The sequence below is a fragment of the Nakaseomyces glabratus genome, chromosome A (genome assembly GCF_010111755.1).
Source record: "Nakaseomyces glabratus chromosome A, complete sequence".
In the NCBI taxonomy this organism is placed as follows: domain Eukaryota; kingdom Fungi; phylum Ascomycota; class Saccharomycetes; order Saccharomycetales; family Saccharomycetaceae; genus Nakaseomyces; species Nakaseomyces glabratus.
This window is the reverse complement of record NC_088951.1, coordinates 7411-527799: the sequence shown is the minus strand read 5'-3', so window position 1 is coordinate 527799 and position 520389 is coordinate 7411. Positions and strand designations below refer to the sequence as shown.

At 41.0% G+C, this 520389-nt stretch overlaps 202 protein-coding genes, 9 non-coding genes and 1 pseudogene across 212 annotated transcripts in view; 98 read left to right on the top strand and 114 right to left on the bottom strand.

Annotated features, from left to right (window-relative positions):
• Window positions 1-3917: 3917 nt before the first annotated feature.
• On the bottom strand, window positions 3918-30196 carry GVI51_A04653 (annotated as a pseudogene). Its single transcript has one exon. A coding segment is annotated over exon 1 (26279 nt).
• A 10704-nt stretch (window positions 30197-40900) lies between these two features.
• Window positions 40901-42361, top strand: GVI51_A04631 (hexokinase; the record flags this gene model as incomplete). Its single annotated transcript, XM_444978.1, has 1 exon — window positions 40901-42361. The coding sequence occupies one exon, from the start codon at window positions 40901-40903 to the stop codon at window positions 42359-42361; it is 1461 nt and encodes a 486-aa protein (XP_444978.1).
• A 338-nt stretch (window positions 42362-42699) lies between these two features.
• Window positions 42700-43497, bottom strand: RPN12 (proteasome regulatory particle lid subunit RPN12; the record flags this gene model as incomplete). Its single annotated transcript, XM_444977.1, has 1 exon — window positions 42700-43497. The coding sequence occupies one exon, from the start codon at window positions 43495-43497 to the stop codon at window positions 42700-42702; it is 798 nt and encodes a 265-aa protein (XP_444977.1).
• Window positions 43498-44111: 614 nt separating this feature from the next.
• RTG2 (Rtg2p) lies at window positions 44112-45914 on the bottom strand (the record flags this gene model as incomplete). Its single annotated transcript, XM_444976.1, has 1 exon — window positions 44112-45914. One exon carries the CDS (start codon window positions 45912-45914, stop codon window positions 44112-44114), a length of 1803 nt encoding a protein of 600 aa, XP_444976.1.
• A 1325-nt stretch (window positions 45915-47239) lies between these two features.
• RET2 (coatomer subunit delta) lies at window positions 47240-48850 on the top strand (the record flags this gene model as incomplete). The annotated part of the gene is made up of 1 exon (XM_444974.1): window positions 47240-48850. The coding sequence occupies one exon, from the start codon at window positions 47240-47242 to the stop codon at window positions 48848-48850; it is 1611 nt and encodes a 536-aa protein (XP_444974.1).
• Window positions 48851-49638: 788 nt separating this feature from the next.
• Window positions 49639-50436, top strand: PRE4 (proteasome core particle subunit beta 7; the record flags this gene model as incomplete). Its single annotated transcript, XM_444973.1, has 1 exon — window positions 49639-50436. One exon carries the CDS (start codon window positions 49639-49641, stop codon window positions 50434-50436), a length of 798 nt encoding a protein of 265 aa, XP_444973.1.
• A 411-nt stretch (window positions 50437-50847) lies between these two features.
• Window positions 50848-51222, bottom strand: KGD4 (alpha-ketoglutarate dehydrogenase subunit KGD4; the record flags this gene model as incomplete). Its single annotated transcript, XM_444972.1, has 1 exon — window positions 50848-51222. One exon carries the CDS (start codon window positions 51220-51222, stop codon window positions 50848-50850), a length of 375 nt encoding a protein of 124 aa, XP_444972.1.
• A 1414-nt stretch (window positions 51223-52636) lies between these two features.
• On the top strand, window positions 52637-52993 carry ATG8 (ubiquitin-like protein ATG8; the record flags this gene model as incomplete). Its single annotated transcript, XM_444971.1, has 1 exon — window positions 52637-52993. The coding sequence occupies one exon, from the start codon at window positions 52637-52639 to the stop codon at window positions 52991-52993; it is 357 nt and encodes a 118-aa protein (XP_444971.1).
• A 940-nt stretch (window positions 52994-53933) lies between these two features.
• On the top strand, window positions 53934-55562 carry PET112 (glutamyl-tRNA(Gln) amidotransferase subunit PET112; the record flags this gene model as incomplete). The annotated part of the gene is made up of 1 exon (XM_444970.1): window positions 53934-55562. The coding sequence occupies one exon, from the start codon at window positions 53934-53936 to the stop codon at window positions 55560-55562; it is 1629 nt and encodes a 542-aa protein (XP_444970.1).
• A 348-nt stretch (window positions 55563-55910) lies between these two features.
• Window positions 55911-56996, bottom strand: GVI51_A04455 (uncharacterized protein; the record flags this gene model as incomplete). The annotated part of the gene is made up of 1 exon (XM_444969.1): window positions 55911-56996. The coding sequence occupies one exon, from the start codon at window positions 56994-56996 to the stop codon at window positions 55911-55913; it is 1086 nt and encodes a 361-aa protein (XP_444969.1).
• A 676-nt stretch (window positions 56997-57672) lies between these two features.
• On the bottom strand, window positions 57673-59001 carry ALG3 (dolichyl-P-Man:Man(5)GlcNAc(2)-PP-dolichol alpha-1,3-mannosyltransferase; the record flags this gene model as incomplete). The annotated part of the gene is made up of 1 exon (XM_444967.1): window positions 57673-59001. The coding sequence occupies one exon, from the start codon at window positions 58999-59001 to the stop codon at window positions 57673-57675; it is 1329 nt and encodes a 442-aa protein (XP_444967.1).
• Window positions 59002-59451: 450 nt separating this feature from the next.
• SWI4 (SBF complex DNA-binding subunit SWI4) lies at window positions 59452-62577 on the bottom strand (the record flags this gene model as incomplete). The annotated part of the gene is made up of 1 exon (XM_444966.1): window positions 59452-62577. The coding sequence occupies one exon, from the start codon at window positions 62575-62577 to the stop codon at window positions 59452-59454; it is 3126 nt and encodes a 1041-aa protein (XP_444966.1).
• A 677-nt stretch (window positions 62578-63254) lies between these two features.
• On the bottom strand, window positions 63255-64346 carry AAR2 (U5 snRNP complex subunit AAR2; the record flags this gene model as incomplete). The annotated part of the gene is made up of 1 exon (XM_444965.1): window positions 63255-64346. The coding sequence occupies one exon, from the start codon at window positions 64344-64346 to the stop codon at window positions 63255-63257; it is 1092 nt and encodes a 363-aa protein (XP_444965.1).
• A 929-nt stretch (window positions 64347-65275) lies between these two features.
• On the bottom strand, window positions 65276-65881 carry RPS8A (40S ribosomal protein eS8; the record flags this gene model as incomplete). Its single annotated transcript, XM_444964.1, has 1 exon — window positions 65276-65881. One exon carries the CDS (start codon window positions 65879-65881, stop codon window positions 65276-65278), a length of 606 nt encoding a protein of 201 aa, XP_444964.1.
• A 1937-nt stretch (window positions 65882-67818) lies between these two features.
• On the top strand, window positions 67819-68067 carry KTI11 (Kti11p; the record flags this gene model as incomplete). Its single annotated transcript, XM_444963.1, has 1 exon — window positions 67819-68067. The coding sequence occupies one exon, from the start codon at window positions 67819-67821 to the stop codon at window positions 68065-68067; it is 249 nt and encodes an 82-aa protein (XP_444963.1).
• A 683-nt stretch (window positions 68068-68750) lies between these two features.
• Window positions 68751-71063, bottom strand: UBP13 (ubiquitin-specific protease UBP13; the record flags this gene model as incomplete). The annotated part of the gene is made up of 1 exon (XM_444962.1): window positions 68751-71063. The coding sequence occupies one exon, from the start codon at window positions 71061-71063 to the stop codon at window positions 68751-68753; it is 2313 nt and encodes a 770-aa protein (XP_444962.1).
• Window positions 71064-72309: 1246 nt separating this feature from the next.
• Window positions 72310-75606, bottom strand: SEF1 (Sef1p; the record flags this gene model as incomplete). Its single annotated transcript, XM_444961.1, has 1 exon — window positions 72310-75606. One exon carries the CDS (start codon window positions 75604-75606, stop codon window positions 72310-72312), a length of 3297 nt encoding a protein of 1098 aa, XP_444961.1.
• Window positions 75607-76226: 620 nt separating this feature from the next.
• Window positions 76227-77009, bottom strand: PRX1 (thioredoxin peroxidase PRX1; the record flags this gene model as incomplete). The annotated part of the gene is made up of 1 exon (XM_444960.1): window positions 76227-77009. One exon carries the CDS (start codon window positions 77007-77009, stop codon window positions 76227-76229), a length of 783 nt encoding a protein of 260 aa, XP_444960.1.
• A 598-nt stretch (window positions 77010-77607) lies between these two features.
• On the bottom strand, window positions 77608-79575 carry SKT5 (Skt5p; the record flags this gene model as incomplete). Its single annotated transcript, XM_444959.1, has 1 exon — window positions 77608-79575. The coding sequence occupies one exon, from the start codon at window positions 79573-79575 to the stop codon at window positions 77608-77610; it is 1968 nt and encodes a 655-aa protein (XP_444959.1).
• A 951-nt stretch (window positions 79576-80526) lies between these two features.
• Window positions 80527-80994, bottom strand: CMC2 (Cmc2p; the record flags this gene model as incomplete). Its single annotated transcript, XM_444958.2, has 2 exons — window positions 80527-80798; window positions 80961-80994. The coding sequence occupies 2 exons, from the start codon at window positions 80992-80994 to the stop codon at window positions 80527-80529; spliced, it is 306 nt and encodes a 101-aa protein (XP_444958.2).
• A 276-nt stretch (window positions 80995-81270) lies between these two features.
• IAI11 (Iai11p) lies at window positions 81271-81633 on the top strand (the record flags this gene model as incomplete). The annotated part of the gene is made up of 1 exon (XM_444957.1): window positions 81271-81633. One exon carries the CDS (start codon window positions 81271-81273, stop codon window positions 81631-81633), a length of 363 nt encoding a protein of 120 aa, XP_444957.1.
• A 404-nt stretch (window positions 81634-82037) lies between these two features.
• Window positions 82038-83216, top strand: SHP1 (protein phosphatase regulator SHP1; the record flags this gene model as incomplete). Its single annotated transcript, XM_444956.1, has 1 exon — window positions 82038-83216. One exon carries the CDS (start codon window positions 82038-82040, stop codon window positions 83214-83216), a length of 1179 nt encoding a protein of 392 aa, XP_444956.1.
• Window positions 83217-83380: 164 nt separating this feature from the next.
• PTH2 (aminoacyl-tRNA hydrolase) lies at window positions 83381-84031 on the bottom strand (the record flags this gene model as incomplete). Its single annotated transcript, XM_444955.1, has 1 exon — window positions 83381-84031. One exon carries the CDS (start codon window positions 84029-84031, stop codon window positions 83381-83383), a length of 651 nt encoding a protein of 216 aa, XP_444955.1.
• A 1191-nt stretch (window positions 84032-85222) lies between these two features.
• On the top strand, window positions 85223-86581 carry PTC3 (type 2C protein phosphatase PTC3; the record flags this gene model as incomplete). Its single annotated transcript, XM_444954.1, has 1 exon — window positions 85223-86581. The coding sequence occupies one exon, from the start codon at window positions 85223-85225 to the stop codon at window positions 86579-86581; it is 1359 nt and encodes a 452-aa protein (XP_444954.1).
• A 358-nt stretch (window positions 86582-86939) lies between these two features.
• GVI51_A04125 (3'-5'-exodeoxyribonuclease) lies at window positions 86940-88094 on the bottom strand (the record flags this gene model as incomplete). Its single annotated transcript, XM_444953.1, has 1 exon — window positions 86940-88094. The coding sequence occupies one exon, from the start codon at window positions 88092-88094 to the stop codon at window positions 86940-86942; it is 1155 nt and encodes a 384-aa protein (XP_444953.1).
• Window positions 88095-88862: 768 nt separating this feature from the next.
• Window positions 88863-90797, top strand: TOD6 (Tod6p; the record flags this gene model as incomplete). The annotated part of the gene is made up of 1 exon (XM_444952.1): window positions 88863-90797. The coding sequence occupies one exon, from the start codon at window positions 88863-88865 to the stop codon at window positions 90795-90797; it is 1935 nt and encodes a 644-aa protein (XP_444952.1).
• Window positions 90798-91041: 244 nt separating this feature from the next.
• SAS3 (histone acetyltransferase) lies at window positions 91042-93201 on the bottom strand (the record flags this gene model as incomplete). The annotated part of the gene is made up of 1 exon (XM_444951.1): window positions 91042-93201. The coding sequence occupies one exon, from the start codon at window positions 93199-93201 to the stop codon at window positions 91042-91044; it is 2160 nt and encodes a 719-aa protein (XP_444951.1).
• A 1102-nt stretch (window positions 93202-94303) lies between these two features.
• On the bottom strand, window positions 94304-96223 carry PIN4 (Pin4p; the record flags this gene model as incomplete). The annotated part of the gene is made up of 1 exon (XM_444950.1): window positions 94304-96223. One exon carries the CDS (start codon window positions 96221-96223, stop codon window positions 94304-94306), a length of 1920 nt encoding a protein of 639 aa, XP_444950.1.
• A 726-nt stretch (window positions 96224-96949) lies between these two features.
• SBH2 (Arf family guanine nucleotide exchange factor SBH2) lies at window positions 96950-97219 on the top strand (the record flags this gene model as incomplete). Its single annotated transcript, XM_444949.1, has 1 exon — window positions 96950-97219. One exon carries the CDS (start codon window positions 96950-96952, stop codon window positions 97217-97219), a length of 270 nt encoding a protein of 89 aa, XP_444949.1.
• A 635-nt stretch (window positions 97220-97854) lies between these two features.
• Window positions 97855-99564, top strand: MMR1 (Mmr1p; the record flags this gene model as incomplete). Its single annotated transcript, XM_444948.1, has 1 exon — window positions 97855-99564. One exon carries the CDS (start codon window positions 97855-97857, stop codon window positions 99562-99564), a length of 1710 nt encoding a protein of 569 aa, XP_444948.1.
• Window positions 99565-100302: 738 nt separating this feature from the next.
• Window positions 100303-101478, top strand: PEX13 (peroxin PEX13; the record flags this gene model as incomplete). The annotated part of the gene is made up of 1 exon (XM_444947.1): window positions 100303-101478. The coding sequence occupies one exon, from the start codon at window positions 100303-100305 to the stop codon at window positions 101476-101478; it is 1176 nt and encodes a 391-aa protein (XP_444947.1).
• Window positions 101479-101728: 250 nt separating this feature from the next.
• HCR1 (translation initiation factor eIF3 core subunit j) lies at window positions 101729-102526 on the bottom strand (the record flags this gene model as incomplete). The annotated part of the gene is made up of 1 exon (XM_444946.1): window positions 101729-102526. One exon carries the CDS (start codon window positions 102524-102526, stop codon window positions 101729-101731), a length of 798 nt encoding a protein of 265 aa, XP_444946.1.
• Window positions 102527-103074: 548 nt separating this feature from the next.
• Window positions 103075-103629, bottom strand: UPS1 (Ups1p; the record flags this gene model as incomplete). The annotated part of the gene is made up of 1 exon (XM_444945.1): window positions 103075-103629. One exon carries the CDS (start codon window positions 103627-103629, stop codon window positions 103075-103077), a length of 555 nt encoding a protein of 184 aa, XP_444945.1.
• A 334-nt stretch (window positions 103630-103963) lies between these two features.
• Window positions 103964-105088, bottom strand: NCW2 (Ncw2p; the record flags this gene model as incomplete). The annotated part of the gene is made up of 1 exon (XM_444944.1): window positions 103964-105088. The coding sequence occupies one exon, from the start codon at window positions 105086-105088 to the stop codon at window positions 103964-103966; it is 1125 nt and encodes a 374-aa protein (XP_444944.1).
• A 575-nt stretch (window positions 105089-105663) lies between these two features.
• Window positions 105664-107019, bottom strand: NMT1 (glycylpeptide N-tetradecanoyltransferase NMT1; the record flags this gene model as incomplete). The annotated part of the gene is made up of 1 exon (XM_444943.1): window positions 105664-107019. One exon carries the CDS (start codon window positions 107017-107019, stop codon window positions 105664-105666), a length of 1356 nt encoding a protein of 451 aa, XP_444943.1.
• Window positions 107020-107337: 318 nt separating this feature from the next.
• Window positions 107338-109089, top strand: PWP1 (rRNA-processing protein PWP1; the record flags this gene model as incomplete). The annotated part of the gene is made up of 1 exon (XM_444942.1): window positions 107338-109089. The coding sequence occupies one exon, from the start codon at window positions 107338-107340 to the stop codon at window positions 109087-109089; it is 1752 nt and encodes a 583-aa protein (XP_444942.1).
• Window positions 109090-109555: 466 nt separating this feature from the next.
• On the top strand, window positions 109556-111082 carry NOP56 (snoRNP complex protein NOP56; the record flags this gene model as incomplete). The annotated part of the gene is made up of 1 exon (XM_444941.1): window positions 109556-111082. The coding sequence occupies one exon, from the start codon at window positions 109556-109558 to the stop codon at window positions 111080-111082; it is 1527 nt and encodes a 508-aa protein (XP_444941.1).
• A 265-nt stretch (window positions 111083-111347) lies between these two features.
• Window positions 111348-112311, bottom strand: PBA1 (Pba1p; the record flags this gene model as incomplete). Its single annotated transcript, XM_444940.2, has 2 exons — window positions 111348-112160; window positions 112306-112311. The coding sequence occupies 2 exons, from the start codon at window positions 112309-112311 to the stop codon at window positions 111348-111350; spliced, it is 819 nt and encodes a 272-aa protein (XP_444940.2).
• Window positions 112312-112540: 229 nt separating this feature from the next.
• YKE2 (tubulin-binding prefolding complex subunit YKE2) lies at window positions 112541-112861 on the top strand (the record flags this gene model as incomplete). Its single annotated transcript, XM_444939.1, has 1 exon — window positions 112541-112861. One exon carries the CDS (start codon window positions 112541-112543, stop codon window positions 112859-112861), a length of 321 nt encoding a protein of 106 aa, XP_444939.1.
• A 264-nt stretch (window positions 112862-113125) lies between these two features.
• COQ9 (ubiquinone biosynthesis protein COQ9) lies at window positions 113126-113932 on the bottom strand (the record flags this gene model as incomplete). Its single annotated transcript, XM_444938.1, has 1 exon — window positions 113126-113932. One exon carries the CDS (start codon window positions 113930-113932, stop codon window positions 113126-113128), a length of 807 nt encoding a protein of 268 aa, XP_444938.1.
• Window positions 113933-114659: 727 nt separating this feature from the next.
• On the bottom strand, window positions 114660-115973 carry MSS51 (Mss51p; the record flags this gene model as incomplete). The annotated part of the gene is made up of 1 exon (XM_444937.1): window positions 114660-115973. The coding sequence occupies one exon, from the start codon at window positions 115971-115973 to the stop codon at window positions 114660-114662; it is 1314 nt and encodes a 437-aa protein (XP_444937.1).
• A 1021-nt stretch (window positions 115974-116994) lies between these two features.
• HMX1 (Hmx1p) lies at window positions 116995-117933 on the top strand (the record flags this gene model as incomplete). The annotated part of the gene is made up of 1 exon (XM_444936.2): window positions 116995-117933. One exon carries the CDS (start codon window positions 116995-116997, stop codon window positions 117931-117933), a length of 939 nt encoding a protein of 312 aa, XP_444936.2.
• A 189-nt stretch (window positions 117934-118122) lies between these two features.
• QRI5 (mitochondrial 37S ribosomal protein mS38 QRI5) lies at window positions 118123-118539 on the bottom strand (the record flags this gene model as incomplete). Its single annotated transcript, XM_444935.1, has 1 exon — window positions 118123-118539. One exon carries the CDS (start codon window positions 118537-118539, stop codon window positions 118123-118125), a length of 417 nt encoding a protein of 138 aa, XP_444935.1.
• Window positions 118540-118697: 158 nt separating this feature from the next.
• Window positions 118698-120230, top strand: ENT2 (epsin; the record flags this gene model as incomplete). The annotated part of the gene is made up of 1 exon (XM_444934.1): window positions 118698-120230. The coding sequence occupies one exon, from the start codon at window positions 118698-118700 to the stop codon at window positions 120228-120230; it is 1533 nt and encodes a 510-aa protein (XP_444934.1).
• A 582-nt stretch (window positions 120231-120812) lies between these two features.
• On the top strand, window positions 120813-120884 carry tD(GUC)1. Its single transcript has one exon. It is a non-coding gene; the product is annotated as a tRNA-Asp (tRNA).
• Window positions 120885-121034: 150 nt separating this feature from the next.
• Window positions 121035-122465, bottom strand: RAX1 (Rax1p; the record flags this gene model as incomplete). Its single annotated transcript, XM_444933.1, has 1 exon — window positions 121035-122465. The coding sequence occupies one exon, from the start codon at window positions 122463-122465 to the stop codon at window positions 121035-121037; it is 1431 nt and encodes a 476-aa protein (XP_444933.1).
• A 416-nt stretch (window positions 122466-122881) lies between these two features.
• On the bottom strand, window positions 122882-124294 carry MUM3 (Mum3p; the record flags this gene model as incomplete). The annotated part of the gene is made up of 1 exon (XM_444932.1): window positions 122882-124294. The coding sequence occupies one exon, from the start codon at window positions 124292-124294 to the stop codon at window positions 122882-122884; it is 1413 nt and encodes a 470-aa protein (XP_444932.1).
• A 456-nt stretch (window positions 124295-124750) lies between these two features.
• TIM18 (Tim18p) lies at window positions 124751-125296 on the top strand (the record flags this gene model as incomplete). The annotated part of the gene is made up of 1 exon (XM_444931.1): window positions 124751-125296. One exon carries the CDS (start codon window positions 124751-124753, stop codon window positions 125294-125296), a length of 546 nt encoding a protein of 181 aa, XP_444931.1.
• Window positions 125297-125575: 279 nt separating this feature from the next.
• On the top strand, window positions 125576-125647 carry tH(GUG)1. The gene has a single exon. It is a non-coding gene; the product is annotated as a tRNA-His (tRNA).
• A 438-nt stretch (window positions 125648-126085) lies between these two features.
• POX1 (acyl-CoA oxidase) lies at window positions 126086-128332 on the bottom strand (the record flags this gene model as incomplete). Its single annotated transcript, XM_444930.1, has 1 exon — window positions 126086-128332. The coding sequence occupies one exon, from the start codon at window positions 128330-128332 to the stop codon at window positions 126086-126088; it is 2247 nt and encodes a 748-aa protein (XP_444930.1).
• A 987-nt stretch (window positions 128333-129319) lies between these two features.
• Window positions 129320-134278, top strand: CHC1 (clathrin heavy chain; the record flags this gene model as incomplete). Its single annotated transcript, XM_444929.1, has 1 exon — window positions 129320-134278. The coding sequence occupies one exon, from the start codon at window positions 129320-129322 to the stop codon at window positions 134276-134278; it is 4959 nt and encodes a 1652-aa protein (XP_444929.1).
• Window positions 134279-134649: 371 nt separating this feature from the next.
• GAL83 lies at window positions 134650-135897 on the bottom strand (the record flags this gene model as incomplete). Its single annotated transcript, XM_444928.1, has 1 exon — window positions 134650-135897. One exon carries the CDS (start codon window positions 135895-135897, stop codon window positions 134650-134652), a length of 1248 nt encoding a protein of 415 aa, XP_444928.1.
• Window positions 135898-136549: 652 nt separating this feature from the next.
• Window positions 136550-137542, bottom strand: BMT2 (25S rRNA (adenine2142-N1)-methyltransferase; the record flags this gene model as incomplete). Its single annotated transcript, XM_444927.1, has 1 exon — window positions 136550-137542. One exon carries the CDS (start codon window positions 137540-137542, stop codon window positions 136550-136552), a length of 993 nt encoding a protein of 330 aa, XP_444927.1.
• A 308-nt stretch (window positions 137543-137850) lies between these two features.
• MAK5 (ATP-dependent RNA helicase) lies at window positions 137851-140052 on the top strand (the record flags this gene model as incomplete). Its single annotated transcript, XM_444926.1, has 1 exon — window positions 137851-140052. One exon carries the CDS (start codon window positions 137851-137853, stop codon window positions 140050-140052), a length of 2202 nt encoding a protein of 733 aa, XP_444926.1.
• Window positions 140053-140559: 507 nt separating this feature from the next.
• Window positions 140560-143748, top strand: TFC4 (transcription factor TFIIIC subunit TFC4; the record flags this gene model as incomplete). The annotated part of the gene is made up of 1 exon (XM_444925.1): window positions 140560-143748. One exon carries the CDS (start codon window positions 140560-140562, stop codon window positions 143746-143748), a length of 3189 nt encoding a protein of 1062 aa, XP_444925.1.
• A 2469-nt stretch (window positions 143749-146217) lies between these two features.
• Window positions 146218-146862, top strand: GVI51_A03443 (uncharacterized protein; the record flags this gene model as incomplete). The annotated part of the gene is made up of 1 exon (XM_444924.1): window positions 146218-146862. One exon carries the CDS (start codon window positions 146218-146220, stop codon window positions 146860-146862), a length of 645 nt encoding a protein of 214 aa, XP_444924.1.
• Window positions 146863-147455: 593 nt separating this feature from the next.
• Window positions 147456-148025, top strand: AFB1 (Afb1p; the record flags this gene model as incomplete). The annotated part of the gene is made up of 1 exon (XM_444923.1): window positions 147456-148025. One exon carries the CDS (start codon window positions 147456-147458, stop codon window positions 148023-148025), a length of 570 nt encoding a protein of 189 aa, XP_444923.1.
• Window positions 148026-148338: 313 nt separating this feature from the next.
• Window positions 148339-151320, top strand: RIC1 (Ric1p; the record flags this gene model as incomplete). The annotated part of the gene is made up of 1 exon (XM_444922.1): window positions 148339-151320. One exon carries the CDS (start codon window positions 148339-148341, stop codon window positions 151318-151320), a length of 2982 nt encoding a protein of 993 aa, XP_444922.1.
• Window positions 151321-152121: 801 nt separating this feature from the next.
• COX12 (cytochrome c oxidase subunit VIb) lies at window positions 152122-152373 on the top strand (the record flags this gene model as incomplete). Its single annotated transcript, XM_444921.1, has 1 exon — window positions 152122-152373. The coding sequence occupies one exon, from the start codon at window positions 152122-152124 to the stop codon at window positions 152371-152373; it is 252 nt and encodes an 83-aa protein (XP_444921.1).
• Window positions 152374-152938: 565 nt separating this feature from the next.
• Window positions 152939-153011, top strand: tA(UGC)1. The gene has a single exon. It is a non-coding gene; the product is annotated as a tRNA-Ala (tRNA).
• A 462-nt stretch (window positions 153012-153473) lies between these two features.
• Window positions 153474-155513, top strand: MLH2 (mismatch repair protein MLH2; the record flags this gene model as incomplete). Its single annotated transcript, XM_444920.1, has 1 exon — window positions 153474-155513. One exon carries the CDS (start codon window positions 153474-153476, stop codon window positions 155511-155513), a length of 2040 nt encoding a protein of 679 aa, XP_444920.1.
• Window positions 155514-156116: 603 nt separating this feature from the next.
• On the top strand, window positions 156117-157532 carry SMF3 (putative divalent metal ion transporter SMF3; the record flags this gene model as incomplete). The annotated part of the gene is made up of 1 exon (XM_444919.1): window positions 156117-157532. One exon carries the CDS (start codon window positions 156117-156119, stop codon window positions 157530-157532), a length of 1416 nt encoding a protein of 471 aa, XP_444919.1.
• Window positions 157533-157807: 275 nt separating this feature from the next.
• RSC58 (Rsc58p) lies at window positions 157808-159268 on the bottom strand (the record flags this gene model as incomplete). Its single annotated transcript, XM_444918.1, has 1 exon — window positions 157808-159268. The coding sequence occupies one exon, from the start codon at window positions 159266-159268 to the stop codon at window positions 157808-157810; it is 1461 nt and encodes a 486-aa protein (XP_444918.1).
• Window positions 159269-159812: 544 nt separating this feature from the next.
• RAD5 (DNA helicase RAD5) lies at window positions 159813-163268 on the bottom strand (the record flags this gene model as incomplete). Its single annotated transcript, XM_444917.1, has 1 exon — window positions 159813-163268. The coding sequence occupies one exon, from the start codon at window positions 163266-163268 to the stop codon at window positions 159813-159815; it is 3456 nt and encodes a 1151-aa protein (XP_444917.1).
• Window positions 163269-163700: 432 nt separating this feature from the next.
• Window positions 163701-164444, bottom strand: GVI51_A03245 (uncharacterized protein; the record flags this gene model as incomplete). Its single annotated transcript, XM_444916.1, has 1 exon — window positions 163701-164444. One exon carries the CDS (start codon window positions 164442-164444, stop codon window positions 163701-163703), a length of 744 nt encoding a protein of 247 aa, XP_444916.1.
• A 1345-nt stretch (window positions 164445-165789) lies between these two features.
• RPL15A (60S ribosomal protein eL15) lies at window positions 165790-166404 on the top strand (the record flags this gene model as incomplete). Its single annotated transcript, XM_444915.1, has 1 exon — window positions 165790-166404. The coding sequence occupies one exon, from the start codon at window positions 165790-165792 to the stop codon at window positions 166402-166404; it is 615 nt and encodes a 204-aa protein (XP_444915.1).
• A 988-nt stretch (window positions 166405-167392) lies between these two features.
• ADE16 (bifunctional phosphoribosylaminoimidazolecarboxamide formyltransferase/IMP cyclohydrolase ADE16) lies at window positions 167393-169165 on the top strand (the record flags this gene model as incomplete). The annotated part of the gene is made up of 1 exon (XM_444914.1): window positions 167393-169165. The coding sequence occupies one exon, from the start codon at window positions 167393-167395 to the stop codon at window positions 169163-169165; it is 1773 nt and encodes a 590-aa protein (XP_444914.1).
• Window positions 169166-170773: 1608 nt separating this feature from the next.
• Window positions 170774-172651, bottom strand: ASI3 (putative ubiquitin-protein ligase ASI3; the record flags this gene model as incomplete). The annotated part of the gene is made up of 1 exon (XM_444913.1): window positions 170774-172651. The coding sequence occupies one exon, from the start codon at window positions 172649-172651 to the stop codon at window positions 170774-170776; it is 1878 nt and encodes a 625-aa protein (XP_444913.1).
• A 632-nt stretch (window positions 172652-173283) lies between these two features.
• Window positions 173284-174636, bottom strand: HOS2 (histone deacetylase HOS2; the record flags this gene model as incomplete). Its single annotated transcript, XM_444912.1, has 1 exon — window positions 173284-174636. One exon carries the CDS (start codon window positions 174634-174636, stop codon window positions 173284-173286), a length of 1353 nt encoding a protein of 450 aa, XP_444912.1.
• Window positions 174637-175475: 839 nt separating this feature from the next.
• IME4 (mRNA (N6-adenosine)-methyltransferase) lies at window positions 175476-177035 on the top strand (the record flags this gene model as incomplete). Its single annotated transcript, XM_444911.2, has 1 exon — window positions 175476-177035. The coding sequence occupies one exon, from the start codon at window positions 175476-175478 to the stop codon at window positions 177033-177035; it is 1560 nt and encodes a 519-aa protein (XP_444911.2).
• A 1047-nt stretch (window positions 177036-178082) lies between these two features.
• Window positions 178083-179330, top strand: GVI51_A03113 (60S ribosomal protein eL19; the record flags this gene model as incomplete). Its single annotated transcript, XM_444910.1, has 2 exons — window positions 178083-178084; window positions 178763-179330. Coding segments are annotated over 2 exons (570 nt in total).
• A 356-nt stretch (window positions 179331-179686) lies between these two features.
• MUS81 (Mus81p) lies at window positions 179687-181573 on the bottom strand (the record flags this gene model as incomplete). Its single annotated transcript, XM_444909.1, has 1 exon — window positions 179687-181573. The coding sequence occupies one exon, from the start codon at window positions 181571-181573 to the stop codon at window positions 179687-179689; it is 1887 nt and encodes a 628-aa protein (XP_444909.1).
• Window positions 181574-182046: 473 nt separating this feature from the next.
• Window positions 182047-184575, bottom strand: EFT2 (elongation factor 2; the record flags this gene model as incomplete). The annotated part of the gene is made up of 1 exon (XM_444908.1): window positions 182047-184575. One exon carries the CDS (start codon window positions 184573-184575, stop codon window positions 182047-182049), a length of 2529 nt encoding a protein of 842 aa, XP_444908.1.
• Window positions 184576-186557: 1982 nt separating this feature from the next.
• On the top strand, window positions 186558-187364 carry ATO3 (putative ammonium permease ATO3; the record flags this gene model as incomplete). The annotated part of the gene is made up of 1 exon (XM_444907.1): window positions 186558-187364. The coding sequence occupies one exon, from the start codon at window positions 186558-186560 to the stop codon at window positions 187362-187364; it is 807 nt and encodes a 268-aa protein (XP_444907.1).
• A 481-nt stretch (window positions 187365-187845) lies between these two features.
• Window positions 187846-188571, top strand: NKP1 (Nkp1p; the record flags this gene model as incomplete). Its single annotated transcript, XM_444906.1, has 1 exon — window positions 187846-188571. The coding sequence occupies one exon, from the start codon at window positions 187846-187848 to the stop codon at window positions 188569-188571; it is 726 nt and encodes a 241-aa protein (XP_444906.1).
• Window positions 188572-188809: 238 nt separating this feature from the next.
• Window positions 188810-189139, bottom strand: RPP2B (ribosomal protein P2; the record flags this gene model as incomplete). The annotated part of the gene is made up of 1 exon (XM_444905.1): window positions 188810-189139. One exon carries the CDS (start codon window positions 189137-189139, stop codon window positions 188810-188812), a length of 330 nt encoding a protein of 109 aa, XP_444905.1.
• A 635-nt stretch (window positions 189140-189774) lies between these two features.
• On the top strand, window positions 189775-190122 carry COI1 (Coi1p; the record flags this gene model as incomplete). The annotated part of the gene is made up of 1 exon (XM_444904.1): window positions 189775-190122. The coding sequence occupies one exon, from the start codon at window positions 189775-189777 to the stop codon at window positions 190120-190122; it is 348 nt and encodes a 115-aa protein (XP_444904.1).
• A 363-nt stretch (window positions 190123-190485) lies between these two features.
• Window positions 190486-192481, bottom strand: YRA1 (RNA-binding protein YRA1; the record flags this gene model as incomplete). Its single annotated transcript, XM_444903.1, has 2 exons — window positions 190486-190899; window positions 192197-192481. 2 exons carry the CDS (start codon window positions 192479-192481, stop codon window positions 190486-190488), a joined length of 699 nt encoding a protein of 232 aa, XP_444903.1.
• A 760-nt stretch (window positions 192482-193241) lies between these two features.
• On the bottom strand, window positions 193242-195191 carry ARO10 (phenylpyruvate decarboxylase ARO10; the record flags this gene model as incomplete). The annotated part of the gene is made up of 1 exon (XM_444902.1): window positions 193242-195191. One exon carries the CDS (start codon window positions 195189-195191, stop codon window positions 193242-193244), a length of 1950 nt encoding a protein of 649 aa, XP_444902.1.
• A 1154-nt stretch (window positions 195192-196345) lies between these two features.
• Window positions 196346-196585, top strand: SDH6 (Sdh6p; the record flags this gene model as incomplete). The annotated part of the gene is made up of 1 exon (XM_444901.1): window positions 196346-196585. One exon carries the CDS (start codon window positions 196346-196348, stop codon window positions 196583-196585), a length of 240 nt encoding a protein of 79 aa, XP_444901.1.
• Window positions 196586-197111: 526 nt separating this feature from the next.
• Window positions 197112-199490, bottom strand: RGA2 (GTPase-activating protein RGA2; the record flags this gene model as incomplete). Its single annotated transcript, XM_444900.1, has 1 exon — window positions 197112-199490. The coding sequence occupies one exon, from the start codon at window positions 199488-199490 to the stop codon at window positions 197112-197114; it is 2379 nt and encodes a 792-aa protein (XP_444900.1).
• Window positions 199491-199817: 327 nt separating this feature from the next.
• LSM6 (U4/U6-U5 snRNP complex subunit LSM6) lies at window positions 199818-200424 on the top strand (the record flags this gene model as incomplete). Its single annotated transcript, XM_002999467.1, has 2 exons — window positions 199818-199892; window positions 200152-200424. The coding sequence occupies 2 exons, from the start codon at window positions 199818-199820 to the stop codon at window positions 200422-200424; spliced, it is 348 nt and encodes a 115-aa protein (XP_002999513.1).
• Window positions 200425-200672: 248 nt separating this feature from the next.
• On the bottom strand, window positions 200673-200978 carry ATP17 (F1F0 ATP synthase subunit f; the record flags this gene model as incomplete). Its single annotated transcript, XM_444898.1, has 1 exon — window positions 200673-200978. One exon carries the CDS (start codon window positions 200976-200978, stop codon window positions 200673-200675), a length of 306 nt encoding a protein of 101 aa, XP_444898.1.
• Window positions 200979-201323: 345 nt separating this feature from the next.
• ARH1 (NADPH-adrenodoxin reductase) lies at window positions 201324-202829 on the bottom strand (the record flags this gene model as incomplete). The annotated part of the gene is made up of 1 exon (XM_444897.1): window positions 201324-202829. The coding sequence occupies one exon, from the start codon at window positions 202827-202829 to the stop codon at window positions 201324-201326; it is 1506 nt and encodes a 501-aa protein (XP_444897.1).
• Window positions 202830-203089: 260 nt separating this feature from the next.
• Window positions 203090-204463, top strand: BCS1 (bifunctional AAA family ATPase chaperone/translocase BCS1; the record flags this gene model as incomplete). The annotated part of the gene is made up of 1 exon (XM_444896.1): window positions 203090-204463. The coding sequence occupies one exon, from the start codon at window positions 203090-203092 to the stop codon at window positions 204461-204463; it is 1374 nt and encodes a 457-aa protein (XP_444896.1).
• Window positions 204464-204604: 141 nt separating this feature from the next.
• On the bottom strand, window positions 204605-204829 carry WIP1 (Wip1p; the record flags this gene model as incomplete). Its single annotated transcript, XM_065626587.1, has 1 exon — window positions 204605-204829. One exon carries the CDS (start codon window positions 204827-204829, stop codon window positions 204605-204607), a length of 225 nt encoding a protein of 74 aa, XP_065482659.1.
• A 290-nt stretch (window positions 204830-205119) lies between these two features.
• On the top strand, window positions 205120-206049 carry PHO92 (mRNA-binding phosphate metabolism regulator; the record flags this gene model as incomplete). Its single annotated transcript, XM_444895.1, has 1 exon — window positions 205120-206049. The coding sequence occupies one exon, from the start codon at window positions 205120-205122 to the stop codon at window positions 206047-206049; it is 930 nt and encodes a 309-aa protein (XP_444895.1).
• A 177-nt stretch (window positions 206050-206226) lies between these two features.
• Window positions 206227-206799, bottom strand: FRQ1 (frequenin; the record flags this gene model as incomplete). The annotated part of the gene is made up of 1 exon (XM_444894.1): window positions 206227-206799. One exon carries the CDS (start codon window positions 206797-206799, stop codon window positions 206227-206229), a length of 573 nt encoding a protein of 190 aa, XP_444894.1.
• A 577-nt stretch (window positions 206800-207376) lies between these two features.
• On the top strand, window positions 207377-208363 carry VPS74 (Vps74p; the record flags this gene model as incomplete). The annotated part of the gene is made up of 1 exon (XM_444893.1): window positions 207377-208363. The coding sequence occupies one exon, from the start codon at window positions 207377-207379 to the stop codon at window positions 208361-208363; it is 987 nt and encodes a 328-aa protein (XP_444893.1).
• A 345-nt stretch (window positions 208364-208708) lies between these two features.
• Window positions 208709-210214, bottom strand: CTS2 (putative chitinase; the record flags this gene model as incomplete). The annotated part of the gene is made up of 1 exon (XM_444892.1): window positions 208709-210214. The coding sequence occupies one exon, from the start codon at window positions 210212-210214 to the stop codon at window positions 208709-208711; it is 1506 nt and encodes a 501-aa protein (XP_444892.1).
• Window positions 210215-210575: 361 nt separating this feature from the next.
• Window positions 210576-210890, bottom strand: GVI51_A02673 (YciI family protein; the record flags this gene model as incomplete). Its single annotated transcript, XM_444891.1, has 1 exon — window positions 210576-210890. One exon carries the CDS (start codon window positions 210888-210890, stop codon window positions 210576-210578), a length of 315 nt encoding a protein of 104 aa, XP_444891.1.
• A 317-nt stretch (window positions 210891-211207) lies between these two features.
• Window positions 211208-212416, top strand: DXO1 (Dxo1p; the record flags this gene model as incomplete). The annotated part of the gene is made up of 1 exon (XM_444890.1): window positions 211208-212416. The coding sequence occupies one exon, from the start codon at window positions 211208-211210 to the stop codon at window positions 212414-212416; it is 1209 nt and encodes a 402-aa protein (XP_444890.1).
• A 377-nt stretch (window positions 212417-212793) lies between these two features.
• Window positions 212794-215280, top strand: XRS2 (Xrs2p; the record flags this gene model as incomplete). The annotated part of the gene is made up of 1 exon (XM_444889.1): window positions 212794-215280. One exon carries the CDS (start codon window positions 212794-212796, stop codon window positions 215278-215280), a length of 2487 nt encoding a protein of 828 aa, XP_444889.1.
• Window positions 215281-215368: 88 nt separating this feature from the next.
• YPR1 (trifunctional aldehyde reductase/carbonyl reductase (NADPH)/glucose 1-dehydrogenase (NADP(+)) YPR1) lies at window positions 215369-216301 on the bottom strand (the record flags this gene model as incomplete). The annotated part of the gene is made up of 1 exon (XM_444888.1): window positions 215369-216301. The coding sequence occupies one exon, from the start codon at window positions 216299-216301 to the stop codon at window positions 215369-215371; it is 933 nt and encodes a 310-aa protein (XP_444888.1).
• Window positions 216302-216780: 479 nt separating this feature from the next.
• KEI1 (Kei1p) lies at window positions 216781-217618 on the bottom strand (the record flags this gene model as incomplete). Its single annotated transcript, XM_444887.1, has 2 exons — window positions 216781-217401; window positions 217589-217618. 2 exons carry the CDS (start codon window positions 217616-217618, stop codon window positions 216781-216783), a joined length of 651 nt encoding a protein of 216 aa, XP_444887.1.
• Window positions 217619-217860: 242 nt separating this feature from the next.
• Window positions 217861-219186, top strand: CDC40 (Cdc40p; the record flags this gene model as incomplete). The annotated part of the gene is made up of 1 exon (XM_444886.1): window positions 217861-219186. The coding sequence occupies one exon, from the start codon at window positions 217861-217863 to the stop codon at window positions 219184-219186; it is 1326 nt and encodes a 441-aa protein (XP_444886.1).
• Window positions 219187-219392: 206 nt separating this feature from the next.
• Window positions 219393-220682, bottom strand: RPT5 (proteasome regulatory particle base subunit RPT5; the record flags this gene model as incomplete). The annotated part of the gene is made up of 1 exon (XM_444885.1): window positions 219393-220682. One exon carries the CDS (start codon window positions 220680-220682, stop codon window positions 219393-219395), a length of 1290 nt encoding a protein of 429 aa, XP_444885.1.
• Window positions 220683-220991: 309 nt separating this feature from the next.
• Window positions 220992-221264, bottom strand: SEM1 (proteasome regulatory particle lid subunit SEM1; the record flags this gene model as incomplete). The annotated part of the gene is made up of 1 exon (XM_444884.1): window positions 220992-221264. One exon carries the CDS (start codon window positions 221262-221264, stop codon window positions 220992-220994), a length of 273 nt encoding a protein of 90 aa, XP_444884.1.
• A 183-nt stretch (window positions 221265-221447) lies between these two features.
• ESC2 (Esc2p) lies at window positions 221448-222557 on the bottom strand (the record flags this gene model as incomplete). Its single annotated transcript, XM_444883.1, has 1 exon — window positions 221448-222557. The coding sequence occupies one exon, from the start codon at window positions 222555-222557 to the stop codon at window positions 221448-221450; it is 1110 nt and encodes a 369-aa protein (XP_444883.1).
• Window positions 222558-222703: 146 nt separating this feature from the next.
• Window positions 222704-224779, top strand: TFC6 (transcription factor TFIIIC subunit TFC6; the record flags this gene model as incomplete). The annotated part of the gene is made up of 1 exon (XM_444882.1): window positions 222704-224779. The coding sequence occupies one exon, from the start codon at window positions 222704-222706 to the stop codon at window positions 224777-224779; it is 2076 nt and encodes a 691-aa protein (XP_444882.1).
• Window positions 224780-225003: 224 nt separating this feature from the next.
• Window positions 225004-225834, top strand: BCP1 (protein-transporting protein BCP1; the record flags this gene model as incomplete). The annotated part of the gene is made up of 1 exon (XM_444881.1): window positions 225004-225834. One exon carries the CDS (start codon window positions 225004-225006, stop codon window positions 225832-225834), a length of 831 nt encoding a protein of 276 aa, XP_444881.1.
• Window positions 225835-226368: 534 nt separating this feature from the next.
• On the top strand, window positions 226369-229518 carry EAF1 (Eaf1p; the record flags this gene model as incomplete). Its single annotated transcript, XM_444880.1, has 1 exon — window positions 226369-229518. The coding sequence occupies one exon, from the start codon at window positions 226369-226371 to the stop codon at window positions 229516-229518; it is 3150 nt and encodes a 1049-aa protein (XP_444880.1).
• A 230-nt stretch (window positions 229519-229748) lies between these two features.
• Window positions 229749-231515, bottom strand: GGA1 (ubiquitin-binding protein; the record flags this gene model as incomplete). Its single annotated transcript, XM_444879.1, has 1 exon — window positions 229749-231515. One exon carries the CDS (start codon window positions 231513-231515, stop codon window positions 229749-229751), a length of 1767 nt encoding a protein of 588 aa, XP_444879.1.
• A 173-nt stretch (window positions 231516-231688) lies between these two features.
• Window positions 231689-231991, top strand: CNL1 (Cnl1p; the record flags this gene model as incomplete). Its single annotated transcript, XM_444878.1, has 1 exon — window positions 231689-231991. One exon carries the CDS (start codon window positions 231689-231691, stop codon window positions 231989-231991), a length of 303 nt encoding a protein of 100 aa, XP_444878.1.
• A 75-nt stretch (window positions 231992-232066) lies between these two features.
• Window positions 232067-234685, bottom strand: SPC110 (Spc110p; the record flags this gene model as incomplete). The annotated part of the gene is made up of 1 exon (XM_444877.1): window positions 232067-234685. One exon carries the CDS (start codon window positions 234683-234685, stop codon window positions 232067-232069), a length of 2619 nt encoding a protein of 872 aa, XP_444877.1.
• A 412-nt stretch (window positions 234686-235097) lies between these two features.
• TRP4 (anthranilate phosphoribosyltransferase) lies at window positions 235098-236237 on the bottom strand (the record flags this gene model as incomplete). The annotated part of the gene is made up of 1 exon (XM_444876.1): window positions 235098-236237. The coding sequence occupies one exon, from the start codon at window positions 236235-236237 to the stop codon at window positions 235098-235100; it is 1140 nt and encodes a 379-aa protein (XP_444876.1).
• A 4040-nt stretch (window positions 236238-240277) lies between these two features.
• On the top strand, window positions 240278-241468 carry GVI51_A02321 (septin family protein; the record flags this gene model as incomplete). The annotated part of the gene is made up of 1 exon (XM_444875.1): window positions 240278-241468. One exon carries the CDS (start codon window positions 240278-240280, stop codon window positions 241466-241468), a length of 1191 nt encoding a protein of 396 aa, XP_444875.1.
• Window positions 241469-241711: 243 nt separating this feature from the next.
• Window positions 241712-242671, bottom strand: TRR1 (thioredoxin-disulfide reductase TRR1; the record flags this gene model as incomplete). The annotated part of the gene is made up of 1 exon (XM_444874.1): window positions 241712-242671. The coding sequence occupies one exon, from the start codon at window positions 242669-242671 to the stop codon at window positions 241712-241714; it is 960 nt and encodes a 319-aa protein (XP_444874.1).
• A 440-nt stretch (window positions 242672-243111) lies between these two features.
• On the bottom strand, window positions 243112-244062 carry YPQ2 (Ypq2p; the record flags this gene model as incomplete). The annotated part of the gene is made up of 1 exon (XM_444873.1): window positions 243112-244062. The coding sequence occupies one exon, from the start codon at window positions 244060-244062 to the stop codon at window positions 243112-243114; it is 951 nt and encodes a 316-aa protein (XP_444873.1).
• Window positions 244063-244496: 434 nt separating this feature from the next.
• SBE2 (Sbe2p) lies at window positions 244497-247097 on the bottom strand (the record flags this gene model as incomplete). The annotated part of the gene is made up of 1 exon (XM_444872.1): window positions 244497-247097. The coding sequence occupies one exon, from the start codon at window positions 247095-247097 to the stop codon at window positions 244497-244499; it is 2601 nt and encodes an 866-aa protein (XP_444872.1).
• Window positions 247098-247278: 181 nt separating this feature from the next.
• ATP22 (Atp22p) lies at window positions 247279-249000 on the top strand (the record flags this gene model as incomplete). Its single annotated transcript, XM_444871.1, has 1 exon — window positions 247279-249000. The coding sequence occupies one exon, from the start codon at window positions 247279-247281 to the stop codon at window positions 248998-249000; it is 1722 nt and encodes a 573-aa protein (XP_444871.1).
• A 177-nt stretch (window positions 249001-249177) lies between these two features.
• tM(CAU)1 lies at window positions 249178-249250 on the bottom strand. The gene has a single exon. It is a non-coding gene; the product is annotated as a tRNA-Met (tRNA).
• Window positions 249251-249576: 326 nt separating this feature from the next.
• On the top strand, window positions 249577-251340 carry YPS7 (putative aspartic endopeptidase; the record flags this gene model as incomplete). The annotated part of the gene is made up of 1 exon (XM_444870.1): window positions 249577-251340. The coding sequence occupies one exon, from the start codon at window positions 249577-249579 to the stop codon at window positions 251338-251340; it is 1764 nt and encodes a 587-aa protein (XP_444870.1).
• A 390-nt stretch (window positions 251341-251730) lies between these two features.
• On the top strand, window positions 251731-253068 carry PAL1 (Pal1p; the record flags this gene model as incomplete). Its single annotated transcript, XM_444869.1, has 1 exon — window positions 251731-253068. One exon carries the CDS (start codon window positions 251731-251733, stop codon window positions 253066-253068), a length of 1338 nt encoding a protein of 445 aa, XP_444869.1.
• Window positions 253069-253525: 457 nt separating this feature from the next.
• MRP1 (mitochondrial 37S ribosomal protein mS43) lies at window positions 253526-254485 on the bottom strand (the record flags this gene model as incomplete). The annotated part of the gene is made up of 1 exon (XM_444868.1): window positions 253526-254485. The coding sequence occupies one exon, from the start codon at window positions 254483-254485 to the stop codon at window positions 253526-253528; it is 960 nt and encodes a 319-aa protein (XP_444868.1).
• Window positions 254486-255570: 1085 nt separating this feature from the next.
• Window positions 255571-256902, top strand: SVF1 (Svf1p; the record flags this gene model as incomplete). The annotated part of the gene is made up of 1 exon (XM_444867.1): window positions 255571-256902. One exon carries the CDS (start codon window positions 255571-255573, stop codon window positions 256900-256902), a length of 1332 nt encoding a protein of 443 aa, XP_444867.1.
• A 1122-nt stretch (window positions 256903-258024) lies between these two features.
• Window positions 258025-258291, bottom strand: GVI51_A02101 (uncharacterized protein; the record flags this gene model as incomplete). The annotated part of the gene is made up of 1 exon (XM_444866.1): window positions 258025-258291. The coding sequence occupies one exon, from the start codon at window positions 258289-258291 to the stop codon at window positions 258025-258027; it is 267 nt and encodes an 88-aa protein (XP_444866.1).
• Window positions 258292-259289: 998 nt separating this feature from the next.
• On the top strand, window positions 259290-260960 carry HXT3 (sugar porter family MFS transporter; the record flags this gene model as incomplete). The annotated part of the gene is made up of 1 exon (XM_444865.1): window positions 259290-260960. The coding sequence occupies one exon, from the start codon at window positions 259290-259292 to the stop codon at window positions 260958-260960; it is 1671 nt and encodes a 556-aa protein (XP_444865.1).
• Window positions 260961-261461: 501 nt separating this feature from the next.
• GVI51_A02057 (uncharacterized protein) lies at window positions 261462-262301 on the bottom strand (the record flags this gene model as incomplete). Its single annotated transcript, XM_444864.1, has 1 exon — window positions 261462-262301. The coding sequence occupies one exon, from the start codon at window positions 262299-262301 to the stop codon at window positions 261462-261464; it is 840 nt and encodes a 279-aa protein (XP_444864.1).
• A 1510-nt stretch (window positions 262302-263811) lies between these two features.
• GVI51_A02035 (uncharacterized protein) lies at window positions 263812-264630 on the bottom strand (the record flags this gene model as incomplete). The annotated part of the gene is made up of 1 exon (XM_444863.1): window positions 263812-264630. The coding sequence occupies one exon, from the start codon at window positions 264628-264630 to the stop codon at window positions 263812-263814; it is 819 nt and encodes a 272-aa protein (XP_444863.1).
• Window positions 264631-267650: 3020 nt separating this feature from the next.
• On the bottom strand, window positions 267651-268469 carry GVI51_A02013 (uncharacterized protein; the record flags this gene model as incomplete). Its single annotated transcript, XM_444862.1, has 1 exon — window positions 267651-268469. One exon carries the CDS (start codon window positions 268467-268469, stop codon window positions 267651-267653), a length of 819 nt encoding a protein of 272 aa, XP_444862.1.
• Window positions 268470-275682: 7213 nt separating this feature from the next.
• On the top strand, window positions 275683-277332 carry HXT4/6/7 (sugar porter family MFS transporter; the record flags this gene model as incomplete). Its single annotated transcript, XM_444861.1, has 1 exon — window positions 275683-277332. The coding sequence occupies one exon, from the start codon at window positions 275683-275685 to the stop codon at window positions 277330-277332; it is 1650 nt and encodes a 549-aa protein (XP_444861.1).
• A 4605-nt stretch (window positions 277333-281937) lies between these two features.
• HXT6/7 (sugar porter family MFS transporter) lies at window positions 281938-283596 on the top strand (the record flags this gene model as incomplete). The annotated part of the gene is made up of 1 exon (XM_444860.1): window positions 281938-283596. The coding sequence occupies one exon, from the start codon at window positions 281938-281940 to the stop codon at window positions 283594-283596; it is 1659 nt and encodes a 552-aa protein (XP_444860.1).
• Window positions 283597-284389: 793 nt separating this feature from the next.
• Window positions 284390-286207, top strand: GVI51_A01947 (arginine--tRNA ligase; the record flags this gene model as incomplete). The annotated part of the gene is made up of 1 exon (XM_444859.1): window positions 284390-286207. One exon carries the CDS (start codon window positions 284390-284392, stop codon window positions 286205-286207), a length of 1818 nt encoding a protein of 605 aa, XP_444859.1.
• Window positions 286208-286460: 253 nt separating this feature from the next.
• tQ(UUG)1 lies at window positions 286461-286532 on the top strand. Its single transcript has one exon. It is a non-coding gene; the product is annotated as a tRNA-Gln (tRNA).
• Window positions 286533-286707: 175 nt separating this feature from the next.
• Window positions 286708-287889, bottom strand: YSC84 (Ysc84p; the record flags this gene model as incomplete). The annotated part of the gene is made up of 1 exon (XM_444858.2): window positions 286708-287889. One exon carries the CDS (start codon window positions 287887-287889, stop codon window positions 286708-286710), a length of 1182 nt encoding a protein of 393 aa, XP_444858.2.
• An 867-nt stretch (window positions 287890-288756) lies between these two features.
• Window positions 288757-290004, top strand: YSC83 (Ysc83p; the record flags this gene model as incomplete). The annotated part of the gene is made up of 1 exon (XM_444857.2): window positions 288757-290004. The coding sequence occupies one exon, from the start codon at window positions 288757-288759 to the stop codon at window positions 290002-290004; it is 1248 nt and encodes a 415-aa protein (XP_444857.2).
• Window positions 290005-290217: 213 nt separating this feature from the next.
• DED81 (asparagine--tRNA ligase DED81) lies at window positions 290218-291864 on the bottom strand (the record flags this gene model as incomplete). The annotated part of the gene is made up of 1 exon (XM_444856.1): window positions 290218-291864. One exon carries the CDS (start codon window positions 291862-291864, stop codon window positions 290218-290220), a length of 1647 nt encoding a protein of 548 aa, XP_444856.1.
• A 611-nt stretch (window positions 291865-292475) lies between these two features.
• GVI51_A01837 (proline--tRNA ligase) lies at window positions 292476-294497 on the top strand (the record flags this gene model as incomplete). The annotated part of the gene is made up of 1 exon (XM_444855.1): window positions 292476-294497. One exon carries the CDS (start codon window positions 292476-292478, stop codon window positions 294495-294497), a length of 2022 nt encoding a protein of 673 aa, XP_444855.1.
• A 167-nt stretch (window positions 294498-294664) lies between these two features.
• tA(AGC)1 lies at window positions 294665-294737 on the bottom strand. The gene has a single exon. It is a non-coding gene; the product is annotated as a tRNA-Ala (tRNA).
• Window positions 294738-295053: 316 nt separating this feature from the next.
• Window positions 295054-297384, bottom strand: ROD1 (Rod1p; the record flags this gene model as incomplete). Its single annotated transcript, XM_444854.1, has 1 exon — window positions 295054-297384. One exon carries the CDS (start codon window positions 297382-297384, stop codon window positions 295054-295056), a length of 2331 nt encoding a protein of 776 aa, XP_444854.1.
• Window positions 297385-299250: 1866 nt separating this feature from the next.
• On the top strand, window positions 299251-301323 carry LAG2 (Lag2p; the record flags this gene model as incomplete). Its single annotated transcript, XM_444853.1, has 1 exon — window positions 299251-301323. The coding sequence occupies one exon, from the start codon at window positions 299251-299253 to the stop codon at window positions 301321-301323; it is 2073 nt and encodes a 690-aa protein (XP_444853.1).
• A 741-nt stretch (window positions 301324-302064) lies between these two features.
• Window positions 302065-302445, top strand: GVI51_A01749 (uncharacterized protein; the record flags this gene model as incomplete). The annotated part of the gene is made up of 1 exon (XM_444852.1): window positions 302065-302445. The coding sequence occupies one exon, from the start codon at window positions 302065-302067 to the stop codon at window positions 302443-302445; it is 381 nt and encodes a 126-aa protein (XP_444852.1).
• Window positions 302446-302813: 368 nt separating this feature from the next.
• Window positions 302814-304841, top strand: IFM1 (translation initiation factor 2; the record flags this gene model as incomplete). Its single annotated transcript, XM_444851.1, has 1 exon — window positions 302814-304841. One exon carries the CDS (start codon window positions 302814-302816, stop codon window positions 304839-304841), a length of 2028 nt encoding a protein of 675 aa, XP_444851.1.
• Window positions 304842-304950: 109 nt separating this feature from the next.
• TSR4 (small subunit rRNA maturation protein TSR4) lies at window positions 304951-306171 on the bottom strand (the record flags this gene model as incomplete). Its single annotated transcript, XM_444850.1, has 1 exon — window positions 304951-306171. One exon carries the CDS (start codon window positions 306169-306171, stop codon window positions 304951-304953), a length of 1221 nt encoding a protein of 406 aa, XP_444850.1.
• A 380-nt stretch (window positions 306172-306551) lies between these two features.
• tG(GCC)1 lies at window positions 306552-306622 on the top strand. The gene has a single exon. It is a non-coding gene; the product is annotated as a tRNA-Gly (tRNA).
• Window positions 306623-306774: 152 nt separating this feature from the next.
• Window positions 306775-318006, bottom strand: TRA1 (histone acetyltransferase TRA1; the record flags this gene model as incomplete). The annotated part of the gene is made up of 1 exon (XM_444849.1): window positions 306775-318006. One exon carries the CDS (start codon window positions 318004-318006, stop codon window positions 306775-306777), a length of 11232 nt encoding a protein of 3743 aa, XP_444849.1.
• Window positions 318007-318325: 319 nt separating this feature from the next.
• GVI51_A01639 (uncharacterized protein) lies at window positions 318326-318592 on the bottom strand (the record flags this gene model as incomplete). The annotated part of the gene is made up of 1 exon (XM_444848.1): window positions 318326-318592. One exon carries the CDS (start codon window positions 318590-318592, stop codon window positions 318326-318328), a length of 267 nt encoding a protein of 88 aa, XP_444848.1.
• An 840-nt stretch (window positions 318593-319432) lies between these two features.
• Window positions 319433-321817, top strand: GVI51_A01617 (uncharacterized protein; the record flags this gene model as incomplete). Its single annotated transcript, XM_444847.1, has 1 exon — window positions 319433-321817. The coding sequence occupies one exon, from the start codon at window positions 319433-319435 to the stop codon at window positions 321815-321817; it is 2385 nt and encodes a 794-aa protein (XP_444847.1).
• A 630-nt stretch (window positions 321818-322447) lies between these two features.
• Window positions 322448-325252, top strand: SFB3 (Sfb3p; the record flags this gene model as incomplete). Its single annotated transcript, XM_444846.1, has 1 exon — window positions 322448-325252. The coding sequence occupies one exon, from the start codon at window positions 322448-322450 to the stop codon at window positions 325250-325252; it is 2805 nt and encodes a 934-aa protein (XP_444846.1).
• Window positions 325253-327372: 2120 nt separating this feature from the next.
• HXT5 (sugar porter family MFS transporter) lies at window positions 327373-329139 on the top strand (the record flags this gene model as incomplete). The annotated part of the gene is made up of 1 exon (XM_444845.2): window positions 327373-329139. One exon carries the CDS (start codon window positions 327373-327375, stop codon window positions 329137-329139), a length of 1767 nt encoding a protein of 588 aa, XP_444845.2.
• Window positions 329140-331280: 2141 nt separating this feature from the next.
• Window positions 331281-332972, top strand: HXT1 (sugar porter family MFS transporter; the record flags this gene model as incomplete). The annotated part of the gene is made up of 1 exon (XM_444844.1): window positions 331281-332972. One exon carries the CDS (start codon window positions 331281-331283, stop codon window positions 332970-332972), a length of 1692 nt encoding a protein of 563 aa, XP_444844.1.
• A 3455-nt stretch (window positions 332973-336427) lies between these two features.
• Window positions 336428-338134, top strand: HXT4 (sugar porter family MFS transporter; the record flags this gene model as incomplete). Its single annotated transcript, XM_444843.1, has 1 exon — window positions 336428-338134. The coding sequence occupies one exon, from the start codon at window positions 336428-336430 to the stop codon at window positions 338132-338134; it is 1707 nt and encodes a 568-aa protein (XP_444843.1).
• A 592-nt stretch (window positions 338135-338726) lies between these two features.
• MSR1 (arginine--tRNA ligase MSR1) lies at window positions 338727-340544 on the top strand (the record flags this gene model as incomplete). The annotated part of the gene is made up of 1 exon (XM_444842.1): window positions 338727-340544. One exon carries the CDS (start codon window positions 338727-338729, stop codon window positions 340542-340544), a length of 1818 nt encoding a protein of 605 aa, XP_444842.1.
• Window positions 340545-340802: 258 nt separating this feature from the next.
• On the bottom strand, window positions 340803-342212 carry OCH1 (initiation-specific alpha-1,6-mannosyltransferase; the record flags this gene model as incomplete). The annotated part of the gene is made up of 1 exon (XM_444841.1): window positions 340803-342212. One exon carries the CDS (start codon window positions 342210-342212, stop codon window positions 340803-340805), a length of 1410 nt encoding a protein of 469 aa, XP_444841.1.
• Window positions 342213-342949: 737 nt separating this feature from the next.
• Window positions 342950-343585, bottom strand: PNC1 (nicotinamidase; the record flags this gene model as incomplete). The annotated part of the gene is made up of 1 exon (XM_444840.1): window positions 342950-343585. The coding sequence occupies one exon, from the start codon at window positions 343583-343585 to the stop codon at window positions 342950-342952; it is 636 nt and encodes a 211-aa protein (XP_444840.1).
• A 399-nt stretch (window positions 343586-343984) lies between these two features.
• On the top strand, window positions 343985-345910 carry VIR1 (Vir1p; the record flags this gene model as incomplete). Its single annotated transcript, XM_444839.1, has 1 exon — window positions 343985-345910. One exon carries the CDS (start codon window positions 343985-343987, stop codon window positions 345908-345910), a length of 1926 nt encoding a protein of 641 aa, XP_444839.1.
• A 321-nt stretch (window positions 345911-346231) lies between these two features.
• On the top strand, window positions 346232-348316 carry SEC9 (Sec9p; the record flags this gene model as incomplete). Its single annotated transcript, XM_444838.1, has 1 exon — window positions 346232-348316. The coding sequence occupies one exon, from the start codon at window positions 346232-346234 to the stop codon at window positions 348314-348316; it is 2085 nt and encodes a 694-aa protein (XP_444838.1).
• A 709-nt stretch (window positions 348317-349025) lies between these two features.
• Window positions 349026-349382, bottom strand: GVI51_A01397 (uncharacterized protein; the record flags this gene model as incomplete). Its single annotated transcript, XM_444837.1, has 1 exon — window positions 349026-349382. One exon carries the CDS (start codon window positions 349380-349382, stop codon window positions 349026-349028), a length of 357 nt encoding a protein of 118 aa, XP_444837.1.
• Window positions 349383-350550: 1168 nt separating this feature from the next.
• On the bottom strand, window positions 350551-351825 carry MIG1 (transcription factor MIG1; the record flags this gene model as incomplete). Its single annotated transcript, XM_444836.1, has 1 exon — window positions 350551-351825. The coding sequence occupies one exon, from the start codon at window positions 351823-351825 to the stop codon at window positions 350551-350553; it is 1275 nt and encodes a 424-aa protein (XP_444836.1).
• Window positions 351826-353237: 1412 nt separating this feature from the next.
• Window positions 353238-353987, top strand: HOP2 (Hop2p; the record flags this gene model as incomplete). The annotated part of the gene is made up of 2 exons (XM_444835.2): window positions 353238-353858; window positions 353961-353987. The coding sequence occupies 2 exons, from the start codon at window positions 353238-353240 to the stop codon at window positions 353985-353987; spliced, it is 648 nt and encodes a 215-aa protein (XP_444835.2).
• Window positions 353988-354114: 127 nt separating this feature from the next.
• On the bottom strand, window positions 354115-354372 carry AGA2 (Aga2p; the record flags this gene model as incomplete). The annotated part of the gene is made up of 1 exon (XM_444834.1): window positions 354115-354372. The coding sequence occupies one exon, from the start codon at window positions 354370-354372 to the stop codon at window positions 354115-354117; it is 258 nt and encodes an 85-aa protein (XP_444834.1).
• A 667-nt stretch (window positions 354373-355039) lies between these two features.
• RPL24A (60S ribosomal protein eL24) lies at window positions 355040-355507 on the bottom strand (the record flags this gene model as incomplete). Its single annotated transcript, XM_444833.1, has 1 exon — window positions 355040-355507. The coding sequence occupies one exon, from the start codon at window positions 355505-355507 to the stop codon at window positions 355040-355042; it is 468 nt and encodes a 155-aa protein (XP_444833.1).
• Window positions 355508-356809: 1302 nt separating this feature from the next.
• On the top strand, window positions 356810-357290 carry RPL30 (60S ribosomal protein eL30; the record flags this gene model as incomplete). Its single annotated transcript, XM_444832.1, has 2 exons — window positions 356810-356812; window positions 356976-357290. The coding sequence occupies 2 exons, from the start codon at window positions 356810-356812 to the stop codon at window positions 357288-357290; spliced, it is 318 nt and encodes a 105-aa protein (XP_444832.1).
• Window positions 357291-357597: 307 nt separating this feature from the next.
• tF(GAA)1 lies at window positions 357598-357695 on the bottom strand. The gene is made up of 2 exons: window positions 357659-357695; window positions 357598-357633 (listed from the first exon to the last, which is right to left on the bottom strand). It is a non-coding gene; the product is annotated as a tRNA-Phe (tRNA).
• A 523-nt stretch (window positions 357696-358218) lies between these two features.
• On the bottom strand, window positions 358219-359997 carry SCW11 (putative glucan endo-1,3-beta-D-glucosidase; the record flags this gene model as incomplete). Its single annotated transcript, XM_444831.1, has 1 exon — window positions 358219-359997. The coding sequence occupies one exon, from the start codon at window positions 359995-359997 to the stop codon at window positions 358219-358221; it is 1779 nt and encodes a 592-aa protein (XP_444831.1).
• A 960-nt stretch (window positions 359998-360957) lies between these two features.
• On the bottom strand, window positions 360958-363402 carry CWH41 (mannosyl-oligosaccharide glucosidase; the record flags this gene model as incomplete). Its single annotated transcript, XM_444830.1, has 1 exon — window positions 360958-363402. The coding sequence occupies one exon, from the start codon at window positions 363400-363402 to the stop codon at window positions 360958-360960; it is 2445 nt and encodes an 814-aa protein (XP_444830.1).
• A 313-nt stretch (window positions 363403-363715) lies between these two features.
• TRP5 (tryptophan synthase TRP5) lies at window positions 363716-365839 on the bottom strand (the record flags this gene model as incomplete). The annotated part of the gene is made up of 1 exon (XM_444829.1): window positions 363716-365839. The coding sequence occupies one exon, from the start codon at window positions 365837-365839 to the stop codon at window positions 363716-363718; it is 2124 nt and encodes a 707-aa protein (XP_444829.1).
• Window positions 365840-366318: 479 nt separating this feature from the next.
• On the bottom strand, window positions 366319-367764 carry GVI51_A01177 (uncharacterized protein; the record flags this gene model as incomplete). Its single annotated transcript, XM_444828.1, has 1 exon — window positions 366319-367764. One exon carries the CDS (start codon window positions 367762-367764, stop codon window positions 366319-366321), a length of 1446 nt encoding a protein of 481 aa, XP_444828.1.
• A 694-nt stretch (window positions 367765-368458) lies between these two features.
• Window positions 368459-372847, bottom strand: EPA9 (the record flags this gene model as incomplete). The annotated part of the gene is made up of 1 exon (XM_002999466.1): window positions 368459-372847. One exon carries the CDS (start codon window positions 372845-372847, stop codon window positions 368459-368461), a length of 4389 nt encoding a protein of 1462 aa, XP_002999512.1.
• Window positions 372848-375456: 2609 nt separating this feature from the next.
• Window positions 375457-376890, bottom strand: PGD1 (the record flags this gene model as incomplete). Its single annotated transcript, XM_002999465.1, has 1 exon — window positions 375457-376890. One exon carries the CDS (start codon window positions 376888-376890, stop codon window positions 375457-375459), a length of 1434 nt encoding a protein of 477 aa, XP_002999511.1.
• Window positions 376891-377584: 694 nt separating this feature from the next.
• EPA10 lies at window positions 377585-381790 on the bottom strand (the record flags this gene model as incomplete). The annotated part of the gene is made up of 1 exon (XM_002999464.1): window positions 377585-381790. One exon carries the CDS (start codon window positions 381788-381790, stop codon window positions 377585-377587), a length of 4206 nt encoding a protein of 1401 aa, XP_002999510.1.
• A 2260-nt stretch (window positions 381791-384050) lies between these two features.
• GIT1 (Git1p) lies at window positions 384051-385646 on the top strand (the record flags this gene model as incomplete). Its single annotated transcript, XM_444825.1, has 1 exon — window positions 384051-385646. One exon carries the CDS (start codon window positions 384051-384053, stop codon window positions 385644-385646), a length of 1596 nt encoding a protein of 531 aa, XP_444825.1.
• An 844-nt stretch (window positions 385647-386490) lies between these two features.
• On the bottom strand, window positions 386491-387372 carry GVI51_A01067 (aquaporin family protein; the record flags this gene model as incomplete). The annotated part of the gene is made up of 1 exon (XM_444824.1): window positions 386491-387372. One exon carries the CDS (start codon window positions 387370-387372, stop codon window positions 386491-386493), a length of 882 nt encoding a protein of 293 aa, XP_444824.1.
• A 2871-nt stretch (window positions 387373-390243) lies between these two features.
• Window positions 390244-392085, bottom strand: DIP5 (dicarboxylic amino acid permease; the record flags this gene model as incomplete). The annotated part of the gene is made up of 1 exon (XM_444823.1): window positions 390244-392085. One exon carries the CDS (start codon window positions 392083-392085, stop codon window positions 390244-390246), a length of 1842 nt encoding a protein of 613 aa, XP_444823.1.
• Window positions 392086-393109: 1024 nt separating this feature from the next.
• Window positions 393110-393421, bottom strand: GVI51_A01023 (uncharacterized protein; the record flags this gene model as incomplete). Its single annotated transcript, XM_002999463.1, has 1 exon — window positions 393110-393421. The coding sequence occupies one exon, from the start codon at window positions 393419-393421 to the stop codon at window positions 393110-393112; it is 312 nt and encodes a 103-aa protein (XP_002999509.1).
• A 158-nt stretch (window positions 393422-393579) lies between these two features.
• PLC1 (phosphatidylinositol phospholipase C) lies at window positions 393580-396132 on the bottom strand (the record flags this gene model as incomplete). Its single annotated transcript, XM_444822.1, has 1 exon — window positions 393580-396132. One exon carries the CDS (start codon window positions 396130-396132, stop codon window positions 393580-393582), a length of 2553 nt encoding a protein of 850 aa, XP_444822.1.
• Window positions 396133-396513: 381 nt separating this feature from the next.
• KAR9 (Kar9p) lies at window positions 396514-398343 on the bottom strand (the record flags this gene model as incomplete). The annotated part of the gene is made up of 1 exon (XM_444821.1): window positions 396514-398343. One exon carries the CDS (start codon window positions 398341-398343, stop codon window positions 396514-396516), a length of 1830 nt encoding a protein of 609 aa, XP_444821.1.
• A 366-nt stretch (window positions 398344-398709) lies between these two features.
• On the bottom strand, window positions 398710-401115 carry MDL2 (ATP-binding cassette permease MDL2; the record flags this gene model as incomplete). The annotated part of the gene is made up of 1 exon (XM_444820.1): window positions 398710-401115. The coding sequence occupies one exon, from the start codon at window positions 401113-401115 to the stop codon at window positions 398710-398712; it is 2406 nt and encodes an 801-aa protein (XP_444820.1).
• A 347-nt stretch (window positions 401116-401462) lies between these two features.
• On the bottom strand, window positions 401463-401672 carry ATP15 (F1F0 ATP synthase subunit epsilon; the record flags this gene model as incomplete). The annotated part of the gene is made up of 1 exon (XM_444819.1): window positions 401463-401672. The coding sequence occupies one exon, from the start codon at window positions 401670-401672 to the stop codon at window positions 401463-401465; it is 210 nt and encodes a 69-aa protein (XP_444819.1).
• An 863-nt stretch (window positions 401673-402535) lies between these two features.
• Window positions 402536-404143, top strand: PBI1 (Pbi1p; the record flags this gene model as incomplete). The annotated part of the gene is made up of 1 exon (XM_444818.1): window positions 402536-404143. The coding sequence occupies one exon, from the start codon at window positions 402536-402538 to the stop codon at window positions 404141-404143; it is 1608 nt and encodes a 535-aa protein (XP_444818.1).
• A 217-nt stretch (window positions 404144-404360) lies between these two features.
• Window positions 404361-406286, bottom strand: KEL3 (Kel3p; the record flags this gene model as incomplete). The annotated part of the gene is made up of 1 exon (XM_444817.1): window positions 404361-406286. The coding sequence occupies one exon, from the start codon at window positions 406284-406286 to the stop codon at window positions 404361-404363; it is 1926 nt and encodes a 641-aa protein (XP_444817.1).
• A 549-nt stretch (window positions 406287-406835) lies between these two features.
• On the top strand, window positions 406836-408287 carry FUM1 (fumarase FUM1; the record flags this gene model as incomplete). The annotated part of the gene is made up of 1 exon (XM_444816.1): window positions 406836-408287. One exon carries the CDS (start codon window positions 406836-406838, stop codon window positions 408285-408287), a length of 1452 nt encoding a protein of 483 aa, XP_444816.1.
• An 836-nt stretch (window positions 408288-409123) lies between these two features.
• On the bottom strand, window positions 409124-410359 carry NMA1 (nicotinamide-nucleotide adenylyltransferase NMA1; the record flags this gene model as incomplete). Its single annotated transcript, XM_444815.1, has 1 exon — window positions 409124-410359. The coding sequence occupies one exon, from the start codon at window positions 410357-410359 to the stop codon at window positions 409124-409126; it is 1236 nt and encodes a 411-aa protein (XP_444815.1).
• Window positions 410360-410850: 491 nt separating this feature from the next.
• GVI51_A00825 (uncharacterized protein) lies at window positions 410851-411510 on the bottom strand (the record flags this gene model as incomplete). The annotated part of the gene is made up of 1 exon (XM_444814.1): window positions 410851-411510. The coding sequence occupies one exon, from the start codon at window positions 411508-411510 to the stop codon at window positions 410851-410853; it is 660 nt and encodes a 219-aa protein (XP_444814.1).
• A 995-nt stretch (window positions 411511-412505) lies between these two features.
• On the top strand, window positions 412506-412742 carry RPL38 (60S ribosomal protein eL38; the record flags this gene model as incomplete). Its single annotated transcript, XM_444813.1, has 1 exon — window positions 412506-412742. One exon carries the CDS (start codon window positions 412506-412508, stop codon window positions 412740-412742), a length of 237 nt encoding a protein of 78 aa, XP_444813.1.
• Window positions 412743-413668: 926 nt separating this feature from the next.
• PEX30 (peroxisome biogenesis protein) lies at window positions 413669-414880 on the bottom strand (the record flags this gene model as incomplete). Its single annotated transcript, XM_444812.1, has 1 exon — window positions 413669-414880. The coding sequence occupies one exon, from the start codon at window positions 414878-414880 to the stop codon at window positions 413669-413671; it is 1212 nt and encodes a 403-aa protein (XP_444812.1).
• A 219-nt stretch (window positions 414881-415099) lies between these two features.
• On the top strand, window positions 415100-415780 carry CWC24 (U2-type spliceosomal complex subunit CWC24; the record flags this gene model as incomplete). Its single annotated transcript, XM_444811.1, has 1 exon — window positions 415100-415780. One exon carries the CDS (start codon window positions 415100-415102, stop codon window positions 415778-415780), a length of 681 nt encoding a protein of 226 aa, XP_444811.1.
• A 106-nt stretch (window positions 415781-415886) lies between these two features.
• On the bottom strand, window positions 415887-420167 carry MMS22 (Mms22p; the record flags this gene model as incomplete). The annotated part of the gene is made up of 1 exon (XM_444810.1): window positions 415887-420167. One exon carries the CDS (start codon window positions 420165-420167, stop codon window positions 415887-415889), a length of 4281 nt encoding a protein of 1426 aa, XP_444810.1.
• Window positions 420168-420399: 232 nt separating this feature from the next.
• On the top strand, window positions 420400-422658 carry BUD6 (formin-mediated actin nucleation enhancer; the record flags this gene model as incomplete). The annotated part of the gene is made up of 1 exon (XM_444809.1): window positions 420400-422658. The coding sequence occupies one exon, from the start codon at window positions 420400-420402 to the stop codon at window positions 422656-422658; it is 2259 nt and encodes a 752-aa protein (XP_444809.1).
• A 97-nt stretch (window positions 422659-422755) lies between these two features.
• Window positions 422756-425311, bottom strand: EST2 (telomerase reverse transcriptase; the record flags this gene model as incomplete). Its single annotated transcript, XM_444808.1, has 1 exon — window positions 422756-425311. One exon carries the CDS (start codon window positions 425309-425311, stop codon window positions 422756-422758), a length of 2556 nt encoding a protein of 851 aa, XP_444808.1.
• A 300-nt stretch (window positions 425312-425611) lies between these two features.
• TAD3 (Tad3p) lies at window positions 425612-426601 on the top strand (the record flags this gene model as incomplete). Its single annotated transcript, XM_444807.1, has 1 exon — window positions 425612-426601. The coding sequence occupies one exon, from the start codon at window positions 425612-425614 to the stop codon at window positions 426599-426601; it is 990 nt and encodes a 329-aa protein (XP_444807.1).
• A 125-nt stretch (window positions 426602-426726) lies between these two features.
• SFH1 (Sfh1p) lies at window positions 426727-427821 on the bottom strand (the record flags this gene model as incomplete). The annotated part of the gene is made up of 1 exon (XM_444806.1): window positions 426727-427821. One exon carries the CDS (start codon window positions 427819-427821, stop codon window positions 426727-426729), a length of 1095 nt encoding a protein of 364 aa, XP_444806.1.
• Window positions 427822-428238: 417 nt separating this feature from the next.
• Window positions 428239-431727, top strand: TFC3 (transcription factor TFIIIC subunit TFC3; the record flags this gene model as incomplete). The annotated part of the gene is made up of 1 exon (XM_444805.1): window positions 428239-431727. One exon carries the CDS (start codon window positions 428239-428241, stop codon window positions 431725-431727), a length of 3489 nt encoding a protein of 1162 aa, XP_444805.1.
• A 58-nt stretch (window positions 431728-431785) lies between these two features.
• VPS8 (CORVET complex membrane-binding subunit VPS8) lies at window positions 431786-435574 on the bottom strand (the record flags this gene model as incomplete). The annotated part of the gene is made up of 1 exon (XM_444804.2): window positions 431786-435574. One exon carries the CDS (start codon window positions 435572-435574, stop codon window positions 431786-431788), a length of 3789 nt encoding a protein of 1262 aa, XP_444804.2.
• Window positions 435575-436735: 1161 nt separating this feature from the next.
• GVI51_A00583 (sugar porter family MFS transporter) lies at window positions 436736-438385 on the bottom strand (the record flags this gene model as incomplete). The annotated part of the gene is made up of 1 exon (XM_444803.1): window positions 436736-438385. The coding sequence occupies one exon, from the start codon at window positions 438383-438385 to the stop codon at window positions 436736-436738; it is 1650 nt and encodes a 549-aa protein (XP_444803.1).
• Window positions 438386-439528: 1143 nt separating this feature from the next.
• GVI51_A00561 (uncharacterized protein) lies at window positions 439529-439819 on the bottom strand (the record flags this gene model as incomplete). The annotated part of the gene is made up of 1 exon (XM_444802.1): window positions 439529-439819. One exon carries the CDS (start codon window positions 439817-439819, stop codon window positions 439529-439531), a length of 291 nt encoding a protein of 96 aa, XP_444802.1.
• Window positions 439820-441416: 1597 nt separating this feature from the next.
• Window positions 441417-441525, top strand: tP(UGG)1. Its single transcript has 2 exons — window positions 441417-441452; window positions 441490-441525. It is a non-coding gene; the product is annotated as a tRNA-Pro (tRNA).
• Window positions 441526-441831: 306 nt separating this feature from the next.
• GVI51_A00517 (uncharacterized protein) lies at window positions 441832-442215 on the bottom strand (the record flags this gene model as incomplete). Its single annotated transcript, XM_444801.1, has 1 exon — window positions 441832-442215. The coding sequence occupies one exon, from the start codon at window positions 442213-442215 to the stop codon at window positions 441832-441834; it is 384 nt and encodes a 127-aa protein (XP_444801.1).
• Window positions 442216-442666: 451 nt separating this feature from the next.
• ERP6 (Erp6p) lies at window positions 442667-443320 on the bottom strand (the record flags this gene model as incomplete). Its single annotated transcript, XM_444800.1, has 1 exon — window positions 442667-443320. One exon carries the CDS (start codon window positions 443318-443320, stop codon window positions 442667-442669), a length of 654 nt encoding a protein of 217 aa, XP_444800.1.
• Window positions 443321-443948: 628 nt separating this feature from the next.
• Window positions 443949-445871, top strand: CDH1 (Cdh1p; the record flags this gene model as incomplete). The annotated part of the gene is made up of 1 exon (XM_444799.1): window positions 443949-445871. The coding sequence occupies one exon, from the start codon at window positions 443949-443951 to the stop codon at window positions 445869-445871; it is 1923 nt and encodes a 640-aa protein (XP_444799.1).
• A 54-nt stretch (window positions 445872-445925) lies between these two features.
• GVI51_A00451 (Zn(II)2Cys6 transcription factor) lies at window positions 445926-447866 on the bottom strand (the record flags this gene model as incomplete). Its single annotated transcript, XM_444798.1, has 1 exon — window positions 445926-447866. One exon carries the CDS (start codon window positions 447864-447866, stop codon window positions 445926-445928), a length of 1941 nt encoding a protein of 646 aa, XP_444798.1.
• Window positions 447867-448203: 337 nt separating this feature from the next.
• Window positions 448204-449442, top strand: RPN14 (Rpn14p; the record flags this gene model as incomplete). Its single annotated transcript, XM_444797.1, has 1 exon — window positions 448204-449442. The coding sequence occupies one exon, from the start codon at window positions 448204-448206 to the stop codon at window positions 449440-449442; it is 1239 nt and encodes a 412-aa protein (XP_444797.1).
• A 484-nt stretch (window positions 449443-449926) lies between these two features.
• On the top strand, window positions 449927-450736 carry COG7 (Golgi transport complex subunit COG7; the record flags this gene model as incomplete). The annotated part of the gene is made up of 1 exon (XM_444796.1): window positions 449927-450736. The coding sequence occupies one exon, from the start codon at window positions 449927-449929 to the stop codon at window positions 450734-450736; it is 810 nt and encodes a 269-aa protein (XP_444796.1).
• A 217-nt stretch (window positions 450737-450953) lies between these two features.
• PMC1 (calcium-transporting ATPase PMC1) lies at window positions 450954-454322 on the bottom strand (the record flags this gene model as incomplete). The annotated part of the gene is made up of 1 exon (XM_444795.1): window positions 450954-454322. The coding sequence occupies one exon, from the start codon at window positions 454320-454322 to the stop codon at window positions 450954-450956; it is 3369 nt and encodes a 1122-aa protein (XP_444795.1).
• A 1107-nt stretch (window positions 454323-455429) lies between these two features.
• On the top strand, window positions 455430-458138 carry PMA1 (H(+)-exporting P2-type ATPase PMA1; the record flags this gene model as incomplete). The annotated part of the gene is made up of 1 exon (XM_444794.1): window positions 455430-458138. One exon carries the CDS (start codon window positions 455430-455432, stop codon window positions 458136-458138), a length of 2709 nt encoding a protein of 902 aa, XP_444794.1.
• A 1516-nt stretch (window positions 458139-459654) lies between these two features.
• On the top strand, window positions 459655-462015 carry PUF4 (Puf4p; the record flags this gene model as incomplete). Its single annotated transcript, XM_444793.1, has 1 exon — window positions 459655-462015. One exon carries the CDS (start codon window positions 459655-459657, stop codon window positions 462013-462015), a length of 2361 nt encoding a protein of 786 aa, XP_444793.1.
• A 256-nt stretch (window positions 462016-462271) lies between these two features.
• On the bottom strand, window positions 462272-465595 carry PDR1 (drug-responsive transcription factor PDR1; the record flags this gene model as incomplete). The annotated part of the gene is made up of 1 exon (XM_444792.1): window positions 462272-465595. The coding sequence occupies one exon, from the start codon at window positions 465593-465595 to the stop codon at window positions 462272-462274; it is 3324 nt and encodes a 1107-aa protein (XP_444792.1).
• Window positions 465596-469121: 3526 nt separating this feature from the next.
• On the top strand, window positions 469122-470516 carry ERG4 (delta(24(24(1)))-sterol reductase; the record flags this gene model as incomplete). The annotated part of the gene is made up of 1 exon (XM_444791.1): window positions 469122-470516. The coding sequence occupies one exon, from the start codon at window positions 469122-469124 to the stop codon at window positions 470514-470516; it is 1395 nt and encodes a 464-aa protein (XP_444791.1).
• A 315-nt stretch (window positions 470517-470831) lies between these two features.
• Window positions 470832-471596, bottom strand: SCL1 (proteasome core particle subunit alpha 1; the record flags this gene model as incomplete). Its single annotated transcript, XM_444790.1, has 1 exon — window positions 470832-471596. The coding sequence occupies one exon, from the start codon at window positions 471594-471596 to the stop codon at window positions 470832-470834; it is 765 nt and encodes a 254-aa protein (XP_444790.1).
• A 1184-nt stretch (window positions 471597-472780) lies between these two features.
• On the top strand, window positions 472781-475990 carry KAP122 (Kap122p; the record flags this gene model as incomplete). Its single annotated transcript, XM_444789.1, has 1 exon — window positions 472781-475990. One exon carries the CDS (start codon window positions 472781-472783, stop codon window positions 475988-475990), a length of 3210 nt encoding a protein of 1069 aa, XP_444789.1.
• Window positions 475991-476802: 812 nt separating this feature from the next.
• LEU1 (3-isopropylmalate dehydratase LEU1) lies at window positions 476803-479157 on the top strand (the record flags this gene model as incomplete). The annotated part of the gene is made up of 1 exon (XM_444788.1): window positions 476803-479157. The coding sequence occupies one exon, from the start codon at window positions 476803-476805 to the stop codon at window positions 479155-479157; it is 2355 nt and encodes a 784-aa protein (XP_444788.1).
• Window positions 479158-479526: 369 nt separating this feature from the next.
• Window positions 479527-480096, bottom strand: MPO1 (2-hydroxy-palmitic acid dioxygenase MPO1; the record flags this gene model as incomplete). Its single annotated transcript, XM_444787.1, has 1 exon — window positions 479527-480096. One exon carries the CDS (start codon window positions 480094-480096, stop codon window positions 479527-479529), a length of 570 nt encoding a protein of 189 aa, XP_444787.1.
• A 548-nt stretch (window positions 480097-480644) lies between these two features.
• ATE1 (arginyltransferase) lies at window positions 480645-482174 on the bottom strand (the record flags this gene model as incomplete). Its single annotated transcript, XM_444786.1, has 1 exon — window positions 480645-482174. The coding sequence occupies one exon, from the start codon at window positions 482172-482174 to the stop codon at window positions 480645-480647; it is 1530 nt and encodes a 509-aa protein (XP_444786.1).
• Window positions 482175-482376: 202 nt separating this feature from the next.
• JAC1 (J-type chaperone JAC1) lies at window positions 482377-482973 on the top strand (the record flags this gene model as incomplete). The annotated part of the gene is made up of 1 exon (XM_444785.1): window positions 482377-482973. One exon carries the CDS (start codon window positions 482377-482379, stop codon window positions 482971-482973), a length of 597 nt encoding a protein of 198 aa, XP_444785.1.
• A 309-nt stretch (window positions 482974-483282) lies between these two features.
• CKB1 (casein kinase 2 regulatory subunit CKB1) lies at window positions 483283-484083 on the bottom strand (the record flags this gene model as incomplete). Its single annotated transcript, XM_444784.1, has 1 exon — window positions 483283-484083. The coding sequence occupies one exon, from the start codon at window positions 484081-484083 to the stop codon at window positions 483283-483285; it is 801 nt and encodes a 266-aa protein (XP_444784.1).
• Window positions 484084-484565: 482 nt separating this feature from the next.
• GET1 (GET complex subunit GET1) lies at window positions 484566-485237 on the top strand (the record flags this gene model as incomplete). The annotated part of the gene is made up of 1 exon (XM_444783.1): window positions 484566-485237. The coding sequence occupies one exon, from the start codon at window positions 484566-484568 to the stop codon at window positions 485235-485237; it is 672 nt and encodes a 223-aa protein (XP_444783.1).
• Window positions 485238-485529: 292 nt separating this feature from the next.
• ALK1 (protein kinase ALK1) lies at window positions 485530-487911 on the bottom strand (the record flags this gene model as incomplete). Its single annotated transcript, XM_444782.1, has 1 exon — window positions 485530-487911. One exon carries the CDS (start codon window positions 487909-487911, stop codon window positions 485530-485532), a length of 2382 nt encoding a protein of 793 aa, XP_444782.1.
• Window positions 487912-488711: 800 nt separating this feature from the next.
• Window positions 488712-490892, bottom strand: STT3 (dolichyl-diphosphooligosaccharide--protein glycosyltransferase subunit STT3; the record flags this gene model as incomplete). The annotated part of the gene is made up of 1 exon (XM_444781.1): window positions 488712-490892. One exon carries the CDS (start codon window positions 490890-490892, stop codon window positions 488712-488714), a length of 2181 nt encoding a protein of 726 aa, XP_444781.1.
• A 502-nt stretch (window positions 490893-491394) lies between these two features.
• PIB2 (Pib2p) lies at window positions 491395-493665 on the top strand (the record flags this gene model as incomplete). Its single annotated transcript, XM_444780.1, has 1 exon — window positions 491395-493665. One exon carries the CDS (start codon window positions 491395-491397, stop codon window positions 493663-493665), a length of 2271 nt encoding a protein of 756 aa, XP_444780.1.
• Window positions 493666-494275: 610 nt separating this feature from the next.
• Window positions 494276-495115, top strand: GVI51_A00033 (uncharacterized protein; the record flags this gene model as incomplete). Its single annotated transcript, XM_444779.1, has 1 exon — window positions 494276-495115. The coding sequence occupies one exon, from the start codon at window positions 494276-494278 to the stop codon at window positions 495113-495115; it is 840 nt and encodes a 279-aa protein (XP_444779.1).
• A 13227-nt stretch (window positions 495116-508342) lies between these two features.
• The window catches only part of EPA19, a gene marked incomplete at both ends in the record, with an annotated part of 15741 nt that continues 3694 nt past the window's right edge, over window positions 508343-520389 (top strand). The window contains one exon of the mRNA XM_065626586.1: window positions 508343-520389. This exon is cut by the window's right edge and continues 3694 nt beyond it. Coding sequence (XP_065482658.1) covers window positions 508343-520389 — 12047 coding nt within the window.

Sequence of the window (520389 nt, the reverse complement as noted above, 5' to 3'; positions counted from 1 at the left end):
GACCCAGACCCCACAGCACCCAGACCCCACAGCACCCAGACCCCACAGCACCCAGACCCCACAGCACCCAGACCCACAGCACCCAGACCCCACAGCACCCAGACCCCACAGCACCCAGACCCCACAGCACCCAGACCCCACAGCACCCAGACCCCACAGCACCCAGACCCCACAGCACCCAGACCCCACAGCACCCAGACCCCACAGCACCCAGACCCCACAGCACCCAGACCCCACAGCACCCAGACCCCACAGCACCCAGACCCCACAGCACCCAGACCCCACAGCACCCAGACCCCACAGCACCCAGACCCCACAGCACCCAGACCCCACAGCACCCAGACCCCACAGCACCCAGACCCCACAGCACCCAGACCCCACAGCACCCAGACCCCACAGCACCCAGACCCCACAGCACCCAGACCCCACAGCACCCAGACCCCACAGCACCCAGACCCCACAGCACCCAGACCCCACAGCACCCAGACCCCACAGCACCCAGACCCCACAGCACCCAGACCCCACAGCACCCAGACCCCACAGCACCCAGACCCCACAGCACCCAGACCCCACAGCACCCAGACCCCACAGCACCCAGACCCCACAGCACCCAGACCCCACAGCACCCAGACCCCACAGCACCCAGACCCCACAGCACCCAGACCCCACAGCACCCAGACCCACAGCACCCAGACCCCACAGCACCCAGACCCCACAGCACCCAGACCCACAGCACCCAGACCCCACAGCACCCAGACCCCACAGCACCCAGACCCCACAGCACCCAGACCCCACAGCACCCAGACCCACAGCACCCAGACCCCACAGCACCCAAACCACACTCCACCCAGACCCCACAGCACCCAAACCACACTCCACCCAGACCCCACAGCACCCAGACTACACTCCACCCAGACTACACTCCACCCAGACTACACTCCACCCAGACTACACTCCACCCAGACTACACTCCACCCAGACTACACTCCACCCAGACTACACTCCACCCACACTACACTCCACCCAGACTACACACTACCCAGACTACACTCCACCCAGAATACACTCCACCCAGAATACACAACACACTCCATTACTTATAGTTTTGGTTACATTCCTACCATAATATTTTGTATATTTGTTATTATATGTTTTTCATTTATTATCCTAATTAATAATTGGTAATTGGTAATGATCATATGACAGTTATTTCACACAAATATCAGGTATCCCAAAGATGTAATGTTATACATCCATGACCTACTAGACTATAAACATTACACATTCATTAAATTATATTTTGTAGTTGTAAATTATCATTCATCATGTAAGTGTCATTTGCTCTTGTATGGCATTCATTTTATTATTATATGTTATGAATTGATATTAAACAGATTAATGTCATCATTAGGGGTATTTCTGTGTATTATATTTGTTTCATATTCTATAAAGACATCTAATCTTATATTCAAAGGTATAGACTGCTTTTTAATTATGCCTCTTGTTCACTTTATTATGCCTTTTGGTTTAGTATTATCTAATACTTCGAATCCCTTTCATAGTGGAGCCTTAGATATATATGTACAGATAATATACTCTACAAATGTCTTTTCATGAATGTAGATATACGGCATGAAATATGTACAGTGAACTTTTTAATCTATCTACATGATATTCAGGACTCATTGTGGTGCAAGTCATCATATTTCTGTTAGCTCACTTTAGACTTCTCCTCCATAGATCCTCTTCCTCATTACCAAAATATATATTTCTGGAACCCTACAAAGCCCTAATTAACCCTAACTTTAACAACTGCAAACCCTACTTACCCAGACTAATAAACAAAGTTCAAACCCTAATGATGCCCTAAGAGCTTTACCATACCCTATGTAACCCTAAAAAAGATGAAAATCTGTTCTCCAAAGATGTTTTTGTCTTCAACATAAATGTATCACAAACAGAAAAGTAATATTCTAGGTACAAATACTGCACAGATATCGTCGTATTCCTAAGCATTTATAAATCACACATGATATTGCATTGATATGTGTTATGTTGTGGAGGAACTCATTGTTTCAGGAATACATGTGGGAATCCTACAAAGTCATAATAACTACATCATGGTAACAACGGCATCTCATGATCATTGTGAAGTAAATGTTGATAAAGTAAATACTGGTGACAAGTGATCAAGGCATATATGGGAAAGTCAAGAAAACTTCATGAAATAGACTGGATTGTTCATTTCATCCTCCTGCATAGTATTCAACCAATGATATATTACAGTAGAAAAAGTCTTGAGTATTTCAATGGTTTCCACTCTTACAAGATTACAGTAATACATTACCATCTTAATATATACATAATATTATCCTATCTCACAATGCAAACCATGTATGTCTAACTCCCACCATCAATCCCATCAATGAATCTTGGTCAGAGTTCAGATTCATTCAGATGAACTGCAACATTTCAGGAAGAACTGTTGTTCTAGAACAGAGTGGTTGTTCTACTTCAACAACGCCTCGTTGAACACAACATCTCGCGTTTTTCGCAACTCTCAACGGGGCTGGGTAAATCAAATTGCTTTGTCGACTGTCTCGTAGAATGCAAGGTCTCGCGTTTTTCGCAACTTAGATATCTGGACTTGCAGGACTGAGCTGGGTCCCCTGTCAAAACAATAGCATTTCAGAACAGAGACATGCTACTGTGATTCCACCACCTCAGACAGGGCTTTTTTTGTAGGAGAAAAAGGTAAAAGAAAGAATAGCTGCATGTATGAGGCACTTATTAGTTACATATTTGATTAATGTTGCTTGTAAATAAGAATAAACGGCCCCTTCTGTTTATCTTTTAGAAGGTGCTGTACAATTCTGTGTTCATGTGTAAATTTCGTCAATTAAGTAACGTAATCTTGAAATGTCCAACACTATGTTCTTTCAGGTATTTATAACAAAATCTTAAAACATTTCAGATTAATTTACGCCACTGCTCCAAATATGGATTCACAATACAAGCTATAAGAAGCAATACCTTCAGTATAATAAAAACTCACCAATAAGTTTTGACTGGTAAAACCATGTACTGTAACTAATATTTACTATTTCTATTCTGGCACACATATACGTTTAAACAATTGAAGAATCACAAAATTTGAAATTCATGTTTGGGTGCTCAAGTGCGTAATTATGAAAACTTTGCCACCACATCCTTCAACCAAATTGCCAACCCAGGGAAACCTTCCCTAGATGTTGGTGAAAAAGTAAGTACTCGTTCATCGATATTTCCATGGTCATCTGAACATACATCGTATGATGCACTGTTGTGGAAATGCTGGCAGGGTAACTTCGATTGGTCACGATATTTTTCGTCAAATAACTAAAGCAGATTGTTGATCAGGGTAACTTAATCTGTCAGATGACTACCGTGCACTATCACATCTCGCGTTTTTCGCAGCATTTGAAGTTCAATCTTAAACCCACAGGCTCGAATCCATGCTTGACCAAGATTATATAAGAAACATCAACAACAGGAAGACGCACACAATACAATAATAAAGACATAAAATAATATAAAACCTTTTAGAAGAGAAAAGTAATTATAGTGTTAACTAATAGACAATATATACAAAAACTCTTGAGAATAATACTGCTCACATTATTAATATGAGATATAGAAAACAGTACCTGAAACAAAAATAATAGCCCCAAATTACGAACAATAAATATATATAGGGAAGCTTCAGTTTTTTTTTTACTTTAGTGTTTTTTCAGTTTTTTTTGTTTTTTGTTGGACAATAATCAATCCATTTTATCATTATCGATAATAAAAGAAACAGCCTATCTAAAAATCATGGCTGGACGAACGTTTGTAATATTGTACATGTTGGGCTTGGGCATTCACAGAACAAATACACTTTAGATCATACCGACAACTATTACTGCAATAATGGAGAATAAAATACTGGAAGAAGCAACTCTAATTGAAGCACCCTTACCCTGTAGGACAGAAGCTGTTTGCGTGCTGCTGAATCCACTGCCGAAGTTGTCAACAGAGGAACCAGAAGGTGATAGCACAGTCGTGGCTGCCTGTTGACGTGATGATGGTTCTTGTTCTTGTCCTTGTCCTTGTCCTTGTTGTTGAGCTTGTGAAGGTACAGAGTGTGGTGTTTGGCTACTATGAATACCACTGACTGGAGATACAGTGTCCATTGGATTCTGAACAGATGGAGATCCAGATGGTACAATATTGCCTGCCGATTGGTGCACTGACCCAGAACCAGAACCAGAACCAGAGCCACTACCACCGGCTGTGCCAGCAGCTTGTGTTGGTTTTTCGTTGCCAGACCCTTGGCCAGCCACATTTTGTGACTGAAGTTTCTGAGAGTTGACAATACCACCTACACCTGCTGTTCCAGGAGCATTAGATCCTGCACCAGATACAGTTGAGACTGGTGTTGCACTTGAGACAGTGTTTCCATGACTCTGGCCACCTAGAGTTTCTGTTACTGTAGAAACAATTGTGTGACCGTGCTCATCAGCACCTGTGCTGTGGGATACAACCTCGGTGAATGTGTGACCGTTCGAAACCACGGTGGTGGTGTAATCAGACCCCACATTTGTGACAGGATCAGAAGGTGCAGGTGGATTGATTATTGTGGTGGTTATTGTTGTAGGATTGCCTTTGGAGTCGGTAGTGGTGATATGCGAAATGACATCAGTTTCGGTACTGCCATTGCCCCTGTCGACTGTTGTGGTGTAGTCGGCTTCACCTCCAACAGATACCGTGGAGACGGTTGTTGTACCTGTCCTGGTGACTCCATCGTTGCCAATAGATGGGAAGTACGAAATTACAACAGTGGCAGTAGTAGTGTCTGCACTCACAGTTGTCGTAGTTACTGGGGGCTGCGAGTAAGCAGGAGCAGAAGTGTATACACCTTCACCTACTTGATCATATGACATAACGGTCACAGTAGTGGTGACCGTCTGACCGTTATCATTGGTCGTTGTAACATGAGAAACAACAGCTGTGATCGTTTGACCATCAGAAACAAACACAAATGTGTAATCTGGTTCTTCTATTAAAGTCACAGTTGTTATGATCGTGGTGGGCTTGCCGTCAGAGTCCTTGGTCGTGATGTGCGAAACAAGGTCTGTCTCGAAGTCACCGTTGCCCTTGTCGATCGTCGTCGTGTAGTCGGCCTCGCCGCTAGCAGTGATGGTGGAGATAGTGGTGGTACCTGTACGGGTAACCCCATCCTCGCCCTCAGATGGCGAGTAAGAGATCACAACTGTCTTGCTACTACCGTCGTCCTCCGTCACAGTGGTTGTCACAACTGGTGGCTGTGAGTAAGGTGGAGCAGACGTGTACACGCCGTCGTCTACCTGATCGAAGGAGGCCATCGTGGTGGTGTATGTAACAGTGTTACCGTCTGAATCAGTGGTGGTGATGTGGGAGACTACTTCTGTGATGGTGTGACCGTCGGAAGTAATGGTGGTGGTGTAGTCGGCCTCGCCGGCATCACTTGGCTTCAATGGGATGGTGGTGGTGATCGTGGTAGGCTTGCCGTCAGAGTCCTTGGTCGTGATGTGCGAAACAAGGTCTGTCTCGAAGTCACCGTTGCCCTTGTCGATCGTCGTCGTGTAGTCGGCCTCGCCGCTAGCAGTGATGGTGGAGATAGTGGTGGTACCTGTACGGGTAACCCCATCCTCGCCCTCAGATGGCGAGTAAGAGATCACAACTGTCTTGCTACTACCGTCGTCCTCCGTCACAGTGGTTGTCACAACTGGTGGCTGTGAGTAAGGTGGAGCAGACGTGTACACGCCGTCGTCTACCTGATCGAAGGAGGCCATCGTGGTGGTGTATGTAACAGTGTTACCGTCTGAATCAGTGGTGGTGATGTGGGAGACTACTTCTGTGATGGTGTGACCGTCGGAAGTAATGGTGGTGGTGTAGTCGGCCTCGCCGGCATCACTTGGCTTCAATGGGATGGTGGTGGTGATCGTGGTAGGCTTGCCGTCAGAGTCCTTGGTCGTGATGTGCGAAACAAGGTCTGTCTCGAAGTCACCGTTGCCCTTGTCGATCGTCGTCGTGTAGTCGGCCTCGCCGGCATCACTTGGCTTCAATGGGATGGTGGTGGTGATCGTGGTAGGCTTGCCGTCAGAGTCCTTGGTCGTGATGTGCGAAACAAGGTCTGTCTCGAAGTCACCGTTGCCCTTGTCGATCGTCGTCGTGTAGTCGGCCTCGCCGCTAGCAGTGATGGTGGAGATAGTGGTGGTACCTGTACGGGTAACCCCATCCTCGCCCTCAGATGGCGAGTAAGAGATCACAACTGTCTTGCTACTACCGTCGTCCTCCGTCACAGTGGTTGTCACAACTGGTGGCTGTGAGTAAGGTGGAGCAGATGTGTACACGCCGTCGTCTACCTGATCGAAGGAGGCCATCGTGGTGGTGTATGTAACAGTGTTACCGTCTGAATCAGTGGTGGTGATGTGGGAGACTACTTCTGTGATGGTGTGACCGTCGGAAGTAATGGTGGTGGTGTAGTCGGCCTCGCCGGCATCACTTGGCTTCAATGGGATGGTGGTGGTGATCGTGGTAGGCTTGCCGTCAGAGTCCTTGGTCGTGATGTGCGAAACAAGGTCTGTCTCGAAGTCACCGTTGCCCTTGTCGATCGTCGTCGTGTAGTCGGCCTCGCCGCTAGCAGTGATGGTGGAGATAGTGGTGGTACCTGTACGGGTAACCCCATCCTCGCCCTCAGATGGCGAGTAAGAGATCACAACTGTCTTGCTACTACCGTCGTCCTCCGTCACAGTGGTTGTCACAACTGGTGGCTGTGAGTAAGGTGGAGCAGACGTGTACACGCCGTCGTCTACCTGATCGAAGGAGGCCATCGTGGTGGTGTATGTAACAGTGTTACCGTCTGAATCAGTGGTGGTGATGTGGGAGACTACTTCTGTGATGGTGTGACCGTCGGAAGTAATGGTGGTGGTGTAGTCGGCCTCGCCGGCATCACTTGGCTTCAATGGGATGGTGGTGGTGATCGTGGTAGGCTTGCCGTCAGAGTCCTTGGTCGTGATGTGCGAAACAAGGTCTGTCTCGAAGTCACCGTTGCCCTTGTCGATCGTCGTCGTGTAGTCGGCCTCGCCGGCATCACTTGGCTTCAATGGGATGGTGGTGGTGATCGTGGTAGGCTTGCCGTCAGAGTCCTTGGTCGTGATGTGCGAAACAAGGTCTGTCTCGAAGTCACCGTTGCCCTTGTCGATCGTCGTCGTGTAGTCGGCCTCGCCGCTAGCAGTGATGGTGGAGATAGTGGTGGTACCTGTACGGGTAACCCCATCCTCGCCCTCAGATGGCGAGTAAGAGATCACAACTGTCTTGCTACTACCGTCGTCCTCCGTCACAGTGGTTGTCACAACTGGTGGCTGTGAGTAAGGTGGAGCAGACGTGTACACGCCGTCGTCTACCTGATCGAAGGAGGCCATCGTGGTGGTGTATGTAACAGTGTTACCGTCTGAATCAGTGGTGGTGATGTGGGAGACTACTTCTGTGATGGTGTGACCGTCGGAAGTAATGGTGGTGGTGTAGTCGGCCTCGCCGGCATCACTTGGCTTCAATGGGATGGTGGTGGTGATCGTGGTAGGCTTGCCGTCAGAGTCCTTGGTCGTGATGTGCGAAACAAGGTCTGTCTCGAAGTCACCGTTGCCCTTGTCGATCGTCGTCGTGTAGTCGGCCTCGCCGGCATCACTTGGCTTCAATGGGATGGTGGTGGTGATCGTGGTAGGCTTGCCGTCAGAGTCCTTGGTCGTGATGTGCGAAACAAGGTCTGTCTCGAAGTCACCGTTGCCCTTGTCGATCGTCGTCGTGTAGTCGGCCTCGCCGCTAGCAGTGATGGTGGAGATAGTGGTGGTACCTGTACGGGTAACCCCATCCTCGCCCTCAGATGGCGAGTAAGAGATCACAACTGTCTTGCTACTACCGTCGTCCTCCGTCACAGTGGTTGTCACAACTGGTGGCTGTGAGTAAGGTGGAGCAGACGTGTACACGCCGTCGTCTACCTGATCGAAGGAGGCCATCGTGGTGGTGTATGTAACAGTGTTACCGTCTGAATCAGTGGTGGTGATGTGGGAGACTACTTCTGTGATGGTGTGACCGTCGGAAGTAATGGTGGTGGTGTAGTCGGCCTCGCCGGCATCACTTGGCTTCAATGGGATGGTGGTGGTGATCGTGGTAGGCTTGCCGTCAGAGTCCTTGGTCGTGATGTGCGAAACAAGGTCTGTCTCGAAGTCACCGTTGCCCTTGTCGATCGTCGTCGTGTAGTCGGCCTCGCCGGCATCACTTGGCTTCAATGGGATGGTGGTGGTGATCGTGGTAGGCTTGCCGTCAGAGTCCTTGGTCGTGATGTGCGAAACAAGGTCTGTCTCGAAGTCACCGTTGCCCTTGTCGATCGTCGTCGTGTAGTCGGCCTCGCCGCTAGCAGTGATGGTGGAGATAGTGGTGGTACCTGTACGGGTAACCCCATCCTCGCCCTCAGATGGCGAGTAAGAGATCACAACTGTCTTGCTACTACCGTCGTCCTCCGTCACAGTGGTTGTCACAACTGGTGGCTGTGAGTAAGGTGGAGCAGACGTGTACACGCCGTCGTCTACCTGATCGAAGGAGGCCATCGTGGTGGTGTATGTAACAGTGTTACCGTCTGAATCAGTGGTGGTGATGTGGGAGACTACTTCTGTGATGGTGTGACCGTCGGAAGTAATGGTGGTGGTGTAGTCGGCCTCGCCGGCATCACTTGGCTTCAATGGGATGGTGGTGGTGATCGTGGTAGGCTTGCCGTCAGAGTCCTTGGTCGTGATGTGCGAAACAAGGTCTGTCTCGAAGTCACCGTTGCCCTTGTCGATCGTCGTCGTGTAGTCGGCCTCGCCGGCATCACTTGGCTTCAATGGGATGGTGGTGGTGATCGTGGTAGGCTTGCCGTCAGAGTCCTTGGTCGTGATGTGCGAAACAAGGTCTGTCTCGAAGTCACCGTTGCCCTTGTCGATCGTCGTCGTGTAGTCGGCCTCGCCGCTAGCAGTGATGGTGGAGATAGTGGTGGTACCTGTACGGGTAACCCCATCCTCGCCCTCAGATGGCGAGTAAGAGATCACAACTGTCTTGCTACTACCGTCGTCCTCCGTCACAGTGGTTGTCACAACTGGTGGCTGTGAGTAAGGTGGAGCAGACGTGTACACGCCGTCGTCTACCTGATCGAAGGAGGCCATCGTGGTGGTGTATGTAACAGTGTTACCGTCTGAATCAGTGGTGGTGATGTGGGAGACTACTTCTGTGATGGTGTGACCGTCGGAAGTAATGGTGGTGGTGTAGTCGGCCTCGCCGGCATCACTTGGCTTCAATGGGATGGTGGTGGTGATCGTGGTAGGCTTGCCGTCAGAGTCCTTGGTCGTGATGTGCGAAACAAGGTCTGTCTCGAAGTCACCGTTGCCCTTGTCGATCGTCGTCGTGTAGTCGGCCTCGCCGGCATCACTTGGCTTCAATGGGATGGTGGTGGTGATCGTGGTAGGCTTGCCGTCAGAGTCCTTGGTCGTGATGTGCGAAACAAGGTCTGTCTCGAAGTCACCGTTGCCCTTGTCGATCGTCGTCGTGTAGTCGGCCTCGCCGCTAGCAGTGATGGTGGAGATAGTGGTGGTACCTGTACGGGTAACCCCATCCTCGCCCTCAGATGGCGAGTAAGAGATCACAACTGTCTTGCTACTACCGTCGTCCTCCGTCACAGTGGTTGTCACAACTGGTGGCTGTGAGTAAGGTGGAGCAGACGTGTACACGCCGTCGTCTACCTGATCGAAGGAGGCCATCGTGGTGGTGTATGTAACAGTGTTACCGTCTGAATCAGTGGTGGTGATGTGGGAGACTACTTCTGTGATGGTGTGACCGTCGGAAGTAATGGTGGTGGTGTAGTCGGCCTCGCCGGCATCACTTGGCTTCAATGGGATGGTGGTGGTGATCGTGGTAGGCTTGCCGTCAGAGTCCTTGGTCGTGATGTGCGAAACAAGGTCTGTCTCGAAGTCACCGTTGCCCTTGTCGATCGTCGTCGTGTAGTCGGCCTCGCCGGCATCACTTGGCTTCAATGGGATGGTGGTGGTGATCGTGGTAGGCTTGCCGTCAGAGTCCTTGGTCGTGATGTGCGAAACAAGGTCTGTCTCGAAGTCACCGTTGCCCTTGTCGATCGTCGTCGTGTAGTCGGCCTCGCCGGCATCACTTGGCTTCAATGGGATGGTGGTGGTGATCGTGGTAGGCTTGCCGTCAGAGTCCTTGGTCGTGATGTGCGAAACAAGGTCTGTCTCGAAGTCACCGTTGCCCTTGTCGATCGTCGTCGTGTAGTCGGCCTCGCCGGCATCACTTGGCTTCAATGGGATGGTGGTGGTGATCGTGGTAGGCTTGCCGTCAGAGTCCTTGGTCGTGATGTGCGAAACAAGGTCTGTCTCGAAGTCACCGTTGCCCTTGTCGATCGTCGTCGTGTAGTCGGCCTCGCCGCTAGCAGTGATGGTGGAGATAGTGGTGGTACCTGTACGGGTAACCCCATCCTCGCCCTCAGATGGCGAGTAAGAGATCACAACTGTCTTGCTACTACCGTCGTCCTCCGTCACAGTGGTTGTCACAACTGGTGGCTGTGAGTAAGGTGGAGCAGACGTGTACACGCCGTCGTCTACCTGATCGAAGGAGGCCATCGTGGTGGTGTATGTAACAGTGTTACCGTCTGAATCAGTGGTGGTGATGTGGGAGACTACTTCTGTGATGGTGTGACCGTCGGAAGTAATGGTGGTGGTGTAGTCGGCCTCGCCGGCATCACTTGGCTTCAATGGGATGGTGGTGGTGATCGTGGTAGGCTTGCCGTCAGAGTCCTTGGTCGTGATGTGCGAAACAAGGTCTGTCTCGAAGTCACCGTTGCCCTTGTCGATCGTCGTCGTGTAGTCGGCCTCGCCGGCATCACTTGGCTTCAATGGGATGGTGGTGGTGATCGTGGTAGGCTTGCCGTCAGAGTCCTTGGTCGTGATGTGCGAAACAAGGTCTGTCTCGAAGTCACCGTTGCCCTTGTCGATCGTCGTCGTGTAGTCGGCCTCGCCGCTAGCAGTGATGGTGGAGATAGTGGTGGTACCTGTACGGGTAACCCCATCCTCGCCCTCAGATGGCGAGTAAGAGATCACAACTGTCTTGCTACTACCGTCGTCCTCCGTCACAGTGGTTGTCACAACTGGTGGCTGTGAGTAAGGTGGAGCAGACGTGTACACGCCGTCGTCTACCTGATCGAAGGAGGCCATCGTGGTGGTGTATGTAACAGTGTTACCGTCTGAATCAGTGGTGGTGATGTGGGAGACTACTTCTGTGATGGTGTGACCGTCGGAAGTAATGGTGGTGGTGTAGTCGGCCTCGCCGGCATCACTTGGCTTCAATGGGATGGTGGTGGTGATCGTGGTAGGCTTGCCGTCAGAGTCCTTGGTCGTGATGTGCGAAACAAGGTCTGTCTCGAAGTCACCGTTGCCCTTGTCGATCGTCGTCGTGTAGTCGGCCTCGCCGGCATCACTTGGCTTCAATGGGATGGTGGTGGTGATCGTGGTAGGCTTGCCGTCAGAGTCCTTGGTCGTGATGTGCGAAACAAGGTCTGTCTCGAAGTCACCGTTGCCCTTGTCGATCGTCGTCGTGTAGTCGGCCTCGCCGCTAGCAGTGATGGTGGAGATAGTGGTGGTACCTGTACGGGTAACCCCATCCTCGCCCTCAGATGGCGAGTAAGAGATCACAACTGTCTTGCTACTACCGTCGTCCTCCGTCACAGTGGTTGTCACAACTGGTGGCTGTGAGTAAGGTGGAGCAGACGTGTACACGCCGTCGTCTACCTGATCGAAGGAGGCCATCGTGGTGGTGTATGTAACAGTGTTACCGTCTGAATCAGTGGTGGTGATGTGGGAGACTACTTCTGTGATGGTGTGACCGTCGGAAGTAATGGTGGTGGTGTAGTCGGCCTCGCCGGCATCACTTGGCTTCAATGGGATGGTGGTGGTGATCGTGGTAGGCTTGCCGTCAGAGTCCTTGGTCGTGATGTGCGAAACAAGGTCTGTCTCGAAGTCACCGTTGCCCTTGTCGATCGTCGTCGTGTAGTCGGCCTCGCCGGCATCACTTGGCTTCAATGGGATGGTGGTGGTGATCGTGGTAGGCTTGCCGTCAGAGTCCTTGGTCGTGATGTGCGAAACAAGGTCTGTCTCGAAGTCACCGTTGCCCTTGTCGATCGTCGTCGTGTAGTCGGCCTCGCCGCTAGCAGTGATGGTGGAGATAGTGGTGGTACCTGTACGGGTAACCCCATCCTCGCCCTCAGATGGCGAGTAAGAGATCACAACTGTCTTGCTACTACCGTCGTCCTCCGTCACAGTGGTTGTCACAACTGGTGGCTGTGAGTAAGGTGGAGCAGACGTGTACACGCCGTCGTCTACCTGATCGAAGGAGGCCATCGTGGTGGTGTATGTAACAGTGTTACCGTCTGAATCAGTGGTGGTGATGTGGGAGACTACTTCTGTGATGGTGTGACCGTCGGAAGTAATGGTGGTGGTGTAGTCGGCCTCGCCGGCATCACTTGGCTTCAATGGGATGGTGGTGGTGATCGTGGTAGGCTTGCCGTCAGAGTCCTTGGTCGTGATGTGCGAAACAAGGTCTGTCTCGAAGTCACCGTTGCCCTTGTCGATCGTCGTCGTGTAGTCGGCCTCGCCGGCATCACTTGGCTTCAATGGGATGGTGGTGGTGATCGTGGTAGGCTTGCCGTCAGAGTCCTTGGTCGTGATGTGCGAAACAAGGTCTGTCTCGAAGTCACCGTTGCCCTTGTCGATCGTCGTCGTGTAGTCGGCCTCGCCGCTAGCAGTGATGGTGGAGATAGTGGTGGTACCTGTACGGGTAACCCCATCCTCGCCCTCAGATGGCGAGTAAGAGATCACAACTGTCTTGCTACTACCGTCGTCCTCCGTCACAGTGGTTGTCACAACTGGTGGCTGTGAGTAAGGTGGAGCAGACGTGTACACGCCGTCGTCTACCTGATCGAAGGAGGCCATCGTGGTGGTGTATGTAACAGTGTTACCGTCTGAATCAGTGGTGGTGATGTGGGAGACTACTTCTGTGATGGTGTGACCGTCGGAAGTAATGGTGGTGGTGTAGTCGGCCTCGCCGGCATCACTTGGCTTCAATGGGATGGTGGTGGTGATCGTGGTAGGCTTGCCGTCAGAGTCCTTGGTCGTGATGTGCGAAACAAGGTCTGTCTCGAAGTCACCGTTGCCCTTGTCGATCGTCGTCGTGTAGTCGGCCTCGCCGCTAGCAGTGATGGTGGAGATAGTGGTGGTACCTGTACGGGTAACCCCATCCTCGCCCTCAGATGGCGAGTAAGAGATCACAACTGTCTTGCTACTACCGTCGTCCTCCGTCACAGTGGTTGTCACAACTGGTGGCTGTGAGTAAGGTGGAGCAGACGTGTACACGCCGTCGTCTACCTGATCGAAGGAGGCCATCGTGGTGGTGTATGTAACAGTGTTACCGTCTGAATCAGTGGTGGTGATGTGGGAGACTACTTCTGTGATGGTGTGACCGTCGGAAGTAATGGTGGTGGTGTAGTCGGCCTCGCCGGCATCACTTGGCTTCAATGGGATGGTGGTGGTGATCGTGGTAGGCTTGCCGTCAGAGTCCTTGGTCGTGATGTGCGAAACAAGGTCTGTCTCGAAGTCACCGTTGCCCTTGTCGATCGTCGTCGTGTAGTCGGCCTCGCCGGCATCACTTGGCTTCAATGGGATGGTGGTGGTGATCGTGGTAGGCTTGCCGTCAGAGTCCTTGGTCGTGATGTGCGAAACAAGGTCTGTCTCGAAGTCACCGTTGCCCTTGTCGATCGTCGTCGTGTAGTCGGCCTCGCCGCTAGCAGTGATGGTGGAGATAGTGGTGGTACCTGTACGGGTAACCCCATCCTCGCCCTCAGATGGCGAGTAAGAGATCACAACTGTCTTGCTACTACCGTCGTCCTCCGTCACAGTGGTTGTCACAACTGGTGGCTGTGAGTAAGGTGGAGCAGACGTGTACACGCCGTCGTCTACCTGATCGAAGGAGGCCATCGTGGTGGTGTATGTAACAGTGTTACCGTCTGAATCAGTGGTGGTGATGTGGGAGACTACTTCTGTGATGGTGTGACCGTCGGAAGTAATGGTGGTGGTGTAGTCGGCCTCGCCGGCATCACTTGGCTTCAATGGGATGGTGGTGGTGATCGTGGTAGGCTTGCCGTCAGAGTCCTTGGTCGTGATGTGCGAAACAAGGTCTGTCTCGAAGTCACCGTTGCCCTTGTCGATCGTCGTCGTGTAGTCGGCCTCGCCGGCATCACTTGGCTTCAATGGGATGGTGGTGGTGATCGTGGTAGGCTTGCCGTCAGAGTCCTTGGTCGTGATGTGCGAAACAAGGTCTGTCTCGAAGTCACCGTTGCCCTTGTCGATCGTCGTCGTGTAGTCGGCCTCGCCGCTAGCAGTGATGGTGGAGATAGTGGTGGTACCTGTACGGGTAACCCCATCCTCGCCCTCAGATGGCGAGTAAGAGATCACAACTGTCTTGCTACTACCGTCGTCCTCCGTCACAGTGGTTGTCACAACTGGTGGCTGTGAGTAAGGTGGAGCAGACGTGTACACGCCGTCGTCTACCTGATCGAAGGAGGCCATCGTGGTGGTGTATGTAACAGTGTTACCGTCTGAATCAGTGGTGGTGATGTGGGAGACTACTTCTGTGATGGTGTGACCGTCGGAAGTAATGGTGGTGGTGTAGTCGGCCTCGCCGGCATCACTTGGCTTCAATGGGATGGTGGTGGTGATCGTGGTAGGCTTGCCGTCAGAGTCCTTGGTCGTGATGTGCGAAACAAGGTCTGTCTCGAAGTCACCGTTGCCCTTGTCGATCGTCGTCGTGTAGTCGGCCTCGCGCACTGCTGGGGGGGGGGGGGGGTCAGAGTCTGGCGTGATGTGCGAACAAGGTCTGTCTCGAAGTCACCGTTGCCCTTGTCGATCGTCGTCGTGTAGTCGGCCTCGCCGCTAGCAGTGATGGTGGAGATAGTGGTGGTACCTGTACGGGTAACCCCATCCTCGCCCTCAGATGGCGAGTAAGAGATCACAACTGTCTTGCTACTACCGTCGTCCTCCGTCACAGTGGTTGTCACAACTGGTGGCTGTGAGTAAGGTGGAGCAGACGTGTACACGCCGTCGTCTACCTGATCGAAGGAGGCCATCGTGGTGGTGTATGTAACAGTGTTACCGTCTGAATCAGTGGTGGTGATGTGGGAGACTACTTCTGTGATGGTGTGACCGTCGGAAGTAATGGTGGTGGTGTAGTCGGCCTCGCCGGCATCACTTGGCTTCAATGGGATGGTGGTGGTGATCGTGGTAGGCTTGCCGTCAGAGTCCTTGGTCGTGATGTGCGAAACAAGGTCTGTCTCGAAGTCACCGTTGCCCTTGTCGATCGTCGTCGTGTAGTCGGCCTCGCCGGCATCACTTGGCTTCAATGGGATGGTGGTGGTGATCGTGGTAGGCTTGCCGTCAGAGTCCTTGGTCGTGATGTGCGAAACAAGGTCTGTCTCGAAGTCACCGTTGCCCTTGTCGATCGTCGTCGTGTAGTCGGCCTCGCCGCTAGCAGTGATGGTGGAGATAGTGGTGGTACCTGTACGGGTAACCCCATCCTCGCCCTCAGATGGCGAGTAAGAGATCACAACTGTCTTGCTACTACCGTCGTCCTCCGTCACAGTGGTTGTCACAACTGGTGGCTGTGAGTAAGGTGGAGCAGACGTGTACACGCCGTCGTCTACCTGATCGAAGGAGGCCATCGTGGTGGTGTATGTAACAGTGTTACCGTCTGAATCAGTGGTGGTGATGTGGGAGACTACTTCTGTGATGGTGTGACCGTCGGAAGTAATGGTGGTGGTGTAGTCGGCCTCGCCGGCATCACTTGGCTTCAATGGGATGGTGGTGGTGATCGTGGTAGGCTTGCCGTCAGAGTCCTTGGTCGTGATGTGCGAAACAAGGTCTGTCTCGAAGTCACCGTTGCCCTTGTCGATCGTCGTCGTGTAGTCGGCCTCGCCGGCATCACTTGGCTTCAATGGGATGGTGGTGGTGATCGTGGTAGGCTTGCCGTCAGAGTCCTTGGTCGTGATGTGCGAAACAAGGTCTGTCTCGAAGTCACCGTTGCCCTTGTCGATCGTCGTCGTGTAGTCGGCCTCGCCGCTAGCAGTGATGGTGGAGATAGTGGTGGTACCTGTACGGGTAACCCCATCCTCGCCCTCAGATGGCGAGTAAGAGATCACAACTGTCTTGCTACTACCGTCGTCCTCCGTCACAGTGGTTGTCACAACTGGTGGCTGTGAGTAAGGTGGAGCAGACGTGTACACGCCGTCGTCTACCTGATCGAAGGAGGCCATCGTGGTGGTGTATGTAACAGTGTTACCGTCTGAATCAGTGGTGGTGATGTGGGAGACTACTTCTGTGATGGTGTGACCGTCGGAAGTAATGGTGGTGGTGTAGTCGGCCTCGCCGGCATCACTTGGCTTCAATGGGATGGTGGTGGTGATCGTGGTAGGCTTGCCGTCAGAGTCCTTGGTCGTGATGTGCGAAACAAGGTCTGTCTCGAAGTCACCGTTGCCCTTGTCGATCGTCGTCGTGTAGTCGGCCTCGCCGGCATCACTTGGCTTCAATGGGATGGTGGTGGTGATCGTGGTAGGCTTGCCGTCAGAGTCCTTGGTCGTGATGTGCGAAACAAGGTCTGTCTCGAAGTCACCGTTGCCCTTGTCGATCGTCGTCGTGTAGTCGGCCTCGCCGCTAGCAGTGATGGTGGAGATAGTGGTGGTACCTGTACGGGTAACCCCATCCTCGCCCTCAGATGGCGAGTAAGAGATCACAACTGTCTTGCTACTACCGTCGTCCTCCGTCACAGTGGTTGTCACAACTGGTGGCTGTGAGTAAGGTGGAGCAGACGTGTACACGCCGTCGTCTACCTGATCGAAGGAGGCCATCGTGGTGGTGTATGTAACAGTGTTACCGTCTGAATCAGTGGTGGTGATGTGGGAGACTACTTCTGTGATGGTGTGACCGTCGGAAGTAATGGTGGTGGTGTAGTCGGCCTCGCCGGCATCACTTGGCTTCAATGGGATGGTGGTGGTGATCGTGGTAGGCTTGCCGTCAGAGTCCTTGGTCGTGATGTGCGAAACAAGGTCTGTCTCGAAGTCACCGTTGCCCTTGTCGATCGTCGTCGTGTAGTCGGCCTCGCCGGCATCACTTGGCTTCAATGGGATGGTGGTGGTGATCGTGGTAGGCTTGCCGTCAGAGTCCTTGGTCGTGATGTGCGAAACAAGGTCTGTCTCGAAGTCACCGTTGCCCTTGTCGATCGTCGTCGTGTAGTCGGCCTCGCCGCTAGCAGTGATGGTGGAGATAGTGGTGGTACCTGTACGGGTAACCCCATCCTCGCCCTCAGATGGCGAGTAAGAGATCACAACTGTCTTGCTACTACCGTCGTCCTCCGTCACAGTGGTTGTCACAACTGGTGGCTGTGAGTAAGGTGGAGCAGACGTGTACACGCCGTCGTCTACCTGATCGAAGGAGGCCATCGTGGTGGTGTATGTAACAGTGTTACCGTCTGAATCAGTGGTGGTGATGTGGGAGACTACTTCTGTGATGGTGTGACCGTCGGAAGTAATGGTGGTGGTGTAGTCGGCCTCGCCGGCATCACTTGGCTTCAATGGGATGGTGGTGGTGATCGTGGTAGGCTTGCCGTCAGAGTCCTTGGTCGTGATGTGCGAAACAAGGTCTGTCTCGAAGTCACCGTTGCCCTTGTCGATCGTCGTCGTGTAGTCGGCCTCGCCGGCATCACTTGGCTTCAATGGGATGGTGGTGGTGATCGTGGTAGGCTTGCCGTCAGAGTCCTTGGTCGTGATGTGCGAAACAAGGTCTGTCTCGAAGTCACCGTTGCCCTTGTCGATCGTCGTCGTGTAGTCGGCCTCGCCGGCATCACTTGGCTTCAATGGGATGGTGGTGGTGATCGTGGTAGGCTTGCCGTCAGAGTCCTTGGTCGTGATGTGCGAAACAAGGTCTGTCTCGAAGTCACCGTTGCCCTTGTCGATCGTCGTCGTGTAGTCGGCCTCGCCGGCATCACTTGGCTTCAATGGGATGGTGGTGGTGATCGTGGTAGGCTTGCCGTCAGAGTCCTTGGTCGTGATGTGCGAAACAAGGTCTGTCTCGAAGTCACCGTTGCCCTTGTCGATCGTCGTCGTGTAGTCGGCCTCGCCGCTAGCAGTGATGGTGGAGATAGTGGTGGTACCTGTACGGGTAACCCCATCCTCGCCCTCAGATGGCGAGTAAGAGATCACAACTGTCTTGCTACTACCGTCGTCCTCCGTCACAGTGGTTGTCACAACTGGTGGCTGTGAGTAAGGTGGAGCAGACGTGTACACGCCGTCGTCTACCTGATCGAAGGAGGCCATCGTGGTGGTGTATGTAACAGTGTTACCGTCTGAATCAGTGGTGGTGATGTGGGAGACTACTTCTGTGATGGTGTGACCGTCGGAAGTAATGGTGGTGGTGTAGTCGGCCTCGCCGGCATCACTTGGCTTCAATGGGATGGTGGTGGTGATCGTGGTAGGCTTGCCGTCAGAGTCCTTGGTCGTGATGTGCGAAACAAGGTCTGTCTCGAAGTCACCGTTGCCCTTGTCGATCGTCGTCGTGTAGTCGGCCTCGCCGGCATCACTTGGCTTCAATGGGATGGTGGTGGTGATCGTGGTAGGCTTGCCGTCAGAGTCCTTGGTCGTGATGTGCGAAACAAGGTCTGTCTCGAAGTCACCGTTGCCCTTGTCGATCGTCGTCGTGTAGTCGGCCTCGCCGCTAGCAGTGATGGTGGAGATAGTGGTGGTACCTGTACGGGTAACCCCATCCTCGCCCTCAGATGGCGAGTAAGAGATCACAACTGTCTTGCTACTACCGTCGTCCTCCGTCACAGTGGTTGTCACAACTGGTGGCTGTGAGTAAGGTGGAGCAGACGTGTACACGCCGTCGTCTACCTGATCGAAGGAGGCCATCGTGGTGGTGTATGTAACAGTGTTACCGTCTGAATCAGTGGTGGTGATGTGGGAGACTACTTCTGTGATGGTGTGACCGTCGGAAGTAATGGTGGTGGTGTAGTCGGCCTCGCCGGCATCACTTGGCTTCAATGGGATGGTGGTGGTGATCGTGGTAGGCTTGCCGTCAGAGTCCTTGGTCGTGATGTGCGAAACAAGGTCTGTCTCGAAGTCACCGTTGCCCTTGTCGATCGTCGTCGTGTAGTCGGCCTCGCCGGCATCACTTGGCTTCAATGGGATGGTGGTGGTGATCGTGGTAGGCTTGCCGTCAGAGTCCTTGGTCGTGATGTGCGAAACAAGGTCTGTCTCGAAGTCACCGTTGCCCTTGTCGATCGTCGTCGTGTAGTCGGCCTCGCCGCTAGCAGTGATGGTGGAGATAGTGGTGGTACCTGTACGGGTAACCCCATCCTCGCCCTCAGATGGCGAGTAAGAGATCACAACTGTCTTGCTACTACCGTCGTCCTCCGTCACAGTGGTTGTCACAACTGGTGGCTGTGAGTAAGGTGGAGCAGACGTGTACACGCCGTCGTCTACCTGATCGAAGGAGGCCATCGTGGTGGTGTATGTAACAGTGTTACCGTCTGAATCAGTGGTGGTGATGTGGGAGACTACTTCTGTGATGGTGTGACCGTCGGAAGTAATGGTGGTGGTGTAGTCGGCCTCGCCGGCATCACTTGGCTTCAATGGGATGGTGGTGGTGATCGTGGTAGGCTTGCCGTCAGAGTCCTTGGTCGTGATGTGCGAAACAAGGTCTGTCTCGAAGTCACCGTTGCCCTTGTCGATCGTCGTCGTGTAGTCGGCCTCGCCGGCATCACTTGGCTTCAATGGGATGGTGGTGGTGATCGTGGTAGGCTTGCCGTCAGAGTCCTTGGTCGTGATGTGCGAAACAAGGTCTGTCTCGAAGTCACCGTTGCCCTTGTCGATCGTCGTCGTGTAGTCGGCCTCGCCGCTAGCAGTGATGGTGGAGATAGTGGTGGTACCTGTACGGGTAACCCCATCCTCGCCCTCAGATGGCGAGTAAGAGATCACAACTGTCTTGCTACTACCGTCGTCCTCCGTCACAGTGGTTGTCACAACTGGTGGCTGTGAGTAAGGTGGAGCAGACGTGTACACGCCGTCGTCTACCTGATCGAAGGAGGCCATCGTGGTGGTGTATGTAACAGTGTTACCGTCTGAATCAGTGGTGGTGATGTGGGAGACTACTTCTGTGATGGTGTGACCGTCGGAAGTAATGGTGGTGGTGTAGTCGGCCTCGCCGGCATCACTTGGCTTCAATGGGATGGTGGTGGTGATCGTGGTAGGCTTGCCGTCAGAGTCCTTGGTCGTGATGTGCGAAACAAGGTCTGTCTCGAAGTCACCGTTGCCCTTGTCGATCGTCGTCGTGTAGTCGGCCTCGCCGGCATCACTTGGCTTCAATGGGATGGTGGTGGTGATCGTGGTAGGCTTGCCGTCAGAGTCCTTGGTCGTGATGTGCGAAACAAGGTCTGTCTCGAAGTCACCGTTGCCCTTGTCGATCGTCGTCGTGTAGTCGGCCTCGCCGCTAGCAGTGATGGTGGAGATAGTGGTGGTACCTGTACGGGTAACCCCATCCTCGCCCTCAGATGGCGAGTAAGAGATCACAACTGTCTTGCTACTACCGTCGTCCTCCGTCACAGTGGTTGTCACAACTGGTGGCTGTGAGTAAGGTGGAGCAGACGTGTACACGCCGTCGTCTACCTGATCGAAGGAGGCCATCGTGGTGGTGTATGTAACAGTGTTACCGTCTGAATCAGTGGTGGTGATGTGGGAGACTACTTCTGTGATGGTGTGACCGTCGGAAGTAATGGTGGTGGTGTAGTCGGCCTCGCCGGCATCACTTGGCTTCAATGGGATGGTGGTGGTGATCGTGGTAGGCTTGCCGTCAGAGTCCTTGGTCGTGATGTGCGAAACAAGGTCTGTCTCGAAGTCACCGTTGCCCTTGTCGATCGTCGTCGTGTAGTCGGCCTCGCCGCTAGCAGTGATGGTGGAGATAGTGGTGGTACCTGTACGGGTAACCCCATCCTCGCCCTCAGATGGCGAGTAAGAGATCACAACTGTCTTGCTACTACCGTCGTCCTCCGTCACAGTGGTTGTCACAACTGGTGGCTGTGAGTAAGGTGGAGCAGACGTGTACACGCCGTCGTCTACCTGATCGAAGGAGGCCATCGTGGTGGTGTATGTAACAGTGTTACCGTCTGAATCAGTGGTGGTGATGTGGGAGACTACTTCTGTGATGGTGTGACCGTCGGAAGTAATGGTGGTGGTGTAGTCGGCCTCGCCGGCATCACTTGGCTTCAATGGGATGGTGGTGGTGATCGTGGTAGGCTTGCCGTCAGAGTCCTTGGTCGTGATGTGCGAAACAAGGTCTGTCTCGAAGTCACCGTTGCCCTTGTCGATCGTCGTCGTGTAGTCGGCCTCGCCGGCATCACTTGGCTTCAATGGGATGGTGGTGGTGATCGTGGTAGGCTTGCCGTCAGAGTCCTTGGTCGTGATGTGCGAAACAAGGTCTGTCTCGAAGTCACCGTTGCCCTTGTCGATCGTCGTCGTGTAGTCGGCCTCGCCGCTAGCAGTGATGGTGGAGATAGTGGTGGTACCTGTACGGGTAACCCCATCCTCGCCCTCAGATGGCGAGTAAGAGATCACAACTGTCTTGCTACTACCGTCGTCCTCCGTCACAGTGGTTGTCACAACTGGTGGCTGTGAGTAAGGTGGAGCAGACGTGTACACGCCGTCGTCTACCTGATCGAAGGAGGCCATCGTGGTGGTGTATGTAACAGTGTTACCGTCTGAATCAGTGGTGGTGATGTGGGAGACTACTTCTGTGATGGTGTGACCGTCGGAAGTAATGGTGGTGGTGTAGTCGGCCTCGCCGGCATCACTTGGCTTCAATGGGATGGTGGTGGTGATCGTGGTAGGCTTGCCGTCAGAGTCCTTGGTCGTGATGTGCGAAACAAGGTCTGTCTCGAAGTCACCGTTGCCCTTGTCGATCGTCGTCGTGTAGTCGGCCTCGCCGGCATCACTTGGCTTCAATGGGATGGTGGTGGTGATCGTGGTAGGCTTGCCGTCAGAGTCCTTGGTCGTGATGTGCGAAACAAGGTCTGTCTCGAAGTCACCGTTGCCCTTGTCGATCGTCGTCGTGTAGTCGGCCTCGCCGCTAGCAGTGATGGTGGAGATAGTGGTGGTACCTGTACGGGTAACCCCATCCTCGCCCTCAGATGGCGAGTAAGAGATCACAACTGTCTTGCTACTACCGTCGTCCTCCGTCACAGTGGTTGTCACAACTGGTGGCTGTGAGTAAGGTGGAGCAGACGTGTACACGCCGTCGTCTACCTGATCGAAGGAGGCCATCGTGGTGGTGTATGTAACAGTGTTACCGTCTGAATCAGTGGTGGTGATGTGGGAGACTACTTCTGTGATGGTGTGACCGTCGGAAGTAATGGTGGTGGTGTAGTCGGCCTCGCCGGCATCACTTGGCTTCAATGGGATGGTGGTGGTGATCGTGGTAGGCTTGCCGTCAGAGTCCTTGGTCGTGATGTGCGAAACAAGGTCTGTCTCGAAGTCACCGTTGCCCTTGTCGATCGTCGTCGTGTAGTCGGCCTCGCCGCTAGCAGTGATGGTGGAGATAGTGGTGGTACCTGTACGGGTAACCCCATCCTCGCCCTCAGATGGCGAGTAAGAGATCACAACTGTCTTGCTACTACCGTCGTCCTCCGTCACAGTGGTTGTCACAACTGGTGGCTGTGAGTAAGGTGGAGCAGACGTGTACACGCCGTCGTCTACCTGATCGAAGGAGGCCATCGTGGTGGTGTATGTAACAGTGTTACCGTCTGAATCAGTGGTGGTGATGTGGGAGACTACTTCTGTGATGGTGTGACCGTCGGAAGTAATGGTGGTGGTGTAGTCGGCCTCGCCGGCATCACTTGGCTTCAATGGGATGGTGGTGGTGATCGTGGTAGGCTTGCCGTCAGAGTCCTTGGTCGTGATGTGCGAAACAAGGTCTGTCTCGAAGTCACCGTTGCCCTTGTCGATCGTCGTCGTGTAGTCGGCCTCGCCGGCATCACTTGGCTTCAATGGGATGGTGGTGGTGATCGTGGTAGGCTTGCCGTCAGAGTCCTTGGTCGTGATGTGCGAAACAAGGTCTGTCTCGAAGTCACCGTTGCCCTTGTCGATCGTCGTCGTGTAGTCGGCCTCGCCGCTAGCAGTGATGGTGGAGATAGTGGTGGTACCTGTACGGGTAACCCCATCCTCGCCCTCAGATGGCGAGTAAGAGATCACAACTGTCTTGCTACTACCGTCGTCCTCCGTCACAGTGGTTGTCACAACTGGTGGCTGTGAGTAAGGTGGAGCAGACGTGTACACGCCGTCGTCTACCTGATCGAAGGAGGCCATCGTGGTGGTGTATGTAACAGTGTTACCGTCTGAATCAGTGGTGGTGATGTGGGAGACTACTTCTGTGATGGTGTGACCGTCGGAAGTAATGGTGGTGGTGTAGTCGGCCTCGCCGGCATCACTTGGCTTCAATGGGATGGTGGTGGTGATCGTGGTAGGCTTGCCGTCAGAGTCCTTGGTCGTGATGTGCGAAACAAGGTCTGTCTCGAAGTCACCGTTGCCCTTGTCGATCGTCGTCGTGTAGTCGGCCTCGCCGGCATCACTTGGCTTCAATGGGATGGTGGTGGTGATCGTGGTAGGCTTGCCGTCAGAGTCCTTGGTCGTGATGTGCGAAACAAGGTCTGTCTCGAAGTCACCGTTGCCCTTGTCGATCGTCGTCGTGTAGTCGGCCTCGCCGCTAGCAGTGATGGTGGAGATAGTGGTGGTACCTGTACGGGTAACCCCATCCTCGCCCTCAGATGGCGAGTAAGAGATCACAACTGTCTTGCTACTACCGTCGTCCTCCGTCACAGTGGTTGTCACAACTGGTGGCTGTGAGTAAGGTGGAGCAGACGTGTACACGCCGTCGTCTACCTGATCGAAGGAGGCCATCGTGGTGGTGTATGTAACAGTGTTACCGTCTGAATCAGTGGTGGTGATGTGGGAGACTACTTCTGTGATGGTGTGACCGTCGGAAGTAATGGTGGTGGTGTAGTCGGCCTCGCCGGCATCACTTGGCTTCAATGGGATGGTGGTGGTGATCGTGGTAGGCTTGCCGTCAGAGTCCTTGGTCGTGATGTGCGAAACAAGGTCTGTCTCGAAGTCACCGTTGCCCTTGTCGATCGTCGTCGTGTAGTCGGCCTCGCCGGCATCACTTGGCTTCAATGGGATGGTGGTGGTGATCGTGGTAGGCTTGCCGTCAGAGTCCTTGGTCGTGATGTGCGAAACAAGGTCTGTCTCGAAGTCACCGTTGCCCTTGTCGATCGTCGTCGTGTAGTCGGCCTCGCCGCTAGCAGTGATGGTGGAGATAGTGGTGGTACCTGTACGGGTAACCCCATCCTCGCCCTCAGATGGCGAGTAAGAGATCACAACTGTCTTGCTACTACCGTCGTCCTCCGTCACAGTGGTTGTCACAACTGGTGGCTGTGAGTAAGGTGGAGCAGACGTGTACACGCCGTCGTCTACCTGATCGAAGGAGGCCATCGTGGTGGTGTATGTAACAGTGTTACCGTCTGAATCAGTGGTGGTGATGTGGGAGACTACTTCTGTGATGGTGTGACCGTCGGAAGTAATGGTGGTGGTGTAGTCGGCCTCGCCGGCATCACTTGGCTTCAATGGGATGGTGGTGGTGATCGTGGTAGGCTTGCCGTCAGAGTCCTTGGTCGTGATGTGCGAAACAAGGTCTGTCTCGAAGTCACCGTTGCCCTTGTCGATCGTCGTCGTGTAGTCGGCCTCGCCGGCATCACTTGGCTTCAATGGGATGGTGGTGGTGATCGTGGTAGGCTTGCCGTCAGAGTCCTTGGTCGTGATGTGCGAAACAAGGTCTGTCTCGAAGTCACCGTTGCCCTTGTCGATCGTCGTCGTGTAGTCGGCCTCGCCGCTAGCAGTGATGGTGGAGATAGTGGTGGTACCTGTACGGGTAACCCCATCCTCGCCCTCAGATGGCGAGTAAGAGATCACAACTGTCTTGCTACTACCGTCGTCCTCCGTCACAGTGGTTGTCACAACTGGTGGCTGTGAGTAAGGTGGAGCAGACGTGTACACGCCGTCGTCTACCTGATCGAAGGAGGCCATCGTGGTGGTGTATGTAACAGTGTTACCGTCTGAATCAGTGGTGGTGATGTGGGAGACTACTTCTGTGATGGTGTGACCGTCGGAAGTAATGGTGGTGGTGTAGTCGGCCTCGCCGGCATCACTTGGCTTCAATGGGATGGTGGTGGTGATCGTGGTAGGCTTGCCGTCAGAGTCCTTGGTCGTGATGTGCGAAACAAGGTCTGTCTCGAAGTCACCGTTGCCCTTGTCGATCGTCGTCGTGTAGTCGGCCTCGCCGGCATCACTTGGCTTCAATGGGATGGTGGTGGTGATCGTGGTAGGCTTGCCGTCAGAGTCCTTGGTCGTGATGTGCGAAACAAGGTCTGTCTCGAAGTCACCGTTGCCCTTGTCGATCGTCGTCGTGTAGTCGGCCTCGCCGCTAGCAGTGATGGTGGAGATAGTGGTGGTACCTGTACGGGTAACCCCATCCTCGCCCTCAGATGGCGAGTAAGAGATCACAACTGTCTTGCTACTACCGTCGTCCTCCGTCACAGTGGTTGTCACAACTGGTGGCTGTGAGTAAGGTGGAGCAGACGTGTACACGCCGTCGTCTACCTGATCGAAGGAGGCCATCGTGGTGGTGTATGTAACAGTGTTACCGTCTGAATCAGTGGTGGTGATGTGGGAGACTACTTCTGTGATGGTGTGACCGTCGGAAGTAATGGTGGTGGTGTAGTCGGCCTCGCCGGCATCACTTGGCTTCAATGGGATGGTGGTGGTGATCGTGGTAGGCTTGCCGTCAGAGTCCTTGGTCGTGATGTGCGAAACAAGGTCTGTCTCGAAGTCACCGTTGCCCTTGTCGATCGTCGTCGTGTAGTCGGCCTCGCCGGCATCACTTGGCTTCAATGGGATGGTGGTGGTGATCGTGGTAGGCTTGCCGTCAGAGTCCTTGGTCGTGATGTGCGAAACAAGGTCTGTCTCGAAGTCACCGTTGCCCTTGTCGATCGTCGTCGTGTAGTCGGCCTCGCCGCTAGCAGTGATGGTGGAGATAGTGGTGGTACCTGTACGGGTAACCCCATCCTCGCCCTCAGATGGCGAGTAAGAGATCACAACTGTCTTGCTACTACCGTCGTCCTCCGTCACAGTGGTTGTCACAACTGGTGGCTGTGAGTAAGGTGGAGCAGACGTGTACACGCCGTCGTCTACCTGATCGAAGGAGGCCATCGTGGTGGTGTATGTAACAGTGTTACCGTCTGAATCAGTGGTGGTGATGTGGGAGACTACTTCTGTGATGGTGTGACCGTCGGAAGTAATGGTGGTGGTGTAGTCGGCCTCGCCGGCATCACTTGGCTTCAATGGGATGGTGGTGGTGATCGTGGTAGGCTTGCCGTCAGAGTCCTTGGTCGTGATGTGCGAAACAAGGTCTGTCTCGAAGTCACCGTTGCCCTTGTCGATCGTCGTCGTGTAGTCGGCCTCGCCGCTAGCAGTGATGGTGGAGATAGTGGTGGTACCTGTACGGGTAACCCCATCCTCGCCCTCAGATGGCGAGTAAGAGATCACAACTGTCTTGCTACTACCGTCGTCCTCCGTCACAGTGGTTGTCACAACTGGTGGCTGTGAGTAAGGTGGAGCAGACGTGTACACGCCGTCGTCTACCTGATCGAAGGAGGCCATCGTGGTGGTGTATGTAACAGTGTTACCGTCTGAATCAGTGGTGGTGATGTGGGAGACTACTTCTGTGATGGTGTGACCGTCGGAAGTAATGGTGGTGGTGTAGTCGGCCTCGCCGGCATCACTTGGCTTCAATGGGATGGTGGTGGTGATCGTGGTAGGCTTGCCGTCAGAGTCCTTGGTCGTGATGTGCGAAACAAGGTCTGTCTCGAAGTCACCGTTGCCCTTGTCGATCGTCGTCGTGTAGTCGGCCTCGCCGCTAGCAGTGATGGTGGAGATAGTGGTGGTACCTGTACGGGTAACCCCATCCTCGCCCTCAGATGGCGAGTAAGAGATCACAACTGTCTTGCTACTACCGTCGTCCTCCGTCACAGTGGTTGTCACAACTGGTGGCTGTGAGTAAGGTGGAGCAGACGTGTACACGCCGTCGTCTACCTGATCGAAGGAGGCCATCGTGGTGGTGTATGTAACAGTGTTACCGTCTGAATCAGTGGTGGTGATGTGGGAGACTACTTCTGTGATGGTGTGACCGTCGGAAGTAATGGTGGTGGTGTAGTCGGCTTCGCCGGCATCACTTGGCTTCAATGGGATGGTGGTGGTGATCGTGGTAGGCTTGCCGTCAGAGTCCTTGGTCGTGATGTGCGAAACAAGGTCTGTCTCGAAGTCACCGTTGCCCTTGTCGATCGTCGTCGTGTAGTCGGACTCTTCGATTTTCGATTTTGAATAACTTGAGGATGACGTATATGGGGCTTGTGGATCTATATAGTCACGTGTAGCGTTGAACAGAGTGCTGCTCGTAACAATATCGCCCTTCTCATCAGTGGTGATGAAGAACGAGATCCAGTCCGACTCAATGTAGTCCGACGCAGTGGTGGCTGTCACAGTCACCGGTGGAGGACTGTAGGTGGCCGTCGAGTTTGTCGTGATCAGACCCCCGAATTCATTGGTGGTCGTCCAGTAGCTGATGACCAGATACTCAGTCACTTCGTTGCCCAGATCAACTGTCTTCGTCACAGCTGGAGGTGCAGGCCCGAACGACGTGTGGGGGGCCTCCGGCAAGTTGTAGTCACGCGTGGCGTTGAACAGAGTGCTGCTCGTAACAATATCGCCCTTCTCATCAGTGGTGATGAAGAACGAGATCCAGTCCGACTCAATGTAGTCCGACGCAGTGGTGGCTGTCACAGTCACCGGTGGAGGACTGTAGGTGGCCGTCGAGTTTGTCGTGATCAGACCCCCGAATTCATTGGTGGTCGTCCAGTAGCTGATGACCAGATACTCAGTCACTTCGTTGCCCAGATCAACTGTCTTCGTCACAGCTGGAGGTGCAGGCCCGAACGACGTGTGGGGGGCCTCCGGCAAGTTGTAGTCACGCGTGGCGTTGAACAGAGTGCTGCTCGTAACAATATCGCCCTTCTCATCAGTGGTGATGAAGAACGAGATCCAGTCCGACTCAATGTAGTCCGACGCAGTGGTGGCTGTCACAGTCACCGGTGGAGGACTGTAGGTGGCCGTCGAGTTTGTCGTGATCAGACCCCCGAATTCATTGGTGGTCGTCCAGTAGCTGATGACCAGATACTCAGTCACTTCGTTGCCCAGATCAACTGTCTTCGTCACAGCTGGAGGTGCAGGCCCGAACGACGTGTGGGGGGCCTCCGGCAAGTTGTAGTCACGCGTGGCGTTGAACAGAGTGCTGCTCGTAACAATATCGCCCTTCTCATCAGTGGTGATGAAGAACGAGATCCAGTCCGACTCAATGTAGTCCGACGCAGTGGTGGCTGTCACAGTCACCGGTGGAGGACTGTAGGTGGCCGTCGAGTTTGTCGTGATCAGACCCCCGAATTCATTGGTGGTCGTCCAGTAGCTGATGACCAGATACTCAGTCACTTCGTTGCCCAGATCAACTGTCTTCGTCACAGCTGGAGGTGCAGGCCCGTACAATGGTATGGTGGTGGTGATCGTGATAGTCTTGCCGTAATAGTCCTTGGTCGTGATGTGCGAAACAAGGTCTGTCTCGAAGTCACCGTTGCCCTTGTCGATCGTCGTGGTGTAATCAGGTTCGATGATAGGTATGAAGTCGAGTTGCAATGATTTTTTAAATAACGGGACTTTAAAGTATCCACCGTATTGATAACTAGGATATATCTCAGTGTATTGCTGATACCAATATGTGATATTATATTTTCTATCCCCAATAATGGAAAATGACTTGTTGGAAGAATGATCTATGATATCAATGACATTGTCGTGAGCTTTTGCGGTTAAATCTTTGTAATTGTCACTGTTGTATATATAAATTATTGGAAGTCCTATATCTAACCTTGCCTGAAGATTTAGCAACTTCAAGCCATTACCCTGACCCTGTGAAATGATCACATTATAACGAAGATATCCGTTACCCTGTACTGGGCCTTCAGCGAGGTCTACGGTTATTGGTGAAATAGGTGAAATGGCTTGAAAACCAATAGTACGAATAAATACGTTGTCTGTTCCTTTGAAGATATCAGCAAAAAAGCTGAGAATACCTTGGCAGTGAATATTACCAGATAAATCATTCTTCATAGTGAACACACCATTTTCATCTATTTTGTCTGGACCAAGATCAATTCTAAATAAATTGTCATCAAAATAGCCATCATCTGTTCTGGAATCGCTTCTCAACACTTCGAGTGTACCCAATATAACTAATGGTGAGTTATAAGGGGCCTTATATGTACCACCAATATGAATGCCAGAGAATTTAGTAGTGGCATGAGAAAAACCCCAATCTAAATATTTAGGTAGTGTAATTCTCATAGTACTATCTTTTGATATAAATATTCCATCCATGCCGGTGTTTATATCAAATAAAAACTTTTCTGATGCATACGGACCCAGAGAATAAACTAGCGAGCTACCATCAAAGACAAACTGTGACCCATTATCGATACTTACCTTACCATTGATAACCATTGAATATTGAGGTCTTTTTACATCGTATGAATCAGATGGGGGGGTGTCGTCTGGAGGGGTATTTATATTAAGCACAGAATTGTCAGTAAGTGAAATACCGGCTGGTAACTTAATATTCATGAAGTTGTTAAGCGTCAACGTAGAATTCTTCAAAACCAACAGTTCGTCATCTTCAAAGGTAGTTGTTCCAAGCGCAACACCGTCAATGACAATTTTTTGGTTTTCATACGTCTTGGCAACTGCGGAAGCCCAGTATAATACTGATGCGGCAGCTGAAAGTATCCTTTTGAATCTCATGAACAAATGAAATTAGTAGGACGAGTTATACAAACTATCAATAATTCGTATTGTTTTTCTTAAATATATTTTTCCAGATTTCTTTGATGGTGTATTTGTCCCTTAACACAACAAAAGCTTTCAATCACATAATAAGACGAAGTACGAGATGAATCGAATATTTTGGATTTCGTTTTCATATTGATTTCACATATGGTATTTATAATAAAAACGAATTTGAAAATTTATAGTCCAGAAACTAAGAATTCTCCTTAATGCTGATTTAATATTCAACTTTACCTATAATACGGTGTTGGGAGTTTGTTACAAAAATGTTGACCATTGGGGTGTATCAGTTTGTGTAGATATATCTTCGTTATTGCATCTCGGGAAAGTAAAATCAAACAAGTGTTTCAAATTGGAACAACAATTCACTGCTAATCGGCACAGATTACCCGATGTTACAAATTCCTTCATAGGGCATTGATAATTCCAGGGCCATTTTAATTATGGATTCTTGCATTTCAATATTCATACATAAAAAGGAAAACTCATAAAGTGAGCATTAAACTTTCCTTATTTGGTAATGGATGAAAGAATTGGTCATAACGTAGCTCAAAATTTACCAGCTGGTATTAAAAAAATGGGCTCATGAAATCCAGCTCATTATGATTACTTTTGGTGTAGTGATTGTTTGGTCACTGCTAAATTTATTGGGGTGGTTGTAAACCAAATCAATGATTGTCTCTCTGGTTGGGACATATTTTTCATCAATTATATGAAGTACTACCGAAAATTTCTGCTGAAAAAAACCAAGTTTGAGTGTGCTGCGACATTTATTAGGAATGAGTCATTTTTCTTAGGACTAGCCAATAAGAGGGGTGCGTGATAAGATTCAATGAAACAGTGTTTCGTACGTGAGTTTCAATAGAGTATAAAAAGAGTGGATATATCGGGGAAGTTCAACGAAGAACCCAATAGAAGTGTTCCCCCGTGATATGAAGGGGGTCCAATTCGGTAATAAAAAAAGCACAAATGTCTCGATTACAAATGAAAGGATTTTCCCGATCGTGTTTTCAGACGCACAATATTAAAAAGAATAGTGTATTTGGCAATGCTTGCACCAGCATAACCTGTGGGTTTATAATGGAAGTGGAATTTCTTGTTTTCGCTGGTATCGGACAAATAAGTTATATTACCACTAATTGCGGAAGAGTGCAGTCCATTTCAAATAAGTGTATGAAAATGTGCGGAATTGATTGTTCAAATCGCAATAAAAAGAAAGGATGAAATGAGTTATTTGTCAGGGATGCAAGTCGTTACTAAACTTTCCATTGTTGAGTTAGCAAACATGGTTGAACAAGGAAAGCACGAGCTGTTTGATATAACTACATTAGTTGATATTATAATTCTGCTAGTATACTGCGTAGCAATCTCTTAAGTTTAGAACTATTATTGCTCTTCGAACAATTTTGTCTCACATCAGGATTAAATCTACGTAAGGTTTAGTGTAGCATAGTATTAACAAGGTTTCCAGAATTATAACAGCAAGCCATTATGGTCTTGTCTGAGTTTTGATTGTAAAATCAAATGCTGTAAGCAGTACATTGAAAAAAATCATTCGGACCTAACGGCATATATATCAGTTTGAAACAACAAAAAATAATGATTGCTCAAAGAAAACTGTGTACTGTATAATTTTCACCAAAGATTATTTAGCAACATTAATGTTGAAATAATTTTCCATGTTTCAGGTAAATCACAATAGGGGTTGCTTTTTTCACATCCCTCAATATTCAATTGTTCTTGTATTATATCTACTCGCAAAGCAAACAGAATTGATTGACTACTGGCATCTTGAACAAGAAGATTGGATGACTTAAACAGATGATACTAGCAGTAATGTCTACGAGAGACAAATGTTGTCTGCTAAGTAAATTGTAATAGATAGTAAAGTCATTCTTCATTGGTATACTATCCTTGATAATTACATTATAAACAACTGAGAAAAGGGGTTTCTTTTTGGTATAGAAATTTAATTTTGATTTCTGGCTTGTTTATTAGTCTATAAACCAGTCTCTTGTACTCTGCTACATTTCTAAGAAAATAGTTAATAATACATACAAGCTTTTCAGTTTTTATCTACTTATTCATTTTGAACTGGTGTACCTAGTTCCAGATGCTAAGTAATTGGCCAGAATGATTCTAGAGTACGTTGTTTTGTAAAATAATCAAACAGTTCTAATAGCATACCTGGACTTTTTATAGCGCAGCTAACTCTCCATAAAATTACTATCACAGAATATTTGTTTAAGAATCAATCTACCAGGAAAATCAAACCCTGTGAGTGACAATATCCTTTCTCAACTAGAAAGGAAAAGACACCTATGACAATAAACAATATTATGCCCAAAATTATCCTACTTAACATCTACAGGTGGTAACTAAGTACCATTTATAAGCACTGTGCGTCCAATAGAATTAGCTCACTGTTATTAACTCATTCGGACATTTCTAATAAATTTTATGTATTTTATAGGCTCTTCATGTTTTGCAAAAGCGAAGGTTTTGTATAATAAAATTCTGTTGCCCCACTTTTCAAAATAAGGACAAAAATATTATTGGTTTTGTTTGTTATACTCCATCTAATAAGTACTGAAATATTTCTTTAACAAACTAAAATTTTCTACATTTTATTATTTTTGTAATACAAAAATGGGATTGGTAATTTTTTTGATTAATGATATGAACTTACCATATGTAAAGTGTTAGAATTGTAATTTCTATCAATCATACGACCCCTTTCATATTAATTCTTTTTCATCGAATCCCCATCAGGTTGGAGAGTAGTTTTCTGAAGCTTTTTGAAAAAATGTCTTTTTCTTGTTTCGATACATATGATTTGCAAAATTTCGTATAAACGAGAATTGCTTTGTCATCATTTTTTTAAAATGAAGTTAGATTGAATCGCTTCTTTAACTACTTGTTTATTTGGTATTGAATAATGCTTGAAGAAAAGAAGAAAAAGATAAGAAACTTTAAAAGTATTGAAATCAATGCCTAGCAAGTTGCTAGGATATTTATTAAATAATTATGCCTTAGCTAACTTTCCATGCAAACAGCTAAAAGCTAAGTTATTCATGAGAGTATGAGTCATCCAGTCTTTCTATTTCGCTATACTGATATTTTATGCAATCAAATTTGTAAATAACTCTGTGATTGAAGGTATTGGATTGCTTGAGCTTGAGTAACCCGATGCCTAGAACGTTGACCTATTAATATTTATGTTATTAATTTTTGTTTCAAGTTTTGGACAAACTTTGTGTTCTCAGAATCTAAGAACATTAGTGTTATGAAAAATCCTCCTTAAATACATATGTTTAGTAAGAATATCAATTTACTTCATGTTTTGTCCATCTTCTAATATTTAATGGCTACTTGCAGTTGTTGTATAATTAAATGGAATAATAGTGTATACTTGTGAAGTAACTAGAAAGAAAATTTACTACCATACTAAACTTACATTAGCTAAGTCTTTGCTAACAATTTTTTTTTTAGATATCCATGTCAAATGAAAGCAACCTAGTTCAATTTAGTTTCAGAAATAATATAATCAATTAAGTGGATTAACAGACGAATAGTGTGAAATTTTTGATGCTACTGAAAGAATAATATCTCGCTGAAGAACTATCATGATCCACCAAGATGCATAACCCTGCGAGAAAGAGGAAGAGCAATTATACGTAGTAAAAGTTTCATTATTTATAAAAAGAAAGATAAGAAATACGGCACACAATTATGATATTTGTATTGGAGTTGTACATATTTTTGTCTGAACAGAACTCTGAGAAGCAAAGTAACCTGGAAGTTTCAAGTGGGTTTCACCAAGAACAATGTTCTTCTCATATAATAGTCCATCGTGATAAAAAGATTCTAGAATATTTGTTGCAATATCTGTAACAAATCCATGAATAATTTGTATTATGATACAGACCATGGTTCCATATCGTTTGTATGAACGTGATTAGATGTTATATCATGCTTAAAAATGATCAATGTTAGTATTCATAATGGCTTTCCCTTTCCGTCCCCACTAGCACCTGTCAGGGTGATGATAAATTTTCAATTTATTCATGATAAGATAAAAGAATTCAGTGTCTCTGATTCACAGATTTTGAGGATTTGATCACGATTTATAAAAAAGTATCAACGAAATTTTGTTGAGGACACAATTACCTAAAAGATCAATATCTGATTAACAACAAAAATATACAATAATTTGCAAAAGAAGGTCAATTTCATACATATCAAAATCTTATTATTACTTTCTAAGAGTATTTGAAAATTGAATCCTCTTTGTTGAATTTTTTAAAAGATCTGTCGGCTTGTATCACTAGTATATAAGCAATATGTTTTCTATTAGTATACTTTAGATGACTACTGAAATTGTGACTAAGATGCATCAACACACAGTTAAAAATAGATCCTGGAAACCGAAGCCTTTTTTTGATAATTGTCCTTTTAAGTTCCCTTTTCAACTTCTATTTTGTTGTGCATTTGGGCATATTTTTACTAAAGTATTATCCATTCTTCTACTTTGGAGCTTTCTAATGCTAGCTATACAGTAAGTTACAAAACTTTTTCAGGATGGAAATATCATCCTCCCTTTTTTATTGACCAGATGTTTTTATTATTTAGATTCTTTACTATAATTTATTCAGTTGATTGACGAAATGACGTTGAAGGATGTGTTGTTCTCCTACCTTTACTACCTATATGTATGAAGCTATTGATACCAAAAGGTGGTATTAGACGGAAATATATTTCACTTACCAGGAAATTTCATCATAATTTTTTTTGAACTCGGTTTATTTTACATATATTATTACTTTACTCAAGAGTCTCCTATATGCCAGTGCTTAAATGACTCTAAAAGCTGTCCTTTAACTGGTATTTCAATTTCATAAGAAAGTTGTTCTCATGATAAGATCAATTGCTAAAAAGATATTTCTCTGGGTATTATACAACCAACCCTGAAATATTTGACTTATAGCTGGATACATATTTGCCTTTTTCTGTTAACGTAATTAAATTGTTTACTGCTCTCGAGCTACTTAAGCATATACGAGCTATATTCCCTTTGATGATCCTTGGCTCAATTAAGCTACCACTACATGATAGAAATGGTAAATATCCTTTTAATTGGAGCTCATTAATCTTCACCTTTAGACAACAAAATAACGTATATACTTACACTATCACACTAACTTTTAAACCTGGTTTTTTAACATTTTTCATGTATTATCGTCATATGGCCAGTATAGCTATGGTTTCTATAGAATGGAACCATATTGTAAAAGTGCTACCATCTGCGTTTTTTTCGTCAATTAATCAGGGCATCGCAATCGTACTACTGTCATATGTGATATATACAGTATCACGTATTCAAAGCACTTGAATATGGGTAGTACAGTTCATATATTTAATAGCAATTTTTGCACAGATCTTTAGACCAACTTTCAGAATAATTTTTAGCATCATTGAAGCTAATACATTTTATTATTTGTAGATCTCATACTCTCAATAATATTGTAAATTAAGGATTGAAATACTTTCTTCGATTCCAATACACATATATCTCTGTTGGTTGTTTTTTTTTATAGCAAAATTTTAAAAGTCATTCCTTTTTGTATTTCAAGCTAATGAGCATACCTATTGTAAACTGATATACTATTACCTTGATTACTAGCCAAACCTGCATTTCGTGATGAATGGGTCGTATATTATCGTTGTTGTACTTTCTTCAGAATATTAACAATGGTTTTGTTAAAACATATACATGATCAGATATATTCAAACACATTGATTGTTCCAAGCTATTCCTTTGTTTTTCGATCAACAGATCTAACACATCTAGTGCCATTCTGGTAGTGTAACTCGAGAATAATAAGGTGAATAATTGAGACGTTAAGGGGCATTTCTGTAAACACTTTGAATAAACAATATGATCGTGATGGTACACCAATTATATGTTAATATGAGGGACATTTTTGGTTCTTAATTGTATTTATGCCTATTCCAATCCTGATAATAATCTCAAAATTTGAATAATTGCAATAGATTGCCAGGCCGACACTTGTCAGGAAGAAAATACACCGGAAAAAATAATGCACTATCGATTGATAAGACATGTTCGAATGTTGTTATTATGACTTTTTATTTTGATAGAAGCAGAATAATGGCATTCTGTTTACGTCTTAGCAAGGAGTGTTACGTACACTGCAGATCATTTATTGAAGGCTTTTCAGGTTCAAAAAATATTAATTTATCAGCGCCTAATCATTCGCGGTGTTTCAAAATCACTTGGTTGAACAATATCATATCACATTATATAAGGCTTATCATTCATTTCTTCTATATCTCTAGTTCTCGCCCCACGTTGGAATTACAGTGATTCCAAAATTTTCACTGTTGGTTCGCACTAACAGACAGTTGATATGGCACAATTGGTGATTTTATGCTCTAATAAACATTGCTTGTATCAGTGATGAAAGTTTCAAGATAGTACGCCTGTCCCCGTCGAGAGTGTTATAGTATTGAAAACTAGACACGCAGCGATTTGGGCTTCAGAACATATATATTTGCCATATTGTTAAGATGCAGAACTTCGGATTGAGTCATGGAGGAACGCTGCAGAAATTTTAGGCATCCCGGTACATCCTTCTCGATATGACTCAAGTAGAGCGCAAATTTTTTTTTCATATGATCTTCTGTATGCGAGGGAAACAACTCATGAATGGCATTTCCTGCTAGACCGCCAAACTTTTATATTGTCTTTACCTTAACCTGGATTCCAAAGAGAGCTCATAAACTTAACTTGTCCCTCTAGGATTTTCTTTGATTTTAGTGCTATAATTCTGTCATTTATTGACTAATATTTATTGAGGCTTCCTTAGTCGATATTTAAACGGTAATCAAGTGCTTATCATCATAATAAGTAGATAATTTTGAGTCATTGTAATTTAGGAATAGTTCGAACGAGAAAGCTGTACTAAAAGTTAACTAGTTAATCAGTAAAAGATCACTTTTAATTTGAATATCTATGAAGTATCTTTGATAAAATGGTATCTCCTCACTACCAAAAACAGATGTCTTCTCTTTCATCACTTTGTGGATGTTTAGACAGTTAATGCTAAACCTTGCGCAAATAACAGTTTCATTTCATAAGTGCTGGGACTTTTTTTGAGAAACCTTTAATCGGTGACAACAAGTTGTAAAAATTATCATTAAGTATTTCAAGACGTTCACAATACCGACGTAAGTTTGGAGTAAGGTGATAGTTGTTTTTCCATAAGCATATCAATTGGTAGTATCTAGATATAGGACAAGCATTTAGGTTACTATCCGTGAATTATTACTTGTCTCTCGTGTAGCGGACAATAGCCATGCTTCTAATATCGAGATACCCTATCAATACTCAATAATTGAACTACTGTGAATATCGGCTCTTATTCTATCAGCTATTTTTGGAATGTATATTATTTCCAACACATCAAGAAGAGTGACTGATAAAAAATAGTGGAACGTCCTAATTGTTAGTTATATGTCATGAAACAATAAAGTTGAAATTACTAAACGAAAAAGGTATCAGTCTTAAATGCAATGGAAAGTTTAAAGATACTCTCACTTACATCTTCTGTGAAACAAACAATAAAACTAATTCGAGTTCAGTAGTCTAAGCCACATTTGATATTGAAATAGTTTTAGCACTGGCAATACAGATTGGCAAAATATCAGCTATTTTAAGCGATAACATTGTGTGATAATTCATAGTTGACAAAAGATAAGAGCATTTCAGTAGCCACAATGAAATCAAATATACTGTTTGAAATTTAAAGCAGTAAAACTAGCATTAGTATTGGTACACATTTCATTGCTGACAATTAAGCCGGTATACATTACCGTTTCTATCTTATCAAGTTGATCGAACTGAATAATTTGGTCTCTTTGTTTCTAATAAATTAGCTTATCTTGTTAAAAGAGCAATATGATGTTCAATAATATTCCTCAGGATGCACGATCCAGATGATTTTGGAATAAAAGTCTATCATTTGCATTAATAATGTCTTTAATAAACCTAGTTTGGTGGCATCCTAACTTTTCTTCATCTATCAAACCTTCTTAGTGGGTTGTGGAGAGTAAATTTTAAATGAATGAGTAGAATATCAATACAAAGAGCTCGAAAATACAGCTCTATGTATTGAGTTGGCTAATAATTGAATGGGCCTAGCATCTGGAATAGCTTTTACTGTGCTTATTTAGAATCGGGATGGATCAAACTTGTTATTTGTCTTGTAAATTTAAGCTAGTAGATAGCAGTAGCGGCCCAAAAATCCATCCGAACTGTGATGTGCTAGAAATGAAAGAACGATTAATTAAACATTAGGATGAAAATCTTTCACCGGTGGTCCTATGATACATCTAGTGGCAACGTAATTATAATTTTTACATCTGTGATTCAAACCTCATACTTTGAGCATCTTTGTAATCAGGTTATTTTTCTAAGGCAAAAGAAACAACACAACACATATAGAATAGTTATCTTATTTTATTTCTCTAGCCAGTAACATGTTTTTAACCCTTACCCCAAATATTGAAACTGGAATTTGGAAGACAGGCCAGCTTTTTGGTCTTTGATATGTAATGAAAGAAGAATAGTAGCAATTTCTGATAATAATAATTGAAGCGGGAAAATGGGTAGCAGTATTATATGTTACATTTCTACATTTCATAATATTCTTCCAACACTTTCTAATCTTCGAACTAAGCTCCACTAGAGGTATCGTGCATGCTGGTAATATTCCTACTTAGGTTAACGCTGTCTGGCAAATCATTCACATAAAGTAATTGGTGGTGATCTTGAATGCGATTGTCACCTTCTCAAAGCACTATCATAGCAGTTACGCAACGACCTTCCCCCTATCCAGCTCAATATATCCTTGAGCTTGCAAAAAAAATAAAAAAAAAATTGAAATATAACATCCGTTTTTGAATAAGTGCCCTTTCAAATAACAAAATGAAAATGATCCCAAACAAGGAACTCACATGCGACAATAAGTAGATAACGGAAGCGAGTGCTGAGTCCAACCCAAGGTCAGTACTAGTTTGGGGAGGAGTGAGATATAGAAAGGGCACCAAAAAAGTGTTTAACTGCCAAAACAAGAAACAGTACCAGTTAGTAATCCAAAAAAGCAAGACAGTCTGGAAGGAAAACTGATGGAAGTTTGAAGAAAACAAGACCACTGATAAAAAGTTCAAAAAAAACAAACAAACGAAAAACAAGAACGAAAACAAAATAAAAAAAACGAGGGGCACAGAACAAAAAGCAGAACGCACAGAAATATCAGGAGGCAATAGTGGGTCATGGAAAAGGGGTCAAATATGGTGGGGTCACATAAAAAAATAGCCCAAAAAAGAAATTTTTAAGAAGAAAAAAGACAATCTTTGCGTCATTTTCATAGGTACGGAATATTCTGTTGAAAGTAGGGAGGGAAGATGGGAACAAAGGAGAAATGTTGGCGGGGGGAGTCGGCGAGTTGGCACAACGAAGAGTCCCACCGATTGTTCTCGAGGGAGCAATTGAAAAACAACACGCAATTACGATTGAGTAGAAGAAGCGAAGGAGTGCTAAATTGCAGGGTATATTTTGAGAAATACTAGTAATATAGAGTGTCAACTTGGGACCTTATTCTCTTTAAAATCAGAAGTGAAAAAAATATACGTGGGGGGGAAGGGGTCAAATGTAGGACAAAAGCAGCACACATATTTACAAACCGGGGGGGTGGGGCAAGGGGGAATATTTACCTGTGTATCTGAACTTTATTCATACCCCCTCCTTCAATCCTTGTGATTACATTACCATAGTAGAGGACAGTTTCCTTTCAGCTTACAGACACGAACAGTTAAATCTAAACCAAAACAACAACAGCAACAGATACAACAACAGGGGGGATAATGAGCCGGGTATATCCAACAAATTGTAAACTTATCATGGTGTTCTTATTTGCACAAAAATCCCTCTTGCAGTTATTCCAGTTTTTCCAGTTTTTCCAGTTGCTCTAGTTGTCTGGTTTTTTCTTACTCTGTACAGATTAGTTGTAGCAGTTGTAAAGAATAATCGCAAGAATAAAAAAAGAAAATGTCAGGATTGTACGACTAATACTTATTCTCTATGGAATCCTCGAAAGAAAACAAGGGATGATGAACAAGCAGAGGCGAGGGGTGGAATCCACTTTTCCCATTTTATGTTAAAAATAATCCTGGGGGAGGGACGACTAAGTACACCCTTTCTACAATGGTTATTTAGTAATACGCAAAATGGGATAGATTGAGATGTCAATTGAGAGTGTGTAAGAAAGAGGGGCACTTTGTTCTCACTGATCCTAGCAAAAGAACGTATGGCAAAAAGAAATTAATTGAACTCTTTACAAGATATTCTCTAACTCTTGTCAGAAATAAAAATGTATATAAGGAGGATAAATTTTCCAGTTTTATTTTTTTTTTCATTGTTACTCTCTTACCGTTTCCTAATTTCTCATAATTTTTAAATTTCAGAACATCAAACATAGCAAAGACAAACAAAAGTCATAGATACTATTCCATTTCTATTCTTTTGTTCTAATTTCTATTAACTGACAAAAAAACTCTATTTAATAAATTATCATAATGGTTCATCTAGGTCCAAAGAAGCCACCAACGAGAAAGGGTTCCATGGTGGACATGCCACAACAACTTCTAGATCAAATCAAGGTCTTTGAAGAAATGTACACTGTTGATGGTGAAACTTTGAGAAAGGTTACAAAGCACTTCATTACAGAACTTGACAAGGGTTTGTCTAAAAAGGGTGGTAACATTCCTATGATTCCAGGTTGGGTTATGGAATACCCATCTGGTAAGGAAAAGGGTGACTACTTGGCCATTGACTTGGGTGGAACCAACTTGAGAGTTGTTTTGGTTAAGTTGGGTGGTGACCGTACTTTTGACACTACTCAGTCTAAGTACAAGCTACCAGAAGCTATGAGAACAACTAAGAATCATGAAGAACTATGGAGTTTCATTGCTGATTCTCTACAAGCATTCTTGGAAGATCAATTCCCAGAAGGTGTCAAGGGTAAGCTACCTTTGGGTTTCACCTTCTCTTACCCAGCTTCTCAAGATAGAATTAACCAAGGTGTTCTACAAAGATGGACTAAGGGTTTCGATATTCCAAACGTCGAAGGTCATGACGTCGTTCCAATGCTACAAAAGCAAATCGAAAAGAGAAACTTGCCAATCGACATCGTTGCCTTGATTAACGATACTACTGGTACCTTAGTTGCATCATTGTACACTGATGGTGAAACTAAAATGGGTGTTATCTTCGGTACTGGTGTCAATGGTGCTTACTACGATGTTGTTTCTGATATTCCAAAGTTGGAAGGTAAGTTGGCTGATGATATTCCAAATGATTCACCAATGGCTATCAACTGTGAATATGGTTCTTTCGATAACGAACACGTTGTTTTGCCAAGAAACAAGTATGACTTGATCATTGATGAAGAATCTCCAAGACCAGGCCAACAAGCCTTTGAAAAGATGTCTTCAGGTTATTACTTGGGTGAAATGTTGCGTCTAGCTCTGTTGGACCTATACGATCAAGGTTTGATTTTGAAGGGTCAAGACATTTCTAAGTTGAAGAAGCCATACGTAATGGATACTTCTTACCCATCCAAGATTGAAGACGATCCATTTGAAAACTTGGAAGACACTGACGAACTTCTACAAAAGAACCTGGGTATTCAAACCACAGTCCAAGAACGTAAGTTGATTAGACGTCTGTGTGAATTGATTGGTACTAGATCTGCTAGATTGTCTGTCTGTGGTATTGCTGCCATCTGTCAAAAGAGAGGTTACGAAACCGCTCACATTGCTGCCGATGGTTCCGTTTTCAAGATGTACCCAGGCTTCAAGGAGAAGGCTGCTCAAGGTTTGGCTGATATTTACGGTTGGGAACATAAAGATCCAAAGGATTGTCCAATTGTCATTGTTGATGCTGAAGATGGTTCTGGTGCTGGTGCCGCCATCATTGCTGCTTTGGCTGAAAAGAGAATTGCTGAGGGTAAGTCCTTGGGTGTCTTGGGTGCTTAAGTGAAGCGAAAATAACGTTGTAATGATAATGATTAAAAGTGTCTTCGGCACTATGTTATTTTTGATGACATTATATCATGTTTTATATATCTAAATGATACTATTAGTAGATAAATGAACTATACATATAAATATGAGACTTTTTAAATTCCAAATTTTAGACTTGTAGTCATAACTTTATTTGAGTAAAAAATAAACTAAACTTAGTTATTGATTACATAATGGCAGCTGTGTTTCTGAATATTTGTTCAGCGAGTGATTCGCTCAATGTAATGATGTGGATCCCTATTTTTGAACTCTTAGTGTGGTAGGAGTGTGCTATTTAAATACGTGTAGTGCTATACAATACTTTCAATATTTATAGCATAGTCCAAGGCTTTGTCAACTATATCAAGTTTTTCTTCATCTAATTCATTGGCATTTTCTTCATGGAAATAGATAGTGCCTCGACTGATTTTCCAACCTCTTTCTTTGGCAAACAGTTCTGTTTCCTTCTCATTATTTATAAACAGCAGTGCCTTTATGCTTGTTAAAGGAAGATTTTTGTAGGCCAATTCAGTGTTTCTCGCAATTTCGTCTCTGATAGCATTCATTAGTGTTTTTGTGAAAACGTCAAACTCAGGAACCTTGGACCCCGCTTCTAATAAACCCCAAGCTTTTTGGTATGAACCTTCCATTAACCATCTGTCGACCTTGATTGGGTAAGAAAGCAATTGGTCTTCTTCAATGTTTTGAATGTGTTTATCGAAATACTCTAATTCACTGTGGAATTTGGTTACGTCACCTTCTGAAAGCAATGTCAGGAGATAAAGGCTAATAATCTTTGATTTATCTTCCGATTGGGATAGTTTTTCATTCTTCGAGAAATAGAAGGTTCTCAATTGGGCAAAGTAACTATAGAATTGCTCAAAATCCAACGTGTAAATGCTCACCAAGGCTCCAATTTCGAAAATCTTCCTTGTGAATAGGATATCTTGCAAGTATTGTTCATTTGTATTATTGACATCAGGAATGAGTATATTGTTTTTAATCAATTCAATTTTAACGGCAGGAAGCAGTTTCTTACAAGTACTGAAGTCCTTTGAGTTATATGATTGATTAATTTTTGCAACCAGATCTGTGAGTGTAGGTGCCATCCTTCAAAGTTGTTATCTCAATTATATTTGTACTTCTTTGTCGTAATATTCAATGGTATTTGTTTGATTCTATTATCTCTTGATTCCTATATGCGCAATTATGCAAAAAAGAGACAATATTTAGTAGTCTTGTAAAACCTTTTAGTGTTCCAACGATAATAATACTATACAAAGCTAGCCAGTTGTTATAAGTTAATAGATGGAGGTCAACTTGCTGTTTTTATTATGGTATACACAGTACTTATTTGGTGGCAAACGGGTTAATGGGTGAGCTAATTTTCCCTTGGACCTTCAGTCTTCGCCCTGAAATTATGGATTCGTGGTGTGTTATATTCTATACCTGGCATATAGGCCTCTCCAGCAAAGTTCTAAACAAATAAAAAATTACTTTGGTATATTTGCTAACAGTTATTCCACAATGCACTTACTTTCCACTGTTAAGCTAAATCTAGTTTATATTATGTTGTGCAATTGATCAAGTTCTTGAGAATATTCATTACTTTAGTAAAATCTACGTCCGCTTAATTCTTAACAGTTAGAAACAGGATTGGTGCTTTAATTATAAGAAACAAATCATTACACAGCTAAATTGTTATTATTTATTACTCTATAGCTTAATTATCTGAGAATTGTACAGATATCCGTACTTTTTCTGGACTTCCTCTTGATAGTTTTCGTATCTTCTTCTGTAAAGTTATAATTCTTGAGCGTACAGAGGCACTCGTCTTCAAATCATCTTTACTTATCCTAACCACTACTTCAAATTCCCTATTGGCATTACCCCCAGATTGAATTGACAATGATTCCATCTGATTCTCTAAAGTCTCATCGATCGTCCTGCTGTTGGATCTCTTCAAGTGTGATGATGATTGTTCTGTAGTTTGCCCTTGTTGAGGCCTCTTCTTGAGCACAGCAAAATTGAAAACATTGTCACGGATGTTACCACCTGGGTGTACACCACAGATGACATACATAATTGTGCCAACATATTTCGTCCACCACACAGCTCTTCTAGCCTCTATTTTGTTATGGTCGTTCAATACCACATCCTCTAAGGCCTTCATATACTTTTCTTCAGGTTCCGGTATATTACCTCCCCATCTGTTACATAGTGCTATCCCTATAAGTGCTCGTATTCTGTGTGATAGGCCATGGCAACCTGCAATTATACCTCTAGTTGCTACATGTAAGGCAGCAGTTGGTTGAAGTTCTTTAGGGTAGGATGCATGTATAAATGCTAGGTTACAAAGCGCCGGCGCCACTCTTTGATAAACAATCTCAGGTATCTGATGTTCTGGTAGAGCGGTCTGTAACAACTGAAGGTATTTATCTGCCAAAAGAGGAGCGTAAGGTCTCGTAGAAATCAAAAGAGGATCCTGTGCCCTAATTTCTCTTGGCAAAATAGAATATAATGTACCTTCTCTAACACCACCTTCACTGAAATATATAGTTGTTATTCTAGGCAATACATCAAATACAGCGCTCATTAATAGTGCAACGGCAGGTAACTGTGATCGACGTTTCTCAGAGACTTTGAATATTTTGTTGTTGCTTGGTAATCTCTTCTTTAGAAATAGATAATCTGTCAGGGCATCGAATTCGTCATATGAGCAAGAATAACCATTGATAATTGTTTGAACTGGGTAGTCAGGGTTCTGAGAAATTAGTAAATGGCCCATGCCCCTTAGGCCACCACCTCTGGCCATTAGTGTAAAACCGCCAGTTCTTTTAGCTTCTTGTATCATATCGTTTGGAATTTGGATTTCGTCAACTGCTTTTCTAAAAGCTTCTTTGATTTCCAGAAACAATGCTCTTCTATCTTCAGTATTGCTCCTCCTGGTTAAGGCACTGGCCCCATATGGCAATGCTACAGACGTTGAGGAGCGTTTGATTTCGCCGTCAACCGTTTGCAACCACGATAAATTGACAGTTCCACCACCAAGGTCCAGGTAAAGCCCATTAACAAAATAAAAGGATGACACCACACCATATACATCGATTTTTTCCTCTTCTTCTCTTGACAGCAACTCGACATCCCAGCCTGTACTCGATTCTATAGCGTCTATGAATTGGTCACAGTTCAAAGCCAACCTAGTGGCCTCAGTGGCGATCACACGTACACCAGATTGGGGGACACCGAAGTCCTCGCATATAAGTTTGAATCTTTTCATGGCAGATACGATTTCATCTATGATATCGTCCGGGATGGGTATCTGTTTACCTGTGTCTGATTCATACTGTATTTCATATAGTGAAATTCCCAGTCTGTCCTTGAAGACGCATGGCATTATTCTGGCATGGTGTTGAGCCTTCGAAGAGATACTGAATCTGATACCATTGGACCCAATATCCACTACACCACATAGGTTTCTCGAAACCACTTCAGCTTCAGTATCGCTATCAGATAATACCGACATTGTTAGCTTATAGTGTTTGTTTTTTTAATTTTCAGAAGTGGGTATTATACTTAATGTTATAATAGTGGTAGTAAAGCGATTGAGAGTCAAAAGAAGAGCTGTTCAAAAACAATTGATTGCTAGCTTAATATGTTATACTATTCTATGAATGGTTACCCAAGTTTGTTCTTTTTCCAATGGGCCATCCCCGTCCCCATCACGCATCCGTTACATAATAGTAAAGAATTACTGAAGAAGTTGACCGAATAGTGATTTCTGCGAAGGTAAAGTTCCCACGGAAACTAATCATCCAGAGTTTGTCAAACAAGCTTGACAAAAAAAAAAGAACTACTGAAAAGAATGAATTGGGAGCTTGCAATGTGAGAAAGGGTCCTATGGGACGAGTGTCCTCTGCTGAAAGTTCAGAGACACAAGTGTTAGACCACCATTTCTGTAAAATGACCAAGTATGTCATTATATTACAAACTGGCAAGTTACACAACATACAGCAAACGAGATACTTACTTTTTTACTATACACTGCAACGCTTGTTCACTGTAATCACATCCTCTAACAAGGGAACAACAACAACAACAACAAGAACAACAACCTGCTTCACTTTAATAAGTCCACCTCTATTGTAGATTAGTCCTTCGACTTCGAATTTTTATTTAGTAGCTTACAGTTAGACATGTGACATCTCACACCACACGCCACATGGGATTCCAGATGACCGGGGGTCATGTGACCTCCACCGAGGATTTTCACGAAACTTCACTCGGAAATGCTTGCTCTCTTCACTTTCTAGCCTTGTATAGTGGAGGGAGTGAAGGGAAGAAAAAAAAAAGCAAAAGAGAGGACACAGGACACAGGACACAGGACACAGGACACTCTGGTTAGGAAACTTTGGTAGCATTGTTGGCAGAGTTTTTAATTGTGCTTTGATACTTTCTGATTCATAAAGGGAGTAGACAAACTTTTGGAAATTGCTGAGCTCAGTGTTAACCAGGTCTTTTGGATATATCTGTGAAGAAAGTGAATACCAAAGGAAGCTTTTTTTAATTTTTTTTTGGTTGGATTTGTGATACCGGCTCAGTTATCATTCCTGATCAAATTCGTGTCATTAGCAATTCAATTGAGTTATATCTTGAATTTGCTGTTTTATTGATATATCTGTCTTTGATAAAAGGTGTTTGCTGCTACAATAAGTACAACGAAAATAGGGTAAGTTTCACCATTGGACACAACAAATAAGAAACGGATCAAGCATAGTTTTACAAAGCGGAACTTAGGTAGTTTTTATTTTATTGCGAGAGATTACTGCAGATAACAAAAGAAGAAGAGTAATGGTTGTATTAGCTGCATCAATTACCACTAGAAATGGTAAGCCTTTATTGTCGCGTCAATTCAGGGAATTGACCAAGGAGAGAACCATGGAATTGTTATCCAACTTCCAAGGTCTGGTTTCCAATATTTCCTCAGATCACACTTTTTTGGAGGATGAACACGTCAGGTACGTTTATAGACCCTTCGATAACTACTACATCATCTTGATTACGAATCGTCAGTCTAACATCATTCAGGATTTATCTACGTTGAACTTGTTCTCTTCCACTGTGAACTCATACTTGGCTAGTTATGATGAACTAGAGATATTTGATAATAGTTTCGAAATTTTGAGCTCTTTTGATGAGATCGTCACCATGGGTTACAAAGAGAACTTGAGCATATCTCAAGTTGAAACATACTTGGCCATGGAATCGCACGAGGAAAGAATCCAGGAGATTATTGAACGTAATAAAGAAATTGAAGCAACTGAGGAAAGAAAGCGTCGTGCAAAGGAAATTGCAAGAAAAGAGCAAGAGAGGAAGTTGGGAATCTATGGTGGAGAGTTTGAAACAGCTAACTTGGTTGCAAACAGCCAAAACAGGTTCATGGCTAGTAATGATCCAAATGTTGCTAATGCTTTGAATAGTTATTACAGCCACGCCTCTCCAGCTGCTCAACAGTCATACTCAAAGCAACAGCATCCACAATCTTTCCAAAACTTGGACAATGACGTTGCCTCTACTACTCGTGGTATGAAAGGTATGAAACTTGGAGGTGGTGCTCAGCCAGCTATGTCTAGGAAAATATCAACTCCATCAAGACCATCTCGTGGTCAAACAGCTGAGCCAGAAGAAGATAAACCACAGAACAACGGTATTCTGATAACCATCAAAGAAACGATCAATGCCGAGATCACTAGAGATGGTGTTATTTCATCTTCTGAGTTAAAGGGTGTTATGGAATTGCGCATTAACGATCCAGAACTAGCGCAGGCAAAAATCAAACTGGCTGATTCTATGGACGTCAAGGATCATTCCTACCAATTTAAAACACATCCAAACATTGACAAGAATGTGTTTACTAGCTCTAAAACCATTGGTCTCAGAGACAGCAGCAAGTCCTTCCCATCCAATGATAACAGTTTAGGTGTATTGAGGTGGCGTAAGGTCGGCCTTCCAGATGATAAGGCGTTGATACCGCTAGATGTATCAACTTGGGTATCTCCATCGAGTGACAACGATGGTCTGTTTGAAGTCACTATTGAATACGAATCTAGAAAGGACTTGGAAAACATCCTGTTTAAAGTTCCGGTGTATACAGAAAATGTTAAAATTAATGAGGACAGCGATGACAGTAATGCTGAGATTATTGCTATAGATGATGAAGAAGGTATCACTATTAAGGTAGACAGTTGTCCAAACGGAAGTTCAGGTGTTGTAAGTTTGTTGGTTGAAGCCGAATTTGAAGATGCTCTGTTCCCATTATCTATCGGATTCACTGGAAAGGCTCAAGGATCAGCTAGTATGGTAGGTGTCGATATTTCCGCTGTAGTTGGTAGTGAAACTGCCGAAGAATTGCCATTTGACAAGATAACTGTTATAAAACCAGAACAGTATGTTGTTGTTTAATAAAATTTTGATGGATTGGATTTCGATAAAATATCCGACAACCTTATATGTCAGTTACCAAGTAGGCATAATTTTTCGTCCATTTCAAAAGTCCACGAAGATATATATATTATTGCCAAGAAGAGTGTATATCTACATCTATAAATAAAAAAAACATGTGAAATTAGAGTCTGCTGATTATTGGCGGAAAGATAGAGTATACAATAACAATACAGAAAGAAAAAATCAGATAACAAGAAATTGATAAACCAAATTGGAATATAGTGTGTATTTTTTTAGTATTAAATACACAGTACCTTCGAATATATGGGAACGGTAACATGAACTAGCGTATCAGTATCATATTGGTTGGCAGTACTACACCTGCTAATATTATATGCGTACATAATGATAATATTTAACTTTCCCTTCACTCCCTTCTTTTGCAATTGCTGAATTTTGGATTTTGCCACTTTCTATGGCAAGCGGATGGGGTGACGCAGTTTGAGTGAGCATACTAGCAACTTATAACTTCAGATGGATTCAAGCAACTAATACAGTTCTAGTAAGCTTGGTAATTGGGTGGTAGTTTACTTTAAAGAGAAGTAATAAAGTTGTGTTAGATTGTAACTTGAAGAGACATACCTCGGTGAATTCAATTGAACTAGAAAACCGAAAGCCAACTGCAAGTACCGCTAATAAAGGGAATTTGCACTACAAGTAGAACACCACCAAGCGCAATTTTTTTTTCAGGTTATCTGTTTTAACATTACTGATAAATAATAAAGAAAACAACCTAGTTTGCAGAAATGAATCACGATCCCTTTAGCTGGGGTAGACCCTCTGAGCAGACATATGGTCAATACGATCATTCCATTGCACAAGCCAGTATTCCAAAGATGAACACACAGGATCCAATTGTCACAGGTACATCCGTTATATCGATGAAATACAACAACGGAGTTGTTATTGCTGCTGATAACCTGGCTGCTTACGGCTCGTTGCTGAGATTTAATGGTGTTGAGAGATTGATTCCTGTTGGTGAGAACACTATTGTTGGTGTTTCTGGGGATGTATCAGATATGCAACATATTGAATACTTGCTTGATGAGATGAAGATTGAAAATAATTACGATAACTCTTCTCCAGACGACGAAGAAGCACTACAACCAAGCTACGTATTTGAGTATTTGGCAGCTGTCATGTACCAACGTAGATCAAAGATGGATCCACTGTGGAATGCAGTGATAGTTGCAGGTATAGAAAAAGATGGCTCTCCCTTCTTGAGATATGTTAACTTGTTAGGTGTCACATACTCATCGCCAACGCTAGCAACAGGATTTGGTGCTCATTTAGCTATACCATTATTGAGGCGAGTAATAGATAAAGAAACAGACATAGAAAAGACTGATCTTGCACTAGCTGAACAAACAATAAGAGAATCTATGAAAGTTTTGTTCTACAGAGATGCCCGTTCTTCAAAGAAATACTCTCTAGCGATAATAGATAAAGATAAGGGTTTAATGTTTAAGCAAAATCAAGAGGTTGAGAATATGTCTTGGAAATTTGCGAAAGACATTAAAGGGTATGGTACTCAGAAGATTTAAATTACAACATTATAGTCAAGGGCATCTTATTGATCATGATATGAGTCTATTTTTAGACTTTAAAGGAATATAAATATATATTTACGTATTTGTGAATGAATATTTTTTAAAATAGTGATTGGTTGGGACTAATTGCTGTGAATCAATGTTGGAAACTGGAATTAAGATCATCCAAATTTAACGCAACTATTTGTTGCATAAAAAAGGGACCAAAATGCGGCAATAGTAATTCAATCATGTTACACCTTATCTCGAATAGATTCAGAAATTGCCATAGAGAATATTACTCAAAATAAATTTCATAAGCGTAGAGATTCCATAAAGCACGGGTAGATTAGTTATAGTGCAAACATTGATGGGTGGTATAGGTTATGATGGCTAAAATTTCTCCAATAGTCTTACAATCTTTTTTTAATAAGCACCTCCTCCATTAATAACTTCTAGTTCCGCTTCATCGATTGGTTTGTAATGGAATCTCAATGGTAAGTCGTTAATTGAAGACACCTCATCCGCCTTCAATGCTCTGTCTGTGAATTGGTATTTTGAAGAGCCAGCAGTGGAGCTATTCGCCTTACTGTTCTTGTATGGCACCACTTGAAATGGAGTATAATTCTTCATAAAATCAGCGACCTGGACGGTCTCTGCACCACCAGGGATTAATCCATTAACGGTGCATGGATGTGGTAATATTTTGTCGGTGTTATGTTTCAAAATAGGGTGTTTTGTACCCACAAATTTGATCATTGGCTCATAAGCCTTTGCTAACTTGGCTGCAGTTGGGTTCATCTTATTTACAGTTTCCGTTGTGTTGGTTTGGGATAACTTCTTGAAGATATTAGTCACAGACTGTTTGATTCCTTGTAATGAAGACACTGTGGGCTATTTTTTTTTGGTATTATATATGTGTTTAATTTTACCTTTTTTGTGATAACCTTTGTAATTTTCAATATATAAGAGTGTGGAATTAAGTTATTACAAAACTAGAACTGTTTCAACTATAATTCCAAGCGTAAAAAGCTGGAACTGTATAAAGCAAATGCTACAGTAAGCTTACAGATTCTCGGTGTTTGCCTATGAGAATTAAGAGTAATCATCAATGCAGTGTACGAATCCAATACTTCCCTGGAGGTTACCTCTTTGAGTAGATTGTATTTTTGCACAGATTTTGATCAGGAGTTGCTCCCCTCACCACCAGGATTCTTGATATTTTGTAAAACTGCAGGTATGTGCCAGCCATGGTGCTACATGATTGGAGGAAAATCCGTGTGAGATAGCCCATAGCTAGTTTCGCTTCAGCAATCCACGAAAGTAAAGGAGTTCGTAGAAGGAGGGAAGCAAAGCTCAATTTATCTTCCGTCTATTCGGAGATTCGACTTGACTTCGCACTTTTTGTATGGAAATATCACTATTGTCAAGTATTTACAGACATTACATATAACAAATGGAAGAAATTAGGTTAAAGCCATCTTTACAAGATAGGTTGATTGGAGAATACACGCTGATGAACATATTATAGGAAATAGTAAATAAATATTAATATTTAGTACAGAATTTCGTTTTCATTTGTTATTGTTGTTCATCGCCAAGTCTACAACTCCACTGAACAATATCGTTTATACTATTTATTTATTAAATGTGAGACACAAGAAAATTTCATGTTTTGGTGATGAAAGTTGCGAAAGGACCAATTGTGTGAATGCTTCCATGAAATCATTTCCTGACACATGCAAGCATGATATTAAAGGAAATATTGCAACAATATTTTAAAACTGTGTTCCATCAAGGGTATTCTTGTATGTATGAATTGATAATACAAATATTTCACATAATCATAGTATTTGTGTTGTAAATTGCATTTGAACCAATATACACTTCTTATTTGCACTTCCTAGTATCTTGAGATGACCCCCCCACATGATACTCACCATATTAGTGACACGAAGGGGAAGTGTGCCATTGTTTATCACCTTTAGGGGTGTCTGGCATCTTCACTTGGTTAAGCTATACCCTCTTGAAACCCCACTCTTGCTTTGTTTCAACAGTATGTTTTGACTGTCAAACTTGTTGGAAAGTATATAACAGACTCTTTCATTTTAGGATATCGTAAGTCTGGAAATTCCACGAACCATCGATATTTGTTTGTTATTACAGAAGTTACATAACAAATAAATAAAATACCAAGAAATTCAATACCACTAAAATGAAGTCATCATTCAAAAGTGAGTACCCATTTGAGAAGAGGAAAGCGGAATCTGAGAGGATAAGTGAGAAGTTCCAAAATAGGATTCCTGTTATTTGTGAGAAAGCTGAGAAGTCTGATATACCGGAAGTAGACAAGCGGAAATATTTAGTGCCAGCCGATCTTACAGTTGGCCAGTTTGTATATGTTATCAGGAAGAGAATAATGCTTCCACCGGAAAAGGCCATCTTCATTTTTGTTAATGACACTTTGCCACCAACTGCATCGCTTATGTCACAAGTGTATCAAGAACACAAGGACAAAGATGGTTTTCTATATGTGACATATTCAGGTGAGAACACTTTCGGATATCAGTAAACTATCACATACAATAATAACTAATCTCAAGGAATACTACTCCTCCCCAAAGTGATATGCTGGCATAGATACTTGTTTTTGTTCTGCTGATTATCCCTTTAACTCTTAACTGGGATGAAAACCCTGCTAGATTTGTTGCTTCTATCAACTGGTTTGATTGAATGAATAAAAACACCTCCTGTATTGTCTTTTGGCAGTATTGTGAGTACTGTACGGAAGATTAATAACTTTATGATAGGATGTTGGCGGGTAAAAGACAAATAATCTAACTTTATAGGTGCGATAATCCGGGCTTTCCTTGAGTTTATTGCAAACCAAAGGCGGAAATAATGTGTTGTCCAAATCTAATCATAATAATCTTCAAATTCATTAAAATGATAATATCTAATTCTTGAAAAGGGACTAAGACATCACTAATGTCTTTTCTATTACAAGATAAGAGGATCCTACATATTATAGCTTTTCTTCAGTTGATGAGGTTCCTCTAAATGGAGGGATAATGTGAAAAACCTATAACTTTTACACCTGCACCTAGGCAGCACTTATCATAAGCCGTTTCTAATATTGGTTTCTAGTGATACTATCTGTAGTAAAAAATTCATCAAGAGTCATAAATATTATATAATAGCTTCGATAAATTAAATTTTCTACTTTATCTTTCATTCTAAGACATAGATTATAGTAATATTGCTACTCCACCATCTCCTCTATTCCGATTTTAAATATTTAACTATATGACGATGTTACATGAACACTAATCGAACTTTAGTCACACGGATTTAAAAATTGAAAAGTAACAGTGATGACTTTAATGGTCTAGACACCAACCTATATATCAGTTATACACGGTATTGAAACGAATTTTAGCAACAAATATACACAAAGTCAATTACATTAAGTGGTTGACTATAATATAATTTATAAGCACTATAATTCATGGATGTATAAAAATTCAATCAGAACACGACCATTAAAGAGGTTCATCTCGAACCATGCGAAGGGGAAATTTGCACTCGATCCAGCGTACAAATTGAAATGTGGTTTGGAGATACACACACAACTGAATACTAGATATAAGTTATTTTCATATACTTCAAATGAAGCAGAAAATTTGACTATATCCCCGAATACTTCAACCAGTCATTACGACATTTCTTTGCCAGGTACCCAGCCCAGACTTAATTATGAAGCCGTTCTTTATGCAACAAAGTTAGCATTATCTCTAGACTCTGATATTAACCTAATATCGCAATTTGACCGTAAACATTACTTTTATGGGGATCAACCTCAAGGATACCAAGTTACACAGCATTATAAGCCATTTGCGAAGAATGGTAAGTTGACCCTCTATGGGGCTTATGAGGATATTAATGAGAACGAGAAGACCATAAGAATAGAACAATTACAGATAGAACAAGATACAGGAAAGTCTTTATATGCTTCAGGTGCTGACATGACGACTATGATTGATCTCAATAGATCGAATGTACCCTTGATTGAGCTTGTTACAAAGCCTGATTTTGAAGACCTAAAACAAGTGAGAGCATTCATAAAGAAATATCAAGACCTTGTGAGGAGATTAAATATCTGTACTGGTAATTTAGAGACTGGATCGATGAGAATAGATGTGAATTTATCAGTAAACGATTTTGCGAGAGTAGAGCTAAAGAATCTTCCCAACACATCTTCCATAATGAATGCAATAAAGTTCGAGTATGAACGACAACTACATATAATTAAAAATGGTGAAGGCGAAAGACTGTTACGAGACACAGAAACCAGAGGCTGGACTGGCTCAGAAACGGTGAAATTAAGAAGCAAAGAAACTTCCATAGATTACAGATATATGCCTGATCCTGAAATTCCTTTTATTACTATTGCAGATGATGTAGTTCATAAGGTCAAGTCAACACTACCAGTTTCAGCTGATGCATTGTTAAGAGAGTTTATGAATAAGCCATACAATTTGCCAATAAAACATGCCAAAATTCTTTGCATAAGTGGTAACCAAAATGAGATGTATGACCATGAACAATTGAGAAAGTATTACAAAGATGTTTGTGTGCATTATCAAAAGGAGTACCCAGATGATAATCTCAAAATACCATCCAATTGGATATTAAACGAATTTATTGGTAATTTGAATAAACTAGAAACAAAGTTGAATGAAATCTATGAAATACTAACGCCTAGCACCTTTTTTGAGTTAATTAGACTCATGAAACAAGGTGTAATAACAGGAAACAGTAGCAAATTGCTACTATTTCACATTGTTAATAATGTAAAGACTGGAGTGTTTACTAAATCATCACAAATTAACTTAAAGCAGCTAATAAATGAATATGAGCTCCAGGCTGCAGACCAAATCAATGAACATGAACTTGAAGAAATTTGTAGATCAATTATAGATGACATAAAAGATGAAAAGCTATTGCAAAATCTAATATCAGGAAAAAAGAAAACATCTCTTAAGTTCTTAGTTGGCCAAGGTATGAGACTAAGTCAAGGTAGGTTGAATCCAAATGAGTTGGAGAAGATGTTTCGCCAAGTATTGGATATTAAGTGGTAAATCTTTAAATTTCATCAGGTAGAGCAAATAAAAATGAAATGCATAAATAATAGTTATGTATATATAACATACTAATTAACATGTAAATATTAAACAACTGAACGTCTAGCAATAAAAGATAAAATAAGAATACAAATGCAGAACAACTAACCGATTTTGCTGCTAGCCTCAAATAAAGTTAAACCAAAAAGGCTAATTACATTGCCACCATATTTTAAAAACCAGGAATAAACGAGATAAAATTAAAAAAAAGACCATGAAACTGTGATACAGCCAATCCCAACAAATAAAATCGCTCCAATGATAAACAAAAAATAAAAAGATTAATACCAAAATTCTAGAACAGTGTTAGCTCCAAACACTCATATCATTATTCCAAATACCTAAGTGATTTGACGATGTGGATGAGGAAGGAATATTATTATTATCCCAATTTAATGATGATGCTCCTGACATCAATAAAGACCCATTATCAGTTAGTGGTCCCTTGAAAGATTCGATACCAAAAAGAGAAGACTGTTGTCCTTCATTAGATGCTGGGATACTTTTGTCTTCCAGGTCAAAGGCTAGTGAAGATGATAATGGTAGTTGATTCGATGTGAACGGAAAAGGCGGTAAGCTAGTGTTGCCATGTTCGATATTCAAGTTTTTCATTCCTTTTGTAATGTCCATGTCCAAATCTGTTTTTCCAAATGGGTAAGGACTTTTATTGGAATTAGAAAGCAAGTCATCAAGAAAGTTTGGCATCAACGCCTCATTTCTAGAGTAATTAGTGTTTAGCGATCCATTGCTTCTAGAAAGTGTCTCAAAACCATTATCCAATGTTGGACTAGAGGTAGGGTTACTAAACATTGCACTACCACCAGTCACTCTCGCATCACTAGAAGAAAAAAGAGAATCTATTGGGGCCTTGTCAGAAAATTCAGCATTACCCTGGAAACTACCGCTCTGGAAAAACGTATCTTGATTATTTGGCAAAAAGGCTCTACCAGAAGCAACGTTTGCTTCATTTCCTCCTTTATTGGCTACATTATAATACAATTGAGAGTATGCTTGCTTCAACTGAGTAGTTGCCATCAATAAGTTCGATTGCTGACCTGGATCGTTGACCTTGTATTGGTTGTATTTCATACTATTTCCATTCAACCTTATTTTGTTACCCATCTCATTATTTGTGCTACTGCTGACTGGGGCATTGAAATTTCTGTTATTAAAGTAACTCAAGCTATCAACCATTGAATTTCCTGGACCATTCTTGGCATAGTGAAATCTGTGGAAGTTATTATAGCCATTATGACGGGATCTGGAATTATTGGCCGCATTGCTAGCATTGCTATTTTCATTGGTTTTTCTATTTTCATTGTATTTTACCAGGTATCTATCCATGTCCTCATTTTGGGCCAAGAAAGGGATACTGATAATCTTTCCAGGCATAATCAACAACACAAGTAATAGACTCTCACACCTGAAACAGCCTTACTTCTTGGTTCTTTCTATCTTATAACCTGACCTTTGCACAGTAAGATCAACTCTTGGGGTATTCTTATTAAACAGTCCTCCTTCAACAATTTGATCCCAACGAGGAACAGAAGGTACTATACGTCTGGGTCTCAAAATTAGAATCGTCTTCCAACACTGATATATTTGAACGTCAATTGCCCTTACTAGTGAAACAGGCCCACAGACAATATCATCATTCGATGTCCATCGATTCTTCATTCGATGTCCATCGATTCTTCATTCTCATCGGTCTTGTCAGTGTGTTATTTTTTTTTTTTTTCAAAAATTTGTTCAGTGTCTTCTTGCTACGTAGCTTTCTTAGTCGAAATCGGTATGCGAGAAACGAAAATTTTTTGGGAAAACAGAGATATCTTCTGCTACACAAATCGATAATCCATCTGAATAAAACCGAAAAAGCTGAGTCATGTGAAGTTTGCGTGTTTTATGATATTATATTAGCTGTTATGCCGATAAGTTATATTATAACGCAGTTTTAGTTATACGAATACCATTCTTCCAATCTTAACTTGTCAGTCCAAGTGCATACTAATATGCATATCGTCCTGAATTTGACTAATACAGTGTCTCTTCTAGCTTATTGATAGTCTTTTCATTGTTGCTTTCTCTTGATGTTTACTATAACTGGTCTCATACAATTGATTGCCAGAAGACACAGCAGAGATGCATTTAGTGTGAATAGGAGGATGCTTGCTTTTTCGTTTGGAGGATACGAGTTCCAACAGTACTCATGACAGATGTACCATATGAACCCTAAAGGCATAGGCAACTTTGACCAGTAGATCAAGCACGGTAGAGTCCAATGATACCAGGACAAAAACTGGTAATGTAGGGATCTCGAAAACAACACCCCAATGAAATTAGAAGTCATTAGTAAAAAAGGTACAATGAACCGCAGATCTGCAATCACAACTTGCGTGAAAGGCGCTTTCAGAGATTTCCAAGCATCTAAAGGTAAGCGTGGATAAAGACAGAGCGTCATCGCAACAACTGCTACAAATTGGGAGCCCAATAATGTGGTATGGAAAACTCGATCTTGAAAGGCATCTTCATCTAGAAATTGCCAATTAACACTCCATTTAAACATAAATTGTCTGCTAAAATCGAAAGCACCTGCCAAGTATTCAACTGGATATGAACGTAAGAACCTCAAAGAAACGATAACTTGCCAGAATAGGATCACCGATGCCGAAATCAAACAGTTTATTAGTTTGCCTTCATTTATCAGATACGTTGAAACCAAATACCCAGGTAAATATAATAACGCATTCATTTTAACTGAGATAGCCATACTGTAAACCAAAGATCCAAAAGTTGATATAACCATCGACATTTTAGTACTATTGTTGCTTCTAAGAGTGTAGAGCAGAACAAACAATACCATAAAGAAAGTAGTAAAACAATCATTGAACAGCCTTAAAACGTAAATAGAATGTAACCTTTTCGATAAAGAGGCAAGTACGACACACCATGGAGGTAAACGTAATTGATAGTAACAAGTATACTGCATTAATAGGGTGATCAAGTACAGATACCTAAAAATCTTTTGTCCTACCTCTATATGATTCATTCCTTCAGTAAAGTAATTTAACACTCGGAAAATCAAAACATGGCCTGCAGGATAAACCAGAGGTCCTGTCCCACCAGTAATTTCTAGGTAGTTATAATTACCTTCCTCATAGATCATTTCCACTTGTTCCATGTATGCCTTATAATCAATTTCAGTGTATGGTATAGCAGCAATAACATACTTCAACAATACTGATTCTAGTAAAAACATTAGTGGCATGACTATTTTATTACCTAGTGGATTATACACAACATGGTTAATACCGTCTTTCAAGTCCTGTAGTAAGTCAATTGGTGGCCTCTTGAACTCTTCCTTTTTAGGAGGGTTATCTTCCGATCTCACTGTCTGCATCGAATGTCCAGTAATGCTTGTATTATATTTTGTTATATTTTTAGAACAATTATTTAAAAACTCATGAATGGAATTCACAATACTTACAATTGTCGTTCATTGCTTATTTTAAGGTTTTAAGTTATACTAGATTCGACCGCATTACACAAAAAAGTAACCGGGTAAATGCATCACAGAGATATATTTGTACTAACATGTAGTTTAAGTCCTGACATCCACATAATTTGGTTTCGAAAATAATTGTAATGTAAAGCTACTTTCAGTTTTAACTAAGAAACTAATTATATTATTAACATGTTCTTGCCACCCGAGTGGCTCGCCCTCTACCGAATAAAGTCCTAATGTCTTGCAGAGTCTAATTATATAAAAATTTATCTTAATTTTCTAGAAAAATATGCAAATTGTTCTATCCATTATATCGATCCCTTAAAGGATATGAGATTATACTTTTTAAGCCTTTGTCGTTAATTCTCGTTCAATCTCATCCAGTTTAGCATTTATATCAGTTACATTTAAACCAATTAATCTCTTATACTTGTTGATCTTAGTAGAAGATGTGGATTTACATCTTTGCTCACGTATCTTGTGCATTATCAATCTTCTTTTGAACTGCAATACAGATAGTTCAACTGCATAATCCAAAGATTCTTGAATGCTTACTCCATTATTTCTTTCTGTTTCAACTTTTGATTCTTCTCGCTGAATTAACATGGCTAGTCTCAAAGCTTGTGAATTTTCCATTCCTTGAGTAAACATTTCGTTCGTTTGATTAACTACCTCCCTTAGTTGTTCAGTACTATGATGTAGTTCAGACTCAGATTGCAAACCTTCGGTCTCTTTCATGCTATGCAATAATGCTTGCCTCTGATGTGAAATGGATTCTAAATGAGAAGCTATCTCAGAAAGAGCGCTCTCAGAAACTTCCACATCAGTTTGTAAACTTTGAAACTGAGATTTCAAACCTTCAAATAGTGTTGACGACGCAGAACCAAACTTTTCTATGTTCTCTAGGATATGCCCGTCTTTCTCAGAAGCACCGTCTTCATTCATTAACGTTCCTGATGGTGAAGCCATTATGTCCATCAGTGGAACAGGGTTTTTCAAATTAGAAGAGATGTAAGAGCCACCCACTGGATGCATTTGATGCTTCTTAGGTGAAATAGGAGAACCACCTAGAACCTTCGATGGTGTCATTTTGGTATCTTTTATTACTGAGGACGTCACCAAAGATTCCATATGAGATAGATCATCCATAATAGTATGAAGTCCAGTGGTATCTTGAGTATCTAATAAGTTCGAGTCATGTATGTGATTGATTTTTGGGGTAGAAAACTCTTCATTTTTGTCGTTAACGTTTCTGATAATTGAGTTGGGTGTACCAGCATCCATGGTTGTAAACTTTGTGTCTTCTGACTGAGAATTCTGTTGCTTTCTAGTATTAACCTTTTTTGTTTTGGAGGAGTTTTTCATCATATTTGATTTTGGAACACTCACAGGATTTCCAAGCGAGTTGTTGACGCCATATACTTGCTCTTGCATGCTCTCCCCTCTGTAATAGCGATTTTTATCATTGGAAGAACTACTTGTTGGTGCTGTTGGTAAGGACATTGAAGGATTAGTGGGAGGAACTAAATTAAATCTTGTCAATATTAATGCAGGTGTTTCATTGTTGAAGTTACTGACAGTCATAGAAGCCCCCAGTTGACAGAGTTTATTACACAATTGCAAATTTAAATTTAAAGCCGCCAAATGGAGTGGTGTATTACCTACGTTATCCTGATAATTCAAGCACATCCTTAATAAGCTCTCATCACCCTGTCCCAGATTCTTTACAATGTCATCTAAATAGGTCATTATAACATTTGGATCCTTTGTCTTATTAACACTGAGTTCGACAAGGTAGTGCAAGGGCAGTCTACCATTTTTATCTGGTGTTATTAAACATATTTTGAGTAATGATATAAGCTCAGGGAAAGCACCATTTTTATGACAATTGTTATAAAATACAGCCTTTGTAATACAATTAAAACCTTGTGAATTACAGTGCAATGCATTTGCATTTAAACCTATCAGAAGCTTGACGAGAGGTATATTTGCCATTGCAGCTGTCCAGTGAAGAGGCGTATGTCCTTGGTCATCGATCTGAAAATTGATATTGAGATTTGCAGGTGGGTGATAAAGTTCTGCTGGTAATGCATAATCTGGTCTTGTGGTATCTTCTTCAGATGATAAAACTTTTAATAATGTTTCTTTGTAGCTTTCAATTTTTATAGCCTCATCCCCATCATTCTGTATAGTCATATTGTATTGCAAGGCATTACCATCATTAAAGTTATAAGGGTCAGCCACAGCACCATTGGGGTAACTGAAAGCATCTGTATGTAAATTATAATTCTTGGCTTGATCTTGCTCATATTGGTCTTTATTTTTGTACATTCCGTATGCATCTTGTTCTTTCACCTTCCTTTTTCTATACTGTCTTTTTACAGGCTCAGACTGATAGTTTCCATTTCCATACTGCTGATCCCTACCTTCCTCTGGAATATTTTCCATATATTCAACCTCATTAGACTCTTTAAACTTGGATTTCTTTATTCTTTTCTTTACATTTTTCTGCGATTTTGACATATCATCAACCGTTATAGCAGGAATATCAGACTTATTATTAACATGTGAATTATCTTGACCTTCTGGTACAAATGGAACAAAAGAGGTAAACCCTCTCCTGGATTTCTCTTGCTGTTGGCCAACGTTTGTAGGAACTGGATAAAATTGAAGAGGCTTCTGTGTGGCTAGATAGCCCTGTGACAGAGGTGTCTCATTCGTCTTGCTGTGTGACATGGCCGAGTAAGCTGCATTTATTGTAGCATCTGTATCCCCATGCTGGTTCATGTTTAGCTCGCTAGTTGGTATCGAGGCTAGATGCGACTGCTGGGGTGTACGGAATACCATATTTTGTAATGGACTAGGATTGGGCTGCGTTGAGTTCTTTTTACGTTTTGTGTAAGAAGTTGACAGTTTACTCGCGGAGTTCGCGTTGGGTTTCTTTGGCGTCTTCTTATAGCTTGATGGGGATGTTATCTTAGTGCCCGGAGAAGTCTTTCTCAGCACACTGTTCTTATGTCTCTTAGGTGGAGGGTTGTTCGGATTCAATATGAACGATAATATCGTATTCACCACCGGATTATCAATGTTATATTTCGTTGTCATGAACTTTGCCGCTTCCAATGGCACCCAAGTACCTTGAAAACGACCGTAACCACCCTGCACCTTTTCGTGTTTCATATTGGTGGACTCCTTCTCCAGTATCTTGGTTCTCTGAGTCTTTGAGAACTGTGCAATTTTGAACACCTGCGTGACGTTGACCCAGTCATCCATTGTCCTACGCATGACGATATTAGACTCCTGTCCTCTGATATAACATTCGTAGACATCCGTGTCTGCATATGTAGCTATCTCAATTATGGGAGCCATGCCAGATGACGTATCCACTGCAGCAGCCAGAGAGGACGGCACGTTAGACATGGGATGCGTCCCGATCATAAGGTAGTTCGGGTCAGCGGTATCTCTATTCATTACTTTTTCCTTCTGATTAACCACCTCTTATATGACAGCTGTTTTACCCACACGCTAGTCGAAGATCTATTATACCGTTATCAACAATTAGCGTACTTTCAACCCAAAACAAATATAGTAAATCAAGCCAATTGCACACTCAACCTTTTTAAAGAGATGCTTCTATCCCGCTGTTTAGCCTGGCAATTCCGTCAGTTTATCCACAAGTGTGTAGCGCCTTAAAAGAAGATACTTGCCAGCTCCCTAGTTTCAACTTGTGTAGGATCAAATAAGCTACTGTAACCGTTTAGTGAAGTCACTGCTTTGTAACAGTTCCTCGCTTGGATGTCCTACCTTCCCCCACCAAGTCCCACCAAGTCCCACCAAGGGGACACTAAGAAAGCAGCATCTTTAGCGGAAAATCCCAGCCTGGGCTGCGACACGAAAAAAAATTATTTTTTTCTGCTCGCTGCCAATCGCCAAAGAGTGGGGGGACGGGGAGACGGGAAAGCCCTAGACAGGCCTGTGGGGCGGGTCTTTCGGTATGGCCCAATTAGATTTCCTGGTTAGGCAATACTGATTTGTGTCACATGTCTGAGTACCGTATTGTGCTATGTGTATACACTAACTACCTTGATACATATGCGAGTCTGTATATAAATTAGGGATATTGTACATGTGTATGCTTCGATGGCCACTTAGATGTGTCTGTGGTGTACCTGTGAGACCACTGTGGGTGTGTCCTCTTCATCTGAGGTGGCATTCATCTCGATCTCTGAGTCTGAGCCGAGCATCGGGTCTGGGACTGGGCCTGTGCCTGGGTCGGAGTCGCAGTCGTAGTCGTTGTGGCCAGCAGTGGCAGGTATGAGTTCTGGGAACCGGGTTTGCATGCTGTTGTATGTGTTGGGCAACTGGCTGTGGTGTGCTTTCAGCAACTTAGTCCAGCACTCGCGGTTGATCAGTGTGTCGAAGTATTCCTCAGGTATATTGTTGATCTGTACCGAGACCACTTCGTCTAGTCTCTTGTACTGTTCAAACCTGTTGCTGTCGCACAGCAATTGTAATAAGTTGTGCCATTGCATGCTGGAACCGTAGCTTGCGAAGAACATAGCGTTAATGAAGCTCATCTGTAATTCACCCATGTACGCAGACATGGAGTCTCGGAACTGTTGCGGTAATACAACATCGAATAAATAATGGCTTTTATCGTAGAAATCCTCCATCTTATGTGTGTCTCGTATGGCCTCACGGGATTTGAAATTGATATATGCATACCTAAGAGCCTTGTTGTCATGACCAGAGTGGCCAACTGTTTGTTGCAAACGATCTTGCAGTATCTTGGCCTCTTCAATGGTGGTCATCGAAGAGTCCATATACGCTATCTTATCATCTGTGGTCAACGAGAAGAGCTTGCTCACATTATACCACCTTATTTCACTTGTTAATGAATACCAAGTGTCGTTCTCGTCAAGTCGAGGGTATTGCACCAACATAGACTGGGACTCATACCTCCTCAGTTTCTCTTCATAACCAGCGCCGTTGCTATCAATATGAATCTCATACAGTTCTGCGTCTGAGTTGTACACACAATAGTACTTCAAACCCGGTGTAATCCAGTACCCGTAACGCAAACTCCCCTCGCTGATGAAATGAATTAGATCAACTTCCCGAGACCCACTCACAATGCCCTTGATCCCACCAAAGGGTTGGCCCTTCTGCAGATGGAACGAGAAATGATTTATACCAACGTCAACGTCACGCTCAATTGAACTGAACAAAACATTGTACATGCCTCATCCATGTATAAACACTTGTAAAAATGACCAATACTTTCAACCTTATAAAACCCAGAATAGCTACACTATCACAGGCGATGAGCCCTAATTTATGGATACCAACAAGCTCATCGCTCACATTGCGGCAGCTTTGAGAAAGTTAGGAATTTAGTACAACATGATACACAGACAGACATCTGCACTTGAAAAATTTGCTGAGAAGTCTGAAGGAAAAAAAAAAGTATATAAAGGCTCGATGCCCCTCGAGTACAGGATAGTATCGATCTTTGTCTACTGTAGTTGCTATTTTATGGTTATGGACAAACTAACTAGCCAAGCAAATACATTGTGTGTAGTTTGGTTACGCTCTGGGCTTATTGACTTTTGAGGCTGTGCCATTGTGAGGACACATGGCCAGGTTAAAAGGTTCTCTCTACACCTATGCTTGGTGTTGGGATAATTAGATGGGATACGTAGTTTATTTTTTATGATGAGAAGAAATATTTACACAGACCTGTACTGATTCCTGTTTTGAACCAGGACTATGCAGATAACCGTATTATTGCCTTTTTTTTCTGATATTTTTAAACTATTTATTCTAGAAGTCTTAGTCTTGTGTCGTAATACCTCCTGTAAATTACTGTATCTTTGTTAAATCATTTTTACCAAGCCCTAGTAATGTAATGTAATATGGCAATGGTGACTGCTCTAAGGAAAATGCAGCACTCGTATAAGCAGTTGTCATCTTCTGTGTTTTTAAAGAAACCGTATTCTTATAAGTTGTTATACATAGGTATATGCGGATTATCTATTTTTTAATAGTAATTTTTTATTTGGTTATTAATATATAGGTGGAGAAAATGAAAAGATATAACGTGCGTAATAAAACAGTCTAAGAAACAAAAAAAAACGATTTAGCCATGCAGTGAAGCGTGTTAAGTCGCTTATTTCTTAGCAGTCAATCTTCTCAAGTAGAAGGCCAATTCTTCACCTTCCAAGATGTAACCATCACATCTACCGGATTGACCTGGTCTGGAAGAGATACAAGCGTACAATCTACCAGCGCTGAATTGAGAGTCGACAGCTGATTCAACCTTAGCGGAAGCAGCTCTGGCGGCCCACTTTCTTTCAGCACTCTTGGATGGCTTAGCGACTTCTTCTTCAGTCTTGGCGTTCTTCTTCTTACCTAGGGTTTGACCGTAGTGAGCTTCGTACCATTGTCTGAATGGAGTAGCATCGATTTGAACAATAGCAGCCTTGGTCAAAGTGTTGGTTCTAACCAATTCGTTGTTGGATGGGTGGTAGACGACACCAACAATTCTGGTCTTCTTAGCAACACCTTCGGAAGCCCAGGAGAAGTTACCAGTTTCAATTCTCAAAGCTCTGAACTTCTGGTTACCACCTCTGGTTCTGACGGCATGGATTCTCTTACCACCAATCTTAGTGTTGGCTGGTTGACGACCCAATTCGAACTTTCTCTTCTTTCTGAATTGAGCACGCTTAGCACCGGTAGCGGCTCTCTTATGACGAGAATCACGAGAAATACCCATTTTGATGACTGTAAATAACATAGTTATTATTCTTCTGTCGATACGCACCAAGAATACAACATCAAACTCCAAACTGGTAACCCCTTCAACAATATAACTCATATAACAAGAGCATTCTAGACTCCATCGCAGAAAGTGGAAATGGTTTTAATACTTCTTTTGATCTTAAAATTGAAAGGCACTCATAATACATACGTATCATATATCTGTTCAAACTTCGACCAATGCCATCTATCAGTAACCACCTCCCATTCATTTGTAGTCCAGTAAATTCATAGCTAAACAAGTTTGTCAAAAGGGTGTATGCTTGGGTATCAATGTTGAATTTGATGAATAAAAACAATAATCGAAAAATAATAAAAATAAACTGTTAGTATAACTGCAATTTATTCCCAGTTACTCGAGAGAATGGGTCCTATCCCTATAACAAAAACCGTCTCTTCATGTTGGATATCATGGCAAGCTGACCTTTCACTACATCGCATCATGACATATCTCCTAATATTTTACCTCAGCCATGCCTTTAACATCTTCAATATTGGTTGGCAATACTCTGTGGCGATGCAATCTGAAATTTCAAGTGGTACTAGCCATTTTCGTTTGTGGTCTGGCGTTTCTATTATTCATGTATAGGATCCATAGTCGCTCTCCATATTATAGTTCATATAGCATATTATTAAACATACATTATTATCCTGGTGTTTTCTTGATGGTTTCGGTCTATTATGTGTAACAAAAAATGTATAACACCAACCAGATATAACTGATATATAGTTTGTACTACTTAATTCAATGTATACAATATTAGTTGCTGGATGTGAACTGAAGTTTCACTAAGTTTTGCAAAAAAAAAAGAGTGCGAGAGGCAGAGAAAGAGATTGAGACTGTGTGGTGGCAGTGGCAGAAGCCCGGGCCAGAGACTCTGGGCTAAGGCTCCTTGGGCTGAGAACCTCCGTCCGTAAAGGTGAAGCCCGTACCGTTCCTCGCTCCCAGACTGGTGGTGAACTTACTCCCAGTCGTGCAGTATAGTAGGGAGACTGCAAGGTGAGGCTGGTGGCCGGGAGGGCAAGGTAGAGGGAGGTTAGAGAGATGGTACAACGCCGACCCATCTGTCTGCAGTAACTGGCTGACGGTAGGATGGGGTCCTGGAAGGAAGTTTCAATTCCGGTCGGCAAGCCACTCTCCCCCCCCTAGCAAGAATTTCTTGGTAATGCAAGTTCCGGAAAGGGAACGCTACGGAGGGAGATTCTAGAGGGAAGACAAGCTCCATTAGTGGCCCCCCACCACCCGACATGGAACAGAGAAGACGGTCCCCACAAAACCTGAACAACGTCCAAAGGGAACACCGGATCTTTTTTCAAAATGTGATCATGCCGAAACGGGAAAAAGAAATTTTCAAAACATTTTTACAAATATAATCCTAAATGGTGTACGGATGTTGAAGAAGATGGCCAAACGCAAAAAAACAGTCACAAATACATATCCAAATTCCGTTCAATGGCACATTATAACTTTGAGACACCCTCTCCACCACTATCACACATTGGTAACGACCTTTTTGCTAATTGTAGTAACGTACTGTGCAAGCAAGTGAGAGCTCTATTAGGATGAACAAGTCAGGATAACCGGAACTAAGACCAGACACCCATCGCAAAAATAGTCGAGCTATACAATGATATTCCTGTACTGGGGGGAAAGGATTCCCTCAGAATAGAGTGCAGGGATCTCGGGATCCTATACTAATTCTTGCGATGAGCTTGACCAAAAAAAATAGAAAAATAATCTTTGAATACTGAAATTAATCAGCCTAAAAACTGTCAAAATACGATGATTATTAATAAGGTTTCTCAAAGTTTTGTATATAAGATCTAGTTACTAACTACAAGGTATTTTTAATTCTGAAATCAAACATAGAAGTAAAGACTTCAACAATAATAATGTCCACTTATGACCAGATAGAGATTGAAGATATGACTTTCCATCCGGATAGTCAGATGTTTACATATCCATGTCCATGTGGTGATAGGTTCCAAATATTGCTGGATGATATGTTTGATGGTGAGGCTATTGCTGTGTGTCCTAGCTGCTCTCTTATGATAGATGTCATATTCGAGAAGGAAGACCTCGATGAGTACTACGAAGAAGCAGGTATAGCTCCCCCACAACCTATTGCTGCTGCTGCTTAAACCGCTCTCTCCATGAAATTAATGGATGTATCGATTTTACGCTCCTTCAAACATGAAATATATGCTTTGTGAATCATACGATAATTGTGATTTATTAAACTCTTGTCCTATTGTGGAGAAAAGAGCTGAAAATAATATAACGATAATGGAAATAAGCTTACGAAATGAGAAGTATCCGAGAATTCTGATCAGTAACTAAGGCTTTATACCAAGGGCAGAAAACAAAACAATAATCTATGTACTAAACTCAACCTAAATGGAAGCAACTAGGTAAATCATTCAAACAAGCTCACACGAACAGGTCAAGTATTAGGCTCGCCCACTAATACCAATCAACTGGCAGCTCCTTTTTTGCTGTTCTTGGATGAGATTTGATAGTACCAAAAAACTGGCTCAAAAACAACGCTGGCGTCTCCAGACAACCTTCCCCGTAATTAATATTTATAGTAAAATAATAAGAATAATAGCAACGATTAAATGTTATCATCTCTCGATAAAGTTTGCAATATCTATACTAAGAACGAATTATGATGTATCTCAAATTGCCATGAAATGGCAACATTTATTGAAGGCTCCTACTAAAGCTAGTGCTTGGCCCCCCTTTACATATTATACATAAAAAAAAAGATCATTAACTTTGAGGAATGTCATTATTCAATAAATAAATTAATTTAATATAGTAACTAACCTTTCATAAAACCGAATAGTTTTGATTTACGTCTTGAAGATTTGTTCTTTTTTTCCTTATCATTCTCTTTATCGATAATGACATCAGTTTTATTTTTCTTTGTATCTTCATTTGTAACCGATCTTCCTGTTTCAATAACTTCCCCTGAGCTTGGTGTATCTTCTTCTTCTTCTTCCTTTATTATGGTTGGTGGTCTTGTTCTTAGCCAGTCATCATATTCAATTAACTTATTGATATTTGTATCGTGATCAACACTTATTCCTTCTTTTTGCGACTCCTGATAAAATAGTACATAAGCGGTAGTCATAGTATCCTTATCTCCCGTATATTGCAATACTGCTTGTTCACTAATGGCTTCTACAGTTTCGTCATCAAATAGCAGCCAACCAAACTTTTCATTTTTACACAGAGAGATATAATGACCATGTTGAGGGCCACCTCCCATATGCACAACAATTCCTGATAATTCATAGTTTTTAGAGATTGATGGATTGAAGGTAGATGACACTTTTAAATCCAAGGGATAACTCACTTTGTCAAACAGTTTAATATTAGAGTTTTGCTGTTCGGAATACTTAAACCGCTTTAAATGCAGTGCCAAGGTCTTAGGCAGTTGTTTCAAACCCACAACTCGTTCAGCTTCTTGTAAACCGCAGCATTCATCACAATAAAATTTATTAGGACCATGAAGCATTTCCTTCTGGTGGAAGCTTTCAAGGATTTCCTGAATATCAATGTCAACATTTTCTTGAACTTCTATAGGGAAATCTAAGAATGGCTCATCTCTAGCTGTGGTATTATCACATGTCAAACATTTTATTCTATTAGTCAACGTTCCCTGAAATATATCAGAAACAAAATTCTTGACTGTACCACTATTTCTTCTCCCTTGAGAACTATCGTATATTTTTGAATTCAGAGCATTTTTATTTTGTTTATCTAGAAAGTCGCTGATTTCGTTGAGTAAAAATATTAGAAATTCGTGGGCATCTTGATGCATCATTGAGCTGAATAAAACATTTTCCCTCTTTAGCATTTCTATGAATGCCGATGGCGTCACCACACCAGTAAGATATGAATGCTCCGTAATGCATTCAAAAATGTCCTTCAAACCATTATAAAGGTTTGATTCCGCGGAACTGTCAATTTGATGATCAACATTCACAATTGGACCGTTAATAAGTGCTGACTTTTTCCTTTGTTCATTTGTTAGATGTTCTGACTTTAAATGAATATTGTTTTGCAATATTTGATCACTGTTTTCTGCTGAGTATAACTTAGGATAATTCCGGCCGACAATCACCCTCTTACTATGATGCTTATCGATATTTGGTTGTCCTTCAACTGTCAAATCAGGATGATCTGTTGAATGTTTTCTAGGAACCCAGCTTTCACGCCTATGGCTATCTCCATTATCATTAATTTCAGTGTTAGGAATGTCGTTACTAATACTTGCATTAGTTGTACCTACGTTAATTTCAGAATTAGATCTCATTTTTACTGCATCATGATTCAAACTATTGGTGGAACTTTTTGTCGACAAATTAATTGGTAGCGGTCTTTCTGTTTGTTGGGAAGCTTTGTCTTCTAAGAGGTTACTTTGTGAAGATGTCACAGCTGAGAAAGTAGACTTTATAAATGAAGAACTCTTTTTCGGTACTTCCTGGGTTGGTCGTGGTTCAAAATGTTCAGGTAAAAACATTCTGGGCTTTAATCCAGGCATTTCTAATTTCCTGGATTTGCCGCTTTTTGGTTGTCCCAATGGGTATCGTAACATATCATTTCGGAATTCGGGTAGATTATATAAACATTGCAAAACTGAATTGCAGTAGCAAGTATTGCCAAAGTTCTCATATCCGAATATCTTATTTGAACCATCTCCATAGGGCGTTAATTCTGTCCGTTCTGTATTTAAAATTGGATTGTGTAGATGTTCGCTAGGAAGACTCTCATTCGAGGAATTAGTGGTATTGAAGCCCCCATTCAATTTTTGCAACTGTGTGCCAACATCTTGCGGCTCAACGATATTTAATTTCAGATTAGGTCCTTGTGCATTACCGAAGGAATCCTTTCTAGCGTCATTGTTGTTATTTACACGAAGCCTGTCATTATTGGATTCCGGCAAGCTGGGACTGCTTCTCATAGCATTATTTGGGGCTGATCGTGTGATTGTCGGCGTGCTGCCTTTCTTGTTACCTACATTCAAGTGGTTGTTACCTTTCAAAGGCGTAACTGGAGCTGAGGATCCACCAGCGGAGCCCTTCGAGCTTTGTTTCTTCTTGGAAGACGGTAGCCACTTTTTCAACATGCTTTGTCAATGTAGGGGGGTTGTGGTATAATCAATATCAAAATAAGCGGTTTGTGTAGCAGAAAATTTTGTTACGCTAGATAATTCTGTGATAAACCCTGTATCTTTGTGGTGTCCCGGTGCGAGTTTTGTAAAATATAGTAATGTATTCTTGAAATAGTTGAGTAAAAACACCAGAATGTGATAAAAAAAAGGGGAAGTAGTATTTCTCCAGATAATCCCAAAAGACCCCGGACAATAAAAGAGTTGCTAGCAATAGCACTTCTTAATGTTTCTGTAATACCAGATCAATGTATTAAGCTTGAACTTATATCTCCCTTTTACTTGCAGAAGCTCTCCTCCTGGATAAAGAGAAGGGAACCTCAAGACCAAAGAAAATAGAATGAAATCACGGACTGAACAGTAAGTCTATATCGGCTAACTTAGTGGATAGCATGGACAAACACAGGCACAGTAACGCCCATTGTTCCTTTAGAAAGTAAATGATTATAGAATGCCATTATGAGAATAGTAATGGGGGCGGAGGCTTGAGAGAGCTCATTTACGCATGAGATCATCTGAACGAAGGAACAGGGCCAGAAAAAGGTCCTTACAGGGGTCCCACGGAACGTTCAGCATTAACGGTCGTTTCTCTTGCACAGATGAATCCACAGACAAATGCAATATGGAAGAAGGGTCCTGCTGTGCGGGTGTTTGTCAGCCCCACTTCCAACAAGATTCCTTCAATGTTATTCCATACATGGTGGGTCCAGTGAAATGACGTAGGGAGCAATTCTGTGATTTACGTATTTTTGATGTCCTCTGCATTGGTGGGGGGGATGGAGGGAGAGGTTTTTTGTTGCACAGATAGGGCTGCAGGACTCGGGGGGAGGGAGATTGTATAAAGCTTCTTTAGCATTCTGAGTTCTCAGTGAAGCATATAGTCAGCATTGCGTAGATAACAAAAGAATATAAGTTAGTGTTTAGATTATAAGTAAATACATATTTTGTGGTTGGATTAATATAGATATGTTGTACTCGATGTTGCCAATAAATAATGTTTTTCGGTGTTTCTTAAGAGCCTTCTTTTACAATTTTTTTTAGAGGGCAAACTTTAGCCATTCATAGAAACAAAAATGGAGACCATAAAAAATAAAAATATTGTAGAATAAAATTAAAATATAACAACTGGGAGTAAAATGGAGTGCCTCCCATGGGTTCTTGCCTTGGCTAAGATAATAAATAAGTAGTCCTTTTTACTTGTTCATTAGAACTTAGGTTCCATGTTCATGTCCAGCCAACCGAAGAAATCGTCGTTACCGAGATTACCTTCAATCCAGCCAGCGCTTTGCTGTTGAAAGAAATCGGAAAGTTGGTTCAGTTGTAGACGACTGTTGGCTGATGGAATGTCATTCTTGTTGTTCTTGTTTGGACCGCTTGTAGGATTGCTAGCGAAATTGCCCCATTGCGCAATATTCGCAAAATCCTTGAAGCTCTTACCATTCTTCGGTATCTCGGGCAGAGATGCCAAACTGGAACCAGTAGTTCTTGGATTTTGGGTAGGTGGGAAACTGGCTTGTCTCTCCATCATGAAATCATTCGGTGGGTTAACCCCTTGCTGAGTAGAAGAGTTTACGTCACCTTTGTTGCCGAAATCTTGCCTGTCTGATGGTGCGATTGTTGCCATAGCACTGTTTGGTCTATCTGGTATATCCTCAGGTCTGATTATTGAGTCAATCATGCGAGGATAAATAGCACCATCTCCATTCACTGGGGCAATATTCTGCAATGAGAACAAATTGTCCATATCTAGGCTACCATTTTCATCCAGCATAGCCAGTGGTATGCCATTAATAGCAACAGCACCCCCATCATTATTGCTGTTGCTTTCAGCTTGTCTTAGGGCACTTCTGGTTGGTACAAGAGTGGTTACAGTTGTACCATTAGGTGTTGTTTTAGTAACCGTTTTGAAATCCTCTTTAGAAATCTGGTTGTATAACGGTAGTGGATATAATTTGCTAGCGGGAATATGATATGATTGTTTGCTGCCATCTTTTTCATGACTCTTCTTTACGTCCTCTAGAACTTGACGGTTGTATTCAGGGTCCACTTCTCTTCTTCTAGCTTCATGCACACACCAAACAAGATCGTAAAACAACGAACCAGTCATATGTGATCTCATTCTGGATATAATACCAGCTTCCTCTACTAATACTTCTGGATGTGTTATCAGTACAAAGTTCAACTTCTCCAGCATACTTGCAGTTCTGGAGATGTCGTTCTCTACAACAGTTGCCCAAGCTGATAGCTGATTCCTGTAACATCTATGAATGGTAACTATCGACTGTCTCGCAGATTCGAAACATTTATCAGACAGAGCTGGACTTAGCTGCAGCTTGAATAATATCAGAGAGGCGTATGATGCACTTTGTCTTATATAAATTGGTAATTCTATCAATTGTTGGTCCTTTAATAATTGTGTTAACAGTGTAACAATCTTAGTTGCAGCTGTATATGCCGGGTTCACATATACAAGCTGATCTTGTGCAGGTGTTCCAGGAAGAAAAGCAAAACAGTAAATCATCAAACGGATATACAAGTAATAAATATTAACAACATCATCTGTGTCAAATTTATATGTTGTATTAAGCTCTTCCAGCTCCTTATCAAGTACGGACAAAGCATCTGACCTATAGGAAGGTTCCATCAAACCGTCTGGACTTGTAACACTTGTTCCCATAATATTACATAACTTTCCTTGAAAGTCTGCAAGGATCAGCATTTGTTTAAATCTCTTTGGTAAAGTCATCTTGTTATCGGATATTTCATTAGCATGGCCATTTGTTTCCTTTGCTTTTCCCTTGTTTGATTCTTTGCTGGTAATTTCACTTGTCTTATCCACATTGTCCTCATATATTTCTGCCTTTTTGGCTTTCTCAGTTAGATAGTCAGGTTTAGAGTTTGGTGGTAAACCCAAAATACTCGACCAGCAGTTTTCAGAAAAGAAAATACCCAGCCATGTTCTTGTACGCCATTTTTCAGCATCGGGCATAGATGTTTGCGTTCTGGTAAATTCATATATGAATTCACCTCTGTGAAGACCTAGCTGATACGAAAGTGATTTGGCCAACCCAACAAACCTATATGAACAATCATCGAGAACCTTTTGATTTGGTAATGGCCAATTGCACAAGATTAATAATGCCTGTGAAATGTGGGTTGATCTTGGAGTTCTAATCCAACAAGTTTCGATTGCCAACTGCTTTATAAGGGTTGATAGTTTCATGTATAAAGTTGGTTCAGGTTCTGACATAGAGGCAGTTAACATGACAGTCCAAAACAATAATTGAGACTGACCGAATAACTCAGTTGCGGAGTTCGAGGACATTATAGGAAAATATGGGAGGTATTTTGTTAAGAATGTAGAATGTAATTCATCTGCTTTGTTTATCGATAAGCGAATGTCTCCCAAAACAAACTCATCAATGTTGGCTTGTGGTGATGGCAAAGGATCCATTGTTGTGGTCGTCGCAATTATAGGAGACTTTTTAGCCCCTACTTGCCCTGCTTGTTGCAATCCAATATCGTTGTTAATCATTCCATGAGAGGTTGCCCCATTTGGAACCAAGGGCGAAAGAGGTCGGCTAGTAGATGGGCTCCCTGTCGTTGAAGAATTTCTATGAAAAGCCATTTGGAGTAGCCCAGAGTTGATTTGAGCTTTGGAGGAATTGTTAGTTGGTGTAGAATCATTTAAAATTGGAGGTAAAATTGGTTTATTTACAGATGTTGTATATTTCGTTCCAATGATGTCGTTACGGTTCATGTTCATCGCTTGTGTTGGCACAGCGTTCCCGCTTGCAGTTGGTGATTTCGTATCTTGACTTACTAGTGGGTGATCACCAGCCAAATAAGTTTGAACACTTATCTTGGTATTCGGTGATGAGTTACTATTCGTTTCGTGATTTGGCGTTAAGGCATGATTAACTGATGGAGAGTTGGTGTTTATCTCAGACTTTCCTTCCTGGTAATAGCCAGGAGGGTTAGTGTTTAGTACTCTCAATATATCTTGGCCTTCTTTATGGTTTGCTAATGCCTTGGCAATAAGCCCATCATTTCTGATTAAGTAACTTACTTTATATTTTAGCTCGTCAACTTCATGCGCTAGCATTTGCATCATGGATCCTTTCTTCGGCCTAAATTGTGGATTGATTTCACAGTGAAATCCATTCTTAGCACACCTAGTACAAGGGGCAGGAAAATTCTGGCTAGCGTCACATTTAATCTTATGTTGTCTGCAATGTGTGCATGAAGTCACAGGACGGTGTGTAGTTCCTAGATTTGCTCCATTAGAAGACATAGATCCATTCATATGTTGTGATAGCACAGTAGAGGTCGACGTCACGCTATGGTTGTCATCCGGCGAACTGATTTTGCTTGTAGACTCCTTTTTAACTTTCTTCTTTTGGCCAGATTCTTCACTTTTTGAAGCTCTCTTAGTAGCTTTCTTGGTGGTGGACTGCTTACCACCACCATCTGGATGATCATTACTGGCTGCTGTACTCATGTCCCCCAAGCGGTTGTGTAAGTTATAAATAACAATATAGGATTTGGGTATCGGCTTTAATTTTTTTTTTTTATTTCTCAGTTGAAATATCTTTTTAAGCAAATATTGATCTATGGACTAATCTTTCATCAAGCCCCGATTTCCCTGTTATTTTATTAGATTATGAGCCAGTACTTAACTGCTTTATGCTTCTTCTATTTAGCAAACTCTATTGTCTTGTTAGATGTAGGGAAAAATGCAACCGTCTCTTGAAAGGAAGTTCCTGAGATGAGATTGCCCTCTTCAAAGTGATTCCAAAGAAACAGAAATCCCTTGTGCCCCTCGTTGTCATCGATCCCATCCAAATGAAGTTCAAGGAGGACTCTCTCAGTCTCCCTTCCCCTCGTCCCCCGGATTTCCCTTTGGTGATAAATTTTTCACTCAATTTTCCTTTTTTTTTGACAGCGATAGATGCGATTATGTCAATTTAATTAATAGTCATCGGTGTTATAGCCAATAGCTGGACAGTAAGTTTTGGGTAATTCTGAATATTTGAATATATATTATGTATTCTGTATGGTGCATGGCGAAGCTTGCGTGTACTTATACTTTTAAAAAAGAAGTGTAAGATGGGATGGCTCTTATTTCAACTTTGTGTAACGTAGGTAGGACTTGACTGTCTTGAAGTCACCGAACTTCTCAGAGGCTTCTGCGTCAGAGACCTTTGGTGGGATGATCACATCGTCGTTTGGAGACCAGTTGCCTGGTGTAACCACGCCGTGCTTGTCTGCGGTTTGCAAGGCATCGATTACTCTTAGCACTTCAGCAGTGTTTCTGCCGACTTGCGATGGGTAAGTGAAGATGACTCTGATCTTCTTAGCTGGATCAATGACATAGACGGATCTCACGGTGGTCAGGGAACCATCATTGATATTGCCGAACCCTTCTTCATCGCACATGTCATACAAGAAGGCAACGTGTCTCTTGGTGTCGGCGATGATAGGGAAACCGAACTTATCAATGCCATTTATCTCTTCAATGTCCTTAATCCACTTGCGGTGAGATTCAGCATCTTCGACAGATAGTCCAAGCAACTTGACGCCTCTCTTGTCGAATTGTGGTTTCATCTTGGCGAAAGCTCCCATCTCAGTGGTACAGACAGGCGTGAAGTCAGCTGGGTGGGAAAATAGAATACCCCAGGAGTCTCCCAAGTAGTCATACAAGTTGATCTTACCATGAGATGTGTCAGCATCAAAGTTTGGTGCGCTGGAGTTGATTCTCAATCTTGGCTGGTCTGCTTGCTTGTAGTTGGTCTTCTCGGAGTAGAATCTATAGTTGGCACAGGCAAATCTCTGTGCGTTCAATCTGGTAGAGACTGGAACTCTTGCCATGTTTCTGGCATACTGGCGCATGAATGTAGACATGTTTTATCGTTCTTGGAGAAGTTTCAGTAGTTATACGTAGCTAAGTCACTAAGGCTGTATCGTTTAATAAATAAAGATAAGGCCAAGGCTCACAAATATACGTTAACTACCTATCCTACCAAAAGATACAAAATTGAGTAAGTCCAATGGCAATGGACGCTTTACGGTATGCTACTACGATAAGCACATAGATAGTGAAGAGTATAGTTGGTTGCCCCCCCCCCTCATCCTTAGCTATGCAGCTGTGACTTGGCATCCCCTCGATATCACTCATCTCATTTGTCGGACTTAGCTGGTGATGAGATACAGGAGGGCTCATCACGAAGAGAATCATGTGATGATACCTTGGTGTACCTGTGCTTTGCGCTACATGCTATAAACTATAAATATATCTATGGTATCTAATAATTTGTTTTCCACAGACAGCACTATTGGAACTTCTTGCAATCGTCATTATCGGAAATCTCATTGATATACAATTATAAATATATATGTAGCCGTTGAAACAGGATAACGGATGTCTATACTATATGAAAGTTATCCATGCCTGTGATGACGAGGGGGCGGGAATCATGGTGTATTAGGGTAGCAAGGAGGATCACATAATTATGCAATCTTTCTTATTCTTTTTTTTCTTCTTCTCCTTGCTGTTCTGTTCCTGGGAATGTGAGGGAAGTTCCTTGTTTAAATGATCCTCCTCTGATTTAAACTGTGTGTTTTGAATTACGCGTATATCATTTTGTGGAGTGGATCTGTGTAGTCGGCCTGTGTTGTTGGAAGCTTTGCCATTTGCACTTTGCTTACTGATGGCGGGCGATTGTTCTGCACTGTTTGGAGCGGAGAAATAATTTATCTGAGGAGTAGGTAAACTTCCATAATTGTCATTTGATTTGGATAAGTTATGTCGTCCTCCATCTAAATCGTCTCGACTATTAGTGTTGAACTCATTGTTAAATGTTGATTCTTGTGGTTTATACTCGGGTTCATCATCCATCTTTGCAAACAAATTTAGGGTATTTACACTTCTTGACTTCTGATGGCCTTTCTTAAATGTTGAGGTAACGTCATCTTTTGATTTCGAATTCATTTTATTTATCGCACGTTTGTCATTATTGGCTGCAGCTCTTGCATACCATTTCCAGGCAATCTCAGCGTTCTTTTCACATCCTTTACCATGCTCGTAAAAATAGCCCAATGTATATTGAGCTTTTGGGTATTTAAGGTTGGCAGCTCTAAGAGCCCACTCGAATGCCTCATTTTCGTCTTTATCAAATGCAGGCTCAGCACCTACTAAATACCATGCGCACAGACCCAGCATTGCAACTGGATCACCTTTTAATGCAGCTTGTGTATAATAATGCACAGATAAACTAGTATCTTGGGGTAAGAATTCGTCACCTGTTTCGTACCTTTGTCCCAATAACGTACAAGAAGGAACATGGCCTAATGTTGCAGCCTGCACGTAAAGTTCAAGCGCGTATTTATTATCAGGAATAAGAATATCTAAAAAGCCAACCTCGTAGATCTTCGCAAGTTCATATGGTGCGGCACATGTCAGCTCATTTGCTCTAGCTGCTGCTCTCGATAGCCACTTAATACCATTCTGTTTTGTGTTAACATCAGATGGTAGCCCCATCCGACCATAAAATGAGTAAACACCAAGTTTATACATAGCTGAAGGATGGTTTCTGCTAGCAGCAAATTTTAAAAAGTTCAAGGCTTTTCTTGCGTCTCTGGTAGTACCTAGTCCTTCTTCTAGACAATGTGCAGTTCTGTAGGCACTTTCCACATGGCCATGTTTGGCAGCAGCCTGAAATAGAGTATATGCCTCTTTGTTATCTTTCTTACCAAATGCTCCGGATGCTAATGCATCACCTAGTAAATATTGAGCATCTACATACCCTTTTGTACTGAGTTTCTTTAAGTAATGGTGTGCATCCTTTAGGAACTTTTTCTTCAATTCTGCAGCGTCTTCATCCTTTCCAGTAGAGTTCATACATTCGGGATCCATTGTGAGGGCAGTTTGTAACATATACTGAGCGTACTGGAATAAAACGTTAGGGTCTTTTGATTTCTTGACATTTTCTCTGTACATTTCGATAGTTTTCAATCTAGGGACTAATGGGTTGGTGTCTGGGTCATTGTTTCCACTACTCAGGTATTGACTCACTACTTTGTGTGACAGGTCAGCCACGGATTCGTTGGTGAACGTTAGTTGTGTGTCATGACTACCATTCAGCAGGTACATATGTGACAAATCCACAGACTTTGATCGTATTTTTCTTACGTTGTTACCACTCAAGCTAGTTGAACTCATATTCCTTGCTCCGCTTGATATTGTGGAGTTGAATGACTGATCGAAGTTATTGTCTTCAGCTGCGACGTTGTTAGAGCTGCTATATTCTTCATCGTCATCAAACAGTTCTGGTCTCCTCGGTAGAGAAGATGATGTCGATATTATATCGTCTTTTATCTTACTTATGTCGATGCCAAGCGACTGTCCGCTGTTATCAAAGCTGGTTCTCGAACCATACTCCCCAAGTTGTTGACGGTATGGGTGGCTCATTTTTCCTGCTTCCTGCTATTAACGTCCTGGGTAAATGACTTTCTATGAGTACCAAGTCTTTTTGCTGTAACGCTACTGATGTGATGAGCTATACTTTTCTCCCAGTTTCGGTGGGCTTATTACTTTTTCTTTCGAAGTCCTGTTAACACTCTCTCAAAGACACAAAGTTCAATAATATCTTTTTATGGTCTGTTGGTAGATAAGTTATAGAGGCAATAGATATACTGAATATAACTCGAAGTATAATCTTATTAGTATACGGCAAGAGAATAGAGCGATGAGCTTGTGTTGTGTGTCAGCAGAGTGAGATTGTGGGTGAAATCACAGGCTCGCGAGCAAAACCTAAGGGCCCTTACGGGATTACCCCCAGGTGGGCTAATACTGGGAGGACACCAGAGACTATGCTCTTGGTATTGTACTGGCAGGCAATATGGATAATTTTTACATTCTATGCTATATATAAACTTCCAGACGCGTAAAAGCTATTAATATATTTATCTACTTTTTTTTCTTGCACAGAAGGCCACGTAGCACTAACTTCTTATCTTCTCACCCATCCCACAGACAAGGCCGCAGTCCACCAGCACAAATGAAGGTTCTTCCCATCTTGAACTTTCGCGTTTCTTTGTGTAAAGTGATACATCACATGACGTATACATATGGTTTGCAGCGGTGGGTATGAATCTGGTAATAGCGTTTTGATATTGTGCTATCTGTATATTTCTTTTGTTAGTGTTTCAATCTGTTGTTATCGGTTTGTTCTGTTGGCTTGGTATTGATTTTGAATTGTCTGTTGCTAGTGCTTTACGTCCGAAGTTGTATCATAGGTTTTATTTTAGTATTTTTATTATGAATTGGTAATACATATAATTTGTGAAATTCATTGGAATGTTATTATTTACAGGTAGAGCGTTTGATTCCATCAGTTATGGCTACTGTTTTTTTTCACATTTATTTACCTTCTCTTTTCTTTAACTCTCTGTCCAGGATCATCTTCAGGATAGCGTCCTCACCGTATTCTTCTTCCTCGATCTTCCTCCATTTGGATTCGAGCTTGTCTCTTTTCAACTTGTTCTCCTGGATAGCCTTCTTTTTGGTCTCGGCACTGGCCTGCTTCAAACACTGTGTTAGGGCATCCTTCTCATTATTACATAGTCCAAGCATACGCTTGTAGTACTCCTTCTGATGACATTTGTCAAGAGCTTCAATATAGTCTAGGCATGCTGTTTTAGATGAAATGATCAGCTCCCTTGATAAATACCACATGGAACGTATGAGTTACACCATTGGCAGTATCCAAAAGAAAAGCTTATTTATCTGTGTTGTTAGTAAAATCTGCACTGGAACTTCCGAATCTGAAATAAATAGGCAACTCCTGTACATACAATGAAACCTCTGAGCCTCTAGTTGTGGATGCATGTTAGGTCAATACTTGAGTACACTGTGTCTGCGTGTCAAACTTTAGGGTCCCCAGCTATATTGTGCTCTATAGTTTCTCGATGACTGTCCTTCCTTTAAATCCCTGAGATGAGCTCCTCGGTGATGAAAAAAGTGCGAATGTTGACGATTATAAGTGACATAGTGAAGTAGAGTCACGCTATGGCCGATAACTACATCAGCTCATAGCGATATATACACTATTACAGTGACCAAAGAGATAAGTGACAATATCTGTTCCTGAACTTTGTAACAACAATGGTTGAACAGCAGGTACCGCTGCGGTATCAAGACAGAAGGAAAACGGAAATGCTCCGTTTCTTCGGGGCCACAATGGTGACGCTTGTGAGCTGTCGGTTGTTGATGGGTAAAGTAGCCCCCAAGAAAGTTGATAGCTCTTTGTTAAGACGGACTAATTTTATGAGCAATCATAAACCTTTCACTGGGACCACAAGCGAGAAAACAGGGAAAGACATATCGATGGGACTGCTCTACACCACAGGTATGATAACAGGGCTGATCTCCATGGGTATAACTGGTTCCTGTTGGAATAACGATATAACCACGGTTGATGAGTTTAGAGAACGGTTTAGACTCGATAAGGAATACCTTAATGATTAAAAAGGACGAAAAAAAACCCACTGCGGTAGGTAAATCATTCCATAGCATGTATATAATAACTCTCAAGAATACTGTACTATAAATATATATCAATAGCCATCAGCATAACAGTAACCATCTCATTGTAAGGGACTAGTTGATTATAAGTTGCTCATTGCCTATACCCTCACGTGACACTCATCGGCTTTTACTTGCACCGGGGACTCTTCGTGCAATTGGGCTGGGGATAAAGAAGTTGCCTCCCTAACTATAACTTTGTGAGCCGGTAGCATTGATGGATCAGTCGCTATTATTGCTGAGTATAACCAGATCAATTGCTATATCAGTGGCATTGCATCAAAAAAAAAGAATACCAAAGAACTCCCAGTCAAGGCGACACAGGAAATTAGCCTGTAGAAGAAACCATGTCCGATTCTGATAAAGTCATTCAGCAGTTCATGACATTGACCGATAGGTCTATTGATGTCGCCAGAGAGTATCTGGAGCAGTACGACAACGATTTGGGTGGTGCATTGAATGCTTACTATGCTTCGCAGATGGAATCTGAGGAGGAGCAAAGGGAGAACGATGAGAGATGGGGTCCTACACGTGAATCGCCAAGACCAAGCTCAGCGGAAGGGACCAGCAGTAGAGCACTTTCTCAATCTTCCGAGCCAGTTAAATATGATAGTAAGAAGAACAGTAAATTCATGAGTTTCTCCCAAATGGTAAAGAGCAACGGTGGGAGTGGTGACGACGATGACGATGATGATAAGAGAAATACCTTCGCCGGTGGTGAAGTATCTGGACTGGAGGTAACTGATCCTAACGACTCAAACAACATTATCAAGGACCTGTTGGAGAAAGCCAAGAGAGGTGGTGAGAGTCTTTCGCAAGAAGAATCAGAGAACAAGAGAAGCGCACAGCATTTCATAGGTAAAGGATACAGATTGGGGTCTTCCGTAGGCGAAACGAACCAAGTTGTTGAAGATAACACTGAAAGTGGCAGAAGGACACCTGAGCGTGTAACCAGAGATATAACATTCTGGAAGGAAGGTTTTCAAGTTGGCGAAGGTGAATTGTACAGGTATGACGACCCTGCCAACAGTTTTTACTTGAATGAATTGAACCAAGGTAGGGCACCTTTGAAATTATTGAATGTAGAGTTTGGACAAGAGGTCGATGTTAATGTTCATAAGAAACTTGATGAATCATATAAGCCTCCAAAGAGGAAGATAGAGGGATTCCATGGTAGAGGACAGAGATTAGGATCTCCTGTGCCTGGTGATGCTCCAGAACCCGCTGTGGCAACTGCAACACAGGCTGTTCCAAAGACAGAGACTAAAGCAGAAAAAACAGAGGAAGTACCAAAAGGTGACTCTTCTATTCAAATAAGGTATGCTAGTGGGAAAAGGGAAATTTTCCGTTGTAATGCAACCGACAGTGTGAGATCTCTATATGAATATGTTTCAAGCAACACTACCGACAAATCAAGACAATTCACATTAAACCATGCTTTCCCAGTCAAGCCGATTGAGAATTCTGATATCTCTGTCGAGGAGGCTGGCCTGGTGAATGCTGTCGTTGTCCAAAGATGGAAATAATGCATGATAGGCACTTTACCTTTTTTATAGTCCAAAAAAATGGTATAATTGTAAACTCGATTTGCACAAATAGTAAATATTGTTATTTCTTTACTTTTAAAAGATATATTAATTACAGAAGAACAAATCACAAGCTTCTATTTTATAAAATGAGACTAGGTACTTTAGTACAGTTTCAACTCACCAGTGATCTGATCCAAGACTGCTTTAGGAGCAGGGCCAAGACCTAGTACGGTGGCGCTTCCTGCTGCAATTTGAGTTCTACCAGCATCGTGGATGACAGCAGCATTAACACCCAAGGAAATGGCCATTGCGTATAGTTCATCCATTTTCTCCTTGTCAGGGCATTTCAATGTAATCTTGGCTTGACCGTGTCTTAGCCACCTCTTTGTTAGTTCTGGGTTGTATGACATTTTGTTTGGATCAGTAGCTATCAAACGGAAGCATGATAGCGCTGCGTGGGCACATTGAGCGGCAACTTTACCCTTTTGCATACCAAGATCTTGACGGATTACAAGAGCCATTCTTACTTCACCTGGTATATCGTTTAGGGAAAGAGACTCGATTTCCTCGTCACTTAGCTCGCCTTCGTCGTAATCCTCATCGTCAGTCTCTTCCTCGTCTTCGCTTTCAGCATTTGCAGTTGCCTCAGCAGTTTCTTTACATTTCTTCAATATCTCATCCTTAGTTGGTTTTCTGTTCTCTTTCTTCTTGCGACTTAGTAAGTCGCCATTGCTCAAGGTGCCTAAATAGTAACCAGTCGCCAAAGAAGCTACAGCAATGCCGAAAAATGATGGTATTATATTGCTCCCCATGATTCGCACCAATTATTCACTCTGGTGTTGCCCTTAAGAAAAGCACAGGGACTATAGTACGCAGATCAAACATAAAAAGTGTCTGTTAACTGTACTCGTTTGTATTATTTTTGGCAATTATTTTGGCAAAGCTCATCGCATCGCTTCTCTGCCTTGCAAAAAAAGATTGTGAAGAAGAGTCATGGGAGCAACACTAGTACTGTGTTAAAGAGTATACATTTCTACTTTATAAATGGTGTATGTGGGTTCACAGTGGTGTGGGGCTCATATTCCTGATCTCGATCTTGATGTTGTTCTACTTGACATCGATCTTATCTGTAACCATAACTATTACATCATTCTTGGTAACAAAAACAGCAGTAGAGTCAAGATAGGTGTGCAACAAAACCTACCATATATGTTAGTTGTTAGGTGCCCAACATCCTAGTGATATACACAGTTGGTGATAGTACAGGAAGAGGTCCAGCCCATTAACCTTGGGATCGCCTCTATTATAAATCCTGTAGAGCCTCTGTAAGGTGTACTACACACACACGTATGGATAACGAACGCATAGCAGAGTGCTCCAACATAAACTGATGGGCAGAAAGGTTTTACACAAAGAAAAGAGATGCCAATTACATTTCTTCGGGGGAGGAGGGAGTAGGGAGAGTGTGCAATTGCCTGAGGGGTTGGGCAGAGATGGTTCCCATGTGAAGTCCAGATGGGGTGTGGGTCTGCCTTGTGTGCTTATCTTGCACTAGAGAAGCTTTCTGTAAATCACTTCTCTCGAGGCAACCTTCTAGAGTCACAGCAGACGTTGTCCTTATTTATAACCTCTACTAATTTGTTGATTTAATTGCTCTGAAATTTCAAAGGGCATTTCATCAACTACTGAGCATTGCTATTAGATAACTGCGGAATAGATTGAGATTAGGATCTACAGACGCCTATTTGTATATTATCTGGCAACCCTAGCTAGTCCTTTTGATTTTTTGCTTCGAATAGTATTAGGCCTCGCATAGACTCTAGCTGGAAAAGGTGCTAAACCCCGAAACAAGTTGTTGTCACCCCCATAAAGAACTCCCAACTATTCTTCGCCCAATTGGATTAATTATAAAGACTCGGTGTGTTATTTCAAGTCTATTATAAGGTTACGCTATATTATCTGATAGACCAAATTCATTGCAAAGAAACTATTTACAGTAAGTCATGGGGCAAATTCTTTCGAACCCAGTCATTGATAAAGAGACAGAGTCTGGTAGCGACAAATGGACAGCATATGCTGTCTGTGCTATGCAAGGATGGCGTATGTCGATGGAGGATACGCATATCGCCCAATTAAACTTGAACGCCGATGAATCATCTGGCCATGTGGCTCTATACAGTGTGTTTGACGGCCATGGGGGTTCCTACGTGGCTAACTTCTGCGGTGAACGTATGGAGAAGATAGTCAAGTCTCAGAAGAGCTATGAAACTGGTGATCTTGCTCAGGTTTTAACGGATGCCTACTTGGCTGCTGATGAACAGCTGGCAACGCAGTCTTCCATTAGTGATGACCATAGTGGCTGTACCGCCACCTCTGTTCTAATCTCAAAGGAAAAGGGTGTAATTATCTGCGGTAATGCTGGTGACAGTAGAACAGTGTTATCGTCTGGTGGTCTTGCAAAAGCATTATCATTTGATCACAAACCTACTCTTCCGGGTGAAACTGCAAGAATTACAGCAGCTAATGGTTTCGTTCAAATGAGTAGAGTAAACGGTAACTTGGCATTATCGCGTGCCATTGGTGACTTTGAATACAAGTCCAATCCAAAGCTTTTACCTCATGAGCAAATGGTCACATGTGTCCCAGATGTAATTGAACACAAGCTAGACTTTGAGAATGATGAGTTCGTTATTTTGGCTTGTGATGGTATCTGGGATTGTCTGTCCTCTCAAGAGTGTGTCGATATGGTACACTATGGTATTCAAAAAACGGAGTTATCCTTGCTAGAGATTACATCGCGAATCGTCGACATTTGTTGTGCGCCAAGCACAGAAGGCTCTGGTATTGGTTGTGACAATATGAGTATTATTGTTGTAGCTTTATTGAAAGACTCTGAAACATTGGAGCAATGGTTTGAGCGCATGCGGGCAAAGAATTACTCTTATTCGACTACTTTTGAACAAAAGAGAAAGGAGGTTTTCTCATTCTATAATTTCGCAAAGAATCAAGAAACAGGTGATGAAGATGTTTTTGCTATTACGGCTCCTAGATCAGCACCTGGTTCAAAATTGAATGGAAACCAAGAGAGAGGGGTAACAGCTAAGGGACCAGTGGATACGTCAAAAAATGGCAAGTCACCTGGAGTCATAGACTTTACCTCGCTGGAATCGTTACTCGAGGCAGGTATCAAAATCAGCCAAAGTCCAAATAATGTTCAGCATTTTCAAGGCTCTGCACTTGCGGATATGTTAGCATCGTTGAGCGAAGCTGCTGCTGGAGAAACCAGTCCAAGTGAAAAGAACGATGATATTGAGTTTACGGAAAGCACACATGCCAACCCTGAAGAATCAATTGGCCACTAATCTTACCGATCTATGTGTCAATAATAAAAATCAATGCATTATTCCATCCTGTAATATTGATGTTTCCTTTCTGGAAAGGAAACTACATAGTCTGATCGATTTTGAAAATCGTTACCATTGCCTTTCAAATCCTGTAATATAATTAATATTATTTTATTGAGGACGGCAAGCCTTGTGTAAATATAAGCGAGCTGTCTTTAATGATATTACAATCCATAAGCACAATCTATATATGAATTTTAAGAAAATACTTCTAGTTTAAGCATGGATCCTATGTTCAAACAATTTCAAATCAGATTTACAATCCTTGTATATATTTTACAGTCTATATGTCTATCTTTACAGTCCATATATATTATTACAATCCATATATGTCACAAGAGTTTTCCCATGCTCGTTCAGCTACTTCTTCCACAGGGAGCTCCTTTATATTAGCTATCACTACAGCTACTTGTTCCATGTTGCAAGGTTCGTTTCTCGATTTTACGAGCACGTTAGTTTCGTCCTTCCTCAAGCATTCGTCTAGTTTCTCCTTCTTGACATGCTTGTACCGTGAGCCATCATAGCCTTGGAGGTAAGCGCTTGATGCGTGAGAAGGTCTGATTTCACACCATGGTGCGTCAGTCTCCAGCAACAGTCTCTCGAGAGGCAGTTGTCTCACGGACTCAATGTTTGTTTGGTCTCTCAAGGAGCAGCCGTTGATGCCTATGTAGCAATTTGGGGAGAGGGCCAGGAGTTCTTTCATGTCTTCGAGGGAGTCAGTGAACGAGTGCACTACGAATTTCACCGTCGGGTCCAGTTTGTAGTAAGTGCTGCCGTGCTTTATGTTTCTATGTGGGGCGATTTGGATCCAGTTGAAAGTGTCCTCGGTGTCGGTGAACCCGTTGATGAATTTCCTTAGGATGCTGATGAAGTCAGCGGCGCAGTTGCGCATGTGCAGGAAGAGTGGTTTAGATGGGGCGGCCATGCATGCGATCTTCAGTTGTTCCTCGAAGAAGAGCATCTGCATCTCCTTTGAGCTGTAGTTGAGTCTGTCGTAGTCGAGCCCTATTTCGCCGACTGCTCGAAAGTGCGGGTCGTGCATGGCCTTCTCTTGCAAGAGGTGCAGCTCTCTGAGTTTCGGCACCGCCAGTTGCGGGTTCTCTATAACCTGTCTGTACAGGCGGTCGTTGTGGTCTGAGTCGTTTGAGGCCTCGTGTATGTTGAATGCACCGTCCATGGTATGCGCCATGAACTCATTGACCGTGCATGGGTGCACGCCTACGGTGTAGAACAGTTTCATCTGTATGTGGTCCTTGTGTGAGAGCCGTTTCACCAGGCTGATGGCGTCGATTGAGCCCTCGATGGAGGACCCCGTAACCATAGAGGCGTGCACTCCAGCGTCGTAAGCCCTGTGCAAGAGCTCGTACGTATCTGGTTCGTGCTTCTGCTTGCCTCTGTAGACCCCAAAGAACATGGGGTCAGTGAGGTTCAGCGCGATGTCATAGAACCGCATCCTCCTGGCAATTGACATCGTGTGGGTAGGGGAGTTGCAGACCAAGGGTTAGTGCTTTGTGTATGAGCAGAGAAACCTTTATCTATGGGCAGAGGAACCTTTATCCAGCAGATGAATAACGGCGGAGGTGCCCTCCGCAGCAGCACCGCACAGAGAAAGAAGAGAGAGAGAGAGAGGTACATCCTGGGGAGTATAGATATGATCACGTGATGTATACATCACGTGATCCATATCACACATTACAAATACAACCACCTGACCCCCACACGTACAAGACGTACAAACACCTGACCCCCACACGTACAAGACGTACAAACACCTGACCTCCACACGTACAAAACGCACATACCCCGCGGAGCTCCGAAAGCGAGAAGACGTGGCTCCCCCCCCCCCCCACCGGCCCTCCTAAGTGACAAGTTGGAGGGGGGGCAGAGGGACAGAGATAGAGGCGCAGGGGCTTTGACAGGGGTGTCCCGATTAGGAAAGGTGTGTCGAGAAGCACAGAGAGTGCAGTGCAGAGCTGTGTGCCAGTGCTGTCTGGCAGGCTAAGAGGGCTAAAGGCTAGGAGGACCAGGCTCTTGGGAGGGTTACTGCGGACGTAAGTCCTTATCTTGCGTCCTCTAGAAGTGAAAAAATATTTTGCGATGAGGTTGACAAGCGAAAAGTGAAAAAAAAAAAAAATGATGCTCATCGCATCGCTATGGGAAAGGAAAAAAATAGTATAAGAGAGCGGGATTGCTGTTTTGCTTGGGAGCTGGGGTGACTACGGAACAGTGGCATGACTAAATGATTTCGGCGCTGATGATGGATGTCGGCGAGAAGCACGGGGAGAGCGAGAGCGAGAGCGATGGGGTTGCTGCGATCAGAGACAAGAGTGCTGCTGCGGCGTCGATATCGACGCCGCTTAGCAGCAACAACAACTCTGATGTTGGATCGCCCGAGCTGGATAAAGTAGGTTCCGATGGCGTGCCTGAGCCGAACTCAGTGTCAAACTCGGTGTCAAACTCGGTGTCAAACTCGGTGTCAGATTCTGTGTCAAACTCGGTGTCAAATTCTGTGTCAAACTCATCGAACTCGGCGTCCGCGTCGCAGGATAATGCGAATGCCAAGAACCCGTCGTCGTGGGACCCCGAGGACGATATACTGCTGAGACACTTGAAAGAGATTAAGAACCTGGGCTGGAAGGAGATCGCGCTGTACTTCGAGAACAGGACGCCCAACGCGTGCCAGTTCCGCTGGAGGCGGCTGAAGTCAGGAAACCTGAAGTCTAACAAGACTGCGACGGTGGACATCTCGGAGTACAACGTGGTGGTGAAGAGACTCTCCGAGATCGAGAACGCTCAGCTCAGCAGAAGCGCCTCAGAGCAGCCATTTAGACCCCCAGTGGATAATAACGATAAGCTGGCCAATAACATTCCTGTAAGTTATCCCGGGTCTGCTAACGGAAACGGAACTCCCTTGGGTTCCGAGATGGATACGAAGCTGAACAAAGTAGTATCGGGCGCCAGCCCTGCTCCTGTTGCTGCTACTGCTATGTTGACTTCTTCTAGCCACGGGTCGGTGACCCCAAACGGCACTAACGGCACTCAAAAGGGGAAAAGGGCAAGCTTGCACTTCCCCATTATTCCTCTCTCGAGAAGAACATCAGTGGCTACCATTCCTAGTAACGCCATATCGGGTTCCACGCAGTCTATTACAGGCTCTGTGACGCCCGGTTCCACTCAGAGAAGTCATACATCGTTAGCGAAAAATAAGTTCCCAAAGGCAAGGTCTTACTCTCATACGTTGGGACCATCACCACAGTTACATTCATTGAAAGGTATCAAATTTAAAGAGACGAAGACCAGAGAATCACATGGTAGCGCAATTAATGATGATATTGAGAACGAAAACTTCGGTTTCATTCCAAAGATAATAGTAAAATCTAGAAGGAACTCGTTTACACACCCACCTATGCCTGTAGGGAATAGCACAAATAGCTCAGCAAATACAAAATACAACCCTGGTCCTTCAGGCTTATCAATTTCTCCACCATCAACTTTTAACGGTGGCTCTGGTGGGCAGTACCTTCAAAATGCATCCTTTTCTTCGAACTTAGCCAATGCTTTGAATACAACATTGATTACTTCGAAGTCCAGGAAAAATTCATTTTCAGTAAACTCTAGAAGGTCGTCATTCAACATTTCTAGTACTTCAAACTCTAGAAGGCCTTCTATAATATCGGCACCGAACTCTATAACGAATAATTTTGTTATAAATCATAGTAACTCCGCCAGTAATTTACATGCAGCCCCAAAGATGCAACGGAAAAACTCAAACGTGAAAAGAGAAGCCACAAGTTCACAGTCTCTTAACACAATTAGCTCACCTAATGGTAAGACTTCTACAGAGAATGGGACATATGAGAACTCATATAACACTTTCAAGGTTCAATACATGGATAATCCAGTTGGTCATAGTTCTGCCTTTCAAAAGAAAGCTATGGACTATGCTTCTCATTCTTTAGATGGGATGGAACCTAAGGACGAAGGTGTTACTAGTTGTAGTAATAATAGTGGTAATAATTCCAGATTCATGCCTTGGTCTTTGGAAGAAGACCAATTATTGACAGAAAACAAACTCAGGAATCTATCACTCATGGAATTATCTATTCTACTACCGAATAGATCAGAAAATGAAATCAAATGGCGTTTAGATACATTCTCGCGTAATTACCTGTGACAACACGGTTTGAGGATTTAACAAGAGAAAATAACAAAGTCTGGCTGGCTAGATAGCTTACATTATTGCATATATCGTATATCATGGTTATTATTAATCAATCATTAAATGTTTCATGTCATGAGTTTATAGTTTTTTATAGTTTCTGTGCAAAAGTTAATTGCATGATGCACAAATGTACTTTTTATGAATAATTAGATGGAATAAAAACTTTTATATACTATTAACAGTTTTGATGTTCATATCACATCCTCCTCAGTTGTCTTTTCTGTCTTGAGGTAGTAAGATCTATCAATTCGTCTCTATCGTCATCCAATGCATCATCTAACCCAGAAGCATGCCTTCGCGGAAATCTTCTGACTGGTATTGTCTCATCTGTATTTTCCTCCTCAGAAGACACCACTAAAGATGATGAATCAGAAGATATGACTTTCTCGTTAATATCCTCCTCATCGTAATCATTGTCGTCAGGGTCGCTTTCTTCAGTTTCTAATACTACTGAAGTATCATCCATTTCTTGGTTTTCATAAGGGAGTACATCTTCGGTCTCAGCAGACATCAAGGATTCCTTTCGAGTAGTTTTTGAAGAAAGAAGAGAGGGAGCTTTACGTGCAGTAGTATCCTTTTTATCAACAGGCCTTGGATCTTGATATGCAATCTCCCAACTCTGTTGCAACATGTTGTTTTTGCCAACAGATAGTTTTCTCTTCTTAATATTGTCTATTGTCAGAATTTCTAAGTCCCTTGGATCTTCGATATCATCAGTCATAAACTTCTTCACCATGGTTATATGGCTACCAAAGAAGTCAACTGGATTGTTCTGGAAATTCGGCTCACTGGATATACTTGTTTTACGATCTTCTGGCAAACTGGGGGGTTCTACCATTCCTAACGCATTTACACCACCTGATGGGCCATATATTAGTGGCTTCCAAATTAAGTTTTCTGGTTTTAATGACTGATAGCCCTTTCTTAGCCAGTTTTCACGAATGGCCTTGATTCTATTCCAAGAATCGATTTTAATACAGTACGATGTGGTATTTTGATTAGGATCCGGACACCTGTAAAATACGCCTAACTCTTCAAGGCCAAGTATAACATCAGTTGGAAGCATTCCGGTTAGATTTGCTAGATCCTCTATAGAGACCAGAGGAAATTTATCATCACTCTCACTATCTTCCAAATTAAGTTCATTCTTCAAATAAAGAAGTGTTTCAGCACATTTTAACTTCCAGAAATTTCTATAAGTAATAAGGCCTAGATCAGATAACGGTTTCTCAGGAGTGCCCTGTGAAAATTCTCTTTTAGAGAGTAAATATGAAAAATCCATCAAGAAATGGCCATATCCACGTCTCTGATAGAGAGGTAAAGTAATAATACAACTTAAATTGTACCCAGATGAGTTTAGTTTTTCTTTGCTAAAATAGCCAACGAAGTGATTTTTCACTGTTCTTCCATCCTCAGATACTTCTCGTTCAGTCAACACATAAAACACAAATGGCTCTACATCATAGTAAAGAGTCTTGGAATTAAGGAACAATTTAGCTAGTAGACATAAATTTTGGCAGTAGACAACGTTTTCTCTGCCATCTATTTCCCAGACGGAGACATTCTCATCTCTGTAAATTTCATTACCTGGGGGTCTATGGTCCTTGCATTTCAGTGTGTGTCTATAATATACAAAACGTGAATTCATGTACTTCAGGCAATATTCACAGACGTAAAGTATTTTATTTTTATTGAATTCCTCGGGATATGGGGCTGTGTACCATGTCTTGACTTCTGAATCTCTTATGTATACATATTCTATTGTCTTTGGATTTTCTTTTACAGCTTTCACGTTCTTTAATTTCTTATTCGGTGGTTGACTGGTATCGTTATCATTTATATCATGATTCCCTAAAAGAACATTACCATTGTAAAATGCAGCTGTAGATGATTCTAGGAATAATCTCCTGAAGAACTCACGATCAGTTGATGAAGGGATTGTTCGATGAGTGCTGTAATTCTTTTTGCCTACAACAACTCCTCTGTATGGGATATCGTCGTCTACCTCCGGTATTTGGAGTGCATCACTATCACCGTTCGGATCAAACTCTCGGATAGATGCCTCAGAGTCTTTGATAGCATTTTCTGATCTAACCTCCAATAATCTCTTAAAATTCAAAAGTTTTTTCGAATCATATCTAATTTTTAAGGGACCTAGTTTTCTCGCATTGTTCTCGAAAACTTCTTCATGAATTTCAACATTCGGATTTGTCGATAGATTGGTTGTTATGGATGCAACATTGGTTCCACCATTTGTCATATGGGTTGCACCCAGATCATTAATGGTATTGTAATCATATCGTTGCGGTTGTGACGGGAGTTGATCTGGTTTTCGACTTCGTGTGGCTCGATTCATTTATAGAAGTTATAGGCAACTTCGTATCGCTTATAACTGTTAGATTTCCTGTTGTTTTGCTGGTAAAGTATCGTAATTGCTTCCTATAGTGGACTCCGATTATCGTTTTGATAGGTCATTAAAATCTTTACTGTCTAGCTTTGTGGTGTTAATATCTTTTATTAAACTTTAAGTTTAATTATCTGTTGGTTCTCTTTTGCAATTCCTTCCTATGGAACTGTAGCGCTATAATTTGATATAGCTTATGATTGTAGTGCAGATTCGGTGGCACGGTGTATGCATACGCTAACTATTATGTCCTCTACCCAATATACATCATAGTTAAGGTGTAATCCACTTGTTTACCTTGTGATCAATTCAGGCTCAATGAAGAAATGCAGCGTATTCAGTGATGTGACTGAACTGCAACAATAAGCTCTGACTTAATCGTATCATGCCTCTTGCATGCTGTACCAACTATGAGTAGTGTGATATGAATTTAGTTAGAATAATACATAAGAAAGTACATATTAGTTGTTTTTTTTAAAATACATTTTGAAATGGAGGGTATTGCGAGAATCAAGAAGCCAATGTTTCGCTGAAAAAGTTGAAACCATGTATAGAATGCTTATGATTCCGCAGAATAATATCATTAACGTCGAGTTGGTAGGCAAAATAGTTGTTGCAATAGGGAGTAGGTAGCTAACTCATTTTTCATAGCTATGTTATGAGATTGTTGAGATTGTCCCCCCTGTGCGTGACGTAAAAAAGTCAAGGTGTTGCAAAAATTGATTGGTTTAAATGGTAAGGAATAAATTTTGCAAGTGAGGCATATATCACATTGAGATTTGAGTTTGGACAATATTCTGAACGCGTGTTTAAGCATGCAATTGAGATGAAGAAAAGATAGAAGGTGACAATTTTCTTGTATGGGGACAACCACGACGTGAATTTACCAAATATTATCTATAAAGTAGTGGGTTGTTAAAAGCCTGTTCATTAATTTTAGAAAAAAGAGAATTAGATGTAAAAAAAAAAAATCGTGAAAATCATCAGGATTCTGTACGTAAGTCATTTCATTAGCATGAGTTCGTTTTCGTTACTGGTATATTTCTTTTCATAATTAAGGCCAGCCTGCATTCTTATCGTTTGAAGAATTTTCCTGGTCCTTACCAGTCAGGTCCAATGCGCTCAAGGATCTGTTAAGGCCTTGTTCAAGACCGTCCTCATATCTAGATTGGCTCAATGTTCTGTAGATCATATCGGAGGCGTTAGCAGTATTTGTAGCAGAGATACTGTTGCCTAAAACAGAGGTATTGGACTGCTGATTCATTAAGTCATCATGTAGGGACTGCAAAGAATAGTTAGAGTGAGCCGATTCATTAGTGTGCTGCGGTATTAAAGGATTTGAGTTTTGACCGTATGTTTGTTGTTGCTGTTGTTGCTGTTGTTGTAACTGAGATGCAGATGCTGGGAAACCTTGTGGGATTCTCTGGTTGTTATGGATTGAGGTCATATTTAAAGCTGTTTGGCCAGCTGGTGGGGAAATACCGTTATTTCTTAGCAATGGGTTCACATTATTGTACATTTGATTGGAAGAGTACCCGGAAGGAATTCTGGAAGATGCTGTTAAGCCACTTGTTTGTCTTAGAAGTGATTGTTGTTGTTCTCCACTGAATAGAGGATTGGATTGAACACTAATAACTGGTGAAGAGGTAGAAGCTACATGACCTTGTGCGCTTGCATTCTGCTGTTGGCTTTGTTGATTGGCAACCATTTGTTGAGCTAGCTGTGTAATCTTGGGAGTACCAGTGGAGGAGGCGGCTGTAACGCCCAATCCATAGCTGGCAGTTGTTGTTCCAACGGCAGCGGCAGCGGCATGCGTTTGTAGAAGATTTGTGTAAGAGTGAGATCTGTTCATCGATCCTCCAGTAGAGCTAGCTTGCAATGGGTGCATCATTGCATTATTCTCGGTCGTCCCAACTTGAGGAGACTGTTGATTTTGTAAGATGTGAGATTGCAAGTCATTTTGGTTCAAGACTTTCCTTCTTATAATGATGAACCTAGGATCGTACACCTCAACTAGGTTTAAGTAAGAGCATAGCACATTTATAATACGTTTGTGGTTGGCAGAAACGCCGACAGGGTAAGCCAGCTCGTAGTACGTCTTCTCTCTATCCTTGAACAATAATAGTTGGGAGTAAATTTCCAAAGTATCAGGATCGTTTAGGTCCAACTGCTGTGGAGGCAATGGCAACGAGTAAGCTGCTGGTAATGGGGCATAGTATCTTTCAGTCACGGCAGACTGTTGCTGGACCATGTTCGCGCTTGTGTTAGGATCGTTCTGGTATGCGCTGTTACGGGCGCTGTACATCGATCCCGAAGTGCTCTGGTTGGCCATTGGTTGTACAATGTTGCTGTTTTGCATAGTGGATAAAGATCCCAAGTTTGGAGAGAAGAGCTGCTGAGACAGCAAGTTGGTGGTATTTGCCGCTGGGGTTACATTGCTGTTGTTTGTATTGTTGCTGTTTCTGTTCATAGATGACAGAGACAAGTTTGACATGGATCTGTGTTGTTCTTCCAGCTGGCCTCTCTTTTCTCTTTTCTCTCTTTCGATGCGCTCTCTTTCCGCCTGTGGCAGCATCTTTTTGTACTCCACCTTCAGCTTCCGCCCGTTGATCTCCTTGCCATTCAAGTCGGAGATCACCCTGCTTGTGTCCTCTGGAGTGGAGAAGTTCGCAAACGCCAGCCCTCTGAAGATACCGTTATCGAAGTGGTAGTTGAACGCGTACGGCAAGGGCAGCCCCATCTCCTGGATGATGTCCAGCAGCTGCTCCTTCTTGATCGCAAACGGGATGTTCTTGATAACTATCGCGTTAGGTATAACGTCCTCATCGTTGGCCTCGTAATCATTATTTGTTGTTGCTGTTGTTGTTGTTGTTGTTGGAGGTGTGGCTGTGTCGTTTGTGAGACTTGCAGCGTTGGCGGCACCGTTAGCGGCCCCGTTATTGACCCCCGCCTCAGGATTACTGTCGGTGTCCATGTGTCCTGGCTGTGGTATTGCGTTGGTGTCCTGGAAGCGAGAAGAGATGCCCTACCAGCAGGATGCTCTTTATATGTGTTGAAAGACAAATTTTTCAGCGATGAGGATCCCGCAAGCGGAATTTTTCAGAAATTTTTTTCATTTCCACAGAACTCACGTGATGTGTGGGGTAAGCAGCAATGGGCTCAATGTATATGTATACATGTAGATGTAGATGTATATGTAGATATATACATGTAGATATATATACATGTACATGTAGATATGTCTATGTGTGGGCTGGGAAAGTGTTTGGGTTTTTGAAATAGGTGGATCCTACGGCCACTTCTAAGGGCTTTTGGTGTGTGGAGAGGCGGAAAGAAGCAAAAGACAACCTTATCTACTTATACGTATCCATCACGTGTTTTATATCTCACTATACGTGGACATCATGTGACTTGTATACAGTGATCTATATCTCATTCGGTACGTGTATCATGTGATGTATACGTATATTGATATATGAATCACGTTTTTTCTTCGTGGTATCGTCTCTCACGTAATTAAGTGCTCTTTTCAACCCGCAGAAGAGTATTTTCTTGGTGGGGGATCTTTAGACTTTTGGACTTTTTGGATTCTCAAGTTGGGAAACTGGATGAAAAGAGGGACTCTCTCTTCCTCTCTTGCTAGCGGTGTTGCTGGTTATAAGAAGCAGAAGCAATAGCTATTGAACACCAATTACAAAAAATGTCTACTCCACCACCACCGGGAGGTCACCGTACGTTGCAGAGAAGGAGACAGGCGCAGGCCGTGAAGGAGAAGCAGCAGACGCAGACGCCTACCTCTGCGCGTGCTGCTGGGTTCGGGGGCTCCAGCAGCAGCATCCTGAAGATTTTCACCGACGAGGCCGACGGACTGCGTGTGGACCCGCTCGTAGTGCTGTTCCTGGCCGCCGGTTTCATCTTCACCGTGATGTCCATGCACTTCGTCGCCAAGATGACCGGCCAAGTGTTCTGAAAACAATGCACAAACGAGAATGCCACGACCCCCCCTACCACCTACCACCTACCACCCACCTACCATAATATAAATGTACCATACAGGAGTGTATAGCTTACTCACATACATATATATGACTAAGAATTAATCGATACAACTGAGACCACTAACTGCCCTTCAGATGATATAGTGATCATGTGATTTCTGTTGTCGGTGATGACATGGACGAAGTGGGAACGTCCCAATCGGGTTAAATAGTAAACAAAAGGCAAGGAGTTGCGTGTAGCCACAGAGATCGCCGCACGGATTGGCCCAAAAAATAATGGGAAACTTGTAAACAATGAAAGCTCATCGCATCGAATCAACAATAGCCAGTCTCTCCCTGGGGATCCATTCAAGTGGTCCATTCAAGTGGTCCATTCAAGTGGTCCAATTGGATTTGGGAGCTGCCTGTGTGTGGGGGATCGGTTGGGAACAGAGTTCAGGTTTTCTATATATTACGCTTGACCACAAAAAAGAGAACAAGCGAATCCATGGAATAGTTCCTCGATTGCTAAGAGAGCCAAGACAACGACGACAACGACAACGACAACGACAACGACAACGACAAAGGACACAGGCTAAAAACACTCAAACATAAGTGGACGTCGGATATGAACTCGCCACATTTCAACGAGCTGTCGCCCAGCATGTCTCCCATAGCGTTTGGGTTTGACGACAAGACGCTGCTCTCGCCGACGAAGCTGAAGCTAGACCAGCACGCACCGATGAACTCGCTGTTGTACCCGACATCACTGTCCAAGCTGAGCGAGCTCTCGAGGACCGGGAGGTCCCAGCAGCGGTCCAGGAGGGACTCGGACACGCTGAGGTCCCTCTCGCCGCTGCGGCTGCAGTTCCAGAACACAGGCGGTGCCAACCCGGGTCCTAACTTCAGCATGGGTGCTCCAAAGATGCTGAAGCCCGAGTTCTTGCAGAAAAGCTCTACTTCAACATCAACTCTGCCTTTGCTATCCGCGCTTCTGATGAAGACTGGCAATGGTAAGGCGGGCTCTCAGCAGCAGGGCTCTGCTTCTAATGAAAACAACAGCCAGACCACCAGTATGTCGGGCTTTGAGCAAGTGTCAATGATCAAGGAGTCTCTGGATCAGCTACGGCAAGAAGTCATAGTTCCTAAGAGGAACAAGAACCGTGACTCTACTAGCACAAGACGCGACAGAGCCACTACAACAAAGGATGAAACTTTAGCTGTGTCGGATGACAAAGATGCAAGGAAGGTGTCGGATGCCAACAGTGAAAAGACTCTGTATGAAGAACAACACCTGAGGAAGCAGGTTCCAGCTTCTCACTCAAAAGAAGTGGGTTCTTCTAGGATTTTCTCTACTGAAACAGCAACCTCTGCTAAGGACGTCGACTCCCAACAATTGAGAGACGGTTTGGATGTCGAAGCGTTGCCAACTGACAGAAACGGATTTGTACAAATTGATCATAAGAATATCAACACCAACAGATATAGTTTCATCTCCGCAACTTCCACAGACTACGATATGGAATGGTACGAGAGCCAAAATAATATAGCCAAACACGCAAACAGTCACCGCCATGGGCATTTATCTTCTAATAGGATGATGTCTGTGATTCAGGACGATCTTAGGAACCAAGTTAATCTAGAGAGTCAGTCAAGCCAGAGTTCGACGTCATATGAGGCCCAAAAACTTGACTTGAAGATTAAACAGCTTGAACTTGAGATCAGTGAGCTTAAATTGCAAAATGAGAAATTGATCCACTCCATCACAACCAATAGAATAGTGGAGGATAGACTTCTCATGGATTTCATTGGTAACAACGAAAATGCCCCAATTGCAAAACCGACGCAGCAAAGGGACATGGAGAAGAAAGTCAAGCAACTTGAAAAGAGGTTTGACAGTTACCAGAAAGTGTTGAAACAGTTAAAAGTTATAAGCAACTCTCCGCCACCAAAGAAATCTAATTCAAAACATGGCCATCGTCATTCTCATGGCCACAGAAAATCATGTGATAATATTCAATTAACCGACAACAGAGGGCGGATTCTACGTATTTCAAGTACAGAGCTGAGAAAACTAGATGAACAACAGGACTCTTCATCATCTTCGCCATCCTCTTTTTCAGACTCTCCCTCAAGTACATCTGTTATTGCAGAGGATGAAATTGAGCAAATTGATTTGGAAGATCCAACCGAGGAAAAGATTATTGTTAAGAAGAGACAGAATGCTGCATCGTCAGTTGCAAGTGCCACAAGCTCTAAGAAAGGTTTTCAATTAAACTTTCAAGTTCAATTAGATGACATGGAAAAAATTCCAAAGACTCCATCTCCAGAGTTATAATTAATAGCTGAGATAGTACAATTCAGCTTTTTATGATAACCTTTAAAGTTTTAATGCATATGGAAACTGCACTCGACGTATAACTCATTTCCTCTTCCATTTAGATCTGCAGACTTCCGTTCTCTTCATTCTATTTTTTTCATTGTTCAACAACTAAAGTTGCTTTTATGTTTGTTTCATTACTTCTTATTTTATTTTTTCTTCTTTTTACTACCAGGATACACTACATTGCCAGACAAGGCGGATATGATAAACTACATTAATTTTTATTTCTTTGCAATCCTCTTTTTTATACTATCTCAGATAATTCAATGTTTGAGCTATTGTACAATACTTTATAAATTTATTAATAATAAATCTTTATGCCGATAAGATTTTTAGAGCTGTGAGATGTACGATTATCAAAAAATAATGTTAATAATATTAAAGGAGGTAAAGCTACGCAATGTGATACTTCCCAATGACACTATAATTCTTGATGTTTTTATACTAATTATTTATTATTTAGTGCATAGTTAACGGTCTTGCTATGTTATCCCGGAACGTCAAAATAAACTCCGGAGAAGAGCAGAAGATGCCCAAATCATGACTAGCAAAGGGATCATCTCAGCAATAGACATCATTTGATCAAAATATTATCTTAAAAGCAAGATTCCTTGGAACACTATAAAGGTAAGACACGTTCTCAACAGTAGCTCAACACCCATTTTGCTAAACAACTCAGGTATTACTAGCGTGATGACCTATACAGAGACGAGGCCGAAGCCTTGGGAGACTAATGGAGGCACAACCGCAGCGGTAGACCGGGCGTTCGATATAGAGAATGAGGCTAATAACTCCCTAATGTCTACCAGAGACACTACAACACAGGAATCTCATGAGCAGGGTACTAGGGAGGGTTCAGAACCACCGGAAGTGGTGCCCCGACCACCGGGATTGACTAACACTATGAATGGTGGTGTTGGAACTGGTATGTACAACAGTGGAGGATATGGTTATGACAGCGGTATTTACGGTGGTGGAATGTATGGCAACAATGGCGGAATGTTTGGATCCATGTATAGCGGTGCTATGAATAGATATGGAGGCATGTATGGAGGTGGTTACGGGAACTACGGATCATTTTACAATAATGGTTATAACTACGGAGGAGCGTATGGTGACATGGGAGGAAATGGTTTAGAACAGATTGGAGAATCTACTAGAGCAACGTTCCAACTTATAGAGAGCCTTATTGGAGCAGTTACCGGGTTTGCACAGATGTTGGAATCCACTTACATGGCAACTCATAACTCTTTCTTTACTATGATTTCTGTTGCAGAACAATTTAACTATTTAAAGGAAGTATTAGGATCAGCATTCGGCATATTTGCCATAATGAAGTTTTTGAAAAGGTTACTGTATTTTGTCACAAATGGGAGGCTAGGCAGCGCACCAAAACGTATACAAGGAGGTGGTAATTCTGGTAATTCACGCCTATTAGAGGAATTTAGCCGTTTTGGACTTAACAATGATAAAGCACCTGCGAGGAAGATAACATTGAAGCCTTTGCTATTCTTTTTATCTGCAGTTTTTGGTTTCCCGTATTTGCTCAATAAGTTTATCCAGAAACTACAGGAAGTTCAACAGAGAAATAGCATTGCAATGGGAAAAGATGGAGATGGTACTATAGATCCTTCTAAACTTGAATTTGCCAGGGCGTTATATGATTTCACGCCTGAAAATCCTCAAATTGAAATTACATTAAAGAAGGGAGATTTAGTGGCTATTATAAGCAAAGCAGATCCTCTAGGCCGCAGTTCAGACTGGTGGAAAGTACGAAACAGAGCTGGACAGAATGGATACGCGCCATATAATTATCTTGAGATAATCAAAAGAGTCAAAAAACAAGAAAGTAAAACCCCTCCTGCATAGCGTGATCAAATAACAGCGTATTGAAAATCGCCAGATAGATTGTCCCCTATTATTGTAAATAATATTTGCATAGTTTTTAGTCTTTAAGCAGCACTAACATTAAACTACTATCGTAATTCTGTGATATTTACCATCTTGCATGATTTATCTATGTTTCATTTATCATTCAAAAATTAAACTCATAAGTTTGAATAAAAAATTCTATACCACTACACTAATGTAGTTATTACTACCTTATTTAATATCAACTTTACATAAAATCGTCAGCACCGAAGTCATCATAGTTGATGTCATCCACGTCGAAATCTTGATCTTTCTTGAAAGCACCACCCAAATTGGTCTTGGCCTTAGCCTTCTTCTTACCAGCACCACCAGTAGCGGTACCACCCTTGACACGAGCCAAACGAGCCTGTCTTTCAGCCTTCTCCTTGTCCTTGATTAGGATATTTAGGGTGGCGACAGTCTGTCTAATATTTTCGATGGACATTGGCTTCGATACGTCTCTGATCAAATCAATGGCCAAGGAGGATGAGTAGTTTAGAGAAGATTTTTCATGCATAGTGACAATGGCAGTAGCCAATGCCTTTCTTAGGTCCTGGTATTCCTTCTTGGTCTCTGCCTTGAATAATGGGTGGTCTTCAATTGGTGTGTCTTTAGTCATCGCAGGTCTCAAAAGTGCGGCTTGTGCTGCCAATTCTTGCTCCTTCTGCATAGCACGAGCTCTTGGGTGCTCCTCGGCCATCTCCAAGTCTCCAAGAAGATCAGCAGCGTTGTTCAAGTCGGACTCTAGCTCGGCCTTCTTCATCAGCTCCTTCCGCGTCTGAGGATCTAGCTCATCAATGGCCAGCACTTGCTCTTTCTTCTCCTCACCCTTGGCATTCTTCTTACCACCAGCCTTTGGCTTAGGCTTAGGCTTGGCAGCCTCCTTCTTGGCCTTTGGCTCCTCATCCCATGAGTCCAGAATAGGCTCATCGCCGGCAAAATCAACCTCGGCATCCCAGGAGTCCATCAGGACAGCATCGTCGTTTCCAGCATCATCCCAAGACATCTTCGCAATCTGTATATAGTTTCTAGCGTCTGATGCTGATTCTAAGACCAAATGAAATAAATTTACAATAGCTTATCCATCTAATATGTCAGCTCATCGACTATTTTCTTCATTTTTTTTCAAAGAAGTGAGAATTCCAGGTGTATCGTGGCATGAGACCATAATAGCGTGTCTGCCATGAGGAGGTGAGCAAGTATAGTCCGTTGTGCTTGGCTGTCAGGCTAGAAACGTAATAGTCTTTGGCTATCTATAGGGTCAATACGAATAAATAAGTTTATATAGTGTAGTGGAGGTGTCATCTATGTACAAAAAAAACAACAAGAAAGATAAAAGCTGTAGAGAAGGGAAAGTAAAAAAAACCGGGCGATCACGATCGAATAAATAATTCCCTGGAAGATAACAAAATAATAAAGAGCAGTTTTTATAGTCACTCCAAGAGAGATATTGCCTTTGCATCGCTGAGTAGCGACGCAAACTCTCTTGTATGGCAAAGAAAATAAAAGTCGTTAATCGGAAAATTGATTTCCCACACATAAATATCCTTGGGTTCAAGGCTCGATGTTCTGGATTTGCTGCAGCAAGGACCTCTTGTTCCTCTTCTCTTCGATCTTCTTCATCACAAACAGCATACCTTGCCTGCTGTACTTGACGTTCTCGTCGAATATGGACCTCGACCAGTTCTCCAGACGCTCACGCAGCCCCGTGGTGAACCCACTGGAAAACTTCACTCGGCTCACCACGCTGGTCTTCCGCGTCTCGAAGTTGTAGTCGTATGTGCTGTACTCCTCCACCTGCATGATCCTGGTGTGGTCCAGGTTCTTGGTGAACGTCTCCATCCTCCCGCGCTGCGGGTCCACCACAGACACCTCTATCACCCAGGACTCAGATATCCTCCCGAGGAAAGGACGAGCCCACACAGGCATGTTCCCGGTCTTCCGCAGCAACCGCGTCGTGTGCAGCTTGCCGTCCAGCACCTGCTGGTTCAACGTGTCTATCGACTTCACTGTCCGCGAGTATGGGTTCGGGTACCGGTTGAAGAACGCACAGGACACAGACGCAAAGTCATTCTCAAACACATGCACACTCCTATGAACCAAAACCATCCAATATAACTATCTTTGCTCCCTTGGCGCACTGCCCATCGCCCATCGAAGCAAGGACTCACTAACCAATAGCCTTTGGCTTTATAACCAGCGAGTCTTCACCTCACAGGGGGGGGGGGATGTCGTGTGGGGTATGGTCATGTGATGTAGTGGTATACACTTCATGAATCACATTGAGGCTAATATCTGGTAGTCATGGTGCATTAACGCTTGAGTATCTTTGCAATGCTGTTGAGTGCAGCTTCTGGTTTTATTCTAATGCTTGAAACTTTTATTTTATGGCGCCTATGTGAGCTATCTAGTGTACAGAAATTCTATAAAACGGGTTTGGAAACTATAATAGTAGTGCGATGGCTAGGGAACCTGCTGCTAGCACGAGAGGGTACTTGTCGACTACGCCTGCGTTTTCGAAATGGACTGCTCTCTTGGCTACTTCGCTGACACTCTGTGAGGTACTGTGGGAGGCACTGTGGGAGACGCTGGTGTGCACGGTCTCCACGGTGGACTTGGACTTGCCCTTGCCCTTGTGCTTGGATGTGTGTTCCTTTGATGACGAGGCAGTAGTGGTCTCCACTGTAGTGCTGGAGTGGGACTTCTGGTGCTTGCTCTTCTTGTCCTTCTTGCCATGCACTGAGCTCACTGCCTTGTTCTCTTTGCTCTCTATCGATGAGGATACCGACACCGAGGCGGTGTTGCTCGATGTGACTCCTGTAGGGGTCCACCACACCTTCGAGGTCACAGTGTGGCCCTCGGAGTCCAAGTATGTTAGTACAGTGATGGGCTCATCTGGTCTTCTCGAGTGGGAGGACACAGAGGAGCTGGCGTCGGAGTCCTTGCCCTTCTTGCCCTTCGAAGCAGAACTGGAAGCAGAACTGGAAGCAGAACTGGAAACAGAGCTGGAAACAACACTGGAGAAATCAGAGTTTTGCAGCAAGGCAGAGTCAGAGACAATGGATTTGTGAGATGAGCTAACGACACTGGCACTGGAAACAGCGCTAGGAGAGACAGTGCTAGAGACAACGGCACTGGACGAGCTGGATTCAGAGTCTTCTACTGAAGTAGGGGCAGACTTAGCGGAAACAGATGGAGTAGCTTCTGGGATCCACCACAGATATTTTGTGGTTGGGTTACCGTTGGCATCTGTGGTAGTAATGGTGGTGCTTGGTTCAACGGCAAAACCGTCTTTGCCCTTGGCACTGGAGACAACGTTGGAGTTTTGCACAACACTTTGAGTAGGCACTTGGGAGACAGCCTTGGAGCTTGGAAGCTGAGCTGCAGCGTTGGCACTTGGCACTTGTGCTTCAACTTGCGAGCTTGGCGAATCAGAGTCAGCGGCCTGAGAGCCAGATGGGCTCTCCTTGGAACTGTCGGCCTTACCACCAAAGTTGTCATCAAGACCACCAGTGGAAGCGTTAACAGATGCAATTGAGCAGATTAGAGCGACTTGTGTGAGTTTCATTTTTGTATTTGGAATTGTAGTATTTTCTTTACTTGTTGACTTAGGTTTTATGAGAGAGTAATGGCAATCTATCAGTGCTATGCCACCACTTTATATACCTCAGATCAGAACATCAAATTCAGTTGAAAACTAGCCATGCTAGAGATCTGCAAGCCACGCCAAGATCTACAAGCCTTGCACCATACAGGTTCTACCAAAAATAGGTATCACATCAGAAGCCATGGCTCACAAAGAAATGGCGTTTTAAAATGGCTGAGCACCCAGGGTCCATTCAAAGGACCCCACTACCGATAGATCATTACAAATGAGAATGACATAATAGATCTTATGCTCGATACTAGTTCTACATTCCAGATTTCCAGTCCCCATTATACCACTCCACCATTGTCTTCAAAGCCATGGCGAGTCTCTTATCACTTTGATGCGTTTTCTTTCTTGCTGCGGGATTTTCTGTGGGGAAAAGCCCAGCCATCTCTTTGTCATAAGCCATAGCGATGCATAGCGAGATGTGAATGGGATATTCTCTTACATAAATACTGGGTACATATGTTCTATACACAGGGCAATGGTGGCTTTTACAGCATGACAACGCCGACGTTACTGCGGTGCTCGGTGTCGAAGTGCTGGTCCTCAGTCAGGCCACCGGTGATTGGGAATGTTCTGTAGTTGAACAGGTAGAAGTTCAAGAACCCGTCACCTGGACCAAACTTCAGGTCTTCCAGGAACAGTGTGTTATCCTGGGAGGACAAAGCGTTGAAGACGTCCATCTTGTTCTGTGCCGCGATGATACATGCGTCCTGCACCAACGTGGAGAGTCTTTGCTTTAGGAGTGATGTACCTTCTTTGTCGAACCTGTCCTCGAACTTGAAGTCGGCATCCGAGGCGTAGTAGTATAAGTAACCGATACCCAGGTCCTTGTAGCGGGAGTTGTTCAAGATTGTGAATGGCAGTGAGTAGAAAGAGAAGAAGTCTGTTACCTTGCCCTCGCTCTCAACAACATAGGAGAATACAACCCTCTTGTCCTGTTCCACAACGTTCTTGTCGTTAATAAACCAATGTATGAACTCTTCCTTGGTGAACTCCTGGACGATATCAAACCGGGACTGGTACCTGTTGAACAGTGCCAGGGCCTGGTCTACATCCTCGAGTCTCAACTCTCTCAGACCGGCGGTCTTCGTTGCCTTTGGAAGCGTGTACTTGGCCACCATCTCCGCCTTCGTGGCGTTCGGAGGCAGGTCAGTGAACTGGACCTCATATAGCTTGTCCCAGTTCAACGGTCTGTGTGCGTACCTGCAGGTGCTCACCGGAGCAGGCAACACCACACCGGCTGTGTACAGTGCGTGCCATATGTTGCGCTTGTTGACACGTCTGGTGATCTCTTTGATCAGCACGGGAGTCAACCTCTTTGATCTCAGTTGCTTGTGCACACATAGGAAGTTGATCTCGACGCTGTCGATAACCTTGGCTCTCACTCTGAGCCTCACTGGGATGGCGGAGATGAACGCAATCAGCTTCTTGGAGGCCTTCACACGCACACCGATGTGCCAGTCGGGGGTCCAGCCGGGGCTCTTGAGCGCCCAGTTGAAGAACTCGCGGGTGTAATTGAACCTGAACGACGCATCGCGGTCCTCCACGTAGTTCTCATTCAGCAGCACAAACACGTCCTCCAACTGCTTCTCGTCGTCGACATCAATGGCACACCACTCGAAGTCTGGCAACAGGGGCAGCGGCTCGTCAGGTATATCCGCAGGCGTCTTCTCCTCGTGGATGGGCCCTTCCTCCTTCACTTCCTCGTCAAACTTCGTCACAGGCTGCGTCTTCCAGAACTTGTACTCCTTCATCTCCTTCCGCTGGTTCGCTGTCAACTTCGACATGTCCCCATTGTTCATGCTCAGAAGCTTCAAAAGCTCCTCGATCTTCTTCTCACTCATCTCTCAAAGGCCAGCACTTCCAGGGATAGACGGCAACTTCAGCAAGCAACTCTCAGAACTACTTGACAGGGCTACTTGACAGGGCTACTTGACAGGGCTACTTGACAGGACTAACTGACAGAAGTACTTGTCAGAACTAGCACCGGGGCACTATCTTATCCCAAACTAAACTCGTTCTGTGTGAGTTTCTGTGCGGGAAACTAAAAATTTTTCAAAGCGATGAGCTTCAGCTGCGAGCTCATCGCAAGTATGAAAAGGAAGCTCATCGCATAAGTGAGTAGTGTGTGTGCGTTGGAGCAGGAGAGGCCAGTATAGACGATGATTTCAGCTACCGCGTGGGTGCCAAGGGGGTTTCCGTCGCAGTTCCCCGAGAAGTATGTGTTGGATGATGAGGAGATGGAGCGGATCAACCAGATGGCTCAATTGAACCTGGAAGATGCCAAGGAGGATCTTGCCGATGCGCAGGATGCGCAGGCTGGTGCTGAGAGCGAAGAGGCGGGTGAAGAGGCAGGTGATGTTGCCCAGCCCAACACTGACAGGTTGAAGGACCAGGCGGAGGTTGACGACGACTTGAAGGAGTTCGACATGGAGCACTACGATGACGAGGACGGTGCTGAAGGTGCTGAGATGTCGATGTTCCCTGGGCTGTCCGATGAGGTGAAGTTCCATGCGGGTGAGGGCGACGAGGACGCATACATCTCAATGCCGCACGAGAAGGAGACCGAGGAGGACAAGGAGGAGTTGCAAGTCTACCCAACGGACAACATGATCCTGGCCACCAGAACCGAGGACGATATCTCTTACTTAGACGTCTATGTCTACGATGATGGTGCTGGTTTCCACAGTGACGAGATACCTGTTGAAGAAGGCGACGAGTACGACCCGGATGTGGCCCGTGGTATGGTCCGTGACTCCGCATTGTATGTGCACCACGACCTCATGCTGCCTGCTTTCCCATTGTGCGTGGAGTGGATCGACTACAAAGTCGGCTCCAGCTCCGAGGAGCCAGGCAACTTCGCGGCCATCGGTACTTTCGACCCTCAAATCGAGATCTGGAACCTGGACTCAGTGGACAAGGCTTTCCCAGACCTGATTCTCGATGAGCCTGAAGAGAACTCGGCCGCCAGTCTGGGCAAGAGCAAGAAGAAGAAAGGTAAGAAGAAGGGCCATGTCACAACACACCACACTGACGCCGTTTTGTCGCTGGCCCACAACAGACAATTCCGTACCGTGCTTGCCTCTACATCTGCTGATCACACCGTTAAGCTATGGGACTTGAACAACGCTACTGCTGCACGTTCCATGGCCAACATCCACAGCAACAAGAACGTCTCCTCGTCTCAGTGGCACATGCAGAACGCTTCAATCTTGCTGACTGCAGGTTACGATTCCCGTGCTGCGTTGACCGATGTTAGAATATCAGACGAGGCTCAGATGTCCAAGTATTGGTCCGTACTACCTGGCGAAGAGATCGAAACCGCCACTTTTGCCAGCGAGAACATAATACTGTGTGGTACCGATGCCGGTAACGTTTACTCCTTCGATATTAGAAACAACGAGGGCTCCAAACCGGTATGGACTTTGAAGGCACACGATGCCGGTATATCGTCGTTGAGTTGTAACAGATTCATCTCCGGTATGATGGCCACTGGTGCCATGGGTGAGAAGCAGGTCAAGCTGTGGAAGTTTCCTACTGAAGCCACCGCGGGCTCCAGCGGTCCCGGCATGGTGCTGTCCCGAGACTTCGATGTTGGCAACGTGCTGACCTCCAGCTTTGCACCAGACATCGAAGTTGCCGGTAACATAGTCATCGGTGGTGTCAGCAAGGGCCTCAAGCTGTGGGATGTGTTCTCCAACCGTTCCGTACGTAGAGTGTTCCAGGACGAGCTGCAGCAGGTGCAAGAAGCCGCCAAGGCCGAGGCCAAGTCATTGGGCAGAAGCTCCAGGATTGCCAGGAAATACATCAAGAACGACAACCCGGACACCGTGCTTACAATCGAGGACAAGAACGAGGACGAGGACGAGGACGATGAAGGCGAAGAAGACTGGGAAGACGAGGACGAAGAGTAAGCGGCAGTGCCTCCCACCACCCTCCCCTTTCCCAATTGTTTGCATTTCCCCCTCAGATATATAAATCAACTACTGTACAATATATACACGCACTCTCATATCAACATCATTTTTTAATCCAATATAGAGACTCGAAACCCGTTTCGACAAGAACAGCTCCAGCAATATGAACCCTTATCAGCGTCATAGTCCAAACCATTGGAAGCAGTCTCGAGGCTGGATACCCACCCGGCTACAAATATCTATAAAATATCTACTCACTATGCTCCTCTATGCTCTTCCCTATGCTCCACCCCCCATGAACCATGTGACACACGTACAGTTGCATCTGAAAAATTTTTTTTTCACAAAAAATTTGCGATGCGATGCGATGAGCATCTACTTTATAAAGATATTATGGCTGGCACATAGCTATTATCTGGTTTGGGGGGGAGGTAGGACAGCAAGGATAACTGTCAGGATAAACATGGCTATTGAGTATCTGTTGTTTGAGGAGCCTACTGGGTATGCGGTGTTCAAGGTGAAGTTGAACCAGGACAACATTGGTTCTAAGCTGAAGGAAGTGCAAGAGCAGATCAATGACTTCGGTGGGTTCACCAAGCTGGTTGAGCTTGTGTCGTTTGCTCCTTTCAAGGGTGCCGCTGAGGCCTTGGAGAACGCTAACGACATCTCTGAGGGTCTTGTCTCCGAGAGTCTAAAGAACGTTTTGGAGTTGAACTTGCCAAAGGGTTCCGCCAAGTCCACTGTGACATTGGCCATCTCTGACAAGAACTTGGGTCCATCCATCAAGGAAGCTTTCCCATACGTCGACTGTATTGCCAACGAGTTGGCCCAGGACTTGATCCGTGGTGTTAGATTGCATGGTGAAAAGTTGCTGAAAGGTTTGCAATCCGGTGACTTGGAGAGAGCTCAATTGGGTTTGGGTCACGCTTACTCCAGAGCCAAGGTGAAGTTCTCTGTTCAAAAGAACGACAACCACATCATACAAGCTATCGCTCTTTTGGACCAATTGGACAAGGACATCAACACATTCGCCATGAGAGTTAAGGAATGGTACGGTTGGCACTTCCCGGAACTGGCCAAGCTGGTTCCAGACAACTACACCTTCGCTAAGTTGGTCTTGTTCATCAAGGATAAGGCCTCTCTGAATGAGGAATCCCTACACGACTTGGCCGCTGTTGTCAACGAAGATGCTGGTATTGCCGAGAGAATCATTGACAACGCCAGAATCTCCATGGGTCAAGACCTTTCCGAGACCGATATGGAAAACGTTTGTGTCTTTGCCCAGAGAGTTGTTTCTTTGGTCGATTACAGAAAGCAACTATACGACTACTTATGCGAGAAGATGCACACTGTGGCTCCAAACTTGTCTGGATTGATTGGTGAAGTCATCGGTGCTAGACTGATCTCCCACGCTGGTTCTTTGACCAGTCTTTCCAAGCAAGCCGCTTCCACTGTGCAAATCTTGGGTGCTGAGAAGGCTTTATTCAGAGCTTTGAAGACCAAGGGTAACACTCCAAAGTACGGTTTGATCTACCACAGTGGTTTCATTGCCAAGGCCTCTGCTAAGAACAAGGGTAGAATCTCCAGATACCTAGCGAACAAGTGTTCTATGGCTTCTAGAATAGATAACTACTCCGATGAGCCAACAAACGTCTTCGGTTCCGTCTTGAAGAAGCAAGTTGAACAAAGACTTGAATTCTATGCTACCGGTAAGCCAACTTTGAAGAACGAATTAGCCATCCACGAGGCTATGGAATTGTTCAACAAGGACAAGCCAGTATCAGAAGAACCAAAGGCTGACTCTAAGAAGAGAAAACTAGAAGAATCTGAATCTGAATCTGAAGAAGAGGAAGAGAAGAAGGAAAAGAAGGAAAAGAAGGCCAAGAAGGAGAAGAAGGAGAAGAAAGAAAAGAAGGAAAAGAAGGAAAAGAAAGAGAAGAAGGAAAAGAAAGATAAGAAGGAGAAGAAGGAGAAGAAGTCCAAGAAATAAACAATACACTTAAACTACAAATAACCTATTACACAACCAGATCAAAAATCAAACGGATTGAAGGCAAATTTTATTTCCATCATCATTTTTATTTTATTATTTTCATCACATCATTCATAATAGAGCCATTATGTACTGTATATTTAGAAAGAGCTTTAAAAAATATTAGTGTTAATTAAACTGGTATGTAAAACTCCCATTGTTTCCATTGGTGAGTCATTGGATGTCTTAAAAATGCACTTGTTATAACTATTATTATAACTATTTATAAGTAAAGTCCGGACTGCGCACCATTGGAACTAGCATTGCGCTTCCATCTCTTGTAGCATTCCTCTGTATATCTGCTCTTGTCCGTACTAACCAATTGAGAGCAGAAATCAATTATACTATCAACAGTTGTAGACGATAACTTTTCGAATCCCTGCGGACCTTCACTTGGAAATATGGCGGCAGTGAACAATTGGTCATTTGTCTTTGTTAAATCACTCATTAAACTTCCTAGAAATCCAGTTACAAATTCAGGAGGTACCAATGAACAGTTATTATTTGTACAGATCTTAGTATCCTCTATGCGGTCTGAACATCCTAATATTACAATTTCGTGACCGCGATTTAACTTCTTCGATATTACATCACTAATTTGGGCTGTAAATATAGGAGATACGGTCAGAAAATTCTCATCGATTGATACATACAGTGTTTGATCTTCAAGCAAATAAATTGGGAAACGCAAGCTAAATGTCCTTTGTTCCTCGTCTTGTAATGGTTCAACCTCATTTGGAAAGTTCTCACCAAAATCCCAAGTATGTGTAGCTTCATGGGTTTGTAAGTTCTTTGGTATTTCCAGACTACAGGTAATATCAGCCAACTTTTTGACCTTCATAGTTTTGTCTAACAGAAAGAAAGTATCCATGGTCTTTGTAGTCAAAATAACCCTTTTCACATTGCCACCTTCAAATAGCTCATCGGGGATATGCACGTCGGGCAGCGGCAACAACTGCAATGATTCAGTATTATTGACTAAGTTTGGTGCATCCAAATGGTTACGTGGCTCTGAAAGTTCATTCCATTGTTTAAACTGTGTTGTTGCAGTCGAAATCCCACTAGTAATCACAACCAATAAGGGAAATCATATCGAATAGCAATGGTTTGTTAGTAAAATAACTTCTGGAAAAGATTAAAAGATGGGCTCAAAAGGGAAATCAAATATGTTATTAACGTACTAGCATTGTTGAATTGTTTTAGATCGTCAGTATCGCTGAACTATGGTATTACTGGTCCCTTCAATAATATCCCGATGGATCAATTGCCTTTTTAACTTTAAATTTCTTAAAGTGAAAAAATATTGAAAGTTGTACAAGAGAAGAGATGAGCTGGGATAGTTGATAGTATTGAAAGAATTGAATGGAGTGCTAGTCATAACACACTATATAAATCAACAATCAGGTAATATATACAATGTCTGCTGAATTAGGAGCCAAGTATCAGAGCTTACAGAATGAGTTAGAAGAGTTGGTAACGGCGAGACAGAAGCTGGAAACGCAATTGCAAGAGAACAAGATTGTCAATGAGGAGTTTGCCACGTTGAAAGAAGATACAGTGGTGTATAAGCTTACAGGTAACGTACTTCTTCCGGTTGAGCACGATGATGCCAAGAACAACGTCGATAAGAGGTTGGAGTTCATCGGTGAGGAGATCAAACGCTGTGAAGATAACATAAGATCAAAGCAGCAAGAACTAGAGACGATTAGAGGCCAGTTGATTAGTCAACAGAAATAGACTATACTTTTAAATACATAATAGATTCAATAAAAATAATAATAGAAGTAAAAAAATAAGATCAGAAATTTCGAAAAGTTGTAATTGGGCGAGTGGTAAATATATACATTACAACTATAACAACTTTAGTGTTAATGGCCAGTGGGTTTTCATAGAGTTCATAAATATAGTTGTCATATTCGTATTTGAAGGTCGTTAGTGTATTTCTTATGTTACTATAATTTGGAAAGTGACAGAAGTATTTTGAAGCAGAGTGTTTATAATCTAGACTCTTGCCATTTGAGACTTAGTCAAGTTTACTGCAGACATCAATGTGAACCAGCCAAACTCTTCAACATTGTTGTAGTAGTCACCCAAAGTCATGACTTTATGCAATTTATCTTGGGCAAATTCCATAGTTTCCATGAAATTGTGAGACTTGTCCTGAGCCATGAAAGCTTTACTGGCCAAATATGTAGTGGCCAAAGCAGCTCTCTTGGTGTACCAGGCAAAATCGTGGTGATCCTTCTCGTTAGAGTAATAAATCATGTCGTCTGCTAATCTCTCTAGTTCTGGAAGTGAGACATTAGTCATAAAAGAGCTTGGAACCATCAATTGTGCGGTCATCTGAGTCAAATGAGAAGCAATTGGTACATCCATTTTCAATCTCTTTAGTAGCAGGCTTTCCAGACTTGGCAATTTAGATGCTTCAGCGATCTCAGTTATTCCCTCAACCATACGATGTCTTTTTTCCACCAGTTGGAACTTTATCAATTCCATAACTGCTGGTGAAGAGTGCAGGAAAGTGGCAGAATTGGAAGCACCGATAGTAGTTAGCATACCACTTGGCATCTTCATCGCATTTAGAGAGTTAACGATGGCCTTTTCAGTGAAACCATGTTGTGGAACGGAATTCTCCATGGTATGCGATAGCAGCTTGAACTCGGGAGACTCGGGTGTGTAAGTCAATGGCTCCCAGACCTTTGGGTTGACATACTCATTAGAAGTTGGATGGTAACGTCTTACTGCGGAAAGCAGTCCGGACACTTGCTTCTGTCTGGTGACTAGTCTTAGATTGTTGTATAAGCTCATTATTTGTACGGTTACCTTTCTCTATCTGTCTAGTTCGCCCTTGAATGCTCTGGTTGTACTGGAAATGTCCCAAGTTAGTGAAACTGTGGGTTACAAGTGCAATTGATGCTATCCAAGGAGCTCTATGCTAATATAGATGGCTTTCTCACTATGCGGGATGATTGATAGATTACGCTGGGTGTCATTATTTGGCAAAATTGCTTGGATGATTACGTAGGAAAAGCGGTGCTTATGGGGACGATGTCCTTGGGTGACAGCCAAACGAGCGGAGAGAATGTCTATCGTGATCTTTAAGTTTCAGTTTATATTTCATATTTATGTCAACATAAAGTATTGATACTATTTACAGTTGTGTTGGCTCTTCTGGTGCTATCTTTTTGCAATGCTTTTTCAACCCAGATATGTAATGAATGCGTGCTTTGACGCTAAACATCCGGTCTAGAAAACTATTAGGCTGGCTCTTGAAGAGTTTGGAGTAATGAAAAAATGTAATAATAGAATAATAAAATCGTTATACTTCCCATTGCGTCCTTTTTTTTGCGTGGGAAGTACTTAGGGAAAGGCAGGCTAAAGGTTGGTGGAAGAAAATTCCATGAACATTGATGGGTGTGAAATAAATATTGAAAGTTAACCTCTGCAATATAAGAGTTCGTTTTGATATCTAAACCAATTATCTATCACTTGTCATAATTTAAGTAAAAATATTAGATTGTTATGGGTTTTCTGTCTATACTTTGATTGGATGGTATCTCTTACCTCTGAAACCTGCTATGTACATGTTGAACTGGTACACTGAGTGAGGGTCGCTGTCGTCGAGTTCCCATTTGGTTGATCCGAAGACGTTTTTTACTGGGTTCATCAGCATGTCCATTTCCTTGCCGTACGTGTCCTGGAGGATCTGGATGTCGTCGGCCATATCCTTCTTGTTGAACCCTGTTGTGAATATGGCACATTTTGTGTCCAGCAGGCCCTTGACGGTGTCCTTCATCCAGGTGTCCTTGGACTCAGGGGAGGCCAGGCCAGGGTGGAACATGAAGAACACGTCCTGGTATGGGTCGTATGGGAAGAAGTCCTGGGCGGTGTGCAAGGTGTGGAAGTAGTCTGTGTGGTAGAAGAACTTCATGGTTTCGTCGATACGTTTAGTGACCGGGATGGAGGAAGTGGTGCCGTCGGCGGCGGTCTCTCCGTTCGCGGTGGCAGATCTGATGTATTCGTTGCGCTCTCTGTCGTACAGGGACTCTGGTCCGATGAAGTGGATTTCGAAGTTCTGTTGTGGGAACAGGAACTGCAGTTGTTTCCAGACGTGGCCGGGCAGCTGGGCCTCGGCACGGGCTCCGAGTATGAAGATACGCATGGGCTTGTTCTTTGCGGTTGTAGTGACTGCTCTGTTCTGGAGCGGGTACAAGGTGTAGCGGAGTGCGGCCAGGGACTTCAGGCCCTCCAAAGTGATGGGCCCCTTCGGGTTCAAAGAGTAAGGGGAGAACTGGTGGAGCACAGACCCGATGGTGATCGGGTAGCTCAGCATCTTGGTCACTGCGGCGAGCTGGAACTCTGTGTCCATGGAGTAGAAGGACCTGGTGTACAGGAACAGGTCCCAATTGGTCAAGTTGACGGTCCTGTCGGGGCCTTGGTCTCTTGGGAAGTCGAACTCTGGGAACGGTCTGCCGCTTCTCAGGTCGTGCTCATAGATGTTGACTTTCTTCAGGATCTCGTACTTCTTCGATGCGTGGTACTCCTTGTCCTGCTCCCAGGCCTCGCGGGAGTGGTGTGTCGGGATACCAGAGATGGGGCATGTGTACTGGATGGGTTTGTGTGTCACGGGGCACTTGGCCAGCGTCTTTATCCTTGCGGCGCGCTCTCTCAGGTCTACCGCTGGGGACTGGTCCCACGGGTGGAATCTGTTCTGTTCAGTGGGCTCGTCTGGCGACGGAGGCGGGTCCAACCCTAGCGCGTTGCGCACAAACCCCATGAGCTGTCTCTTCGAGACGCACGCGTAGAACTTTCCGGTATTCTGCACCGCCCTAGTCCTAGTCCTTATCATTTGTATCAGCTGCTAGTTGTTCTCCTTGTGCTTCTTCCTACTGCTCCCTTCCCAAAGGTAAGGTCCCTTCTTAAGTATAACTTGCCCAGATACGGCGGGAATTGTTATTAGAAGGCAGGAAGCTTTCCAGGGAATTGAGTGAGGGGGGGGTGGTTTACCCGGACCTGTAACGTGCGTGGTGATGTTATATAGCCGGGTAAGTACAAGTCCGGGTAACATATATATATAGCCGGGTAACACATATATATATAGCCGGGTAAATACAAGTCCGGGTAAATTCAAGTCCGAATTGTCGTTTATTATGACATTAAATAATATTATAACTCATGACGGAACGGTGATCACGTCTGCTGTCGTATACTATCAGAGCGGTAACCCCCAGGGATACGGCTGCATCGACGGTTTTGCCATTCAACTCGGGAACTCTGCATTGAGGTGATTCTACATTGAGGTGTATGTTATACACCGGGGTAGCTCTGTATTGAGGTATGTAACTCTACACTGAGATAACTCTACACTGGTATTTCGAAAGGTGGTACCAGCTCACTAGACTCACACCCTATCTTGCGTGTCCCATAGCTATAGACTGCACCAGTATCCACCCCATCAGGGAGTATAGCAGTGAATCGGAATACACCATATTGTGTTGTGTGTGTTGTGTGTTGTGTGTGTGGTGTGTGTGGTGTAGTCTAGTCTAGTGTAGTATAGTATGGTATGGTATGGTAAACCATACCATACTATACTATATTATGCTCTACTATACTACACCATAACGTGCTGTCTTGCACCCATCTCCAACTGCATTGTGTGGATGATCTACGGGGGTGGAGTTACCGGGTGCACGAAGGTGCATATTAGGTCCCGGTATGTCCGGAGGTGCAATAAGCATACATATAGCCAAAACCAAATATGAACTGTATATATAAAGTGAGTGGTGAGTAGTGTGTGAGTTGTAGACCGTAAGCTGTAGACCGTAAGCTACAAAACTGCAATAGAAATACAAATACAAATACAAATACCAATGTCTGTACCCGCCCCCGCCGATATCGGTGCCCTAGCCAACAGGATCAACTTCAACACCAGAGATGCCCACAACAAGATCGATGCGTTCATGTCCGTGCGGTTCGCAGTGGCGCTGAGACACGGCAAGCTGTACCGCCAGGGGATCCTCGCCTTCTACTACGTCTTCCAGGCCATCGAGCAAGAGATAGACGCACTGCTAAGCATAGACACTGCCACTGGTGCCACTGGTGCCACTGATGTATCCGACCAGAAGCTGCTCGCCAGCAAGATCGTCAAGCAGTTCTGGATGCCGGAGTTCAGGCGCACAGAGCAGCTATACAAGGACCTGCTGCTGCTATACTCGCCGGAGTACCCGACGTCCACGGAGCTCGACGCCATGCTCGTGGACCACCAGCTGCCACCGCAGCTGCAAGGGTTCGTGGACATGGTGCACGCGACTGTGCGCCAGAACCCCGTCACAGTGCTGGCCTACTGCCACGTCATGTACCTCGCTTTATTCGCAGGCGGTAAAGTCATGAGGTCCACTCTCTACAGGAACACTGGCTTGTTCCCAAAGTTCGAGCACTTGTCCTCGAAGGAGCTCGCCCGCAAGGGCACCAACTTCTTCACCTTCAGCGACGCAGGCGTAGACGTCGAGAACCAGCTGAAGTGGCAGTACAAGAAGAACTACGAGCTGGCCACCCGCGAGGCACTGGCGGAGAACGACAAGCTCGAGATCATCGACGTCGCCAAGCGCATCTTCGAGAGGAACATGGACATCATCCAGGAGATCGGCCAGCTGAACAAAGAGGCCCTCACCAACAACAAGCTCGACCTGCTGCAGTATGTCTTCGAGGAGCTCAAGTTCTACAACAAGGACAGGAGCCACCAGCAGCTCGTCTACGCAGTGCTCGTGCTCCTCGCATTGCTCGTGCTCTACCGCATTGTATACAGATAGCTAACTCGCTCGTTGTAATTGTTTTTGTATTTGACTTATATACTTGCATAGAGAATTGATATGTACATGTTTTGTTTTGGAATGAACCCATGCCTGGAACTGTGGGAATATTGACGTACCGCTGCCCTGGAGGGCAAGTGGGTTTGCTTGATCTGAAACTGTCGGGGGGGCACTGCTCTTCCGGGGGGACTAGCGGCCTTGGGACAGCTTCCTCCGCTCTGCCTTCTCCTTCCGCCTGCGCTTCCTCAGCTTGTGCTTCTTCATCTTCTTCCTCCGCTTCCGCATCACAGAGTCGACATACACCTCTTTGTCCAGCGCCTGCGGCGTCACAGGTAGTGGTTGCACGGTTGGTTGCATGGTTTGCACTGTTGCTTGCACTGTTGCTTGTACTGTTGTTTGTATAGATGCTCGTAACGGCAGTGGCATCTTCCCAAATGGCATAGGCATTGACACTCGCACGCCGGCGACTGGTACACTGGAGACACGACGCACGCCCGGCACCACAGCCATGAACGGCCTCACCATCCGCAACAAAGACATCCTTGCGCTTGTAGTTGTAGCTATGCTTGAGCAGTTCAGCATCAACTTGAGCTTCAACTTCTGCATTTCGAGGGCCTTTTATACTTTCGGTCGTTGGAAATGAAAATTTGCTAAAGGGGGGGAGTATAAAAGAGCATGATCATACTTCAAGACCTTGGACTAATACCAAGAGCAAGACCAAGACCAAGACCAAGACCAAGACTAAGATTAAGATTAAGATAAAGATGCCAAGTCAGTTGGTTCGTTCTGCGAAGAACATGGTGAAGGGTTACTCCAGCACGCAGGTGATGGTGCGGGATGCTACGGCGAATGATTCTACGTCTCCGAGCGTCGGGGTGTTGGAGGACCTTGCGGACAAGACGTATGACACTGTTGAGTTCTTTGAGATCATGGACATGCTGGACAAGCGGTTGAACGACAAGGGTAAGTACTGGAGGCACGTTGCGAAGTCGCTGACGGTGCTGGACTACCTGGTGCGGTTTGGGTCGGAGAACTGTGTGCTGTGGTGCAAGGAGAACCTGTACATCATCAAGACGCTGAGGGAGTTCAGACATGAGGACGAAGTGAGCGGTTCCGACGAGGGCCAGATCATCAGAGTGAAGGCCAAGGAGCTGACCTCCTTGCTGACCGATGACGAGAGACTCAGGGAGGAGCGGGCTTTGAATAGGGCCAACAGACGTAACGGCGATGCCAAGCGGAGAAGACGCAGATCACGCTCTAGATCCACCTCTTACCGTAACGCCTACGACGATGACTTGCAGAAGGCTCTGGAGGAGTCTCGGATGACCGCGGAGGAAGAAGAGGCCCGCAGAAGAGAGCAAGCCCAGTACGAGAACCAGGACCCCGATCTCTTGGCAGCTTTGCAACTGAGCAAAGAGGAAGAGGAATTGAAAAAATTGCAGGACATGCAGAGAATGCAAGAGTTGCAGGCACAGCAGCAACAGCAAAATGTGTATTACGACATCTTTGGCAACCCTATATCTCCAGAAGAGTATTATCAATACCAGGAACAACAGGCTGCATTATTGGCCCAACAACAACAAGCTGTGCTACTGGCCCAACAACAGCAACAAGCAGCATTATTGCAACAGCAGCAACAACAGCTTTACTACGATCAAATGCAACAGTTACAATTGCAACAACCAACTTTGGCTACTGGGTCTAACAATCCATTTTCCAGAGATAACATAAGCAACAATAATAACACCAGTGCAAATAACGCACTGTTGCCAGATTTACAACCAAAGCCTGCTCCTTCACCACAACCACAACAGCAGCAACCTCAGCAGCAACCATTACAGAAAACTAGGACAGGCAACCAATCCATCTCAGATAAGTATAGCGAATTGAACAACTTACTAGCATCCGGTACAGGTATAGATACTTTTGGTAACACAGGTGAGGCTCGTATTCCAGCGCAACACACTAAAACAGGCACTTTCATCAATTCTCAAGGTACTGGTTATAAGCAAGTTACCAATGAACCTAAGAATAATCCATTCTTATCTAGTCAATACACTGGTCTACCCAGCACCAATATTGTACCATCACATACTGGTTATGGATTCGGTAATCAGCAACAGCAGCAACAACAGCAGCAACAACAACAACAGCAGCAGCAGCAGCAGCCACAACAGAATTACAATTATAATCAACAACAAAACTACCAGTATCAGCAGCAACCACAACAATATCAACAGCAACAACAGCAACAATTTGCTACACCAGATCAAGGTGTCAGTTTGATAGACTTGTAGATGTTCTCTACTGATCATTCTAGTGGAGCTTCTGTAAATGAGTTTTTTTGAAATCCAACTGTTATCTGCAGGCATTGTATCATATACCAACTACTTTATTGACTTATCAGACATATACGAACAATAATTTTTGTAACAAGAAGTCTCTTCTAAAAATTAATATGACATCTACTGTATTTGAAATTTAACTTAAATAGTTCCGGAAATATTATCATTTTTCGAGCAGCTTTCATACTATTTAACTTTATCTCCAAAAGATCATACAGAGATATAACTATATTTCAAAATCGAGATCCAGAACTTTGATATTGTATGCTTTGATGATATTCCTGATATAGCGGGTTGCATGATAATGATGAATATACAGTCTACATGATTTTCTCAATATGAAATTACACTCTAGTATTCATTTATAGTTTGAACTGCTGGTAAGAAAGTGCTCATTGCATATAACAATGTATATAATATGTACACACAATCGATTGCTATTTGCTACGTAATCGAACGTATGCTGGTATATCATCTGACATATTCTAAATAACATGATGTCACAATGTTGTAACTTTTTCAACAAATCACCAATCCGCGATAGTTTAATGGTCAGAATGGGCGCTTGTCGCGTGCCAGATCGGGGTTCAATTCCCCGTCGCGGAGATTTATTTTTTTTTTTGTATTTGCCTACATCTCATAATGATTCATGGAGTATCATACTAAGGAATAATAGGCTCCTTTGTCAAACTTTTTGATTTTTAATTGATGGAAATGCATGATGTCTTTATTAATTATTTAGTTATGTATCGGTTTTTATAATCTACGGCCAGGAACGCAGCAAAATATTACAGTGAATATTGCCGTAAAGATAACTACCAATGTTAGACACCAGAGACCTCTTTTATAGAGGATTTTTTTGATAAATGGATGTTCTATATGTATCAGTCTAGATTTACCACCAAGTAAGGTGAATATGAGAGGAACATCGTCATTATATGTTGCTCCATAGACTTGTCTTCCTTCTTCTATATTGCCTTTTTTATGACTGTACATTAATCTTTGGGTCAGCCCAAACCAGGAATATATGATATCAACTTGATAAATGCCACAGACTATATAGTAACAGCCCAGTCCAAATGGTACTACAGTGGTGACTCTAATTGCTCTGCTGTAGTGTAGAAATATGAGCACATAACCAATCCAAAATCCTATGCCCATCCACATGCATCCAAATAGAACTCTACTTAACGAAGTGTATGTTGAAAATGGTGACCAAGATATGTGATTTTGCATCAATTGTTTGTGACCGTTGAGATTTTCTTTACTACCAGAAGGTGAAGATGTTCTGTGTGGGTTTTTATTCGAGGGATGGAATCTCCAATCAGAAAGCTCATCATGGATATTATGCAATGCTACCTCTTTTAGAAACTTGGGGAAACAATCTGTCTCCAAAAATTGGTATGTCACTTCCTTAAGCTCTCTAAACACCTCTGGGTCATGTCGCCTATTAGCCTTAAAGTTGTGGATAACCTGGTTTTTAAGATCGTCGGGGATGTTAGCTAAGTATCTTGGACTATGTTGCTGAGACATTAGGTAGGTGTTACATATTTGCTGGGCATTGTTGTATAGTTGCTTTGTAGTAATATTTCCCTTTTCTCCTAGCTGAGATTGTCTTTTCAAAAATTCATCAACAATAGCTGATACACTTTGCATACTTTCTTTTCTTGAAATGTCTATACCAGCTTGAGTTGACTGTAGGTGACTTGTCGCTGCAACAGAGTTTCTTTCATTATGTAATTTCCAATCTTGTATCATCCGAGTTACCATCGGGGATGTGTGAGTATTCCCTTGCAAAAACTGAGAAACCTTTTCAGGGTTCTCAAAATCTAAATATCCCTCTGATAATAACGTATTCATTAGGATTGAGGTTGTCACTGATGCATCTTCATCGTTGTTCATATGTCTGTTAACATTACTTCTTTCATCTAAGTTCCGGAATTCTTCCAAAGCAGACCCCTGAACTACTGATTGCCTTACTGTAGAGACATAATCTTTACAGAGTCTGATGTGTGCCATAAGATCAATCCAAAAGTCTAAGTAGTTAATTGCATATGGGAATTGAGAGAGGTATGTGTAAAAAGACCACAAATCCACAGGGGGCTCTGTCTTCAGTATAAATACCTCATATAATGTAGGTAGACGTTGATGTTGTATTTGGTCAAAATCAATTGCAGTTGAGGGCATGATTGCTTGCCTGTGCGCGATTCGGTTTCTCGAGTACTTCAATCTGACCGTCAGCTATCAATATTAGTAAAGATATGTTATGTGAGAAAGGTCGATTTAAATATTTTTAACAGGTTAAAATATTTCTAATGTGTAATTTACTCTAAAACTTTGTTCTTTAAAGAGGACGTGTGTATTTCAATTATAGCTACATTCTTCTTGGTTAACTGTCTCATCTTATTCATATTTTTGCGTTTGTTTACAATTTTTCCGGTTTCAGGTCTTCGGTCATCGCGAAATGAAAATTTCACCATGAAAACCAAGAAGGTCATGGTACTTGAATCATATATGATTTACCTTACATATGACTGAATCAAGTGCTATGATAAGGCTAAATTTTTGGACCACGTTAATTTTTTATCAGTAAAGTGTTTTTGTTAATTTACCGTTATTTTTTCTATGACTTTTGAAATTTCGAGATCCTTCTGCTTCCAAATGTCTTCTAACCATTTTTCGAGATGTCGATCTTTCAAACATAGTATAGCATCTGTGTCAAACCTTTTGATATTCACGTAGGTGATAATAGGATCTCTATCAACTTTAGAGTCTGGTCTAAGAAATTCTAGTAATGATGGAGCTATTTCGTCAAGCTGGTAGCCGCTTCGAGGTACTATGCTTCCATCTATATGATCATGAACATTGGTCACATACTTAACTCTTAAATACACAATGGTGATATCATAGATGTGTGAATTTATCCTTACTCGATGTTGTTTCTTGGTTTTGTGGGGTTTTGATTCTTGATTAGACTTCACATCTGAATGCGCAATTATATGCGTAACAACAGCGTTTTGTTGAACATCACCATTTGAATTTGTTATAATATCATCCAATTTTTTATTGATGAACTTTTTTGTTTCAGTAACGATAGGTATATGTGGTAACCTGGGAATCTCAGTACATTTTGCAAAGCAATCAATCACATTAACGAATGTTTTGAATCTTGGATTCAATAAGTTGTTATATTTTACAGCAAATGTTTTGCTCGAATTTATACTTCTCTGTACTAAAAAAAGTTCCGTCGTTAGTATGTTGGTTTCGGGGAAGTGGACCATACACTGATTAGTAGATTTCAAGAACGTCTCTAAGTCATCACTGGGTACAAAGCAATTCTCATCTGAGTTTATGACATTGAAGCCAAACAAAAGGGTCGGGAACTTAACTATTTGACCCCAACTAAGAAATTGTACTTGCATTCCCTTAAGAATCCGTTGTTTAAAGTAATTATAAATGACATCTTTCTTTCTAAGTGTAGTGTGCTGTTTAGCACCTTTCATCAACAAATGTTGAATCAAAAGATAATCGACTAATGATCTGTGATTACTCAGTACAAGTGTTGTCATAAGTTGATTCTCCTCGTCAAAGAGATCCACCTCAGCGCAATCTTCTCCATAAACAATCCTTACTGATTCCTTCTCGTGTCCAAACATCAGTTCAGTGACATGTATTTGGAATATAATCTCAATTATTTCGCAAATCAGACTCAATGTCGGATTAATCACTCTGGGTATGCTAGTAAGACAATAGGAGCCAGCCTCAAGCAGTATCGGTCCAAAAAAGGGAACATGCCACCAAAACCGCCGGTATATTGAATAACACCTCAGGAATAGTGGTGTAAGTATTATGGTCTGAAGCACCAACCTGGTCATGGTCAATAGAGTATGTATTCCTAAGTACGCACCAATAATAGCAGCCTTCCAGCCAACAACTATCCAATCAGTATACCACCATGTGCTGATGTCCTGAGAAGACCCAACGACGTAACTCTCCACAAAGGTAACGAAACCCATGGTCTAAAAATCCCCTATTCGCAGCTCTACTTTGCCCAGCTCTAATTTGCCCAGCTCTACTTTGCTCAGCAATACTATTACCCTAATAATATAATTTTTATTCTATATTCTAGCTATGAACGCAATGACATATCTTCTTCAAACAAGAACAGAATTTAACCGCCGATCTGGCAACAGTCAAAACACGAGTGATTCTCTTATACGGTTATATCATGTGATTATGTTATTTGTATATAGTGATATGCGCAATGATCAGATGAAGTACCGATGAGAAGAATCAATTAGTGGTAGTGTGAGTCAGGAGTATATTGTAGGTATAGAATGGGAGGCGACGATACAATTGTCAAGTGGCAGGTATCCTCAACAAGCTATCTTAACTGTCTGTTACACGATCGTCTAGGAGATCGTGACTTTTATTCTGGAAGAAATATAATACACAACAAGAGAGAAAGAACTATGATGAGATTAGGTTTGATGGGGCCACGCAATGCCAACGTTTACCTACGGCGTTGTATTTCGCATGTGAGGTTTAATTCTGTTGTTTCGTCTGCCAAAGATGCGCCTCGCACTACAGAGACCCATGATAAGGAATTGAGCGCAGAGATGAAAGGTCCACAAATGTATAAGTGTGAACAACCCACACAACCTGAAGACTCGTTCCAAAATGATTATCATAAATACATCAACTACACTTTGCTACCGCTTACTGTGGGAACATTTGGATCTGTGATTTACACTGGTGAAGTGCACCCAATGCTAGACTTTACTATTAGTTCACTATTCCTATTCTCCACTCACTACCATTTCACAAGCCTAATCCTTGATTATATACCGAAGGAAAAGTTCAAGAGACTTCACAAATTGGCCATATATTTGTTGTATAGTGCCACTGGGTTCGGTCTATTTGGTATATATGAATTAGAGACCAGCAATAACGGTGTGGTAGATCTAGTCAGAAAGCTATGGTCTGAGGACGATTCACAGATTTTTTTCAGAAAATAGATAAAGTAAATCAATACTAGCATCATTTCAACCATGTAGATAATATAAACTGCTTTATGTAGCTTATTTCAAAATTGCATTTTTTTATTATTTGATTTATATCACTTCTCTAGAGTCAATCTGAAGTGCTTGGTCTAATAATTCCAACAACTAACTTTACTTTGCTAAAATTGTAAAGAATAGACTGATATAATCAGCCCAATGGCTTGAATCTCTTAAAGTAATGAACAAGAGAATATGGACAAGATCTCAATTATCCTTAACAAGTTCATTTAATATGCCATTTTAGTATAGTGGTTAGTACACATCGTTGTGGCCGATGAAACCCTGGTTCGATTCTAGGAAATGGCAATTTTTTTTTCCTTTTTTTTTTTACTTTATTTATGTTTAGGTCACGATCTGATCAAGCAAAGAACTAATAGTTGTTCATTTTTGTTGCAATCATTAGGATCAGGCATACAAGGTAAATTATAGCAATATTGATATTTTCGTAAAGGTAGGAGTTATATCTTTTTTATTATCTAACACATGAATCACTAATTAGAATGACTAGACATTGGGGATATTATACATAAGTACAAATATAAAGGGCAATTAGATATTTTCAGTGTATTCGAATATTATCATTAATCATGACACGACATAGTGCTATAAAAACAGCTTTAAATAGAATATTTAAAAACAGGGAAGTAATAGAAGTATAATTTCCAATTTTTTTTGGGATAATTCCCAGGAGGAAGTATGCATACAAGGTTAAGAACAGCAGTTTCACTCACTTCACATCAAGGCTTACTTAGTCAACTTTGACAATATCTCAGCGTTATTAGCACCACCCAACCTAGCAAATTCATCGCCTCTAGTTAGCATGTTTGCCAATAACTCGTGATAAGGTGGGATACCAGCTCCATCTTTCTCCACTGGGTTATTCTTAACGACTTCATTGAAATAGTTATGATAGATATCACCATCGTAATAACCAATTGGAGCGTTCAACATTCCGTCTGGCCATTTGAATGAGTCAGTTAAAGAGATACACTCCTTTCTGATCTCTGGTAGTAATTTCAATAGTCTTGGCTGAACAACTTGAGATATTTGATCTGGAGACAAAATCTTGAATTGTTGGAATTCACCGGCATGCTTGTCGATGAAATATAGAGAGAACAACTTGTAAACATTCCATAATTGCTCCTTCGTCTTTGGACAAGTAACATATGAGTCAGTTGGAGAGTTCAACTTTTCATAGTAGGTATTTAACATGACATATAAAGCATGGAACTTAGAGACCAAAACTAACAGCTTGGAAGCGCCGTCCAGATCCTTGGTTGAGTCAACTTGCTTAGCAATGTGTCTCAAAAGCTTCAATAGAGCGACTGCCCAAATGTTGGTGTAGTCGTACAAGTCATCCAACTTGTTCTCGGAAGAAGAGGTGAACACTTTCCGGATGAATTGTGGGTCCAAGTATCTGAAGGATCTCTTGTCCAATTCCTTGTTGTACTTACCCTTAGTAGCGGAATCAACAAACTTCTTCAAGATAGACTTTGCAGAGGTCAAGGACAAGATGTTGTTGTCACCTTCCCAAGTACATTGGACTACCCAGTCGTTGTAACCTTTACCGAAGGCATTGTAACCGGAGTAGCCGTGACCACCACAAGTTTGTCTTAATTCATCGATCAACTGGGCCACTAACCAAGTGTTAGTAGCTTTCAAGCTTGCACTGTCGATGAACAAGTTCTTTAGCTTTTGGCTAACCACGACCAATGCCCTCTTGTCATTCTTTGAAGAAGCTGCGTACAATTCATCCAGAGTGGAGTAGTAGAAGTTCAACAAGGAGAAGGCCGCTGGAGAAATAATGTAAGGGATCACGATCTGAGGTAAGACACGGTATTGGTGCAATGGGTAGTCGATCAATTGTTTTTCTGGTTGGCCTGGTTTGTCAGCGAACTGTTGTCTGCCTACAGCGTAACGTGTTGCGATGGTAGCGAACTTTGAGCCGAATCTGAAGGAGTCCATGACCATGTTAACTCTACCACTTAGCAAAGCTGAATAACCTGAGATTTGGTCAAGCTGAGGGTCTACCTCCACAGTTGGAGTTGCGCCTGGGTTTCTGTGCACTTTAGTGAATCTGCTTAGCATGAACTCCCTTGGGATGACGACGTTTCTAAACTGGATCCAGCCGTTGTCGATACCGTCACGGCCCATTTTGGCGCCTATGTCGCCGATGGCGATGCCTGGCATTAGTTGCAATGAGGAAGGGTCACGCAGGGGCACGACGAACGTCTTGACACCGTAGTCCTTCCCGTTGACCAGTAGTCTAGCGTAGCACGCGGTGTGGGTTGCGGAGTGAGCGGCACCGCCGATCCACCACTTGGTAGCTGCCAAGTCTGGGGTGTTGATGATGAAGGTGTCGGACTCCTGGTCGTACGTAGCGGTGGTCTGCAGCTGGGCGACGTTTGAGCCGTGGCCGAGCTCGGTCATGGCGAAGCACCCGTAGATTCCTTTGATCAAGATAGCGCCCCTGGTCTGCAGCCAGTACTTGATCTGCTCGTCGGTACCGTTACCCTTGATACAGTTTCCGAACAGCCCCAGGTGCACACCTATTCTGGTGGACAGCTGCGGGTCCATGTTTGCGACCAAGGAGAGTCTCTTGTCGAAGATGGCGAGGTCCTTGTTGGTCAGCGGTGGGGTGGTGGTGTCCCCGAAGTCCTGCAGGGACTTCAACAGGTCTGTGTCTCTGAAGTGCTTGCGCACCGTCTTGATGTCCTGTTCCATGTACAGCGCCATACGGGCGATCTTCTTGACCGTGACCTCCCTCTGTGTGAGCTTTGTCTGGTCATAAGTGGCGCTATCGGCCTTGATGATCGGGTCGTTGACCAGCTGGTCAACGATCAAGTGCGTCAGGTCCCTAGACCTGGGGTCCGACTCCAAGAAAGTGTTCACTTGGTCGATGTCAATGGAGCAGTTCTCCCGCTCCCGCTGGATAAACCTCTGCGGGTTTAGCACAGAAGCATTAGGGTCAACTGTAGATAGCTTAGTCATTTATGGTTTTTGGTTTTGTTTTGGGTTGAGATTATTCTCTTACTGGTAAAGCACTACCCCGGTTACAATTGCCATCCGTATTTATATGTCAAGAAGTTGTAATGCGATGCGATGAGCTTTGGACTTGAGAGAGATCGGTGATTATTTCATCCACCCGGGTTATTCCAATCTTCTTAACTCCGATCTAAGGGGATGGGGGAGCGACGGCTGTAATACGCTGTAATACGCTGTAATACGCTGGATGTGACACCTCAGGGCTGGAGTTTTGGGGTTTCCCTTGTCTCCCCTTCTGGGTGTCCGGATGAAGGGGGGAGGGGAGAGGATGTGTTGGGATTTCGTACGGTGTTGTCTAAGTACACAACTACTTGCTTGTGCTTGTGCTTGTGCTTGTGCAGACCATTCACTGGGTACGACCAAATAAAACACGTAAATCACACTAACGTATGTGCTGTGTGGGGAAAGAGGGGGGGGGGCACTTCCAAGTGAATGACTCTCTTTCTCTCGGGGTATACGTGCAAACGTATACCATGTGGTTATGCCGTACTGTAATATATCAATATATCTAGTTATACGTATATCATATGATATACGTATATAAGAATAAATAACATCACACATCACTAAGACACATGATACACGTACAACCAGACCTTTTCTTCGAAACGGACGAGGGGGGAGGAGGGGGGACGAGCCAAAAAGTTTCGAGGAATCGAATCGAGTCGACCTTTAAAGTGGTGGGCTGCAAATTGATAAAACTGCAAGGAGGGAACTCTTAGCCGCTGAAAGATTACACTACTCCCTGACTTGTCTATTCCCCCCCTACAATCCATTCTATTCCACAACAAAGTCCATATACATAAGCAAAGAGCTTTTTAGAAAGAAATCAGAAAAAAATACCCCTTTTGTTTGGCCTTGAGAGATTTATATGCAAAGGGTAGAACAGGAAGAAGGAGCATTGAACACTTGTTATTGAGAAACCAACTGGATATGAGTGATTTGCCAATTGAGTTCACCGAGCTCACGGATCTGACCGCGCTGGGTATCTCCCCGCAGTCGCTGGACTTCAGATCAACTACATTCGAAAGTGACCACTACGTGACCGTTAGGGAGACTGTCGATGGCGCGAACTCCGTGGCCATCGTCGACTTGGCGAACGGGAACCAGGTCACCAGGAAGAACATGGGCGGTGACTCCGCGATCATGCACCCTTCCCAGAACGTGATCTCTGTGCGTGCCAACGGCACCATCGTCCAGATCTTCAACTTGGAGACCAAATCCAAGCTGAAGTCCTTCACCTTGGACGAGCCAGTGATCTTCTGGAAGTGGCTCACCGAGAACACCTTGGGTTTCGTCACCGCGCGCTCCATACTCACCTGTAACGTCTTCGACGGCAACGTCTCTGCAAAGCCACAGGTGTTGACCCAGAGACACCAGTCATTGAACAACACCCAGATCATCAACTTCATCTCAAACGAGAAGGAGGACTGGTTCGCAGTCATCGGTATCTTGCAGGAAAACGGAAGAATCGCCGGTAAGATCCAACTTTACTCGAAACAACGTAACATCTCCCAGGCAGTAGACGGCCACGTCGCCATCTTCACCAAGATACTGCTAGAAGGTAACGGCTCCGCACCAGTACAAGTCTTCGTCACCGGTAACAGAAACGTACAAACGGGTAACGGTGAATTGAGAATCATTGAGATAGATCACGATGCCTCCTTGGCTGTACAATACCAAAAGAAAACCACAGATATCTTCTTCCCACCAGACGCTACAAATGACTTCCCATTGTCCGTCCAGGTCTCCGAGAAATACGGTATCATCTACATCCTAACGAAATACGGGTTCATTCACTTATATGAACTGGAGACAGGCACAAACTTGTTCGTCAACAGAATTACCGCCGAGTCCGTCTTCACTTCCACTTCTTACAACCAAAAGAACGGTATCGCCTGTATAAACAAGAAAGGCCAAGTGCTAGCAGTAGAGATCGACACCACTCAGATAGTGCCATACATCCTAAACAAATTGGCTAACGTCTCCCTAGCGCTAACAGTTGCCACTAGAGGTGGCCTTCCAGGTGCAGACGACCTGTTCTCTAAGCAATTCGAGTCCCTCTTGAACCAAGGCGATTACCAAAACGCTGCAAAGGTCGCAGCATCCTCAACTTCTCTGAGAAACCAAAATACCATCAATAGATTGAAGAACTTACAAGCAGCACCAGGTGCCATCTCACCTATATTGCTTTACTTCTCCACTCTTCTAGACAAGGGTAAGTTGAACAAAGAAGAAACCATCGAGTTGGCCAGACCAGTGCTACAACAGGACAGAAAGCAACTATTTGAAAAATGGTTGAAAGAGGACAAATTGGAGTGCTCAGAAGAACTTGGTGACATTGTCAAACCATTTGATACCACCTTGGCTTTGGCTTGTTACTTGAGAGCCAATGCTCATGCAAAGGTCATCTCTTGCTTAGCTGAGCTACAACAATTTGAAAAGATCATTCCATATTGTCAAAAGGTAAGCTACCAACCAAACTTTTTGGTATTGCTTTCTCAACTAATTAGAACTTCCCCAGACAGAGCTTCTGAATTTGCAATCTCCCTATTGCAAAACCCAGAAACTGCCAGCCAAGTTGACATCGAAAAGTTGGCTGACCTATTCTTCTCTCAAAACCACATCCAGCAAGGTACTTCCCTATTGTTAGATGCTTTGAAAGGTGATACTCCAGACCAAGGTCACTTGCAAACTCGTGTCCTGGAAGTTAACTTGATGAATGCCCCTCAAGTTGCTGACGCAATCTTGGGCAATAACATCTTCTCTCACTATGACAAGCCAACGATTGCTTCTTTAGCAGAAAAAGCTGGTCTGTACCAGAGAGCTCTGGAAAACTACACCGATCTTAAGGATACCAAGAGATGTATTGTCCACACAAGCAGCCTACCAGTTGACTGGTTGATCAGTTACTTTGGTAAGTTGAACGTCGAACAATCTTTGGCTTGTTTGAGAGCCCTAATGGACGACAACTTACAAGGCAACATTCAAATCGTCATTCAAGTTGCAACAAAGTACTCCGATCTAATCGGATCCAGTACTCTAATTAAGCTATTCGAGGAGTACAGAGCTACTGAAGGTCTGTATTACTACTTGGCTTCCTTAGTTAACTTAACTGAAGACAAGGACGTTGTTTACAAATACATCGAGGCTGCTGCTAAGATGAAACAATACAAGGAGATTGAAAGAATTGTCAGAGACAACAATGTTTATGATGCTGAAAGAGTTAAGAATTTCTTGAAAGAAGCTAACTTGGAAGATCAACTACCTCTGATTATCGTGTGTGATCGTCACAATTTTGTTCATGAGTTGATCTTGTATCTATACAAGGCACAAAACATGAACTACATTGAAACTTACGTTACTCAAGTCAACCCAAGCAAAACCCCACAAGTTGTTGGTGCTTTGCTTGACATGGATTGCGACGAAAAGTTCATTCAAAACTTGTTGCAATCTGTTATTGGCCAAGTTCCAATCAACGATTTGACTGAAGAAGTCGAAAAGAGAAACAGATTGAAGCTTCTGTTGCCATACTTGGAACAAACTTTATCTCAAGGTACCCAGGAACAGGCTGTTTACAATGCCTTGGCTAAGATCTACATTGACTCCAACAACGCTCCAGAGAAGTTCTTGAAGGAGAATGATCAATACGATACTTTGGATGTCGGTCGTTACTGTGAGAAGAGAGATCCATACTTAGCTTACATTGCTTACGACAAGGGTTCCAACGATGACGATTTGATTAGAATCACTAACGAGAACACTATGTACAAGTACCAGGCTAGATACCTACTAAAGCGTTCTGATCCTGAATTGTGGAACAAGGTGTTAGATTCTGAAAACATTCATAGACGTCAACTAATTGACTCTGTCATTTCTGTTGGTATCCCAGAACTAAAGGACCCAGAACCAGTGTCTTTGACCGTCCAAGCTTTTATGACCAACGGATTGAAATTGGAATTGATCGAGTTGCTTGAAAAAATTATATTGGAACCATCTCCATTTAATGAAAATACTGCTTTGCAAGGTCTGTTGATGCTATCAGCCATCAAGTACGAGCCAACCAAAGTTTCTGGATATATCGAAAAGCTAGAAAATTATGACGCTGATGAGATCGCACAGTTATGTGTTGAACATGGTTTGAATGAAGAAGCCTTCGAAATCTATGACAAGCATGAGATGAACTCTAAAGCACTAAAGGTTTTGATTGAAGATATCATGTCTTTGGACAGAGGCTACACATATGCTGACAAGATTAACTCTTCAGAACTATGGTCTCAATTGGGTACTGCGCAATTGGATGGTCTTCGTATTCCTGATGCTATTGATTCCTACATCAAAGCAAATGACCCATCTAACTATGAGAATGTTATCGATTTAGCAGAACAAGCTGAAAAGTTCGAAGAATTGATTCCATACTTGTTGATGGCAAGAGATACTTTGAAGGCTTCAAAGATTGATAATGCTTTGGTTCTGTCTTATGCTCAATTGAATAAGCTTCATGAAATTGAGAACTTGCTGGCTGGTTCAAACTCCGCCAACTTGGAAGAAGTCGGTGATAAATTGCTTGACAGCAAGAACTACAAGGCAGCTAAATTGTGTTACTCTAGTGTTTCTAACTACTCCAAATTGGCCTCAACTTTGGTTTACTTGGGTGACTACCAAACTGCTGTAGACACTGCTAGAAAGGCATCCAACATCAAGGTCTGGAAATTAGTGAACAACGCATGTATTGACAAGAAGGAATTCAGACTTGCCCAAATTTGTGGTCTAAACTTAATAATTCACGCTGAAGAGCTTGACGAGCTTGTCGAAAAGTATGAGTCGAATGGTTACTTTGAAGAATTAATTTCTTTATTCGAAGCAGGTCTAGGTTTGGAAAGAGCCCATATGGGTATGTTCACAGAGCTAGCTATTTTGTATGCCAAGTACGATACTTCAAAGACCTATGATCACATTAAATTATTCTGGTCAAGAATTAACATTCCAAAGGTTATCAAGGCTGCTGAAGACGCTCACCTATGGAGAGAATTGGTTTTCTTGTATGCTCATTATGATGAATGGGACAATGCTGCTTTGACTATGATCGAAAAATCTGCTGATAACTTTGATCATCCTTACTTCAAGGAAGTTATTGTTAAGGTTGCAAATCTTGAAATTTACTACAAAGCAATTAACTTTTACGTCAACGAGCACCCATCTCTATTAGTCGATCTATTGTCCGTTTTAACTCCAAGGCTTGATATTCCAAGGACTGTTAAGATTTTCTCACAATCAGATAACTTACCTTTAATCAAGCCATTCTTGATCAATGTTCTACAAAAGAACAACTCTGTGGTTAATAAGGCTTATCATGATTTGATGATCGAAGAAGAAGATCATCAAGCCTTGCAAAATGCTGTCGACTCCTATGACAAGTTCGATCAATTAGAACTTGCTGGCAGATTGGAAAAACACGACTTGATATACTTCAAGAAGATTGCTGCGCTATTGTACCGTAGAAATAAGAAGTGGTCAAAGGCATTAGATATCCTAAAGGAACAAAGACTATGGAAGGAGGCCATTGAGACTGCTGCTATTTCCCAGGATACTAAGGTCGTCCATGATTTATTGTCCTACTTTGTCGATACAGGTAATCGTGAAGCATTTGTTGCATTGTTGTACACTGCCTACAATTTGATAAAGTATGATTTTGTTTTGGAAGTTTCCTGGTTGAATTCTCTAGAAGATTTCATTAAGCCATACGAGATCTCTGTGAAGAAAGAACAAAATGCAGCTGTTGAAAAGCTTTCGGAGGAATTTGCTAAGAAGAACAACACATCGGATGATAGGGAAGGTCAGCCACTAATGTTGATGAACTCTTCAATGCACCCTCAAGCAACTGGCTTCTAAACAGCATTCGATGCTGTCATGAACGTTTGTCAATCTTTTTGGTTGTGCAATTATGTAAAATATTCACCTTAACAATAAATTTGTATGTATAAATAAATATATAAACAAGAAAAAACTAAACATTATAAATATCTGGAAGCATTTGAGGCTGTTCGACATATTGGTAAGATTAGCGCTATTTTGCAGATTTTGTATACCCGCAGGGTAAAAAAAGATCTATTCATGAAAAAACATTAAAATTATTGAATCTATAAAAGAGGTTCTAATGTAATGATAATACACATATCTCAAGCGATCTATAATGTTCACCTCATTTCTAATTGTAAAACAGTGTCTTAATGGCATAAGTGTCTCGAAGTTGTCATCCACTCTTACTGTAGAGGCGCATACAGTATTTGTGTAACATATTTTCTTTTATACCTAACAATCGAAGCAACACAAAGAGTGTTGTGCTTAATACTACTGGTGGCTAAATGATTTAATATCACATGATTTGGTATAGGCAAAGCACCTGAGTTATTTTCGTTAGATTCACCTTGCGCATTAGAGTAGCTATTCAGAATAACATTCTCGAGATGTGGGGGTAACTGTGGTGGAGTTAGCCAGGCCATGTTTTGGTGGTTGTTCTTTTGTTGATCTAGAGTCAGGTAGTACTGCTCCATGACATTAGGATCCGTGAAGACAGCAGGAATATCCTGAGTATATTCATACTTTGTCTCCAGTGGCGAGGTATCATGGAAACGACTATACCCATTACCTAAATCATCTGGTTCTCTTTCTATTTCAAGCGCAATCCTTGATCTAGCACTCATAGGCTCTTTCCTTTCATCACCTGACTTACCTGACACTTGTGGGGTTAATGGAGGTGGTTTTTCATCAGTACCTGCAACGGGCGCAATCTCCAGATAGTTGACAAAGTTACCCATTTGGTCTGTAGCCGTTGGAAGGAAATCACTAAACCTCAACTCATTATCGACAATAAACCTAAATCTGTGCGTACCTGGAGGTAACTGTAATTTGACGTGCAGTACATTTGGTTGATCAGGCATTGGTACTAAACCTATCATTTTCCTCCAACCTGTGAAAGAACCAGTGACATATACTTTGTTACCACCTTGCTGCCAGGTTATATCGACTGGGACCATATTAGAAGCTCTTGGATCCCTAGAGCCACTAGAATCGGAATCGAATTGACCTGATTGGTTCATTGCAGACTGTGATTGTTGAGAGGCTGTACCTGATTGTGAACTTGCTGTGTTATCTGTGTTATCCGTACTAGTGGCGTTGTTAAAGACAGTATTAGACTCTGAAGTATTCTCTGCGCTATCTATGCTACTTGCTACACTACTATTCTCGCCTTCGAAATCAGACAAAGTACCAGAGTAGTGCTCCTGGTGCTTTGAGTATGGAGGTATTTCATCATCATCATCAAATATCAACGTAGACCTCGATCTACTCCTTGTGTTTAGCTGTGGTTCCAACTCGTTGGGACTGTCCACGTTCATTTGCGAAAAGCTGTAACTTAGCGAATCAGATTTGTTATTCAAATCCTGATGACTTGCATCAGACACATCAAGCATGGACGCATCCCTATTACTACCACTTCTATTTTCAGCCATTGCGACCTATTCCAGATATCTTCCTTTCGCTTACGGATGGTGTGATAGCAGCCCTATCCAAAAAAGTAAAGCGGTGCAAGGACTTATCTTGTGCACTTTAAGAATATACCCTTTACAATAGGTAAGCTTAATTTTCTAGATTCACTGAAGGATCAGAAATAGCGTCCCAAACCAAAAATTATTAGATCCTGGGGGGTAGAAATTATTCAATTTTATCACTCAGTTCTTATCCTTTCAACAACCAAATGAAGTTTCTCCACGTATCTCTCGTCTTCAAGGAAATCCCTGTCGGTCCGTAGTGCGTACTTCAGCGGCTAATGACTCAGATGGGCGGCTGCTACCCACACAATGACTATTAACTAGACGTGTCTCGTTCTTATTATGCTTGATTCCCCAGAGCGTTGGCCAATTTGCCAGTTTTCGCTGCCAAATTTCCTGCTTGTTCGCACGCATATGCTGGAGGTGGATTCCCCTTAGTCGTATTGTATTACATTGACGACTATAGTAGTTACATCAAGTTAAATGATCACGTGTATCTCTTTTGTTATATATATATACTATATACTTTCAGTTGGCTATAAATCATGATGGATATGGCCAATGCTTCTGGTGAAAGTCTGATGCTACCTGTGTACAGTGCTGGGGTTGAATGTTATATGACAATCGCGAAGTTGTTGCGTCCAGGCCCTGGGTTTATCTCTTTCTTCTGGAACTTGCGCTTGGACTCTCGATGCGATAGTCTCAACAGGCAGTAGAAGAGCTTGTGTGATGTATGTGAACGTATCAATTCATAGCCTAGGGAGTCCATAATCATAGTGAAGTGGTCGATTGTCATATACCGTGAGTTATTCACGCATGGGAGGGGCAACACCACAAATACATACGAAGGTACATCGCTAGTGGGAGGGAACAGGAATTCGGAGAACCGTTGGCACATTTGTCCACGTTCCGCAGGTGTATTCACAAAGTTTAGCACTAAGGAACATGATATCAGATGGAACTTCTCCTCACCCGTCCTCGGTAGCGGCCTCTTCATGAAGTCTTGTCTTTTTATTCCCTTAGGATCATTACTATTGAGGTCTATCCTTTCAACTTCCTCAAATATCTTACAACGGGATATGTGATTCGATACACTCAGGGAGCCGATCTCCAATGCACGTAGCTCGGTGTGCTGATCATAATTCAACTCTTTGAGCCATTTCACCAGCAGCTTCGAAGAATCACCGCCGCGATCCTTATCTTGCCCGATTTTGCTAGCCATCTGATAGTTCTTCAACCCACCATCCCGTATCTCCCGCTGGATATACCCCAAACAGCGCAACAGCTCCTCCTTCGCAGGCTTATCAGAGTGTGACCTTATCTGCAACAGTCGGGACTCCATCATTCCGTCCTGAGCTGCAACGGCCTGCCCTTCTTCATACCGCTTCCGCAGCAACTTGCCGCCCAAATAGGCATCTATCACACGCGAGTTATACTCCTCATCATTGTCTCGCAGCCGCTCTAGCTCCAACAACTCACATATAAGGGCCCGCTTACTAGTCAGGAAATGGAACCTCCTGATGATTCTCCTCGCTTTGCTGGGCTTGATCCGCACCTCCTTCAACGGTTTCTTACCACTAATGCTTACCCTCTTCCTAGACAACATCTTACCAGCAAGAGTTATTTCCTCTGGAGTTGTGCCACATAGCTTATGAGTTAGAGAGATAGCACAATGGCAATATACTGAGCTGAATATGCTAGCTCATCGCAACTTGGGCTATTTGGGCAAAATGTTCTGGAGATTTGATGAAATTTCCTCAGAAACTGTCGTACGGAGAAGGAGAAACTGAAAAATTTCTGAAAAATTTCAAAAAATTTGCGATGAGCTTGCGATGAGCTTGTATATAGCGGTGTGATTACTTTAGGATAGGTCTTTTTGGGGTCGAGAGGATCAGAACAGCAAGCTGATTTACGATGGGTAAGCGGGTAGTTGCTACGGATAAGGAGCTGAAGTGGAAGAAAGTTGATATTCCAGACACTCTGGATGACTTTGGTGGGTTCTACGGGCTGGAAGAGATCGATGGTGTTGACGTCAAGGTGGTCAATGGGCAAGTGCAGTTCATTGCTTCTGAAGCACAGGTGAAGGAGGAGGAGGAGAGCTCAGAGAGCGACTTTCCAGACTTTGATGCCATGGAACAAGAAGACGATGGCGATGTAGAGGAAGCAGAAGAAGAGGAAGAAGAAGAAGAAGATGTTGCAGAGGCAGATGAACCGGAAGTGAAACAAAAACAAGAACAAGCTAGAGTGGAACAAATAGATAAAGGAGTGGACAGTGAAAAACATGAAGATGAGAAGGAGACTCCAGAAGATGACTTGGCTACTAATGTATTTGATATCGATGTCGATCTTTCAGATGTTGGGTCTGGGGAATTACCAGGGTGGACTGATACTGTTGATCTGTCAATGACTACCATAAACGGTTTATCCAACCTAGGCTTTACAGAGATGACTCCAATTCAAAAGCTCAGTATACCAGCTGCCTTAGAAGGTAAGGATATCATGGGTAAAGCCTCGACGGGTTCCGGTAAAACTCTTGCGTACGGTATACCCATCATCGAGAAGATGATCAAATCAAAGGACAATTTAAGAACTAATGGTATTATCTTTACTCCTACTAGAGAACTGGCTCAACAAGTGACTAAGCACTTACAAAACGTTTGCAGCATGCTACTAAAGAAGAATCCATACATGATATTATCGCTAACCGGTGGTTTATCCATACAGAAGCAGGAAAGATTACTGAAATACGATGGCAGTGCCAGGATCGTGGTGGCTACGCCTGGTCGATTCTTAGAACTGATTGAGAAGAATGAGGAGCTCATGAAAAGGTTTGCGAAGATTGACGTTCTTGTACTTGATGAAGCTGATAGGTTGTTACAGGATGGTCACTTTGATGAATTTGAGAAAATCTTAAAGCATTTGGGAAGAATACGTAAGTCCTTGAAAAATATGGAGTATTGGCAAACTCTGATATACTCCGCCACATTCTCAACTGATCTATTCGATAAATTGGCGAACAGTTCATGGAAGAAGAAAAATAACAGCAAGGATGAATCAGAGATGGAGTCAGTCTTGAAACATCTAATGACGAAGATTAACTTCAAGTCTAAGCCAATGATGATAGATGCTAACCCAGAAGATAAGATAAGTGCACAGATCAAGGAGTCCTTGATCGAGTGTGCACCACTAGAGCGAGACTTATACTGTTACTATTTTGTTACACTGTATCCTGGTACAACACTTATATTCTGTAACTCTATTGAATCTGTCAAGAAATTAAATGCATACCTGATTAACCTAGGAATCAACTCTTTCCAAATACATTCTTCTATGACTCAGAAGAATCGTTTAAAGAACTTAGAGAAATTTGAAGCAATGGCTTCGAAAAACAACCATTTAGGCAAACCCACTGTGCTTATTGCCAGTGATGTTGCTGCCAGAGGTTTAGATATTAAGGGTATTAAGCATGTCGTTCACTACCACTTGCCACATTCTGCAGACACGTACATCCATAGATCTGGTAGAACAGCAAGAGGTGATAACGAAGGTGTTGCGGTTATGATATGTTCCCCACAGGAAGCCATGGGACCATTACGTAAACTAAGAAGATTGTTAGCTTCTAAAGAACAAATAAGCAAGAGTACTAAGAACAAAAAATGGCAGCAAACTGTCCCACTTCTTCCAATTGAAATAGATATTTTACAACAGTTGAGGGAGAGAAGTTCATTGGCTAATGACATTGCCGAGCATGAGCTGGCGTCTAGATCATTGAGGAAGGACAGTAATTGGCTGAAGCAGGCAGCTGACGAGCTAGGAATAGATATGGATTCGGATGAAGAAGACAAGGATATTATTTTAGCTAAAAACAAGAACAAGAAAATGAATAAGACTTTGGATAAGAACGAGCTGAAATCAATGAAAGCTGAATTGACACATCTATTGAAAATTCCTATCAGAAAAGATATGAGAAGAAGTTACTTAACAGGTGGTCTTGTAAACCTAGCAGACAGTCTAGTTAAGAAAAGAGGGCATCACAACATTATCGGTCATGAAAAGACTGATGCCTTGAATGTACTAAAGAAAGGTAAATCGAACAAGAAGCAGAAAACTAAGTAGTCCTGTCTAGCAATATATATATATAGCAAATGGTCTCCCCTCATTTTGTACCAGAGTATATGTTTCCAAGGACCTACTACAGGAAATTCCTCAGTGAAGCGAGAACTGAAGAGAAGTATACATTAGAGAGTACACTACTAGACGATTAACACTTTCTATTCCTTTGCCAATACCATATGATAAGCTGCAATACCAGTACTTATACTATATAGTCATGTGACATCATATCTCTTCTTCATTCGCCATTCGAACCCAGCTGGAGACCAAAAAACGCAACTATAATCTACTAGATCTTGAACTTAGGTTAAATACTACTTTGAAATATATTCTAAAGCCAATTGAGTTGCAGCTATCAGTAACCAGTCTGGCTATAGTTTGTTCGTTATACTCTATTTCTGTTTTTTGAAATTCTGCGTAAGTTTGTACTTTGCTGTTGGTCTCCAAGGAAGGCATTTGAAGCGCGTCAACTTTTGTGATTCAAATAATATATACTTAAAAAGGTTACAAATGATCAGGAGTGAGAGTGATCCTGAGGATTCTGTATCAAATGGTGACATGCATGAAGAAGTTGATATGAGTCCCGATGAAGAAGGTCAGTTTTATGAAAATATTGAAGGGCTGAGGAATATAATTGATTATGATCACGACCGGGACGGTGCTTATAGAATCAATGATGGCGAAGTGTATGATGGTAGCAAAGAAGGAGATGACTCTTTGTTGGCGATCTTTACCGATGTTGAGGACTTTGAAGAAGATGAGGAAGACGAGGAAGATAATTTTATGGATGCAATTAGAGAAGCAAATAATTTTAAAGTCAAGCGGAAGAAGAACAATAAAAGTAACAATAAGAAAAGTAGTAAGAAAAGGCCAATGGCTCGTGTCAAAGCCATTAATGATCCGGAAGTTGCTCAGCTTATTTCTCAAGCCAATGAAGCTTTTGTTAAACAGGATCTGCCTGAGGCAGAGCGCCTCTTCAATGAAGTGATCAAAAAAGACCCTAGAAATTTCGCAGCATACGAGACACTGGGTGATATTTACCAGCTACAAGGAAGAATGAATGATTGCTGTAATTCATGGTTTTTAGCAGCACACTTGAATGCTTCTGATTGGGAGTTTTGGAAAATTGTAGCTATCTTATCTTCAGATCTTGGACACATCAGACAGGCAATTTATTGTTTCTCAAGGGTAATCCACTTAAACAAAGAAGAATGGGAATGTATTTATAGGAGAGCTTTGCTTTACAAGCAAACTGGTCAAATTGCAAGAGCGTTGGATGGCTTCCAGAAGATGTACACTAAGAGTCCGTCAGATGCTAATATTTTGAGAGAACTTGCTATTTTATATGTAGACTATAACAAGGTTGAGAAAGCTATTGAGCTCTATCTTGAAAGTTTTGAAAAGAATATTAAAAGGCGACAGGCAATAATTAGAGCATCAGAAGCAGTGTTTGAGTCTTCAGATGACGATGACGATGATGATCCAAATTCTAAAAACTCGGATGAAGACCAAGGAGATGAGGACGATTATGATATACAAAATCCAGAGGAACTGAATATGTATCCAACTGTTGATTTTAAAAAAATTAACAAGAAATATAATTGCGTGTTCTTTGAGTGGTCGAGTTTGAATATTTTAGCAGAACTTTGTCTAAAAAGCAATCAGAAAAAGCTTGATAGTATATCATTGATTAAACGGTGTGCTAGGTGGATTCAGCATAGAGAGGGTCAGACTTTTTGGGATGATGTACACGATGACTCTGAATTTGATGATAGGAGAGCAAAGAATGGTAGATATGATGCATTACCAGAATCGGAGAAGACAAAGTCATACTCAATGCCAATTGATATTAGGATTCGTTTAGGTCTTTTGCACCTACGAAATGAGAATGTCATGGAAGCTCTTAATCACTTTCAATTTCTTTATGACGAGCCGTTTTCTGATGTATCAGATTTATACTTTGAAGTTGGGCTGGCACTGACGAAGTCAGAGAAGTATAAAGAGGCCATTGACTTTTTTACTCCATTACTGTCAATTCCTGAGTGGTGTACAATCGAGTTGTACGAGCCGCTCACTAAATGTTATAAAGAGATAGAAGACTACGAAAAAGCTAAAGAGTATGGTGATAAAGTTCTGGAAATGGATCCCAAGTCGATGGACGCAAAATTGAATGTTGCAGAAATCAATTACTATTTGGGTGACAAAACTACCTTTCGCCAGTTGCTAGTTGATGTTATTGAAGAAAGAAAACGTCAGGCAGAGTCTATATATGATCAAGGCCCAACTAAAAAGCCACGTATAGAAGAATTTGTCAGTGAGACGGAACCAGAACCAGAGCCAGAGCATGAATCAGAGCATGAACAGAGGGTAGATAAGGATACATCAGAAAAGCCACTTCTGGAAGACAGTAAATACAGAGTTTTTAATACAAAGAAAAAGAGAACACCTTTGGATGCAGAGCGTGAAAGGCTTGATCGTGAAAAGAAGATGAGATCAAAAGTTATAAAGAAATATGAAAAGGTACATGAGTATAAGGAAGGTATGTTAATGGGATCAGATCAAGACACTAAAAAATGGATTGATATTGTTTCGGAACTAATTGATATATTTTCTAGTGTCAAAAACTTTTTTGCTAAAAGTAGATCAAAGAAATTTGTTGGTATTATAAAAAGGACGAAAAAATTTACCACGCCTATTGATTATAAAGTAGAACAACTTTCTAAGTTAGTAGAGGGAGAATCATTTGTCAATGATTTACCAGTACTGGAAGAAAGAGTCATCTTATCTTCTACTACTGAGCTGAGAGGTTTAACATACGATCAGTGGTTTGAATTGTTTATGGAACTTTCTCTTGTAATAACAAAACATCAAAGCGTAGAAGATGGGCTCAGTGTTATCGATACTGCTCAGGAAGTTAACGTATTCTTTCAAGATCCTATTCGTGCCAAGATAATGAGATTTGTAAAACTGGGAATTCTTTTGGAGAATAAAGACGAATCGGAACTGACAGAGTCATTGCGTGGTTTATTAAATCAATTTCAATTTAATAGGAAAGTGTTACAAGTTTTCATGTATTCTTTGGCACATGGTCAGGATGCATTGAACATTTTAAGTTCAACAGTCCAGCAAAAGTTTTTTCTAAGACAATTGAAAGCCTTCGATAGCATAAGATATGACACTCATGTTACTGGACAGGCTTCATTAACCAACAAAGAAGTTGAAAATCCGGAGAGGAGGCCATCTCCTTATCTGTATTATATCTATGCTGTATTGCTGTATAGTAGCAGAGGTTTCTTATCTGCCTTACAGTATCTGTCATTCTTGGAGAAAGATATGCCTGATGATCCGATGGTTAATTTAATGATGGGGCTAGCACATATGCACAGGTCAATGCAGAGGTTGACTGCTAATAGACATTTCCAATTAATGCACGGGTTGCGCTACCTGAAGAAATACTATAGCATAAGGCAATCTATGTATACCAGAATTGAAAGACAGGAAGCGGACTATAACATGGGTCGCGCTTACCACATGATTGGTCTTGTTTCAAAAGCTATAGAATACTACAAGAAGGTGCTGGACAGTTACGAGGACGGTGCTTTGAAGAAGCATGCAGCTTATAATTCAATGTTAATATACCAGGAAAGTGGTAACTTGGAGCTAGCAAATAGTATAATGGAGAAGTACTTGTCCGTGTAAACTATTCGCACCCTATAAGCAATTTTGTAGATGAGGATTAACTTTTCAAAAATTCATTTCGTTACTTTTCTTGTGTTAGAGATAAGTATTTTTAGCATTTATCTTAGCTACTCTAGTTTTCTGTTTAGTTATTTACAGTTTCAAATAAAGATGTTTTATAGCCGATGTTCAAAGAAACGCTCTGCCTTTTTTTTAATAGGGTAAAGTCTTATCATAGACTGATTTCGCGTTGGTGTAAGTTACCTTTCATTTTCTGCGAAACCATGCGAAATGCATAAAATGGCATACAATTTAAAGGGGGCGCGCGCGACTCATCTAAATATAGATTCATTAGACAACTATTCGAGGAAACAACGTCATTCGCTGTCGGACTTTGGGAGAAATTGAGTCTCGAATTCGATATATTTGTTACTTCCATCCATGTCAAGTATATGAGAGGTAAATTCCAGTACCTGGGTGGCCGGGTCATTACGAGTGAATCCCTTGCATAACACCGTAAGCAAGCTCTTGACTGGTTATTACTAACAGGTTATATTTAGAAACAGCGATGCTTAGCCCACCGACGAGGATCGTTCAGGGCTGTAGATAAAAGTGAAGGACTACGTCATTGTTCAAATTAATGGTGGTGGGTAAAGGAACTGTAGATCCATAGAAACTAATGTACCAGACTATTGTTGCTACGGCATTCTTCTCTTTTACCACTTGCAATGGGAAGAGCATCGAACTCTCAGCAAAGATCTAAGCGAAGCGAAAAAAATAAAAGGAAAAAACAAAACGCTCAGTAACAAGCGCACAAATGGCAGTAAGGAAACTAAGTTCCATTTACTACAGCGCTTATACTGTATTACCTGAACAAGGTTTTGAACAGATCAATAGTGGTTCATCATTAATTAAAACGGGATTGGTATCAGCGATTCTTGGTTTTTCCGGAGTATATGTCCCCTAGGAGAGTAATGAATTGAAGGAAAACAACAACAACAAAAAGCAAAAAAAAGAAACGAACTAATATATCAAGCGTGTTACTTAGAAACATCTGCACAACTGAAACAATGAATGCAAAACAAATAAGAAAAAGAAAGAAACGTATGGCTGGTGAGATCTTCCGTGCGTTTTTAATCCCGATTTTTATATTGTTGTAACATATTCTGTGCGGCTCCTTCTTGGCGTAATTCTCCTTAGATATCGATCGAGAAGTAGCTTTTTCCATTTCAGATTGAGTTCATAACAAAGGCGAAGAGCCCGCGTACGGATGTTCCTGAGCTGCACTAGAAGTGGTAGTGGAGCTCCTCAGTACGACCCGGAAAAATGCGAAAATAAATCTTGTAAACAGATATACGGTTTTTTGTACTGCAGTTTATTAGCGGCATTGCACCTTAGATGAAATAAAATATCACTTCGTAGTGGAAAGAATATTGGCCAACTGGCAAAGACCAGCTCATCGCCTATAGGAGAATTGATGATGAGTTTGCTACAAGATACTAAATTTGTGTGGAGGCGATAGTGATGGTATCACCTGCGAGAGGGTCTCTAAACTCGAAAAGAGTAGTGGAAAAGTGTAGGTGCTCTACCATTTGAATATTTGGTCCGAGGGAGCACGAATGCTTTCCTAAGGGCTCAACGATTAGTACTCAGATGCCTCGGCATAGTTTACAAGAAATGTGTGAGAAGAGTTGTTATCAGTATGAGTCAAAGACATAATATAGTATCTAATTGCTGAGAAGACGTCATATGTGAAACTGATAGTACTGCTTTTATATCGGATCTCTGAATGTGTCGAGACCTTCTTATAGGACTCTGCTCCTATGTCTGTTGTTATTGTAGAACTGTTGTTACATACATAGAAGTTCATGAGAGTTATCTTTTTTCTTTTTCCCTTTCAGACTGTTGAAAGTGGAAAGTCAACTTCCACTTTTATAGCACAGAATTTTTCTTGAAAAAATTTTGGCGATGAGGAACAAATACTGATCCAGTGACTTCTGTTGCACATCATTGTAGGGTACTTTAGTATTCTTTCCCTTAGTGTTCCGGTGGGATCTTATGTTTTGAGTATGTCCTCGAATCAAACTTCAAAATCCTAATTGTTGGAGCTCTATCTTTGTGGTGCATGCAATGTAGTTTGCAAAAATTTATCTTCATAGTATGAAAACTATATTGTCTGGACTTCTCTATTTTTATATAGTTGTCTATCTTTTTTAGTTTTCTCCTGTCATTGTTGTATTATTGCGGCTGTTACAATTCCATCGGCAGATTTCAAAAAAATTTCCTATAAAAGCTTCTGATATTCAAGTTGGCTAGCATTGATTTTCCTGAATTCCTACTATCCACACACTTTCAACCATTTCCTGAAGTGTATTCAATATTAAAAGTTTACTCCCTCAAACTCTGTTTTTGATATCGGTCGCTCCGTATTGTTCAGAGGTGATCGTATTTCTTCAGTTAGTAGAGACAACCAAATACTAACATCTGATCATGTTTATTTGCATCTTTCAAATTCTACTTTTTATCACAGGAACTCTAGCAAGAAGTGGTAATGTACCATACCGTCCGAATAACGTAAACAATGGTTTGCTCGCCTTGAACAATAACAATAACAACAATGATGGTAGCGATGTGGCAACTGCCGGCTCCGCTGCTGTAAGCGGTAGTGTTCTGTTCTTACCTTCCTCCTTGATTTCAAGCTACACCGCAGACACGGAATCTCAATATAACACTGGAGATGAGTCCTCTGATCTATCGCAATTTTTGAATGGTGGGGGGTTGCAAACGGCACTACAGAAAACTACAACTGGAACTGATGACCTTTTTGGAAGTGCCGCCACCTCAGTTGTGCTAGAAGAAGCATACTCTTCTGATAGACAAAAAGAACTAGAAACTACTCTTTCTACAACCTCGGTGGTTCCTTCATCCTCTACAAGCATAACAACATCTCAGTCTAGTGTAACCTCGGCATCTTCTTCTTCTACCTCTAGCATGCCTAATGATCCGGAATACAGTAAGCAGATCAGCGCTGTCAGCAAGTCATTGGCTAGAGGAAGCACTTACAAGGGTGCTGGATCTGCACTAGCGCCAGGAATCTCTATTCTTCTATCGGCTCTTGTATCACTATTGACTTAATTCTGCATACAAAACTTTTACCAAACTTTCTGCATGCTTTGTCGATATTAAATCACAGGTGACTTTTGATGTATTCCTCTCACAGACAAATATCTATTAATGAATTCAATAATTATCAGCATGATCATATCTATCAAATGAGGCGCATCTTTTATCAACTCTGAATCTTATTATTACATGACAATTAGGGAAACTGTCAAGTATTATCGTTAATTAAGCTGCATAGACAAAAAAAGTATTAGATGAACTCCATCACACTCACTTCCAAGGTAATATTCCCCATAAATAACTGCATTGTAAACTAATATACTGTATAAATAAAAATACAGCTCATTGAAAAATAACTATTGAGGTTAGACCTCATTGTTGACCAAATTAGGCAAATACTATTAGGTGCTTTTAATGATGATTCAAGTTGCATCCATTTGAGGCTTGGCGTTACCAAGAAAGGTTTAAAATATATATAATGGGTAATCAGTAATGAAGTCTTACTCTTGTCTAATCCCAATTGGTTTCGCTTTAATTACTTGAATAGAGTTCCTTTTTAGAAGCATGATAATGATATAGCGAAAGCGATAAATCATCATACCAAAATGAGATATGCTTTATTCGCTAATGTAGTTACGTTAACAATAGGAGTTTTTGCTGTTGTTGAAGATGCAAAGTCCATGGCTGCTGATGCTGACATGAGTTTCTTCCTGGCGTTTTTAGATGATTTTAATGAACGATATACAGAATACACTTCTTATATGATAAGGGAACATCATACATTACCTCAGGAAGTTGCTAATTACTACTACCACTTAAACGGTGTAGATGAATATGACTTAAAATCAGACATCATTAACCAATTCCCGTTTACGATATTCAAATCCTTCATAACAGTCTTTCCCTGGTACTCATCTTTGTTGTCTGAGGGTGGTATTACTGATATGGTATTGCCTGGTGATTTCTTAAGTACTCCGACATTAGACCTCTACACATCTACCACAGACGCACCTACTGTATCGCTTCTAACCTCTGTAGTTTCAAGTGTTACGTTGTCCAATAAAGACATAACCAAGGCAGCAAAAGCGGCAGCCAGCACTTACCTGGTATCTAATTACATGTGGATACTATTATTATGTATGGTTTTTGATTTAATAGGCTTTTTAACTCTATAGTTACTGGACAATCTCACAACCACTTTCTTTTAGCTCACTAGAACAGCTCATCGCTCAGCTTTAAATTGTGTGAAAATTTAAGGGCTTCAATTAGGAAACAACAACTGATATATTCTTTTGTAACGTTAAAGGTAAGAAGGTTTTAAGTATTCTGGAGATCCTATTAGTAGCCTTTTGGTAGACCTTATTTGATTGGTATAAACTTATTGTATTGCACTAGTACCGTTAATTAGTGCGTGAAATTCCTGGTATCTTTTGGTGTTATATTCTAATTTTGAGCGTTGAAATTGTTCAAACTACATAACAGGTAGAAATGCAATTGTGGCCAGTATCCCCACCCAATCACTTCTGCATACCACCTAGGTGTTCTGAGAGAGATAAAATTGATGATGACTTGGATATTTTGGCAACAATACCACTTACTCACTCGAATGTTGTCATTATAATTACAAAAACCAGAGTATTGGTGTACAATTTTAAGCCTTTTGCGTTAGTAGCAGCTCATGAAAGAACTTCAGAGTCTCTAGCAGAATTTGGAGATAATAAGGGGCTTGTGCCATCCATTGCATTCAGAGATAAGGTATCTGGTGTAACTGATAGCAAACCACCAACTTATATGTCATGGTACCAAGGCAAATTAGTCTTTTATACAACAACTACTAAGAATTATGTTTTAGCTTACCAAGTTTTAAGAAATTCAACTAGTGAATCTATATTCAAAGATTATGGTTTGCCGATAATCGAGGTGTCACAAATTAACGAATTTGAATCTGCAGCATACGATGCAAACTTAGATGACGATGTTTTAACAGTGTTCGACAAAGTCAAATCATCAAAAGTGATACAAAACGGATATGTTTTAAATAAGGATAGAGGTATATTGCAATTTCTTTCGGCGAAATCAGAGGATCCAAACGAAATACCGATCAAGAAATTGGAGTTGAGGCTGAAAGTTGTCTTCAAATTTGAGTATGACATAATTGATTTTATTGGGTTCAAGAGATTCTCTGATGAAGATGATGGGAAGTTTGAAGAAAATCTTTTAGTGCTCTTTGCGGATAAAATTCAATTATTGAAGCTACAGGATTTTAAATTTAATAGTTCTCAAGTGGTAGAAATTGCAAATTCAAAGAAGATATGTATATGCGATAATAAACTCTACGTTATCTCTCAGGATAAAGAAACTAAAAAACTGATAATTCATCTAATCGATCTCAATGAACAAAAAGTGCTCGAGAAAACTGAGCATGATTGCAATTCTGAATTAGTTAATGCATTTTCAATAGGCTCTAGGATGCTTGTATCTACAAAAGATTCAGTTAATTTCTTTTGTACAGAAAAGAATCAATTTACATACCATCGCAAATTTGATTTCAGTATAAAGCTTGCAGAAAAATTGACAGATGAATGTTTTGTCATAATAACTGAAAATGATAGACTTGAAATTTGTAGTAAGTTTGGTAATAAGCTTTTTTCAACAATATCCGAGGATGATAGCTCCTCTAATAAGATTCATAACGACACATTAAATTACACGGCGTTAGTCTATATTGACAAAACATTGATCACAACCTGTGAATCAGGATATTATCAAATATGGAACTTTTGGCAAGAGTTTCCACAATCTACATTTGACTTCCGAGTCCCAAAGGTGTCAGCTATTGCTAATAACAACAATGATATCAAATTCTACTCTTCATCTGGAGATTCGCCACTAAATCGCATTCAATTACAATCATTAAAACTCCCAACTAAATCACTGAACAATAACATTTCACATATCAAATTAAACTCAAATCTTAAGTTGGTAGCAATTAACATATCTAATAAGAACTCGTTATTGATACAGAATTTAGAAACTAGTCTATGGTATCAATTTACAGATGTACACATTATTGATATGCACTGGATTGCCAACAACTATCTAGTATGCCACTTGAAAGAATATAACTCAGATACAGTTAGTGTCAAATGCTATAACTTACCTTTGAAGGGACTTGAAAATTATGAGTTAGAAGATCTAGAGATATGGGCTTATGAGATACCAGAAAATGTTGATATATTGAAATTCTGGGTAAATACCCATCACAAATATAAATATCTCAAGATGAAAAATCAAAAGCTGGATAGCTCAGAGCTATCCTCATCAGACAGGTTTTTCAAAACAGCGGAAATTATCCTTTCTACTTCATCATCTATTGTAGTTTTTGATGTAATTTCCAAGGTTCAATTAACAGGTTTAAATACTATTGTTAATATCCATCAATACTCATCACTTGAAATAGCGAACTCACTACCTACAAGAACTTTGGAATGGGTTAGTACTTGGAAGGATGGTTTCATAATATATGCATCTGACATGTTATTCAGATTAGAAAAATTATCAGATGGTACTATTCACACCACTCAATTACTTGATAATGTTGAAAAGATAGTCGATGTTGTGAAGCACCATATATATATGGTTCAAGAAGATAAATTTACAATTTATGATATCAATGGACTTTGGGAAGACCGAAAACCTATACTATCTATTAAATTAGATGAAGAGCATTACCCTATATGTATCTCGTCAGACGCAGCCATAGTACAGTCGCTATATTGTGTGTTTAATAAGAACCTCTCGAAACTCATTATGAAGAATTCTAGTTACCTAGATAAACTGATATCGGTGAAGATTGATAGAGGAGACGATCTTTACGATATTAGCAGGCAATTTTCAAACTTAAAGCATTATAAATTTGCCTTGGAGAAGAATCTTTCCATAAAACTGATGGAAGGAGAGTCTATCACAAAAACATTAGAACTGATTAAACTTCTTAATGATAAACCTACCGGTCATGGTAAAATATCAAGATACAGTGACATGCTAGAAATTATATCTAATTGTCTCAGAAAGAGTGAAATGAAGAACTGGAAAACTTTATTCGATGATTTAAGCATGTCTCCAAGAGAGCTGTTGGCATTATGTATTGATAACAGGGAGTCGAAAATGCTTGGGGTCTTATTATTAGTGTTCTTAAATTACGGTGAGACTGAAGTACTAGGTGACATACAAGAAGAGAAACCTGTTGAGCTACATAACCCGACAATGGATGATGTGTTAAAGGATGAAGAGCTGATGTTTAAAGTCCTAAAACACCTGGTAGAGTCTTCAGCAAGCTCAAGTAACGCTATTAAAGCATCAGAAGAGTGGGAATTATGTCTTCAGTTGGTAAGACTGTTAAAGGCTTTGGATAAAGAAAACAATACAAACCTAATGGAAAAGGCCACTCAGATCATTCTGAAGAGCTGATTATTAAAAACATTCAATACATAAAAAATAATTAATGCGTTTGTTAAAATATAAAGATCATGAAATTACAGTAATACATAGAAAAAAAAAGTAATCCTAAGTAAGTCTGTGACATAACATCTGTTTAATATGCCATTTAGTTTGATTAATATATGGTTAAGTAATATATGTATGGTATGGTAATTGGCAAGCTATTAGCAATCTATTAACAATTGGATAGGTGCAGCAGTGCAGCATACGACTGAAAGAACTAACAATGTTAATAGTTACACGTGACTTTCGGCCAATAGTGTTCGAGAAACCCTTTAAAAGATTGTGTTATGCAGAAACCATAGAAGGAAGACTTCATATACCGATATTCCCTTGCGATATGGAATGATAATCTACAGAATTTACTTGGTGCTTTCTGTAGACAAGAGATTGTTACTGATCCTGCGTTGGCTTCCCCCACCCCCTTCTTCACATTTCTCTTCGGTGATGAGAGGGAAGTTACTATTGTAGAGTGGGAATAATGGGCAAACAAAGCAAAAAAGTTGGAATACAATTGGCTCGAGGAAGGGGGATAGTGGTTTCGTAGTTCCGATGAGAGCCAATGACAGACAGAAGATTTTAGCTTCTTAGTAGGTCGAACACACTCTTCTTTGGACTTTGGGAAAAGCAGCAAAGATATTATATAGTGTTATTTTTATATAAAGAAAAAACATAAGTTGCAGTTTGCCATTCAGGCCTAATTTCTTCGGTGGCAGTTTATTACTTTTCGGAAACAAACCAAATAACAACTATAAAACATACTAAAGGAAAATGTCTGACTCACCATTGCACACTGTTGGTTTCGACCCAAGATTCCCAAACCAAAACCAAACTAGACACTGCTGGCAAGCATATGTGGATTACCACAAGTGTATCAACCTGAAGGGTGAAGATTTCGCACCATGCAAAGTGTTCTGGAAGACGTACTCTTCTCTATGTCCTGTCGAATGGGTTGAGAAATGGGATGACCAAAGAGAGAAAGGTATCTTTGCCGGTGACATTAGTCCAGAAGAGAGCAAATAGAAGATTGGTAATAGTTTGATTTTATACCACTTCTTTTTATTCTATTTATCAAAAGTTATGATTCGTCTAATGAACATAAAAAATGAATGTTGTTGGCTAAATATAACAAGCAAATCAAAAAGATTGATATTATTCATTTCATTTCACTACCAACTCTGTGTTTTTATTGAAATTCCCTTGACTAATAAGGGAAATGTTCCAATTATAGGGATGTAGTTGGTGCATATTACGGTCACATAAACAAAAACATACACTGACATACTTTTTTAACTTATTTTTTATTCTTATATTCATATTAATATAATATATATTATTCTCATTAAAGTAATGATGGCACATGGTTGGTCATCTTGAATTCGTTTCGATTATGCTTTCAAACAAAGAACAATACACACCAACTGGTACAATTTTAATAATAATAATAGTTGGTTGATTGCTAGGCAGTAACACCAGATGACTATTAGTTCCAATAAGTATAGCATTGTTATGGTGGCTGTTCACAAACGACCTGGGGAATACTACAATATGTACTGACTTTGCCGGTAAAAGATTTCACAGTTTATCTGGGCACATGGCGCAGTTGGTAGCGCGCTTCCCTTGCAAGGAAGAGGTCATCGGTTCGATTCCGGTTGCGTCCATTATTTTTTTTGCCAAAATTAAATTAAAACAATTAATAACATGATGAAACCATAGGTGTTATTCATTATTATAGTTGACTAATATCGTTGCTGAGAATTTATTACAATGCTATTATATTGTAGGTATGTCTATTTTTTTGTGTTACCTTTGAGGATTTTATATTTTGGTACTAGATATTTATTTTACGCAGCACGTCCGAAGGTTTCAGGTAGCGATGAGCTATTGAACAAGAAAAGGGCCTGTATATAAAATTGTAAATAAACAAAGTTTAAGTTAACTAAGCAGAAACATAAGAAACAGGCATAGTTTATATGATCTGATAGTGTTAGAGGAATTGATCCCACTATCTAACTGTTGCAATATTCTTGCAATATCCTCGAGCATTCTTCACATGTGATAGTTGTTATATAATTGGATCAAATCAGGAACGACTGGACAAGGTTCATTAAGGAAGTTGGAAGATGCCAATTAAGGGAATAATAGCCGATGAGAAATGGAAGATTTTTGCCAGTTCATTTATAGTCGAGCCCAAAGCCGCTGTACGAGAACTTATTGATAATAGTATAGATTCCGGGTGCCAGAATATTTATGTTTCAATTGATTCTAAGACAGGAGGATGTGAATACATTAGTGTTAGAGATGATGGTCCTGGGGTGCCACAGCCAGATAGAAAGCTGATGTGTCTCAACAATACAACGTCAAAGATAAACAGCCTTGACGATTTAGACAAGATAAGTACCTTGGGTTTCAGAGGAGAAGCATTATTTTTAATAGCCAATTTATGTTGTGAAGTGGGCACATTGGAGATAATTACGAAATGTAAGGATGAGAGTGTTGGTGAAAAATGGTATATCCAGAAAAATGGCTCTATAAAACCTAAGAGTGTCAGAAAAGCACCTGCCACAACGGGAACAGTTGTTACACTGCGTAAGCTGTTGGGAGGGTTCAAGTCAAGAGAAATTGATCAATCAAGTAAAGCCAGGAAAACGATAGAGGATTTGAAGACTATTTTATACCACTATGCGCTTAACTTCAGAAATATAAGGTTTAGTTTTGAATTGGTCTCATTAAATAAAAATGGCTCCATAGCTCAAAAACAATTACAATTATCAGTAGCACCTAATCTAACAAGACCGAGGCTTTTGTCTCTGATAGCAAATTTAAGAAAACCTACAAATATTAACTTTGTCGAGAACGCATCACTGGAAATTACAGACAAGATAGATATCCAACTCATTCTGCCAACTATGATCCCCCAATCAGATGCTGTCAACGTAAAGAAAAGCTATAAATTTCTATCTGTAAATAACAGGGCATTATCTAGAAAATTAGCTTTTGGTAAAGAGTTTGATAGAATGTTATCCTCAATATACAGGAGACTACAATTACTAGAACCCAATGTATGGTATGTGAACATTATCAGCGAACCACAATTGATTGATGTGAACATTGAGCCTGAAAAGGATGATATATTACTGAAAGACGAAACCAAAGTGATTCAGAAAATGGATAACATAATTGAACTATATTTACGAGAGAAACTCAACATTAATCCAACAGTATCCATTACAAACAGTCCATCATTCAAACAATTTGCAGCTAATACATCAGTTATGCTGGAGCATAACGAATCTTGTGATGAACCTGTAGATCAATCAACCATGCCGATTTTAACTCCAACTAGTAAGAACATAACTGAAGCCATTATTGAATCGGAGAACGGAAATAATTCTGAGCCCAGAATCACTTATGAAGCGGACTCTACTAATATGGGTTTCAAATCAATCTCAGAAGTAAACAGAACTGGAATTTCGAATAGTCAGATACATAATTTGCCCAATGATAGTTCAAACTCTCATTTTGATAATACGACAAAATTGTCTCATGGAATTAATCAAGATAATTTAAATTCATCCGATCAAGTCAACACTCAACAGAACACATTCAGAAACTCAATGACACATGTGGGGCATGAATACGATGCTAGGCGAGAAAATACGAAACCGAAACCATATAACTCAGAATTGGCGAGTAACGTAAAAGATACTGTAGTGCAAGTTAAAGAGGAACCGCATGAACCAATCAGCTCGAACTTAGCCACTATCGATAAAGACAAGGAGAATACTTTTGAATATCCTTATAATACACACAAGTCCGGATTGAGTGATTTAGGGGCATCAAATGTACACGACATCAGTAATCAAACCATAAGACCGCAAGACATGCATGTGAAGAGACCGCATACATCAATGAATATAGCACCTGTTCACAAGCGGGTTAAGACCAATGAAGCCAAGAGGAAACTAAGGATGTTTTCTGAGTACACCACACGATTAACAACAAATGCAATATATAAACCAAATCCACAACCAACTATGTCAGATTTTGATCAAGCACCATTCAAAGACAGAGTCTTACAGTATATAAAATCCAAACAGTTTGAAGAAGTCGATCTCGAAGAAACTTCGCAAGGCTGGCAAAAGCTTGTAAAAGGTAAATAAACCTGCTCTTTATTGACATAAACAAGAAAACATGTATATGGAATCCCATGTACTTTTCGATTCTCACAGAACCATACCTAAGGACAGGACACACCCGTTCCTGTATAAACCGGAATATAAACATAGAAAGCAGATAAGGGCAATGCGCAAGCTTAATGGGCCACCCGTAAATATTGGGTTCTGAAGTTCTTAGTTCATGCTTGGTGATCAGTGTGATCTTGCAGTTGCAATCACACTAAAATTTTTTTCCAAATTCATTTCTTTTTTTTCTCATCAATATCTTTTGATCTATTACATGACATTTTGTCAAAAGAACTTTGCTGGGAGAGATGAGCTCTTGAGTTCTTCTCATTTGCTTTTTGGATTGACGTATTTTTACTAAGTCCACACAGGTTAGAATTTTATATTTGCTCTTGTAGACGAGATGAGTCCAGACACCCCTCCAGGTGGGCTTTCTCAGACACCTTTTTCTTATTGTGCTAGTTTGGCATATATATATTAATACGCATTGGTTGTTGAGCTTAATATATTCTTAAACCCCGGATTTATAATATACATACTGGTGTTTTTAGCATATATTTCAATATATGGCCGAACTGCAACATGCTTCCAAGGACTATAGATATACTTAAGAAGTTCGCCACGTTCGTGGGTCCCGGCATCATGGTCAGTGTGGCCTACATGGATCCCGGTAATTACTCTACCAGTGTCTCTGGTGGTGCTCAGTACAAATATAAGCTACTGTTCTCCATATTTGTGTCTAATATCTTTGCAGTTCTTCTACAATGCCTTTGTGTTAAGTTAGGGACTGTGACAGGCTATGACTTAGCGGAGAATTGTCGCAGAAACCTTCCAAAGAAGGTGAACTATGTGCTATATTTCTTTGCTGAGATCGCTATCATTGCAACAGATCTGGCCGAAGTGGTGGGTACGGCTATTGCTCTACAGATATTGTTCAATATACCCCTAACATTAGGTGTGATCCTGACTGTGCTTGATGTGCTGCTAATATTGATGTTCTACAGACCAGATGGCCAGTCCATGAAGAAAGTAAGGATGTTTGAATTGTTTGTGGGTGTTCTGGTCATCTGCACAGTGTTATGCTTTGTACTTGAGTTGTTCAAAATCAATATCCCAAACAAGAGAGAATTATTCGAGGGCTTTATGCCAACATCAATAATTTTCAAAGAAAAGCAAGCTTTATACATATCTCTAGGTATATTAGGTGCTACCGTTATGCCACATTCTCTTTACTTGGGATCCTCCTTGGTTAAACCAAGACTTTACGACTACGACATCAAGAAATATGGTAAAGTCGGATCTTCACCAAGTCTAAGTGCTATCAAATACTCTTTGAACTACTCTTACGCTGAATTAATTATTTCCTTGTTCCTAATAGCCACATTTGTTAACTCAGCTATTCTAATTGTTGCTGGTGCAACACTAGCTGGTCAGCCTGAAGCTGAAGATGCTGATTTATTGTCTATTTATAACTTGCTAGTCCACTACATCTCACCAGCGGCGGGCCTCATCTTTGCTGCTGCAATGTTGTTCTCAGGGCAGTCTGCAGGTATTATCTGTACTTTAGCCGGTCAAATTGTTTCAGAAGGTTTCTTAGAATGGTCTCTACCCCCATGGGCTACAAGACTATGTACAAGATTGATCGCTATCATCCCTTGTTTGTTTGTTACACTAACACTTGGAGAGCGTGGCATATCAAATATCCTGAATTTCTCTCAAGTTGTTTTGTCCCTAATTCTACCAATTGTTTCAGCGCCACTTATCTATTTCACTGCTAATAGGTCAATTATGACAGTAGAGGATCATCACTTACATGTGGCTGATATAAATGATGTTGACGAGAGCACACCTTTAAATTCCAGTGCACAAAGAAAGAAAAAAGATTTTACCAATTCTAAATTATTAACTGGAGCAGCTGTCTTTGTTTGGGCTTTAATTGGTGGCTTGAACTGCTATTTGGTTGGCTCTTGGCTGAACGGTGCAGACGTACACTTCTAAACTACGTTATAGGTAGTTCAACGGTTAGATACATACCATGAACAAAGTATCTATCCGGGTTCTACAGTCAATACTACTGAGTTTAATAATATATAAATATTTGCATTTTTAACATTCGTATCATCAATTATGAAAGCATCATAGAAATATCATCAATCTACATAAAATGCTAACTTGAATATGTGATGTTTTATAATATTACAAATGCTTCCTCTATTAAGTTATATGAGTAACAAAGAAATAGCTACTCTAAACTAGTATAAGTTTTATTAATTTTATCTTCTATACTTTTTCTTTTTAACAGGTTGTGTCCTAACAACTGGTATAGTACCATTATAATTCACTTGAACTATTGGAAAAGAAGTGTGATTCGATAATTTGAGTGGCTGATCAGTTTTTGAGAGCATTATTTCTTTTAACAAAAGGCGAGCTTTGAAATATAGATTTCTCTCATCATCTGTAGGCTCTCTTAGCCTTTTCGCTATTCTTGACTTTCTCAACCTTGCTATTCTTGATAAAGTGTCATTAACAAGCTGTTCGCCCTTACCATCTTTGAGAAGGGCAATATCGCTATCGGTTAACTGATTAGAAGGTGTCCAAGCAAAAAGATTCTCAATTTTTATATTATTATTACTATCATTTCGAAGATTTTCTTCTTCAGTTTTCACTTCAGCTTCATTTGCAGTTTTTTCATTTTTTTTCGTTTGATCCAGGTCAGCATCATCAAGCATATCTGTCTTCTTCTCCTCATCCTTAGTGGTTTCCTGCTCTTTTGATAAATCTTCATGTAATTCCTTTTCCTTTTTGATAAGTTCTTGCATATATCCAACTCTATTCAACCATATCGTACCTTTTGTTGTTGAATCTATAACTGTTCCATTTTCATTAAAAGAAGGTGCCCATGAGCTAAATCCATTGTATTTTAGCCATACCGTAGTTGGTAGAGCATACCAATTTGGATGCAAAAATCTGGTCATCATTTCGGTAGGTGGCAGAGTTGGATCTGGGATACCGCTTGTGTTTGCTGCCAAAAAGCCCAATTTAGGTGCTTCATCTAAAAGGCTGGTTTGTGGAATAACTTTATTGATTTCAAAATTAGAGTTTGGTAATTCATGCGGTCTATAATCAATTTCAGATCTCTCGATAGTAGAAGAAAATAATTCCAGATCTTTAGTAGTAATGTGATAAGTCTCGGTAACAGGAACAGTATAATTAGTAGCAATTTTAATGAAGTCAGCACTTATGGCCTTTTCAAGTTCTGTTCTGCTGGAGTCCGTCTCTCTTTCATCATCATCCAAATTTGTCTCGTATACTAATTGAGCGCCGATCTTATAGGCTTCTCGTAGCATCAATTCAGTAGCAAATTTATAGAATTTATCCACCATTTGATATTTCTTGGAACCTTGGGGGAAATAATTGATAAGCATTATGCATACCAATTTAATATCATGATACAGCTTGTATAACCCACCATGACTAACATTATACTCTTTCTTATCGTTTCTTTCGGTTATTGTTGTCAATGGAAGCTTATCCTCATTTTTGATAGAGCCATCATGATCGGTTTTACTTTTCAAAAACCTGTTATAGGATTCATAAATTTTTAGTGGGTCTGATTCATGAAACTTTGAAGGAAATGGTTCATCTAACACCCTGCATTTGGCTCCAGCAACTCGAAATATCCGAAACAGATTATTTATCAAATCCGCAATACCCTTTTCAGCAGTTTGCGACATGCTTAGTATTTGTTACTCACCAGTGTAAACGTGTTATTATAGAGAGACAAATTAAAAGTGATTCAGAATTATTATCTCAATTTATCTATTCCGTTATGGGGATAACTTGCGATGTTTTAACAATGATTGTATTTATGTACCTAATTACCAACCAATTCAAGTACAGTTCACGTCCCAGGAAAAGTGATAATCAGAAATAAAGTGTCTAATATTTTGCGTTTAACGGAGGTGCTTTGTATATCCTCTGTAGTTAAAAGGCAACTCCAGTCGAATTTTGCATACTATAAGTTTGCATGTATTGGTATTATTGTGATACTTTTCAACTTTCTCATTCTGGTCGCGTCAATTTGAGTTTCTGCGAACTCTTCATCGAGGACAGTTTTTGACGTCTAAGATGATCACAATACTGGTGATGTATAACTATAAGAGATAAATCACCCAACAAATGAAAGAGATGTGTTCTATAATTATTTATTAAGATGCAGTACTTTAAATATATATATTACATTAGTCGAAAGTCATTCATGCAGTTTTTCTATATTCGTTAAGATTCAAATAGCATTTGAATTTCTTCTATGCGACGTTTACGTCTCTCATCCTCATCAGTATCCATGGCTTCACCTAGCGTTCTTTTACGGTCCTGGATCCTTAACATTTTTTCTTCAATAGAGCCATCTATTACAAATCTGATGACTTTCACACTGTTAGTCTGCCCTATCCTATGAATTCTATCGATTGCTTGATCCTCCATACTGGGCGACCACCACGGGTCCATCATAAATGCATAAGACGCACAGGTCAAGTTCAACCCAACACCACCAGCTTTTAATGATAGAAGCAAAACCTTCTGTACTGCATAATCTTTGACTTTGAAATCTTCTAGCACCGCAGTACGCTCTTTTAAGGACAGGCGACCATCAAATTTGTAAACTTTCAACTTATTTGATGAATAGACCTCGTTTAGTTGTGACTCCAATATATCTAAATATGAGGAGAATTGTGAAAATACTACTACTTGCTCACCGGCAGAACTATCTTGTAGCTGTTGTAAGTGCCTTATTAAGGCATTAAGCTTCGCAGGCCGTTCCTTACGGTCAAAATGGATCAGCTTTAGAATTCCATCAGAGCCTTTTTCAAAGGCTAGGCATCTATTTAAATTGATGTCCCTCCTACAGTTAGGACACTTTTGTTGCAAGCTTTTCTCTTTTTGGAAGTTACCATATTCCTCCAGACACTCCTTACAAAAAACATGCTCACATTCTGTAACAACCGCAGACGAGCTCTCAATAGGTTCCGCTGTACATATAGAACACTCAACAGGTATCAGTTGGTTTGAATCAATAAATTTTGCCTCTACAGATTCAATCAATTTGTCAAGTTCGTCATTTTCAAATGGAGGTACCTCATCTTCCTCCTCCTCTGTATCTGGTATTAGGGTTTTTACATCAACTGATTCAGTTATTAGCTTGTTATTACCTGAAGACAAATCTTCATCATTTTCATCTAAGGTTCCAATTAGATTTGAATCACAACAAACTTGGCGAAGTCTTAATATATGAACCAGGATAGTTGAATATTTTTTCAAGAGATCACCTGATTGTAGACCTGATCTGAATGTTTTCTCTGCCCTTTGCAAAAACTCTTCATATATTAATTTCTGTTTCTTAGATAATTGTAATTTCTCAATAACAATTTCCTTTGGAGGTAGCTGAACAAGAGGATTTCCATCAGTATCTTTCATCTGCTTTGTTCTTCTTAGTAATACGGGTTCCATAATAGCATTAACAACATCAAATGCTTGCTTAAAATTTCGTTCCTCGAAAGGATTTGTAATGAATTGTTTCCAATAACCGATCTGAGACCAAGGTTCTAACTTCAAAAATTTTACCAAAGAATATAAATCATCCAGTCTATTGATAATTGGGGTACCAGTCAGTATCCATCTATATTTTGAAGATAGTTCTAATACCGCTTTAGAAGTAATTGTAGATTTATTTCTTATAGTATGGCCCTCATCTAGAATTATCCTAAAAAACTCGATAGAAAAAATACCAGAAGTTCGTCCCAGAGACCTGATATTTGTTCCATCTTTACTTAACTTTGTCCATTCATTCTGAACAATACCATAAGTAGTTAGAACAACAGTTGGTGGGTTCTTTCTTTTGATCAGTAAGCTTTTGAGACTACTCACATTACCTCCATAATATAACTCACACGTTAATCCAGCATTATTATTGACTTTGTCAAACTCATCACGCCACTGGGTTAATAATGACATCGGCACAATGATTAGCGTTGTTTTGTAAGCATATGATCTTTCCGGTTCTTTGATTTCTATTACATCATCACTTGATAAATTAGAACTCTCTTGGTGAAACAGTGACTGACTGGTAGTATGTTCGTCCTTTGGTCTCATCAGTACTAATGATAGAGCTGAAATAGTTTTACCTAAACCCATCTCATCGGACAATATACCACCATTCTTGAAAGAATTCATCGTTGGCCTCTCAAGAGAAAATTCACCAGTATGAAGATTCCCATAAAAGAAAATCAGCTTAGGATTTGAATTGTCATTTTCACTCCCTGTAGATTGATTATGCCATGACATATTCCTGGGCCACTGAAATTGTCGCCACAAGGGGTTAAGAAGTGTAGTATCATCTTCGGATTTATCTTCATTATCATGGCCTATGGAAATACCCTCTCTTCTCAACATCCAAGTTAAACCTTGCTTTTGATACTTGCGAAGTTCCACTTTAACTAGCTCTGGTGGAGGCGTTGTCGGTATTAAGCTATTTAGTTGTTTAGAAGATTGCGTTGCTTTATAAAAGGAGGTCAATTGATTGATATTCATCGTATCTTCTTGATGCTGAGTTGGTAACTCATCGTTTAAAGGTTCTTGTGATAAGAAATTCCCAAAACTCTCATCGTCTTCCAGATCAACTATTTCGTTGTCATCGCCATCTTGTTTCAACTTTTCTAAAAATTTGGCCTCATCTTTAACTGGCCTTAATTTTATCTTATCGAATAACATGATTAAACCCATTCTTATATTTCTTTCTTCCAGTTCCTGTTCAGTTTCCACTATTGCTCCAAATCTTTCACGCCCATTTCCATTTTGAGTCGAAAACGTAGGATTTTCTTTGCGATTAAACAGTGTGGAGGTTAGAAATGAGTCCATTTGGATAATTATATTATCACCTATGCTTAGTCTCTTATCACCAGGATAGATCATTGTTAGTTTAAAATGGACTTCGTTTCGATGAAGAAGAGGAAAAACAATTCGAGCTATATCTTCGGGAACTCTACCAATTTCCCTTTCATCATTGGCACTATAAATCTTAACAAATGCAGCAAGACCTGTCTTTTTCTTGTTCAATTGTTCGTAAATTTTCTTTAAAGGCACATTATTATTGGATCTTTTAAAGATAAGTGGTGTCCCGTATGGGACAGGTCTCATTGTAGGTCTCGTAACCATCACTGTAACTTGTAGTGATCCAACAAACTTTTTCCAACTACTGTTTGCCCTTTGGGGCTTTTTTGATTGACTAGACTGCATGAAATCGTCCTCACGTTTCCTCTTCACACTTACTAGTTGAAGATCTGTATCCTTCTCTTCATTATCAGGCACCGTCAACACTTCTTGGGAATGTTGCAGTTCCAAAGACGATGGTGGTGCATCGTCATTTCCGGTTTGATATTGGTCAAAATACTCTGAGATAGCCAGATCCAACCCGTCGTCAATATCCCTATATTTTTCTTCAAGTGCTAAGGCCACTTCTAACCGGATAGTGGGCAACACTGCTCTTAGCTGCTCTATAAAGGGTGATTCCTGTGTACCTTGTGCAATTTGCTCTTCTGGATCATTTGCATTTTCTTCCTGAATCGCATCTACCTGCGGTTCAAATAGAAAAGATGATTTATCAGTCAAAGTGGTTTCGATAGACGACTCGAGTTCATCTTTAAAGAATCGTTTCTTCTGGTTTGCATTCTGATCCATTACTAAAGTACCATTGGCTCTTACTTTGTATTCAAGATATAGTATCTATCTAATAGGCCTCCCTTCTATGGATTGTAAAAAACTTCAGATGTCTTTAGTTTGAACAACTATTAACTTTTTTTATATAGTATTAGTCCTTTTGAAATGTCTGCTAAGTTGTATATGTTGGACAATAGTCTGTAATAATTATATTAACTCTTCTAATAATATTTACCAATTTTTTTTTTTTCTTCATTTATTATATTACATCACGTAGTGTTGTCATTTTTGTGGGGAGAAGAGCGAAACTCTAATTCATTAATTTCTAAAAAAGAAAACAAAATAGTAAATTTATTCACGCGATGATGCCATCGCGTTTGTATAATGCAATCCCTCTTTCAAAAAAATTGATGAAGATAAAGACAAAACTTGCTCAGTTTTTTGGCATGTCATTCAATATTTTGGCATTCTAAGATTTTGCGACTTTAGTAGCTCTATAGTTCTTTTTTTCGTTTCTACTTCAAAGTTCAGTCTTTGTAAATCATTCATCATAGATATAACTTTGTCCCTACTGGTCCTTTGACGGTAACAATGTTCGGGTGTCTTTCTTTGAAGTAAATTGGTTAGATCGGTTATTTTCTGTTCCACAAGTCTCTTCTTTATAGAGATCATGTTTTTGCGATGTTTCAATGATTCTATATCATCAATGTCATTATCCAGATAGAAATCAATTATTTGAGGAACATCGTTGGATAATGTGGTTATATCTGCTTCGCTGTATGTGATGCTTTCAATTGTAGGAAATTCAATTACCATATCCCTAACCATTATTGGTTCAATCTGTGGTAACCATTCTCTTTCATTAGTTGACATTGTTACTGGGATATCTGGCAAAATAAAATTTGTACTCAGCTTGGTATTATTAAGTCCCAAATATTTACCGTTCAAATTATGACAAAATTTCAACCTATTCCTTTTCCGTTGTTTGTAGTTTCTTATGCTTTTTCTTATCATTTGACTCCACTTTGAAAGGATAGACGCCAATATGCTTTGATCATCATCATTAGCTGTCCTTGGTGTTCTCAAGTAACTCTTCTGTTCTTCGACGATTGCTGTGTCTGGTTCCCATTGCAAGGGCTCTGGCAAACATATCTTCTTAACAGAGACTTTTTGAAACTTGAAACTTTCTGTAGTCATCCGTTCCAGTTTCTTCAATTCCCTTGGATGCAAGTAGTCTTTCTACCTGTGACTATGACAGAACAAAAATCCTCTGACGTAGAGCATTTAGGTAATAATAAAATCAAAAAGAATCAAAAAAAAATTAGCTGTAACTGTTTCAAATTTTCTAAGCTATCTTTATATGAAAAGGGTTGACATACTTTAATAACAGTGGAATTTTTTTTTTTAATGGGTATCAATTAGCATAAAAGGGTGTAAAAAGAGGTAGTGTTTGACACAAAGAAAAATTTTTTTATTAATTCGCAGGCGGCGCAAGAATCAGGAAATTTTGTTTTTGGAGAAACCCGGTGCCCTTTTATACTTTTTTTTTGGGGGGAGGGGAAGACAGGCGAGGATTGAATCCAAAGGTCCGCGGCAGTGAACCTGGGAAGGCAAAAAAAACTTAGTGGCGCCTCTGCGTAGTTTTGTGAGTAAAAACGTATCAAAGTAACAGAACTGCTAAAAATAAAAACTTGAAAAGCGGAGATCCCGCGGAGATAGTATCTGCCACTGCACTTCTGCACCAAGAAAAAAAAAGAGGAGAGAAATCGAGGGGAAATAGAGATCTGGGAATTAGCCGCCGAGAAATAAAAACACAAACCAATTTGGTACGTGCAATTCTAAGACAGATATGCTATTTTTGACATATCCCCAGGTAAGAAAAAAAACAACAACAGTTAGATTAGCCGCGGATACATAGATCTGGAAAACTGACGTCACCATTACGGCAGACAAAGTGTTCTTAAAATAGTGGTCGGGGAGAGGGGGGAGTGCAACCTTCCAAATATAGAACCATACCTTCGACACCCGCCGATGATGCAAGATTTTTGCTGCCAAAGGAAATATTAACGTTAGCCGCCGAGACAAAAGGGAAAAGAAAATATATGGCACCAATTACGAAGTTTAGGGCTTTTATTGAGTATGACACCTCACCTTGAACGAGAACCCAACCCTCAATCACAAGACGTATAAGATGATATAATCTGGAAAAAAAGCGTTTGATACGAGACAGGTTTACTTCTTAATTCCCAAAAAGAGACCTTTGGTTTTTTCTTGTTTTACGGGGGTTTCTGTGGATTTCAGAGTTTTTTTTTTGGTGCTTGTGAAAAAGTTTTTCACTTCCCGCAAGCAATTGGAATTTTGTCGATGGGGCCTGCAACTACGAAAAAAAATTTTTCAATTAGTATATATAGTGTGCACTAACAGGAAAAGAGAAACGTATATTTTTTTTCTTTGAATGTATATTTATTAGTTAATTCACTTAATTTTTTATTCTCTCTTTTGACATATCGGTACGACCAACTATTTTAACAACAACACTACAATGGGTGCCTACAAGTATTTGGAAGAGCTTCAAAGAAAGAAGCAATCTGATGTTCTAAGATTCTTGCAAAGAGTCAGAGTCTGGGAATACAGACAAAAGAACGTTATCCACAGAGCCTCCAGACCATCTAGACCAGACAAGGCTAGAAGAATGGGTTACAAGGCCAAGCAAGGTTTCGTCATCTACCGTGTCAGAGTTAGACGTGGTAACAGAAAGAGACCTGTTCCAAAGGGTGCTACTTACGGTAAGCCAACCAACCAAGGTGTCAACGAGTTGAAGTACCAAAGATCCTTGAGAGCTACTGCCGAAGAGAGAGTTGGTCGTCGTGCTTCCAACTTGAGAGTTCTAAACTCCTACTGGGTTAACCAAGACTCTACTTACAAGTACTTCGAAGTTATCCTTGTCGACCCATCCCACAAGGCTATCAGAAGAGATGCTCGTTACAACTGGATCTGTAACCCAGTCCACAAGCACCGTGAGGCTAGAGGTTTGACTGCCACTGGTAAGAAGTCCAGAGGTATCAACAAGGGTCACAGATACACCAACACCAAGGCCGGCAGAAGAAAGACCTGGAAGAGACACAACACCTTGTCCTTGTGGAGATACAGAAAGTAATCGTAAGCCTCGTCTCGCTTTTTCCGATTTTTCTTTCTATATGGGACTTTTTTTGTTTTTATAGTATAAGTATTCCTATACATAGGTATTTTGTAAAATAAAAACAAAACTTTCCACTTTTTTTTAAAAAAAGAGACAGAGTAATATTAGTATAAATTTATTAATGTTTACATAGTCAATTGGTTGATTTATTACGTTAAAAGGCTAAAAAATACATATACAAATTTATATAATATTAAAAAACAATGTGGTAATATCAAGTATATCAATTACTTTAGAAAAGTCCATATATACATACTTAACAGTAGGAGTCAAGCTTTTTACCCATAACTACTTGTAATTTAATAAAAAAGAGATATCTAATAATACCACTAATATAACTGTACTATTGGTATTATCATACCCATGTACGAATCATTTCCCACCATACTGAAAAGAGTCACCCGACCCCACATCCTCACAAACGTCGCAATTAACACAGCCCACAGGGACCACCACAGTGAGCCAAAAGGAAGTCACAGCAGGCCCGATTTCCCAGATGGTTATGGCAGTGTCTGGCTGCGGCAGTGTCTGTGCAGTTCCAAGTGAAATTATTGAAAATTAGCAGGAGTTAAAAATGGGTAAACCGAAAACTGGGAAGTAGTTTCTTGTGCGGGAGTTTCTGAGCTGGGATTCGAGCTGGTGGGGGAGGGGGGACAGAGTTAAAGCTGAGAAGGGTAATATAAAGGGAACGCATACGCAGATGACGAAGCTCTAGGGGAGTTTCTGTGTAGGGCGCAAAACCTTTTCAGAGTCCTCTCCCGGCCAAAGGGGTTCTTCTATGGTCTGAAGTTGGTGCGCAATTTGGGCAAAAAGTATAAATAGGGCCAATTAAAAATTTCTAATAGGATGGGCGTGTACTGGGGTGGCATACCTAGGAGAAGGGATAGACACAAATACTGTTGAGGGTGACTGATAACTGAAAAAAAACAACGATAGGAACATTAACATGTACAAGAAGACGGCTATTCTGTCTGTTTACGACAAGACTGGGCTGCTGGACTTGGCGAAGGGGTTGATTGAGAACGATGTGAGGATTCTGGCCTCAGGCGGTACTGCGAACATGGTGCGCGAGGCCGGGTTTCCTGTGGACGACGTGTCCTCGATCACACATGCGCCAGAGATGCTGGGTGGCAGAGTGAAGACGCTGCACCCTGCGGTGCACGGTGGTATTCTAGCCAGGAACTTGGAGAGCGATGAGAAGGACTTGAAGGACCAGCACATTGACAAAGTGGACTTTGTTGTGTGCAACTTGTACCCTTTCAAGGAGACCGTCGCAAAGGTCGGTGTCACAGTACCAGAAGCAGTCGAAGAGATCGATATCGGTGGTGTTACCTTGTTGAGAGCCGCCGCCAAGAACCACTCGAGAGTCACAATCCTGTCCGACCCTAACGACTACGCTATTTTCTTGCACGAACTGAAAGAGCACGGCGAAGTTTCTCAGGAGCTGAGAAACAGACTGGCACTAAAGGCTTTTGAACACACTGCTGACTACGATGCCGCCATCTCTGACTTCTTCAGAAAACAATACTCCGAAAACAGAGCCCAATTGCCTCTGCGTTACGGTGCTAACCCACACCAAAGACCTGCACAGGCTTTCGTCACACAATTGGAGGAGCTGCCATTCAAGGTCTTGAGTGGCTCCCCAGGTTACATTAACCTTTTGGATGCTCTAAATTCCTGGCCTTTGGTTAAGGAGCTATCAGCATCGCTAAACTTACCAGCAGCAGCATCCTTCAAACACGTTTCACCAGCTGGTGCCGCTGTTGGTATCCCACTTTCCGATGTTGAAAAACAAATATACTTTGTATCCGATATCGAGAACCTATCTCCATTAGCATGTGCCTACGCAAGGGCCCGTGGTGCCGACAGAATGTCCTCCTTCGGTGATTGGATTGCCCTATCGAATATCGTCGATGTCCCAACTGCAACCATTATCTCCAAGGAGGTGTCTGATGGTGTAATTGCTCCAGGCTTTGAACCCGAGGCATTGGAGATCCTAAAAAAGAAGAAGAATGGTAAGTACTGTATCTTGCAAATAGATCCAAACTACATCCCAGATGCCATGGAATCGAGAGATGTCTACGGTATCACTTTGCAACAAAAGAGAAATGACGCCATCATCAACCAATCTTCTTTCAAAGAAATTGTGTCTGCCAATAAGAACTTGACTGAACAGGCCGTGATTGATCTAACTGTTGCATCATTAGCTCTAAAATACACACAATCTAACTCCGTCTGTTATGCAAAGAACGGTATGGTAATCGGTCTTGGAGCTGGCCAGCAATCCAGAATCCACTGTACAAGACTAGCAGGTGATAAAGCTGACAATTGGTGGTTGAGACAACATCCAAAGGTTCTTGCCTTTAAGTGGGCCAAGGGTGTTAAGAGACCAGATAAGTCCAATGCAATCGACTTATATGTTACTGGTCAAATTCCTGAAGAGGATCCAGAAAAGTCCGAATATGAATCTAAGTTCGCTGAAATTCCAACTCCGCTAACACCGGAGGAAAGAAAGGAGTGGCTCTCTAAGTTGAATAATGTCTCCTTATCCTCAGATGCATTCTTCCCATTCCCAGACAATGTTTACAGAGCTGTCAAATCAGGTGTTAAGTACATTGCTGCTCCATCTGGATCTGTTCAAGACAAGGCTGTGTTTGCTGCTGCTGATTCTTTTGACTTAGTCTATGTTGAAAATCCAATTCGTCTGTTCCATCATTGAAACAAAAGTGCCTTATGTCAACTAAATAAATAAATTTCGATAAAAAAGTGCTTCAGGATAACAAAGACAGTCATATATCTTTATTTCTCCACATAATCAGTTTGCGGTATTCAAAATAACCATCCGCCTCATATAAACATTTTCAACATGGATCTGTAATAATAATTGTGAATTAAATCACAATCTGTAATAATTCACAATCTTTGATGTCAGATGAAAGAGGACATTCCACTCCTTTATTAATATAATAACTATAGATGTGTTTGAAAAGCAATTTCGATGTTTAAGGATAAGCTGTCATGAATACAATCCAAGCTACTATGTACTTTCATGCCTGTATTTTTTAATTCCCCTTATGGTTTTTTATATGTTCAAACTCTTTTATAAATAAATATATGTTCGCCAAGATACACTTGAACTCCTACCAAAACTTGAAATAAATGCAAGAGATTTCCACTTGAATATTTGCACTTACAATAACTAGTATTTTAGTAAGCTACAATAACGATGTCTTAATAACAATAACAAGAAAGCTCTACAAAAAATAAAAATCTATAAATGAAATTGAATGTATGCAGTATGGTTTTACCCAAATGATCATCGACCAGCAAGGGTCTACATAGTGTTCAGGAATATACCGCTGTAGAACGACAACAAAGACGATCGAACTCAATCCTAAAGATTCCAAAAGAGTGAAAACAAAAAATGGGATAAATCCTAGATTTTGAAACCTCTCAATTTTCCACAAAAGGAGAATTCAAGATCATGCGTCCTACTTGATCTAACAATTGGTGACCCGTCAGCGGGGCTACTTCTGTCTCATCCATATACGTAATGGCAACAACCTCGAAAACAATAATCAATTCAAATCCGATGGCCAAAAACGACTCAAAACCCCACGAGCACGAAGCCCGTAGAGGAGAAGTAAATAACCAAAGGACCTCCCACCTAAATAAATAGACAGGAAACTAAATCAATTACGTCTTGGGTTCCTTGAGACTCTGCCTCTCGAGCGCTGAAAGTGTTGGGAAATTGGTAGATAAGTTAAGCAGCAATAGCAAGGACATCATATGGGATCTCAAAAGAGATAGCCATACTATTCCTCTTACCTATTAGATTTTTCCCAACGCGGGACTATGGTTATTTTTTAAAACTTCAAAATAAGAATAGATTTAACTAGTATTAAAAACTGAAACAGTAGAATATTCAGGATGTTAGCTCTTTATATACTTTTTTTCCAGACATTCTGATACATTAAAATTTTTTTGCATAGTGAAATGCGATGAGGTACCGCAGCACGACAAATCAATAGCAGTTATAGGGTTTCAATAATGCAAATGGTTATAAGTTTTAACTAGCCAGAATAGTAACTATCTATCAAAAAATTTTATTTAAAAGTTTGCAAAACTTAGCCATGATGAACAACAACATAGCATAATTCTTCGAGACTGAAAGTAAAGCATTGTTATAAAAAATGTAAGTTCTGCTATCTGAATGCAACGAGATCCTCCAGTAATGTGAAATGACACATCATTTGATTCTTATAAATTGCAAATAAAAAAATGTGAGAGAATAATTGGGCTAAAATACGATGTAGAAGTTTATAAGTCACACAATATTAAGTTTACTGTAAGCCTCAATATTCGTGTTACAACATGCACATTTCTTGAAGCCCCGCGTTCCCAAAGAGACTCTACATTCATCACAAATTGCTAGACATCTACATGGCCACAGCACAATCTTTCTGGTGTTCACCTTACATATCACACAAGATAAATCTAATTCGCCTTCAAGATCCTCGTGTGTATGTATCTTATTTGCATTATGGCTGACCCTCTCAATAAATGCCTCTGTCAACACACCATCGGGATTAAGTTCACTATACTTGTTTCTTGTTAGACATTGATTTAACGAGTCTCTATATTTATATCTTGTCCATACCGAGGTATTCCATGTCATGCCATCCAATGTTTCGACTTCCTCCGGAAGTGGTGTTATCAAACTAACAAGTTCCTTCTGTAAGTCATTATTCGAGATTCTGGAGCTGTTACTCTTTTCTTTGTCTTCGTTACTGTCATCATGTTCATTATCATCTGTAATATTTTCATCATAATCATCATCATCTAATTCGTCATTATCTGGGACGTAATCCTCTGAGTTATCCTCTTCAGGTAACAACAAAGGCAGAATATTTTCCACATTCTTGTTCGGTTGTGGGATAGCGTTTGTAATGGGTTTAGTAAGGAACTTATAGTAGTTTTTCTCAGTGATGTAAGAGTTAAAATCTACTTTATTGAGGTCATTCTTCCTTTTCTCTTCTGTACTTTCGATATCTTCGGTAGTTTTATAGAAAGATCTAACTTTCATAAATATCCATGATATGACCGATTTGATTGTTTTCACGTTTGCAAAGAGTAATGGGCTGTAAAAGGGCAAGATAGAAAATGCTTTCTCGACACCAGATACTGGTGCCTTACCATCATTGTCTGTGACATCTCCTTTTATAACATCTTCTGGTGCCCCCTTGATTGGATTCAAGTAGCCACTAATAACATAGCTATGACTGATCTTATTTGGTAATTGTAATTCCTCCATTTCATTTTGAACAGATTGCTTGTCAAAGAAAAAAATGTTACAAAGCCTGTTCAGGTAAGTTACAAGCAACTCTTCCACTGATTCTGAACCGGTAAAATTTAAGGTCGATTTTAGACCTTCGAAAAACATATAATATTGAAGTTTACTGGCATTTCTTTGTGTTTTAATCTTACTGTTATTTTCAAACGGGTCCCACCTGACTAACTTAGCCACTTGATATGGAATGTATGTTAATATAAACAGTGTAGCTGGCCAGAAGAAGTTTAAAAACTGGCCATATGCAAAAGTAGAACCAAACTCATACCCATTTTCTTCTCTAATCATGATCTTCAAAATTGTAAACGTCCTAAAGAATTCCACTAGTAAAGAACTTAAAAAACGTAAGTTTCTCTTGTCTATCAACTCTATAAGTTGTACTAAAAGATTTTCGACAACACAATAACGGAGTGTTACTCTTAGTAAATCCAATTTCAAACTTGTTGTACCGTTAATAGCCTGGACCATATCTGCCGCCAACAAGATTGGACTAGAAAAAGTGGCTTTGATAACTTTCCTGTTGGTGGTGGTTGCTGTGAATTCCTCAACACAGCCAAACATCAAAACACACAAATACACTTGAACACATAGATCCTCTAACGTAACATTCATCCCTATATCTATGTTTCCTAGCAGATGCTCAATTCGTACCAGAAGCATGACTGCATAAACTGCACTTATACCATGAAACATTATCCTTGACCAAACAGGAAGCTTGATAGGGGTCATACGTGTCCGCATAGAACATATTCTTATCAGAATATTGGATATTATCCGCGAAACCAGGTATGCCATGATGTAGACATTGGTGAATATCACCGACAGGTCTACCGTAACACCTGAGAATATGGCCATTGTATTCACGTCTAGTCAAAATGCAAAGTTCCCCAAAGTATTCCTTTTGTTCTCCAATAGAAACAGCGGATAGAGCTCAAGTTAACAATATTGAAACCGCAATCACTTGTTGAAATCAACTTTGAAATAAAATAACCAAATAGGAGTGAATCAGATGTCTTTCCTTTGGCAGGACAAAAGTACATACACCAATTCCACAGCCAGTTGCTATCACAAATACTTGAAACTAGCTATAAGGACCTTTAAAATCAAGCAAATACAGAAGCGATGAGCTCATTAGTTAATATATGAACCTTGTCAAAAATCAGTTGTGGCAGGCCTTCACAAGATGCCCCACAGACTAAGCGAAGAGAAGTCGTTGGAACCAGTTTCAGGGGAGCCAACTCACAAAAATCGTTGAATTCTAGTGCGGACTCATATATTCCCAGATCGTCTCATATGACACCATTAAAAGGCTCACATACCAAATGCCGGTGTGCCTGAACAGTTGCTATCTATATCTATAATTATGGTAATAGTGATACAATTTTCATGTTTTTGAGATGTGTTCTCATCTATTTAAATACTCAATTTGGTTATCCAGCAGCCAAATTGCTTAGTTGCTTCTCATTATCGTAAATAGTATGTAGCTGCTAATATATGAGTTCCATCATCTTTGCGTTCTCTTTCTCAATCTCTTGGAGTCTCCAGTCCTCATCCTCCTCGTTCATCTCTTTTATCAGCTCTTCTTCTTCTTCTGTAAGACCCGAGATATCCTGTGTAGGTATATTCTCTGCATCCATACGTACACTCGGTGCACCTTGCAAAAACCTGATGTTCTCCAAGCATCTAATCCTTATGTCTTCCAGGAACTTTTTGCTGTTTCTATTCTCGTATAAGTTATCTAGAACTGGATATAACGAGTAGTCTGGCCCAAAACTTTCCTTAAATGGTAAATTATCTGGTAGTTCTTCCGGTAAGAGAACATTATTCAGAATACCTGTTTCGTAAGTCCACAATCTGGAGACGTTTCTCGGTGTGTAACCACCACCACCAACTACTAACATGGGAATACCAAAACTTCTTACAAATTTAACACATTCACCGTGAGCTTTAATATTAAGATTGAAACATCCCAGCCTATCGTGTCCCAAAGAGTCGGCACCACATTGTTGCAAGATAACAGTTGGCTTAAATGTAGTGATTAGTGGATCTATTATGGATTTGAAAAGATTGATATACGAGTCGTCATCGATACCATCTTCTAAAGGCACATTCATAGCAAAATGCTTACCATCTGCACAACCTGTTTCATCGTTTTTACCCGTTCCTGGAAAAAACTCTCCATTATATTTGTGAAATGAAATAGTATATACACGATCAGTGGTGTAAAAGGCTTCCTGGACACCGTCACCATGATGCAAATCGATGTCAATGTACAAGACTCTAGGATGATACCGCAGCAGGTTTAATATTGCCAGGACAATATCATTAATATAACAGAAACCAGAAGGGCTATTCTTTTTGGCGTGATGTAACCCACCTGACCAATTGATTGCAATATCTGATTGGTTATTTATCAACTTTCTAGAAGCATCAAGAGATGCCCCTGTGTACAATGAACTGTACTGGAATATATTTGGGAAAATCGGACAATCATCACCAATGTTAAATTTCTCTAAGGTACCTCTCGGAAGTTTACTCAAATTCTCTGGTGTTACTTTTGAAAGGAAATTAACGTAGTCTTCCGAATGAAATTCTTCCATTTCTTCTGCAGTGGCTTTTCTAGTCTTGTATAGATCCATGATTTTGTGTAGTCCATACCCCGAGACTAAATGATCCGTCAGCATCAAGCGAAAGGGTTTCATAGGATGTCGTACTCCATAGTGGTAATGTGATACTTCAGGATTTATGTGATAAGATACTCGAGGGGCATAGTTAGAGCCGAATTCATACAAAGGCTGAAACTCTTTAGTTTTGCTATCCACACTAAAAGTCCCTGACATAGTATAACCAGAAAATGATAAATTCAACTGGATGCAAAACGGCTTATAATCACTAGATGAACACTTCTTGATTGCTTAATTAATCTTGATACCCAACTCCTTAACTTAGTCGCTATAATATTAGATAATCTACCTTTAAATCCACTCTCTATTCCAATGCAAAGGAAGTTAACTGATATCAGTTCAAGTTCTGTGACGCTTGCTAAACAAATACACCAGTACCAATGAAGAACGGTTAATGGATCCTTTTAACACCTTATCAACAATAGTGTTTTGAAACTGCGATGATGTAAACCAGTAAATGTCAAATGTCTCTTGTATGTTTTAGAATATTCTCGCAGTGTGTGCCCACTCTATGAGCATGTCGTGTCAGTGCACAAAGCACGTGATGAGAGATGTGTCCTATCGAATGCGAGGCAATCCTGACAGCATTTAAACTGAAGAAAGCATACAATCAAAAATAATAATCTGTTCAACAGCTTAAAACCTATCCGGAATTAAACTATTCAAGCAACCTTTCAGTCTTAAAATCTTTTTCCCTCCGTTTTGTCGATGTCACATATTCCATAAATGACAATTAATCTGATGAGTCTCCTTCCAATACTAAATTACTAACTGTAGATACTAGGACCATGTCCGTTTCATAATTTCTAAAGAAGATCAGAGTAGCTCTTTGCCCGTATGAACTTGCCCTTTTGTTTGTATTCCAATAATGCTGCCTAACTGTAAGCGCCAGTCCGCCTTTAAAAAATGTAAAAAATTAAATCGCGTTAACAGCACGCGCCAGATCTGAACATGAAACATAAGACAAACTGGTGCAACCTGTCCAGGATATATAAATGGAGGCCCATGTCCAAGAAATTTCTGGGAGATATTTTCTATTGTATGTGATTCCTAGATGGGTAGCCCAACAAACTGAGATCAAAAGAAAAATGCACTGCGACACAGTGGAAGTGGTGAAATTCCTTATGGACAATCACATTGAGATCATGAGTCCACCAATTTCTGGTGAGCTTTCCCAAGTGTTTGTGATCTATAAGGCTACTAATGTCAAAATAGAAGCATTCAAGAGAATCATAAATGCCATTCATGAGATCTCACATGGGATTGAGTTGAAAATCGGCGATCTGAATGAAGAGCCCATTATAACTTACATTGATTGTGCTATATTACACGAGTTCCATTGTATATTGAAAAACAGAAAGAGACAACACCCCAAGGGAGATGAGCTCAAGTTGAATGGCTTAAAACAGGAGGAAAAATTTAGGCGCCTAATTGAGGACAAGAGTTCCGATTTTCAGAAAAGAATTGAAGCCATTTTGACTACACGTACTCAGGCTACACAATTAGGTATAGAAAGGGCAAAACAACTAGAACCTGTCGAGCCAGTAATTCCACGTTGTAATAGCTTAGAGCACAGAGAGTTGCTTTCCAAATGCACAATGATCTCAAATAACAAAATAATCTCCTTAAAATGGCCAATCTTCATAAATCAAAAACAAGAGTTCATACAATGTGTTCAGAACAAGATACACTTTGTACCAAATATGAAACCTAAGACTGACCCCAACTTAGGAGATTGTTCATATTTGGACACATGCCATAAAATGCACTGTTGCCGGTATGTACACTATTTACAATTTACCCCTCAAATCTTGGAAACAAAGTATAATTCATGGTTGGCAGATGAGAATATAGCAAGATCTAAGAACTCATGGATATCTTTGTATACAAGGGGAGAATGCTGTTCCAATTTATCACGTAATGTAGCGCCCCCGCAATGGATACAATGCGATGTCAGGAAATTCGATTTATCACTATTAGGAAAGTTCTCTGCAGTTATTGCTGACCCAGCATGGAACATCCATATGCATTTACCATACGGTACATGTAACGACACTGAATTGCTCAATTTGCCGTTGAATATCTTACAAGATGAAGGTATACTATTACTTTGGGTCACCGGCCGTGCCATTGAGCTCGGTAAGGAATCGCTGAAGAAATGGGGTTACAAAGTCATAAACGAAATTTCATGGGTTAAGACAAACCAGCTGGGCAGAACTATTGTCACAGGTAGAACTGGTCACTGGCTGAATCACTCAAAGGAGCATCTCCTTCTTGGTTTAAAGGGCGATCCTGAGTGGCTAAATCGCAACATTGACCTTGACATCATTGTATCACCCACACGCGAGACATCGAGGAAACCAGATGAAGTTTATGGAATTGTGGAGAGATTGGTGGGCTCTAAATCACGTAAATTAGAGATATTTGGAAGAGTCCATAATTTACGTCCAGGGTGGATAACGATAGGGAATCAATTGGAAGGTACACATGTCATCGATCCCGAAATTAAGAACCGTCTACTCATTCAAGAATTGGCTAACAAAAAATCAACGTAGTGCACAAAATTAAACTTAATTATTCCAAATGGGTACACAAAACACGCACAAAAGTAATCACGTCAAACAATTAAACGATCCATGTAAGAAATAGAATAGTTATTTAAGATTCATCTGTAACGTTGAGAAGCAAGCTGTACATACTCTTTACACTGAATACAGCTCTCAATTATGCATTTGTATACATTTGTACGGAGAACAGAAGACCAGATAAATAAAGAAGAAAGAAAATTGTGACGACAAACACCCACACACTTTACATAACACCCATACATAATTAGATATATTTTAAAAAAAAACGATGTAGTATAGTTGCACAGTGATGGGAGGGGGGAGCGTTTCTTCTTAGTAGGCAGAACCGTAGGCAGGCCCGGCCAACGTCCTTCTGCCTAGCTTTCCCTTGTGAGAGCATGTAGTGCCGTTGTTGTGGGATCGTCACTTTGGTGGGGGACTGGACAATACCTCCCCCTCTTCCTATTCCTGCTGAGCCCATTCTTGCTGAACAACCCAGAGCCTAAGCCGAGATGCTGGGCCAGGGGGGTAAGAGACCAAATCTCCCCTGTTGGAGTGTCAGACAGCCCTACCTCGCCCTGCTTATGCTGGAATGCCATGCTAGATTACACTTACTGGGGGATTCTGGCTTGAGACAGTTGGGAGGCACTAACGGTAGGGGAACGATAGTCTGAGCCTAGCCTAGCGAGACTCCACGCTGCCAGAAGGAGGATACTTGCCTGGAGCCACACGTCTAGGCTGGGAATGGTGGGAAGACAGGGACTGCATAGTGAGAGAGAGTGTCTGTGCACTGATAGTAGTGACAGTAGAGTTCGCTGACTCCCAGCAGCTAGCGGAGCAACAGTGGAAATTTTGATTCCGGGCAATTTCTTTCACTTTCTCCACTGTGCAAAGAAACTGGATGGGATGCTCAATATGTGAAAAGATAGTCAATTTGATATATAAGAAACTTGGGTAGATTTGTGTATTTTACGTAGTGAAATTTACCGTACTTTTAGAACATAGAAGGAAACGAACTAAAACCCTAGAGCGAAAATGTATGTTACCAAGAGATATGAAGATATAAGCTAGGAATCCCGCCAGCGAACATATGCCAAATTGTTGCTTTGATGAAAAAAATGGTTAAGACAGTGAAAGTCACCTATAAATTAATAATATGCCTGATAATGAGACAGTAGCGCTTTTGCGTATGGTACAATGATAGTAGAGGAATATATCAAATGCTTTTATTGGACTCGCCACAACTGTAATTACGAAAATAAGCGTACTGAATTTAAGTTAGGATATCGATCAATAGGTCAAGCATCTATTTGCAAGCTGGGAACGCTTTGATTATTATAAGTTCTAATATACTAACATTCATTATTGTTTTTTCAAACTTTTGAAAATAATTACTATCTCCAATTATATTCCTATATTGATATCTCCTTACAATATGACTATGGTTTATTCAAATATTATGATGACATGTACAAACTATTATGGGATAGGAGAACCATTTCTCTGACAATCTTTCCAATGGTTTTGTGTGCTATTTATGTGCTAAACTCAGAATTAAAAATATGATGATATCACATTATGAATGTTAGAGTTTGTTTATGCAGTGTGCATTAAATAACTTGGAAAGAGAAATCATATATTGGGATAAGTAATTGGGATAGTATTGTTTTATTCCAACTTTGTGAGAGTGACGAAAAACATGCAAATTTTTACAGGGCTAACTTACGTACTCAAAAGAGACTTGCCGCTTCTGTCATTGGTGCTGGTAAGAGAAAGGTTTGGTTGGACCCAAACGAAACCTCTGAGATTGCTCAAGCCAACTCCAGAAACGCCATCAGAAAGTTGGTCAAGAACGGTACCATTGTCAAGAAGGCTGTTACCGTTCACTCTAGATCCAGAACTAGAGAACATGCTCTATCTAAGAGAAACGGTCGTCACACTGGTTACGGTAAGAGAAAGGGTACTAAGGAAGCTCGTCTTCCATCCCAAGTCGTCTGGATCAGAAGACTACGTGTCTTGAGAAGATTGCTTGCTAAGTACCGTGACGCTGGTAAGATCGACAAGCACTTGTACCACGTTTTGTACAAGGAAGCTAAGGGTAACGCCTTCAAGCACAAGAGAGCTTTGGTTGAACACATTATCCAAGCTAAGGCTGATGCTCAACGTGAAAAGGCTTTGAGCGAACAAGCTGAAGCTAGAAGAATGAAGAACAGAGCTGCTCGTGAGAGAAGAGCCCAAAGAGTCGCTGAAAAGAGAGAAGCTTTGTTGAAGGAATCTGCTTAAATCAATTAGTTTTGGCATATTTTTTACATAAATCCTAATACACACTCAAAAAAGAAAATACTTCATCATTTAAAAATGAACCCATTATTTTTCAATAATTTTTTATGTACTAAAAAATTATATATATAAACTATAATTTTATATTATTGCGTTTTCCAAAAGACTGCTCTGCATTTTCGAGAAAGTGAATAGGTCACTTCAGTAATTGTGAGAAGCTCCATGGGGTAGCACTTATGTTCAATGAATATGTGAATCAATGCACCATATAATTGTAAAAATATAGAAATAAATGACTTATGCAGTAGTGTATCAAATTGCGCAACCGGAGCAGCAAAGGGAAAATGAAACGTATTAAATCAAAAAGCAAATGTTTCAGCTAGCTTTTCAGATAGTTGCTTCGTTATTTTTTTGGCACCTGGCGCATTTCCAAACTTTTGAAACATCATTAATTTAGCCTCCATTTGGCTATTACATTTTCTGTAGGCATTAAGAAGATGATTCAGGGTTGGGAAATGCCTTTGTATAAACACAGCTTTCTCAAGCGACACTCCTCTGACTAACATTAGAATATGAATAGTTATCTCCTTGATTGTCTTCAACTCTCGTTTTCCCATAATATCTTGAAATGTGTCAAAAGTATGACAACATTCTAGGTTACCTGATCTTTCAAATTCATTTTGGAATATGCTTAGTATGCCTCTGTAATGATCTTGACTTTTCAAATCGGTCGGATATAGTACAACAAGAGCTTTGTGTTTATAGCTCTCACAAATAACTGTATGAAGAGCATGCAATTTATCCACACTGTCCTCAGCATTAACTGTGCGAATCATTGAAAATCTGTAGTAAACTAATATGATCCATAAAGTAGTTTTCAATGCATCTGCCATATTACCAATTGATGAACCAATAGTTTCCTCAATTAGATAGTATTTGTGCTTACAACCTGACTTTTCAAGTCTGTTTTTTTGTTCCATGAATCTATTATCTCTTATACTCATAGCTAAATCATCTAGTCGCTTCCGCTCAATAATTGTGTTTAGAATGCATTGCTGACCCGTAGTTTTATTTTTTGCTACCCAAATAATATCACCCAAAGACAACTGCCTTATCTCTGATTTCATGTCTCTAGCTTTGAATGCATTAAAGAAGAACTCTCTATCAGAATGTGAACGTACTTCTCTGTGATCTATTACAGGATATATTTCATACGTTCCTGGTTGCCACAGCTCATAACTTACACTCTCGAATCTTCTTCTTTGTATTAATGAAGGCTGTGTTGTGAATTCAGAAGTATCTCTAGGGAGTGGTTCAATAGAGTTATTAGAGTCACCATTACCAAAAGTATGCGATCGCTGAACCATGCCAATTTCATGATGTCTTACATTAAAATCTTGACTTCCAAATGTTTTCTCAAGAATAGAATAGTTCCCTGATGAATTGGTACCATCTTTAATTGGAGCGCATGTCAAACCTGACAGATCATGTTTTAATGCAGAAAAATCTGCTGTATGCTCATCACTATAATAAGCATTATTTGTATCCATACTACTTGCTATTGATTTTCCATCAATATCAATACCATCGGCCAGCCGTAAAGTATCTGCTAACTGTAACCCCTCCTCGGTTAAAGTATATTGTTGCGGTCGACCCTCAATTAGGACAAGCTCATGCTTTTTTAGTTGGGCAATTGACGACCATGCACTGTAAAATTCCTTTGTAGTATAATTTGGTGTCATACTATGATCAGTATACTTTTGAGCTGCTTCTATGATGTCCGGCTTTATCACACCTTTGTTCTGAGCTCCAAGTTCAAGCAATGCTAACAATATTGCATATGCACCAGACCTTTTCTTTGGAATATATTTCCGCTTTTTCCTTACAGGTTTATTAATATCAGTATCATTAGTATTTATACCATCAATACGCAGTTGTGTTCGTACTCTTTTGAGTGACTTGCTTCCTTGTGTTCCATTATCAATTGGCAGTTGTTTTCTGGGAACATCAACTCCAATTTCCTCACAATGCTTAACAAGACGAGCCTCTAGTCTTTTCGCAATGGTAGCACCAATTCCTTTAACTTTCAGCAAATCTTTTGGATAATAAAAAACACCGTCATGATCGATTAGATTCTTCTTTGCCTTTGAGTAAGTGTTTATCAGTTGTTCTTGCTTCTCGGATAAACTATCTATCAGTTCTTGCAGCCATTGTACATAGAGGTCCTTTAAATTATCTGGTAGCATTTGCTGACAATGTCCTTGAACTGTAATGATGATCAGTCAAGTTCCTGTCTTTAACTTCCAGCAAAGTTATAATAGCTCACTTCACAAGTGTTTCTCTTCTATCAAGAGTGAAAAAATCAATGATCCACAGAAAGCATCGCATCACTTGAAAAAGTCGCGATGCCCAAAGTCACCCAAAGTTCAATAAGTCCTGACTAGGACTACAAAAGAACAAGCATAGTGTATAATAAATTCAATTTCCTGCAATACTCTATCAAGTATTCTAAACAGACAAATATTAAAGATGACACTTATTTTTTAAAATATATTTTTAAATAATATGAATTATATAAACTACAAACAAAAAGTCGAAAAGAAAAATCCAAGTATGGAGATATACTAAGTATGTGTATTAATAAAAGAGAAAACAAATTTCATTAAATTGGAGCACACCGAGAGCAACTCCACATATTTCTACTCTTTTTTTATCCTTCTTACAATTTGTCGTAGTATTCTTGCCAGCCTGGAACTTCTTCCTTCATACCGTGTCTCTTACGGGCAGCAGTGACAATTTCACCAGCCTTGGAAGTTGGGTCCAATGGGTCGGAGTTTAGAGTAGCCCAGTGGTCGAAGACCATTTGTGGGAAAGCTTGACCACCAGTAGCTTGTCTTAGTTCACCAGTGAAACCGAAAGATTCGTTAACTGGCAAGTAAGCCTTGACGGTGAACAATGGAGTACCTGGTCTTTGTTCTTCAGAGACAACTTGACCTCTCTTCTTGTTCAAGACGGAGTAGATACCACCGACAGCTTGTTCTGGACATTGAATTTCGACCAAGAAAACAGGTTCTTGAATCTTTGGTTCAGCCAACAAGAAACCAGCGTAAGTAGCTCTTCTCATGGTTGGCATGATTTGACCAGCACCTCTGTGGATAGCATCAGCGTGCAAGGTAACATCCAAGATGTTAACTCTGACGGATCTCATGGTTTCACCCAAGATTGGACCTTCCTTGGTAGCCCATTGGAAGGCAGAGACGACGGAGTCCTTGATTTCGTTCAAGTATTGGACAGCCTTAGTTTGGTCAACAACCAAGTTTGGACCGTTACCGTCTGGACCGAAACACCAGATCTTTCTGGCGTCAGTGACATCCCAGCCGTATTCGTCAGCCATAACTCTAGCTCTGGCCTTGAAATCGTCTCTTGGGTTGATCTTACCTTGTTCGATAGCCAAGGAGACTTCTTCGTCCATTGGTTCAGCCTTCAAGTAGATTCTGTTATGCTTGTTTGGAGACTTGGACAAAGCAACTTGAGAAGATTCAGCTTCGACAGTTTCTCTGTAGGCGACAACTGGTGGGGAGATCTTCAATGGAATACCAGCGTGTTCGTTTTCCAAATCTTGCAAACAAATTTCCAAATGCAATTCACCGGTACCAGCGACAATGTGTTCACCGGATTCGGACATTTGAGTCAAGACACATGGGTCAGACTTGGACAATCTCTTCAAACCTTCGACCAACTTTGGCAAATCGTTAGCGTTCTTGACGTCGACGGCAACTTGGACAACTGGAGAGACAGAGAACTTCATGACCTTCATGTTGTAAGCGGTTTCGGAAGTGGTCAAAGTACCAGTCTTCAACAAGAATTGATCGATACCGACCAAACCGACAATGTTACCGGCTGGACAGTCATCGATTGGTTCAACTCTGGAACCCATCATTAGGACGACTCTTTGGACGGCCTTTAGGAACAAATCGTCCTTCTTACCTGGGACGTAGTTTGGACCTTGGATTCTGATCTTTTGACCGGACTTGACGGTACCGGCGAAGACTCTACCGAAGGCGTAGAATCTACCCTTATCGGAGGTTGGAACCATCTTGGAGACGTACAACATCAAATCAGCGGTTGGGTCACACTTCTTGATGGCGATACAGTTAGCATCGTCAGCTGGACCTTCGTACAATTGTTCAGCTCTGTAGTTTTGAGCGGTGACTGGAGATGGCAAGTGCATGACGATCATTTCTAGCAAAGCGTCAGCAGCTGGCAAGAACTTTCTCATGACAACCTTTAGCAAAGCCTTACCTTCCAAGTCCTTTTCATCGGACTTCAAGTTGATTTCCAACTTTTCCAACAAGGTTGGGATTTCGTCCTTCTTGAAGTTCATGATAGCAGCAAACAATCTGAAGATTGGGTCCAAGACGAACATGTTGAAAGCTCTTTCCAATGGCTTACCGTCAGTGTCGGTTTCCTTGTTAGTCCACTTCTTGGTCTTTGGGTTGAAGAAAGAGTCACCCCACAATCTTTCCATCATCTTTTGCTTGTCGACACCGAACTTCTTAGCGTATCTGGTGGCGAATTGACGGATGGTGAAAGCCCAACCGTGCAAACCGGAACCGAAAGCCACGGTACCCTTGGATGGGTAGACTTGAACGTCACCCAAGACTTCGTCAGAGTAAGTGGAGATGATAACGTTGACGGATTCAACGGTTCTGGAGAAAGATTGGTACAAATCTTCCTTGGAGACTTGCAATTCTAGCAAAGCTCTGTCGACCTTGTTGATACAGACAACAGGCTTGATTCTTTCACCCAAAGCTTGTCTCAAGACGGTTTCGGTTTGGACACAGACACCTTCAACAGTGTCGACGACGACCAAAGCACCATCAGTAACACGCAAGGCAGCGGTAACTTCAGAGGAGAAGTCAACGTGACCTGGGGAGTCGATCAAGTTAATCAAGAAAGAGTTACCGTCAGACTTTTGTGGGATTTCCTTGACATCTTCTTCTGGCAAGTCAGAGTACAAAGAAATAGCGGTAGACTTGATGGTGATACCTCTTTCTTGTTCATCCTTTCTGGTATCCATGAAACGGGCTTCACCAGCCTTGGCAGCTGAGATAATACCAGCCTTTTGCACCAAAGAATCGGTCAAAGTAGACTTACCGTGATCGACATGGGCAATGACGGACATGTTACGCACATTGGTAACCTTGTCCATCAGGGAACGCATTTGGTCAACAGTGAAAGCAACCATCTTGTGTTATAGTAGTTGTTGTTGGTGTTGGTTAGTTTCAATTGTGAACAAAAGAAAAACCTGAAATTAATAAAAAAAAGCCTTTCTTATATAAAGAACTAAAGAAGTAACTCTTAAGTAGAAAGTTTTTATAAGAAAAATTTTTAGAGGACAAAAAATTTTAACGTTAGAATATCATTAACATTACACAACACGAATACAAGAGTCTCAAAGGAGGTACCCATTCACTTATTGAACAACTTTCTACAACTTTTTTGAACATTCAATTTGCAAACTGCTCTTTACTTTTTACTTCATCACTTTCACCTTTGCTTTCAGCTTTCAGCTTTCAGCTTTGTGCTTTGTGCTTTGTGCTTTGTGCTTTGTGCTTTTACTCTTACTAGTTTTTTTGACTTTAATCTTACAGTCTTGCAAGTACTACACTGGTCTTTGTCCTGAACTCCCTAGGGTACAATTGTCCTTAGTGTCTATTCCTATCTGTATAGTTGTCAGTTTTGATTGTTCTATGAATAATTTTTTTGCAAATTTCAAGTGAAAAAAGTCTCTGTGAAGCGGAAGGAGAGAAAGGCTGCATTTGCAACTTGGAACAGTTGTGCGGGTGTCTCTGAGAGATTCCTGTTTTTCCATCCCTTCTCCCACTCTTTTTCTTCAACAGATGCTGATGTTCTACATGTTCTACGGGCGTGTCTTAGCCTTCTCGTGTCTTGGGTTGCCATCGTAGAGCGTGGGGGAGGGGGGGGGAACCCGGACGGTAGAATCGTGATGCTGCCCTGCTGGCAATTACACCTGTCCTAGCTCTAGACGGAGCTCGGGGGGAGAGAGAGAAAGCTTCTGCCTGGGGGGGGGATGTGCAAAGGGAGAAGAGTGGCGTAGGTACCAGAACAGCACCCATTCTGGTACCTACGCTGGAATTGCTTTTTGGCTATTGGAGGGGGATGATAACTACCCTAACACATGACACATTCCCACATATAAGATTTGTATGCGCAAGAGAGTTGATATGAGATGATATACTTATATATAAGAACTGGATTGATCCAAATTGGGTGTATGTGTATGTGTTGTGGATTTGCAGTAGAGGTATATGGGCGCATTGCGCCCATATACCTACCTATGTAATAATCCGTGCAGGCCAAGGGCATGCGGAGACCTCTTTGCTTCTTCTCTCTCCCCCCCTCCCTCGACCTTCTCTAGCAACGGAGATACAAGACGGAGGGGGGATGCCTCTACAGCAGTGACCCTCTTTTGTAAGTTGCTAAACATCCAAATGTAGAAGACGAAAAGAAGACCTGGAGCTTACTGACTTGACGGCTCCCCACTTTCAATTCCGTCGCACCGCCACGCGCAATATTCGAGCTTTGGATTCCCAGCAAGGGCCCTACGCTTGTCTCTCTGCCCCTCACTTTGCTCTTTCCCATATCCCGCATTGTTCCATGTTTTCTCAGCGATGCACAGAACGGATAAATTAAGCTGTAAATTACTTCTTTTGGACCCTATTTGTGCGGCGTTATCTAAGGTACACACAAAAAAAAGCAATTCTCTGCCATCGAGTTCTTCGAGTTTTTCCGGTTTTCGACTTCCTTGTGAAAAAGCTATTTCTTTCTTTTTTTCCCGTTGTATGGCGCACTTTGCCTTCCCACCATTGAGAGTTTGAACAATGGTCATTTGGGATGTTGGACCCTTGCAGCGTTGGATGACCTTTCAATGGAGGATTTGCTTTTCCATCCCAGAAAATGGCTTCAACTGGTATAAACCGGAATTGTCTTAATTAGAGTCTATGATTAATTTCTTTCGCCAGGAACCACCAGAGACAAAAAAAAATTTTTCCATTCATATTTATACCGATGATCTTTTGATCTAGATCAGATGGCTGTTCCTTATTAATTCCCTTGTGCACTCGTAAATTCAGTGTAGAACTCGTAAAAAATTGTGTACAATATTACCGATAAGCCACAAACACAATAACTAATCATATAAGTCACATGAGCTCATCATCCTCACAGATAGATATTGAAAAGGCGCCTGTCACCATGGAGAAGGCTGTCTCCTTGCCTGGTGTCACTGTCTCCGAGAGCAGATCACAACCTATTCAAGAAATTTACGCTGACTCTGAATTCGTCACCCTCGGTGGTTACACTTACAGAAGAACCCAACTGCTGACTGCGCTGGGTATCGACGAGCACCGTGAGCAACATACCCCAGTGGTGAAGAAGCTTGCCAACCCTGTGCCATTGGGTCTAGCGTCCTTCTCCATCTGTTGCCTTGTGCTGTCCTTGATCAACGCCAACGTCCGCGGTGTCACCAGTAACCAGTTCGTTATTTCCATGTACATGCTGTTCGGTGGTGCTATTGAGTTGTTCGCAGGTCTGCTATGTTTTGTCATCGGTGACACTTTCTCCATGACCGTCTTCTCTTCCTTCGGTGGTTTCTGGCTGAGTTACGGTTTAGACTTCGTGCCTTCCATGGCCGCCATTTCGGAGTACGACAAGGACCCTAACATGCTGAACAACGTCATCGGTTTCTACTTGGCCGCGTGGTGTGTGTTCACGTTCCTGATGTTGATGTGCTGCCTAAAGAGCGCTTGGGGTCTGTTCCTGCTGCTGTTCTTCCTAGACTTCACCTTTTTGATGCTTTGTATTGGTAACTTCATCAACGACAACAACTGTAAGATGGCAGGTGGTTATTTCGGTATTCTGGCAAGTGTATGTGGTTTCTACATGCTGTACTGCTGTGTCTCCTCAAAGGAGAACTCTTACGTCCCATTGAGAGCCATCATGATGCCAAACTAAATCCAAAACTAACTTCATCTCGTCCCTTTTAATTATATTCCGAAAATCTACACATCTCCAGACTCTGCGCTCATCAAGATAGCATAATTTTTACTTCACGCATTGGTAAAAAGGTTCCACTTTCCATGACCTGCAGACTCCAAGATAATAATATGCATTTCCCCACACACACACACTAGTGATTTGATTTTTATTTATCAGCCCTATAACTCTAATTCATACAAAGAGCATCTGCTCTTTTCAAATAATAATACTTTAACGACTTAACTTATTTTTACATATGTACTATACAGTTTCTAATAATGTAATGCCTATGTTCCTTTTGTTTCACAACTGAAGCTCATCGCGATCGCGGATGAAATTTCAAGCTCTGTCACAAGAAATGACCCAAAACATTAAAAACAAAGGCAAATTAAGAGAGGTAACATCGAATAGTTACCAACCACGCCACAAGAAGCGCTAAGACCAGTTTACAGTAGCAATGGATATAAGTGTCCCAGAATCACAGGTGTATGCGGACATCACTGGGTTCATCGAGCAACAGCAGCGCGAGCTGACTAACATCAATGAGTACCTAGATGACTCCGATGCCGTGCCCGTTGAAGTTCAGGAACTGGTGGAGTTAGGGTACAGGAACAAGCTGAGAAGCAAGACGCGGACCACTTCCACTGATCTACTGGTGAAGAATGTCTACGAGTTGGAGAACGAGTGGAAGTTACGCACGATGACTGAGATGATGGACATAATCGGTGACATACCGAAACATTCCATAGGCAGTGAATTGAGAGAGAGCATTGAGGATCCAGCGGGACACTCACACAACGCAGCCATTGACGACTTAATCGAGGATATACTGAAGTTGCCACAGCTGCAACTGGCCGATACCGCACATGAGGATGATGATAACGCGCAGTTACTCCGAGAGTACCGCAACCTCAAGAACGATGTCATCGATAAGTGCAATGAGATTGTAGCGAGCAGACAAGAGCTGAGAGATATGGATATAAACTTGGAGCCAGTGCGGAGCTTGCTCAAAGCGATCCCGCATAGCTCGGAGGGGGACATACGACAGTATTTTATAGACTACCAAGGGCAGCTGGAGAGCGTAGTCAAGGAACTTTCCTTGGTGGTTGAAGAGGCTTACAAGCAATCGGAGAATGATCCGATAATGCGAGGTAAACTAGCAGATATAATAAATAATATGTAGTATTATAATAGAGAATAAGTCTTCTTTAAAGATTAAGTATCTTTTTTTTTAGCTGTTTAAATTAAAAAATGCAAAATATTGATTAGTTTTCTGTTTTTAGTTAAAAAAATATACAACTATATCATATATTGTTCCTTTTTAGAGCCAAACTCCTGGGAGAGTGAAGCAAAGAGAAGAGTTTATTAGATATAAAAAGTTTAGAGAAAGATAAGGTTAAATTATTCTTGCAAAAAACTTCTTAGTCGAACAAACCGAAACCCATGTCGTCATCGGATTCTTCAGCAGCTTCTTCTTCCTTTTCTTCAGCAGCTTCACCGGCAGCGGCACCACCAGCAGCAGCGGAAGCACCACCAGCAGCAGCACCACCAACTGGAACAGAGGCGAACTTTTGTTGACCTTCAGCGATCAATTCGTCCAAGGACTTACCTTCCAAAGCAGACAACAATTCGTTGATTCTAGCTTCGTCAGCTTCAATACCAACAGATTCGATAACCTTCTTGATGTCAGCAGCAGCTGGAGATTCGTTACCACCTTGGGTCAACAATAGGTAAGCGGCCAAGTACTTCATTTTTTATATCTGTTTGTTTGAGTTGGTTCTGAATGAAATAATCGATTTAAGCGGTATTTAAATACTAAAACGCAGACTATTCCTTGGTGTTTTCAAGTGAAAGAAATATATTATAAACTACAAAACGGAAGAGAGAGAGAGAGAGAAGGTTTAAAGACTAGCTGGTATTTAAACTAACTGGGACAAGTGAAAAAAATTTTTGAAATTTTTTTTTTTTCACTTTTTTTTTTCAACGTCAATTCGTCGCTGGCGATTTGAGTCTGTGCGGGTGGAGCTGCCGTTCGAAATGTACAATTTTTGTTGTGATCGTGTAGTACGTATGTGTGCATATGCTGTGTAATATACTACGTTTAGTACCAGTATATACGCTTAGTGTCAGCGTATATACTGGAATGGACGTGTAAGGGGATGGATAGAACGTGACTGGTACGTACAAATGTATCGCACTTCCTGGCTTTCGTTATTGAGTACTGAGACACAGAGAGGTTATACGGGGGGTTCAAGAGCTGTGTGCTTGGATGCCACATAGTTGAATGGAATGCCCTTTATATATGTCTTCTGTAGTGGCTGGCTGCCAGAAGTTAATAGTAATTGGGGCGGGATAGTGGATGAGCATACGATAAAGACGTTACAAAATGTCTAATCCTTTCAAGAACATCGGTAAGAACTTGCTGTATATCAGTGGTGTAGGTGTGCTCTCGCTTGTGATCGTCAAGAGTATAGTGAGGGCGCGCAGGGATGCCAAGTTTAAGCCGCACGCGTTGGTTGGCGATGAGGCCAGCAGTGCACAGGACTACTATGATAACTTGGCGCAGGTGAAGCCCGGGTTCCCGCTGCCGAAGAAGCTCGACAAAGACGAGGAGTTCAGTATAGTGGATGCCGCGACAACGAGGAAGAGCAAGTACGAAGCCGGGGGTGTTAGTGCTGTGACGAGGAAAAGAGGTGATAGACTCGGGTTCCTGGACCGTCGGAACAATGACTGAGTCTGCACAGAGGCGTTTTATACTCACGAAATCTTATCAAATTAGCGACATGTAAATAAATCAAATGATCTACTTGACTACTCATGACTAACAGTTGTTCCCTTTTTCTTTGAAATAATTTATTAATTTCATATATATCATTAATCTAAGAACTGTGTATATACTTTTATTTTTTTTGATAAATATTGGTACTATTATGAGATTACAACAATATGGCATTTGTATATTTATGCCATATAAAACATGAAAACGAACATATGGATGGGAATAAGAAGTTAGGATTTAACATAAACAACGAGTAATGAAAAAAAAATAAATGGTTGACATGTTGGTAAAAAAAATTTAAAAATGTATCAAACACTCTTAGTTCTTACCTTCACCAAAGTAGTCAGCCATTTCCTTGTCTAGGTCTTCCAAGTTCTTCTTTGGTTGCTTCTCCTTCTTGGCCTTTGGCTTTTGCTTACGGGCCTTGACAGCAGCTGCCTTCTTGGATGGGCCCTTGACAGGCTTAGCCTTTTGGGCAACAACTCTCTCACGGGAAATAGCTCTAATTCTTTCGGTCAAAGGTCTAGCTGGTTGAACGGTTGGGTCAACAACGATGTTCAATCTTAGTCTAGACTTACCACCATCAATTGGTGCACCACTGAACTGAGCAACAGCCTTCTTAGCAAGTTCACCATTTCTGAAGGTAACGTTGGCCATACCAGTGGATTGACCTCTCTCGTTGTAACTCAACAAAACTCTTTGAACACCACCTACTTGGGATTGGAAGAATTCCTATAAAAAAAAAAAAATTACAAACCGATCAGGAAATTAATTAAGTACATTCACATAGCTTCCAGAGCCAATAAGCTCAAGAAAACTAAATTTGTTCATGTAGCTCAATCCAATTGATAATCGTTTTGAAAAATAAAATTTGTTAGTCATAATCATTCTCTTGTGTTTAAATTTGCATCGGAAAGGATATATTTGAAAAAGCTGAGAAACAGGGAATCAGCATACAAGTAACACACACACCCCCATTGGTCCTTTGGTTTCCACTAAATGACAAAGTAAGTCGACAATTGTAAAAGTAATAAGGGTTTCATTAGGTTCATTTGACTAATAGAACAGCAAAAGAATATCAAATATCAGTCATAAAAGTAAAGAAAATTAGTATTGGTGGTATTTTCTGGTTGAAGAACTATTGCGGAGAATCTCGGGTTTATCCATGGCACCACTTTTAGAAAAGTGAAAAATGAAAGTTCACAAAATCAATTGCTCTTCCAAAACCTTGGTCCCTAGATGTAAGAGTATTGCTCCCGGATGAGCAACTCCACAAAAGTCATTCACACTAACACTGATATATGAGATATTGTTTTTTATCAAGAAAAGCGACTTAATGCCATCTGATAAAAACTGCTGTTGATGCAAATGAGATCCCAGTCCTATCAACTTTTTAACTTACAGTTAGAAAAGGTAAAACTCAATTGAGGGGATATATGGGTCCCGGTAAAACATATGTGCATAAAAAATGCAAGTCATATTGTCGTACTACCAATTTTTTTCATTTTAATAAAATGGAAATTAAACCAATAAGAGACTTCAAAACTATTTTCTATGTCTACCATGTTAACCTGTATTTGAAGAGATCAGATATCATGGGACTTACTTTCGTAGTTATTTGAGATCGATATCGTATCGAATAGTAGCAAAAAACTGCTAATTCATATGTTTAGCGTCTAGTTTTCCGTCAAACTTGGTTTAATCTCGTTAAAAAAATAATTTAGGAACAAACCCAGCTTTGTCACTTTTATTTCAGTAGTTTTGGTCGCAATCCTTTGACTTCAATCAAAAAATGATAAGAAGTAAAGGAAAAGTTGAAAATCCAAAGTGACAATGTTAAGTAAGTCTTTTTGCATTTTTCAATTTATTTTTAAAAAAAAATTGATAAGATCGTGTTCATTATTCTCCGCATCATGTGCTGACGTCACAGAAATAACACTTTCTCTAAGCTCTTCGACACCCTTTCCTAAGAAAACAAATTCTGCAAATTTTTTAACAGTCATTATTTTTGCTTCTAATTCGAACATACTCTAACTGCATCTTGCTTGATGTCTCTTGGCAAACCTTCAACAGTTACTCTAGCTTCTCTAGTACCGTGAAGCAAACTAGCAGCTCTGGCAACAGCAGCGGAAGCTGGTGCGGCAACAGGCTTGGAAACAGCACGTCTACCTGGAACGACACGACGACGTGGGTTAATTTGCTTGGCAGCTCTCTTAGGGCGAGCAGCGTGTCCAGCACGAGTTCTGTTAGAAGGTCTGGCAGTCTTCTTGGAGCCAATAATTTCGTCAAGGGACTTATCTAAGTTAGCAGACATCTTTGAAAATATTTTTTTTTTTATGAATGTATTTGTTAACAGAATTTTATTCCGATACTATTTTTATAGCTGAAAAAAATTGCGTTAATTAGTAAATTCCTTTATTTTGTTACAGTTACCACCAATACCTGTATACAAAGTTAACACTGATTTGTTTACCACGCTTTCCTTCGTTGCAGAAGTATGAACACGAAAGGAAAAGATTTTCCAGATTGCAGCCTATTTATACTTTTTTCTCCTGGCTGGTTTCTCTCCTTCCCCCCCACCAAGAATCCCGTCCGCCACGTCAATCCCGATGAAAAAGACAACCCAGCATTTACCCTTAGAAACCACCGCACAGAAGGGTCGTTCTTTCACTTGTGTCCCTAGAAATCCATGTAGCTTCATGTAATGTTATCTCAGGCTACGAGCCCAGCAAATCGTCTCTGCTGCTTCCTTGTTTAGTACGTACTATGTGATATGATGTTGCCTAGATGATAGAGCTGCCTTTGAGTTTGAAGAGACGCACTAAGATTAGCCTGGTTTCTTTCAATAAGCAATTGACAATATGTTATCTTTTATATATCGATATTCTATATAATATAAACATTGTGTGCATTCTATATGTGGGAAAATGAAGAGAAAAAAAACAGTAACCTGGGATAGAAATGAAGGTGAAATGAACAAAACGGTAAATTCCAATTAAAACAATAAATCATGATAATGCAAGCTAGAAGGGGAACTCTATCCCCTTATGAAAGGAAGTGTGATGGAAAAGGAACTAATTGCTCATGCTTTGTTCCTTCTTCTTGTTGTACATGGCAGCGCTGACCATGCATTTCAGTTGTTCTGGGAAGTCCAGCACGCCCATCTTGACTTCCAACAGCTCGATTTGGCATGCTGGGTCATTGTGTTTGGTGTCTTTCTTTTCCCTCAATCTAGTCAAGAACTCTTCTCTGGTCGAGTATACCTGGTTTCTGGTCTTGTGCTTAGAGCCCAGTCCGTCTCCGAATGCTTCGAACATCTTGGTCCAGTTCCATGGGGCGATGTCATTGTATGATCTGGTTGGACCCTTGATGGCTCTCTCGATGGTGTAACCGTCGTTGTTCCACAGGAAGATCTCCATCTTGACGTTGTTGTGCAACATTGTGCTCAATTCCTGGATGGTCATTTGTGCAGAGCCGTCACCTTCGAACAGGATCAACTTTGGTTCATATTCGATCTCCTCAGGGTTAGGGATGTGGGACATAGGGTAGTCTTGCATACCGATACCGACACCGAGGGAGGCCGGCAAAGCCATACCGATGGACAGGTAGAATCCCTGGGAGACGTACTTGACGTTGGATGGGAACCTGTAATCACGGACACCGAATTGAACGGAGCCGGTCTCACAGACAAGGACGTCACCGGGGTTCAAGTACTGTGGCATGATGTCTTGCAAGAACTCCTGGGTGATCTCATTGGAAGACTGGGAGTCAATTTTAGAGTCCGCGTTGCTGGTTGTGGAGCACTCTTGGTAGTTGAAGGACAACTTGTCGGCCTGGATGGCTGGTTGCAGCCTGTTCAAGACGTGGACGAAGTTGACACCGCGGATCATGTCTTCTTCTTTGGTCTTTGAGTTGAAGAATCTGATGTAGTCGCTGTGGAACTCTACGACGTTGGCACCGATGTGCTCGTTGTAGTCAATTGTGTAATGGCCGTTGTTGATCTCGTTACGCTCGATACCGAAGTGCAGGATCAAGTCGCACTTGCTGAAGTCCTCGATGACCGAGGAAGAGCACTCCCTACCGTTGTACAGGCCTTTGTAGTAAGGGTTGCTCTCGTCTATCACAGACTTGCCCATCACGGTGGAGAAGTTCCACATCTGACAGTGGCTGATCAGGCTGTTCAGCTGCTGGGAGACCCCGTACCTGTCGGTCAACACGTCACCCAGGATACAAGGGTTGGAGCTGTTGTAGATGAGCTGTGCTACTTTGGCGACGATGGCCTCCAGCTGGGACTCGCCGCAGCCGACCAATGGCGCGATGGCTTGCTCCAGCGTGATGGTGGGCCTAGCGACCAAGTTACGAGTGGACACCATCATGTCCGCGAAGTCCGCTGGGATGAACAGGTAGCCCGGCTTGGAGTACCTGTACATGTCCTCTATGACCTTGTCGAGCATATCGCATGCCACGTCGATGTCCTCCAGGTACTCGGCGGCGCAGCACACGCGGTCTTTGACCATCTCATAGTAAGTCTTGTGGTTTGGGGACACGAAGTTCGAGTCGTTCAATGCTGGGATCAAGTGGTGGACGTTCTTGTTGTCGGTGTTCTTGCATGAGGTCTGCGAGCTGGCGACACCGACGATGTGCAGCACTTTGACGTCCTCGGCGAAACTGCCGGCGACACCGTTCAAGGCGCTGAGCTCTCCGACACCGTAAGTGGTAATCAAGCAGCCTATCTTGTTGGTGTAGCGGGAGTAACCGTCAGCGGCGTAGGCGGCGTTCAGCTCGTTACAGTTGCCCACCCACCTGAGGGCATCGGCGACAGAGTCGTCGTACAAGTGCTCCAGCAAGGCCAAGTTGAAGTCACCTGGCACACCGAACACGGACTTTGTACCACACGAGAGCAATCTGCGGAACACGTACTCACCGAAGGTGATCTCGCCATAGGCGAATCCGGAATTGCTTTGGACACCACTATAACGTGATGTGTCAGCGGTAACCTTAGGGTCTAAAGTTACTGGTGCCATTTCTTTTTACTTTATTTTTATGCTATGTTAAATTTTCCAAGGGGGGGAACTACTATGTTGTTTCAAGTCTGAACACTTGCAATGTACAGATAACATGCTCCTTATATATGTTTTTAACATGCCAAGAACGGAACCTCCGATTTCTACTAGTGTCAACAAATCTTGGCTTTTGCGGTATATAATCATAACCTCTTTTTTTTGGGGTCTTTTAGCTTCTTCAATTGTATTATCCCAGGCACACATAGGGTATCCAAGGAACTAGACAACGTTTATACACTTTCCCGTGAAGTCTGGTTTGCTTATACCTTTGTGAAGCTTATCAGTGGTATTGTAAAGAAACTGGGTATTACGTATTGCATTACAGTTGTTGGGTGTTTGTTCTTGCTGTAGTTGGTGCGTAGTTGATGTAATTCGCATCGATGGCTAGCTTATTTGTAGCTTGTAAGAGTGGTTTATCCTCTTTGCTGTAAGTTTGTTTCTTAGACGAGGCCGTTCGGGGACAGTTGGGACTGAATGTTGCTGATTGTTTTGTAGCCTTTTCAGTTGCCAAATCTACCTCTCTAGTACCCACACCAATACGTAAATACCATTCTCTTACGCTAGAGGAAAGGATAACCGGAAATTCACGGAAATTCGCGGACATTCACGGAAATTCACGGGACATCCTTCTCTTTGACCAACTGTTCCTCGGAAATTCACGGAACGGGTGTATACATTTTCACGAAACGGTTTAATCCAAGATATCGCCTGGCATCGAATCAGCATAGCATCGCATCAACATATACGACAGGATATTGATATCAGATATTTAACGAAGAACAGTCACATTCCATATATTATGTACGATAACTCTCCAGATCACTTTTCACAAATTTGACAAAAAATGAAAATTCCGGTCAGCTGATGATATCACTTCACCACATCAGCTATTTCTCCAACCATTTCCCCCAAACCACGGTGATCCCCGTCTCCCTTAAAAAGACTCTAGCAAGGACATCGCGATGCACTTCAATCCCATTAGTGATTTGTAATACTTATAAATATTGTAACATGTTGTAAAATATTACATGTGTTACAAGTGTTACATGTGTTTCAACTATTACCAGTTGTAAATATTGCTACTCTTTCACAACCTCACTGATCTGAGAAACACTATGGCTAGGAAGTTGAGTGGGTTGCAAAGGGAAGTTATACATCTGTACAGAAGTGCGGTTAGAGTAGCTCATACCAAACCGGTGGAGAACCAACCACACTTCCTGCAGTTTATACACGCGGAGTTCAGCAAGTACCGGGACTTGCCTCGTAAGGATTTCACCACGATAGAGCATCTGCTGCGCGTTGGCAACAGAAGGCTGAAGATGTACTCTCAGCCCGAACTGAAAGATATACACTAAAAGTGTTACTATTCCTAATGTAAATAGTTTTCCTACATTCCTACATATTAATTTACTTATAAACGATACCAAAACTGAATATTTTCTTTCTTAGAACTGTATAGACCAAAAAAAAACAACAACCATAAATGTGAATAGTTCAATAAAAAAAAAATTAGTAGAATTGTGGGTATTGAATGCGTTCTGTATATAAACTTAGCGAGTGAGGGTTCTTTTACAACAACCATTAAATGTTTTTAGAACCAAAAATAAAATAAAATAAAAAACTCAGTAAAAACAACGTCAGGGTTACTGCCACAAACGTAATATTAGTATTAACAATAAGAGAATAGGCATATTATATTATAACCAACATCAAATAGAAAAACAACATTCTCTGCGATCCATGGTGAAAGTCCAAACTATCGACATGGTAATCGAGGAAACATTTATCTGATTTTCGTAACAAAATGAGAAAAAGACATTTACAATAAATTTTAGGACCAATGTTTTAAAAATAGATTCAGAATTTTTTTTTTTCCTTGAACTAGTCGAATATTTCCTTGCGATGTCCAAGTATAAACTCCACAATGTAGTAACGTTCCCTCATGTCTGACAAATCTTTGTCCCCATGTTGATCATGTAACAAACCGGGACTGAACACGATCGCTAGGTTATGTAAGTTCATCAAGTTTGTATCACTGTAGTGGCTCACCAGACAGATATGCCCACACAGTACTTTCAATGTCTCATAATGTGCCTCCGGTAGTAGTTGCAAAATCCGGATAACACTACCCAGGGTGGTTCTAAACAATTTACCCATGTTCTCTTCCTCTTCTTCATTTTCAAACTTGTCCTTTGGTTTGCCGTTTAGCAAGGGTAAAGTGTTGATCAGATCATCTTTCTTAACCAAATTGATCAGCGGATCGTACACTTCATATGTAAATACAGGCTCAGAAAAGCTCCGTAGATACCTTTTCAGCACACTGGCCACTGCATTTTCGTCTCTTTGCATTAAAGACAGAAGCTCTGTATCTCGCAGACACTCAATGATACCATCTGTGTCTGTCACCTCGAGAGAGTCACATAGCTTCACAATCTCTCTTTCAATAGATTCTACTAGTCCATTAGAAGCCGATTTTCTGTATAGACCTTCCGCTTTTAACAGATCCTCATCGACCTCTAGATATGTGATACAGACTTTAATCACCAATGGGATCTCAGTGCCATCTCTTTCACAGACACTAGTCAAGCTGACGTTTGGCGCTGGTGTTGATTCACATGGAATCACATAAGAGTCTTCACTTGACCCACCGCTCCGGTTACTTCCAAATATCCTCCAGAATTTCGGTTTCGGTTCGGTTCGAACTTCTGCCAAGAGCTTGTTAGCACTGTTACTGCTTTTTCGGCTGGTTTGAGAGTTGGTCTCACCTTGATGTGAATCGAATATCTCGAAGGATGACAACGAGGACTTCTCTTTATCGTGCTTTAGACTTTCCACTTCTTGCAACAAGTTTTCCCTGGTAACGGTCAAATGCTCGATTTCATCAACCAGATGTTTCTTGGACAAGGTCAGTTCTCTGATCTCAAGCCGCAGTTTTCTAAGTTTTAATTCACTATCAAACAGCTCATCGTTTACCCCATTGCTGTCAACCATCAGCGCAGCGTCGCCGGAACCCATCCTTTTCCTGCCCTCTAGGTTGGTGTAGCTGTTGGTTCTCTTGGATAAAACACTTGCAGAGTTCCCTAGTGTTGTAGAAGGACTTGTAACTTTATCGAAGGTATCGTGATGTGTCAAAGGCGGTGTTCTATACATCGATGCCGCAATTGTGCTGCTATTATGGGTTCCCAGATTGGCACTTCCGAGACTGTTGGATGATCTGTGTCCCAACACGTCTACATGCGGTCTTGGCTCCTCCAGTGTCAGCGGCTGAGTGACATTAAAGGCCATACCGATGGAAGGCGTTGTGTTCGCACTAAAACCAATGCTGTCTTTCCTGGAACCAACTGTAGGCGTATTTGTGACGCTTCCGTTGCGTCGGCCCACAGGGGAAGAACCAACTCTAGGAGACGCTTGCTGCGCAAAGATCAAGCTGTCACTCTTGCCTCTCCTATCGGATGCCTTCGGTGTCAGATTCGGGGTGGCGCCTCCCAGTCGAGGACTCTCCAACCGAGGTTCGGTAGTCTGTGCAGAGGCCACACCCCAGCCAGAGTGCGTATCGGACTCGGTAGTCTTGGAGGGCTTCTTGAATGACAAGTTGCCGAGGAACACTTTGGACTTCCTCGAGAGCGACCTAGCAATCCGCTTATCCTTGTCGTCCAGGGAAGTCTTGCGAGCCATTGGTGTCTGTGGATTGGGGTTAGAGGACTTCCTAGAGTGCGAATTTGAGCTTGATGAAGGCGTCTGGACCAGGGTTTGCGTCTGATTCGTATGTGTCTGACTTGTATGACTCTGAGACGCACTAGGCGTTCTAGAGTGGGAGATACCAAGCCCCGGCGTGTCGAAGTCCATGTCGTTAGCGTTCTTGCGGATCAATCCTGGTTGGAACATTCTTGGTGACCACAGATTCTTATAAGAATCTTCTTCATTCTTGTCACTTTGGGATCTACCAGAAGTACTCCCCGAGGAACTGCCAGACCCTGAACCAGACCCTGTAGCACTGTCAGAAGCACTGCCAGAGGCACTAGCCCCACTGGGCATATCCCATTGCTCGAGGCTGTCGAGCTCATCTACAGTCAGAGTGGCATCGAGAACGTCGTCCACTGTCTTCCCGTACAGGCTAAGGATCAGCAGATGATCCGGCAGCACTGGCATAGGGGGATCATGTGACTGCGAGATGTACGGAGTGTGTGCGGAGTATTCTCTGCCTCTTCCGCGTAAATCATTGTCGTGCAACGGAACATGTATATCTGGTGGTTTAGCCATCGTAATACCGGGTAGTTCTGGTGGTGGGTTCTCAGCCGGATTGGTGTCTAATGAGAGGTAGGTCTGGTTGCCTGGTATTTATAGTCTAACCAGAGGGCATGTAGTGTGCGAAGCGGGATCAGTAAGTATAGCATTTCTTTGACCACACCAGACCAGCAGATGAGCCGTGCGCCGCAACAACTAACTGACCAGCCTGGACACATCTTGCGTTGGGATGAGCTGGAGCGCACTGCGTCTCGGAGTGTGATGTGTTATCTTGTGGGGACATGTGTCAACATTTTATTTTTAGCCTAGCGTTTCGTTGCGCTTGTATAGTGGTACAGTACAATGTTCACTAGTATCAGTAGCTTGTATTCGACTTGGAGCAAAGTGCCTAGAGGTGAAGCAAATAAGATGTGCCGTGTATGTAGCAATTGGTATCTACACTTTTTGTGTAATCCACACCGCATATGTATCTGCGTGCTTCCAGACAAGCTATATGTACATTTGTAACATGCGGCGTAGATATAAATAGACTGTGCGCAACCGCAGATCCCGCTGAATGCCTTTTATACTCCTCACATGCCACGAATTTACTTTGGCATTCCCGCACCGCTGAAATATTTCAAGAGAAGCCAGTATATAGCACAACTATAGTCTTTGAATGTTGCAGAATTGAGAGGGTAAGCAAAGCAGAGAATATATTTATCGAGCCATGGCTGAAGAGAGTGTGTCGACGCAGTTTCTGTCCAACATTATCGGCAAGCCCGTGCATGTGAAGCTGTACAGTGGTATGCTGTACAGCGGAGTGCTGGAGAGCATCGACGGGTTCATGAACGTCGCATTGAGCGAGACCCGTGAGCACTACGAGCATCCAAACAACAACCTATTGAAGAAGTACGCCAGCGATGTGTTTCTGAGAGGTACCCAGGTGATGTACATCAGCGAAGCCTAGAGGAAAAGAGTGTGATTAGCCAATGTAACATTTACGAAACGAATATAACACAAAAAAAAACTTGTATAATACATAGAATTCAATATATTTCATATTACTTCTTTTTGGAAACGAATTTGTTGTTTATTATTACCTAGAATATATACAAAATATGTACTCTTTTATATTTTTTTTTATTGTGTAGGAATGTATTTGTTAATTTGTGCAGTTTGATTTATGGTGTGACCTTTTGGTATCAACAGGCTTCACTAATGGTCCTTGTGGTGTCTCAAGTGGAAAAAGTACTCTAGGGAGTATCCAAAAGTGATAACCGCTAGGGACAAGTGCCAGATTGGCTTACCGCTGGCATTCTCGCCATCATAGTACTTGCTCTTGTACTTGCCCAAAAACCTGCCGTAGCCAGCATTGTTGGCTGCAGTAGCTGGTCCCTGTGGTAGACTCTTGTAGAAACTCACAACATTGGCAATACGCTTAGCATTTGGAGCGGCCCCCAGTTGCTGTGCAGAAACAACCTTTGGTGGAATCAATGTAGACACAGCACGCTTGAATATCATCGCTATCGTGTGTATATGTGTATTTGCTTGTAGTTTGATAATTATCTTGTACCTACCCTAATGGCGCACCTCTAGGATTTCCTTTAAATACACTTCGAATAAACTATATGGAATACGCTACTACTCTCACTACTATTCTCCCTTCACAGTAATCAAACAGAAACTTTCGAAGTTGAAACCTCAATGTATATAGTGTTATACGTTTGAATACATGTGACCTTCCCTTTGATCTCATTGGTTCGTAGCTTGATATTTGTCACATGTATGCTTATATATGAGCATCTGCACATTCTAATATATTAATAGATATACATACAGGACAGAATAAATACTTCCTTTTGGTTTCTATTGAGCATACTCTAACATCTCCTCTTTGTCCTCTATCTTGGCTCTAGGTCTCCCTTCTGCGGACCCTGCGTCGCGTTCGTGCTTGTCGATCCGTTGCCAGTCGAACCATGTTGTGTGTCTGTGCGTTCTGAGCAGCTGCGCTAAGTCTGTATGTTTATATGTATCACGGGTAGCGTATAGATCAGCCAGTACGTTGTCGCCCACTTCGAAGGCATCCATCATTGTACTGGCTATCACACCTTGACTGCCCTTCCGTATCCATCCAGATGTGTATAGATGTGGCACGACTTGTCCTTTGTTATCCAGAACTTTGCCGTTGTTGTTTATTATGTGGCCTCTAGAATCATGGAACCCAATGTCCAATGTTTTGAAATCCTGTAAAGGTATTCCACCGTAACCCAAGGAAGTAATCAATAAATCAACTTCGTACTGCAATGTCTTCCCAGTCGAGATGACCTTGTTATCCTGTGTGACTTCATTTTCTGTTAGCTTTAAACCCTTAATCTTCCCACTGGAATCATCCTTAATGATCTCGACGGGACTCTTTAAATAATCCAACTCCCATTCTTTACCAATGGGATTCACAGGTGGAAATTTCTTATAGTTTTTCTTCAACCTTTGATCAAACGGCTTCAAATATTCAGAGCACATCTCCACTCTTCTCTTAAACGCCCGATCATATAGAGGTGAACCCTGATGCTTCTCGAAATCAAACATGTCCTCACTGAAGTATTTAGATGATATGTGTCCCTTGATACCATACTTCTCTAGTTCCCAGAGCTCTCTGAACTCCTTGTTGGTAAATTTTGAGTGGATAAAATCTCTTCTGGCAATCATCTTTACAGTCTCTATCGGAGCATGTTTCAAAATGTTTAGTGCATGCTTAGAGATATCCGTCTTGTCCCATATCTCTGGGATTCCGTTGCTCAAGAGCACTCTTGATATATCAAGTGCCACATTACCATTACCAATGATAGCGACATTCTTAACTCGAGACCAATCAAATGAATTTAGTTTCTCTTTACTGGCAAAATCTGGGTGTCCGTTATACCAACTGACAAATTCTCTGCTTGATAGAACTCCTGCAGTATCTGTCTCCCCCGGTATACCTAACCGTTTATCTCCACCACACCCATAGCTCAGTATGACTGCGTCCTGATTATCTATCAATGTCTTCAAAGGGACATCCTCACCTATTTTCACACCACCGATAAAATCAAACTTATGACCCAGGGGATTCTTGTCATTGATCTCGCCGCTGATATATTGCTCTGCACAGTTAGTGAACGTATCCTCACAATTCTTCACCTCAGGATGGTCTGGCGCCACACCATATCTGCTAAGCCCAAACGGCACCGGCAACTTCTCCCATATGGTAACATGCAAGGGGATTGGGGACTTCGATAATAGATGGTAAGCCGTGTAGAACCCAGACGGACCGGATCCTACCACTGAGACAGATTTCCTTTCAACCTGGCTACTGAGCTGCCTTATAAATATCATCTTATATTGCTTACACTGATGATCTACAAACCATATGGACTGCAATCATGGCTAAACTATATGATTATTAATGATTCAAGATGACTTCAAATTTCTAGGAAGCTCATCGCTGCGGATTTTTTTCAGGTAAGACTGCGATGAGTCCCTTTGACAGAAATCGAAAAGCTGTTACAGTTATGGTATATAGTAAATACTGGTATACCAACATATCTACAATTTCTTTTCATCTCACCGAGCATAATTGAGAAGCGCTATAACCGATGAACAGTGGCAACGGGCAGAGCACACTGCCACCGGATGCCCCCACAACGGGCGCTGACACGATAGGCAATGAATTGACAAGCACCCTGGCAAGTGGTGAGAAAGGAACCATCAGGTCTTTAATAGACTCGGCTATGCAGAACAATCCATATTTTGCTGCTGGTGGTGGGCTAATGCTTCTTGGTACCGGGCTGGCATTAGCGAAATCCGGGATGGTGAAGGCCAGTAGACTAGCATATAAGCAAATGATCGTCGACCTCGAGATCCAGTCTAGGGACAAGTCATACTCATGGTTCTTATCGTGGATGTCCAAGCACCCACAGCGAATTTCTAAGCATCTATCCGTAAGAACAAGTTACATACAACACGACAATGGTTCTGTGAGTACCAAATTCAGTCTAGTCCCAGGACCCGGTAACCACTGGATTAGATATAAAGGTGCATTTATTCGCATCAAGAGAGAAAGATCGGCGAAAATGGTGGATATCTCCAATGGTACACCTTTTGAAACAGTGACGTTGACCACCTTGTACCGTGACCGACACTTATTTCAAGACATATTGAATGAAGCCAAAGATATAGCTCTGAAAACAACTGCAGGTAAGACAGTAATATACACTTCTTTTGGACCTGAGTGGAGGAAGTTCGGTCAACCAAAGGCGAAACGTCTGCTGCCATCAGTAGTTCTCGATAAGGGTATCAAGGAGGATATCATAGAGGATGTTCATGACTTTATGAAGAACGGTAAATGGTACTCAGATAGAGGTATTCCATATCGTAGGGGTTACTTATTATACGGTCCACCTGGCTCTGGTAAAACTAGCTTTATTCAAGCCTTAGCCGGTGAACTCGACTACAATATCTGCATACTGAACTTATCAGAAAATAATTTAACTGATGATAGATTGAATCACTTGATGAACAATATGCCCGAGAGAAGTATCTTACTATTAGAAGACATTGATGCCGCTTTTAATAAAAGAGAACAAACAGGTGAACAAGGATTCCATTCTGCTGTAACTTTCAGTGGTCTTTTGAACGCGCTTGATGGTGTCACCTCCAGTGAGGAGACCATTACTTTCATGACTACCAACCACCCTGAAAAATTGGATAAAGCCATAATGAGACCTGGCCGTATAGACTATAAGGTTTTTATTGGCAATGCAACTTCATACCAAATTGAGAAGATGTTCTTGAAGTTCTACCCCGGAGAAGTCAATAACTGCAAGAAATTTGTCGAAGCTGTTGAGTCTTTGGGGTCATCAGTTAGTACAGCACAACTCCAAGGTCTGTTTGTAATGAATAAGGATGACCCAGAATCAGCTATCAAGATGGTGCACACAATGAAGACTAACGAAGAATTTGTAGTATGACCACATAAAACTGCACTAAAGTTCAATCTATTAATAATCAGGTTTAAAAATATATGTATATATATATTATACTTGTAAATAAATACAAAAGGTTAGCATGTGACTTCGCATGCTATAGCATTATCCAACAGATTACTGCCATCATTTTAGCATTTCATCTAGTGCTGATTCAAGATGATGCGGTAAAATCTCAGAGTTATCGACTGAAGCAAGTTCTTTTGCCCGCAAAAGAAGATCTCGAATCAGTTCACTAGTTGCGCTAGCAAGCAAAAGCTTAGAGCCCTCAGAAGGTATCGCTAAACGCCCTGCCTCTGAGCTCTGCTCAAGAGTCCTGAGAACATACTTAGCCAATTGCTCGGTATCCATTTACCCAGCTACACACAGATAATCTGTATTAGTGTGGATTGATATAACTAACATATATGCATTACAGTACCCATGGATATTGATAAGTCTGTAGTCATTAGTTGTTGTCAACTGCTATCTGGGCCTCATCACGCGCTGCTAGAAGCGATGAGCTTCAGCGGAGGCACATTGTAGAGAAGAAGTGATATATCATATGCACATTACGTATAGTGGTATATATTCTTACTATAAAAGGGCGGGACTGGCGGCTATTTTCAATTTCCTGTTTCTTATATTATTGTTACGGCCACATGAAGCTAATTGCTGCAGAGACTCCACAAAAAAAATTTGCCATGAGAACAATTGAGGACTCTCTTAAGGAGCTAGAAGGGCTGCTGCACGGTGGTCGGGTGCTTAGACTGCCAGATCTGGATCACAGGTATACAATTATGTCATATGAAAACTATGAACAGAGAAGCGCAGACGTTCCCAGGCAACAGATCTGCGATACAAGTCGCCAGCGTGATAATGCCTATAAAGTTGTTCCAGTCACACATACAACACATTCGGCTGATATCAACAGTGATTTTATAACAAATTACAAATTGTCTACACCAACACAAGGTTTGACTACCAATGTTAGAACAAATCCCACAGTTGATGTTTTAACTGAATCTAAACCCAACTATCAGTACTATAACAAGCCGACAAAGCTTAAAGCTTCTGTTAAAAGGAAAAAGTCATTAGCTATTGTCCCTGCTTGGGTGAATGTACCTGAATTCAGTAGATTTTTCGTTATAAAATCAATCAGCTTAGATCATATCAAGAAATCTTTTTATAACAGTATTTGGTCATCCACACATTTCGGTAATCGAAAGCTGTCACAGGCATACAAAGAACTAAAGGCAGGCGCAAAGATTTTCCTCTTCTTCTCAGTCAATGCATCCGGCAGATTTTGTGGTGTAGCAGAGATGTCATCTGATCTTCAGGATTGTCTAGATACGTCCTTATGGGACGACAGCAGCAAATATGGGGCGGCATTCAGAGTACGATGGGTCCTCGTAAAAGATCTTAAGAATGCTCATCTGAAGAGATTTCTAATACCAGAAAATGAAATGAAACCAATTACAAAATCTAGAGATACGCAGGAGATTCCCTTCTATATTGGTCAAGCAGTGCTTCAGCTTTTCAAGTCTGACAACACAAATATCAAATGTTTCCTAGATCAAGACTATAATTGAAATTAACTGAGTTTCTTCTCCGCCTACGACTACATGCTCTAATCAATACTAGTACAGTGTGTGATAGAAAAATCAATAACTAGTTATTGAAAATAAACCACTTCTTAATGACTCAGTCTTGAAACATGCATTTTATTATTAATTGTTTTATTTCATATATTTCTTAATCTATAACTGTTACACGAGACCGTCGTAAATATTTAATGCACTAATGATCGATGGATCCACTTTAGAACCCTCTCTGAACTCTTCCAGTGTAATATATCCGTCTTCATCTTTGTCCATGATTTTGAACACTTTTCGTACTCGCAACTCAGGTGTCGCTTCATCCTCATCAAGCTTGACCATTGACCCCATCATCTTATATACACTAGCCACAATGGTTAGCATCTCATCAAATGTTATGAACCCGTCATGATTCAAATCGTAAAGTTGGAACGCCCAAACTAGCTTCTCCTCCAAGGTTCCACGGGAGGTGGTACTTAAAACCGTTATAAACTCCTTGAAGTCGATATAACCATTGTTGTCTTTATCAAACACAGAAAACAAATGACCAGCAAACTCCTCTGGTGATCCAAATGGGAAAAATTGCTTGTATATTCTGATGAAGTCATCACGGGTCAAGTACCCATTGGGGCAGTCTCGCAGAAATCCCTTGTGCCACTGCTGTATCTCCCTGCGGTCAAAATATGTCGACTGCTTCAAACTCGTTAGATCCTCCTTCGATAACTTGGATGCTTTAGCTCCCATTATGAATATCTTATACCTTCACTTCACAAACTTCTTCTGATATCAATCCTGTCTCAAAACAACAAAGAACTCCCTCAATGTCCAGCTCACCACGCCAGTTCTGACTTGAGTACTTATCCTAGACAGGTAAACAGTTTACTAATCCCCTTTCTAAAACTGCTCCATGTAAACATCAAGTACAAACAGGACCGTTAGCTAACAGTCTTAACGAAGAAACTTCAGTCCTTTTTGGATGGGTTATATTCCAGGGAAATCAGTTGTCACTACATACGCCATAATTAACTCAGAACGGGCTTGGAAAGTCGTTGCGAAGTCAAGTCGATCCATGTTTCCTTGAAACTTTTAAGAAGTACAAACTCACTGACTTCTTGGCAATAAAATCAGCGGTACTCTTGTTGTGACTTTGATACGTTTGGTTGTGTATTGTCTTTGCTAAGATTACGAAGTATCCATTGAGGTAACAGAAGAATTGTGCTTTTTTTTTGTTTTCTTTTGCGACCTGTAACGCCCTATCTTTCTCAAGTAAAGGTCCGAAATAATTTACTTATAAAACAACAACGACAACGACATATAAACCATGTCCACTTTACAGCGTCGTAGGGTGAATAAGAGTGAAAATGCTAGCAATGGCATTGAGGACAGAGAGGATGATGGTACTAGCAGTGGTAAGATTGCTTATGACCCGGAGGAGTCTAAGCTACAGAACGATTCCAAGCAGCCTACGTTGACATTGATGGAGGAAGTTTTACTGATGGGTCTCAGAGATCGTGAGGGTTACTTGTCCTTTTGGAACGACAGTATATCTTATGCGCTTCGTGGCTGTATCCTGATCGAATTGGCCTTGAGAAATAAGATTCGGATTTTGGATGCTCCGGCCAGAATGAGATTTGATATATCTGAAAGACTTATCGAGGTGATAGACAGCAGTAAGACAGGTGAAGTTTTGCTGGATGAGACTTTACAATTGATGGTGAACGACGAACCTTTGTCTATTGCAAACTGGATTGACTTGCTAAGTGGTGAGACTTGGAACCTGTTGAAGATAAACTATCAATTGAAACAAGTTAGAGAGAGATTGGCCAAGGGACTGGTAGATAAAGGTGTATTAAGGACGGAAATGAAGAATTTCTTTTTGTTTGATATGGCTACACACCCAGTTTCAGATTCGAGTTGTAAAGAAGCCATTAAGCGCAGAATACTATCCGTCTTAGTCTCCAGAAATATGGAAATTTCATACAACAGCTATTTTCCGGAATCTACCAATTTTAAATTGATCAGAACAGTATCCTTGATAGCGGGTGCATATGGGGCTAACGTATTGGAAAATGTCATAAGTTCACTAGAATACGACAAGAGAGATAAAGCCATCACACGAGCAGAAGAAATTCTGGCACAATTTTCACAATATCCATTTGACTTGCAGAAAGAATCCAAAGATGGGATCTCCGTTAACTTGAACAAGGAATTACAAGAAGAATTAGAGTCGAATCCAGGAAGTGATTTAAAACTTGAAGTTATTGCTGGTGTATTTGAAGTTTTCTCTAGAATGGACATGCTATTATAGATTATTTTCTTGTCATTGAATTAGCTGATATGAAGACAATATTTTATAAATAAATCAAAAGTTTAGCATAATGTTTGAAAGAATAACATATAACACACCAGAGTCCTAATTTACTTAGATAGTAATTGTTCTACATGCTAAAAGGAATAATTGACCAGATCATTTTTAATTTTTTTCGGCTATGGTTATTATAGAAGCATTTAAATACTTTTATTCTTTAGCAATTGCGATCTAGTTATTCATCATGAAACAAACAGGCCATCATTAATGTCTAATAATATAATGTTGTCAACATATGAATCGTAGAAATGAAAATTTAGGACTGCTATGAATATATAATTAGTTTCAACTTTCTTGTATAATATCTTTAATAAAACCAGTGAGAAATCCATTAGTATCATAATTTTCCAAATAATAGTCATGCAACTTAGTGGTTGAGTAAATAGTCTCTTTGTTATTTTTGACATTTCGTATAACTCTAATGTATGTATTTAACAGTGATCTTTTTGGATTTTTATGTGTATCTCCGCAAGATTCCCACCAAAAGGCTCCACCTAATGAGTTACTCATGATATAGTTTGCCTTCTCGATTACTGAGGTTGGATTATCGTATCCTACTAAAGTATGTGTCCTATCATCATAGCAATAGGCGCCAACATGTCTGTAATCATACTTCTCATTTGAGCCTGGAATTGGTAATTGATTATATAGCCACATACCCGGCTCTCCTTCAGATGCACCACCAACGCCACTAAACTTCAATCCATATGGATTATGAGGGTTGGTTGACTTCATATCTACATTAGTGAAGCCCCTACCATACGCAGCCATACCTAATATAACTTTTCTAGGGTCAATTTTGCACCGATTGACCATATAATTAATGGCAGCATCTCCACTCAATCCAGCATCCTCGTCATGACGATGTAAATGTAAAAGCTTGCCTTTTTCGTTATATAAATTGGCATGTAATCCAGTTCTTTCGGACCATTCACCATAATAGTCATAAGTCATCAAATTCCAAAGATCAATATATTTGTCAAGCTTGTGTATTGGAAGAATCGAGAGTTTGTCTTTAAACGCTGGTGTAGCCATTGAAAGCTGAAACGTTTTATTGCTGTGATCACCTAATATATTTGCTTCTAGTTTTTGTAGCTGTAATTTTAACTCTCTAGCCATTCTCAAGTATGCGTCTGGTTCATAGCTATCATCTTCTGGGAATTCCCAATCCAGGTCAATTCCATCAAATCCATAGTACACCATTGTCTCGATACATGAGTTAATAAAGTTCTTAAACTTCAGTTCATCTCGAACCATTATAGGAAAGGATTCTCTATTAGACCATCCTCCAACTGACATGATGAGTTTTACATTCCGTTTCTTGATTTTACTGTAGATATATCTTAAATAGTTTAGTTCACCGATACAGCCAGGTGGTGCTCGTATATTTGTTACAGCTTTCAGCTCATCTCCGGTGAACCTCTTGAACATGTACTCTCGACATTGCTTTGCAAGGTTCAACTGTGTATCCGACCATTCATCACTGCTAGTTAAATTACCTGTCTCAGGATCTATCAACAGAAATGCATAATATATATGTGACACTTTCTCGAAGTCTATATCATGTGGGAAATGTAATCTCGGCTCGTAGGGTGACCAATTTGAGTAATATAGGCCAGCTATATAACTCGTATTGCTCAAAACATCTGACTCAGGCATCCTGTAGTCATCAGATTGACTTCTCCTTTTTAATTTCTGAAATATCTTGTAATGTAGACTCATTTGTAAAATTAGACTCGTAATCAAAATAACTATAAAGGTGCCCAATCTTTTGCGATGACCGATGTGCATCACCTGAGGAATAATAAATGGGTTTTACGGAAGACACAGATAAAATGAATATATCTTTTTTGTTTGTAGTATTTACATCTGGTATATACTAGATTTTAGGTACTGCTCAGTCGGTTAGCCAGCACAAAGTATTCCAAAATTGATATGCAGTCAACATCAATGAACGGTCATTGAATTTGACACAAAAATATGGATAATCTCTGTTTTAATTTCAAAATATCATTCAACTGCCTCATCAGATCCTATTTGATCTCTGAGTGGAGTATATAACATTCTCTGAAATAACGCCAGCACTAATTCAGCTCTTACCTCTTCACTAAACCTTCCCTAGCAATCTCAGATCAGGTAAAGGAAACTAAATTTAGGCCTTTGGTTGACGAACAGCACATCCAAATTGATAGATGATAATGTTTTCCAAGTCCCAAATACCGTTCTTGGCAAATACATCGTTATGAACCAATTCAAGGGCTTCCTCCTTGGTATCGGCAACAATTTGCAAATGAGACCCTGCAAAAGTGCGTTCTCCACCTGCTTGTGCAGGTTCGTTGTAGATAGCGCCCGCACAAACCAATTTGCCAGCTTCCACTAACGGTGGAATACCTGCAAGATGTTGTGGCCTGCAAGTGCTTCTGTCAGAGCCTGGCTTATCATAAACAATAACACACCACTCAACCATTTCTTTCTCCAGTTATTTTTTGTTATAAGTTAAATATGCTACTCTCTGGGCTATAACTAAAGATCCTAAGACACAATTTGAAAAGCAACCAAGCAAACTTAATGATTCAAATGGCCTATTACACTCAATTCCCCTTATATTGTTTGTTTCACAGTTTGTCAGTTATTCAAGGTTTTTCGGAAAATTCGATTGCGGTTCTTCCGATGCGAGATCTGCTTATATTAGCAAATCATAGTTAATGCTTCAATTTATAGCAACATGTAAATATAATTAGTAACAGGGTCTAGAAGCCCCATGTTGTTATACTATTTTGATGGATGGAGGAAGTCGTGAATCAATTGGAAGCTTTAAGTCTCTCAAATGACAAGAGGAGGGTTAAAGGGCAACGGAAAGGGAAGAAGAAGAAGCATGGAAACTCTAGAGCGAGAGATGACCATACTGTAGTCATAAGAGGTAATAAACAGCGTTTGAAGACGTCGCATCATAAGAATATGCCTCAATTTTATGATTCTGCTAAAACTTTAGGAATATTCCATGATCACAAACTTTACGAAATGAATAGAATGGATTTGTTTCCACAATTAAAAGATCCCATAGCTCATATAGCAAAGTCAACACCTGCAGAGAAAACTCAGTTAGTTAGGCCATTTCTGGGTATATCACTGTATGAAAATCATGATAAATACTCTCCAATGACAGCTAAGGAGCTGGATACTACTGAGGCATGTTCCACATATTTAGATCAATATGAAAATAGTCACGGCCAAAAATATGGAGAAGACCGAGATTTTGTTATAGTTACAGCAAGACATCATATGATTGATTTGGCAATTCTCCCTTTTTCAAGGCAGTTTACAAATGTAAATTTGCTGTGTGCATACACACCTGGTAATTTGCTGGAAATATCTCAGGATCCTGCTGATAACACAAATGATAAAGTGGGCGTTAACACAGATAACCCAATCCTGAAGAAGATCTGCTTTTCTGGCTTTGCACTAGAAGATATATTAACTGAATCTGCTAACGATGAGGAAAGGAATCCTACGTTTCTGATAGTCGAAAATGAAATAGCAAATACTAGGTTGTTAATGAGGTGTGAAATTGATGCGTACAACCCAATTACTTCACACTATACCGAACTTAAGTGCTACGCCAAATACAACTTTGGGAACCCAAATCATAGGAGGAAATTGTTAAAATCATGGATTCAAACTGGAGTAATACCTACAACTGACATAGTAATTGGTGTTAGAGATACCGAAAGTGGGTGTTTGCAGGATGTTCGATGCTACAATAGAAATCTGTTATACAACAAATTAATCAGTAAAAGTCTACCCAGGTGTGACAGCGAACTGAATTACGATCCTGCCATTTCTGTGGTATGGTATAGAAGTTTAATTAATACATTAACAACAACTATAGCATCCTTGCTAGATAAATTTGGTAGAGATGAGCCTCAATTATTCAGTATCAAAGTAGACAATAACTGTAATATTAGGATAGAACATAGACAAAACCCAAATTAGTTTGAGTTGATTCATATTGCATAGGTTTGTAAATATTCTTTAATAGTAGCATAATTACATTCATTACAACTTGCTGTTGTTGTTAATACATGGTGATTTTAACTGTTGTAGAGCATAACTGACTTCTAATAATATCTCGTAATAGAAGTATAACTTATCTTTATAACATGTCTTTCGACAAAACAATCCCCGGACCTCATCGCACTATTCATCTCATCGGCTTTATAAGCTCATCGAGAAAAAGTCATGTAGAAAGAGCAAATTCAAGGGAAAGTATTAATTATTGATTTAAAGACGCAGAGGCAGTTATCCTCTGATACCAAAATACTTGGAAGCAGCACTTGGAAGCAACACTTGAGTGGAGCATTAAGGTCAGGATGTGGGTGCTTCGGTACTCTTATGTTGAAGAAACCGGGGAAGTTAAGAAAGTTTCATGTTGTATCCGTCAAAATGTTCAATACACTATCGGGAGATCGAGCAAGAATAATCTAGTGATCAAGAATGACAAGAGTATATCGCGACAGCATGTTTCATTGAAGTGGTCCAGTTCTAAAAATTGTATAGAGCTGACGAATACTGGTAAGCTTACAAAGAGCTCGGAAAAGTACCTAGGATCTAATGAATTAATAACATACTCGGCAGATGAAACCCAAATAGAAATGCTTTTGGGTGTAGCACCTGTGAAAATTATATTATCCAGAATAGATGAATTATTTGACATACCGAATTCACTCAGCCAGTTTAGAGAGACTTTAGAAACATTGGGCATTCAAATAAGTGTAGATAATGCTAATGTCAATTCTACGAGCCTGATTACAGTGGGTGATTTTGGTTATAGAGAACTATTTGCTGCCTGTAATGATATTAACATATATTCTAGCGGTCTATTAACTGAGATCTGTAACAAATTAGTAAATGACCATGATAACTTTGACGCTGAATGGCGATCAATGCAATCATCATACCATAGGAACTTGGACTTGGAGGGTTTGCTATCACAATTTGGTGGGATTAGAGGAAAGTTTTTTTTTCTGTTGTACAAAATCGATTGGTTTATTATAAGTTATTTGAAGCCTTTTCTGCTGAAACTGTCAGTTGAAATTCATGATTCGATACATAAGAATGATGATTTATTAAGATTGATAAGTTCAAAACAAGCTGATGAAATACCCATTGTGATATCGAATGAGAAAATAAAATACTTGCCTGAAGACACTTTACAGATTCATTCTGATGATATATATAAGTTTATCGAGTCTGGTGACCTCTACCGAAATGCAATAAGATATCAGTCTATGGAACGTAAGCCAATTTATGATTTAGAGGATGAAACAACAAATGCGATTATTCCTCAAAAAAGAAGTCTAGCAAATACATCACAGCCAACAGATACTAGTCTTGAGTCGACTAAAAAAAAGAGGGTTCGTCGGCATAAAGTTGAACCCTTAAATAGCTTGAGCTTTTTTGCTGGCGGAATATCTCCAGTGCCTGGTACTAACAACGAATATAACCAATCTAAGGTTAATGGACATCTCGATTCCGAAATTTCTCCGGATTCAGCGTCGACAACCAGAGAACAGAAAATACCTGGACAATCACATACCATATCCACAACTCGAATGGAACATGCTTTAACTGATGATAATTCAGAGCCAACGATCGTTCAACGCTCAATAGCAGAAGGTATTAGTCATAGAGATCAATTAATTGGCAATGATGAGGTTGTTGAGGATCAGCATCATTTACCGGATAGGAAGAAGAGGGACATTCATGAAAATACAATGTACAATAATAGTTACAACGGTAATAAATCTTTATACGGTGTAGAGAATTCTCTTACTCAAAGCAATTTACTTCAAAGTATGGGATATGAAAAGAGTAATAATAAGACGGAATTATCCAAAAAAAATGCGGGAGGTATAATGTCAACGGAGAAGAATTTAGATGCCCAACGTCCAAACTTGAAATCTCAAACATTAAACTCATTGGAAGATAATGACCCTAAGCGAACCCTACAAAAAAGAGACATTGATATAGTTAAATTAGTTCAAACTACGAAAGAATCGGAAGTAAAGCGTTTGAGTTCTACTATTGTAAAAATTGAGGATTCTGAATTAACGGAAGAAGCTATCAATAAACTTAATGACTTAGTACTCGTCGAGCCAGTAGCAGATTTGATAAGGACTAAATCGGATATCTCTGCAAACAATACTACACAACAGCAATGGAAAAATAGAAAAAACTTCAAAAAATTTGTGAAAATTTGTCCTAAATATAAGAGCGAGCAAAGCAGTATTGAGTCAATGTCAAGGCATATACGCGGCAGTGGTGAGATTCTTACGAGGGAATTCTTGCAAACTAAGAATGTACCTGTGGATTATTACAACTCACATCACGATCAAAATGATTTTGTTGATGAGATTAATACTGCACCTCAGGCTAATAAATCCAATTCGTTTGTGCATCAAATTTTACCTGAAATAGGAGATGAAAATGAGAACTCGTTTTCCTTTACTCGTACAGCTATTGGTAATGGCAATAATAATTCTGCAAATGAGATTAATAACAGTAACCAACAACTGTTTGTAGTTGATGATGATTTTGAGGACTCTCAAGACGTTGGACATCTTCTAAATAAAGCTGATACCACTGAACCGCCACAACAGCTTCAAGATCATGAGGACACAATGAACGATGGCCCTGGTAGTACCACTCCAGTACGTAATAAAAGAAATAGAGGGAAAGTTTCTGTTACCAATGGAGGTAACAGAGTCAGGTCGGTTGTAAAGGGCTTCACAAATGAAGATGATGATGATGATGATGATGATGACGAACCTACTTTCAAGTTTTCCAGGCATCGTTAAATACAGCATGATAGCATTTTTTAAATCTACTAATAGTATGTATAGCCGGTATATATATTGAACAAATTATGTTGTCAGGATAGAGTTTCTATTCAAATGTAGGGAAAGGTGACCAGTCCAGTTGTACCAATCTCTTTTCACCTTTGACTTTGGACAAGTTGGTAATGGTTTCCATGTCTTCATCCTTCAGGGTTAATACCTTCAAGTTGGCTTCAATTCTCTCTGCATGCACAGATTTTGGAAGAACAACGTAACCCCTTTGTACACTCCAGCTGATGATTAGTTGGGCAGTGCTAATATTGTATTTCTCAGCAAGTTTGTGTAATTCTGGTTCCTTTAAAACTGGGGCATCTGCACTACCAAATGGAGAGTAGGCTTCAATCAGGATATTTTCACTCTTACAGTATTCGATCAATTCGGTTTGTGGAAATAATGGATGAATTTCAACCTGGTTAGCGGCTGGAACAGTGTTGAACTTTGGAGAGTTTTTCAACGCCTTCAGATTATTTATAGAAAAGTTGGAGACACCAATTGCCTTGGTTTTACCAGTTTTTGGTAGCTCCTGCATTAATTCCCAAGTCTTGATGAAATCCCAATCCTCGATGTCAATATCAGTCTTGCCATCTGGTTTTTTTGGAATGTTGAGCAAGTCCTTCTCCTCAGAGCCATGGGCCTTAAGAGCAACCGGCCAATGCATCAAATACAAATCAACATAGTCCAACCCCAGCCTTTTCAAAGAGGAGTCCAGAGCTTTGGCTGGGTTTCTATGTTCGGTACCCCATAGTTTCGTTGTGATAAATATTTCTTGTCTTGGCACACCAGAGTCCTTAATGGCTCTCCCAACTTGGTCCTCGTTACCATAGATGGCAGCAGCATCGATATGTCTGTAACCCAGCTTCAAGGCAGCTAGAACAGAATCGTAACCATCGTTGGCAGCAGACCTCCAGGTACCCAGTCCGACAACTGGGATTTCAGCACCGGTGTTTAGCTTCAAAGTGGCAGTAGAGTTCTTCAGAGACATGTTGTGATACTAGTAATATGTCAGCGTTGGGATTTTATTCTAAAAGTAATTGGAAGTGCAATTGAGCATTTCTTGGGTGCATCCTCTCCTTATATATGGTTTGCCCCAGCTGTCAGCAGACTAGCTCGCTGCATTATGCAACTCTATTTGCGTAATTTTAATTATGACGTCATTTTCATTTTCAAATGCTGAAGCTTTCCATTGTTCTCTAATTAGCCATTGGAACAGCATTGATTGATATTGTACAGTTCCTCTCATTGTGTATATGTTGTTGCAATGTCTATGAGTAATGTAGTTGAGAGCCTTGGCTATCGTACCAGGGCCAATGGGTTTCAAATATATATATATAATATGACTTTTTACTATACTACAATAAAAAAAATTTATAAGGTCATTAATGTGGTATATTGCTTTCATGAGTGCCAATGGGATTTCTTGAAGGCCTAATGAATCTTGTACTGATTTCCTGGTTGATTAATTTACTGGAGAGTATGTCTGCACAGTTTGTAGCAAAATTTCTGGGATTTTATCCACCATCTCTTAATTGCAGACTTGTTCTTGAGGTCCTGTTCGACATCGTCCTGGTCAACCATGTATTTTGGATGGCGCAGTAGTTCCTGGACAAAGGATGCCAGGATGAAGTTGAAGTACATACGGAACATCAACGTCACCAGTGTGAACAGCATTGTGACAGTGTACTCATACCTTTCCGAGGCACCTTGGCTCGCAAGGTCGGTGCTTCTCCTGTAATTCTGGCTGACACCAACAGGAGCAGACGTTTCGTGTTTCTCCTCGTTAGCGCTTTGGAACCACTGGGCAGAGAACCATAGTGTAAAGAAACAGGTCAGCACAGTGTCTGCGGTGAAGTAAACCAAAATCTGGGAAAATACTATAAGTTTTGGCTTGTGGATCATGAACAAGCCCTGCGAAAACACTATTAAGGTAAACACCGACCACAGGTACGAGATCCACTGCATGTAATCCAGCGGATGCCCCGTAAATAGAGCAAGAATACCATACGCACCACTGCATTTATTCAATATTGTGATACCAAGCACAATCTCAACACCAAGGTAAAGTGGTAGAAATCCAAAGAACGACTATTACCAATGTACATACATTAATAGAGTATCCCAACAAAGGGAATCTGTCTTGCACATAATTATGTTAGTATTTTTTTGAAAGCTTTAAAAATTCAGGCCTTTATTGTATATTGGCAATATGTAGTTTACCAATCAATACGTTTAGACCACCACTAGCACCTAAAAAAAATAATGTGATTCATACCTTTGGAAAAGAGATTTTATTCAGTCTCATCGCAAGTTTCGACTAGTCGTACAGTTCACAAGTCAGTTATGCTATAATCAACGTAGTTCTCACCAATGTCTAAACTATATGAGGGTCAATATCAGCAATCCATGCTGACTACTATTATGTTTACTTAAAGGAACTTTTTTCACAAAACTGAAAAATTTGGCAAAATAAAAATGCGATGAGCATTAATAACAGTGAGCTCAACAATATTGCATTTGAGCAGTATACATGACTATGGCAAAGGAATGGATTTATTAGCGCATTATAGTGATAGTTCTGATGAGTTGTCGGATCAAGAAGTAGTGGCTAAGCCGGTAGCTGAGGAAAGTTTCGACAAAAATGGAAAGAGAAAGTTCAAGTTCTCAAAAGCTGAGTTGAAACGCAGACGTAAGCAGAGGAAAGGTGATGGACCGTGGGGTTCATGGGATGTTGAAGTGGACCAGAAGACGGTACAGGATATAGATGATGGTGGGGCGCACGACCTTTTTGATAGCGACCACGACCAAGAAACTGCTAACGGCCCTACAAAATTGCTGAATGAAAAGTCTACTTTCTATGGTAGGAAGGAGCGTGACTATCAAGGTAGGTCTTACCTTCACCCACCTGCGGATGTAGATGTGGATTTCAAACGCACACAATTTAAATGCTATTTGCCAAAGAAGGTGATTTATCGTTACAAAGGGCATCATAATGGTACTACATCGTTAAGGCTACTACCTGGTACTGGACATCTCATTTTATCGGGAGGAAACGATAATACTGTTAAGTTGTGGGATTTTTACCATGATCGGAAATGTCTTCGGGATTTTGTAGGCCATTCCAAGCCTATCAAGACTTTGGACTTCACTAGCGACTCCTCACAATTCTTGAGTGGTTCATATGACCAACAGGTCAAAATCTGGGATACTGAGACTGGTAAAGTGACCAAACGATTGAATACATACTCTACACCGAATAGTGCCGAATTCAGACCGACGAGTGGAAATGAGTTTGTTGTCGGCTTATCTAGCAGTAAGATTAAGCATTACGATACCAGGGTATCAGAAAAGGACGGATTGGTGCAGGTTTATGACCACCACTTAAGCAGCATATTGGCAATAAAGTATTTTCCTGATGGTTCTAAGTTTATTTCTTCCTCCGAAGATAAGACGTTGCGTATATGGAACAACCAAGTTAATATTCCGATTAAACAGATCAGTGATACCACCCAGCATTCTATGCCATATATTGGCATTCATCCAGAACACAATTACTTCTCAACGCAAAGTATGGATAGCGTAATTTACTCTTATAGCATGAAGCCAAAGTATAAAATGCACCCAAATAAGAAGTTCAAAGGTCACAATTCCGCTGGATACGGTATTGGACTGACATTCTCACCGGATGGAAGATTTTTGTGCTCAGGTGATGCCAGAGGTCAATTGTTTCTCTGGGATTGGAATACAAATAGGAAACTTTGTGACCTAAAACTGCCTACTAAGTCACCTATCACTCAGGTTAGTTGGCATCCCAAGGAAACAAGTAAAGTAATATGCTCTGGGCCTGATGGTCGTATATTTGTTCTTGATTGAAAGCATTCTATTTAAGCAGTTATTGATAAGCTAGATCCATATCTGTGTGAGTTTACTATCATTATTATAGATACAGAGGTGTATATTTATTTAATTTTGAAATATAACTATTACTAATTATATCACATGCAATGAAGAAAGTTGTCATTTTATCGACCTTATTTTAAGCTTCTGATTACTTCCTATAGACAAATATTTTTGATGCACTAGGCATAGAAGGAAACAGACTTTGATTTTCTAGCTTGAACTTCACCAATTGCCTCTACAAAGTCTTCATGTTTCACCGATGATTGACCATTTCTTAATGCTAGCATACCGGCTTCGACGGTGACAGCTTTCAGTTGAGCACCGTTGAATTCGTCTGTAGATCTTGCTAGTTCTTGCCAGTTGATGTCATCATCTGTAGTCATTTTTCTGGAATGGATCTGTAGAATTTGGGCTCTTGAGTCCTCTGTTGGTAATGGGAATTCGATCTTTCTATCCAGTCTTCCGGATCTCAGCAGCGCTGGATCCAACACGTCTACTCTGTTTGTGGCTGCTAGCACTTTGACACGGTCATCCGAACTGAAACCATCCAGCTGGTTCAAAAGCTCCAACATAGTTCTTTGCACTTCTCTATCACCCGACTTTTCAGAATCGAAACGTTTTGTACCGATGGCGTCCAGTTCATCGATAAAGATGATAGCTGGCGCCTTCTCCTTTGCCAGGGCGAACGCGTCACGGACTAATTTTGCACCTTCACCGATGAACATCTGCACCAGCTGTGGGGCGGCCAGTTTCAAGAAAGTGGCATTTGTCTGAGCCGCACAGGCACGGGCTAACAAGGTCTTACCGGTACCTGGTGGACCGTACATCAGCGCACCCTTTGGTGCCCTTATACCCAGTTCTTTGAATTTGTCGGCACGCTTCATTGGCAGCACGATGGCCTCTACCAGCTCCTCGATCTGCTTGTCCAGACCACCGACGTCAGAGTAAGTCTCCGTGGGCTTCTCGTCGACCTCCATGGCCTTCACACGCGAGTCGAACTCCGAAGGCAGCGTGTCCAGGATCAAGTACGAGTCCTTGTTCACACCCACAAGATCGTTCGGTTTCAGCTTGTCGGGGTCTACCAGGCCAACCATGGGCAGGAACACCGTCTGCCTCGAGGAGGTCTTTATCACAGCGGCCTTCCCGTTGGCCGTGTTGTCCAGGTTAACATTGCCACCTTGCGTCGCAGACTCGCTGTTCTCCTTGTCCTCAATCTCATCCATGTCCATGACCTCAACGATATTCGCCACCAGGTATGGCAGCTTCCGGTTGTTCTTGATCTTCTCCTTGTTGTCCTTGATCTTCTCCAGCATCACATTGTTCTCGTGCGACAACCGCTGCAACTCAGACCGGAAGATACGGATCTCGTTGTCCAGCAGCTTGCTCCTCGTCTGCAGCTCCTGCGCCGAAAGCCCCAGAATCTCCTGGTCCAGCCCGTCTTCAACATCCAATTCCTCTAAAGTACTCATCTCAGCGTGTCCAATTCCCCGTCCTGTTACTTACCGTCTGCTACTTCTCCTTCCAAGGACCTTCCAAGGGAATGGGCTATCCACTCGCCCAAAACTCCCGCCTTTTTATACTTTTTCCAGCTTGAAGGGGTTGTGGCAAACCGGGTAAACTCCATTTCTTAAAGAGCAATACTCATATTATTCGATACATACAGCTATATTGCGTGGCTATTGGTGTATTATATATCCTAGTGGCTGTCTCATAGGCGTAGTGCTACCGTAGCACCGACTCTCTTTTCGCTCCGCAGTTGCAGCATTTTTTGGGGCCTATTACTTCTGCAGCTCTGCCCGCAGCTCCTGTGTGAAGTCGTCGTCTGCCTCCACGTCGTCCCAGTTCTCCTCCCATATGATGTTGCGCTTGCCATTGGTGCCACTGGTGCCACCAATGCCGTTGGTGGCACTAGTGCCATTGGTGGCACTAGTGCCATTGGTGGCGCTGGTGCTGGCCACTGTGTCCTTGTCCCCCCACGTATCCACAGGGAAGTCCTCAAACTCGTCGTCCTCCTCTAGCGTCCTCCGCTCTTCAACGTTCTTCTCGTCCATTGTCGCTGTATATGTAGATGGCACTCGTGGCAAAGCTAAAGTGTCTCTGCTCTCTCTCCCAGCTCTCCCAGCTCTCCCAGCTCTCTTTATATTCTTCGCTTCCTGAAATTTGCTTAAGAGGGACGTCGGTAGTGATGGTAATAAGGTTGCCCCCAGTCTTTGGAGTGTTTTTGCGGCTGGGACTTACGATAATCTTACCTCCAGCATGTCCTCGTCCTCTATATCCTGGGACTTGACCGTGGCGTGTGGGTCTAGTGGCTCGTCGTCGAGTGCCAGTGTTATCTGTGTGCTTCGCGGCAGCTGTTTCTGCGTGCGGTAGTACTCGATCATGCGGGCGAACGTGGTCGTGGGCTTCACGTTCACGTACACTTTCTTGTTGTCTTGGCCTTGCAGTGCCACCCGGAGCACTTCCTCGGACTCGAGGTCCACCACGGGTGCCCTGACCTCCTTGGCGTCGCGCAGCTCCCGTTCAAACTCCTCTTCGGCGTCCTCTTCCGGCGTGGGCGCACGCTCTGGCTCCTCGAATACTTCTTGCTCCAGGTACTGCGCTTCCTCCTTCACGGGCACCAGCTGGATCTCCAGGTAGTCGCTGCCGTACCGCTGCGGCACCCGCAGCGTATCGCAGGTCATGAACCCCAGCACTTTCGCCCGGTTCCAGTAGCTCACGACGCTCTCCGGCTGGTACAGCGGCCTCATCACCGAGGGCAGCCTGTGCGCCCGCATGAGTCCGCTCAGCGCCGCAGCTACAAGCTTCGAGAACGGGTGGCTCCCCAGCGCCTTCACCTGCACTGACTTCCCCTTCGTGCCGTCCACATGCGATATAAACTGCACATAGTACACCTTGTCCTGCCGCACTGCACCAGAACCGTCCTGCACCGGCAGACTCTGGCTCCGCTTCGCAATGCTCTGGAAGAACAGGTCGTTCTCGTCCTCCACCGTGCGTGCACGCTTCATCCCAGACCGCGTACGCACCTCGTACTCTTTATCTCCGCGGTATGTGTCCTGTGCACCGCTGTCGCTCGAGCCTTCGCTGTCGCTCGAGCCCTCCGATCCACTCCCCTCTGTGTCCCCTTCTATAACCACCACATCCTGCCCTCGCACTTGCTCCTGTGACGGTCCTTCTGCTTCTGGCTCTAGTTCTGCTTCTGCTTCTGCATGTGGCTCTTGTACTGGTGCTGGTTCTGCATTCGGTGCTTGCGGCGCCCGCGAGGCCATCGCCTGCTGCAACCGCTCCTCCACGTCCTCGGAAGTCCCCATGAAGAACTCGTCAGAGTCCTCGTCGCTGAAATCCATCGTATTCACCCTCAGCGAGCTCTCACCTCCCAGCTCTCAGCGAGCTCCCATTACCATCTGCCATTCACCACCAGCTTTTGCTTTTAAAAACAAAAAAGCTGGCAAAACAGCCATCGACCACTACAGCCCAGACAGGACAAGGGACCATGGACAAGAAGAGGGGCAGAGGCAGGCCTCGCAAACATGCCATTGATGAGACGGCCAGCGAGAGTATAGCTGTGGCGGCGCTGAAGAGCATGGAAGGTGCGGTCGCCAACGCCAGCACTGCCAAGGGTAAGGGCACTGCCAAGGATGAAGGTGCCGGGCGTAAGTTGAGGAGGCGTGGGAGGCCACGGAAGGTTGTGGAAGCGGCTGCAGTGACGCCAATTGACGATGCTGCTGCTGCTGGCGCCGCTGGCGCTGCTGCGGTTGACGACGCTGTGATAGACGCCAAGCTTAAAGACGATGACGGCGACGAGGAGTACGTGCACCAGGAAGACGACGGTGACGACGGCGACGATGGCGATGATGGCGACGACTATGTAGATGGAGACGATGCAATTGACGTTGAGTTTCAGCCCAGGGCCAAGAAACAGAAGAAAGTGAGGATTTTATCGAAAAAGAGAGGCATCGCGTCTACGCTGCTGCAGAAAGGCAGGATCATCAGGACTTTGAAGGACCTGTCCTCCGCCAGGGACAAGATCGAGAGGATCTACGGCCTGGATCGGGCCAAGCTGTTGAAGCTGGCCATTGTCAAGGAATGCTTCGAGAACGATTTGTTCAACGTAAGACAGGAAACCATTGAGCCCACATCGCCTTTCTGGTTTGAATCAAAGCACAGCAGCGAGTTGCCAAACGCTGGTAGAGATTTACAGGACGATATTGCACATATTTGGGCATCCATGGATGCACACCCAGCACAGTTTGGTGCTGTTTCAGAGAAAGAGTACAATGCCCTCTTTAAAGTGAGAGCAGAGCCCATTGATTGTCAAATTGGAGAAACTGGTATCTCTCTATCTGCAGGTCAGAAAGCAGAACTCCCTGTGCTCCCTACTTATCAACGCTACGGGCTAGTATACAACGCTGGGGCTTTTGTCACCGACATGGCCTGGCACACCACCAAGAGAGGCGACGAGCAGGTTCAGTACCTAGTGTTGGCACTTTCTCAGTACGGCCAGGAGCCAGATGATAAGCATTTGCGGATGTTTGGTAAAGAAGAGCATATTGCGTGCTTGCAGGTGTTTAGATTTGATCCGCACACTCTCTCGCTTGAGAAAATACATGATATCTTACATCCGTATGGAGAAGTATGGGATTTGAAGTGGCACGAGGCTCTTGATCAGACTGAAGACACGATTGGCGCCTTATTCTTTGCTTGTCAAGAGGGTACAGTGAGGTCCTTGAATATCCCTACAACAGCTAGTGAGGAGCCTGTTCTTTGCCAAGCCACAAATATTGCACTGGGGGTTAAGGGCAACTGTGTGACGACGTTTGATTTTGTTAGCGTGAGCCGAGTTATATGTGGGTTCCAAAACGGTTACGTTGCGGAGTTTGACCTTTGCGATACACAGGCGTTGCAAAGGCCCTCGTATTATTTGCAAGTATGCTCCACCTACATATCGACCATAGTCACAGCGCACTCGGAGTTTGAAGCTAGCACCATCGGTGCGGTTTCGCTAGACGGGTATTTCTACATATTTGACCCTGCCAGCATACACACCTCTAAAGTGAAGACGAGTAGGTATCGTGGTGGTAACCAGTTCCCGATAGTATACATGCCGAAGCTGTATAGTTTCTTCTGCACAGACGGTGCCAACATCGTTCGTGCGGTCCCACCGCGTGCCTCGTTCGCACAGCACTCAATGGGGTCCATGCCCACCACAGTGACAGCACTGTCGGCGTCGACACTACACCCCATGTTGCTCAGTGGGCTCAGCTCCGGCGGACTGTACATCACAAACGCCGTGAGGCGGTTGCTGACGGGTGTTAAGAACGTCGCCAGCGTCGGGCGGACTCTACGGTTGTGGAAGTGGGACTACAACCCTTCTGCGGACCAGTACCGCCTGGATCCTAACTACGAGGTGGAGAAAGCCGGCGGCGGGGAGATTAGCACCATCGAGCTGGACGCCCCACAGGTGGCCATCACCGCTACCAAGTGGAACGAGTCCACGGAGTGCGGCAGGTTCTACAGCTTCTCCATCAGCGCTGGTATTGTAACAATAGAGAGAATCGGTGAGAAGTAGAGTGTGTCGTAAATAGCAAGTACGTAATATATAAGAGTCAAATTGTAACTCGCCTGTTTTGCAGCTCCAGCACCGTTTCAGCAACTTCACTTCGAATTGCGAATTGAAAAATTTTGGCGATGAGCATCGAGAAGATGGAAGTACAAGTTTGTGGATGGCTGATGGTGTGGGGGGAGCAAGGGAGAAGGTATGAGTTTAGTTCAGTAGTGGCAAGGTATTGAGAGATGGTGCAGGCTATTAAACTGAGTGAACTGGGCAACAGGAAGCGTAGGAACGATCCTGTTAACGAGGACGAGGAGTCTGAGATTGATATCAGCAGCACGGACTCTGAGGAGGAGAATGCTGGGGATGAGGAGCAAGAGATAGTGAACATAGACTTTGATTTCTTTGATGGGAACCCCGATGTAGACTTTCATGCGGTGAAGCACTTGATCCGCCAGTTGTTGGGTCCGCAGGAGAGCAACCGTGTTCAGCTGAGTGCGCTGTCTGATCTGATACTTTCCTCGCCAACCACTACCATCAAGACGGACGGTAAGGAGTCTGACCCGTACTGTTTCCTGTCCTTCATCAACTACAAGGAGAACAAGGACAGCGACTATGCGAAGTACTTGCGGAAGCTGGACACTAGGATTGAGACTTTCCTGCAGACGCTGGACAACACGGGCAACAAGAGCTGTGCGCTGGTGATGAGCGAGAGGCTGATCAACATGCCACCAGAGGTAGTCACGCCGCTGTACCGCATCACCATGGAGGACGCGGCAGCAGCAAACGAGGGCAAACCGTTCGACTTCTACGTGATAGTGAGCAGGAAGTACGAGGTCAACTTCGATATGGACGAGGCAGAAGGAGACGCCAGCGCCAGGTCGAAGAAGAGAGTCAGGGGCAAGAGCGAGGTAGACTACTTCCACGAGGAGGACAGGTTCTTCGAGAAGCACGCCAAAGTGCACTTCGATGGCGAGTCCAAGAAGGGCCTCATCGCATCATACATCATTATAGACCACGACAGCCTGGTGAAGAGCATCAACGAATTCGAACAGGAAGTATCCACCTGGTAGGAATTATCACAGGCAGATTTTCGACCCTATACATAAGCGTATATTAACTATATATGAGCATATAGAAGCCAAAGAGACGACATGCCCAAGCCGGTATTATCGTAGCTCTGTACGTAACCATCACATGCTTTGTTGATGTTTTCGCGGAAAGAAAAAATTGATGAAAATTGGCGAACTTTTGACCTTTTCCGGGTCAATAAAAACTGCCAAAATACGCACAAAACGGTGCGAATCGGCAGGTATTGGACGTTCCTGGAGGGTTCTGGTATTGGATATTGGCTGCAGATAAGGTTTTACTGTTGATCCCCCCGTGTCTGCTCTTTGTCTTCTTCTTGGCTGGCGTTTGTGTCGTTTTTTTTGCGTGAAATTTGGATAACAGTTTGGTTTATTTGCATCTCTGGATCATCAGTTGAGCTGTGCCCTGTGGAATAATTGAGAGACACGCGTCAATGTTCAGATTGGATTGATATAGAAGTAACGTGCACAGGAAAGGAAAAAGTTTAGTAGGAACAGACAGATCAAATTATAGAGACTATGTCGGTATCGTCGTCGCGATCTGTGACTCCCACGACTGCTGGAGAGGGCAAGAAGGAGATCCTGAGCCAGCGAAGCAGCAAGCTTAGCCAGCTGTACTGCCTTTCGCGGCTCGATGACGTTATGCTGGTGAAGGGTAAGCGCGAAGAGTTCGTGCGTGACCTGCATAGGTTTCTGGAGGAGAACGACGTGGATAAGAGCATAGCGAAGCTGAACCAGAAAACTGAAGAGCGGTATGTGTTGAAGCCATTGAAGATACAACGGTTTAGGAAATCGCTTGGCATGGGTTCTAAGGTGTTTAGGGGTATTAAGAGGAGCGAACACGATATCATAAGGACGAAGGACAACGCTATTGTGTATGTCAGAGAGGAGAACCCATACTCACCTTCTATTGAATGGGTGACTCGGAAGAGGAAACTCGCCGAAGACCAAACCCAAGATGTTAGTTACAAGCGACAAAAGAGAAGTTATGAGCCCATTCATCAGTATCAGATAAGCAAATTACCACCTAAACCTACTCCTATAGAAAAACCTTCAGCTGTTAGCAAAACACTGAATGAAAAGCTGAATGAAGTCTATGACACTGAAGAACGGTTAGACTCCAGGTATAATGAAGGCAGTATAGATTCTTTAGAATCGGTATATTTGATGATGAAAGAAATAGCACCATCAATGATTCCAGGTGGTATTCCATTGGCAGAACTTAGATATATGGCACAAACTTTGCCACTTATAAGTTTAATACCAAGGGCTCATAAGGTTTTGACTTCCGATATGATTAATCAAGCATTGCATGAGTCCAGGATAACCGTCGTAAGCTCGAGAATTGAAGAACTGCGAAGATCGGGGTTGTGGTCATTAAGGCAACCAAAACGATTTGTCGATGGTTGGAACCGTGAGAATACTCATCGTGGTACTCTATTAAAAGAAGCGAAGTGGATGAGAGAAGATTTTGTGGAAGGGAAGAAGTATAAGATTGCTGTGTGTACAACTCTGGCACAAGCTGTACAAGATTATTGGACGTACGGAAAGGTTTGTTGCGTTAGGTGTAAGCCAATTCATGTCCCAGGAGAAGACACTCCTAATTCAAATGATAGGAGTGATAAAAGTGTGGATGAAACTTTAGCAAAAACTGTATTAGTAGAGCCTTTGGTTGAACCAGTTGATGTTGATATTGTGCAAGACTCTGTTATAGAGAACGATGAAAAAGGTGATGATACTAAAAATGTGCAAGCAAATAAAGAGACAGAAAAGGAGAGCCAGGTGGCTAACGAAGATGTTGATGATGTTATGAAAGATGTGACGGAACAGGATGTTGATAATGACATTGCAATCGATAGGAATGATGGTTCTGATGATAATGATAATGGTAATGGTAATGATAATGATAATGGTAATGGTAATGATAATGATAATGGTAATGACAGTGATAATGCTATTGATACGTGGTTATTGCAGAGGAGAGCTAATCCAAAGGACGAAATAGTACCTAAGAAGCTACCTGAGATTTCTGATGAAGAGTATCAGAGAATGAAGCAATCGGATAAAAAATCGAAAATATTTAAATTGACAATTACCGAAAACGATCTTAGTGGGTTTCAAAGCACATTACTCTCAGAGTTTCCAGTATACAAAGGTATAGACGATGAAGATTCGCATATTAATTTAGATACACTTGAAATGATACCTGTTTCTAAGTCATTAGTACTTCCTGACTTTGATCATTACTACAAGATAGTTGAAAAGCAGCTCATAGATGAAGAGCAAACTCTACTGCAATTGAGCAAACGTAGAGGGTTATTTTATGGTAACAGGAGAAATCACTATCTAAGACCACCATCAGTGCCATCTTTGAAATATTTGCAAAATAGAACGCCTACAATTTGGTTACCAGAGGATGATCAAGAGTTGGTGAAAAATATTAGTACTTATGCCTACAATTGGGATTTAATTAGTGCACAAATGACTCGGATGCCAAGTAACAGTTACTTGTCAAACATTGAAAGGAGAACTCCTTGGCAATGTTTTGAGAGATTTGTTCAGCTCAATGAGAAATTTAGCTTTTCGGATTTGAAAGGTCCACGGGCACACGCAGCGCAACAATGGTTGATTGAAGCTCACAAGTTCCAACAAAGACAAAATAGAAGAATTTCACCATTGGGTGTTGGTCCAGAGTCGATTCAAAGAGGTCATAGAAGATTGAGATGGGCAAGCATTTTCGAGGCGATGCGTAAGACAATAAAAAAGCGGGAAAATGCACCACGTCCTAATCCGACTCAACCACGAAAGATGTTAGATAGTAAGAATATGAAGGTCCCTACACCTGCAGAAATGTCCGCTTTGAAAGCTCAACGAGATGAGGCTATAAGAAGAGACATTCAATTGAGGAGAACAGCCAAAAATAGATTACAAGTTAAGCAAAATCCGCAGGTTTCAAAATCTAAACAGTCACAAAAACAAGGCTCTCCTTCGTTGTCGCGTCAACAGCATCCGGTTCCTCCTAATGGACAGCGTCCTGTTAATTTGCCTGTTGGATCTCAGTTTAGGGTTGATAACATGCAGCAACAGCAGCAACAGCAAAAACAGTATGATGCCAGGTTTGTTCAAAAACAGGCAATGCAAGGTAATGCAGGTAAGATCGTTTCTTCAGCTGCTGCTCCAGAAAAGGTCCCTAATACCTCATACACTAATGTAGTGAATAAACAAATTACCCCGGCAATGCAAGCCCAGAATGAACAGCGCATTGCAGCGGAGAATAAATTAATCAATAGTTATGTGAAAAAAATTATCAAGCAAAATCCTGGTGTTTCCCCTGAAATTGCACTAAAAGCGGCTCAGAGCTATTTGACAACTATGAAGAATCAACAGGCACAAAAAAGATTCAAGGACAGCAAGCTAAATTCAGCTTCTGGTGCTCAAGTTAAGAACATTCCCCAGCCTGGGGAATCAGTTAACCTGTCACAGCAGGGCATGTCTGTCATGAACAGAGGTGTACCATCGCCGGTGCAGACGGATCCGCGGCAGATATATGCCGGTAGGGCCTCGAATGCACCGGGCAAGCCAGTAACGACTGTGGATACGATACCTGAAACTGTACAGACAATGAAGTCACCAACTCCTCAGGAGATATTAAAGAAATTCCAAAAATAATGAATAAATAACATAAAATTCTCACTCATTAAATCTAACATACATAGCATATAACTAATTTATAATATCCGAACTTGAAACACAGCTGTACTTACAATCGATGAATCACCTGGAGATTGGGTAAGATTGGTTTGAATAAAAGTTAATTCTCTAATAGAATGTCATTTTATTAAGAAATAAACTATATCATACAGATTATATTCAATTTTTTAAGCGTAGGTTACAACACTTCAAATTTTTGGTAAGGTATAAACAGCAGTTTCCTCTTTATTGCTTGAGTTGTAAGTATAGGAGACCTTCCATTTCAATTTCAAAGGTTTGGTCAATGTTGTTGGTGCATTGTCGATCCATGCATTTTGAGTAATGCCGCCCTTAGAGTTTGCTAATAACAGGTTCCCAGACTGAGGTTCTAATCTCAGCTGAACTGATTTTGGTGTGGCAATAGAAAAGACCAAATTATTTATGGTTTGGAAGGTAAGGTTATTGAAAAACACCTTCAATTTCAATGTAGAATCAGACTCTCTAGCTAGGTCAAGCTCAATCTCTATATCACCTGATTTAAACAGCGAAAGCTTTTGTGAAGCAGATGCGTTAGCAACTGGAGATGGGCTTGACACGAAGTCACCTAGCAAGTCATCTGCGGCACTAATATTAGTAGAAGCTGGGGTGTTGCTAGCTTGAACCAATGAAGGAGGTGGAGACGCTAAAACTGAATCCAAAAGATCAGAGCTGTCATTACTCAAACCAGCACTGGCACCAGTTGTAGCAACGGATGGTTTACCAGCACCTAGAGAAATACCACCTCCGACTAGGGATTGGTTGTTGTTATTGTTTGTATCAGCTTGGCCCAAAGTGAGATCACCAAATAAGTCATCAAGTGATGTGTTGTTACCATTAGAAGCACCTTGTTGATCGTTGCTACTATCTCTTGCAGGCTCATCATCAAAGTCGATCAAGTTAATTTCATTAGCCAAAGCACCTGCATTGCTACCTGCAGGCACTTCACTGATATTCTCTGGGTTAATGGCTGCTGCAGCTTGCTTGTTACCAATCTTTAACAAGTTGTATTTCTCTAGTAACTGGTTAACAGTGTCGTTGAATTTAAGAAGACTCTGCACTAGCGTGTCATCCTCGTGCTCTTCTTCGATGATCTTCTGGAATTTTGGCTGGGCCACTTTTAGTGCACTGTATAGCTCTTCCATAGTTTCACTTGACAAGTCAGGTTGTTCTTGACTCAACATCTCATTCAACAGGTCCGCTTTACGTCTCAATTTGTTCAGCTCATGGTTAATGGTCTGTTTGGCCTGGATAATGTTGTCCTCCTTGAAACCAGCCATGACTTTCATCAGCTTGTTGGCCTCTCTCAAGTCTTCTGGTCTCCCGCGTCTGATTAGCTCCTCCAATTTGGCTGCCTGGGCGATCTCTTGTTCCTTTTGAATCTCACTGGCGGTCTTCAACTGGTCGTTAGGGCGCATCACCGCTAAGTGCTCGTCCTGTATCTTAGGGAACGCATAGCCCTTGTACTTCAACAACCTGTGCATGTCTCTGATGTAGCCCAGGTCGTCCTTGTAGCTCGCAGTCTTGCATATGGTCTGGTACCACTCCTCGATCGCAGTCAGAATCAGCCTCTGCACCTTGGAGTAGCGCATGGGAGGCCTTTCCGGGAACCGCTTGACCAGCTCATTCAGAAACTCCTTCCGGGAGATTTGCAAGTGCACCGGATACCCACAGTTCTTCACCAAAACGTCCAGCAACGCCAGCGCAAACACCGCGGTGTGCGTATCATGGCAATTGATCAGCTTCACAATGGCAAACACAGCATCCCGGGGAGCAGCACCCTGCTTCTCGTTGATATAATCAGCAACATCCAGGTTCAACGCCAGGTCGGGCTCCGGAAGAGACATCCGGCACGCACGCTGGATCTTCCGCAGCAGCGGGTTCCCACTCACCTGCGACCTCCGAACAGGCCCCTCAGTCAAATATATTCCAGTAGGCATTACTTCCTTGTTACTGGTCTCCTACTTACAGCCCAATTCCGGAGAGCAATCGTCAGTCCGACCCTTTTATAATCCCAAAGTTGCAAGAATTTTTGTCACTGGGCCGTTTGGGAGATAAAGAGGGCCTTGGTGGGCACACAACACAGATAACTTGGGATATAAAGAGAGGGTCGATGGCTCTTCAGGACGAGTCTCTGGGGATTGACCAGCTGAGTGTTGACTATGACTACCTTGTGTACCGGATCAGCGACCGCGTGAAGTCGTTGGAGCTGGAGGCCACCCGGTTGGTGCAACGGCAGAACGAGCTGGTGGGCCAAGTGTCTGAGCGTGTGATTGATGAGAACATCGAGCGGTTTCGTGGAGTTCTGCGTGGTCTGGATGAGCTTGAGGAGTACTTTGCTATGATGGAGCAGATTGGGATGATTACCGACAGCTTCAAGGAGAGGCTTGACAGTGCGATGGCTGCTTTGAAATGAATATACCGGATTAGAAAATGACTATTTATGATATACCTATGTAATAATGTAATATGAATATTGAGAGAAACGATCTCACCATGTGATGCGGTCCTCCTTTGCTATTATCTTGCGTTGTAAGTAGCGGATCCGTTGTTCGTTCCAGTTGTGCTTCTTTGCGGCCCTGTACATGCGTATCACTGCCAATACCGCGAGCGCGACGGTCTTGAAACGCTTGCCCTTCTGGCGGTATCTGTAATCGTACTTGTCAAACTCTCTGGTGTATGAACTTGAGTATGGCCTGCCGCCACTTGAGGACAATGGCGCCGAGAGTGGCACATTCTCTTTATGGATGTCAATGTTTAGATCATTTTCTACTTTCAGCAGATTTAATCGGATATCCTGTGCACTGGCCCGTAGAACCCTGTTCAAGTACTCGTTGATTACACGCAGATCGTTATTGTGTCTGACTTCGTCGTTGTACTTGAGCTTATAGTAATCCAGTTTATCTGCCAGTGTAGTGTTCGCAGATGTCGATATACTGGGATCCATGCGCTTCTGTAGGTCACTGTTCAATTCTCTGTTTCTACTTTGCAATTTTATCATTTCATCTAAGTAACCTTTCTTCATTAGTTTAAATTCATCCTTTAACTTTTCGTATTTCCTTTCAATTAAGGAATCCTTAGAGTCTTTCAAGGACTTGTTGTTCTCCAGATCAACTCTTAACCTCGATATCGTCTCCAAGGCATCCTTCATCTCGGATTTGTATCGATCCTTGGCTTGCTCCAATGATCTTAACTTATTCAATATATCATTTCTTTCTTCATTGAGCTGTACAATGTCCGCCTCGAGTCTTCTAATTTGGATATTCTTATCCTGTAATGTTATCTCTATATTGTTAGACTCTTTGTGTTCTCTGCTGATGAGGTTTTCGTTTTCTTTCCTTAATGCTTCAATTTGGCGCTCCCAGGTTTCTATATCAAGTCTATGGAGGTCGACTAGTCTCTCTTTCTCGTCAGTCATATGTGCCAGTTCTCGTTTGAGGCTTTCTTGTTCGATCTCATGTTTGTTTTGTAATCTCCTAATCTCAAGTTCATGATCAACTTCTCTGTTTTTGGTTGCCTTGTCAAGCTCAGCTTGAGAAGTTCGAAGCTCTTCATCTAATCTTTGTACTCTATGTTTCAATTGATCAATTTCTTTGTCCTTTTCAACTACTTCTTCAGATAATTGGTCTTTTGATTTGGTTGCATTTTTTATTATTTCATGATGGAGTTCCTTGATTGTATTATTAGCCTCACCTAGATTTTTTCTAGCATCTTCAAGATCTGATGTCAGATCTTTGATCTTCACTTCAGTTCTCGATTTCTCGTTCTTTAGATCAGATTCGATATGTTTTAACTTGGTTCTTAAACCGTCGTTTTCACTCTGGGTCAACCTATGTTGTTGCTCTAATTTCTCGATCTGACCTCTCAAATTACAAACTTGCTTTTCCAATTGAATTTTCTCTACAGAAAGTTCTTGAAGTTGTCTAGAAGTAGACTTTTTACCATCTTCAAATTCAAATGTTTGTTTTTTCAATTCCCTCTTGAAATCTTCAAACTCTTTTTGCACTTCTGCATATTTAGACTCTGATTCTTTTAATTGATTCTGTTTATCTTGAATTTCTTCCTTATAGTGCACTATGGCATTCTCCTTTTCAATGATATCCTCTTTAAGACCGTCAATAGCATCTTCTCTTTCCTTCAGATCATGCAACAGTTTCTGATTCTGGTTTCCATTTTGGTCATCTATTGAGGCCAATTGATCCTCTGCATTTCCTAGTTTTCTCTTGAATTCGCTTATTGTTGCATCCTTGTCATCGATAGTTGATTTTAGAGTGTGAATCTCTTCATTAAGTCTTGCGGTGGAGCTTTCGAATTCCTGTTTCTTTTCATCGAGTTCGTTTTGGATTGATAGAAATTTTATCTCTAGATCATTATATCTATCTCTTAAATTCTTGAAATCTTCAGTGACCCTTTCCAACTCTTCTAGAATATGTTCACGTTCTTTAATATACTCTGGGTTATCAATTGGGATGACTTCTGGTTCTTTAGTCTTTTCCTGGTCAGTATTAACTTCCTTTTCTTGTTCCATCTTTTGCACATAGCTCTCGAAATCTTGCTTCACTTTTAACAATTTCTCATTAGTTTCCAGATATTTTGTCTTCCATATACTGACTTCTTCCACAAGGTTGATATTATTCTGAGAGGACCCGCCGCTGTAGTTGGCAAGTAGCGACCTGTACGAAACGTTTTTGACCTTCAGCACTGTATTCTCATGTTCCAAGTCCTTTATCTTTTGCTCCTGATCCTTGATTGGGTTAGATGTCTTAGACAATATGTCTGAGTAGTCATTCCTATTTTGTTCCTCTTGTGGTGCCGCCCCAGAATTTCGAGCTGAAGTCCGCGACTCTGGTACTCTCCTATACTGCGGCAACTTCCGCATCTCCAATTCTGGCAGCGTTTCATCGAAAGTATCATTATCGTTCTCCACTCGAGAAGAGTTCACGGTATCGTTGATACTCCTTCTGCGGGCCTTCCGTACATGCCCAACACTCCCGGGAGATCGTACACTGGCTCCAGTCGGTGACATCAGCGTCTCCTTGGCATCGTTCTCACCGCTCTTGGACTTGATATACCCAATGGGCGTGAATTCGAAGTTCTTGATATCAGACATCCGGGACCCGAATTCTCCAGCAGTTCAGTCTCTTTCTTTCCCCGCGCAAAAACTATCTCTATAATACAAACGCCGTCAAACAGCCTATAACAGTCCTAGATTCCGCTATTGTAAGCAAAGACCACAAACAGCCAAGTCTCTTTATAAGTGGTCTGTAAACACAAAACTGGCGCTCAGTGTGACGCTTTGACGTTTTGACGCTTTGATGCTTTGACGCGTAAAGGCTGTTCAGGAAGAGCGGATTTCGCGTACCGTTTCATGTGACAAGTATGAGTAGATAGTAGTATGAGATGCCTATTTGTATAGAAGTGGTTTAAATAAATGCTATATTTTCATGGCTGTTGTTGCATTTGAGTATATGCATGAGTTTGTGGTGATGAGTGCGAGAGAGAGTGGGTTTTCTTAGTGGGTTTTATAGATCCTGGACGTCCTTGATGAAGTGTTCCAGGGCTTTCACAGCGTTGCCCGATTGGATGGACTCGTTAGCTACCTCTACACCTTGTTTCCAGTTTCTGTGGCCTTGGCTCAGGCAGTATAGCACTGCGGTGTTCAGAAGGATGTAGTCGTAGACCGGGTGGTTGTCGCCGAGCTTGTACTTGCCGGAGAGGATATCATCTCTGAGTATCTCTGCGTTTCTCTCGGGCCCGTAGGACTTGCAGACGTCCAATGGGTGCTCCTGCAGTCCGAACATTGCTGGTTCGAGCTCGAATATATCTACTTGTCCCGTTGTAGTGACGTGCCAGACCGTCGTCTTGCCGATGGGGGACACTTCGTCGAGGCCCACATGGCCCCAAACCACGAAAGTCTCGCTGTTTGGGTACACTATCGATGCTGCCTTGGCGTACTCTGGTGCGAGGTCCTTGGAGTACACGCCGAGGACGCGCTTGTCGACGTGTGCCACCGGGTGCAGCAAGGGGCCCAGGATGTTGAAGATCGTGGGGATGTGCATCAGTTTCCGCAGGTTGGAGGTCTTACCGAACCCGTAGTGGAAGTAAGGCGCCAGCAGGAACATGAACTTGTTTTCCCACAGCGCGGGCACGGTCTCCGCGGTGACCTTGCTGGACTGCACACCCAGCGTGTTGATCAGGTCCCCGGACCCGCTGTTGGACGTCGAGGCCTTCCCACCGTGCTTGCACACTTTCAACCCGGGGATACCAGCAGCCACGATCGCGGCAGAAGTAGACACATTGAACGTGTTCTGCCCGTCGCCACCGGTGCCCACAATATCCAGCACCACTTCCTCCCGGTGCTCCCGGTGCGTCTTCTCCACAAGGTCCAGTTCCACCACATGCGAGAACCCGAGCACCGCCTTCGCTGCCTCGGCAATGTACTCAGCTCTGTGGTCCAGCCGCGAGGCCTTCAAGCACGACAGGAAACTGGCAATCTTGACGTGCGTCGACAGCGTCAGCGTGTCGATCAGCGAGTCGATGTCCTGCGACGCAGTCAACTCCAGAATGATCACCATCGCCCTGTACAACTGCTTCGGAGTCAGCGTGGGCACGGGCTCCAGCAGCGTCTTGGTCAATTGCACCAGCTCATCCTCGCTAGACATATCGGTATTATGATTTATGGCCAGCTCTCTCCAGCTTATTCCCCCCATCCTAAAAGACTAATACCATCCAGTTGGTGGCAGCCAGTTATATAGTTGCGAGTGTGGAAGCAGTCTGTGACTGAGAGACATGCATCACATGACTTGTGAATAGTGATAATTTAAATGAGTCATCTTGTTATATTGTACGTGTTCACGTGTACAAGCCAATACATCGTATTGCATTACTATATTGCTATATTGATATATTGCTATACCTGCCTTGTATCTTGTATGGCATTGCTATATTGATATATTGCTATACCTTTCTTGTATCTACATGGTATATTATACCTCTCTTGTTCTTTTAGTAGAAGGTCACAACCAAACAAAAACTTTAGGATACTCTTCCTAGACTTGTTAACAGTTGATTGTAGTGTTGATACTTGCTTGTATCTAGTCACGCAATACTAAGTACCAGGAGTTATAAGTCTGATAAACCAGAATCTGTTCGAAGGAGTCATATGTCACATAGCATTAGGTTCCTCTTCTGTGAACTTAAAGTCCTACCTATATTACTGACTTGTATCCGAACTTTATCACGTAATACATACCGATCTATAACACGCTGAATACCTGTGACAAACTCGTACCTTGTATCTTGCGAAAGCTGTATTTATGCAAGCTGTTTTTATACAAGCTGTTTTTATACAAGCTGTTGATATACACGCTCTTTATATACACGCTGTTTGTAGCTCTGTTTGACAGTGATAGGCTTATTGATGTAGTGTCTATAAATTAATAATACCTTCATTATTAACACTTGGCACTTCCCTCTTTATTTCAAGGCGATATGCCGGTTTGTTCTTTCTGGCATATACTCGATTATAGTATTCACCACAGTAATGTTTCTTTAACGATATAATTTTTATTGTTCCATTTATAGTTATCTTCCTTAATTTTGGTCCGCCTAGCAGCATTTTATGTATCATTCCATTTATATCTATTGCATGTTGCAGCCCAGTTTTTCACCACATATAACTTAATCCATACTTCCATTAATATAAATATCACTATCACTGTTAATTATATATATTTTCAATTTTTACTAAGCCAGTACAAATATATTATTTATGGTTGAAATCTAATTTAATAATAAAAATCTTTATAGTTATTATACATAAATTAATAAATAATACCGTCTATTAATAAATACCTACAATGCTATATAAAATATTATTAGGAATATTAATTATATTAATTATACTATTAATATCTTTAAGAAAATTCAACTAACCCACATTAGATTCTAAATTGAGACCGTAAATTACTAAATCTTTAATATTATTACTAATATATTATTTATTTTATTAATATTATTACTAATATAATATTTATTTTTATTAATATCATTATAATAATTATAATGATAATAAAGAATATTAATGATTAAATTAAAATAATTATTTATGGTCAACACATTATCCTTGCTAATGGGATAAATTAATTATGCGAATTTTTTAATTCCTGTAGGAATAGCAATAATCATAATGACTGATGTCAAAAAAGCTCTAGTATCAGCATCTAATCCTGGAGTATACATATGATGTAGTCATGCCAAGACTCCTAATAAGCCACTAGATGCCATAGCATACATCATATAGATTTCACCAAGTACTAGGTTTTTAGAATAAGGAGATACAATATGTGAAATAATACCAATCCAGTAATAATTATAATATTTACTTTTGGATTACCAAAAAAACTAATATCTAAATATGTACTATATCCTTTATATTATTAATATTATTATTAATACATAAAGATTTTATACCTTAATATAATATATATTTCATATAAATTATAAATATATAATGATATTCAACAATTTATTATTCATTTATTATTAATTTATAATTGTTATCTATCGATGAGGCAGTCTGTAGCAATTAAATATTACACATTATAGTATATATTTTAAATAATATTATTGGACGGTCTTTATTATCTATAACCATTTTGATACGCCACTTTGTTGAATTTATAGGTTCTATGTAGCTTTTTAAAATTCTGTTACCTATAAACATATATCTACTTTTCATACTTCTCCTGCTACAACATCTCTTTACTACATAAGCTTATAGGTTTCTGAACCAATTTTCCATATCCACGACCATAGAAAGCTATTTCTGCTACCATTCTTGATGGCTATGGTTTACAACAATTGCTATGTTCATTTTTATAGCATACATTTTATGGATAATATCATTAGAAATATAGTATTAAAAAGGATATTGTATATTTTATTTGCAGTATGGTATGTTCCTTCGTGTAGCAAAAACTGATTCCATACTAATTTATCTTTGTCTAATGAAACAAATTCTAAAACCTTTTCGGTGTAGAATCATCTTTATGTATTGATGTTGCCTCAGATATTCCATGTTTATTCAAATCGGTTTTATTTACTTTATTGTTTTCCACAAGTGTGTGTTGATAGCATAGAGCATATTGGTTATACTATATTTTTGTACTGCTCCTCCACAGTTTATTCTTCTTATAAATTCATATTTCGCTTTATACCATCCAATTTTAAATTATTTTTAAACAGGAGTCTATTATCTTACATTCTTAATTATGGTAAAATATATGTTTTGTAATGGTTTTCCATATTTATATTTTTGCATTTTTCTTTCAATGCTATTATATCAGTATTACAATATTTATAGCTTTTTCAATGGCTGGTGCATTATTATCTTCTATTCTTTTGTTATATTTCTTCTATTTTTACATGCATTTTATTATTTTCTTTATATTCTATTGTTTGATATCCCTTTTTTAGCCATTTATTTGAACTATCATATAAATCTTTATCAATTTTATATTATTTTATGTGGAAGCCCTCCTTTATTCGTTACACTGAATGCTTTATCTAAACTTGTTGGTATGAATAAGAATGGGTGATTTAATACCATCATTTTTTTTATTAAATTTTCTTTCTCTTACACATTGGTTTGGATTATGCAATACATGTCTATTATCATACCTTGATCTATTCCACATACATAATATTATATCTTCTTAGTTTTATAGTCTTCCACAAAATCTTCTACTAAAATAATTGTTAATTAAATTAATAAAAATATATAAATCTTCAATTTTAAGTAGTTGTCAAATATTTCTCCTATGCCAATATTTTGTCTATATTGTCGACTTATATGCACAAAAGGGAATAGACTACGTATCTATACTAAATGATATTCAATACTTACATGTCATGTAGATCTATTATGTGATGATAACGACCATAAAACAAGCTAAAACTAAAGTATATTGCAAGACCATTGATAACAAATGCATTCAACAAGAAAAAGATTAAAGGTGGAACAACTCAAAATAACATGCAAACGTTCAAATTCGAAATAATGCGGAGGAATATTTTTATAATATTGTTTCAGATATTAACAATACTACCATCTCTTCCAGTTGTATATGTGGCTATTTGCCTCCTGGTACTACAACACATTGTCTTAAAACAATTGTAAAGCAGTAAACAACTTTAAATTTTTTGTAGTATTTGGACACCATTTCTCTATATCCCAGCTCCTGTTATCAGTTTCTGTTAACACTTACTGAGCATCGTCTCCTTCCTTCATACTTCAAATTTAAATGAACTTCATCTGTTACATAATTATTGATGTGGAGGGATTATTGTTTGTAAGTACTACTCTATAGGACAGTAGCCAACGTTATCTACACATCGCCATACCCAAATCTCCAACATATGCCAACCAGATGGATGAAAATCCTTGCTGGGAGTTCATATAGAAAGACCTCTGTTCAACGTTTCTGTTTAATATTGATTAATCCAGCCTTTATATGCTTATGCGCTATATGGAGTGAGTCCCTGCTATTCGGCGTTCGGAGTTCGATTCTCTGGTGGAGCGGAAAGTTCTCTTCTGGGTCCCATTTTTTTTTTTTCAAAATTCGATGAAGTGAAGCTATATTTTGGCACAAATATTTATTCACTTCATCGAATTGTAGAGAGTTTACCAGACTGCATTGCGATGACGATGACGACTATGACGACGATGGTAGGTGTAGCTGCGCTTCCGAACCAGGTGTTCAAGAAAGTGCACGACGCGGGTTCTGTGTTCAATATGCTGGTGTGTGGTGAAAGTGGTCTTGGGAAGACCACTTTCATCAACACTTTGTTCCCTGGGTTGAAGCAGCGCAAGGGTAAGAAGGTGTCCACTGAGGCAGTGGACATTGTGAGGGCGCAATTGACGGAGAAAGGCTTTACTATGCGGTTTAATGTCGTCGATACGCCTGCGTTTGGGGACAAAGTCGACAACAACAGGGCGTGGCAGCCCGTTGTGGACTTCATAGACGACCAGTACGACTCGTACCTGAGACAGGAGCAGCAGCCCTTCCGCGACGTGCGGTTCGACTTCCGTGTGCACGCGGTGTTGTACTTCATCAGGCCCACGGCGCACGGGCTCAAGCCGCTGGATATATGGACCATGAAGCACTTGTCGCAGAGGTGCAACTTGATCCCTGTGATCTCCAAGGCAGACACGCTGACCGCACAGGAGCTGCAGCTGTTCAAGTCGAGGATAAGGCAGGTGATTGAAGCGCAGGAGATTGCGATCTTCACGCCGCCTCTAGACTACACCGACGGTGCCGAAGGCGCCGCCGGTAGCTTGGACGAGGCCAATGCCCCTGCGTTGGAACACGCAAGACAGCTGATCGAGTCGATGCCCTTCGCCATAGTGGGCTCTGAAGATAGGTACGACAACGGCTCGGGCACTATGGTGCTGGCCCGTAAATACCCATGGGGCCTGGTCGAAGTGGAGAACGATGAGCACTGTGACTTCAGGAAATTGAGAGCACTGCTATTGGGCACTTACATGCTGGACCTGATCACTTCCACAGAACAAACACATTACGAAAATTACAGAAGGACACGCTTAGAAGGTATAAATAGAGACGAACCCAACGACAGCGAGAAACTTGCCTCGCTCACGTACAAGACTCCAGCTAGAAAGCTTTCGAATAATCCAAAATATAAAGAAGAAGAGAATGCTTTGAAGAGTTACTTCACTGAGCAAGTTAAAGCTGAAGAACATAGATTCAGGCAATGGGAGCAAAATATCATAAACGAAAGAACAAAGCTAAATGGTGACCTGGAAGAGATTCAGGCCAAGGTGAAAAGAATGGAAGAGGAAGTTAGAAGACTACAAGCCAGAAAGCATTGAAGTCATTGTGCTATACAAGATTATGTAACTTTATTTTAAAGGCTTTGTTATTGTTTCTAATTGATTGTGTTATTGATGTTTACTATCTATTTTTGATATAAGATTATAGAAGAGATCTGCCTCTTAAAATGAGGCATATCGTAAAGTATTTGTTTTGCGGTAAACTAAAGCATTGATAATAATATTAAGATCAGTTACATATCAGTTAGAAGATAAACTGCAACATTATATACTGAAATATGTTTATTCCAATTCAGTCAAGTATCTCTCAGCATCTAGTGCAGCCATACAACCGGAACCAGCGGAGGTGATAGCTTGTCTGTATCTAGAGTCTTGGACATCACCTGCGGCAAAGAAACCTGGGATAGAAGTTAGAGAGCTACCTGGGACAGTCTTGATGTAACCACTCTCGTCAGTCTCAACTTGACCCTTGACAATATCAGTGGCTGGGTTGTGACCAATGGCGTAAAATAGACCATTAACTGGCAAATCGGATTCTTCGTTGGTCTTAACGTTCTTGATTCTCAATGCGTTTAAGAACTTACCATCACCTTTAGCCTCAAGGGATACGGAGTTGAATAAGACCTCGATCTTCTCGTTCTTCTCGACACGTCTTTGCATGATGGTCGAGGCACGTAAGTGATCCTTTCTGACTATCATGAACACCTTGGAACCGTATTTAGTCAAGAACTCAGCTTCCTCACAAGCAGAGTCACCACCACCAACAACGGCCAATGGCTTGTTTCTGAAGATTGGAACAGCACCGTCACAGACAGCACATGCGGAAATACCTTGTTGCCAGTACTTGTCTTCACCTGGCAAGTCTAATCTCTTGGCAGATGCACCAGTGGCCATCACAATGGCATCAGTGGTAATTGGTTCGCCATCTTCGTTGAACTCAGTCCATAGCTTAAATGGCTTAGCAGATAGGTCCACTTTGGAGATGGTCTCAGTGATGATGTTGGTACCAAACTTAGTAGATTGAGCTCTCATTCTGTCCATCAACTCAGTACCTGTTAGACCTTCTGGGAAACCTGGGAAGTTCTCGATTTCAGTAGTGGTGGTCAATTGGCCACCGGCAGCGATACCATTGGCAAGCATACCTTCATACAAAGTAGGTTTCATCTCAGCTCTGGCCAAGTAGATGGCAGCTGTGTGGGCAGCTGGACCAGAACCAATAATAGTAACTCTGTTGTGAGGCATCTTGCTAGCAAACCTTTTAAATATTGTGGACGACACGGTGGATATGTGTTGATAGGCTTCTTTCCAGTACGAAACTTTAATAAATTGCAAAAGCAAGAGTCATCACGAAACCATTGGGGTGCTATACTCTTATAGCTTTCTCAATGCTCATTGCGTATCAGATGGATTCTTCGAGGCATCCGAATCAGTCGGAATTACTGTGGGTGTGGATCAGATGACTTACGAGTGATAATATCGCAGTCAGAGCAATAAGTACATATTAAATAGTCTGTATTGGCTTCATTAGAGTTGTACTTCTGTTGTCAATACATTTGCGGTCTGCAATAATAATAAAATACCTTTTTATTTTATTAGTTGTGCATTTAAAGAAAGGATATATAAAAAATAAAAGAGTTATGGGGCTTCAAGTAATGCAGAAAACCGGTTGTGGAAGTGTAATGCTAATCTATCAATGGTGTGGTTTCGTCTTCGTTATTGTCGTATATCTCCCTTTCCAGTTCTCTCAGCTTGTTGTCCCTAGAGTAGAGTACATAGTACTGGTAGAAATATATCAGGTCGAATGCAACTGTGCCTGCGCTGCCAAAAATAAACGGCAGCTCGTTGAATATGAATGCCATCTTGTCCTCGGTGTCCAGGAAATTGCAACTTGTAAAAATGCTTATGTTGTAAGTAATGTTCCCCAGTAGAGTGGTAGCGAACAGGAAAGGTGACAACCCATCTGTGGACTTTCTCTGATAGTTCTTGATCAACTGTGGGATTCTGGCACCAACATAGAAAGAGGCACCCAGCCATGACAATGTAACCCCCATCTGGCCACGACCTGTATGGCCTGGGTATGGTGCATTTGGTGGCACTTGCAGGCTGGATAGTATTTGTTGTGCATTGCTGCTCTTAACAGAGACTAGGGCGTTAGCCAGAAGAGATCTAGTGGCCCTACTACCACTGTATATGCTAGAGTTGCTGAGCCTACTACCTTCCATGTTGGTCTCGGGCCTTGAGTCTGTGTTCTGCAGGCCGTTTTCATCAACAGTAATTATGCCATCATCGATCAAGGACGATATGACAGGGACAGTTTCATGTCCAACAGTGGCCAACTTGTTCTCATGTAAGACACCGTAGTAATAGTACTGGCAACACACAAACAGATCGTTAAAGAGGAAATATATAGCCAGCGCTATTTGAAACTTCAGTTGTCCCGTCATTAGAGCACCGATAAGAGATGTGATATCTCCACTAAGCCAGCACATAAGAAACAACGGGGATAAACCTTCTACTGTCTTATCCTTATAGGTCTCTATAATCTGAGGAAACAGAGAAACAAATGAACTCAGAAACGACACTGAGCCGTTGATATTAGAAATGAAAGGCCAAAGGGACCTTGCGCATGACATCGGCAAAACAGTTCTTTAGTTCAAAATATAAACGCAGTTGTATTCTTTCACAGGACAAACTCACTCACTAATTCTATTCTTATGTTAACTATGAGCATAAGCAATGAACAGTTACTGGGGTTCGTAATGAAATGTACTACCATTAATAACTATGTTAATTGATGAGTTTGCTGCTTCTTTTTGCAGTGCGATTTTGCAAAATTTGTATGAGGTGACTCAAGGAATGAAGTCTTAGCTGGATAGTAGAATGGACGTTATATTTCTATATCTGATAAAAGAGCAATTGTATTTACTTGTTATATATCGTCAATAGGTTTGCTTGCTTGCAAGTTGGGGTCGTGAATGTATAATTTGGGTGGGTGTAATATGCAATTATAATGAATAGGTAAGAAAGATTGAATAAAGTTTCATGAATTCAGTAGAGGTTCATTATGCTAGTATTTTTTGTACTGGTGGTGCCATTTCTTGATGAATGAGCTATTGATGATGTTGCATTCGGTGTCCTCAGAGTAGAGTGGTATACAGAATTTTTTGTCAATGCGTTCCAGATGTTTTAGGTCGTTGAACCCAAAATGGTAGTCCAGTAGAACAGAAGCTGCTAGCGAGGCCAGGATCTTGTAGTTAACAACAACGTATTTGTTTACATAGTAATCCCAATTCTTATCTCTCAGCTGGTCTTTGTTAATCTGCTTGTTGGTGAAGCATTGGCAATTTTCAATTACAATAATATCCATGATCCACATAAATAGGTTGTTGTCAATGCGGGACATAATGTTCCACCAGGTGTTGAAATTCATAATTGAGCTAGTCATCTCTGCTTTGAAACTTGGACTATGCAGAATTCTAGCTGTGATACCACGAGGGTCAATAATACGGCTGTCAAACTTGTCTTTGCATGTGTCGTTGAAACAAGTCAGTTGAATCAGATTGGCTATCTCCCAAATGTCCTTCAAAGTTTTAAAAGATTTGCAATTCAAGAAGTTATGGAAAAGTTGAGCATCACCAACCATAAGCCCCTGCTTGGAGATCGACTTCAATTTCAGTAACAATGTCAATTCTTTGTCTTTAACTGAAGAGTATCCGATTTTGGTCGTAATATTCTTCTCGATTATCTGCTTAATTTCACTTTCTTTATCAGTTGGGAAATCCATCTGATCCAGAATGCTGTTCAAATAATCAAAATTCTCCAAGTACTTTGATGATACTAATTGGGCATCACTTTCCAAAATAGTATGATAAATAGAGCATCTGAGTTCATCACTTATGGCTGTCTTCCATGAAATTTTTCTTAAGTCAAACAAAGAAGATTTTCTTGTGATACCTCTTTGCAATAAATGAGCATATCTTTCGTGGTTTGCTTTGTCCTCTTCCATGTGTTTAGTCTGTGATATTTTCCTCTGAATTTGTTCATCTGATGCCATCTTCATGTACTTCGATATTTCATGTTCGTGCATTTGCTTCTCCTTAGTTGATTTTGGTGGCAGATAAGTTGGTCTGGATGAGCTCACAGCTTCCAGTTTTTTGTCAGACACTAGCACAAGGTCTTCCATCCCCAAATCACTCATTTCTTTGACGTTCAAAGGTAAGTATTGGGTTGAAGATTGTCTTTTCTCCAATTGGCCACGAGACTTCATTTCCTGGGAGTGTAAGTACACTGAAGATAAGTTTTGTATGGTATCCTGGATGAATTCTGTATCTGTGACATTTGAGACACCTGGAATTGGAGTAGCTGGAATGTCCTCGAAACAAGTGATAGGTTGTTGTTGTTGATGAACAGGTCGCTTCATGGGCCTCTGTTGTAATCTGGGTAGGTTGGGCTGGCTTCTCGAATGCACTTGGTTTTTCTGAGGGAAGCGGCGATCCTGGCGCTCAATTTTGTTATTAATTACTCTATTATTCTCCGGTGAAGTGACTTTTATGTTCGTATCCTTATGTTTAGAATCGGTGGTGTTAAGGAAAGAGCTGGTTGAGTATGAAGCCATCGGAATGTTCCATATCAAAGAAGCATCGACATTATCGTCTTTCAAGTCTAGATTAGAATCCTGTTCTTCGTAAAATTTCTCTTTCTGTTTTATGGATTTCTTTAGAGCGACATCTCTCATCTCCTTGCGAAGTCTATATCTGTGTGAGGGTGTCATGGCTCTACTAGTTGGTAGGATAGCCGAGGTACTGTTGGAGTGCAAGTACGTGTTTGAGGCACCTGGGAGAGTACGTCTCTGGTTCGGTCCATCGACGAACCTCAATGGGGAAGAGTTCTCTGAGCTCTTGATCGAGGACTGCGATCTGTTCCTGTTGACGTTGGAGAAAATGTACCTAGCCTTCGGTGTTTCCGCAATCCCAAGGGACCCCGAGTCCAGGTTGCTGTACTTGTTCGGCGTGATCACATCTGACCTGGTCATACCGCTGCCAATTGACAGCGCGAGGCTCGGGCTCATCATCGTAGTGGCGCTCTTGCCGGAAACCATCGAGGTGTCGTGCTGCTCGTCGTAATCGCTATCAGAGGCAGATCCGTTAGAGGAGTCTGTGGGGTTCGCTGAGAACAGCGCGGTGTCGTTCGATCTAATGGAATTGTCTGAGGTGGGCCTAACGGGCTTCGGTACCGCATTCGCATGTGTCTCAGCCGCCTTCGACGGCGTGTCTCCGCCGGCTTCATCGTCTGAGTCCCCGTCTGAGTGCGCACTGATCTGCAGCATCAGGTTATCGCTCGGCCTCCTCGCCGAGTTCACACCGATTATCCGCCCAGCACTAGAGTAGCTGCTGCCAGAGATCACACTGTTGCTCTTGGATATCGACTGCGAGTGCGACCGCGACCGAGGCACATGCAGCTGCAGCACCTCACTGGACGCGCCAGCGTCCAGTGTCTCCCCAGCTGCCGTATCAGCTTCCAGTCCTGATTTAGCTCCCGTTTTAGCTCCCATTTTAGCTCCCGTTTTAGCTCCCACTTTGGCTTTTGCTTCAGCTCCCGCTACCGCTTCCTCCCGCACTGTGTGCAGCCGCACAGGTTTCAGCATAGACGCAACACTGATCTTCTGCATTGGGTCCCTGGTCCAGAGCTCACAGCTAATTATATAGTCCCTCATTCGAATCCACTTTTTAAAATTGGCCTTGTTTATTTTTTCACCTGTGACGTGCAGCGGCACATCCCTCATCGAAGTATATCAAGCGACTTCGCAAATATTGGCCATCAAGAGTGCTGGGGAGGCTAGACGGGCAGCGATGATGGGACGTGTGAACAGCCAGCTGCTGCGGGTGGTGCAGGACAGGTCTGTGGCCAACGGCGAGAAGTTGCAGCGGCTGTACAAGTTGATCAGTGCTACGGGGTCTAAGACTGCTACAGCTACAACTACTGCTACAACTACAACTACTGCTACTGCTACTGGTGGAGGCCGGGTGTTGGCGCTGGATAGCCACGTACACCGGTGGTTTAACACGCATGTGCGTGGGAGCAAGTTCTACTCGCACTACCACTTTCTGATCAAGCACGGTGTGCACCTGGCGCATGCCACGCGGTTCTTCAACAAGCTGCTGACGGGCTCCGAGGTGGAGTTCCAACTGGCGACGTTCCAGATATTCCTGATCAACGAGGAGAACCAGCAGGTGTTTTTCGAGAAGTTCCACAGGCTCTACACCTTCGACATGATGCTGCAGATATTCGACAGGCTCATCGCGCGCCGGGACTTCCGGTACGTCAAGTTCTACCTGGCTGCGCTGACGAGGAAGATGTCGGAGCTGGCCACGGACAGGACGCGCACGGTGCAGGACGCTGAGCTCATGTACATAAAGTTCAACAACTCGCTGCTCTACTACCTGCTGATGGAAGGCAACGTACCGATGTTCCTGCGCACGTTCAAGAACGAGGTCGAGTACATCAAGAGCAGCACGCTGCAGAACTCGGACAGCGCGGAGGTCCAGCAGGCGCTGCTGAAGCCCGTGCACTTGTTCGTGCAGATGCTCCGCAAGAACAACTCCCCGGACCTCATATTCGAGCTGCTGCCCGCGCTGCAGACCAAGTCCCGGAGCAAAGTGTTCAATGCTTACTTGACCAGCACAGTTGCGTCGACGATACGGACTTTCAACGACCCTACGCTGATGCTCAAGTTCCTGCTGACCACGGCGAAGGGCACGAAGTTCCCGGAGTTGCTCAACGAGCTGGGGCTGTGGCGGTACATAGTGCACGGCGAGCCCGGCAAGATCGATCCCAAGTCGCTGCAAGAGGACAGAGACAAGTTTGAGAAAGCGAACAGCGTCTCTGCGTTGAAGGCCATGAAGCGCGTTGACGTTGTGCTGCTGACGGAGCTGTACCGCGTGTTTCTGTCATATAGCTCGAGTGTGATGAGTCCCGATAAGTTCAGGCACTGCTGCATCGACCTGTACTCCCACTACGTGCAGTTCTGCGAGCAGAACAAGCACAAGCTGCGAGGATGGAAGTTCGACACGGGTGTCCTGAACGTTATCCTGTACCACATCCGGTACCGGCTGAGGGACGACAAGCTCGCGTATGAGGTGCTGGTGGACTTCTATGGGCGGGAAAGCATGGTGCAGAGCGTCAAGAATACCGCGAAGAAGTGTCCCTTCTCCATGGTGATCTACGACAACGGCACTGTCACCACGCAGCAGTTGCACGCGTTGCTGCAGTTGATGCAGCGGTACAACGTGCCGTTGAGTTTCCAGATATGCTACACGATGGTCAAGCGACTGCTGCAGATGAACGAGCCAGAGCAAGCGTTTGAGTGGTACACCCGGATACTAGAGAGCGGGTTTGATGTCAGACACCACGGGCTCGTGGAGCTCGTTTTGCAACAAGGCTGGTCCCTGCCACACCATTTCAACCACGATCTGCTGGAGGACGACAAGCTCGATAGCATCATCGAGGAAGAGCCGACGGAGGAGTGTGCGGAGCTCGTGGAGGACGTGAAGGAACTGATGCAGAGTGTATAGCACCGGGCCGCTTCAGGCAGGAAACAGAGTAAATAATCATTTGCGTAACGCAGGTATACATATTCTTATAATACAAGTAACAGAAAAGATAGAGCAGTGCATGTTGAGAGCACACTGTAGAGGGCAGTTTGGAGGGCAGTGTAGTGCATACGTGCATACAGATGGCAAAAAAGAAAATGCTCCTGGGGAGGTTCGAACTCTCGACCTTCAGATTATGAGACTGACGCTCTTCCGACTGAGCTACAGAAGCATATTATTTGTTGGTGTACGGGGATAAAACAGGGAATCACTAGCGGTAACTCCAAAATCAGGTATGTGTGTATTGAAAGTGTATTGTTCACTCCCTCCACACCCCATATACATGAACGCTACAGCAAGCCATCTGGTATACGCGCTGAAGTGTGGTACTAGATGGCTTGGCTGCCCCCCCCCCGGGGTTGCGATCAGCAGAATGACGTATTTTTGCTTGCAGGTCATCAGTGACAAACTTTTGCAGATAAGAGAATATATAAGAGCAAGTGGATATTCTTGGCCACAGGTACAACAGGTACAACAGGTTAACAGGTACAACAGGTAATGGCTACGCGTACGATGCTGTTTCTTTTGCTGTTAGTGCAGTATGTGTTTGCTAGCAACTCCAGCGAGGTTCCGCTGGAGCAATATTTCAAGTCGGACTTGCGGTTTCCTAACATACCGGTGGGGCTCACACGCGATGGTATGTACTATGTGAATGCGACGCTGGGTACTCCCGGCCAGTGGCAGCAGCTTGGGCTGGGGCTGGCGCAGCCCTATGTGTGGGTTGTTTCTGGGGATGCGGACTCGCAGTGCAACAGGCTGGACAGCGGGTGCCTGTCGGGTCCGCTGTACTACCCGCAGGAGTCGCGGACGTCGAGCACTGGTGGCGACAAGTATAGCATCAACTTCATAGACGGTATTTCGCTGAACGGTACGCGGTACATGGATGTGATGCGGCTGATGAACGTGAGCTCGTCGCTGAACGTGTCGGGCGTGGACAGCGGTGTGAGTTTCAGGAACCACACTCTGACGGTGCAGAACCTGTCGTTCTTCAACGCTGACTACTCGTCTGGTTACCTGTACGGGTCTCTAGGTCTGGGTGGGACTCTGAACTCGGACACCGAGCTGGAAGGCGACTTCATCAACCACTCGTTCTTCTTCCTGGATGCGTTGAAAGAGGCACGCCTGATAAACAGTAGTTCCTATTCGTTGTGGCTGGGGAGCCAGAAGAGGAACGGATTCGCAGACACCAGTGACGCCAACGAGGCCGGGTATCTGATATTCGGTGCGGTGGACCCCAACTTGGTGGAGGGCGAGTTCAGGAAATTCGACATGATCCCATACATACACCCGCAGACGGGCAAAGTCGCATACGGCTACCCTGTGGTGCCTATGGGACCAATCTATATAACGTCCAGCTCGGGCAGGAGCCTCAATGTCACTACGGATGGCTTCAGTGCGCCGGTGCTGCTGGACCCCAGTTTCGCGCTGAGCTACCTACCTACTAAGGCGATTATACAGATAGCTATACAGATAGCGGCGGTGTATGTGGAGTCGCTCGACCTGTGGCTGGTGTCGTGCGATGTAGCGTCGAGTGGTGCCACGGTGGACTTCTCGTTCGGAGACCTGACCATCAAGGTGCCGCTCAGCGACCTGCTCGCGTCGACGCACGACCAGAGCACAAACACCACACTGCATTTCAACACAGGCCAGGAGGCCTGTGTGCTGCAACTGTACCCTAACACATTCACCGGGTACAACGTGCTGGGCCAGGCGTTCATGAAGAACGCATACTTGGCCGTTGACCTGGAGGGCAAGGGAGTAGCGATGGGCCAAGCGGCCAACTTCAAGTCTGGGGAGCGCAAGGAGATAATTACCAGGCAGGCGAGTATCGTCACGTTCACTGATTCCTTGAACAAGACTTCAGTGGCTACATTCAGCACAGTCCCTTCGTCGATGACCTCGGGCTACATACCGTATGCTACTTACGAGAGCGACTCCGCGTACGACTCGATGCAGCTGTACCCGTCGAAGGTCGGCAGCCGCATCACCAGCATACCGGGCCAGATAGCCGGCACGGTGTACCCTGGCGGCGTGATAGCGGGCGATGGGAGGTCATTCTACGACACATCGCGCACCACTACGAAGCTGCAGACCTCTACACAGTTCGACAGCTTCTCGCTCTCGGGCACCCTGGGTTGGAACGACTCGCTGGCGTCCACCAGCTCGACGTCGCGCAGGAACACAGCGCAGCACACATCTCCAGCCTGGCTGGTATCCCTCCTGGGTACCGCATGCGTGCTCCTGGGCTCCATGGTGATATAATCTACATTGCATTCGGCAACCACACCCGGGTACCCACAACCCAGGGTACCCGCATTCGAGTAGCGTCGCAATGACTCCATAAGCGAGCATTGCACCGAATCTAATATGTTATGATACGTTATGATATAGTTTGCAGAAATAGAATAGAGAACATAAGAATATAGAACAGAGAACAGAGAATATAAGAATATAGAATAGACAATATGAGAATATGAGAATATAGAAGGCTATGCTGTATAAAAGTCCGGGTAATTGTGACACGAAAAATTTCGGCGAAAAATATTTTCAGTTTGGGCTCCTGAGGCTGGGGATCAACTTTTGTATATAAAGGCCAGGGTGTTGGATCGGAGCTGTTGTTTGGCATATGGAGGGTCCCCAGGAACACATACGATGACAGGCAGACCGTTCAGTGTGAACAATCCGTTCAGGAGTGCGGGGATGGAGACGAGGTACCAGCACGACCAGCAGTACCAGGAGTGGGTGCGCGGGAACACGTCGCCATCCCGCGGCGGCAGCGTGTCGCCGCCGCTGGGCATGGCGGAGAAGCCAGTGCCCGTTAGGCAGAATACTAACCCGTTTCTGGATGACGGGGATATGCACGACTCGGGTCATATGGGTGCGCCGGTGCAGCCAGTGCAGCCAGTGCACTCCCCACCACAGGGGTATGGCAAGGCCTTGAGTGCAGAGGAGGAGAAGGAGCAGTTGAGGCAGAAGTACCAGCGGGATCGCGAGCGTGAGGAGCGTCCTTCGCACAGGAGGGACCTGCCTCCCTCGTACGAGGAGGTTGCTGGCGGCAGAGGCAAGGGATACCCTCGCGAGAAGGAGTCTTACAGCGGTAATGTGCACCGGGAGCACTCTCGGAGCAGCGGGCACCGCGAGGAGTACAGCAGAAGTGCAGAGAGGGCTCCGCATCGCCACCACAGCCACCGCCGTCACCAAGACAACAGCTCGCCGGCGAAGAAAGAGAAGAGGAAGAACAAAGTTGCCACGCCCAAGAACGTGGATACCATCGACAAGCTAGACGTCACGGGTCTCTTCGGTGGGTCCTTCCACCATGACGGACCCTTTGATGCAGTCACACCACACAGAAACAAGAACACGAAAGCTGCGCCAGTGCTGGCGTTCCCAGCGGACGGGCCAAACAGCACTATTGGTGGTGTCACATCTAAGAAGTCAGCAATGAACGAGGTGTTTGGTGTCGAGGAGGATGACGACGATAACGATTTATATAGAATTAGCGGCCAGGTAGCAGGCAGCACCACATCGGTTAACACCAAGGACGCAATCAAACCTAACGTCGGTGATATCAAGCAGATGGATATCAAGAGTAAAACGGAGAAGATACACGGCCCAACCACTGTAGGTCTGGGATCTACTACTTTCCTAGATGGTGCTCCAGCTTCTGCAGCTGCTATAAGACAGGACATAAAGCAGCACTCACACACAAACCGTTCTGGTGTTCAGAGGCATAAATCGCTGTCACAGAGACTGGGGATAGGCTCAGATAGTAGTCGCCCATCGAGATCAGATAGTTACAAAGGCGCAGGCTTGTCCAGAACACGGAGTGGACCTACAGAAGAGAGACCTCACCAGGCCAGACATAACTCCTCCCATGCTGACGACGATGAAGAAGATGTATACCTGGGACTTCCAACATCATCACTAAAGAAATCTTCAGGCAGTAAGTTTATGAAAAGAGTACGTAGTTTGAAAGTTGGCAGAAAATAAACTGGAAACCGAACATCTCATGGGTGTTTTACTTTTACTTCGTCATTTCAAATTCCGTTATTATGTTTATTTTTAATATTTTTCTTCCTAATACCCAGGGCAAAAGTGCTGTTGCATTAACTTTTGATTATTCATTGTATTCTATTTTTCATAGGGACTCTATCTGTTTTTTTCTTTCTGAACTATAAATTATTATCTTTTAATTACCATTTTTTTACTGTACTTTTGATTAAATAGTTTTGATAATATTTCTTTTTCTCGTAATCATGGCATTTAATGCTGTAGGCGGGTACTATAATAAATTTATGTGATACATTTATATACAGGTAGAATACATTTTGCCTAAAGTTCAAATATATATTTACTTAACGGGAAATGAAATGGCATGGTTAATTGGAACCGCGAATATTTTCATAGTTTGGAATTAGAAAAGAGAAAACGAAGGGAGATAACAAGCTTAAATACTAGAGTCCAAGGATCTAGTCAAACCAGCAAGTCTACTTTCAACTACTTTCCATTCTGTGGCCTCCCACACATTTTCTAAGTACTGTCTCTTACCAAATGCACCGTAGTTATGCAGCCAAGCCTTTGGTGAAGAATCTATAGCCAATAATGGGATGTATGCCAACTCTGGGTCCACAGCTTCTTCTTTAGCCCTTCTAATATCTTTCAAAGTCTTAGAAAACTCATCCACTTCAGTTGTAGAATTCTGTTCTGATTTGGCCTCTTTAGCCTTCTCTGTCTTGTTCAATGTAGTGATGGATCCAGCCCTGTTAAAATTGAAAGGGGATCCTGCGTTGTAAGTGTTTAGCACAAACAATTTATCGAACAGTATCTTGTCTCCGGTAGAGTTTGAAACTCTGTCCATTTCTGATTGTGTTACTTTTCTTGCTACAAGCCAGGTAAAACCTTCTCCTGAGATGGCCAACGCCGAGTTGAGTAGCAAAGTCTTGAATTCTGCAATTGACCCAAATGAATTCTCCAGCAGCTGGTGTAAATCTGTGTTACCAGAGCTCCTAGGCTCATTCTTGATCAGTTGCTCCGTAGCGGGTGTCTCCAACAGTGACTCTCTACCGATTGGTCCCTGTGGTATCTTGTTTTGTGGGTTCCCTTGCAACGACTGCATAGCGAATTCCAAGTTGTAGAGCAAGCTCGCGTAGTTGGTAATGTGACGCTTGATGTAAGAGCGGGACTCCTCATAGATGATATTCTCCAGAGCGGTCTCCTGGGTGCCCTGGGTGTACTTGTTCAACTGCGCAGCGTAGTGGTCAGCTCTCTCAAACCATGCATTTTGTAATCCTCGGGCAGTGAACACACCGGGAAGCTCCTTGTCGGGCGATACATGTTGTAAGCTGGGCCTCTGGTACCATCTCCTGGCACACGCCCTCAACCTAGGAACCGATCTTGAGCAGAACATCTTAGCAGGTCTTTGGTATTGTTGAATCTAGTGTGCGTATAGTGTGTATGCATAGTAAGCTTCTTCAAATATCAGCTTTGAAGTTGGCCCAGGTCAGGCAAAAGTGATATCACTTCCCAAGATAATAGCAGTAGCAATATTCACAGGTATATGGCATTGTAGGATGAAGTGCTATGCTATGTTTTGTTGATTGAAATGGCAATTCGGTTACAAGGCAGAATTGATTGAGTATGATATTTATAGTGGAGCAAAATCAATCCACAAGTATTATAATCCTTATGCAAGAAATTGTAATTAGAATTATGGATGACAATGCACTGAATTAATCTTACAATAGTGTGTTTTCATGCGGTGTTCAGAGTGGTACTAGCTTGGCAAGACCATGTCCAGCTCTACAAATTGTCTTGTTCTTGTATGTGATTGAAGTTGATAAATTACAACTCACACCAATGTAGTATTTATTGCAATCATATGAAATAGGGAAACACACAACAGAATTCCAATGCAGAGCTTGTAGTGTAGTGCCATATTTAATGCTGTACCATATTGAACCCAAGGGACGATAGTATTACAAATAGCATTTAAAATTATTACAGGGAAATTAAAATACAGTCTAAACAATACAATTTGTAGAGCAAGGATTGCATAGTAATTAGCATGATGTTGGTACCAGCTACTACACGTTGCAATGGTTTGCAATAAAATTCAACAGATCAATTAATCAACCAAATATCATCGGATAAATTGTTTTAAGCACCAGACAAACTACATTTCAATGCGCAACATACAATAGAAGATGCAAAAAGCATGGTAGTATAATATACAAGTACAAGTACAAGTACAAGTGCAAGTGCAAATACAAATACAAATACAAATATAATATACTATAATATAATATAATATAATATAATAATTTGGCTTTCCCTTAGATATCGCCGTAGAGAGTAAAATTTTTTTCTAATAACATCAGTTTCTCCGTACCCTTTCGAGAATTGAAGGGTCCTAGCATAAGTTGAAACTTATTTAACAGATGAGCTAGTTGGTGTGATTGGGGACTATGAGCAGAGCAGAGTAGAGTATACGCAATGCTAAAGTGGATTCAAGGAGGTTTGTCTGCTGTGACAGGTATCGCTGAGCCTGAGTACGGTAAGGAGTATATACACACGGTCACGGAGCGTGTGGAAGGTAAGCAGCCTTACAGGGAGACCACCCGTGAGGATTTCTTCTGGAAGAGTCCCGACCATACCAATGTCGAGACTGTGACTTTCTATTTCAGCAACTTGGCCACTGGTGTTGTCGGTTTCGCGCAGATTATCCACTCAAACATCATCGGTTTGCACACCGCTGCGCAGTTCACCTTCAGAATCTTCGACTCCAAGAACCCTGAGAAGTTGAATTTGTGGACTTCCACCAAGCTGGAGAACTTCCGCATCGAGGATGCCAACTTCTACGCTGACGACTTGTCCGTTGAGTTGAATGCGGATAACACACAGTACCGCTTGATCTCCAAGGTAAACGAGCAATCTATCGTGGACTTGACGGTAACCAGGCTAACTCCCGGTGCCAAGCTCGGTGACGATCCTTCTACCTACTACGGTGACAACGTCGAACAGCCTTGGGGGTCCATGAGACACGTTTTCTGGCCAAGAAACACATGTGTTGGTGAGATCAAAGTCAAGATACCAAAGGAGACCGCCGAAAAGACTGCCGAGGAGCAAGCACAGGAAAAAGAACAACAAGAGGAGCAAGAACAAGAGGGTGAGGACGAAGCTGTCGAAGAGACTATCGAATACGAAGAGAGAACACTGAAGTTCGGTGAGGACGACCCATCGTACTGTATGTTCGTCATGGCTTTCCAAGGTATGAAGCCACATCACGCCGCTAAGGCATGGAACTTCATGTTCTTTCATTCCAAGGAAAATACAATGGTGCTGATGGAATTTACGACGCCGAAGTCGTACTCTAACACTAAGGTCTCTATCGGTATCATAACGAATGACAAGGAGATTCTGGCAGTGACACACGACAACAGCGCTCTGCACCTGAACCAGGAAATTGACTCAGTCGGTTGGAACGTTCCAAAGCAGATCAGAGTCGAATTGAAAGGTCACAAGTCTAGCGCCAAGGATGAAGACGTTGAAGCTGACAACGATGAGCACAAGATCAAAGCTGTTGTTGAAGGTCCTTTGGAAAACATGGTTGAGAGAATCGATGTCATGGGCGAAGTTCCAAACTTTGTTAAGAACATCGTTTCCGGTGTTGCTGGTACAAAGCCTTACATCTATCAATTCGGCGATGCCGAGAATTTCCATTTCCAATTAGACGACGGTGAAAAGAAGAATGGTTTAGCTTGGGTTGAAGTTACTTTCATCTCCGAGTCTGAGGTTGTTACTGAAGAATCCTACAATGAGGAATAGTTCAAATCTGTCAAAAGTTACTTTTTTTTTTCTGATTCAAGAAATTTATTGATATTTGAAGGTATCTCAGTTTTGATAATTGTATTTCATAACTACAATTGCATCCTTTGATCTTCATTTTCATAACAGCATTATCCAGTCTAAAATCCTATCGTCATTTAATACCCAAATCTGCACGAACAAAGGTGTTTTACTTATGAAAGGCCCTTTTTACCCGCAGGAGAGAAATAGCGAGTTACATCTTTTGCATGCACATAGAGTGCCTATCTGTCATTATTCTCTGATCTTTCTTCTTCCTCCACCCAAAAATTGTGCGTTGTGCTTTCTATACTTTTTACGTAGCCATATTTTCTATTTATGTTTATTAGTTAATCCAAGGGAACCTCTCTTATTTAGTGCAAAAGAGACAGTAAAATATGTTTATAATGGCCACCATTGATATATCACTTTATACTAATGAGCATTTTTTAGCGTTTCTGCGATGAGAGAGGGGCAGAGGAGTAATCCAAGACAGAAGCGTTTTTGTTAACGCAAAGTGTATCTTGTCATAAGATCTATCGAGAGACACTTGTTTGTTTACGTATGCGCTATTATTTATCATAGAAAAACCGGATAAACATCAAGTTTGTTCCACAATTGCATTTATATTTTGACCCCATCACTTGGCCCTCCCCCCCCATTCCTTCTCCTATTTGGCATCGAAGAGCCCAGCCGAAACTGATAAGCCATTGACCACAATTATAGTTTAGTAATATCGACTCCAAATAGTGGTCCTTTTGACTAATATGTACCAGCAAGTGTATCTCTTCTCATCATTGTCAATCAGAGCCTTGTGAGAACCACTAGTATTATCATCACGTCAGACGTATAAAGTAAATGACGTAATGAAATTGCTGCTCACTGGCATGCTCAACTGGTATGCTCTGTTTCTCTGGCATGCTCTGTTTCTCTGGCATGCTCTGTTTCTCTGGTATCAGGATCTCTCGCCAACACATCTTTGGCTTCGAGATCAGTTTGGGGGGGATGTGCTATGACACAGAAACACTCGCACACATTGGTACTATTTAGGGTTGCTCGGCATTGTGCTCCCCGCCCAGAAAATCTAGCACCGATCTCTTATCTTTATTTCTTTTTTTTCTGTTTTCTGCTACAATTACTTTTATAATGGTAATTGATGGAAATCCCTGCACTGTTCTCTCCGTAAATTCCGTTTTTCGGCACGCTGCTAAATAAGGACTCGCACAGACAGAGGTGCACGGAGGACGCATCCGTCTTTCTAATTTGCAAATGCTGGTTTGCTTGATCATCTCGCACAAGCGCTTTCTCTATTGGGCTTGGGAGGGTTGGTGCTGGGTTTGTCTCCAGAGTAGAACACCCGTACAACTCCATCCCTATCTTCCTGTTATGCAGCCCAAGTAACTCCTGTACAGCCGTGTTTTAGCACCGTGGCATCAGGAAAAGAAATGTACGGACTTTATTCTATCTGCCGAGTAAACAGCCGTACATCCCCCCTCCCTTCTTCTTTCTTTTTTTTTGCTACCTGCCTTTATTGAGTCCTCCACCTGTCTCTCTGAGTCTTCCCACTCCGACTCCGGGCAGTACATCCCTCTCGATGCCCACACCCGTGGATCCGTCGGAAGCACAGAGCACAGAGCACAGAGCACAGAGCACAGAAACACAGAGCACAGAAACACAGAAACACCCCGAGACAAAAGACCGATCACCCCCCACTGAATATCCCGTACCACAAAATGGATCGAAGAGGTGCTTCGTAATGGTTCTCTGCTGCTTCTCATATTCTATGCTTACATTTTCTTTCTTTTTTTATTCGGTGAGATACGGCGACGCAGACGGAAACGCAGGAATGTTCTTCCTCGACTGTGATTTGGGTACTACGCAGGTCTCTGAGAGAATCAGTAGTGCCCAATATAAGCCCAATGGAAGGACTTTTAACAATAATACCGATGAGCTGCCCAACCCATTCTAATATTTCAACCTAACATTACACACTGAGTTGGGATTGTACTGGACCCTTTAACAAATGATGAATACAACACAAGAGTTTAAGAAAAAAAAGAAAGTAATTTTGACCCTTTGTCCTATTATTGGGTCAAAATTATTAATAAAGCACTACTCCGCGTATATTTTTTGCTTCCAATCCCTCCCTCCCCATAACCTCCCCCATAATTTTATGGGAAATCAATTCCAATCCCATGGAAGTTCTCTCCATTAACCAAAAAAAAAATTTTCTTTTTAGCTTGTTTCTTTTTGCTTCGAAATTGCTATATAAGTTGGACATCCAGCTCTCTAAGTTGGTATATTCTCTTTGAAGTTATGAATACCAATAAGTACTACAATACACAAACAAATACAAGTTCGAAAAAAAAATGAGTAGTTCTAATAAAGATTCCGAGTCTTTTGAGAATTATCCTTCGCAAAATTCTGACAACAGCTACAAGAGGGATGATCTGGATCCAGATACCCTCGAGAAGGAGGCCAAGATCGAAAACCCTAACGGTAAGAGCGCCTACATCGCAGTGAGTATCTCCTGTGCTTTGGTCGCTTTCGGTGGTTTCATCTTCGGCTGGGATACCGGTACCATTTCCGGTTTCGTCAACCAAACTGACTTCATCAGAAGAATCGGTTCCAAGCACGCTGATGGTACCTCATACTTGTCCAAGGTTAGAACCGGTCTAGTTGTCGGTATCTTCAACATCGGTTGTGCCATCGGTGGTGTTGTTTTGTCTAAAATCGGTGATACTAAAGGTCGTAAGGCCGGTCTGGTGACTGTCGTGCTAATTTACATTGTCGGTATCGTGATTCAAATCGCTACCATTGACAAGTGGTACCAATACTTCATCGGTAGAATCATCTCCGGTTTGGGTGTTGGTGGTATCTCTGTGCTTTCCCCAACTCTAATTTCTGAAGTCGCTCCTAAGGAATTGAGAGGTTCTTTGGTCTCTCTATACCAAATCATGATCACTTTGGGTATCTTCTTGGGTTACTGTACTAACTACGGTACCAAGAACTACTCCAACTCTGTCCAATGGAGAGTTCCTTTGGGTCTATGTTTCGCTTGGGCTTTGCTTATGATCGGTGGTATGACCTTCGTTCCAGAATCCCCACGTTACTTGATCGAAGCCGGAGATGACGATGCTGCTCGTAAGTCTCTATGTGCTGCCAACAAGTTGCCAGCTGAACACCCATTCATCGAACAAGAATTCACCATCTTGAAAGCCAAGGTCGAAGAAGCTAATGCCGCTGGTACTGCTTCTTGGTCCGAATTGATCACTGGTAAGCCTGCTATGTTGAGACGTACCATTATGGGTATCATGATTCAATCTTTGCAACAATTGACTGGTGACAACTACTTCTTCTACTACGGTACTACTGTTTTCAAGGCTGTTGGTTTGGAAGATTCTTTCCAAACCTCTATCGTTTTCGGTGTCGTTAACTTCTTCTCTACCTTCTTATCTTTGTTCACCGTCGACCGTTTCGGTCGTCGTAACTGTTTGCTGTACGGTGCCGCCGGTATGGTCTGCTGTTACGTTGTCTACGCTTCCGTTGGTGTTACCAGATTATGGCCAAATGGTCAAGGTAATGGCTCTTCCAAGGGTGCCGGTAACTGTATGATCGTCTTCTCCTGTTTCTACATCTTCTGTTTCGCTACCACCTGGGCTCCAATTGCTTACGTTATTATCTCCGAATCCTTCCCATTGAGAATCAAGACCAAGGCCATGTCCATTGCCTCTGCTTCCAACTGGATCTGGGGTTTCTTGATTGCCTTCTTCACACCATTTATTACCAATGCCATTAACTTCTACTACGGTTACGTCTTTATGGGCTGTATGGTCTTTGCTTACTTCTACGTTTTCTTTTTCGTCAACGAAACTAGAGGTTTGACTTTGGAAGAAGTCGATGAGATGTACGCCGAAGGTGTTCTACCATGGAAGTCCTCCAAGTGGGTCCCAGAATCCGAAAGAGATGACAGCTATGACGCCGATGCTTTACTTCATGATGACACACCATGGTACAAGAGAGTCATTGGTAGAAATTAATGCCGTCATTTGGGCACTACCAACTGATCACTATATAAATCAATTCTCAGATATGAAGAAGAATCCCAGGTGGATGAATAAAGTTCATTTGATATGAAACTCTGATTATTGCGGTAATATATAAGATTACCCCATTTTCAAACTAAATTTTTGTCATTGTATATTAGCATATTTTTTTTAAAATATTTCATGCATATAAAATTAAATTTCTTACGTTAATTTAAAAGGATATTATCATCAAATTCAACCCATTGTACTTAGTTATTGATTTCGCGAAATCGAACAGCAATTCCTAGTGATTACTACACATTATGATGTCCACATATCTTTGTAGTAAATGATGGACTAAAATGGACTCTGAGAAGTACTTTTGTAATATTGCATATAGAATATATGTATTTTACGTATATATTGTTTGCGAGAGATGTCAAGAAATTCTTGGAACACTAATCGAGAAAATATGCAAAATTAAATGTATGAGCTTTAGTATCATAAATAAAGCTATGACTTCTTAAATTTCTTTCCTAATTTAGGGTCCATCTTGGCATCACATTCAGTATGATTGTCAGTTCCACTGCAGCCAAATTGAACATTGCCTATACCTTTCAAAGGTGCCATAATATACGTTCCATTATCCCAGTCATTACACTTTATGACTCTTGAAGATTCCTTTGTGCATTCCTGTGTCTGAATTAATGCTTTTATACATCTTTGTTGTAACCACACTTGGACAGTTTGCCCAGCTTCCGCACCGCATTTAAAGGTATTCCCGATTCCAACTTCTTTGGAAATGGGCAATTTTAACAGAGATTTTATATGCTTAAAATCAGCATCTAATGTATCTTCTTTAGTCCAATTGTAATGGTACGCATACTTAAGTTTTATCTGATTATCGTTATCACCTAAACCTATATCGCATTTAGAGACTGGGAACCAGTCAGACCAAACTTCTTCAGTAGAGTTTAGACTCATAACTTTAAATGTATGAGTTTTTTTGTTCTTAGAGTAGACTTTTGTAGTATGTGGTTGAATACTGCTAGAGTCGGAAGCATCTTTGACCTTCTTGATATCAACGATTAAATTACCTGATCTCTTGTCCAATAATGGTGTATTCTTTCCAGCATACTTCTCAATGTAGTCGTGGAAGTTTCCCTCATCCGGGATCGTAACAAGATTGTCACTGTCATCGACGTCTAAATTGTTTTGTAATTGTGGTTCTGGAAGACCTGTAGGGATACCTCCCATGGCAGAAACAATAGAGACAAGTTCAAAGCATAGCAGCAGACATACCAATTTCAAAGCAAATTTTGGGACGTATGCTCTCCCATTCAAAGCGGACATATTTTCAGGAACTACTATGAGTGAGATATATATACAATTAGAGTATATATGAAGTGATGTGGAATGTTCGAGATACAACAAATAAAATAAAGCATAGAAAATGCCAAGAAAACGACCTCATAATACATGAACTTCCTTCGATTTAAAAGTTCCTATCTTATATATGAAACAAATATGTACAACTACATAATATGGTTGCATCGAAGGCTGAGGTTTTAAAAGACTTGTTGAAATAAAAGCCCTTAGTTGTAACACACAATGGTAGTAGTAAAAGAATTTAGGTATTACGTATTGTTTAGTTTTTCCCAACTTGTATTATAATTAATCAACAGGAACATTTGCTCAGAATAACTCTGTGCCCAAATATCAATATATTATTTATCGACACAAGTACTTCTGCCGAGAGGAACTTTACGTGCGATGAACTACTAAACTTGATATGTTAAGGTGCCGTTCGCCCAGAGCCTTCATCTTGCAGATGAGCCCAACGGTACTATTAGCTACTGCAATATCTAACAACGTTGCAAGGGTCAACGGGTATTATCAGTCTACATCCCACTTTCAATTTGACCATTTGCTTATATCAGTCGTTTTCTAGGAATTTTTCCGAATGGCTGCCAATGGTACTTCGAGAAAGATTTCTGGTGCAGTAAAGGTTCTCAATTAGGTAACCAGTAAAGAAGGCTCTAGCACTGACAAATTGTTGTTAGTGAAACGAATGAGGTGGATTAAAAAATCTGATATGGTTCTAAATGACTCTCCAACTTGAATTTCATAGTTTTACTCCCAAAAATTGGGGCATATGTATGAAACAAATTGATGAGCAGCGGGGAAAAGGAATCATATGGTGGAAGCAGGGCCAATATGATTCTCAGCTATCCAGGTAATTTTATGTATAATAGATTAAATATGAGTCATTTATAAATATATAGTCCTGGCTTTCTGTTTCTGGTTAGACCAAAACCAATTCACTCTGGTACAGTTTTGAAATCGACAGGTAGTTGAACCTGGAAAAAAGGAAGGGATTGATGAAATTAGTAGTTATCTAGTTGTTAAGAAAGCCCATTAAGTTAACAAGGCGAGGCACTCTTTTTTTCACTTGTCGGAATCGAATAGAATACGAAGGAAACGTCGATTTGAAAGTCAGTTTCTAAATTAATCAATATAAGAAATATACAAAGTAGATAAAGCTAATTAGTGATTTTGAAGGACGTGCGTTTACAGTAATTGATAGTTGGGAAACAGGATACCGTCCCATTAACATACAAGTATTATTTTTTTATTTTTTTAAGTGCTTTTTCATTTTTTTTTTTAACAGTTTAAGTCAGAGTCTGCTCTTTTTTAAGAATATATTATAATTATGGCGATAATTAACTTTACGACACGTCTTGTATATGAATGGCAATTTCATAGATCATTATTGATTAATCGGGACTTTCAAATAATAAAAAAAAAAGGGTAAATGAAAAAGATCGACAGCTACCCAGGTCGAAATAACAGAAAAAATCATTCAAATGTTTCTGAAGATTTGACCCAAACGAGAATCAAAGTGAGCATCACATTGGATGTTATCCTCTCCAGAACTACATCCCAAATGAACATTGTCGGCACCCTTCAATGGTGCATTAACACGGTTGAAGGCTGACCATGGACTACAGGTGACCTTACCATTGTTTTCCCTGCGACAGTCTTGCTTCTGAATATCTGCCCAGGCAACTCTTTGTTGGTACCAAATTTGACCTCTAGTGTGTGGTGCAATGTTACATTGGAATTGGCCACCCCATCCAACAGAATCACTAATTGAGTAACCGATCGATGCACCGACAACATCTGGTCCAGCATTCAAGCCCCATTCCAAAGACCAGGTGTAGGTATAGGCAAAGTTAACACTAATGGAAGCCTCAGCATCGTTCAGACCATTGGAAACACACTGGGAGATTGGGTACCATGGAGACCACCATTCACCTTTGTTAACGGTCTGCATTTGGTGCCAGGTTTGGTACCAACCATCATAGCCGTAAACCTTAACATCACGCTTGGCCATGGTGTCATTGCCAGCGTAGTTCTGGGTGATGTTCAACAAGACATAACCAGTCTTTTCGTCAAGCAATGCTTTGTCGGAACCTGCGTAAGTCAAGATGTACTCACTCAAATTTGCACTTTCTGGAACTTTGACGACATCCAAGTCACCCAAGAAAGCCCCAGTGTCAATTTCAGTAGTATTCAAATCAGTACGTCCTGGAGAGGAAGCGTCGAACGCATCGACAGCATTGAACAAAGCCAACGCAGCAGCAGCTTGAGTAAGAGTAGAAAATCCACCAAATTTCATGATATAAAAAAGTATCTGTAATATTAAGTTTCTGTTGATAATACTTGTTATCTTCTGTTTTCAACAAAAGTAACAAAGAGAAAGGCATATAATATCCTTCAAGAGAAATTAGTGTCACCTTTTATACCTTTTAAAAATAATCAAGACACAAAAGTTACAACTGTGGAGAGCATCACAATATCATTATTTGTAACCGCTCTCCATGACTTTCTGTGAGTTGTTCATCTAATTATTCAGATATTGGATGCTCGACCAATTGAGTGGCGAGAATTGTATTGAAGATTAGTTCTTTGCCGACTGCTGCTTAGAAAGTTTCCATTCTACCTCCAGGGCAATTTGGATTGAAGGTCATCCTGCAGTGAGTCACAAGCTTAAATTTTATTCAGCTTGTTATTCTCAAATTAATAGTATTAATGAACTTCTCCAAGTGACTAATAAATTAAGTTACTCTCAAACATTAAGTAGATATTTCTACCATACAAATTGAACCGTTTGATAAATACAAGAAACAGAGTGCTACTGGATTGACTAATAAACTTAACCCAATTCACCTAAAAAGAAGATATTTCACTATGCCACGAGCCAATCTAGTCAAAATTATTATTCAGTTATCATTTCTTGAATCATATTAGTTATGCTTACCACTTAATTTCGACGTACCGTTTTCAACCTTTATGATAGTTCAATACTTTTATTTTCATTTCAGCTGGTGAATGTATGCAATTGTACAACCTCTACCGTGACGCTCACAAAGATGAAAATGCTTATCAGTACTTTACAAACTACACCTATAACACTCTGTGAGTTAAGTCCAAAGAAGTCAGAATAACGGGACTAATTATTGATGTTTCTCCAAAGGTGCGCATAATTTCCCCCCTTATCAGGAATCCAGTCTTATGGGGATAACTCTTCCTTGATTACCACTATAATTTTATTGACCAATCAATAGTTCTATGTCTTGTTTCGCAAATACATCTTGACCCACACGTTTCATACACTCAATTGTTTTCTTACAGTTCTGTAAACCTTGATTTTGTAACAATTGTTTTTGCAACCATTATTTCCTTAAGCAACCGTTATTTGTAGGTACCACAATAACTTATGAAGCTTTCCAGCTCTTTTCATATTTTTAGAACCCGACTCTTGGCATGAACTAAAATTCGGGATGACTCTTGATTATTGGTAACTTTCATAACTCGTAAATCATTTCTAATTGGATCTCTTAGTTGTGAACTTGTTGCTTACCCATTTCGCTGAGACCTTAGTTTGTTACAGATGATCTTGAAGACAACTTCAAAAAAGTAGATCACTTCAATGTAGCTAGTTAAGCATATTGTTGAGGTTTTTGAACAGCCAATTTGAGAAGCAACCAAATTCATTCCTACAGCAATTTCTTTCTACAGTCACTTGTTGAGAAAGTTTAACATGCATTGTTGGACAACAAGACATGCGGAAAATGAGGGGTTAGTCATCTTTCCCTATCGCCATTGTGGTAATTCTATGAGCGATGGAATTTTTTTATTAACTATGCGAAATTTCAGTAAGTCACTTGTGTGATTGGACTGAGACATGTTGTATGGGGCTGTAGCAACTGAAAAGAAATATCTTGAGTATTCAAGAACCAAGTGATATACATTTACTAGATTAAGCACCATATAGAATCTTTTATTTTGAATGCAACAGTGACGATTATTTAGAATGCATGAATTTCAAGTAGTAAGATTTTTGATATTGAAAGCAATCTACTAGCTATTTGCATTTCCGTAGTAATTCTGCTTTGTAGTCAAGATAGATTTGAAATTTCAATAAAGTCACTCAAAATTAGTAAATTATGCCCCTATCTTTGAATTAATGGAAAATGAATTATGACAGTCGAGGTCTTTACATCCTGTCTTATCTTTCGGATGATTAACTAAATCAGTCTCATAATATGTGAAGTCGAAGATTTCCCTAAAGAGTATCATGTCATTAATGTGGTTGGGCCAAGAGAAATATCAACGTATTAAATTGCAGACAAGTTCAACTCGTTAGTAGGTTAATTGCCAGATATCAGGCCAGAACATTGAATGTTTCAACTACTAAGTTCTTCCACATGGAACATTAAGCATATATGGCGCATTGATCTTTGTTAAGTCTTAATATTGGTAATTATATCAATGGTCCAGATTTTGCTTTGGTGAGTATCAACTAGAAAGGAATGTTTGGTTTCAAATCCTACCCTTTTAAGAAAGTATTGCTAGTAGTACAAACCACAAACTCAGGCGTGATTTAATGTTTCCTTAGTTAGTATCTTGTATGTATCGTTAACCACCGTAGTCTTAACGCTATACATAGGAGCAAGAAATACTCCCAATATGATATCTTAAGATAATGACGCACAATATAATAGTAAAGAATAGAAGTGTTATCTGCGTATTGTTTAAGGTCGACATTTACTTAGAATAAGTGCTCACACCGTGTGAACAAATTCGCTGTAATTAACGAAACGTGGTATATTGTTACCAAAACATAAATAGAACGTAGATTATGAGATAAGGATAGTAAATTTGTTAACTCTCATAGATCATTATAATCGAAAGAAAGCAACCAATTTTATTAAATAGAGTTTTGATTGGTTAACCACGCTCTCCATGTAATTGTCGTTTATTGTTTATTTAGACTAAAGATGATAAAGGCCAATAAAGAGCTCCATAGTACAGAACTAGCCGACTGAAGAGTTCCATTACCGGATGAATCATGGAAATTTTATTAAAAACCACGTATTTGAAAAAAATTAATGTTTTATTGACTAAATAACACCTATGTGAATACAATACAGATCATACAATATATAGGTTTTTTAAAAGCACTTCAATAATCTGGACATTTATCTCCAGTGCTTTGATCTAGACCTTATAATATGCTATGCTCATCTAATATTCAATGCAAAGTAACATAAAATAAAAACAAAAAGCTTTCCAATTTGAAAATTATGATAGGATATACAAATAAAAAGTGGACTTTTTATCATTTTATGTCCTTCAAATGTTTCTGAAGATTTGACCCAAACGAGAATCAAAGTGAGCATCACATTGGATGTTATCCTCTCCAGAACTACATCCCAAATGAACATTGTCGGCACCCTTCAATGGTGCATTAACACGGTTGAAGGCTGACCATGGACTACAGGTGACCTTACCATTGTTTTCCCTGCGACAGTCTTGCTTCTGAATATCTGCCCAGGCAACTCTTTGTTGGTACCAAATTTGACCTCTAGTGTGTGGTGCAATGTTACATTGGAATTGGCCACCCCATCCAACAGAATCACTAATTGAGTAACCGATCGATGCACCGACAACATCTGGTCCAGCATTCAAGCCCCATTCCAAAGACCAGGTGTAGGTATAGGCAAAGTTAACACTAATGGAAGCCTCAGCATCGTTCAGACCATTGGAAACACACTGGGAGATTGGGTACCATGGAGACCACCATTCACCTTTGTTAACGGTCTGCATTTGGTGCCAGGTTTGGTACCAACCATCATAGCCGTAAACCTTAACATCACGCTTGGCCATGGTGTCATTGCCAGCGTAGTTCTGGGTGATGTTCAACAAGACATAACCAGTCTTTTCGTCAAGCAATGCTTTGTCGGAACCTGCGTAAGTCAAGATGTACTCACTCAAATTTGCACTTTCTGGAACTTTGACGACATCCAAGTCACCCAAGAAAGCCCCAGTGTCAATTTCAGTAGTATTCAAATCAGTACGTCCTGGAGAGGAAGCGTCGAACGCATCGACAGCATTGAACAAAGCCAACGCAGCAGCAGCTTGAGTAAGAGTAGAAAATCCACCAAATTTCATGATTTCAAAGCGAATGTAGTGAATGGTTTATTTGCTTGGTTATTTCCGAATTTATCATATAAGCACTACTAAAAGAAGACATTTATGTTTGTTACTTTTGGGTTCAAAGAGCTCTTTTTATATAAAAAATTTTCATGGTGGGTGCCATTAAACTGTTTACTTGGTTGCATCGAAAAATTCATATTTTTATCATTTTAAGTTGAACTAATAGAGCAGAGTATGCTACTTCTTAGTCACAGAAAGGTTCTAAGAAAAACATTACGACTTCATACAAATTATGAGGCACTTTCTTTTGTTACAAATATGGCGTCTTCATCTTATTTGCCAGGAAAGGAGAAGTCTAAACAATCAGGTTATCAAAATTACCCTCTATGTCTATTGTTACTAATAATATCATTTCTATTGTGCACTGTAATAAATAGAAGAAAACTAGATTCTATCAACTCAACGTAACTATTCTGAGAAATAATACTTGTGCTCTTATTCCTCCATTACCATAATTTTATGAACACCTTTTGTTGAGTTTTGCATCCATTTGCTTCAGTTTACGCCAAATAAAGAAATAAATTGTTATTAACAGCATTAGAAGTCCTCTGGTATAATTTAATTACTTTCTCTGACGATATTTACGAGCGCTACCTATATTGTATTCCGAAATTAACGAAGAGAAAGTGAGAGAACTAGCAGTAAATGGTCGCAAAACTGTAACAGGTCATCAATATAGGAGGGTATTGCTCACAGCTAATTTTCAGAATGTTATTTGTTGAATTACGTTTGCACTATGTCTTGCAACAAAAATTATAATTGCAACTTTCAAAAATACGAAAAAAAATAATATTGAAACGAGGTGCCCAACGCTAAATAGTACACTGAGCAAGAGACGAGTTTTATCAGTCAAATTAAAAAATAAAATCAAACTGTTACATAGATTTTGTCTTATTTTGCTTTTCTCTGGTTCGTCACCTTTACTAACATCCAGAAGGTAACTATTTAGAAATCAAAAACACAAGTATTCTCCTACACAATGTACCCAGAAAGTGTTTCACATTCTACTTGTACAAACAGCAGTTAAGCTTATTACTTTTTCAACTACAATAATTATTCTCATCAATACTATTATCAATAACAATATTCTTTCCCTGTTTTGACCATATCTATATCTATTATGAACTAGCCAAAACAGCTAAATTTGCGCTGTTTTAATAGGGACAGTCTAAGTAATTTAAATTATATACACTTAGCTATTTAGCACCTAATAAGTAGTAGCATAATATTTTTTTGGTTTTTTTAACGAGTTAAATGCGCGCCGTAGCTTTGGATTTTAAAGAGCTCTCGATACATAGACCGCCAAGTACAGTTGGTACAACATTTCTAACTGGAATGATTGTGAGGAAACTTTATGTAGTGAAGAATTCCCAGAAATCCTCGTGAAATACTAAGAGCCGTGAAGAATAGCGTGAAAACCTCCCGCATAATTTGACTTTGAAGTGAGAGATTAAGTTTTCGTTTTTCGCACCGTAACCCACTAACTCCGAGGACCATCAATTGTATATTTAGATGACGTCATATTACTTATAACTTAAACTTTGTACGTAATTTTACTGCTGTCAAAGCAACAGCAAGAAAACAAACACATCTGTCTTGGCAATTGCAAATTATGAAAAAAAGAAAAAAGTGTTAACGAACCATACGCACCTCTAACCGTCAAAGTAGTTTTTCGTATAATCAGAAATAAAATCTTGACATGTTTACACCTGTGCTGGCATAAAACATAAATTTCTCTGCTGTTAAATGGGTTAATTGAGTACAAACAAATCGTAGGAGCTAGAAAAAAAAAACCATAGTCCTAGTCGTGTCTTACTAGTGGTATCATTTTATGAGACATAGGCAATACAAACACTATTGAGAACATTTACAGAAACATGCGATCAAGAAAAGAAACTGTGCTACGGATCATAATATCGATAATATTTTATTTACGTCTTTTTCTTTTTCTTTCTTTTTTCTTCTTAGCTGATATAAGCAACTTGTCATTTACAGCCGTATTGTCAAATATCCTGCCACTTTCTGTGTTTACATAATGCCCCTATCTTGCAAGATAACTAGACATTCATATTTAGCCATCCAGATCATTTACGTAGGCATTTTTTTTTGCGGCTATGTTAACAATTTTTTCTTATAGCAGTAAGAGTTGAATATTGACTGCCGTTTATTCCTGCAAGTTAGTATTTTGCAACAACATCAAAACCGACAATTGTTCAATTTGCAACCATCGATAATAAAGAAAAAAGGTTTTCAACGAAATCTTCTTGCAGAAATTCTAGGTTCTAACGATACACTATACTAGATAAACAGAGATCTGACGTTCTACTGCATCCTTTATAGTCTAGCACACTTTATAATATTTTAGTTCACACAATTACTGAATCTAAATAAAAGAAAAGAAGTCAGAAATTAAAGACCTAAGTTTGTTGACACAATTAAACCGATCAGGATAATTTTAACACATTTATTATAATAGTTAGCGGTGGTAATGTGTTGTACGTAATATTCTGAGACCAGCATCAATGCTCTTCCCTCATCTGGATAATCATCTTTCACGTAACCTCCATTTTGTAAGAAACCCATATACTACCATTCTATGTACTGTTGGCTGCCTATACCAAAATAATCATTTTTAAGATTAATTGTGTTACTCGATCCCACAAGATGATAATAAGGAAAATAAAATTGTTATTCTTAGTAATTTTTGATATCAGTATGGAGATTAAACAAGAAAGCTACACGAGAGATCACCTATTGAGCATCGGTGAGTTTTTCGAAAGACGTATTAGAAGGTAAAATATTTCATGATATTCAAAGATATCCCAACTTGTATTTTACTTAGTGCCAAGAAAGTAGTAAAAAACGCTGGAAAGTTACGTATACGTGCTAACAGCGGCAAAAAGTTTTAATTGATTTGGTGACCTTGGAAAAAGCTCAACGAATAAAAACATGTAACACATTAAAGAAACAAAAAGAGATTTCGACCTGCTTCCCAGCTTATATGCCTGTATAATAATTTATCTAATTGTAATCCTACAATCTGGAGATATTGGCATCTGAAGTGTGAAATATCTGTTATCATCTTCTTTTATATAAAAGGGTGCTTATTAGATTCTCTATCAAAATGGCTCAGACTAACAAGATGAGATCAATAACAAATAGGAACCTTTATAGTAATATTTCTACATAAAATCAATAGTATTTCACAAATTCTGCATTATAATATATCTTGAAAATGATTTAGGCCAACATTAAAGAAAGTATTTTATCACTACGTAGAACAAACAACTTCTAATCTTGTAGAGAAAACATTAAGATAGAAGACTGCTGTTGTTATGTAACAGGAACGAATTTTCTCTGCAATATTTTTAATTGTAATTGAGGAAAGGTGGCAATACCACTCCAAATTAGGATCAGAGAATATTAGAACTTGAGAATAGCTTACTATAACCAAGTTCGATACCTTGCATTTTCCATCCTCAATGTCATATTTGAGGAATCATATGCAAGACGAAATTATTTATTTGTCAGAATAATATCTAACAAATATCATGACTACAATTCCTATCTGACAGGAACTATATTCCTGAAATTCACAGTAAGATAATAGTTCCAATAAAAAGTTTCTCACTTTTATAAAAATTTCAGCAACAATCGTGACGAAACTAATATCCTAGCCAGTCACTCATAAATGCCAGATGCACTTGTTATTTTTGTGTTCGTCAAAGACTAGCCTTCACGTACAATGTGTGGTGAAGGACATTGTTGCGATATTGTAAGATGATCTTGTGGAGTAGTTAGTTCATGTGTCCAGTTATACTTAGAAGACATGATGATAAGATAGTAATTCAAAACTCTAATGGAATATTATACAAAATATACTGCTAATCCTTCTTCATTATACAGAATAAGATACTAGAACTTAGGTTTAACTTCATAGACTAATAGAGATGAGGGCTCCTTTTATACCTTTCATCTTTGGCAGATAAACTGGTTCTAAGAAGCCCTAACTCGGTTTCTTTCCTGATTAGGAATCTTATCTTATCTTATCTTTCATAGACTAACTTCTGTACCGGTATGAGTAGTCTGCTATAGCCTTACGCCATGGTCGTTGAACGCTCATATTCTTGGACAGTATGATCATATAATCACTTTTGTTTAGAATAATAAGTAGGTTCGAGTTTATCTTAAATTTATGAGCTTATCTATATACTCAAAAACTTAATACTTTACACGGCTCTGATACAGGATGTGGATATTACATGTGGGGCATGTGTTGTCTTTAAGAGCCGCAGTATAACTTGAAATAGCCAATAATATCAAATTGATACCCCTGCACTCAAATAATGCAGAATATTTTATGGATAGAAAATAAGCAGCTTAACACGTTAAAGATATCTCATTAAAATCAATGCAGATTAGTACTCTTAATGCTAAGATCACAAAGAGAATTAAACCTAGAAAGAGCGATCAAATTCCAAATTATAGGAATTCTACAAAATGATTGTTATAACATATCCTCGGCATTTATATTATAAATAAAAAAACTAAAGCAAACATAACGTATATTATGAAACTATAAAATACCTCATCTAACTATTATTGCTTGAGCTCTTATTGCTTTAAGATGCCTTGCTCCGAATTGACCGAGACACTGATAAAAGAAAAAAGGGAAGATGCTTCACAATATAATAAAAACTTGTATCTACTGGTACATAGCCATTCTGATATGATACATAGTATTTTTTTTAGCACATACGATACTAATCACAATATTTATACGAGATTAAATACCTCAAGTAGAGTAATACCACTCTTATGCATTAGTCAAAGCTACAAAAGTAAACGATTACAGTCGTCAAATGCAAAACTAGCACATAATGCCATTAAATAGTATTGTATGATTAAAAAACAATGGAATTCAATAATAGATTACAATCACTACAATGAGAACGTGATTTATATATGAATTGGAAAACGAAAGACCAATTCCTTTTGCTAACAAAAAGTATTCAAACGCTGTGATTGTCTTCTTTCTGAAATTCAGCGCATACTTGTTGAATTTTCAGCTATTAAAAAAAATTGCTATTTCACCAATATTTAAGTTAATTTTTATTCATCAAAAAAGCAAATACAAACGGTTGCAATGTCTCCTCTCCATATAAACTTACTATAATTGCAGCTATAGCTTTGGCTAGTAATGGAAGGTTAACATGATATGCTAGAGCAAAATTTGAATGTCAAGTTACTACAAAAAAAGTACCAAAAATACGCTTCCCATCAAATGAATACTTTTTAATGAAAGGAAACAAGTGGGTTTCATGTTTCTTACAATCGGTTTGAACCAGGATATATATGTGGAACCTTGCTCCCAACAACCCCTCTATTCCATAGGTCTGGACAATTGGTATGTTAAAACAACCTCATCAAGTAGAATGGTTAACATGAGTGAGTTTCTCTTATCAACAACGATCTGTATCTTTTAAAATATAATCATGCCACTGTCTCTATTGGCCTATACAGTTCTATCAAATTTTGACACTATCTTCTTGCTGTAAAGAAAAGATGTACACAAAATAACTATTCCGGGGGGTCACAGATGGAAATAAAAAGCGAACCCAATGCTAAATTGGGTGTATACACCCGGAAAAACCTGAGATGGATACATGGTATTACCAAATGAATCTTATTAGCTAACACCCCCGCATTTGCCTCATTTTGTAATTTTTATCAAAGCTACAGAAATTAATCCGGAGGATATCCATCATATGACATTGCGGCATTCAACTAAATCGCAGTTAACAATACTCACTGTGCGCCACCTCCCTTACCCCCCGCGCCATTTCGCACTCCTTGGCCATCCCTTGCAACTATCCCAGTGCCCTTGATGGAATAATTATAGAAGAAAAGAGTCCCTTGCTAAAGTTTTTCCGAAATAATGGTAGTTGGGAAAAATTCTATTATGAACTTTGACAGTGCTAAGTATATTATCTTTGAACGCTGCCTAAATGGGAGAGGTGGACTCACATCTACGTAATTAGGAACTCATCGACCCCGCAAAAAATTGTTCCATGTTTCAAGGAAAAAAGGAGATTTTCCGGGGGGGGGGGTAGCGAGGGGCAAATCAATTTGGACTTTTTTCTTCTTGTTGTTGTTTTTCCGCTAAGAACTAGTCCTATCAAAGGGGAAGCAACAGAAAGTCTACAAGGAAAAACTCCAAAGGTTGCAGATCACACAGAAAAGTACGTACCCCCTAGACCTGATTGCTGGTTTTTCCAGAGTCTTTAATCTCCCTGTTTTCGTTAGTCACTCCCATTTTTTTCCATTACCGAATGCAGAGCTTTGTACGTACAAATTTGGATGAGACCCCTCCATCCCTCCCTAAATAAGATATTTTTGGTTTCATAACAATTTTCCTGCAAACACCCGTGAAAACCATTGATGTTCATTTACCTAGTACAGACACAGGGAAAAAGTTTTTCCACTCGTCCATCCCTTCCCAAAAAAAAAATTGGTTGTACGCTCATTTTACTGAATTGCTTCTCATTTTTTGGTAGTTTTTCCGATGAAGGGCTCTCCCGAAAGAAAAGGCGACAATCCAAAGTCAAATATGGCGGAGAACAAGCTGACGGTTGTGTGAGTCTGTTATCCGAGCTCATTGCTTCCAAGTAGAAACAGCCTGTTCTTCTGTTTTGTTAATATGCAACCAAGAGAGAAGGGAATAACGGCAGTGTGACTCCTCTGCGAATACCTCCAGGACAAATTTTTGCTTGTTACATTTCTTATTTGGGCCCTCGATGAGTTAAGTTGAAAGGCAGTATTGCGTACACATACACTGCACACATACACTCGAGGTAATTTGAGTATTACCTTATGTGGAGAAAATAAGTACAATTCAACAAAACAGAAAAGACAACATTGAAGCTCAAATGTATCTTCATCAGAGATAGAACAGATGTTCCCAAAAAAAAAAAACATATAAAAGGATCAATTATTTCATACAATAATCCAGTTTCAATTTCCTGTTTTCTGATTCATTCATTATTTCCTTTCTCTCACAAAAAGAACCCATCACTAATATCGATCATCAATATTCATAACACATTACTTCTTAGATAACATTATCAAATAAGAAGTTGATCGACATAAAATAATACTAACATTAAAAATGTCTGAAGAATCACAATCTGCTCTCTCGGCCTCCAACAGCAAAGTTGAAAGAGAGGACGAGTTCAAGGCTTACACCGATGAGGATGGCCAACCAATGGTTGAGATCCCAAAGAAGCCTGCTTCCGCTTACGTTGCTATTTCCATCTTCTGTCTATTCATCGCTTTCGGTGGTTTCGTTTTCGGTTGGGATACTGGTACCATTTCTGGTTTCGTTGCCCAAACTGATTTCATCAGAAGAATGGGTCAAACTCGTGCTAATGGTACTCACTACTTGTCTAAGGTTAGAACCGGTTTAATTGTTTCTATTTTCAACATCGGTTGTGCCATTGGTGGTGTTGTCTTGTCCAAGCTAGGTGATGTTTACGGTCGTAAGATCGGTTTGATCAGTGTCGTTGTCATCTACATTGTCGGTATCGTTATTCAAATTGCTACCATTGACAAGTGGTACCAATACTTCATCGGTAGAATTATCTCCGGTTTGGGTGTTGGTGGTATTGCCGTCTTGTCTCCTATGTTGATTTCTGAAGTCTCTCCAAAGCACATGAGAGGTTCTTTGGTTTCCTGTTACCAACTGATGATTACCTGTGGTATCTTCTTGGGTTACTGTACTAACTACGGTACCAAGAACTACTCCAACTCTGTCCAATGGAGAGTTCCATTGGGCCTATGTTTCGCCTGGGCTCTATTCATGATCGGTGGTATGACCTTCGTTCCAGAATCCCCACGTTACTTGATTGAGGTTGGTAGAGTTGAAGAAGCCAGAAGATCCATTGCTATCTCTAACAAGGTTTCTCCAGATGATCCAGCTGTCACTTTCGAAGTTGAAAATGTCCAAGCCGGTGTTGAAGCTGAAAGATTGGCTGGTTCTGCTTCCTGGGGTGAATTGTTCTCCACCAAGACCAAGATTTTCCAACGTTTGATTATGGGTATCATGATTCAATCTTTGCAACAATTGACAGGTGACAACTACTTCTTCTACTATGGTACTACTGTTTTCAAGGCTGTTGGTTTGGAAGATTCTTTCGAAACCTCCATTGTCATTGGTATTGTTAACTTCGCTTCCACTTTCGTTGCCTTGTACGTTGTTGACCGTTTCGGTCGTCGTAGATGTCTATTGTGGGGTGCCGCTGCTATGACTGCTTGTATGGTTGTCTTCGCTTCTGTCGGTGTCACCAGACTATATCCTCACGGTATGAAACAGCCATCATCCAAGGGTGCTGGTAACTGTATGATTGTTTTCACCTGTTTCTACATTTTCTGTTTCGCTACCACCTGGGCTCCAATTCCATTTGTTGTCAACTCTGAAACTTTCCCATTGAGAGTCAAGGCCAAGTGTATGGCTATTGCCCAAGCTTCCAACTGGATCTGGGGTTTCTTGATTGCCTTCTTCACTCCATTTATTACCAATGCCATTAACTTCTACTACGGTTACGTGTTCATGGGCTGTCTATGTTTCTCCTACTTCTACGTTTTCTTCTTCATTCCAGAGACCAAGGGTCTAACTTTGGAAGAAGTCAACACTATGTGGGAAGAAGGTGTCTTGGCTTGGAAGTCTCCAAACTGGGTTCCACCATCCAAGAGAGATGCTTCTTACGATGCTGACGCTTTGATGCACGATGACAAGCCATGGTACAAGAGATTCTATTAAATCAATTGACAGTTTAATTTGCTTGTTCCTTTTTTTCATTAATTTTTGAAAGGTAACTTAATTTTTTAATCCAACACATAATCCCTTTCTTTTAATGTCCTTCATGATATAGTCTTATATATTATTAATACCAATTTCAAATTCTATTTCAGTAATTTTAATTAGACTTTTAAAAATATTCAGAGATTTTCCTAATATTATTCTTTCAATATGTTTGATGATCACTCTGTTATTGTAACAGAGACTGATTTATTCGGTTTCCTATACTAGGTCACCCTCATATAACTATCCTCACAAGGAAAAGATGAAAATTTTCTTTGTTACTACATTTTTCGATTAACAATCCAGCAAACATAACACAAATTTCTATTCTGGATTGTTTGTATTATATGATTTCTTAAGGTTGAGTCTTGACATCTCTATTTGATTTTCACGAATATTTTATTGATTTAAAATAGTTAGTGTCAAATTAAATTTCAATGAACCATTAAGAATTTACTGTTGTAGTGCTTTAACAAAAGGGAGTTGGTACAACAACTTGAAGAAGTAGTTGTCACTATGGCTAATCCTCATCTAGTACTCTTTTTTTGCTACGAATTGTTGAAATCATATGAAGTAAAATTCAATGAAAACACCTCGTTTATCCACCAAGTGTGACGCAAAGCTAGTAATTGAAACAAAAAATATCTTCAAGTTATTTTGAGGCTCGTTAAAATTTTAAAGCCACCTTAGATCCCCCAGATCCTGGTGGTATCTTATGCAACTATCCGATGGGAACTAGTTTAATCAAGTTTTAACCTTACATTCCAGTTAAATTAGCAAAATTGATAAAAAAATTGTGGGGAAGTGGTTCATATTACAAAAATTATGAAAAAAAATCGCTCAATTATTTCAATTTATCAGAAAAAGTATCGATGTAGAATGTAGTCTTTCCCTTCCCCGCCCCCACATTCAATTATGTAAATAGGATTATAATGCAACGGGACAAACTATGATTTCCATGACGGAATATGATAACAGCACAAAACAATTAGAAGCAATCCAATCTCAATAAATTTTTCCCAGTATAGTAATATTTTGTTGAATTAATGGAGTGAACTAAATCTTTTGCGCTGATTCTTGAATTCACGGTCTGGAAATTTCTGGGCGAGCAACATTTGGTATTAAGAAAAGATGCGCGAAAATCTGTTGTGTGATTAAGAAAGAAACGCCAAAATACTCATCTCTCAGAATATTCCGTTATATCAGCACTAGTAAAAGAATACTAATACGTGAACATCTAGTATAGTGGCTTCTAGGATAAGAACTAATATTACGATATCATTAATAGACATCCGATAGTTTTTTGCACCAGTCCTTTTGTTACAACGTGTGCAAAGAAACGCCCTTCCATCTCCCCCCAGGCTAATGTATAAACGCCTGTAGAAAGACCTTATTAAATGTAGTAGAAACAACAATGTATGTTATGTCCTAGCTGTCATTATCAAATAATGTCCCTAAAATAGATTTTATTAACAAGAGTACTTTGAAATCACCTGTCAATTCGAACAGGTTTACGTGTTGAGCCTAAGAAACACTAATAGCAATACAGCAGAAAAATCATCGAGGGGTAAATTTGCTAAAATAAAATTGACGTAAATATAGTGGGGGGCAGGGGGTGGAGCGAAACAAGGGTGAAGAATAACTGTAAACTGACGCACAGTAGTAAAACTCAAGTATCGGAAAAACCTTGAAGAGCGCTTCTTTTCAGCACAGTATGAACCGCAAGAGAAAACATCAAGGGGCAATATATATGTATGGTTCGTGTCTGACGAAATTGTATATTTCCAATTCATACGTGATCAGAAAGCATTGGCGACAAAAATCTCATAACTGTCTTATCCAAAGCAAGGCGTCATATGGATATGTTACGTAGACACTGTATTATCCAAACCATACGTAAGTCCAATTACATTACGAAAGGTGAGGCAAAAATATAACAGCTATCTCTTTTTCTATTTTACTGGGCAGACAGTAAGTGACAAATTAGCTTCGCATAACAATTTAGAAAATAAAGGCTATCCAAACTCTGTCCTGCTGCTGCACATTGAGCTTCTTGAAAAGTAACATGCTTCGGAAAAACTTTCGAGCCCTTAGTAAAATGGTGTAGGTAAGAACAATGTATTCCGACCCAAAGACACAATGAGAGTGGTCAATGCCACTCCTGCTTTCTTTCTCGCAACTCATTTCCTGATGTAGAAGATTTTGGACGTAGTAATCCAAGTTTAGTCTTCGCCCTTTGGTCCTTGGTAAGGTAAAGATTTTGTCAGTTGCAAGTGAACAAAGCATTTTTCTTGCTGTGAAGCTAACTTGTTTACATTTCTTCCCAATATAGAAATTTGTCCTAATTTTTCTTGTTTTCCAGGGTTTCCAGAATAAATTGAATTACACATCAGAAATAAAGATTATTGCGGGGCCCCACATTAGGTCTGGTTCAATTTTTTCTTCTTCAAGAGAAGAAAACCCTGACGATATTATCATTTCACCCAGCGTAGGTGTTAAGTTTACTTAATCGGGAACAATAAAATAAAAACCGTCTCCTTGCTATTTACTGTGGACATCACTGTAGTATTCTTACTTCCATTCCTAGACCCTTACACCCCACCTTACTCTGAAGAAGAAAAAACGCTAGTACCATTGAGAACTAATAATAAGTATTATTGTCTTTCCACTTTCGGTTGGTATCTGTAATTCACAAGCCTAATGCCCGAAGAAGGATTTGTGCAACCACGGAAAAATAAGAATTTTTCCACTACCCCCCCACTACACATAATGGAACAACAAAAGTTTGTATGGGAGGTGAACGCAACCAGCACCAAAACAGCTACTGTCCGATTGTTTCTCTGTGAACCAACAATAGAACAGAACGTTATCAACGAATACTCAAGTACGAGATCATTTTAAGGACAAAAGGATACAAGGACCCTCTCAAACCCCAGTACACAGATAAATGTCCTAGCAATTGAAAAAGCTTTTCCGTTATTGCTACATGGAAAATCTCTTTCAAAGGACCTTTTCTTCTTTCGCCCGCTCGAGCTGATTCCCGGGCCCAGTTTTTCCTTATTGTGATAGCTGTACTTGCTCTGCTACAGATTTGTCTAAGTAAGACACCCCCACCATGATTTTTTTGTCACTTTCTTAACTCGTACCATTCTCTAAATTTAGTCTCCTTGACCCCCCCTTTTCTCCCAAAACACATGAGTTTTTCCTTTCGGAAAATCATGATTTCGCTATATCAACAAAAATGGTTTTTCCAGCTAAGAGAGCAACGTACAATGTCGAAAAGACTAATAGAATGATTTTGCCCCACTTTTTTTTTAAAAAAAAAGGTTTACAATTTAAATGAAAGAAGTCAGGTCGCGGTGTTCAACCTCAGCCCTGCAGCTATTTCTCTGCATAGGAAAAAGTTTTCCCGAACCCTGTTGTTCCCACAGAGTACAGGGGATTTTCCGGTGTACAACTTAGCAAAGAACAATGACTTTTCCAGGCACAGAATGGTGAGTAGTGTAACTGATTCTTTGCTCACACAACACTTTTCCTTTCATCCCTTCCCCCCCCCTTCCAGCGATGCAACTATAATGGGGGTGAGGGGCAATGTTCTGAAATGAAAAAAGCAACTGCTGCCAGATTGGATCATATCTTCGTTCATACTAGTGAAATGCTAATAGAACTTGTTATTCCAGTATTATCCATTGTGTGAAAAGAAAAGTGAATTTAATATGGGGGACAGGGGGGGGTAGGTTCCTCGGGTCATAAAGTTGGACAAATACAATAGAAAAAGTAAATTTGTAAAATTGTAAAATTGTAAAAAAAAAGTAAACCTCCCTTGTTCAGTAACTCCCATAGGTTGCCCAGTAGTGTTTCTGAAAATAGAAATGTTGGATAACATGTAAAAGTAGATGGGAATATCATACATTCGATGAGTAGCGATTGTAGTATCGCAAGGGGCAAAATGTCCTTGTAGTTGGAAAATCTAAACTATGCTGCGAGGATGCTTACTATCCAGCTAAGAACTTTACGTCTCTTACAAAAATTTCTGCTGCTTACTTTTTTTACTTTCATTCTGTATCTTGTAGTTATTTAGATCTTTCCATTCACTGACTAAGTCAAAATGCTGCAGGTCCATCGCGTTCTGTTAAGAAAAATTTTTGAAAGAAAAAAAAACAAAGAGATAGAACTTAACTAATTGTGATCTAATGTTGTAAGAGCTTTTCTTTTGCGCCTAGTGACTTATTCTAGACAGCACGAAGAAGAAAAAAGTAAAACTTCAAAAGAAATTTTTTTTAATCCGGGGGATGTGGGATGCTCGAGAAGGAGCAAACCGCTAGAAGAATATGCAATGAAAAAACTTTTCTCCTTGAATTCTATCTTGTCAGAAATACCAAGATCTTGTTCAACAACAATCGAGTTCTTGAACCAAAAAAAATGGTATAAATAGAGGGCAAGTATTCAACATAAATTCGAATTCAATCATTCCTTCTATTCTATCTCATATCTTACTTCATAATAAAAAATCATCAAGCAATAGTTGATTATTCAAACTATTACAAATAATAAATAACAATAATGTCTGATCAAGAATCAAGATCACAATCTGTCTTGTCAGCCTCCAACAGTAAGGCTGACAGAGAAGACGAATTCAAGGCTTATGTCGATGAGGAAGGTCAACCAATGGTTGAAATTCCAAAGAAGCCTGCTTCCGCTTACGTCTCTATTTCCATCTTCTGTCTATTCATCGCTTTCGGTGGTTTCGTTTTCGGTTGGGATACTGGTACCATTTCTGGTTTCGTTGCCCAAACTGATTTCATCAGAAGATTGGGTCAAACTCGTGCTAATGGTACTCACTACTTGTCTAAGGTTAGAACTGGTCTAGTCGTCTCCATTTTCAACATCGGTTGTGCTATCGGTGGTATTGTTTTGTCTAAGTTGGGTGATATGTATGGTCGTAAGATCGGTTTGATCAGTGTCGTTGTCATCTACATTGTCGGTATCGTTATTCAAATTGCTACCATTGACAAGTGGTACCAATACTTCATCGGTAGAATTATCTCCGGTTTGGGTGTTGGTGGTATTGCCGTCTTGTCTCCTATGTTGATTTCTGAAGTCTCTCCAAAGCACATGAGAGGTTCTTTGGTTTCCTGTTACCAACTGATGATTACCTGTGGTATCTTCTTGGGTTACTGTACTAACTACGGTACCAAGAACTACTCCAACTCTGTCCAATGGAGAGTTCCATTGGGCCTATGTTTCGCCTGGGCTCTATTCATGATCGGTGGTATGACCTTCGTTCCAGAATCTCCACGTTACTTGATTGAGGTTGGTAGAGTTGAAGAAGCCAGAAGATCCATTGCTATCTCTAACAAGGTTTCTCCAGATGATCCAGCTGTCACTTTCGAAGTTGAAAATGTCCAAGCTGCTGTTGAAGCTGAAAGATTGGCTGGTTCTGCTTCCTGGGGTGAATTGTTCTCTACCAAGACTAAGGTTTTCCAACGTTTGATTATGGGTATCATGATTCAATCTTTGCAACAATTGACAGGTGACAACTACTTCTTCTACTATGGTACTACTGTTTTCAAGGCTGTTGGTTTGGAAGATTCTTTCGAAACCTCCATTGTCATTGGTATTGTTAACTTCGCTTCCACTTTCGTTGCCTTGTACGTTGTTGACCGTTTCGGTCGTCGTAGATGTCTATTGTGGGGTGCCGCTGCTATGACTGCTTGTATGGTTGTCTTCGCTTCTGTCGGTGTCACCAGACTATGGCCAAATGGTCAAGACCAACCATCCTCCAAGGGTGCTGGTAACTGTATGATTGTTTTCACCTGTTTCTACATTTTCTGTTTCGCTACCACCTGGGCTCCAATTCCATTTGTTGTCAACTCTGAAACTTTCCCATTGAGAGTTAAGGCCAAGTGTATGGCTATTGCCCAAGCTTCCAACTGGATCTGGGGTTTCTTGATTGCCTTCTTCACTCCATTTATTACCAATGCCATTAACTTCTACTACGGTTACGTGTTCATGGGCTGTCTATGTTTCTCCTACTTCTACGTTTTCTTCTTCATTCCAGAGACCAAGGGTCTAACTTTGGAAGAAGTCAACACTTTGTGGGAAGAAGGTGTCTTGCCATGGAAGTCTCCAAACTGGGTTCCACCATCCAAGAGAGATGCTTCTTACGATGCTGACGCTATGATGCACGATGACAAGCCATGGTACAAGAGATTTGTTTAAATCTCCTGAACCCTAATAATCATTATTAGAATTCTCAAATGAATTTGGGCTTATGATAAATCTTTTTCTCAATGATAATATTAATTCAAATCTGAACTTTATTAATTCCAAACAACTCTTAATTTTATTTGTTTTGCAATCTCTTTCTATATCGGGATGCAATTCTGATTACGCTGTTAATGCTAATTTTTTTTTTGTCACGCAACGTATTAATATTTGATTTTTAATCTCTTTACTCAAGGATTCTAATCAAAATCTAATGACATTTTAACATCTGTTTATTCATGATATAATATACTACTCTCTTTAGATATATCATATATGATAAATAAAGAATAATAATACCTTTTTATTTATTCAAAAAAACAATTGATTATCTATTAGCTTCTATAGTGCCTCGATAATTATATATTTTACCAGATATGCTACTATATAGGGGACCCCACAATTTAATTCCAGCGTATGTAGTAATGCAAGATCCAATTGATTTGAAAAGACGAAAATCATTGAGATCCGAAAACGTATAAATGTATAAACCATGTGACACACAGGTTGAAAATTTTTTTTTTTTCAAAATCCTTCACTGCGAAGAGCTGAGTTGAACGGATGACAGCAATTGTAGCTCATCGCAGAATGAGTAATTCAATGATTAGTTGTCTCTACATACTCACTTTTGCGAAGTATTAAATATTTCTTGAAATATATATTATGTTTGATATATTGCCGCTATTTTTTTTTAATTTTTGTTTTGGATTTAGGAAGAAACTGAGAAGGGTAGTATATTGATCCAACCATGACTAGCTTGACAGCCCAATTGAAAAATCTATCTATTGAAGAGCCAAAGGCTCTTGAAGGTTCTTTCCCAGAAGTCAATGTTGTTGATTTGATGAGAAACTATATTGCCCAGGAACTGAGCAAGATTTCCGGCGTCGATGCTGCTCAAATCTTCCCTGCATTGGAATGGACTAACACCATGGACAGAGGTGATCTTTTGATCCCAGTTCCTAGATTGGTCAGAACCAAGGGCTCCAACCCAAGAGAAATTGCTACTGAATGGGCCGAGAAGTTCCCATGCGGTGACTTTCTGGAAAAAGTTGAAGCCAACGGTGCCTTTGTTCAATTCTTCTTCAAGCCAGAATTCCTATACAAGACTGTTATCCCGGATGTTATCACTAGAGGTGAAGAATATGGTGCTTGCAAAATGGTCGACAACAAAAAGATCATCATCGAATTTTCCTCCCCAAACATTGCCAAGCCTTTCCATGCTGGTCACTTGAGATCCACCATTATCGGTGGTTTCTTGTCCAACCTTTACGAAAAGCTTGGTTGGGATGTCACTAGAATGAACTACCTAGGTGACTGGGGTAAGCAATTCGGTGTCTTAGCCGTTGGTTTCGAAAGATATGGTGACGAAGAAAAGCTAGCCAAGGATCCTATCCACCATCTATACGAAGTTTACGTTCGTATCAACAAGGACATCGAAGAAGAAGGTGACTCTCTACCTGAATCTGAATCTACCAACGGTAAAGCTCGTGAATACTTTAAGAGAATGGAAGATGGTGACCCAGAAGCTTTGAAAATTTGGAAGAGATTCCGTGACTTCTCTATTGAAAAGTACATTGACACTTACGCCCGTCTAAATATTAAATACGATGTCTACTCAGGTGAATCCCAAGTTTCTAAAGAATCTATGCAAACGGCCCTAAAAATGTTCCATGAGAAAAACTTGACTCACGAAGATAGAGGTGCTACTCTAATTGATTTAACAAAGTTCAACAAAAAGCTCGGTAAGGTCATTGTTCAAAAATCAGATGGTACTACTTTATACTTGACTAGAGATGTTGGTGCTGCCATGGACCGTTACGAAAAATATCATTTCGATAAAATGATTTATGTCATTGCTACTCAACAAGATCTGCACACAGCTCAATTCTTCGAAATCTTGAAACAATTAGGCTTCGATTGGGCTAACAAGTTACAACACGTCAACTTTGGTATGGTCCAAGGTATGTCTACAAGAAAAGGTACGGTTGTTTTCCTGGATAACATTCTAGAAGAAACCAAAGAGAAGATGCACGAAGTTATGAAGAAGAATGAAGCTAAATATGCTCAAATCGATAATCCAGATGAAGTTGCGGACTTAGTCGGTATATCTGCGGTAATGATCCAAGACATGCAATCTAAGCGTATTAACAACTATGAATTCAAATGGGAAAGAATGCTTTCATTTGAAGGTGATACCGGTCCATACCTGCAATACGCTCATTCTAGATTGAGATCTGTGGAGAGAAATGCCGCTGAAATTCCAAAGGAAAAGTGGGCTTCAGCTGACTTCTCTCAACTAAAGGAACCAGCTGCCGCTCTTCTTGTTAGATTGCTAGGCCAATACCCAGATGTGTTAAGAAATGCTATGAAGACAAATGAGCCTGCCACTGTTGTTACCTACTTGTTCAAATTAACCCATCAAGTTTCTTCTTGTTACGATGTCCTATGGGTTGCAGGCCAAACTGAAGAGGTTGCTACTGCTCGTCTTGCACTATATGGTGCTGCCAGACAAGTTCTATACAACGGTATGCGCTTGCTAGGTCTAACACCTGTTGAAAGAATGTAAACGAAGCTAGAAGTTTTTAGAGAAATATAATAATATAATATAATCTTCACTTTAAAAATAATAAACTTATTGATACTATGTTGCATTAGAAACTTCATAAGAAGAGGATTATCGAAGGTTAGGATTTGTGGTGTAATATTATAAGACTTTCTCCAATAAAGTAAGCAATGCTGCATGTATAATATTTTCTAAATAATTTCAAATAAGAAATTCAAGAAGACCAGAATTTGTACAGTTATCAAGAACTTCAAAAGGTTCTATAGTGTAGTGGTTATCACTTTCGGTTTTGATCCGAACAACCCCGGTTCGAATCCGGGTAGGACCTATTATTTTTTGGTTTCTGCTATTTGACTTTATGGTCACTGTTGTATTATAATATTACTTTTTACCATGTTAGATTACTGACAAGATCCTGAATATCAATTTTTATCATATATAGCAGAAACAATTTCTACATGTCTTCAAAATTTGTTGGTGATAATATAAAACATTACAATTTATTATAGGTCTGCGACATAATTCGCTGGAAAAACGCCCTCAACTCCATGGGCTACGCCGTACCACCAATCATTATGCGAGTCTGTCTTCTTTTGTACAACAATTATGTCATCCTTTTTGAATGAAAGATCACCCTGTTGTTGGCCATTGAAGTCATATAATGCCCTCACTTTAGGAAAACTACGCTCCGCTGGAGGAGGAGGCGGAACTGGTCTGTTTCTATTAAGCGCATGAGCGTCAGAACCATGACCTTGTACATCCTTATTTCTTTCACAAGGAGGTGGAGGATATCCTCCTCTATTGTGTGAATCATAATCATTTCTTTGTAAATGATCCTGTCTCTCAACTCCTCCCCGGCTATGCGGCATGTCGCCCGAATCCCATCTAGCTCTGCTCCTGGGTTTTTCATCATATAATGCTTCATCGTATCTTCTATCATATCTTTCTCTGCCATACCTTTCGTCAGGACGGGCTTGCTCTTCAGAATAACTGCTGGTCCTATAACCCTCGCCCGGTTGTGGGGTAAAATTAGGGGACTCCAGAATTCTATACAACCTATCCATCGAGGGCAATGGCTCCACCTCACCGTTAAGGATTCTTCTAGTAGTTCCTCTATCACCATAAACTTTTCTGTTTTCATCTCTTCTTTCCACAATGGCTGAACCCTCCACGGAAACACCAGCGAACAATCCTTTACTTTTAGAATATGTAAAGACTGACGCAATACCTGCAGCAGAAGCTGATGCATCAGCCTCCGCATCTCTGCCAACAGGTCCTGCAGCTACTGATACATTACCACCAAGGGTCACTGTACCGAACTCAGAAAAAGAATCAACAACTTCATCGGTATTCAGGATAAACACAAATTCTGTTAGCTCCATACCTATTAATCCACCAGCACCAGCACCTCCCATTGCGATGGCTGATGGTGCAGACCAAGTACCATCCCTCAGACGAGCCACAATAATACCCGAACCAGCCCTACCGGAGAATAAAAATCCTGCCTTAAGGATTGAAATTATAACCAGACCTTTGGCATTTCTTAGCACTGAAGGAGGAATAACCTGATCAGGACCATACGCTTGCCTTGGATCTATAAAACCCTCAAGAATTTTTGCAGCCTTTTGAGCCTCATTTGCTAGGCCCCTTGGAACTGGATTTGTCAAACTGGAAAGACCGACCATTTTTTACAATATGTGTTTAATATTTACTAAGTTCTTTCCTGTTAAAAATCATCGCTTCAAAAGTATTGAATGAGGATTCAGTTTGGAATTAGTAAAATCTGCATGCTGTTTATATAATAACAAATGCTCCGAGCATCAAAGAATGATGAAAACTCTGTCTGTCGATTTAATTAGAATAGACATGTAGCTAACGTTTGATCCCCCCTATCTCATAATTTCCCCTTTTTATTACTCTCGTAATGCAGATGATTCAAAATTACTCAGGATCCCAATAAAATTAATGCTGCATTGCTGCGATTACGTAGACACAATATTCCCTCTCGGAAAAATAGTATCCACGCATTTTGTAGATGTAATGTGTACGGGGTTTTCTGAGATCTATAAATTACGTAAATCTCCGTAAATCACAATTATAATGCAAGACATGCAGGGCAATGTTAAAACTCACTAAAACTAGACCAGATTCATTGATAATACCAAGGTTACTAAGTCTGAACTATAGGATATCTAGAAACCACAACATGATGTTTCATATTTCACACATGTTATTATACTCCGTTAATTTCAAAGATTCATGTATCTTACACACAATATATTGTCACGATTCATCCCAGACAATTCTAATTCAGCTAGCTATAATTTAACAAGTACCAACGCATGTACTATTTATTCCTCAGTATTTTAACACTTGAGATTTACTCATGACTTTTAAATTCGAGTATTGATCACTCATGCCCTATCCATCATTGTCAGCTCTTGCTAGCAGCAAATGCATGTGACGGGAAAAGATGACAAAATTGCGGAAGCGAAGTGCGGTGATAAATACTTAAAGTGCTATCACAGCGAGACTGGAGAAGCCATATTAGCATGAAATATTTAATTCCAAAGTCTTTCTTCCTAAAAATTTTTAAGACTCCTATATTATTCAATTTTCAAGCCTGTGGTTTTGGTTTCTCATATATACTAGGAGAAATGAACTCAGATCGCGACTTTTTGGACAAGATCTTTGACAAAGGGCATAACATTGTACATAAGGTGTCGCAATGTGTCGAAAATTCAGAAGAAGCTGCCATAAAGAACGGCTCTGCAATCTTGAATAAAATATTACATAAGGGATCTCAAGTAATTGATGCAGGCACAAATACAACGATACCTAGATCTGATAACGACAACATTCTTCGCAATATAACTAGACTTCCCTTTACCTTATTATCAGGCATACATACCAAAAGATCATGGAGCCTAATGGCGATCCCAGCAGTATCAATTGCTTTATATTGGGGCTCCACACAACTAAAAGTACGTCCAATCTTAAGCACTACAGAAAATCAATGCATCTTGGTCTTCGGCGATATGAGAGATCCCATCATTAGAGGACAAGTCATGGATCTTTACAGACGTGGCTTCACTCTCTTTGTGTGTCTCGAAAATGCTGGTACCTATAAAACGCATAACGATGAAGATGACTTTTTGAACTATATCGATCCCAAATCAACATCCGATTGGGCAAAATTCTCCGAATTCTTTAGGAAATTCCCGACTAATACTTTATCCGCTATACTTCTGATACCTAAGCTTTCCTATCACCCAACTGGACAAGTTACTTTAGAACAGTTGGAAAATGAACTCCATTCTAACGTTTTGATATATTACAGTACTCTTGTGGCCATCAGCCCTCACTTACCGCAAAACTCCAACTCAAATAGAATTCCAACTTTAATATACAACCCCTCATTATCAGTAAATATGAAAAATGTTGAGCATCCTGTTGAATGGCTAATATCTGGTTTAATGACCACTATTTTTGAAGAGCTCAAGCACTCACATATTTTCGATCCTTACATGATTAATGTTGGTCTTTTCCAATTAGGTGGTCAACTATCAAATTACAAATATCTTAATGTCAAAGGCTCTAACATTTACAATGACCTGTATTGGCCAATATACTGTTTTATTAAAATGAAAGGAGGTAATACATTTCAGAAATTACATGTAGCTATATGCTCACTATTTGGCTTGAAGAGAACGTTTTATTTGGGTAAATTCAGTTATCTTTTTACCTTACCATTTACATCAAAGCTATACAAATTGTTGAATGAATGGTACGTGCTATGAGATTATTTTTACCAACTTCAAATATGTGGCTAGATTATTTGCTTGTAGTATGTGCTTTTTAGTATTATTTATAGGAGCCAACAAGATCACATTAACAAATCTATCTGTGTTTCTAGTAAAGAGAACTTATAAAAATCTCTAACAAAAATTCTTCAACTATGTCATTATTTTATTATGCAGAATTATTATGATATATAAAAAATATCTTACAATTCATGGCTTACATCTACCAGAGAAACGAGGGTATAGAGAACAGTCTCTGACAGTGAATCTGTTACATAGCCATGCCAAGATACGTTCAGTACCTAGACCATAACCACCGTGTGGACAGGTACCGTACTTTCTTTGGTCAATAAACCAGTAGTAAGCCTTTGGATCAATGTTTTCACGCTTGAAACCGGCCAAAAGTTCTTCTTCAGTGTTAATTCTCATGGAACCACCAGTAATTTCACCGACAGTTGGCATCAAGACATCAACGGATTCAGTGACACGGTTGTCATCCTTACAACGAGGCATGTAGAATGACTTGATTTCTGCTGGGAACTTGGTCAATAGAATTGGAACACCAATGGTGTCAGTCATCTTTCTTTCAGCTGCCTCAGCAATGTCATCACCGAACTTGAATTCTTCACCATCCTCGTTCTTGATATCGTGTTCCTTCAACCATTCAATGGCATCCTTGTACTCTAGTCTCATGAATGGCATCTTTGGAGCTTGGAAATCTGGGTTCAATTGTTTGACCAGTGGACCAGCAATTGGGTCTTCCAATATGTATTGGACGGTCTTACACAATACACGCTCGATGTGGTCTAGCAGTTCCTCAAATGTTAAGAAAGCTAATTCGGCTTCAATGTGCGTATATTCAGACAAATGTCTTCTAGTGTGAGACTTCTCAGCACGGAAGGATTCTTGAACACAGTAGACGTCACCCAAAGAAGGCAAACAAGTTTCCAAATAAAGTTGGGAACTTTGAGTCAAGTAGGCCTGCTCACCGTAGTAGTCCAATTTGAACAAAGTGGAACCACCTTCGACTTGGGTTTGAACCATACATGGAGGAGTGACTTCAGTTAGACTCTCTTCAGTGTAGACACGTCTGATGGACTTCATCAGAGCGGCACGGACCTTCATCACGGCTGACAGAGTTTCACCTCTTAGGGCCAAATGACGTTGGTCTAGAAGCAAAGATGGATCAGCACCTTCGGCGATCTTGTTAGTGAAAGCTTCGTCACCAGATGGAGCCAACCCAACTACTTCATAGTAGTCAACAAGCAGTTCAACACCACCTGGGGCGGACTTACCTTCTGGAACCTTAGTGATGGTACCATATAGGGTGACGGTAGACTCAATGGTCAAGTCCAAGGATTGTTGGGCAATGGCCAAGTCACCAGTTAATACGGATTGCAAGTAACCATAACCATCTCTCAGAACAATGAACATAACCTTCTTGTTAGAACGTAATCTGTGGATCCAGCCGGAGATTTTGACTCTTTGACCAACTAGTTCATAGGACTGACCAATCTTGCACTTCTTGGCTTCTGGGAGAGACTTGTCCTCTTCGATCTTAATGTTCAAAGCTGCCATCTGCTTTGCGGCATTGTCGGCATCCTGCTGTTGCTTCTTAGCATCTTGCTCCTTCTGCTTGATGGCCTTCTTCTTCAAACCTTCACAACCCTTACGAGCCTTCTTCAAAGCAGAGGCAGAAATTTCTTGGTATTCACCATCAGCTTCCTTGTAAACAAACAACTTTGGTTCAGTTTCACTGCAAAATAGAGCGAAAGCAGCAGTCTTGAATGGTTGTTCTTGAGTACCAGCAACACCGGTCTCGTCAACACCTTTAACCTCGTGAATATACACAGACATTGTTGTTCTTTATTAGTGCTGAACCAAGTTTTTTATAATGCAGTATACAAAGTTTACAAAGCTTATAACCTTTAACCAATTGAATTTCAATAGATAAAGACATTTCACAGTTTGTGTCAATAGACGTCGACAAGTGAAAAAAAAATGAATCCACTCTGGTCACTTCAGATTACTCATTACAGCTAGAAAAGTTAACTCTTCCCAATGGTACCTGTCACCAGAACACTAAGTACAGCATTAAACACTACAACTCAGCAGTTGAAGTGACTTCCTTCTTGCGATGACCTGCGATTTATTGATTTTTTTCCAAAATTTTTCAAAAAGTTTTTTCACTTTACTACGGATTTCAGGACAAGTGATTTGCTTGAAAAAAAACAAAACAAACGGAAAAACTAAAAAATTTTCAGTGACGTTCAGCATGATATTGACTTTCGATGAGTATAATGCTCAACTCTGTTCGTGACAACTCTTGCAAGAAACCACTGTTCTGTGATTTCGTTTGTTCCTGACTAGCGGCTGGTGTTATTATTTCGTATATACAAAAAAATTATTGTAGTCCAGGGCGGCAGCAAGTGCAAGGAAACAAAAACATCCAAAAGAAGAATAGCAAAATGCCAGTTGATTTTGCTAAGCTCTGTTTGTCGGATAAGCCAGCTGATGCTGTTGCTGTCAAGTCGCTAGTTTTCAAGCCAAAGACTGCTAAGACTGCCACTCCGGTTCCAATTGTCGTTGTTGCTTTGCAATCCACTAACACTCCATCTCCAGCTATTGCTCACCACTCTGGCCTAAAGGACCCAAGATTGGCTCGTGATGAATTGTTTCAATCTTTCTTCAAGTGTGAAACCGCTAAGGGCTTCACTTTGGCTTACTTGACTAACGCAGAATCTGAATTCAAGCTGTTAATTGATAACAATCTGGAGTCTGTCGCCCCAGAAACTCTATTGCAATTGAACGACGAGTTGTCCATCAAGAAGTCCGACCTATGCTCTTTCTTGTCTCAATTTGATCAATACAAGCAAATTGTCGACTTCTCTGTTGAAATCAAGAAGGAAGCCCAGCCTAAACAAAAGAAGGAAAAGCCAGCTCAAACTAACGCTGCTATTGAAGATGCAAAGTTGATCGGTATCACTGTTGACAAGTCTCTAGACTTCTCAGGCTGGTACCAGCAAGTCGTCACTAAGGGTGAAATGTTGGACTACTATGATATCTCTGGTTGTTACATCTTGAGACCAAACTCCTATGCCATCTGGGAATCCATCCAAGATTACTTTAACGCTAAAATCAAAGCCATCGGTGTCAAGAACGCTTACTTCCCAATGTTCGTCTCCTCCCGTGTGCTAGAAAAGGAAAAGGACCACGTTGAAGGTTTTGCTCCTGAAGTCGCTTGGGTTACCAGAGCTGGTTCTTCTGAACTTGAAGAACCAATTGCTATCAGACCTACTTCTGAAACCGTTATTTACCCATACTACGCAAAATGGATCCAATCCTACAGAGACTTGCCATTGAAGTTGAACCAATGGAACTCTGTCGTTAGATGGGAATTCAAGCACCCTCAGCCATTTTTGAGAACCAGAGAATTCTTGTGGCAAGAAGGTCACACTGCTTTCCTTGACCAAGATGACGCCGAAAAGGAAGTGTTGCAAGTTTTGGATTTCTACGCCGGTATTTATAACGAACTATTGGCTGTTCCAGTGGTAAAGGGTAAGAAGACCGAAAAGGAAAAGTTCGCTGGTGCAGCTTTTACCACAACTGTTGAAGGTTACATTCCAGAAACTGGTCGTGGTATTCAGGGTGCTACTTCTCACCACTTGGGTCAAAACTTCTCTAAGATGTTTAACCTTTCTGTTGAAAATCCATTGGGTCCAGAACATCCAAAGGTCTATGCTTACCAAAACTCCTGGGGTCTATCTACTCGTACCCTTGGTGTCATGGTTATGACCCACTCTGACAACAAGGGTCTAGTTGTTCCTCCAAGAGTTGCCCAACACCAAGCCGTAGTTATCCCAGTTGGTATCACTAAGAAGACTACTGACGAACAACGTAAGAGCATTCATGATGCTGCAAAGAATGTTGAAGACCGTCTCCTAAAGGCATCTGTTAGAGCATTCGGTGACTATAACGACAACTACACTCCAGGTTGGAAATTCTCTCAATACGAGTTGAAGGGTATTCCTTTGCGTGTCGAGTTAGGTCCAAAGGATATTGAACAAGGTCAAGTAGTGGTTGTTCGTAGAAATGATTCCCGTAAGTACGTTGTCAAGCTGGATGAACTTGAGTCAAGAATTCCTGAAATCATGGACGAGATGCATAACGATATGTACAACAAAGCCAAGGAACTATTTGACAGCCACAGAATTATTGTTGATGAATGGAAGGACTTTGTTCCTGCTTTGAACAAGAAGAATGTCATACTTTCTCCATGGTGTGGCGTTATGGACTGTGAAGAGGATATTAAGGATGCCTCTGCCAGAAAGGATGATGGTGAAGAATTTGAACAAGATGAAAAGGCTCCTAGTATGGGTGCCAAATCCTTATGTATACCATTTGAGCAACCACCTCTAAAGGAAGGACAAAAGTGTGTCAAATGTGATCGCGCTGCCATTCAATACTGTATGTTTGGCCGTTCTTACTAAGAGTAATATACTTACTTATTAGACAACTTTATAGCATATGCACTGATCCTGTAAAATTAATATAGCTAAATTTTAATGACACACGCAAACGTATTATATTTTTATACATAATTTAGAACACAATTGTAAGTAAAATACTACTGCATAATGCAAAAAATAATAAAAAATGGACGAGTTGGGAATCGAACCCAAGACCTCTCCCATGCTAAGGGAGCGCGCTACCAACTACGCCACACGCCCAATGTTTTGAATGATATCTAAAAAATGATAGATAAATATCATAACAAGTAAGAATATCATGTGATCTGGATATACACGTATAAGCTCATGTCAGTAGCTGGTGGTACATAGGATTCAAAAAATGTAGGCGTCCCGTTTGTCTTTGATACCGGTGATTCTAATCTAACAAATGACATAATTAAACCGGTACCTGAAAGATGATAATTCTTTTAACTAACAAGTCTTCGTTTCGGTTTTGTCATTCCTAATATTAATCAATATATGAAAACTCAAAATGTTCAAGTTCTACATAAAAATATGTACACCTATAAACGATTTACCTCTTCTTGGTAAATAGTTCAACCAAACTTGCAAAAGAACCAGATCTATGATTAGAGTTCAGGCTTGCCCTCGATGATGCCCGCTCCATAGGTATGGAGGAATGGCTTTCTTCAAAGTTGTGGTTACTATCAACTGGTGTCATTTCGAAGGCAAATTTTTTACTTGCTGTGCTCCCCTTATTGTAATTATTGACTCCTAAGTTTTGACCATACCCGGATGTTGCCATTGAGAGATTATTTAAGGAAGTGCTAGAACTATTATTACTCCTGCTAAAATTATGCGAATATCTTCTTCCAGGAACGTTAAGAGAAGAGTTCGATTTTTGATGTATAAATTGTGGTCTCTCAAGGACAATAGCATCCTTCGAGTCTTGATTGTCCTCATCTGGGTAAGCTGGTGGCAGATCATCACCCACCAAATCCGATTTCATAGCTCTATCATACGATGGTACACTAGTTAAATCCTTTACTTGCCAGTCGCTTTTCAAAGATGCAGATGATGCTAATCTACTAAAAGAAGCACTTCTAGAAATATGTACATAGTCCGGTTCCAACGAAGGACTTGCCAACAACATATCTTGTTGAATAGCAGTCAATTGTTGGGTTTCATTTTCATTGGTTCCCTCTTGTTCATTTTCTATAACTAGATTTTGCAAGCTTCCCTGAAGTTGTTCTACATTAAAATTGTTTCTATTGGCAACAGGGGTAGAATACCCTGATCGATTATCTGGTGAAAAACTGGGTTCAGTGTCCTTTTGAACCACATCAACAGGCGACATTCTACCATTCCATAATCGGTCGTACACATGATTTGCATAATTTGGAGGAACCATGAGACCATTTAGAGATGAAACTGACTCACTGGTATTGACATTCATACTGGATAACTCAACTGCGGAAAGTGATTTCGAAAATATTAGATCTTCATTCTCTGAGGCACCAGAATTGTCATTATTTGAAAAAGTGCTTTCCTGTTGTATTATAGGACTATTATTTCCAGAAGACCTACCGATCGTTATTGTGGGTCTACAAGAACCATTTGCATAATTAGTACCATATAGTTTAATGTCTCTCTCTATCGCTTCGGGAGACTTGGTCTTGATTGGAACAAAAGGGGATATAAACAATTGAATAGGCAAGGATGCTCTTAATTCAGACATATGCCCATCTGGATTAATTAAACAGATGACAAACTTTAATTTATGACGAATTTTTACATTATTCAGGACCGTACAATCTTGAACACAAGCCAGCAAATTTGGAGGTATTTCAATTGTTGTATTAATATCCCATTTATCTTGGAAATCCATATCGGAATCATCATCAGAACCGGTGTTAAAATTAGGATCAGTTAAACTCTTTGCAGTATACTTCTTCTTACGTAATTTTGCTAAGTGCCCAAAAGGATCTTTTATCTTGGTTTTACTCACCAGTCTATCATCTAATGAAGAGACACCAGTGGCACTGCACAATTGACCAACCTCTACTAGCTGAACTTTCACAGGACCCAACTTTAACCCTTTCATCAATGGTGTAATTGAAATATCAATGGGGCTACTTGAGCCAATCGGAACAGCTTTTGATGGTATACTAATTGAATATTCCACCTTCTCCGGCCATGTATTATCTACTGAAATGGTTTCAGTCAATTCTAATGCATCAGGCCTTAGTGTTCTTATCACTCTTAAATGCTTCTTAGAAATCAGGTCCGATTGTTTTGGCCTTTCTATAACTGCTTCTAGATAGTACATGACTGTAGCATTCGGATGACCTTCAACACTTTCTGTTAGGGAGCCTGGTAAAATTGCTGTGAATGGAAACTCGTAGTTTCCCCTTACAAGTGTATGATAATTTGAACTTGCGTTCGAGGAAGTCCCTGTGAATGAAAGAATGGAGTTTGTTGATTTGGCTCTCTTTCTTTTCAGCAAATTCTCTGTAGCTTTCCGTTCCTCCTTAGATACATTACTTTCACTTTCAATGGCAGCCTTGCCGTAATTGTCATACAGATTAGCAAAATAGTTTTTAATGTTAAAATCATCCCATTGATGGTGGTAAAATCGTTTTTGAAATTTGGTATATCTAGTGTATGATCCCTTTGGAGTATTGGTAGTTATTGGAACATGCATCAATATTCTCCCATTAAGTCTTAACGTCAAGTTTTTGATATATATAGGCTGCTGAACAGAAACCACTATTGTCCCAGAAAGAAATATGGATGAGGCCTCCTCTGGTGATCCCTTCAGTAAAATGATACCATCCTCTGTGCTTTGTAACCTTATATCAAAAAGAAGGGGATCCCTTGAACTGCTATTCTTACTTACTACCATTTCAATATCTGCAATGTATTGGATGAGAATGCCAATGTCTTGATGCAAATGCTTAGATGTTCCTTCTTTGTGATGACCTAGCTATGATGAAGTAAGGCACCTGTGGATGATGTAATCTTAGGTGCTCACCAATAATTTTGAAGGTTTGATTGTGCCCAGTGGCCGTTTCAAAAGAATATATAGGTACTGAATTGGATCTTGGAATGAGTATCTGAGAGGGACTAAAGAATGATAATCTAATCAAATAGATAAGTGATCTGTATATGGATAATAGTTTAACAGATTATAAGCTTGTGACCCCTATGTTCGTCAAAAGAAATTTTTGGTCTGTGGGACTATTGCTGAATGCCAACGGATTCAATGAATTGGCAGAACTTCTCCAGCTCTAGCAAAATGTATTTAATTTATATGAAACCTATACTAATTGCGGATCTATTGTCGAGAGTACCTCATATAGAAATAGAGATATCGAACAACTTCTACATAAGAATTTTGCTCTACAATCAACATATCAGTTTCAGTTGTGAGATTAAACTATGTGAAGCATCGCTCTGTGCTATTATGTACTCACTATAGAAAGCCTAGAATGCTAGATCTCAAAACACATAGTTCTGTAGCGAAATAGCAATGTCTCTTCAAGCAATATTCTCAGTTGACGTAATCTTGATGCGGGACCAGAGGGCACGGAGCCATTTCGATTCTAAAAAAATGCAGAATCCTTGCTGTTATCTACATATAGAAATGACACCGAACAACAATAAAAGAAGCCTACTTCTCTCGTACTGAATACCTGATCTGAGTTCTACATTGCTTCACTAATGCATTGCATATACATAGAGATCAGTTGCTAAAAAAAAGAAACAACATGCCTCGAAAAGGCGAGTCCAAACTCCGTGTGATTGGTACCCGACAATCCATACGATACAAGACAGCTCTTGCAAGCGGTACAGCTTATAGCAAGAAGCAAAATGGTGATACACTCAAGGATAGCAAAAATGTATTTACTCTGAAATGAGGGCACACTATTCGGTAACTGCATTGTCTCGACTCGGAAAAATATGAAATGAAAAAAAAGAAAGAAAGGGAACAACTGTTATACAATCGATTAATACACCACCATTACCAGTGAAACGTACGTACAAATGAGGTGACCGAACAGCAACGTCTTAATAAATAGCGATTTCTTCGGAAAAAAAGCGTTAGAGAGAGCTTTCTTTCTTTTTTTGGGATAGTCTGCGCGTTTTCTCTGCATTGAATACTGCGATCGGAACTATTTTCAGATCTTGCATCGGTTATAAATCAAAACTCGGAAAAACTGGGCTCTCTGTGCAGTGGTCTCTATGCAAAGTAGGTGAAGCTGCCCAGAAACAGTGATTCTTCGGCTTTGTCTGTGCCAATCAACCTTGCTATGGATGTAATGGGGGATCTATATTCACGTGATTTATATGTTTTTTGAGTGGCCAATAACGATCTCACCGTTTCTCTTGTGGGAAGTTAATGATTGCAGTCAGTTCTCCTTGCTGAAGTTCTTGCAGTGATTGATGTCCCCTAAGGGGAACATCAATTCCCGTTTGGGATTGAACAATGGGGGGGAGGGAAGAGTGACTGGTTAATTTGAAGGTAGCTTCTTCCTGTCCAACAGAAGGAAGAAGAAAAAAAGCTACACTGCTGCAAAGGAAAACATTTAGTCAATAAAGGGAAGTCAAAAGTTCTCTTGCGTGAAAAATTGAATCATTTCGAGGCTTTCTTTACTTATGTTGGTTTAATTTGCATATCTCTGTACCAAAACGAATTATACAGTTGAAATAGTGTTGGAACAGCTAATAATCTATCCAATTATTATCCAGAAGGTCATACAAATATAAAATGGAGGTTTCGAGCATTATCGAAGAGTATAATAATGCCAAGGACAATGACTTCAGATATATGACATTGAAGCAACCAGTGCTCATTCGCAGTATTCAGAAAGATTTTGATAAACTTATGGCCAATCTTTATTTACCAGTTTTGACCCATAACGTTGATTCTGAGTTGCAACAATTGGTGTCCTTTGAAGTGTTACCTCGCGCTGTTTTGAGCCTGTTTGATTCACAAGTAGAAGAATACAACAGCAATGGCCTGATGTGGGCTTATATCGAAAGATACGTATTTTATCCTATTATAGATTCTTTAGAATCTGGTAATGAAACCATAACCAATCTGCTAGTCCAATCGTTGAGAAATATACTAAATATATTGATTTCAAATGATTTGAATATCAAAAGTGTTACACGTAATGATCAAATTCTGAGCGATAACTATCAGTCCAAATATCAAGATGAAGAGTTCATGAAACTAGTGTCTTTTATGCTAAAGGAAAGCCAAAAAGAAACTACTGTAGCGGGTCTACAGGGATATCAAGAAACAATACAAAAACTTATAGAGGTTTCCTATGATGGTAGACTCAGATTCCTTAGCCCGAAAGCTCTGAAAATGTGTATCGAAAGCCTTCATGATTATGAGGATTACAATACGTCAAGTGAGATGCTGCTCAATAAAGTAATAGAAAACACAGATATCGCTGCTGTGGCACAAACGCAGCAATATTTCAGTCTCTCTAATCTGAAGTTCATGTCCAAGAATTGGTACAAATTCGCTGAATGCTGCTCAGGAATTATTCCCAAGCTGATTGATGAGATTACCAAAGAGACTGAGAAGTCTGACATTTCAAAAATGCTAGAAATTATCTCTAACCTGAAAGATTACTTATTACAGGGAACAATTACCAACGAAGGACATCCGAAATTACCGTCCGACCTTTCTATATTGTTACTCGATCGAGTTCTCAATATTTTAACAAACATTATCCCGTCGATTGAATCCAGAGATGTCATTAATAAACACCACAATAATAACGACCTAGTTACCACTGAAAGTGATACCGATATTGTCGTTGAAGATATTGACCAGCAAGCTTATCTTGACGAGCTTGATGCAGGTATGTCTTCAAATTATGATGAAGATTTAAGTTTTACAGTAGATTTTGAGGGTGACGACACCTCTAGTAATCTACTGGAGGTGACGGAGGAAGAGTTGCAGGATATTGATATCTATAACCGTGACTACGATGTAATTGTAAAGCATTCCTTGAACATACTTTACGATGTATTTCTTGCTGAACGTACTGGTGTAATACAGTTTGGACCACACCTCGCTACAGCAAGGGAAAAATTAAATTGTATAAAATCCAAAGTTTCTGACTCTAATTTGGATTCGAAAACGTTCAGTCTTTTTACACACTTTTTTGAGCGTCTAGAAGACTTTGATAGAAAAGTATTTGAAACTTATGAAGTTTTAAGCATAGAAGAATTAAAAACTGAAATTTCAACACCAATTCCTGAGAGGAAAGGGGCTGTTGTTTTCACTTTAATTGAATATCTCGGCAAAGATCAGGTGAGTCTTGAGGAGTTACAATCGATTATTGAGCTAATTGATCATTTGATCGATGTTAGAGTAACCGATGGCGATAACGACAAATATCTTAGCGGAAATGATGAGAATTTGATTGCTGAGGCTTTATTACCCCATCTACGAATGAATAAGAGCTTCGTCCATACCTTTAAGGCGGGCAATATCTCCAAGAAAGTAGATAACGGGGCAACATTGCGAACAATGATATACACTACTCTTTCGCGCCTTGATATCACCAAACATCTACTAGTGTGCAAAGTTATAGAGTGTTTATTACATTATGGTATTAAAGATAAACAGGACTTAATCAGAGATATTGCACAGTCTATCTTGAAGAAACTACTAGATGAACACTACGAAGAAATACTGGCTTTGGAGACCACATGGTATAGTAAGTATTTAGTACCAATAATCGCTGAATCCACTTTACCAACAAACAATTTCCTAACAGCTTACCCACCATTTACTTTCCATACTGTTGATAGCTAGAATGTAAGATGTTTATTTTATTTTTTTGGGAATCAGTCAGTTTTGATTATACAGCATTGACAATTTCGAAACCTGACAAATCTGTACCAACACATAATACACGTCCAATAGACTATATAAATGAAGCGTTTCATAACTTCTCGTAACATTAATACCTCAATCAAGTCTAAAAGGGTAAGGCTAAAGTCTTCATGACTTGAGATGATGGGGCTCGTAGAAGTGTCAAGGGTCATTTTGTACCTTTGATAGTTCTCTCCCACCTTCATTTGACATTGCTCCCTTAATCCCCTTGCCAAAGGGAGTCATCAACCAAGGGGACCTTTGTTGAGTTGAGTACGTTTAATGATTCTCTCCTGTATGTTTACTCGATCCCTTAACTTGTATGTCTGTTCGGTTTTGGCACAATTACTAATGTTTGCAGCACTTATCTCCTTTTCTGCATTGTCGAGTCACACTTACTCTAAAATACTTCGACAATAACCTATCACCAGATCACAGGCTATACGTCAATAAACCTCTCCCCTTTTCGAAACAAATTGTAATGGATAAGCTTCTGAATTGACCGGCATGGTCTGTTTCCATCACTTAACGTTCTATCAGCTGTAAAGTGCGTATACCTTCATTGAAACGTATATAAATTACGGGATGAAAGAGCAATACTAAGTCTTGCATTTATAGCTATGAACACTTAATCTTGTATATTTGAATATCACACAGCAAACAAACCATATAAACAATACAATGATGAATCATAGCTACACACATATAGAGGAGGCCCCAGAGGCGAAAGAACAAGATATCCAAACACCACCACAATTTCTAAATAGACGTAGGTCTAGCAACTATATTGATGCGTTAAGTTCAAAGAGAAACGAGGAGAGTGACCCCATATCAATGGATATGCAAAATGCCAGACATCAGCTTTCCTCTATAGAGCAATCAGATCATGATAGTAAGACAAGCAATTGTAATAAAGTGGCAGAAGAAGACGAAGTAGACTACATGAAAAGAAACAATCATTCCAGACAACAGGAAAGACCCTTAACTGGCAGAAGAAGATCTTCATTTGAGTATGAAGACTTCAAAAAGAATATTTACAACAGATCAAAGCTATTCGAATAATTGTCAAAAGGAAAAGCTCCAACGGCGATTCATTGAGGGTGGGCCGAAGAAGTATTTTATGGAATCTACATTATCATTTTATCTTATTGCCACTTACTATAGAATAAATATTAAATACCAATATGTCTATGTAATTTAGTATTTTATTAGAGACCTTTCGTTACGGTCAAACAAGCCTGAATAAATTCAAATCATTATTGACAAAATAATCCAGCGGATTTGCCAAATTCTAGTTATGGATATTAAATATTCGAAAACTATCCAAGTTTTAACACATGTGAACAATTGAGAAGTGTAAGAAGGCTATACCTAATAGTTGCTGTACATCATTAGTATTATAAAACTGTATTAGAGGTGATTGTGGAAAAATGTTGAAGCACACTCTGAGGACAGCCAGGCCATCATCTAGATGGCTGCTACCATACAGGACTTCAATGGTTAATTGGTACACATCAACAGCACCAAAATTATCGAGGAACAATAAGCTGAAGAATAAAAGGAAGCTAGCTGAATTGAGACCGTTGACATTCAGTATACCGAACTACATTTCTGTGAACAAACTTTCCAATTTAATAAATTGTAGGGTGGAGGATTTAATTCGAGATCTTAGAAAGCTGGGTTTTGAGAGTATTACAAACAATTATATATTGTCTAAGGAACTAACGGAATTGATTTTGCAAGAGTACAACTACGACATTTCTTCATCAGCGTCTGCTCTGACAATTAGTAATGTATATGATGAGCTGAAATCACCTATAAATCCAAAGCTTTTAAAAAAACGTCCACCAGTGGTAACCATTATGGGGCATGTTGATCATGGAAAGACAACGATCATTGATTATTTGAGGAAATCTTCCATGGTTGAACAGGAGCATGGAGGTATAACACAGCATATTGGGGCTTTCCAAGTAGTAACGCCCCTCTCTGGTAGAAAAATTACATTTCTTGACACTCCTGGACATGCTGCGTTTTTAAAAATGAGAGAGAGAGGTGCGAATATTACCGATATTATTGTTTTAGTAGTTTCATTAGAAGATTCTGTCATGCCGCAAACAATTGAAGCCATAAAGCACATAAAAAACTCAGGTAATCAACTAATTGTAGCAATAACGAAGATAGACAAAATGCCAGATAAAAGCCAAAGAAATAAATATTTGGAAAAAGTTGAGAATGATCTGATTTCACAAGGAATTGAAATTGAAAAAATTGGTGGTGATGTACAAGTTATTCCTGTAAGTGCAAAGAATGGTGAAAACATGGATACATTTGAAGAGTCCATCGTATTATTGAGTGATATTATGGACATAAGGTCAGAAAATGGTCCCAGAACTGTGGCGGAAGGCTGGATCCTCGAGAGTAAAGTTAGAAAGACCATCGGAAACGCTGCTACAGTTCTAGTTAAGAAAGGAACAATAAAGAAAGGTGATATTTTACTTTGTGGAAACACTTATTGTAAGGTTAGAAGTATGAGAGGCAGTGACGAAAATAATAAATCCTTGAATCTTGCTCCACCTGCTGAAGCAGTTGAAATATCTGGATGGAAAGATCTCCCTGATGTAGGTGACGAGATAATCCAAGTAAAAAGTGAATCAGTAGCAAAGAAATATATTACAAAAAGACAGAAACTACTAGATGCTGAAAAAGGCGCAGAGCTGGTTGAGAAAATGAATGAGGAAAGTGTGCAAGTTGCACTTCAAAAGCAAGCTCAGAAATCCGATGATGTTGACGAATTTGAGAATGATGATGTAGAAGATGAGATACCTAAGGTAAAAGACATTAATTTTATAGTCAAAACAGATGTCTCTGGTTCTGTTGAAGCAGTTGTGGGAAGTATATCGCATTTAGGGAATGAGGAAGTACAATGTAAGGTTGTCTCAAGCTCAGTAGGCATTCCAACTGAAAGTGACTTACAATTAGCCAATATTACTAACAGTACAATATTATGTTTTAATCTTGGGCCATTACCTAATGATGTTCTAAATAACACATTAAAAGTTCAGGTTAGACAATACAACGTCATCTATAAATTGATTGAAGATGTTACTCAAATTCTTATTGACAATTTGAAGCCCGTATTTGAGAAAAAGATTGTGGCATCAGCTGAGATTAGGGATATATTCGAATATAGTTTGAAAAAGAAGAAACTCAAAATCGCTGGATGTAAAGTATTGAACGGCCAGATAAATAGAAATTCACTGGTACAATTAACGAGAGGGAGTGACAAAAATATAGTATATGATGGAAAACTATCGACATTAAAACACGGTAAAGATGATGTCGCAACCGTGACTAAAGGCCATGAATGTGGCATTACATTTGATTCTGGTTTTGAAAATTATGAAAAAGGTGATATTATCCAGGTTTATGAAAATATTCAACAACAAAGATACCTATAATTATAACATGTACATAGATAGGTATAGAAATGCATAGTTCTTGTATAAATAAAATTGCATTTACCCTAACGGCTAACAATTGTTGAAAGATCTTAATATTAGAGTCGCGTTATTTCCTCGATTCCCATTGAACTTTTACATACTCTTCAACATATGCAACATCATTCTCATCACATTGTGGTGTGAAATTTTGGATATCAGTATAAATTAGAATTGTACCCCATTCCATACCTTCGTTAACATCGGTTTCATCTTCCAAATCCATTATTAGCTTCGGCATCAATTGCATTTCAAAAACCCTACAACTTTGAGAATTGTAACTTGGATTTGGAACACGGAATGGAGGTTGTTCCGTTTTCATGTCGGCATAAAGCAAAGGCATACCTCCTAAATCATAGCGTAGTACTTGATGTGGATTGTATGCGACAACTTCCTGAAACTTTTGGAAAGTATCGTCATCCAAGAACTTGGAAAGTTTTTCAGTTCTAGGATCTAGTTTTATAGGATCTTTTTCGAGGTCATCTTCGTCTGTACCTGTTAGATCAAGTGCTTCTTTATCAATTTTCAGGTTTTTCGGTAGTTTTAGATGATCTGGTTTCTTATTTTTGAAAGATTCTTCTTCTACGTATAGCAGATAGCTCTTGAACACTTTTGATGTGTCAAACTCTTTGTTCTTCTTTTTATCATGCTCTGACTGAGCTGCTTTCAGTTGGGCCTTAGTAGATAATTGAGGTTCTTTTATATCATCTATCTCTCCACTTTTAACGTTTGTAGAAAAAGGATTCGAGTTGTCTTGTGATCCAAAAGGATTGCTGAAAGGATTCGAAGTGTCACTTTTGGTGATGTCAAATGGATTGATCTTAAATTCTTTTGGTTCTGACAATTGTTGCATCTTTTTATCAACGCTTTCCCGGTTTGTGGTACTCTTGTTCTTTTTTATACCTCTTATGCAACGCACAGAATTGGGTTTCCTTTGACACTTAGTACAGATAAATACATATAAAACCCGATCATCATCTGGATTTACATGGGTAAGGTCTTGTACACTCAATTTTTTTTGTACCTCTTCAACTTGGGCTATGTCCAATGGTGAGAACGCCTGTAACAAGAGTTTGAAGTTGTTTGATCCTTTGCATGCACCACATCTTAGCATATCTTTTGGGGGCAAAGAATCCTCAGCTAGCCAAACTGGTTCCCCGCCGATAAAAGTGTCCTCTATGGTCAGTTCATCATCTTCCTTAACTGGAGTGTCAACAAAGGCAAGGTAAACGTCGCCCGGTTTGCTAATATACTCGTCGTCCTCAAATGTAGAGTGTTCTGTATCTGACATGATCAATATTTGTCGATATTCTCTTGGATTTAACTAATATGTTCTTTGATAAATATAGCAAAGCTTGGAATTGTATTAATTTTCTGATCCTATAAAATATCATTGATTTGTTCTTGTAGCTCATCGCATTCATCTCGGTGATAAATTTTTTTTTCACTAATTTCTGTAGTGCCTAGTATAAAATTCATTGGCAAAAGTCCCAAAATTAAATATGTTAAGCAAAAGCACGCATTGTGCCTCGGTTTCAATATCATAAATACTGCTTTGTAAACCCTAAATCATTTGTTTTACTATTATATGAAGGAATTCAGAGCACACGAGCATTTTACTTAGAGCACTGATACTAGTTAATTGTTTTTCACCAACCAATAAGACACTAAGCGCAAGTGGTTTAGTGGTAAAATCCAACGTTGCCATCGTTGGGCCCCCGGTTCGATTCCGGGCTTGCGCATTTTTTTATCAATTGTTTTAAGTAGGTAAAGCTCTAGTAACAGCATATCAAGATATTTTATATACATCGGAGAAAAACAATGTTATGTATACAAGTATATCATTTAAGTTACATGTTAATATTACAAAGTATAAAGAAACCAAAAAGATGTCCTAAAACCATGGCATGAAACTGATGTCAGTCTTGGCTAGGTTCCTAGGGTTTACTGATGCACTGATACAGTCAAGAATGAATTGCGTAATGACAGTAGGAGTGGAACTAACATGTCCCATTTGCGCAACTCTTCTTATTATCAAATCAACATTGGTTTGTACCATATCTCTCAATTGTGGATTTTCAATTATTGGCCTGTGTAGATTACTGTACCATGAAATAATTTCATCTCTAATAAATAGGGTCAGTAACGTGTTTAGTTCGTTTTCTGGTTCAATCAATGCTTTTGCTATAGTAAACAGGTCCACAGCAAACACACCTTCAAGTGCTGTTTCTCCAATCAAAGTTTGGATGTTAGAGGTCATACGGAAAGGAACTGGCTCGTTATTATGGAAAATCGGAGCATCAGATGGTAGGTTCAATTCTTGGTTCTTGAGTAATGGTTTCACTCTTTCGTACGGATATCTAGAAGGAAGCATCTCAAGGGTGAAAACATTACCAGAATTCTTGTCGACATGGATTTTATGTGGTGATCTACTGTTGATCATCATCATGAAAGACATGAATACAAATGCACTATACTGAGAGGCAAACTGTTTCCTGAAAAGCCAAAATTCTTCAAAAGAAGTGAACAAATTCAAGAAATAATCCTTCATAACTGTCGTTGGAACATATAATGATTGGATAGAACTGAAAATTTCTACCTTCAGGACAGTGCTATCAGGTGGAGGAAGTGCCTTATCATATGCGGAATTCAACTTTTCGGAAATAAAATCCTGAATCATGTAAGGGTCAATTTTATTCTTTTCGCAATATTGATCATAAATCTGTTGCATTGTCACAAATGATGAACTATCGTTCATAATACGTACCTGAGGAGACAATGGTACAGCAATTGGAAGATGGAATTCAATGTTTCTACGTCTGGTTTCAACATTTTTCGATAATGTCTTGTTAAACAATCTGTAGAGTTGGAACATCCGCTCTTCTCTTCTGGAGTGACGTACGGCTGGGTATTGTACTGCAAAAGAATGCAAGCTACCATCGTGTCCTCTAATGGTGATCCTTCTGTAAGAAAAGTGAGTTCCATAAACAAAATCAACGCGAGAAAGGAATCTCGCAATTTTAACAAAGTGCAGGTTATTATCTTTATTCAGGAGATATTGCCCAGGAATCTCAATATCTTCGAATTTCTGGTGGTGAAAATTACTCAAATGGGGGCAAATTCGTTCGAGGTTTTCCACAGCAGGAGCACGGTCCAATTTTGATTCCAGACGTTTTCTCCAATAGCGAAGTCTTTTAATGTATGTCTCAAAGTCTGGTTTACTTTCAATAAAGTCAGCGTTGAACTTAGGTCTAATATAAGGTGCTAACAAGGTGTTAGCAAATTTCATCAAATTGTTTTCTGTTGTTGTTGGTAGTTTTGGATTTTTCCTGGGGAAGGGTAGTCTGTTATAATTGAATGTGCCATCGATTAATAAAACGTTAATTAATCTAAACAAATCTTCATCGGTACTTGTTTTGAACCGCTCATTGATTTGAGCAACCAAGGATTCTAGAGACAAAGCTAGCAAGGGATATGCGGTCTTTAGAATATTATTTAGTTCTTGCAAATATTCCCATGGTTGACGATGATCTCCGTTGCTGACTATTTGTTCATTTTTATCCTTTTTCTCGGCTGATGAATTCATAGTTTGTCTCTGAATTACAGCGAAATCTTCCTTCGTAGTCCTTAATTGAAAGTGTAGAGCTTGTGGATAACTCTTAGCTATTCTAATTAATATTTGGCGCACCATATTGGCCTCTTTGTGAGACAGCGAAGTCAATAATTGTGGAATAAAAGTTATCCAATACCATACAGGTACCTCACCTCTAAAAGATTCAAATGCGTTTGCTATGGATCCTGAAGAGTCATCCATACTGATCAGCCATAGAATACGGCAAAGTAGTTCGTGGATTTTAGAATTTTTGTATAGGCCAGCAGCTTGTAGATAGCAGCTGATGGCATTACTTGCAAAACTAATATTGTTTGGTTCTTCCGTTAATCTTCTATCATTGAAAAAACCCCATTGAGCCCACGCCTTTGCGAGATTTAGATCGATTTGAACAGCAGTGGCGAACGCCTGATTTGCTTCATCATAAGCCCTTAGTTTGGATAAGAACATACCCTTTAAGGTAAAAAATTCAGCCTTCTGAACAGTTCCGAAATATACCAAGTTAGTGTTGCTGATAACATCAAGACCAGTAGTTAATTCGTTGGTATTTTGATAGTGGCATTTAGCTTGTTCTCTCAGTTTTAAGAAAGCCTCCTGGATTTCGATGTTAGGTAAGGTGTAGATCCTTGCAAGTTGATTAATACATACATCAGGCATGTTGTGTTTCCTAGCCACATGAGCAAATCTGTTAATTACCCAAGCAATTTCGTGATAACCTCTATAAGCGTGTGTGTTAATATTGCCATTATTATTAGCTTGTTGCAAAGCAGGGATCAATGGCAAGTAAGAATTATTTATGACTTGGAATGCATGTTGTCTCCAAGTAACCAGATCATTCCACATATTTACATCATCCCAGATATTTGGAAGTCGATCTCTCCAAGCTTGTAGTACCCTCTTAATTTCTTGTGCTTTGGCGTCTAAGTTCTGTACAGTCGTAGTATGCAGGTTACCATAAATTTGGGTTGCCTCCATAAACTCAATATATTGTTGAAAACCGTGAAGTAGCCACTTATGTGCGGGAGTGTATCTCTCTGGAAGAGAGACCCATTTGTGTAAACTTAGTTGTATACCTTCACCACATAATTTGCGTACATCTTGGTCACCTTTACGTGTATCTGCAAAGTTTTGTAGTGCCAAAAACGTTTTGAACATTTGTCTTCTAGGAGTTGGTACATCCATTACACTTTTTACTGATTGTTCTAGTGCTTCCCGATCTGTATTCCAGTCAGCCACACGCCAACCACATTCAAGTAGAAGATCAGTGAAACCTTCATGTTTGGCTAATTCAGTCAAAACGTCCCAATGTTGTAATTTTTCTGCACATATAATCCAATTATCCTCCCATAGCGCATATTCTGGTTCAGAGTAAGGCAAAGCACCACTCCTGGCTTTAACTTGGGCAACCTCATACAATTGTTGTGCCTTTTCCCAAAGACCAACTTGTTCATATGATAAAGCAATATTGGTCTCAGTATATTTGGCTTTTCTTCTCCAAAGTCCATAAAACATGTCCTCCTCTTGAAGGTTGATGTACAATTCAAGTAAGGAATCTTCAACGGCCTCTATTATTTTTCCATTTTCAATTTGTGAGTTATTCTGCATTGACTCCAAAATATTTATCGATTGATACCATGAGTTGCATGAAATGGCCAGATATTTTACAAGATGTGGTGGAACCTCGAATGACTCTATCTTCCCAAAGGATTCTAACCACATGTTAATTACATTCAACCTGTTTGAATTTTGTCTGGTGGGGTTCGGTTTTGATAATAAAACTATCAAAGATCGGATGAAGCCATACTTTTCATCTTTTGGAATGCACTTATAGGCTTCAGGGAAAAAATTAACCCAAGCCCTCTGAATTGATTTATGGTCTTTATAAAATATTTCTACCAATGGATCAAAAATATCAGCCTTCTTGATTTCACATATTTGTTCAATATCATTCTTATGAGTGGTAATAAAGGCTGTTAGTTCTTCAGTAGTTTCGTCAGCAGAACTTTCAGAGTTCGTTTCCTCTAAAAGACTCTTCAAAGTTAATGGAGTTGATAATTCATAGCTATTAATGATTTCATATGATTGAGTAGAGTCTAAACAACCGTACAAAAGCTGCAACGCTTGATTCAACCATGGATAGTCAGCGATAAACTCCCAGTTAAGATCACATATAATGTAGTAGATTCTCTCTTTTATATCATCCTTTATGCTGGAATTTAATATGGACATAAATTTCTTTCTTATGTCTTTATTGCTGGTGCATGTTCCAACAAGGAAGGGTTGTTCCATTCGCGAAGTAATCTCTGGATTGGTGGATTGTCCATCGTCAAATAGTTTTAAGACGGTATTGTAAAATAGTTCCGATAACGTTGGTTCTCCTCTAACTTCGAAGGCAAGCATTTTTGTTAAAATAGCAGCTTTTTCTTTCACTGTTGGGAAGCTGACATTGTTAAATATCCAATAACGAGTAATACTAACAATTTTACGCAAGAAATTTTGATCCATTGAATGGTCTATCAACAATGCCATCGTCGACAAGAACGGTCTTCTTGAATCACCAAGTGAGCCGATTCTGATTGAAAGAATAAATAAGACTTTTTCTAGCAATTTGGTAGTTAGTTGTGCTTCTTCCATTGCGACAGCATCTTTAGGTTGAGTCATGCTTAGCTGATCCTTACAAAGTTTGCTAAAGGTTTTCATTAAGGGTAAAAGTAAAGATTCTATACTGTCAGGGAATGTCTTAAATAATGTCCACGACAAAGTAACACCAGCTGCAACAGATGCTGTCTCCTGAAGATTTTTTTCGATGACATTGATTAGTGAGCTGATAAATCCCTTACCAGGTTGTTCTTCTTCACTACTGTCCTGGCTCTCTTGTAAGCGTATAGCTCTCAAAACCAGGCCGAGAACTTTTTGTAAAGCTTCTTGGAGATCATGATGATGCGCTCTAATACATTTCGACAACAAATGTTCGATGTTAGCAAGATTTTCATAAATCCACTTGTCGGTCTTATTTTGGAAGAATATATATAAGACATCCAAAGCGTTGATGCAATAATATAATAGGTTTTCCGTTTCCATATCTTGTGAAAGGAGAAATTTCTCAAAGTATTCTAATTTGACGTTAACATTCTCCCAGCTTTGCTCAGATAAGAATTCTGATAGTATTTGCAATGTACGAGATCCCAGTTCCGAATCAGAAGCACGGTTGTTGCTGGCACAGATATATCTTATCAAGAAAGCAATACAAGTTTCTCTTAAATTCATTGGGATAGTACTTATTACGACTTCGCCCTCACCATGTTCAGTTTTAATCTCATTGGTGTCATTAGCATCTGACATAGAGATATCACCATCTTTATCCAATAATTGCTGGTTCGCTTGACCTGCAGATCTGTTTTCCCATCTCAAAATAAGAGAAGCTAAGTCGATCGCAAGTATATGATTCTCTGGATTTGAGTTCAACATAAAAGACATCTTATTCATTTGATGAATTATATTTGAAACAAATAGGTTCCTAGATTTGAAAAACAAGTCTGGGTGGTCTATAATAAACTGGTATAGAATAATGTTCTGACTCGAAGTGTTCTCAAACATTACTCTCTTTACCCAATTTATCCAAATATCTGGATCTTCTGTCGTCTTGAGTCTTTCATCTATCACAGGTGCAAGGACGTCTAATGACTGCTTCACTAAAAATTTCCCCTCTGATGGACTTGATCTCAGTAATGAAACGAAAACTTGAGTGGCTACTTTAATAGGAAAGTCGAATTCTTTGATGTAAAGCGCTGTTGTCAAATATGCGGATTGCTTCAGTATGATATCATCTAGTTTAATAAAATGCCATGTGAACTTAATTATATCTCTTTTGACATCAGTTAGAATCTTTGGTGCATACTTTATCAATATGGCAGTCAGTTGTAACAACTCAAACCTAAACTTGTCGTGGCAATTTGCGGTGGTACCTAATAATAAGCTGTTCTTAGTCTTCCAAATTTTAGAGTCGATAAGTTCGAGCCAGGCTGGCAATTTTGCTTCACCATAGCATTTAAGATCTTGGTTTTGAGCAACTTCAAATATTAGTGATGGGTTGACTATTTTTTTGTAGATGAATACACTCACATTTAATGATTTAGTTTTTAGAGAGTATTCTATTGACTCCTCAAGTAAGCTATTTTGTTTGTCTTTATCAGACAAGGACACAATATTTTTGAAGATGAAGTCATCGAAGCAGTCAGTCATACAGATATCCTTGGCATTTAAAAACTCGATAAATTCAAAAAATAATGATTGTTCATTAGGGTAATGTGTTAGCAAGTTGACATATATGAATTGGAATTTCTCAATGGATTGTGACAGTTGCAGATGGTCTATATAAAATTTGTTCTCCTTTATTGTGTCAATAGTCAATGCAACCATATCTTTTAGTTTCATTACAAAATCCTTTTGATCTTTCAGCCATTCATTACCTCTGATCTTCCAAACAGTTGTAAATATATCGAGCATGTTAGTTAAAAAGCTCACCACACGGACTTGGTTTGAAGGGATCGATGTCATATAAAATTCATAAAAGTTTGATAGTTCATTTTCAAAGCGGGTTGCTAGATCTTTCGCTTCCTCTTTTTGTATGATGCTACACATAAATACAACCAACTGTCTTAAAGCCATATTCTTCTTAAAGTATTCTATCACTGATGAACTAAAACGATTCATATATTTCGCTAAAGGAACTCTAAAAGGTGAATCGATTTGCAATCTCAGCTTCCTTTCCAATAACATAACTTTCAGTAGTAAATCATTTAGAAACATATCAGCTTGTGGGGGGAGAAGGTGGAAGATATTAATGATACTAACAATAATTTTTGTAGGTGTCTGTTCGTGTATGTCTTGACCAAATAAAGTATCAAGTACTTCCACTCTACACCAAGCATTAAGATGATCTAGTAGTTTTTTACCTATTTCAACTTTAAAGTAGGCAATTAGAAGCTCTAATAGCTTCGAAAGAGCGTCAAGGCCTGGAACAGTAAGTTTTTGATGGTCAGATAAATTCATCAAAAGTGGTTTCAGACCATTTTGGAGAAGTTCTTTTGGAAGCCTGGAATTTTCAGAGAGTGCATCTTTTAGTGCCTCATATGTAGTTTCTATAATGACTGGTGATGTTTTAAGCATTGTTTTGAAGAAAACGGCCAGTATTCTAATTCTGATATTACCCTGCTGTGCATTGGCGAAGTCTTCGTTTTTTAAAGCAAGTGCAAGAAGTTTTATACAGGATACTCTCAATTGCGTCAGTTGTTGGGAAGTCTTATATTCTGCAGCTCTCTGAGCTGTTGATAGTGATTCATCTTCGGCATCAGCAAGAACAATTGCTTCCTGTAGCAGTCTAAATAGCTCCTCATTAAACTGCAAAAAAGTTCCTGGTAAGCTTAAACAGAAGGTAACCGCATCTAGGTTACCTATTTGCATAGTAAAAGGTAGAGCCCTCAAAGGCTTTGCAAAGATTGGAGAGAGCAAAAAGTGCTTCGAATGATCCATTAATTTGACGATAGGCATATTAGAATTTTTTGAAATTAGTTCTAAAGCATTCTTACATGCTTTACGAACTACGGGATTGGCATTACTTAGTTCACAAACAATATCAGTTAAGGTGTTTTGTAATCCCTTTGATGAGAGATCATCTTCCGAGATTTCCGAACAGGTTCTCTCTAAGATTTTGTTGAATAAGTTTTCAGCCTCATTTGTAATAAGAACGGGAGCTTCTTCGGGAGTATCCTTGAGAACAAAAAGCAGACCATCAATTAGCTCAAATCTCAAAGACTTTAAGTACTCCTCTGATGCTTCTATATTATCTATTATTGCACCAATACCTAGTACACCAGCTCTTTTATTGTAAAATGCCTCGTCAAAACACAGATGAATTGCATCTTTCATCAGGTCTGGGACTAATGAGTATTTAAAGACTAATTTAGAACCAAAGATAAGTAAACTTCTTTCGCAAATTCTCTTTATCGTCAATATACTGGACTCTCTTACATCTTCCTTATAACTGGATAGTGCCGACATGAGAGCTTTTGTGAGAATATTGGTCGAAAACATCGGATCAGAGTATTTGATATCTATGTTAAATGTGTCTGACTGGAACCGTTTTTGTTGCAGAGCTTTATTGACCTGTAGCAAGGAGAAATGGTCAGCAAGTTTATTTAGTAATTTCATTGCATCCTCTTTTAATTCAGGTGTAGAGGTTGCCAGAAATATAGATTCAAATATCTTTATCAGAAGCGCCTCTTGATCATAAAATTCCTTCCTATGAACGTAACACTCTAAAGAATAATCCTCCTTCAATTCTAATTTGTCTTGCTGTAACAAGTCAATTGCTTTTTTGATTATATTGTGATAATCATCTGGAAACTTAGTCGAAGATTTGATAAACAGCAAGAAAACCGATTTCAAATACTTATAAGCACTTAATTTGGCCTCCAAATCTGATGCATGATTTTCAATAATTGATACCGCAGCCTCAACACCAGGAGTAACAGAAAGTGACATTGAGCCATTTTTACCATTAGCCATTGCTTCTGTAACAAGATCGACATTTAATGATTCAACTGTTTTTAGATCGGTAGGTGTCTTTAAAAATTGTCTATTTCTTCCTCCTAGCTTACCCAGTATTCTAACAACATTATGGCTGATTGTGTGGTTAAAGGGCTGTGGCTGCAGCAGTTTGAAAAGAGCTTTAGAGACTTGATCAACTACTGGCTCTAAGATTGGATCAAAATACTCGGCAGTCAGATTATCAATGCATAGTTCAAGAGTTCTTAAGCCCTGTGATACTAAATCAGGATATTCTTGCAAAGCATATACTAAAGGCTCCATCAGATATGGTAAATAGGGTGCCAAAACACTCAGTCTTACTGGTACCGTAATGCACAACTCCACATATAGTTCGCGTTCGTGAGGTAATCTAGCAGAAACGATCTTCTCGTTAAGGGATTGTAATAAAACTTGAAGAATTGGTTTAATTGATCTGTACAAGTTTTCAAACCTTCCGCCTCCAATACTTCTGAATAGCGTTCTGATCAAGTAGAAGTAAACTAGCGGTTCTTCAGCAGTTTTGGAGTATTCCAGAGAATCTAATATTAGTCCGTTGAGATGTGGTAATAGAACAATTTCATTAATATTAGGAAACAAGTTCACAGACATAAATGAAAGTTTAAATAATCTGATGAGAATATTGGATGTGTTAAAATCAGTGTTGCCCAATGTTTTCAGTTTTCTTTTCAGAAATCTGAGCAGTATGCCAGCAAAGTTCGGAGATGTTAATTCGCTTGTTAGAAAAGATTGTGCTACATGTAATAGCGCTGAATCTTCTAGCATTCTATCATATAAAAAGTCCATTTCGGCGTTCACAACTTCATTAAATGTTGCACTATCTACCTGCATAAAAGTGAATGCTAAGTAATCCATCAACTCCCTACCATCTTTAGTAGCTGATACAGGGAGGCTTGGCATTGTAATATCAAAATGCTTCTTCGAGAGGAGGTCTTTATTAACAGGATTTTCACTAGAGAAGAACCTTAGCCCAATAATGCACTCATGGAATAAATCTCTTAATACTAAAACTTCTTCATATGAAAAAACTCTTGATACAGAAGCCCAAAGTTTTGGATGAGCTAGGGTGTACTCATTGGCTGATGGATTAAATATTTTCAGATCGTAAACCACAGTTTTCAGGAAGGACATCAGAGTCCTGTAAAGGTAAAATGCATCCTTAACAGGGTCATTATGACTCTTTGGGGATAGCTGAATTGGAAGAAGATCGTGCAATTCAAAGAGTTCTATATTTACAGGCTCATCCACTTCAATCTCTTCTACCTTACCCTCTGATTTGTCTTCCTTATTTTTGGCGGTAGTGTCTTCCAGGTAATTCTCCTTCAATACTGACTTAATGAAATTGTCGGTATCATCAGCAACTTCTGGTAGAGGGTTCTTTTTTGAATGCTGTTTTATATTTTTCTCCTTTTCAATTTTCTTATGCTGTTTCATAATGGTATTGTATTGTCTATTTAATTTTTTGAACCTAGTAACATAGGCGTGAACGATAATCATTAGGAGTTTTTTAGCTCTAGGTGCTTCCTGTGGATTTTCCTTACCTAGTTTCAGGATCCTTTCCACCAAATTCAGCAGTAATTTGGCACTCATAATTTGCACTGTGAGCGCAAGGGACTCGTCCATGAGATATTCGGTATACATCTTTATTGTCTTTTCAATCTCATTAAGTTTTAGCTCGGATCTTATGTTATGGATAAAATCAGCAACTGTGCTGTAAGCGAGAGGCCGAAGAGTTTCATACATTGTGAAGCCATTGCCTATAAGGACACTTTTATCAAACAGATAGTCTAGTTTTGGAAGAAATAATTTCTTATAGTTCGTGGAAAGGATATGGCGAGTTGCATGTAACAGCTCTTTCCTGGCTGATGGCAATTCAGGAGGGCAATCTTGCAACAAGCGTATAATCAAATCAGGCACAATTGGAATATAATTTTGTAGTGAGTTCGCAGCGTATCCTCTAATGAAAACATATGCCAAAAATGATGTAGCTTTAATTTGAGCCAAGATGAAGTCGTTGTATGCTGCTTTATCATTAATTAGTGGTGATACAGAGACAAAGCGTTCGCCTCTCTTCTCAGCTTCCTCTCTTGCTTGTTTCTGTTGTTTGACTTCAATACTCAATAAAGTCATAATATATGGAGCAAACTCGGGCAATGAAGTCGTGGTTAACTGTTTGTAGGAAGAATATAAGGTGACCATTGTAATTGGGCATTCCGATAAGATTTTAAAGGAGTGTAAAGATGGTCTGAGCTTCTGACCTTTGGTTGAGTTCTCGTGAACATCATCATCCACAGAGCCCCTTGAGCTCTTGACGTCCAGGATGTTGGTACTATCGTTATTAGACTCCATAGTAGATTCATCATTGGAATTGTTATTTGTATCGTCATCATCATTACTACTGGAGTTCTCCAACCCACCATTTTCATCGGAGTAAAAAGTCTTCTCCACAAGCTCGGGCCTGTTCTTATAGAATTGGATAATGATATCGATGAAGGAGTTCACCTTTTCACCCAAAATATTCTTGAATGACTTGAAGAGTATAGTCAGAATCTTGGTTATTATAACACCGTTCTTTTCGTTTTCCTTAGGAAGAATATCTAGTAGTGCATCTGCTACTCTGACCGCGTATGGCTCAAAGCTTTGGTTCACCATACACTTGTTCAAAATTTCCAGCAAGGAAAACCTTAGTTTCTGCTCGTAGGAGTTGGACTCGAAGCTTATGTCAATCTTTTCCAATTGCTCCAGGATGATAGGCACCATAGAGGTGAGAAACATTTGAAATTCTTCAGGCGTGTTCAGTAACTGCATCAAATCGTACAGCTCAGACACCGTCGAGTACCGCGACGCCAGACTCTGCTGGTCGTCCTTCAATTTCTCGGCATACTCACTAATCTGATCAGCGGACGCCATTCTTGCTTTCTATATAGTCTATGCAATATCCAGAGCGGTAAAGTTGTATTCTCGGAAATGCTTCCGCAGAGCAAGCAAAATCTATAAGCTTAAGGAACTTCGAAAACAAAATGAAAAGATCCTTCTGACCCGTGTTTCGCGTCCTGGATCACAATAGTTATGCACTCCGGTAATTGAGTTCGGCGCTTAGAAATATAGCTCAGATCTAGTTCACTGTTGTGTTCTAAAATTGTATTGTTTTTTTCCCGCCAAACTGGATGGCGATGCCAAACGGGAAAGAGAAAAATTTGGGAAAACAACACTGAAAATGCCGATTTGACTAGGAAAGCATCGTTATCACGTGATCTATTACCCGATTAGGAAAAACCTTTAAAAATGCTACTTTGGAGAGCAAAACTATGCCCAAGTAGTGAGATAGGTGGGTAAAGACCTGGGGTCTCTCTACATTTGCTGTGTATAGCACGCCGGGTCCTTTGCCACTGAGGGTCAAGTAGGTGGTGGAGAGCGCAGGCTTTTGTAATGCAGACTCTGGAGGGGATTGTTTTCCTTTGTTGTGTCTGTGATGTGTTTGTGGGGAGTGTCCCATTTGGATAGGCGGTGTTATAAAAAAAAATAAGTATGCAGAGTATGTATGGATCCGTGTCTGTTGAGGGTTTTTAACTACAGATGGCCGATAGTTTACTTGCGGTAAAGGACATGACTTTTTAATGTATCTAGTGCTGCTGCGAAAGGGTACTGCTCACGTCATAGTACCCTTAAGTACTCACTAATACATGTCAAAAGTATGACACAGAAATTAGGGATTCTGACTTCAGTAAGGGCTGATTGGCTTGAGAATTACGAATTTGCTGAATTGGGTATTACATTATTTGCAACAGCATAGATTCTTTATGTGTTAACGGTAATTCACTCAGTGGAGTGATGCCACCCCTAAATTGTCACTACCCTTTATTACCGATCATGAAGTTTAGATGTAAAGAATGTCTCTAAGGCGTTCTTCCGTTACTCAATATGTAATTAGTTCCTCTTCATGCACAACAATGAGACAGCCAAAATAACACCAATGAAGGCTTGGCGATGAACAGGCTTATTCAGTCAAGGTAGATCATAAAAATATCGCACATGCTACTTTGCTTTCATAGCAATGCGTCCTGTCTATCAAAATTCCCTAGCCTTATTGCAACTGTCAATTATGAATCAATAACGATATATCATTGCTCTTACAAAATTAAAGGGTACTAAAAGATCATAAATAAAAGGATATGGTCAGGGAAATTTCAGTCCATACTTTGAACTTAATTCGCTCATTTTTAATTGGTTTTAGAAAACATATAAAAGAGGTATGACAATTCTATCTTCAAAAAGTATCTCCTTCAATGTCTTGTTTAAATTTTAACGTATTCAAAGTCGACAATAAAGCAAAAAGATGATATATTCGTTGATATTTTTGTGCGCATTGGCATCGCTTTCATGTGCATTTACACCAAATGCTACCTCTTTCAATGCTACTGAGTCTGAGAGTGTTGCTGTCTTCAGTAACTCAAGCAGTTTGCTGAGATACAATAGCTCTTCTGTGTTGTTTAGTAATAACTACGGTAAAAACTGGACTGTTTTGCTTAACAATACTGCGACACCTCAGAGACATAATGGTAGCAATAGGACATTCAACTACTTCGATTTCCTAAATAGTGAATACTTTGATGATATGGAATCTTACTATGAACCTGAAGTAATTATTGATCCTTTGTATAGTGAATCAAGAGCATTTTATGGTTTTAAGAATGTGTTCTACGTTTTTGACGCCCAGGGCAGAAATGAAACATCTGGACCTATTTCAAACTTAACTAACTCTTCTATGCTCTTTGATGTGTCTACAAACGTACACAATAAGAGTTTGATTATATCTAATTTCATCGAGGTGTTAGATACAAAACACTACCGTGGTAGATCATTCATATCGGTCAATAACGGTACATCTTTTAGAGAAATAAAGCCATCTATTCCTAACTTGAATGACAGTGTAGTTGACAAATTCTTATGTCACTTCCTGGCATCTACTCCAACCACTAAATTCAAAAACAGTAGTGATTTAGTATGTTTCTTCACATCTACTAACAGGGGCTTCAATAATACTGTATTTTTCTCAGGAGATTTTGGTGTAACTTTGCAAGCCGTTAATTTATCGTCTGGAATTTATCCTTTGGATGTTCAGATAACAGACTCATATGTGATCATGCAGACCGCTAATACTACAGCTGCTAATTGGTTATTCAATCTTGGAGATGATAACGGAAACAGCGACGATGATTCTGATGATAGTGATGACTTACCTCCTACGCCAACTGTTAGTGACTTCCCAGGAATTTCAAATTTCCCTGGTATACCTGGTATTAGTGGATTCCCTAGCATTAGTGGTATTCCAGGCATTAGCGATATACCACACCTCAGCGGCATTCCTGGTATTAGTGGTATTCCAGGTATTCCAGGTATGCCTGGTATTCCTGGCGCAAGTGGCATCCCAGGTACAAGTGGAATTCCAGGTGCTAGTGGCGTTCCGGGTGTAGATGGTGTTGATGGTGTTCCGGGTGTAGATGGTGTAGATGGTATTCCTGGTGTTGATGGTATTCCTGGCATTGACGGTATTTCTGGAATCGATGGTATTGATGGTGCAATAGGGGATCTGTTTAGTCAAATATCTGAATTGTTCAGAACAGTTGATCTTTACGTATCCAAAGATGGTAAGGATTTCAATAGGGCTAACATTCCAGCCATTACTTACAATGTCTTCTCAGTGAGTGAAATAATGGGAGGTAAGTTAATATTTAGTAATGGCTTCTCACCATTCACATTGGGATTTACGGAGGTAACGAATAGTACGGCTTCTAATAGTTCTACTAATGTTTCTTCTGTATTTATTTCTGATTCTACAGGGTTGAATTTCACTAGTGCTAATATCAGCTACAGTGACTCATTGTTCAGCCAACTCTACACTTTCGGGGATTTAAATGGTACTATAATCATGGCTCCTCTTGGTATATGGAACTCGACATCAAAGATATCAACTGATAATGGTGCAACATGGAATGATTTGAAAGTCAACAGTTCTAGTGTAAAGGGAAATTACTCTTGTATTGCACACAACAACTGTACCTTACAGTTGTCCGCCATTCTAGGATATTCAAAGACCGGTATCATGGTCGCGCAAGGAAATATTAATTTAACTCCACAAGACTTCAACAGGACCTTCAATATAACTAATCTTGATGACTTGTATGACGATTACAATCTAACGGATATAGAAACTGATAGTGATGATTACTTCGATAATTTCTACCTTTTGACCACGACATTCCTGTCAAAGGATGGTGGTATGACGTGGGAACAAATATTAGATTACTCAAAGGCAGTTGCCCTTGGTAACTTTGGTAACATCATTGTTGCGGAAGACAATGGCTTGAGAAATACCACTGGTTTTGTGTACTCTTTGAATATGGGTGCTACCTGGGATAGATTACCTACATCAGTGCCTTTGTTCTCCAATGATGTTATTAGTACCACACCTGATAGCTCCGGGTTGCAATTCATCCTAACCGGTGAGAGCAGAAGAGGATTCCGAAATGTTGCTGAAGTTGTAGACTTCTCTTCCTTGTTTAACGGGAAGCTTTGTAGCTCTTCAAGCGACTTGGAACAGTTTAAGCTGAATAACGGTACTTGCCTGAACGGTTCTCGTTACGAAATTAACAGAAGGGCTCCATCAGCTCAGTGTCTACTGAATATTAATAACACTAGGTGGGATATTTCTTCATGCTGATTAATTAGTGTATGTTCCGGTAGGTATATTTACGATCGTTTACAGCAAATAATTTCTCGATCCTTTATATGCACGTCATGTCAAACCTACGGGAATAGAGAGCGCGAATCCCCGCGGATATAGTAATCACATAAAAAGACATAAATAGAAGAGTGACTATGCATTAGGTATAGTAAATGCTATCTTCAATGCTAGTAGATGAGTATTTAACATAATAAATATCAAACTGTATGAGTTTTAAAATCATGTGACGATCAGTTACTACGTCGTGAGACTTGCACGACGATCCGACGTTCGAAGTGGGAAACTTGCGAATCCAATCGACTTGTCAACCAACGTAGATCAAAATGCTGAACAAAACTGGGAATAATACCATTGTTCACCAGTTTTTGGAAGCTTAATTGGTAAAAAATAGGAATTCTGTAAGAGGATCTGTTAATTGCAGTTGTGTTTCAGAGATTCAGCTTTAAAAAGCAACCTGATAAATCTAAAAGGAAACTAAAAACCTTGGAATTTTACCTTGGAATCGATCATCAAACCTTCTACTTCTGCAAGTGTTCAATTTTCTGGGACTAAAAAAGAGCCAGGAATAACCATATCTATTTACTTCTCCATTTTAGTTATTGGACCATGTCTTTTGAGCTAGCTGGGTCCATGTCGGATCTTTCCTTAGAGCAATCCCAAAGTAATGAATTGAAAAAGGGTAAGTCCAAGAGACCAACAAGGGCTTTTCATACTTTCTCAGGCAACCCTGTGCAATCTTCTCCAACTACGAACATGTATGCATTTCAATCAAATTACCAAACTCCAAAAGTTGCAGACAACAATGGAGTTTTTACGCCAAAGAGGGTTGAAAGCCAGACTGTTAATTCACCAGTATTGCAGTATGGTAACCCTCCTAGGACACCAGTAATGGGTGGTAATGCTTCTCCAAGAGCACACTCACCAGGTTATTTTTTCCCCAATGGCAATAACGAAAATGTCTTCTCTCATATTGTTCCCACTCAACGTTGGGAAGAGCAACTTCGTTATTTGACTAAAGCATTTGATACCACAAGGGACTCGGTTCCGCCATCGTCTACCACTGAGTTTTACTCTAGCGACTCTGGTTCGTGTGATCCTCGATTGATGCAATTGTCCATGTATAACATCCCCGAGGATCAGCATTTGAGAGCAGCAACTAAATTGCCTTTGGGTGTTACTATTCAGCCTTTTGCTGATATTACACCAGGCTCTGTTCCAGTTTCTGGTGATGGGATAGCTGCAGATACTATGAAGAATTTAGAAGGTCCAATGAGATGTAAACGTTGCCGTTGTTACATCAATCCCAAGTTTCAATTTAACTATGATTCGAAGGCGATTTGTAATATTTGTCAAATTAAGCAGCCAGCACCTTATGATTACTCCAGTGCTGTTGGTCCAAATGGGCAAAGAACTGATGCAGAAATCAGGCCTGAATTATCTAAAGGCGCTGTCGATTTCATTGTTCCACCTATCTATAATGCACACCCAGATAAACCAAGTGTACCATTGCATTATGTCTTTTTGATAGATGTTACATCATTAGCAAATGAAAATGGTAGTTCTTTGGCTGTCATTGAAGGTATCAGAAGCTCTGTTGACTACATTATCGAAAATCAACCAAACTGTAAACTTGCTATCATTGCATATGACAACAAATTGAAGTTTTTCAATCTGAAACCTGAATTAGAGACAGCCCAAGAGTACGTGATTTCAGAATTAGACGATGTATTCCTACCTTTCTATAATGGCTTATTTGCAGACCCTGCTGAATCTAAGCATGTCATTGACCAAACTCTAAGTAGATTGGCTGCTTTTATTACTAACGACAAGTACTACCACGTTCCACAGGCCTGTTTCGGGTCAGCTATTCAGGCTGCGAAATTAGCATTGAAAACCTTCACAGGTGACGAGGGTGGTAAAGTTGTGTGTTCTTTGAACTCACTACCAACAATCGGTAATGGTAACTTATATTTAAAAAAGGACAATGCACATGTTCATCATATGAGATGTGATAACGACTTTTACAAAAAGCTTGCACATGACCTATTAGCCAGCTATGTTTCCATAGATTTAATTGTTACAAGTGGTGGTTTTGTTGATTTGACTAATGTCGGTCATCCAACTCTAGTTACTCACGGTTCTCTTAAGTACTATCCACACTTTATACAACAGAATGACGAGGCGAGATTGGTCCAAGATATGGTATCAAATATTGCTAATACAGTTGGTTACCAAGCTGTGTTAAAACTACGTTGTTCCACTGGTGTCGGTGTGGACATGTACTATACAGATGCATCTGGCTACACTGATAAAGATGTGATTCTTCCTGTTTTAACCAAAGATACGACCATTGATGTGCTTCTGAAATATCAAGAAAAGTTGAAGGCCGGTACCGATATACATTTCCAATGTGCTTTGTTGTATACTGATGTGCATGGTATCAGAAAAGTTCGTTCCTTGAATACTAATGGTGCGGTTTCAAATAATGTTCGTGAAGTATTTAAGTTCGTGAATCAAAATAGTGTTTTGCGTATCATTGTAAAGGATGTTATCAGGACGTTAGGCGATTGTGATTTCGCAGCTATAAGAAAGTCTCTCGATACCAAACTGGTCGATATTTTGACCCAATACAGAGGTTTGGTTAGCGGCAACAGCTCTTCTCAACTTGTTTTACCTGACTCACTAAAGACTCTACCATCTTATATTTTGAGTTTCCAAAAGCAGGATTTGATGAAACCTAACCAACAAAGCACTCGTGGTAATGAGAGAGTGTATGATTTGATCAGATATGAGACAATAAACCCAGCGGAGCTACTATACAAATTATACCCACAAATAATTCCAATGCATGTTTTGCTGGAAGAAAATGATTTCTCTTTTTACGATGCTAATGATAAACTATTACAGATTCAAGAGGATTCTCTTGATGAAGTATCTGTCCGTAATATGCATTCAAACTTGACAGATGGAGGTTGTTACTTGATCTTCAATGGTGATTCCGTGTACTTGTGGTTCAATGTGCACACTAATAGATTATTGTTGCAAGATCTTCTTGGAATTGACCCAGATTTCCCTATCAATCAAATAACACTCTATGGGGGTATGCTACCTGAGACAGGTACAGAGATTAACAACAAGGCATTTAATTTGATTAGATATTGGGGCCAAATGGTTAATAAGAAATCTCTGCCAATTATTCCATTGAGACCAAACATTGATCAATATTACAGCTCTATTATCAGTCAGGTATTATGTGAGGACAAGAGTATCAACATGATCGAGAGTGGTGACAATTATTTCGTTGCTTTGCATAGGCAAATTCAGGAGAAATTGAAGAAGGAAGATTACATCAAGATCTCCACGAAGAGTCGTGGTGGAGACGATATCCACCAAAAATTTGTTCAATTTTAAAAGGAAATCTGAAAACTAAGTATGGGATAGGTTGATATATGCTGTAGCTCATAGGATAACCACATTTTTTATGAACCTTTAAGAGTGCCACTTCTTTGTTTGCTGGAGTAGAAAAGATGTATAAGCTCTCTTCTCCACCGTTATTACTTTAAATATTTAACGCTATAACAAACTCCCCCATCCAAGAAGAATGCTACTAACCAACGTAGCATTCAATATTGGTAGCCACCCCAGTATATAAAAAGATAATTTGTAATGATAATAGAAAACATGTGTTCAATGAATGAGGAAAACAATAATTTCACCGCACGAAGATTGTGGATACAAATAATTAGGGCAGTTGTACTGTTTTTAGTGAGCTGACATCTACAAAACATGAAATACTTAAGACATTCAATAAACCCATGACTTTTGTTAAAAGTGTAGAAGCCGGGTAAATCAACCAGTGGTCACTCTTCTTCCGTCACAGAGAAAATGCTGCACAATAATTATTTTTTGGGTAAAAATTAGTGAGGCTCATCTCCACTTATGAACCCCGCAGAAACATTTTGCAGCCAATAAAGATCGGAGAATCCGGAAAAACTGTTCACTATTTTCTTACAGAACCTTCCGCACCATTTCTGTGCTCCCATTGTTCAAATGTCTTGGCACCAATCAACAGGGAAGAACTTTGCAATTTTCCCTAAATTTCACCGATGTTCTCAGAAACACTCGTAGGAAACACCGGCATAATATTTAAATAGAGAAACCAAAGCGAAATTAATCTGTAGGGGCTCTTCAGTGCAAGAGATACAACCTTTGATCATTTGAAGGGTAGTTTTTCCGCTCCACAACAAACTAAAATAAGCTAGAAGTTGCTGCATAGCAATATAAACTTTATTTTTCTAAAATTGCCTTCGTTGCCTTACCCTAAACCCGCAAACGCATCATACCGCGGAGTTTTAGTGAGGTCAGATACCTTTACCCTAAAGTGAAGAGGCTCCTGTAGGGGATTCTAAGCGTTAAAGCTGTTAGAAATAAAAACGGGGTTCATACAATACAACAGCTGAATATGAACAAATTAATTAGCCAATATAATAGCCTCTCACCACAAGCATGTATTGTCAGAAGCTTAATAGACACAGCAACTCCTCCCCGTAACTATATTTTAAGGGGTCTCTCAACAGTGTACAAAGTTCATACTTGCAGTTCTTGGAACTCCGAGAGTTTAGAGGAAGAGAAAGGTATATGTAACTATATTCATTGTAGCAACCTAGCCTTGTCCAACACCAATTCCTTTTTGATATTAGAACAAACCTTAGAATTATTGCCGTTAGTCCAGGTGTTAATTTAGATAGACGGTAATGTGCTGCGTGTTAATATGGAAAGTTGCCCATCAGCACTGGTGTGGAGAAAATAGACTTTGTACTCTAGATGTATACAGACATTATTATAGTTATTTGAAGCAGGGGTTAGTGCATCCATACACACGGTAAAAATAGTAAACGATAGCAACAAAACTAGTTCTGCACCTCTAATATAACAGCAGTTCGCTACAAGGTTAAATTTAAACTGCTAGGGATGACTGTATCGCCAGAAATATCGTCCACATTCTTAGCCTATTTGCTCATCTTTACATCAACTTGCAAAATATAATAGGGATACCAATTATCAAAGTAGCGGAAATTTGTGCCACTCTACTAGAGTATAATGGCAATAGTGTACTGAGGGGTTTAAAGGTAATGTAAATAGGCCAGCATTTCCAAATAACTGCTTCATACTATACAAACCAGCAGGATTGTTCTATGAGAACTTATTTCAACAGTAAAAATCCCTAAAAATTGGCATTACAAATGTAATCTATTGTAAAAACAGCCGGATAATCGAACACCACCTGGCTCTAAAAATGTTCCTCCAAATTAGTATAAAAGTAATTCAAACTATCACCCGAGTTATGTATATATCGAACTCCTCTTGAAGTTGGCCTCCTTTTGCAATAAAAAATCCATATAACATTAAAATTGACCAAATACTACAAAAGTGTTAACAGTTATATTTCATAGGTTTTTAATCCTTTAAATTTTGGAAAGTGTTATATTTTTAGCGTTTGATAAAATTAATTCTATTATAATTTAGCCACAATGTCCAACGTTGATCCCACGAACCCAGCGTATATACCACCCACTCAGACAACAAATGCAGGATATATCCCACCAACTCAAGCCACAATTTCCGATGAGGGCTCAAAGTCAGGTTCAGATTATATTTACGATGCCAACGGCGTCAAGCAAACAAGGACTGATAGTATGATCAGCGGCCCTAAGGAAGAACTTCAAAAGGAGGTTGAAGAAGAACTGCACCACAAAAAGAAGAGTGACCTAATATTTGTCTCCTTATGCTGTATTATGGTTGCCTTTGGTGGTTTTGTTTTTGGCTGGGATACAGGTACTATTTCTGGTTTTGTTAACCAAACAGATTTTCTGAGAAGATTTGGACAACAAAGAAGTGATGGTACCTATTACTTGTCTAATGTTAGAACAGGTTTAATTGTCGCTATCTTTAATATCGGATGTGCTATTGGTGGTATTACCCTTTCAAAACTTGGTGATATTTGGGGAAGAAGATTGGGCTTGGTTACGGTCGTGGTTGTATATACAATCGGCATTGTTATCCAAATCGCCTCTATTGATAAATGGTACCAGTACTTCATCGGTAGAATTATCTCCGGTTTAGGTGTCGGTGGTATCGCTGTCTTGTCACCAATGTTAATCTCTGAGGTTTCTCCAAAACAATTAAGAGGTACATTAGTTTCTTGCTACCAACTAATGATTACATGTGGTATCTTTTTGGGCTACTGTACCAATTACGGTACAAAAAACTACTCCAACTCTGTCCAATGGAGAGTTCCATTAGGGTTATGTTTCGCATGGGCATTATTTATGATATTTGGTGTTATGTGTGTTCCTGAATCTCCAAGATATCTTGTGGAAGTAGGCAAGTTAGAAGAAGCCAAGCGTTCTCTTGCCAGAGCCAATAAAACAACTGTAGATTCTCCAATCGTCCTTTTGGAACTGGACAAATATCAAGCATCAGTTGAAGCTGAACGTCTGGCCGGCTCTGCATCATGGGGAGAATTAGTCACAGGTAAACCACAAATGTTAAGACGTACAATCATGGGTATGATGATCCAGTCGCTACAACAATTAACGGGTGCAAACTACTTCTTCTACTATGGTACTACCATTTTCAGAGCTGTTGGATTAGATGATTCATTCCAAACTGCAATTGTTTTAGGTGTTGTCAACTTTGTTTCAACATTCTATGCCTTGTATACTGTAGACCACTATGGTCGCCGTAATTGTTTAATGTGGGGTTGTGTTGGTATGGTATGTTGTTACGTTGTCTATGCCTCTGTTGGTGTAACGAGACTATGGCCAAATGGTGAGGGTAACGGCTCTTCCAAAGGTGCTGGTAACTGTATGATTGTTTTTGCATGTTTCTTTATTTTCTGTTTTGCCACTACATGGGCACCAATTGCCTATGTTATTGTCTCTGAGTCATACCCACTAAGAATTCGTGGTAAGGCCATGTCCATCGCTATTGCTGCTAACTGGATCTGGGGTTTCTTGATTGCTTTTTTCACTCCTTTCATCACATCCGCCATTAATTTCTATTACGGATATGTCTTCATGGGCTGTATGGTATTTGCATACTTCTACGTCTTTTTCTTTGTCCCTGAAACAAAAGGATTAACTCTAGAAGAAGTTAATCAAATGTATGAAGAGGGTGTACTTCCATGGAAGTCATCCAGTTGGGTGCCTCCAGACAGAAGAACTGCCGAGTACAATTTGGATGACTATTCCCACGATGATAAGCCATGGTATAAGAGAGTATTCTCAAGAAATTGATAATCTCAGCAATTTTATTATTTCCACAATAATAATAAACAAGACTTTTTAAAAACGTTGATTGAGCTTGCATTGGTGTCACAAATATTACACACTATTAATAAACTATTAAATGCAAACATTTAATGAATGACAAGGTTTTTTTTATTCTCTAATCTATTGTTTTAAAATTGATAATAATAATGACTACACTAATAATCATATATCAAAAAAATTTTGTAATTTTTTAATTTAATCCACTTTTCACTTTTTCACCAATATTCACCAATCATTTAGCCAATATATCATTAATACCAAACAAGCTATCCATTCTATTATTGACATGCCGCTGGTGCAAAAATAATTGCCATTATAGGTGAGGTTAAATAGCAAAATTGTTCATGGTCAAGATCGGCATATGAAGTTCATAACAAACTGAATTGATGCTAGATGCATGGTTTTCTATCTGTCTTGGAATTAAAGAGGGCACTGTTGGGTAATATTTGAATAATTCATCTTTTATGCTTAACCCAAAGCCTTTAAAAATGCTAAGGCCAATTCATTCCTTTCTTAGACTGACATATTTCTATATGTGATAGGCTTTTGGTAGAAGAGTTTTTGAGAAACATTTCCACCAAACAATAGCAAAAACATCACCAAAATATAATGCACGGATCCGTTTGACAGTAGTCGCCTGTATACGCGTAAACCCAGATGTGCATGACCTAGTAATATCAAAGTAATATTGTCCCGCAATATTTTTAACGAAGAATATATTATTTTAATCGAATCCAGCTTCAAAAGGTTCCTAGGGAACATGTACCACAGAGGAAAAGCGAGACATATTATGATGGAGAAACTCGGCTAATACATTTCTATTAGATCGCCAATCACTAACACGAGCTTTTATTTATTTCGGAATTATTAATAGTTTTATTCAAGTTAACGCGTCACAAATATCTGAATTAAAATCCCGATAACAGTCAAATGGTATAATAGGTGCCTTTTTTGATGAGCCTTTTGTGCATCGGAAAAACTATAACACACAAAAGAGGTGCAAGAAATATCTTAAGGGAGATGCTTGCTCACAAAGAAATCTCGTAAAGATTACTGCGTGAGAAATTTCAGGTTTTTGGCCTCGCTAGACTTTCGATTTGTCTCAAAAACAAGGTTCATCTTATCAAGCTCAAATATATGACAAAACTTTAGAAAAGATGATAATAAAAACGACAATTCAAACATTAGTTCTGTTCCAAATTAAGATACCAAGAAACTAATATCACAATTAAAACTTAACACCTGAATAATATGACTTTACCGATTCTTGAAGCAATTGGTACCCGCCAATATACGATCGGCAATTTCTTGCAATAGCAAACAATGGTATCTCAGAAATATAGAAAAAACAATGATACAGGAAGCCCTAATTTGACCTCATCTCTCCGAAATGTAGATATGACGTAAAATTCCTGCAGATATGGCGTCATTGGGCCAAATATAGTCCCAATTCAGATCTAAAAATCTCGCTTGACCACGGAAAAACTAAAATATCAGGAGAGTTTTTCCGTGGGAACTCCGTAAAAATGAAGGTTTGCGCGAAATTATATAGCAAATTATAAAAAAAGAAAGAAAAAGCCTTTTAAGAAAACATCGATCCCTGCATCAGCCGGAAAAACTCAGTGAAACAGCCGTATCATTTTCGGAAAAACTTTTTGATATGTCATTTTCCCACAGCGGCACTAATAACATAAACGCTAAAACATAATCGTACCTGCAAGTAGCCTGTAGAGTGCTTTCGGGTACATTCGTACCCGCGAGATTTTTTGATATTGCACTAATTATACTGACCGACATGAAAAGAAAGGAGATAGCATAGTATGGGTGACATAACATCAGTACACACCACAATGGCGTGAAGATATTGTTTACTAACATATTCCCCAAATTCATTGCGATATAGGAGCCGAAACGAGAATAGTAAATGCGTCAATAATGGAAGTAAGGTACGAACTGGGAATTGAGAAAAATTTTTCTGGAGTATAAAAGAGGAACTATTTCCCCCAGAAGTATTTTTTTGCATTGATGTTTTTCATCTGGGGTTAACTCATTTCAATTATTTTTATCTTACAACAAATAAAAAAACAACACAATAATTAAACATTATGAATTCTCAACCGGATTTGATAAGTCCACAAAAATCCTCTTCTTCAAATGAGGTGGATTCTCATGAATCCAAATATCTAAACCAAGTCGGCAAGAATGATATGGCTGACGAATTTGTTCAGAACGAAATGATTGCCAACCCAAACACTGGTAAAGGTGCTTTTGTCGGTGTCATTATCAGTTGTTTCATGGTCGCTTTTGGTGGTTTTGTCTTTGGATGGGATACCGGTACTATTTCTGGTTTTGTCGCACAAAAGGATTTCATTCACAGATTTGGTATGAAGCATCCTGACGGAACTGAATACTTATCCAAGGTCAGAACTGGTTTAATTGTCTCTATCTTCAATATTGGTTGTGCCATCGGTGGTATTATTCTATCTAAGCTTGGTGACACTAAAGGTCGTAAGATGGGTTTGGTTGTTGTCGTTGTTATTTACATCGTTGGTATCATCATCCAAATCGCTTCCATTAACAAGTGGTACCAATACTTCATCGGTAGAATTATCTCTGGTTTGGGTGTTGGTGGTATCTCTGTTCTATCTCCAATGTTGATTTCTGAAGTCGCTCCAAGTGATCTAAGAGGTTCTCTAGTTTCTTGCTACCAATTGATGATCACATTGGGTATTTTCTTGGGTTACTGTACTAACTTCGGTACCAAGAACTACACTAACTCTGTCCAATGGAGAGTTCCATTGGGTCTATGTTTCGCCTGGGCTCTTTTCATGATCGGTGGTATGACCTTCGTTCCAGAATCCCCACGTTATTTGGTTGAAGCTGGTCAAATTGAAGAAGCCAGATCATCCTTGGCCAGAATCAACAAATGTTCCCCAGATCACCCATACATCCAACAAGAACTAGACTTAATTCAAGCTAGTGTTGATGAAGCTAGATCTGCAGGTTCTGCTTCTTGGGGCGAATTATTTACCGGTAAGCCAGCTATGTTCAGACGTACTCTTATGGGTATCATGATTCAATCTTTGCAACAATTGACAGGTGACAACTACTTCTTCTACTATGGTACTATTGTTTTCAAGGCTGTTGGTTTAGAAGATTCCTTCGAGACCTCCATTGTTTTCGGTGTTGTCAACTTCTTCTCCACCTGTTGCTCTTTGCTAACTGTCGATCGTTTCGGTCGTCGTAACTGTTTACTGTATGGTGCTATCGGTATGGTCTGCTGTTACGTTGTCTATGCTTCTGTTGGTGTCACAAGATTATGGCCCCATGGTCAAGGTAATGGCTCTTCCAAGGGTGCCGGTAACTGTATGATCGTCTTCTCCTGTTTCTACATCTTCTGTTTCGCTACCACCTGGGCTCCAATCGCTTATGTTATTATCTCTGAAACTTTCCCATTGAGAATCAAGGCCAAGGCCATGTCCATTGCAACTGCTGCTAACTGGATGTGGGGTTTCTTGATTGCCTTCTTCACTCCATTCATCACCAATGCCATTAACTTCTACTACGGATATGTTTTCATGGGCTGTATGGTTTTTGCATACTTCTATGTTTTCTTCTTTGTCTCAGAGACAAAGGGTTTAACTCTAGAAGAGGTTAACGAAATGTATGCCGAAGGTGTTTTGCCTTGGAAGTCTTCCAAATGGGTTCCTGCTTCCAGAAGAGGTGCTGATTATGATGCCGATGCTTTGATGCACGACGACACCCCATGGTACAAGAGAGTTGTTGGTAGAGGTTAAGTGTCTTGCTTTCAATGAATAGGTCCAAATCTAAATTGATGTTGACAAATATCAAATTTTTCTAACGATTATCATCATATCTTCTATTGCACTCTTGCATTTGATCATGTTTCATTTCATTTATGACAAAAATAAAGAATTTTAAATAAAGAGTTAACCTTCTCACAATTTTACGAGCCACGAAACTTTCAAAATCAGTCAATTCTATATTATAAAAGGGATTGATGGCTTACGTCGCTATTTGGGATTATGTTCACTTCTCTGAAATTCAATTTTAGTTTCATGACCGCAAAAAGTATACAAGCCAGGACAGAAGTGTAGTCCATATAGATTTAACTACCTTTGCTTGTCTTGATTGTATGTGTTTGCGTTATTTTTCATTTTTTTCAACATTCAATGTTTTTAATGTTTCTATTTTTTTACCTAAATAACAACTTTTTAGTTAATATTAATGATAAACCATAAATCGTATTCCAAATTGTAAGACATGTGGCGTCGCCAATATGTAGGTTATAACAATACACCAACTTCTGGATACAATGCTATCTATTGATGAAAATGTATAGTCGCGTTTTGATCATTTTGGAATGCTAATAATTTGAGAGCTATTAAATGACGTGTTCATAAATCCAAGGCGAGGGCCAATACACCAAAATCAACTGAAGAGTCAGTTATGTGTACAAAGTTTCTATTTTTGTTACCCCTCATTAATTTTTTTGTCCCAATTGCAACCTTATTATCCCTTATATGAGTACCTGTTGTTCTTATACTTACAGGGATTAAAAGTAATAAAACTAAAACATTGCACTGTTTGAAATTACCCCACGCCATTGAAGAAAACAGGTTCAAGCTATGGTTAGTTTACCCCATAAAAATTTAGTTTAATAGAAATTAATGAGGGGCAAATTTCCAAAGTGGCTCTGAACATGTTTGGTTTACTGTCAAAATTTTACCATATCTTCCTTTTTTGGAAACATATTAAGAGGTATTTTCTGCCGGCAATGAAAGGAGAAATATGTAGAGCAAGTTGTCTGGATTATAGCTTTGACAGGCTTATGTGCCGACAACCAAAAGCATTTCTCTCTGTGTTGGCGGCAAGTAGTAGATAAAGTGGTACGGAAATGGGGATACGCCGCTCTGTTCAAAAAAGAAATCTAGAACATCACAGTCCAAAGAAATACAATATTAGAAAGGTTTCTTTCTTTTTCAGTAACCGAATAATATGCGAGTGTGACCTTTCTTATCCGAGGCATTTTTTGTTTCAAGATTTCCTCATATAGTATAATTCCCTCAGCACACACAACTTCAATATTGTTTGAATTTCCGCTCCGCCCATAACACAGTTCTTCCAAGCAGGAAAACAACTGCATAAGCAGTTCCTATTTCCTATTTCCATGAAAGCTTCCTTCATCGTCCCAAGTTGTAATGCTGGTATTACGAAACAAAATGACGCAATTATCTAGTAAGTTATCATTTCTTTTTCAAGACCTTGTTTGTATCTTATGCGTCGGACACTACTGCATACTTTTCTTAAGAGTTCAACAATTTTTAATAGCATATGCGTCATATATAATTTTTCCGAAAAGATAAGCGCAATAAGCGCAGAGAATTCGCACAAAGCAAGTTGCGAGATTTTGATCTTCTTCATTCAACTTTTCTTTCTTTTTCTATATCTTTTGTTAAAATTACGCCATTATCCTCGAAGGGAAAAACACAAGATTCAGATTTCTTAGAAGAAAGCGTGCATCAAACCCCTTTACAAATAGGAGATACACGGAAAAATTATTCTAGATCAATGGGCATTGTAACGGAAAAAAATAACTGGAAATAGAAGTGAAAATAAAATAAAAAAAAAAACCCGCGCAGCAGTTTCTTCGAGCGTCCTTGAAGTACATTGTAGATGCTATTGTATGGGAATGGGTCCACATTCTAACAGATTACGTACGGCCCTGGGAAAAAAGGAAAGCACAAAACGGGAAAATTTTTGTTACAAAAGGAGCCGTGCATTATTAGCCGAACACTCAGAGAGTTGTGCAGAGAACACCGATGCTACTTTTTCCTCGAGATCTTTTCTTTGCATCACTTTTTTAAGACGGACTGGCGTATGGGATGTTAAGTGTCCTTTTGATGAGTGCTGGGAGAAACTGTGCACGGAAAAACATTTTCAACTACATATCCATTTGGGAACAGTATATCTGTGCGTACATTGCCTTTTCTCTGCAAAGACAAGCACAGAGGATGTCGCAGACCAATGTTCAAATACAACCTGTAGGCTCCTTGCTTTTAAGAGCTCCCCTCTGGTCCCACCACAAACCGTTATCTGTTTAGCCACTAACAAAATGTGTGCTGAGCTAGGATATTGTGCCAGCATCAACAAAAAGTGGGGGGGGGTTTGAGGAGGGGCAAGGGGTAAATATAGAGGATTTAAGCGTGGGATCACATTACAACTGAGCAAGGAGTTTCTAAGAATACGCGTGGAAACATGAATGGAGAAAAAAGTCACTTTACGTGGAGAATAGCGGAGAAAAGACCCTTGAACTGATTAATTGCCCAGAAATTTCCGAAGCTACGTGCACTTGTCTCCGGAAAATTTAGCTAACTCAAATTAAAGCAGGGGTCCAGTGCTCGATCCGGATCATGGAGAGAAAATCAGCACAATACAGGAAAATCTCGGAGAGTATGCGGAAGAATCTGTGTGAACATGACAAAAACTCAAGATCAAAGACAGAAACACAAGCAGGAACGATTACGTTGGGCGGGAAAATTACCGAATGGCAAAAAAAAAATGAACCACTTGAAACAAAAGAAAATACCATAGTAGAAGGATGGAGGGGTAAGAAAGGTTTTTGCTTATCCTCGGAATAATATGATTGATATCTAGTCCTGCATGATTTGTCTGATTGTATCCCCCACCATGAGAGTATTGAAATTAGTCCCCATTAAACCTCCGCGATGTCTGATTCAAAGGATTAGCTGGAAGAATAAAAAACTTTTCAATAAATTAAGTAATACCATTGAAAAAATAATTTTTCCGGGGGTGGGGTCTCTTATTTCACAGTATTAGCTGTATCAAATATTAATTCCACTCCCCACATTGATAAAATAATTTCAAATCAAATAACAAGCAAATAACAGAAAATTTTTACTAGTACTAGTAAGTACTTGGTATCGATTAGAGAAATGTTAGAGGAAATGGTGGACTGTCCACCTCACTATCCGTGAATTACTGTAGAAACAGCGCGATTGTGTTTTACTTTGAACAAACAATTTTTGAAGAAACATGTTGTAAAAAAAAAGATATAAATACTGGCCTAATATTCGAAAAATATTAGTATTCAGTTGCAATCTCTTTTCCATTATGTTATATTTCAAATCTTTTATCTGAAGAATAATAACAAACAATTATAGTTAATTCTTTGTGATTAACATATAATAGAGAACAAAAAAATATCAATATGCTTTTCTCAAAAAAGAAGGAAGATCCTCAGGCCGTTCCTGAGGCATCTCCAGAAAATGACTTTTCTCCATCTCTATCCCAACAAGATTCATCTGCTTCCCCATATGAAAATGATGTCAAGAAGCTTGAAGAAGAAGCCGAACAAACTCCAATAGTAGACATTCCAAAGAAGCCTGCTTCTGCTTATGTTACTGTTTCTATCTTCTGTCTATTCATCGCTTTTGGTGGTTTTGTTTTCGGTTGGGATACTGGTACCATTTCTGGTTTCGTCGCTCAAACCGATTTCATTAGAAGATTGGGTCAAAAGCGTGCAAATGGTACACACTACTTGTCTAAGGTTAGAACTGGTTTGGTTGTCTCTATTTTCAACATTGGTTGTGCCATTGGTGGTGTTATCTTGTCCAAATTGGGTGATGTGTACGGCCGTAAGCCTGGTTTGATTATCGTTGTCGTTATTTATGTCGTTGGTATTATTATCCAGATCGCTACTATTGACAAGTGGTACCAATACTTCATCGGTAGAATTATCTCCGGTTTGGGTGTTGGTGGTATTGCTGTCTTGTCTCCTATGTTGATTTCCGAAGTCTCTCCAAAGCACTTGAGAGCAACTCTGGTGGCGTGCTACCAACTAATGATTACATTGGGTATTTTCTTGGGTTACTGTACTAACTTCGGTACCAAGAACTACTCCAACTCTGTCCAATGGAGAGTTCCATTAGGTCTATGTTTTGCTTGGGCTATCTTTATGATCAGTGGTATGACCTTCGTTCCAGAATCTCCAAGATTTTTGGTCGAGAAAGGTAGAATTGAGGATGCCAAGAGATCTATTGCGTCTTCTAACAAGGTTTCGGTTGATGATCCAGCTGTCGTTGCTGAAGTTGACAGTGTTCAAGCTGCTGTTGAAGCTGAAAGATTGGCTGGTTCTGCTTCCTGGGGTGAATTGTTCTCAACCAAGACCAAGATTTTCCAACGTTTGGTTATGGGTATCATGATTCAATCTTTGCAACAATTGACAGGTGACAACTACTTCTTCTACTATGGTACTATTGTTTTCAAGGCTGTTGGTTTGGAAGATTCCTTCGAGACCTCCATTGTTATCGGTGTTGTCAACTTCTTCTCTACTTTCGTTGGTATTTTCTTGGTCGGTAGATTTGGCCGTCGTACCTGTCTATTGTGGGGTGCCGCTACCATGACTGCTTGTATGGTTGTTTTCGCTTCTGTCGGTGTCACCAGACTATGGCCTCACGGTAAGGGTAATGGTTCTTCCAAGGGTGCTGGTAACTGTATGATTGTCTTCACCTGTTTCTACATTTTCTGTTTCGCTACCACCTGGGCTCCACTAGCTTTCGTTATCTGTTCTGAAACCTTCCCATTGAGAGTCAAGGCCAAGTGTATGGCTCTTGCTCAAGCCTCTAACTGGATCTGGGGTTTCTTGATTAGTTTCTTCACTCCTTTCATTACTGATGCTATTAACTTCAACTATGGTTACGTCTTCATGGGCTGTCTATGTTTCTCCTACTTCTACGTTTTCTTCTTTGTTCCAGAAACCAAGGGTCTAACTTTGGAAGAAGTCAACACCATGTGGGAAGAAGGTGTCTTGCCATGGAAGGCTTCTCAATGGGTTCCTCCATCCAGAAGAGGTGCTGATTATGATGCCGATGCTTTGATGCACGATGACACCCCATGGTACAAGAGATTCCTATAAGGAAATGACTAGTCCCTAGCTTTCTTTAGAGCCATCTGTTTAATAGATTCATCAATGTGACCAGTGTTGTCTAGCGTCGCAATTAATTTTTAAAGCAAACTTTTTAATACGTCGGAATAGAGGTACAAATCAAGGTAAGCCACATACTTTACCTGATTTGCATCGTGACACTTTAATACACTTTGGGAAATATCTATCCCTTTTTCTTTCCAACAATTTTAACGAACCAATTTTTATGACTTTTAAATATTATAAATACTTTTGATAATTCAGATTATAAATTCATCTAAATTACTCTCATTAAATCCTATCCGAGTTCATAGATACTGAGTGTATAGCTATGTAAACCACTAGCTCATCTCGAGGATCGGATTTTATATTTTAAAGGGTCCTTTGAAAGGAAAACTAGATACCACCCTAGAAGATTTCGTACAATCGGAAAATTAGAGGATGTCATTCTGAGAAAATCAATGAAATTCACATAATTCACACTTGAAGACTAAACTAAATGCATTGATCGCAACGGAGCTTGTTATCACCAATCCAATTGAACATTTGTGGGCTTATAATTTCACATTATTAATCAAGGATAATGCTACCGAGTCGATGCTTGTCTTCAACTCGAATTCTGGTGTTCAGCAGGTCGTATAGTGTTGCGAAAGTAAGCTTTCCTGAACACAATGTCCTTGACATAATCAAGGAAAATTTGTCAAACAAACTCTCTAGTCTATCGGGAGTTGATAATAACAAGGTATTCAACTCTATCGACGTCACATCAGGGTTAGAGAAAGGTGATCTAATCATCCCACTTCCGAAGATTGTGGCACACAAAGAAGACTTGGTATCACTAGCACGAACCTGGGGGGAGAAGTTATCGGATCAGCCATACATGGCTAAGGTAGTTGCTAATGGCCCTTTTTTACAGTTCTTCATTGAACCACACTACTTAACTGGGAAATTACTACCCAAAATTTTAGAAGAAAGAGAGAGATATGGACAAATCCCATTGGTAAAAGATAAGAAGGTGTTGATAGAGTTCTCTTCACCCAATATTGCAAAACCGTTTCATGCAGGGCATCTAAGATCGACCATAATAGGTGGGTTCTTAAGCAATCTTTTCCAGAATTTCGGATGGAACGTTACAAAGATGAATTATCTGGGTGACTGGGGTAAACAATTTGGTGTCTTAGCTGTAGGATTCGAAAGATATGGCGATGAAAAAATGCTAGAAACAGATGCCATAAACCATTTATTTGAAGTTTATGTTAAGATCAATAAAGATATAGAAAACGAAAAGTCATCTAATGGGAAAAGTCTTATTGATGAACAAGCTAAAGAATATTTTTGCAAGCTAGAAAACAATGACACAGATGCTATAAAACTATGGAAGAAGTTCCGCAATCTTTCAATTCGGAAATATAAAGAAACATACTCAAAGCTCAATATCGATTATGATGTTTACTCTGGCGAATCCCAAGTCTCTAAAGAAACAATTCTTTTAGTAAACAACATGCTACAGGCTTCTGGGCTGCTGAAAGAATCAAATGGAGCTAAAGTTGTGGACTTGTCTAAAGCTCAAAAATCTCTGGGGGCTGTGGTTGTACAAAAATCTGATGGAGCTAGCTTGTACATTACCAGAGATATAGCTGCTGCAATAGAAAGAAAAAGAGAATATAATTTCGACAAAATGATATACGTAGTAGCCTCCCAACAAGATCTCCACATGAAACAATTGTATCAAATTCTCAAGGAACTGAAATTTGAATGGGCAACCTCATTGGAACACATTAACTTTGGCATGGTTCAAGGAATGTCTACAAGAAAGGGTACCGTGATATTTCTAGATAATATTCTAGAGGAAGCACAACAGCAAATGTTAAGTGTAATGTCGAAGAATGACGTAAAATTTACTCAGGTTAAAAATCCATCTGAAATTGCATACCTGATAGGCACATCTGCTGTTATGATTCAGGATATGCAAAGTAAAAGAAAAAACAACTATAAATTCAAATGGGAGAGAATGCTTACTTTCGAGGGTGATACAGGCCCATATCTGGAATATGCTCATTCCAGGCTTAAATCTATTGAACTCAAAAATAAACACCTCCATGAAAGTTTAACACCAGTTAATTATGAATTGATAGGAGAGCAAGATGCCCTTGATTTAGTAAGGGTAATGAGCCGGTACCACGAAGTTCTAAAAAAAGCTCTAGAAACCAGGGAGCCATCAACATTGGTAACATACTTATTCAAGATCGCACATCAAGTATCAAAATGCTATCGTACTGTGTGGGTATCAGGACAACCAGATGATGTTGCAAAAGCCAGACTACATCTTTTCATGGCTTCGAGACAAATACTATATAATGGACTGAAGTTGCTGGGGGTAACACCTGTAGATAGAATGTAAATAAAAAGACAGTCATAATTGTAAATATTCCATAATAACTAATCATTATGCAAAAAGACTAGAAGTAATTAATGTAAATACTGATCATCCAGCTTCTATTCATTCATTGAACAATGCAGATACACCTCGTCCCGAATCTTGTAATAATTTTTTGGAACTGTCGATAGCAGTTTATTCACTTATTTATGTATTGACTATGATACCTGAGTGATTGATTATTCTCTATATGCATATTTATGAAACAGTTCTAATAGACATTTAATGCCCGTCAGCCTCTTCTTTCCAACTACCATGAAACATATGTTTCACAAGTGCCAATTCGTGCTGACTACTTTCGGCCTGCATTTGCATCACATCAGGAGAAAAACTAGTAATAGGTAATACCATAATGTCATCTACTAATAAAGGTTCTGTTATTAGTGAGAAAAACTCCCATGGCATCTTTGCAGATGATAATAGACTAGTTGAAATTTCATTATAAAACTTCTTTGTCGAATAAGTTAAGTCTTCTTCTTCCTCTTCCTCTTGAGAACCTGCTGCTGAGGAGGGTATTTCTTTTTGTTTTGAATCTAAGTTACTATTCAATAACAATATATTGCGGTTCTTTCTAATGATATTAGTCAAGTAATTTAGAATGCTGTCAGAGAAGATACCTGGACCAGTCCAGTTCATAATATCAGTACCATCAACATTTTTCCTTTGTTTCTTTTGACTGTGATCATATTCTTTATCAAACCTCCTACGATGTCTATAATTGATATTGAAATCTTTTTCATCGGCAGAATTATCAATCAATGACTTCAAATGGGCAGGAGTTTTAGCTGAAGAATATATGGTGGTAGCCGTTATATTCAGAATTAGCTCTCTTAGAACAGGATGTCCAGGCTTACTTTGAATTGTCCATTGACAAAATTGCACTCTCCTGGAGTACCAGTCAGCCCAGTCAGGTCTATCAGGGTCGGCCTCAATACCAACTACCAGACCTGGATCAATAAAGTTCATACCGTTTATCATTGTTTTATCAAAGTTCTTGTATGGAATTATCTTGGCTTTCTTCAATTTCTTCATATCTTCTTGGTTCATGGAAGGCCAATCCCTGAAATCTTTCAATGGGAACGTATCAATGTCACTATATATACCACCTCTGGCATATAACAGCAGATACCGTAGGAAGTCAGCCTTCAATATATTACTGGGCATCAGCTTATAAGCCTGCACTATTATCGGCACTTCACCGTAGAAACTCTCCAAGATTGACTCAATTTGGTCATCTGGGAGTAAATAGTAGTTCTGCTCATTCTCTTGTGAATATATCTCATCCTCATCAACTTCATAGCTGTTGGATTCCCACCTGGAAACGTACGGTTTCAGATCACCAGGGAATTCTGGTGAGTCTATTGGTACTTTCCAAGTCTGCCACACACGTCTTGGTATAGGCTTTGAAGGATCATAAGGGAAAGCTTTGCTCAAATCAGACCGTAGATCATTGGAATTGAACTTGAGCTGCTTCAAGTTCAAACCGGAAGTATCACCGTTAGACACCAGATAATTCTTTGGGTACTTAGCTCTGAATTGCCCGCTCAAGCCTCGCAAATTACCGTGAACACGTAAGAATACCACCAGCACCAGCACCGCAAGCACTATGTGCCTCTTCTGCCATTTACTCATCACTGAATTTACTGTATCAAGCCAGCTTCGGTTTGCTATTTGGTCTCAGAACAGGAACTTTATATCCCTGGGCAAGAATTGGCCTTTATATTAGTTTTCAATTGCCTATGCAAGCTATATAAAACATTTTTGATAAAACGTACGCCATCATTCTACAAATCAACCTCTCGTGCATGACAGAGAAACGTAGCTCTAAAAGTTGCAGCCAAAAAAATTCTGAATCTCCTTCTAATGAAGAGCTGCACAGGGCCACAATGGCTAGGGCCAGCTAAGACGGATCTAGCTTTCATTTCTTTTTTCAAAGTCAAATCCAAATCTAGATTTAGGCAAGATCTATTTTAATACTACAGTGCTGCTTTCCTTGGAGGGGAATCCCAAAGTGGGCATTTCGTGTCCTCTTGGCTAAATTGCTCCATGAAAAATGTATTTACAAGAGGCTTGCTCCAAAGATCAATTGTATGTGTAGTTGTGTGTGGGGGGGGGGGAAGAACATGGCTGCTTTCCCACCAGTTTGCAGACGTTAGGGACACCTCACCCCCCCCCCCCCCCCCACCAAGGGTCTAGTCTAAACTTATATCCGGGCCAAACCCTTTTAGCAATTTTAACTGATCCCAATTAGACGGTTAAATCCTTTATTTTAGACTAAAAATTCATTACACACGTGACTTTTATATAATTTATTTTTTCCATATTTCCCAATTGCGCAGTGTATGGGCGTAGCTGGTGGCGCTGGCGCCCTATTTGACCTTGACGTTGTGTTCCTTGAGGTCTTTCTCGAGCTGTTGCTGGTGGTCCTCGTCTGTGTAGATGGGCTTAGTGTAGTCCTTCAGGATGGTGGTGTCGTAGCCCAGCTTTGCCGCGCTGATGGCTGTGTTCTTGACGCAAAAGTCGAGGGCGAGACCCACGACGTAGACCTCTGTGGTGTGGTGTTTCTTCAAGTACTCGTCGAGCTCAGTCTTGTGCCACTCCCAGGTGTCGTTGAACGCACTGTAGTACTCGCAATTGGACAAGTACCCTTTGTCGACGATCTTGATGTGCTTCGAGTTGACCAGCTCGAGGATGTCAGGTGCCAGTTGGGCACCTCTGGTGTTCTGGACACAGTGCACTGGCCATAGAGTTGCCGGCTGTGTCGAGTCGTCGCCTGGGCGTGGGGACTTGTACGTGGTCTCGGTGTAGTCCTCGACACCATGGTTCTTCGCGAAGGAGATGTGGTTCTGCGGGTGCCAGTCCCTGGAGACCACCACACGGTGCCATTGGGGGTCCTTCATGAGCTCGACAATGGGGGAAACAACTTCTTCGCCTTGGGGCACGTACATGGAGTGGTCCGGCGTGATGAAGTCGTTCTGCACATCGATAACTAGTAGCGTCTTCATTGTTTCACTGTTTGTTTCAATCTGGTTTGATGAGATATTGGTTACACAAGTGGTGCAAGTTTGAAACAAACCAAAGACATGGATTCCTACTGTTTCAAAGTCTCTACAAAAAACCCAAGTTTTTATATAAGAATCCCTATGATTCGATGGCTTACTAGTCTTATGGTTTCCGCTTTAAGTGATTAAACTGGACCTTATTTACCAAGGAGTGCAAGGGGATAGAAGAACACTGCTAACTTTCACACAGCAGTCTACGTCACTGGAATATCTTTGACAAGAGTTCGTCCCTCCACGAGTTTGATAGTGACTAAGATACTAATTAACAATTTTTAAAATCACTCATCCCTGGGTCAGTGATAAATTGCGGAGTGGGCAGTTGAGTTTGGAAGCCTGGTGACAATGGAGGGGATTGAGAATGGCATCCGTAAGCTGTCTGAGTCCTGGGATGTCAATCTGGCCACTACAGTGCTGGAAGCGCTACGCAGTATTGATCTGGATGTCCTGCGTCATAGCGGGCTCAAGGACGTCACAGTGAGAAGTGAGTCCAGCTTGCAATATATACTACTCTGCTATGTATTACTGGTAGTGTCCCCTGATGACATAGCCATAGAGACATCGGAGACACTAGAGGCATCATGTAGGGATGCCAACGATTCACCAGAAACTAGAATCGACAATGACGTTGGGATATTCGAAGTATTATTAATTCATCGCAGCAGTAAGACTACAAACTTTCAAGACTTCCATTATCCGATCAGGGAGTTACTGAGCTTGATCAGTTCCAAGGATTATAACTGTAATACTGGCAACTTAGCCACTGATCTCTTGATCTGTAGATCCATGCATAATGGTGACACAAACGATCTGCTTGACTCTATAGACAAGTATCAGCAGTACTCAGTTATGAGTAGAGTGCTGCAGTTTCCGAAGATTATATCTGATGCAGTCTATCAAAGGTGCTACAAAGAGCTTATTGTGAAGAACAGTGTCTGCGAGATGACGCAACCTCTGCCAAATGTACGGCTGTCGCTAATGACACTAATGGAGATAATCGATCAACCTGACATAAATTTACTGCAGTTCCCTCGGTTAGTAACACTGCTGGGGAGCAGCTTTGTGTTTTTGTCTGAATCACATACTGATATCTCTGAGTTGCATTACGAATTGGATGAATTGGGTACTACGCAGACTTTGTTAGCTTTACTCTCCTATGTGCAGTATTGTTTGTCGAAATTCTTGCTTGGATTTATTAATGGTTGTAAAGTTTTACAAAAGACGAGTGAGAGCTACGATATAAGTACTGGTGCTGCTGTTAAGGAAGCCTTCAAGAATATTACTTCTTTTGAATTTCAATTGCCACCTTGGTTTGACAAGACTATGATATTTCCTTTACCACCTATTTTTAAATCGTTGTTCATATATGGTAAGGATGACTCTTTGATTAAGGCAAGCTATAGTGACATGATTGTTACGATTTTGGACTCCTTAATGTTGTGTATAGAGATCAGTAGTAAGATATTAAACCAATATCGATCAGCCAGTATCAATCCATTTGAAATTGAAGGGAAGGAGGAAATCAATTTGAAACACTCCAAATTCCAACTTATTAAAAATGTTCACCTTTTGACTTTTATTCCAATATTTTCCAGCTTGTTGTTGGCAGAACAGATGCAATCCCTATCGGAAGCAATGGTAATTAGTAATGAAACTTGGAATATGTATGCCGAGATCCTTACCAATAATATAAAGGAACAGGTCACAAATATACTTCTTGTCAATGAGAGTGTAGCACTGTACCACTTGTTAAAAATAGTATCCCGAGTGTCTATCGATGATACAGGGTTTCAGAGGATATCTATCAAATTACTAAATTATCTATTCTTCCAATCAAAACACACCAAATTCAAAATATGGTGTAAGCAGAACGAACTTTGTAGGTCCACCATCAAGACCTATGTTCACTTATGGAACGATGGTTCATCGGACTATTCTTTGATATATACCAAAATAATCAACACAAAACAGCCGGATGTTGACCACAAGAAAACTATATTGGCAGAATACCTTGATTTACTGCCTGAGGATATGAAATTTGGCTTCAGTAGAGAAGAAGAGAATAAAACCATCATGCCGGCGAAATTTAACGCCTACGCCGCACCTACCTTCATGCCAGCAGAGTCTGCAGTAAAAGCGAACAGCCAAGTGAACCCATTCTTGCCTATAGATCAGAACAAAGTACAGGAATCGGTTCAAATGAACAAACTGACACCGATAATGGAATCAAGTGTAAAATGGACAAATGCACCAACAACAGGGCAAAAATAAGATCACTAACAATGCTTTGACTTCATATTGCACAATAGAAACTTGGAAAGCACACCATGCCGCTTTCAAAGTGCTTGGATACAAATATCAAAGATAATCTTATATACATCTTCTAATGCTTACTGAATACCGTATACTTGCTCAATATTATAACATTACACGAACCAAGCTAGTAACTTGCAATTAAAGTTAACAGTAGATCAGTACGTCAAAGTACATGCAGAGGACTTACATCAGGATACCCTCCATTTCTATAAGGATATATTTTAGAGTTTAGACTAACACGGGCATAATAAGAGTCGAGCTTGTTTCTATTGTGATATGGGTATCAAGAAGTTTTTTAAGATCAAGCCTCCGAAGGAGGACACGGTAGAGCAGAACCGTGAGAATTTGATGGATATCGGTATTGCCACTAAAAGTACCACCAAGAAACCTCAGAGTAAATTTGCTGCGTATGGTCAGTTTGCTAAGGATAGGGCTACCAGCAAGATCTACGCGCCACCTGGCTATGAGGACTTTGCTAGACCACCTGAAGAGCTAGAGAAAAAGGAAGGCGAAGAGGATGACTTGAACAAATCTGAGCTGGACGAGAAAGAGACCAAAAAGGATAAGAAGAAGAAGAAGAAGAAACACCAACAAGAGGATGAACCAGCAGCAGTACAGGATCCATATGCCAGAACAGAAAAATCCTATAGGTATAACCCTGACCCTTATGGCGCTGGAGCAGCTGGTGAGAAAGCATTTTCGAGCAGCGGCGTATATAATGAATTCAATAATTACGAAAATGGACCCAGTTATGGTAATGAGTACGGAAGACGTGATAGATCAGAGGACTTGAATGCTTACAACGGAACTCCTGGCCAACCTATGAAGCCAGTTAATAGAGCAACCCCAGTTCTTGACAGAAGAGATTCTGCCCGTGAAGATCCAGCATACGGATATAATAATCAGAATAGGTCAAATCCATATGCAGGTGCCGGTGTTGGTGCTTTAGCAGGTGGTGCTGCAGGTGGTGCAGTTGGAGCAATGGGTAGCGTAGTTAGTGGCTCCAATCCATATGGTGGCGCCTCATATGGTTCTGGGTATGGCAGCAGTGCGACAACATCAGCACCAGTATCCAAGCCGATAAGTAGAACAAATACATCTGCATCAAACCCCTACGGGAACGCCTCTTATGGATCGACACCTGGTGTCAATGACAGACCGGCGGGTTCAAATCCATATGCTGCGATTAGTGGTGACTCATACCTAAACGGTACACGATCAGGAAATATCTCAAGATCTGGTACTAATCCATATTTAAGAAGGAATGCTAGCAATAGCGTACCGCCTCAGGCTGGATATATCACACCTGATTCGAACAATGTTGCACTAGCGGAGGAAGAGAACCAACAAAATCAGGATGAATTGGACTTAAACGATGCTCCCGAAGATGCTAATGAGTTTGTCTTTGAGGACAAATACATGGGTAGAGAATCTAAATATGCAGAAAACTCTGCTGCGCTGGACGAACTAGATTTGAATGCCACTATAAATGACCGTGGGGAAGATCTTAATGCCACTGGATACGGTAACATGTATGAACAACAACAGCAACCGCAATGGCAAAGAGAAGAAGAGGAATACGGTTATGGTACCCAAGATGATATGAACAGAGGCTATAAGACTTTTGATGAGATACAAAGAGAAGAAGAAGAGCGTCAAAAAGAAGAAGAAGATCAGGCTGTTGATGAAATCAAAGAGCAAATTAGATTTACGAAGCAGAGCTCTGTTGCTTCCACTAGAAATACTCTGAAAATGGCACAAGAAGCTGAAATGGCTGGTATGAATACACTAGGTATGCTTGGCCACCAAAGTGAAAAACTGAATAATGTTGAGAGAAATCTTGATTTGATCAAGATACAGAATACAGCTGCCGATGAAAAGGTAGCTGAATTGAAGAAGCTGAACAGAAATATTTTGGCTGTTCATGTCTCTAACCCATTTAACTCTAAGAGAAGAAGACGTGAGCGTGAAGACATGATTAAGGGTCGTAAGATGGAAGACAAGATGAGAGCAGAGCACATGTCACAAGAATTACACCAATCTACTCAAAGAATTGAGGGAGCCCTAGGTGGCGGTAATGAGACTAGTGCTGTGAGAGAGAAATATCAAAGAGAAAAAGTACTTGCGGCAGCTAAGAAGTATCAATTTGAAAACGACGAAGAGGATGATGAGATGGAAGTTGAGATTGATAGAAATCTAGATAAGATCCAACAGATCAGTGGTAGACTAAAGAAGCTGGCCCTTGCGACTGGTGAAGAGTTAGATTCCCAACAAAGACGTATCCGTGACATTGAGGAGAACACTGATGAAATGGATATCAAGATTCACATGAATACAACCAGACTGGCTGATATCAGATAAATTGGCTTAATGTTATCTATACCTGTCTTACCTTAGTACTAATAATAGTAGTAATAGCAAATGATACATAGTTTTTATAAATATTTATGCACTAAATGATAGTGGGGTTCATCGCACAATAATCTTCAGTATAAATGGCTTACAATCAATTAGCATGTGATAGATAATCCGCAATCCTAAAAAGTAGACATGTGAAGTGCAAGACAAATGAGTCAAAATGGATATTGTTAAGGAGCTCGCTCAGGTTGCTTTTTCTTATTAATTTTTTGATTTTAGTTCATGTCTTGAAATCCGACTTCATGGAGATAGGAGTTACTGGAGCAAACTTTGAGGAGTTCGACGGAGAGAATTCGGGATACACGATCTTGAGGAAAAAAATGCAGTAATTCTTTTATAAAATTGAATATGTGAATATATACCAAACCGTTAACGGAATGGGGGTGCAGTAAATTGTATAAAAAAAAGTCGTATACGTTTGTAATAGTTATCCTATAAAGTAGAGATAGCAATAAAGATAATAATCTTTTATTTTTTTTTTTTGGTAGGATTTATCATTAGCAATAGAATAATTCATTTGAAAAAGGAATTCTCTAGTAGTAAAATTGTTTCAGAAATGTTCAGTAATTATTTTTTTATCGTAGCTTTTATTTGTTTGTTGAGTGTGATATTTTTTTTTTGAGGCAATGATGGGTGTTGGTATTCTCATTGGTTAGTTTTTTGAGTGTAGCCAGAGTTTGTAGTTAGTCTCGGCCATATGCTCAACAATACTAGACAATGGTTGCATGCACCCGGAAAACCCTCTAGGGATATCGTAGCTCTGTTGTGACCGTTCCTGACGGTTGTAGTCATCATACGAGGGCCATTCGCCCTCGGTGTTCATCAATTCATTAGCAATAGAGGTGCCATAGTAGGCGGCATCACTTTGTGGAGTCATGTGATCTCGATCTTGTGGCATAAGCAGTGGTGAACGTATCAAGCGATTCACCTCTATCTCAGTCATATCGAATTCGACCTCCTGGGCGATATCATCCTCGAATATGAGTTCCTGCTCATCTAGTGAAGACATCTGTTAGTTATAGTTTTGTTTAAAAGAGTGTAGAAATGCAAAGTTATAGCGGTATTTTTTTTGGGGGGTTAAGGTCAAAAAAATAATACGCTAATTTTCAGTAGTGTAGGGGGTGAAATTGATAATTGGAATTTGGTGTTTCGATATATCCTATGAATACTTGAAATAGGTTTTAATAATAATTTTTTTGCTTGGGTTTGGGTGATCTTTAAATATTGCTATTATTTTTTCTTAATGAGTGGTATTTTTTTTTTGTGTGTGTTACAGTTGCATCACAGGTATTGTATTGACGTTATCTTTTTTTTAATTTTAATATTATTTAATCTCTCTTTGGGTGAATATAGAAAGCAGATATTCAAAAGATATTAAAGGTTTATTTTCAAGATAGTGATTAATCAAGAAAAGAAGCACGAGTTATATACCATTTTATTCTAAATTTGATCGCCTTTGATAATGCACTTAAAAGGAACGATCATCCTCTCACAATTTTTTTCTTACTCTCTTTGACTCAATGCCGTATTGCACCAATAATTAACTCCAACGTTTACTCTTTCCAATGTTAATCCCATGGATTTCTATTAATAAGGTACCAAACACAGACACAATCCACTGCACCAGCTCAACAACACTGAACCCTCCCCCCCCCCACCAGAAATTGCTTTTTACGCAGGGAAAATCCCTCTCTCCAGAGGGAATTAATTCTCCTTTTCCCCATGGCCCGCTAGACAAAGGGCCTGTTCTCCGGTGGGGGGGACCCCTCAGGCCCACCGGACGAAAAGAGGCTACAGAGGGTTTGGCCCAGCCCTGTGAGTCTACGTCCGGACTGTTCCCACGGGGAGGGGAACCGTGGGTACCAGTAGTTTTTCTATGGTGTTCCACATATTGCTGGATTGCCGTGGGGGTGACGTGGTATTACGAGTCCTTGGAAAGTGTGAAGTCTACGAAAGGTATCCAAGAAGGAATAATGTAAATACCGTGTGTGGGAGGGATAAATGGAATAATGATTTGCACTAAGAACACGAAAATAATTATTTACTTAGAAGTCTATAAAATGCTATATAATTAGTGTGCGTGCGTGCGTATGTGTACTGTGCGTTGTTGAAATGGGACCTGGTAAAGCAACACTCTAGAAAAAAAATAGAAGTGAGGAACTGTAGACTTCTTTTTTTCAACCAGTTGGAAATTGCAAGTGCAAACTTCTCAATGGTGGGAGGCCGTCCTGTGGAGCTATTTGTGGGGAAACCACGTTTTTCTGGTATTGTAGCAGTTTCTCGTTTACTTTGTTCATGTCTTGCATGTTTGTTAGTGACTTCGTCTTCAAAGAGAGGTTCAGGCCACTTGCGGATCTGCTCAAGCCAGTTGTAGGTGTAGCTGTCTTCGACTTCTTTCGTAATTGGTCGTTCTCTAGTTCAGGGTCCTTGAGGTCGTCTTCCTCTAGAGATGAATTGTTCCCTGTGTCATAACCATGTGTGCCCGCACCCGATTGTGTCACCAACTCATTCAGACTCAATACCGAGTTCGGACGTTTCATCAAGTTGCCCATATTGGGTTGCTGCATTAATGTAGTTAAGTTGGTAGAACTGCCATTTGCATGCATGGATGCGAAATCTGTCAAAGATTTTGGTCTTGGTAGGATGATGTTTTGATTCTTAGAGCCATCGGGATTATCCAAGAACGTGGTTGACGCTTGCTGTGATAGATTCATAGTGGAGCTACTGTTTCTGCCAGATAGAGGCGTCATCATCTGTAATGAAGACAACGCGTTAAGCCGTATTCTGCTGCTGCTGTTACTGTTGTTGGCACTGCCAAAGACAGGCCTGACGTGGTTCGGTGGCGATGATAAGAATCTTTGAGGTTCTATAGGTGTCATGCCATCGGAATGTGGGGCGTTTGTTGTTTCATCACCAACCATAGGTGAGCTGGGTAATTGGACTTGGGGGTTTGGTTGTTGTGGTGGCGTGAGGCTTGAACTTGGCGTAGATTCACCAAGCTCGAATGTGGTGTTACGTTTCGTCTTCCTCCTCAGACTGCTCTTACTGGGTGGTTTATAGTTGGGGTTATTCTTGTTCCTCTCTGCCTCTTCACGTGCTCTTTGTTCAGCCAAAATGGTTTCAGGCTTCTTCTTCCTACCTCTCTTACCCTTAGGCAGAGGGTTCGTATGTATTCTTCTATGTCTTGTGAGTTCGTCACTTCTACTAAATCTCTTGACACATCCCGGGAAGTCACACGCATGTGGCTTCTCACCCGTATGGGTTCTCATATGTCTAGTTTGGTGTTCCAGCCTATGGAATGCTCTTCCACAGATAGGGCACACATGCGGCCTTGGTGCGTCATCTCCCTTACCAGCCTTGGACTTACCTGAGTTCGGAGTCGATGAACCATTCGTAACGCTCGAGGGATTATTTTCAGGTGTATGAGGTTCCGGACTCGCTGATGCAGACATATTTTATTTCGACCCGTTGGATTTGCAAATCTATAAAGTATTTGGTATCTAATATGGTTCTATTGCTGTATTTGACGTCCTCTTTTTTTATCTTTCAGATGCTATAAAAAGCTGTTCTAGTTATGGAAGTTCTTTTAGTTCCTATGCTTACCTCTACTGGCAACTAATAAGTACAAAGCTCCGTTATTATGAAAACACGACTACTATTCATTATATATAATCTATTCAACTATATTAAAGCAAGAGAAGACATTTTTTTTTTCACTTTCACTTACATTTCTTTTTTTTTTTCTTGTTTTCTAGTTTACATGAACGCCAGCGTTGTTGAAAGCACGGTGTGAAAGTTTTTTTTTCTTCTTCTCTTGAGATTGTTCCACCTTTTCACCGTCTGAGTCCCCATTGCCCACAAGGGTCCCTTCCCAATTTGAGTCTTCACGTTTGGCAATATTGGGGCCTGCCCCCGTCCTTTTTTACCCCAGCTTCTTGACTGCCCAAATGATAAACAGCACATATCACCCGGAAAAACCCTTGAACTCGGGCAGACTTCTTTCTTTTTTGGTCCACCCCTCCTTTCCTCACAGCTCGATTACATCTATACTATATATTTTGACCCTCCCACAGCTTCATTACGGGAGTCCAACCCACGTCATGCAACGGATCCTGAGCTCAATTAATTATAACTTGCATTGTCTTCCCTTCGAGAAAAAGTAATAAGTAGTTATTCCTCGGTGAACGTTCCTTGCACTGCGACATATTCTGTGTCCAGAAGCATAGAACACGGAAAAAAGAAAAAATCAGATCTCAGTTCTCAGAATTATCGTTCCTATTTGATTTATAGAATGAGAAAGGTGGGGCACAGAGACGTAAGCACAACGTAATTGAAGTGGGGGGGGACAAGACGATTAGGAAGCAAAGCTTCGATTGGGATTTTTGTCAGAATGAGGGGGGGCAACGGAACTTCTAGAAGACTCATGGTGTGCTGGGTGTTCTCTCTGGCCAGGAAACTGGGAAAGTTCTGTGAGGAATAAGATTATGGCAGTGGGGTTAATAAGTTCGCTCCATCGCCCATGGAGTTTGTTCGGAACAACTCTTGCAACAGGATCTGTGTATAGACTGGCATTAGCGTTGGCCCGATTGCCTCGAGGATCGATAACGCCTTGCAATGATGTCAAGGATGGGTAACTGCTTTAATTAAGGCCTATGTTTCTATGTATTTCATGTATTTCATGTATTTCAGGGACTCAAGCCCTTTCCCAAAGAATCATGCGTATGCAATGACTTATAATCTGCCGCCTTACTATGGTAATATTAGTTTCAAGTAGCATGTTGTAAATTAAATTAGCGGGCCATTCCCATACGGTATTGCTGTATTATGCACTCAAAGTTGCCGTAGTTTCGTAAGAGACATAAAAATGCCACCTAAAAAGAAAGCATGTCTCAAGCAAGACGGGGATGTGTGCGGCGTTATCCAGGCGTACCTGGAGAAGCAGTACAAACCCTTTGCCATCAACGATATCGTAAGCAATCTCCAGAAGGATTACAAGTTCTCCAAGCCCGTGGTTCTGAAGGCGCTGGATACGTTGGTGGACGAGGGGAGAATAGTATCAAAGCCGTTTGGAAAAGTCACCATATACTGCTGCAAAGAGCAAGATCTGGAGCTTCCAAAGGGAGTTGATGTCAATAAAGTCACATATGACTTGATCTCTGAGCTTAGAGAGGAGCTCAGGCTTCTAGAAAAAGAGAAATCTACGCTATTGGAGAAGAAGAATGCCTTGTTTAGTGAGCCTGAGAACGATAAACTTTTAGATGTCTTGGCGACCTTACGGGAGAGTGAAAGAGATATAGATGCAAAATTAGATGACCTAGAAAGAAATTGGGACCCAACTAACCAAAAAGAAATCAATGAATTGAAAAACTTGGAAAAAAATCTAAAGAAAGATCTAGCCTCGAGAAAGAAGCTAATCAACGACCTCCTTGCAATTATTAAAGAGAGCGGGTTACTGAAAAAGGGTGAAACAATGGCAGAGTTATTGGTATGTGTTATGGAGATAAAATCGATTTTCTATCTTTCGCTTTTTATCCTTATCTCTTTGTTTTTTATTGACAGAATACTAACAAAACAGAATTTTATTTAGGAGTCACTAGGGTATGAAAAAATATAGAATGAAAAGAAGAAGAAATCAATTAGTTTAAATATTAATGAATGAACTTAAATCAAAAGATTCGATATTAATATCTCTAGGTGTTTGGTGGTATTTTGATAATTTCTTTCTATTCATGTACTGGTTCCTAAAATCCGTGTATTATCTTAGTGTCAACAACATCTTCTTTTTCTTCACAGTCGCTAATATATTTGATTGATCTATAATACTGGAACACACCTATCATTTTTTTACCATTGGCTACTATATTGGTTGTTGAAGATGAGTAAGGTGTAGTTTCCAACGTATTTGGAGGTATAGTTTTGTCACAGATTGTAGTAACAATATCGGAGGAAACATAGTCTATAATCATGGCAAACAGTAGGCAAACAATGCTTAACTTCATTTTATAGCTATGCTGTTGTCGTATTACTAACTATACAAGGGTTGCTAAATTTCTAAATCCGCTAATAAGCGATTATAGTGCTCATAAAAAATTGATTAGCCGGTCCATATTTATATATTAGTTTAGGGATATAAGGCCTAATCAATTGAGTTTATAGATCGATTTGACTACTATATGTATCCTCAACTTATTATAGCTTGATACAAATCTATTTTTTATTACAGTGGTAGTGTAGTAAAAAGGCATCAAGTTTTATCAATGGGAAGCTTTCGTGAAGAGCATGTAAATTCCCGAATGGGGTAAATTACATGACTTTAGAAACTGTTGGTAAGGAGACATTGAAACTTAGAGTTTGACGTTGAATCTTTAATAAAGGGAAGTGAATTAATAACAGTGCTAGCTATATGAAACAAGCTAACTAGTATAGTCGTATCAAGTTGTTGTGACACAATTGCTATTAGGCAACGTCAAGAGCACGATTAAGGTCTCCCTAATGTGCAAGACTTCAAGCAGTAGAGACTCGAGAAGGTACACTATTTGGACGATAGTTATAAAAAGTGTAAAAATATGGATTTATTATTATTGCCTATTTTTTATTGTGATGTTTTTATAGAAGTAAAGAAAAGTTTTAAATTAAAAAATGAGTTATTTTATGATTTGACATTCTTTAACGGGAGGTGGCAGCAACCTTTTGGAAAGCACCCTTAGCTTGTTGCTTGGAGACCTTGGAGCCTTGAGCAGCAGCTAGCTTAGCCTTTTCAGCCTTTCTGGCAGCCTTGTCAGCCTTCTTCTTTTCCTTGTCAGCCTTAGCCTTGTCATCTCTCTTAGCCTTTCTAACTTCTGGCTTCAAAGATCTTCTTTCCTTGATCAATTCCAAAGAAGCACCGACGATAGCTCTTTGAGCCTTGACGGTCTTTCTGGATCTCTTCTTGGCGACTTCTTCAGTGATACCCTTCTTGTGGTGTCTTCTGTACAAGACAGTCCAAGCAACTCTTCTTGGGTTCTTTCTTTGCTTGAACAAAGAAGCAGACTTAGAGTTTTGGAATCTGAAGATCTTGGAGTCACCACGGACAAATAGAGTACCTCTACCTGGGTAGATCTTGGCACCAGAAAAGGAGTCGATTTCAACCTTCATTTTTCGTTTATCTCTGTATCAAAAATTGTCTTAAATATCTCTCAAAAAAACAATAAGAAAAAGCTATCCCAAATCACCACTTACTGGATAATATTAATAATGTTCAAACTCTTACCGTATTCGTTACCTCTATATCTTACCAGGAATTACCAACACTAATTGCTCTCTTGGTTCCCACACTAGGTTTATCAAAAATATTATTCCAGGTCAGGTTCTTGGCACACGTATTCAGGCTTTTCAATAGTTGTTTTTTTTATTTCAAAAGATTATTAACAAATAATAGTTAGTAAATTAGAACTTTTTTTTGCATTTTCTTTTTAATTGTCTATTCTCAATCAATGGTGTCTGGTACGTCAAGCATCGCCATCCGGCACAGCCCAACACAGCCACCTATAACGCTTATCAACATACTCTTTCCGACTTGTGGTCCTACACCTTTCTTGCCCTGTAAGAAATAATGAACAAATCCAGTTCGACTATTCTTTAATATGTATTGGCGCAATTGAAATTTCCAATTATTGCGAAACACGCTAATTCGGTAGCTGCGATTACACCATCGTCAAACCTCGTCAAACCTCGTCAAACCTCGCCAACCTCCCACACTGTGCGTACTGGCAAGCTCGAATCGGGCATCTCAGTGGATTGGGCCCACTTGCCCTCCACAAGGAAGGTTCTCCCTAGCCAGTGTAGTGCCAGGCTAGGCTTACAGTTGGTCCTGCCTAGGACGTATGGGCTCACCCCCCACCTACACATGAACCGAGTCGAGCATACTGGGAAGGGAGCTAGACAGGACCTCCTTCCAGCCTTACCACTGGCGGTGGTACTGGTAGTACTGGTACAGGTACTGGGGGTAGTACTGGTGGTGGTACCACGGGCAGATGGGCTTTCTCCTGCTAAACTCAGACTCCTTCCTGTTTGGGTAATTCTATCCGATCGTTCTGCCTGTTTCTGACGTTCTACCACACCGCTGGGGGGAGAAGCGAACGCACACACGACCGCCTCCACAAACACAACGCCGCTAGAGTCTTGGTTCAGTATGGCCAATGGTACAGGTGTATGGGTGTACCACAGGGCAGTCACAAAATGAGGATTGAACAGGGTAACTTTTGAAAAAAAAAAATTTTCTGAACCGAAGCGGAAGCTGGGAAGTTTTGCAAGACCAGACTTGACGCATCGCAAAAGGTATAAACGTTGGTAGTTTGGTTTTTAATGAGTTATTGTTTATCTCTTATCTACTAGATAACCAATAGCGACCGGAGTGTTAAAATATACTATAGCATTATCAAAACATAATACGCAGAGATGGTCAGTATAAGATAAATCAATTTTTTTTTGCTCGAGCAGCACCTCAGATTCATGCATATGTATGAGTTTGTGGTTTGAACTGCTTGGAGAGTCCGATGAAAGTTCCTTTTACTAACAATAATAAATGAAATGAAATTGTTTGTTTCTTTTAAAATTTGAGTAGGCCCCAATCAAGACTCAAGAATCCATTAACCAAAAGTTGGCCTTGGTTGTCAAGTCCGGTAAGTTTACCCTAGGTTACAAGTCTACCATCAAGTCTCTAAGACAAGGTAAGTCTAAGTTGATCATCATCGCTGCCAACACCCCAGTCTTGAGAAAGTCTGAGTTGGAATACTACGCCATGTTGTCCAAGACCAAGGTCTACTACTTCCAAGGTGGTAACAACGAATTGGGTACCGCCGTCGGTAAGTTGTTCAGAGTCGGTGTCGTCTCCGTTTTGGATGCCGGTGACTCCGATATCTTGACCGCTTTGGCTTAAGCGTTTTAATACAATCAAACATCTCTATGTTTATTTTATATTATCTCTTCTAGCCAAGCACTATGTTATTGCATATTTCTCACTATATAATTATATACTAGACAATTATTAATGAGGATATATTCATACCATAAATCCCCTATAGCCGTTCTAATATCGTCGGTTCGCGCAGAGTGTCAGTAATATGCAGGTACGTGTGCTTAAATGATTTCACAGCATATTACAATGACATTCACATATACCGTTTCACGTATGCTATCTGACTTAAATCTTAAAAAAAAAAGATTTTAAATAAAAAAAAATAAATTGCGATTTCTGTGGATCGAACACAGGACCTCCAGATAACTTGTTGACCGAAGTTTTCGAATCTTCAGTCTGGCGCTCTCCCAACTGAGCTAAAACCGCTTATTAACTTTGATGAATAATCCTGTTGGTCTTGAGGCTATACCATTTACATTTCTCATTTATTTTGGAAAAGTTCATAATCTTCCCTTGATCAGTGTATAAATAGATCTTTATATACTTGAAACTATACAGTACAATAATAATGTTAGTAATGACGATCATACATTAGGAATTTCAGCGTACAGTCTCCAAATTTTTATCGATAGGTAGCTTTCACGGTTTTATGTTTTGGCGGCATCTGTGAGCTCAGACAACTTATTGTTATTTTGGCTAATTACAACTCAATAAACAAAAAAAGGATAACATTAATTAAATAATAATAATACAAATAGTAGTAATATAATATACAAGCTAAGGGAAAAGAAAATCTATAGGAAAACGTTAAGGGTTATGACATATGGCTGTCATAAAATTTAATGGTAATTTAGAATGAATATATGCAGTTGTGTTTGTTGCCGAGGCTGATGGAAGGCTAATCACACACGATAAAGCCTTGTATTGCTGTGTAGCTTAGAGCTTACACTTATGCCAGAATATCAATGATACCGAAGGATTGTTCAATACCGTATGGCCCTGGGTTCTTCCACATATCATCAAATGAGGAAAGCACAGTAACTTGACCGTTCATTTCATCAAGTATCTGTTGAATGGCAATTCTTTGGTTTTCAGGAGAAGGAATGTTGTTACCATTTTGCTTACCAGCAGATGGGTAACCGGTTTCTGTAACAACGACATTGTTTGTGCCGCAGACATTCTGAATTAATTGGACTTGTCCTTTAACGAACGAACCAGCAGTTTGAGCGCTAGCATATTGGTCAAAGTAGGCATGTGCATTGATTCCGACAAAGTCAATTCCTGATTGAGTACATAGATCTGGGCTATTTTCGAACACAACTGGAGGTTCACTTGTAGTAACTTGACCAGAATAACCAGCATCCTTCAAAGCTTGCTTAACCGATTTGATCTTAGCAATCAATTGTTCAACCGAACAGTAATCGGAATGGATAGCCTCGTTACCAATAGTAATGTAGTTAAAGATGTCCCAACCATTGGTTTTACCGTAGTTGATTAGTAGCTGAAGACCAGCATCAAGTGAATCAACACCAGCAGCGGTTATCCATAAACCCTGATTAATTTTAATACCTAATTTGGCAGCAGCTGGTTGCACAGTCCCTAGTGAGTTACAGTCGGTACCATATATTCTAACATTGCTGACACCCTTTGCCTTTATTTGTGACAAGTCGCTAAAGACTTGGTCTGCTGATTTGCAGGAACCATCGTTATTGTATGGCGAATAGGTCAAACTATGTGGAACACCTTTAAGAAGGCCTGATGGAGACGTAGAACTAGTTGGAGAATCTGAATTTGATACCTTTGAACTAGATGAAACAGTTTTGGTGGCACTATTAATACCACTGCTTCCAGAAATAGTAGTAAAAGTTGTAGTGTAAGAAGTATCCCATTCTGTGGTAGTAATGGTTGTGGTAGAGGTCGATTCGGCAGATGAGGATTTTGAAAATGTAACTGTATTAGACACACTGGAAACTGAAGATGTAGTAGTAGAGCTTGAACTTGATTTTAAGCTGGAGGCGGTTGGAGACAAAGTTATGGTTTTTGAGCTAGAAGAGGAAGTTGAAGATGACATTTTAGAACTCTGGGAACCACTGTTGTTGTTATTGTTGTTATTGTTGTTATTGTTGTTACTGTTGTCATTGTTGTTGTTGTTGCTGTTGTTGCTGTTGTTGCTGTTGTTGCTGTTGTTGCTGTTGTTGCTGTTGTTGCTGTTGTTGCTGTTGTTGCTGTTGTTGCTGTTGTTGCTGTTGTTGCTGTTGTTGCCGTTGCTGTTGTCGGAATTGTTGTTGTCGGAGTTGTTGTTGTCGGAGTTGTTGTTGTCGGAGTTGTTGTTGTCGGAGTTGTTGTTAGAGTTACTTGAATTCTCGGAATTATTTTGTGAAGCAGAGTTTCCATCGCTGTTATTAGAATTGTTTTTGGAGTTGTTATCACCACTATTATCTGGTTGAGGTGTTGGTGCTACATTTTTTTGAATAGTTGTAATTGTAGATGCAACAGCGGTAGGGTTCACACCTTCAGGGTAAAGAGTTGTGGTAAAAGTAACTGATCCGCTTACAATGAATTCGACAGTTGGGGCAATAATAACTTCTGTGGTTGTAGAGTAAAAGTCAGTAACAGTGTTTGTTGTACTGGCAGTGTGCATCCTAGTAACTATTTCTCTTTTTCTATAAACAGGGAAAGCCTGAATGGTTGCGAGTAGCAGCAAAAAAATTGAGAATGATAGCGTCATTATATTGTTTCAAAAATTTAAAAAATTAGTTTGTTATTGTTTTATATCTTAGTTGGAAATGTTTTGGCAATGAATGAATGAATGTGCAAATTTTGTCTAGTAATTGAGGGAGTGTATCTAGTTGGATCAATAATTTGTTATTGCTTGACAGTAATTTAAAGAAAGGAATGTGTTGTGATTTATTTTTTTATTTAGACTATTTTCAATTTGAGAACAAATGAATATCAAAATTGAGGTACCCAGATGAAAATAAAAGCATTTTGTCTTCCTTTTATAATCAATTCTCTTTTACAAATAAATCATTAATATGAAAGATCGAAATTTTTACCAGCATTCCCACCTAACAGCCTCATACACCAAATACAAACAAAGTGTGCATTAATGATATCCATCTATCAACTCATCAATTTTAGCTGATGAGTATTTGTTTTCATTGTAGCTTGTATGATATGTTTGTTTACCAAAACCCATATTTACATAAAATAAATAACAACATTGGAAGGCATTGCATATCAAATCAAATACCTGTCAAGTAATAGCTGCCCTCTAAACACTGAACATCAAAACTCAAATATACTGGAATTCATATTAACCAGCATCAAAATATTGAAAGTCATGTTACTTTCGTTAATTAAGATACCAGCATTTTCTGCATCTCAACAATAAAACGTAAATCATTCCAGCTTTTTCCTGCGCTGATTTAGTAGCCAGCATTATTTTTTTAGAATAAAGATTGCTCAGATGACCCCGTGGAGAAAAGCTCTTAGTGTGTGTGTGGGTCCGAAGTGTTGTATATCGTAATGATGCAAGACATCCATAAGTATGCTGTATTGGGTATTGAATACCAGTATTAGGTTGTTTTCAGATAGGATCTCACCCCGATAAGTGCAAAATATTTGTTGAGATGCCCAGTTTTTGAATTCTACTCTTCAGCACACTCCACTATCCGCAAAATACTGGCTAATTCCAGTTGATTATGTTTACAATTAGAGATGTCCAGCCTGTAAATTGTTTGGCACCGGTACCGCGCCCATCAACGGGACTATAGTTCTCGTAACAGTAGCCAGTTGCTTTCCAATTATCGTAAACATTTTTGATCAAGTTTTGGCTTAGCTGAGTGTAAGTGGTTTTAGCTGTCTTAGATAATACGCTAGCTTTATTATTATTGCTTGTACCATGGATTTCTGGAAAATAATATCTCAGCGCATCTAGGCACAAATAATTAATATTCAGCCATATTGGTCCACGCCAATAATTTTCATCTTGACCAAAATATTTGTCTTGTTTTGACAGCGACAGAAGACCATAAGGTGAGAAAAGCTTGCTTTTATCTGAGATTAGCTTTAGAACGCTGGCAATGGCCTTGGATTCCTTAGGAACCAATTTTAAAGCAAACGGTAGAAGAGATACATAGCCTTCATGACAATCGTAACTAATCCCTTCTCCATATTCATCAACCACCACATCACAGAAACACTGGTCCTTTTCACTCCAGTGTAGCAACTCTAAATTCTCAATTACATTATTTTCTACTTCTTCATACTTGAGTATATCTGCGTCTTCATCCAGAATGGTTGCAATTTGTTTCAGAGATCTGGCCATGACACCTACCCATGACAATGCATCGACATGCAATTCTGTTACATCGCATGGTTTGGATCTTGGGTAGTCATCTAAGCCACTTGGCAAACAATGACTGTTGGTTCTGCCAACCCAAGCAAAGATCTCATTTAAATGAACTTTATCTGATATAGCATTTTCTTCAATCAAGCCTTCATACTCTTCTGTGAATCCTCTTTGAGAATTCACAAACCAATCAAAATGTTTGACAAGTTTTGGATAAATTTCTCTGCTATACTCTATCAAGAATTTGTGATTGTATTCTAATGTATCGGAGTCCTTATCAGCACCGCTATCACCTAGTTCACCTACTAACTTGTAACTATTAGACGCCCTTTGTAGCATTTCACTAAAAGCAAGTAAGATAGTAGGCGGGTTAGCAATGTTAGGATTTTGAGTGATAAATTCATCAGGCACCCTAGTTCTCGCCTCTTCGCCTAAAATAACCTCACGGGCAACCCATCCCTTCTCGTCGATCATATTGAACCAACTTGATATTATCTCAAATGCAAGATCGTAGTCATATTCCATGATTTGTAATAAATGAAAACCTTCATCCCAATAAAAACCTCTAGGAAATTGAGATCTACTGGGAACAGATGTGAAAAGACTATATGGTCCATCTTCGTCTCCATGAGAGAGTTTAATTTCATCAAAATGTTTCTCATCTACTGTAGTAATTCTATCAACTCTTTGATTACCATAGAAGTAACCAATACCACCTAGTAAGTTGGCGAGAGTTGATTTTACAAACTCTGTCTTATCCTTTTGGGATTCAGATAGTTGGAAATGCTTATTGAACTTTCTATCAATTTCGAGCAAAGATTGTGTTATTAGTGCATTTGTTTCAGCTGGCTTTATCTTCTGTTTAGACTCAATGGAATTATAAATGATTTCAATCTCGAATTCACCATCACTCCCAGATGTGTCAAAGGTCTTTTGAATAATATGAAAGTTTCCCTCATTAAAATTGAACATATCTCTAATGGAATAAAAATCAGGAAATTCATTCTTTGTGACTTTTGCAACATCATAGTTATGTAAAAGATCTGTTAAGGATTCAGAGATGAGAGTTTTAACCAAATCATGTGCCTTCCAGTAATTATCCTCTGGGACTCTAAAGGAAACATGGCGCGTTTGAGAAGCATCAACAAGTTTGCTATAGGGTTTATCCTTACCCCTAGATCTATAATATTTTCCTTTCTTATCTATAACATCAACATTATATTTACCTAACTCGGAAGAGACACCTTTAAATGTCATTTTCCCTTTCAATTCATTTGGAGTCAAATGCAACATCGACTTTTGATCGTCCTTCGTAGTTTGTTGATTCAAGTAAAGAAATATAGAACCTGTACTCTTTCTTTTGGGGTCCATAGCTTTACCAGATACTCTTGTAACCCAGTTAGCACCATCTTTACTCTTAGCTAGAGACACAGTCAAATTAAGGTTATTCTTCTTATCGACAATCGTTTCAACTCCACCGATTCTGGGATCATAAGTCTGCCACCCATAGTGCTCAAGCCCCTGTTCATGTGGTTCCACAAAATGTCTTAGACCTTCTATACCATTGTTGGAATAACTGTCCATCCACATTAACCCCAAAATGAAGGGACTTTTATCAACATAACGAGGTTTGACACTGAAATATGTATGTGGTCTATAAGCACCCCATAGTAGAGAGTCATTGTTGTGCTTTCTATAATCCTGATAGGTCTCAAAATTTTGGGATTGAACAAAACAGATAAGCTCCAATATCGTTGAGAGAATTAGAGTCCTAAGCATTTTGAAGCAACAACGGCGAAAGCGGTACAGAGTTTTGGTTCTCAGTATAAGTTCTGCACGATGTTCAATTCTATGGTCCCAATTGACAATTAATACCTATTGATTTGGTAGCTTCGTGGCTGTCTCTTATATATCAGCTTATGTATTTTGTAAAGATCAATTTTGATGCATCGGCCAAATGTGTTAAAATGGATTATTTTTTTTCACTTTGCAAAATAACTTTAAGAGCTAAAAGTAATAATCACAAAATAATAATTAGTTGCATATTTGTTACAGTAAGATTAAAACAGAACTATTCTATTTATAATAATATCTAATTTCCTACAGAAGGGTCTTCTTCGAATCTCAGGTCCCAGCCGATTTGAGGACCGAGTTTTGGAAGAACTTCAGCGACACTTTGGACGTCCTTGTCACCTCTACCAGAAATGTTGATGATCAAGTGTTCATCTGGTTTCATGGTCTTCGCTCTTTCACATGCACCGTAAACAGCGTGTGATGATTCTAAAGCTGGAATAATACCTTCAAGTTGGGAGATCAACTTGAAACCTTCTAGAGCTTGAGCATCAGTAGCAGCAATGAATTCGGCACGTCCCGTTGCCTTCCAGAATGCCAGTTCAGGACCAACACCAGGATAGTCCAACCCTGCTGAAACGGAATGTGTATCATGGACTTGACCATCTTGATCCTGCAGAACGTATGTCTTGACACCGTGGAAGACACCTGGTCTACCTGCGGTTAAAGTAGCACTATGATAGTCAGTATCGATACCATCACCACCTGCTTCAACACCCAGAAGTTTGACGCTCGTGTCATGTTCGAATGGAGAAAACATACCAGTTGAGTTTGAACCACCACCAACACATGCCACCACTACATCTGGAAGCTTACCATTATTTAGAGCAGCAAATTGTTCTTTGGTTTCATTACCTATCACACTTTGGAAAGTACGTACCAGTGTTGGGTAAGGATGTGGACCAATAGCAGAACCCACAACGTAGTGGGTACTCTTCAAATTTGTGACCCAGAATCTGAAAGCTTCAGAAGTAGCATCTCTTAAAGTCTTTGTACCATTAGTAACGGAAACAACCTTAGCTCCTAGAATTCTCATTCTGAAAACATTCAGAGCTTGACGACGAACATCTTCAGCTCCCATAAAAACAGTACATTTTAAACCAAACTTGGCACATGCTGTTGCAGTAGCGACACCGTGTTGACCAGCACCAGTTTCGGCGATGATTTCTGTCTTACCCAATCTTCTTGCAATTAAAACTTGGGCAAGAGCGTTGTTAATCTTATGTGAACCAGTGTGATTCAAGTCTTCTCTCTTCAACCAGATTTGGGCACCACCACAGTGTTCAGTCAATCTTTCAGCCTTATGCAAAGAAGATGGACGACCAATGTAAGAGTACAAGGATTTGAATTCCTCCCAGAAAGTAGGATCAGCAATTGCATCTTCAAAACCTTCTTCTAGTTCCTTCAAACATGTATGTAAAGCTTCTGGAACGTATTGGCCACCGAAGTCACCAAATCTTATTGGGTGTTTGTGGTCTTCTTCAAATTCGTGGTGGTCCGAATCGGATTCTAGTTCATTGGTGGCCGTTTTCATTAGTTGGTACTCTTCACCAGATAGAATCTTGTGTTTCTTACCATTTAGTATCTCTTCGACGTACTTCTTTGCGACCTCACCACACTTACCTTCTGGGGCTTCCCCACATAAAGTAACGATTTTGGAACCAATGACAACACCGTCGGATAGACTTCCAACAGATTCGAAATGTTCTCTAGTAGAGACACCAAAACCTACTGCAATAGGGGTTTCCTTGGTGTATTTCCTAACTCTGCTGACCAGAGTATCTAGGTCACTGGCAACCGATGATTGGACACCAGTAGTACCCATTCTTGACACGACATAGACGAACGAATCGGCGATTTTAGCCAAAAGCTCAAGACGAGAATCTGTGGTAGAAGGAGCCACTAGAGGAACCAAACTTAATCCGTGCTTCTTCATCATGTTTCTGACTTTAATGGCTTCTTCAGGTGGCAAATCAACAATAATGAAACCGTTTGCACCTGCATCCGCTGCATCTTGAATGAATTTTTCCTCACCATAGTTTAGAATAGGATTGTAGTAACCCATAAGGATAACAGGGACAGTAACACCTTCATCTCTAGCTTTCTTTAACAAGTCCAAAGTTTGTACCAAAGTGACACCGTTCTCCAAAGCCTTGGTGTTGGCAACTTGAATTGTTGGACCATCTGCAATAGGATCAGAGAATGGCATACCCAATTCAATGACATCAACACCACCTTCTTGGAAACCCTTCATTATTGGAATGGTCTCTGCGACTCTAGGATAACCAGCAGTCATGAATGTTACCAAGGCATTACGCCCCTCATTTTTCGCATTGGCAAATGTTTGCTTAAGTTGATGAGACATTATCTTGTGCTTACGATAGTCTTATTATGTCAACACAGAGATAACAAATAATGAAGTAAAATCCCCACAAAAATATGACGGCAAGTACACCAAATAAAACGTAGATTGAAAATTGGAAAGTACAACCCAGACTTAAATAAGAACCATCGATCCACTTTGATGATGCGATTAATGAGCAATTCTACCAATACCAGTTTACAGGCTTGCACAGCTTGGTAGCTGACAAAAATGACTAAAAAGAAATTTTGGTGAAAAAAAAATTGTGGAAAAATGAGTAATAGCGTCAATTGTGATGTTGTCTATCGTGATGTCATAGCAGTGGTAATACACCTTTCTATGTGGGTGATTATACATGTGACTATTCCGGCGGAAGCCAACTGTTGCTCCCGATGGATGGAATACTTCGGTGCCTTTTTGGACACGTAGATCTCCCTTGCATGCATCACTTCATTTCCCCTTTCCTTGCATTCTTGAAAACATTACAAGAAGTCCATGTTCAGGCTGGAGAGGTCGAGGGAGTTGAAGTCCACGAGATCGTATGCACTCTTGGGGTTGTTGCTGTCGTTGTTCATGTTCATGTTCATGCTCTGGTTCTGGTTCTGGCTCTGGTTCTGGCTCTGGTTCTGGTTCTGGTTCTGGTCCATTCCAATGTTCTGCATCTGGTCGTCTTTCCCCTTCGTGTTCATGCTCAAGATATTGGCAGGTGTGATCTGGTTCAGGTTCATACCCATGTTCATATTCATGGAGGGGTTCATGCCGAGGTTCATGTCGGAGGTACCGGGCATGCCATTCATATTGCCATTATTTGGTGGGAATTGCATTTGGCCAATGTTGGGACCCGGCGATTGCTGGCCCATGAATTGACCGTTCTGGTTGTGGTTCTGCATTGGGAACATCTGATTTAGCTGGCCTTGACCGGCCATGGGGGACATCATTGCATTAGGGTTGTTCATGTTTGGATTGTTCATGTTCGGATTACCCATATTTGGGGCATTCATATTTAGATTACCCATACTTGGATTGCCCATATTACCATTTGGCACACTGGGCCGCATTGCCCCATTGTGCGGTACATTCATGTTGTTCATAGCATTCGCTGGAATAGGACTTTGCATTTGTTTCATGTTCGGGTTGCCCATTACTGGAGTACCCATATTCGAGTTCATGCCAGGATTGCTTATATTTTTGTTCTGCATATTGTTCTGGTTCTGATTTTGAGCTTGAGCCTGGGCCTGGGCCTGTGCTTGAGCAACGGCCGCAGCCGCAGCCGCAGCCTGTTGCTGTTTCTTCGTCTGCCTGGGCTTGCGGGGTTTCTTCGCTTGTGTTCCTGGCGTCGTAGCTGTGGTGGCTGGTGTCGGAGCATTGTTGCTCGGCGTACCGATAGTAGCCGTCGCCGTTGGTGTGGGTGCTGTCTTCGCTGCCTTCTTCGTGCCAGCCCCGGGAGTTGGGGCCGTTGTCGGTGTGGCTGCTGCTGGTGTAGGCGTGCTGTTGGAGATCGAAGCACCAGCTTTCCCCCTGTGATTATATGACGCCAGGTTCTCCAGCACCTGGAAGTTCTTGTTCTTGTATGTCTTCGAGTATTCACCGACTGTAGCAAACAGTGGCTGCAGTTCTTCAAAGTCGTTCGACAATTCCTGCAGTCTCTCTGTGAGCCCCAACACCTTCGACCTTATCATTTGGAACTTCTCCTGCTTGCTGACGTTGGCGTACCTCTCCTCATCGAGACTTGACATTATCTGTGTGAAGTCGTTGAATTGGAGTCTCAGAGGAAGGATGCCGTCTTCAGCCTTCTTGATACGCGCCTGAACAACATCCTTAGCCTTACCGTCCGTCTCATCTGCAAACTTCATTTCCAGCTCCGTCAGACTCATGCTAGGCGTCAGCACGTCGCTCAAGTTCGCCTGCTCCTCTTGTTTCGTAGCCATCTCCAGTACTTAAGCTTGCTTCTCCTGACTCGAATTCGGACTCCGTTCTCAACTCTCAGCTGTTGGTATTATATCGTACTACCACAATTACCACAATTACCAGAATTCCTGTACTGCTTATCAAGTGCTCTGAAGCTGCTCCCGTGATGGACTATATTCAGGAACCTGATTCTCTCGTGTTTACCTGGCCTACTTGCGCGCTGTATGATCTCAAAGGCTTGCTGCTGCTAATGTACACGAGGAAGTGGCTGCACCTGCTGCCTGTGAACGCGTAACCGCCGATATATACACCTGGGGTGTCCGCTGGTGGGACTATTGCTATAGGATCGGGCGCCGATGTCCTGTTCACTGCGACGTTTTCGGGGGAAAGCCTGCTATGCCGGGGCGGTGTGCTTTGCAGGGTGGTGTAATCGTTCGAGGGCACATGTTCTCGCTGATGCATACCCGGGTAGCTCTCATCTGCAAGCATCGGCACATATTCGGTGCCACTAAACAGTATATAGTAGTATATAGCTGGGCTTCACCACCATTTCATGTTTTACAGATACTGAGTATTCTTTTTTATTGCTTATTTAAAACGGAAACATACTTATTGAAATTACAAACAAAAAGTGCATTAAACATGTTTATAATGAGGGAAAGAAAAATCAACCACATTGGCAAAACGTAGACATCTTGTCAACTGCCAAAGGGTTCACAAGTTGAATACCAGGCCAACCATCATCAGTGGCAGGGCTAGGTTGCCAGCAACTGCCCGTCTCACACCACTGCCCTCGAAGTTCAAAACCTCTCCATTCAGCGTTGTTCTTGATCTCACGTCGCCCAATATCGACGTTCTTCTAGGAGAGCCTGCTCCACCGTCATCCACTTGCTGCGACACAATCGCTCCTCCATTGTTGCTCGTATCTCCCGCAACACCGTTGTTTGGCGAGGATCCTCCAGTAGGGGCCGCTTGGCCTGCTCTTGTACGCTCATCACCGAGAAGTGAGGTTCTTCTGGAAGGGCCTTGGTTGGCATCTCCATTACTTCCATCACCTCCATTTGGTGCATTACCATTGTTATTGTTATTGTTATTATTGTTGTTGGAGTTTCCTGTACCACCTCCGTTGACATTGGCGCCTGGACTGTTACCATTGACGTTGCCATTAGCACCAGTAGGCTGAGAGGTACCTCCTGGTGACGCTCTAGTACGTTCATCACCTAGGATAGAGGTTCTTCTGGAGGGGTCTGCTGGATCGTTACCATTGGAATTGCCATCACCGGCATTTTCCTCAGGAGTAGGTGGATTGTTGTCGATTTGATCAGAGTTACCAGAGCCATTGGTGCTATCTTGTCCTGGATTAGCTGGACCATTATTGTTGTCCTGTTCAGGGTTTACTGGGTCATTACCACCATTATCTTCAGGACCAGCCGGATCATCTGGAATATCATCAGCAAATTCTGGATCTACGAATTCATTTTCGTCCGAATTATTTTCAATTCGGTTCTCGGGATTCTCATCATCAGACTCCCCATTACCTTCACTTTCCCCTGTTGGTTCGGGAACAAATCCGGTAACTGTTGTAGTTATGGTTATTATTTGACCATCTTCTGTAATTATTGTTGTAATAGTGGTCGTTCTAGGTTCTGGGTTTGGAGATGGAATATTACTTTCTGATTGACTAGTTACAATCTCAGAAGATGAACTTGAAATAGGCACACTTTGACTTCCTGACTCAGAAGATATGATCTTTGAAGATGAAGTTAAAATAGGCACAGTTTCACTTTCAGATTCTGATGTTACTTCTTCAGAAGACGAACTTGCAATAGGTATTTGAGAAGATGAAGTTAAAATGGGTATACTCTCACTTTCCGATTCAGAGGTCATAACCTCAGATGATGAACTAGCAATAGGCACACTTTCACTTTCAGATTCGGATGTTATGATCTCAGAGGATGAACTCTCAATGGTGGAACTATCCATCGGGGTGGATGAACTTTCCACACTACTATCATCAGACTGCGAAGAAGACTGATCGGTTGTCGAGGATGTTTCAGAGGTGGAAGACGATGTAGGAGGGAAAACACACTCACCATTCTCCAGTACACCACCTGCATCTATGCAACTAGTGTCACAATCACCGTTCTCATCCAGTTGACCTCCTTGGTCCCTACAGCTATGGTCACATGTACCATCTTCGTTGAGTTTACCACCAGAGTCACGACAGGTAGTGTCACAATGATCTTCTATTAGAATACCACCTGCATCTCTACAACTGGTGTCACAGTGATCACCAACTATTATACCACCATCATCTCTGCATGTGGTATTACAGTTGCCATTCTCATCAATAATACCGCCGTCATCTCTGCAACTAGTGTCACACGCGCCGTTTTCATCTAACTTACCGCCAGAATCTTTACAGCTCGTATCACAGTTGCCATTCTCGTCTATAATACCACCCTGATCCTTACAGTGGGTATCGCATTCATTATTTTCGTCCAACTGACCACCTTCGTCTTTACAGCTGGTATCACATTCACCTTCAATCAACATGCCGCCACTGTCCTTACAACTAGTGTCACATTCGCCGCTCTCGTCCAGTTGACCTCCTTGGTCTCTACAGCTATGGTCACATGTACCATCTTCGTTGAGTTTACCACCAGAGTCAACACATGTAGTGTCACAGTGGTCTCCTACTAGAATACCACCTGCTTCCTTACACTGATAATCACACTCGTCTCCTACTAACATACCACCATCGTCTCTACAACTGGTATCACACGTACCATCAACGTTTAGTTTACCACCAGAGTCACGACAGGTAGTGTTACATGCACCATCTTCTAGAACGCCTCCTGATTCAATACAGCTACGGTCGCAATTACCGTCTCCATCTAAGATGCCACCAGAATCAACACAGCTAGTGTCACACTCTCCATCAATAACAACACCACCAACTTCTTTGCATCCATAATTACACTCGCCGTCGATAATTTGACCGCCCGAATCTTTACACGTGGTGTTACAGTTACCACTTTCATCTATGATACCTCCTTCTTCTTTACAACTATAATCACAATTACCGTCTTCATCCAACTTACCACCATCTTCTTTACAGCTCAAGTCACAATCGCCGTTCTCATCCAACTTACCGCCGTTCTCTTTACAGGACATATCACAATTACCGTCTTCATCCAACTTACCACCGCCATTTTTACAACTATAGTCACATTTACCGTTCTCATCCAGTTGACCTCCTTGGTCCCTACAGCTATGGTCACAAGTACCATCTTCGTTGAGTTTACCACCAGAGTCACGACAGGTAGTGTCACAATGATCTTCTATTAGAATACCACCTGCATCTCTACAACTGGTGTCACAGTGATCACCAACTATTATACCACCATCATCTCTGCATGTGGTATTACAGTTGCCATTCTCATCAATAATACCGCCGTCATCTCTGCAACTAGTGTCACACGCGCCGTTTTCATCTAACTTACCGCCAGAATCTTTACAGCTCGTATCACAGTTGCCATTCTCGTCTATAATACCACCCTGATCCTTACAGTGGGTATCGCATTCATTATTTTCGTCCAACTGACCACCTTCGTCTTTACAGCTGGTATCACATTCGCCTTCAATCAACATGCCGCCACTGTCCTTACAACTAGTGTCACATTCGCCGCTCTCGTCCAGTTGACCTCCTTGGTCTCTACAGCTATGGTCACATGTACCATCTTCGTTGAGTTTACCACCAGAGTCAACACATGTAGTGTCACAGTGGTCTCCTACTAGAATACCACCTGCTTCCTTACACTGATAATCACACTGCCCCTCGACTAGCATACCACCATCGTCTCTACAGGTTGTATCACAGTTGCCATTTTCATCCAAGAAACCGCCGGATTCGATACAAGATTTGTCACAATCTCCAGTATCGGGATTAACTATACCCCCTTCCATTTTACAGCTTTGATCACACATGTCACCATTCCAGTAACCACCATCATTAGCGCAATCTTCGGGGGTGTAGCAGATATTATTAATTGGGTCCCACTGACCAATGCAATCTTCTTCTTCACATTTCATCCTGATGTAATAGATAGTTATGACTTCTGTACCTCCACCTGGTTCCATGATCGTACTGTATTGTGTACTAAAAGTAGTGTCATCAACGACATCATCATCACAGACAGTCTTGTATCTGATAGAGTCCTTACATTCATTACCGGTATCATCGAGCATATATAAGTAACCATCAAAGTCATATGTAATCTCCTCTGTATTGGGTGGATAGAACCCAACCATGAATTTCGAATGATAGTCTCTGTTGTTGTAAAACAACCTGATAGGATAATATGAATCCTCGAACAAGTACACTTCCAATTCTTGGTCAGCCTCATTAGGCCACATGGCGTATGCAACATATGGACCAAAATTATCAATGGACTCTTCTCTGTTACAACATTCAAAAGCATTCTTAGAACCAAAGTTGAACAGGATAAAGTCATCAGCATGAATTTCAAATTTATAGAGTCCGGTAGACTTAGGCTTGAAGTAGCCGGATAGAACCATAGTAAAATTCGAGAAAGTTATTTTGGCAGGATAATTATAAGCAGTAGGTAGCCGGGCCATGATTGGCTTACATCCCTCTTTAAATTCATTGTGGTCCCAAGAGATTTTACCATTAACATGATCACTAGAGCCAAAGGAGCCGTACTTTTTGTAACCATAACGTGGGAAGTTGGGGTCCTGATACTCTGGGTTCCAACATTGACCGGCTCTGCCTTCGATTCCGCCCGCAGAATCGCCATCAGTCTCGCCGTCAGCATCACTATCTGTATCGTTAGTGAATCCAGTTCTTGGATTCTTCACGTACAAGTAAGGGTAGTTGTAAAGGTCCATGTGCAAACCCACGCTTACTGCATTTGGTGGACTTGAACAACCTTCAGGTCTTGGGTAGTGAGCAAACGGGGTGATGTCCACGGCCCTCTTCTGGAACACTCTCTTGATGCTCAGTTTATCCTCCACTGGCAATGAACTTGCCAGGTTAAATAGGAATAACAGAGTCAGATACCAAAAGATCTTCTCGTTCATTATTCGTTGTATGAAGCTGCTTGTTGCTTTGGTGTTTTGAATAGTATTATATGTTGTTTCGAATTATATCAATTACTGATGTATTCTTGTAATATGGGAAATAGAATAATATACAATGAAAGAGAGCATTTGGAAAAGACAAAAAGAGCAAATTAGCGGGTGTATTTATATGTTTTTTTGGGATCGCATTGAAGAGGGTTAAATTGTATTCTTTCTGCATTTCATCCACTTAGTGACTTCATAATGTGATGCATAAAGTCTAAGGATATCATGCTGTCTAGAGAAGGACTGGCAATAAAAGTGTACAATTTAGAGGGTGGAATAAGAAATGCTGCCCTTGGATATTTCAGACATAGCTGTGATGGTAGTGTACTATTGGATAAACTAACTTAGAGGGTGAAACAAGGTTGGAAGTCACCCACATTTGAATGAAGATCGCCTTCTGCAGAGCAAATCAAATATGCATCTCAAAGCATGAATAATGAGAAATTAGTATCTCAACGCATGTGTATGGAGAAGTAGGTATCTCTGGGTGTGAGTATTTGGCACTAAGCATCCCACACATATGAGGGTTCGCAGACCAACTAGAAAGCATGGAAACGGCAAGTTAGCTCAAGGTCTAGCAGCAGCGATCGTACTATCGAGAATGAGATGATGCGTATAATAATAACTCTACAGAAATTCTTGCGATACTTTCAATTTTTGGGTATTTTAAGCTATTTGGGCATTTTAAGCTTTTTGGGTATTTAAGCTTTTTGATATTAATAGGTTGTGATAATTATAGGTTGTGAAGCGATTCTTGAGTCTTGTCTCAAAGTGGGTGAGCAATGGACCAACTTCGAGAACGAGACTACCATACCTACCAGTTGTTCACTTTATTTCTTTGTAGATTGTTCACTTAGTTTCTCTGTAGATTGTTCACTGCACCACAGCATTGCTTGCTGTGATAGCCACTGAATCACGACAGTGCATCACTGCATCACTGCATCACTGTCTCACTGCATTGCTCACTTGCGCTATATTAGGACAACAGTCATCCGAGTCACCCAAGGCAGAGACGCAGACCCGCTAGAAGATCTTAAAAATAGATTGACTGATTGCAAGTTTGCCTAATCTAGTGCCTCTGTAAGAAAAGCCCGCACGAGAGTCACACACACAATGCATGGAACACTTACCCAATTAGAACCAGTAGCCATATAAGCACAACCACACAAAACCCGCGTGGGGTTGCAGCCATATGTGAATCTAGGTCTCAGAGCGGCCTGCACACGTAAGACTCCCACAGGCAAGTTGAAATGGAGGCATCACACCAGAAACCCTAATTGGTAAATCCGTTGCTAGAAGAACAAGGGGGGTTTACTTACTGAGAAACCCCTGCAGCACCTTGTCAGTCTACAAATAGGACGTGGGATGAGGGGAAGAAAACCACGGACGAACTGCCAAAACGGAAAGAATTTTAGGAAACTAGGAAAAACTGGCAAATCGTGGCAGAGAATACAGTGCAGGGCAAGTGCCCATATCATTTTGTGAGGACTTTTAAGCATTGTAGTGGGCTGTCCAAAAATAACAAGAACGGCAAAACATGGGCACGTATGTTGGAATGGCAACCATTTCAGGGACCCTCGAGGAATCCAAAGGATTGCCTTCATGAACCTCTAATGACGTATTTTCCATTGTAAAGGCTTACAGTGTAGATGGCAGTCACATCCCTCACGATATATTTATTATATTCAAACCCTCTTTAATCATCACAACTGCTACTAAATAATCATCATCCCCAGTTTGGGTACCTGTATCGCAAGAAATGCTATAACTATGGTACTATCCAACTCATGTAACTTGGCTCTCTATGCCAAGTCAGAATAGGCTTCAATTACTCTGGAGCCAATCATTCACTTCAAAGGGCGGGATGAATTCATGATGAACTGCCGTTCTACATTATTGTGAATTATTATGGAATGGTGTACTTGACACTCTATTATAATGCTGGGACAAGGGATAATAAATTCAATCGTGTTTTCCACATTACCGTAAAATTGGCAATTTCGCATATCCTTTTGGTAAAAAATATGCAACTATGAAAGCTACTGAATAGATTCATTTTGCCACTAGCCGACAGTTCTTTTGCTCCTCGATAATATACTTAATTTATTGTACGACTACAATACTTTGCTTATCCTAGCTTATCTTTTCTTATCATTCCTATCTTTTCTTATCATTCCTATCTTTTCTTATCTCATCTTATCGTTACCCTATCATAACATATCATTTCATGTCATATCTTATCATCATCCATACTGTGATGCCTAAAACCATGCCCGTTCATATAGCAAGTACTGTGGTAAATCTTTGCAAAAGTATTGTGCCTTGGCTACAAATTTTGATCATACCATCGTTCAGCGTCGTGAAGTGTATATTACCCATTTCATAACAATGGGATGTGATTCTTTACTTGTTATATTACAGAGAGTGACAGTTGTACATGTGACTATTCCCGCGCAAGCCAACTGTTGCTCCCGATGGATGGAAAACTTCGGTGCCTTTTTGGACACGTAGATCTCCCTTGCATGCATCGCCTCATTTCCCCTTTCCTTGCATTCTTGAAAACATTACAAGAAGTCCATGTTCAGGCTGGAGAGGTCGAGGGAGTTGAAGTCCACGAGATCGTATGCACTCTTGGGGTTATTGCTGTCGTTGTTCATGTTCATGTTCATGCTCTGGTTCTGGTTCTGGTTCTGGTTCTGGTTCTGGTTCTGGTCCATTCCAATGTTCTGCATCTGGTCGTCTTTCCCCTTCGTGTTCATGCTCAAGATATTGGCAGGTGTGATCTGGTTCATGTTCATACCCATGTTCATATTCATGGAAGGGTTCATGCCGAGGTTCATGTCGGAGGTACCGGGCATGCCGTTCATATTTCCATTATTTGGTGGGAATTGCATTTGGCCAATGTTGGGACCCGGCGATTGCTGGCCCATGAAATGACCGTTCTGGTTGTGGTTCTGCATTGGGAACATCTGATTTAGCTGGCCTTGACCGGCCATGGGGGACATCATTGCATTAGGGTTGTTCATGTTTGGATTGTTCATGTTCGGATTACCCATATTTGGGGCATTCATATTTAGATTACCCATACTTGGATTGCCCATATTACCATTTGGCACACTGGGCCGCATTGCCCCATTGTGCGGTACATTCATGTTGTTCATAGCATTCGCTGGAATAGGACTTTGCATTTGTTTCATGTTCGGGTTGCCCATTACTGGAGTACCCATATTCGAGTTCATGCCAGGATTGCTTATATTTTTGTTCTGCATATTGTTCTGGTTCTGATTTTGAGCTTGAGCCTGGGCCTGGGCCTGTGCTTGAGCAACGGCCGCAGCCGCAGCCGCAGCCTGTTGCTGTTTCTTCGTCTGCCTGGGCTTGCGGGGTTTCTTCGCTTGTGTTCCTGGCGTCGTAGCTGTGGTGGCTGGTGTCGGAGCATTGTTGCTCGGCGTACCGATAGTAGCCGTCGCCGTTGGTGTGGGTGCTGTCTTCGCTGCCTTCTTCGTGCCAGCCCCGGGAGTTGGGGCCGTTGTCGGTGTGGCTGCTGCTGGTGTAGGCGTGCTGTTGGAGATCGAAGCACCAGCTTTCCCCCTGTGATTATATGACGCCAGGTTCTCCAGCACCTGGAAGTTCTTGTTCTTGTATGTCTTCGAGTATTCACCGACTGTAGCAAACAGTGGCTGCAGTTCTTCAAAGTCGTTCGACAATTCCTGCAGTCTCTCTGTGAGCCCCAACACCTTCGACCTTATCATTTGGAACTTCTCCTGCTTGCTGACGTTGGCGTACCTCTCCTCATCGAGACTTGACATTATCTGTGTGAAGTCGTTGAATTGGAGTCTCAGAGGAAGGATGCCGTCTTCAGCCTTCTTGATACGCGCCTGAACAACATCCTTAGCCTTACCGTCCGTCTCATCTGCAAACTTCATTTCCAGCTCCGTCAGACTCATGCTAGGCGTCAGCACGTCGCTCAAGTTCGCCTGCTCCTCTTGTTTCGTAGCCATCTCCAGTACTTAAGCTTGCTTCTCCTGACTCGAATTCGGACTCCGTTCTCAACTCTCAGCTGTTGGTATTATATCGTACTACCACAATTACCACAATTACCAGAATTCCTGTACTGCTTATCAAGTGCTCTGAAGCTGCTCCCGTGATGGACTATATTCAGGAACCTGATTCTCTCGTGTTTACCTGGCCTACTTGCGCGCTGTATGATCTCAAAGGCTTGCTGCTGCTAACGTACACGAGGAAGTGGCTGCACCTGCTGCCTGTGAACGCGTAACCGCCGATATATACACCTGGGGTGTCCGCTGGTGGGACTATTGCTATAGGATCGGGCGCCGATGTCCTGTTCACTGCGACGTTTTCGGGGGAAAGCCTGCTATGCCGGGGCGGTGTGCTTTGCAGGGTGGTGTAATCGTTCGAGGGCACATGTTCTCGCTGATGCATACCCGGGTAGCTCTCATCTGCAAGCATCGGCACATATTCGGTGCCACTAAACAGTATATAGTAGTATATAGCTGGGCTTCACCACCATTTCATGTTTTACAGATACTGAGTATTCTTTTTTATTGCTTATTTAAAACGGAAACATACTTATTGAAATTACAAACAAAAAGTGCATTAAACATGTTTATAATGAGGGAAAGAAAAATCAACCACATTGGCAAAACGTAGACATCTTGTCAACTGCCAAAGGGTTCACAAGTTGAATACCAGGCCAACCATCATCAGTGGCAGGGCTAGGTTGCCAGCAACTGCCCGTCTCACACCACTGCCCTCGAAGTTCAAAACCTCTCCATTCAGCGTTGTTCTTGATCTCACGTCGCCCAATATCGACGTTCTTCTAGGAGAGCCTGCTCCACCGTCATCCACTTGCTGCGACACAATCGCTCCTCCATTGTTGCTCGTATCTCCCGCAACACCGTTGTTTGGCGAGGATCCTCCAGTAGGGGCCGCTTGGCCTGCTCTTGTACGCTCATCACCGAGAAGTGAGGTTCTTCTGGAAGGGCCTTGGTTGGCATCTCCATTACTTCCATCACCTCCATTTGGTGCATTACCATTGTTATTGTTATTGTTATTGTTATTGTTATTGTTATTATTGTTGTTGGAGTTTCCTGTACCACCTCCGTTGACATTGGCGCCTGGACTGTTACCATTGACGTTGCCATTAGCACCAGTAGGCTGGGAGGTACCTCCTGGTGACGCTCTTGTACGTTCATCACCTAGGATAGAGGTTCTTCTGGAGGGGTCTGCTGGATCGTTACCGTTGGAATTGCCATCACCGGCATTTTCCTCAGGAGTAGGTGGATTGTTGTCGATTTGATCAGAGTTACTAGAGCCATTGGTGTTATCTTGTCCAGGATTAGCTGGACCATTATTGTTGTCCTGTTCAGGGTTTACTGGGTCATTACCACCATTATCTTCATCGTTCACTGGGGCTTGTTCAGGGTTTACTGCGCCATTGTTACCACTATCTTCAAGGTTTACTGGATCGTTATCATTACCTTGTTCAGGGTTCACTGGACCATTGCCATTATCTTCAGGACCAGCCGGATCATCTGGAATATCGTCAGTAAATTCTGGATCTACGAATTCATTTTCGTCCGTATTGTTTTCAATTGGGTTCTCGAGATTCTCATCATCAGACCCATTACCTTCAGTTTCTCCTGTTGGTTCGGGAACAAATCCGGTAACTGTTGTAGTTATGGTTATTATTTGACCATCTTCTGTAATCGTGGATGTAATAGTTGTTCTAGTTCTGGTACGGTCGTCACCTAAGATTGATGTTCTTCTTGAAGATTCTAAATCACTAATTCTTGAGCTAGATTCTGCTATTCCAGGAGTTTCTGTACTGCTTGACACAATTGGAGATGAGTTACTAGTTGTGGGTTGAATTGGATTTGGCCATGTAGTACTTGTAGTAGTTGTAGGGGTTGAAGTTGGATATGAACTATCACTCTCTGATCTACTAGATACAGCCTCAGAAGATGTACTTTCAATCGGTATACTCTCACTCTCTGATTCAGGTATTATTATTTCCGAAGATGAACTTGCAACAGGTATTTCCGAAGATGAACTTGCAATAGGTACACTCTCACTCTCTGATTCAGGTATTATTATTTCCGAAGATGAACTTGCAACAGGTATTTCCGAAGATGAACTTGCAACAGGTACACTCTCACTCTCTGATTCAGGTATTATTATTTCCGAAGATGAACTTGCAATAGGTATTTCAGAAGATGAAGTTAAAATGGGTATACTCTCACTTTCTGATTCAGAGGTCATAACCTCAGATGATGAACTAGCAATAGGCACACTTTCACTTTCAGATTCGGATGTTATGATCTCAGAGGATGAGCTCTCAATGGTGGAACTATCCATCGGGGTGGATGAACTTTCCACACTACTATCATCAGACTGCGAAGAAGACTGATCGGTTGTCGAGGATGTTTCAGAGGTGGAAGACGATGTAGGAGGGAAAACACACTCACCATCCTCCAGTATACCACCTGCCTCTTTACACTGATAATCACACTGCCCTTCGACTAGCATACCACCATCGTCTCTACAACTGGTATCACACGTACCATCAACGTTTAGTTTACCACCAGAGTCACGACAGGTAGTGTTACATGCACCATCTTCTAGAACGCCTCCTGATTCAATACAGCTACGGTCGCAATTACCGTCTCCATCTAAGATGCCACCAGAATCAACACAGCTAGTGTCACACTCTCCATCAATAACAACACCACCAACTTCTATGCATCCATAATTACACTCGCCGTCGATAATTTGACCGCCCGAATCTTTACACGTGGTGTTACAGTTACCACTTTCATCTATGATACCTCCTTCTTCTTTGCAACTATAATCACAATCACCGTTACCATCTAACTTACCACCATCTTCTTTACAGCTCAAGTCACAATCACCATCCTCATCCAACTGACCGCCGTTCTCTTTACAGGACATATCACAATTACCGTCTTCATCCAACTTACCACCGCCATTTTTACAACTATAGTCACAATCACCGTTCTCATCCAGTTGACCTCCTTGGTCCCTACAACTATAGTCACACGTACCATCGTCGTTGAGTTTACCACCAGAGTCACGACAGGTAGAGTTACATATACCATCTTCTAGAATTCCTCCCGCATCTCTACAACTGGTGTCACAGTGATCACCAACTAGTATACCACCATCATCTCTGCATGTGGTATTACAGTTGCCATTCTCATCAATAATACCGCCCTCATCTCTGCAACTAGTGTCACACGCGCCGTTTTCATCTAACTTACCGCCAGAATCTTTACAGCTCGTATCACAGTTGCCATTCTCGTCTATAATACCACCCTGATCTTTGCAGTGGTTAATACATTCATTATTTTCGTCCAACTGACCACCTTCGTCTTTACAGCTGGTATCACATTCGCCTTCAATCAACATACCGCCACTGTCCTTACAACTAGTGTCACATTCGCCGCTCTCGTCCAGTTGACCTCCTTGGTCTCTACAGCTATGGTCACACGTACCATCTTCGTTGAGTTTACCACCAGAGTCAACACATGTAGTGTCACAGTGGTCTCCTACTAGAATACCACCTGCTTCCTTACACTGATAATCACACTGCCCTTCGACTAGCATACCGCCATCGTCTCTACAGGTTGTATCACAGTTGCCATTTTCATCCAAGAAACCGCCGGATTCGATACAAGATTTGTCACAATCTCCAGTATCGGGATTAACTATACCTCCCTCTAGCTTACAACTTTGGTCACACATTTGACCATTCCAGTACCCGCCGTCATCGGCACAATCATCTGGAGAATAGCAGACGTTATTGATTGGATCCCATTGACCAAGACAATCTTCCTCTTCACACTTCATCCTGATATAATAGATGGTTATTACATCTGAACCACCACCAGGAACCATACTTGTACTGTACCGGGTGCTGTAAGTAGTGTCATCTACGACCTTATCGTCACAGACAGTTCTGTATCTAATCGAGTCCCTACATTCATTGCCGGTATCATCTAACATGAATAGGTAACCGTCGAAGTCGAAAGTGATCGTGGTCTGTCCCGGTGGGTAGAAGCCGATCTTGAATTTAGAGTGGTAGTCTCTGTTGTTGTAGAACAATCTCAATGGATAGTATGAATCTTCGAACAAGTACACTTCCAATTCTTGGTCGGCTTGATTAGGCCACATGGCATAGGCGACGTAAGGACCGAAGTTATCAATGGACTCTTCTCTGTTACAACATTCAAAAGCATTCTTAGCCCCGAAGTTAAACAGAATAAAGTCATCTGCTTTCAACTCGAACTTATAGACACCAGAGGTCTTTGGCTTGAAGTAGCCGGACAAAACCATAGTGAAGTTTGAGAACGTTATCTCGTCGGGATAGTTATAGCCTGGAGGCAAAGCTGCCAGCACGGGCTTACAACCCTCTGTGAACTCATTGTGGTCCCATGATATATCACCATTGACGTTATCACTAGCGCCAAATTCACCGTATTGTTTGTACCCGAAACGTGGGAAGTTGGGGTCCTGGTACTCTGGGTTCCAACATTGACCGGCCCTTCCTTCAATTCCGCCCGCAGAATCGCCATCAGTCTCGCCGTCGGAGTCGCTGTTTGTATCATTAGTGAACATTCCTTTTGTTGAAGGTTTCACGTACAGGTAAGGGTAGTTGTAAAGGTTCATGTGCAAACCCACGCTTACTGAGTTTGGTGGACTTGAGCAACCTTCGGGTCTTGGGTAGTGGGCAAACGGTGTGAAGTCCACGGCCCTCTTCTCGAACACTTTTTTAATATTCAGTTTATCCTCCACTGGCAGTGAACTGGCCAGTTCGAACAGGAATAACAGAGTCAGATACCGAAAGATCTTCTCGTTCATTCTCCGTGTATTAAATTTTGTTAGTTGTATTTTATCTATTGCTTTGATATGCGTATTTGTATTATATCAATTGCTGATGTGTTATTTGCAAATCCGATTATGGACTAGCATCTGATATAATGAAGTATTTTGAAAACAATGGATGGGCATAGTGGCAATTCTATTTATATGTTTCTCAAGGAGCCAGGAGAGTTCAGTTGGAGGGGGGAGGGGGGAAAGGTTACTTTTGAACAGTTGTATGATATCAGCTCTTGTTGGGCATCATAATGTAATACTTGCCTTTGGAGGTGTCTTGCAAACGAGCATGAGCGAAGAAGGTCCCACAATTAGAGGGTTATCTTACGAGTTGTAAGAAAAAACGTTGCCTTGATTAATGCAATTATGTTTGTGATTGTGATTGTGGTTGTGGTTGCGGTTGCAATTGCGTATCATTAAGAGGGATGCAATAGCGTATAGCTAAAGATAGCATTTTCACCCGCACGCACACATATTAATTAAAAGATCACCCATGCAGCGCATTTCCCAGAGCTGGAGAATGACGGAGTGGTTCCAGATGTGGGGCGTTAGGGAAGTAGGCATGTTGCAGTGTTGCAGTGTTGCAGTGTTGCAGTGTTGCAGTGTTGCAGTGTTTCAGTGTTCTAGTGTTGCAGTGCACATCTGATTTGTAGATGTAGTTTTTAAAGTTTTGATTGCTATTAATTTAGAAAGTCAAAATATGTTGAGTTGTCTTGTAGTGAAGTGGGTGAGGATCAGTTCGAGGAAAGGGATTGACAAATCTACGCATTGTTCCCTGCATCCTTGCATCCCTCCCGTAGAGTTAGTCATATTTTGTCCAGATTTTCCATTGTCCTGCTTGTCTGTAGATTGTTTTTCTAATTAGCACTAGTCCACTGGGGGGAGGGTCTGAGTTCATGAGGTGGGAATGCAGAAAGAGCTAGAGCCAGAGAACCAGAGAACCAGAGAGGCCGCGCAAGTATTTACGCAAAATCTTTTTTTAGTGCGTAAATACAAACAACCAATGACACAATCCCGCGGTAAGAAAAGGCTGCACACAGCCACATCACAAGAGTGTCTTACCCAATAGCAGGCTCGAAGAAACAGACAAACCCGCGTGGAGAGGGGTGAATAAGTAAAGACATTAGAGATCTGGAGGGGGGGCCTTAGAACAGCAAGCACAGGGACAGGCACCAGGCAAGCTCCGTCGGGACAACAGCTGTCCCAAAAGAGTAAATCCGAGCTGCAAGGAAGGGGTACCACCTGTGCGCGAGAGGACCTCCTGTACAACCGTAGAGAAAAACCTCCGGAAGACGTGGGATATGAGAGACGCGGACGAACGGGGGAAGGAACGAAGGAACAAACAAACCAGGAAAACGGAACAAACCAGGAAAACGGAAAAACGGAAAAACCAGGAAAACGGGAAAACGGGAAAACCGGAATAATCACCGCTGCAGTAAGAATCCAGCAGTTACAAAGGGAGTCAGCGACCAAACCAGAATAGCCCCTTCATCTTCAGAACGGCAAAAAGAGTCGGAGTCCCTCGAGAACCAGCAAATGAAATGACGTATTGTTGCTGTACGTAGCACTGTACTAGTAGTATACTATACTATAACGTATAATACGTATAATAATGTCTTGTCTATGTCTTGTAATACTTGTAATACTTGCTTGTCTTAACTTGTCTTGTTATGTTTATCCCTTTTTGTACAATCCTCGTGGTAGAACATACAACACATGAGATGTAACTACACCTGTGATAATATCATCCACGTGTAGGATCAACCCCTCGTGCGACACCCCCCCACGCCCCCCTCCCCCTCGTGCTTATATAACTTCAGCCACATGTGTCTTATCTTTCATATAAAACCCACATGGATCCCCCCCCCACGCATCCTTCCTTTCCATAAAGATAAGACTCGACTCGACTCACAAGAAAAATGACGTACTTCGAGTCATCTCGAGTTGCAACTTGTGCAACAGCAACTGCAACAGCAACTGCTAGTGCAACTTGTGTTTGCAACTTGTGTTTGCAACTGCTAGTGCAACTGCTAGTGCAACTTGTGCCATTTGTGGATGTGCAAGTGCTTGTGCAATTTGTTGGCAAGTGCAACTGCAACTTGTGTTTGCAATTTCTGGATATGCAATAGCATGACATGTGCTTCCGGGAACGTGTTCCAGAAAATTCTTTAGAAAAGTATATAAAAAGGGCTATCCCCCCAATTGTAACAACACAATATCTTATAACAAATGTAGATAAGCACAAATGTCCAAGCATCTTAGAAACCCTGTACTGAGAGATATCCCCACTTCTGCCAGCGAGTGGAAGTACGCCATCTGCGGCAGACACAAGCACGAGATATACCCGATCGGTGCCAGTAAGGCCAACGATGACAACCACGACAATGACAATGACAACGACAATGACAGCACTGAGCACAAGAAGGGCTTCCAGAAGTACTGGCCCATTATCACCACGGGTGCAGGGCTGTTCTCCGACGGGTACATCAACAACTCCATCAGTACGGTCTCCACATGCCTATCGCTGCTATACGGGAAGGAATACTCCGAGTCACACGCCATCAGAAACATCTCATCAATTGTCTTCGCCGGTACCGTGTGCGGTATGCTGATCTTCGGCTATTTGGCAGACCACCACTCCCGTAAGTTCTCAATGCTGCTCGGTACATCCATGCTGATCCTGTTCACCATCCTGTGCGCTGGTGCATGGGGTAAAGGCACCACGAACACCCACGCCGGTGGCCTCTTCGCAGCGCTGACCGCTTACAGATTCTTCCTGGGTATCGCCATCGGTAGTGAGTACTCCAGTAGCTCCCCCGCCGCCGCAGAGGCCTCGAACTTGCTGCCCCGCGGTAAGCGTAACAGATACTTCATCTGGTTCACCAACACTATGATCGACTTCGGCTTCGTCATCGGAGCATTCGTCCCTCTGGTGCTCCTGTGGATCTGCGGCTCCCACCACTTGACCCCAGTCTGGAGAATCACCATCGGCCTAGGTGCCATCCCGCCTTGCTCTCTGTTCGTGCTAAGACTGTTCTACAAAGAGGGCAAGAAGTTCCGCGAAACAAGGTTTAACAGAAAAGTGCCCGTCTGGAGAATCATCAAGTTCTACTGGTTCAGAGTGGCAATCGTATCCATCATCTGGTTCCTCTATGACTTCTCCTCTTACGCTTTCGGTACCTACTCTTCCATTATCATCGGCCTAGTGCTGCCAAAGGACGCACCTTTGTACAAGAACTTCGGCTGGAACGTCGTGTTTAACTTGTTCTATATGCCAGGCTCAATCGTCGGTGCTTTGCTCTCTGACTACTTCGGCCCACGTCTAGTGATCTCCGTGGGTCTAATTGTCCAGGCAGCCATCGGTTTCGCCCTCGCCGGCTCCCTAGACCACTTAAAGAGACATATCGTCGGCTTCGTGTTCATGTACGGTGTCTTCATCACACTCGGTGAACTGTCTGCCGGTAACAACATGGGTGTCGTCGCTTCAAAGGTTAACGCCACACCAGTAAGAGCCACTCTATATGGTGTCGCCGCAATGATCGGTAAAGTAGGCGCCTTCGTTGGTACATACGTTTTCCCATCACTGATCAAGAACCACGGCCTAAGCAGCCCTTACTACGTCTCTTCTGCCCTTTGCTGTTTCTCCGCTCTGCTAGCATTCTTGTTCTTGCCTGACTTGGACCAGGACGCCATGAAGAGGGAAGACGATAAGTTCATGGAATACTTGGCATCCACCGGCTATGACTTGTCTACAATGGGTATTCAAACCGACGACGAGAGTGAATTGTCCACTATCTCCGTCAAGAACTCCGAAATTAACGAGAAGGCCTTTGACAAATAATTGCTCCTCAGGCATTACGCTTCTCCATATCCGTCTTACTATTCTTAAAAGGTCAACTACGTTTTTCTTGCCGATTGCTCTTTGTTAGATGCAAAAAACAATCTTCGAATGTACCTACTGTTCTATTTTTTATTATTCTTACCATTGTGAGCTCCCATTCCACTAACTATTGATATGTGCTGATTAAAATTGTTCATAAAATCAGACACTTTTTTTATGATCTGTTCCTTAAAATACTCTAATTTTGCATTGATTGTTAAGTTCTTGAGAAAACTTTTATTACTATTTCTTTTTTTTTTTGTTGTTAAACCTTGATAATTGTACCTAAAATTCTGGGAGCTTCTATTTACAAACTGATACAAGATACACTCAAAGTCTCAAAGGCTGCTAAACGTCTTCGAGTTGAGACAAACTGTAATTAATTATGTATAGTAGTCAATTAATGATAATAGCTTTCTCCCTAAATTAATACCTTCTTTTGAGTAGTAATTAGTATATATACCTTGAATCTGGTATACATGATTTTCAATACTTTCAATTCCTAATTTATAGACAATAGAAGAATATACTAAAATGAAAAAGAACCACATTAAAGTTCAAATGTCTATTTTTGAAATTGCGCTAAATAACGAGAAGTATATGTGAATTAGAATTAGAGAAATTATTAGGTAAAAGTTATGTAATGAAATGCTGTGCGAACTGAATAGATTGCATTGCGCTGTGCTGTTACTTGAAACAATTTATGATAAAAATTGCAATGCAATAGTGTAGCGACTTGTAGTTTGAAAATTTCTAAGAATTAAATAGTTAGAATTTGGTTGCTGCAGTAGAGATACTCTATTATTTAATGGGTCTTGGCCTTTTCAGCGGCCTCCTTCTCTCTGGCAACATAGTTAGCGTAGTCTAGCCATTGTAGAACTTGCCAGACAAACCAAGCCAAGATAGCACCCAATAATGGACCAATCCAGTAGATCCAGTGGTAGTGTGGGAAATATCTCTTAGCTAGAGCAGCACCAAAAGATCTAGCTGGGTTGACACCGGTACCAGTGTAGGCGGTTAGGGCAAGATGGCCGATAAATAGAGAAATACCAATTGGAAGAGCACACATAAAGTTAGATTCACCCTTTTCAACGGCAGTCATTAAGACAGTTAGACATAGAATAGCGGTACCGAACATTTCCAAAAACAAACCTCTGGTTCTAGAACAGCCTAGCCCTAGACCGTTGTCGAACTTGACTGGACCTGGAGTCATAGCAGAAGCAGCACCACCAGCAGCCATACCACCAAGTATTTGAGCAATCCACATGACAACACATCTGGTTGGGGTGATAGCTCTGGCCAAGGCTAAGGATAGAGAGACAGCTGGGTTAAGTGCACCACCGGAGACACCGACGAAACACCAAATAGAAAACATAACGGAAAAACCGAAACCCAAGGCAATCATGATCAATTGACCTGGGTGAGAACCATGTGGTGGACTGTCCTTTAAAGAGACATCATGGTTAGCAATGTTAGCAATAACATAGGCACACCACAAGAACATGAAAGTACCGCATAACTCACCCATAAATGCGATCACGTGGTTTCTAACAGAGTCTGGGCCAATATTGAATCTTGACCTCAGCATGTTAGCGCTGTTGGAAACAGATTCAGGAACATCTGAGTCCCCCATCTTGTCGACATGTTCGACCTGTGTCTTGTTTTGAATTTCCAAATCAGAGTCCATATTTGACTAATTGGATAATGTTGTTGTTTTCTTCGATATCTAATGCTGTTACAGCAAAATACAAGATTAATTGAAATTGCTCGAGCGGAAGGGAGTGATTATCTTGCATTTATGTCTAGTATTTATAGGAAAATAAAGACTGCAAAAATGGGCTTTGATATCTTGCAAGATTTTTTTTTCTTCTCATTGAATCAAACTGAAATAAGCAAATCCTTTCAATGTCCTTGATCCGGCTATAGTGGGAAAATACTTTAGAAGGGCATCAGCATCCCGGACATCAGTCTACTGAGTTTTCTAATCCCTTACTGTTACAATAGATTATTGTAATGAAATGAAATGGACAATTGCTTACAGAAGGACTTGCTGAAGGGGACCCATGTGAACTTAATTACAATGAACATGAATGTTCATACAGTGCAATCTAAGGGCAAAAAAAAATCATAGTTTCCCACAGAATTTAGTTTTGGATCAATTGATAAAAAGAAGCACATAGTAAAAGGAAAACCCGTGAATATACCTTTTGACAATTAAAAATAACCTGCTGGGATCTCGTTGTCCTTCTTCTACACATGATCTAGAGGGTCTCTTCCACTTCTTTGCTGTTGTATTGCCAAAAGCGGTACAAATATAGAAGATTCCGAAATAACACCATTTTTCTTTATTACTTGATTTCCGTCTTGCCCAGGACGTTTTGTTTCCTACAGCCTACTATTGTTTGATATGGGTGATGTAATACCTTATTCTCAATGAGTACTATAAGCAGCAAGGGCTTTTTCTTTTTCTTTTTTTTACAATTATTTCATTTCAATTGTTTTTATTTCAGCTATTTTTATGGAGAATTCCACTACCTTTTGTTACCTCCTCTTTAGCCCAATGGTTAGATAAGAACAGTGTCCGCTAACTTCTTGTTATCCCAGAGAGGTTGCTCAAAGGTTAGCCTCGTTTCACCAGTACGACAAGACTCTGGCATCCGATTTACTACAGACGATAGGAAGTGTACTTCCAGATTTGACCGCATATTACAGATTAACCCCAGGCTCACACTGGCCATACCAGTATTTCTATGTCAAGTAGTATTCCTATTGTGTCTTTCGAAAAAATTGCTTTTTTAGTTTCTTGATATACACAGAAGCTTGCCTACGGCCTTGTGTTGAACAATGGGGAATAAGAGCATAGAATTGTTCCATACTCTGGAGGGCAAATAAATCCCCATGGGGGGGTGGAAGGGACCCTTTCCCAGGTATTAATGGATGGGAGAAGGGCAAATCGAAAGTGCCTAGAATATTCCCTTGAAGGTATGGATAGAGGGAATTTACGACAAGCTTTCTCCAGCTGGTACGATTCCTGTGCATCAGGACCAAAAGAAATAATCGTTAGAGTCGGGGGGGCCTCAATCAACTGTAATGCCCAAAAGTGGCAAAAATTGGTTCTTCTGCAGGGGTAATTTACAGTATGAGAGTGGGGATCAATGTCCTCCCCATACTAGCAATTGTTATTCTGTGGAAGAAAAAATTAAAACTCAAAAAATTGAAAATTAGAAATTAGAAATGAGAATGAAAAAGGAAAAAAGAAATGTGTTAAAACTGAATTGAGCTGATATTATTGGACAAACCAAAACCTGCCTTCAGAGCTATAAGCAACGATGCTTGGTAGTCTTAGAAATTCGTGCAATTGGGACACCTTTTGCATTCTAAATCCTTATTTGACTTGTGAAAAGGGGCTACTTTGTAGAATGTGTAATAGTAGTGAATGGGATTCAGTTTAGCAGGCGAAACTCTGAATGGTCGGGAATAAGATTCGGCATCTATTATTTGGACTTCTAACCCCTTGCTGTAGAAAACATAAATGGGCACAAAGAATTCTCCGCTCGGCGATTCCTAGCGTAAGTACAATGAAATATGCCGGGAACTTGAGCTTTCCAGAACATACAAGACTGTATGGTCTTTCTTGTTATTCTGAGGGTTTACAAAGTTTACTCATGGGAGGCATCTGAAGTAGAGCATCGGCACTAATAAGCAATTCGTCGTTCCTTGAATTGGGGCCCATTGATCCGTTACGGTCAGTTTATTCTAATAAGAAATATTGAGTTGTATGATGTTTGTTTTCATTTGTAATAGGCCGCAAGGGCAAAAGTAAAAATAGAACTTTTAAAAATAAATAGGGAAAAGAAAAGTAGAACAAAAAGTTGAAAATATAATGGGAAATTTTTATATTCAGAATATTATTAAATATTAACTAGAAGTAAACAGAAGTTCTTCGACGTAGGGTTTATTGGCAACTTTCCTGGAACTAAATAAGAATTCCTTTATGTGGATTGCACGCTCATTGTCTTTCTAGGTACTAAACCCGAAAATAGACACAATGTAACCCTCGTACTACTACAAGTCGTGATAATTAAAATCAAATGGAATAAAAATAAGGATGTCAGAAATATGTCATTTGTTGGCATATATGATATCCCTCTTATTCCTTTTGTGCGCGTATTAGAATGTCTATTCTAGTTGAGTGATTGTGTTGCGGCTGTTACATCTTTCTCACCGAGATGAGATGTCATTATAATTAGTAACCGTGGCTTCTATGGGAATAAAACTCAAAAAATTAAGTCGTAACGTTTGAAATTTTTGTAAAATGAAAGTGCTATAATAAAAAAAATAAAAAACAATGCTTTGGGGGGTCATGTCTATCCTCATGTATGGTGATAAAATAAAATTGCCAAACGAGGGTTCTTTGGATTAGGAAATATAATAAAAAAACAACCGAACCTGGAAGTAAAAATAAAAATAGTAAGATAAAACCAATTAATGTTAAATGAGCGTATAAGTTACGATGTGAGGGTTTTTTTCTCAATGTTTTTCTTTGTCTTATGAAAAATCAGAAGATGTTACCAAGGACCTTTTCGTAGAACCAGTCCCATCCCTTAGTCTTACTGTTCTTCAATCTTTCTCTCCTTTCAGCGTCAGCGATCTTACCTTGTTCTTCTTCTTCATCGATGGCAGCCTTGAAAGTGTATAGATCGACTTCCTCTGGCTTCCAGATCTTAGTCTTCTTAACGAATTTGTAGCCGAAGTAAGAGATCACGAACACTGGGATACCGATGTAACCAGTGATGAAATTCTTGTAGTCGAAGTGGTGGTTCAAGAAGACGGTGAAGTTCTTAATGAAGGCAATCAAAATACAGAAAGCTAGAGTGAAGTAAGAACCGTATGGTTGGAATGGAGCACGGTAAGCGAATCTGGATCTGTCGACATTTTGGGCCTTGACAGCTCTGAAGAAGCAAAGGTAGGTGATCAAGATACTGATCCAACTTAATAGACCGAAGATGGAGACAACATTAACGAAGTAGTTGAAGATCTTGGCGGAACCGGAGGAGACACTCATGTATGCCAATAGACAGAAGCAGGAACTCATTAGAAGCGAGTAGTATGGCACACCCCATCTGTTGGTGACGGCGAATATCTTTGGAGCCTTGTTGTCGATTGCCAAACCGTAAAGGGTTCTGGAAGCGACGTACAAGTCAGAGTTACATGCACTGAAGACAAACATTAGCACACAGGCGTTGAAGATGTGAGGTAGGGCCTTGATACCGGAGTTGATAATAGCGACAACGTATGGAGAAGCAGCAGCACCAGTACCTGAGGTCTTGGCCTTCTTTAGCAATGGGTCATCGTATGCGACACACATACCTAGCAGGAAGATGGTGACCAAATAGAAGACGATGATACGGTACATTGTTAGTTTGATGGCCTTTGGAATGGACTTTCTTGGGTTTGCTGCTTCTGCGGCGACGATACCAGTCAATTCAATACCCAAGTAGGCGAACAAGGCGTAAACTAGCACGGCGACGAAGGCGACGAACTTACCCTTGGAGCCGTCGATGGACTTTGAGTATGGTTTGAAGGCACCTGGATGGTCGTAGAATCTGAAACCCAAACGGTCGTGGGTTGGGCCACCACCAAGCATGATCACAAACAGCAAGATGATCAGACCGATCATGACGATGACTTTGAAAGTGGATAGCCAGAACTCGAATTCACCGAAGAATTTGACACCGATGAAGTTCATGGCGACGATGATAACAAGGAAGATGGTGATCCATACACCAGGGTTGACCTGCTCACGGTCTAGCCAGTATTGGATAACCAGAGCTGCAGCGGTCAATTGGTTTGGAGGCAAGATCAGGTACTTACACAAGTATGCGTAGCCGACGGCGAAACCCAGAGCTGGGTCACAGTATCTGGAGGCGTAACTGGTGAAACCATCTAGTGGGATGTAAGAGGCCATCTCTCCCAGGGCGGCCATGGTGAAGAACACCAGCACACCAACGAAGGCGTAGGCGATAAACATCGACATGGGGCCAGCCGTATACAATGAGTTACCAGTACCGATCAGCAGACCCGTACCGATGGAGCCACCGATGGCGATCATGGAGATGTGGCGCGCCTTCAGGTCCTTGCGCAGTCTGGTGTGCTCGTCCTTACCATCGTCCATGTAGTCGTCTTGCTTCTCAGAGTCCTCCAGACGGGACGAGACCGTGGACAGGTTGTCCATGTCGTTGATGTCCAGACCGTCCTTCTTGTCGTGGTTAACGTGGTTCACATGGTGTTCATGGTGAGTGTGTTCAGTCAAGTGGTGCCCGCGCGAGTCAGAGGCGCCCAGCGAGACCATCGAGTGGTTCTCAGAGAACACAGGTGGTACAGACAGCGTGGTAGTCATGGTTGTATGGTTTTTTTTTGTCAGTGTCACTGGTTGGTGGAAGGGAGTAAGTCGCTGACAATGCGTTACCTTATATAGTAACGAGATCGGCAATGGATCCTCGGTTGGCCTCGAGGTGCAAGACAAAAGTGACATCTCCGTCTATCCGGTCAGAAACCGGAGAACTATCGCCGCGCTGTCCCGTTCCCCCGTCACTCCCGTCACTCCCGTCAGTGCTGCTCCTTCCTAACTTAGCTCCTGCTTACTTCTACTCAGTTCCACTAAGCTCTACTAAGCTCTGCTCTTAGCTCTGCTCTTAGCTCTGCTCTTAGCTCTTGCTTAGTACTGAGACTTCCCCCATGCCCTCCTCCCCGCGATGCTGTCTACGTCATCAGCGATACCGCTGTCTCATCCTGGGAGGTCATCTCCAACTTTCTCTTTGCGAAGGAGTCGCATCTTTCAAGGGCACTGCACATACCTCTGTGCGAGTCTCTCTGAGGAATGTTGTTGGCATTGTGTGACTCTCTCCCTCTCCCTCTCTCTTGGCCCTTTGTTTGTGAGGGGGTGTCCTCCCCCCCGCAGTTATCTCTTATCTTATCAGGACCCTTATCTCTTTTGTTTACGTTTTTACGATCGTGCAGGCGTATCTGTGGGGAAGTTCCACCTTGTTGTCGCAGATTATTCTCCACGTCTGTGATCAGGGTCTCGGAGCAGTGGAAGCTGCCCGGTGGCAACCTGCCCACTAAATTCCCCGTGGAATTTCGGCACAATGCCCGATCTCTTAGGCTACTGCCATATCTACCGCCATATCTACAATCTCTCTGCAATCTCTTCTGCAATCTCTTCTGCAATCTCTATGCAATCTCTATGCAATCTATGCTTTCCTGCACAGAATGGGGTGCAGAGGAGTTCGGTGCCCTCTCGAGATAAAAACAATGGAGGGGTGTGGCGGAGATGTAAATGCGTCTATTGGGTATTCGTTTGCTTTTCTGTTACGTATTCGTGTATTTAGCTATGCTATTAACTATGTCATTTGCTATGTAAGTTACTGTAGTGCCCGCACAGTGTCTCTTCGCAGGTCGTGCAGGTACCCCTTGTGCCTCGATGTGTCAAGCGGCCTCAGCGGCAGGCTCGTCCTACGTGTTGTAGTCTTGGGCGAGCCATTGGCGGTTGTACAGTTGTGTGTGGCACTGTTAAGAGTGCTACTTTTTGTGATGTTCTGTGTGATGTTCTGTGTGATGTTCTCTTTGTCGTCGTGCAGTTCCAGCCTGGCCTTGACGCTAGACAGAACCCGCTGCCTCGTCTCACGGCTCTCCTCGTATACCTTCACAGGTGACCTAACTTTAGTGACTCTCATGTTGGTTTGGTGCGTCTGGGAGTAGACAGGAACTACACTGCAAGAGAGCACCGCCCTTCCCTTATATACCAAGCTTAAGCAGTTCCTTTTTCTTTATCTCTCGCTGCTCGGTTTTCGTGTTTTTGGTAGTCCGCTTACACGGTGAGTTACACGGTGAGTTACACGGTGACGCGGTAGCGCACGAAAAGCGTGGAAAACACGTACTGCTCGCCGTCGGGGCTGCACAGCGGGATGTGTCTGTAGCCCTCGCGCAGCTGGCACACGCGCACACACGTCGTGGCAACAACCTCTTCGCACCGCCTCACAACAACGCGCACAAACACGAACGGGTACTCATCCCGCCGCACGTCCTGCGACAGCGCACTCCGCCACACGGGACTGAACCCGTTCTCGTGGCACTTGCTGCTCTTCTCCACTGTGCTGCCACAGCTGAACATCTCGCATGTGACCTGCGTGTAGTACGGGTCCTCCGTCTCGGCGGCACCGATACTAGCCGCCTGGCTCTTCGTCTCCGTGCTCTCAGACAGGTTGGGGAGCAACTGTGCGCTGATCACTTCGAATGTGACGCGCAGCACCGCACCACAACGCTCGCGCCTCCGCTTGCTCGGCGGGCGCGCAAGCCAGCCCGGTTTCAGCACGTAGCCAGAGGGCATCTGCTGCTGGTTCCGCGTGTTCAGCTGGAACATCGCCACGTTGAGCTGGTGGCCCACGTCGTTCGTCTGCCAGTTCGTGGCCACCATCTGCACGCCCAGCCGCCAGAACCGCACGGGGTCCTCGAAGTTGGTCGAGCGGTACCGCAGCGCGTGCGGGTACACCCGCATCATGTGCCGGCGGTTGTGCTTGTCCACTGCCGCGGCTACCTGCGCGTCCCCGAGCATCTTGTCGAGCCGCCGCTCGTCCAGCGAGAAGCAGTGGTATAGCGTCTTGGACTCCGGCAGGGAGAAGTTCCGGAACTTCACGCCCCGGAGGCCCGCTAGCTCGTACAGCTCGTCCACAATCGCTACCTGCCGCTTGCTGAAGCTCAGCCGCCGAATCCGCGAGCCCGTCTTTGTCATAGCAGTGCTCTCGTCATAGGATGACCGCGAAGACGACGACGACGACACCACTACATTCATAGACTTGTCGCTGTGGCAGTCGCCAATGACAGTCTTGGTCTTCTTGATCTTCAACAGTATGCGGTGCCGCAGCTCCAAGGGCGAGGGCAGCTCGCTGCGGTCCTCGCACGTATATAGCAAATCCCCAAATGTGTCCTTGAATATACTCGCTGCGATCCTCTGGTTCTTGCTGTTGCATCGCACTTCCATGGAGATTATCAGCGGGTAAGGCGAGGTGATGAACGCGTACTTGCGAATGATCTGCGTCACGGAACTCAGCGGCAACGCAGAGGTTAGCACCCCATGGCACACAACGGGACTGCTCTCGCCGTCCCACATATCAATCTCAACACTGCGACACCCTTGCTGTAATGCCTGTATATACCCCTCTACTGATGGTGCCCCACCTATTTGCTTGCCAGTGAGATATGTGTTATGCGAGGACGCTATGTAATACTGGTTCATAGGCCTACTGTAGTCCTCATTGTTGGGTAGCATGTACGGGGAGGTAGTGAGGTACTTCTCAAACCCTTGCTTGTTGATGCCTCCACCAGCAGTCTCATACCGCTCGTACAGGTGTCGTGCCTCATCTTCATCCATCCTCTCTCGTTGGATCTCGGTTAGAAACTTGTAGAAAGTATCAAAAGTCAGCTTGTCTTCGTGTAAACCAACCGCTTCTTGCCATACATCATCGATCTCTTTGCGTGCTTTCAATAATTTTACAAACACTTGGAATTCTTCAAAACTCAGTGTCCCACTATTGTTGGTATCTGCAGCATCGAAGAATCGCCTAAGGTATCCCGCAGAGCAGTATATGTGGAACCGCTGGCACATTTGCCGTACATCTTCAAATCCCAGCACCTCCTCAGCTTTCTCATCAGGATTGCGTGATAACGCCCGGTTCCAATGTATGTCGGCAAACTTGTCGTGGTCCGGAACCGCCAGACTCTCCATCAACTCTCTCCTGGTCCTCACTAGCCCAAAAACCAACGAACAGAATACGTTATAGTCGCTCTCATCCCTAGCAATGACATGGAGCGCCTTCAACTTGTTGGACACTTTGTAAATGATGGTTACCCAGTACTTGCTGTAACTTGCATCGACATTATACTCTTCCCTGTAGTTGCTTCCGAGTTCACCGGGCCGTATGCTCTTGATTGAGTCTAGGTTAAGTTTCTTGAGACCATCTTTCCACGTAATATACTTATTCTTCTCTAGTTTAAACATGTACTCTCTTTGTTTTTTCCTGGTCACTTTCTTCAAAACCACACCTTCCCTCATCACTCCCATGACTCTCTCCAGATCTGAATCGAGCTTGATTCCAGAGTTATCAACTTCTAAAAGGTTAGGAACCCAAGGAGCCATCGAGTACGGGTAAGTTATCGCACCTATACTTTCTCCTAGGTCCTTATAGTTCAGAAATGGAGCCATCTTCTTCACAGACTTTAGATTCTTTTTCACACTTGTGCTACTTGATGAACTCAAGATATCATCCAGCAAAGATCTCGAGGAATTGCTCCGCCGTAAAAACGAAAAGGACTCACTACTGGTTCGAGATTCACTCGACAACTTTCTCTCCCGACATACTACTTCCTTTGAACCATCACTCACCTTCATAGACCTTAGGTAGAATGAATAACCGTTGTGTTGTTCTCAATAACAGATAATAATTGAATGCTTAACTCAAAAATACAGGCTACCTCAAACTAAAAGCATAATCAATTGGTACATTCAATGCATCTATGCATCCAAGAATAGTTACCTGCGCTTTGTATCGGATCATCGAGTAGATTGCAGATCAGATCATGTTTGGCTTGCTCATCGCCACTAATTTTTGACACATAAATAAGCTGACATAAGTATGTCGTGCACCGCTACGTATATGAGTCAAGTGCAGATATATAAGGTATTAAAGTATTGTTACAAAGAGAATAATTAGGAACTCTTCATGCCATAGATGTGAATCCTTGCTACTATTTATAAAGCATGAACTAAATTTCAAAAAGGACGTCTCCTGGAAGATGTAGGGGTTATGAGTGCTGATAGTGGTGTGGGTGGTCTTAATACATTACCTCTCTTTGACGAGGGGCCCCAAGCGTTCATTGATTTTGGTGTTCGTTGTGGAGTTGCAATAGTCCCAGTTTCTTTGTACTTACTGAATTGAGTCCTTTCTGCCTTTTTCATCAAAGACGGCAGCTTGGTAGTGCCGTGGGTTTTATAATACATGATCCTTTCACCTTCTAGCTCTTCAAGTGACTTTGCTGTTTTCACCGGCGTAGAACTTGAGATTGTTTGTGGTTTTGATATTTTGGTCGGCTCGGTAACTGGATCCTTATTGTGAGGAAGAGCCGGAATGGAGTTCAGCACTAACTTACCACTATTTCGAGATTTTTTGTCGAAGAAAGGGTTTGGATCATCCAATAATTGGTCCTTGTTAGTGTTTGAGACAGGCTTGATACGCATCCTTTTCAGAAGCACACTACCAAATTGCCTGCTTGCAGATGGTGTACCTTCCGAAACAGATCTTCTATTTGAAGCGCCGTGTGAACTTCCATTTTTCAATGTCAGTGATTCAAAGTCCTTGGTCACACTTGATATCTCAGGTCCACTATCTACACTTACACTCCTTAGAAGTTTGTCATCTACTCTAACCTTCTCCCATCTGTTTTTCATTTCATTTGTTTTCGAAGCAATGCCAGCATCTAGCAACGAAAACTCTTGAGCTTTGAAGATAACTTTGAAAGTTCTTTCGATAGTTAGCGACTTTTGAGTCATTTGATGGCTCATCTTTTCTCTAATCTGAACGTTTATGCCAATTTCTTCCACGGAATTCAGTTTCTTTTTCAACTTTTCATAGTCATCAAGAATGAAATTGATTTCATGATTCAAGTTTACAAAAAGAATGTTCCATCGTTTATCTATCAGCTCAGCATTCAGTTCAGATATCTCAGATGACATGAACTCATACTTCTTCATCAATACTTTGTACTTATCTCTAAGAAATTCTGCCAATGAATCGATGTTTGTCATGTCTCTTCTTGCAAAATTGTCAATTCTATTGGGTAGAATATCAGTTAGACTCTTTTCAATAGCTGGTACACTTCTTCTTAACTCCAAGAACCTTTCTGATATCAGCTTCTCTTGCTTGTTAAATGTCGGTACCGAAATTGCATTCGAGTCTGAGTTTTGCTTTAGTAAATCCACTATTTGCTCTAATGTAAATGAGGGTGCATGTCGTACAGGTGAGGTGAACCGCTCTTCTTGTATATCGAAACATGACTGTATGTTTTCAGAAACAACTTTGTCTAACCCATCCATGTGATCATTGGAAATTTCCTTAAACTCAAGTGTTGCATCCAACAATTTCCTCAGTTTGTTTAGCCAGGGATCAAGATCATCACGCAGGGTGGAACAACGCTCTATCAGGTCTATCAAATGCATTTCATGCTCATCCAGTGACTTATTTGGATCAGTGTTCAAATTAGCTTCAATACCCTCAAGTATATCTGATAAAAAGGGTCCTATGCTATTAATATCATTTACAAGCTCAAACAATAACTCCTTGCGCTCTTGCAACCAATCAAGGTACTCCAAAAGACTGGATACCTCGATCCCCGTAGAGTCAATAATCTGTGGAAAAATTTCTAGTATTCTATTCATTTGCGTCGTAATCCACTCCAACACATCACAGAGGTCCTCAATACTGCTATCATCACCTTTGATGAATTGCACACTTCGAAGTTTCGATATTGTGTCATGTATTTCCGGCAGTTGCGTCTCCAGGAGCATCTGCAAATCGTTGTTGAACGTCAACTCATGGTTGCTCATCGTTCAATTGTCAGAATTATCGTCGGCTCTTATCAAATCAGCATATCAATTGATATGAATCGCTAATCATGGTAGTTTATAGTCGAGATGAGCTTTGCTCTTTTGTTTACTTTTTTTTTCTTCGACTTTTTCACTTCTCGCCCTTTGAATTTGATGAAAATCATAGCGATGAGCACTAAAGATTATCGGATGTATTCGAACAGAACAAGTTGATATGGGAAATGAATTATTCTTTGATTAAATGCTTTATTATGGAATCGATATGGAAAAAAAAGGATATATGATATATAAATAAAATGAAATTGGGTATTGCAAAATAAAAGATTGTTAGTGCAAGCAATAAGGTACTAATTATGTGAACTCCTTCTAGAGGTTTTCATCTTTTTGTAGCTTTAATGGCTTGCGTTCACTAGTAACATCCTTCATTACATTTTCAATAGTATCTTCAATCTGCTCATTTATCAACTCATGGCCTTCTGCAGATACTTCTGATACAGTACTGATGTACATTGGTGGGCTACCAGGGTCTTCTATGACTGTTTCAGGTTCAGCATTCTCGACAACTTCTTCAACTACCTTTTCTGCCATTGTTGTAGGTGGTGGTGTTACAGTTATATTAGTCGTCTGATGTGGAGTTGATTTTTCATTCAACAGTTGCGATAATTCACTTGTAGGATCATCCCATAATTCTTTGAATTTACCCATTTCAACTACACTACCATCATGCCCCAATACAATGACATTTTCTGACCTACGGATAGTACTCAATCTGTGAGCAATGCTGACTATGGTCATTTCTTTCTTTTTCATTAACTGGCCAAATGTGTAATTAATTGCACCCTCACTTTCAACATCTAATGCAGACGTAGCTTCATCTAATATTAGTATTCTGGGTTTTTTTATCAGAGCACGCGCTATAGCAATACGTTGTTTCTGACCTCCGCTCAGTAATGTACCATGAGGACCAATTACAGTATCGTAGGAAGACTGGAATCTGGTAATGAAATTGTGACAAAAGCATTGTTTGGCTACTTGTCTAATCTCATCCTTAGTAGGCATTTCAGTTAGACCATATACTATGTTATCACGGATCGTGCCTGACATCAGTATTGGTTCTTGTTGAACGAGTCCAATGTGTCTTCTCAAAGATTTGCTGTTCAGATCGTTGATATTTTGTCCATCGATTAAAATTTCACCAGATGATGGTTTATAGTATTTCTCTAGAAGCAATGCTACAGTAGATTTACCACGTCCAGATGGCCCCACAATGCAGACATTAGATCCAGCTTCAATCTTGAAATTCAAGTTTTTGAATATCATATTTGATGGCCTTGTTGGATAAGCAAAGGAAACATTTTTAAACTCAATTTCACCATTGCCGGGTTTATATTTCACACCTTTAGTGGTTGATATGCTGGGAACTCTATCAGTCAATTCAAATAATCTTGAAGCCGCACCAGCACCTTGCATAATCTCTGAGTAAAACGTAGATAGACCAAAAATCGAATTTCCTGTGTACTCGGTATACATCATAAAAGCAGTAAGGTCACCAATAGTCAGGGAATTTTGTAAAACAAGATAAGATCCAAAACCAAGCACCGTTAAAAAACTCAAATCACCCATTGCAGAGGTAGAACTAAAGAATTTTGCATTTATAACAGCAGCCTTCTTACCAATATTGAATATATCACGGATTGCAAAGTTGTATCTGTTTATTTCTCTCTGTTCAGCAACAAATGATTGAACTGTTTTTATGCCCGATAATTGCTCCTCGGCAACTTTGGTCAAATGACCGGTGGCTTCTTGTAATTCCCTCGAAGTTGTGCTAATCTGTTTACCAAAGACAGATGCACTCAGTATCACCGGTGGTGTGAAAACAAGTAGTAGGCATGAAAGCTGGGGTGATAGTGCCAGCATCATACCAATACCCACACTACCACATATTAAAGCCTTAAACCCATCGGACACTTTTTGAGTCATCGAACGAGATACCACATAAGCATCTGAACCTAGTCTAGATATCAAGTCGCCTACTTTGTGGGTGTCAAAGAACTCGGCGTCTTGATGTATCGTCTTTTTAATAACTGTAGCCCTCAATCTAGCAACCAATCTTTCACTTAGGACTCTTAGCAAGATAATTCTTCCGTAGTTGGCGGCAATACCAACCAGTAATGCCAATGCAAACCCGCCTAGGAACTCATAAAATGAGAGGCCAAACACAATGGGTGGTAGTTTATCTATACTTACCGGCTGTCCATCCACGGAATTAGCAGCCAGTGCGTTCTTCAATTGATCTAGAATAAGACCAATGACTTTAGGTATTGTCATACCTATAGAGCATGAGATTGTCAGTAGACCCACGGCAGTTAGCAGCAGCTTCCAATCTCGTCTCACCAGTAGCATCAGTCGTACTATATCCCTAAATTCGGAGTGATTCTCCTTGGTCTCGGATTGCTCCTCCTTCTCCTTCTTGCTATACTTTCTGTCCTCCTCGTTTTTCTCCTTAGTAGCAGATTGGGACTTTACACTGGCATTACCGGCAGTGGTGTTATATTCATTGTTCAGTGCTCGGTGCGCAGTGAACGGCCTCCTTATAGTGCTACTAGTCAGCACTTTATGACTCACCCAAACGCCATAGCCAGCGCCTGTGTTATGAATTATCTGTCTTGTGGGCGGTCTTGCGAGCAGGGAGAGATACCTGCTCCCAGCCCTGGGCAACGCCAGAGGCGTCACTCGCACTCCCCTCAGCACCGCTATTCCAGAGTACTTCATGTCCTATTCAGCAGCGGTTGTCCCCTATCTGTGGCAATCTGTGGCAACCTGTACAACCAAGTACCAATTTCAATTGTTTTGTGGGGCACAGTTGTTGCCAGGTAAGAGACCTCTTATAGTAGTAGGCTATGTAGTCGTTCTTCCGCAATCGCGATGAGCAAAGTGATAAAAGAGCTCGGTGATGTGTGTGTGTGTGTGCGGGGGAAAGTAGAAGTTTGATATAGAATGAAGCTATGATATTAAAATCCTTTTATATAGTATATTCAGTATGATTTAAGTATGTGGTTTTTCCTTATTTACACTCGCGGGAGGGGCAGATGAATATAGACTCAGTTTGTTGTAGTGATTTACTCCTGCAATGGGATAGGGTCGGACTTTGGAGAGCCCTTCTCATACTTGGTGTATGCTGCATCAGTCTTGCCTCTGCCCATCACAGCTGGCGTCTGCAACTCCTTCTTCAACGACTCACGCACGGTTCTGGCAGCAATGGCCAGAAATGAACTGTAACTGAGCCCGGCCTTCCTCCAGGCAGTACTGGCATTCGCAACAGCAGACATCTTGTGTTTTGTATTATTATTGTCTGGTAGCCGAGAGCCATGCAACCATTAAATATACGCTCCTAAAGTACCCAAGCTTGATGTATGTGAGCGTTCAACACACCTCGGAAGGGGTCTGGGGGCACCAGCTTTTCGCAGGAAGTCCTCCCCGGGGGGTGGAATTCAGTCACGTGAAACTATTGATCAGATATGATTGGCTGGTGTATCACGTGATCCAAACTACCAGCCAGGCACCCTCCCCCATCACGTGTCACCCAGAGTGCAGGCCAATGCATGTGAAGGATATATAAGCTGTTGTCGGTGGTCCAGGTATTGTGAGGTGGTGGAAGGTTATCACGCAGCTATACAGATGTGTTGGGCTCACTCCCCGTTCTCAGGCTTGTACCTTGAACTTTGGGCTTGACCTTTGAACTTTGACCTTTGACCTTTGAACTTCTACATGGACTTTGGACTTGGGAAAGGTATACGACATGTTTATACGAGTTGTCTCCTGGAATGACGTCTTGTCCTGCAATAATTAAACGAAATCTTGCCCATTGTCTTTCGATTTACGTTTGCTTAGATCTTGTTTTCGATAATTAAACGATTTTGGGTTCGTAGTTGGACCCCTCTTCTTGAAATAACCCTCTTATAAATGCCTATATTGATTGCGGGGGTAGGGGGCGGGGCTATGGTAACTCATTGGGTGGGGCAACTAAACGAATATCATATCAAAGCCTTGATTTCATGTATGTGAAAACTGTTACTTCACAACATATATAAGCTTGTCTTACACATCCTCGAATTGGTTGTAATGTAGAGCCTGAAAGAAGGTACACCCACACCCACATCCCAACAAGCACACCAACACACACACATAAACCATGTCTAGGTCCTTGTCTAGTTACGAGAGAAAGTTGCTCTCTGAGATACTAGAGAACAATAAGAACGGTACTGTCTTCGGTGCCAGTTACATATTCGATGACTCAGTCACCGCCGATGAGCACATATGGGATGACGACAACGACACCCTAGCCGCCACAAGAGTGGAGTCTCGCTCCACCAAGAAGCCTGCTCTGTCCCTGACTTTGCCGCTGGTTACCAGGGCCCTGAAGAGCCTCATTGAGAAGAACCCCGAGATGTACACCACCGTGAACGACTTGCTCGAGTTCGCTCCTTTGAAAGAGATAAGAACACCCGACGTCATATCTGTGGTCACCTTCGATAACGAGAAGGATGAGAAGGTCAACTGCCACTCCGGCGGTCCACCACCTTACTTGATCCGCCACATCCTGAAGAATGATGTCTTCCAGCCCGGCTCCAACAAGCCATTGTGGAACTTGTACCTGATCGACGAGTCCCAGCTGGTGTTCCACTGTCAGGACATCCTGTTTGACATATTCTCCGCGGCCAACTTCCATAAACTGTTTCTGAAGGAACTGATAGCTGTGTGTAGACCACAGCAGAGCTACGAGAAGCCATTGGAGTATTTGTTTAAGTTGCAGAAATCCTTCGAAAACAATTACTCAGTGCCAAAGTCCATCTATGACAACTTGAAACTGCACTTGCCTGCAACGCGCCCAGAACTGCTAAACTTGCAGACCCAGTCCTTCTTCAAGTCCATCTTTTGTAACGCCGTCAAGAAGCCTCTGGACTTCATCCAGATGCCAATCACGAGCATTACCAACAGCAGCTCTAACTCTGATAACTCCACCACAGTTATCAGCCAAGAAGGTAATCAATTGAAGCTGTTCAGAACCAGATATACCAATATACTGACTTCTGCAACTTCTAACTGTGGTCATACCATCTTCGGTTCCGTCTCCAATGAAAGATTCAACTACTTGAACTCGGTTGTGAAGAACGAGAAGATATGCCTAAGAAGTTTTATTGCCGCCATCACAATGCTGTGTCTGAAGCCTATGGTTAAGAGCTTCAACGGCACTTTGATTTTCTCAATGCCCATGAACTTGAGAGACTCGATGAACGAGAAGAGAGATTTTGGTCTGGTCTACAAGGACATTAGAGTAGAGTGTCCTCTCTCTATGATTGATGACAAGCAATGCTCTGTGCCAGGTCTAAATGAAAGTGATCCTGAGTACAACGAAAAACTGCTGGAAATACAGTTCCAACAGATTGCCACTTATGTTACTGAAAGCATTGAGCAAAGAATGAGTACTTGGAAGAAGTACGGTTACAATGATAATGATATGAAGAGAATGAAGTTCACTAAGTATGACGAGAAGTTTGCGCCAAACACTAGACTAATAAAGATTAATGATGTATCGGAAGTATCTTTCGATGACAACGACATCAGATTCCCTCATATCAAGAGCCCAGGATTCACTACAAGTCTCTCTCAAAATACACTAATGTCTCTTTCATATACCCACTGTGAGGAGGATGGTTTGAATATCTGCATCCATTATCCAGATGGATACAACATGGAGAATTTCGTGGACTGCTTCGAGTCTTTCATGGAGGAGCAATAAGCTATCTCAGGATATTTTCTCATTCTATAATATTTATAAATTCTTACTCTAGGTTTCTCGTTGTTCTATTTTATTTCTTTTCATTAGTAATGTTTTTAATTCACTTCTATTATACAATATCTATTTATTCATTTCAAAAAACAAAATTCCGGTGATGCTTGATTATCAGAAATTTTCATAATAAATAATAAATTTTGTTGGTCGAAAATTTCTATATTCATCTTCTCTTGCTGCTAGCAGATTTGTCTCTCTCGATAATATCTCCAACGCCACCAATTTCTTCCAATTTGTCCTCCTCGATACGCAATTGGTCACGTCTTTCCCACCAACGTTCTTGACATAAATCAAAGGAATGCTTTTTCAGATGCTTACCCTTGGCATTTTTATTATTAGAAATGGCCCATTCGAGGAATGCCGCACCTTCACGAATATAGAAAGCTCTTAGAGTTTCAAAAGGCTTAGGATGAGGTAACCAAGGTCTTGGGTCAGGGTATTCAAGTTCTTCTTCAATTTCTTCTTCTTCTTCTTCTTCGCTTTCTTCATCATCACCTTCATCCTTTTCGTTATCGTCTTCTTCGTCGTCGTCTTCATCATCGTCATCTTCATCATCATCTTCGAAATCAGAATCTTCAACACCCAATTCCTTAGCTCTTTCAATTTCCTTCAAATCTTCCCAATACATAGTCACACCATCTAATTTATTCAGGTCGATGCTGTATAAGGAGTCAATCATGAACTCTTTGTCACCCAGTTCCCAAATACCACCAAAAATAAATAAAGTATCGTCTATAACAGTAGTGGTAGCATTGAATCTTGGATGTGGAAGTTGTGTGAGGATTGTATGTTGCACTGCTAACTGTTCTTCTTCTTCGTCTTCCAGATCGACCTTCGCAAGTGCGGTGTTGATCTCTTCATCGTCTTCATCGTCATCAGATTTGTCTTGCAAGTTGGCCTTCTCCAGGATAGAATCCAACAGCATCTTCAATTCCTTCTCCTGTTCTTTCGAGTTCTTACCGGACTTCTTAGCCACGGCATTGTTATTACTCTTTCTCGATCTAATAGACAACGAGTACCATCTGTTACTTTCGATGTGGTAGGAGAACAAGTCGTTGAAGAAATTGGATTCCAAGCTCTCTTCAGTTTCTTCGAAATCGTAGACACCTCCGAACAAGATACCTCTACCCTTGTGGTAAGCCATTGAGCACCCGACTCTTGGCGAAGGCTGGAACCCTTGTTTCCGTCTGCGCTCCCATCTTATGCCGCTGATATCGCTCTTCATCTTCAAGTACCAGCAGTCAGAGAGGATCTTACCCTTTTGGTAGCCCTTCTTGTTGGCCTTTACTTTACAGTACCCACCCCACAGGATAGCACCCTCTGCGGTTGGGATAAACGAGTGGCCGGACCTTGCGTCTGGGACCTGGTGGTTTGAAGGGAACTCGACCTGCTTCCACTTATAAGTGGTGATGTCGAACAGCCAGCAGTCACTCAAGTAAGTTGTGCTGGTGCCGAGGTCTCTGAACCCACCGTGCAGGATGAAGAAGTTCTTCCACACTGTGATTCTGTGTCCTGATCTTGCGGAGGGCCCGACTTTGGCGTCTACCTTGGCCCATTCCTTTGTGTTACAGTCCAGGATCCATGTGTCGCTGTAGTGGTAGAAAGTGTTCTGTTTTGGCGAGGAGAACTCACCCCCGTGCAGCAGCGCTATACCGCTCGGGTGCGCGGCCATTGCCGCGCTGGACCTTGGCATGGGCGCGTTCTGGGACGTGTACCTCTTCCACTGGTTGTTTTCCGGCGTGAAAGTGTGCAGGTCGTTGTAGAACGTGGTCGTGGACGTCTGCGGGTTGGTGAACTCTCCGCCGAACACTATAAGCTCTTTCTTGCTGCTCGACGCCGAGGGGTTTCCGACCATGCATGGGTTCAGCCTCTTGTTCACTTTGTCGACTGAGTCTACAGCCACCTTCTCGAACTGCTCCTGCTCCTTCTTGAAGTTCGCGAGCACTTCCTCGATGTCCATGTCGTCGTCGTCCTCGTCGAGCTTCTTGGCCCGCTTCTTGTCCTTCGACTCCGCCTTCGCCTGGTTCTTCTTCAGCTTCTGCTCCGCACGCGCCTTCTTCGCCTCCTTGTCCTTCTTCTTCTTTGCCATTGTGGTGTGATTGGTTTGGTAGGGGTAGCTCTGTGTGTGTAGCTGTACATGTGTAGCTGTATGTTTGCTTATATAAAGGCTCATCGCAAGCGATGTCGATGGGTGATTGAAGCAAAAACTGGAAAAACATGTGACAGATGCGTGTAAAAGTATAACTGTGATGTACCGTGTACATGTACATCATGTGATCTCCACTGAAAAAGAAACACCCACACACCCACAGGAGGGGAGGGTAAAATGGAGAAGTTTGGGCTCCTCCTTCGAGCCGAAAAACGCTCCGGACCAATGGGCGTCAAGAGTCAGAATTTCAGGGGTTGTTTGGTGGAAGGGAGTACAGACAGAACAGAGAGACAGCAGAGAAACAGCAGAGACGGGGTTGGATGGGGAAGGAAGTGCAAACTCCGAGAAATCGGCGTAGTCGTCCCCCTCGCAAGTATAAATACCCTACCCTAGTCCTAGCCGCGATGTCTTGTTCTTCCCTCTTGTCTTGTCACTTCCTACTGGGGCTACTTAGCACCAAGCGAAAAGCAAAAAAAAAAGGCAGATAAAATGTTGAGGGCTAGCAGTAGGGCAAAGACATCGCTCATCGGGTACAGCGCGCGGATGATGCATTACAGAGTAGAGACGGACACTTTCGGCGAGATCAAGGTACCCGCGGACAAGTACTGGGGCGCGCAGACGCAGCGGTCGTTCCAGAACTTCAAGATCGGCGGCGCGCGCGAGCGCATGCCGGAGCCCATCGTGAGGGCGTTCGGTGTGCTGAAGAAGTCAGCCGCCATAGTCAACGAGAAGCTCGGGACGCTAGACAGCGAGATCGCGGGGCCCATCCAGCAGGCCGCTGACGAGGTCGCCAAGGGCAAGCTCAACGACCACTTCCCCTTGGTGGTGTTCCAGACCGGGTCAGGCACGCAGTCTAACATGAACGCCAACGAGGTCATCTCCAACAGGGCGATTGAGCTGATCGGCGGCGAGCTCGGCTCCAAGAAGATCCACCCAAACAACCACTGCAATCAGGCGCAGTCCTCCAACGACACTTTCCCCTCGGTGATGCACATCGCCGCGGTCACGGAGATCACCAACTCCCTCTTGCCGGAGATCACCCAGCTGAAGGACGCCCTCCACAAGAAGGCCGAGGAGTTCCAGGACATCGTCAAGATCGGCAGAACACACCTGCAGGACGCCACACCGCTGACCCTCGGACAGGAATTCAGCGGCTACGTCCAGCAGCTCGTCAACGGCATCGCAAGAATCGAGAACACCCTGCCACACCTGAAGTACCTCGCACAAGGTGGTACCGCTGTCGGCACAGGGCTGAACACGAAGGAGGGCTTCGACAAGCTGATCGCCGAGCAGATCTCCAAGGAAACGGGCATCGACTTCAAAACCGCCCCTAACAAGTTCGAAGCTCTCGCAGCTCACGACGCGATCGTCGAGGCCAGCGGTGCCCTGAACACCGTGGCTTGCTCTCTGTTCAAGATCGCACAGGACATCAGGTACCTGGGCTCCGGCCCTCGTTGCGGCTACGGTGAACTGCACTTGCCAGAGAACGAGCCAGGTTCCTCCATCATGCCTGGTAAGGTCAACCCAACACAGAACGAGGCCATGACCCAGGTCTGTGTCCAGGTCATGGGTAACAACGCAGCTGTGACCTTCGCGGGCGCCAACGGTCAGTTCGAACTGAACGTCTTCAAGCCGGTCATGATCTCAAACTTGTTGAGCTCCATCAGATTGCTGGCAGACGCTTGCCACTCCTTCAGAGTCCACTGTGTCGAAGGCATCGAGGCAAACCGCGAGAAGATCAACCACAACTTGCACAACTCATTGATGCTGGTCACCGCTCTGAACCCAAAGATCGGCTACGACGCCGCCTCCAAGATCGCAAAGAACGCTTTCAAGAAGAACATCACCTTGAAAGAGTCCGCCTTGGAGTTGAAATACTTGACCTCAGAAGAGTTCGACGAATGGGTCATTCCTGAAAACATGGTTGGACCAACCAAGTAAGTTGGCAATATACTGCTTTCTCTGCGGGGGGCCACTGGCCTAACTTGCACATAGAGAGGAAGACAAAAGCGGAAAAAGACCACATCATATGTAAGTAGTACACACTATACCTTTCAAATAAACAATTTAACTCTATGTAAAAAAGAAAAAAATGAAATGATGAAATGCATATTTTTGTAACTGGTACGATTTCTTCAAGATCTGAAAATAATACATTCCTAAACCATATTTTATTTCGCATTGGCCTATTCAGTGACTGGCTCTACTTCTAAGTTGAAATTACAAACAGCGCATCACCTTCTTTGGTTTAATTTAAAATTATATTAGTACTACTGAAAATTGTTTTCTTTGTTAGCATAGAACAATATTGTCTAGAGCTCAGTGATTTGTGATCTAAGACAATAGCATGAAAAATATTTTAAGAATGTTAGTGTCCTCTTTAAATTAAAAAAAAAAAAAGACTGAGAGGAGAAAAGTTTATGCCTGTTTAATTGTATACAACTCTGAAGGTATTGAGATCGATAACAAAAATAGTCGATAGCTGTTATTAATTATTAAATTTCATAATGCGAGAGTGCAGTTGAAGGCACACAAAATGGTTCGAAAACGCTCTTACTATCTATCCATAATTCTTCAAACATCGAGAGTGTATGTTTACAACTGTTTAAATTACAAAAAATATTAGTTCTTGAGCTGAGTGAGGTAAAGAGTCATTAAGTCGTTAGTGTACATTCATTTTATAAGTGATGGCTCGAATGCAGTTCTTATTAGCTGCATTCTGTCATCGCTAATTTCGTTAAGATGGCATTTATGTTTCTTGTGTTAGTTGCGTTTCGTTACTCTTTACCGCTCAAAACTTGTTTCACAGGTTCGGATTGGTTGATGTAAAGCTTGTGCTCTTGAATATACCTGATCACAGAGTTAGGTAACAAATACTGCACGGACATGTTACGTCTAATAAACAGCCTGACTTTTGTAGATGAGATATCATTGTAAATCAGTTGCTTTATAACAAGGACGTTCCTTCTGTGCTCATACATGATATCATGTGACAATAAGAAAGAACGAACATCAGACCCTGTTCTTTCCACAATCAAACAACCGTAATTACCCAGGATATGATGTAAATCCTCATCTGCCCAGACACCAGGTTCGCCCATAGATTCTATCAGATCACCACCTGCTAACAGCATAATTTTCACACCTCTCTTATGTTCTTCCATGTGGTATCCACTGTTGTCGGCATTCCGTTTCTTCTCATGGACGGTGATACCTCCTCGCTTGACATTGATCTCGTGGTTGAAATGGTCTAGGACTTTTGCGGTCCTTGTATAGCTTGGCTGGAGAGATTCCCAAGCATCCACCATCAGCCAGGAAGAAGTTCTCTCACAGGCCAGCTCACACATCCTGACACGGTGATACGATGGTGCCAATCCTTGTTTCTTGTAATTGTCACTTACGGGAGAGTAATAGCCACCCACAACCTCGAACCTAGTCATCTCTGAGATGGCGTCTAGGGCCATTTCAAACATTCTCAGGTGCAGATAAGTGATGGGAGAGAACGACCCGCACGCCACTATGACGAGAGGCATCTTGTTTGGGTCCTGCAGCCTGTTAGCCAGTCTGTGCGTTGGGAATTCGTAGTCCTCGAGGAACCTGGCCTGGCGGACAATACCGTGGGGCACTTCCTCCAAGTCGGCAATCTGGTTCTTGTGCACACCGATACCGATACCGTGTCCCGACAGCTGGCCGAGACTCTCGCGCTTGCTGCCACTGTCGCTGTCCATATTTTCGTCGTCCAATTCGAAGTCCTCCTCTGAGGAGCCAGTGGTCGACAACGGCTGGAACTCGCTCTTGTTCAGCGGTATGCGCTGGTGGTTACCCTGCGAGTGCGGCAAGTGAGTTGTGTTCTTCTTCATCTGCAGCGGAGCGTCGATAGACGCGTTGTAGTCCGCCAGCACATACGGCGTAATGGGCCCAGACTTTGGAATCTTCGAGGTTGGGTCAGGAGGTGGCAGCAACTTCGCGTCAGGGTCCCGGGGCTTGAAGTCAGGGTCTCTAGTAGGATCCATGTTTGTATGTTTTTGTATTTTTTTTTGTCTTGTAGTGTCAGTGCAATGCAGAGCGCGGGGACAGAGTCTATAGCAGCAGCTCCGCTGCTGCATAGACTCATTATATATTAACCGCTCTCAAGCTCTCCTGCTCTCCAGCTGTCAGTTTCTCGGGCTCTCAAGCTCTCAAGCTCTCAAGCTCTCCTGTCCAGAGCTCGCCTGCCACTGACGGTGCTTATCCACCACAGAACCTGGCGATGATCAGACCCCTCCTCTCCCATTGATAAGCATTACACACAACCCCACTCCCCTGCACCGCCTTCTAGGAACAAAATTGTCAATACCCCTATAAAAACGGAAGACGTCATTTTTGCCAAATTTTTTTTTCAAAATTTTTCAGTTTTCGTTGCGGAAAGAACCGTCGCGAGTTATATTTGTTACAGACTATACAATAACGCACGCAGGCCCAAAAAATAAAAACCGGAGTTAGTGCGATGAGCCGGTTTTTTTTTTCACCGATACTGTTGCGTTCTATACTGTGGTACTTGCTGAGCTGGAGCTTGCTGTTGTGTACGGTACTGTGGTACTTGCTGAGCTTGAGCTTGCTGAGTTTGAGCTTGCTGAGCCTGAGCTTGCTGATACTGTGGTACCTGCTTCATGCGTTTCTCTACTAGATCGTTGTATATAAGGGCTGTGTTTCTCGTGGAGCAGCCGTTCAGCCAGGAGAACAGGGCGCCCAGGACAGGCACCAGTGTGATGCACAAGTCGAACGTGATGTTCGCGAGCAGCTTGGTCTTCAGGCCCGTGGGCAGCCTGTTGTTGTACAGGTTGCGCTCGGCGTACGTGACCAAGGAGTTGTGGATCATGTACATGATGATCGGCCCCACCACGGGGATGATGCTGAACACGGGCGCCCAGCCAATGCACTCCGTCCAGCAGCAGCACCCGCACATGGACCGGTCGTGTGTCCAGGACTTAGACTGCAGAGTTTTGAACCGCTTGCGCTCTTGCTTGCTGAACAGCTCCGCTGGCAGCTCCCGGCGCACTTTCTTCTTCTGCGGACCCACCCGCGCGTAGTACGGGTCAATCACCGGCTGGAAGTTCTCCTGCGCGTACTCATTCGCGAAATCCTCCGCATACCCAACTATAAAGTCTCTCACTAGCCCAGACATTACTTTTGTATTTACGTGTGTCCTACAGTAGTATACAATCCTTCTGGCCTGTCTTGTGCGAAAACTCCGTCCTTTATAAATGCTTACGTCGATTCAGGGACAAAACCGTAAGTGAGTATCCCCTTTTCGTGAACCCCACACATTTGACTCCTTATGACCTTACCGGATCGTGCCATGACTACAAGCAGAAATCACTGCCCTTGGTAAATACATAGAATTAGTTGACGCGTACCATCCCATATATGCGTGTATACCAAAGTTTATGCGAGTTGAGCGTAACAGCAGCAAGCTGGGAGTCAGGGGGAGGGGCCAGGCCATAGCAAACACTGCCGTGGCCGTTATGACTCCACGCCCAAAGAAGCAAAAACTTGGAAGTAGAAACGTTACCCGGATAGAAGAGCAGCTGACGTGCACCAGTTCACTTACATTTACCCGGCTTTCCCCTCTAAACACCACTAAAAATGCTTTGTTAGTTTTGTGACTGCTTTTCCGTAGGTTGTCTGGGATGCATGCATAAGACCATAATCTTTTTACCTAATTAGGAAATTTTCAGTCTAGAAAACCCATACATTCTCTTATCTCAGCTTGCTTGCGCTGGTATCGACAGGAGGTTCCCCGTCTTGGTGGGGGGGCCAGCGGGTGGGTGAACAGACAGTTTGGCCAAGTCCTCCATCCCCCTCTGCCTAGTTTCTCGTCCCTCTGCCTAGACCAGCTGTTGCCTCTGTCTAGCAAAGGTGGCCTAGGCTAGCGTCCTGGTTGGGTAGTTAGTGGAGTCTGCCTTCTCTTCCTGTCTGGGTGGATGAGCTCTCGCTTCGCGGGGAGACTGCTGGAAGCTCAGGATTCCTCACTGAAACTTTTTTACCCAGTTGTCCATTGGGCTATACTTGTTAGCATAGCGCTTAAGCGCAGGTATAATATAACTATGTGTGTGTTTTTAGACAGTTTATTTCAAGATACCTCTGTCGAAACTACACGCGAAAGAATCACATACAAAAATGGCCAGAGAAGTTACTGATATCAAGCAATTCTTGGAATTGACCAGAAGAAACGATGTCCAATCCGCTACTGTTAAGATTAACAAGAAGTTGAACAAGAACGGTAAGCAATTCAGACAAACCAAGTTCAAGGTCCGTGGTTCCAGACACTTGTACACTTTGACCGTCAACGACGCTGGTAAGGCCAAGAAGTTGATCCAATCTTTGCCACCAACTTTGAAGGTTAACAAGTTGTAAATAAGGCGACAAGAATAGAGATTTAAGCATTTTTTTTATAAAATATTAATCACAAATTTTTTCAATTCCTACAAACCTTATAAAATGAACAATTTTACTTTACAACTTATTTTACCATACAAACCGTCCATATGACAAACTGAATCAACATAAAAAAATGAGAATAAAAATGGTCATGGCTTTAAAAGAATACTAGTGGGTATGCGTGACGCCATCTAGTTCGGCTATTCCAATACTTGTACCCCAAAATTCTGTTTCAATGTACTCCCGCATTCAACCGAACCTATTGAATAATAATAGGGTTGGTGTGATGTGGAATTGGACGATTTACAAAGTTGGATAGTTCTTAATACTGGATTCCCACTCTGCCCTCTAGTATTCTCTGGATAAATTATAAGAATCTCATCATTACTATACATTTTTCCTTGTATAATTTTAATATCATATTTTATTGACATCAACTCATCAGTACAGGTATAACTATAAAGTTATACCTGACTGCAAAATTTAATCAAAACTTTCTGTTAAAAGGCTGGACTATCATCCTGATTCTAGTAATCCCCGCAATAATATACAAATTGTATAATGCATATACCTTTCAACTGCTGGCATGGCCGGCATTGATTTACTGTCACATGATTTATCAAACTGTAAAATTAAGGGGGGATTGTATCACGTGGTTTATACTTTCTTGCAGGACCCAGACATATAATACATCATAAACAGCTTGATATCATTACTTTTTTAATTAATACTACAAAGACAGCATTCTTCTCATGATGACTCTACAACGGAATTGAATACGCCCCCAGATACTGGTTGGTATTTTCTTGATTCTCATATCTTTAGGATTTCTGGAGTTATGAATATCTAAATAGGGACAAATATATGCAAATACAGAAAAATCATATACCAACTAGCAATGATTATTTTACAGATGGTGTTGTTGTTGACGTTGATGTTGCCGTCGTTGTTGCTGCTGTTGGAAGTTTCTCAATTAGCTCTGCAGTTCGTATCCATCTTCTTCTTCTAGTGTACTTTGAAAATGTATCCTCGATGCTTGGGTTTTTCCAAGTATTGTCATAGTATATATAGCCATCATTCTCCTTTGGATTCGTTAAAAACCTCTCTCCTGGTACCTCAATGGCGCCATCATTGCTTAGATCAAGCTTCCATTCACTATCGAGCCATTTCCATTCTTTGTTTGGTAATTGGAAATCAGATGGTTTGGGGGCCTCATTTAAGAACTCGTCAGTCCAAGGTGTTCTCTCATAACTCAGCATGCTTGACTTCCATCCAATTCCAAGCCATCTTCTCTGGTTCTCATATAAGACATACGTAAATTTGTATTTCTTGTCTAAGTTGATCTTGGGCTCCTGTACTTCGTAAGTCTGTATACCCATCACCCTATATATCACTGTTCTGACAAACTTGAATTTCCACAGTAGTCTTCTCAAAGTCTTACACCATGGAGAATGGTATGTCAATATAAGCACACCAAAGCTTGCGATGTTAAACCGAATGAACTCGTTACCGAGCAGGCACCCCAGCAGCACGTAAATAGGCGAGATTAGCATACTAACGTACAGCAATTTCGTTATATCTTGTTCCTTTAGTGTAATCACTGGCTCAATGAATTTATCAAACTTGTACTGCACGCGATTCATTTTAAGTACTATATCTTCCAGAATTGGTACATCTTGAGGTGATTCGACAAAGTTGTAAATCCACATAAGGCCCAGTACACAGAATATCACTATCATATGACCCAAGTAGGCCACAAACACCTCATAGTATAAGACAAAGAGGAGATAAGCCGGTACTAACACAATGCTATTCCATATGCTAAAATCACTCCACGTCAGTACCCCAAGAGCCTTATCTGTTAACTTCAGGTATGGATACAATCGCACCATGGACCGCACCACGCTAGGTGGCGTCGAGCTCAACAGCGGAGAGGGCATCACCACCATGCCACTCTTACCTTCTTGCTCCTCATCAACCTCAACATCCTCACCATCCTTAACCTCCTTCACTTGCCCTTGGTGCAACGCCTTCAGGATAACCCGCGTGGTGTCTCCACCGAGCCGCGGCTGCACACTCTCAACAAACTTTGCACGCACTACCTTATCACTCATGGTATACTTGGCGCTTTCCTCAATGCAATCAAGCCCTGTTCCTTTAGCCCTTTAAATTGCATTCCTTTATGCAACTTCAACACTCTACCGCATTTACTAAATTAACACCGACCCTTGTGAAAAATTGGATCAAAAACTGAAATTTTAAGAGTTTTGCGATGAGCTCATCGCAATAGTAGTGAATTTGTGGAAGTTGGGTCCACAAGAAAGAACTATCCGATGTTTAAGAAGAGGAGTGCTGCCAGTAAGACTCGAAAGCGGGTGAAGGTTGAAACTCCGGTGCAGAAGCCTGCTGTACAGAAACCTGCGGTGGCGGTGAAGCCAGTATTGGATAAGAGTCATGTTGCCAAGTTAGAGGAGGAAATAGCATCGAGACCAGAACTAGATCAAAAAGCTGTAGGTGAAGCAGATGCGACAGCGGTACGGCTTAAGAGACTGAAGGAACAGGCCACAAAACATGACAGGTTGAACTCCGAACCAGTAGCATCAAGCAAGAAGATACAACAAGCAGCGAACCTACGTAATACTATTCTAACTGACTTTCAGCCAGATGTGTGTAAGGATTTCAAGCAGACGGGTTACTGTGGTTATGGCGATAGTTGTAAGTTTTTGCACTCAAGAGATGATTTCAAAGCGGGCTGGACTTTGGCCACTGATTGGAAGATCGATGAACAGAAGGAGGAGACGAGAAAAGAGGCGGTGCCGTTCAAATGTGTTTTATGTAAAGAATCCTATGAACGCCCTGTGAAAACTAATTGTGGACATTACTTCTGTCAGAAATGCTTTGTAAATAGGATCAAAATTGACAAATCTTGCTTTATATGTGGGGAAAACACAGAAGGCATAGCTAAGATGGCAACTGATTTGGTGCCGATGGACAATGCAAATAAGGACAAATGAATTATAGAGATGCTAGTATTTGATAGATATCTAGGAGTTTTAGGAACGGAGTAACATTGCGGGTGAATTTATTTACAACTTGAATGAAGAGGACCAAAAAAGTTCTTTATTGGCAGGTATAATTCCTTAATCTTGATATTAACCGGGTGGTGTCGTTTCTCTCATGATCTTCATGACGATTGATTGGGAACTTGATAGATGCTAGCAATTTTGACATTTCGTTTGTCATCTCCACTTCGAAGAACTGGGGCTTGGCATTTTTGTCTATTGCATTGATGGTACGTTGGTAGAGAAAACTATACTCCTCCAAGCCCAAGCAATAGTTATTTAACAGCACGTCTACGAAAGTCAGTATCTTAAAGAAGCATTTACCCTCGAGGCATAAAGATGCAGGATAAGCCATGATAAGTTTCAAAGCAATCAGATAATAATCCTGGAAGCTGTCACTATCTATTATCCAATTAATAGAGTCAAGATAGCCCTTTAGCACATCCATCATAAACGAAATAAATATCTGACTTGAAGAATAAATCTCGACATTGTCAGAGGGCATAATATTACTTTCAATCATCAGTCGAATAAAATGAACTTCACAATCTAAAATGGGTGAGACCATTAGTTGAACAATCTTATCTTTCAAGATCATAGATGCGCTATCTGCTTCATCTTTAGCGAATTTGTGTATAATGCTTAGTATATTCTTCTGGATAAATAACATCTGTTGCATACGACCCTCGCACTTTCTGAAACTTTCTTTGAATAATAGTCTTTCATTCTTGATATCGTTCATAGACAACAGGCGCTTCAATATGGAGAAATCTTGATAATCGATTAAATAGTCACGGTAATTCTCATCTATAAATTGAACAAAGTTAACCGCAAAATTCTCAGATATGAATTTTTTGTTAAAAACGCTGATAATATGTTGTACTAAGATATTGATCTTTGGGTACATTTGTAATTTCGCCAAAGTGCGCACCAACCTCTTCACCAGTTCTAGCTGATGAGATTCACCGCTGATTTTTTTAAACTCTAATTTAATACCTAAATCTCTACCGAGCACGGTGTTATATAAGGCATAATAGTCATCAGACTCATCGATGTATAGTTTATCTATTAGGGTACTGTAAAGCCTCTCTCTTATGATTTGGTATGAGGCATCGTCAGCAATTGACAAAGCTTTTCTCAGAAAGTATAGACCATTTGGCTTATCAAAATTAATTCCGCTATATTGGAAATATGTCCAAAAGGTCATCTCAGATCTCTGAATCATATAATCACAAATAATGGTGTAGTATTTTATCCATGGTCGACATGTTTTCGCAAGTTGTTTGGATAATGATAGAAGTCGTGAATTTATTATCGACATGTGGATATTTTCCAAATGTTTTACCATAAATTTCATGAGAGACAAGTTGGCTGACAATAAAGGTGTTTCAATATCGCCTTGCATATCTTCGAAACATATTACTAAATATTTCAAAACACTCTTTAACGTCCTTGTCGGTAGGTTCGCACTTATTTTGGCTGTACGATTAATGAAGCTAATCCACATAGAAACTAGATAGTCATGTTTTGAAACATATTCTTTAAAGAATAGATGAAATATATTAAGTTTCAGCGAAATTTTACCATTTTTCTTTGCTGTTGTACGTATTAAAGCCAAAAATGACTCTAATACAGACCTAGCAACTATTCTAGTGGTACCAGAATCTCTATCGTGGAGATATGAATCGTTCAAAACTGGTTTTAAAAGTTCACTCAATCTTTTCTCTATATTTAGATTAGAGAACCAGCTCAAAATGATAATTAAATTAACTCTGTTAATCAGTATAGATGTGGTGTCGGTGGTTAAAATTTCACTCATAGGTGTAATCTTTTCAATGATACTACTGTGAACATTTGAGCTCCTCAAAATTGACAAGTATTTGTTAAAGATCGTTTTTCTTTTAATTTTCTCGGTTGGAGAGGAAATTACATGGTTCAGTTCTGATTCCATATGCTCCTCAGGAAAGTCTTCAAATCTCCTTTCTTTAAATATTTTGTTAAGTTGGAGAATCAGCAGATCATTTGGTTTCCATTTGTAGTAGCTGTTGCAATATCTAACGAGCTTTAGTACACCCTTGAGATTTTCATAAGAATTTATTATTTTAACAGACTGCCATTGGGGTTCTAATATTGGCAATGTAGTAATGATAATTGAAAATAATGAAGGAGAGTATGTATTTTTTCCCAACCTCTCCCAAATTAATTCAATCCCATCCTCAAAATCACTAATAATTAAAGAGATAATGTGGAAAGCTTCATTTAAGTACAGCGATTCTTGTGTTTTTAAAGTTTCATAGCATATATCTAACAGGTTAAAGAATGACACAGTGTGATTTGATAGTCTATCTTGAAGAATCTTTTTATACTGAGTTGAAATATCAGCATACTTGGTAATTTCAAATAGCATTAGCTGGCACATTACTATCTGAAAAAAATGTATTGGTTTGGCTTTCTGATAAATTGAGGAAAGTTTTGTTCGAAATTTGCGATGGAAATCTTCAATTATTTCATAAATATCACTTTTATTTAGGTAAAGTAAAATGGAAGTGACATGAACGTTAAAATCAAAGATCTCATCATCACTTGCACCGTTGTTAACAATTTCGGTAAACAATTTAGTCAAGTTATCTTTTAATGCTTTGTAATCCATCTTTGATAAAACATATGATTCATTCCCAAGAGATATTTTTATCACATTGGGTATTTCAATTGCTTTGTGATTAAATAGTGACTCGATGGCTGGAAATCTCTCTCGTAGATACAAAAATCCATTCTGAAGTCCTGGGGGTGCATCTTCTGTCACCTGAAGCTTTGAGTTTGGATTATGTTGCACCACAATTTCATCACCAATTTTCTCCACAACGGTACTGAAGCTTCTAATATCATTCCTTTTAAAAATAGCATTTTCAGGTGGAGCTATTTCATATGGTCTTGATCTGGATTTCGTTTTCTGTTGTCGATCCCCTTTATGGTCTTTCTTATCTACGTCAGGAATCTTGAGATATGGTTGTAAATTGGATAAATCACCACTTGCCTTTTTACTAGTTATATTGGCCTCATAATTGTTGTAAGGCTTTTCTTTAGGTGGACGTCTAATTGAGCGCCTTGAATATTTTATACCTACCATGCTATATTCCTTGGTAATAGGGTTGTAGGTTGACTTTTCTTTTTTCCTCCTCTTGATCAAAGACCCTGGCTTATTACTTCTGGGGGCCCTTGACTTATTGTCCTTTTTGGATTTATTAGGTGAAGTTCTGTGTAACATCATTGACAAGGAAGGTTCATCAAAGTTATAAGCAGGATTCAACTCCCGAGTTAGGTTTTTATTTCCATCTAAGATTTCTCCAGCCATGTAAGTACTATACCTTCCCTGAACATCTTGTTTATTATTGGAAATGTAATCTATACCGCTTTCATCCTCAAGTATATACGGTGGTCTTTCATGAGATGTCGCCATATCTTCAGCAATTAAGTGAGATTGGGCTGAGTTTAAGTTCAAAGGTGTGACTTCTTCTTCTACTTCACTAATATCGTCAATAAGGAAGCCATCATTAAGTGTGCTTGAATGTCTATTTGCTACTCTTTTCCTTAATGCCACACCTTTGTGCGCCCTTGAGGTGGAGGATGTATTGGACTTAGGTTTAGACTGTTGGCTTTTCATATTTTTTTCCCACACAGAACGTGGTAATAAACCTTTGAAACCAGTCTTCAGGTTTATTTTCCTGCCTCTAAACATGATCTCACTCTGGCTTGATTTTTGATTACTTTGAGAATTTACCGTATCGTCACCATCACTATCAGTGTCACTATCATCATCCAAAGACCTGTCTAAGCGTATACCTCTGTACCTACGTGGCACAACTACTTCCAGACTGTCGTTGCCAAGCTCATCATCATCTTTAATCTCTATACTAGCTTCGGGGTCAGACTCACTATCCGAATCTGACTCCGGAAGTTGGAAATAGGTATCCAGATCTGCTGCTGTAGGTGCAGGCAACTCCAATTGAGACATCATGTCATTGCTGACATCATAACCTTGAAGCAATTGCTTGTGCTTTAGCCTATCCAAACTGTACGGCATCTTCTGGATAGCCTTCCGCTTTCTTAATGACCACCTGAGTCCTATCGCCGGTACTGGCTGGTCTCTAGATTCATTTGTATCACCACTCGCATCCAAAGGTGCTGTCTCTGACTGCCTAACGCCAAGTTCTCCCGCAACTGGAGCCTGAGATAAGGGCTCACGTAACTGCGAAGATGGTACATCCGTGTCCTGCCAGTCCTGTTGGAACAGCACTTCCTGGTCCTCCGTCTCCGAGCCCAGTACTACCTCATCACTCATATATCACTGTGCGTTCGCCCTCTATTCTCCTCACTCTCAGCTAGTGTCATTAACTTGCATTCACTATTGTTCTAAGCTCATCGCGTTTTTAAATTCAAATTTCAAGAACTTGGAAGAACTTAAAGCTTTTCGGATCAAAATAAAATATTAAGAAGGCAAGTAGAGGCAGGTGAACCTTGTACATAGGACAAAATCACTAGTTGGTTAACCCTGTGGCAATTGAAGAGAGTAAATGTCTGAGGAAAAACTTCCGCTGGGCAAGACCCATTCCAGCATAGAGACCACGGTGACCAAGCTATTGATGTCTACCAAGTTGCTCTTGCAGACGTTAACACAGTGGTCTCGTGGGTCTGTGGGTCCTAGAGCGGTATCTGATGCCTATGTGCATTTGGGCAATGATTTCAAGATTGTATCCAAGTTTTTCACCCATGCGAAGGTGGATATCAGCGATCTAGGGGACGTACCCTTGGCGTTGCGCAAAGTACTGGAAGTGGCGCTAAGGGAGCCGCCCTCTGACGAGTCACTTAACAAGTACTTGCCTCAGATCAGGGAGATCATAGTTACTTTGCTTGATAAGTTGAAAGTAAAGCAGGCACTCCTGAAAACCATGAAGCAGGAACAGAAAATGATGATGACATCTCCTCAACATAGGAAGCAGCATTCAATAACGAGCTCTATATCTTTGGAAAGTGAACGTGGTGGTGTGAGTACGGCAGGCAGCAGAGTTAATAGCATAGTTTCCAATGTGCAATCGCAGAGAAACAGTGCGACTGTTGATCAGCAATTTGTTGATGCTGACACAGAATCTACAACCACAAGCGCGGGATTAACTTCGGTGACCGCTGTGGAGGATTCTCAACCGGAAGAAGGAGATGCGCTTGCACAGCTGAAAAAGGGTAATAACCTGCAACGTAAGGCTTCAAAGAGGTACTCTGCATACCACATGGCTAAGTTGACAAACCATTCAGCTACAGAGGCCGCTAATGCCGCAGCTCTTGCTTCAAATGGTCTTCCTCAAAGTCTAGACAATGACTTGTCTTCAGAGAGGATTATTTCACAAGGTTCCAAGAGGTTGTCGAGTACTGGAAACAAGTTGACCGAGAGATTGCAGAATGAACTTGAGGACAAGCATGAAGATGAAATCAATCCCGAAGCTGTTCAAATATCTGACATAGATAAAGTTGAAGCTATGAAACAGGTTGAAGCAACTGATAAGGCAGAAGCTAAAGGCGTTCTTTTCTTGAAACTTGATAACAGAGTCAAGAAATGTGAAGCCACTTTCCCAATAACAATGACAGGATTAAGATTACTTTTTGTCGAAATGTTTGCTTACTCTCCAGGTGGAGATTCTTTTCCGGACATATATATTAACGACCCCGTTCACAACATATCATATGAATTGGATGAACATGGGCTAAAAGAAGTCAAGGAAGGATCATTAGTTGAACTGCATTCGCGTCCTACACAAGCCCCCCCATCAAGTGCTGGATCAGATCTAATAGATTTGCTCAAAGATGAGCTTCAGAAGAACCAGCAGGTCATGCTTGATAGAATTTCAAGTCTTCAAATTAATTCCGCACCAGTTCAAGCATCATCATCTGAGAAAGAAAATGTGGCGACAAACAAAGAATACAGCAATACTCTCAAAGAGGTACAGCATGAAATTGCTATTGTAAGACAAGTTTATATCGATAATAAGAAAGCCTTAGAGAAAACTATAAAATTCATTCTGGAGAAGGTTGATGCTTTCAAATCCGTAAATCTGGCAACGAATAACTCCTCTAACCGCCAATATATTGAGCAGTCACAAACTGAACTGGGAGATGTATCAGATAAATTATTAAGTAAAGTTGACGATTTGCAAGACCTTATTGAAATTATCAGAAAGGATGTTGCTGAGAGGGGTGCACAACCGTCAAAAAGAAAATTAGAACTGGTTCAAAAAGAATTGAACGATGCTGAGCATGATCTACAAAGGATGAAATCATTTATCGATACTGAAAAGCCTCATTGGAAGAAGATTTGGGAAACAGAGCTGGATAAGGTTTGTGAAGAACAACAATTTTTGACATTACAAGAAGATCTCATCGTGGATTTGAAAGAAGACTTGAAAAAGGCTGTCGAAACATTCGATTTGATTGATCAATGTTGCAAGGAACAGGAGAAAACCCCAGCTAAACCCAGAAGAAATCCAGTACTACCGCTGTTAAAGCCTGGAACCTTTAACCAAGTGAGGGAAGAGATGTTAATGGCTGTTCAGCAGTTAAATCCCGATCATGAAAGCAGAGTGGAAGCTTTAGAGAGAGCAGAAAAAATCTGGGAACGTGAAAGAGGTTATAGAGATGAGGATGAATTCAGAGACGAGTTAGGCAACTTTGTTGAGAATTCAAACTTGAAGAAATCAGGAGGTGTAGAAGAGGTAGAGAGAAGAAGAAGAGAAAAGGACGAAGAAAATCTGCGAGCCAATTTTGGTGGAGGACAATTGTTGTAAAGATAGTATCACAGAGGATTTTGGTATTTAATATATATTTCCTTTACCTTTGGTTAATATAATATATGCATTACTTAGTTCATGAACTAAAAACTTTTTATTTCGACGTTCGCTTCGAGTTCATATTTCTAGATATTCCGTTATATATAGAATACTTTCTCTTGAGATTCTTTAGCAAAACAGTAAGTATGGTTTTCTTAATGCTAGTAAGAAATCTTTGGAGGTCCCTATGATTTAGTAAATTCAAATTTCGACTTGACAGAAGACAAATATTGTACAACTCATTGACGAAAGATGAAAAACTACTTACTGAAGTTGCAATATGGTTTGAGTTCAGAATTATCCTCACAATATTTATTGTTGCATTTTCTACCTGTTTTAACATCGTGCTGATGCTGTTTAAGTTTGCATTCATTGTACCATAATTCAATCTCATTTTAAAAAGAACTGCACATTTGGAATAAATGTTACCTTCATGATCGCTTATATCAGTCTCGTTCATAGCAGAAAATCGTTTTATTACCTCCAAAGTTCTGGGAATAATTTCAACACCGCAAAATGGTATAGCTGTATTGGCAATATTGTCAGATTCGCTGAATACAATTTTCCGATGATTCACTTGGGCATTATATTCAGTAAATCCCTCATTTATTTTTAATCTTGCATAACTAATAATTTCTTTTGAAGGTGAAATAAGGAGAAAATCGTCTGCATGACGCAGAACCAACCCATCATTATTTAAGATATCCTTGAATACTCTATTCTTTTCAAGCATATCATCATACAATATATCAACAATTGTAGCAGATAGGCTCAACCCTTGAAATAATCCGTCCTTTCTGAGATAGCATTTATCAAATAATCGTATACTTGTCATTTCCATTTCAAACTCGATCAAATCCATAATGTCCTCCTTTGTCAAGAATGTTGTTGTAGAGTTATCAACCATTATTTCAAAGTCTCTTATGTTTATATGACCATTTACTATTGTATCATATCGAACTTCATTGTTTTTTGTATTTAAAATGGTAACGGAGCGTACATAGAATTCTTCATAGCCGCAGTTATTAATTAAGCTATTGAGAACACTTTTGGCTTTTGCTATTGGGATTGAGTCATAACAATTATGGATATCAAATTTTAAATAGAATAATTTCGGAATATAACCATATTTGGAGTGTAAGTGGCATTTGTATTGACAGATGTGATCAGATATTTGCATAGCTGAAAATAGCAGTTTTTGGGTTGTTTGACGAGATTTGCGTAGATAATCCAGTATTAACTTTGTGGGCACTATAACCTTTGTATGATTTTGTTTGTACTGTAATAATTCCTCTGCATTATTTCCTTTATATGGAATTCCAATCACTCTGAATTCATTATTACCTTTCTTCGGAATCAGGCGAAAATTGCAGTGATTGAATTGAGATTCCATATAGCTAAAATGACTATTACAGTGAGTGTTTTGGACCAGATACTTATCAAGATATTCTTTCAAAAAAGGTGTGGAAATAGAATTCCATTCATCATTTCTAAAATATAGTATCTTACTGTAAGATGATACCTCAGTGCAATAAAAAAAAGACTTTAATAAAGAAGGGATTAATTTAGAGAGCAGGTAATTCACAACGCAGGTCAGGTATAATCTCATGCTTTGCTTTTGCTGTCCAATTGGGTCAATACTGAGATATCTACGAACTGCATTGACATTCAGTTTTGTAAAAAATTCTTTGACATTTATTTTACCGTTTAGTGGCAATTTTAGTAGTTGGGAGATTTTAGAAAACAATACAAAGCTATTCTTTCTAGATCCAATTAATTGTAGAATTTTCAATTTTTCTAAAATGACAACTATGAACTTGTTAACACACTTAACAGGAGTAGCTCGATCTAGGTGATAGTTGGAATAGGTTTTTGGGCAAATTTTATCCAGTATTGGAATAATTGGGATTCTCTGCTGGTTTTCTAACACTTGCTTCAGAACAGTTTCTATGACTGTAGTCCTCAGCGCTTTTTTATTTAGCTTAATATCATTTTCAAATATTTCTCTCATTAAATATTTTACTTGTATATCCAATGTCTCATTTAACATATCCCTGTCAAGTATGATAGATTTTATGCAAAATCCTCTTGTATTGTGATATAGGTAGGGCCGATTATTTATTGAAAAGCAATTGATATCAGTTTCTTGCTCATAGTCATTGTCTATTATCCAGGAAGGTGGTAAGTGTGGCTTATTTAATGAGTTGCCAGCTACTTGCTGTGTAAACTCGCCGTTAAAAGTAAATATTGAATGATTTAGTATTAGATTAACGAACTTTGGGCTTCCAATATTAGTATGAAGTAACTCCCAGCTAGAAGATTTCAAAGTCTTCACTGCAGAGTTGCTGTTCTCACAATGTAATATAGATCTGACGGTATTATTCTTAGCCAATTTATACCCTGCTACTAAAACATTATTCAAAAGTCTCTTTTGCAGCAGAAACACAATGCATTGGTCAATTAACTTTCTGTGACCAGCAGAACTATCAAAGAAATCTTTATCAATATCGATCTGTACTTCATTCTCAATCACAAAAGTAGAATCTAAGAGTACGCCAAGTTGCCTTAGGGAGTTTTCATTGGTTGTAACTACTTCTCGAAGCACTTTCATTCATTTATTATCTGTTAGCATAGTAAAATGGAATATTAGTCGTTAATTTATCAAGGATGTGTAAGAAATTATTCTATGGTTGTTTTTTTGGTAGATGTATATTATTTTCTCTTGGTTGTTGTAATACTTTCGAGTCATTAATCAGCTCAATCACACCGATTTTGATCAGGACATCGCTAAAAAGTGAAAATTTATTGAAAAAGTGCACAGCTCATCGCAAGCAAAATAGGAACTAATAATATGGAAGCTACTACATTAGAGCTATATCTTTTATGATTCATGCAATTGCTTAACTAGAACATGGTGAAGAAGGTAGACAATAAAATTAAGATTGATTTCAAGCGCTGTATAGTGGAAGATCGTCTTTTGCAAATCCAACCTCTCGATATCAGTAATGTTCCTGAACTATGCAACGTGTGGACAATAGATATCCAGCCACAATTGTCAAAGTCCTTCATAGAATTGGTAAAGCTAAACACTAGGGATCAGGACCCGATACCTTTAGCACATTGTAAGAGAATTCGGAAAGTCATAAATGAAGAAGGTAATAGTCTCCTGCGATGCATTATATGCTCCACACTAATGTACGATAATATTGACGAAGTAAGGGAATTAATTAAATTTGATTATGAGAATCTTAACTCGAGCAATAAGGTACCCAAGAGGGGTCCATATGATAAAGATTTAGTGAAGGAATGGTCAGAGAAGTATTGGCCTTTGGTTTGGAATGGTAATCCCAATGATCAAATTTTAAATGATTCAGAGTTCAAGATGGATGAAATAAACTTCTACCTCAAAATCATTCAAGAGGAATCTAAAAGAATAGGTAAGGAATCCGGATCTTTGCCCATAGTTTCAGTTTTTGTTGATCCCAAATTCAAGGGTGACTTTATTATAGCAGTAGATCAGAGATCGCATAGTGAAGAAGAACACCTCTCTTTAAAAATTGACCATAGTATTATGGTTGGTATAAACAAGGTTGCAAATACTGAAAAGAAGCGGAGGTCGTTAGAAGACTGTAACAATGTGCCGCAAAATTATTTATGCTTGGATTTTGATGTTTATACCACACATGAACCATGTTCTATGTGTTCAATGGCACTAATTCACTCTAGAATTAAACGGTGTATATTTATAGAACAGATGGCAAGGACTGGTGCCTTGATGGCAAACAGTGGTAATAGTTATTGTATGCATGCCAACAAGAAATTAAACTCAAAGTATGAAGTATACAAATGGATTGGTGATGAATATAAAGTACCAACTATAAATAAAAATATTTGTGTATAAATTTATTTAAACATTGGTAGTTTTGTGACCTTTGTCATTATCATGCCATATATGCAGTTTACTTTTTATATTTTGGTGATAAATATTAACGATATTTGCAAAAATATATAATACAATTCTTACGATCACTTTCGGCGACCTCTTCTTCCTAGTCTATCAGAATCTCTCTTCATTCTTCTTAATTGTCTTTCTCTCTCTACTTCCCTCTTTTGAATCTCATCCATTGATAATACTTCAACTCTTGGTGACCACGCTCTGTCCAGTTCACCTTGGTTGGCTTCAATTCTCACCATTCTATTATTCTCATCTGGATGTATCAGCTCATGATTGAACTCACCTTTAATCCATTCTTTCTTTATTTGTAACAATTGTTCGTGAAGAACCTGAGATATGGATGGCAAGAAATCCCTCGTTAGACCAAGATCCTTCACCACAATGGTAGCAAACTTCTCGGGTGTCAAAGATTCATCATTGATGTTCCACTGGAAATTGTCCTCGTAATACCTACTGTTTAAGTTACATGCGATGTTTAAATGAACGTGAAAGTCTGGATACGATCGCATATTTTCGTTGGCTTGCAACAAATGCCCGCTTAAAGTTCTGTAATTCTCAATTTGATCCCTTATCAGTGTTGCAATCTGTTGTTGTATGTAGTTATTCCCCAAAATCCCTAAATCACGGCAATAAACCAGGGAAAATTGCTCTGGCGTTACCGAAGTGTCATTTATGTTCCATAGTAAAGAGTCGGTAATGGAAATTCCATCAGCAGTGTCTTCTAGTTTTAGCGTTATTGGCACAATTATTGGCACAGCTAGTGAAGATGATCGCACCTCATTCTGATCGAGTTCTAATTTATACCTGATAGCAATCCTACCACCGAAGAAAGTATCTCGAACTTTCCTAAACTTCAGTACATTCAAAGATGGATCGCTTTCACCCGTGATAATATCCTCCAGGTCCGGTAGAACCACATTCTCAGGCAATTTATCATCCACAACTGCCTCGGTGCTCGCACTTCGGTTATTACTCCCTTGCCTTTCATCATCGCTCTCCTCAAAATCCTCAAAAGCATCAACCTCAGAGTAATTGACCGCCCGCGACCTCCGCGAACCACCACCACGCTGCAACGACTGTACTATCGTCCCATCCTCCTTCACTCTGTTGTAGAAATTAGTAACCACACCCTGCGGTACAAGCCGTCTTTCCACAGCCTTAACCATCCTCACACTAAAACCTGTATGCCCCTGTATCAACCCTGCAAATGTCTAGCGCTCACTCGACCTCACCACTACTCATCGCTATAAACTGCATGTTTTGACGCCAAAACTTCTTTTTAAGGCTGGCGTAGCAAACAAGTACGTATTAGGTGATATGATGTTATTTTGAGTGGGTAAATCGACCTGGGACTCACTCAATATCAGGAATAGTCAAAGATGGCCACTCAAATAGGTTATTTTTGGACGCCAAGAGGTGTATAAATTTGCACCAGTTATAGTTATAAGGAACTGGGGAGCTGTGGTACTGTCTAAGGCAGAGTTGTATTATATTTGTTAGTCCTTTTTATCCATTGTGCTTTGGTTTTGGACGCACGCGTTTTAATTGCGTTCCCCGTAGAGTGTTTGACAAACTTAGGAAGAATGGTGTTGTATCCTGACGAGCTAGTCTCGCAATTGTGTGAGGAGATAGCGTATGAGAAAGGCGCGGTTTCATTAGCGCAGCTGTGGAATATTGCCGAGACAGTTATGGGTGTTACAGCATTGGATGATGATGAGCCGATGCAGCGCTATATCCTACAGTCTCTGTTTTCGGACCCAGAAGTGCTGGTCATGGATGGTGAGGGCAACAGTGTAACCAAGTCGGTCACTGAGATAGACTCAGCATGCGTGGTGAGCATTAGTGAAGAGAAGTTGTGGCAAGTGCTTACTGGCGGTTACTCTAAAAAGGACTCCTCTATCGGAAATTCAGCCTTCCAATTGTTGGTTGAGATTGCACACGCCAGAGGACAAGGTATTAATACCATGGAACTAGCGCAGATAACGAAACAGGATCCACGTAGTATTACAGGAAGACTTAAGAAGCTCGACAATTTAATCAAAAGTGTTCAGGTTATTCATAACGGTCATGTGGTGAAGAACTTAAGACTTCGCAAATTCATCACAGATATAAATGAAGAGGAGAATGAGGAGGTATACATAAGTATGAGAGATCATTTGGCTGAGATCGTAGACGTCGTTAAAAACTCGAAAAATTGCATACGCCAAGTGAGTGATCTCAAAAGACAATTACAATTTGATAAGACAAAGCGATTGTCAAGAGCTTTCATAAGCGCAATTGCTTGGTTAGATGAGAATGGATATTTGAGAAAGGTAATCGTAGTATCTCCAGTGAATCCAGACGTCAAAATAAGGTGTGTCAAATTTTTGAAAGATTATAAACCTAGTCAGGACGCCAATGAATTCTCAGATTCAGATATGGGTGAAATGTCAAATGATGAAGATGAAGCAGAAAATGACGATGACGAGGCAATTGAACGTCTGAATAGTACGAGTACTACTGATGTTTTACAAGGCCAAGAATTGGTTTTGCAAGAACCATCTAACACCACTTCAACCACTAATGGAAATAACAACATATATATGAATAGATTCTATCCAATTCAGAATCAAACATATGCAATGGTAGAGAAGACCGGGGTTAAAGGATTGCCAACGATGGATATTATAAATTCACTGACTGGCAGAGATTACAAGAGGCCGTTTGGTAAAATAAGTGATTATTATATGGTGTCGAAAAATAGCAAAGCAAAAGGCGCTAATTTTAAGAAAAATAATAAATATCAGTTAACTAGACTTTATGATTTCGAGGGTAAAAAGAAGTTTTATCGTTTCTTCACAAAAGAAAATTTCGAAAAGTTAACTGACACAACGGTAGGCAATGCTGAAGTCAAAAATTATAATTGGCCCTCAGATTTGAAGAAACAGAACCAGAACATTTACCAATTGTCGAAAAAGCTATTCTCACCTTTGAATGTGACACTAAGAACCACATTAGACAATAGTGGCAAGCGTATATTTTTCTGGAACGGAGAGCTTGATATCGAACGCCCTGAAATTCCTAGCGGCTCAAAAAAACGAAAGATCACTGTATCTGAAGGAGAGCGCAAATCGAAATCAGTACAGGAGAAAAGGAGTAGAAATATATCCGATAATTTGGTAGAAAAGGACGTTGAAGGCACTAAACTACCTCTGTTAAATATTGATGGGTTTTCAGCAAGTTCACTTAGATCATTGAGTAGACAGAAGGCTATCATGAAAGTTCTAGAAAAAAGTGGAGGCGTATCTCTCCTTCGGGAGCAGTTTTTCGAAGATGTTACTAATTATATGTCCTCCAGTACCGTGATCGATAAAAAGACACTAAAAGGTGATGTAGATTTAATGATTGGTAATTCAAAGCTAACACTTTACACAGATCCTGATACACAGAAAAAAGTAATACATTTTCCAGATGTACCAATGGCAAAGATATCAGATTTACTGACTGATACAAAAGACAACAAGAAGAATTTTTTCAAGGATATCCTACATGATACAGATATTTACTTTTACGATCAAAATGCAAAGGACAGATTTAATAGAAAGATGAAAGCTACAGAGAGGATTAGAAAGTACCAAAATGGTAGGAAGAATAATAACAGTGAAGTCAGAAACACTAACTCTTCATCTGTTAAATTATTTGAAGAAAGGAAGAGATCTCGAAAGGAACGGATTGATAGGACAAAAAAACATAACGGTAACATTACACCTATTGTAGAGGATAAACAACTCGAAAAAGCTTCAAGAGATTTCAATATTTCTACAAAGCTTGGTATAGCCAAGCTAATAAAGCTGGTTGTGATTTCTAAATCTATAAAGAATGAGGTTGTTTGGAGCCAAATTACGACTTTATTTCCCTACAATTCTATAGACAATTTAAAAAGACAATGGACAGCTCGCCGCATCAAGATGGGACAACATGGTTGGAAAGCCTTACTAAGTAAATGGCGTAAAATATTACTTCAGGGAATAAGTGAGGAGCTTGTAACACTGGAACAAACTGAAAACTTAGAACTCTCGATTTTGCTACGATTGTGGGAGGATAAAGAAAAAGAGGTTGACTCTGAAAGAGTAAAACTATTGTATAATTATCAAGAAAATCTAAAACAGCTGACGTTCCTTAAAAAAGGTGATAACAAGACGGTCAGTACTCACAGCTCCATTGCTATGTCCTCCATGATCCAAAGAGAAATTGCTTCTTTAAAACACACACCAACACTATCTCATGAATGCTTGCCAGATGTGGAACAAAAGGCTCGCAGGCAAGATCAGATTCGCACAATAGTAAGATCAATATTAGTAGAGTCGAAAGAGATGAATAAGAACGAAATCGATATCTTGAAGGATGTGCCTAGAGATGAATTAGATGCCATTATCATGGATATGGCAAAGCAAAAGCAGTTGTATCTCCATAGCTCAAAACTGAAACCTACAGAAAGAATATTTGAACTTTTACAAACAAAGGGAGACTTTTCGGCGTTCAAGAAAGCAGCGAATTTGTCGGAAAAAATAGCTCAAATGCTGAATTCTTCGTACGGTATAGTAATTAATGAAGAGTTTGAAGATGTTTGTTCTTGGATATTTATAGATTTGATCGACACAGGTGATGCTTGCATCAGTATAATGCCCTTAGAAAGACATGTAAGACCATTAAAATATACAACAAGGTCATTTGAAATTAAGACGTTGACGCCGCCGCTTGTTCTTTACAATGGTAATGGAAGTACGGGTATAAACTTTGATGTAAAGCAAATTCCAGTCCCATTGGGAAAACCATTTTCCAAGCTATGGATTGATTCTGAAGGCTCTCTTAGATCGGATATTTGGAAGTCGCTACTAACAATAGTGTTAACAGATATTCTTTTCAAACCAGGTGTACAGAGCACTACCATTGCAAGCGATTGCGAAAGTCTAATTGGCGTTGAGGAAATTGAAGTTATTTGCCAATGGCTAATCAACAAGAATTTAATTGTCAAGGATGATAATGATGGCTTCACTGTACAAAGTCGTTGGTACAACTTACTTAAAGTATGAATATATTATTTTCTATTTCTAATGATCGCAAAAAAGTATACATATGTCTAATTGTAATTTATACCTTGTACCTGCAAAATAGGCAATGATACTCACCATTCTGACCCAAATTACCTAGACATTTGTCATGGAAAGCATGCCTACACTTAAATACAACAACATCATGATTTAAACTTAGTTTGTAGAAGTCACTTTCATTCTCAAATCTTATTTTCCAGGTCTCAAAGTCCTTTTTGGCTAATCCAATACCCCACAACTTTTTCCCACATATCTCACAGACATCGGATCCGATTGACCAGCCTCTTCGTTGACTCAGCAAATACAAAATATCACTTTCAGAGGAGTAGTTCATCACCACTGCCAACACTAGCTTTAATACATTCTCACTTAGGTTATATTGGTTAAAAATCTCAACAAAGCCATCCCGGAATCTATTGCTTTTCACTAGTAAAAGTTCTTGGTTTTCCAGTGCATTCTCAAAGATCTTACTGAACCTTTTTGTATCCTCGTTATCTATATCATATCCCTTTTCCGATATGCTTACAAAAACATTTACCATCATGCTATATAATTGAAACCCTCCATTCACTGTTGATATATTGTCAGAAATAAAAAGACGTATCAGACATTCCAATATTGCACACCAGTATTTCTTTTCATCAACAACCGCCGAATTTGCTATAGAAACGGCTTTAAAGATATGCGGCTTGATGAGTTCTTGATTAATATTGTTCTTATTCAAACATTCAACAGCGGATAGCAATGTCCTTAACTGCTGGAATTTATCACCAAGTAGGGAGTACAATATAGAAGCTGATTCAAAGAATGTCGAATGTATTAAATACTCTATCAGGTTATTCACATCTTTTGGAGGGCGTGTAATTTTGTTTAGAAGATCTATCAACTTCTTTTCATCTCCACGTTTTACAGACTCATGCAGATACCAACCCAATAATGCAGGTCTTTCTTCTGGAAGAAGCTTCGTATCATCAAACAGAATGTTAATATATCTATACTTGAGATCTTCATCTTCATTAAGAAGTATTGAATCATGCAATGCTGGATCAAAATTTTGGCAAATAGTAATGAATTCATCAAGGTCAACATTTTGGATAATTTGATTAAAATGGCAAGCAATAGCATCTTTGATTTTTAGTTTATCAATACTTTCTTTGACATTTCTTAAAACAAAGTTTAGAATGTCGGAAGTTTCTTGTGAAGTAAAAGCAGAAGCTGATTCATCACCAACAATAATCTCAATCATATCAGAAAACTTATTTGAAATTCTATAAAACATCACTAAAGCCTTCAGAAACATATTTTTTTTAATCATTTCAACAAACTGATTTTCATCTTTGGGAGTGTATTTACTGATGATAGCCTCTAAAGCAGTTTCTGATCGCTTCTTTAGAGATTCAATTTTATTGTTACAAATAACATCTATGATACTATCATAGTATTTGTTGGACACATGAATAAATTGAGGATATTTTGGACAGTTCCTTGCTATAAAAGTTCCTACCGCAACGCCATTTCCATTATTCTTATTGTTCAACATATAATCCATTAGAATTTCTGTGATGTATTGTCTGCTAAATACACTGTCACCATCTAAGTCTGACTCGTCCACATTTAAAATATCGGATTCAAATAGGTGATCAAGCATTTGAAGGCAGGATTCAACGTTATAATCTAGCAAAAGCGTTAAATACGGAAAAGCTGGTTCTTCATCCATCTTATACAATTGGAAATTATTTGTAGATGATAACGGCCATCGTATCGAAGTCCCACTAAATAAGACGCTTAAAATTTGTTCAAATGCAATTTGTGCCGATTTAACAGGTATATTCCGATTCCCAAGAGGATATTGTTTGCTGCCAAAAATACACTCAAGGTATTTGAAAACCATTCTAGGATCATTTATACCTATGGACAAGTTCTGTGCAGCTGTCGTTTTAGTTCCATTTGAAGTTGCTATGGATTGTAAGAATTCAATAAATGGTGTTAAGTAATCATTGAAAATCATATTCCAAATGTAAATGGACAGATCAATTAGACCTTCCTTATTGCAAACTCTAACAGCTAAATCAATATCGAGATTAGCAACATCTAAACTTGTTAAAATCTCCTGTAGACGAATGACATGCCTTTTTGTTGCTTGATCCTGAATGAGCTCTTTGAAACTTTCAGCCGGTAGTCTCTTTACTTTTCCATACACAACAGCTAGTGCTAGTGCTTCATAATATAAAGATTTCTTCTCATTCGGAAGTAACTCTGAAATTTTGTCTATCAGATCCTCATTAGCGACAATCGAGCTTTGTCGACCATTCGTAAATTGACCCCAAATACGAAAAATTAAAGTAAACAACTCTTCATACTTTGAATTGGATGCGATTTCAGACTTGATCAGAAATCCAACGGCTGCCATTGCCAAGTTATAGAAGGGTTCAAATAGTACCTTCTTCTTTGGCGTATCTTTATTCTCATAAAATAGAATGTTATTCAGTTTTGACTCTTCATTTAAAAAGTATTCCAACAGCAGCAACGACTCTATATAATTACCCTTCTGCACTGATGTAAGTACCAATTGTGACCAGGTCATCAAATGTCCTATTTTAAAACTATAAGTTGAGAACAAAAATGCTTTGGAATCATACCACTGAAAATGAGTCGACGGGGGACGTAATATATCCTGTTCTAAAAGGTCAACGATTGCGTTCGCCTTGAAGCCATTGCTAGAGTCAAGCAACAGAAATTGATGAGATATTGTCAAAACTCCAACCAAATCTCTAGATAACCATTGTAGAGAAGATATGCTTTCCGAGGTTGTATAATCATGGACTTTCATAAGTTCGTACGCGTTATTTCCTTCAAGTGCTACACATGACAAATTTGTATTGACAGAATAGGCCACTCTAGATATGTTTGCATTCCAAGACATGGAATAGTTTAGTCCTAATTGCTGACTTGTTGCCTTAATTGGTTCGTTATATATTAGTTTAGGAACTTCACCCAATTTCATGACTGCAAAGTATTTACTTGTCAATATTCCGCAAAAAACAACATCTTCATAGGCCTTGCAATTGCATAATAATAGCCTCTCATTACTAGGAACTTTCAATACGATAGCATTAGTGTAAACTAGCTTCCAGAGGTGGTTGCGTTTTCCAGAATGGTAAGTAATGGTGCCTGTCTCCTGAACACCTACTATTAGACCTGTGTGACGGTTACCATAAAAGTCCAAACCAATAACGGTCATATTAATATAGTCATCAACGTATAAGATTGCTCTGATTGGTTCAATTTTACTATCATCTGATCCATTAGATCCTGTAATGTTGATATCCCATAAAAACACATGGCCCGACTCATAAGCACCAGCCACATGTGTGCCATCCTCAGAAATTTTTAATATTTTCACAGCATCTCTTAATGCATTATCTGCATCGGAAGTAGAAGACTGAGGAATTAAAATACCATGTAGAAACTCTCTAAAATCAAAGATTAGTATCATTCCTTTCGATGTGCCTATAACAAGATGAGATCGAGTAGGCAAAAAACATGTTGGATAGCCGTAAGGTGTCAAAGATGAATAAATATGTGAATAAGAAGACCATTTTATTAGTGACCTGGCCATCTCTGATTTGGTGAAATAATCCAATGGAAGTTGTTCTAACATTCTTGACGCATAAACCTCACTGTCACTACAGTTGCTAACATTTTTAATCAATTTCTTCCCCCTTTCATTTAGTACAGATTCTTTACAATAGTCATTGTCCTTATCCACAATGTATGAGCCTGTCAGCATTTTTCCGAGACCTGAGGCGTCTGTTTTTCCTTCATCCATATCAAAATTAGATCAGAGTCTTGTCTTCATTTGCTTTCAAATAGTCTACTAAAGAGGGTATCAATTTCAATAGGTAATGGAAATAGCATCTTTTATTTATATCCAGAAACCTTATCATAAGCCTAACAAACCCATAACACATATCATAAAAATTATGCAAAAGCCTTGAAAACCGGCCCTAAAATTCAATTTTTAATAAACATTCAGCATGGAGAATAGCATGTGATCATTTTATAAAATGATTAATTCGCGTATTTATAAATCTATTATTTTACGATCAAAATACAACATGAAAACGCATATGTTTATGATTTCCGAAAAGCAGATTATGTTTTTAAAATACTTTTTGACTTGATTTTGTACGATTGTTAAGAGGTAGTAACATCGATTTGAAATGCAGAATGAGGGCAATTTTGTTAGCATCATTTGAGTACCATATATTTGTTGCAGCCTCTAATATGTATTATTGAGAATATATACATCTAACTCGGGCTTGTTTTGCGTTAAGTGTTGTTTGTCACTCATTTAATAGACCTAGAGAGGTTTTCTTTGAAGTGTGATAAATGTCACATTATTGAAATGACATCATACTTCCCAGTTCAAACGTAGCCATGGTTTAATGCGATATTAGGACTCTTAGCAATAAATCTAACAGGTCAACACTTAACCTCAGTTGTACAATGTGATTGAATTTATTAACCGGAGCTTTTAGAACATTTTGTAGTTCCTACTACAGGTTTGAGTAATGGGGAATTAGAGTTCATTTTGTGTGAAACATTCATGTTGCAGTTGAGATTGTGAACTCCTCTACACAATTTTACACAAAGGGTATTCACTTTTTAATTGTTCAAATGAGGGTGCTATAAAGTAAAGAATAAAATTCCATGTTGTATTGGTGCGGTAAAAATTGCTCTTTACAACATACTGAGCTTATTTAAATGGAAGGGCCAGAAAAAATTAACAAGTCTAGTTCTATTTGATATAGTGTCCAAATTTGCTACAAAAGAATTGAATTGTGGAGTAATAACTATTTATAAAAGATTATCATGAAGATCATTAGTGAAAAAGAATATGTTTTATTGAATCAACAGTTAGAGTCACCTATTGGAAAGGTGTGGTAAAGGAAGTGAAAATATGTCAAATTAAACTTTGTGACGGTTTTTACCACATTCTCCGGTACCATGGCTTATCATCGTGCATCATGGCATCAGCATCATAGGTGGCGTCTCTCTTTGATGGTGGAATCCAATCTGGAGACTTCCATGGCAAGACGCCTTCTTCCCACATAGTGTTGACTTCCTCCAATGTTAAGCCTTTTGTTTCTGGAATAAAAAAGAAAACGTAGAAGTAGGAGAAACATAGGCAGCCCATGAAGACGTAACCATAGTAGAAATTGATAGCACCCGTGATGAACGGAGTGAAGAAGGCAATTAAGAAACCCCAGATCCAGTTAGCGGCTTGACATATTGCCATACACTTGGCTTTAACCCTCAATGGGAATGTTTCGGAGTTGATGACCCATGGAGTTGGTGCCCAAGTTGTTGCGAAACAGAAAATGTAGAAACAGGTGAAAACAATCATACAGTTACCAGCACCCTTGGAGGATGGTTGGTCCATACCGTTTGGATATAATCTGGTGACACCAACTGATGCAAAGACAACCATACAAGCAGTCATGCTAGCGGCTCCCCACAAGAGACATTTACGACGACCGAAGCGGTCAACAACGTACAAAGCTACGAATGTGGATGCAAAGTTAACGATACCAATAACAATTGAAGTTTGGAAAGAATCTTCCAAGCCAACAGCCTTGAAAACAGTAGTACCATAGTAGAAGAAGTAGTTGTCACCTGTCAATTGTTGCAAACATTGAAGCATGATGCCCATAATCAAACGTTGTAAGACCTTCGTCTTGGTAGAGAACAATTCACCCCAGGAAGCAGAACCAGCTAATCTTTCTGCTTCAACACCTGCTTGAACATTTTCTAACTCGAAAGTGACTGCCGGATCTTCTGGTGTAAGTTTGTTAGAGATGGCAATGGATCTTCTAGCTTCTTCAAATTTGCCGACTTCAACTAAGTACCGTGGAGATTCTGGAACACACAGCATACCACCTATCATGAATAGAGCCCAAGCAAAACATAGACCTAGTGGAACTCTCCATTGTACAGAGTTGGGGTAGTTTTTTGTACCGTAGTTGGTACAATAACCCAAGAAGATACCGCAAGTCACCATTAACTGGTAGCAAGAGACCAATGTACCTCTCATATGTTTTGGAGAAACTTCGGAAATCAACATAGGAGACAATACCGCAATACCACCGACACCCAGACCGGAAACAATTCTACCGATGAAGTATTGGTACCACTTGTCAATAGTAGCAATTTGAATCACGATACCGACAATATAAACAACGATGACAATAATTAAACCGATCTTACGTCCATACATATCTCCAAACTTGGATAAGACGACACCGCCAATAGCACAACCAATGTTAAATATAGAAACAATTAGACCAGTTCTGACCTTGGATAGGTAGTAAGTGTTATTGGCACGTCTTTGACCCAATCTTTTGATGAAGTCTTCCTCAGCAACAAAACCGGAAATAGTACCAGTATCCCAACCGAAAACGAACCCCCCGAAAGCGATGAATAAGCAGAGGATAAAGATGAGGGTATAAGCAGAAGCTGGTTTTTTGGGAATCTCAACCATGGGTTGACCATCCTCATCAGCGTAAGCTTTGAAGTCTTCCTCTCTCTCAACTTTGCTGTTGGAAGCTGAGAATGCAGATTGTGATTCTTCAGACATTGTTTAAATTTAAATTCAATTGTATTTTAATCAACTTATTATCGATGATACTATCCAGAAAGTAAAGTATTGAAGAATTATTTTTTTGATGAAGTTGTTGTTCCTATTTAAACGATGGCAAATAGATGTGAATGTAATAGGAACAAGAAGGTGATTGTGGAAAATGGTTGGTATTAGTGTTTGGTTTTTATATGTTTTTTTTGTTAACTTTTTGTTCTTGGACGTCAATTCCATCACTGTTCCGTCCTTTTGGTCATTTTCAATGTTATTTTTGTTGATTAGTTGCGTTGAACCAACATTTTCTCAAAGATACGGCTATACTTCTTCTGCTTTTAGAAGGGAAATTATGTAGTTTCAACACCTTAAGTGAGTGGGGAAGAAGGAGTTGTTTTGATGTCTTACAGTTTATCACAGAAAGTTCAGAGCAGCTGTTACTCTACGATTACTTTCGTTTTGGTTGCATCAAAACGAAACCGGTCAGACTATATTTTTACAGCTCATAGAGGGGTTGTACACTTCTATAATCACCCCATCCTGTTCCCCTCATTAATTTTTGTTATGGAATCAGCACTGGTCCTTCAGGGATAGCGCTTAATGGGGAGTGACTTCAAAAAGAGCACACGAAATATTACAATGAAAGATGTGCAAAAGTTCAGCAATAAAAAGCTTATATCTACTACTGCACCACCCAATGACGAATGCCACTGGTTTTCCGCACCGTAGATTTTAGGCACATCTAATGAAGTCACAAAGTCATTTAATTTCGAGATCAAAGTATCTTCATATTCCATGTACGCACTTGTCTATGGATTCTGCGCCATAAAAAAAGCCAAGAGATTTGAGTAACGCAAGGGAGATCTGGAACCGGGCAAGATATCAGCAATCATAGCAATGTGGGGTACGACCTTGTCTTAGCGATCTACAACCCTTGACGGGTGTTCATTTTGTGCACTTCATTCAGATTTTATTTTTTTCAGTATGTGCTACGATTGTTTCTTAGCGTTTGCTTTACTTTTAACCTTGGGGAGGAAAAAGAAAAGAGGTAAAGCTTGCTGTCAATATCTCTGTGAATTGCCCGCACATAAGGAACCCTGTGTCTCCCTTCCTTAGACAAGTAATTAGATGCGGGGTCGGCTTGCTTTATCAAATTACGTAGATTATGTGTGCCATTCTCACCTCACGGAGATTTCTTTCGGCTACTATTGATGTTCCTTTCATATTTCCCGCAAAGCAGCCATGGTTACAGGGTGTTGTACTATCAGGGACCTTGCTTCTGTAATGAACTGTATCATCAATTGCTGAAAGAGATACACGGACGGCTGTGGTAAAGGGTCCCATTCCGGTAATCGCTGGCGTTGTTGATATCTTGTGCTCCGAAAGTATGTGATCGGATATCCCCCGGACGTGTTTTTTTGTCTCGACACTGTATGACATAGATGGGTGATTGTGTTGGATAACTGAACGAAAGCTTCATTTGGTAATTGCTCCGAAAAGTCCAGATTTTGCGGCTGTAATGCTCAAATTTAGGCTCTTATTCTTTTTTATTTCCATTAATTCTGTGACCCCCTGTGATAATCAAACGTACATCTTATTTACTTCACAACGTAAAAATTTGTGTCAAAAGTAGATAACGTAGATTAGACAATGAATGTCCTTGATGTTACTTGTGTATCAATTGGAGAAAGGAAACGGACATTTAACTGTTATACAATAACAAGAATTTCAGTATTTTACATAAGTACGGATTTATCATAAACAGTTCAAGAATAGGGGGGAGTACACAACAAATCTATTGAAGGAATGTGGAATTTGTTTGAATCCATTGTTGAGTCTTGAATTAACTAAAAATAATACTTTTTGCAACTTACCACTGTTTTTTTATCTGCGCTTTCAAAGTTAGATTATGTAGAGTGTTGGGTTGTATTATTTAAATATTTCCTCCTCAGGACACCTACGATTCAGTATGATAGGCTTTGCCCGGTACGATAATGCTTTGCATTTGACCCCTTTCCTAACAACTAAAAGTGAGTATATGGGTATCTGAACGTCATCATTTTGGAACGATACTGATTAAACCCAACATCTTGATTGCTGTAATAGTGTATTATTTTAGTAGTCCTATTTTCTAAAACTATTTTGTTTCTCTATGTATTTTGTGCTGAATTAACGTAAGCAGTCATCGTTTGACTCCATATCCTCGCAGCTTTTGCAATTCTTCTCTATCGATCACTGCAAAAAAATATAAAGAATTTAATTGCTTGCTGTTACTCTTACTTCGTTTATATCTGAGCTCCGTCAAAGCCGAAATCTATGTTATTTTTAGATTGATTTTTTAATATATTGCAGGGCCTATACTCGTTAAGCTGTTATTCTTTCTATAAAATATATCGACATCCTCTTATCGTAATTTGGTCAGCACGCAAGATGGGAATAAAATTAGCTGCAAAAATATTTCCAATACGATTATGATAGGCTAACTGATAAATTTACCATATTTTTATGCAGCTTGTACTTATATTAATCTTTGTACTGATAATTTTTCAGAAAAACAATCAGGTTTGGCAACATCAAGCTGCGAAGGCAGATCAGATCGTTGGGCTCTTCGATGGTTGATATTTTAATGTTACTAAAAATTAGAAATACTGCAACTTTGTAAAACAGCTTTTATGCAATTCTCAGTATGTAATGTAGCTCATAGGTCATTGATATTTCCAGTTCAGACAACGACAACCATGCTTGCTATGTAGAATTGCATTATCACTGCTCAACTATGTTCATAACAATAGTTCTAAAAAGCGGTTTTTCATTTTAGAGTAATAGCTTTTTAATAAAGAGACTTTCACTTGCCTGACTAAATTGAGGGCCTCAAAAATGAAGGATATTGAATGAAACTAATACTTCCCAAAAAAATACTCAGGTTATAGCTGAGCATGTAAACTCATTCTTCGAAGCCCTGTTCTTTCACAAAAAGAAAAAAGAATGATAATGTACTTAGTATAGTTTACTTATCGACTTATTAACAAATTGGTTAGGGCGTGTGGTCTAGTGGTATGATTCTCGCTTTGGGCGAACATGGATAAAATCCGTGTGAACAATCACAAGCATGCGAGAGGCCCTGGGTTCAATTCCCAGCTCGCCCCAATTTTTTTGCTTTTTTAGGTTAGAAGAGCACGAATGGTTATGGCATAACCTACACATATATACATGATTGAATATTGTGTTGTTAATTGGTATGATTGGTTGTCAATAAGACGCCAAAATCAATTACTCCTGATTTGCTATTTCTCATTTTACTTTCAAAGTATTGCTTTCTACAATGTATTTTTTTTTACCTTTTTCCAAAATTTATTATTTTGGTCACCTCACTGGGTAGAAATATTGTTCCAATTCACATCAAAAATTAAATAAGTAAATGTTAATAATAAATGCTCCAACATAATGTTTTGCTAGTTACGTACACTAAGTATTCCTGTTTCTCTATAACTGACATGTGACAAATACTCACAAACAGATGGCCTCATACCTGACAGGCTCATATCTACAAATTCAATCTCTTCAGGAGATAGTTCTTTTGTAAATCTCATGGCTTGTCTTTCAATAATAGTAGTCTTTATATTTGTACCTTGATGCGATGGGGCACATGGTTTATATTGAATAACTTCTGAAGTAGAGTTTTCTAAAAGCTCGATACTTCGATCTTGATAGGGAATGGGTTTGTTATAGGAGACTAATTTGGTGTAGTTAATTGACCGCAGTGATATTTTAATATGTATATCGTTGAAATATACTCCAACCGCACCACTACGAATAGTAAATTTAATAAATTTCATCTATTCAAATTTTATATTGATAGTTTCATTGGAAGATATCAATTTTAAGAATCAAGAATAGCTACACTGTAAATAAATGTGCCATTCAGCAGAAGTTTCTTGATTAAATACTAATAAAATGCATATTACTTATTTTTGTGCAAGGTGATAATACATAATACACAAGAATTATCAATAGTGATTGCAATTCAACTTATTGTTTCTGTTTATTCATCATCTTTGTGGCCAGTCATCGTGTTCCCGAGAGCATTTATGTATCTCTAATTCGTGTCTAGTATACCTAATGACTTAACCAGAACGACAAGCTAGGATAACCTCATTCGAATAGTTATATGATTTTCTTCACAGCTTCATTTTAATTTACTATGAGGGGTATTATTTCAACTTATATATTTTGTGTTTCAAAAGTATAATGACCCATCATATATTATTATAGGCGATAAGAATATTATTAAATTATTTTTTGTTTTACAAAAAATTTGCCGAGATAAGACATCTGCAAAACACAAATTGCCACTAGGACTACTATTTGTGATAGTATCCACCAAATAGCTCTAGAGTTGACCTTCTCGGATGCATCTCTAAACAAAGTTTCTCTTTCTCTTACCATTTCTTGTTCATATTTAATTTCTCTTACAGATTCAATCAATGCAATTACTCTTCTGTGTAAAGTCTTGAGCTTCGTGGTTTTCTTTGAATCAATATCATCCACAGAACCAGTGGTGAATTCCACATCGATTCGCAGTTTTTTCCTACCCAAATCTGATTGGTTTGGTTGGAAGCAGATTTTATGCTCTCCAGACTCGACAGCTACAAATGTGACTTCTCCTGACTGAATTGAGCTGAACTGGTGAACCACTCTGTGATTGTCATCGAAGACTTCTTCGATGTCAATAGTCATATCTCTGCCATTGGAAGCAGCAATTGGCACATACCGGTTGGTGGTTGAGTCATGCACTTGCACTTTGTAGGTGCTTCTTAGCAAAGCTCCTTGCGGTAGTTCTTTAAAGAAGCACTTCCTGTCACCAGAGTTGGAGTACATGTAGAAAGCACCCACATTCTCCAAAAATAAGCACAGTATACTAACGAAAATAAAGAATTGCATGCTGTATCTTACCCACAACAGCTAACCGATAAGTACAATATTAAGCCGAGAAATCCACTCCCTATAGGTGCTCTCCCTAGCAATTAATTACGGTCTCAATTTGCCGAGAAGTTTTGTTCTGCTCAAGATCAAATTAATAGACTCAACGACCAGAATCAATTGCCCAGAAAAAACTCAACCAGTAGTTAAGAAAGTATCTTTACAAGATTGTATAACTGCTATGCAATTAAGATCTTCAAGTCAATGATTTACTTGGCATAACAACTACCACTTATACCACTTATACCACTCATCGACCCACATTACCAACTAGAGCTCATCGCGAATCAAGTTTTTTGACAAAAAGAGGTTTTGGCGAATTTTCTTTGAAAAAACACGTGATTCCCAAAAAGGCGGGCTTCCCTAGCTCCCGACCTGAAAACCACTAAATCAACGTCGCCAATATATCAAGCAACTGCACAAAACTGTAACAACAGTTCTAACATTGACTCAGTGATCCGTTGACAGTTGCGTACCAGCATTTTAGAAGCACTACACGATAGTTGGAGAAAGAATACAGGGAGAGTTAGGAAACAAATTGCTATACAACACCACAATCACTGTGAAATCGTAAGGTAGAGGCCAGGAAATGTCTGAAAATTCGAACTCTTTAAGGAATCCATTTGTGAGCAATACGCCGCAGGCGTCACCATATAAGAAGCAACAACTTGAGTACCATAGGCGCGGTTCAGTAGAGGATGTGACGAGGCGGCCAACATCTAGCTCGTCATCCTTAAGTTCTCCGGGGAAACACTCCAGAAGACCACGGTCCTCGTTACAACGCTATGCAGATAGATATTTACCCACCCGAACAGACTTAGATCTAAGAACTATTAGATCTATTGGAAGTAGCAATGCCACGAAGAATAACACACCTGTGGTCCCAACCTCGCCAACTTCGCCCAATTCTTCTTGCGCAGATCACCTAGAAGTACGAAGAGAAAGAGAATCAATGGAAAAGTTTGATACTATATTAAAGAACGAATTATTTGGTGACTACTTAGCGAAGGATAGAGATCTTTCTCCAGAGAGAGACTCTATATATAACAGCAGCACGAGCAGATTTACGAGCCCTAGAAAGTCTTTACAGGCTAGCAGCATCGATCAGATAAGAAATACAGTTAATTTCTCAGCTAACTCTTCGCCATTGAAATCAGCGTCAAGCATTCAATTTTACAGAGAAAACCAGTCAGATTCAGATTCAGACATAGGAACAGATACAGATTCCGATGGCGCGAATAGTAGCGGTTTGAACAACCCATACACGAGCCCGTCAAGAAGGCGGCATTCGAATTTATTTTTTAATAATATTGGCACCTCTGTCTCGCTTCCTGTAACACCTAAAAAGCTAACATTCTCTGCAGGTGCATCGACTGAAGAAGTAGGATCTACAAAAAGAGGAGCTAGCCTACTCAAGTACATGACCCAAAGTTCTACTAGGCCATCAACAGCCTCCGTATTACATTCTCACTTTGAAAGCTTGGATGTTTCACCAATTAGAAGAGACTCTAAAAAACTGTTGCTATCGCCAGTAAAGCAATTTAAGAACATCAGTAAAGTACCATACAGGGTTTTAGATGCACCCTCTCTTGCAGATGACTTTTACTATAGCTTGGTGGATTGGTCTTCTACAGACATATTAGCAGTGGCCTTGGGAAAATCAGTTTTTTTAAGCGAGCATCAAACTGGTGAAGTTATTCATTTATGCGATACTCCAAATGAATATACAAGTTTAAGCTGGATGGGAGCAGGCTCACATTTAGCTATAGGTCAGGGGAACGGTATTGTTGAAATTTACGATGTTACAAAGGAGAAATGCATCAGGACATTATCAGGGCATCTGGATAGAGTGGCCTGTCTTTCTTGGAATAATCATATTTTAAGCTCTGGTAGTAGAGATAGGACTATATTGCATCGTGATGTAAGAATGGCAGATCCTTTCTTTGAAAAGATAGAAACACATGAACAAGAAATTTGCGGATTGAAATGGAATACCAACGACAATAAGTTAGCCTCAGGCGGAAATGACAATATGGTTTTTGTGTATGATGGAACTTCCAGAACACCATTTCTATCAATTAATGAACATAAGGCTGCTGTCAAAGCTATGGCATGGTCACCTCATAAACAAGGAATTTTAGCTACCGGCGGTGGTACAGCAGATAGAACTCTAAAGATGTGGAATGTCAATACATCAGTAAAACTGAATGATGTTGATACTGGTTCACAAGTATGCAACATGGTTTGGTCGACAAACACTGATGAGATTGTCACTTCCCATGGTTACTCGAAATATAATCTAACAATATGGGAAGCAAGCAATCTAGAACCTTTAGCTATATTAAAAGGTCACAGTTTCAGAGTTTTACATTTAACTTTATCAGCTGATGGAACCACAATCGTATCTGGTGCAGGAGATGAGACTTTGCGTTATTGGAAGCTTTTTGAAAAGCAAAAAAGGAAGGCAACTGCAGATTCAACTATTCTAAACGCTCTGAACCAAATAAGATGATTGCGTTCAGTGTTATCGATATATAGACTCTAAATATTCTAATAATTGTGAGTTTTACAATTCTGTTAGCCACTCGGCAAAACTCTTAGTGTATTGTAGGAATTCATCATCATTTTCCCAAATCCTTAAACAATCTTCCAAGCAAATGCTACTCTTATTTACAAGACATTTCTCTGCTAACCTAAAGAGATCGACACTTTCTTTGAGAAGATGTATTTTTGCATCATTTGCGTCAATGAAGTCGCTGAACTTAACCTCAACTGCTTCTTTAAGTGATTTTACTAATGTAAATTGAAATAAATCGGAATTGCTCCAAAGCGGTGCCAATTTCAACTCCAAAACTCCAATTAGGATATCCAAAAGAACAATTTTAAAAACGTTAGGATTGTTCGAATAGGAATTTAATATTTCCTCACCAACCACAGTACCATACTCAGGGAAAACATCCTCGATATGCAGATCAGAACTAGGGTGCTGATAAAGATCTTTTAGCAACACAAATAAATATTGCATTACTGTGGAACCCTTTGTATACCACAAATATTTGTCTATGCTATCCTGTGTTATGCGGCGGAGAGTTTGTATGAGAATAAGTAGAGATAAAGTAGTAACCTTAACGTCAAACTTCTGAGGCTTATCTAAAATCCAAGTAATATTGTTAATAGAATACTCTACCTTTTTATTATCGGTATTTTGGGATTCCAGAATTTTGTCTTGCGGAAGCTGCCCTGAAGTTAGTAAAATGAACCTGGAATGTAGGCGGAATAAAAAAATGAACAAAGTTGAATTAAAATACTGCGCTTTGATCCTTCCTAATCGCGATTCCAGATCCTTAGAAAGCCTTATTAGGACAGAGCAGAGTTCACTAATCTCTTTCTGCAGTCTTAACCTGTCGCCTATCGTCTCCTCATCTATTGACATATCCATAACAGACCGAAATACTTTATTAATACAAAATCTACCAAGAGAGAATTCAACAGGAATTGCCAGATCGGGGTCTCTATATTTTAGATCAATATCTGTTTGTTGGTACAACCATGTTCTTGTTGAGAAAGGGAATCCATGTACAACAGAAGTGGAACCATCAATGTAAAGTAAATAATTCCACAAAAAGTTTAACCTTTGATTTGTCTTATCTCCTCTATATTGGTCATTTTTATGCAGACCAAGCTGCTGCGCAACTCTAATTAGCATAGCTGAATGGCCAGTCATGTCTAACATGTTAGGGTCAATAACAAAATTAACCACTGTGAAAACTTGCAATGCTTCTATTGTTGGGTATCTCGGGAAATCGGAATGATGAAGTAAAAACCTGTAGCCATTATAGTAATTGGTACATATGTCGGTGTCTATTACAATACCAGAAGCAATGGCTGAATATGAAGAGCAGAATAGAATCCCTAACAAAACTAACGCATCTGTAGTATTTATCTGTGATGAGCTCAAATCTTCATAGAAATTCGTTATTGCTTGTCGGCTCTCGGAGATTGAAAGAACAGGTATTATAGCATGAATGGATGATTGAAATATATCCAACTGCGATAAGGCTTCTTCCAAAGATTTCGGTAATATAGATATCACATCATCGATAGAATCAGGGAGATTTTGTTTGTCCAACTTGTTTAATCTAGTAATAGGATTTCTAGTAAAGTTTGGTGTCAAAGCCACATCATCATATATAGAAGAGAAGACTAACTTATCTGTTAATGAACTGCTAAAAAATGGGTAGAATGTCTTCGGTTTGAACAACTTGTACTGTGTCGATGACCTTAGAGTATATCGCGGCTCTTTAAGAACTTTAAATTGCTCTAACGACTTTCTATGGGTCAGTGTATCATTATCCTGGAAGTTGTACACACATTGATCTTGTGTACCTTGCTGCTGACAAGTCAGACAGGGACTTTCGCGATTACACTTCAATTTGTGAGCGTAACAGTACTGACAAGACTTGATAACTCTCCTTCTTATGATTTTGCTTCTTCCTTTGGTAGTCATCTGTGAGGAAATTCAAGTGCGGCATTCAGGTACCATTATCCCTTGCTACACAGTACTACACCGAAGTTCTAAAGATTACTATAGCAGTAAGATACGACAGCTGAAATTCGATAGTTTGCAACTGAACTTAATCAAAAGCTTTGTGTGATCAAATTGAACCTAAACAAGTTGCTGTAGATCATATTAAAATTCGCGATGAGCTTGAAATTTTGAAATTTTAAGGTGACAGTTACTAAAATGAGTGAGAACTGTCAGTTTGCAGTAACTTATTAACAGAAAAGACCAAAACATAAGTCTATTATAAGCTTAATACAACAGGCAAAATCACGTATCAAAAATGGCTAACGTTCCAATTGCTCATATCCAATCCGACTTCGAGACCGATTATGAGAATGGAGGTGAATTCTACATCAATGTCGATGTCTCCCCTAATAGTGTTATTGAATACCGAGTCCACATAGATGCTGGCAGTGCAACTGAGGTTAGTAGGGTTGACAATGGTTTACGTACAATTTGCAATGATAGTAGTTTCACAAGGCAGAGCAATGGAAGTTACAAATTTGAAGTGAATGGCAAAATTTACTGGTTCAAGACACCTAAGAGGCTTGTCTCTACAGAGGAATTAGGCATTTCTGAAAGCCTAGATCTTATCTCATGTGATGCTTCAACAGACAAGATAGTCATTGGTGATTCCGGAGGTGATATTAATGTCTATGACCATGAGTGGATGAGCAAGTTATCACTAGTTGGCGCTCATGTTAGTGACGTAACAACTGTCAAGATCTTTCCAAGTAATGCTGTGCTCCTATCAGGGTCTACTGACATGCAGCTTAAGGTGTGGTCTCTTGAAGATGGGTCAAATCCCAGGACCCTCAAGGGTCATTCGGCTGGGATCACAGACACCATTATTATCGAGAGGGGCCGTAACGTTCTGTCAAGTTCGCTTGACGGTAGTGTAAGGTTATGGGAGTTGGGCTCAGGTAAAACTATTTCCAAGTTCTGCAGAAAGGAAAATACCACTGATGGGGTGACATCCATGTCGCTTTTAGTAGGAGAAGAATCAACAAGCATGTCGGCTCAAGTTACCGATAGGGAAACAGGAGATAGGCTGGAGTTTGGCACTGAAGGAAAGCAAGTTTTTGCTGGTCACTTATCCGGTACGATAACTGTTCATGATCTGTTTAATAAGCAGCAAATATTACAAATTCCAAGCTCGTTTGTGGCACCGTGTAACACCATAGCACAAATAAGTGAGCATGCCATAGTGTCTGGTTACGAAGATGGGACAGTAGCTACTTGGGATATCCGAAAACCTCAACAGTATTTACAAAAGCTGGATTTCGCAGGTAACGCAATAAACAAAATCCTCAATTGGAAAGATAAGCTGTTTTTGTCGAGTGGCCTGGACAACACTTTCGAAATAGCCTCGGACTCCGGAAATGGCAAAATCGATATCACTTCCGCGACACATCTTGCCACAGAGGAGGTCAACAACTTCGTAATCGTGCCATCGGCACCCAGCAGTCGTTTACTTGCAGTAGGGAAATGGGGTCTCTGCGGCATATACGATATCTGAGCTTCCCATTCCTAAAATTGATAGCTCATCAATATTAGCAAAGAATTTCAGCTGTATTGATATTACAGATTACGTCAGTTTGTAATTCCCGCAAATAAATGCAAGATCCGTTTTTGCGAAGACTTGGACGTACAACCGGAACAATTCACGGAATAATCACACTTTGTCTTCAAATTACGGAAATTCGGAAAAAAATCAACAAAATTGAATTGCAAGCTCATCGAGGAAATAAACAAACAACTGAGGGCTCCTTGTGTCGAGTTTGGGACATCCCTGATCGACGAGTATACATTCTAAACTGTGTGAAAGAAGGGAGGTGATCAAACAGGAAGGTGGGAAAACTCTATGAATAGGTCTATAACGTTTCCTAAATAAGAATAAGAATTCATTGAAGAAATTGATAAAGGGAGGCAATAGGGCAAACAAAAAAAAGAACCAGGATAGTTGGAGTTTGATTCAATTCAGATTAGGGAGAACCAGAGAGATGAGCGGAACTACAGATATGGCAAGTCAGGATGAAGATGCTGTGTTGAAAATGTTTTTCGACGAGCAATTTGTGCCGCAAGCATTTGTAGATATCTTGCTTTCGAAGGCTAACGGTACTGGTCTCAATGAGGTAAGGGTTGTGACGAGTGGCTTACAGTCAAGACTTGACTACTATACAGAACACCTAACTAAGGAGTTAGAAGGAACTATATCTTCATTAGAGAAGATATCTGATACACTTCCTGGTACATGGAATACAAGTGATTCTTATGGAGCAGATGGTAACATAGGATCGTCTAAGTTAGAATATTACTTAGATACACTTGCCAATGCAGTACGTAGTCTTGAGTCTGATATCAAAACTCTCAACTCCCAAATAGATACTGCAGAAACAGAATCAGAAGAACAAACACAAAAAGCGGCTGTATTGGGTAGGCTTCGAGACTTCGAGAAAGCTAAATCAAGGCTCAATGAAGTGTTACTATACTTCAATCAACTGGAGGCTATAGCTACTATCACTGGCAAGAAGAGCGAACAAAAGATTGCCCCAATTACGATAAAGGACTTCAAATTGTCACTCGATACTTTGCAGGAAACTATTGTCAATACCTTGGATGAATCTGAAAAGAAAGAGTCTGCCAATGAGAAAAATGAGGATATCCTTGAAAAAATTGACATGTTCATAGAGTTGGAAACAGTTCTGAAAGATATTGACCCATTCTACCAAGAATACCATAAGTTTATAGAATCTATTACAAAGAGAGCAAACGAGTATATTAACACGAAGAATATTGAGAATGATTTATAGTCAATATATAACTACATTAATGTAAATAAAAAAGTGAGATGCAATATTATACAAACAATGATTCACGAAGGAACCACATCAAAATCGGAAAATAACTAATATTACATCAATAACCGTCAGTGAGGTCACATTTTCGTAGAGGATCGTCTCCAAAAAGTAGTCATATGCTGTAATACAAAATAAATAATTACAATGTAAGTTGATGTCATTATGGTCATCAAGCCGGAGTCAACAATCTTTCCTCCTCCTCTGAATCACTTCTGGATTCACTTTCTGTATTTCTTAGAAATTCTAAACCTGCAAAGTATTTGATTGCTTTGGCTAGTCTAGCGGGGAACACCGCTTGAGCCCATTCATCTGGGCATATTCTGATCAATGCACCAACAGGGATGGCAAGAATACCACTACTCACTGAAACAAGCCACATCTTTTTAGTTTGGTGGGCAATAGAAAAAGGTGCCCCTCCAAAAAACATGATTAGAACTTGTAATACAGCAATTAATGACATAATGAAAATGAAGTAATAATTTCTAAACAAATCCTGGAAGAAATTTAAGTTTGAAGCGGTCAACCTCTTCCTCCAATCTTTTATACCATCTGCTTCATCAAGTTTCCTTGACACCAGCAGTGTAAACCATTGCAACCAAACGAAAGTATTAAATATCATTGCATTAATTTGTTGATGCTCATGCCCAGGAAGATCTTCCTTTGGCTTGCCAAAGAAATATTGGGCACCGTGTGAGTAAAGCGTAAAAGTAACAGATAATTGTAGGATTGCTTGACCAATGATCATTTTCCAAGTTGACGGAGTAATCAGTGGAGTAGAACGACCTTTGGGCTTTCTGTCCATAATATTTGGATCAGGTTTATCTGTGGCTAGAGCTAGCGCAGCTAGAGTATCCATGATTAGGTTAACCCAAAGCAATTGAACAGCAGTAAGAACAGATTTTACATCAGAGGAAATTACTGAAGTAACAAAAGTCAGCAATACTGCAGTTACATTAACAATTAATTGAAACTGAATGAATTTTTTGATGGAAGCAGCAACACACCTACCCCATTTGATTGCATTAACGATCGCTGAAAAGTCGTCAGTCATCAAGATGATATCGGAAGCTTCCCTGGCAACTTCAGTACCAGTAATACCCATCGAGAAACCAACATCTGCAAGTTTCAAAGCCGGAGCATCGTTTGTACCATCACCAGTAACAGCAACAACTTCTCCCATTTCCTTCAAAGCTCTCACTAGAATCTTCTTATCTTCTGGGGAGGATCTTGCCAAAACTCTCAACTTTGGTAAGATGCGCTTCCGTTCACTATCACTTAGTTTCCTGAACGCAGGACCTTCCATGGCACATGCACTATCGTTCAAACTTTTGCTTGAGAGAATGCCACAGTTTCTTGCAATGGCTTTAGCAGTCAACAAGTTATCACCGGTAACCATACGTACAGTGACACCGGCTTTTTGACATTGAGCGACCGAATTCTTAACGTTTTCACGTAGTGGATCTTGGATACCTACGATAGCATCTAAAGTGAGACCTTCCAAGTGTGGTTTTTTAGGATCAATCAGTTTGACTGCCAATGCTTCATGGGAATTCTCTGGATCAGCAAGTTCTTTAGGAGGCCATTCGTTAACATCGAAATCCATGTGTGCTAAAGAGATAGCCCTCAGGGCGTCCTTTGCCAAGCTGAATATTTGTTCTTCGATATCGTCTTTACTTTTCTGGTCAATCTCAGAGATACCCTCATTGCAGACATTTTTCAAGGTGCAAGCCTTAGCAACAATTTCAGCGGCACCCTTCACGTACAGACGGAACTTCTTACCTTCATTTTCCTTGTTGCTATTTAGTTTTACCACAATAGCGGACCATTTTCTGGAGCTTTCAAATGGGATAATCTGGACAATTGTTTCAACGGTCGGTAGTTTTTCAGGGTGTCCTCTGAAGGATTGCAAAGCGCCAAATTTCAAGCCGAAGGACTTTCTGGCCAAGGATAGCAGTGCTGTTTCAGTCTTTGAGCCGATGTAAGGTTCCTGTCTGCCCTCAGCTGCATGGGCTAGCAGGTTTTCCTCGTCGTCTGGTTTCTTCTTCTGCAAAGTTTGGGTAATTCTTCTGATCAGGCGTCTTGGCTGTGAGTCATCGATGGAGTTGTAGTTGTTGGGGTCCTTGTAGTCTTTGTTCTCGAAGGCTGTGGAGTTCAGTACGATGTTGTCGTAGATCACTGTTCTGAGCAAGTCGGAGCACTTCTTTTTGAAGACCAGGTTTGACTTCGAAGGGTCTGCGCCGATGTCGTCGAACCCGGCTCTGCCGAGGGTGCCTCTGACCACGGTCATGATGTTCTCCGTCAAGGTACCTGTCTTGTCCGAGCACACAGCTGTTGCGGACCCCATGGTCTCACAACTCCTGAGCACTCTCACGAGGTTGCCGTCTTTGGTCATTCTTGTTGTAGCGAAGGCGAGCGCGAGGGTTACTGCGAGGGGCAGGCCCTCGGGGACGGCGACGACGATGACTGTGATGGCGGTGATGAAGATGTCCATGAACTTGCTGCCCTTTTCGGCGGGGGGCAGGTCGTGGTACTTGCCGCCGGAGGGAAGGATGTAGGAGAGGTAGCGGGCGAAGAGCACGACGAAGAGGGTGATGGCGGCGACGCAGCCATAGACCGAGATGTTGTCTGTGAGCTGGCTGAGCCTCATCTGCAAGGGAGTGTCCTCCGAGTCCTCCTTCAGGGACGCCATGGTCTTGCCGTGCACGGAGTTGACGCCTACGTTGGTGACGATGGCGCTGGCGAGGCCCGAGAGCACTCGGGAGCCCGAGATGAGCATGCAGTCCGGGCAGCGGCTATCGTCGGCTGCGCCGCTGGCACCGCTGGCACTGGTGTCGCCGATGTCCCTGCCGCCGTGGGCGCTGTGGTACTCGAGAGCGTCTGCCAAGGGGAGCTTCTTGATGGTGTTTGACTCGCCTGTGAGCGCGGACTCGTCGGTCTCGCACTCGCCGCGGACGAGGACGCAGTCAGCGGGGACCACGTCGCCGGTCTGGAGCTTCAGGAGGTCGCCGACGAGGAGGTTGTGTATGGATATGAGGGACTCGGCGGCGTCGCGGACCACCACGACCTGCCTGTCCTCGCGCTTCCTGTTGAGCTGCTGGAACTGGAGCTCCTTCTGGTAGTCGTTGGCGGCGGACACGAGCACGACTACGAGCACTGCCATCATGATCGCGAGGCCCTCAATCCAGTCCACCTGCGTGATCGGGTTGCCCTCGGGGTCGAGCTCGGGGGGCTGCGTCAGCACCTCGTAGATGCCGAGCGTGAAGGACACCACGGCGGCACCCGTCAGCAGCAGCATGGTCCTGTCCTGGAACGCCTCGCGCACGAGCGCCCAGAAGCTCTTCGGCGCGCGCTCGGGCAGCCGGTTGCTGCCGTATGCGTCCCTTCTTTTCAAGGGCGGAAGCTCCGCGTCTTTGTCTGTGGCTATACCGTTGGCGAGGTCCGTCGAGAGCCGGCGGGCGAGCGCCTCGGCGCTGCCGCCCACCTGCTCCACGAACGCACCCACCGACTTGGGGCTGTGGAAGTTCATATTGTGTGGCATTGGTAGACCCTTTCGTTGTCCCAGCAACTACGACTGCTTGTATGCACAGCGGCATGAGCCACCTTTATAGCCGAACCTCCCCTCGAAACCAGGAGAGTGACAGTGACCTACTTTTGCACGTCAAGGAGAGTCACACCACAGAACCTCACTGTACACGCACATCACTGCGAACGCCCAGTCCATTTCCAACCAGTATCACCACACACGCACGAAAAAAAAGCAACAAAGATAAGAAGCTCAAAAAGAGTACACCCACACACCGGGAGAATGGGAAATGGGAATACGGGAATACGGGAGCAGAATCCCACAAGCTTCCACAGCCCACAGCCCACAGCCCACAGCCCACAGCCCACAGCCCACAGAGTCCCACAGAGTCCACAGGCTCCTACAGAGTCCAGATTACAAGAACTCCAAGGGCTCCAGCACATGGACCCCTGGGCACAGAAGAGTAAATCCCTCGCTGCTCCGGCTCCGTTCCGAGTCCCACCTCTCCGCAGACGACAGAACCCCAACACACAACCCCCCAACACCCCCCATCACCCCCAGCACCCCCAGCACCCAACACACAACACTCCGCACACGTATACGAGACCCGATTAGGAAACGATAAGAAATCGCTCGGCTTTTGCAAACAAAAATCGCTCGCAGAGGATAAGCTGCTACAAGCTACACAACAAACTACAACGAACTACTACTACAAGCTGCTACACAACAAACTACAACAAACTACAAGCTGCTACTACTACTACTACTACAACAAGCTTCAACTTCAACTTCCACAACAATATGCTGTAATGCTGTAATGCTGTAAACAAGGAACTTCCCGTTTGGGAATTGTTTGTTTGTTGACGAATTAGGAAGTGCGCTATTTTGAACAACAATACGTCATCTGAAAATTTTTTTTCATAGCCCTAGCTGTAGTTGCTGTAGTTGTTGTAGTTGTAAGCTTGTAACTGTTGTAATTGCAATTGCAAACTGGAACTACCCATCCACCCAAATTTCAACTATAAAAGGAGGGTACCTTGCTGGCAGTGGGACAAGAATATTTTTCCCTTCTCGCAAGACACTAACTAAACGGATATACACACACCAACTACTATATACTAAATGTCCGACGTTGAATCCAACAACGAGAAGCCACCTCAGGACGTCTACGAAGACGAGGAGATGTCCGAGGATGACGACATCGACGCCTTGATCGAGGAGTTGCAATCCCACCACGGTATGGGCGACGACGACGACAGCGAGGACGAGGGCCACCACACTGGCTCCGCCCGTGTCGTCCCAGAGGAGTACTTGCAAACCGACCCATCCTACGGTTTGACCTCCGACGAGGTCGCTCACAGACGTAAGAAGTACGGTCTGAACCAAATGGCCGACGAAAGAGAGTCCATGATCGTCAAGTTCGTCATGTTCTTCGTTGGTCCTATCCAATTCGTTATGGAAGCCGCCGCTATCTTGGCCGCCGGTCTGTCTGACTGGGTCGATTTCGGTGTTATCTGTGGTCTGCTAATGTTGAACGCCTGTGTCGGTTTCATCCAAGAATTCCAAGCCGGTTCCATCGTCGACGAACTAAAGAAAACCTTGGCTAACGTCGCCGTTGTCATCAGAGATGGTCAATTGGTCGAAGTCCCAGCTAACGAGGTTGTCCCTGGTGATATCTTGCAATTGGAAGACGGTACCATCATCCCAGCCGATGGTCGTCTAGTCACTGAAAACTGTTTCCTACAAGTCGATCAATCCGCTATCACTGGTGAATCCCTGGCTGTTGACAAGGGTTACGGTGACCAAACTTTCTCTTCCTCCACTGTCAAGAGAGGTGAAGCCTTCATGGTCGTTACCGCTACCGGTGACAACACCTTCGTCGGTAGAGCCGCCGCTTTGGTCAACAAGGCCTCCGGTGGTCAAGGTCACTTCACTGAAGTCTTGAACGGTATCGGTATCTTGCTATTGGTTTTGGTCATTGTCACCTTGTTGGGTGTCTGGGCTGCTTGTTTCTACAGAACTGACAACATCGTTAAGATCTTGAGATTTACTCTAGGTATTACCATTATCGGTGTCCCAGTCGGTTTGCCAGCTGTCGTTACCACCACCATGGCTGTCGGTGCTGCTTACTTGGCTAAGAAGCAAGCCATCGTCCAAAAGTTGTCCGCTATTGAATCCTTGGCTGGTGTCGAAATCTTGTGTTCCGACAAGACCGGTACTTTGACCAAGAACAAGCTTTCTTTGCACGAACCATACACTGTCGAAGGTGTCTCTGCAGATGACTTGATGTTGACCGCTTGTTTGGCTGCTTCCAGAAAGAAGAAGGGTCTAGATGCTATCGACAAGGCTTTCTTGAAGTCCTTGATCAACTATCCAAAGGCTAAGGACGCTTTGACCAAGTACAAGGTCATTGAGTTCCACCCATTCGACCCTGTCTCCAAGAAGGTTACCGCTGTTGTTGAATCCCCAGAAGGTGAAAGAATCGTCTGTGTTAAGGGTGCTCCATTGTTCGTCCTAAAGACTGTCGAAGAAGACCACCCAATCCCAGAAGATGTCCACGAAAACTACGAAAACAAGGTCGCTGAATTGGCTTCCAGAGGTTTCAGAGCCCTTGGTGTCGCCAGAAAGAGAGGTGAAGGTCACTGGGAAATCTTGGGTGTTATGCCATGTATGGATCCACCAAGAGATGACACTGCTGAAACTGTTAACGAAGCTAGAAGACTAGGTTTGAGAGTTAAGATGTTAACTGGTGATGCCGTCGGTATCGCTAAGGAAACCTGTAGACAATTGGGTCTAGGTACCAACATTTACAACGCTGAAAGACTAGGTCTAGGTGGTGGTGGTGACATGCCAGGTTCTGAATTGGCTGACTTTGTTGAAAACGCCGATGGTTTCGCTGAAGTTTTCCCACAACACAAGTACAAGGTCGTCGAAATTTTGCAAAACAGAGGTTACTTGGTTGCTATGACTGGTGACGGTGTTAACGATGCCCCATCTTTGAAGAAGGCTGACACTGGTATCGCTGTCGAAGGTGCTTCTGATGCTGCTAGATCCGCTGCTGATATTGTTTTCTTGGCCCCAGGTTTGTCTGCTATCATCGATGCTTTGAAGACCTCCAGACAAATTTTCCACAGAATGTACTCTTACGTTGTCTACCGTATCGCTTTGTCTCTTCACTTGGAATTGTTCTTGGGTCTATGGATTATCATCTTGAACCACTCCTTGGACATTGAGTTGATTGTTTTCATTGCCATTTTCGCCGACGTCGCTACTTTGGCCATTGCTTACGACAACGCTCCATTCTCTCAAACTCCTGTTAAGTGGAACCTACCAAGACTATGGGGTATGTCCATTATCTTGGGTATTGTGTTGGCTATCGGTACCTGGATCTGTTTGACTACCATGTTCTTGCCAAGAGGTGGTATCATCCAAAACTTCGGTTCCATTGACGGTGTTCTTTTCTTGCAAATCTCTTTGACTGAAAACTGGTTGATTTTCGTCACCAGAGCCGTTGGTCCATTCTGGTCTTCCATCCCATCCTGGCAATTGGCCGGTGCTGTGTTCGCCGTTGACATCATTGCTACCATGTTCACTCTATTCGGCTGGTTCTCTCAAAACTGGACCGACATTGTCACCGTTGTTAAGATCTACATCTGGTCTATCGGTGTCTTCTGTGTCTTGGGTGGTTTCTACTACATCATGTCTGAATCCGTTGTTTTCGACAGACTAATGAACGGTAAGCCATTGAAGGAAGAGAAGTCCACCAGATCTGTCGAAGATTTCTTGGCTGCTATGCAAAGAGTCTCCACTCAACACGAAAAGGAAAACTAATCGTGTTAGTGGCAAACTTTCCAATGAGATTTTTCTTCATTTCTGTTTAATTCTTTCTCCTTTTCTGTTGTACTAATTCTAATTTTGATTTTTTTTCTATCTTTGTTTTTCCGGGAACTTATACGCATTTGGCGTTGTCCTTAATACTGAATAAACAAAAAAATCATGGATTTCTTTCAATCGTTTTTGAAAGTTCGTTGCTAATTGACGTGTGAGCTAATCTCCCTTGCCAATTCTTTTCCGTACTAAACTTTTGAGCTATGGGTAAAATCACTTCATTAATTGAAATTAATAATTCTTAAAACACACACACACAATACCTTTTATTAATTTTTCTTAATTAGGCGATTCTTTTCTATCTCAATCGATTGATACAACTCACCTGTTGGCAGGTTTTGTTTAACTCACAACCATGGTTATTAGCAGCAGATCATCCTTTTTTTGGGAAATCCTTAATCTCTCGTTTTGTTTACCTTGACAACGTCAGTGTAGAATCGTTATTAATATAGAAGCAAGCACATTTATTTTATTCTTTTTTATCATTACCATATTATAATTTTTGAAGCACAGTAATATTATTTTATTTTTTTAAACATGCACACACTTTTAATAATAATAAAAAATATATTTATTTTATAAACATATTAACCATCATATCAGATCGTCCTGTATAAGATCCGTCAAAATTCCACCCAACCAAGGGCCTGTCAAGTATGGTTCTCCATTATACTAGTTAAGTCTCAGATCACATCATACGAGCTGCAAATTTTTCTTTTCGCAGGAAGTCAGAAGTTACAGCGCGCAGCGAGGGAAGTTCCATCAGAGTAACCCAAACCGAGTCGATGAGCTATTGTCTTGCTAGCCTCTCTTGGGATCAGAATCCAGGACCCCCCCAGCTTAGTGGCCGCTCTTCCTGAATAATGCCGCTGTGGTTACAATGTAAAGCACTGGCAGCGGTCAGCTACTTGATTTACCATACTATTTCTGTTCTGGAGACATAGAGATCAAACAGTAAGTAAAGAAGAACGACCAGGACTTTAGGGAAATATTATTATCCTTCAACTATAAATTGACTTCGAGAAGAGATATTAGGAGGTAAGAAGCATAATTTAAACACTCTGACGTAATCATACACAAAACAACTAGTTAGTGTTCTAAGAAAGCTTTTTTCATTAAACTGCTGCTCCCGTTAAACTTTTTTTTGTACATTATTTGTTTTCAGTTCCATTATTGTAAATTATTGATTAACAGTTGAACTATTCTAAGTTGTACTTTTATTTTTGAAGCCAGATCTACTTTTCAAGAACCATTCCGTTTTTATTATTTTCATTTCAAGTTCTAAGGCTACTTGTTTTATCGAATCAACACTCTCCTTGGAAAAACATATTCATTGTACATTAGAATACAGAAAGATTAGAAAGTGTTACTGATCCAAACTCATATTAATTGCATTTCATTACCAACATAACATTATAATCAATTTACCTAATTTGCACCTATCCTTGTATTTTAAATCATGACAGATAAGACTCAGAATCAAGAAAAAATTGATGACAAAGTTGTTGCAGAAACTGTAAACTCAGCTCTAGAGCAACTACATATGGATGATGTTGAATCACCAGAACCACCAGCTACGGGTGATCAACCAACTCAGCATGCACCAACGGCCATGCAATCTACCTCTCCATCACACATGTTCCCACCACCACAAATGTACGGTTTTATGCCCTATTCGCAAATGATGCACATGCCACATCCACAGGGGTTTTTCCATCCACCAGAATTCCAAGAAAATATGCCCAATCCCAGTGGCAATGGAAGAATTCCAACTGTGTTCAATAACTCCAATGATGCTTCAATGTTTCCGCCTCTCGGTGCTTCATTCCCACCTCTTGGAGTGGTCCCAGATGGAGAAAACAGCACTGGTATAAATGATCCATTTGTTCCAAGTAATGATCAGTTGTGGAACTCATCAAACCTACAAGCCTCAGCTGCTATTGATGTCGCAGGCAACACAGGTGCTGTTCCAGAAGATAATGGATCAAAACTAACTGAAAAAGATGCAGCACCAACTGCTGGCGCATTTAGAAGACAGACATTTCATGCAATTTCTACTAGTACTATTAGTGACTCAGCAATATCTGACGGTATTCCAACGTCTGTAAACGACCTACCAGAAAAGAATTTTGAAACTGCCAAGAATAGAACACAATCTATTTCTTTCGATAAAGCTGATTCAACGCTATCTGAAGGAAAAGACACGAAAGACACCGAAAAGGGTACCAATGCCACTGCAGATATTCAAAACGTCCCAGTGAACTACACAGCCGCATATCCATATGGAGGACCTCCATTTCAAGGCAGTCCCGTTCCAGGGGTTGGTCCACACCAGATACCTCATTCAGGCTATGGTGTAAGATCGCCGTTCCCAGGTGCATTTGGCGATTTCGGCGCTCCATTCCAGTCATTTTCACCAACTTTAGGAGGCCCAGCTCCTCCTATGCATCCACATTCCCCAATTCCTATGACCCACTCACCTATTCAAATAGGCCCAATGCCTGAGTTTATGAAAGGTATGCGTCCTGAATCGGGAGAAGGAAAAAAGGATGAGAATGTTGCCATGATTCCACAAGGGTTTCCTGTCATGCAACACCAGCAAAATGGAACTCCCCCACCATGGATGTATGGTAACCCAGCATTTAATGGCATGATGCCTCACTCAGCAGGGATGAATCAGGGCCCTCAATCTCAATATCCAAGATCAAAGGATGGCATGCACGACAAGCACGACAAAGGCCATTACAATAACAGACATAGAGGTAGAAGAAACAACAATTATTACAACCATGAAGACAGACAAAGAAAAATGGATAACTCTCAATACGCTGATGCGACATTAGACCAATTTATTGGAAACATTTATTCGTTATGCAAGGACCAACATGGCTGCAGGTTTTTGCAAAAACAACTTGATGTCCTTGGTAAAAAAGCATCGGATGCTATTTTCGAAGAGACCAAAGAATACACTGTGGAATTAATGACTGATTCTTTTGGTAATTATTTGATTCAGAAGCTTCTTGAAAGAGTTACAGACGACCAACGTGTCGAACTTGCCAAAATAGCTGCTCCAAAAATGGTTGAAATTTCGAAGGATCCACATGGTACTAGAGCACTTCAAAAGCTCATCGAATGTATAAGCACCAAAGAGGAAGCCGAAATTGTCGTTAAATCCTTGCAACCCGATACTGTTATTTTAAGTAAGGACTTAAATGGTAATCATGTAATTCAAAAATGTTTGCAGAAGTTGAATCCAGAAGATTCACAGTTTATCTTCGACGCTGCTGGCAATGAATGTGGTGAAATAGCCACTCATAGACATGGGTGCTGTGTATTACAGCGTTGTTTGGATCACGGAACCAAGACTCAATTTAAAGACCTCTGTGAAAAGCTACTGAAATATATCGACATGCTAACCTTTGATCCTTTTGGTAATTATGTGGTTCAATATATTATCTCCAAAGAAACGGAGAGAAATGATTATGACTACACTTACAAGATAGTCAATCAATTGAAACCTAGATTTACCGAACTTTCGGTACATAAGTTTGGATCCAACGTTGTTGAGAAGGTATTAAGAACTCCTGTAGTATCAGAAACTATAATAAATGAACTGATCAACGAAGGTAGTGCTGAGGTTCAAGCTCTGTTAAACGATAGCTTCGGTAACTATGTGCTACAGACTGCATTGGATATTAGTCGCGACACAAATCCTTATATGTATAAGAAATTGGTTGACTTGGTTACACCACTACTAGTTGGTAATATTAGAAACACTCCTCACGGAAAAAGGATAATGGGTATCCTTAATATTGAATAAACCCAAACAGTTTTGCTGTTAGAATCTTCATTCAGAATCGAAGGGTTTTTCTTTTATAAGTTATAATTTGTACAATACGTTTTAATAATCATCATATATTAAACTACAATTTTTTAATGAGAGATATTGTAGTGTTATCGCTAATTTGAGGTAGTCTAAGTCTCATGTAAAATTATGCAACATAACCACTAAAAAATGATTTTTCAGATTAAATATAAAATTATACAGGCTATGCACACTGTCTAAATTAATAGCATCACAAGTAAACATCAGAAAATAGGTCACCCCATAGGCTATTATAGAGTTCATTCAAATCTCCCTTGTTAACAAACTCATCTAAAGTTCCCAAATTATAAGTGGTTTGCTGATCCAATCCATTTTGATTATAAACAGGAGGGAATGGAACGTTGATCTCCCCAGTGGGCACGTCAGAGACAGAATCAATTGGTGTATAAGCCTCGAGAGATGGAACACTGTCTTTAGAATCCAACTGCGTTTGATTCCTTAAGCCCGATAAGGGAGATGCAGTTAGTGTATCAGTTGAATTTACCCTCGCCGACCCCATTGAAGCTTTCTTCTTAGCACTATTGTCAGAAACAGCGGTGGTGGTATCTGAGACATTGGTACAGGAAGGCATTGACTTGCTAAATTCACCATTGCACTTTTTAATGGCCTCTGAGTCCAAATTGCGGTCGTAATTGAAGTCCATCATTCTAGCGTCTTCAAGAATTTTTTTGAATGACAACGTAAAACCAGATTTCTTAATCTGCTGTAACAATGAAAAATATAAGCAAGAGTTTGGATCTAGAAGCATCGGAGGTAGATCTGCAAGGTCAGGGCATACTTCAGAAAACTTCTCAATAAACTCTACCTTCGTCAATTCTTTAATTTGCATAAATTCGATTATCATCAATCTTGAAATTATCGTAATAAAGGAAAAAGATCTAGAAAAATCTCTGAATGTATGACTATCGGCAAGGCTGCATACTTTGGCACTCTGCAAAAACATTCCTAGGTTAAGAAATCTTTTATATACTGCAACCATCATCTTGACATCATCCATTTCCATATTCCTCACAATAAGGAAAGTCTGCGTAGCTAAACACAGACATGATGGTGCATAATATTCGAACGTTGTTGCAATTGAATAATCGTTGTCCATACTTAGGATAATTTCATTCATTACTTTCCAGTGCTCATATAGTCTGTTAAGATGCCCCTTCATGACTGATATTAGCCAATCTGATTTTGGTTTCACCATTAGTCTAGCAATTAAATTGTCTGCCATATTGATTAGCCTGAATCTGTGATATTCATAACTCAAAGTAAATTTGCTAGCTGCTGCTGTATCTTCTTTATTGATTTTATCTTTGGTCACCTTACCTAATGCAATATCCCATAGTTTTGCAGTTTGCTTTCTGATTGCCTCATATGATGTCTCTGTATAAGCTATACCATCCACAATTTCCTTAATTAATTGGTTTTTTAATGTCGGCGGTTTCGCGGAATTTCGAATAGAAGTGTATCTATCAGCATATAAAAATTTTTCATGAAACTCACTGGTAACTATTGTAAGGGCCAACTCACCGTATTTACAAAGGACAGAAATTGGAACATCGGAAAACACACTAAGATCCATTGGCTTTTGAATATTTTCTAGAAACTCCACCCTATCCAGATAGCCAAAGTTTCTAAAAATCTTAGGTAATAAACAGTTGACAGTAGCATCATCAATCACAGAAAAAAAACCCTTCTTCATAGTACTGGCTTTTTCATAATTGTATAACTTCCACCATAGTAGCCGCCTCTTTTCAGCAGTCGACTCTTCATAGCCGACGTAAAACTCCCAACGGTGGAAACCCATTTTTTTAGCATTTGCAACAGCTACATTCAAGACCTTTTCAAAACCATAGTATTCGTCGAGAGCAAGCTGTTCTTCAAGAAGAAGCAACAGATGTTCCATGTATTCAATATTAGTCCCAAATTCAAAGAAACTGTATAACGTCAGATTATAATAGTTATAGCATAATGCTAAGAGCATTTCTTCCGCTTCACACAAAGATGTGAACTCAGCTACAGTTACTTTACCATCATTTTGTTCGCCTTCGGATTTTTCTGTGACAATGGAATCGTAATCGCTCATAACAGAGTCAAATTTTCGCCTTATAGACTTACACATGTTCAGCAATGTTCCAAACATTTTTGACTCGTCATCTCGAAGATCTAATAGTTGAAGACTCGACACATTAGTTACACTCTCAATAAACGGTTGCGGTATTCTCTCTATTATCTTACTTACCAAGCTCTTTGTACTAGCACTTTGTGGACTTCCATAGGACGACCTTGGTGTAGGAGTCATAGGCATTAGATGTTTTTTTCGTAAATATGTTTCTAACGGGTTGGCAATCGATATCGACTCTTCATTGATATGGTGAACACATATATCAATAAACCGTAGTATAATATATAAGGTCTCTTTCATCAGTTTTATCGCTTCCTCAGTTTTCATATATGGCTCATAAAGGTGAACACAGTAACCAAGACCTTGCAAAGAAAAGGCCTCTACCTGGGAATACAACCCAAACAATTCATCGACCAATGGCTGATTAGAAGCAAAAAAAGATTCTGCAAGACTAAATCCACACTCTCCCATAAAATGATTGTTTTTGTTCGCATTTTTATAATCTATCCATATCCTAAATCTTGTTAAATGAACGTGATTAGTGTATTTATTCCTCAGCAAGTTTGTTTCAAGTGACTTAGTGGTGGCACTTTCATTAATCTTTGCTTTCTCGAAATCTACCTCTGGTTTCCAGTTGTCTAAAATGTTTCTAAGTTGTAACTCAATGGCGTCAATGGATGATTTTATCGAACTGGGTGCATTTTGAAGTGATTTGAGTTCATTAACTGCCTGTGTTAGTTTATTAACCGTGCTTTCAATATGTGTATCATCTTTGTATATAATCAAAGGATCACTTTTATTGTCTTTACTTTTGACATTCTCGCTGTCACTCCCTTTCAAGTCCCTTTCTTCCGAGTCACCATTCCTCATATCATCTGTATCTGATGACTGTAGTAGCCGATCATCTCTTAAGTTAGATTCTTTGAATGTTGAGGACATAGGAGTTTCAGAAAGACCTCTATGGCATTGAGTATTAACCGCTAGTGGATTACCCACAACATTGTTCTGTGGTGCTCCACATTGTGGATATCCATTCAATATATTCTCGGAGGGGAACCTGGGACCAACATGAATATTAGCATTAATAGGGACATACTGCTGCTCTAATTTCCTAATATCTTTGTCGACTCTAGTAGTTTCTTTATTCTTTGATACTCTCCCTGTTGGTTTTGATTTACCTGCATCATTTGATTTGAGATTTTTTGTCGATTTTGCATCAGTATATGTACATTCACAGCCATAGATTGTACAAGATGGACAAGGTTTTAGCCCATTACATTTTATTTTCCTCCTTCTACAGCTATCACAAGCTTTTCCAACTTTTGTTCTTCTTGTACTAGGCTTCTGTGCTTTGACTTCCCCTGGATTTGATTTTGATGTAGTTTCTAATGTTTGCATATTCTCTCAATAACGTAGCTAAAGAATGACTTTACCAATATATTCTAAAAAAAAAGGCAGAATAAAACACTAATTCCATATCACAATGGCAATACGATATGGGGTACGAAGTAATGGAAGTTTGAATGTGTTACTTAAAAATTGTTTAAGTAATAACAGCGCCTCTATGCTTGTTATTATCCTGAAAACCAAGCAAGTGTGGGCACGCTTTTCTCCAAGCAAAGTTAATACTTCTTCTTCAACCAAATGTTTTATAGTTTCAAGTGTCTTTGATTACCAAAAATTTAAAACTATATGTGATTTCTGTTACTCAACTAAATAGATAAATCAATATGGTCTTTTCCTACAACAGACCTTAATGTATTTGCTTTTTCCTTTAAAATCCATTTGGTTGGTATATATGTTCGGATTCTATGAATACGCCATCGAAATAATTTTTACAACAATAAAGATGACTATTAGAAGGACCTAATACCTAGTTTTACCCACAATTATAATGATCAACGCAATACCTGCTTATCCACTTAGATCAATAGGAAAAGCCATCTTTCCACGGAATAGGAGGCTCATCGGGACAACTCAGGTGTAGTACTGACGATCAGGATATGGTTTTGCCACTTAAAATTTGAACGTAACCTAATCTACGAGGTAGAAAATGAAGCACAGAGAAATAATCCTTATAGCACATTTTGCTCCGTGGAATGAGTCTACAAATACTGGGGTCTTTGTCTGGTTGCGGGAAACGGACAACTCCAAAAGAAATACAAAAAAAAAACAAAAAAGGAAGAAAGAAAAGAAACTGATAATACAAGCCAACAAAATAACCTCAGTATGCTCAGACCTTGACACTGCATCGTTATGATACTCGTGCAAGATTTGTAATTTTTTTAGTGTAATTTGTTGCAGAGACTAGAAATTGCTGAAGTAAAAGATTAGATCTATGAGGAAATGTTTGTTACGATGTATAATAATGCTTCAGCTTTTCTTTTTTTTTTTCTGCTGTTTTTTTCTTAATGTACTAGTATTTCATTTTTTCTAAGTTTTCTTCTGTATGGGTACAATCAACAATTATTGCTTTCATCTCAGTAGTGTAAAGATACCCACTTGAAAAAGGAAAAGAACTAACGAAGTCTTTCATTTCAATTTTAGATTCAGATGATTATTCGGCTTATATCAAAAAATAATAACAAAACTAAAAAAGGAAAATATCTTTAAAATCGGACCCCCACCATTGTGCCTTCATCAAACGCATATATATATCCAAACTCAGATTACCGGCACCCAGCCACCTAGATAATGCTTGTGGCATTATTTTTATCATAGTTTCACCATATATATATATTTTTCAAATTGATTTTATCATACCCGATGATAGTTAAAATTCTGTTGCATCTTCCAATTGACAATAAAAACAGTATAAAATAGAAAAAAAAAAATCACAGAAAAACAGCAAACAGACCTGCTTTCTTTGAAGTTGTAATTGATCTGTTTCTTTTACAATTTTTTTTGTAGATCCTATAACCTGTAGCGGAGACCAAGTTCTGGTATGACCTTATACTAGCATTAGTATTCCCAACAGTATGAGTAGTAAATCTAATAGCACTAGTAAAAAGCCTGGAGTAAAAAAAAACAGCAAAAATATTGCTATATGAAAATGAGACCTAGTGATAAGGACATAAAAAATAAAATCTAAAGATAAAAACCAATCACTATTGCACTTTAAACGCAAACAGAAAAAGCAACGACAAAAAAACCAAAGAAATAACGAAGGTAGGCACACCACTGCAAGAGTCCTGATTTTGGGAGACACGGGAAAGAAAGAACAAATATCAACCCAGAAACCAGTTTTTCCATGCGCTATTTATACATTTTAGTTTAGCCGCCAAACTCCCCCTGACACAAAAACAAACAATTTAGAGACAAAAAAAAGGGGGGGCGGGTGGAACGGAAATAAATTGCCGCCGTTCACTCACTACGCCCTTTCTTTCTCGATGTATATTCATGTTCACCTGTTCATGGGTCACCGTGGTAGCGCCTAGAGATCTAGCAGGGCCAACAGATGTGCAACCTAGCAATCAACAAAAGATCACCCCCGCCTGTAATTACTCAAGAGCCTAAATATAGTACAGAGAGGAAAACCGCGCATCATTACATGCTTAGTCTCTGCTCACTTCCCCTTCCTTCTCTTTTCAGTACATAGAGACATACAGCATATCGCCCCGGTTATCTCCGCTCAAACTCCGCTAACTGAGCAACAGACAGCAAAGGAGTACAACAAGATAGTGTGATAGCCGAGAAGGAGAATGCGGGTCCAGAAAAATTCCCGCACAGACACCCCATTTCCCTAACTTGGTAACTTTAGCGCCTGCTGCTAAAACACTGTTCCCCTAGGACGACTAGGGCCGAAGTGAAAACACACAGAGAGATTTTTGAGGTATTTGAAGGGATGCTGGCGAGTCTGAGTATTATTCTCTTCTTGGCGATCGATACTTCCAAGCATTAGACCAGGTACCCCAACGAATTAGATTCTAGTGTTGGCTTAGTTAAGACTCCCCAAGGTGCCTGTGTGCCTGTATCCTCTTCGCTACCTTAGATAGCAGTTGAGCTTTTCCAAGCGGTTGATCCATAACTTAAGTCAACTCACCCGAATTATCGCTAAAGCTTTTGAAGAACTATTCTCGGTCAAAAAATAAACCTAGGAATCTACGGGCTTATAATGTTTTACTTAGTAGGTGATTCAAAAGTCAACGCACCAGAGTGACTTACCATATTCAACTTGATAACTAAAAGTTTATGGGGATAAAAGCAATCTATAATAATATATTATGACAAACATATCAGACTAAAAGAATAAAAAAAAATCTATTATGACCACATGATGTAATTAAATGATAGAAGAGTTTGCGATCGAGTAAGATAACTACACAATGAAGACATTACCAACACAATAATCGGTGGGGTATAGATTTTGTTGTTCTGTAAGTCAAGAATTACACTAGTCATTACAATTAAATTTCGGCGTATGCGTTGAATGTAATCCCGTAGTATAACTATATATATATCATCGTGATCAATCGATATATCCGAAGATTGAAAGCTAGATTTGTAAAGTATTACTATGTGTCACGAGAAAGTGACAATAGGAGGTCCCTTGTTCTCCCCACGGAGGAAATCCTAGCATTAAGATTGAGAGGTTATTAATACTTGGAGTAAAGGTAACAATCAATTGAATTCATGTTGACAAATTGATGAAAATGACGTGGGAAAGTGTTTACATTTTTCATTAGTTCAAGGAATTTTTTTGTATCCGAGGAAGGTCGCTCGTTTAGCAATTTTTTTCTTCTCCAGTGATAAACATAAACGTATATACAATGTAGTTTGTCTTGACAATGTGATAGGTTTAATACTTATATAAACCCCACTATTGAACTTAATTTGCATTATTGTAACATCCTTGTATTTATTATTGGGTCAATTCATCAAAAGCGGACTTGTACCAAGACAGACACTTTTTTTGAGATCAACAATGAGCGGATCGAAAGAAGAGAAGAAGACTCAATCGACCGGATTTCTTCCACAAGGTAAGTACTTGAAACCTGAGGAAATCGAATATGAATTTGGTGGCACAGCAGGTGTGCTGGGTATGCTAATTGGCTTCCCATTGTTAATGTATTACATGTGGATATGTGCTGAATTTTATGGTGGTAGAATTGCGTTACCAGCTCAGAACGAAACTTGGGCCCAATTCATCGGCAAACTTTACCATATATTCTGTGACAATGCTATCCCAGAAAAGTATGATCTCGTTATCTTCTTTACTTTTTGGGCTTTCCAAATCTTCTTCTATTACACTCTGCCAGGTGTTTGGACCAAAGGTCAACCATTGACCCACTTGAAGAACAAGCAACTACCTTACTACTGTAATGCTATGTGGACATTATATACCTCTACTGCATTAGTTGTTTTGCTACATGTTACTGGTGTATTTAAGTTATACACCATTATCGACAGATTTGGAAGAATAATGACTTGTGCCATTGCATCTGGCTTTGCCTTTTCCATTGGTCTTTACATCTGGACTCTATTTGTTACCCATGACTACCATAGAATGACTGGTAACCATCTTTATGATTTCTTTATGGGAGCTCCATTGAACCCTAGATGGGGTATCCTTGACTTGAAGATGTTCTTCGAAGTTAGACTACCATGGTTTACTCTATATTTTATCACTTTAGGTGCTTGTTTCAAGCAATATGAAACATATGGCTATGTCACCCCTCAATTAGGTGTCGTCATGTTAGCCCACTGGCTGTACGCTAACGCTTGTGCTAAGGGTGAAGAATTAATCGTGCCAACTTGGGATATGGCTTACGAAAAATTCGGGTTTATGTTAATTTTCTGGAATATCGCAGGTGTTCCATACACATACTGCCACTGTACTTTGTACTTATACTACCATAATCCATCTGAATATAACTGGTCATGGCAATACAACCTATCTTTATACGTGGTCCTTCTAACAGCTTACTATTTCTTTGACACCACCAATGGTCAAAAGAACTCCTTCAGAAAACAAATGTCTGGCGATAAGACTGTCAGAAAGACCTTCCCATTTTTGCCATACCAAGTGTTAAAGGATCCAAAGTACATGGTCACTTCCAATGGATCATATTTGCTAATTGACGGTTGGTACAGATATGCCAGAAAGATTCATTATACTGCTGACTGGACCCAATCTTTGATCTGGGCTATGTCTTGTGGTTTTAACTCTTTCTTCCCATGGTTCTTCCCAATTTTCTTCTTTGTTGTATTGATTCACAGAGCTCTAAGAGATCAAGCTAAGTGTGAGAAGAAGTACGGCAAGGACTGGGTTGAATACTGCAAGCATTGTCCATATTTGTTCATTCCATACGTTTTCTAGATGCCATAAAGAAAAGATGCATTATAACCCTTTCCATAATGGTTAAATGAAAAATATGCACGTCATGAAATAATCATGTTTATAAACTATATAAAGTATATTTATATATTATTGTTGTTAAAGATTAACGATCAATCAATATTCAAATCTCACTGCAACCGAAGAAAGAAAAGCGATAAGGAAAAACGGTTCATGGGAACTATACAGAATTTTGCTATTTTGAGAGTTACGTTGCTAATGAAACTTGGGATTGCGTAATACATAACATCTTATTATGAAGGTGACTATAAACTATATATTCTAGTATTGCAATTCTCAATCTTGTTCTGCAATGGCGACTAATCTTTCTTCGATCTCATCTGGAGTCAATATGATGAATTTGTTCTCGGTAGCAACACCAATCTCTAGGTCCTTTTTGGAAAATTCGGTTCCTAGGGAATCAATCATCTGTGTAATTCCGAATTCAACGACTTTCTCCCATTCTTCCATATCCAAGTGAGAGCCAACATTTTTTTTCTTGTAGTAGTTCTCTAGACTTGTAGTTAGCTCCTGTTGTTTTGGACCAGTAGCAGTAGCTTTGTAACCAACATAATAACCAGCTGGATCACACTTGTAGATGGAAGGGCCTAATTCTTCGTCAACAGAGATAAAAGTTAATATGACTCCTAGGGGTCTCATATATGCTCTTTGTGTGTATATCTGTGAAAGGTTAGCCATTCTCTTAGCTAAAACATCGCAAGGCATGTCGTAACCATATTTGTAACGAAACTCAGCTGCTTCACCCTTGGCCCTTGCGGCTGCGTTTCTAGCATCTGGAATAGGGCCGTTGGCGACCATACCAATTGTTTTCGATATCTTGAAAATGTATGACACTGTGGAAGGGTCTAGCAATTTGTCCGGTACTTTCTTTTGATTGATTATAACACTGCAGTTTTTTCCTCTAACTGCTAGCGAGTTCAAGTTTGTCTGATTTGTAGCCTTGAAAGCATATTCAACTTGGTATAGACGACCTTCCGGTGAGAAAATTGTAATATGTCTATCATAACCAGCAGCAGAAGCAGCAGCAGCACCTCCAGACATTGTGTAATAAACTATTTAAATGTTGTTTTTGACAAAAGTGGAGAAATACGAAAACACAAACCCTTTATATTATCAAAAGTTTCTTTTCGTTATCACCTAACTTATAACTGATCCTCACTCAATTGCTAATTACTGTTATAAGTGACACACAATTAAATAAATTCTTGCACAATATATTCAAGTAATTAAACTTTTCGATGGAGCACAATTACAATGCCCTTCAATGTAAATGGGCTATTACTCTTGTTGGCCATTATACGTTTCGAAGTGGCAAGAAGTGCCGATTTTACTTTGTCGTTCATAGGCATGAAACAGGAGTACCATTTCGTATCAAATATGGCAAACATAGCGATCACATGATTAGAAGTTATCTGATCTGTAATGTATTTATTTCATTATTTTAAGAAATACAATACCATCAAACCAAGCGCTTGTTCTTACAACAAGCAATCTTTCTGTTGGTTGGTTACCAGGCAAAGGCATAGCAATTTTTTTAGTCCTTATTAATTTTCATTGTCTTGCAGTATTCCGTTGGCCAGAAAAACGATATAGTATATTTTTATTGGATTTGGAAGTGGCTTTTCTTTGAATATGAAATGCATTACACATTGCTTTTTACGCCCACTCCACCCAATTATGAAGTACTCGAAATTTAATGTTTGGTAACTTTATTCAAAACTTACAGAAGAATACCAAAAATTTTCCCATAATGATCAAAGAATAAACTTTAATACAAGACGTATTTGCACAGCGGTAACAAATGTGTGTAGCAATTATTCTATTTAGCACGTAGACCCACAACATACTGTATCAAACAACAAGAGCCTTCTTTAAGAAATGTTGCAGTGACTATTTTAGTCATGTGACATTTCGTAATTTATGTCTGAAAAAACATAAAAGTAGCGCGAGATTTTGCACCTTGAGATGCTCTTTGCGATGGCCATCGAGAAATTGGTGAGAAATGTGTCAAAACGCACCCAATTAAATTGCTTATGATTGTTGTTCTGTAGACATTATTCCGATTAATATTGTGTTGATTGAATTCTCATTTGACAATACTGTCATTGCTCTTTCGTTAGCGTTATTTATCACAGCCACTTCTGAATATCTTATAATCATATTTTGCTGGGTGTCATTAATACAAAAAGGCTATTATACAATATATCTGGAAATATAGAGGCTCGATGAGTTCTGTGGAAGAAGTAGTCAATCTCATTGAGGAGTTGTATTCTCCAAAACCCAATAGAGATCTTAACGAGATCCAACAAGTGTTGCAAGGAATACAGAAATCAGGTGATGGGTTGATCCTGGGTAGTGCCTTATTGTCAGGGCCATATTCCACCAATGTCAAGTACTTTGGTGCGCTCACGTTAGCTGTACAGATTAACATGCATCATGATGATCTAAAGAAAGAAGAGTTTGGGTTCACTTTATTTAGGTTGAATTTAGCTTTCTTAGTTCAATACTTTGAAAATGTAGTCAATGATCCCTCAGCATTATCATCATATTCTATTGTAATTAAGAAACTAATGTCCAATCTTTCAATACTATTTGTGAGTATCAATAATAATAACCCATCAGAGAACGATTTTATTGCTAGTTGGAATAACCCACTAAACACACTGATTAATTTGTCAATTGCTAGCAGTCAGATGAGCACCGATCAGAAATCTCACTGGTATGGCACAAATAACAACTCTGAATCCGACAAGATTATTTTAGACACTATCAACTCTGAAGTACCATATAATCAGCTAATTGAATTTATTAGCTCATCTCCAGTGAGGAACCAATTGTCCTTGCTATTTACTGAAATTCTGGTCGAGGACTTGACTAAATTCCAAACTCAAAAACATGCAATGAATTCTATCCATGGTGTCGTTCATGAACACTTATACATCTCAACCATGGCTTTAATTATCTTTAACCTATCAAACTTAGACGCTACACAATTGCATGACAACCTATTTAACTGTATCAATGCTTGGATAAACTATATTTCTATTAGCAGGCAAGTTTCACCCCAGGGCAGGATGGATTTGAGCGAACTGCTTGAATCATTACTAAAAGTCATGCTTCAATCTAATGAAAATGAACAATATGGTAGTGCTGAAAAAGTAATATCAATCTTTTCGCATATTTTCTCGAATGACCCTCTACTTATGAATTTCGAACTACGTAGCAGATTGGAAACAATTTTTTTAGGTGTTTCTCATGGAGACACTAACGCTGACAAGTCCCAATATCAATGGATGTTGGCATATATGAACTATTTGGTAACAAATGAGATGTACTCAGAATTGAAGGATTTATCCATTTGTGTATGCGATTTCTTGCAAATCAATACTTTGGACCTATGCAACAAATTATTTACAACAATTCAAACACAAGATCAGGCTGCATCTGATAATACACAAGAATACATAAAGGTTTTGTTACAATTGACAAACTTTCCTTTGCACCCTGTTTCTCAGGAATCCTTTTCACTAAAAATGGTTGATTTTTGGTTGGACCTAGCTGAAGGTTACTCTAATTTGGCCCTTGAATCATTGAAACCGAACTCTCAACAGTTGTCAATTGAGATTTTTCAACAAGTGATTAATATTTATGTTCCTAAGATATCTCTTTCTAACAAGAAGTTATTCCTTGAAATGGGAGAAGATAAAACTGTACTCAATGAGTTCGAAGATTTTCGTAATGCGGTTGCTGATTTAACTCAATCCCTATGGTTAGTACTTGGCAATGAAAACTTAACTAATGTGCTTATTGCTGGTGTCGGATCTACTGAAATCGCAAGTGAAACTGAGCTTTTCAATATTGAAACAATGTCATATCTGTTGGAAAAGTTATTAAAGGACATCAATATTCCAGAGAGTCTCTGGGTCCTAGACGTCTTAGAAGCAGCTAAGTTCTTAGTTGCAAATGTCCAAACCCTATTAAGGACAGGTTTGGATAATAGTGGACCTCTGTCAATTGACTTTGTGAGGTCGAGTACAACTTTGATGAGCTCTTTGTCCGGCTTTTATAAGGAGAATCCCGAGCAAATTGGTGGTACTATTGAGATTTTAGTCCAAGGTCTTGAAAAATGTGCATTTTCTACTGGGGGAGCAAACGCCTTTACTAAAGTCGAGAGCATGCTAGTTAAGACCATTTCGACACTTTGCTCAGTTTGTAGAAAAGAACTGTATCCCTATTTGGACAACTTCACCTCATTTTTGCATAGTATCATGTCTCCTGACAAGCAAAGCTCCGATTTTACACGCCGCAGTCTTACACGGTCAATCGGGTATATCATTCAAGGTCAGTTTGAGAACGGGCCGGATGCTCAAGGCGGCAATATTGACAAATTAGTCATGATGTTCAATAATCTAATAGAGCAAGCTTTGGGATCGGGCCTATCTATTCAAGAAAAACAGAACTATATCCAGTGTGTCCTTGACTGTATCTCCGAACTAGGTAACGGTCTTGTATATCCACAAGAAATGGACGATCCCAAGGTAATCCAATTGCTGCCTCCGTACCGTGAGTATTGGAACACCGATCCGTTAGGTATCAGGGCCAAGATCATGCAGATAATCGAGAAGGTTTTACAGAATCCGTATTTCCAGAAATCGTCATCTTTGATTGAGGCCAGCTGTCTGATCCTTGGGAAATCGTTGACGCTACCCGAAGAAGAGCCATATTTCTTGCGTTATAGCATGAACGAGATCATCAATTTTGTGTTTACACATCTACAGACCTGTGACATAGCTCCGGCGCTTCCCTTCTTTGTGTACTTGTTGGAGAACTTGTTCAGTTGTTATAAAGCGACAATGACCTCTGCCGAGTTCGACGTCATCTTCGAGCGAGTCATGATCAGTAATTACCACCAAGTTATAGTCCAGGACCCTGACTCATTGCAAACATGTGTCAATTTTGTCAACAGTATCCTGGACACCAAGCCCGGCATAGCGGTGTACTCACAATACTGGTCCAGCTTTATCCTGAAAGAGTTTTTACAACTACTGACTCACAAGGAGAAGTTCACGATTGTTGCGGTGACAAAATTCTGGACTAAAGTGGTGAACAACAAGAAGTACACGAGGGAAGAGCTCGAGATCACCCGGCAGCAAGTGGCCGCTGTTGGTGCGCAACTCACCGCGCATGTCATGGCTGGTCTGTACCACACCCAGAGGTCAGATCTCAACGCATACACCGAGCTTATCCGTACGCTGGTGGCCAAGTTCCCGATAGAGTTCAAGAGCTGGCTAGTCGCTGTCCTCCCACAGCTCGTAGACAAGCCCCAGGCGCACGAGAAGTTCATCAACAAGCTCTTCATCACACGCGGCAGCAGGGCAGCGGGAAACGTCATCCTGACCTGGTGGCTAGAGTGCAGCGGTCTGCCAGGCTACTAGACCTATTACTAAGGATTCCCACTGATAAGCAGTGTGGGCACCTTCCCACCCCCCATGAGCTACTCCATGAGCATCGGCAATGGGCATCGGCAGAGGGCTTTTGGAGCGGACTTTGTCATATGACTTGCATCGCAACTAACGAATACATCAACCCGAAAATGACTCTAACCTTCGTCAAAACAACCCGGTACCGGCAACACCACGCCCGGTATGCCGGTCCCGGCATCCCGTCCCTTACCACCCACTCTATAGAGCCCAGAATGGATGTGGAAAGTTATGAGTCTTTGACGAGACCGGCCCAGTTCAAAGATGCGAGCGGATCATTACTAAAGCAGGGCAGCCCCCCTAAGAACTAGGAAAAAGCTAGCTTGCGTTGTACGCTGATCTCTGAGGTTAGGGGAGCTAAATCGCTGTGAAAAAAAAAAAATCCCAAAAAATAACTGAAAAATTTCAAACTCTTGTTGCAGGATTTGAAGAAAAAAAAGTTGAAATTTGATACTCATCGCAAGCGTTTCTTAGACGGAGCTGCAGTTGGGATGTTGGATTTGGTTCTTACCACTGCCAACACAAGTGAGCGATGCAGGAGTAAATGAGTCGAGCTTGGGTTGGACGCCGGTGGAGTTGGACCCAAGGTGGTTGGAAGTGGAACCTTGGACAATCGAGTCACATCTTCTGGATCAATGTTGGGAGCCCAAACAAAAAAAAAAAAAAAGTATATAAGTTGAGTGGAGGCTATTGGAATTGGTCTTTGCCTTGTCTCCGAAGAATTGGAATGTACAAGAACAAGCAAGACTTATAAAGAATATTAACCGATGGTTACTACAGAGACTAAAGGTCCTAGGACCCTATATGATAAAGTATTTGATGCGCATGTGGTGCACAAGGATGAGAATGGCTCTTACTTGTTGTACATTGACAGACATCTAGTGCACGAGGTTACTTCTCCACAGGCCTTTGAAGGTTTGACTAATGCGAACAGACCAGTAAGAAGGGTGGATTGTACTTTGGCCACAGTTGACCACAACATCCCAACCGAGTCCAGAAAGAGTTTCAAGAACTTGGACTCTTTCATTACACAAACCGACTCCCGCTTACAAGTGAAGACTTTGGAACAGAACGTCAAGCAATTTGGCGTACCATACTTTGGTCTAACCGAGAAGAGACAAGGTATCGTCCATACTATTGGTCCTGAGCAAGGTTTCACCTTACCTGGTACCACTGTGGTGTGTGGTGACTCCCACACTTCTACTCACGGTGCATTCGGTGCATTGGCATTCGGTATCGGTACCTCCGAAGTCGAACACGTCTTGGCTACCCAAACTATCATTCAAAGTAAATCCAAGAATATGAGAATTAGAGTCGACGGTAAGTTAAGCCCAGGTATTACATCTAAGGATTTGATTCTTCATATCATTGGTGTGATCGGTACTGCTGGTGGTACTGGTTCCGTCATTGAATTTGCTGGTGAAGCTATAGAGAACTTATCTATGGAAGCTCGTATGTCTATGTGTAATATGTCCATTGAGGCCGGTGCAAGAGCTGGTATGATCAAACCAGACAATGTCACTTTCGAATATTTCAAAGGAAGACCATTGGCCCCAACTGGTGCCGAATGGGACAAGGCTGTTGCTTACTGGAAGACTTTGCATTCTGATGAGGGCGCCAAATTCGATCACGAAATCGTCATCAAAGGTTCAGAAATTATTCCAACTATTACCTGGGGTACTTCTCCACAAGATGCGCTACCAATCAGTGCATCAGTTCCAGATCCAGCTAATGTAGATGATCCAATCAAGAAGTCCGGTATGGAGAGAGCTCTCGAATACATGGGCTTGAAACCAAACACTCCATTGAAGAGTATCTATGTCGACAAGGTCTTCATTGGTTCATGTACTAATGGCCGTATTGAAGATTTGAGAAATGCCGCTAAGGTCTTAAATGGTCATAAGATTGCCCCAAATATCAAGAGAGCTATGGTTGTCCCAGGATCCGGTTTAGTCAAGGTACAAGCCGAAGAAGAAGGGCTTGATAAAGTTTTCATTGCAGCTGGCTTTGAATGGAGAGAAGCTGGCTGTTCTATGTGTCTAGGTATGAACCCAGATATTTTGGACAAGTACGAACGTTGTGCTTCCACTTCCAACAGAAACTTTGAAGGTCGTCAAGGTGCCTTATCTCGTACACATTTAATGTCTCCAGCCATGGCTGCTGCTACAGCTGTTGCAGGTCACTTTGTAGACATCAGAGAATTTAAATATAATAACGCTGACGATGCTAAAGTTACTATATCTTCTGATGAAGACGAAGAACTTGAAGAAGCTGCGTATGAGCACACTGAACCACAACAGCCCGGTGATGCCCCAACTGATGTTGAGAATGATCAGTTGAAGGACATCCCAGTCGAATCCGAAACAAAAAGATTAAAGACGGACGATACTAAGCCAGTTGCTGGTGGTATGGACCCATTTGTCGTTTTGAATGGTTTGGCTGCTCCACTTGAAAAGGCTAACGTTGATACTGATGCTATTATTCCAAAACAATTCTTGAAAACAATTAAGAGAACCGGTTTGAGATCAGGTCTATTTTACGAATGGAGATTTGTCAAGGATGACAGTGGAAAAGATAAAGAAACAGATTTTGTGTTGAATGTCAACCCATGGAGGAAAGCTGAGGTCCTCGTTGTTACTGGTGACAACTTTGGTTGTGGTTCCTCTAGAGAACACGCCCCATGGGCTTTGAAAGATTTTGGTATCAAGTCAATTATTGCTCCATCTTTCGGTGATATTTTCTACAATAACAGTTTCAAGAATGGTTTGTTACCAATTAGAATTGATCAAGATACCATCGTAAACAAGCTAGTTCCTGTTGCAAAGGCTGGTAAGAATCTCGTTATTAACTTACCAGATCAAACCATCTCTGATTCGGATGGCAATGTTTTGGTTGAACATTTTGAAGTTGAAGCATTCAGAAAGCATTGTCTAGTAAATGGTCTAGATGACATTGGCATCACATTGCAGAAAGAACAATACATCGACCAATACGAAAAGATTAGAAGAGAAAAGTACTCATTTTATGAAGGTGGTTCTAAGTTGCTACACTTCCCAGCCAAGCAGTTCCCAAAAAAGAGAACTCCATTAACGACTTATGACACTGTTCATCAAGATTGGTAAACTTTTCATATATATATATCTGTCTTTTTTTGTTAACCTTTCCAAATTTAGCATCTCTATTTATTGAAAGTATTCTTTCTATCACATATTTATATCAAAATTTTATAATATTAATGTTCAATTCTCTCAAAGTTTTAAATAATAAGTTATTTATAGCATTAGAGGGAGCATTGCTAGTTGGAAGAATTGCTCTAAGTTCCGCTTTAAAGCATTCTGCTCAAGGTACCACATAATACATACTGTTCTTACGCTAAGCGTTTGGATCGGTAATACAATCATAAATAATATTCAAGAATAGCTAATAGATATGTAAGTTTCATAGTATCATAACAGTCATTACCATACAACTCTTGAGTTGTGACAATATATTTAGCTTTGCCTTTTCTCTTGCAATTTTAACTTGGTAACATCCGATTCCAATTCAGCTCTTAATTTTGGAAAGAATCCTAACAAAAACAAAAACTCAAAAAGGATAAAATAAGGTGCCAGCACCAAACTTTGTTCCAAACTGTCTAGTAACGCTGGCTTCTTCTTCTCGAATACACCATGTCCAATGAACTGCATTATCCAAGCTGCAACAAATATTTCTGATTCTTGCTTCAACGTCAAGCCTACCAGTCCGGCATCTAAGGCATACAAGGTACAGACTAGAATTGCAGTTGCACATATGCCTACAGGAATATGTAATCTGCAATAAGTAGTAGCAAACCGCAAAGCCAACAGGTGTCCAAGTGTTAGGTATACTCCCATAATTTGGAATGGTAAGCTGACCCTATGAAGGATACATATCGTCGTGAATAGAATAGTAGGAACACATACTGAATGAATAAGCACATTCACAGTATTATGATGGTAAAACTTGTAAAAGCCAAGCTCCTTACGTAGGCCACCAACCTCTGTATTTGTACCTGTAACAGTAGCAGCTGCAGATGTAACCATTATTATTATTCACTAGCCCAAATACCTAAAAGTTCCAGAAAGCAAATTGATGTGAGTTTAAACAGTTGTTCTAACTTATGAAAGCTTGCAACAAGGAAAAAAAAACAATTTATGTATTAAAAGTCACAAACTACTTGTATATAAGCTACTCTTTATATACATTCTCTAAAGACCCATTGTTACTTGATGCCATCCCATTTATGGGGAGTCACCAGTCCGTATTGAATCATTGGCAGATGCGTCCATTGTTGTGTCGGATTGGAGAAACTTTGAACCATAGGTGAACTTATGTTCTATTCTTGATGAACTTGAGCATTGTTGACATTTCCATTTTCATGGGGTTGTTGGAGAATCCTCTCCAACAAGTTTGCCCTTACTATTCATGCTTCAATTATAACTCAAAAATTGAAGACTTGGCATCATTTATTAAATGTAATTAACTCCGAATTTCTATATGGTAACGGATTCTTGTATAAAGAGCTCACTTTATAGACTCACGTTAAAATAATTTCCAATGCTTATAATTAATATATGCTACTTAACCCTAATTATACCACCACTATAGAGTTGGATGCCATTTCAAGGCCCAACAACCTTACTACGTCACATATAGCCGTCTTGGTTGTAGAGTCCTCATCTTCCCACGGTTCAAGTTTTCTAATAAACCCAAATGAGGTATCAAATACCAATGTCCTACCTGTCAATTCTTTTTGCAATTTACCAGACATGAGCAGATCCTTCAATTCCCAGAGTGGTATTAACCCCGGACATATGCTGGGTATAGTAAAATCAGGATCTTCTCCGTCTTTGGCTATTCTTTTAGCATATTGATTAAATACTCCATCATTATAGATAGGAAAGTCATACTCAAGACCTGAAGTTTTCAAAAAAGATATCACCTCTTTAAGGTATTGTGGTCGATAAATATTAGATGACGTACCGTAAACCTTTTCTGCCACATTATCATCGCTGGCTATATCAAACGCGTCTGTCTGATAAATGCAATCTCTGATAGCATCGGATAAAGCAACTTCCCTGCTAATATCGTGACCTTGTGTTCCCACCATGAATAACTTCCCACCTCTGATCATGTCCTTAACCTGGGACAATTTAAAGTATCTTTCGGTGCATGAATCAAGCAATTCTCCCCCGTAATTGGCCTTATAGTTCATTTTTTTACAATCATCTATGTAATAACCCAGATAATAGTACTTCAAGTTAGTCTTGGATACAAGGGAGAGTTCTCTCAATGCACTCAGTTTACCTAATGACCATTTGTGATAGTCAGGATGCCAAATAAAATAAACCGACGAAATTCCGCTCGGTAGAAAGTCTGTAACAGCAAGGGCAATCAGTTTACCTTTATAATAATAACTTTCATGAACGGGACCTGTTCTTAAAAGCCTCTCCCCAGGTTTCATTGACTTCCAGTTGTTTAATTGTTCCCATTCTTCCTCGGTTCCCATGATTACTCCTTGCGTAAATGGAGCATCGCAAAGAAACCTCTTAAAGCCCTTCTTACTGTGATCAAAATCTTGATGGACACGTTCTTGATAAATTGAAAACAATTCATACTTCTCATCAGTATATACTGCTGGCCCAAATCTGGTGTAGAAGTTTATACTGTCGCTCTGACCTTCAATGTCCACAATATCCTCAACATAGCCCTGCGTTTTTGCGTTAGCCACAGGCTCGCCCAGCACATGCTTTCGAAACCGGTTAATACACTTTCGCATGTCCTTAGTCAGCTTAAACCAATCCGGTCTAGTTCTGATAGTGTAGAGCCGACAGCAGCTTCGCAACGCATCCATCTTGTACACAAACAACCCTGACCTACGAAAACCCATATTACACATTTGATCATACATGGCTACGGTCATATTCTCACATTGGAAACCGACAGTGCAGCTCCTCACGGGTAGCTCCTCTACTTCAGAATCAGCATTCTCTTTTATTCTTTCATACCAGGATTCCAACGAGTAAAAGTCGCTGCCTTTAGCCTTCTTCCCATGGCAATAGCCACAGTCACTCTTATCAGAAAAGTACAGCGGCCTATGAATTATCAACTTATTCTCCATTTATAGTGCTTGTTCCCTGCGAATTAGGCTCTCTATGGCACCCAGTGCTGGCTTAGTCATCTTTTCTGTTGAAACTATCGCATCGCATCGCCTTAGCTGAAATTTGGCTTATAAATACGGTAAAAGTTACTAGAATGCTGATAGAGGTTAGTCAAGTCGTTTGATATGGATTCTCTAAACTCCAAACCAAATTATCAGAACAATGCTGAGATGTGCCAGGTTACCGACCAGTGGGATTAGACAAGTTTTGCAAAGACGGTGGATAGTGAGCTATTATGAGCTATTTCCAGGGACGTTCCCAGATAGCCAACCTCGCTGGGATGTGGATCTTGGCAAGCTAAGGAAAGAATACAGGAAATTACAAGCTGAGGTGCACCCTGATAAGATACAAAAAGAGCAAGAAGCCGACTCAGAGCAATCTTCTTTACTAAATAAAGCTTATCATGCCTTAAAGGATCCCTTAACTAGGTCTCAACATATGATTCAGATCCTAAAGGACGTGGATCTGACTGTTGATAGTGTCGCCAGGGAATATACACAAATGGACCCTGAATTGCTGATGGATGTCATGGACGTTCATGAGCAATTGCTTGATGCTAATAGCCGGGATGAAGTAAGAGAGATAGAGAAGGTCAACAAGCAGCGCATAGAAAAAATAGAAGCAGAATTAAAGGAATGCTACGATAACAAGGAGTATGAAAGAGCAATCAATCTCACAGCACGACTCAAATACTGGAAGAATGTAGCATCAGCAGTTAAGGATTGGGCGCCAGGGAAACCTATTGATTTGAAGCATTGATTTCAGTGATTGGTTTAATCCCACATAGACTATTGATTGTTATTTAGATAGACTACGAGAACAAATGGTCAAGGCATGTAAATACAATGATAAACACAAGTAAGGCACTAAAACACAGCACGCATTGCTAAAGTTCGATGGACAACCGATATACATACTTTTAGTTATGACGAGAATTGCTGTGTAAATATTTAAAATCTACAGTTACGTAATTTATATATATAAAATTGGTTTGAAAGTTTTTGATGTTGCTGTTGAGTATTTTGAAAAGTCACAAACCATCATGCCTAGTTGTCATACCATCTACTATCATTCTACTATTGGCATTTCGAATTCGCATTTATTGAACTCTTCCCAGTCTTCTTCCGTGACTGGGTATTGCCTTAACCACTTCATTCTAGGGCCTGAAACAGCCTGATCGTTTATCCTGAAACCAAACACTTTCAGTTCATATGATTCTTTGTTTTTTCTCTCTACGTATTCTTCCAACTCCTTGAAATGCTTTAAAAAGACACCTGGGAAACTTGTACCCCAGTAGGCACCTTCTAGACATAGATGACGCGAACTCTGTGGTAAGTATAAGTCCTGGCAGCTGGGACAATAGAGCCTTACTGCTTGTTTACCTATCGTATCACTCAGACCGCATGGCAATAACTGCATACCATGGCAGAAGTATCTCGGACAAGTACCGAAATCCTTGTGATCGAATTTCTCAGCCATGGCCTGCAAACCTGGCTTAGTCAGTATGTAACGTGCGTGTATCAGACCGTATAGTTGTTCTGCTGCGTGGCCAATAATGTTTCTATTTACTAGGGCCTTGGAATTAACTCCACCGTTATTGTTTGCACCGCTACTACTCTCCGCACCGCTCTCCTTCTCATCCATGTCCTCCTCATCGCTCACCATCTCCAGATCAAGGATAAGATCAAGCGCCTTTCTGTAGTGTGGCACTTCCTGCGCCAAAGATGTCATGTTGAAATCATCCTCTATAAAATCAGTGGGAACCTGACAGAAGTACTCATGACCGAACCGCGAACAAAATGAAGGAATCCACTCGTCGTAGGTCCCACTATCGTCAGAGTGCGAATTATCCTCCATATACTCACTCATTTTTCTCTAAGATAGGGATATTAGAACGTTCAATTGCCCCCACCAAACTAAATCTAGAACTTTTCGCAACCGCTTTTATTCCCTAGATTCAAAACACTAAGCCAATAGCACCTAAAAAAAAGACTCCTTCAAAGAAAAGTTGATCAATACTACCTCCAAATCAGCAAACCACTGGGTACCCACTCCGATAAGAAGGCTTCCACAGCACAAGCACTGCCCATTAAGAGCCTTTAGAAGGGTGAAAGTTGGCCAAACTTCAAATTTTTTTTGTCAAATTTCAGAACATCAACAAATCACGTGATATACTGAGAGGAAGTTGCCAAGGATTTGTCCAGTGGGCGTTGGGCATCGAGCAAGCTACAAGTCTGGGGAGAGGGTCTACATGGATAAGGATATCTTGAAGAACAGAGTTGTGTGTCTTGAGTTGGATTCATTTTGTCACCGAGGAGAGTTAAGATAGAGCGAGTACAACAAGGAAGAAAATGAGTTGGGTAGTTGCCATTGCGGTGGTGTTCGTGGTTGTTTTGAAAGTGTTGGAGTACTCGACTTCGTACCATGATCTAGTGTTGCAGTCGCTGTTCTTCAAGAACAGCCCTATCTCTGTGAAGTTTGAGACGCTGGTAAAGGAGCGTCGCTCCATACAGGAGGAGAACAAGTCCATTTCTGCGCAGGATAACTACGCAAAGTGGACTAAGAACAACAGGAAATTGGATAAACTGGACAAAGAGATAACGGAACTAGGTGCTCAACTGAAAGCTCATAATGAACAAATAAAGGGCCACCTGAAAAAGGTCAAGCTGCTTTTGCTCACAGTGCCATTCCTATGTTTCAAATTGTGGAAGGGTAAGCATATAGTTTACAACCTACCTCACCATCAAATGTTCCCTCAATTAGTCGCTGGTGTTTGGAGTCAAGGATGGCTGTATTTGGCAATTCTGCCATTGCAGTTAGCTAAATCAATTGTCACAGGATCTTCCTTTGCCATCGAGACCGCTAGCTTCCCACACATGGGTGTCTCATTAGGAATATGGCTTTGGGCTTTGAATAGTGTCATTAGTAACATAGAATTCATGACTATGCAATTGTGGGCCAAGCCTGTTAGTAAGCCTTCCAAAAAATTGGAAATAGTTACTGATGAAATAAAAGTTGATTGATAAATTACTTATATCCATCAAACATAGCTTGATTGTGATCTGTTGCTACCTGTAACAAACAAATCGTATACACCTGTATTCATAATTCTATTTATGCAATTGAATAGCAATAACATAACGAAATATATCTTATATTTACTTTATGCTGATTTGAAATTGTATTTAAAGCAATGCTTCTTAAGTAGTATCGATAAAAAAATATTATTATTAACCTCCCAAATGAATAGAAAAACACTAAATAGTATAAAAATATAATGTAAAAAAAAAAAATTAATGGAAATTCGTTATAGTTTCAAAAAGTTTTCTTCCATTTCAATATATCCATTAATGACTTTATATCGCCATCATTGCGCTTTAGCATGCTACGCCTTGATAGCATTACGGGATCAATGGCTGAACATATCCTTGTTAGATGGTCTCTTTCCGACTGATGCTTGGAATCTGTAGTTTCTTGAATTAGTCTTTTGCACAAATTATGCGCCCATAGTAAATTTGTCCTCGGCTCAAACCTGGCCCATACGGGACATCCATTGGCCTGGTTGTTGAAGTTCTCACTTAAAAACATCCTCATAGTACTATAAACTTCATACTGATCATCTCTTGCATTACGTTGAAAAAATAATGGATCGTCCAATCTAGTAAACGCTATAGTATTCATGTCATCTTGTTGAAACCGTGAGCTGTTTAGATTACTTATAGTAATCGATCCATTTCTTTCATCTACTAAAATGTGATCTAGCAACAAGTTTCTATGTTCAAACTGCAACCTTTGTTCTAAGCCCGCTAAGATTGAAACAGTATTCCAGAATATATTAACCGATGTTTTCCAGTCATTTATGGGTGTTAGTTTTGCCAAAGAAGAGCCATGGTCTTTCATTACCATTATTAAGTACAAATTCTTAAGATCATCAGTGTCAATATTGTCACCTGGAGAAGCTATGTCAGAAGTAACAACATAAGATCGTAAAACTTTTGTAATCCCAGCCATTTGTGAGGTATAGTTATGTGCTTTTAATTCATGCAGGGCAATTGCCTTCTTGGAGTATGTGATATCGTCAACAGAGCCCAACTCTATACGCCTGAATATAATGCTTTTTTCTTTTGTCCAATTAAAAGGCCCACTTATTCTCCAAATATTCTTGGAGATTTGATTAGCGTTATTAAAGGTATGAAAGATAGGAACATCATCATCATCTAAAGAATTTAACCTCTTGATTACATATTTACAGTTGCAGTAGTCAAGCAATTCCTGTAAAAGTGACTCATCAAATTCTTTTTTGAATACAGGTATGGAAGAATTTAAAGACAACAAAGATGTAGAGTTCTTTAGTTTATTTCTGATCTTCTCCCGAGACACTTGATCTGGTACTGGTAGGGATATTTGATAGTTTGCACTAATGGTTGATGCTGTAGTGGATGATATACTAGATCTATCATCACCATTATTCGATTTACGTCTATGTTTTGCCAGCTTATGTAGCGAAGAGTGAGAGCTCTTGTGTTTCATACTCACATTCATATTAATACTGGAGTGAGATGACTTATTTTTTAACCCTCCCAATGAAAGACTTGATGTAGAAGAAAAGTGCTTTAATCCTGTATTAACAGATAAACTAGAACCGGATTTCTTTTTGTTTAAGATGGAAGTTCTTGATTTTTTCTGTTGTAATTCTCTCATTGGCATACCAGACTCTAATGGCTCGCTTAAAAAGGTTTTTGAATAATGATAGCTGGAATAGATTGACTTGTGTAAATCTGAATACGAAGTCTTTGTTCTGATATTTGAGTCTGAATTTCCAAGTTCCAAAGGTTCTGAAATATTCAAATTTCTCTTAGATTCAGACTTAGGTACACCAGGAGCGCGCTTCCAGAACTTCAACTTGGATGACAGTGAGGTAATGGAAGATGATTTGGAGAGTCTGGACGTATTACTTGTCTCAGGTCCTGTAGGGTTAAAATGAACCGAATGGCGTGCTGTATTAGAATATGTTGTACGTGATTGTGCTTGGTATAGACCTGATGCGTTCTCATTGGTTAATGTTCTGAGTGGATAGCGGCTTGATGCAGAGTTACGTAAGGATGCAGTTTCTTTTTTGTTACCAGTGTTCTCCTTATCACCTCCTTGAGACAGAGTATCATCCTCGGCTACAACTATTTTATTGAATAGTTGTCTTAGCGATAGACCAGTAGAAGATCTCTTCAATGAAGGAACCGAGTTCTTATCGGATGATGTCTGCCTCCTGGATACCGCATCAAAGCCCATAGAGTCAACACTAAAATTGCTAGCGGATGATAATCTTTTTATTGGATCTTTTGTGCCCGAGAGCACTCTGCTAGCACTTTCACTAGGGATTGAGGATAGTGTGGACCATCTTTTCTTTGATGAAGAAGAATGGTTTGATATAAAAGACCACCTCTTGCTGCCACCACTTTTTGTACCTTTCTCACCTTTCTCATTGGCACGTTGTCTAGGTACCACTAGTTCTTGTTTCGGCACCGGCGAGCTCTGATCTTGTATCGTGTCTTGCCTATCCAAATTGGTGCTACTGCCATTTAATTCAGTAGATATTGACACAGAGTCCATGGAACTGTCATAGTCGTCCTCATTATCTGAAACAACTAGCGCAAGAACATTTCTGTTTCCGTTAACGTACTCCTCGAAAGAAGTGTCCATATTAGGCGAGAGATTGCTAATGTCCTTTTGAATTCTATAAGCTTGTCGATATGGATCAGATTATAGTGCAGTATATGCTCAATAAAAGTGTTGATATTGGCTTATTGGTCACGGTGATGCTTTTATCGAAACGAGGAAGGATAATTTCAAGCTCAAATCTTTTATAAAGATATCGAAAACAAAACTCAATCTCCAAAACTAAATGCAAACACTACCAAAACTGAAAGAAAGATAACAATATGATATCCTATTTGGGTTTCTGAGGCCAAGCCGTTGCTTTGACAGTGGTGGATCAGCTATGTGTTAAATTTTCCACAGGAGATTAGAAGAACAACCTCTGATCTGTTATTTACACAAAAAGAACGGTTCAAAAAGAAAGAAACTCGAAATATACGCCAGTAACGAGGAGCGCACTATTGACACTCTCAATTACCTTTCAAATGCAATAACTAATACCGCAATCAAGGCCCTCTATTGTTTGTTTGTTTGTTATGGAGAATAAAATTTTTGAAATTTTGATTTTTTGTTTACAAATCTACCGAATTAGGAAAAAGGGCTCATCACCAAATAGTAGCGAGGTACAAAGGACGTCGGTATCACAAGCTGTACCGTGATGTATAATGGCAATCCCTACCATAGCGAGTCATCCGAAGTGTATGGAGTTTGACAACTAGCCCCAAACTGATTTATTATACTGCTTGTTTTTACTAATTGATTTCTATCTAAGAAATATATGTACTATAGGATAATTTTTGATGGATTTATATATACACTGTAATAAGCCCGAATTTATGTTACAGCTATAATATTCTCATGTTGAGTTCTGGTTTCTTCAGAGAGTTCTTTCTGAATGTAGCTGGATGTCTGTTGATCAATCCGACGTCGCCTAGTTCTCTACCTTCTGGATCTTCATCCTTTAGCTTGTATACTCTGACTAACCAGTTCTCGGAAGTGAAGACTTCATCGAAATAATCTAATGGCTCGACGTGAGAGTTGTCGATCTGTTGGTTACGAACCCTATCGACGGCCTGCCCGTTAGGGAACAAGTCTGCAAAGCCTTGGTAGCACATCTTGTACATCACAGATTGCCTCATGGCTCTAGAGGCCATGGCGTCAACTCTGTACTCACCTGAGTCACTGAAATAGTTCTTTTCTTGGATCTCATCTGGCCAGATACCACTAGAGATTCTAATCATCCATAGGAACTTATTGATATCGTCACCACCGAAACCTAAAACACCACCAAAGATGACAAGGACGTAGTCAACATCATGTTCTTTCAATAACTTATAAGAAACTTCTTCTGGAGCAGCCATTGCTTTACCGACAATGGCGATATGTGTATTGTTCCAGGTATTGTTGTCAACCAAAGTGGTTCTGTCTGCAAGACCACCGATTTGGTAACCGTAATCCCACCAGGAGGCAATCTTAGCGTCTTCAGCAGTGTTCATTCTTAGCCAGTAATAGGCTTCTCTAAAGTCATCGATAATAATATTGTTACCAACTTGGTCTCTGGTTTGCAAGACAACAGAAGGAGAAGAGTAAGCTGTCTTAGTGACCCAGGTACAGTGTAGGACGTACAGGTATAGATAGAAGATAAAGGAACCAGAGATAACCAACTTGGCCAAAATGGATGCTGGCTTGTCCAAACTTGGAACGGCTTTACCATCAGCATCTCTCTTTGAGAAATCTAAGTAGATATCAAATATTTTTGATAAAGCAATAGCAGCAGAGACACAAACAATTGGAGTTAAAGTCAACATCAATCTAATCATAACACCAGTGAAGTATGAACAGAGTACGGAATAACAGATAACAAAGACGTGCTCATCCTTCAAGTCCATGAACAACAAGAAAACACCCGCTGGGAACAACCAGATCAAAAAGTGTTGGTCAAAAAAGAAAGATGGCCAAGCTACTGGTTGATGTTCGGAGACAGAAGCAATGATAGGAATGTGAACCTTAGCGTAGCCAGTATCCCAAAGAGAGTAAAATCTACCAGTCCATGGGGCAATCAAACCGAAGTAAGTCAAACCGAACAAACCCAAAATACCTACAGCCATCAACACCAATAAAGAAACCAAGGAGATGACCTTGAACTTTTGTGCGGGGACTCTGGCCTTGACGAAGTCACCAAAGGCAACAATTTGAATGAAGCCGAAAACACCCAAGGCAGCCATATGGTCATTAGATCTGATTGGCAAGAAACCCACAAAAGGAATTTGCATAGAAGCCAATGTACCAATTGCGTACCAAGTGGAGTAAGCAGTGTATAATCTAGAGTTATAACGGCCCATTAGGATAAGGATAAAAACGTGTAATGGAATTAAGTTAGTAATGAAGACGTAACCACCCCAAGCTGAGACCATGTAAAAGTAGAACAAAGCAGCGAAAGTGGCGTGCATGATGGACCCAGTCTTTTGTGCTTTGATCCAGAACATGAAGGTTATCATCAATAGAGTAATTGAGATGGCTTCGTTATCGTAAGAACCAGCAACAGATCTGGAAATGTAACCTGGGACAATAGCCATGAACACAGCAGCCAGTAGACCGGCGGAGGAATCCTTCAATTCCTTTGTGAATTGGTAAGTTGCGATAGCGGTAATACCGGCGAAAGCAGGAGCAAAAAGCACACAGATGTTTCTAATGTCAACAGGTAGACCGATCTTGCGCAGCATGTGCCATACAAAAGCACTTGTGGTCATCAAACCAGGGTACAAAGTACCACCAGTGACTCTACCCAATGGATACCATGTTCTATCGTCGAACCAGTTCAAGAACTCGTGGAACGAATGTGAAACCAGGTATTTTGTAGCCCTGAAGTTGAACCAAGGGTCATATTCATGAATAATCGACTCGAAGTTGATCACAGCAAATAAACGGGAGGAGATAGCGGCACCAAAGATCGCCATGAAAACGAGTGCCTTCAGCACCACGAGTACCCATTGCACAGTCTGCCTATCCGATACAGCAGACGACATGACTCTCTATTTCTCTCTATTTTGTAGTTATTTCCAGTTTTGTATCCTGATATCTTCTCTTTCCTCGCAATATCCAATTGACGTCGATCGAAACGCAAATCCCGTTGGCAGAATGCAATATCAGATAAGAAAGAACGAACGCTCACACAAAATTCTAGGAAGCAGCTTGTTTACTCAGCTAATCTGGTTCCAATTGACGCTTGTTGGGGTACGTCCAGTGGATAACTGACACTGAACAACACTATTTCAGTCCCGACCCTCTCTTATTTGAAGCAATCGCTGGCATTTTGCCAAAATTCGTTGGCTGCTCTGGGGCCTTTCGCCAAAAGAGCGCAGGAAAGTCGTGCGGCACGGGTTTCCCTAAGGTTGGGCCCTTTGGGATGGGCTGACGAGAGGAGGTCTACAAATGCGATGAGCGCAACTTTGGATATATAAGGGAGCCAGTAACTTGTCACACAGACCTGTACTAGGATATATCCCGATATAGCGGAATACTGCGAGAATGAGTGTGCTAGAGCGGGAGCACGGAAACGGTAGCTCTGGTTCTACCGAGAACCCGGCACCAACGGGAGAAAAGCCCGATGGCGATGGGCCAAGTGATGGCCACGGTAGTGGCCGAGGTAAACAACAAGGATTTACCAGCAATGGTATTAATAAAGATCAAACTAGATCGGAAGGGAAATCTGTTGCATTTGAAGTCGGTGATGAGAGAGAGACTAGTCAGGACACGATTTTGGGAGATGGCGGGATGACTCAGAACGGGGACACGTCAGGGGAGTTCACAGACAGGGATGACACTAGCCAAAATAGGATGAATGGCTCACTACAAAGTGAAGGACTAGTCTTTGAAAAGCGCAAAGTCATTCCACAACGGAGAACCCAGTCTCAGCAGAGTATGCTGTCCAGTATTTCACTCAGGTCTATGATACAAGAGCAACAGCATGTAAATAATCAACAGCAACAACAGCAGCAATCAATGCATAGAAACAGTATGGGTTCTAATAACACTAATAATGATCAGAATTTAATCAGCCATAGTTTACTAAACATGAGTCAGCAGATAAGATCACCGGCAATGTTCTCCATCAAAAGAACAGGGTCGCTGATGCATTCCGCTAGTAGGACAGCTAGTAATTTTGGAAAACAGGAAACGATATATGATTCAAATAGTCTGGATTCAAATGAAATAGGTAAAAAACTACCATTCACAAATGACGAAAGGATACAGATAGGAAGTAAGAAAGAATCTCCAACGGTGCCGAGAATAAGAAATGAAATAGTGGATAATGCTACACCTACTGCTCTACGTGAGTTACCGGAAGTTATATCAGATTTGAAACCAGAAGACGAAGATGAAATTTCTCAAAAAGATTTAACTACACAAGCATTAAGGAAGCTGTCCAACTTTAAAGGGTCAAATTTGAATGAGGCATTCAGTGAGCATACGACGAGCACCGGTACTCCAACAACAAATGTATCTGAGAATGAGAAAGGAAAAATTATGAGAGAGTCGAGTAACTTCTTAGTTGCAGATAAAAGCTCTCCATCTCCTATGAAAGCTTCATCGGAAGCGCCCAAGAAAACTGTAAAACTAAATGATCAGAGTAGTACTGATACTGATTTGAGCCGAACATCTAGTTCCAATATACTAAACTTCACGACAAACTCACACTCCATGATGAATATGAAATTTGGTGATAGAAACATAACAGTTGAAAATAATCCAGAAATGACAACCAACACACATGCCCAAAACTTTATTGCAGATGCCAAGCAGCCACAGGTGAGAACGATAACTAAAATGCATTCTTTGGATATGTTACAAAAGCCAGTAAGATACAGGTCCAATTCCAATAACCCCACATTACAGAAACAGGGAGTAAACAGAAGGCATGCCAAACAGATCAATGATCCAAAAAAGCCACTTTATATGCCAGTGGTATTAAGAAATGTGGTTGAAACTAATATAACTAATGATGATCTGCAAGAGATCTCCCCTAGATTAAGTGGACGTACTACCCCAGCGGCTAACAAAAAGTCTCCCGGTTATAGAACAGACATTAATTATGCGGGTTCGCAAAAAAGTGGTACCTCAAATACTTCCTCTGTTGTAGAAACTTATAAAAGATACATTTCATCGTTTCTATTTCCGAACAGGCAACAGCAGGTAACAGATGATGCTATAAGCTCGATATTACACAAGAGAAATATTACTCCATCGACAATAGGATCTTATTCATCTTCAATTGTTTCTGCTACAAGTAGATCGCCTCAACTTCCGACTCGAACACATTGGATTCCTGACTCAAAAAGATCGGCATGTCATCAGTGCCATAAACTCTTCACCTTTTTTGATAGAAAACACCATTGCCGTCATTGTGGAGACATATATTGTCAAAAGCATCTACGGCATTGGTTATACCTAGATTCGGACGCTAAATTTGTTGTAGGAGGTGGCGGTGTTGGTACACTATCCAAGGTTTGTGATGCTTGCCACATAGAGTATGAGGATTTAGCAAGAACTAGCTTGACACCAAGCGTCGTTGTCCCAAATAAAAAATACGGGCCATTTTCCAATGGCATTGTGACAAAGAGCAATTTAAACGTAGAGATGAGTCTAGATTCTGCTTTATCGAGTGGGGAGCATTCTAAAGCAAAACCAATTGAAGTTGCAGGATCAGAGTCAGAAGACAAGCAGAATAAGAAAGACGAGCCGACTGTGAATAGCGTTGTAGGTTCAATACCTGCAGATTGGAATTGGAGCAGTTTTTAAGCTTTTGTTTATAATCTATGTTAGATTTGAAACGCCTGGAAGACGTTTGAGTGCTGCAGATTTCGAGCACACAATTTGTACGATGATCTCATTTAATTTTCTCCTCATATTAGAGTTTCGTTTTGATCTTTTCGTTTTAGCTTTTTAGGTAACTCTCATGAATATTCAAAATGTCATTACACAGAGAGATTTTATCATCAAGTCTGTATCACATATATGATACTACATCGAAGAAAGATAGTTGGCAGTAGTCTAATTACTCATGTACACGTAGAACGGCAAAAGCACTACATGAGCAATGCCTTTAGGTTAATAAAAATCATTTTTGATCATGTCTATTATGTATTTAATATAGTTTAATTTTATGTTTACATATACCTATTCAGTAATGATTGATTCTTATCTGATCGAAATCTTCCTATATTTTAGCCACTATTTTTTCAGCTATTATTGGCCCATGCAACTGATGATGTCCGCCTTCTTTTAACAAGAGAAAAAACATGACTTGTTGAAGCAATAGCTGCAGTTGCAAAGCGCAGAGAGCATATAGAGTTCTTAACTAAGTCGATAGAACTCGACTGAATGTCTCTTTACAGAATTGACGAATAGGATGTATGAATTGAATAATGAAGAAGTCTTAAGAAAGAGGAAAGAAAGGTTCTCAAAATTTGGCAAGGAGGCCATTATTAATGATCCTTTGAGAGATGTAGCTCTACTTAGCCGGTCCGGCGAATCGAATACAATAATAGACTTAAAAATTAATCATGATAAAAGAAGTGAGATGGTTAGCATGTTGAAGCTGTTATTTTATGATGAGAAGCAATTAACTACCGTTGAACATGGACTAAGAAAGCTTAGAGAAGTATTTATGAGTATACGACAGGATCATAGAGACGAAGATGAAAGTTTTTGGAAACAGGCAAGTGAAGTCTATAAGCTCTCATATGATTTCCTGTTAAGGCATGGCCAATATAATAAGCTAGGTGGACTAGTGTTGAATGCCATTCATGAGTGGTTTCCCTTGCAATACAGAAAACCATATGCAAAAATATATGCACTCTACTTGAGTCATATCGAGAAGGATGTGCCCAAATGTGTAGACTTTTTGCAGTATTCCTCTGTATCTCAATCTGAGTCTTTAGATATCATCAATATGGCTAATATATATGTTCTGAAGTCCGAATCGCCGCGTATATGGTTTCACTATTGTAAAAACCTCAAAGATGACGAGTTGAATTTTTTGGAACTTTCATCAGTGATGCAAGTAATGATTAATAGAACTGACAATTTATTACAACTATGCTATAATCAACTATCTGTTAAGGTTGCGCAGCAGTTATGGTTTGGAGATCACTTTACTTCCAACTTGGAAACAAGAATAAAGGATAAATACGATATGAGAGCAGGAACTGATATAATATTATTCAAAAAAAGACAAATTAAAGGTTGAGACATTATAAATGAAACCAGTGCTGACAAATTATATCGTCCTTAAGATCCGAAGAAATGTGAAAAGGTGCTTAATAGTTAACGTAGACCACCGTTATTAAGACAAAATAATAAAATTTAAATTTTCGCTACAGAGATCAATAACAAAAACTCGAAGTGATAAACAGTTAAAAAATCTCTATTTGGCAAAAAAGAGCAATGCTCTTTGCGGTCTATTTGCTTTTTGGTTAGTTTCGGCCTCATAATTAGACCTCGATTACAATTCTCGTGTATAGTATTAGAATAAAACTAACAATGAATGCAAGCAAGAGTAATTAAAAGGTTTCTCAAATCAATACATATTTGCGTTCTAGTATATTCAAATTGCTTTTGTAAAACTTTCAGGAAATATCGCTAAAAGTATCACATACATCTTATACTTCTCAAATACACTACACCACGATAGTGCCACCAGAGCAGCGTCTGAACATTCCACATTATGACACTGTAATATGACGATAAAGTGCAATTAAAAGTTTTACACCATCACTTGATAACCATGAATTACCCATTCTACTGTGTAAAATATTGCTATTCTAAAGGGAGAGACCTTGTCTGGATGAGCTACTATTTAACTTCTCACATGTTGATATTCTAGAATTTTATTTTCACTTAATATAGTAGACTAATTCTAGAAAGTAAACAGAGAATTGTCTTCATCCAATATATCCACAATATGAGGACGGCTGGACTTGTATGTCTAAAAACTATAGTTATACGTCACGAAAATTTATTATTTGAATTGACAGCTTCTAGTTTTGTTTACATGAAGAATAACCAAAACTTAAAAAGGCTCTCTTGAAAAGCAATTAATATCATCTCATTATCAGCTAAGAACTCAATTATTCGTGTAATGTAGGTCAATATGGGATAGACTGGCAACCAACCTACTCTTCGATAGCTCATGTTGGGGTTCATTGGTCTCTGAGTCATGATTTTCCTTTTACTTAATTCACACCTTTTGAAATACAATCACACAAAACCAACAATGACTACATTCAAACAAGATAGTTGATATGAATTGTTGAATATATCGCATGGGAAAGTTCTTAAAGGACTATTGTTTGACTAAGAGTAGCCCAACATTACACTAGCTATTTCATATAATTATCAGAAGTCAACTGTAACGCAGAGCTGATATCTGGAGTGTTGTATTCTACTCAGAAAAGAGCTCTCCAGGCCATTCTGTGTAATTGCTCTTTTCCATTGATGTTAGCCCACTTCTTTCCGGGATAGCTTCTGCCTCCATTACCGCAAGTGAAAGATGAACTCCGCAAAAGGACAGCAGACTCACTGTAGTAAGCACAGGGGATGTATATAGCGCTTGCACTTATGAGGTGCACTCACATGTCAAATCACATTCCTCTTTGCTACGTTTCAGCACCGGAAGGTAGTTAGAAGTGCATCAAACAGTCCTATAAACACCTGTATTAATCCGTTGTTCTTATTAAATATATCTCTTTCTCTCTTATAATCAAAACTGAAAATCCCGAGTAATCGTATAATGAACCAGTAACCAAAATAAATTGAACTAAACATGTTGATGATTGTGTTATTATCTATATATAACTAATAAAATACCAAACATAGAAATAATAAAAGAAGAACAAAAAATCATTCAAAATTCAACCGAATAACTGTAAAGTCTTCATCTTTATTAAATTATGTCTACAGTATAATTTTTAAGTAAAAAATAATGAGCATGAGGACTAATGTGCCTGCCATGAAGTGTGTTAAAAAATCTAGTGAAAGTCAATAATATCACTTATTCAAGTATAAAATGTTACTGTTCTATACACATTGTCCCTAAATGGGATACAAGAAGTAGTTTAAAGATGTCTGAATATGTTAAATCAACGCAAAACATTACTTTGATCTGATACAACTCTAGTGTAACCACTCAAATGCTTATACTTGGTTTATCAATAGTGGTTACAGTTCAAATCAAATCTGTGCAGCAAAACCAATGCGACACAGGGATAATTGTGCTCATCGCATATTAGACTGAAATTAATTTCTTATTCCAATCGAGTTCCTTATCATGTTCGCAAACAAATGATATTATACAAATAATTAGTGCACCATCTCACTTGAGTAGTAACATTGTCTTTCATACTAGTTATCGTTTATGTACTTGCTGGTCTATTTATAGAAACTAATTAAATAATTCCAAGGTAATATTTGTACAAAATTTAGCACGCTTTCATCATCTGTTATTCTCATAGGCCAGTGTTTTGTTTATAACAATGAAAAAGAGCGTTGTATTATTTTAGCGCAGTCCCATGTGTTAATTTTTAATCCTATATCTTAGTTTTGTTTTCAAAAAATGCAATTTATAGTAAGAACATTCACTAAAATAAAGAAATTTCTCAACTTCATAAAACAGTAACATCAACAGATATACAATAATTTCAGAAGTTCACAAAAGCTAAATTTGAAAGTAATTAGTTGACACCATTTTCTTAAAGTTAAGTTATCATTCTTTGCTATCAGAGTGTCCTTTGACGGAGCTGGATAACTATGCATTCAGAAAGAAAAATACATCAAATGAAGACCATCTAAAGTAATTTAAAAAGCAAAGGCCATAGGAATACGATTTGATATACTACTGAATTTTATAGATGACATTTCACCGAAACTAAAGATACTAATATAATATAAGGTTTTGGAGAAACCGTCCATTATTTTTCCCTAAAAAATCATCAATCAGTGATTGTGTTTACTATTGGCCTTTTAAACTTGAAATATTTCAATGAAGTTTGATCTTATCTTCTATACTTTAATATCTTGTCTTTTCTTTTCCCATTCTTTTCCCAGAAAAAGGGATAAATATGGATATTCAGTAAACGACTATCGAACCTTAGACAGTAAGAGTCACATAAAATTTGAAAAACTGTTCTTAAAGGATCCTCTCTATCTAAATATAGATAAGTTAACGTGCTGCAAACGGTCTGCAACTGGTGCCTACTGCTGACATATGTATTCATTTGTACTTACTATTCGTACTGTTACCGTTCTAACTGTAAGTAATACTTTAATTATGCATACAATATGCCAAACAAGACATACATACCAATATTTAGGATTCACTGTAAGACCGTTAATATCACCATGCACCCCAAGTAAACCGTTTGATCAACAATTTTGAATGGAATACATCAAAAGATAACATCCTCCGATCACAAAACGTGTATGATCATAATGTCATCAAAACTAACAGTATTCGCACTAATCATATTGTCAAGTAATTGCTATCTTATTGTTTTGTATTTCTGCTAAAATAATATGATATTACGCCATGGTGAAAACTTTAAGTTTAGCTATCCTTATAGACCAATGAAATGGGGTTTTTGAAAAAATAATTTAAAGTGTCGATAAGAAACTTATAATAAATGACATAAAAAAGCTTTGCAAGTATCATTGCTATCACCAATGTCTTGCTGAGATTTAGAGCAATACAAATATAATTTTAGAAGGCTGATTACAATAAGACAGTTCATTTCCATTTTGAAAGGGAGAATAAAGAAAGTCTTGGAGATGATAAGTTGTTTTTGTCCCAAAGTTAATTTGTTAAAGTCACTCAAAGATAACGCCATTAGTTATCATATGTACTCCTCATCTTCAACAATTACTCTTCACTAGAGGTGAAGTTTCATACGTGTGCTTTTAGCACATTAATAATATATAGTCCTTTGGCCAAACTGTTTTTTTGACTATATCTTTTGCTACCTTGAATTCTACTATCACTGCAATGACTTCAAAATTAACCTTGAAAACCACCTCATAACTCACACAGAACTTATCGCCCAAAAAAATAAACAAGTATTTTAATATGCTTCTATAAATGTCATGGTTGTCTCAAATGATTGGTTGTGCCCAAGCTTGTAATCTCTTTAGATAGCTAGTATAAACTTTAAGGTGTTAATCTTGATAAGCTAATTTAAGTTATCACTGTGATTATGCGATCTACGAATGTTAAAATTTTGTCGTTTTAAATATGTTAGAAACTATTTTCCAGAACTGGCCTAAAGAACTGTTCAAAAATTTCCATTACTTCCTTTGAAATTGTCTCACTTCATATATCTAAGCACTTCCGAATGCATAGTACTGTACGTATCACATATGATTAGTTATATGACTCGGATGCCCTGATCGATCGGCTATATAGTACAGAAGAAAGCCCGTTAATAAAATAATGCTATTTTAGAGAATCAATAGGTAGACAGATCAGATGAGTACCATACATGAAAGATGTTAAAAATAACAATCTCAAATATAAATGTAATACTTTATCATTACAAATAATTTGATAATGTGTAGGAAAAGATCGAGGAGCTTTAAATTATGAGGTATTTCCCATTTCCATCATATAGTGGTAATTGAAGGGATCCACACATTACTCAAAGAATTACTGCTGATATGTGGTTAAGTAGTTCGAAGCATGCAAGATTTTTAGTTACATTAATACAAAAGGAAATTAACCATTTAGCTTTTGTTAAAAACTTCTACAATTGCTTGTGAATGCTTGGAGAAAAAGCGTTTTAACAATTAATGTATCAAGACATCGATTTTCTATAGAATTGAGATCTGGCATTCCAAGGACAATATTAATACTCAACAAAAAACTGACATGCAGCAGATTCCTATACAAAGAATAAATTATAAAGTAACAAAATCAATTTGGAAAAACTATGTTAAATTTCTTTGATATTAAATATATTTCCTAGTAATTTTAAGGTAGGTAATGCAATACCATTTACATAGAAAGAACTTCGGTAGGTAGAATAATACATCTATTAATTCGATTTTGTCAATGAACCAAATAGATTATGCTACTGAATAAATGATCAAAAACATCGGATATAAAGATATATATGTATAAATCAAATACTAGTTTTTATGAGGTTTATAATATATTGCTGCTATAAAATTTTATATATGAACATACAAAGGATATATAATTGGATATTTGATTATTTGGCCATCTACGTGGGCAAAACCAGAAGGGTGATAATTCTATTCTGTAAAGTTAGTTACAAAATGCCTAAAAGAGAAAAATCAATTATCATTCAGTAGGGACGAATTTTAGTGCACAAGGCTTAAGAACTTTTGAGAGGGAATACTAAAGAATAATAACAAGTCGAATCATCTTATTTCTAGGATCAATTTAATTGTGTTCGAATGCATCACATCACCCACACAACTATAGTAATTATTTAAGAACCAATAACGTAAAAAGAAAACTGCAATAATAGGAAAATAGGTAGACCTGCCATTTAGTGTATATTCAAGAGACATGACGCATTTTTTTAAAGATTTTTGGAAAGTAAGAATACGATTTTGAAACAAATGAAGTTGGGTTTCATATTTTCTTTATTGTTGTATTCTTTCTTGATCAGATAGTTATCCATATAGGTTGTTATATTCCAATGCAGTTTAGTTGAATGCTCTTTAGTTAAAATCAAATTGATCAATCTCCCAAAAATTTGTGAGAAAGATTCTAGCCTTTTTATTTTACCTATTATGAAAAAAAATTTAAGTGATATCATTACCTTGACAAGGACTAGCGGGACGGAAAAAAAAAACCATAAGAAAAATATATTTAAGTTTGACTGAGCATTGTATAGCGTCTATTCTGGTTAATTGCAACAATAAGGAACTAAGTTCCGTATAAATACAATAGTTGATGGTTATTTGTCTCATGTTGTAGCAAATATATTCTAGAATGTTCTTTTCACAGAGAACAATTTTTCCCAAATAATCGTCGCTTATGAAACCTGTTTTAGATATCGAATTATTTGAAATTGTAGCAAACCCTCCAGAAATATATTGCTCATCAATACATCATTAATCTTACTCAACTGTTCTATCGTGATAACTGGAACATCTATTGAATTACAAATGCCAAAACATTGAGCTTCAAAGAAGCCTTCAAGTCTTTGTGTGCACTAGACAGAAAAGATAGTAATTCATAATGATAGACTAACGAATATGATTACAATCGGAAGTCCCAATTTTTATTAGGTATTTTCTTAATTAATGAAATGTATGAAACTTTTTCTGATGGGATGGCTGTAATTACTATCTTTTTGCAAATTAAAGACTAGACCAAAAACTGGTCTGAATTTTTAATGATAGATTATAAACAGTAACAAATGATAGAACATTAAATTTGTTTAGGTAGATTCTGTAGGCAAAAAAAAGAAGATGAAAACTGAAAATATTACTTTGATATACCTACCAAATAGTGTCATACGCATGTTATTAACTTGCGTATTGTTTCACATTCAATTTTTCCTAATCTCTTTTAAATTTCTTTTTGTCCCCTTTTCTTTTGTTTCAGTGGTAAAATCATCTCTAATTTTACTGATATTTCCCTAACATATAATCTACTAAATATAACTTACTTAAATTACAAAATTTCTACATATAGCTATCTGTTACCGTTTCTATCAGATATACTATGCATATTGTTTTGGCCATTGCTTAATTTCAATGTTTTTGCAATAACAATAACTATTGGGTAGAAAAAGGCATTAAAAATCATTCAAAGGTTTTTACAAAGCTCATTACTTGAAATTCAATATCAATACTAAAATTGATATATTTTTTAATTTGCTGATATATTAATTTGTTGCTCTAAAGGCTGTAACACTTGCGAGACCGATACCTTTACTGTTGCATGTGCTTATAAGCAATGGTAGAAAACTTATTCACAATATAACTATATCGTGTATAAACTCGTTATCCAGCAGTGTATATATTTACACGAGAAAAAAAAGCAATAAACTTACTTGAACCCAGAAATTCATTACAGTGAAGATAAAATTACAGAAAAAACAATTAGTACATCTGGCCAGTAAGTCATACTCTAATAAAACTTCTAGTTCAAAACCAAACATCTTGAAAGTCTCTTCTACATCAGTTTTCATAAAGAGTATTCTCTTTTGTCTAGCAAAAAAGTTATAACTCAATTTAAAATTGCTTTTTTTTGTTTTGTTTCAAATATTTTGGTTCTCATTCTAAATACACATCAATGTTATAGAGCAACTTGTTGTGATTGAATAATAGGATAAATGAAGAGCCTTCACTTATCATAGTCTATGAAATTAAATCTAAGTTCTAGTATCTTATACTGTAAAATAAAAGAAAGTAACCAATATAATATCTACCTACACCGCTATAGTTTGAACTAATATCTTAATATCATGCCTTTCATGTGTACCTAGACCCAAGAACTCATTACTGCATAAGATCGTCATAGACTAAATCCACAGGTTGATATGAAAAATTTCTAAGAGATAACAAAGCAAAACAAAATACTAATTTTACATTTAAAAGATTGTAATTTTTTAACTGAATATATTTCGGGGGTTTATGAACAAATGCAAATAATGTGAAACACAAAAAGAAATAATAATGGGACGTGGTCTAGCAAATTATAAAAATTAATTGGTTGTTCCTATTCTATGTTGTTATGATATAATTATTTGCACGCAAAATTTTCGATTTTCAATAATTTCTCTATTGATATAATTAATAATTGGATAAAATAAAATAAAAAAATTAAATATGAGATCAATAAAATTATTATTGCTGCTTTAGTAGTAACGCATTTTATGGCTTTACATGTACATGGTTCATCTAATCCTTTAGGTATTACAGGTAATATGGATAGAATTGAAATGCATGGTTATTTTATTTTCAAAGCTTTAGTTACTTACTCTAATGAGGTAATGATTATTCGCACTAATGTTTCTTAGTGCTTATTTTTCAGTTGAAACTATAGCATGCTTTTTGGATATATGGAGATATATTTGTGAAAAGATTTATTTGGATAATATTCCTTAAAACATTGATATTTAACTTTCGAAAGTTCACTAATTATCTTCCACTTTGGGTAAAAAACTGAGGGCTAACGTATCGTGTTTTGGAAGAAAAGCAAGCTAATTATATGCAACAATAAACTAGTAGAAAATATCTAAATGATGCAATATTACTCACGGCTTCTATCATTCTCAGAAAAAAGAGAAGTTTACGTAAAATAGATCAATATTCATCACCGTCATTTATAAACCTACATTTTGTCACTTGACATGAAGGCAAAGAACAGCAAAAAATTTTAAGATAGCCCATATCAGCAAGTACATCTAATTCGTCGTCATCTTTATGTTCTATGAAAAATAAAACTGATAATTAAACATTTTTGCAGTTTAATAAATGTAAGCTGAGGATAAAAAATCTAAGTTGATAAATGTTAATGCAATTTGTTAGCAATAAAAAATGTTCAGATAATAGGTTTTTATTTTTATGGTTGAGAAGTTGTCATACTCTCTAGCTTCAAAGGATCCTCAAATATACACTATTAACTAAAAGCAAGAAAAATTATTTAACTTCCGCAAAAAGTTTTTGAAACCTTTCTCCAAGATTGATTGCAGTCCTTTTATTTTCAATCTCTGCCTACTTATTACTTTTTTTCTCACACTTTTAGTTAAACCTGACCTATAGTAAAACAGATAAACTATTGTTCTCTTTGATGACTTTATTCTGAGATGATACTACTTGATAACCTTGTGGTGTCTAAACATTGTGACAATGGAAATATTAGATCCAATATTTAGTGTTCACAAGAGTCCTTTTTTCATGAAATTAATTTTATAGCCCAAAACATTTATCATATTCTAAAACATTATTATTTTGTACAATGATACAAATTGATATATTTTCTCACTACTTTTCAAAGTGTATTCCAATATTATTGTAATTAAGCCTTTAAAATATTTCATGGTAATTATAACTATCTAGAGGTTCTGATTACCACAAATAATGGACTTACAATGTGTGGATCCCGCTGTAAATAATACCCACCACCAATTAGTAAAATATATTATATTCAACAAGTTTTCATTAGCTTTAAAATTACTTTTCGGTTTTGTATTTGTCGTGTATTTTACTTGAAAAGGTCGTACAGATATATCGAAATATACTTTGAAAATGTAGGAGTCACGTATATTCCTGTTTGTACGCAATAATTTCACTTAGATTTAATTTTGAAATGAAACATGTTATTACAATTAATTAATGGGCTAATACTGTGTATCTTTGGGTCTAGAACCTAGCTGTTCTAAAAAATTATTGGAGATCGGTTGACAAGGCTGTCCTCTACATGATAACATATACGGTAAAAGAATTGTTAGGTGTTTTACGTGTGCTAATTCATAGCCTTCTGGTAGTTAATAATGTACGTACCAAAAAATATTTGAAGTGAAGTACAAGATTAATACCAAAATATTAACACTTTATGTTGTAACTGATAACACATGACAATTATTACTGGATTCTGTCATGAATAATTAAAATACTGTAGTTTTTCTAACACAACTATACTGTAACAACAATGGGTCAAGGGTACTTTCAACCCTTCTATTTCTGAGGCAAAACACCAACCAATATTCGTTACAAGAGTTGAGGACATGAAATGGCTTCTTTTCTTCTTTCTACCGAGAGATTGTTCAATAACCCTTCTTGATACAGTCTTGGCTTACATTTGTAATGCTGCCGTTATCTTTTTAGATTTCTTCCCTGTGGCGAGAAATTGTTCTTTAGAAGGGCAGCAAAAAAACAGAAAAAGAAAAAAGAAACGGAATAAAGCTCTACCCCCTCTTGAGAGGAAAGCAGAGTCTCAACAAAGGTACAGTCAAAGCACCAACATAACGTTGAAAGTGATATAAAGGGGTTGTTCTGCTTGACTCTTCTTGCTGGGTCTATTCCTTATCCAGGCATTTCTCTACATGCATTAGTTAGTGATAGTAACTTTTTTCTTCTCTCAGGACTAACTAACAAAAATTAGGGGGGGGGGGTACAAGGTGTATTGTCGATGATTTACCTGCATATTCTGCAGCCTATATTGTTCCTTATCAGACAAAATGGTTCTTGCTACCACACAAACCCGTTGTAACAACAACAAGATGAGACAATTGGCTTTGCAAAGAAGAAGTGCACAGAAGAAGTAGAACATACTGGAATTGAATTGATCCGCACGGAAATAATTACTTGCTGTGCTACTACATTTTTCGTCTTATCATGGATGCTTTATCCTCAACATATGTTGACTAATTTTGAGATCCACCATTATTTGTTATTGTCTTCTAAATGATTTACCTTAGTGACAGTAAGTGTGGGGGACGGAAACAATTAGAGCGAGTTCGATTGTTTATTTCCATTAAATAACAAATTGCAATTATGCTGTTAACTACTTCTTACTAGTCGGTTCGGTATGAATAATTTAACAAAATTACTAAACGATACAAATATTTGTTCAAGTACATTTTCATCATTTAATTTCTTTTTTGAGACCGGTGATATCGCAGAATAGGTACAACCAAGTTCCAGTTATGTTAAAAAAGTGTCTTGTGCTTATCGAATGCAAGACCCATCGGTTTTGGAAAGATGAATAACATAGCTCTGTCACTCCAGCATTAACCTATGGTAACGATGCTGCATAATGTGCCTATTTCCCCATTATGAAATGAAAAATGAACGAAATATAGACGAAAAATTATCCAACTTCTCAACTTCTCCAACTCGTAGTTTCAATATGTCTAATGTGTCTAACAACTTCATCTCAACAGATTATAGAGTAAAGTTCATGTGTTATCAAAGTAGATGTGACACAACTCGGTTGCGTAAGATTTTCCAAGTTTAATCTATTTTATTGAAGTAATTTTTTTGATCCTTCTTATTACGTTTAATTGCTTATTGTGTAATAGCATTTTGGTTAGAGCCCTAATAGCTCAAATAAAGCTAATGGACTCTCTTATTACCAGATCTCTTTCTAAAGTGAATTAATGAATCGAAATGGTCCAAGTGCCTTACCTCTGTAAGGTGTGCGGAATGATACCATATCTAGATGAACACTAATATTATAAATTTTACAAACTACTCATTTGATCTATTCTTTATTCTTTGGTGACTATTTTGAAGTTTCAGTTGTTTCATATCCTTTTCAAATCATACATAGTTAATTTCGGGTAATATCTTTTATACAACCCATCCACGATAAGTCTTTGTATATTGCTCAATATAGAAAGATAAATCATTGGAAAATACATCCTATAGTTCTAGTTAGTGTTACAGTTAGAACCTGTACTGTCACTACAATAATTGATTCTAGAATATATACATTAATGAAACACATAAAAGTATGGCCAATAAATAACAATTTCTTTTAATTTTGAGCAGATAAATTCACCAATTTAGGGTCAGATCCTCTTTATGTGTATCCAATGGGTGCTCGAACGAGATAGAATCGTATATAGTTAATTTTAGTATATAATATTTGGCTGGTATTTCAGATTAAGAGGCAAGCATTATTAGTGGAGATAGAAGGGGGTAGGAAGAGTGCTTTTCCCGAGATTTCTAAATATTCTTAAATGAATTTTCTTCATTATCAAATTCATCCTAGATTTGGATATGGAATTAATGAACTTATATCTCCACTTTTAATGAAACTGAAGCGTCTAGTTAATAATATTTCTCGTAGTTTCATGCTAATAATTCACTTTGAATTAATATAGAAAATTATTTTTTATAGTATATAGAAAATTAAAATCTACATAATGAACATAGGCTTGGTTTTATTGAATATTGGAGACTTTCTAATCATATTTTTGTCTTATCGACCTCACAATACATGCACGGTAAATCCTTTACGTACACTATGATGTTGCCGGTAAATCCTTATTGTCTGAATTACATATGGCAAATCATCATGGGAAGATAGCATCATGATCTTGTAAAATTAGTAACTAGAGGATAATCTGTGCCATAAATTTTAATCAATCAATTTATTGTGACACTGTGGTTATAGTATAATGTCCAGACAACTGTTGTATGACTCTTTATAAGGATGTACCAGTTTGGGAGATATATCTGATAGTGTGCTTATCGGGCTAGGGCTGCCATCTTTTTCATTGTATTATATTCAAATTAATTTACCACTATTTGGTAAGACAGAAATTGATTCAAATCAATGTGTAATCAAGATAGACACATATGTACAGAATTGCAGGTCGTGATAAGGCCTTCCTTTACGTTAATGAAAAGGTCTTAGAAATAAAGTAAGGGTTTTTTCTTATCTGAATGGCGTTATCTAATAACATGTTCCAAGAAATATATTATTACAAAAAGAAATATGTTCCGATAGCCAAAAGCGAAACCGATGTTGAAATTAGAAATCTTGATTGATAACTCAGCTTTGGTCGTTTATTTAATTCCAGACTTCTTCATGCTCATTTAAGTTGAATTACAAGGATTATCAAGACGATAATATTAATCCTTATTTAGAAAACTAATGGCATAAAATCTCGACATAATAGGTTCAATAAGAATATTTGGATTATTACACTAGAATCTAGGCCAATCATCCAATAATATTAAATATTCTCACTAATCTATTATTAATTTACATATTGTCATCATCCATTAATTTGTAGAAATGGGAATAAGGCTTTATCAGGTTTATTTACTAAATTTTGATTGATTGTTATTTTTGTAACTTGTCAATTAAATTAATACACAAAACAATTATTTTACCGATTAAATTGAATATACTTTTATTTATTTGGTAAATCCGTTAATGCCCTTATTATATTAATCTTTGTACATAGAAAAAGAATGAAATTGGTCAAGAAGGCTCGGTTCTTAAATTAGATGGCGATTATGAACAGAGGGGGACAGGCCAATTTCTATCCTCGTCCATCTAACAAATAGAAATGTTTAGGTATACTCATACTTTCATAAGTTATTAATATTGTTGCTTTATTATTATGATAAGACCAGTAGCATGTCAATATTTCGTTATTATGGGATTTCCAATTCTAAAATGACAGAAGATAATCAAAAACTTCAAGAAGTTCATTGAGGTTAGAATTTTGAGATTAATTAGCTTCAAAAAATTTCAAGGTAAAGATAATTCTATTATGATATTATATTATTTGTGACAGAGTCAGTAAGGCAATGGGAATTCGAGATTGAAAATGGACAAGTAATTTCTTTCCAACTAATACAAAACACAGTATATATAGGAGTGAAATTTTGAAAGTTTAACAATCCATTTGACATCTTTAATTTTTCTCTGCCATTTACAAAAAAAAACCATACCTACAGAAACATATTATTTGAACCAAATATGAACTGGAAAATATTATTGTTTTGTTGGACGTTCTTTCTGCAAGCACTGAACGCCCAAAACTTAGGTGCAATACAAAGTGAGAAATACTTTCCTAACTCTAAGGATCCAACAAGATTTCCAATAGGTTGTTCACCCCAAGTACTAAAAACACAGCCGGGTTTGGCTGTAAAGCTGTACTCTTATGGACATCCCGTACCCGGTTGTTCATATATTACCTACCAATATCCAGATTTCCCCAGGTCAGGCTACAAAAAAGAGCGTAAACTCGCTGATATTACAGGAGTAAATGGAAAAATTGATATTGACTTGAAGCCCAACGATCCTTGTCGTGTGTTAACTGGTCATCTACCAAGCAACTACAACTATCCAGACACATTAACCTACACAAACTTTACAATGATATTATACGGCTATTTTCAGCCAAAGGTGACCGGCTACCACACATTTAACCTTGAAGCCGACGATTTGTTATTTATGAATCTTGGTGCTGGAAATGCATTTGATTGTTGTAAAGCCGAATCAACTTTAGACAATTTTGGTAATTATCAATCATATTCGCTTTGGGGATCAGATTATGCAAAAGCTAACATTACTGTATTTCTAGTTTCTGGTGTATATTATCCTATCAGATTGTTCTATGTGAATAGGGATAACAATGCTGTTATAGATTTTTCTTTCACTACAGAATTTGACAAAGAGAAAGTTCATGACTTTACTAGTTACTTCTTTTCTGCTTCTGATGGAGAACAATGTCCAGGAAGTGTTAATTATAATTATAACTGTGCTGATGTGAAATCATCAACTATTTTAACCTCTAGTACAACTGTTGATAAACAAGAAGGAAATATTGTCCCAATTACAAAAACAATTTACGAAATTGGTGTCCCATGTGATCCAGAACAGCCAACACAAAAATGTCCAGGTGAATTCTATAATCCTATTAGAGATGCATGTGAACCTCTTCCAACGCCAAGTCAAGATATTAATTCATCTGGCTCCTCATCCTCCGACTCATTCTCACTGCCTCCACCATACACCACAACCGTTTCCAAGAGCACCACCACAGAAACAGACATCATCTCATTCTTCCCATCCACAGACTCCAAGGGCCACACTAGAACTGGAGACATTACGATAACATTGACCAAGCCTAGCGGTGAGGCCGACTACACCACCACCATTACTTCCGACGGTCACACCATCACAGAAGTAGTCTCCCACATCACCACCACTGATTCAGACGGTAACACTGTTACATACACCACCACGATGGCCTCCTTCGATCAGGTAGGCGACGGCGTGTACACGTCTGCTCCACCTTACTCACAGCCACCAGTTGTGACAACCACTGTGACGGAGGACGACGGTAGTAGCAAGACGGTTGTGATCTCTTACTCGCCTTCTGAGGGCGAGGATGGGGTCACCCGTACAGGTACCACCACTATCTCCACCATCACTCCGAGCGGCGAGGCCGACTACACCACGACGATCGACAAGGGCAACGGTGACTTCGAGACAGACCTCGTCTCCCACATCACCACCAAGGACTCCAACGGCAACCCTACCACCATCGTCACCACCATCCCATTGAAGCCAAGTGATGCCGGCGAGGCCGACTACACCACCACCATTACTTCCGACGGTCACACCATCACAGAAGTAGTCTCCCACATCACCACCACTGATTCAGACGGTAACACTGTTACATACACCACCACGATGGCCTCCTTCGATCAGGTAGGCGACGGCGTGTACACGTCTGCTCCACCTTACTCACAGCCACCAGTTGTGACAACCACTGTGACGGAGGACGACGGTAGTAGCAAGACGGTTGTGATCTCTTACTCGCCTTCTGAGGGCGAGGATGGGGTCACCCGTACAGGTACCACCACTATCTCCACCATCACTCCGAGCGGCGAGGCCGACTACACCACCACCATTACTTCCGACGGTCACACCATCACAGAAGTAGTCTCCCACATCACCACCACTGATTCAGACGGTAACACTGTTACATACACCACCACGATGGCCTCCTTCGATCAGGTAGGCGACGGCGTGTACACGTCTGCTCCACCTTACTCACAGCCACCAGTTGTGACAACCACTGTGACGGAGGACGACGGTAGTAGCAAGACGGTTGTGATCTCTTACTCGCCTTCTGAGGGCGAGGATGGGGTCACCCGTACAGGTACCACCACTATCTCCACCATCACTCCGAGCGGCGAGGCCGACTACACCACGACGATCGACAAGGGCAACGGTGACTTCGAGACAGACCTCGTCTCCCACATCACCACCAAGGACTCCAACGGCAACCCTACCACCATCGTCACCACCATCCCATTGAAGCCAAGTGATGCCGGCGAGGCCGACTACACCACCACCATTACTTCCGACGGTCACACCATCACAGAAGTAGTCTCCCACATCACCACCACTGATTCAGACGGTAACACTGTTACATACACCACCACGATGGCCTCCTTCGATCAGGTAGGCGACGGCGTGTACACGTCTGCTCCACCTTACTCACAGCCACCAGTTGTGACAACCACTGTGACGGAGGACGACGGTAGTAGCAAGACGGTTGTGATCTCTTACTCGCCTTCTGAGGGCGAGGATGGGGTCACCCGTACAGGTACCACCACTATCTCCACCATCACTCCGAGCGGCGAGGCCGACTACACCACGACGATCGACAAGGGCAACGGTGACTTCGAGACAGACCTCGTCTCCCACATCACCACCAAGGACTCCAACGGCAACCCTACCACCATCGTCACCACCATCCCATTGAAGCCAAGTGATGCCGGCGAGGCCGACTACACCACCACCATTACTTCCGACGGTCACACCATCACAGAAGTAGTCTCCCACATCACCACCACTGATTCAGACGGTAACACTGTTACATACACCACCACGATGGCCTCCTTCGATCAGGTAGGCGACGGCGTGTACACGTCTGCTCCACCTTACTCACAGCCACCAGTTGTGACAACCACTGTGACGGAGGACGACGGTAGTAGCAAGACGGTTGTGATCTCTTACTCGCCTTCTGAGGGCGAGGATGGGGTCACCCGTACAGGTACCACCACTATCTCCACCATCACTCCGAGCGGCGAGGCCGACTACACCACGACGATCGACAAGGGCAACGGTGACTTCGAGACAGACCTCGTCTCCCACATCACCACCAAGGACTCCAACGGCAACCCTACCACCATCGTCACCACCATCCCATTGAAGCCAAGTGATGCCGGCGAGGCCGACTACACCACCACCATTACTTCCGACGGTCACACCATCACAGAAGTAGTCTCCCACATCACCACCACTGATTCAGACGGTAACACTGTTACATACACCACCACGATGGCCTCCTTCGATCAGGTAGGCGACGGCGTGTACACGTCTGCTCCACCTTACTCACAGCCACCAGTTGTGACAACCACTGTGACGGAGGACGACGGTAGTAGCAAGACGGTTGTGATCTCTTACTCGCCTTCTGAGGGCGAGGATGGGGTCACCCGTACAGGTACCACCACTATCTCCACCATCACTCCGAGCGGCGAGGCCGACTACACCACCACCATTACTTCCGACGGTCACACCATCACAGAAGTAGTCTCCCACATCACCACCACTGATTCAGACGGTAACACTGTTACATACACCACCACGATGGCCTCCTTCGATCAGGTAGGCGACGGCGTGTACACGTCTGCTCCACCTTACTCACAGCCACCAGTTGTGACAACCACTGTGACGGAGGACGACGGTAGTAGCAAGACGGTTGTGATCTCTTACTCGCCTTCTGAGGGCGAGGATGGGGTCACCCGTACAGGTACCACCACTATCTCCACCATCACTCCGAGCGGCGAGGCCGACTACACCACGACGATCGACAAGGGCAACGGTGACTTCGAGACAGACCTCGTCTCCCACATCACCACCAAGGACTCCAACGGCAACCCTACCACCATCGTCACCACCATCCCATTGAAGCCAAGTGATGCCGGCGAGGCCGACTACACCACCACCATTACTTCCGACGGTCACACCATCACAGAAGTAGTCTCCCACATCACCACCACTGATTCAGACGGTAACACTGTTACATACACCACCACGATGGCCTCCTTCGATCAGGTAGGCGACGGCGTGTACACGTCTGCTCCACCTTACTCACAGCCACCAGTTGTGACAACCACTGTGACGGAGGACGACGGTAGTAGCAAGACGGTTGTGATCTCTTACTCGCCTTCTGAGGGCGAGGATGGGGTCACCCGTACAGGTACCACCACTATCTCCACCATCACTCCGAGCGGCGAGGCCGACTACACCACGACGATCGACAAGGGCAACGGTGACTTCGAGACAGACCTCGTCTCCCACATCACCACCAAGGACTCCAACGGCAACCCTACCACCATCGTCACCACCATCCCATTGAAGCCAAGTGATGCCGGCGAGGCCGACTACACCACCACCATTACTTCCGACGGTCACACCATCACAGAAGTAGTCTCCCACATCACCACCACTGATTCAGACGGTAACACTGTTACATACACCACCACGATGGCCTCCTTCGATCAGGTAGGCGACGGCGTGTACACGTCTGCTCCACCTTACTCACAGCCACCAGTTGTGACAACCACTGTGACGGAGGACGACGGTAGTAGCAAGACGGTTGTGATCTCTTACTCGCCTTCTGAGGGCGAGGATGGGGTCACCCGTACAGGTACCACCACTATCTCCACCATCACTCCGAGCGGCGAGGCCGACTACACCACGACGATCGACAAGGGCAACGGTGACTTCGAGACAGACCTCGTCTCCCACATCACCACCAAGGACTCCAACGGCAACCCTACCACCATCGTCACCACCATCCCATTGAAGCCAAGTGATGCCGGCGAGGCCGACTACACCACCACCATTACTTCCGACGGTCACACCATCACAGAAGTAGTCTCCCACATCACCACCACTGATTCAGACGGTAACACTGTTACATACACCACCACGATGGCCTCCTTCGATCAGGTAGGCGACGGCGTGTACACGTCTGCTCCACCTTACTCACAGCCACCAGTTGTGACAACCACTGTGACGGAGGACGACGGTAGTAGCAAGACGGTTGTGATCTCTTACTCGCCTTCTGAGGGCGAGGATGGGGTCACCCGTACAGGTACCACCACTATCTCCACCATCACTCCGAGCGGCGAGGCCGACTACACCACGACGATCGACAAGGGCAACGGTGACTTCGAGACAGACCTCGTCTCCCACATCACCACCAAGGACTCCAACGGCAACCCTACCACCATCGTCACCACCATCCCATTGAAGCCAAGTGATGCCGGCGAGGCCGACTACACCACCACCATTACTTCCGACGGTCACACCATCACAGAAGTAGTCTCCCACATCACCACCACTGATTCAGACGGTAACACTGTTACATACACCACCACGATGGCCTCCTTCGATCAGGTAGGCGACGGCGTGTACACGTCTGCTCCACCTTACTCACAGCCACCAGTTGTGACAACCACTGTGACGGAGGACGACGGTAGTAGCAAGACGGTTGTGATCTCTTACTCGCCTTCTGAGGGCGAGGATGGGGTCACCCGTACAGGTACCACCACTATCTCCACCATCACTCCGAGCGGCGAGGCCGACTACACCACGACGATCGACAAGGGCAACGGTGACTTCGAGACAGACCTCGTCTCCCACATCACCACCAAGGACTCCAACGGCAACCCTACCACCATCGTCACCACCATCCCATTGAAGCCAAGTGATGCCGGCGAGGCCGACTACACCACCACCATTACTTCCGACGGTCACACCATCACAGAAGTAGTCTCCCACATCACCACCACTGATTCAGACGGTAACACTGTTACATACACCACCACGATGGCCTCCTTCGATCAGGTAGGCGACGGCGTGTACACGTCTGCTCCACCTTACTCACAGCCACCAGTTGTGACAACCACTGTGACGGAGGACGACGGTAGTAGCAAGACGGTTGTGATCTCTTACTCGCCTTCTGAGGGCGAGGATGGGGTCACCCGTACAGGTACCACCACTATCTCCACCATCACTCCGAGCGGCGAGGCCGACTACACCACGACGATCGACAAGGGCAACGGTGACTTCGAGACAGACCTCGTCTCCCACATCACCACCAAGGACTCCAACGGCAACCCTACCACCATCGTCACCACCATCCCATTGAAGCCAAGTGATGCCGGCGAGGCCGACTACACCACCACCATTACTTCCGACGGTCACACCATCACAGAAGTAGTCTCCCACATCACCACCACTGATTCAGACGGTAACACTGTTACATACACCACCACGATGGCCTCCTTCGATCAGGTAGGCGACGGCGTGTACACGTCTGCTCCACCTTACTCACAGCCACCAGTTGTGACAACCACTGTGACGGAGGACGACGGTAGTAGCAAGACGGTTGTGATCTCTTACTCGCCTTCTGAGGGCGAGGATGGGGTCACCCGTACAGGTACCACCACTATCTCCACCATCACTCCGAGCGGCGAGGCCGACTACACCACGACGATCGACAAGGGCAACGGTGACTTCGAGACAGACCTCGTCTCCCACATCACCACCAAGGACTCCAACGGCAACCCTACCACCATCGTCACCACCATCCCATTGAAGCCAAGTGATGCCGGCGAGGCCGACTACACCACCACCATTACTTCCGACGGTCACACCATCACAGAAGTAGTCTCCCACATCACCACCACTGATTCAGACGGTAACACTGTTACATACACCACCACGATGGCCTCCTTCGATCAGGTAGGCGACGGCGTGTACACGTCTGCTCCACCTTACTCACAGCCACCAGTTGTGACAACCACTGTGACGGAGGACGACGGTAGTAGCAAGACGGTTGTGATCTCTTACTCGCCTTCTGAGGGCGAGGATGGGGTCACCCGTACAGGTACCACCACTATCTCCACCATCACTCCGAGCGGCGAGGCCGACTACACCACGACGATCGACAAGGGCAACGGTGACTTCGAGACAGACCTCGTCTCCCACATCACCACCAAGGACTCCAACGGCAACCCTACCACCATCGTCACCACCATCCCATTGAAGCCAAGTGATGCCGGCGAGGCCGACTACACCACCACCATTACTTCCGACGGTCACACCATCACAGAAGTAGTCTCCCACATCACCACCACTGATTCAGACGGTAACACTGTTACATACACCACCACGATGGCCTCCTTCGATCAGGTAGGCGACGGCGTGTACACGTCTGCTCCACCTTACTCACAGCCACCAGTTGTGACAACCACTGTGACGGAGGACGACGGTAGTAGCAAGACGGTTGTGATCTCTTACTCGCCTTCTGAGGGCGAGGATGGGGTCACCCGTACAGGTACCACCACTATCTCCACCATCACTCCGAGCGGCGAGGCCGACTACACCACGACGATCGACAAGGGCAACGGTGACTTCGAGACAGACCTCGTCTCCCACATCACCACCAAGGACTCCAACGGCAACCCTACCACCATCGTCACCACCATCCCATTGAAGCCAAGTGATGCCGGCGAGGCCGACTACACCACCACCATTACTTCCGACGGTCACACCATCACAGAAGTAGTCTCCCACATCACCACCACTGATTCAGACGGTAACACTGTTACATACACCACCACGATGGCCTCCTTCGATCAGGTAGGCGACGGCGTGTACACGTCTGCTCCACCTTACTCACAGCCACCAGTTGTGACAACCACTGTGACGGAGGACGACGGTAGTAGCAAGACGGTTGTGATCTCTTACTCGCCTTCTGAGGGCGAGGATGGGGTCACCCGTACAGGTACCACCACTATCTCCACCATCACTCCGAGCGGCGAGGCCGACTACACCACCACCATTACTTCCGACGGTCACACCATCACAGAAGTAGTCTCCCACATCACCACCACTGATTCAGACGGTAACACTGTTACATACACCACCACGATGGCCTCCTTCGATCAGGTAGGCGACGGCGTGTACACGTCTGCTCCACCTTACTCACAGCCACCAGTTGTGACAACCACTGTGACGGAGGACGACGGTAGTAGCAAGACGGTTGTGATCTCTTACTCGCCTTCTGAGGGCGAGGATGGGGTCACCCGTACAGGTACCACCACTATCTCCACCATCACTCCGAGCGGCGAGGCCGACTACACCACCACCATTACTTCCGACGGTCACACCATCACAGAAGTAGTCTCCCACATCACCACCACTGATTCAGACGGTAACACTGTTACATACACCACCACGATGGCCTCCTTCGATCAGGTAGGCGACGGCGTGTACACGTCTGCTCCACCTTACTCACAGCCACCAGTTGTGACAACCACTGTGACGGAGGACGACGGTAGTAGCAAGACGGTTGTGATCTCTTACTCGCCTTCTGAGGGCGAGGATGGGGTCACCCGTACAGGTACCACCACTATCTCCACCATCACTCCGAGCGGCGAGGCCGACTACACCACGACGATCGACAAGGGCAACGGTGACTTCGAGACAGACCTCGTCTCCCACATCACCACCAAGGACTCCAACGGCAACCCTACCACCATCGTCACCACCATCCCATTGAAGCCAAGTGATGCCGGCGAGGCCGACTACACCACCACCATTACTTCCGACGGTCACACCATCACAGAAGTAGTCTCCCACATCACCACCACTGATTCAGACGGTAACACTGTTACATACACCACCACGATGGCCTCCTTCGATCAGGTAGGCGACGGCGTGTACACGTCTGCTCCACCTTACTCACAGCCACCAGTTGTGACAACCACTGTGACGGAGGACGACGGTAGTAGCAAGACGGTTGTGATCTCTTACTCGCCTTCTGAGGGCGAGGATGGGGTCACCCGTACAGGTACCACCACTATCTCCACCATCACTCCGAGCGGCGAGGCCGACTACACCACCACCATTACTTCCGACGGTCACACCATCACAGAAGTAGTCTCCCACATCACCACCACTGATTCAGACGGTAACACTGTTACATACACCACCACGATGGCCTCCTTCGATCAGGTAGGCGACGGCGTGTACACGTCTGCTCCACCTTACTCACAGCCACCAGTTGTGACAACCACTGTGACGGAGGACGACGGTAGTAGCAAGACGGTTGTGATCTCTTACTCGCCTTCTGAGGGCGAGGATGGGGTCACCCGTACAGGTACCACCACTATCTCCACCATCACTCCGAGCGGCGAGGCCGACTACACCACCACCATTACTTCCGACGGTCACACCATCACAGAAGTAGTCTCCCACATCACCACCACTGATTCAGACGGTAACACTGTTACATACACCACCACGATGGCCTCCTTCGATCAGGTAGGCGACGGCGTGTACACGTCTGCTCCACCTTACTCACAGCCACCAGTTGTGACAACCACTGTGACGGAGGACGACGGTAGTAGCAAGACGGTTGTGATCTCTTACTCGCCTTCTGAGGGCGAGGATGGGGTCACCCGTACAGGTACCACCACTATCTCCACCATCACTCCGAGCGGCGAGGCCGACTACACCACGACGATCGACAAGGGCAACGGTGACTTCGAGACAGACCTCGTCTCCCACATCACCACCAAGGACTCCAACGGCAACCCTACCACCATCGTCACCACCATCCCATTGAAGCCAAGTGATGCCGGCGAGGCCGACTACACCACCACCATTACTTCCGACGGTCACACCATCACAGAAGTAGTCTCCCACATCACCACCACTGATTCAGACGGTAACACTGTTACATACACCACCACGATGGCCTCCTTCGATCAGGTAGGCGACGGCGTGTACACGTCTGCTCCACCTTACTCACAGCCACCAGTTGTGACAACCACTGTGACGGAGGACGACGGTAGTAGCAAGACGGTTGTGATCTCTTACTCGCCTTCTGAGGGCGAGGATGGGGTCACCCGTACAGGTACCACCACTATCTCCACCATCACTCCGAGCGGCGAGGCCGACTACACCACGACGATCGACAAGGGCAACGGTGACTTCGAGACAGACCTCGTCTCCCACATCACCACCAAGGACTCCAACGGCAACCCTACCACCATCGTCACCACCATCCCATTGAAGCCAAGTGATGCCGGCGAGGCCGACTACACCACCACCATTACTTCCGACGGTCACACCATCACAGAAGTAGTCTCCCACATCACCACCACTGATTCAGACGGTAACACTGTTACATACACCACCACGATGGCCTCCTTCGATCAGGTAGGCGACGGCGTGTACACGTCTGCTCCACCTTACTCACAGCCACCAGTTGTGACAACCACTGTGACGGAGGACGACGGTAGTAGCAAGACGGTTGTGATCTCTTACTCGCCTTCTGAGGGCGAGGATGGGGTCACCCGTACAGGTACCACCACTATCTCCACCATCACTCCGAGCGGCGAGGCCGACTACACCACGACGATCGACAAGGGCAACGGTGACTTCGAGACAGACCTCGTCTCCCACATCACCACCAAGGACTCCAACGGCAACCCTACCACCATCGTCACCACCATCCCATTGAAGCCAAGTGATGCCGGCGAGGCCGACTACACCACCACCATTACTTCCGACGGTCACACCATCACAGAAGTAGTCTCCCACATCACCACCACTGATTCAGACGGTAACACTGTTACATACACCACCACGATGGCCTCCTTCGATCAGGTAGGCGACGGCGTGTACACGTCTGCTCCACCTTACTCACAGCCACCAGTTGTGACAACCACTGTGACGGAGGACGACGGTAGTAGCAAGACGGTTGTGATCTCTTACTCGCCTTCTGAGGGCGAGGATGGGGTCACCCGTACAGGTACCACCACTATCTCCACCATCACTCCGAGCGGCGAGGCCGACTACACCACGACGATCGACAAGGGCAACGGTGACTTCGAGACAGACCTCGTCTCCCACATCACCACCAAGGACTCCAACGGCAACCCTACCACCATCGTCACCACCATCCCATTGAAGCCAAGTGATGCCGGCGAGGCCGACTACACCACCACCATTACTTCCGACGGTCACACCATCACAGAAGTAGTCTCCCACATCACCACCACTGATTCAGACGGTAACACTGTTACATACACCACCACGATGGCCTCCTTCGATCAGGTAGGCGACGGCGTGTACACGTCTGCTCCACCTTACTCACAGCCACCAGTTGTGACAACCACTGTGACGGAGGACGACGGTAGTAGCAAGACGGTTGTGATCTCTTACTCGCCTTCTGAGGGCGAGGATGGGGTCACCCGTACAGGTACCACCACTATCTCCACCATCACTCCGAGCGGCGAGGCCGACTACACCACGACGATCGACAAGGGCAACGGTGACTTCGAGACAGACCTCGTCTCCCACATCACCACCAAGGACTCCAACGGCAACCCTACCACCATCGTCACCACCATCCCATTGAAGCCAAGTGATGCCGGCGAGGCCGACTACACCACCACCATTACTTCCGACGGTCACACCATCACAGAAGTAGTCTCCCACATCACCACCACTGATTCAAACGGTAACACTGTTACATACACCACCACGATGGCCTCCTTCGATCAGGTAGGCGACGGCGTGTACACGTCTGCTCCACCTTACTCACAGCCACCAGTTGTGACAACCACTGTGACGGAGGACGACGGTAGTAGCAAGACGGTTGTGATCTCTTACTCGCCTTCTGAGGGCGAGGATGGGGTCACCCGTACAGGTACCACCACTATCTCCACCATCACTCCGAGCGGCGAGGCCGACTACACCACCACCATTACTTCCGACGGTCACACCATCACAGAAGTAGTCTCCCACATCACCACCACTGATTCAGACGGTAACACTGTTACATACACCACCACGATGGCCTCCTTCGATCAGGTAGGCGACGGCGTGTACACGTCTGCTCCACCTTACTCACAGCC